We start from the raw sequence: 564219 nt of genomic DNA, 5'->3' as shown, positions 1-564219 counted from the left end.
AAATTTCTTTCTAGCTTGTTGGGGAGCTGGAGAGAAAGAAAGGCATCTGGATTGTGAGCCCTGTGGAGGAGGCCTCTCCCCACCGATTTTTCTGTAGGTCCCCCAAAGGAGAACTCGGCATGCCAGGCTAAGCACGGTGTGGACTTATTGGCTGGTGTGCTACTCTTGCCACCCGCCCGGTGAGACCATTCTTCATTCTCCTCATTGAAAACCCTGGCTGTGCTCAGGAATGCCTCCTCCATGAGAAGGCTGGGGGCGAGGAGATCCTGTGGTTACTCATTGTTAACTCCCAGACCCCTCAGGCATTCTTTCAAAGGGAAGGGATGCTGGGTGTTGTAGTCCAGGAATATCTGAAAGGCCTCCGCTTAGACTTCCTCTGTGCAAAGAGCTGCTGTGCTGTATTCTACCTACTCCACAACTATCTCTGGAGCCGTTTCTCTTTCCTAGCAAAGCACGCAGTGAAGCCTCCGTCTGGGTCTGCCTTTGTATGGATTTTAACCTCCTGCTCGGTTTGTCTCTGAACAGATTACTTAGACCAAAAGGGGAACCTGGGTTCAGGTGTACTGATTCCCATTCCGTCTCTTACCTCATGGTGGGCTCTTTTCAGGGGAACACGCCGAGGATGAGAGCAGAGGAGCTGCTAAATGCACTGGTGAGACGAAAAGGGAAGGAACTGCAACCACCGGCTGCAAGATTCATGTTTTCTTTCGTATGTTTTCATGGATTTTTTATTGAGAAGACAGTTGTACAGAATTAAAAACTATGGAAATGCAAAGAAAGAAGGAGAAAAAAGAGAGAGGAAAAGAGAAACAGTGGGAAGCAGTAAAAGTAAAAAAAAAAAGGGGGGGGGAGAAAAAAACAAAAAAAAAGGCACCAGACTAGAAAGGAGGAGATTATGCGTTCTAGTCTTACTTTAGACACAAAAACCAGCAGGGTGATTTTGGGCCATCTCACCCCACTTTACCTCACAGGACTGTTGTGGGGAAAATAGGAGGAGGAGAGTATTAAGTATGTTCTTTGCCTTATTTGTAAAAACAAAGTGGGGGGGGGCGTGTAAAAAAATCTTACATGAGTGCCTTCTGATCTACTTTACAGCAGTTATAAACATGATTGTTAGCATTTCAAAGCCTCCAAATCTTGGTTCCCATTTTTCTACAAACGATCCTTTTTTAATGAGTAAATCCCAAAATCATCAATTCATTTTTATTTATTTTCAACAAAAAATCCATAAACGGTTTCCATCTTTTATCAAAGTAGTTATTCCTTCCCCAATCAGATAAATCAATTCAGCCATAATATTTTTATTCACTGTAGAGTGGCTCAATTCTCACTGGATACTAGCCTGCATCTCACTAAACCAAGTTTTATCTGAATTCATGTAATTAGCTGATTCATACATTGAACAATAAACTAAATATGCTGGCTGGAATACACATGATACTGAGATACAAACTAATCAATCATATTTCAGTGCTTTGGACCATAGTTTAATGTTGTTTATACCTAGCAACTTTTAAATATTTTTTTAATCCCCTCTGTATTATTTTTATAAATAACTCAAGACAGGAAGCATACATAATACTCCTTCCTCCTATTTTTCCCACAACAACAACTCTCAGGTTGGTTCAAGATCACCCAGCTGGATTTCATGCCTAAGGTAGGCCAGACTCATAATCTCCCAGTTTCTAGGCTTAGACATCACACTAAACTGGCTCACCTTGTTAGAAGCTTCTGCGTGCAAAACATACAACGTATTGTGGATGCATGATCCTGCCTTAGATAATTAAGCCTCATGCTCTTGAGTCAAGAATCCTCCAAAGACAGAATAATGCCCAGCTCCAATTTGGAGGAGAGCTACATATCCACTGTGGAGGATGTAACCTGGACTAAACTTCAGGTCACAAGCCAACCCCCACATCTTAAAAATCTTAAATCAATGTTGTGCATATACCAATATGATACACTGGTTGCTTCGTATGGCTTGGAGCTCTGTTGAGCATAACTTCTACCACCATCTCCTTTTCGTGTCACAGACTCATGGGGTAGTTTGACAATGGAGCTCTGAGCCCCATGCTCAAACTCTCCACTGATTTAGACCATGTTCAAGGCATGCTGTAGACTTTGTGGTTGCAACAATAATGGCAATGGCAGTAGATCTAGCAGCGAAGATGATGGTGGTAGTAGTGGTGATACTGCTTTTGCCACAATATGTTCTCTGGTTCTGGCCTTGTAAAGGATCTTTCTACTGTGAGGAACAAGCTTCATTTTACCTTGCAGGTGATGATCAAAGGGGAACTTATTCTGTGATGATGCAGCTGATGTAAATGCAGCCGTAAGAGAGGATGGGACACCGCCAGTTCTCACCACTTCATTAAAAGGTTGCACTGCTGTTTCTTCTTAAAACATTTTAAAAGCTACAAGGCAGCCTTTCTGTGCCATTCAGACTCATTGAACTGCAACTCTTATAGTCTTCAGCCAGCATAGCTATTTGCTGAGGCGATGGCCACTGTGGTCCAATCAATCTGGAGGGGACTAGGCTGAAAAAAGGGCTACATTAGAAGACATATTTCCTTCCTTCCCCTTTTCATCCCTACAAACTACTTTCCTGATTTCCCACACAAGAGCAAATACCACCTTGAAGTGTATGGGGAGAAATGGAGATTGCATTGTGGGTAGCAAATTATCTAGCATTTTGACCCTGAGTCAAACATGAATTACATTACATCCCTCACCTGCATTCATAATGAGCAAATAGTGCAAGAGATCCCATCATGGAAGTTTCCATCTCATCTGAAATTCACTACAGCAAAAAGAGTATTCATGTTGGCTAAAATCTTTATGTAGTTTGTATTTGGCCAGGATATGATTCCCCATTGGCTTGTGATTAAAACGAATGCAGCTACTATATTGTGGTTGTAGTGAATGCTAATGAAGCTACTCGTGCTTACTGCAAGTTGGAAAAATGAGATTTTTTTTAGTTCAGCACAATTCTATTCTGCCACTCTTCACATAAATATCCACTGAGCAATGTAAAAAACAGAAGCTTTTTTAAAAAAAAATCAGGGACATGAATATGCAGTGAGATAAAACAAGATGCAGATACATGAAATTTAAAGTAAATGAAGCTTAGCCATATGACTGCATTATATCTGGGAACAATGCTGAGTTTTGTGAATTGATCTTAGATCAAAGGATATTTGCCACCCTGAATAATAATGATGATGATGACGCCGATGACATCTAATCAGTCATATCTGATTCTTGGTGAGTCCATGGGCCAGGTCTCTACTTGTTCCGATCTTGTACTACTTCTGTACTCTGGCTGGTACCAGCTTTGATGGTGTCTGGCCACTGTGTTTCTTTTTACTCCTAACTCTTCCAAGCACAATTGTTTTCTCCAGTGAATTCCACCCACCTGACATGGCAAAACAAGCAAAACACAGTTTTGTTATTTTTGCGTACAGAATTTAATATATTTGTTAACATTTTCTTCCCATTCTTGATAAAGCAGGCAGGCCTACTGACTTTTATAGGGGAATCAAACTAACCATAAAGGTATTTGGCTATGAAGTCATACCCAGAAGCAAATGAAATAAAACTGTCATAACATGGCCTGTCTACAACGCGGTGGAAGTAAGTCGCATGCTCTGGAAAGTATATATGCAACTCACCTTTAGAGTATTCCCTCAATTCTCATTCTTTGGCGAAACCAATGGCTCCTTGTAAGGAAACATTAAGTGACCTGGATTCAGTCCCAGAATTGTTTCTCTCTAATAAAATACTTTTTTAAATAAACATATCCACCCACACAACCATGCTGAATTCTTATTAGCCAGGACATTCTATCAGAAAGATCAGTTACCTTTTCATGGAGCTATAAAATGTTAGAAGAAACTAAGAACACGAACACAAGTTTGCGGGCAGCATTTTTCTCTATAACCTTTGTCTTGAAATGCTGAACTTCTTTCTTAAATTAGCACCATAATTCCTGGGTTTAAAAATAAAGAGGGAGCATGTGTTGCAAGTTGCTGGCCACAAACATTCAAGCATCCTCATGGCAGATGGTTCCCAGATGGAGGAGACGGGCTTGGAGCTATTTTTAATAAAGACCAAAATTTGGCTGTTTATTTGGCTGAGCATGTGAGAACTCAGCTCCGTGAAGAACCAGAGCCCTCGAACAACTGGGAAGACCTTCTGAAAGCTGGAGAGCAAAGTGACAAGTTTAACATGGCTCCCTCCCAGATCTGAAGGTGTTCTTTGAGTGTCCCTAAACAGATGATTTCCTCAAGTCTCAAAATGGACTGCAGTTTCTTCTTTAAATGCTTGAAAGGAGTGAGGCAGTTTTTCTGTGCTTTCCAGATGCGTTGCACTACAAATGGATACTATTATAGTCTCCAGCCAGCACTACTACTTTCTGATGTGATGGCAACTGTGATCCAGCCAATTTGGAGGAATCCAGGCCAAGGAAGTCACTCCAGTTTGAAATAGGGAGATGTTTAAACTTCCTTTGCCCCGTCAACATAGGCTATTCCAGATTTAAAATCCATAAACATAAGGAAGATACCACAAACCTGGAAGCTAGAAAAATTTAGAAGCAACTTAGCACTAAAGAGAAATTTCCTGGCAGTTAGAACAATTAATCAGTGAAACAACTTGCCTCCAGAAGTTGTGAATGCTCCAACACTGGAAGTTTTTAAGAAGAGGTTGGACAACATTTGACTGAAGTGGTGTAGACGACCTCCAAGGTTCCTTCCTTTCTATTATTCTATTCTATTCTAACTATGCACTTATGGGTATTGATGTTCCCTCTCCCCCAATTGCAAATATATTTGTTATGGGGTCACTGCATATATAAAAATATTGATCACCCTTGCTCAGTGTAACCATTTCTCCAGAATTAACTCAAGTAACTCAGTTTACTTGGAAGCTGGATGGGGCTGAATTTCCAGGATAATTTAAGGTAACTAATCTTTCACTGGGGAATAAAAAAATTCCAGGTAGGGGAAAAGTTCGTGATCAGATTAGAATTATTCTCTGAATTCCCCCCTCCCCCAATTCTTTCTGGCTATTTTTCACATAGTTTTCTCACCAAGGAAATCAAGGCTCTATCCAACTTTCATATTCAGAATCAACCTGTGATATTCCATCATTCCAGCTGCTGTTGGAGAGGCAAGATGGCAAAAGGAGATTTGTATCTGTGAGGCATGTGGTTTCCAAATTGGCAGAACTCCCACCTCGTCCATTCTGTGAGAATTTACCTTCTCTCACAACTGATGGGGCAACAGCTCCTTGTTGCCATGACTCTGACTCTTTTGGAGGATAGCAATATTGTACCTCTCTACAGTAGCCAACTGGAGGAGTTTGAAAGAAAAAGCCAAATCCAGAGGGGAAGAAGGAAGGGGCAGTGCACTAGCTATCTCAGATGAATAAAATAAGAATAAGAAATAGAACAGAACAGAACAGACCTTGGAGGTCTTCTACTCTAACCCCCTGCTTATGCAGGAAACTCTATACCAGTGATGGCGAACCTATGGCACGCGTGCCACAGATGGCACGCGGAGCCATTTGTCAGGGCATGCGAAGCGCTGCGCTGGCCAGCTGAGTTCACCCTTTTTTAAAGCCATTTTTCGCCCTCCCCAGGCTCCAGAGGCTTTATAGGAGCCTGGGGAGGGTGAAAAGAGCCTCCCCCCCCCAAAGGCCCTCGGGGGGCTTCATGAGCTTCCCTGAAGCCTCCAGAGTGCAAAAAAACGGCCCCTACGGGCAAACCGGAAGTTCGGGAACGGACTTCTTGTTTGCTCGGAGGGTCATTTTGACTGCTCTGGAGGCTTCAGGGAAGCCTTTTGAAGGTCCCTGAAGCCTTTGGAGCGCTCAAAACAACCCTCCGAGCAAACTGGAGTCACTTCCGGTTTGCTCGGAGGGTCGTTTTGAGCGCTCCAAAGGTTTCAGGGAAGCCTCCTGAAGGTCCCTGAAACCTCCGGAGGGCTTCCAGGGGTCGGCGGAAGCTGTTTTCGCCCTCCCCATGCTCCTATAAAGCCTCTGGAGCCTGGGGAGGGCGAAAAAAGCATGCAAAAATGGGGGGGGTCGTGCCTGTAGTGCACGCATACGCACTGGGGGGGGTTGCGCATTGCATTATGGGTGAGGCACACCTGCACACGACCCCCTTGCACTCCCACCTATGGCACGCGAGCCCAAAAAGGTTAGCCATCGCTGCTCTATACAATTTCAGACAAATGGTTGTCCGAATATCGTCTTAAAAACTTCCAGTGTTGGAGCATTCACAATTTTTGGAGACAAGTTGTTCCACTGATTAATTGTTCTGTCAGGAAATTTCTTCTTAGTTCTGGGTTGCTAGCTGATGCTCTTAGCAAAGGCTAAAAGTTTCCAAAGTCTCAGCAATTCAAAAGGGTGAAGTGACAACACGCAGGAACCCCAAGAGCCTGTGTGTTGTCCAGTGGCATGAAAATGTTGGAGATGGTTTGTTGGGGAACAGGTGGTCCTGTGGAAGGATCCAAATGTTGCAAAAATCAGGAGATTTGGACTGCAAGATCAAGAAAAAGCTTTATTTGGCCAAATGGTTCAGATGGAGCTAACAATTTTCTAACATCTAATCCAAACACGCATTTTTATATTATATTCAAAGCATCAAAAACACGGAAATATTTTAAAGCATTCTTATTGGCTAAATTCCTTAATTCTAAGCAAAGAAGCGAATTCTACCGTATTTCCCTTTCATATCTAGGCTTGCAGTAGGCAAGCAGAAAGCGCTGGATATATGCTGCCCTTTGTTGTTAAGCTATATGCCTGACTCGTAGGCAAGACCTCTAACTGAGTTGGCCTCCTTAGAGCAGATGTTGTGGTTTGACATTTGTATTTCCAGAGTTCAAGTTTTCAAGACTCAGTAAATTTATAACAAAATAGAAGGGATAGATGGGGCCCCCAGGAGGTCTTATAGTCTGATCCTTTTTCATGTTATGTCCAAATCTCGCTTTATGTCCTGCCTTACTATTATGGGTGGGATTAAATTACTACTATGGGTGCTAAGATACAACACTGCATAAACCACAATTGGAATAATTATATTTTACAAACCTTAGTGGTTGTGTTCAAATATGGTAAATCCGAAATAAGCCCAGACTTCATTATGCCTTAGCCTGCTGTGTGAAACTAGGAACAACCAGTTCACACTTCAGCGATTCTAGAGGTCTAAGTAATGTTTTTATAGTTTCAGTCTAATATGCTGTTTTTCACTGTGCTATATTAGCATTGCCATTTGAAATATTAATATGCTAATTATATTAATTATTATTAACATTAATGTTAAATTAACAATTGATATTATTAAATATGAATGCTAATAATGCCTTAGCAGAGACCTATAGAGCGAGTGGAGATTTTGAAAAGGAGGAGTTGGGTAACAGATCTTTATTACCATGTGTTTGTCTTTGGAGCTGGGTGGAAATGCCATTAGAAATAACAGCTCATTTTATGGTAAAGCCACAAAGCGTTACAAAATCATAAAAGTCTGAACTCAATTATGCAAACATGGTGTCTTGACTTGTGGGAACTAAAAGAGTGAGCCACCAAACCATCAAGATTATTAAAGGGGAAAAATATTTTCAAGATAGGATGTTAACCCATTTGTGCCATGGCGGGAGTGACAAAAGTTGTCAGGCATGCCTCCCTCAATATCCAAGAAAGAAAAACCTCAACTCCATGTTAATAGAGATAAAGTACTTTTATTAGATATGAAGTGAAAGCAGCTAAAAGGAAAGCAAGATCTGAGCCAGAAAGGCAGGAACATATGCATATCAAACGTTTACCCAGCACCTTCCCCACAATTCCCTTACCCAGTGTCCAATCTGCAACTCCCTAAGGTGTCATGTGGGGTGCATCTTCAAACAGCCTCATCAGGTTGGTATGTGAGACGGATGGCCTTGACCAAGTCCAAACATCAGCCACCAGCATGTGCAGAAGATGGTGAGAACAAAACTTCAGTACAATATTATTCCCTTCCCCAATATCATGCCCCCCCTCCCATTCCTATGGCAGCCGATAGTAAGCAAGCGTAGCAAGCAGCCGTAAGCAAGTAACCAAAAGGCTGACATCCGGCCCTCCTTCAGAAAGAGATATTATCTCTTCAGGAAAAGAGAGAGGAAAAACAATACAAAATAACAATATAGCATATACATCTACTATATAATCAAGGCTTATCAGGATAACTGGTGTAGAACTTCCGCAAAACTGCCGAAGTTGATCACTCCATTCAGACAAGGACAAAATTTGTGGTTTCTCAGAGGCAATTCAGGAATTGGCACAAAGTCCTGACCAAACACTACTTTAAAAGGAGTCATGCCGGTACTGCTGTTTACCGAATTGTTGTATGCCACCTCTGCCTGTGGTAACAGTTCAGCCCAATTATCCTGTTGATAATTGATGAAACATCAGAGGTACTGCTCCAAAACTGAGTTAGTCCATTCACAAGCCCCATTAATCTGAGGATGGTTGGTGGAGCTTAGCCCCTGGGAGGAGCCAATCAATTTCAGGAACTCTTTCCAAAAGAGGGAGGTGAATTGGACCCTCCTGTCCAAAATAATGCATTCAGGCACTCCATGCAACCTATATACATGTGAAATAAACAATTTAGCCAATGACTTTGCTGATGGCGTCTTGGAACAAGGCATAAAATGAACCTGTTTGGAAACAGATCGGTGATAACCCAAATAATGGTATTCCCCAGACTTTCTGGTAACTTGACAATAAAGTCCATTGATATCTCTTCCCATGGGGCCCCAGGATGGGCAACACTTTGGAGGAGACCCTGGAGCTTCCCCAGTGGTCTTTTTACGGCCGCACAAATGGGACAACTGGCTATGTAGAACTCAATGTCTTTTTTCAATGAAGGCCACCAAAATTGTCTCTTAATCAGATGCAAAGTCTTTACAAATCCAAAATGGCCCACCATTCTCAAATCGTGGGCCCGTTGAAGTACAACAAGTTTCAGGTCAGCCGGAACATACAGTTTAGCTCCTATCCACACCAGTCCATCTTTCATGGTGCATTCATCAAAATGTTCTTTGAACCAGTCATCGGATTCAAGGCTATCTTTGAGTTTGTTCATTAGGTCTGTAGTTACATCCAAGTCTACTGGGCCTTGGCTCCTAGTAATCATTGGGGCAGCAATATTTCTAGCTGGGATGACCGGATGAACTACGCTCAGTTTAGAGCTGTTGTACTAGGGAAACCTGGACAAGGCATCAGCCATAAAGTTCTCCCCCCCCCCCCCCGGATGTATTTCAGGGTAAAATTGAACCAGTTGAAGTGTTGTGCCCAACGCACTTGTTTAGGTGACAGTTTTCGCAGGGTCTTCAACGCTTCTAAATTTTTATGATCAGTCCATACTTCAAAAGGGTGTTTCGCCCCCTCCAGGAAATGTTGCCATGTCATCAAAGCCCATCTAAAGCAAAAGCTTCCTTCTCCCATATGGCCCATCTCCTTTCTGTCTCTGTAAGCTTACGTGAGGTGTAAGCACATGGTTGCAATTTACCATCACTTTTGTTTGAAGTAATACCGCCCCCACTGCCACGTCACTGGCATCAGCCTGTACCATGAATGGTGCATCCATATCAGGGTGTTTCAAAACTGGCTCTGCTGCAAAGAGTCACTTTAATTTCTCGAAAGCAGCTTGACACTCCATAGTCCAGTTCAAAGGCTTCCCCAGCCTAGGTTTTGCTTCTCCTTTAGATTTTAGATTTGTAATGGGCAGAGCGATGTTAGCGAATGAGGAAATAAATTGATGATAAAAATTTGCAAATCCCAGAACATTTTGCAATTGCTTGTGGGTGAGAGGAGGCGTCCAATTAGCAATGGTCTGGATTTTTGCTGGGTCCATCTCAATGCCTTTGTGGGAGATACGGTATCCCAGGTAGTCGATCTTCTCCTGATGAAATTCATATTTAGACAATTTGGCATAAAGTTCAGCAGCTTGGAGTTTCTTGAGGACTGACCGGACCAAAGTCACATGTTCCTCACGTGTTTCCGTGTAGATAAGGATGTCGTTGAGATAGACTAACACGCCCTTGTACAGGTGCTCATGCAAAACTTTATTTATTAATTGCATGAAAACTGCTGGCGCCCTCTGCAGACCAAACGGGAGTATCCTGAACTGAAAGCATCCCAAAGGGCAGTTGAAAGCAGTTTTCCACTCATCCCCTTCTTTGATTCTGACTCTGTAGTAGGCCTCCCTTAGGTCCAACTTGGTAAAAATCTTCCCCTTTCCCAAGTGGGCCAACATATCCTTCATGAGTGGCAGGGGGTATACATTTTCCACGCAAATTCCATTAAGGTTTTTGTAATTCACACATAAATGAAAGGAGCCATCTCTCTTTTCTCTGAACAATACAGGTGCAGCCACTCATGGCCTAGCTGGTTGTATGAAACCCCTTTTTAAGTTTTTGTTAATGAACTTTCATAATTCCTCCATTTCACGTGGGGTCATCGAGTATATCTGGGGCTTAGGGAGTTTCTCCCCTGAGATGATTTCAATGCTGCAATCAGTGACGCGGTGGCGGGGGTAGTTTGTCAGAGGCCTTTTCACTGAAAACCTCCTTGAGGTCCCAATATCCTTTGGGGATTTTCTCTTCTCCTTTAATCTTTTCCTGCACTGTGGCAGCTAGGTTCATTTCGGCATTGGCTGTGGGGGACTTCCTTCCCTTCCCCTCAAGGGATTTTGTGGAATGAATGCGCAACCACCCTTTCCTCCAGTTCACGTAAGGGTTCCATTTCTGTAGCCACAGTAGTCCCAGTATGAAGGGCCGATCCAACCCAGGTGCCACGATAAAACTCAAGGTTTCTTGGTAATCCCCCATCCACATTTCTATTGGTTCAGTTACAAAATGGGCAGGGGAACCCCCAGCGATTGACCCATCCAACTGGCAAAAGGCAATGGGCACTTTCAAAGTTCTCAGTCTTAAACCCATTTTCTCCACCACCTCCAAGCTGATTATACACCGGGTGCATCCAGAGTCTAAAAGGGCCAGCGTCTTCCCCTGGGCTCCAGTTGATGGCACTTTTAATTCTACTGGGATGGTCATGGGGCCTGATCGGGGACTCACCGAGTGGTCATCATGTGAATCATTTTCACTTTCTCCCGTGGAAGAGGAGGGTTCCTTCTCCTCCTGGCCTGGAGGAAGGACATCAGCACTTCCAATGCCTTCCAGGGCAGTTTCACAGCATCTCCCTAGCTGCCAGCCAGGTTCCTCCCCACCAGCCGGGGTCGGCAAATGCACAAACAGCTCACAAAACTCCTGTGTGTACTCAACCTCAGGCCTCCCCTCCTGGGTTAAGGGTTTCATCCTGTTTTTCGCCTTTTGATTTAGGAGGGGGTCATCAAAACGTTTCCTCAGGGCAGTCATAAACCCCTTGTAATCCCTCAGCAGGGAGGAATCATCATTACGCAAGGCTAACATCCAGGCAGCCGTTTTGCCTCCCAAAGCCATAGTAACACTTCTTACTTTGGCAACTTCCGATGAGAAAACTTCCCCATGCTCTTGCATGTAATTCCAAACTTGCAGTAAAAAAAACCTCCAGTTCTTTGGGATCTCCTCTGTAGTTCACTTCAAGTGGAGGAATCTGAGGCATTTGGTGCCTTCGGGGGTTTTCCCCCCTCCTTGGAGGAGCTTGTACTGCTGCTGCTGTGCCTGGGGCCCCTCCCTCTTGCCCAGCTCCGGCAGCTGTTCCCAGGGACGGTTCAGGGCTAACCGGGTCTTCTGCTCCCCCCTCTGCCTGCTCGGTTAATCCATTCTCCCTTTCATTGAGACTTACACTGGCACACCATCATTCCCAAGCCTCCTGAAGAAGGTGTAAAGCATGGGTCATCATGAGATCCTCTCTTTCAGCTGCCTGCAAGTCATCCTCTGGTTTTCAGCTGGTTGTGACCCTTGCCATCATCTTCTCCTGCTGGTTGCAGGGGTTTGACATTTGGGTGCTCCCCCCACGGAAGCTTTTAACTCCGGGATGGGTGCGAAGTGAGATCTTGCTTAATGTCAGGCATGCCTCCTTCAATATCCAAGAAAGAAAAACCTCAACTCCATGTTAATAGAGATAAAGTACTTTTACTAGATATGAAGTGAAAGCAGTTAAAAGGAAAGCAAGATCTGAGCCAGCAAGGCGAGAACATATACATATCAAACGTTTACCCATCACCATCCCCCCAATTCCTCAAAGCAGTGTCCAAGGAAGCCTTGGACCGTCCCTGAAGCCTTCGGAGCGCTTAAAACCACCCTCCGAGCAAACCGGAAGTGACTTCCTGTTTGCTCGGAGGGTCGTTTTAAGCGCTCCGAAGGCATCAGGGAAGCCTCGGACGGTGCCTGAAGCCTTCGGAATGCTTAAAACGACCCTCCGAGCAACCTGGAAGTCACTTCCGGTTTGCTCGGAGGGTGGTTTTAAGCGCTCCGAAGGCTTCAGGGACGGTCCCTGAAGCCTCCGGGGGGGGAGGCTCTTTTTGCCCTCCCCAGGCTCCTATAAAGCCTCTGGAGCCTGGGGAAGGTGAAAAATAGCTTTTAAAAAGGTGAACTCAGCTGGCCAGCGCACGCATGCGCGCTGGCCAGCTGACAGGGCAGCGCCTCGCGTGCCCTGACAAATGGCTCCGCGTGCCACTTGTGGCACACGTGCCATAGGTTCGCCATCACGGCCCTAAGGTGTCATGTGGGGTGCATCTTCAAACAGCCTCATCAGGTTGGTATGTGAGATGGTTGACCTTGACCAAGTCCAAACATCAGCCACCAGCATACGCAGAAGATGGTGAGAACAAAACTCCTCAAGTACAATATTATTTCCTTCCCCAATACCATGCCCCCCCTCCCGTTCCTATGGCAGCCGATAGCAAGCAAGTGTAGCAAAGCAGCCGTAAGCAAGTAACCAAAACAGAGGCTGACAAAACTTCCCCAAATTGCAATAAACTATTCTAGAGGATTAGCACAAGTATGTGTGTGTATATGTGTGTGTTGCCATCTTATCTCCTTCCTTATGTGAACTAAACATCCAAACATTTATAGCTATTATTTTGAGTTATCAAAAATCACAATTTGAAACCAAGGCTTATAGGCTTTAAGGATAGTTTAGCATTGTGAGGGAACGAAATATACATTTCTTTTCTTACAAAATTAAAGAAAGTTATTGAGGCTTCATTATTTTACCTATATTTTACCTATGAATAAAGCATAGTAGACAAGTCCGTTCCAAACCACAATGACTAAGTTCGTACTACCATACATTATGGTTGGGCAGGTGGTACCATCCAGATTAGTCTGTACATAACACCAAAATGGCAAGAAGGAAAGGAGAAATAGACTTATGACTAATTTGTACCTGCAGGATACATATTTTTTTACCTGCAAGTTTGCTCTGTGTAAACTTAAAAAAGAAATCCACTTAATTACAGAAAAAAATATCTTTCATATATACATATACTCTAATGGCCCTTCTTTAAGACATTTTGACTAAAAAAATGTTCTTTAGCATGGAAATATTTGTATAGTTCTTCCTAGGGTTATGACCATGTGGCTATCTGAAATCTGAAAGACCACTTCAGGCAGCCATCATAGGACTATAGTCATCGGAAGGTTTTATAGTGAGATACGTTATCAATGAAACTTTAGTCTTCCTCACCCTATAATCTATCAGTCAAAGATCCTCTGTTCCCTAAAATCAGTCTGAGTGTTCACCTCTCCCAGCATCTAAGCCATCCAGTGTTCTTCAGGAGGAGAGTCTACCCAGTTTCAGCCGGTGCAGAACATTTGGTTGTGCTTGCTCTCTGTTGGTTTGCAAGGGACTCTTTTTTGGGCATGCAGATGTGCAATGTACAGTTCAACCAGCCTGTGCAAATGAAAAATATGCACTTGACGGGTGCTGTGCAGATTTTCTTGTCCCAACAAAGTTTGACTTGGTTGTATGAGAAAATTAGAAGGTTCGCTAGAATGAAAAATTAATTCCAGCTACTATAACCTCAAGCCTGCATTCATACATTATATGAATGTCAGACGTTTGGTTTGGTTTTGGCTTAGTCTGCTTCCAAGACGGCCCTCCATGGATCGTTAGAAATCCTCACAGATGGTGCGGGAGATTTCAGAAGCAAAGGGGAAGAAACTGAAAGTAAGAATATAATCCCCAATAACTTCAGCCTTCTCATTATCTTTTTATCAGAAATCAATGTACTTTGGAACTCCTTTATATAAAAGTATCATCAACCATAACTGTACTAAAAATGTTTAAAAACACTTGCTGGTATGATAGTCCGCAAATATCCTTAGGGATATACCGTAGTGGTTCACCGTTTTTTAAAAAAACCCAGTAAATTGTGAACCTAGCAATTGTGGTTTAGTTAAATATGTCATTGTATATCAGATGTTGAATAATACTGTAAGAGAATGAAACTTTTTTGAAACTCCCTTGAAATGTTTTTGAAACTTTTTAGGAGAGTAAAGGGCATGTGGGCAAACACTGATCCCACGGTCCTTATGATGTACTTAAATAGTACTGGTGGCTTTTTTTTCTCTAGTTCTGGAAAGAGATTGGTAGGCAGTATCTCCACTTTTCCACAGTTAAATAGCCATGACTGTTGCAGCTGCTGTCAGAAAAAAAGGTAAAATAGATTTGGGGATACAAGCATCCTTAGGATCCCAGACTACCCACCTGTGATTTGGTCAAAGTGAACCTAGTCAACATACCATTAAGGGGAAGCCCAATGTTGTACATCCGCAAAGACTGACCCAATGAACACTCTGAAATAGCTTTCCACCAAGACAGTCTTCGTATCAATAAAGTCAATGGGCAGATGGGGCTGAGGAGAGGAAAAATCAAGGGGGATTTGGGCAAGGTGTAATATGAACCAACCGAACACATCTGCAAGCCCACTAACAACCATTAAACAATATCACTGTGCCGTTTGTGGGTTGGGTGAGAAGGACCTGCTCCCATCACAGAAGGTGAGAGAAGCAGGATCTGGCTTTGGGCAGGAAAAAATAGGAGGCCGATGTGCATAAATTGCCCTTCCTGCTTTTGTGCTGTGCTTGAAGCTCTCGGAGTGGGGAAAAAACCCTGCTGTAATTAAACAGGAAATAGTTTGGATTTAGTTCTGACTACAGCTATGAATGGCCGAGGCTCTGCTTTTAATTATGGTGAAACCCCTGGATCCAAAGACCAAAGAGAATCATCTTTTCATATATGAGTACACAGATTAATTAGATAGCCTAAAATAAAGTGCTCTAAAAGAGCTTTTTAGGATAGACCCCTGGATGCTGTTTTTCCCACCAAAGAAATAATTATGGTTTCACAATTAGACTAACCAGCCTGGGTCTTCTCTTGGCCATGCCTGTAGTTCTGTGCTGCTTCCTTCTTAAAAACTAGGCTTTTAAAGGCTTCTATTTTCTGCCTTCCTCCTTTCTGGTCACGGCTGTTCTGAAGAAGGAGCAGTATGGTGCCACATAAAAGAAGAAGTGCACTTTTTAGAGATATTTGTATAGTTTTGGGAACAAGATTTACGCACTTAAAATGTGCAAACAGCATCATCTTCGGAACAGCTCATTTATCTTTGGTTGTGTGATTTGATTGGCCTTGAGATGGGCATGCAGGCACTTCAGCTAAATTGTAGTGAAGGGACGTGCTAAACACCCGGATCTGCTTTGGTGGGCTTCCACTTTCTATTCAGTTACGAAGTCTAATATCCAGCATATCCCATTTGTGGCAGTCCTCTTAATCTGCATATGCTAAATCCTATACATTATCTATACAAATGGATTGATAAGGGAAAACATTCCCACCTGATCAAGGTGTGCCAATCCCACAGTCCTTGATGGACCTATTTTCTTCATATTCTAAATAATTGGGCAATGTTGTTATCTATCTGTGTGTGTGTGTGTGTGTGTATGTCTGTGTCTGTGTCTGTGTGTGTGTGTGTGTGTGTTCCAGCATAACTCTGGAAAGCCTCGAGCGACTTACTCTCTGGAAACAAATACAGTGGGGGTAAGACACCCCTAACACCCCTCGGGGTGTGTTCTGTTATGATACAGCCTGTTGTGCCTTCAAATGGCTTTTACTGTACTGCCATAAAATGGCTCCTACTGTACAACGCTGTGGAGTTGCCATTGTAACGGCTTCACAGTTCTCCACAAGGGGGTTCCCTCTGGCAAGGGGGAAAATCCAACATTAGAAATTAAGTTTGGTCTGGACATTTTCCCCCTATAAATAAATACCGGGACAACATCAGCTATCTATTTGTAGCAATATTTTCACTCTCTTAGTAGATTCTGGGCTTATCCGCTTGCACAAGCAGAGAAAGCAAAGGCATTGAAAGACAACATTTAGATGTCTCATCCTATCACCTTTTCCCAGGACAAAGCAATAGGCCCCTGAGCCGCTTCATGGAAAGAGATTGGCGAGGGTTTGTATTTTGAGGAATATGTATGTTTTTAAATCTTCATATCAGGCTGAGATCATCCACATAGTCCCAGCTATCAAAGCACTCGTATATTTATCCCGGGGTCTCATTATCTAATGGGAAAGGAAGTGAGAAAGAAAAGGTCACAGCACAGATTGTGCCTCTAGTCAAACACGGTGTGAATAGGATAATATTGGTCTGAACAGAATGCGCAATCAACAATCCAGACACAACAGCAGGCACCCCTGTCTCCAGTATGCTAGACAATGGATAATGCTGACACTGCAAATAGGAAACTACAGACTAATCTACAGGTGGGTGGCTGTTTCTCCTACTCCCCTCTGCAATGGAGGAGAAATCATTTGGGTTGTGTTTTCTGATGACGGGAGAGCCGAAATGGAAGCAGTATGGCATTAAACATTCCACAAAATGATACAATCTGTATATCCGGGATGTCTGAATGAGTAACCCATTATGACTATGTTCACCCAATGCACTTAACCCTGAATTAAATATTTTCCTGTATTCGTAAGCTAAAATGAGCTGTATTCATATAACATGCTAGCTAAGCCATACACACAGACACACAGATACTATGGTAAACACCAAACAAGCTTATGAGCCTAATAATAAGGGCTCGGTTACATTAGTAAGTTCCCCTCTTTTGCAATTCAGGGGCACTGAGGGAAAAAAAAAAGTAAAACTGATTTTAAGGGTGTGATCTGAAATGGCAGCGAATGGTTGCAAGCGAATAGTTTTAAAATACCCTGCCGTAAGAATTTCATAGGTTATTACAGAGAGACTAGTTCTCTAGATAGCAACCAGGATATCTACAGAGCAGAGGAATGAGACACATGCCCAGATTCTGGGTTTAACTTAAATCTTCTTGGCTGCATTATGGCAGGGCCATATTTGCTCAGTAGTAACCAGTTGAGAGCTGATCACTCAAAGCATCCATTCTGATGCCATTCCTTTCCCTGACATATCACTTTCTCTCCCTTTCTTTCTCTTTTACCTTCCTGATATTTCGTTTTCTCTCTTTCCCACAGTTTGAACTGATTGCTGGTAAAGAGCTTTTGAAATTAAGCCAGAGGTCCTCATCTTTGGCCCTACATGTCTCCTCTAGAGAAAGATAAACATAAAATAACACTTATGAATGCAGACATCCCCTCATTGGATTCCCCCCCCCCCTGAAAATGTGAACCATCAGCAGGGATAAGTCTTCTCAGGAGGGCTCAGCCACTGCCCCCCCTTTTTTTAAAAAAAACATCTCTGTAAAGTGCCCTTCTCTTTCTTTTGGCTTTCTCACCCTCTTCATAAGGAACTATCACCCTTTATTTTCAAAAACAAGGAAGTCATACATAGCCTGTGACCTTCGCATGTGTCATCCGCATTACATGCCAGATGAACTTTTATAAACTCTTAAAACATAGATCTAAAGCAAGAAAAAGTGTGAGGTTTATCCATCTCTAAAGTACTCCTGGGAGAATTCTTCATTAGGCTCTTTCCTGAGTCCACCATCTAAATTCTATACCCCTCCCCCCTATTCTTATTGTCCCTTTTTCCAAGATTACCACACTGCAATTTCAGCATCATAACAATGTTGTGAAGCAAATTAAATGGTGAGGTAATCTGGGTAAATGTGTGAATTGGGCATTTGTACAATTATCTCCAAAGCTCAGCCACTGTGGCACATTGTGGGAACATTTTCTCTTTGGAAATGTATTGCTTTGGACTTCATCTGCCATGTAATGCAGATAGCACATGGGAAAGTCACAGGCTATGTATGACTTCCTTGTTCCTTTTCCCAAGTTCTTCTGAAGTTAGCACATGGCCTGAAAAATCATTCTCCAAAGGCCATTCTCAGCATTGCATGGGACTGTGGCTGGCCTAGACCGACCAAGCAGCTAGACAACTACTAAATATCAGTTATACGAAGCCAGTGAAAGGAAGCCATCCAGTGAGCATAGCACTCAATGGGTGAAACATGCTAATTGCATTGAATGGGCCCTAAATCAATCAATCCCCCCCCCCTCTCTCTTGAATGCTTAATAAGGAGGAGAGAATTCCAGAGGTTACAATTACAGCCACATTTAAATGGGAGATAAAACTACAGAACCCATGCCTGGGTCATCCTTCCTTCCTTAGTTCCCAGTAACAGAGAAATAAAATGACCAAGGTCAAGCAAAAAGGCAGTGGAAGCAGGAGTTGTTTCTGGCTTCCTACTGGCTTCCCTTCTCCCTTCCCTTCCCAGTGGCTGCTAATGGGTGGGGAATGGAATGAAGGATTGTGAGACCAGTTGTGAAACTGCTACTACCGGTTCGCCCAATCTGGGACAAACTGGGAGCAACCCACCTCTGCAGCATATGTTGAAAATAAAGATCACATGACTACACCAGTAGCCCAGCAACAGCTGTAAACTCCACAAATTTTATTCCCTTGGGAGTCATGGATCCCAGATTTTGTACACATTCTGTAAATTAGCTCATTCAACGCACCTTGGTTCAAAAATGGTTGCCCTATGAGGGACAATTTTTCCCAGTTACATGTCATGATAACCAGAGTTTTACTAGTATATATAGATAGAAGATATTTTACCCTTCAATTTAGAAGGAAAGATCCTAGATTGCTTTGCCAAAGGAGATGGTCAAGCCAAATGTTTCAGAATGGGGCCTTTCTGTCTTAATGCCCCATATATATAATAGGTTTGTCATACTACTATACACAAACCAAACCATGCTTTTGCCTACAATCACCATTAACAAGACATGGTAAAAGGTAAAGGTTCCCCTCACACATATGTACTAGTTGTTCCTGACTGTAGGGGGCAGTGCTCTTCTCCATTTCGAAGACTCACAGAATACTAAAGGTGGTTCCTATTTTTCTAGTTGCATTTTTACATGCTTTCGAACTGCTAGGTTACCAGAAGCTGGGACAAGTAACGGGAGCTCACTCTGTTACGTGGTACTAGGGATGAGTACATGAGTACATATCTAACACATATGGAGTATTTGATGGCCATTTACTATGCTGGAAATATTCATATTTGATGTCAATCATATAAAACCAGCTATTTGTCCCTCAATTATAGGATTTAGATTGACTTTCCAGTGATGTTTAATCCTAAATTACACAACCAAAACCATTGCCTCATTTTTACGTGATAATATTTACTAGATATTCCCTCACACTGCAGCAATAAAGAGTTTATTTTTCTGTATCTCTTTGCTACTATCTAGTCATTATCTGAAATTTTACCAGCTTTATGTGGTAGCCCTATTTGCAGCCTTGCTTACCGCAATGATCTCATTAAACTCTGGTAATGCGATAGGAAATGATATAATCATGAATAAAACAACTAGTATATTGTCCACAATAGAAACAGAGAATCTGGTGCTTTCCAAATTTAACTTTACTCGCTGTCAATTGCTTTCCCCATTCTGTGGAGAATGCAAATAGTGATCAACATGTTGTGATATACAGGCAGACATATGTTTGTGGGGAATTGTTTGCACACAGCTACAGTGGGTTTCTAGAAAAACACAAAGGAAATTCTCATGCTAAATTACAGTTCCATTATTCTTGTCCATACCTGAAAGCATTGCAAACATTGCATTGCTTTGTCCAACTCTTTAGCAAGATAATAGCATCATAGGAGTAGGCAAGGTTGATCAAGGATTTGAGGAAGGGAACATGTGTCCACATCAGCCTGAAATGTCCAAATATGTCACACTCTAATCCTTCCAACTACTGGTCACGTGACTGTGCCTCTAGTGTCGTGATGGTGAACCTATGGCACGTATGCCACAGGTGGCACGCGGAGCCATTTGTCAGGGCACATGAGGCGTTGCCCTGTCAGCTCCAGTGCACAGCTGGCCAGCTGACTTCGGCCTTTATTTTCGGCCATTTTTCACCCTGTTGTTTTTCGCAAAAACAACCGAAAGCGCAAACCGGAAGTTCGGGAATGGACTTCCGGTTTGCGCGTTGGGCCATTCTTCTTGGCTTCAGGGAAACCTCCTGAAGCCTCTGGAGGGCAAAAAATGGCCCTATGGGCAACCCATAAGTTTGGGAATGGACACCCAGTTTGCCCATAGGGCCGTTTTTTGGCCTCCGGAGGCTTCAGGGAAGCCTCCTGAAGGTTCGGGAGGGCAATAAACAGCCCTACAGACAAACCAGAAGTCTGTTCCCAAACTTCTGGTTTGCCTGTAGAGCCATTTTTTGCCCTCAGCCTCAGGAGGCCCTCGGGGGGGGGGGTCGGGAAGGACGTTTTTGCCCTCCCCAGGCTCCTAGAAAGCCTCTGGAGCATTGGGAGGGGGAAAACAGGCCCATCGTGCACCAAAAGCAGGGGGACGGGAGGTCGTGCACACATGCATGCGGTGGGTCGCGCACATAGAATTATGGGTGTGGGAACGACCCCGCACAACCCCCCAGTGCTCCCCCTGCTTTTGGCATGCAATGGGAAAAAGATTAGCCATCACTGCTGTAGTTTAATGAGCAGTGACATGTAACCAATTTCATATTATTTGAAGCTGCTAAAGGATGCTTTTGGCTTAAAATGGAAAACATCCCCTATTGTGTGGTGGGCTTGAGTAGGTAAGAAGCAGACCAGCATAGATACAGCAGCATTTGTTGACTCAAACTGGAACTGAGGAACAGCAAGCAATTTCCTGAAATTTATATTCTGGGCCCACGGGGCCTTAACAAATCATAATACATGAAAAAACCCACCCAAATATTAATGTTCAAAGTTTCCCTCCAAAACAGTTGCAGTTAACAGTTACGGTCATCTAAAGGTTAGTTTCACTTTAGCGGGGCTTAACACAACTATATATATATTCAATACATAACATCACCATAACTTTCTAGTATGCCTATGCCTGGAGACAACATAAACCTGTCTCACACATGGGATGGGAGTGAGATAAATACAACTTCATGGCAGCCCCAAAGAATAACATTATTAGCAAGGGATGTTTATGTTCCACACAGGGTCTCTCAAGTATAGAATTAAATTAGGAGGTAAGCATCCTCCTCAGACCATACATCTCACTGGATATATCCACTGTTCAAAACTCTTGTGCAGTAATCAGCCAATTTATTTCATTATAAATGCGGATTAATCAGAGAACTAAATGTTGGAATTTAGATGAATTCCTACTCTCCTAGGAATTGCTGTGAGTATAAGTAATGTTTCAGAAGCTTATATACAATCCTACAAAATCTGGAATTGTAAAGAGATTGCAGATAAATGTAAATTATAGTCCTCCTAGCAATCAATCAGATCCTTAGAAAATTGCAAAACATCTTAACCAGTAAGACTCAACTCTCCATGCGTCTCTCATTTGCTGTTTCATATTGTTGAGTGGGTTTGGGAAGACATATTCCTGAGAGTATGGCTATGTATGTCTATTGGTAAGGAAAAAGCAGGAATCCAGAAGAGTTTGTCTAATTATTTAACTTAGACCATCATTCCAAACTTTGTGGCGTGAAAACTGTGTGTGCATGAGTCAGTGCCTATATGGCTCAATCAACAAAAAATCTGACTTGAAAAAAACAAAGTCAATTGCTTCCCCCATTCTGTGGTGAATGCTGAGCAATTTGCATTCAGATTGATTCTATCACTAGATGTTGGTCTGACGTTTGTTATATTTATTAAGCAGGACAGGACTATATGGATATTTCCAAAGACATACATGTTTGGAAATCCAGAAGTAATAATACTCAGGATTTGGTGGGACAGAAATCAGAGGCCACAATTTACATCTGCTATTTCTTTTAGGCAGCCTTTCCAAACCTGATATTATGGATTTTAATTCCTTTTGAACATGACTATTGGTGGAGGGTGGTACGAGCTATAATCCATCACATCTAGAAATTATTGGGAAAGACTATCTTATGATATTCTTGGCCATCAATGAGACTAGTTTGGCTGAGAAATTATAATAAATTGGTAGTTTCAGAACAGTCATTATTCAGGATGGCTAAGTTTAAGTTTAACAAAAGTATAATCATTATCAGTAGAAGATCTAGTTCACAGAATAAAAAATGCTCTTTTGGAGTTCTCTAGGGCTGTGATCTAGAACTTAGAATTTCCTTTAAAATTCTTATTAAGATTGTGCTGCGGAAGTAATGCATATATTTTGAAATAACATACGAAGGACCACATTTGCTCACTTGTCACTTCAGCAAATTCCTCTGGCCTAATGCCATTGTCAGTTCATTTGGTTCAGCATTCCATAGGTTCCCTACAACACATGCACATAGTAGCCTTTTTCACATGTTCAAATAGATGTTGAGGGAGTGGCACCATGGCGTAGAGGTGAAGACACTCGCCCCCTACTTGGAAGGTTAAGAGTTCAATCCTAGGCAGCGACAGATGTTTCTCTGTCAGGGCACAAAGAGAAAATACCTGCTGCAAAGTCTGCATAGGCATCAGGAAGGGCATCCAGACAGTAAATGCTCAGCTCCATTCAGTCACCCCAATCCCACCATGAAACGGATTACCGGGGTTGTTAAAAAAAAAAAGTAGACATTAAAGATTGATGAACCAAGAATAATGCAACAAGATGTGGGTATGGTGAATATGCTCTTCTTCCTTTTCCAGGTGTGGAGATTGATCTAGAATTCTAATGCTAAATAATTTAGAAAAACAACTACCACACTCATAATTGGTAGATTTATGAAGAAAGTTACACAGGAAGTAAGTAGAGATATTTCTGACAGTAATGTGTTTTACTGGTGCTAAGTCTGGAGAGTCACTATTTAATTTTTCTTAAGTGAGAGATGGGAACAAATCCAGGATGTAAATTATAGCTGATTTTTTTGGAAATGACAATATTAAAACTCAGCATATGTAGAAGAAAAGATTCTGGGGATAAAAACATTGTACTTAAGAGTTAACTTTCCACTTGAAGAAAAGAAAGAGATCCAAAAAATATAACCATTAATTAGAATACAATGTGAAAAAATAGTTTATAAGGCAAAAATCCCTGAAGAATGTGTGGGCAAAGTTAAAAATACCAGTATTACCACATATACAATCTGCAAAAACAATAAGCACATAACCACATCACAAAAATAGTGAACTAAAATAAGCCATCTAAAGTATATTTTTAAATACTCATATTTCAAATGAGGGAGAATGACTTTTCTTTAAAATAGCTAGGAAAAGCCCAAAGCTATAAACAAATTAAAAGCGCAGGGAGACCAAGTTTGGTTTTTAGTGGATAATTCAATTAAATTTATTTAGTCTGTCTTCTGTAAATATTTTTGAGTCAAAGTAGCTTCTAGTATTTGTATTAGTTGAGTGATTAGGAAAGCATTTTGTGGACTGTTTTTCTTTTACCAACAATTGCTAAAGCTTTAATAAATGCATCTGCCTACCTACCTTCTTATTTATTGATTTGTAACCGCCTACCTCCTTCACTGTACCAATTTACAGTGTATCTGTATACATTTTCATATTTAAATGAGATATTAGCAATGCTTTGAATTGAGGTTCTTGAATTTTGTATGTATTTTGTTTGTATAACAGTTTTGTTGTATTTTATAGATATGGCAAATTCACTCCACACCACTAAAGGCCAAGTCAACAAATATTGAAGATGGAGAAAAAGGGCTGGTTTAAGTATAATCTTTTGCACAGATCTTCACACCAATCCAATTTTTCCTTTCCCCCATGATTATCCATAAATCCAGCCCTCCTCTCTCCAGAAACCCATCTCTGCCTATTCATCATACTGGCACATTAATATTTTATTCGAGTGCACCTTTCCTCTTAATTGAGACTATTATTTACTTATTTCTTAAATTTATATGCCACCCATCTCACTAGATAATACAATACTGGACAGCTAGCCAGAATGTAGGATTCTTGCCTAACCAGAATGTACCAAACAAACTTTCTGGCAGGTATAGCTCATTAGAACAATAAGAATAACTTACATTTGCAATACATTCTCGCCTTTTTAAAAAGTGAGTTGCTGCTCCTTAATGTAGAGGTAACAGACTGAGAGTGCAAAAGCTCGTATGCCCACAAGACAACAGAAAAGAGAGTTTAAAACATTTAACTTTTTGCAATTATCTGTTGCTGGATATGGTATGCACAGATGAGATTTCCAAAATAAACATGACATTAAGCACCAGGCATTAAACTAAATAAACTAATAATTTGATTTTGTGTAAGGGAATTTCCTAAAGTGAATAGACTCTGTAGTCTCTTAAACTCTCTTGGAATTTTTATTTAGTTGTTTTTTTATTTCGCTGATAGAAAAGATACTGGTAGCATGGATTCAACTACATCAAAAGAAGTTGACTAAGCACAAGTCCACCACCACTGGGTTTCCTCAATTTAGAGCTTTCAATATATGTTAAGCATGTACAGGTGAAACTCAAAAAATTAGAATATCGTGCAAAAGTTCATTTATTTCAGTAATGCAACTTAAAAGGTGAAACTAATATATGAGATAAGACTCATTACATGCAAAGCAAGATTGTTCAAGCCGTGATTTGTCATAATTGTGATGATTATGGCGTACAGCTCATGAAAACCCCAAATCCACCATCTCGGAAAATTAGAATATTACATGCGATCAATAAAACAAGGATTGTACATAGAACAATATCGGACCTCTGAAAAGTATAAGCATGCATATGTACTCAGTACTTGGTTTGGGCCCCTTTTGCAGCAATTACTGCCTCAATGCAGCGTGGCATGGAAGCTATCAGCTTGTGGCATTGCTGAGGTGTTATGGAAGACCAGGATGCTTCAATAGGCGCCTTCAGCTCTTCTGCATTGTTCGGTCTCATGTCTCTCATCTTTCTCTTGGCAATGCCCCATAGATTCTGTATGGGGTTCAGGTCAGGCGAGTTAGCTGGCCAATCAAGCACAGTAATCCTACGGTCATTAAATCAGGTTTTGGTGCTTTTGGCAAAAGTTGCTCTCATCAGAAAAGAGGACTTTAGACCAAGGAGCAACAGGACTTTGGACCACTGCGCTTCATTAAGACCAGGGTCAACGCAGCCATCTACCAGGAGATTTTGAAACACTTCATGCTTCCTTCCACAGACAAGATTTATGGGGATGCTGACTTCATTTTCCAGCTGCCCACATTGCCAAAAGTACCAAAACCTGGTTCAATGACTGTGGGATTACTGTGCTTGATTGGCCAGCAAACTCGCCTGACCTGAACCCCATAGAGAATCCATGGGGCATTGCCAGGAGAACGATGAGAGACATGAGACCGAACAATGCAGAAGAGCTGAAGGCCGCTATTGAAGCATCCTGGTCTTCCATAACACCTCAGCAGTGCCACAGGCTGATAGCTTCCATGCCACGCCGCATTGAGGCAGTAATTGCTAAAAAAGGGGCCCAAACCAAGTACTAAGTACATATGCATGCTTATACTTTTCAGAGGTCCAATATTGTTCTATGTACAATCCTTGTTTTATTGATTGTATACAATATTCTAATTTTCTGAGATGGTGGATTTGGGGTTTTTATGAGCTGTACGCCATAATCATCACAATTATGACAAATCACGGCTTGAACTATCTTGCTTTGCATGTAATGAGTCTTATCTCATATATTAGTTTCACCTTTTAAGTTGCATTACTGAAATAAATGAACTTTTGCACGATATTCTAGTTTTTTCAAGTTTCACCTGTAAATGCCGTATCTGGAAAGCCTCCAAATTATTATAAATAATTAGCAAGCGTTACTCATGGTTTCAAGTATAAACCTCTTTCAGTTCTACTTGATGATTTAAAATACAAAAATTAAAAGGAAGTTATTTGATCATCCCTCTTTTTTTGCCCCTGAACTGCAGTTTTGGTTGAGATCTTCCACCAAGTTCTTCGTTACTGGCTGCTACTCTACCATCTGTTCAGGAAACCTCTGGGTTCTGCAAGCATGTTTTCTAGACACAAAAATATGTTTGCATTCCGCTTTTGCCTTCTGGTCCTCAAGAAAGTATATCAGAAAAGCTGAAATGCTGTGAAAACAAACCACAACCCAGTTTAGGAAAATGTATTCTGATGTAATAAATAAAGTTGTACAGGATCCAAACTGGGTCGTTCACCGGGACCATAGGTTTAGTCTTCTGATTTTTCGGACTCTTCCTGGAGCCCATCCTCAGGGAACTTCCCTCTCACCAGATTGTGTCAACACATTAGGGATTCTTTGCCAAACACATTCTGGTGAGAGAGAAGTTCCCTGAGGATGGGCTCCAGGAAGAGTCTGAAAGCTGGGAAGATTAAACCTCTGGTCCCAGTGACAGACTTGGGCTGGATCTTGCAACACTATCCTGGGTCACATATATTTGCCTTCATTCATAAAGTTGTTACGTCTACCTGTGATATCACGTTTCAAACATGTTTCTCACAGATGTTGCCATGTGGCGTAAATCCTCAACCCAAAGAATACAGAGACAAATTTAGCTGAGCCAACTTGCCTTTCATAAATAGACTTGAATGCAGGGTGATTTTAAGCATCAGAATGAGCTGAACAGCGTTCATTTGTAGCAATTATTTATTCCCATTGCTTTCCTGCTTTTGTTGCAATAATCCAAAATTAGGGATTCCTTTGGGTTGCTCTGAGGAAAGAAACATGTTTTTAATTTATGCAGTTATTTTTAACTTTTGTGCATTTTCAGTCTTCTCTTTCTCATCTGTTCTTGAGAAAATAGTCCCATGGGGGTGTGATTCTCCAATAACTATCCTTCTTCTGTGGCTTCCTGAATTCTCTTCCCACTTCAGAGAATTCTATAGATCATGTCAATTCTGTACTGCAATGCATTTCCTACTCAAAGGAAGAAAATACATATTAATTAATCCCAAGCCATAAAATGTAATAGCACACTAGTTAGCTACCATCTCTCATTTCATGGATTCTTTGGTTTAGTAGAACAGTCAAGAAGGGAGAGAAGAGCCATCAGGCAGGGTGAGAATCGGTGGGTAGAAGTTTCCCAGCTGATCCTCCTGAATTTCCTGGCTTTTTCTCTTGCCACCCACTCTGGGACCCCAAACAAACCTGTATTAATAACTAATATCTCTCTACTAATGCATCAGAATTCTCTACATGGAACTTTGGTTCCATGGCTCCCAAACACTCTGTGAATGGCAATGGTCACTTGGATAGGGAGATGGGCAGTGTTTAAATTTGGTAAATAAATAAATAAAGGCAAGACAGCCTGAGGGACAATGTTCAAGCTTTGGTAAATGTAACTGCAAAAATGGCCATCTTGTATTTTGCCATAGGCAACAAAACTCTATACCAGAATTCAGCAGAATTTTGAGAACAATTCATAGTTACTTCAGAGCCAAGATATGATGAATTTTCAGGTGCTCAGTCAGAGGTATTTACCTTCCCTACCGGTTTGCAAATGTGAGCGCGCTTGTGCATGTGCAGTGCTCTTGCATTATGTTGGGGCAGATGGGCAGAGCCTCCCAAACCGGAGAGAACTGGCTGAATACCTCTGTGCGTAGTTCCTTTCTACACACCACACAGGGTCTACAAATGCATTGAAATTCATGTTTGTGTTTCACAAAAGAATATCTTTATTGCTTGGGATGACTGGAATCAGATATTTTTAGGGAGGAACTTCTTGGTGTGTCAGATGCTAGAGCTTCTCAGTCTGTGGCATTTCTTAGCAGAAATTCTTACTATTTGGTAACCCCACACCCTCCCCCAAACTAAAAGCTAGGGGTTGTAGAGGGGAATTGTGGAATCTATGGGAGGCAAAAATGTCTGGTAGTACCTTTTCAGACTAACAATTGTTATTGAAAAGTAAACAGTGAGCTATATAGCAGTACACTTCATCAGATGTTTGGAGTGGCTATTAGGATATGTCAGGCAGCACATGAGTAACACAATGGGTTTTTAACTTTTAATAAGGTATTTGTAATCTATCTCACAAGTAACTAGCATCTGCTGTCAGGCCTGCAGTTATATTCCTTTTTAGGGTCTTTGGCCTGCCACACTCTCTATTATTTCATTATGCTGTTTCATTAGTGTAGTAATTGGGAGGGGGAATAGAAAGGAGTAGAATTGTGGAATGTGTTGTTGTCATTCCTTTCTAGAAGCCCAAGGTCATCTTTTGTCTCCACACCTCTGCACCTGACCGGAACCAGCTGGGTGGAGATGCCACCGTGGCCGAAGAAGATTGGACCATGTGACGGATTTATAGGTGTGGGGATAAGATCATGAACTTTCAACTGGGTGGAATCCCAGGAAGCTTTTAGATTCGGGATTTCCACAGATGTGCCAACATGTCTGACTTATTAAATTGGAACTTTAAGGATAGTTTTGCCTTGGACTCTGGTTTAATTCTGCATGATATTTGGAACGCTAACACATAACCAATTTGTCTTCTCTTCCCCACTCCCAACTTAAATCTTACCATAGTAGTCACTCTGTACATATGATTAAGTGAGCTACAGTTTACAAAAGCTTATGTTTTTTAAAAATAAAATCTGTTAGAGTTGATGTTATTAACTAAATGTTCAAACAACTGCGATTTTTACTCATTTAGATGGTGTGAATTTCAATTGATAATTATGAAATTTTACTGTGTATTTTAATTATATCGATAATCGTAAAGCATATTTTAATTTGTATTAAAGTATTGGGATTTCAATTTTTTAAAGCCATCTTTAAGCCCCCTAGATAAAATTCTAGCTACTGTTTTCTTCTACTAGCTTTGCCTCTGCTTTCAAAGTTCTTATCTTTATCCAAGTCCACTTATAATTTCCATGAAATTACTCCAGTATGTCTCTTGTATTTCAATTTTAAAAGGTAGTCCACATTATTCTTTTGATACATTATTAGTTTGTCCCTTTGTATTTTTAAAATGATCACCCGATTCCATTAGTAAAATCAGTATTTCTATCACTTTCTTGTCAATTGTAGTTTCTAAGTCCACCATAAAGTCCATTTGAGTTACCTTCAAAGAGTTTGTTCATCTTTAGTAACAACTTTTGGTTCCAGTAGAGTTAAAAAGCTCAAGCACTTCACAAACTCCAGATCAGCCTTTTAAAAAAAAATAGCAATCATATGTTTTGGTAATCATCTTGTTTTTCATCTGAAAAGTAAACAAGACAGATTTTTTCCCCACAAAAGAGGGCATTTCTAATTAATTTTCAAAGTCTTCCTTTGAACCAATTTCATTTTTTAGCATTTTGCCTGAAACAAATCTAAAGCCATTCCTTTGCTGCATATTGCAAAAAAGTGGCAAAAAAAATTAAAGATCTTACAAAGCTGAAAAGATGTAATTTTTGAAATGGATTGAAGGGAAACTCTCCCAGTGACTGATAGGCGTGCGGTTCGAAAGGTTTTTCAATCTTAAACAGGCAATTTTTTAAAAAATAAAACAAAGTAATTAAAAAGAGGTTTGGTCAAGCCTTACGTCTATGAAAGGCTGCATTCATAACTCAGAGTATGATGGAACCCACAACTCTCAGTTTATTGCAAGCATCTGCAAAAACTTTGATTTCTTCAATCTGTCGGCTTACAAAAACCAATTGTTTGCATTACATACAGTAGATTTTAAAAGTCTACATATCCATGTTAAAATGCCATGGTTTTGAGCTGTTAGAACAAAAATCAGACTGAGATAAATCACTTCAGAATTTTTTCCCACCTTTAATATAACATATATGTATATCATATAACATATATGCTATACAATTCAATTGAAAAACAAACTGAAATCTTTTAGGGGCAGAAATAACAATAAAAACATACAAAGTGTGTCCACCCTTAAAATAATACTTTATTGAAGCACCTTTTGATGTTTATGACAACTTTCAGTCTTTTGAGGTGGGAGCCTATCAGTATGGCACATCGTGCCTTGGGAATCTTTGCTCTGTCTTCCTTGAAAAAGCGCTGCAAATCTGTCAGATTACATCTCCTACCCACAGCCCACTTCAAGCCACCCCCACAGATTTTCAATTGGATTTAGGTCCAAAATCTGGCTGTGCCATTCCAAAACTTTGATCAAATTCTGATGAAGCAGAGGTGGGTTGCTCCTGGCTCAGCCCGGTTCAGCCGAACTGATAGTGGTGATTCGGCCTGGGTCACAGAACCGTCAGCGACCCAGGGTGGCCATGCCCCCGAAACCATTCCCTGGTCTCTTTTGACATTGCCAGCATGTTTCTGCACATGCACAGAACAATTTATAGTCAACTGTGCATGTGCAAGCAACATGCAGCGTGCGAGAAGCGCACACGCAAAGCACGCACAAAGCGAACCAGTACCAACCGGTACAGGAATCCACCCCTGTGGTGAAGACATTATTTTGTTTATCTAGATGTATGTTTCGGGTTATTTGTGTGTTGAAAAGTGAAAATTGTCTTCATCGTCAGCATTTTAGTAGAGGCTTGAAGGTTTTGTGCCAAAATTGACTGATAATTGGAACCATTCACAATTCCCACTCCATCTTGACTAAAGCTCCAGTTCCAGCTGAAGGAAAACAGGTCCAAAGCATGCCACAACCCTGCTTCCCGACGGACACGATGTACTTTTGTGGTGCACCAAGTTGTTTTTGCACCAAACATACTTTTTGGAATTAAGACCCAAAAAATTCATCCTTGGTCTCATTGGATCATAACACATTTTCTCACATGTTTTTGTCAGACTTGATGTACGTTTTTGCAAAATGTAGCCAGGCTTGGATGTTGTTTTTCTTTGTAAGAAAAGGCTTTCATCTTGCCACCCTATCCCACAGCCCAGATACATGAAAAATGTGGGAGATTGTTATCACATGTAGTTCAAAACCAGAACTTGCCAGAAATTCCTGCAGCTTAATATTGCCTGGACCACTTGGCAGGCTATCCAACAAGTTTTCTTCTGTTTTTTTTTAAATCAATTTGAAATACCCAGTTCTTGTTAATGTCACTGTCATGCCATATTTTTCCACTTGTTGATGACTGTCTTCACTGTGTTCTATGGTATACCTAATGCCTTGAAACATTATTTGTGTCCTTCTCCTGACTGATATCTTCCAACAATGGGATCCCTTTGGATGCTTTGCAAGCTCTTTGCAGACTGAGGCTTTTGCTGTTACAGGCAACTGTCAGAAAAATCCTACCAGAACAACTGAACTTTATATGGACTCCATCAGAATTACTTTAATTAATGGTAGTTGTGTAGTGTTATGAACACCATTAACTCTGAACACAGCCACATCCCTATTTATAAGAGAGTGTGCACATTTATTGTTGAACATTTTCTATTCCCCCCCCCCCTAAAAGATTTCAGTTTGTTTTTCAATTGAATTGCACAGATTATATATTATATTAAAGATTGGAAAAATTCCAAGATGTGGCCTTATTTTTTCTTACATCTCAAAACCTGGCATTTTAGCAAGGGTGTGTATTTTTTAAAAAATATATCCACTGTATGGGCAGTCTCCAGATCTTTGTTCTACCGAGAATTTCAGCAATCTGGATTTCATATCCAGCTGCTTTTTTGGCTGTAATACCCCTGTATCTGCGGACCAGAGAAAAATGTAGACATTGGTTTGCCTTGACTCACTGGGAGCTCTTAAAGTATTTGCAGAAGCTGTATTTCACCCAGTTTAGCATACTCTTCATTTCTGACTTTTGTGTAAGAACATGATTCAGGCTTACAGCAACAGTCCTGGAATGAAAATATATTATCTGCTCTTGCAGTTGTAACAAGGATAAAATATATGTGTCTATATTCTATAAATAGATTGGATCAGAATGAATCGATCCAGTTATTGATACTTTTCTATCATGCAGTTCCATAGCACAAAGCATTCTGAAAATTCTTACTTTAAAAAAAAAACTCTTATAAATGTTAAGCTAATTTTTAACTTTTATTACCCTGTACAGCCTTTTTGTTTAATGGGTTTTTAAGTGTATCTATTTTATATTAGGTTTTAATGTGGTGTCTGTACACCGCCCCGAGTCCCTTCGGGGAGAGGGGGCAATCTATAAATTTAATAAAACAAATAAATAAATAAAATAAATCAATTTGTAGGAAGAGCAGCTTGAAAGGGCACAAGAGAACTTAGGTATGAGTCAAAGTGAACTATTTCATCCTCTGATGTTTATCCATGGCACTAAACTTGGGCTGATATGCACAGAACAGGAACTAGCAATCAGTATAATTATTTGTCAAGTCACAGAAGGCTTTGACACTCTGCATTTCTCCCTCAAAGAGTTATAGACGGTTGGTTTCTGGCTTGTTTTCTCTCCCACACCCGCTTCTGCCAAACTGACGTTGACAAGACTCCTGGCTTTTCATCCAGCAGGACATGCCCAAAAATATGTAAGAAAGAATATCCAGGTTTTTGCCTATAGAGTACTGCTCTATTTGAGTTTAACCGAGAGCTCAAATGACAACTGAAAATTGTGGTTTGAATTCTTGGTGCTGTGCTTTTTTTTTTCCTGAAATGCAGAAATTGTATACAATATCAATAAACCTAGAAATAAATAATCTATATTTCTAGAACATCTACAATTCAGGCATGGGCCAGAATTAGATTAGCATTGATTCCCCTGGTTGACTTGCCTGGGTGAGTGCACTCCTCCTAGTCTTCTGGACTGTTTTTTGGCCTTCAGTATCATCAACCATGGCATCCCCATCAACCATCTTCAAGGGCTAAAGGGGCAACATAATCTCCCACCTAAGTACAGGTAGTCCTCGACTTACAACAGTTCATTTAGTGACCATTCAAAGTTACAATGGCACTGAAAAAGGTGACTTATGACTATTTTTCACACTTATGACCATTGCAGCATGCCCATACATTCAGATCAGTGGTGGGATTCAAAAATGTTTACTACCGTTTCTGTGGGTGTGGCATGGCGGGCAAGGCTTGATGAGTGTGGCAGGTGAAGGATAATGCAAAATCCCCATTTCCTCCAGATCAGCTGGAACTCAGGAGGCAGAGAATAGATGGGGGTGGGGCCAGCCAGAGGTGATATTTGCCGGTTCTCGGAACTACTCAAAACTTCCTCTACCGGTTCTCCAGAACTGGTCAGAACCTGCTGAATACCACTTGTGATTTCGATGCTTGACTCACATTTATGATGGGTGCAGTGTCCTGTGGTCACACAATCCCCTTTTGCGATCTTCTAACAAGCAAAGTCAGTGGGGAAACCAGATTCACTTAACCATGTTACTAATTGAACAACTACAGCTATTCACTTAACAAATTTCTCACTTAGCAACATAAATTTTGCACTCCATTATGGTCGTAACTTAAGAACTACGTGTGGATAATATCAATCAGTATACAAGAAGAAAAGGTAGTCGTACCCCCCTGGATCCTCCAGTCTGAGATGCCGTGGTGCTTGTCTTTCTCCCCAATCCTTTTTAGCTTCTATCTAGAACTTCTGGGGGAGATTATTTGCTAGATTGGGGTGAGGTATCATCCGTACCCTAATGATACTTAACAATATATTGTCACCTTAGGCTGGGCTGGAGTTGCTAGGAAGACCCCGACTCAGCTTTGGAAGGCTACACAGAACTAGGTGAGACTAAACCACTCAGATTAAATACCTGCAACACTGTGTAGCTGTTTGATCAATTTGGCTTGATTCCAATTACCAGTTTGGCTTTGGGGTTCCCTAAAAAAAACAGGTTGATGACTTGGGGTTCTCTTGGTCCAGGGTTCACATTGTCATGTTGTTGTCATGTGACATGTCACGACCTTTTCCCCCCTTCACTAAACTGGGGGCCAGCGCGTGACGTATCTGGCGCATGAGCCGTGAGTTTGACATCCTTGTCCTGGTCTCATGACTACTGCTCAAACAGTAGACAGAAAGCCTAATCATGGGGGATTGTCCAACTTTGGATGATAAGTGAAATGTCTTCAGAGAAAAACTAGAAAGTCCATTTGCCCCTTGAGAAAGCACCTTTGGGACAACCATGTCCTGGATGACTGACAATCTCCAAAGACATTTGGATAGTGTGCCAGTTGTGAATCTTTGGAGATCAGGACTCTTTTGCAGCAGTGACATATGTCATCATCACCCCATGACTAGATTACTGCAACATTCTGAACATTGAGCTGCCCTTGAAGGCAACTCAGAAGCTGTTGGTTCAAAATGCAGCCCCCAAACTTCATATAGGAAGAAGGAGACTCAACGTTGGCTGAAGTCACTTCATTGGTTTCTAAAGGCCACTAGACCTAATTGAAGGTTTTGATCTTAAAAGCCCTACAGAGCTTGCTTGTCCATCTGTTCATTCATTCATGCATTCATTACATGCCCATCTCCTCTAATTGACTCTTGGACCTGAGCTTGTAGGATCATTTCTCCCAAGCACAATCAGCCTAATTTGTGTGTTCATTTCAAGAGGTCTGTTCAGGTCTTCACCCCTTGTAAAAGTGGGTTGGAATTCAGAGACACACTTTCTCACCGGCAGCTCACACAATGTGGAAAGATTTCCCCCCATTTGTATGCCTCATCTTCTTTGTAATCTTGCTATGAAACCCAATATCTTCCAATGGTATGGCTCTTGGTGTGGTCAACAGACTGCATTTTAATTTTTCCTCTGTGAATTAAGTTTTATTTTTCTTTATGCACATTATCTGGAGTAATGGGAAGTATGGAAGTGTTATTAAACCTTCCCAGGTTTAGGGAAGAATCCTGTCCCTCAATACTTTCAATATGACTGCGATTCCAGAAATATGGTGCAATGCCATGAATCCGAATCTCCTCAACATCAGAAAGGTTGACTAAAGTCAAGAGCCAGACATAACAGTACAGTAACGGAATAACAGAGTTGGAAGGGACCTTGGAGGTCATCTAGCTCTTCCCCTCAAAAAAATACCCGTAGTCCCTTCAAACCTGCGCGGAAGGTTTTTGTTAGCGACGGGCTAACAAAGTGGCCCTCCTCCTTTGGCGATACAAAGACCCGAATCTGAGTCTCGAGCGTAAGATTACTCGTTAAAAAAAGAAGTCGGAGACCTCGCACCTCCGCTGAGGAAATTCCCAAGATACGTCAGACTTCGAAGGGGCGAGGAGAAAGGATGTGGGCCGAGACCGGCAAACGCCCCCACTCCCGGCCACCGGCCCTCCTTCCTTTGGGCGGTTCTGGCTGTAAGAGGCCCTCCCACCCGCCCCCATGAACTTCTGGCTGGGGCGCCACCGGCCTTGGCGCTCTGAGCACCTGAGTCTTCGCCCGTCTTAGCAGCATGGTTAAGCTCACCGCTCGGCAGTTTCTGGCTACGGGTAAGTAAGTGCCTCCCTCCTCTGGGCTACTACTTCGCGCTTTTTCCCACCTCAGCTGGGCTCCACGCCGCTTGGGGATTTGTAAATTTTCTTTTATTCCCTCTTGCTTTTTCCACGAGAAGTTGGCGGCTAGGCGCAAAGTCTCAATTGTTAAGCGGGGAGTTCCGGGGTGCCTTCCCGTCTTCGGGATGGGAAAACATTGGGTTCAAATCAGACTTTATTATTATTATTATCCCCCCCCCCCGGTCCCAATGCTAAACACTGCGTTGAAGTGGCCGGTGGTGAGCTCGTCCATTAGTAAGAGAAACCGGGTGCCCCCTGCCCGATCGCGCTAGATCGAGATTCTGCGAAATGGATTTAAACTTTTCCTTCGCGCTTTCTCTCTCTCTCTTTTAAATCCAGCGGGACAGACAGAAGGCTGTTTAACCCTTTGTCTACCGGCCCTTTGTTTTCTCCAAAAAACAAAAACCTCTCGCCACGCCCCAAAATTAGGGAAAAACGCGGCGGAGAAGCGTGAATGGAAATCGTTTTTCATACCTCTTTAAAAGTTGGTACAATATCCCGGGAGAAAAGTAAGGAAGTTGTGGAAATAGCGAGGGATACGCCAGGCAATATTTATTCATCTGGAGCATTGTCCTCTGGGAACTGAAGCTGATGTACACCGTAATTCTCCCCACTTTACCCTCATAGCAACCTTATAAAATGGATTATTGTAGGCTGAGAGAGGGCAACTGGTCGAAATCGTTTGTGAAATGTTAGGGCTGAATGCTCAAGGGACTCGAATCTGTCTGGTCTTTAATTAACTAGTATTATTATTCAGAGTCACAAAATTCCAGGTTTCAAGTTCTTCTTCAAGCAAGGTGATAAATGCCACCACCAAAAGAGAAGAAAAATATATTACTTAGCTGTGAATTTTGAGAAGGGCAAATGGTTAATTACTTCCTTAAGAGTATCAAGCACTACTTGCACTTTGAAAAAAAAAGAAGTAGGAAGGAAGGAGACACAAATTCTGTAGCAACAACGAACTGTAGCACCAGCTCATCCTGGAAAGTGTGCCTATATCTGCAATCTATCCGAAGTATCTGAGACCACAGACCTAACTCTAAATTAGCAGAGTGAAAGAACAAGAAAAGGAAATCTATGAGAAATAAAATCACACATTAAACTGAGGATTTAGTAGATCAAAAGAAAGAGAATCATGCATAAATGTAACAAATATGGACAGAATATTTCATTTTTAAGCATGCAATATATAAATCTGGCTGTGGTTGGAAATAGGAGTCGAAGACATTGCGTGTCCAAGAATTGTTCAGGTTTTGAGAAGATGTGAGAAAAAGAAAACTAAAAGCAGACTGGAACAACTTTTAAAAGGCAGGAGAAACTTGTGCAGTCTTTAAGAGGGTTTGCAGATGTTCAGTTCCTCATAAAAAGTTGGGTGGGGGTGTTCGAAAGAATTGGTTTAAGGACCAAGAAATAATAGTACAATGCATCTCTGTCCTGTCTACTACAGTAGCTTAGTTGCAACAAAAACTGGCTTAGCTTCTGAAAAGAGAATGGAAAGAAAGTTGAGAAACAGTTATGACAGAATGGGGTGGGACAGGAGACTGTTTAGTGGAACAAATGTGATACTTCCTTTTGAAATAGGATGGGAGGAATGCTTTTTAAACCATTTTATGAACAAATTTAGTAAATTAAAACAATAAAACCAAGTTTTCCCCTCAGGGTGAAGGCTGCTTTTCGTTCTCCCGGGCTGAGGGGAATGGGAACAATAAGGAGATTTTTCAGCTTGCAGTTTGGCAAGTTTCAGTGAAAAGCTCTTTCATGATTATTTATGTTATTTATATCCTGCCTTTTATTACAGGAGCTCAAGGCAACATAAAAAAACACAAAAACAGTGTTTATCCAAAATGTTGAACCACAGCCAAACCATACTTTAGTCTAACATATTGTGTGAACTTCAGTAGGTGATGTGAACACAAAAAAAATGGGTCAATAGAGAAAGGCACGATTTATTTAACCGATTTATTTAAACGTGGATATGCATGTCATGTGAACGTAGCCTGTGACTCTTGAGGTCATGCCAAAGACTTTTTTTAGGAAAAAAATGGAAAATGAGCTGCTCTTCTTTCTTTCTCAAATCTATCTATCGCTTGAGGCTACAATCCTAAACAGACTTGATAGTGGGATTTACTTTGTAGGGACTTTATATAGGAATATACTATTATTCCTGGCATGAGCTCAAGACTTATTTGTGTGTGTTATTCTTACAAAATATTCTCCCACCTTCTTCCCATCTGTTTGGATGTGCTACTTTGTGCATTCTCTTTAGAGCTGCAAAAACACACCGCCAGGACTTCTGGAGCTGGTTCACAGACATTTGGCCAGCTGGCTTCTCAGTCTGTTGTCTTGATGTCACAGGGTCAAGCCATGTCTTTTATCAGAAAGCTTTTCCTAAAGAGTTGATGGTCCTTTTTGTGTTTTAACCAAGAATTTTACTGTGGCTGAGTCAATGCTAACTTTGGCTCCCTCTTTTTTAACATTTATATTTTTATACTGGATATTGTCTTTGTTGTTGTTAGTTGCAAAGTCATGTCCAACCCATCACGACCCCATGGACAATGTTCCTCCAGGCCTTCCTGTCCTCTACCATCCTCTGGAGTACATTTAAGCTCATGCTTTGGTGACTGTATCCACCTCATTCTCTGTCATCCCCTTCTTCTTTTGCCCTCAATCTTTGCCAGCATTTGGCTCTTCTCCAGTGAGTCCTTCCTTCTCATTAGGTGGCCAAAGTATTTGAGTTTCATCTTCAGGATCTGGCCTTCTAAAGAGTAGTCGGGGTTGATCTCTTCTAGGACTTATCGGTTTGATCGCCTTGCAGTCCAAGGGACTCGCAGGAGTCTTCTCTAGCACCATAGTTCAAAGGCCTCAATTCTTTGGTGCTCAGCCTTTCTCATGGTCCAACTTTCACAGCCATACATTGCAACCATAGCCTTGAGTATACGCACTTTTATTGGCAAGATGATGTCTCTGCTTTTTAGTATGCTATCTAGATTTGCCATAGCTTTCCTTCCCAGGAGCAAGCATCTTTTAATTTCTTGGCTGCAGTCCAAGAAATTGGACTGCGGTGATCTTAGAGCCCAGGAAAATAAAATCTGTCACTACCTCCATTTCTTCCCCATCTATTTGCCAGGAATTGAGAGGTCAGGATGCCATGATCTTAGTTTTTAATTTTGAGTTTCAAGCCAACTTTTGCACTTTCCTTCTTTACCCGCATCAAGAGGCTCTTTAGTTCTTCTTCATTTGTCTTTATTGTCTTTACTGTGTCTTTCAATCATACAGACTTCTGTGGGCGAAAGCACAGATAGTCCTTGACTTGTAACCATTCGTTTAGTGACCATTCAAATAGCACTAAAGAAAGTGACATGACTGTTTTTCATACTTATTATGATTGTTGCAGCATCCCCATGGTCATGTGATCAAAATTCAAATGCTTGGCAACTGATTCATTATGATGGTTGCAAGTGTCCTGGGGTCATGTGATCACCTTTTGCGACCTTCTGACAAGTAAAGTCAAAGGGAAGCCAGTTTCATTTAACAACTGTTACTGATTTAACAACTGCAGTAATTCACTTAACAACTGTGGCAAAAACGGTCATAAAAAGGGACAAAACTCACTTAACTGTTTTGCTTAGCAACAGAAATTTTGGGCTCAATTGTGGTGGTAAGTTGAGGACTACCTGTATAGAACTTGATCAGTAATAAATAACATGTGTTTTAGAGGAGTAGGTGGTACTGTATTTGATTGAATTTATTTAGTTACATTTAAGATGACAGGGAGCCAGTTTGATGTAGTGGTTAAGTCACCAGGCTAAAAGCTGCAGACCAGTTTCTTAGGCACAATGCCAGCTAGATGAGCTTGGGCCAATCATGCTCTCTCAGCCCTAGAAAGAATTCAGAAGTTTGCAATGGCAAACTCCTTCTGAAATCTTAGCAAGAAAACTGTGGGGACTTGTTGAGGCAACTGCCAGGAGTCAACGCAGGGAGGGAGGAAGGAAAAGACATACAATCTATACTAGCATAGGAAGATTTTTTTTGTGACTTTGTGTATACAATTAACAACCGGTCAATAACAATTCAGAATGAATTCAGAGTGCTCAACGGGACCCCCATCGCCCACTGGAGGACTCTTGTATGAACAAATCTCTTCCTAAATAGTCCTGAGCAAAGACATGTTTAGTTTAACGTGTCTGAACAGGTGCTGTCTGTGTACAGTAAATATGACATTTTGTTCAGATTTTTCCTCAGTCGTAATAACAATAGCAGTAATAAAATCAGTAAAGTTTCCATAGCACTTCATTTTTAACTTTTTATCAACTAAACAGTTTTAACTGATGATTGTTTTACACATCACCACTGTATAAAGCAGGATTTTTTCCATAAAGTAATGTTTGCCCCAAACTCCAGATTTAGTTTTTTGAGTCAGATACCATGTATAATCCATCTATGATCTGAAAAAGGTGGCAGAGCTAAATTTGATTTAATTCAATGCAGTTAATACTGTTGCACTTTTGCCTGGTTAAGATTTACAATTCAGAGAAAACTTCAAAGGCTTCAAATGATATACCACTCATATACATTAGGACACCCGGGACCCTGGCAAAAAAATTAAGTAATGGCCTTATCTATAGTCCACACTGAGCCTTCACTTTTTTCTCATTGGCTCCATCATAGTTTTCTGGTTACTACTCATCTTTGAGAAGAACTTGTAGTCTTGGAAACAGTTGAAGGGGGGCAACGATATAAGGCAGAAAGATTATATTTTTAACTTTAAGACATATTTTAATATTTGTCATGTTGACAACGTCCTGGAATTATACATTCTTTGACCCTGGTTCCACTTCTTAAGTGACTTTTAGAGGGAAGTAGGGATGACATCAGTGGGATTTAGCAATATACTGTTTTTCAGTTGCAATACACATAGATGGTAAATTCTAAATCTTAAGTACTTAAAGAGACTGAATGTCTAGGCCTGTTGTTTAGTTGAAGCTCTTTTGCTCTCGATAGAGTAAGCATCCATCTATCTTCATGCTTCTAACTTGAAAAAAATCACGAAAGGTGATTAAATCAAATTGGTGTTAAATTTATTTATTTACCATTCCCTTAAAATATCTATGGGTTATTTTTTTGAAAAAAAATTAAACTTTTTTCATATGCAGCTTTTCCCAACAAGCGCGTGTGACCAAAATTTACCCGAATACACTATAGTCTTACAACAGTTTGTTTAATGACCATTCAAAGTTACAATGGCACTGAAAAAAGTGACTAATGACCATTTTTCACACTTATGACAGGCATCCGCCTGTTTATAATGATTTACATTCGGATGCTTGAAAACTGGTTCATATTTATGATGGTGGCAGTGTCCCAGTGTCATATGATCATCTTTTGTGACCTTCTGACAAGCAAAGTCAATGGGGAAGCCAGATTCACTTAACGACCGTGTTACTAATTTAACAACTGCTGTGATTCACTTAACAAATGTAGCAAGAAAAGTCATACAACGGGGCAAAATTCACGTAACAAATTTCTCACCTAGGAATTCTGGGCTCAATAAGTTGAGGACTCTCTGTAATAGCGCATTAAGTTCCTAGAGTATATGTACATGTGAGATCTGAAGAGATGGTTTTCTATACCTGATCCTCATATGTCAAACTTTCCTTAACTTGTAATGATGGGGTAGCTGAGTTAGACAAACATAGCTTGATTTAATAAACAGAGAGGTGAATAAACCTTTTGTCCATGCATATTGATTTCTTGCATCAGTTTCTAATGCAAAGAAATGAAAAAGTTATCTTCAGTTAACCAAAGTTTTCCATATCCCCTGAACAGTAAAACAGTGCTTATTATTTCTTAGGGAAAAAAATTAAGATTTACAATTGGCTTAAAGTTTTGATTTGATATTTTTTTAAAAAAATATGATTAGATATTGCTTTTTAGCTTAATTACAGTTCCTGCAAAAGGACCAGTTATATGGGAGATGAGTTTTTAACACATTTTTTCAATGAGATATAATAATCCAATTTAATCCTTGTGCTCACTGATCTGATAAGAATTGCCTTTTCTTATGAAAACAATGGACTGGTGAAATGGTGAAATCCCATTGCTATTGACCGTAAAGGCTCCCCCACCCCCAACCCGGGGAATAAGTAAATGACATTATCCTGCCAAGATCTCCTTTTCCTCTCTGAGGAAAACAATATTTATTTTAAAAACCAATATTTACTTCATAACCTTTTCTTTCAAACAAGAACATTTAGAAATTGCAATTTTTAAAAAATGTGGACAGTGTGTGTGTGAGTTTAAGGATAGTCAAAATAGAATTTAGAAGATTCAAATACACAAAGCCCAGGCCAGAGAGAAGTACAGAAGTAAGAGCAATTGATGTTTATGTATGTTGGCTTAGTCAGTACTGAGAAAGAGAGCAGGATTGATTAGAAACCTATCCTGACTTCTCTTCAGGACTCTCTGTGGAATTGTCTATCAAATTTCTCCCCCCAAAACAAATGATTTTCTTTTGTTGTCATAGTTACCCAGGCTTATATTTGCTAAATGACCGGATTTGCACAGGCCTCTGGTTGATCTAGTGTATTTCTGACATATATTGTAGTTGGTTTCCATGTCAATTTCATCCCTGTTCTGATGATAGCTACACCAGAGGTTCATCTTCCTCATCCCCTCCAATTTCTAACCTTGTAAACTCTGATGAAACTTTATCAGCTTCCCTCGTGCCATTGGATATAGACTTCAATGCATTTTCCCTACGGACTTGTTTTTTCTAGCTTCTGCGTGACTTACTTAGAGTTGTGTCCCTAATTGAATACCTAAGTGAATTTGTATTAAAGATATTCCTCAAGTTAATATATTCTGCTTTAGCCCAGTATCTTTCATATAGTTGACATTTATATCAAAGTTTCTATCAAAACTTAGGGAGCACTGCCTTTCACAGAATGTGAAAAAATCTGTACTATAGTATACATCTTAATTCTGTACTGTAATAGCAGCCAATTAAAATATTCACATTGGTCTCACTCTTCATTCTGAAACTGTGTACTATATAGTATTGTTTTCCTTTGATTATTTTCCTTCATTCCTGAATTGGTGCTAAAGTAGTAGAACAAACTGGTACAATGTGAATTAAAAACCAAAGGGATTAAGAATATTTCAGATCCAGTATTACCCCATTAGGAACTTATTCCTAGACAATGTAGTCTAGGGTCTCAGATGACCTATAAATAGAAAGCAGAATAGATTTTGTTACTTATCCTAGAAAGAAAGAGTGGGAAACTATTTCATACTATGTCAGGATGCTGCCACTTGATTTGAATCAAACTTTTTATAAAACATGTTTTTTCTTGTACCACAATACAAACCAGATGATATCCAAGTTGGTTTGAGTCAAATCAGGCTGGTTTCTGGATCACCAAATTAGGGAGTGAACTGCACCTTGTATTTAATATATATCTGTAGCCACAGTTGTTCTTTAGTTGCATATCTTGCAGACATAAAATGTGAAGAATCTAGACTAATTCCTCCTTCTATTTATAAGACCAGGGAACTCCCACTTAAGGCTGGTGTAGGGGAGCCCTCCAGAAGGCTATATCCAGTGCCAAAAGTGATGACTTATTGCTACACCTGCTCATATGGAATGTGTAGGTCCTCGAATAGCAGCTTCTAAACAACATCCATGTAGCCAAGAATGGAAGCGTTTGATCTTGACTTCCCAAAACAGAATCTTGGTCTTTTAGTCATTCAGAGAGGAAGGACAAAAACTGCTGGGTATTTCCAGGGCATCATAGTAAAAGAAAAAGTTGTTTTGTTCTAATTGTATTCCACTCTCTTAATGAGTTTTCTCATCTGAGTTCAGGTGTCGATGTATTCATAGTGTTAGTTCAGATAATTTCCTGGTCATTCAGAATAGAATGGCTACAAAAAGCCAGAAAACAGGATATTATGGAAATGTCCATCAATTCAGAATATTGATACTGAACATTAACTTAAATAACTATGAAGTGCAAAGATCTAGGGGACAAGTTACCTTAGATGCTGATGTAGATAGTTTTGGTTTTTTTTTTTTTTATGTTGACTCTCCTGGAAGAAGTGCTCCATGCAAGAGAGGGGAAAGGAGGTTAGCGGTGATAGATCCTTAGCTGATGTGAACTGGAGTAAAGACTTATGAGAAGGGACATTATAATTCAGTTCTGATCCTCATATATTTTTCATATAACCTATGCAATGCTTTGTTGTGTCTTACCCAGATTTGACCTTCCATTGTATAATTATAAAGCAGTTTAACAGGAATCTTTAGAAATTCTGTGTTGTGGCCCTGTGTTCTTATGACGCTTAGTTTTCCCTGGTGGCAACAGTTGTTATGTTTTGTGGAGGTGGAGAAAGACCTTGGTTATTTCTTCACATTTTGTTCAGGAAATGAAGGGCCTTTCTAACTTGGTTTCACATACTAATTCTGCAACTACCACAACTTCCTTTACTGTTCCCTGTATTTGTTGTTCCTTAGATAGAAAGGGTAATTTCAAAATGGTATGAAAAGTTTCTGCAATCAAGCAATGAAACAGATGGAGATTTAGATTTCCATCTAATGTTTTCCCTAAAAGGAAAGGTTGGAGATTTGATGGAAATTGTCTAATTCTGTTCTTGAAGAGCTAGAGGTACCTCCAAAAAATCATTTATTAGCCCGCGATCTGTTTTGATATGAGTAGCCCAAAAGCCTTCTGTATCAGTATGGTTCACTTAACCATAAATGATATCAAATGAAGTCAAAACTCAGCAGTTCATATTAAGGTTTAATGTAATGTGTGAAGCCAATCCTAGAAAAAAATATATTGGCATGGAGATAAGTCATGAATACAGGTTTCCTCTGCTACAGTTCAGCCTGCTATTAAAATTAAAACAGATTGCCCCCTTTATTTCTTTTATCTCTGCTGCTAAGGATGTGACGAATCCTTTTTAAAGGAATAATTTAGTAGGCAATTATTAGTAAAGAAAACTTTCCCTGGAAAAATCCATGCCATTTTATTCAGTTGTGTGGGTCCTCTTGTGAGAAGCCCATTCCATCCCTCTTATTTTGGGCTTAAGACACTAGCAAATACTGATCCCCCAATTATTGGACTTCCCTAAGAGTTCGGCCTTAGCATCAGCATGTGAGGGAATTGTCTCTGGCAATTTTGTATGCCCCCAAAAGGCCATAAATGGTTATTTATTCGATATAGCATTGCATTTCAGTGACAGAAAGAAGAACGACTGGCATTTTCTGTAACTTGGCCAATCATGGGTATTACTTAATGATTGACTTCACATACCAAAATAATCTCCTGCAGCCTTATTTCAGAATAGCAGACTTGAGGTCATAGTACTGAATTTTGCTTTCCTGATTTGGCTTACTTGGATCTCATTGTGTCAAATGTTGAAAGCACCAGGGCTGTGTGAAAACTCTCAGCAACTCTAAACTAAGCATAATTGGTGAGGTTTACAGTAATAAAATAGTCTCATGTTTCCATAGAGATGAATGGAGACAACTCAAAAATAGCTTAAGGCTGATCAGTGTAGCTAGACTGCTTTGTTTTCTAGCAGCCTTGATGAGTTCGGTATATTTATTGTATATTTGTCTGACTCAATGTACATCGTCCTGTGTGTACCTATTTGTCATCTCATTGCACTATACTACTGATTGCAATGTGATACATCAGTATCAATATGTGGTATATGTTGTAATTGTGTTATCAAGGATTGCCAATATGGTTAGTCATGGGCTTTCTACCTGTTCTTATTAGTATATACCGGTAGTATTACTTAGTGTCTTGCTGTACTCTGTCTAGATTGCTCAACTTAGTTGCGTATTGGATTTTCTACTACTTTTTACCATTTGCTGATTGTGCTAAGAGATGCTTAGCCTGGCCCACATACATAGGTATATTCAGTATTGGGTTCAGGCACCATGCTAAGTCATGATGCATCTTTTTTGGTTTGGGCTTAAAGTGTCTTGTGAATTTAACCAATATGATTGGTATGCTATGTTCTGCATAGCTTAGTTTACAATTAAGTTTATTCATGTTTAACTATGGCTTAATTAGCAGGGTGTACATGTCCACAGGGGTATAACCTCAGTTTTCACAATTTCCCAGTTGGAAAGTTAACTTACGTATGTGATATAGAGATACCTAGAAGATACAGAGAATGTATGGAAATTGATAGGATTGTTTTGGTCTAAAATTTAAACTCCACATTAACTCCAAAAGCGACATGTCTTTCTAACCAAAATGCCAGAGTTCAAGACTGAAACCCCTATGCAGGCCATTTTATCATGCCATTTTGTCATACTCTATGCTTAAATCTTCTTACTGGTAACTGCTATCATCTAGGTCAAATCTATAGCCTTTCTCTCACTGGTGGAGAGACCCTTCTCTCCCACTTTGTCTGCCTGCATCATCTGTATCTAGCCAATACTAGGAATCGTGTCCCAAAAAATTAAGAAGAAGGCGCTAAGGGAAAAAATGCACGTGTTTTCAAAATCCATAAACCTCAATAAAACCATAAACCTCAATCCGTGAAGTAAATCTTACACGTTTATTTTAAGTGCCAAATTACCTAGATATCACAACTGGCCCAAACTAGCAAATGAAAGACATCTATTAGAGTGGGAAGGAATCTGGAGAGGAGCAGATGAAGAAAGGAAGAATCAGAATGAGCTTATGTTCCCTGCTGATCTTGGCTTAACTAACAAGGTTTCCTGCTAACTGCACCATTTTGAGAGCAGCCTGTCTATTTTTGCCCTGCCAGAAACCAACCAACTGACCCCCAAACTGATTGGTACATAGTGCTTGAACAGTTATATGAACCCTGGTGGTGCCATTGTTAGAATGCAGTATTGCAGGCTAACGCTGCCCACTGCCAGATGTTCGATCCTGACCGGCTCAACATTGACTCAGTCTTCCATCCTTCCAAGGTTGGTAAAATGAGGATCCAAATAGCTGGGGGCAATATGCTGACATTTGTAAACTGATCAGAGAATGCTGTAAAAGCACGATGGAGTATATAATCTAAGTTCTATTGTTATTTCATATATCTATTCCAAACATTATCCTCTAATGGAATTGGTGACCATGAAAGATGGAGTCACTCATATTTCCTCTTCTTGCTCTCATCACTGCTTACTGCATAGAAGTAACTTTTTTCACCTTTTCTGTGGAAGATATATAGCAATCCAAAGAAGAGAGGGTATCCCATCCTCCTGTGGAGGGAACATCAGATTAACTACATTGCAGTGGTGGGTTCTGGATCCTGTTGAAACTGGTATGGTGCAACAGTGCCCAGTGTCCACCACATGAACGTGCGCAGTGGCGCACATGCATACTTACCCTCTGCGATGCTCCAGCTACTCGGTGGAGTGTCGCACAGGCTCCGTGCGCGGAAGTCCTGAAGAGCTCAAATACCGGTAAGGAGTGCGGGTGGGCAGGCCCTCCGGAGCACCGGAACGGTACTTGGTGCTCCCAGCAGGCACCAGTATGCCTGTACCGGGGCTTACCGGTCATAACCCACCACTGCTACACAGTCAGTGTGGTCATAAAAAGAACTTGCCAAGAAAGCATCCTATTTCTTTCTCATTTAAAATGGCCAAAAAAAAATCACTCAGGAAAACAACAGTGATCTATCTATCGCCTAGGTCAGGGGTGGGGAACTGTGGCTCTTTTGCGACTTGTGGACTTCAACTCCCAGAATTCCAGAACCAACATAGCTGCCTCAGGAATTCTGGGAGTTGAAGTCCACAAGTCGCAAAAGAGCCACAGTTCCCCACCCCTGGCCTAGGTCAGTGGTCGGCAAGCCGCGGCTCGCGAGCCACAAGCGGCTCTTTACACATTTTAATGCGGCTCTTCTGTGTGCCGAGTCCTTTGGGAGAGGGTGCGGCTAAGAAATAAATATTATTATTATTATTATTATTATTATTATTATTATTATTATTATTATTATTATCCTCCCTAATCATTGTGGATCGAAAAGAAAAAAGGGAAAGGGGCGCTTGTTTTGAAGCGCCCGCTCCCCTCCCTCCTCTCGGGCACTTCAAAACAAGCGCCCCCTTCCCTTTTTTCTTTTCGACCCACAATGATTAGGGAGGATCCTGAAGTCGGGCGGGGACGAGAAGCGAGGAGGCAGAAAAAGAAACTGAGCTTTTTCTGCCTCCTCGCTTCTCGTCCCCGCCCGACTTCAGGATCCTCCCTAATCATTGTGGGTTGAAAAGAAAAAAGGGAAAGGGTTCAAACAGTAGGTTCAAACAGTAGAGCAAACGCTTCAGAGGCAACAGTTTTCACGGGGAATTAGAACAGAGAGCCCTGGAGTTTCGCTGCCCACCCAGTCAGACCTCGCTTTCCTCGCATGATTGGCTAATTTGCTACTGCCCGGCTCCCCAGTTAGATTTTTGCTGGGGGGGCGTAGCTCCTTGGCCTCTGTCTCTTTTTCTCCCTCCTTGCTTCTTGGGGCTCCACCAATGGGGGAGCAAGGCCCAGCACCAGGCTTTGGGCTAACACAGGGGTCTGCAAAGTTGGCTGTTTTAAGACTGGTGGACTTCAACTCTCAGAATTCTGGGAATTGAAGTCCACCAGTCTTAAGAGCCAATTTTGCAGATCCCTGGGCTAATATGATTGATGCCCTTGGTGGACTTCAATTCTCAGAATTCTGGGAGTTGAAGTCCACAAGTCTTCAAGCTGTCAGGTTTGAAGACCCCTGGGGTTTTTTTTTCTAAAGGATTAGGGGTGCAAGGATCTTGTAACTTGACAGCTTTAAGACTTGCGTGCTTCAAATGCCAGAGTTTATTGAAACTAAAAACAGTGTACCATCCTATGTATTTTCGGTTTTAAAAATGTGGCTCTCAAAATAAATTTCAATCGTGGTTTTGGCGAGATTTGGCTCAGTTGAAAAAAAAGGTTGCCCACCACTGGCCTAGGTTTACTTCTGTTTGAGAAATTTCAACAGACAACTTGAACCAAAAGGTCAAGCAGTCTTACTCAAGCACTTACTAAGAAAGGAACAAGTGAGGTGCAAGCAACATGCTGATTTTTTTACTCAGCCTTATTGGGCATTTATTGATTAAACTCAGCTTTATTGTCTATCAAGCCAAGAATTACCCTCAGCCATTTTCTTGTAAAAGCCATGGATATCCCAGAACAAGTTGGATTCCAAGGCAGGCCAAAGCATTGGGGTTGTCTCAAAGTGCCAATTTAGTATTGGTAAACCTGGGTGAAACAAGGGAGGAGCATAGGCTGAGATGCCTTCAGCAGAGAAAAGGAGACTGGGAGCAGAGACTAGAACGTGGAACAAAATAGTCAACTTCAGTAGCTGCAGTCAAGTCCCAGCTTCTCCCTGCCAAGCACATCTCCTCCCACCCTTTGGTTCTTTATCAAGGAGAAGAAAAATGACATCTGCTGGTTCTTGTTTGGATATTACAAAATACAATATTTTTGTGCTACCCTTCAAAATAGAAGAAATTGAGCAGTGTAATCTGCTATATTTTAAGTTATCAACATTCAGGTCTAGCTAAATTCAGCAGTATAGAATAGAATAACAGAGTTGGAAGGGACCTTGGAGGTCTCCTAGTCCAAACCCCTTGCTCAGGCAGAAAACTCTATACCATTTCAGACAAATGGTTATCCAACATCTTCTTAAAGACTTCCAGTGTTGGGGCATTCATAACTTCTGGAGGCAAGTTGTTCCACTGATTAATTGTTCTAACTGTCAGGAAACTTCTCCTTAATTCTAGGTTGCTTCTCTCCTTGATTAGTATCCAGCCATTGCTTCTTGTCCTGCTCTCAGGTGCTTTGGAGAATAGTTTGGCTCCCTCTTCTTTGTGGCAAGTAGTTCCTTGTGACAATCAACCAGCACCCCAAGCAACAGACATGCTTCAAAGCATGTGAGGAAGTAGTTTGTATAGCTCCTGCCACTAGAGGAATAACCAGCTAATAAAGATAATACTTCCTCATTCTCAGACTACTAAAATCCATCTACTGTCCAACTGTCCAATACCCATCTAGCAAAACATAAAAAAAAAGATGGTGATATACAAATGCCCGATATACAAATGTATTGTTGTTTGTTAACTCTTTCTATGGAATCTTTAGGGTTCAGGTTTTATAATGTAATGTGGTGATCCCAGTATGTTCTCTGCATGTGTGAATGCTTTATATTCAGGTAGACAATCAAATATGCTATGGTGATTTGTTTGCTGAGTTAAGCAGGCAGACTGCCAAATGAAAAAGAGTGCAGTGTGCGAATATATTAGAGACTCAAGCCAATAACCAGACTAATGTGCTTTTGTGTTATTATGTTATTAAAGGGCTGATTGAAGTGAATTTATTGCTAATACTGGCTTTTTTTGTTCGGTTAGTTCTGAGACTGTTTGCAAACCAGGCTACAAAAAACACATTTAACTGTTGCTTTTATAATTTAGCATCAGATGTTTAAAATGTTTATTTATTTTTTAAATTGGTCCCATGGCTGATTTTATATAATGCTCAGTAGAATATATGAAAAACAAAAGAGGAAGGTGCATTATACCTTAAAGTGGAATGCTGAATTTTACTTCGCTGGAACTTTCCATTTTGTGTTTTATTCCAATGAAATTTGAAAAAAAATTGAGTCTTATTGACATAATGCTTGAAAGTGGTAAATTTATTTCAAGCTTGGAACTAAATATTTTTCTGCTTCATGCAGATCAGTGGTGCTGTTGTCTATTTTATAAGATTCAGCAAATTTAATTCTTTTATTAGGCGACAGGGATTAATATACTGTTAGAAGTCAAGTCAGGAGCCATTAAACTCCCAGAACAATGAAAGGAGGAATACTCATAAGGAGATCTTTAGATATTGAAAAACAAGACTGACTAAGCTGCTACACTCAAGAAGAAAATAGTCTGACAGCTCAAAGAAATGCTCAAGGAAGCAGAGTGGTTAACAGAAACATTGTACCTCTGAAGGAGATGGTTAAAAAAATCTTATTTTGGTTAAACCATGTGGTAAAAGTGTCTTAATGGTTTCAGATATTATTTAGAGGAAAACTCTCAGCTGTTGCAACTTTTATGTAAACAACCACCTACCGTACATATTGTACCCAAATCCAAGAAGTTTTCAAAACAATGAGAGATACAGAGACAAATTGAGAACTGTTTCGTACAGATGAAGGGTTGAGCATTCTGAACCAAATTTACCTTACTTACATACATGTCTCTTGTGACAGATTAGCTCGTAAACAGGCATCAGATTGCACATCTGAAGCATTATAATTTGACTCTCCTTTTCCTTAGAAGTTTCTATAGCAAGAATTAGTGTAGTTGCCACTGCAACTTCCTCTGGTTAGACTTTCACAGTGAGTCCCCTACGGCAGCAGCCCCCAACTCTTTGAGCACCAGAGACCGGTTCCGTGTTGAAAGCTTTTTCCACGAACCACGGGGGACGTGGTTTCACATGCTGCCTCTGCATCATTGGCATGTCGTGGCCTGATGCTGGTCCGCAGACCAGGGGTTGGGAACCCCTGCCCTGAGGGGTGCCCTGAGGTTAGTGATAAAATAGTTGAGATATTATTTCAGAGCCAAAAGACAAAGACAAAAACCCAGGTTTCTCCTTGTCCAGAACTGGCCCAGTTTAATAAATTGCAAAAGAACGTCACATTGAGAGATAACATCTCTCTCTCACACACACATGCTATTAATCTTGTGATTTTGTGCCTTGGGGCTTGCAACCGCAGGCGTTTTTGCCGTATCCCATTACCGGTGCTTCAGAAATGGCAATGCCTTTAAAATAAAGTAGCCTTGTGTTGGGAGGATCGTTCTGGCTTTCCACTGAAAGGAATTTGAGCTTTGCCAGCCTCTCAGCTCCTGGGAACACAGACAGAGTGAGCTGGCACGATCAGGGTAAAATAGACTTGTCATCCTATCAATGTTGGGCATTTTGAAAATAACAGAAGCCCGTCACCATGGCAAACACAAAAACAGGAGGGAAATATTAGCAATTCATTCTCTTTGGTCAAAAGAGGGAACAGTGGCTCTCTGCAAATTCAAGGCACACGAATGTATAAGAAACATCTAAATTCATGTTTTCCATTCAGTCAGCTCTGAAAATAGAGAAGTCTGGGTCAATCTCCACTGCATTTTAAAAATGATTCAGAGGGCTTTGCAGGCAGATGGGCGGATCATATAAAAGTGCCCTGAATTACTAAGACTATTTCATATGAGCCTGAATAATGTTAGACAGATGTTGTTGAAGGACAGTCAGGTAGATTTGGGCAAGCTTAACGTTATAGTCTGTTCAGCCTGTAATATTTGGAACGTTGTAATTGTATTATGATATGGCTGGTGAAGGCTACTCACTAAAAAATCCAGTTGTCAGAAAGCAAGCTGGTGAAGCAAAGGACTTTCCCTGATTTTTGGGAAGAGGAACTCTGAATAGAACCTAAGGAGCTAAGAAAATTTCATAGTTACTGAAAACAGGGTAGCATATTGTCCATTTGAATCAAGACACAGGGAGGATGGCTTTGAAGATTGCCTGTCCAATTGGAATCACTTTGGTTAATGATTCTTGAACATTTCTTGGTTCATAATTGGCTTAGAGGCCTGAACCCCATCTCTCACTATTGGGTATAACAAGTCAGAAGCATTGTAAGCAGGGTGTGATCTGAGAAAGCCTAGCCAAATACTATAAGCAAATTCCAAGACAGAGAGGCAGGTTAGTGCTGAGGTTTTGAGCCAGAAAAGGACCCATTGGCAAATAATTGCTGAATACTGGACTGCTCTATAATATGTCCCTCCTGGCTTGTACTGGCATCCTGGGAGGTCACACGAGGCTGGCTCTTGGGAATGGTGAACGCTTCGTTGAGTGAGGGGTTCCTACCAGCCGCCTTGAAAGAGGCGGTTGTGAGGCCCTTACTCAAGAAGCCTTCGCTGGACCCAACTGAGCTTGCTAATTATCGTCCGGTCTCCAACCTTCCCTTTTTAGCGAAGGTTGTAGAGAGTGTGGTGGCTACGCAATTCCCACGCCACCTGGAGGAAAATGACTATCTAGACCCGCGCCAGTCCGGTTTCCGACCCGGGCACAGCATGGAGACGGCCTTGGTCGCGTTGGTTGATGATCTCTGGAGAGCCAAGGATAGGGGTTGTTCCTCTATCCTGGTTCTGTTAGACCTCTCAGTGGCTTTCGATACCATCAACCATGGTATCCTATTGCGCCAGCTGGAGGGGCTGGGAGTAAGGGGCACCGTTTTACGGTGGTTCTGCTCCTACCTCTCCGACCGGACGCAATGTGTGTTGGCAGGGGAACAGCGGTCGACCCTGAGGCCACTCACTTGTGGGGTGCCACAGGGGTCGGTCCTCTCGCCTCTCCTGTTCAACACATATATGAAACCGCTGGGTGAGATCATCCATGGCTTTGGGGTGGGATACCATCTGTACGCTGATGATACTCAGCTGTACATTTCCACCCCGAACCACCCCAACGAGGCCGTTGACGTGATGTCCCGGTGTCTGGAAGCCGTACGGGTCTGGATGGGAGACAACAGACTTAAACTCAACCCCTCCAAGACGGAGTGGCTGTGGCTACCGGCCTCTCGGTTCAACCAGCTGACCCCATCGCTGGCCATTGGGGGCAACCAACTGGCCCCCGTGGAACGGGCGCGCAACTTGGGCGTCCTCCTAGATGCCCGGCTGTGTATGGATGACCATGTGGCAGCCGTGGCAAGGGGGGCATTCCACCAGGTTCGCCTGGTGCGCCATTTGCGCCCCCTATTGGACCGGGATGCCCTTCGCACAGTCACTCATGCGCTGGTGACATCTCGTCTGGATTACTGCAATGCTCTTTACATGGGGCTTCCCTTGAGATGCACCCGAGGACTGCAGTTGGTCCAGAACGCGGTGATGGGGAGTACGAGGTACTCCCATGTGACACCTCTCCTGCACGAGCTGCACTGGCTCCCTGTAGTCTTTCGGGTGCGTTTCAAGGTCTTGATTACTATCTTTAAAGCGCTCCATGGCACAGGACCTAGCTACTTGCGGGATCATATCCTGCCCCATACATCCCTGCGACCAATTCGCTCTCACAGGGAGGGACTTCTCCGGGTGCCGTCCACCAAGCAATGCCAGAGGGCGGCGCCGAGGGGCAGGGCCTTCTCTTTGATGGGCCCAGCCCTCTGGAATGACCTTCCCCCCGACATTAGGACAACAACCGATCTCCGCTCCTTCCGCACGAAACTCAAGACCCACCTGTTCCAACTAGCCGGCCTGGCCTGAATTATAGCTATTCTAATCCCTCTGGATAAAATTTTAAATTAGGTTTGACTTTGGGTGTTTTAATTGTTTTTTTATTGCTTTTTGCTGTTTTTAATTAATTGATTATTTATTTATTATGTGTTGTACAATGCTTTTTGTATATCTCCTCCTTGTTATTTATTTGTTATTTATTTGTTGTGTAGTAAATTGTACGCCTCCCCGAGTCCCTTGGTGGAGAGGGTGCGGCATATAAAATGGATTAATAAATAAATAAATAAATAAATAAATAAATATTAACCTGCAGTATAATACTTCATAGCATGCAATATTTATTTCTCCCAAGAAATAATAGCAAAAATAAAAAAATATTCTATAATTCGTTCACAATAATCTGAAAACTTTCAAAATGCTTACTTGAAACAACCAGAACTAGGCTGCTCCCCGTTCAGCCTGGATCGGGCAAACCGGTAGCGGCGGTGGGAGACTCTGCCCACTTACCCAGACACTTCTGTGCATGCACAGAAGCGTCGCAAGTGCGCGTGGGAAGACGCCCGAACCAGTAGTAGAAAAATTGGCAAACCACCTCTGGAAACAACGATAAGAAAAGCTAGAGAAAACATGATGAAACAACAGAGATTAATGAGAAGATACAATGAAGAGGTGTTTTTTTAAAAAAAAATGTATTACAGAAACTTGATTATAGCATAAAAACACATGCCAGTACTATGACCAATAAGACACAGAATGAGTTACAGAATGAAGTCATGATCCAGAATGATCTGAAGTGGCCATGTTCCCATGTGTCTTGGGCTGGTGGGTAACATGTCATGTGGATACCCTACTTCAGGCATCGGATCTCATTAATCAATCTTGAGAGGTTATGGTTAGCCTTAAACTGACTGGCATTGTAAAGTATCCTTCCCCAATCAGCTGGTACATCAGAACAGCAGCTTCCTTCCTGCCATGATGGAGAGAAAATTAGATTAGAATATTGCTTTCGTTTTCACATCCCCTGTGGCCACCATGGCTGTGAAAAGGAGGTAGAAAAGGTGGAGTGACTAAACACAGTTTTTGTTTTTTATTTTAATTTAAAATGGTCTTTTAAAATTGTCAGGAGAAAAAAAATACAAGAAATTATCCCTTTGGGGCAGCTGGAAGGGGATCATATTAGGCAATTTATAACTGCCTTAGTTATTCCAAATTGTGTGCTGCTAATTCATAGATATAAGTGAGTTGACTGAGGGGGAACATGGTCTAGTATTTTGGATTAAGAACAGCAATAAAAAGTACATTTTTTATTTTGATAGTTTTATTCTTGGGTCAGTGTTTACCACCCAGAGTCTTTCTTCATTGGGGAAAGTTATATTGCAAATAGAGCCGTATGTACTCAGCTTTGAGAGGGTGCTCAAATATTTTGTGCACTTAAAAACTGAGTAGCAGAACTTGGGAAATATTAAAGAAGAAAGTATCTCTCAGAACACACAGGAAGTATTTTGCAAGCCATGCAGAGGTGGTATTCAGCAGTTCTGGAGAACTGGTAGCGGAAATTTTGAGTGGTTTGGAGAACGGGTAAATACCGCCCCTGACTGGCCCCGCCCCCATCTATTGTCTGCCTCCCGAGTCCCAGCTGATCAGGAGGGAATGGGGATTTTACAGAAATCCTCACCTGGAGTAGGGAGGGAATGGAGATTTTACAGTATTGTTCCCCTGCCATGCCCATCAAGCCATGCTATGACCACCAAGCCACGCCCACAGAACTGGTAGTAAAAAATGTTTAATCCCACCACTGAAGCCATAGCATGCTCTAAATGCATTTTACATCCAAGTGAAAAAAAATGTGTTGCTGGCTGAGACTAGAAAATGCTTCTTAGAAATAGAAAAGCTCATAGTGGTCATCTGTAAATTATAAATATTTGGCAGAATGAACTCTTGGATCACATGAATAAAAGAAATTATGTATGTAGGTGCTTGGTTGACTGAATTATTGAAGAAATGTATGATAGATACAGGGAAATAAAAACATCTTAACAAAACCTTTTGTAAACAATAAAGTCCAAATGGTAAATATAAGAAGCAACAGATTGCCACCAACCCAAATAAAGTCATAGCTTCCTTTTAATATTTTTGCTTATTCTAATGTAATTTACTCTTTCTTCATCTGCTGCTTTCCAGTTGTGCTGGACTGCAATTCCCAGTATTCCAAACCAGTTGTATTCCATCATGAGGGCAACATATTGCAGGAATGTAGTAGTGAGATCTCCTAACACAAAGGCTTGCAAGATGGACAGTCCTGATGCAGGGCACACCTGTGCAAATACCAAATATTATCCTTAATAGATTTTCTTTCTAAAAAGAAATGTGGTATTAAAAATGATTTTGCTGATTGAAAAGTTGCCAAAGGTGATCACGTGACCTTGGGACATTGCAGTGGTCATAAGTATGAACCAGTTGCCAAGCATCTAAATTTTGATCACATGATCATGGGGTTGCTACAAAGATCGTAAGTGTGAAAAATGTCATACATCACGTTTTTCAGCGCTGTTGTAAGTTTGAACAGTTACTAAATGAACCACTGTAAGTCGAGGAGTACCTGTAATAATTTTTCCATTACTTGGACATTGTGCCAGGGGGAACTAACACATACCAGCTCCCAATGTTGTTCTACCTACCTCAAAAATATTTGGGTTTCAAGTAGCAAAATATTTGAGCTCCTTCCTAATATAAGGAAACCCTGCCCACCCAACTAGCCCAGTTGCAATTGAGAGGATTCTTTTAGGGGGAGGAAACGGTGCTACAATACATAAAGCCCATACAAGTAAACCACATTATTCAAAACCTCTTAATGTGGAGAAATGCTCTGACATCTGTGAAATCCCCATTGATGTCATCTGTTTGGTATTCAAGTCAAAGAGCTGGTATTTCCCAGCAACAATAAACTTGCTTGTGGCAATTGGCCCATTTCCAACAAAGTGATGTGAGAACTTCTAGGTCAGAGGTGTCCAAACTTGGGAACTTTAAGACTTGTGGACTTCAACTCCCAGAATTCCCTAGCCAGCCATGCTGGCTAGGGAATTCTGGGAGTTGAAGTCCACAAGTCTTAAAGTTCCCAAGTTTGGACACCCCTGTTCTAGGTGGAACTTAATAGCTTTCCTACAGCCCTGGAAGAGAAGAACTTCAGTCAGGATGTAAGAGCCAGGGCACCGTGGATAAAGACCATTGATGCCTTTGGAGGAAAGATTAGTGTGCAATCTAGTGCCTCTTCATCTTTACTTTTGCAAATTGGAGATGAAGGATGAAGTAGTCTAACACAGTAGCGGATTAAGGCTCACTGGTGTCCTAAGCACTGACAAATCTTGTCCCCCCCCCCCCCCTTTGTACATTCTGTACAAATCTTCATCGTTTTTTTTCATTCTTTCTGAACTTTGTGGCCCTTGGTGCTTGGTGCTCTAAGCATGTGCTTAGTCTGCTTAATGGTTAATACACCACTGGTCTAGCATATCTGAAGGGGGCCAAATTGGGAACGGTCAGTTTGTAGAATAATAATAATAATAATAATAATAATAATAATAATAATAATAATAATAATAAGAATAAGATTCCCTGACTCTATATTCTCTCTCTTTCTTTTCAGGCTGCCTCATTTTTCTTTTCCAATCAGTTCTGCTCCAAAATCAAGGTAAGCTTCTCTTGGATCAAGAAATTGTTGGAAGTGCTAGAAAGCTCATTTAAATCCACTGTCATTAAATTAATTTGCTTTCTCTTGAGTAGGTATATCAAAATGGGACTGCAAAAGTATTGATTACTAAAAAAGTGTCAGGGTGGAGAATTAATTCTTTAAGCCCAAATATTGGTAGACCTATTCTTGACTACTGTAAACTATGCTGCAAGTCCAAAGGCAAGAGCTGTTTGGCCATATTCAGAAGAAAAAAAATCAGCTTATTCAGACCAAGAGATGCTGAAAGCAAACAAAACAAAAAACAAAAAACAACCCAGTAGGAGCATGTCTTATAAAAGCACGGTTTTTCAAATGAATTCGTGTAATTATGCACCCTTGGAATTTAGTTTACGTTTTAGACATTTAAAATGGATATCTGGTGTTCTTTAAGTATCACAATGAGCCTAAGCATGACACATCTTCAAGAGAGAAAACCATGGACTTCTGCAGGCAGTTGAGATGGAACTGGTTATCCCCATTTAGAGCAACAGGAAAGGAGACGATGGGGAACCAGGGTGGAAGCTGACTAGTGGTATATAGATGCATGTCAGGTAAAGTTGATAACTCAGAGCCAGAGATGAAGCCTTATGCAGAAGCAGCTGGGCTAATAAATAAATTCAGAGGTTATCAAGACCTCTTGGTTGAACTGTTTGTAAAAAGCTTTATAGGACTATCAGTAAAAACAGATGGGACTATAAATCTGTCTACTCTGCTTTTGCAATAAATTTAAAACTTCTTGGCTCAAAAGTTTTAATTCTGAAGAGGTGCTTCCTTGTCTTGCCCACATTTAGTTTGCTATTCACATAGTTAAAGAAATCCAGACATCATCCTGTTTATGCACAGGTAACTAATTCCAGTACCCTGCTGTGTTCTAAATAAATCCTACATCTTATAAATTAATAATACTTTGTGCAAGTAAGATATGTTTGGAATGTGCCTAAAATCACTTAGAGATGGGAAGATAGAATATAAAATAATAAGAGCTAAATACAATTACAGTGTTGTGTTTAAATCTTAACAGTTAATGCAGAAATTTCAACAAAATTGATGATAGTGAGGACAGATATTTGCTAGGCTATTTGGAAATATACTTTTGAAACCAATTTGCTTTTAAGAGAAGACTTGGATAAACTTGGATCTCTTTACTCTAGAACTATGAACTATGTCCTTTCAAATGACTAAGGGATTTTTTGCACACTATAAATTCTACTTCTGTTGCCCCAAAACACATTTTCACGATCTGCCAGACATTTTAGGCATTTGTGAAGAATTGAATGCTAAGACAGTCAATTTATTTCACATTATATCACTCAAGAAAATTGGGGTTATCAGAAAATCCTAAACAACAGAAATAAATGTACAGAATTGTGGCTCCTGTCATAATGCCTTCTGTCCAAGGCTTGATATGAAAGGCAACTGCATGTACTCATGGGTTGAAATATATTTGAAACCTATTTATGCCAAATAATAATATAAGGTACTTGGAATGGAATAAACAGGATGCTATCTACCTTGATCTGTGTGGGGTGTTGGTGTTGGATCCAGTTTGGAGAATGTACGCTACAGCACAGCCAATAGCATGGACTTCTTCTAGCTAATGTTGCTCTTATCTCTATATGTTTTAAACAAATTGTAACTATTACAGCAAATCTGATGTAGGCATTCATGACTGTGACTCAGGATATCAGGTTTGCCTGGGCGGTGATGGGAAAACATTGCAGGCATGGGACATCATCTGTAAGATTTCTTCAACTAACCAGGGAGGTTGGGTTGGGGGAGTATGGGGAAAAATATTGTTAGAGAAAATAGCAGCAGCAACAGCAAAAAATAAAAAAAAATAAAATTAAAATCTTGACCTATTAGAATAAGGAAATGGTACCTTAGGTTTAATTTCTAAGATTTCATTTGTCATCTGAAAATAGCTGACAAACCTTAAAATCCAATGCAGGTAGTCCTCGGCTTATGACCACAATTGTGCCCAAAATTTCCATTGCTAAGTGAGACAATTGTTAAGTGAATTTCCCCCCCCCCCATTTTATGACCTTTCTTGCCACATTTGTTAAGTGAATCACTGCAGCCATTAAGTTAGTAACACGATTGTTAAATGAATCTGGCTTCCCCATTGACTTGGCTAGTCAGAAGGTCCCAAAAAGTAATCACATAATCCAGGGACACTGCAACTGTCATAAATATGAACCGGTAGCCAAGCGTCTGAATTTTGACCAGGTGTCCATGGGGATGCTGCAACAGTTATAAGTGTGAAAAGCACACTGCAATGGTCATAAGTCACTTTTCTCAGTACCATTGTAACTTCGAACAAGGACTACCTATAATTGGTCCCTTATTTCGACGTTTGGAAAAGCACTGCATAACGAGAAAAATGGGACAATATTTCCCCATCCTAGCCATCCTACAGGCCATCATGGATGCATCCTGAGTTGATCAGCAACTACATACATGGAATGATGGGAAAATTTTCATCCAAATTTCTTCTCCATTTGACTCTGCAGACTACATGATTTCAGCATCAAGGAACACTTTTTTTCTCTCTCTCCTCTCTACAGATTGGCCATTAAAACAAACAAACTTTGAAAATAATCTGATTTCTCTCTCTCCCCCCCCCCACCCCCCCAATGTTCTTCTGTTCTTATAGTTGAGAATGAATGTCAAAAGATCTGTGGGAATAATTCTTTGTGTAAGAATGTCTCTGGGAATTACAGCTGCTCTTGCCAAATAGGATTTTGGAGAAAATCAAATCAAGAGAAAACTTTCCTGAATAACAGTAAAAAGGACTGTGTCTGTAAGTGTCTTTCTTTCTTTCAACATGGCAAATATGCTTCCTTTATATACTGACAGCACATAAACCAAAAGAGTTACTACATGTATTAAACCAATTAAGTTTCTGAAAGCCTGTTTATTAATGTTTATTTCTGACCATTAGTGACTCCTTGAGGTCTTGCAATGGATATATTCATTTTAGGAAACAATTTGCCCACTGGGCTTTTGCTTTGCTGAGGTTTGCACTCCAACGGGTAGATAAAGCCAGGAAAAGTTCTAAATTTGATTTAATTGAAATTGATTAGAACTAAATTAATTGGTGTATACTGATGTAATGTCCTCTGTATCTACTAATTAATCTGCATTCCCTTTTAAAAATTACAAATGGATGGAATACAGTTTGGGAATCTGCCAGAAATATTAGTTATTACTAAATAAAGAATCTAGTTTGGAAGAAGCGTGATATAGCTTGGCCTAGAGCATGGATGTGTTCTAACTAATGCCTTTCTTCCCTCTGTATTTTCTAAAAAGCTTGTGAAAAATACTGGAAAAAAACCAATGAATGTAAGAAAGGATATCAACCGTGCGAAGAAAATGCTGACTACTGTTGTGGTAATTGGACATCTTGCTTTCCATAAGGGAGTAGCTAAATAATAATAATAATAATAATAATATATTTATTTCTTAGCCGCACCCTCTCCCGAAGGACTCGGGGCGGCGTACAATGAAACATACGAAATAAATATGTGGACAAAACAAACATATAACAGAGACATATACTGAGACATACACAAGGAGGAGGTCGGCTGATAAATAAAAACAATTAAAATACAGTATTTAAAACCCCTAGAAATTAAATATAATTAAAATACCCAGTTAAAAACCCGTCAGGAGCGATATGGTTAGATCAAAGTTGAGCCAGGCAAGCTGCTTGGAATAGGTGGGTCTTAAGCTTAATACGAAAGGAGCGGAGGTCAGAGGTATTCCTAATATCCGGAGGGAGGTCATTCCACAGGGCTGGGCCCGCCACAGAGAAGGCTCTACTCCTAGGCGCCGCCCCACGACATTGTCTAGTGGACGGCACCTGGAGGAGGCCCTCTCTGTGCGAGCGAATTGGTAAAGTTGGGTGGAGGGGAGCTATGGCAAACTGTTGCCAGCATCATGGTTACAATCTGCAGATTGTTTATCACCCCATCCATCTAACTTGTAGTTTTTTGAAACACTGAGCTGAAGATATTCCACGCACAGGGATTAGAATTAGAAATGACATTGTTTTTCCTATTGTCTCTCATCAGCTTGTCGGGGGTATAGAATAGGAAGGATGGAAGACAAAAACAGTTCTTTAGAATATGGAGATGATGGTACCTTAACTTTGGTCTCTAACATTCAACCTTAAAATAGGAACTGGCCACTGTTAGTTCTGCCTCTACATAATCCAAACATTTCACAATTTCCTAACACTGTACAATAAAGGTTTTGCTTCCTGCACACTTTTGGGTGCATCTTAAAGAATTTTGGCTGCTAATCATGAAAATAATCTGTAATTTGACGTATCATGCATTGTTTTATAGAAATCATCTGTTTTTATACAATGGCAACATACACCCTTCAATACCTGTTTGCCATGTTACACGCATGAAAGAAACATACGAAAACATACAGATTTGTTGCTGAAGCACATCCAGCACACATAATATGATTAATTGGAATAGCTGTGGGGATGTAAAAGCAGTGGCTCTGCTGCTTGGAATGCACCCCTGATGTACCAAGTACAGGTAATCCTCGAGTTATGGCAGTTCACTTAGCGACCGTTCGAAATCGCAACATACCCATTCCGAGTACTTACGACACAGTCCCAAGTTTACGAATGTTGCAGCTGTTCACTCTTACGAACGACAGCAGGTGCACTGCAATATTCACCATGCCTATCGGACCACCACCGCTCCCTCTCTGGGTCTCCACAGGCACTGGGCCTGTAGAGACTCACGTTGCAAAGATCTAGCGAGCTGTCTCCTCTCTGCCATGGTTTCTTTCCCTGGCTTGTTGCTTCAAGCCTTCGATGCATTCGCAGAGAACAGAGGCCTAAAGTACTGAGAGATCATGCGAGATCATCAATGCGAGGTCTCGTGCTACTGATCTCATGTTATCTTGCACTGCTTTAGGACTCTGTTCCCTGTGAGGTGAGGCCTGGACAAGATTTGTGGCAAAAGGCTTTGAAACTGAGGGAAGGCTTTGGTGCTGTTTCCTTGTCAAAGCCTGCAAGGAGATTGTGTACAATTGTCTTTGTAAACAGCCTATGTCAGCAAGAGCGGGGCCTGGGAGAGGCCGGTGTGTTCTTGCTGGTGGAGGCTTTTTGCAAAGGCTTGCTGAAGTGTTCACAAGCCAGTGGGACGCTTTGAGGCAGCATGATTTTGCTGCCCCAAAGCCTCCCCATCGATGTGCAAATGTTTTGTGCACTGAGACCGGATGCTTCTGGGGGCTATGATCCTGTGCATCAGAGAGGCTGGAGAGGAGACAGTTCGCTGCACGATATGTGACCCAGCACAGCAGGATGGGAAGGGAAGCAATTGTGGGGAGCATGAGGTATCCCAGTGGGTTGGGAGAGGCCTTGGGTGATCTTAATTGGATGGCCCGATCCATCACTAGGTCCTCTATTGCCTTCCCCACCCTGACATACCTCGTGTGCACTTAACGACCTGCGAATTTGATTAGCGAATGCATGGGCGAAAGCAGGGAGTTTTCACGTTCATTTTACATGATTCACTCCAACGAACCCTCAGATTACCAATGTAATTGGCAAGCTCCATTACATTCGTAACTCAAGGACTACCTGTGCTGTTTTTACATATCCATTTGGGACAACCATGCAAGACAGTTGCATTATATTAGAAAGAAATGGCCACTCTGAAAGAATTGGATTCTAGGACAGAAAAATGTGGGAAATGAACCACTTGGTGAAAGTCTTTGTTATTTAAGACAGATATTTCCAAGAATAACTCATGCCAAGATTAAGGAAGGCATTCCTTAATCAGACACATCATCAATGACAGGTGATTTGAAGATCTGTTAGTGGAGCCACAGAAAATTGCCTGGAAGACATTCAAGGATGTTGTTGGGAATTTTCTTGGCAACTACAGAGCACTAAATTAAATCCAGCTGGTTGCCAAACTGCTTACAGCATACAAGGCTATGAAGAAAGATTCGGTTTTTTGCATTCACACGTGGACTTCTTTCCCAAAAATCTAGCTGACCATCAGGGGAAATGGTTTCACCAAGACATTATAACAATGGAAAAACAGTATTTAGGGCAATTGGAATTCATCAGTATTGGCTGACTATGGTTGAAAAATATAGTGAGATGCATCGGACACTGAGTCCAAGCAAATGTAAGCTCATGCAGCATGGCAGAATCATTATACGATTTAAACACATTAGAGTCATTAAAAGAGAATTTAATATTTCTCAAGATTCCTAGGGTATGTAATAACATCATTGATATTTGTGTCCAATTTGAAGGGATCTGTATGTATTACCTATTATAATCACCAAAGGTTTTTCAGGAAGCAAACCCTTTGAAAAAACATTTATTGCCAAATATAATGATTGGGCAACAGGCAAATGGCTCATAATGCAAGAACAACTTTCATATGGCAAAGATCAAACACTTTTATTTCCAATTTGGAAAAGATGCAATATAAAAACAAAAAAGGGGGAAAAAAATTCCCACTCCAGCAATGTGGATGTACCCTGTATTGATGGGAAAGTCTCCCTCAATTTTTTTCTCAGCCTGATTCTACAAATAGATTAGATTCCCTTCCTTTTCTGCCTCTTGAGATAGGTCTCTATTTTTTTTAAGCCCAGTGAAGAAATGTATTTCTGATGTCAAATTATTTCTTTTCCCAAATGGTCTTCTTCTAGCTGATCTTACCTGTGACCATGAACCGTGTGGAAAATATGGTAAATGTAACAGAAACTGTGATGACTTCTTTTGCGAATGCAAACCAGGATTTCACTTACCTAATGGGGGAAGTACGTTCAGAAGTACAAATGAAACTAATTGTGAAGGTAAGTGCTTTCTGGAGCTCTTGTTTATGCATGGCACGCGTGCTTACTCCAGGCAATGCACTGATAGCACATGAGCAGAAAATTAATGCAGAGGCAGAAGTCTGCAGTGTTACACTGTTCTGGCACTGGAAATGGCTATGGCAAACTCTCAATAAACTTGTATCTTTCCACCCGGCACTGAAAGGAAAGAGTTTCTTGCATCCATAGCTAAAGAGAATGAAATTCACTTGCTGTTCTGCCGTCTGTATTTTTTAAATCCTTTTTTTTTTTTGCACGGCTTTAAACGTTTGGGATTGGCATGTATTTGTAGCCTTGTCAATGTCTGTTTCTGACCATCAGTGACTGCTTGTGATCTGGCAATGTGCCCAACCAATTGTCCACTAAGCTTTTAGTCTGCTGTGAATTGCACTCCAAAAAGTATGCAAACTAAGACAAAATCTAAATCTGATATAATTGATCTTCAATTAATTAAAATAAGTGACCGAACCATAAAATAAGACTTAGCATAATTTTTAACCTGTGCCTAATATAAGCCCTACCCCAAAAATAAGCCCTAGTTAAGATCGTCAGCCCTGGGTGTGGATGTGGCCAGTACAGGAGGTGGCAAGTGCATGGAGACTTGATGTAATGCTTTTAATTTACAAATAGAAAACCTGGTTACTAATACTATGACTTCTCTGCTTTCTTGGCCTCACTTTTTTCCTTCTCCTTTTCCTTGTCAACTTTCCTCTCCTTCTTACTCTCTTCCTTTTCCCGCCTTTACTTCTTGGTATCCCTCTTGGCAATCTTGTTATGCAGCGCTACCACTCGCCTGAATGGATCAGGCGAGGCAGAGGAAGGGGTTCACTCAACCCTTTGGGCTTCACTCCTGCAGTCCAACATTGTCCTCCAGCGCTCCCCTAACTTTGCCCATCCATGCTTGTTCACTTTACTCCTGCAGCGGGAAAGAGGCAAGAAACCCACTTGAGGTTCCAAGGCTCTGTCTGTTGCTGCATTAAAATGCCAACTCGAAGAGAGGGGATTGATTTTTTCTGCAGATGGTTTCAGGAGGTTGCGCTGAATCCACTCAGGGTGATGAACTCCTGCAGCACTACCACCAAATGAATCAGGTGAGAAATGGCGCGGAGTTGGGGTGGCGCCACACCATGGCTCCTGTATGCTTGACCCCCACCATCAGTGCTGGAGGACAATGTTGGATGGTGGGGGCTGAGGATGCAGAGGCCACAGTGTGGTGCCACCCCCGCCCTGTTCCATGTCTCTGATCCATCCAGTGGTAGTGCTGAATTTGCTACCCTAAGCGGATTCAGCATGTCTTCCTGAAAGCATCTGCAGAAAAATCAATCTGCTGTCTTTGAGTTGGCTTTTTGATGCAGCAATGGACAGAGCCTCGGAGCCTTGCGTGGGTTTCTTGCCTCTTTCCCACTGCAGGAGTAAAACGAACAAGTGTGGATGGGAAAAGCTACAGGAGCGCTGGAGGAAGATATTGGGTATTGGTGGAGCATGCAGGGCCGTGGTGCGTGCCTTGTCTGATCCATTCAGTGGTAGCGCTGCACAACAAGATTGCCAACAGAGATGCCAAGATGGAAGGTCAGGAGAAGGAGGAGAGTAAGAAGGAGAGAAAAGAGGATAAGAAAAAGGAGAAGGGAAAAAGCGAGGCCAAGGAAGAAGAGAAGAAGAAGTATTAGTAACCAGCTTTTCCATTTGTAAATAAAAAGCCCACACACACTCACCGCCCCCTGTGTGGCCACCCCCACACCAACCCCCAGGGCTGACGGGGTGAGGCAGCGGTGGCATGGCAGTGGAAGTGGCAGTAGCAAGAAGAGCACCAGCCACTGCCACAAGAAGTGATGGCAAAATGGGAGGTGCCCCACTGGCCACCATTGTCACTGCTAGCATCAGGGCTCTGAGGCACCTCTGCCCCAACAGTATCCTTGTCTACCCGTCCAGATGGGGCCCGTGGAGATGGGTGGCCTTGCGGGATCTGAAGGAGGCTGCAACTGCAGGAAGAATCGAAAGGGCCCCGCAGGAGGCAACCATCTCCTTCCTGGTGGGGAAGTCTGGGCAAGACTAGTCGGCACTCTGCAGGTCAGGCGGCCTGTATACCCCACTCTGCACTCCGCCCCAGAAGCAAGATCGAAAATTTGGCTTCTCTCCGGAAGGGTGAAGCAACCCAGCAGGCAGAAGCGGGTTACTTTTTGCCCAGCTCTTTCTGCCTTTCTGTTTCTTTTTCCTGGAGAGCTCTTTTCCCACACCCTGCCCGTTTTCTCTTTCCCTTTGTCTTACTTTTTCACACAGGTGGCAACTGCATTAGGGCCACAGTGTGTTGCCAACCCTGTCATGCCCCCTGCCTCGCCTTGCCTTGCCTCATCTCATGGCGGCGGCACTGGCCCGCTGGATGTGCTGTGCAGCTACGTGTGTAAAAAAATAAGACATCGCCCAAAATTAAACCCTAATGGGTCTTTTGTAACAAAAATCAATACAAATCCGGGCTTTATTTTCTGGGAGGCACAGGTACTTACCCATTTCCTCTTCGTTTTGTTAAAAAGTATAATGTGATAGCAATTTGTAAAACTTAGGGTCTACAGCAGGGGTGTCCAAACTTGGGAACTTTAAGACTTGTGGACTTCAACGCTATACTGGCTGGGGAATTCTGGGAGTTGAAGTCCACAAGTCTTAAAGTTCCCAAGTTTGGACACCCCTGGTCTACAGTATATGTGCCCTTATGTTGGAGGTATTCTCCGGACTCAGCTATCTTTTCCTAGCATTTCCCACTGACTTTCTGCCTGTAGAAGTGTAGATGTTTTGACCTACAAGAGTTACTTCTCAGAATGACCAAACAGAACCAAGTGAGCCATTCTAGGAATATATTAAGAAAGGAACTCTTTAATACTCTTTAATGCACATTTGGAGAAAACATCAGAATATTATTTTTATGATTGACTGCCAGCAGCTGAATGTTATTTTTTTTTACACCTACAGCTGAACATGTTGTATATTTTAAACTTAAAATGTACCTTTTGTACCTCTTGTTCCTTTGCTTTTCCATTTGGGGGAGGGAATAGTTTTTAAGTTTGTTGAGAATACTCTAAATTAGGTTTACGTATTTTTTCTCTTATCTTTTGTGGGGGCAGGATTTTAAATTCAGGATCTTTTTCTTTTTAGGAAAAGAATATGTATCTTGCTATCACAGATAGGAGCATTATTTGTTTCACTCCGCTAGAACCTTATTCCTGCAAAATGAAAAAGAGAATGCAATTTCTCCAAAGGGACTTGTTCTCTTTTCACTTTTCTGCTGTCTTAGTATCCATGGCATCTTTGAATCTAATTAAATAATTGGAACTGAGGACTTACTAAGAATCTCACTGGTTATTCATAGCAAAATGACCAGAATGTCATTCCAATGCTTTGCATTTTCAGTTACCTATTTTGTTTAGGTTTGCAGTGAATGGCATAAAAACTCTAGTTATTGTACAGGAAAGGGAAATACAGTCACAGGCTCATTGGGCATCATGTCCATCCTTTCACTTTCACTTTATATACATGCCTGATGATGAGGGAGTGGCTTCAGCTTTGCCTATTCCTCATTTCCTTCTTATCTATGGTTGCCATGACTGGAAATGAGCTTCTGTTTACTTGGAAAATTGGACTTGCTCGTTTCTCTGGGCAATCTCTATTTCACTCTTTTAAACAGGAGATTTCTCAGTTACTTAAAATAGTGACATTCAAAATAAATTTATTTGACAACTCTCAGATCTAGTTGTCTGTCATCTAATTGCAAAAAAAAAGGGGGGGGTCAGTTCCCTTCACCAGTGCCTGAGTGTAAGGACAACCTGGATAAAAGTGAAGAAGCTGAAAATAAGCTCAGACAAGATAGAAGTGCTATTGTTTGATAGGAAATCAGACTTTGGGGTTAGTGTTCATGTATTCTAGACAGATCTGTATTCTTTAAGCCCTGCTAAAGAGAAATCCACTTTTCAGAGCCCATCGGTTAATCAAGGAGAAGAGGGCTTTCTCCCACCTTACTCCCAAGCTAGGGAATGTACTCGCTTAAAAGTACTTTCCAAGAGTTAAAGACTGACTTCTTCAACTAGGTTCCCTGGGTTGTATTAATAATACTAATTGGAGCTACTTTTTAATTTTTTTTAAAAACAAAAACTTTTGATCGTCCCATGGATAGAACAGTAGGATTTAAATCAAATGAATAAGGTAGGAGACTGTTTTCTCTGCTCACAATATGGGGCCCCAGCCATGCGGTTTCACCACTTCAGAGTTTTTGTCCCCAGCACATATGTTACAGCATGTTGCTTTGCAGAGTTTGCATGGGAAATGGCCTGGCCTTTTGCAGTTATAAACAGTTTCTTCTTTGCTACAGCACAGCTCTCCCAATCTGGGCCTTCTCCGGTTTTTTTGTGAACTCAGCTCCTATCATTCTAAGTGGCCCTGCTGGATGGGGAATTCTGAGAGCCAAAGTTCATTCTCCTGTGGGGGAATACCCGGTTTGGAAGATGCTGGCATAATCGGTTGTGGCATTCTGCCATGTTTCATTTAGCCCTACTTTCTTCTTGCAGACATTGATGAGTGCAAGAGAAATGCTTCCATCTGTGGTCCCAGAGGGAGCTGCATTAACACTGAAGGGGATTACCACTGTAAATGCAAGCAAGGATATGGAAAGAGCTTTAAAGATGATAGAAAGCTATGCAGAGGTACAGCTGAGTGAGAACACAACTTGCATGTTGTGCAACCAAAATAATACATTGGAGGGTGGCAAATCGCTACTGTAGTTAACTACTTTTGCTGACTGATTTTGAAGGGATGATAGAACCAGAGATGGCCAAAATGCACAAGAATGTTACCAATAAAGGAGAATATTTGTAGCTAAGGGTTGACATGAAGGGTCCTTGGTGCTCTCTGAGGTTGCTCGTTTTCTTGCAGACGTTTCATTATCCAGAAACATCAGCAGTGCTCTCTGATGGTGCAGTGCACTAATGATGTTACCTAGCTTGGGTGATGAAACATCTGCAAGAAAACAACCAAGCTCAGAGAGCACCAAGGACCCCGCACATGAAGTTGGCAGAGAAAAATATTTACCTTTAAAATAACCATGATTGTGGGCAATCATTTGAAACATTTTTAGAAACTGGTATGTTTTGGGCATGAAATACTATGGAGAATTGGTTCCTTTTAGTCCTATATGTTTTTATGTGTTATTTACTTCAGAACATGTTCGTGCTAGTTGAAGTCATCGGTGTCTCTCTTTCTAGTAAGATCTTGGCAGTGCCTGGTTTTCTTACATAACCTTTGCCAGTTGGCATCTTCCAGATGTGCTGTGTCTAGAACTCTTAGAATGCCACAGAGTAGCTGGGATTGGAATTACAGAACTTACAAGGCCACAACAAGTCTGGAGATCAAATCAGGGAAACTTATATCGGCTGTCTCTCTTTTCTGACAGTATCATTTGTTTCCATTCATATGATTAAAATGGAAGAAAATTAATTTCTGTTGTTTAGTCAGGAAAAGTTACATTAAATCAGGGGTGTCCAAACTTGGGAACTTTAAGACTTGTGGACTTCAACTCCCAGAATTCCCCAGCCAGCCATGCTGGCTGGGGAATTCTGGGAGTTGAAGTCCACAAGTCTTAAAGTTCCCAAGTTTGGACACCCCTGCATTAAATAGATGAAAATTGTCAAAAGTCATCTTGCTCATTTTTTTTAATGGATCAAAAAGATGTTGGGAAAGGTCTTCCATGGTGCAAACCAGTGGTGGGTTTCTACCGGTTCGGACTGGTTCAGCTGGTTTGGCAGCCTGGGTTGCTGGAACTGGCAGCGACCCAGGCCTGCCACGCACCCAAACTGATACTCTGGGCAGCGCCATAGGCATCACCATCTTGTTTTTTGCTTCTGCGCATGTGCAGAGCCATTTTTATTGCACTGTGCATGCGCACGCATCAAGCACGCATGCGTGGCACAGCCATGAGCGAACTGGCAGTAGCGACTGCCGGAACCCGCCTCTGGTGCAAACAGGTATATGACAATCATCCATGACACACTTTCTTATATACATTGTTCATGCACTGGGGTCTTGTGATCCAAGCAGCTGTGCCTAAGGGAAGGAGAAGAGAATATTTCCTCAGCAGTGCTGAGGAATTAGGAGAGTTGTTTATGATCCCAGGCAGAGTGACATGCCAGCCAATTTCCTCAACATCAGTGGAGGACGACTGTTCCATCTGCAATGCTGAAATAAGATGCAATTGCCAATTAAGTTAGTTTGGAATACCCAGAAACAAGCGTGGTAAGAAGATGTCATTGTTTAGCTCGGGCAGCGAAACATCTTGGTTTAGTCCTGGTTGCCATCTGGTCACAGTCTGCCTGGAAACCACATTCTGTTATTCTGCTGATCAAGAGATGAGTATATTTGAGGGGCTTGTGTATCACGTGAGAGAAGAGGCTGAGAAGAATCATATTATTTAAAAATTATTTGGTAATTGTACAGATGAGACTTCAAGTTGAGGTATTCCATGACGCAGTGGATCAAAGTAACATTTCAGTCACTTTGACTTGCAACACCAATAGTAGCAGATGACCCTTAGCAACCCTTGGACAATGAAGGCCATTATGCTTAAAAGTCCTGAGGGCATGGAACTGTAGAATTAATTATCTCACTTCATTCTCTTATAAGTCTCATTATCTTTACCAATGATCATTGAATATGTTTCGTGTGTGTGTACACACATACACACACACACACACATTTACACACACACACACATATACAATATGTATATATTGTATATGTACAATAATACATACATACATACATACATACATACATACATACATACATACATACATACATACGCTGGTCTTGTTGTATTTGGGTCTTTTCCCATGTAAGATTGAGATTGTCTTGGCAACATTTTTACATGGGAAAAGAACCGAATACAACAAGACCAGCAAAACTTCTTCTCCGGCTTCCAATTCTTCCAGCAGCGGCCGCTCTAGGAGTATGCTGTATGGTTATGGGCAGGCTGCCGGAAGACTTTTGTGTTGTAACGGCCTGGGTGGTGGGTGGGGCTCGTTTGTTGACTAGGGCTGGTTTCCAGGTGTCTAGTAGGTGGGAGGTATCGTCACGTTTATTCCCGCCTCCTGCCTACCAGACCAGCTCTAGTCAACAAACGAGCCCCACCCACCACCCAGGCCGTTACAACACAAAACAACGGACATACAGCCAGCACCAATCAGCACCAATCTACCAATCATGATACAACCACACAACCAATCAATTCACTTACTGAAACAAAGCCATCACTCCACACACACACACACACACACACACCAAGATTTATAGAAAGACGGCAGCTCCGACCACGCTTTAAGCCGAAAACACAGATAAATAGATGATGGATAGATAGATGATAGATAGATAGATAGATAGATAGTAGATAGATAGATAGATAGATAGATAGATAGATAGATGATAGATAGATAGATAGATAGATGATAGATAGATAGATAGATAGATAGATAGATAGATGATAGATAGATAGATGATAGATAGATAGATAGATGATAGATAGATAGATAGATAGATAGATAGATAGATAGATAGATAGATAGATAGATAGATGATAGATAGATAGATAGATAGATAGATAGATAGATAGATAGATAGATAGATCTTGGTCTGTTGCAATCCATGTGAACAGAAGCATGATTAGAATGTCACAGGTGGAATACTTGTAATAAATCTGATCTTTGGGGGTTTTTTCCCCTTTTTGCATTATATAGTCTTACATTGGTTTTATATTCATCCCTCTGCTGTTTTTCACAGATATTGATGAGTGCAATGGAAAGCGTTGTGATGCAACTGCCCTCTGCCAGAACTCTGAAGGAAGTTATACGTGTTATTGCCCACCAGGATATTTCCAATATTCCAATGCTGTCCAGGGGGATAAAACGAAGATAAAATGCAAAGGTAAATTTGAAAGAAGAAGCTGGAGAAAAGAAATTAAGGGCAGAAGCAGCCTTTTTAGAGAAAACAGCCCCACAATGACTCAGGCCACACAGGAGCTTATTGTTGGGCAATAAGAGAGAGAGCTGGAACTACTTAGATAAGTTCCCTTGCATAAGACAGTTCAAGAACTGAGAATAAATAAGATTTATTGAAGAAACTTGGAAGCTATTATCAAAAGCATTTCAGCAATTGAGGTAAAACAAAAAATAGCTTTTTTTATAAAGGCAAGGTTCAAATCTTCTTTGGCTTAGTTTTTCACGCCACCTCAGCTAATAAAGTAGCTGCCTTCCTATTTTGTTAAATCTCTTTTCTTCTGTTTTGCAATGGTCAGCCTTGTTCTTTCTTTGTTTTTTTTTAATTTTTACAGACAGTATGAGAAGTGACTTTCCCGTTAACTTATACTTCAAGATCATTATTGTCTTAAATGTCAAAAATTGTATGCTCCCTTTAAAATCGCATTACAGTTTGGTTTGCATTTATTATAATGAAATTAAATCCACACGAGAGAAAAATCATTTACCAAGATACCTTGATTGTCTCAATAAACGAAAGTCGTTTCCTTGCTCAGCTTGTTTTACTGGCTCCCTGCATATAAAAACAATTTGATTCTAGACCTGTTAAGAGTGATCGTTTTCTGTTCAGGCCACATTTAAGTAGGCTACCTGGGCGCATTATTTTCTTACAACTTCCACTGATGGCTCATCTCTGCAGGGGTGACAAGTTTCCACTCCCCTGGAACTCTGGTTTGACAGCTTTATCTTCCAGCCTAAGTGATTGGCAACAATTAGCCCCCCTCTGCTCTTCAGTTCTGGCTCATTAAGGCCGTTCTGGGGTTAGGAGCATTGCTTGCCAGAACCCAGCAGTTCAGATGGGAAAATCTATGGGGCCAATATGATTTGGACGAGCAGGCTTCGTGCAGTTAGAATATCTTAAAATATATTCCAGCATAGTCCTGGTTAGATATGGATTACCAGACTTAGCAACTCAGCAAGTCATCATCAGAGAAAAATCTTATCAAATTGCAGTTCCCAGTCTCAGGTTTAAAAATATTTTATGCTGCTCCTAGTATTCAGGCTTTTACATTTTTTGGACCAAGAGCCAAAAGGTTGGGTCACATTCGGGAAACAAAGCATGCACAAATATGCCGCTGTACCACTGTAGAAAATTAAAGAATGGTGCCTTTTCCATCCTTTCCATCCTTGGGCCTTTTCTACACACAACAACCATCTTCTTATTCCTTTTTTGCTTCTGTCGTGCGGTTTCTGTGCCATGCTGGTTCTTTGGATTAAATGTTGCTGGACAGCTTCTGCCCTTGACTTTCGGCAAATCTTGTTCCATCTCTTCTCTTTTTTTTTTTTTTTTTTGATAGACTAATAGTGATCTGTTTTGTGGCACCGTTAAGGGCAATAAAAAGCAGCTAATAGGGGGAAAGCACCAAGCGTACTTTCTCTTCAATTGAAGTATTAGGCCAAAGCAAGATCTTTTTTCACTGCACACTGAGACCTGGCTCTGTTAGCTTCCAAAAATAGATAGATAGAGCTAAAGTGATCTGGTCAATACAAAGTGTAACTTAACGTGCTTAGAAAAAGAAGTAAAACGAAGAGACTTTTAGAAATGAAAAACTATATTTTTTCCATAAATTGTTCATTCTGTCCTCAGAAGTCAACTATCCCATGCCTTCATGGAATATCAGTTCAGACGAACAGGTGAGTCCTAAATGCTTGAAGTCAGGATTAAATTTACGGTATGCATAGAATAATCCTTGAGGTGGACTGACGGTAAGATAATTGTGTAAGTGCTGCTCCACTGACAAAGAGGAGATTGTCATTGTACCCCATTGTGTGAACATCCCTGTTCCACCTGTGGAGTTCCTGCTTGTGGAGGGAGGCACATAAATGCGGCATGATGTCCGAGGGCTGCATATGTAGGCTTGCAGGCTACATACTGCATCCCTTTCATTCCCTTTGGGCTGACACACTCATTAGCTGGATCTAAAAGGCATTCTCACTGGAGATGGCTTGAATTCCTCCTCATTATAATTCATGTGAAGAGGCACAGCAGAAAAGAGGCATCTGTTTCATCTACCTTGGCCCCAGTGGGCCACCACAGCTCTGGATGTAACGGTATTTCCACCATGGATCTCCAGACTTAAGTTTGCTTTCTAACGTGGCAAATCATTGCCTCCTAAGCAATAAGTCTAGTGGCTTTTGAAATAAACAGCAACACCTAACATTACAATACAATTTAATGACATGATTTGCCTCCGTTAAGCAAATTGTGAAAAGTTGCCTGTAGTTATCTCATTGAACTGCCCCAACCTAGTAATTACTAAGAATTTGGCTGTGTTTTACCTTGTAATCTTAAGGATCAGAAGATAATGGGTATTTTTTAAGTAAACACAGTAGGATTTTTCAGGATACAGAATTAAATGGCATACAGTATATGGTTTCTACGTTAATGTTGTGCGGGGATAAAATATATTAGATATCTGCAGGATTGGACTCAAGAATGTGATATTGGGGAAAGATGCTGTTGTTTTAAGGAGTCATATTATAGTCATGCCCCCATGTTCTCTCAAGCTTATTTGGAGCATGAATCCAAACCACTGAGAGCCTTAAGTTTACCTAATGCTGATTTTTTTTTTTGTTCACCAAGACACTCTAGGGCAGATTATAGCACTTGTGAAAATTATTCTCCTGGAATTTTATTCTTGAAATGTATTTATTGGTTAATAGGGCTTTTGAAATGTTAGTTTTCTATCCAGTGTAGAGTGTGTGTGTATGTTCTGTGTGTTTGTCTGTCTGTCTATCAATCATCTATCTATCATCTATCTATCTATCATCCATCATCCATCTATCTATCATCCATCTATCATCCATCTATCTATCTATCTATCTATCTATCTATCTATCTATCTATCTATCTATCTATCATCTATCTATCATCCATCTATCTATCTATCTATCATCCATCTATCATCCATCCATCCTTCCACCCATCTATCTGTCTGTCTGTCTATCTATCTATCATCCATCCATCCTTCCATCCATCCATCCATCTATCATCCATCCTTCCATTTATCTATCTATCTATCTATCTACCTATCCATCTATCTATCTATCTATCTATCTATCATCTATCTATCATCCATCTATCTATCTATCTATCATCCATCCATCTATCATCCATCCATCCTTCCACCCATCTATCTGTCTGTCTGTCTATCTATCATCCATCCATCCTTCCATCCATCCATCTATCTATCTATCATCCATCCTTCCATCTATCTATCATCTATTATCTGTCTATCTATCTATCATCCATCCATCCTTCCATCCATCCATCTATCATCCATCCTTCCATCTATCTATCTATCTATCTATCTATCTATCATTCATCTATCTATGTATCTGCAGTGAATTAAAGGATCTTCTTTGATTTCACATTTCTTCATCATGGTTCCTCCCCCTCATCCTTATCCCCTAATGGTGTTTGCCGTGTGTTGCTTTGCAGAGTGTGTTGCTTTCCAACATTACTACTCAGCTGAGAAACCTCTTCAGTTCACCGCCAAAAGTGAGCAGCCAAATGGATTTGAAGAAGCATTTGGGGGTATGTTTTCAGTTTGCTTCTTGGCTTATAGGGAAAAGCAACTTGGGAAAATATTTAAGAAGACAAGCTGACAGGAGATGCCTTGAAGGCAGCTCCCTGCCCTGCTTACCCTGCATCCATCACGTATTAAGACCTAAAGCAGTTCATATCTTTGGCATTTTTCACATTGCACATGATTGCACAACATCCCAATCTAAAAGGGCAGCCATTTATCACACCCTAGTCGAATAACAATGGTTCTTGTATGCACATGTGTGCGTGTATTTCTTTCCACTCTCCAATAAATGAACTGTCGATCTAGATATGATGTTAAAAAAAGCAGCAATCGGGTTCACATCTTTTATGCACTCTGGAAGCCTTTAATTTCTCCCACAGTTGAGAGACTTCTGCTTCCCATTGCTGCAGAGCCTGCCTTAGCCTTCTTCATTTGCATCCCTGTCTTCCAACCTCTCTTCTCTCTGAAGTGTTAAATTTATATTTACCGACAAAGAAATAAAGGGAAACTAATATAGATCTATTTCAAGCTAGATCTATACTAGTCTCCCTTTACTTCTTTGTCAGTAAATATAAATTCAACACAAAAATAGTTTGCCGTGAAAGCGACGGCCTGCGAAGGCTCCTGGATTGGGGCTGAAAGGCGAAAGCTCCCTCCCATAATTGAGTAGACCAGGTTGTCCTGATAAAAAACACTTCTCTCTGAAGGCTCTCTGAGCCACCCATCCCTTCCCCATCACTTAACACAAACAAGGATTGCTCAATAATGGCAGGTCAACTTAGTTTAGAGGCTGTTTAAGAGTAATCCCAGCTGTGCGCTTCATGTGGAAGATGGACAGGGAGAGGGAGCGAAGAGAGAATGAAAAATGGTGGCCGCATCAAATAGATGGTTGGTGGACAAAACTTTTATTCTGGGACCACAGAAGGCTTCATGCAAATCTAGTAAGTAAGAAGTTAGCAAGAAGGTAAAAATCCATGTCATTATGCGGTTAACTCTGAGAAAAATATTTCTGCCTCCCAAAAGAATGTAGAGTAGAATAATACTCTTACATGAATTCCTTTAAAAAGTAAACAACTAAAACTATTGCTATTCCAGTCACGTGTACTATATTATATGACTTCTAAAAAGCAAGTGAAAAATATTTGAGTTGGAGTAAAAATAACAGGCAAAAAACACTTCGAGTATCCGCAGTATATAGAAGCATGTACTGTATAACAGCATTACCATGCTTTTTATTGACAGACTCCTGACTGCGCTGTGTTTATAGATCCTTTACTTGTGAATTTCTAAATAGATCCCAGCTAGTTGTTAATGAGGAAGGAAACACTTTTCATATCACCAAAATGCCCGTTTCATAAAGAGGATGAAGCTCACTGTGTTGTTCTTATGGTGATTGTTTATGTAGTGCAAGAGGATACAAATCAGTGTATAAATGGATATATTTAATTTGTAATAAAGGCGAAACAACACACACACACACACAAACACAAAGTGTTTTTTCTTTTGTCAAAGCACCTGGTATGCCCAAATATGGGAGGGAGCATACTGCTTCCCTTTTGCCTTTCAGACCCACTCCAGGAGCCTTCCAGGCAGACAAACAATTTTGTGTTCCATTTTTGCTGATAAATAAATGGAGACTAGCATAGATCTATTTCAAGCTATTTAACTCATATCAGCTAGCCATACCCTTGCTGGGATTCGAACTTGGGCTGTTTTTACATATTAGGCAGTTGTATTAACCTCTAAACCCCTTAGGGAGAAGAGCTTGTGTCTTAGAGGTTAATACAACTGTCTAATATGTAAAAATAGCCCAAGTTATAAAATAAAATGAAATAAATCAATGGACCTCCTCTAGAGTAGTTGTGCTTTGAATAAGGAATTCATGCACAGAAAATCTCCATTCACCCAATCTCAATTCATCCAGAGTGGTTTTCTGAGAAATTTGGAAAAGCTGAATAAAAAAATGGAGAGATTATAATTTGAAAGTCGATTTGGAGGACACGTCAATCTTGTTTCAATTTATTTTTTATTTTTATTTTTTTTCTTTCGCTTTGTCAGTCAAGTACTTTCTAGCTGTTTTGTGTCCACAACTGTCATCATCACATCCAGTGTGATCATTAGCTGTGCTTCCTGGAAACAGTGGGTGTTCTAATCCCAAAAGAACTATAGGATGAGGAAAGCTGATGATGTAACTCATTATCTCATACGCTCATCCGGGGATCATCAACCACATGGGGTCAAAATTTTGAACATGTGCCATAGGCTCCCCCACCAAATGGTTCCAATGGAGGCATTGCCCACTCATAGTCCCTACAGACCAGGAAAGACTCTTCTTTCCATCTCAGGATTTGTCCTTTGGGGGAGTAAGAAGGGCACCCTTCCAATGAAGCACTTTTCTTCTTTTGTCTGAAAATTGTACATTCTAGGTAGGACCCAGAGGCATTTATGGCCACAAATACAATGCTCAATGCCAGCATTGTATCTGCTTTAATAACATCCTGGATTACTTTTTAATTAAAATAATATTTTAATGTGATAACAATGGAGACATCACCAGGCATATTTGTTTGGCTGCTGGTAAAGAGGCAGATTATTTCTTAGATCTTCCATGCTCAAAAATCCCACTGAATTTCTCCATTCCTCTGCTTATCTATGCATGGTGGATTTAACAATGAGCCAGAGTGTGTCTTCGAGTGCCAGCTTTTCCCATAAACACAAATGTCATCATGCTTTAGCAAACACTGGACAGTCTGGACAATCTGTTGAACTTGATGGAAGATGAGAAAAAGGAGCAGAGTCACCAACTGGCCACCAAGATAATGCAAGTGATGGAGGCCTGGCTCAGGGTGTTTGCGCTTGCCCTACCCAATGGCACCACCACCATCAAGTCCAAAGGAGGCACAGGTTAGTGTACAGAGTTGGGGTGATTTGAGATTTCCCTCATGGCTGGTCTTGCCCAGGAATTCTCTCCTTCCTCCACTGCAAAGGCACCTCCTTTGTGTGTTAGCCACCCCTAATGTGATACCTTCCAGATGAATTAGACTGTGGCTGATTGGGAATATTGGGAGTTATTCTACAGCAGGGATGGGGGACCCGTGGCCCTTAGTTGCCTCAGGAATTCTGGGAGTTGAAGTCCACAAGTCATAAAAGGGCCATGGTTCTCCACTCCTGTCCTATAGCATATTTAAGAAGGATATGGAGGATCATTTTGAAATATGAAATCAGCTCTCCTTGCCCAGTTGCATTCTGCTTTATGGTAGATTCCCCCTCCCTTGCTGGGTAAATCTGTTGCGTGAATAGTTGGAATATTTGGAGGAGAGTGATGTTTACTTCAGAGACCCTGCCACTTGCCCTTTTCTGCTCCCTGCTAACCTTGTCATCTTCCTTCCCTTTCGTAATAGAACTGGTGATGGAAATCAGAACAGCAGACAACGCAAGCCAAGATCTGGCGCAACCGTGGCTGAACGAAACACAGATGGAAGTAAGCTGGGAAGCAGCAAGCAAGAAGGGAGAAGGTAAAAAGCTGCAGCATCATAACAAAGTGGGTGGGCGATGCTGTGAGAAGAAGAGAATATGCCTGTAACGGCCTGGAAAAGCTGAAGGGAAGGAAGGCAGCAGAAGGGAAAAGCTCTTCTTGGGTCAAAGCTTTTGGGTCAGACTGTGGGCATGGAAGAGAGGCTCTCTTCTCTCTGGAGAGCCACATTGTCTTAGGAGCAATTAGCTGAGAAACATATGTCAGCGGAGGGTGGAACTTGCTCTTTTTCAGCGAGCTGTTGCAGAAGAATTCTTGCCAGATATATAGGTCCCTGAAGATGGTTTCCTTTCTTACTGTCTCAGGCCTTCCTTCTACTTGCCTTCTTTTTCTTTATAGACCTGTGAATCTCTACCTCTTCTGCGCCACCAAGGATCACTTAGGCAGAAAAATATGGTTTCTTTGAGCCATGGGTTGCCCCATCAAGGGAATGGGCAGAGAAATAGGATTAACAACCAGGGTGGGCCAGGAGAGGGGAAAAACTTGGGAGCAAATCCTTTGCAGCTATTCTGAACATTTATTAAGAGAAGTGAAGTACTGGAAAACAACTGAATGCAAAGACACGCTAATGTTTTATTTAAAAAATAACAATGGCAAGGAGAAAGCTTGTTATTATTTTTCTTCTTACTGTATTAGATGGGAAGGTTGCTCAAAGGAGTTTAATTAGGAAAATGTTCAGGACACAATGTTGGATTTAATGTATGAAATTCCTTAGCACTATTAGTGAAGACCCTGTGTAGTTTTTAAAAATTATTTGACAGGATGAAGAATAGAGCATTCAATTTCTGAAGTATTTCTAAATAATGTTGTGGGGTAGAGAGTTTACGAGAAAGATTGTCTCTGTGTGTTTCTCCCAGAATCATCTGTGTATTCATTTTGATCAACAGAATACTAAATTGGATGGGCTTGCAGTCTGATGAAAGACAATTCTTACAGTATAATTTGAAGAAATGACGCAGTTTTTTGTGTTGATAGGTTTCTTAAAACTAAATGATACATGATCACCATAAATTTTTAATATACATTTTTATTGAAACGGGGAAAATATACACACAGAAGGATAAGGCACAAAAGAGGCAAAGGAATAGAGTCAGGTGAATACATGAGGGATATATTGTTTAATATTATTTATATTGTATAAATTATAATTCACCATTATTCCAAGAAGCAATTGAATATACTATATTGTTTAAATTCTTTAAAATGATAGTTAAACCAAATAGAATACAAATATCTAGAGGACTAGAACAAATTATTAACACCACAAAAATTGCTAACTGGGAATTGTACAATGAGACTATGGAGCGAGAGGAGTATTAAAAAATTCGATATGAATCTCTTTGCAAGATTGTCCAAAAGAAAATTCCGTGCTGCACTAGTTCTCTGCTTGCAAATATTATTTTCCCACACAGACCTGGATTTGCACATACTATTTCTCTCCATTGCTACTTTAAAGAGAGAAAACCCACTCCGTACATTCTCCTGCTTACGTAGACCAGCATTGGATCGTCTCATCCCAGTAACTTCTGCAGCCTCTCATTTGAATTGCTCTTCCCTTTTCAGGCCCCAGTATTGTTGGCCTCCTCTCTTACCAGAATCTAGGGCGCATTCTGACGAGTGCGGATGTTGAAGGAAGCGACTGGGAACAAATAGGAAAATCCAAGCAATTGATGCATGAGCCTGGCAAGCCCAACTATAAAGTATTGTCCAAGGTGGCCTCTGCTTTTGTAGGCCATAATGAGACCACTGCCCTGAGCAGTCCCGTCACATTCTCCTTTAACCATCCAAAACCAGTGAGTACCCATGTCTTCTTTGTCTTCTCTCGGTCTACAGAATGGCAGTAATATATCCTTTCATTGCTCTCATAATACCTTTCCTGAAGAGAAGGTGCTGTATAATGTACTTGCCTTCTGCTTAGCCAGACTCAAAGCTAGATCAGATTTTGACACGGATTCACATGAAAGATCAGGAAAGACCAACTTGTCTACTTTCCTTGCTTTCTGCTTGCGTCGTGGTATGTGGTAGACGCGTGAAGAGATGCTGCCTTTGGTATCATTAGATAAGAGGGGAAATAAATCCTTGACTTACAAACCCAATTTGGGCCAGGCTTTCAGTCACTAAGAGATGCAGCCATTAAGTGAGTCATCTCATGACACACCCAATTTTATGGCCGTTTTTAACCATGGTCATTAAGGAAATCATGCAGTTGTTAAGGGAATCATAAAGTCATTAAGCAAATACAGCTTCCTCAATTGACTTTGCTTGTCAAAAGTTGGTTGGGAAGGTTGCCAATCATGATCCCAAACACTGCAAACACTGTAGCAATAGTGATAACATTTTGACTTATATACTGCTTCACAGCCCTCTCTAAGCAGTTTACAGAGTCAGCCTAAATGCAAGCCAAACACCTGAGCTGCAATCATGTCACTATTTGTGCAACAGTCATAACTTTGAGCAGAGGGTGTAAGCCACTTTTCCCAAGGCTGTTGTATCTTTGAATCATTTTTGTAAATGAGTTGTTATTAAGTCAAGTGAGTGTACTTGTAGCAAGTTAGCAGGAGGCTCAGAAAAGGCCCTTCCTAATATCTCAGGCTGCAAAGGAGTCCGCAGGAGATTTTTACTTACAGACTTGCAAGATTCTGTTAAATACAGCCTTACAGTAAAGTAGGATTAGCTCATCTGGTGGGGTTTCCCGCCTGGTCTCTCTGGGAAGGCCAACAATATATGCAGAGTTCAAATGTATGTATGTATGTATGTATTTGACAATGACAATTTCATCCTGTCTCCATATATTCCTATATTTTCCTTCTAGGAATCAAAGCCTGATGTGAAGGTGATTTGTGCTTTCTGGAAGCCCTCCGACAGAGGCGGACATTGGTCTCAAGAAGGCTGTGTACGTCTGAACACCAGTACCGCCAACAGGACATATTGCCGCTGCAACCACATGACCAGCTTTGCGGTCCTCATGGCCTTCTATGATGTGGAGGCAAGTCCCAACAAGAAAGTAGACCAGCTAGGAATGGTTTAAGACAGGGAAGGGAAGGGAAAGAAATGAGTGCAGGATTGATTTGTTACTCATAATTGGAGTTCCTTGTACAACAGTCAGAGAAAAAAATATGCATTTATTCTATGCAACTTTTAGTACTCATATCTTTTATCTATGAAATTGCACCATCTCTTTTAAGATGCTGTGTTAGACATAGAAAAATCATATATTAGGTGCCCAAGTTGTTTGAACTCATTATAAAATTGCTTATTAAGAACAAACAAGAGAGGAAGGCAACTTAAGGGTTTTTTTTTAACAAAAGAGAGCAGGCATCTTGGGCTATTCAGTTTCTGTGGCGTCCCCTTCACTATAGCCTACTTACCACTCTGGTTTTTATATTGTGAACCATTCAGAGTCAATCTGGAGTTGGGTGGCATCAAAGGCAAAATAAATATGTTTTTGCACATCCACCCATTGCTCCACTCTCATCATCATCTTGGTTGACCATTTGGAGTGGTCATTTGGAGTGCAGTCCTCCACTAGAAGAACATCCGCACACCCGAGGCTCAGAGAGAAGGTCGAAGCAAGCACCAAGATGGCAAGAAAAGGGAGGAGACTTTTTTTCCCGCAGATGGCCAACTCAGTTGGTTGGCTAGTAGAAAGATTAGCCTGCTCTCCCTTCAGGGGAATATTGGAAATTGTGCCTGCAGGTCCTTCCTTGCGTAGGGAACTACAAAAATAGTAGAAAGACCATGGGAGTAGTGAAGATGATGGGCTCCTAAAGTAAAGGCATTGAGATCAAATTAGAACCAAGATCTTGATCAGATTATTGGAATTAAGTGCTTTAAGGAGAATCAGGTGCCTGGTATTTAAGGTGGCATGATCAAAGGTGGCTGTCCAGAAAGCAAAAAAACACTTCCGCCAGAGATCTGGGCTGATCAACTACTTTTCAGTCTGATTTTTGAGCCCTTCTTGTTATTGTCTTCTCCTGAAGCATTAAAGAATTGTCACTAGATATTGGTAATTTAAGTTTCAGTCGTTCGCTTTTTATTACCTGAAGCTTCTGTGAGGTTCTTTCTCGTAGCGTTGACGAGGCCTGGCTTCTACGGCATTGCCTTAATTAAGTAATTGCCTCTACTGTTTTTTACTCCAGGATTGGGCCCTGTCTGTCATCACCAAGGTTGGGCTGATTATATCTCTGATCTGCCTATTCTTCTCCATCCTCACCTTCCTGTTTTGCCGTGCCATCCAAGGTATCCGCACCACCATCCACCTCCACCTTTGCCTGTCCCTCTTTGCTGCCCATGTCATCTTCTTGAGCACTGGGATATCTACCAATACAGTAAGTAACTGGTAAGGATTTTGATTACACCCTTGGGGGAGGCATTATGAGCAAAACAGCTGAGAGAAATAAGTGTAAAATCCTCCACTTCATGGGCTGGGTATGGCCAATCCCTTATGAAGGTGGATTTTAAAAATAAGTCCATACCTCCCACTTTTAAAATATCATTAAAAATGCATCTCCCCCTCCTTTAATAGAGAACTTGGGAGAGATTGGAATTCTAGCCCGTGAGCTGACAGTGGGGTGCTAACTCTCTTCCTTCCCACTATCTAAGTTAAATGCCATTGACTTGAACAAGGGAAAGTTTGCCTACTTATGGTTTGCCAGCTCCTTCTAAGGTCAACAAGTCCAGTCCAGTTCCTAACATTATGAAGGTCTGTGCTTGTTCCTTCAAGTTTGAAGTATCTAATAGACCAAACAGCGAGGATGCCAAGAGGCACAAGTATTAAGGGGTGCTGTTGTGTACCTTAAAGGAGTAGGAACAAAGAGTGCATCCCATTTCGGTTTGAAGAGAATTTTCCTGAATATAAATGATGTCCTCCTCTGGGAAGAAGGGTATTTGAAGACTGGACTGGATTTTGAAACTGCTCCCAGAGCACCTTAATCTAATTCTTGTTTCCCTTTTTAGACGGCATGTGTTGTAGTTGCTGGATTGCTCCATTATTCCTTCCTCTGCGTCTTCTTTTGGATGCTACTGGAGGGTGTGCAGCTCTACTTGATGGTAGTTCAAGTCTTCAACACACATAGCCTTAAACACTGGCACATCTTCCTTGTGGGATATGGGTTCCCAGCTGTCTTGGTGGGCATCTCCGCTGCCATCAACAGCAAAGGATACAGCAGCAGAAAGTGAGTTCTGAATTTGGGTCCCCAACCACCACCACCCCCAGTCAAGAGCTAAAGAGTACCTGTGCATTGTGTACTGAAGGTTGGGTGACAATGTCCTCTGGTGCATCTCATGTTGGAATTGCTTGTGAAGTAAAAGGGCTGAACAGACAAGTAGAGGAACCTACCAGTGGTGGGATTCAAATAATTTAACAACTGGTTTGATTTGGATTTATTGGATTTATATGCCGCTCTTCTCCCGAAGGATTCAGGGCGGCATACAACATTAGCGTTCTCTGCCCTAATGATTTCCTCCAACAACCAGTTCACCAAACTGCTCAGAAAGTTTACAACTGGTTCTCCCGATGTGGTGCAAACTGGCTGAATCCCACCACTGGAACCTACCCTGGCCAGCCTTAAGTCCCTGTGACATAGACCTCCCCCCCCCCCTTTCACACATTCCTGCATGATTTGTAGTGAGCTTTCTTAGGAATGTGAACTTCTAGAGGGGCAGAGGAACTGTCAAAGTGAACTGTCAAAAAAGAACTAAATAAGTTCATTTACCTACAAAATAAGTCACCCTCTGTCTTTCCACACAGCTGCTGGCTTTCCAGAGAACGTGGGTTCTTGTGGAGCTTCCTGGGACCTGTCTCCTTCATCATCATGGTAACGCTGAATTCATACTCGGGTCTTCTTCCTTCCTTCTAATCTCTGCCTTGGGAATCACTTAAAATGTTAATTTCTGAACTGTATCCCAGCTTCTGTCTGTTATAACTTTTTTGAAGGCATCGTTACTTGTACGTAACTTTGGATGTCGTGGTCTAGTTCCTGCTATATGTCCCTTGATCCATCTCTGTTAGGGACAACTTTTGCCTCTCCTTTAGAAAAGCCTTCACTCCAGATCTTACCTGCCTTTTCTGATGTCAAATTAAAATGCTTCTCTCCCCTTCCCCCCCCCCCCCCATATCTGATATAAATAAGCTGACTAAACTGAAATGACTCTTGGTGACTATACGGCTTGGATTTAATTTGTTGAAGCAGAATTCTCTAATTCTAACACTGTCCAGCTTTCAAAAGCTTAATACTCTATCTTTAAGCTTCCATTAAGGAAGCTAGAAAAACTGTGATATTTACGCTAGTGCTCATCTCAAAGCCTGATTATCCTTATCCAATCTTTTCTGCACAGGTCAATGCTGTTGTCTTTCTTATTACTGTCTGGAGGCTTTCCGAGAAGTTTGCTGACATTAACCCTGATTTGACTAAATTGAAAAAGCAGAGGTAAGTAGCCAAGAAAAAGTGATCATCTGTGTCTTAAAAGATCAGGAATTAATAACTGGTGAGATTATAATAATCCCCTTGGATAATAAATGATTTATTTAATAAAATGATTTTCAAAAGCTCCATCTAATATAATCCTAGAGGAGAATGAGGGCATAGGCTGTTACCTAGCCCTGTTTGATGTAATAGATGCCCTCCACATTGTGGTTCAAGGCTAGTCCTCATTACATAAGGTTAAGGACTACAGCAACAGGTGTTAAGTTGTGTCATAAATCTCTTTTCCTACAGGGTGCTCACAATCACAGCCATCGCACAGCTCTGTATTCTAGGCATTACTTGGATCTTTGGCTTGTTTCAGTTCAGCAATCAAACCCTCTTCCTGTCTTACCTCTTCACCATCTTTAACAGCCTACAGGGTCTCTTCATCTTCCTCCTGCACTGCGTACTCAAAAAACAGGTACCTACGTTTGTAGAAAGGCAAATATGTTGGGAACCAGCTCAGAGACTGAAGTCTCCTGGTCATTTATCTGGGAGTAAAGCACATTGAATATGATAGGATATACTTCTCAGCAGACAAGTTATAGCATTGCACTGTAAGCTGGGCATATAATGTTGGATGTTGGCACACACACAAAAAGACTCCAAGGTTGACAGGTATCAAGATGTGAATGTGTGCAAAGCAGGGGAAAGACACAGATACAAAGACCAGAATTTACTAAAGTTGTTGTTTGTGTGTCTAGGTGCGTGACGACTATCACCGCTGGTTGTGCCAGAGCAGACGTGGCAAGACCCAGAGTTCTGACAAGTACTCAGAGTTCAGTTCCACATCCGGTTCCAACACATTAAAGGTGACAGCTGATGAAAGGTTTCATCCTCCAGATTCCCCCTCTGAGTGTGGAGCTGCCCTGCCATACTCTTTTGACTTTGAGACTGGTCATAATGTTCCTCCACTTGGCCCTTTTAGAAAGAATCAGGAATCAGACTAACCTGAATCAAAACCTGGAACCTGTTAACCTATTTTTAGAAGCCATGCAAACCAATCACCAATAATGACTGCTTCTTCTAATGAGGTGCAAGTGGGTGTATTTGACATCTCTTCGGTCATTTTATATGAATATTGGAGAACAGACGTCAGTGTGAAATGAGGGGAAAACATTTGACATAAGGATTAATCTGACCAGAAACCTAGGCCAAGAAAATAGGAAACAACACACTAAGATCCAGGGAAAGGGATATTCAGCTGACCTAGTGTGAACACGGAGTAAAACTGACCAATTGCACAATATAAGTAGGAATATAGAGGGACCATGATCCCGAGCCTTATCGTATCTCAGAGGTTTCTGTAGATTACCGACAGGCTAGTTATTCAGGGCTTTTAAATCAAGCAGAATCCAGATCATTTAACCAAAGATTATTGCGTCATATGCCTCACGTTTAAATTGAAGTGATTGGCTGTATAGTTTGAACTTAGAATTGATTCCCTGACTGTAGTGCTGCAGACTTCGTATTATTTGCTTTAAAGTTATAAAGGTTGCATTGTCCTATAAATAACTAAGTTAATTGGCAGGAAAATGTCCTTCCTTAAAACAGAAGGACTTACAAATCTATTGAAATTCTTGTCTGTTATCAAGAGCTAATGAAATATTTACTCCAGTGGAGGCAAACAATTACGAGATAATGCTAAAGGCTGTCTTTCTTTTCTTCCACAGTCTCCCAAAACTTTGAAAGAATCTGGACTGTAACAACAGTTTTCAGAAATAATGAATTCCAGGAGTGCTGCTTTGCATATAAATGTTTCCAGGGAAAAGATGGGCTGGAAAACAGAACTATTGCCTGCTGATTCAGACCTACTGAAATAAGGAGAGTCAAATTGCCAGAAACCTACAAAGGGATCCATCTAGCAAGCTCTGGAACCAAGCCCACCTTAATCTTATATTGGTACAGGACTTCATCAAATGTTCCCTTTTCTTTCATGCTAAGGCTCTTCTCTCTCAAAGAGAGGATCATTTCTTTTTAAAAGGTACTCCTACGTATGACACTTTCATGAAAGGTCCTTTCCCTGGACACTGGTTAGGCTTCTGCCTGGCTATTTATGCATCAAAAATTTGAAGCGAATTTTGCATAACAGGCCTGATCTTTTTCATCCAGTTTATGGGGCTGATCTGATAGCATTTCCCCTAGTGTTTATTAAGTTATTTTCAAGTATAAACCTGTGATTGTCCACAGTACTTATTAAGACAAATAGAAACAGGGATGGTAAATATGCTGTGCCAAGAGTGTTTAAGGAATTAGGCAAGACAAGGGACTGGCAAGGATGCTGTAATTTAGGACTGGACAAAGAACTTCACATTATTTTGTTTCGTGTTTACGTTTGTCCAAAAGATAATATAAATTTTGAATTCTACCCATCAGTGAGATTATAAAGCCAGGTCTAGAGGCCATCCCTTTTTAGGTAGCTAAAACATTTCCCTGGTTTGAATAGCCCTGCAAATAAAAATGTATCTAAATGTAGAAACATAGCATGGTGTAGGCAAAATACAGACCTTTTAAAGAGTGATCTAATTTTCACAAGGCCTTTTATTTATTTTTAATAGAAAACTAAGCCTTCATTGGCAACCTTGCACACTGAGCCAGGCTTAATTAGGTCTAAGTAACCCTATGCTATAAATCTGTTTAAATTATAGTTTGTTTCCATTGCCCAAAGATTTTATAGTTCTGCTTCTTGGTGCATTAAATGTCTGCCACGCTTAAAATTCAGATTCAGCTCAAAAGGCAGATCTAAATAATCTAGCATCTCATGGGCTGCTTCATATCTGACACGTTTGAGTAGAAGCACAGAAATAGGGAAAGAGTTTCCATTTGATGTTGTTTTACTGCTGTTCCCTGGAGTTCTGCATGCAGTAACAAGATGCAATGACAAAAAGGGGTACAGAGTATATAGAGCAATCTCAGTTACAAGAATGCAGGTAATGCTGTTTATTCAGACAAGTAGCAACAATTATAAACTTGAGCCAGTGAAAAGGAAAAAGTTTTGGTGGTGTTTTTTTTTTTATTACCTCGATGAAACATCTCCAGGGAACAGCAGAGCCTTGGTTAGATTAGAAAGTTAAAAGCAATATCTCAAAAGGCAGTGATGGAAAAACTCTTCCATAGTCTTATAAGAGAACAGTACAAATACAAAATCATCAGGAGTCAAGGATGACTTCAATTTTCCTTCTTTTTTTTATGAAGTTAATGGGTTTTTTCTACACTGGCCATTCCCAGAAAATATTGAAGAACTTCCTGTTTAGACCAATTAGACTTGAACTGCTTTCAGTATTCCTACCTTTTTTTGTAAAGTGCTTGGTATTTTTATTTTATGTGTATCTCAAGTTCCAGGTGTGCCTTATTTGCATGTAAATAGCAAAACACCAGAGTTCACAGCTGATATTTTTCTACTGAATGTTACTGTCAAAAGTATTCACAAGTTAGACTTAGTCTTTGCATGCACCTTGTATTGTATTGGAATGTGTAAATTTGTACTCGAGGGAAAAATTGGATGGATTCATTTTACTGATGCTTGTACTATTGTCTCTCGTTTCAGTACTTGCCCTGTCTTGAAATATATTCACTCTAAGAGTGCCTTTAAAGATGTACATTTTTTTTAAAAAAAATGCTTCTGTCCAGTTACCTACCTACTTTCTTAAAGCATTTTCCCCTCAATCTATGTCTATGTCATCTATGTCAAAATTGAATAGCCCTCTCACAACAGAGAGGGAGGGGTATGATATCATCTATCTTCAGCCTACAATGCAATCTTTTCAACAGTTCCAAGAAGGCTCCACACCCATTTGCACCCCTCAGGTAACCCTGAGAACACAGGTGAACCTTGAAGTGGCCTATATGACTCTCTAAAAGGATGCAAATGACCAGCTGTCTGATAGGAACATAAATCCTTCCATTCCCCACCACCCAGTCGGAGCTGAAGAAGCTTCTTGGATGAGAAGCGAAATGTCTTCAAAGAAAAAACAGAAAGTCCAGAAAAAGCACCTTTGGGACAAACTGGATGACTGAGAATCTCCATAATATCTCTGAATCACACGAGTACAAAGGCTGCAGCAATCCAAGAATACTAGAAAAAGGAAATAGGCCACGTATACAAATCTTCCAACAAAATGGATATCCATATCAAAAGGTGCCTGATCACTCAATCCACCACAGCACAATCAACGCAAACTATGAAAAGGATAATGCTGCCTTACATCAGAAACATCTGAGAAACAAACAGCTATTATAAGCACTTGGCATTAGTGTAGCACACAAAGCTACTAAAGCTGTCCAAAACATAAGTAAACCAACTGACCCAGGAGCTCAAGAAGAAGAAAACCAGATAAGTCATCTATATCATACAATTCAAGAACTGTAACAATCATTATCCCTATGTAGGATTGCAGAGCACATCCATGTATGCCAGTGGTGGGTTCCGGATCCCGTTGCAACCAGTAGGGTTGCAACGGGGCCTGGTGTGCACCACATGAATGCGCACAGCACATGCATGTGGACTTACCTCTTGCAATGCCTCCACGACACTCCACTGCTCGGCAGAGCATCGCACAGGTGCCGTGCGCGGAAGCGCCAAAGAGCTCAAATACAGGTAAGGAGTTCGGGTGGGCCCTCCGGAGCGCAGGGTGCCCTGGGCAGGCACCTGTACGCCCATACCAGGGCATACTGCCTGCAACTTATCACTGATGTACACCAACTGGCAAGCCAGAAAACAGAAAATTACTTACTCTCACAACACATAAACAGACTTAACCACAGTTTAACTGAGAAATTTTGAACATTCTGGACCAAGCTAAATCCAAAAATACTAGGCAATTCAGACAAATCATTAATAGACAAAGAAAAAAAGCATATTTATACACCATTCAAAAGAGACAATTAAAAAAAGCTAAGAAGGAAACAAAAAGATAAGGATGCATACTTTCCAGCAGCCGACACCCAGATAAGCAGGGATTAACACCAGGCAAACAAGCAGAAAATAATACCCTAAATCAAGGGAGTACCAAGGAATCGCACCCTCACCAAAACTGACAGAGCAAGCTACTGCATAGGCCAGGGTTGTCAAACTGGATTTCTTTGAGGGCCGGATCAGCATTGTCGTTCTCCACAAGCCTCCGGAGGAGGGGGGGAGACGGGACGGGTGCCTCCTGCAGCACTTTACCAGCCAAAATGGGTTGCGGGCAGTGGCATATTAACCAATAAGCAGACTAAGCATGTGCTTTCGGCACCAGGCCGAAGGGGGCACCACAAAGTTGAGAAAGAAAAAAACCCAATGAAGATTTGTACTGTACGTACAAAGGAGGGGGCACCAAGATTTTTCAGCGCTTAGAGCACCAGTGAGCCTTAATCCGCCACTGGATATGGGGGCTCGGCCCCCATGTACCTCGTTTTCCCCCTCCCCGGCTTCCAGCAGTACTCTGCCAGCCAAAAATGGGATACACGGAGGCCTTGGGAGGCCTCCTCACAGCCTGTTTTGGGCCAGCAGAGTGCTGCGGGAGGCTGGGGCCAGTGAAAATGGGCCTCCCCCCCCCCCCCCGGCATATGTCCCATTTTGGCCGGTAGAGACATCACAGGTTTGTCCTTTGATATTTCCAGGCTGGCCCTGTGGGCCGGATTTAAGCATTAAGTCATTTTTAGTAATAGTCCATTTGTAAATACAAGTTCCGACTTAAATACAAATCCAAATTAAAGACAGTGAACAGAACTTGTTCTTAACCTGGGGGCGCCTATATATAAATAGGGAGCAAAACAATATTAACTCTATGATGACGTTAACCTGGTAATGAAATGACTGCAAGCAAACCACCAAGCTCAGACCGTACCAAGGATTTCATAACACATTTTATTAAAAGGCTTAAGCTTTCATGGATGCATGGAGTGGCTAAACTGACATAGAATTTAAATTGGGATGAGACAGGTCAGAAGGGAGGGGAAGACAGGGTAGTTATGCAGGTGCAAATTATGTAGGAGACAGATTACAAGCACATATCAATTAACGATTTTAATACATTAAAATCCCATGGAGTTTGTTAACTAGCCTGAAACTTTTAACTGTATGAGTTGAGCAATCTCTCGCTTGTTTCTTCTTCCTCCTCCTCCCAAAAAATGGCTACTTTAATATCTGTAATGGAGTGTCCTGCCAGGTTCAAATGCTCCAGGATTACTTTGCCATTTCTTTAAATCCCGATGTCAAACTTGCATCCATTAATTCTTTTTGCAAAGGTTGGCCTACATAGAAGCCAGAGATAATAGCACCCTATTGCATTATATGCCTCTGATGTGTATGAAGTTGTTGGGGCCTGTGATGGTGCTGTTGATGTAAATGTGGGGAGTTGGTGGGATTATCTACTTCCTTAGCATCATAACCCTGTTATTTCTTGTCATCTGCTTCAGATTGGATGGTTTTCTATATGCAAGTATGGACCTGCCACCCAGTGCCTAAAAAAATGCAGTATCCAATATAAGGCTCAATTTAAGTGAGTGGCTTGAACTGCCCATAATCAGTGTTGTGTTTTTGGTGGTATTTTAATACATCCTCCCTGATCTGGCTCTGTTGATCTGGCTACATTTAGGTGGGTTATTTATAGAAGTCCACTTTAATCCATCAGTTGCACATCATTGCAAGTTGGCAAGAACAAATGCAGTTGTAGTGTAGCTCCTATAGATCAGGGATTCCCAACCCCTGATCCCTGGACTGGCATCAGTCTGCAGCATGCCAGCAACTGGCAGCGCAAACAAGCAAAGGCTCATCCGTGGGAGGCAGGCAGATGCAAAACTATGCCCCTGCTGGTCTTTGGAAAAAGCTTTCTCCATGGAACCAGTCCCTGGTGCCCAAAGTTTTGTGGGGTGGGGCACTGCTAGATATATTCAATAGTATATTCTGGGTTGAAACTGGAGACATGTAGCAGTCATTGGTAGGGTCTGAATACTGTGTTGTTTTACCATGACATCAAAGTGGATCTTTTTTTAAGATGATGGAGCAATTTGATTATTCATTTCCACGGGTCCAGGTGTTTAAATGTCATCAATGAATCTCAAGTAAAAAGAACAGTTGTACTAGGTCAGACATGAAGATGTTCACAAATTTGGAGCCACGGGAATAATATACCTTCAAATATTGGTGATTGAAAGTATGTTTTGTCAAAAGTGAAGTAATCAGGTAGTACAGGGGTCTGTGGACTGGCACCATCTGTGGCATGCCAGAAACTGAGCTATGCAAACAAGCAAAGTCCCATCTGCAGGATGCAGGCAGCACACAATACCATGCCCTCTCGAGTCCACAGAACTGGTCCCTGGTGCCCAAAAGGTTGGGGGCTGTTGATGTAGCAGCATAGTCAGTCTGGTGGCAAGACATGATCACTTGATGTCCAAAATTGTGGAGGATGTTAGCATAGTGTCTCAATATCCATGGTTAAAATGGTGAAATTTCCAGTGGATTTTATTTGTTTTAGGAAGTCTATGGCAGGGGTCTCCAAGCTTTTGGACCTTAGGGACCACTAAATCCATAATTTGAAATCCCGCAGACCACTGGGGGGGAGGGGGAGCCTCAACCGCCTTTTGGGCCTCCCAGATGGGAGGCCCGAGAGAAAGCACCTGGTCCAGGCACACAACCTGGAAACTTCTTTTGTGTTCTCCTTCTCTCAAGAAGCTTGGTCAATCTGAGTGAAGGAAAATGAAGACGGGCAGACTGACAGTGGTGGGAAAGTCGGTCCCCATATTCCAGAGCTGTAGTCATCACAGGACTGGCCCTTTGGTCATCCCGGAGGAGCTCCTCCATCCGGGTGCACTGGCCTGCAGTGGGGCTGGAAATCTCCACCATAGGGGGTGGCACGTGCAATGTGCAGGTGGTGCAACATGCAAAAAGGAGCACAGCGCTCGTCAGCCTAAACAAGGTCATTACCACAGGGGGGGAGGGGGGCAAGTGGCCTGAAGTGGTGGTAGCGATGGCTGGAAGGTGCGAGCGAAGTACTACTTACATTTGCATGGCATCAGCATCATGCCTTCGCTGCGGTAAATTTGCGCCAGCTGGGGGCGCCAAGGCAGCCCTCACCTCCTGCTGCTCGGAGCGGTAAACCCCATCCAGGAAACACTACAGAAGAGAGAAGCAGCTGGAGTCAACCCTACCTTTGCTGTCCATTGCAGACGCTAGATTGGCCCCCTGCAAACTCTCGTCTCTCGAGAAGCCAAAGTTTCTGGTGCCGCTTCAGCAAGCGCTCGAGAGAAGAGAGTTTGCAGAGGGGCGATCTAGCATCCATAATAGACAACAAAGGTAGGGTTGACCCCAGGCGCTTCTCTCCGCTAACAGGCGGCCAAACTAACTGCCTGAAGTTAGACTCCCTGTCCCTGGGAGTCAAAGCACTGAAGCGCCAGAAACCTCAGCTGGGCTCGAGAGAAATGCAAAGATTTCACTGCGGACCACCAAAGTTTTCTTGCGGATCACCGGTTGGTGACCACTGCTCTCTGGTGTTTTTGAATATACCTGGTATTGCTGGCGGCATAAGATCTGAATGCAGAGTCCATGAAACCTGACACCCTAATTGATAAGGTGCATGTCATGACTCTCATAATCTGCATAAACATGGTCCTTCTCTCCTGCTCCCCTTATCCAAATTTAAATCATATACATCAGTTTAGCCACTTTATGCATCCAATAAGTGGGCTGTAGCTAAAAAAAAAACCTATGCCTTTCAACATTCTTTTAAAAGGTGCTATTAAACTCCTGACTTGGTGCTACCATACAGCTGTCCTCCTACAGCTTTTATTACTTTGAAATTGCAAGTTATACTATTTTTCCGAAGAAGTAAATAATAGGCCTCCCAAAGGTACTTTTTTGGGAGGCAACTTGTTTTTTTCTTTTTAAGATGTTTCACTTCTTATCCAAGAAGCTTCTTCAGTTCTGACAGGATAGTGAGTAATGGAAGGATTTATATTCCTTGGAAACAGCTGGTGATTTGCATCCTTTTAGAGGGCCATTGAAGCACTTGGAAGCTTATCTTCAAAGACCTTCTAAAAAGATGCAAATTACCAGATGTCTGCAGGGAATATAAATCCTTCCATTCCTCACTATCCTGTCAGAACTGAAGAAGCTTCTTGGATGAGAAGCAAAACATCTTCAAAAGAAAAACAAAAAAACAAAAGTCCAGTTACTTCCTAAAAAAGCACCTTTGGGACAACCATGACCTAGATGGCTGAGAAACTCTACAGACTTTTAAGTAATAGGCAGTTCGGTATTTGGGTACTCCATCTAGATTGGATAATGGAAGGACCTAGGTAGAAGCAAGTAAAGAGAGTAAGATAGTGCTCCTGAATGTACCTCTTTCTTAAGACTGGCAGCCACTTGACGACTTCCATTCCCATCTTGGTTTATTTAGTAAAAAGTAGCCTCAAGCAAACCTGAAACCAACTGAAGACTAGACAAGGTATATCTTAAGAGAGAAGTCCAACACACACAAGGTAAGTTGATTATCCTGAAAACACTCCAAGTAGGTCATGGGAAGGAAGGTTGGAGACCGCAGAAAGTGGAAGAAGCAAACAAGGACATGTATCTCTGTGTTTTCTGTAACCAGTAGATTCATTATGCATTAAGACAACCAGAAAAAGTTATTTTAAAATTTTATTTATGAAACATAGCCTCAGGGGCTGACTATTCAGAAAATATCTAATGAAAAAAGCCCCCAGGCTTGAGCTGAGGCAAAAATACCATCTGGGCACTTTGTAAAGACTTCGTGTTAAGAAACAACATCCTTACATATTGCATAGCGTATCTTTTCAAGAGGATATTCCTATGAGTTCAGCAGAAGACGTGGGATGTGCTCAACCTCCTGTTCCACTCTGGCCTCAGAGAAGCGGCTCCGTGAACTGAGGCTACCGGCTTTGTTCTACTGCAAGAGACCAGATGGAAAAAAGCAGTCAGTTACTCAGTCATCCTCTGTAGCCAAATTAGCTGAATGCTGCCTCTATGGTGCTGCCAGCTTTCCTAGAGCCCAGTCTCAACTCTCCAAGGCTAGGAGAGGGCTGTTTTGTTTGGAAATTTAGAGCTGCCCTCTTGTACAATTCAGCATGCTTCATCATTAGTTACTTTTGAGGAAGTGTGCATGGAAACTTTACCAACCATATTCTGTCCTTAAAAGCCTTCCTTATTGATAGAACAGCCACCTCTGCCCCCCCCCCTCTGCCCAACAGTCCCACTTCATGGTTTCTTTTTGCTCATTCCTATCATACATCTGGCTTCCTATACAAAGTGAAGATTTAACTGAGAAAAATATTGATCTTACATATTTATACAAACACATTTCCCCATATTTCCATTATGAAACATGTAGAACCGAGTTTACAGAAGGTGTCGGTGTCTTTACTTTCATTCCAGCAACTGATACCTGTTCAACCAATGGCTGCTACCGGCTAATTTAAAAGATTTATCATTGTATCCAGCACTAAGTGCGCAGGTCTAGCACCCCTCAGTAGGACACAAGGAGCAACACAATTATTCTTCTATAGTGGAGTTTCTTAAACTGTTTTCTCTCAGGACCCCTTTCCACTTTTAAGAATAATGAAATGGGCAATTATTCTGCATTGGCTACAGTTGCAATTTTCTATCTCTGATCTACAAAACAATAACAAAATCCTCTGGTAACAATGGCTCAGTACAATACAGGTAGGCCTCAACGTACGAACACGTAAGAGTCCAAAATTTCCATTGCTAAGCAAGGCAGCTGCTAAGTGAATTTTGATCCATTTCACAACTTTTTTTTTGCCCCAGTTAAGCAAATCACTGCAGATGTTAAGTCAATCATGCAGCCATTAAGTGAATCTGGCTTCCCCCACTGACTTTCCTTGTCTAAAGCCGACTGGGAATCATACAAATGGTGATCACGTCATAGCAACTGTCACACATGCTGGCTTCCCAAGCACCCAAATGTTGCTTATGTGACCATGGGGATGCTGCAATGGTCACAAGTGTGAAAAACAGTCACAAGTCACTTTTTTCAATGCCATTGTAACTTCAGTTACTAAACAAATGGTTTTAAGTTGAGTATTTGAACACCTGGGCTATTCTGCTTGGTACAGCCTTAGAAGATGATCCAGAAAATACAACTATATATATAAAGTCTATAATGCACAGGTTATCAAGAGATTTTAGGGTGCAATTCAGATTCTTGCATTCTCTATATGCCTGGGCCCTTAAAGGATCACTTCATCTCTGATCTATCTTCCTAATCCGGTATGCAGATCCTTGCAAAATTGTCTGACAGTTCCTCAGTATTGTGAGGTGATTCCAAATGTTATTTGCGTCACAGTTTCTTTACTGTGGAACAATCTCCCTCTCAAAATCAGGTTAGTCTTCTCCCTGCTGACTTTCCAGAAAATAGTAAAAAGGAAACTGTCTTGGAAAGTATTTGGGGATTGAGGAGATTCATCACTGCACTTTTTAAACTCTTATTTTGTGCCATAATGATTTTGCGTGGGTTTAGCGTGGGATATATATTGGGAATCAACGTAAGATTTATGGCATGATAAAATGCAATGAAGAAATGTTTAAATCAATCAATACATACTATAAGAGGAGATTTCTATCTCTTCCGGGAGCTCAGCCACGTTGACCTCAAAGCGATCCTGTACTTCATTGAGGATTTTGGCATCTCCTTCATCTGACACAAAGGTAATCGCCAAGCCTTTTGTACCAAAACGCCCAGCCCTGGCCACCTGCGGAGAGAAGGTTGAATCGAGGATTAAAAGAAGCTCCTCCCCAAACTGAATCCAGTATTTCAGAGTTATCCATCAGAGGGATAAATCTGTTAGATACTCAATTAAAATCAGGCAAACCTCATTTAAGGATTTTCATCAGCAACATCAAATCCTAAAAGAGGCTGGGAATCCATGAAAAAGAGTGGTCAGAAGCCACCCAGAATTTGCAAGCCACCAACTCCTTATCGCAAGTGGCAAGGTATTAGAACGAAGGCAACTCTGATTTGCACACGCACTCACCCTATGTAAGTAGGTATCGGAATCCTCAGGCATATCATAGTTGAAAACTATGTTGACTCGCTCTATGTCCATCCCACGGCCAAACAGATTAGTGGCCACCAAGATACGACGCTGGAAGTCTTTGAACTGTTGATACCGAGACAGCCTAGGGTGGGAAAATTACTTCATTGAACTACATGATTCCTCTCCAGAGCTGAGTCTGATTCTTAGGCTCAAAAGACCTAGAACTTGTTACCATTTCCTCAAAAACTGGGCCTTATATTAATTTTTGCTTCAAAAGATGCATTAGGTCTTATTTTCAGGGAAATACTGTACTAAATGAATCCATCTGGCTGACAAGTCTTCACTGGGGCTTATTTTGGGAGCAGGGCTTATATTATGAGCATCCTGAAAAATGCTAGGGCTTATTTTCTGGTTGGGACTTGGGGGGGGGGGGACGACACACACTTGATTTTTTAAAAACATCAAGACATTGTCCCCCATATTCCATTCTCGAAAGCATAGATACTCCACTCGATGTTCAGGTTTCACAGTCTGATGCTGCTCACCTCTCTTCCTGAGACATGCCTCTGTGTATAGCAATAGCTGGGAAGTTCTGTTCAACCAGAAGTTGGGCTAATGCCATGCAGCGCTGCACAGACTTTACAAATATCACAACCTGCAGGGATGGGGAGAGAAAAAAAGAATATATCTGGAAGCCCTACTGCTTTCCATCAGCCTTCAGCTCCCATTGTGACCATATTCTGCTTCCAAGCCCAAGAGGTGGGATACTACTTACAAGCCATGGTTTTCAAACCTTTCATACAGACCTGATTGAACTCCAGTACATCCAGCAGGTCAAAAAGTTTGCGGTTTTTCTCTGTGTCTTTCAGCTTTACATAGTATTGCTGCAGACCATGTAGAGTCAGCTTTGTCTCGTCATCTACAAATACCTCCATGGGCTGCAAGTAGTGAACAAAATGATTAAAGCAAAATCCTCTCATGGGCATACAGATATACATACATTCATGATTAAATATTAATGTAAAAATACAAACATTCTGAAATCTACAAAAATAACCCTTGTTCCTACATCTGGCACATATGATGAAGTAAATCCTAACTCACAAAAGCTTATGCCTTTTAATAAAATGTGTTAGTTGAAGAGGGAGCTTATTGGACATCTTCTGATTTTTGACACCATAGAAAAATGGCCCTCCTCTATTTTATTCCTAGGAATACTATGAACACCATGGTCTACACCAGCGGTCCCCAATATCTGCAGTTTGGCGGACCAGCTTGGGGGGAGGGGGGAGGGAAGTGGGGAAATGGGCAGTGCAAGCAAGTGGCCAGCTGGTGCACATACGCAACTCAACTTACAAAAGTGGGAGGCTGGCACGTGTAAGTGTGCATGCCGGCCCACCACTCATGTGACCCGGTTTTGAATAGGCCAGGGCCAAAAAATGGGCTGTGGCCCAGGGGTAGCAGACCCCTGGTCTAGAGATAGTTGCAGCATTATTCCTTTTACAGGATTGTACAATAACTCACCTCAACTTCAAAAAATCTGTTTCCCAAACAGCGCATATAGATTTCTCAGTAATGTTGTGACAGGTTCCTAACTCAATGGGCATTTACCATGCGGGGTCCAATCAATGAATTAAAAGAATCTTTTCCAACTAAATAAATGAGCTGGGTAGAATACATTAGCGGGTATTGCCTTTTATGACAACCATCATGTAGTGATTGTAGTCAGATCTCTTAAACTGCACCTGAATCTGTGCTAGTGGCAGGATAGTTACAAGAATATGTCCTCATTTTTCCTATGCCTTAAGCAACTAGCCACTTTCTCTTTACCTGGCTGTATCTCTTAGACTGTAACCCTCAGGGCAAAGTCTGCCCTATGATTTCATTGAATTGTAAACTGCTCTGTGCTCTTTCACTTAAACAGCACAGTACATTCTTCCAACTGAGGACTTCTTTCTAGTGTTTCTGTAATGCTGCTAGGAGAGCATACGTGATGACAAATGTATAACAATATAATTATGCAAATTCGGCAATTTACTTACTTCAATCAGATGCCCTGATTTATAATTGTGGAATTTGCATGATTAAGCCACTGACATTTGCTGCTTTCAAGTACCTGCAATCTGCTTCAACCCCCCCCCCTTCACCCCAAACAGGATGTTGAGAGGGAACGCAAAATTGCCTCAGTGGATTCTATTTTGTCTACTTCGTGTATATGTTGCATGCATTGCCCCCACTGGGAGGCAAAAGATGAGACTTAGCACTTACATCCTGCATGAACTTCCTGCAGACAGGCCGGATCTCCTTACTCAAGGTGGCACTAAACATCATGCACTGCTTTTCAGGGGGAGTCAATCGAAAGATTTCCTGTACATCACGGCGCATGTCTAAAAGAAACACGATAAGAATAAGAGTTCCCAATAAAAGCAGAATTGAAGTTCGAAGATTCATTATCTCCATCACTCCTTTCACCATTTCCCACCCTCAATATTTTATTATAATGGCTGAAAGAACAGAGACACATTAGAGCTCTAACCATTTCTACAGACAGCTCAACTCATCTTGCCTCTTCTGATTACAACTTGTAAAAACAAGAAGCTTTTTTCTTTGTGCCCTTTCATATAAAATTATCAGCTATATACAAAAAATAAGCAAAACGGTACCAAAAATAATTCTCCATCCACCTTTGACATAGCCTGTCATAGTTGTGATTTTTACAAAAGCATTTCAAACAACAAGCACTTGACATCTGTATTCTTCAAAATGCAACTGGGCCACATGTAATTAGTCATAATAATGCAATTAGAGGCAAGAGGAACAGATGCAAAAAATGAACAAGGAGGAGATGAGCTGGGTTGGGGCTGCAGCAGAAAACCACGGAGGCCTTCAGCTGACCAGTAGGAGGGTTTGAAAAAAAATAGGTAGGAGTTGAGTCGCAAGTGATCTGCCAAGTAACAAAAGGAAACAGAGAAGTCTACAAAAAGTATAGCAGAACGGACAGGCAGCTCAGTGAAGGAAAGCACAGAACGGATGTGGAAATAAATATCAGGAGGAAGCGAGAAAGAAAGGCACACTCTTGGATAATGGAAGTCTTGGAGAAAAGCATCTGGTGAGAACGAGCCCAAACACAAGGACAGTTGAAACAGAGTCTCTTTTCTAAGACTTTGTATTCTACCTCTTGGATAGGCCATCTGTCTTTTAGAAATGTTTTAGCAAATATTTCTGTGAAAGTTTGTGAGTAGCTATGTGCACCATAGTAGACATCTTGTGAATAGGCACCCTCTTTTCTTTGATTACTATATAGCCGAAGCTGATAAAGATTTCCCTTCAGGTGTGTTTAAATGCCGTATAGATCATCTCAAATTTTCATCTCAGCATATCTGAGATTTTTCTGGAATCTTTTTGGATTACAACTCTTCGCGAATTGCATTACAAAAGCTAATTCAAACCTTGAACGGCATCTGATTGCACATAGATGATTTATGGCGCGTACCTGCACACAAAAGTTGTCTGTTCCTAGGTTGCACAAAAGAATTAAGCCATTATTTGTCTGCTTGGACAAACTGGCTGATTGCATTTTGTAGATAAGGAGATTCTGAGAGCACAGCAAAAAAGGGAGCTGTAAGCTTGCAATAGTAATATGAAAAATGTTTCCAGTTTGAAGAGCTTTGAATTCAAAACAACTCCTTTTCTAAGTTTGATGGAACCTAACTTTACCCAATGTGCTGGGCACTGCTCAGACCATTGCAGAAGCATTCCAAGCCCAAGGCATTCCAAACATTGTGCTTTGTATGCTTTTATGTCAAAGTGAGGACAACTTTGCAGGCATTTCTATTTCACTGCTACCTTGTCATAAGGCCCACTCTTCAGGGCAGGTGATAGGTTTCTTTTTGAAAGGTTTCTAAGATACATCAGAAAAAGCTGAGCAATTCAGAAACATTGCCAACCTCTTCTTTCTTCCTCAGGGTTTGCACTTTAATTCCATCCCAACTCATTGAAAGTCGTAGTTTTTAGGTTTTGTTTCATGATTTGCACCCTCCCTAATAGCCACTTGTCTATCTGAAAAACTATAGCGAGTTACTGACACACTCCTTTGAAAGAGCTTTACTTTACTACTAGCAGGCAATGCACTCTTCGAAGATAATTTGGAAGACATGCTTCAGACTTCATGCAAGCATAGCAACTTGCATTTTTTTTAAAGCAGCTCACTTCTATGAACACCTGAAAATAGCTGCTTAAATGTTGCATTAAATTAAAGCAGCACTTTTTCAGGTTTTCCTAATGTCTGACTGTTTACTGAACAATAAATAGGTGCTCTGCTAAAATAGTTTGAATCATGCACACCAAATCTCTGTCTCAGTCTCTTGTCCTGTAATTTGGCCATCAGGCCATTTTCTTACAATGGATCAAGAACTCTACACTCTATAAACAATTCCAGTTTGATTTGGACTACTCCCGCCTACACCCCGCTCCCTTTCCCCAGGTTCTCTTACCTAGCTGTTCAAGCATCTTGTCACACTCATCCAACACAAAATGCTTCACATTGCGCAGATTGAGTGTCTTGTTGCGTACCAATGCTAGAGTACGGCCTGGGGTTCCCACAACAATATGCGGGCAGTTTTTCCTAAGTACCTCTTCATCTTTCTTGATAGAAAGCCCCCCAAAGAAAACTGATACCTGCAGGAGAATCAGAAATTGCTCAAATGACTCCAAAACACATTATTTATACAATGCAATAAGTAACATTCAAACACAGCAACTTTGGTGTAGCAATAAGGTACCAGGCTAGAAACCAGGTGACTATGAATTCTAGTCCCATCCTAGGCACAAAGCCAGCTGGGTCACTCTCTCAGCTTTGGAAAGGAAGCAACAGCAAACCACTTCTGAAGAATTGTTAATAAAAGTGAAAGGACTAATTTAAGGAGTCACCAAGGATCAAAAATAAGTGAAAGATACAGATGCGCAAACACACAAACAAATATACAAAAGCTCTTGAAAGCTATGATTCATGCTAGTTATTTTCTTTCAAAGTTTTGGATCACTTTGAAACAAGAAATGGGCACAAGGAAGCCAAGAAAAGCTTTTATACAATACTAAACAACCCTGTGACCTGCTGGATCACTCTTTTGACAGAATGGTAGTACAACTACCGCGGTTCCCCGAAAATAAGACAGGGTCTTATTTTCTTTTGCCCCTCGAAATAAGGGCCTGGCCTTATTTTCAGGGAGGTTATTATTTTTCAGGTACCGGAGGCAGCGAGCCCACCAGCCCCACCCTCTCCGTCCCACCAACTGCTTGCCTACGGCAGAAATAACCCAAGTTCTCCTTGCACCCTGGCCTTCGCCTGCCCTGTTTGCTGGCTGCCAAACAGTCAGAGCAGGGAATTCCGTCCACGGAACAGGAAAGGAAGGCATGAAAATCCATACACTTGGGACATCGGAAGAAGCCCTGCGAGATGCTGCCACTGCCAAAGTGCAGGAAATCTCCCCCCCACCGCCCTTGCAGATCGTCCTTTCAAAGAGGAGTTTCACCAGGACGAAGAGATGGCTGAAGGCAGCGTTTGTCTCCTTCATCCTGGTAAAACTCCTCTTTGAAAGGATGATCTGCAGGTGGGGGGGAGATTTCCTGCACATCAGCAGCGGAGTTTCCTCGCGGGGCTTCTTCTGATGTCCCAGGTGTATTGATTTCCATGCCTTCCTTTCCTGTTCCATTAACGGAATTGCCTGCTGTGATTGTCACCATTAGGTAAGGAGGGCATAAGGTCTGTGGGTTGTGTTGCTTGGCCTCCAGCTTCTTTTGCAGCTGCAATTGGCTGCAAAAGCAACCGGCACTTGTTGGAGGCAGAGGCCTGAGCGGCACCCGCGAATCAGCTGTTTTGTGAATGGAGCGGTTCAGCTGATCCGATTAAGGGGCTAAGAATCCCTGAGGTGACCAGGGAAGGGCTGCCTCTGTTCTGGCTAAACCAACCGCTTCACTAGGGCTTATTTTCAGGGGAGGGCTTATATTTTTGCCCATCCCGAAAAAACCTTATTTTCAGGGCATGTCTAATTTTCGGGGAAACATGGTAGACGTGAATTTCCAGAGATTAAAAAATACTAAAGATTCTAAATATTTTGAAACTCAAAGTACTACTTGCCCCTCACCTTGACACTGGTCATATACTTTGAGAAGCGTTCATATTCTTTGCTGATCTGGAATGCCAATTCCCGAGTATGACACATCACTAGCACGGAGACCTAGCAGAATTAAAAGAAATATTGATACAAATGCATCAAAAGGAGGGTTCTTCAGTTATTTGGATGGGGAGGAGCTATCCCCAACAAAATCCTACCCAGAGAGTGGTTATGAGTGTCTAAATTACCCAAGCCGGAAGATATTCCAGCTTTGACCTTGGATGGAATTGCACTTCTCCCTTCAAGGATGGCACAGATGTGAGGTCTTCTTGGATTCAAAGTCCCTGCTGTGGCAGCTATAGCCAGGAAAGCCTTCATAAAATTCATCTAGTGAGACAGTTGCGTGTTTTCCTAGATCAAAGGGCCTTTCATACAGCTGTTCATGCCCATGTCACCTCATGCCTTGAGTACTGCAGTACTCTCTACATAGGGCTACCCTTGAAGACCAACCAGAAGCTTCAGATTGTTGTGACAAGAGCAATACTGCATGCTCAAGGCATGCCAGTGTAACATCTCTGCCTCTCAAGCTGCACTGGTCAATAATTTACTTCCAGGTGTGTTTCAAGACACTGGTTGTTACCTACAAGGTCCTACATAGCATCGTGCCTGGTTATTTGAAGGACCGCCTATCTCACATAACATCTACCTGGTCAATTACATCCTCCAGGTTGGCATGCTCCAGTTCCTTTTATGTTTTATTGTAATTTCTTTGACTATAGTGAGCCCTCAAAAGCCATTGAGAGTCGGGCGAAATACAAGTTTAATAAATTATTATTACATGAATCAAAAAGTCTCTGCTTGACTATAAAATAACGTTTTGCAACAGCAGACATATGGTTGATAGCATCTGGAAGTCTAACAGTGTAATTAAAGCCTTATTCCCTTTAAATGTGCAAGAAATTCGTGTTAAGAGGTGGAGGGTCAATAGAATCCCCTCACACACACACCTCAGAGATAAAACCACTAAATCACCTCAACTGGAATCTGATTCTTTATGACTTAGACTTGCTAAGAAAGGGGATGCTGAAGCTAATTCAACTGCTTGTCAGGAAATCAAAAGCAGCATCTCCATTAATTTTTGTTCCTTTTGGTGCCCATGCCCAGAATCACCGCCCCGAGTCCCTTCTGGGAGAGGGGCGGTCTAGAAATCAAATAAAAGTTAAAGTTAAGTTAAAGCTAAAGAAAACACTTATGAAGAAGCCAAATCACATTTACAAGACTCCTACCACCTTCTTATGGTATTTAGCTTTCTGTTAACAAATTCTTTCCCAACGTTGTTTACATACCTGCCCATCCAGTGGCTCAATCTGCTGCAGAGTAGCCAATACAAAAACAGCAGTTTTGCCCATGCCCGATTTGGCTTGACATAGTACATCCATGCCTAGAATTGCCTGAGGAATGCACTCATGTTGTACTGATAGAGGAAGAAGAAAAAATAATTACACAAGAGTCACTGGGGATATGAAAATATTTCATTTCTATGTAGAACTCCAGAAAGCCTTGATCTCAGCTTCTCTTCTTTCATATTATATCCTTGGAGATGTAAGTATCCTACATACATATCCCATAAGAAAATACTGTTTTCAGACCACTGGCCTTTAATCCATGCATCACTTTGAATCACAAGACAAATTCAACAGGAAGGAACCTTGATGTGGATTAGCCATTCTATAATAGACCTTTACTGAAAATCCCTAACCTTTTCCCTTAAATATAAGATCCTACTCCATATCATAAAGGGAACTTAGGTGCTAACAGGATTTCAGTTAGTTGTCTGAAAAATTATGCCTCTTGTGCCTAATTGAACTTAGATCTTGATATCATCAAAGATGATATAGTTTAGTAAAATTTATTTGATCTCTTTCAGAATTCTTAAAACGTGTGATTGCTTTTTTCACATATACTGAATAAAGTGTACAATATGTTAATAAGAAGTAAAAGAAACAAGCACCAGACTTGTTATTTGTTCACTTATACTCTCTTTATATATTGGTGGGTCCCATAATGAAGTTCCAGTAACATTCTAAGATATATAAATTGTAAAAAATTTAAAAATGCTTTATCACAGAATTGTAATAAACTCCAATATGAAATTTTATTCGCAGAGCTTCCCACCAGATCATCATCATAGTGGCTGCGCTAGACTCAACATTGATAACAATTAAAACCAAGCCATCCCACCCATGCTCCCTGCAGCCCCCAGCTCTCACCCTGCACCGCGTAGCACCACTGGCAGTTGCTTCCCGGTGGGTGAACTGGGCTGATTGATGAGGGGGGCCAAGGGCCTTGGCTCAGCTCCTACCTTCTGATGGATGTTCAAAGCCACAATCCACAATGGCACGAAGTAATTCTGGCTTCAGCAGGAAATCTCGGAAGCCAGAACTGTGAATGGAGACATAAGAGCCCTTCACATCCTTTTTAACAAGGGGAGGAGTTGCATCTGTCACTCCTTGAGGCTCTTCATCATCTTCATAATCCAGCAACTCATTCTCCACATCCTGCTCAGCCATATCCTTCAGGGAAAGCAAAAAGCACAGAACTTCTGTAATACATCAATGGATGACAGATAAATCCAGGATGAGGGAGACCAAAACTAAAATGGAACTACAGATATACTTGAAGGTAACAATTAATAGACTCTATCTTGAAGTTGTTTATACCCATCAATTCTGGGCAAATCCTACTGATAGAGCTTAACTAACTTCCCAATATCTCAAAGTTGTAATTTTTCAAACAACTTGTGAGCCTAAAATTAGCATCACTCATTTTTTCATCCTCAGCTATTATTTTTCAAGTCAGATGCCATTTTTCTAAAAGCTACCTGCAATATTGTAGGTCTTTTTCACATACATGCTACTAAAACCATGTTACCATATATTTATTACAGTAGATATGTTCTTTTCATGTCATATAAGTTGTTGTAAAAATAATCTAAAATAGAGGGCAAGGAATTGACAACATTCTGACTAAGTGATCTGGCCTTCTCATCTTCAAACAAGTCTTCAATGATCAATAATAAAATTATAGTGCTGAAGTTGTAATCTTATCCCTGATATACTAACTGTATTTATAAAGGTATACATCAATCTGTTTTCTATTTATTTTTATCCATCATTCTTCATGGATTTTCAAAGAATGTTATGCAGACACTGCCAATTTTAGAAAGTCTGTATTTAAATAAAGGATAAAAATATTGTCCTCCTGCATTTACTTGTTTTTCATTGACCTTAGGAAAACTCATTTTCAGTGTTAATTCTTCTAATTAATATTTCATCTGTCAAGGAACAGAAAACATTAGTTAAGTCATAGATTAATCATAATGAGTCTTCCATTAATCCTACAGAGAAAGGGCTAGGTAATTTACTCATCATTCAAAAGGACTTTTGCTTAAAGTCTCCATTAAGAAATACAAACGCTGACTGACAGCCAGTCTTAATGGCTGGTCCCCAATTTTAACCCACTCTTTCAAATGGAACCAAGACAGCCTATTGGCTAATTCCCATAAGCTTTATTTACAGTTACATATCCATTAATACAGAGCCATTTTGGTGTAGTGATTAAAGCTATCAGACTTTAAACTAGGAGATTGCTTATTCTAGTAGTGTTTTGGGCAGGAAGCCAGCTGGGTGACATTGGGCTAGATTCTCCCTCAGCCCTAGGAGAAAGACAATGGAAAATCACTTCCAAAAATGTTGCCAAAAGAACTTCATGGACTTGTTCCTCTAGTAAGAGTTGACACTGACTCAGGAGTGCACCCACGCACACAAACTGAAGTAGACAGGATTAAACAAAATTGAGTTTTAAAAAATGGTTCACAATGCAGGTGGAACTCGAAAAATTAGAATATCGTGCAAAAGTTCATTTATTTCAGTAATGCAACTTAAAAGGTAAAACTAATATATGAGATAAGACTCATTACATGCAAAGCAAGATTGTTCAAGCCGTGATTTGTCATAATTGTGATGATTATGGCGTATAGCTCATGAAAACCCCAAATCCACCATCTCAGAAAATTAGAATATTACATGTAATCAATAAAACAAGGATTGTACATAGAACAATATTGGACCTCTGAAAAGTATAAGCATGCATATGTATTCAGTACTTGATTTGGGCCCCTTTTGCAGCAATTACTGCCTCAATGCAGCGTGGCATGGAAGCTATCAGCCTGTGGCACTGCTGAGGTGTTATGGAAGACCAGGATGCTTCAATAGCGGCCTTCAGCTCTTCTGCATTGTCCGGTCTCATGTCTCTCATCTTTCTCTTGGCAATGCCCCATAGATTCTCTATGGGGTTCAGGTCAGGCGAGTTTGCTGGCCAATAAAGCACAGTAATCCAACAATCATTGAACCAGCTTTTGGCAGTGTGGGCAGTTGGAAAATGAAGTCAGCATCCCCATAAATCTCGGCTGCAGAAGGAAGCATGAAGTGCTCCAAAATCTCCTGGTAGACGGCTGCCTTGACCCTAGTCTTAATGAAGCACAGTGGTCCAAAGTCCTGTTGCTCCTTGGTCCAAAGTCCTCTTTTCTGATGAGAGCAACTTTTGCATCTAATTTGGAAACCAAGGACCCAGAGTATGGAGGAAGAATGGAGAGGCCAATCAAGCACAGTAATCCCACGGTCATTGAACCAGTTTTTGGTGCTTTTGGCAAAAGTTGCTCTCACCAGAAAAGAGGACTTTGGACCACTGAGCAACAAAACTTTGGACCATTATTCTTCATTAAGACCAGGGTCAACGGAGCCGTCCACCAGGAGATTTTGGAGCACTTCATGCTTCCTTCCGCAGATGAGCTTTAGGGGGATGCTGACTTCATTTTCCAACTGCCCACACTGCCAAAAGCACCAAAACCTGGTTCAATGACCGTGGGATTACTGTGCTTGATTGGCAAGCAACCTCGCCTGACCTGAACCCCATAGAGAATCTATGGGGCATTGCCAAGAGAAAGATGAGAGACATGAGACCGAACAATGCAGAAGAGCTGAAGGCCGCTATTGAAGCATCCTGGTTTTCCATAACACCTCAGCAGTGCCACAGGCTGATAGCTTCCATGCCAAGCCGCAATGAGGCAGTAGTTGTTGCAAAAGGGGCCCAAACCAAGTACTGAGTATATATGCATGCTTATACTTTTCAGAGGTCCAATATTGTTCTATGTACAATCCTTGTTTTATTGATTGCATGTAATATTCTAATTTTCCGAGATGGTGGATTTGGGGTTTTCATGAGCTGTACGCCATAATCATCACAATTATGACAAATCAGAGCTTGAACAATCTTGCTTTGCATGTAATGAGTCTTATCTCATATATTAGTTTTACCTTTTAAGTTGCATTACTGAAATAAATGAACTTTTGCACGATATTCTAATTTTTCGAGTTTCACCTGTATGGTAATATATCCTACGTTACAATTCCTGCCCTCAAGAATGAGCATCTCCTACCTAGAAATTCTTGTGGTTCCTTCCCTTAAGTTAACTCTTTTTTCCCGTTTTTTTTTTAATTTGAATTGTTTGGGTATCTTGCTCTTCCAGTCAATTATATTTTCTGTATGTTGGGTTTTTTTCAGTTGTAAACCACCCAGAATAATTTGGGAGTTAGGTAGCTTATAAAGATACTTGTGACTTCCCTAACCCAAAAGACCTCCTGATATACTGGACACCCAGCCTCACATCTCCCTGTTGGCAGAGCGGGATTTGGCATTGAGAAGACAAAAACCCAGAAGTTCAAAGCATAAGGTGACTGCATTATATGAAACAGTCCTTGGTTTGTTTGAGGCAAAAGAGCATAGAGGTTGAGATGCAGAGTTAGGAAAACCTAGGTCCAAATTCACCACCCTCATTTATGAATCTCAGGCCACTCAGTTTATCTCTCAGGGTTATTCTTGTGAGAAATAATTGAACGCTGTAATCTCCCCTTGAGAAGAAAAAGTGAGGTGAACATCTAATAAATAATAAGATTGGGCACTCCATAAAGTAAACAGAAAAATGAAGAAAATTAGTCAAGATGAAATATTATTTCCAGAACTACTGAAAAGGAAAGACTGCAACCAACCCACAAGTGTTTGTGTGTGTGTGTGTGTGTGTGTGTGTGTGTGTGTATGTGTGTGTGCGCATAATTAAATAGCACGACGTTACCTTTCGCTTATGGGAAAACCTCCAACAGAAACTTAATAAGACCCTGACTATTTTTAATTCACCTGGATTAGGATACTTCCTCGGGGGGCGCTATGGAAGCGGCTGCTGAAAGGGGGGGAAAGCGCAGGCTTCGCGGGGGACTTGGACGGCGGCGGAAGCTTGGAGCCGAGCGCTGAAAGCGGAACGTCGCCACGAGTCCGCCCAGCCGCGGGGCTCTTCCCCGGCCGACGACCGCCGAAACCGGCGGCTTCAAGCTTGCGGCGCCCAGACTGCACCTCTCCTTCGGCGCCGCTTTCCTTGGGGAGGCGGACAGGCAGGCGGCGCCTTTTACTTTCCATGATTTAAAAAAAAAGGGGGGGGATTGTGGCCGGACACCAGCAGGGAAAAGCAAATCGTTTGAACGGCCCAGTTACGGATTGTGCAGCCGAGACCACGAACACCAAGCCACCGGCCTCTGGAAGGCCGGCCGAAAGCCGAGGAGCCAACACGCCTGGCTCTCTCTCCCACACCGCTTCCCTCCCGCCTCACGGCGCAGCTCACCTGCCCGCGTCCAGCTCGAGAGCTCCTGCTTTGACCGCCGAACGCTCGCCCCACGCCGATTGGAACAGGGCGGAATGGGGAAGGAAGTTTTTTTCCTTCTCATTGGCCATCAGCAAATAAAGTCCCGCCTCCCCACGAAAGGGGGAATGAAACCCTCGGCTCCTAGGCCTGCCAATCCAATGCTCTTGCTTAATGATTGGATTGGAAGGATGCGTGCCGGCTCCTTCCGGTCTTTCAACTCCCGCGGTTTACAGAGAAAGAAAAATGGCTGCCGACAGTGGGAAAGGGAAGTCGGGGCAGCTGAAGTTTCTCTAGCGAGTGTATGTTGGTGAAAAGGAAGGAGGGACTGATCGCCATTTTGAGTGCGGGCAGATGTATTCCTCGATTGCTTTTATGTTTAGGAATAAGAATTGGTTTTCCTTAGTATTCTGCGTAAATAATAATTACTAAGGTAACGATGCTAACAACCCGAACTGTCTCGAGGAAGAAAGGATTTTAAAAGATAGGCAATCATAAGGAACGGAATCCGTCAGAATGCATTTCTGTTAACTGCTATTGATGCAAGAGAGTGGGCTGGGATTGAGATAAATTAAAACATGGAGTTGTAATGCTTACCTTTTTAAATAAAGCGGAAGAGTTTCAGGATTATAACCCTAAACTCCTCAAGCCCTCCAGAATAATGCAGAACTTCCTGGAGCATCTATTTCCCCGCCAGCCAAACTCCCAAGTACCTGCGACCAGAATATTTGGATTGCCCGCAGATTATGGACGGGAACTGATTCTATTCTCTCTAGTTGATCAAGGCTAATATTCTTAAAACAACCCCATGCAGTCAAATGAATTAAATACATTTCAGTTATATAAACCAAAAGACTTTGAGGCAGGAAGACTCACAACTTTGATGGACAGGCAAAAGCAGCTATATTTAGAATATAGTCCAGATAGCCACATCTTGACCAGAGCCAAATTTGCCACATTTACCAGCCATACATACAGTTAGATGTAGGAATACAATATAGATTTCTGTATTGTTTTGGGTAAAAATACATGTGTTTTCGAAAATGGCAAACACCCACTTCTCAAACGGCCAATTTGTACAAACAGACTGATGTTATCAGATTCAATCTTTTAGCTGTTCCCAGTGAAATGTGGCAATGGGTAGCATTTTTTAAATCGGAGTGATGAATTCCCCAAGAGCCAGATTATCCAGCTCACTAGTCATGCAGCAGAAGTGTACCTTGCTTCAATAAGACTCAAAATGACCTTGAGTACTATAGGAAGTTATTACCCAGCCCTCTCCCAGAAAAATGAAATATCTTAGGAAATATTGAAAAGGCAGACTATTTCCCTGGATGTGAAAAGAAAGAAACATGTTTTATTAAAGAGAGAATACCTCCCTGTAGCTTCCTGCCTCCACCCACTTTGTCAATGGGCCATTAAAAAGGCCAAGCTAGTCCCCTTTACATAATAAAGAGTTCTGCCCTTCAGCTCCAGGGGGATGGGATTAAGGTATGATAATATTGGCCCTTTACCCAACTCACCACATGGCATCTGAGAACTCAACCAAACCTGGATTCAAAACGCAGCCTAGATAGTTGCCCCTGCATGGCTCCATGGGAGTCTGACAACCAATCAGAAGACAAGCTCAAGATCAAAGAGCAGAGAGAACATAAAACCAAGGACTCAACATCTCAGTCCTCCCTTCTCTTCTTCTCCACCAACATTGAAGCATGTGATCACCTTTTCTGTTCAGGACTCAAGCCATGTGGTCCTGTCCACCATTAAAACCATCTTTCCAAGCCGCCTCCATGTCTCCAGTGTATTTTCCCCACTTGGAACTGAACCTAGAAGGACATTTCTTCCAAAACCCCTAAAATGGCAATAAGAATATGGATTTATGGAACTTGTGTATTCCATCAAAACCCTCTAGTTTTGTGCCATCATTGAATGTGTTCTGCTTGATGAATGAGAAAATCATGGGTGGTGTATCTTCTCTGTGGAATTTTGTGTACTCACATTCTATTCAAACAAATTAATAATTTATATAAGGTTCTATTCTCAGAAGGTTGCTTAACTCAGCTTTCTATAACTGCTTATTTAAGTAATTTAGAAATCTATATTAGAGTCAATATGATGCTGAAACATACTACGGTACTTCAAGAGTTCTTATCCTTTTTGTGTGTGATGGACCACTTTTAGAGTCTGGTAAAACCTACAGTTATGTTCAAAAATAGCTATTAAAGTATAAAAATAGATATAATATAGTAATACAGGTGAAAATTAAGTTATTTTCCAATCTAAATTCATAGATCCCCTGAAATCTATCCAAACCCTCCCCAAGGGGTTTGTGGGCCCAGGTTAAGAACCCTACACTTCTTGATGTGAATGAAATATGTGTCCTATATGGGAAAGAGTGTGACAGCACATGCCTACCACTTAAAAGTCTGGAAACGTTTTAGTATTTCATGACTTTAAAATGCTTGAAAGAACTTGGGCAACTCTACAACCCTGGACTTTTTACCATGCCTAGGTACTTGTAATAGCAATCAATATCTCAATGCAATTTCAATTTCTAAATCTAAATTCAAAAGCATGAATTTATCTCTAGAGTTGCTAACAGAGAAATGAAAACATGCTCCTTGCTTTTACTGATACTAGCTTTATAATTTTTAACAGCCCTGCAACATGACATCCTACAGCATTTCAGGAGCTTATTGCTTATTTGAAGAGTATAAAAACACCTAAAAACATAACGTGTTCAGTCTAACAAATGAAAGTTCTCAGCTTCAAAAGCTTCTAAAATTCTTCCAGCAATCTAGCCTTGATACTTCAAAAAGAAATGCTATACAAAAACGATCATGACCTTGTCTCTTTCTGATGCATGTTTTGTATTCTCTAAGGCAGTGAATAATTCTGCTAGTTTTAATATATCCATCTCTTTTCAAATCAATATTCAAGTTTGGAGAAACTGGAAACTTTTGACTCCTGACTTTCTCTCTTATTTTTAATCACTGCAGGTTACGCATATAAGGCATGGCAAGAAAAAAGATTTTATAGAATTAGGGATTTAATTGTAAACCTGAATATATTTTGTAAAAGTGCTGCTAAGAAGCATCAATCTGGTTTCAATTGAACAAAGTATATGATACAAATTATATCAGTAAGGGTTATTAGTAATATTTTAAATATACATATATAATAAAGAACTGTAAAAAATATAATATAAAAATCTTAGGCTGCTTTTGAGTCTAAAGTAGGGGTGTCAAACTCACATTGTCACGTGACATATCGGAACTTTTTCGCCGCTTTGCTAATCCGGGCATGGGCGTGGCCAGCACATGATGTATCCGGGGCTGGGGGGGAGGGGGAGTTTGACAGCCCTAGTCTAAAATATACAGGATAATTTGGGTACAAAACCTAATGAATCTCATCAGACTTTCTTATGGCAAACAAATTCCTTTTACAGTAAATTATTTCAGCAAGTCCCCATGAATCTATATATTATTTAAACTGTTTATCTGGATATGAACTTTACCTGGCTGAAATGTTGTACCATAGGGCCAAAATTTTTGAAGGTACCTCAAATGGACTAACTTACAAATGCATGCAAAATCTGGAACCCATGTCTCCCATGGAATTAAAATTTGGGAAATTTTATAAAACATTTTGACATAAACATAAAAGGTTATATGACTTAAAATACAGAATTTGTTTTGTGGTTAATTGTTTATTTTTAACTGCTAAAGAGTTCAACATGGGTTATTTTACAGGCAAATATATTTCTGAGTATCTCTGAATTTTTAAGAATTTTTCCAATGAAGGCAGTACATTAGAATCTCTGTCAATGTTGAAGGCTTTGAAAAATCTGGTAAGAAATATCTCTGAAATGATAATCAAGGGGTCATAGGTTGTTTAATTTACCATAAAAATAATTTGTAGGTGATACCGTGTTTCCCCGAAAATAAGCCACGCCTTGCTAATAAGCCCAATCGGGCTTTTCAGAGCATGCACCACAATACGCCCTCCCCTGAAAATAAGCCCGCCCCCAGTACCCGCCATTAACACTGTACCACCTGCCGGTACAGCTTCCGGGGCAAAAAGAGGGCTCGCCGCAAAAACAGCGGCAGGCCAGCAATGTGATCACCCCCTCCTGCCTGTTCCTTCTCGTACAAAAAACCACCGCCAACCCCAATGGCAAAGGCAGCCTGCCTGGTTCCCTTCCTCGCGTTCCTCGCCATTGTGCTCAGGGAAGCGGCTGGTGAAAAAAAAACTTCTCACTAGTTCAATCAAACATCTTGAAATCGCGAGAAGGTTTTTTTTTTTTTACCAGGGGCTTCCCTGAATATAATGTCGAGGAATGCAACAAAGCTAGAAAGGTAGGAGGCACGCCCCGCGACCCAACACCGCCCACTTTGCCCCAATGGTAAAGGCAGCCTGCCTGGTTCCTTTCCCCGCCGTCCCTTTAACGAGGGGCGGCAGGTGGGGTGGGGGGGAGAAGCGAGGCACGCCTCCTACCGAGGAACGGAACGGAGCTGTCAGTCTCTGGTAGCGCTAGGACACGCGTCTCGCTTCTCCCCCCCACCTCTCCCCCCTCACTAAAGGGATGGCAGGAGAGGGAACCAGCCAGGCTGCCTTTATCATTGGGGTGAAGTGGGCAGTGTTGGGCTGTGGGGTACACCCCTTATCTTTCCAGCTTCGTCACGTTCCTTGCCCTTTCGCCCATTGAATCCCCTTGTAGGAAAACCTCGCGAGTTGAGAGGGGGGGGAGAGGGGGGGAGAAGCGAGACCCGTGTCCTAGCGCTACCAGAGACTGACAGCTCTGTTGCGTTCCTCGCCCTTTCGCTCATTGAATCCCCTTGTAAAAATAATCTTGCGAGTTGAACTCATGAGGCTTTTTTTACAAGGGGATTCAATCGGCGAAAGGGCGAGGAACGGAACGGAGCTGGAAAGTTAAGAGGCATGCTTCGCTTCTCCCCCCCCCCCACCTGCCGCCCCTCGTTAAAGGGATGGCGGGGAAGGGAACCAGGCAGGCTGCCTTTACCATTGGGGCGAGGTGGGTGGTGTTGGGCCGCGAGGCGTGCCTCTTACCTTTCCAGCTCCGTTGCGTTCCTCGCCATTGTATTCAGGGAAGCCCCTGGTAAAAAAAAAACTGGCGATTTCAAGATGTTTGATTGAACTCGCGAGAAGTTTTTTTTTTTTACCAGCCACTTCCCTGAGCACAATGGCGAGGAACGCGACGCAGCTGGAAAGGTAAAAGGCGCGCCTTGCTTCTCACCTGCCCCAGAAATAATAAGCCTTCCCCTATAATAAGCCCAAGGCCATATTTCGTGGGGCAAAAGAAAATAAGCCCGTCTTATTTTCGGGGAAACACGGTAGTATATTAATGCTAACATTGCATTATTATCCTGTTAGTCAATGTTTTGGCTAACAGGATAATTTGAGAGATTTGGAAGAAATAAATAATAAGTCAATTATCTTCAATACTAAATCCTGAGGTTCGTTTACTATCTATATTTTATAATACATGTAAATCAATCCACCTAAGAAATTAATTCATTTTTTCTTATTACCTGATTTATTTTTATTGTAAAATGTAGAGATACTGAAATCTTTTATTCGAACAATAATATTGAAAACCATAGAACATTGTTTTGCTGAAAAATTATTACAATGAATCACTTTGGAAAATTATAGTAGAAAAATTCAAGCAATTTGATTATCATTTATTATCTCTATTGACATGTTCTTAATAGATTAGTTTTGATAATACAAATGTCATTGTATACATGACTGTTTAAAATGTTTGTATTTTTTTAATGATTAATGATTGTCATTTTCCAATATATTTGCGTTCGTTGGACTTTTTAAAAGTTTGTATTGTTTTTATTCTGTGATGCAAAATAAAAAATACATTTTTTCTTATATGTGTTTACCATAATTCTTTATTTTCATTTCTGTTATTTACATTTGGGTACATTTTGTTGCATAGGTTCACAAAGCAAAAACATCACAATGTTTGTGTACATCCTGTTCCACAAACTTGCAAAAACAATACATCAGTATGGCTGACCTTTGAAATAAATATTTAGGCCACTAGATGGCATGGTTCCTTTTTTATTTCAGTTTTGCTTTATAACAGGTGCCCTTCCAATTCTGCATTCTTGCTTAACTTTTTTCTTCATGTTTTAACTCTGGTCTATGTTTTAAAGGCAGCAGTTTCTTCATCCACAACAGGACACAAGCTATCCCTGTGAAAAATTATACCATATGTGCAGGACCTGTTATTTCTCATAGGAGAATTCCATTGGTTGCAGTAAATTCAGACTGCATTTCTGAGTTCCAAATTTCTTATGAACGAACATAAAGTTCTTCCAAATGAATTCCACCCATTATTACCTCAGGTAGAGTCAAACAAGACTATATCCAGCCTAGTTTTGCAAAGTCAGCCACTACATTTCCAAAATACATGGTGTTAGCATCTGCTTTAAAAAAAAATTGCCAAACATCCCTTTAATTTCCTTGCATTGTTTTATTTTTCCCCCTAAACTAAATTATTGTAGTTTATCATTTGTTCTGAAACAAGGTGATTTTTTTTAAAAAAGTGGAATGTAGCATAATATCTAGCACTGTAACATTTAGAATAATTATCATAGTGAACCCATGGAAATATATAGCTTGTCACCATTTCAAAATTGTCAAGATTTCCCATTCACGATCCCATTATTTCAAGAAGTAATGTCACACAGGATAGGAAAGCTTTTCATGGCCCATCAAATGTTTTGTCTGGTAGAAGGCCTAACTTCTGTACTGCCAATCTTACTGCTTCTTTGTTTACTAAATTTAATAGCTTCTGTTATGTTGTTTTTAAGTGGGATTTTAAATTTTTATATTTAAATGTTTAGGTTTTGTTATTTGTGTGTTACCTTAAACATTGAAAAAAACGAGTCAATAAATAAATAATTAGAACTGAAGCTGAAGTATACCTTTCCACAGCCTGATCTCCCAGATATATTATGTATCAGTTCTTAACATCTGCAGCCTTAAATAATATGAAGGAATAGCCTCAAAATACATTGGAATTGATATGAGTTGTTATATTCAAAAAACCGTTATAACTTAAAACAATTTCTCTCATATCTTTCCTAGATAGTTTCAGAAATATATCTAAGGAAATTAAAATAGAATGTGAAATAAAAATAATGCTTTTTTTCTACGTCAAAACAAAGTTACCAAAATCTGAAATTTTCATACTTGTAACACAAAACACATCTGCTCTTTTGACTGTGGTGTCAAAACACTGGCATCTGGAATAATGCTCTTGATAATGTGCTATTGGTGATGCTGATAATGCAGTCCTGGTGATGTTGTGCAGCAAGTGTATACATGAAATATGCATTATGGTGTACATGAAGGTGATGTACATTTTACTGCCCCTGTTCTCCTGGGCCCACCCAGCAGGATGACTCCCGATTAAGAAGACCAGAACTCTGAGCGTTTAGCATCTGCACTAAGAGGTCTGTAGCTAAGGTGTGGGAAGGTTCCTCAAATCCAATTGTTAGGAGCTGCTGGTAATCGCCTGTGGGCTGGTGACACAACACCCTGTGTGAAGAAAAAGGGAGAAGTCAGAGGTGATCATTATAGCCTCCATCCTACCCAGGTAAGTACTCTGGAGATTGGAGTTCCCTTGGAGTTCCCTTGTTTAATAATTAAGCATTCTTAGGGTATTCCTGTAGAATGCTTTAGAAGTACATGGCAAGTATACTCGCAATAAATGTATTATCTGGCACGAAGTTAGTTGCATATTTGTCTTCTCAAAAGGTGGGTATATTCAGATGAAAATCAGTTTACATTCTATTCAATCATACATTTGTCCTATTCTATTTTCTCATTTTTTTTCTAATACAAGATTTTTGGACGAGCAGCTTGTCTTATTTTTGTATGTATGTTTGACACTATGTCTCAAAAGTCAAAGAAATTTGAAAAGCAAGAGACATAGAGCAATTGAACCGGAATGAATACATGGATTTCTTCCATATCAATACTTTCAGATGGCTGCCTGTTCTTTACAGTTGTACTAACACAATATTCCCAGTTTTTTTTCAAAGTAAGTTGAATAATAATAATGGAAAAATAAGATAGAAAGCACAGGTGGTTTACACTTGGAAGACTACCATCCTTTTGGAGGCAACAGAATATCTATATAGATAAAGTGTTCTCTGGAACCATCAGGTATCCATTATAAAACTATCTTTTCCCAGAGAGAGGTATAGAGTCAGTATTGATCTTTTTACATTTTGTGTTTGAATCTTCAGAAGTGCTTCTTCGTGTATGTTTTTCAGAAAGTGCTTATTGTTGACAGTCAGTCACCAGTCACAGTATTGAATTCAGTCATAATATTGAATCAAGCAGATGGCATCATCTGCATTTGTTTTTACCACAGTAAAAATGAGTGGGAAGTTACAGCACACACTCACAGAGAGAATCAATTTTATCCCACGCCTTTCAAGCACATCCCACATTATATAAATAGGAAAGTGTTTTAGAATAAAATTGCAATAGTCTTGTGGCATGCAATACTCTAAATTTCCTGTGTAGAATACTTATTCAAAATTTCCCATTAGAATGTTTATTAATGCCAAAGACAATGCAAGCTATTTCAATTGTAATTTTAATAGATATAAATCAGTGTGTGCGTGTGTGTGTGTGTGTGTGTTTTCCTTTAACAAATTTGGAAGCATTAATATACATAGAGTTAAAGTACTGTTTCTGAACATAATCTTGGTAGGAACATAGCTACCAAGGGAAAGTAGCAATGATGGAGCATTCCAATGATGGAATGATGGCCTGTCTATTCCACCTTCAAACATGGTTCACAAATGCATGAGTGACTAGTACAGCTGTACATTATTATATAGTTTTATCAGGTTTATCCTTTAAGAATAATATTGGAGATTGGAGATAATGTATTTGAATACCTAAGGAAAATTCTATGTAAATAAAATTTTGGTATAGTGATAGAAGTGATGCTGCTGCAGCATCACAATTACTTAAGAGGATACAAAATCTTAGTTTTCCATCAATGATTAGGACCTCAATTATTTAAGTGCAAATGGATAGCAGTCTTTAGATATCTCTGCAGTAGAAGAGGTAATTGTTCATATAGGTACCCTATTTTCCCCAAAATAAGCCCTCCCCGGATAATAAGCCCAATCGGGCTTTTGAGCGCATGTGCTAAAATAAGCCCTCCCCCAAAATAAGCCCTCCCCGGAAATATTGCAACGCAGCAGCAGCCATGAGGTGATCACGCTTGCCGCCTTCTGCGCCTCAAAAATAATAAGACCTCCCCGAAAATAAAGCCAAGTGCTTATTTTGGGGGGGTCAAAAGAAAATAAGACCCTGTCTTATTTTGGGGGAAACACATATGACTGGTCAGTGACCATTTAAAGTTATGTTGGATCTCCCTTGAGATACCTATAACCTAATTGCCACCCGTGCACACATTTATGGAACTACATTTCCAGCACTTGGCAACCCAATCACATTTATGGCCATTTGCAGTGCCCCATAATCATGTGACTGTGTTTTATGAAGTGGTTGCCAAAAACCAGCATTTATTTCTGGTTTTCAACAAAACTCATCCATAGCAAACAGTTGGTTTACTTAACAGCTACAGCATTCACTAATAACCACTGCAAAAAGTGTTGTAAAATCAGGTCAGTCACATGGGTGACTCACTTGATTATTGTTACAAATTATGACCATAATGGCCAAACTCCATTATGGTCATAGAGTGTGAACTACATGCAGGATGCCTTTAATTCAATCCCAGTTGAACCAACCTTCCCAAGTTGATAGGAAAGATCTCTTCCCATCATTGTGATGAACACTGATAGTCAAAAGAAAACAATGCTAGATTAAAGGGACAAAATAATTCAACCTAGCACAGAGCAAATGTATAATATACAACAACAGGAGGGAGACACGTTGACAAGAACCAGAAGTACAAAACGGGAATAAACCAGTCTCCAAAGACACATGGCTTGGGAATCGAATGTGAAAGTGCATTGGGAGGAGCCAAGCTCCGAGCCATTCCCAAAACATCATAAAGGCATCTTATTGGACACTGATGGACTGATCAAGTGGGGGAGGGCTGGGGAAAGGGGGGAAAGTGTAACCTTTGCACGGGAATATTCATATCTAGCTTTACTTTCGCTGCAACCACTTAACTGTAGTGAAAGAATGTTATCACTTCACGAAAGTTGAGGGTCTTTCTTTCCTAAGAAAGAAGTTGAGGAGTTGAGGGTCTTTCTTTCCTAAAAGTCTATGTTTGGGCAGGTCTGACAAAGTCTTCTGAAACACTACCAATACTAACCAAATATTCTTCAACCAAAGCATCAACCCAAAGCAATTCCTTCCTTCAAGAGAAGTTGTATAAGAATATTATTTAGGTAAGTACAAACTCACTGAAGCTACCTGGTATGCCAGTAAGAGCAGTAAGTGTAAGAGGAAGCAGTCATCTATACATCATCATCTAACTGAAGGCTCAGAGAATTTTGTCAAAATGTTCCTGACCAGACAATCTGTTGCAGCAGGTTGTAAAGGATAACACTCCTGCATATCAAAAACACCCTACAACCACTTCATATCACAAAAGCACACAAATCAATCAATGCCCTTCAAAAATTGTAAATAAACCAAGAGATCCAGTAGCCTAAGAATTAAAAATAGGAGTCATCTACAACATACAATGTAAGGACTGTAACAGCCATTATGTAGGACATACTGGCAGATGATTAGCAGAGCACATCCATGAACATCAACTAGCAGTCAGAAGGCATGACGAAGACCCCTTAATCTCACAACACATGAGCAAATTCAACCACAGTTTCAACTGAGAAACTATTTACAATTCCCCCCCCCCCTTTCAATTTAGTCATGTCAGATTTTTGGAAACTGCCTGGACAAGTTCCTGCAGTTTTCTTGGCAAGGTTTTCCAGAAATAATTTGTCGTTTTTTCCTTCCTAGGGCAAGAGAAAGTGACTGACCCAGATAATCCAGTTGCTCAAAATGGGACTAGAATTCACAGTGTCCCAGTTTCTAGCCTGATGCCTTAACCATTACACCATTACATTAAGTCAGTGTGTATAAGTGTTATGTCAATGGCCTATCCCTAGTTCTGCACACCTACCAGGATAGTACATCAGAACTGTGCTCACTGTCAGGATCTATAGGCACCCACCGTCCTATGGACCAAAGCTTCTGCATTTTCACAGTTGTTTCATCTCCTGTATCACGGAAGCATAGGAAGTAGCTACAACACAAAGATTGCATGGAAGCAGTGAATTGGTTGGCTGATCAGACAGCCTCTGGGAAACTCAAGAAATAAACATTAGTTAAGACCAAACAAAGAATTATTTTGATATAACATGGAGTGGCTTTGGAATGACACTGTTCTTTCATCACCAGAAGTAGAGAAAGGGAGATGTGTTGTTAAATGATCTGTCTAGCTAGGTCCTATCGACTCTCCCCATGTAACTCACTGCTGTATGAGATCACCCAACGTCATTGGATGAGATATCAGTACGCAGATGATAACTCAGCTCTGCATCTCCATTACCAATGATCCAAGTGATGCTGTGGCTGCTCTTTTACAGCGCATGGAAGCTGTGGGAGTCTGAATGGGGGACAACAGGCTATAACTGAACTCTGGTAAGATGGAGTGTTGTGGGTTCAAGGGGCCTTGGGATCTGGTTCTTTATCATCTTTAGTTCTGGATGGGATTACACTCTCCCAGCCAGACCTGGTGTACAACCTGGGGATTCTCCTAGAGTCATGCCTTCTGCTCAAAGATCACATGGCAATCGTGGCTATAAGGACACTTGCACAACTTCATATTGTGAACCAGTCACACCTTTATCTGGATCCGTGCAAGTCACTCATGCCCTGGCCACCTCTCAGTTGGATTGCTGTAATGCATTCTACATGAGGCTACCCTTAAAGACTATTTGAAAGCTACAGCTAGTCTGGAATGCAGCAGCGCAGATAGCCATATGGGCCCTAGGGTGGCACATACAATACCACTGTGGCATCAGCTGCAGTTTACTTCTGGGTCCAATTCAAGGTATTAGTTTTTACCTTTAAAGCATGGGTCCAGGATATCTGAGGAGCTACTTTTCCCCAGTTTGACTTGCCAACCCTATTCACTCCAGTGGAAGGAGCCTAACGCAGACCCCACCTGCTAAACAATCCTGGCTGGTGGGCTCAAAGAGAAGAGCCTTTCTGCTGGGACCCCAACATTTTACCGTAAGAGGCAAAAACTGATCCCACTCTTTAAACCTCCCAGAAGAGTATCAAAACCTGGTTTTGCCAGTTGGCTTGGCAAAAGGCCTTGAGGAGGTGCTCACCACTGGACATAATTGATGGGTAAGATGAAGATCTCATGTCTTGGTTCTAGTTTTTCCTATATAGCTTTTTAAACTTTAACTGCTTGCATATTTATATTTTTATTGTTTGTAAGCGACCCAAAGTAGCCCTATCAGTGAGATGGGTAGCATATAAATTTAATAAATAAATTAAAATAAAATAAATCTCCTCAGTATCTCCAGCAACTCACTATTCTGTCCGGAGTGTTTGATTCCGAGCAGCAGAGCCCTCCAAGATGTCCAGGTTCCAGCGCATCTTCTTATAAAGATTGTGGGGAATGTGAGCAGCTGTGTATGGTGCTGAGATGCAGTAGCGAAAGATGGAAACTTGCCAAGTCTCATTCATCCAAAATTTCCCACAGAAGAAACATGATACGCTGGTGGAGATTTTGAGACAAATATGGAGTGACAGATATGTTTGTGCATGTAAGTAAGAAGAAAGTTGAGACAACAGGGCAGATTGGAAACCAAGAGCAATTTCCTCTTGCTTGGACAAAAATAAATAAATCAGTAACTTTTGAAGAAAAATTATCAATGCGAGCTTAAGTTATCAAAACATAATGGAATCTTAGGCTTCCTTTCAGTATTCCTGAAAATGGGATAGGATCATACTAGATCTAGACATTTTTAAAAAGGCTCTTTAGACGAACTTTAAAAAGCTACTCAATTTTCTGTCTGTTAACAGTCTAGGGCTGTGTTGGCAAACCTATGGCATACGTGCCTGAAGTGGCACATGGAGCCATGTCGCCTGGCACGTGCGCCGTCGTCCATTCCTCTTCTGGGTTTCTGTTGTGCATATGCACGCGATGATCAGCTGGCCTTTGTGCATGCTGCAGTGCCAGAAACCGGAAGAATTGGTCTTCCTTTTTCCAGCGTGAGCATGCGTGCCCAGCTAATAGGCACATGCACATACGTGGCAATAACCGGAAGACTTGCTGGCTGGAGTGCATGTGTGCACCAAAAAGCAGAAGTACATTATCCAGTGTGCGCATGCCCCCTGGGCAGCTCCTCTTCCTGGTTCTGGCCCAGATGAACACGTGCACATGCTTGAAACACACACATGTATGCAAAGTGGTCCCTTTTTGGCACTTGGGGCCGCCCGTGTGCATGCTCCCTTTTCGGAACTCGGTGGAGAAAAAGCTTACCATCCCTGGCCTAGGAGTACTTGAGAGAGCAAAAATACTCCTTAACCGTGTGCTTTGTGGCACATACCAAATGTTGGCTTTATTTGGAAGAACATTTTCTCCAATTCTACACAGTTGAATGATTAGCAAAGATCAATTCTGAAACATTTTTGTCTAACCTTGAATCATCTTGCATTGGTTCATTTGTTTTAACAGTTTTTGTTTTAATTTATATATGTATGTATGTATGTATGTATGTATGTATGTATGTATGTATAGATAGATAGATAGATAGATAGATAGATAGATAGATAGATAGATATAGATATAGATATAGATATAGATATAGATATAGATATAGATATAGATATAGATATATAGATATATAGATATAGATATATAGATATAGATATATATGAATGAATGAATGAATGAATGAATGTTTGTTGCTACTGTTTTAACTTGTATGCTGCCCAGAATCACATAAACAAAATGGACAGTTATACAAATTGAAATAAATAAATAAATCACACTAAGTACATAGAGCTAACCTTTCCCTCATGAGTGCTTTGTACCTGAATGGGTCTGTGTCTTCAAGAGAAACAAAGCTGAAGGAAGCGTACATCAGTACCAGTTGCTCAAGCTGGCAAGCCAATTGCTGAGAAATTTCCAGAAGCTGTGACAAATGGAAGAACAAATGTTTTGAGATTGGAAGCTAAAAACCGAGGTCTTGAACAATGTCAGGCAAATCCTTGAGACCAGGCTAATCCCCAATATTTACTCTGCTAACTCAATTATGTTGTTCCATTAGTTAAAATATGATTTGAGGCTTCATGGGGTGGGTGGTGGGTGGGAGGTGTTACAGCCAAATTCCTCATATCTGAAATCTAAGATAAACACTAAGGCTGGGGTATTTCTTACTGCCTCCTTCCCTCTCAGCAAGAGGAAAAAGCACTGCTTTCAACCAACAATCAGTTCACTACCAACAAAAAAGGGGGAAAAGTGAGAAAGAAATCTGTCTCCTCTTTTTTCTGTTCTGCCACAGAGCTTCCATTGCTTACCCTGTAATAAAAAAAAGTGGTGGTAGAAAGGAGGTGGATTACAAATGGAGGATATCATGATCCAAATACCCAGTCTGTGAATAAAAGCCTATTTTTGGTTTTCTACAGGCAAGCAACACATATTAAGGAGCATTGCTTATAGAGGAACACATGGCATTGGATTAGTATAAGGATGTCACCCTATAGGCATGTTGCTACGTTCTGTGCACAGCTGGAGAGAGGGAGAGAGAGAGAGAGAGAAGGAGGGAGAGAGAGGGAGGGAGGGAGGGGGAGAGAGAGAGAGAGAGGGAGAGAGAGGGAGAGAGAGAGAGAGAGAGAGAGAGAGAGAGAGAGAGAGAGAGAGAGAGAGAGAGAGAGAGAGAGAATGATTGAGAATCTATCTAGTTCTCATTTTTTGCTGCTCAAGAACCTGGCCAAGTATTTCAAAGTTGTCCTCTAAAAGGGAAGAAGCAGGGAAGTGTGAGTGCATGAGCTGTGAACCATCCTTTGAGAACCTTGATAGGCATTGTCAAGCAGTTCTTTGAATAAGGAAGCACCCTTTGCAAGTGTCCCCATACTGTAGACTCCCTGCAGTGCAGAAATGATATGAGGAAGGCTTGCTGGGGTAAGGGGGTATAGAGGAAAAGCAATAATGGGAGGGATGAAGAAATGTTAAGAAAATACTCCTCTAGAAAAGAAAAGACAGACAGATCACCTTTAAGGACAACTGAAACATTGCAAAACCCTGAGTTATTAGAATGATGTGAGAAATGCAGCAGGTTTCTGAGGAAAGTGTAGACTTTCTGCAGCAAGAAAATGATGAAGGAGGAGATCTAAATATTGGGCTGTCTGCTGAATAATAACTAAGCGGCAACAATGTGTGTATTTTGTGGAAATGGTCATATGTGGTCATCTGAGTATATCTGCCTTTTATAGATCTGGGAATCTAACACCCCTACATTGAGAGGCATGTGTAACCTTCTCCATCTAACCTAGAGCATTTTCACACAGTGTTTTTTTGCTGATTCAGAATCAGCTCCAAATTTGAACAGTATTGTCTGGTTTTGAGAGAGAAGTCCCAGCCCTGCTCCACTATAGGTTTGGTTTTGTTTCTGTTTAGAAAACCAAGGAAAAGTGGCAGCCCTGAATAGTCAGTGGGAACTTCGAGATTTACCATTTCCGTTATTCCCCATATCAATTTGCTATCATTCCACCTTTGGAGACTTTGCTAAATATAAAAAAAGTTTTTTTGGATATGTGTGTGTGGGGGGGGTGTATTTACAAATCACCTTCCTTAATACCGCTTTCCCTCATACTAACATAGATTTGGGAAGGGATGGTAGCAAATTATTTCCTTTTTCAGCTGCAAAGGAGAGGGCAGGGTTCTTGTTAGTCTAAGGCCCAATGTGATGTAAGGGATGGGAACATTGATTGAACAATGCTCTTTGCATTTCCCTACTGATTGGCTGAAGACAACACTGAATGCTCTCTGCACATTTTCAACACTTGTAGTTGGAAGATATGAATATGATTGCATGTATCCGTTGAATAACTTTGGAAATATTGGAAACTGGGGAAGAAGTAACACATTAAGCTTATCAATGATCCTGTTACATCTAGCTGCTCAGTTTAGTGTCCCTTTATTTGTTTTATCCAATTTATCTCAAAATGTTCCCTCCGAATATATTTATATAGTTTCTTTAAGATAGAGATTGTGTCTTTTACGTTTAAGAGATATTTCTTTATGAAAGACAAATGTAGAACAATGATAAAAATGATAAATACTTTGATAGATAAAAAGTTGAAATGACATTGTAATTTTGGTCCTGCACACAAGAAGCATCTGATTATAGGTACAGTATCACTGAAACGAATCTGGAATGAATCTCAATTACCCTCCACAAACTAAAGCTATAAGAACTTTGAAGAGTTTTTCTATTCTGGAATGTATTTCTTCTCCCATTCTCCAGTTAGTTCCATGAAGATGTAAACAGAGTAATTTTCTCTGCTTCCCCCCCCCCCCCCCAAACCAAGGGCTTCAACGGAAACACTCACTCTTTTCCGGACTGGCTCCTGTGGAGGTCTTAAATAAGGTGTGCAGCTGCGCGCTGTTGATTCCAAATAGTGGAAATATGGCTGGCACATCTGCAAAAAGGTGGGCATGGCTTTGGCAAACTGTTCCTTCTGCATTCTGTCTCTGCTGAAAATAGGAGAGCACTAAAGTCAAGGAGAGCCCCTGCCTTTACTCCCTGCTCAGCACTATTCTGTGATACACTTACTAGTGCTACTACACACAAACACACTTGGGGCATATATATGATACCGTAGCAACAACTGCAGGCTGGGTTCAAAATCTGGAAGATTCCTCTTTTTAACTGAGGTATGGTAAAGAGCTTGGTAGAAGAATCTATGGATATTGCTGCCTTTGGCCACCACGATGCCTACTGGAAATGAAGCAAGGAATCAGGAATGAAGTGCCTTACATACTATCCTAATGGGAAAAATAATACAGAAATGCTCTCATATCTGAATTCCTGCCTTACCTTATTCAATGCCTTCCCATGCTTTTTGATATTGCTCTTTGAAACAAACCATAACTATAACAATAATTTTTTAAGATTTTTAGAAAAACAGAGTTTAGCATGTTCAATTCATGATTTATCCTATTTTGAAGAAGGGGTCTAAAAATAAGAAAAAACTCTGGGACAAAGTAAAAAGTAATGGATGACTTGGCATTATTAAGGGCTCCCTTCTGAATTACCAATCAGAAACCAAATATTCAAATCATGACAGATACCCAAACATAAAGAAGAGTTAGATCTGAGTTTCATCCAGATTAATCTAAAGCAGGCATAAGGTAGATACAGATATTTTTTCTTAATTAATTTTGAAGACATAGGCCTTTTTGCTCTGTTGAACTACTTTTTAATGCCCTTGATTTGGTAAGAAACTACACCAGCTGTCATGTTGTGGGGAGGGGATTATCAAAACAGTTATGGTATTTTAGACTTCACAATAGTGTCACTAAGCCAGCCCTTCATAAAATATATGAGACAGATACATAAGAAAGAGACAGGACTTAGATTACATAGTTGCATCACCATCTTGATTTTTTTTACCTATCCCATGGATGCACCTGTATACCAGCAAGAAATTTGCTACCTTCATTGCTAATCTACCTCTTGCCTTTATTACCTGGATTCACTATTGCTGCTGGTGACCTGATCTCCTCCAAGTTAATGGATGACAGAAGTTTAAGTGTCTTGAGGCTACCCTTGGATAGTGTTGGAGTAAGTGCAAAAATGTTTTACAGCAAAGGATGACTTATTCTTATATCATAAACTGGGGATTAAATTAAAGAAACATCATGGAGGAAGAAATGCATACTGAACAAGCTCACAAGAAGTCCAAGATCTTCTGATCAGTCATATTTACTGAAGTTAGCAAACCATATTCAAACAATCTCAGAAATTGCTGTTTCAAAAATAAGCTCTACACAGAGAAAAAGCATTCGGGACTTATTGCATTTCTCCTTCCTGTCTGCAAGAGAAGAGCTGCTGGGCAGATTGAAAGCAGTTGTGTTCCTTCCTTCCACTCCTTTGGAGCGGAATTGCCAATATAGCAGCAGCTCTCCTGAAAAGAACAACCAAAACATTGCTGTGCAATAGAGAAGTATGAACTACATCAATAAGTAGATATAGTTGTGTAGCAATATGGAGATATAGAAGATAGATATTGTACAGAAGTGCAAAGTAATACGGTAGAAGTGTAGCTGTAGAACTAAGAATACTGGAATAGAAAAACCTAATGGGGAAAATAGACATGGCAATAGTAATACATAAGTAGTTAGAGTGAAATATAAGATATTGGCCAAGAAATAAGACCTATAATAAATAAGACAAAGATATAGAGGGAAACCAAGCTAAAATTCAACTAGCAGTTATTCAAAAGCACCTATAACACTGTCCAGCATATCAAACTTTTGGCTCCCTTTTTGGGGTGGATTGGCTGATTTCCATTTGTCTTTTGCTTTTGCATCTGTCATATTTTCTATTGGGTTGCTTGTTATTGTGAGATGCCCACAGAAACAATTTCATAGCCAGATTTCACTTTGTGAGATTTATTTTATTCTTTATCTAAATTCCAAGATCAACAACCTGAAGCTTGAGACAAAATGCACACTTTTACAATAGAAAGATTCGAGCCCAGAAGTCTGAATTGAAATCATTTCCATCTCAAAACAGTTCTATTATTCTTTTGCTTTTGATGGAGGAATAAAAAGCCATTTTATTTTTGTTTATTTTGTTGTTTTGTTAACATTTGGGTTTCAGAAATTTTTGATCATATATTTAATTTCGCCCCTGTAGTATCTTCAAAACTCATTGAAGTTGAGCTCAATTCCTAATGGTCATGTTCATATAGTTTGCTTTGGTAATAAGGTGAAAGTACTTTTGCATTCATATTTATTTTCACTTTTCAATTGCAATTCTATAGCTGTGGAATTTCCTGGTGGCTTCTATCTAGGTATTACACAATCCCATTAAGATTTTTGAATCAGCCAAGGTTGGTTGGTGCAGACATGTGCTGGGCATTGCTGCTTTAGATATTATATTACCCTTGGCCATGTTAAAATAATTAAAGTCATGAGTTTCAGCATCATGCTGTCTGTCAAAAAGCTGCTAATATTTCCATATCTTAACCCACCTGTACAGAAGGTAAGTCTGGAAGTCCTCTGCTTTCTTCAGCAAATATTTCAATTTTTCAGTTATTGGAGCAAGCAACTTTTCTAAAGTGATGTTCATTTCTGACGGAGTCTCAGGCTGTGGTTGAGCATTGCTCAGCCAGTGAGATTCTGCAATTGTAGGAGATATAAGACATAGACCTGGACTATGAGGACTGAGACTCGGGGTGCCTTCAGGGCTAGATATTGGGATATCCAGAGAGCCATCTGAGAGACAACTGTACCCTTGCTTACTGGCCATCTTCAATGACCTGCTTCAGGCAATCTGCCAAGAAAAAGATAGGGAACTAAACATCTAGATATCTTAAGTATCTCCAGAGTGCTACCAAATAAAAATGGAAATCTCAAAATAACAGCTTTACTTTCACATGCCCCTTTTGTTACTGAAGTATATTGATTAGTATTATGATCATGACTTTGAGGTTTACTGAATGACCATTGACACCTGTAATTCAATGTATCCTATCACACAATTTGTGAATAAAATTGACATAGCAAATTCCTTAAAGAATACAGTGGGTACTGCATTACAGTGGGTATTGTTTTAAAGTAAATGATTCAAATTATTATTATGCATTTTTTTCAAAATATATGTGTAGATCAGATGAGTGACACAGTGGCCTAGAGGTGAAGACTCTCACCTCCTATTTGGAAGATTGAGATTCAATCCTAGGTAGTTCAATCCTGGATAGTGACAGATGTTTCTCTATCAGGGCATGAAGAGAAAATATCTGCTGTGAACTTCGCATAGGTGTCAGGAAGGTCATCCAGCCAGTAAATGCTCAGATCCATTCAGTTGCCCCTGACTCCACCCCAAATCAAGGGATTACAGGGTTGTAAAAAGAAAAAAAATGCATACACCAGCCAACTGAAAAAGAAAAAAGAACATTGGAAGAATATCTGAAGGACAGTCAAGAAGATGCACTACAGCTAGTATATGAAGGCTTACTGGGTACTGGAAAGATCAAACCAGCCTACAAGAAAGACCAACCAAATGAAACTAGAAAAAACACATGCCAAGGAAGAATATTACATGACCAGCACATTTAAAAAAATAGGCAAGGCAGATAGATCTGGCAATGGCTAAGAGAAGGGAAATATAGAAAGTGACTGAAGTGCTAATTCTGGCTGCAGTAGGCCAAGACTTAATGAATACAAGACCAGAATTGAGATATAGCAACAGACAGCAAATGCCGCTTCTGCAAAGAAGCTTAAGAAACGATGGACCACCTAGTTAGCTGCTGCAGGAAGATTGCATAGACTGACTATAAAAACAGCATGACAAAGTAGCAATAATGGTGCATTAGAATAACTACAAGAAATACCATTTGCCTGTAAGCAAGAACTGGTGAGGCCAAAGTAATAGAAAAGGAAGAAGCTAAAATGCTCTCTGACTTCAGAATTCAAACAGACAAGCATCTGTCATATAACACCCCAGACTTAACTTTTGGTAAGAAAGAAAAAAGTCTGGCAAGTGAACATTGCAGTATCTGGAAACAGCAGAATAAAAGTGATAGTAGTAGAGAAACTCATAAAATGCAAAGACCTGAAAACATATGTAGAATAACTGGAAAAAGAAATAGAGATAGTAATAGGTGTCTTAAGTACAATCCCAAAACATCTGCCACTTGAATACTATTAGCATTGACAAAATTACCACCAGTCAATTGCAAAAAGGCAGTTTTACCTGGAACAGCTTACATCCTGATGATAACCTTTAACACCATCAAGTGAAAATCTCTGCCTATTCTAGATTCTAGTTCTTGGGAAGTATTCAATATGTGGATAAAAATGTCAAAACATCTAATGCCAAAATGAAACATAAAACATGTTTAACCATCTGGCTGACTCTATGATCAAACAACAATAACAACTCAAACCAGTTACAATCAGAATTAACTCTAGACAGGGTTTGCAAAGTGGATTATAATGCACATTAAATTAAACTGTGATACATATGTGGTTTGGGTTATTGTAGTGACCTTTTGAAGTTACAACAGAACTAAAAAAGTGACTTACAGTCTGCCCATTTTTCATATGACCATTGCCGCATCCTCGTGGTCATGTGATCAAACTTTAAATTATTGACAACTGGTTCATATGACAGTTGCAATGTCCCAGGATCATGTGATCACCTTCTGACAAGCAAAGTCAATGCGGAAGCCAGATTCACTTAACAACTATGTTATTAACTTAACAACTACAGGTATTCACCTGTGGCAAGAAAGATTATAAAAAGGGTCAAAACTCATGTAACAAATGTCTCACTTAGCAACATAAATTTTGGGCTCAATTGTGATCGTAAGTCGAGGACTATCTGTAATACTGTTGTTTATTATGTGACTGAATTAAAGTTCCTAATAAGCCTTGAGATAAAAGTAAAGTTTGATTTGGCAAAGATGTGTATAATAGTGTTCTATTTTTAAAGTGACAAACACTAGTTTACCTAAACTTTGCTCTCTCGGGAAATTATAATTTAGTATCTACAAGGTAGTAGACACAGACAGGAATACATGAAGGAGAGAAAAAAATAGCCCTGGAAAACAGATTCAGCAAGTTATGTACCATTTGGAAACCAAACTTTGAAAAATAACAAAATTTACTATGTTGCATCCGTGACCAATTTTCCTTCTGGTATTGTTTGCTCATATTTGAAAACATTAAGATATTGCCTCAATGGGAACCATAGATAAGAAGATAAAATCTTCAACATAATGCAGAGGATTCAAACTGTGTAATAAAGGAGATGTCACTATGAAGAGGAAATCTTGGGGGGGGGGAAACAAAGACCCACCTAGGTTTTACAGAAGATCAATCCACGGACTGTTTCAGTTGGAACACTGATGCTTAGTCTTGGCAGGGTTAGACTTTTCTAGAAGTCAGTGACTGTTAAGGTTTAAAGAGAGAATCTTAACGGTTCCTTCCCAGCCAATAGATTTTGCCTTGACCACATGTTCTGTCCAGCAGGAAAGGTTTCTACCTCCTCTCTTCCAAATACTTCGGAGCAAATGCACAAATATTCAGATATTTGCCTGATTTGTGTGGTGTGTATCGGAGTTTTTTGTACCTGTGTTTCAAACCTACTGTATTTCTCTGGCCCACTGGCCCTTTAGATCAATAACTCCAATTACCTTCCTTCTTATGTAACAAAGATTAAGTTCACAGACTGAGAAAAATGAAGGTCTTCCAAAAATCTGAGAAATAAAGATGGACTTCGTCTAACTCTGTAAATTCTCAAGGCATAATCTTACGTAAGTATAAAGCAGTGAAGTGCTTTATACTAATGTTGAATTTGTTTTTGAAGTGTGCCAGAAGCAGCAGGACATTTTAGAAGGAGGACATTAAAACATGCCTGGGGAGAAATGTGGGGGAGGGGGGACAGTTGAAAGTGCCGTTGCTCATCCATGCTCCATGCATAACGGTTGCTAAGGCATCACGGATCCATGGTCATATGGAAAAACCCACATTAGTGTATGGAACAATGGCTATCAGGGAACAAAGCGTTCAACCTTCATGGAACTTTAAATAAGGTTCTTGGGCTCTTTGATGCCATGTGACCACATTTGTCAGCAACAGAATATTAACAGTCTTACCTACTTCCCCGTTATAAATGTGCACATTTTCTTTCTCAAGGTAGCATGAGGTAGTTGGTGACTAGCAGCAGATACCCTGGGCCTTTCTCCTTCCCTATTGGCTCTCAGCACTGACAGTAGCAGTACCTGCTTTTTATTTATATTTATAGCAGTACCTGGAGACTAAAACATATGAAGAACGGTTGCAGGAACTGGGTATGTCTAGCTTAAGAGAAAGAAGGACTAGGGGAGACATGATAGCATTGTTCCAATATCTCAGGGGTTGCCACAAAGAAGAGGGAGTCAAACTATTCTCCAAGGCACCTGAGGGTAGAACAAGAAGCAATGGGTGGAAACTAATCAAGGAGAGAAGCAACTTAGAACTGAGGAGAATTTTCCTGACAGTTAGAACAATTAATCAGTGGAACAGTTTGCCTCCAGAAGTTGTGAATACCCCAACACTGGAAGTCTTTAAGAAGATGTTGGATAGCTATTTGTCTGAAACGGTATAGGGTTTCCTGCCTAGGCAGGGGGTTGGACTAGAAGACCTCCAAGGTCCCTTCCAACTCTACTATTGTATTATTGTATTGTATTATTGCCTGACTGTCCCACAATGATAGAATTTCTGGAAAAAGTTCTTGACCAGATGAGCACAATAGGAGCTATTCTGACCATATATTCTAGCAGGCACAGTCTTATGCACGCAGTATTTGGCTTATGTTAAACAGGATGGTTCTGGTACAAGCAGCCCTCGACTTACAACCACAAACACCATCAGAATGTCCATAGTTAAGTAAGGCAGTTAAGTGAATCACGCCCAATTTTACAACCTCTTTTTGCCACGGCTGTTCAAGTAAATCACTGCAGTTAAGTGAATCACATAGTTGTTAAGCAAATCTGGCTTTCCCCATTGATGTTGCTTGTCGGAAGCCAGCTGGGAAATCAATGGCCAACCCCAGGACCCCAGGATGCTGCCACCGTCGTGAATACATGCCGATTGTGAAGTGTCCAAATTATGATTATGTGACTGTGGAGATGTTGCAACAGTCATTAGTGCAAGAACTGATCGTAAGTCACTTGTTTCAGTGTCATTGTAACTTTGGTTACTAAGCAAATGGTTGTAAGTCCAGAACTAGGTATACTCAGTTACTGCATTTATTTGATCACCAAGCCAAGCAAGAATCACTGGACATGTTATAGCAAAATGCATGTCCTTTGTTCATTTACAGCCATTCATTTAGTGATTGTTCAAAGATAACAACTGAAAAAAGGGACTTATGACCTTTTTTCACATTTACAACAGCTGCAGCATCCCTATAGTTATGTGATCAAAAGTCGGATGCTTGGCAACTGACATGCATTTATGACAGTTCACACGAGATCCCCTTTTGTGACTTTCTGACAAGCAAAGAATGTAGGGAAGCCAGATTCACTTAATAACTGAGTTAATAACTGCAGTGATTCCTTTAGCAACTGTGGCCAGAAAGGAAATAAAATGGGGTAAAATTCATTTAACAAGTATCTTGCTTATGAACTGAAATGTTGGGCTCAAATGTGGTCGCAAGTCGAGGACTACCTGTAAAAACAGGAACTTAGTCTAACACACATCCTGTTTTGTTTTCAGGAGAAAAGGAAGCTGAATAGCCACTTCTCATCTTTCTTCATAGAAAAATGTGAAGTTTTAACCTGGGAACTAACTGTGTTTCAGATTATCTGTTTTGTACTATGATGGTGTTGTGTGAGTCACACATGATGCAGATTTTTGTAGTGATGCAAATAAGATGTACATGTGAATCTGTCTCCAAGTTCAATCTTATCTTCAAAAGTACTTCTACGTAATGAGCTTTTACAATCATATTTAAAATTCTGTTATATACAGTTAATGAAAATATGTACCATTTTTCAATGCAACTTAGTAAAATAATCTGAATAATCTGAAAGAACTTTAAAAAGGATTTACTGCCATCTAAGTGGGCATAACAGTGATATTTCCCCCCCAAAAGCTACAAAAGAAAAACATCCCATTTTAAATGTTATTGAAAGTTTTATGACCTGAAGAATCCTTTGAAGAACTAAAAAAAATAAAAGCACCCAGCAATTTAGCAATCATTTTATATTATGGGGAAATTTCCATGGAATATATGTTTGCTTTCTTGTCTTTCCAGATGTTTCTTTAGGGTGTGTGATAGACCAGTATTTTCTAGCAAAAACATGAATGTGAACATTTCCAATGAGTGTTGAACTCCTTTTTTATTTTTTAAGGAACTCTAAAATACTTCAGGAGAAAGATTCCCAGATGTAGATATTTTGTTATTAGCGAACTGGCACTAAACTGTGCCAGTTTCACAAACTGAAACTGAAATTGGCAGAAAGATAAATATACAGATAACAGAAAAATCTCATCAGTTAGGTGCCTTATGGCCTGCTTATTTATTTTTTAACTTTATATTCTCTAAATTAATTCTAAATGAACATATTTAAGATAAAGTCAAAATGTTAATTTCTAATTAATTAGAAATTTCCCATCTTGAACCTATTAATTTCCTTAGATTCTACAACAGCAAATGCCAGGGTTTAAAAGTTAAGAATTACCGTATCGGATACTGGCAATTTATGTTATAAATTGCACTCATTCTAAAATATCTCTACTAAATTGTGTTTTGGAACTTTTTTTTTTGCATCAATTGGAAATAAACATGTTACAAAGGATATGTCCAGTATATATCCACTTTTCTTCCTTAATCATGCTTTGTTCTTTTCAGCAGCCAATGGTGAGTGGGGAATGGTTGCTAACATGAATAAACATCTGATCTACATCAGTGGTGGGTTCTGGATCCCATTGCAACCAGTACGGTTGCAACGGGACCCGGCGTCCTCCACATGAACACACATGGTGTGCACACACACATGCGTGGCGTGCGCATGCGTCATACCTTCCAGCGATACCTCCGCAAGCCTCCACGATGCTCCAGATGCTCAGCATTGAAGGCTTTAAAGGACAGGTAAGGACCTTGGGCGGGCAGGTGGGCCCTCCGGAGCATCATACCGGAACGGTACCCAGTGCTCTGGGCAGGCTCCGGTACACCCATACCAGGGCGTACCGCCTGCAACTCACCACTGATCTATATGGTCTAATAGTGCAAAACATCCAGAAACCTACCACTAAATATCTATTGATTTTCTTCCCATCTCTATTAAAGATCAAAGTTCCTGTTTAGAGACGTCTTAACAGATCTTAAACAGATGGTTAGGGACACTCTCCATTTGGTTACTTCTATCTGGAATGCTGCAGTGTGTTGTACAAGGGGCTGCCTTTGAAAAGTATCCAGGTACAAAATGTATCCACGCAAGCAAACCTGGGCACTAAAAGAACTGCACGTGTAACACCTCTGCTATGCAAGCTGCATTGATCTGCTTTGGGGCCAATTCAAGATGTTGGTTATGACCTTTAAAATCCTACACAGCACAGGGCCAGGCTAGCTACAAAACTGTCTTCACCCCATCACATCAGCCCATCCTATCCGGTCAGGAAGGGAAGATATGTTGCAGGCCCCTTAAGTTAAATAATGCTGACTAGCAGGGTCAAGGAAGAGAGCCTTCTCTGCCATTGTCCCCACTGTTTGAAACATCCTCCTCTTTGAAGGGTGAGGTGGGTCTCCTGGCTTTTTCACAAATATCTAAAAACCTGGTTCTGTCATTTCACTTGGAGCTCAGAGGAGCAGCTGCGGGGCTGATTAGGAGAGCCCTCTTCTCCTTTTCAATTAACTTTTAATGTCAACGTTAGCTTTGGCTCTGTTTTAATTTTTCATTTAGTTCTGTAACCTTTTATTTGTACCCTCCCAGGGAGGCTCCCTGTGAAGGAGAAGGGCGGTTCCTAAATGGGATCAATAAATGTTTATTATCATTCTCCTAGCATTGAGCTTTGCAGATTAGGTGGTATTTCTCAATCACCTCCTCCCATTTCCCTAACAGCAGAAAACCTAGGACTGAAAGAGAACGCTGGATTTCCGTCTCGGTTGCATATTTTGCGGGGGTTGGACGACGTGATGCTGCAGCTACCCAATTCCTCATGTTGTTAATATCGCCGGAGCCGATTCCATTATAATTTATATACAGCCGCAACCATCTCAGCTCCGGGTCCGCTTCCACCAGCCACAGCTTCAAAATTAACTGAGGAAGGTCCTTGAGAGGCAAACGCGTATCTAAGTCGTACGTCAGCCGGGAAGGCGAAAGCTCTACCCAACTACTCGCCCTGAGCGGAAAGGAAACCCGCCGGGAGCCCCGCCTCGAGACTCAGCGGAGTACAGCGCCGGGGGAGGGCGCGTTTACCTTTGCAGGAGGGGAAGGTCTGCAACGCTGTAGGGTCAAGAGGTGACGGTAAACTGCAGCTGTTTGTTGCAGCAACTGAGTGGTTAAAAAGGCGGAAAAATGGGGCGCCTGGAATTATGCGCCGCTTCTGTAGGCGCCTTCATAGAGTTTAGAAGGCACGTGCGTTTCCATGAAAGTCTCGCCGGCTACTCTTACTACTGGTTGAATTTCACAGCCCGGAAGATGGTGAGGCGACCTTAGCCGCAGCCACGGCTTCAGCAACATCGCTCTTTAACTCCAGCCAGCAAATTTCCGGGAGCCGCAATGTTCCCGGAAGGGTCGGGCGAGGTTGAGAATCGAAACAATATATATTTAAAAAATAGCTCTTAAGTGAAGCGGTGCGGCGAGCAATTCTCTTTCCCTCCTAACCGCTTTCAATGCGCCCTGCTTTTAGAGATGCTTTTGCAAGCAATCTTGCAACCAGCCCTCAAATGTTTCAGACCGGAAGCATGTTTATATATATTTGGGGAATGCTGGTGGAACATCTGCTGGAAAAAACTAATTGCTTTCAGCATCACTGCTTATTTATTCTTTTACCTGGACCTTACCTTGTTGTCAGATGTGTACATCATCATGTTAAACCTCAAAAGATCAATTGGTTTAAACGCATTGCATGACTTTGGGCTAGTTTTGTTTTAGCCCTTGGCCGACCCAGGATAGCTTTTGGAAAGACATGGTAGACGAGTTCTCTTTATGACCTTGTTGAGCCCCTGGAGTAATGGTGGGATATGAATCTAAGGGGCTGGGCTTGGTGATTCCCCTTCCTGTCTTACTTAATGGCCGGCTTTGTAGTCTCGATACGTAAAAAAGGGCCAGCAAAAGTAGAGGCGACTCCTCCCTAGAAGCTGTCTCTCGTGCTTCAAGCAGATTGAAAGCAAAACCCAATAGGGTAGATTGCTTAAAAATCCAATCCTCAGTGTCTACTCAGTCTGAGTAGAGACACTGCACACTGAATTGCAGCATAAAGGTTAATCACCACCACAATCTCTTGATTGGGGGTCATTTCAGTAACAGGCAAGTGGATAAAAGACTTACCTATGTAGACATTTAAATAGCTTTTCCCAATAGCACAAGAGAGATAGTATTTTCCTCTCACAAATCATAATCCCTTTGCAATAAAGACTCATAATTGGTGTTGTGCAGTTATTACTGATAGTGACCATATCATACTGTCATACAATATAGGCATCTATATAGGAGAGTGGGGATTAATAAATTAAAGGTCCTCGGTGTGGAGAAATACTAATTTATTATTTCAAACTTGGGTATCAATCTTTACAGGTAGTCCACAATATACAACCACAGTCAAGACCATAATTTCTATTGCTAAGCAAGGTGGATGTTAAATGAATCTGGCTTCCCCCATTGACTTTGCTTGTTGGAAGCCAGCTGGGAAGGTCGCAAACGATGATCACATGACCCCAGCATACTGCAGCCATCTAAACACATGCCAGTTGCCCAGCGCCTGAATTATGATCACGTGACCATGGGGAGTCATAAATTGCTTTTTTCAGTGCCATTGTAACTTGGATTACCAAACGAACAATTGTAAATTGAGCTACCTGTGTATGGATTCAGCATTTATTTCAGTTACCCTCTACAGGTAGTGACTGCCTTGTTTAGTGACTGCAGTTACTATGGTGATGAAAAAGTAATTTTACAATCTTTGCAGATCTGTAAAGCAAAAAAGAAGAAGATGAAATGTCATAATTCAGTGGTTAGAGTGCAGTACTGCAGGCAACTTCTGCTGACTGCCAACTGTCTGCAATTTGGCAGTTCGATTCTCACCAGGCTTAAGGTTGACTCAGCCTTCCATCCTTCCAAGGTGGGTAAAATGAGGACCCAGATTATTGAGGGCAATATGCTGACTCTGTAAACTGCTTAGAGAGGGTTGTAAAGCATGGTAAAGCAGTATATAAGTCTAAGTGCTATTGCTATAAGTAGTCAGTTTCACTTAACAACCACTTAGCTTAAGAACCAAGTTGCTAGTCCCAATTGTAGTAGCCAAATAAAGACTACTTGTACTTAAATTGTAAAGAATACCGAATATTAAGTAGAAGAAGAAATGAATATGAAACTTTTATGGAAACTTTTACCAGAGCAACTTTGGTTATCCCTCCAAAGTAGTAAGAGGTGGTGTCTCAGATGAAGGTTGGTACTAGTTTCCTAATACAGGGATATGCTTTATGAGCGGTTTAGTTGAAGCAGTCCTCTTATCTTTGCTCCAAAACCACCTCTTTCCTCTCACTGTAAAAGAGAGAAATTTCCCTAGTTTCAAAAAACAAATTAACTGGTGCTGCCAAACTGAATCCAACCAAACACTGATAGGGAATTTATGTTTTTTGTGGAGATGCATTTAATGGCATTATTGAAACTTATCTATCAGTGTAGTAATGAGGCTAAAAAATGTAGTGGGAGAAGGCAAACTTGCCACAATTTATGATTCAGTTCCACTGGCTTCAATGTTGCAAAAACAAATGTTATATAAAAGACAATCCAGATTAATATGGAGTAATTTCACAGTAATTGGATCTCTGTCTAGAGTCATAAGGTCACCTTTTTGTAGTCACTGTTCATCTAGTACAAGGATATGCATTATAAACAAGGTGTTTATTTTGTAACAAGGCAATAAAGGAGAATGAGCACCTAATTCAACAACTTTCCTGGAAAACTATTTGCACTTTATTATAATGTACACATTTACTCTCTAGTCTTAAGAGGGATTTGGTCTTAGTACTCTGCATCCAGCAGATTACATTCATTCTTATGGAAACGTGTGTTAATTTCTCCTCTGCTGCCAAACTTTACTTAAAAAGCCACTGTAGAACTAAGACTGTGGGTCTAGAACAGGGATGTCAAACTCGATTTCGTTGAGGGCTGCATCAGGGTTGTGTTTGATCTTAGAGGGCCAGGATAGGCGTGGCCAGGATGGGCATGGATAGCTTGATGTCACTCGTGTTGGGGGCGCCTGTGGCGGCCCGAGTGCTATGCTAGCGAAAAAGGGCTCCCGAGCTCCGTTTTCAGCTCCCACAGCCTTTTGCAACCCTCCGCCAGTGAAAACAGAGGTCAGGAGGGCTGCACGTGGCCCTCCTGAGCTCCGTTTGCACTGGTAGAAGTACCGCGGGCTGTTCCTTCACTGTTTCCAGGCTAGATCTAAGTACTTTGCAGGCCAGATCTGGTCCCTAGGCCTTGAGTTTGACACTCCTGGTCGAGAATCTATGAATCTACTTTGAAAGAAGGCTAGAATACCCTTCACATGCCCTACCTCTTCAATGATGAATGTTCAGCTAAAGGAATTTTTGTTTTTGCCAATATCTTCCAATATTTTGATAAACTCAATACATTTGTAGTGAAATGTATACAGTTTAAAATTCAGGCTTTATAACACAGTGCGGTCCTGGTCAGGCAACAGATGTAGTAACAATAATAATAATAAACTCAATGAACGAGACAGTTTTAGCATGATAGTGTCTCTTAGCACAAATTCACATAGCTACTAAGATTGGACATGCCTTGGAAAAGATCTAAAAGGCAGAAGAGGAGGCACACAGGAAGTTAAAACCCTTTCTGCTAATAAAGGCTATTCTTCAGAATTCATGTTGCACTTTCTCTGCATTTTCTGTGATCTAGATTGCACCAGGACTATCTCCATAATGGTGGACTGAAACCTGAAGTTCTGATTTTAGAGCAGGCTGTGCTGCAATTAAAAATAGTGAATGCATCCATCTTTTCTGGTGATTAAAAAAAAAGCAAGCAACTAGTGGTCTGCCCTATTTGAGCCGCAAAAAATCCAGATGACTGCTAGAATCAAGTTTTCTGCATCTTTTTGCTGCTATCTAGTGGTTGTCCAGATGTGTGCAGTCCACTTCTGGTAATGTAACACAGAGGTACAGAAGGAGCAAACAAAAATTAATTTATCACATGTGATAAATGATACACCACATATATGCTTGAATTCCTCTCTAAGCCTCATTCTTAATCCTTCCCAATAGAGTGACTATGCCTTTTCCTTACCATGCACAACACAGTAACATGCTTCTACTCTTCAGCAGTCTAGAAGGAATTTTTGTTGCTTTCTTTCAATAAAAATTATTCCCTGCTCCAGGACTACATGAGGCTTGAAAAGTCTTCTTTGAGAGAGAGAAAAAAAGAAAGATATAAAAGTTCTGTCCCATTTTATGTAACAAATCAGACTTGCCTTTCTTTAAAATGGCAGATTTGTTCTGATCTCCTGATCAAATGTATTTTAAAGAGATGTACTCTGGCAATCTTTCTACACAAAGTGATGGCAGGGACCTCTAAAAATGTTTTTACCCCAGGCATAACTCATACTACTAGGCACAGTATACTATTTTTTTAAAAAAAGATAATGTATTGCATTTCAGATATTGCGTTGTTTGTTTATGCTCCTCTACAACTGCTTTCAAAAATTTCAGATCATCTGTAAGGAAGTAAGTCAGATTAATTAAAAAGTAGAATACTTCCCAATGAGGGCTGAAGAAAGGCAACTAATCATTCTGTAGTACAGGTGATCCTGATGCAGAACGAACCTAATGAAGTTATTTTAATATGGACAATTTAATAGTAGATGTTGCATTTTGAAAAGAATTGTGCTTTCATTAGACACACCGCAAAGACCTTCTCCTTTCTGATTGCCTTTTTCTTCATGAATATTTAATTGCCGGAGCAATAACTCAAAACTCTATCTAGCCCTGCACAGTATATCTTCTTACTGGCAAAATGGGACAAGCACGTATATTGTCACTCGTGAAAGTTACAAATACTAGAGGCAAAATTGTTGATAAAACTAACGAATTAGCAAGTTGTGTCTGGGCAATGGCTGACTTCTATTAAATCATAAGCCAATCTCACCGGATTAGCCAGCTACATTTTAGTCTACAGAGTTATACAAACCTATTCTTGCCTTATGTATTTCATTTCATGCTCTGATGTACTTGCTGTCCATGTACTTGCTGTCCATTTATAACTTTTCTCTATCTCTTCAGCTCCCTTTTTTCTCTCTAACTACAGAAGATCTATTAAAGAAAAATAAACTACAATAGCTATTTTTTTTATTGTAAAGGTCTAAGTTATCTGTCCGAAAGTGTCTGAACCACTTTTTCTCCTGAGATCTGATATACTCTCTTGGCATAATGGTATACAGATCTCCAAGAAAACTGGGATATAAAATGGAAACCAAACAATTTTGTCATCATTTCGAAATGATGGATTTGAATTCATGTTGCTCTGAAATCCACAATGATTTTGCTGTATAATCAAGTATATCCCCTCACTTAATCAAGTATTTTGTCCTGAGAAATCCTTCTCCAGTTTAAAATATTAAATGAGCCTCTGCATGTATGGTTTGTTGGCCATTTAACTGAAAACTAGCTGGGCAGGTGTAGGTACGTAGGTTCTTACACTGTTCAAGTGTGATATAATTCTCATTAAATTACTATAATTTGGTGACAAGAATCACACGAGCAAGAATTTTTCACTTGTTGCCACTGTTTTCTTGATTGTTTCTTGCAATTATTTTAATGCAATTATTTCCCAACTGGGCCTAGATGTCCACCAACACCCAAACAAATTTGTTCAGAGTATGGGAGTTAGGACTTTAAGAGGTTTTCTGCCCCAGCTACCACTATGGGATGGGCACAAAGCCTGTGAATTCCAAGGAAGGGTAAGATAATAATTTACACACTAGCGGTACATATGTCTATCTTATGAACCTGGAGTTAATTCTTGAGGGGGAAAAAAACCAAGAGCTTTTTGTAAATGGTTATCAAGAAAATCCAGAATTACAGAATTGGTTCAAAATCGACCCGAGAGAGTTTGTGCACCGGTAACTGAATACTGACAGAAAGCTGTGATGCAGAATGAGATTCACTTTTCCCTTCTGGGTTAGAATTTGAAGCAGTAAATCTCAGCAATAGTATCAGAAAGGCAACCCCCTTTTTCACAATATGGTTTTAAAAAATCCTTCACAACAGTATGTTAGGGCAGAGAATGGCCCTTTGACTTCAGCATCTCCAGTACTGGTGGATTCCTAATAGTTTTGCTTGTTCCAGTAGAAAGTTTGGGAATCATTGTAGACAAATAACAGTTTCATGAAGATGCAGGTTGACATAGTTATGTTGGCTGTCAATTTTTCTTTCTCTCTTTCCTTCTCTTTCCTCCCTTCCCTTTGAGCCAGCACGTACCCAACTTTCTGCATGAATTATACTGCGTTCTGCACAATGAAGAAATATTACTGGAATTTGCCCTTCTAATCCCAGAGCAGGCATACATTGGTGAACACTACTGGTTCCACATTATGTTAGCAATGTGATTGGTTTTTTCTGGATTTCGCTTCTGAGGCTAGCAGGCAGTATTAGGAAGTGTCTTTGAGTCAATGGAGGAACAGAATTCTGCCTCACTGAGCTGGCAGTGTTGAGGAAATCTCCTTGCCCTCACTTCCGGAGCTAGCAGACACTGGAGACATAGTCAAAATCTTTGAAGGCATCCTGTTCCTTTTGGGAGAGGGGCCGTGATTCACGGGGTGGTGTCAGCACAGCTGCTTCAGCAGTAAACTCCTCATCAAAGTTGCTGATGTCTTCACGGCCCTTAATTACTGGCATAAAAGGTGGTTTGATCTTACGAGCCAGCAAAGCTTCCCAGTCAATGCTCTGTGTATAGGGGGAGGGGGGGGGGAGAAAGTAAGAAATCAGACTTCTTTGAGATGATTGTTAATATTAATCAAAAAAGTAAATTATATAACTAAACAAACCATGAGTCCTTTATCTGAAGCAAGAAGAGTATACAAAATAAGCTACAAGATACTGGAAATATATGAAGCCTACAGCAATAGTTAACAATAAAAACCATCCATTTCAGAGCAAGCAGCTTTCTTTTCAAAATCCGTATTTGGTGGCCATTCATTTGAGCTGTGCTTCTTTTGAGGTACTTCATTTGAGCTATAGATTTTAGATGCAGAAACAGTGCAGGGAATCTTCCACTTCAGGAAAACTGGTACACGGACATTAAACGTGTTTTGGGTGCAACAAGACTTCTTTTTTTTAAATAGCATAAGCATTCACAAACTGGCATCCATGTGATCAGATACAATAGTCTATGTTTTAATGGATTAAAATTTCCTTGCCTTTAAAACAGACATAAGGGATCTGCTTTTAACGCTAGCACAGAGTGACCTTCTTTAAGAAGGCACAAAGGAACACTGTCTTGGTTGCTCTGATACAGCCCTAGTGAATTGATAGTTTTAGTCCTGAAGACGGTGCAGAGCTTTCTTGGAAAGAATCCATAACTAACAATCAGAAGAAAGAATAGAAAAGGAACAAAGTACTGACTCTGAAAAATGGGTGCTTCTTCACATCCTCTGCATCGCGCTCACTAGACCCCAAGCGCCTTTCTGGATTCCGACGCAGCAGCTGAATGAAAAGTGAGGTTGTCAATATCAAATCAACATGGGTAGACAAAACAATTCTCACCCACCACTTTCTTCCCCAAGCCCAGAACAGTATTTTTACATGGCTATCGTACCCCAAACCTAATGTCAGGGATGGAAACATTGCACCTAAACCTATATCCATTATGTTCAAGTCTCCCTCTCTGCATTCTCCTAATGCTGCAACCCCATTAGTAGAATCTCCTCTCCAGTTTTAGTCCTGGCGAATTTACAGCTGAAGCAAGAGGCACTCACCCGGCGCATGATTCCAATTGCCTCTGTGGAAAGAAAACGGGGGTAGCGCACTTCATCATTGACAATGCTGTCAAATACTTCTTCTTCATCATCTCCCGGGAATGGGGACTACAACATCAATTGGGACAGAATCGGATGTCAGTCTGGGTTCTTCCATCATTCTCAGAACCAATTTCCACCCATTCTCACCATTCCTAGATTTCCAGAAAAACTTGAGAAACTGGATCAGCATCTTCCAACGTGGACAGTTTCCAGACTTGAAGTCCCAGAGTTCAAGCAACAGCCATGCTTCCTGGAGAATTTTGAAAGTCTGGAGACCATACACTTGGAAGTTGCCGAGATTAAGAAATACTTTGACCTGCTACATCAAGCTCCCTGTGAAGCATTTCAACCCTGTTATGCCACACATTTAAACACCCCATTTAGTTTATTTTCCCCTTAATATTTTAATGGCATACTTCAAATAGGATATAAAGTCCCATTTCCAAGCATCAAGGTTGATTCAGCATTCCATCCTTCCGAGGAGGGTAAAATGATTATTGGGGGCAATAGGCTGACTCTGTAAACCCTTTAGAGAGGGCTGTAAAGCACTGTGAAGTGGTATATAAATCTAAGTGCTATTGCTATTGCTATCTAATCCCCCCAAAACTTTTTTTGACCCACTTGCTGTTTTCCATAATTACATAAGGGTGACTTACCTCACCTACAAGCATCTCATAAATAAGGACCCCCAAGCCCCACCAGTCGACTGCTTTTGTGTAGGAGGTGTCTGTAAGCACCTCAGGAGCCAGAAACTCTGGTGTCCCACAGAATGTGCTGGTACGGTCAGCGTAGCCCATTCCTGGCAAACAAAGGAAAGTTGTATTAAAAATACGACTTCAGCTACAATCCTCAACCAAAGTGTAGAGAAGAACAAGAATTTTGAAATCTTCATAGAAAGTTCTGAAGTAGGAACAGGATTGTCCACAACTGGCGGGGCGGAGAGGGGAGGGTGAATGGTATCCAAATGGTGAGTGTACAACTGAGCAACTGAAGTCCCACCCCACCCCAATGCATCCCACATAGGTAAAATGGTGCAGGACTTGGTCACCTGGTTACATTTGACATCTTGATGTTATTGACCATAACCCCTAGAAACACCCCTGAATAGGTACTTTTTTCCAACTGCTAACTTCTATATTTTTGTATATCGTAAGACTACTACGTACATGCATGGTGATTGTACAAAAAAATATTGGCAAAACAGATGTTTCTCTCACCTCTTTCGCAGTCTCTTCTCTCCCCAACTGACAACTAAGGTTTTTTTTTTTGAAGCAGCTGCAGATCAGCTTCTGCTAATCAAGCCAGTATAATGCCGAGAGACATCTTATGCTTTCATTTTATTTAAAATATTTATGCCAACTTTTGGAGACAATTATCCCATCCCCCCCCCCCCCCCCCCCAATCACCTTCTTTGCAGAGGCCAAAATCTGCAATTTTCACAAAGCCTTCTGTGTCCAATAGTAAGTTGTCCAGCTTCAGATCCCTGAAGGATAAGAAAACTTTTAAATAAAATAACTACTGTATTTTGCAGGAATTGTTACCTACTACACAGGAATCCTCCATTATAACCTTAGCTCTTTGTAGCAGAATCTAAAGACATGACTACATTTCAAAAGTCATGCTTAGGAGAAATGGTATGAACAACACTTATCCTTGCTAAGTGAAAGTAGTTAATCAAATGAAAAGATTAGATTAGATTAGATTTATTTGATTTATAGACCGCCCCCTCTCCCCGAAGGAACTCGAAAAGAGTTGGAAATTAGTATGCAAATTGTTCTTCCTTATTGACTGCTCATTAAGCAACCAAAGTTATGACCGCATTGAAAAGGGAGAATTAGGACTAGTCCTCATATTTGTAGCTCTCACAGTGTCTGAGGAATCATGTAATTTGGGCACTTGACAATCAGTGCATATTTACAATGGTTACAGTGTCCTGGAATCATTGATGACCTTCAAAATTATCTTCCAAAAAGCAAAGTCAATAGGGAAGCTGGCAGGAAGTCCCAAGTTAAACTAACATAACATCATAGTATGATTTACTTAATGACTGCAGCTAGAACAGGCATTGTAAGTTGCAGTCATATGACACTTCACTCTCCAACTCTGGCAGTAGCTATGGAATTGCCGATCCCAACTGTGGTGAGTAAATGAGGACTAGCTATAGTGTAATAATATGATGATATGGAAGGATGAGAAAAAAACTAGGAAAGAAAGGGAATATATGGAATGGCTTTAATAGTGATGCTTACCTATATACTATCTTGTGGTCATGAAGAAACTGCAGCCCCAGGACAACACAAGCAGCATAAAACCTGAAGGTGAGAACACATTGTGAAACTACGGCAGCACAGGTAATGCCAGCTCTATTCTAGTAGCCAACAATGATTCCCATTTGTGGGAGTTATAATCTAAGAGTGAACTATGATATAATAAATAAATAAGACTGAAAAACCAAGATCTAAATCTGCTCTCAGTATATTGGAAGGATAGCAACATTGAAAATGGCACCCAACAAGATCCTTTCGGGAACTCTTTAGCTGCATTTTTCCACTGTAAGGCCTGTCTTCTTCTCCTCTCTGATGTGGCACTTACGTTGCACGTGGCTCTGAGAAAACATCGGTGTGTATGTGCATCATGAGGTCACCACCTGCTGTGTACTCCATGACAAAGCAGACATGCTGGGGTGTCTGGAAACAGGCAAAAAGGTTCACTAGGAAAGGATGCCGTGCTTGGGTCACAATCTCAAAAATCCGCTTCTCACACATCAGGCTAGGAAGAAGGGGAAAACTATTATCAGGATGGGAGACAGCCATGTACAATTCCATCCACAGCCATGTTAACTATCACTTTCATAATTGCCGTGGTACACAACTACACATCATTCAAAAGAACAGACTTTGACAGACTTGCACATGTGAGCGGTTCTATACTATGATTACATATTTGTCTGGGCATTTACCTTTTCCATTTCTAACTCCCAGTTAACTCACCTCTCTACTTCATCTCTTGCAACAATATCCCCTTTCTTTAAGGCCTTAATAGCAAACAGTTCTTTTGTTCGGTGTAACTCAGATAACAACACCTATATAAAAGATGAACAGAAGCAAAGTCATTAGTTAAGATATTGATCGGTGGACTAGGAATCGTGGTCAGGAAATGCAAAGGAGGCTCACAGAGGAAAAATATATATATCTTTCAGCTCTGTATCAGGTTTGTTCTCAGCTTGATTGTTTTTTAGTATTCTGATTTTGATCAGGCATATAAACCTAATATAGGGTAAGTCCTACTGTAATAACTGATCTTCTGTTGGTAACACCAAGTTATTATTAAAAAAAATGTCATCCTATTTTTCCAAGATACATATATGTTATGAAAGGGTTCACTTAAAACAGATAAAATATGACTTTAGTTATTTAAAACAAACATTATAAAAACATAATGGTTGTTTTGGCTATATTTAAGGCATATGTTTGTAGCCATATGACTGAACATGCTTCGGGGGGAAATAAAACACCTAAAGAGTTGGAAAATAAAATTTAGGAGCTTTTAAAACATATGCAAGAGAATCTACAATGGAACTGCATAAAGTATTATGCCTATTAAAGTGGAACTTAATTCCTTTTGTGCATTTGATATGCAATGTTCATTAAATGACAACAACCACAGAGCATCAGTTCTACCACTGAGAATGTCCAGAACAAAGTATGTGATTCTGATCTAATAAGCCATTAAAAAAAAACATTTAAGTTTGAAATATTGACTCGAAGGTTATTGACTGGAAGAAAATATACAGAATTAGGTGGTTTATCTAGATCATCTTTGTAGCCTAGAGAACCTCTTGAAATAATTTTCGAAAAATAAGAAAGCCTCATAATACAATTCACTTCAAACGGACCCTTTTATGACCTTTTCAACAAAATGGGAACGCATGTTTATGACCTTTGCAATATAAAGTGGCAAGCTGACACCTAAGTCATGGTGCATAAAAATTCTCACCACTGCGAGTACTGGCTTCAAGCAGCGCACAAAGTGGAAGCTATTCTCAAGATACCTAACCTTCCTTAAAAGCAGAGGTCTCCAACTGTGGCCACTTTAAAACCTGTGGACTTCAACTCCCAGAATTTCCCAGCAAGCATGGCTGGCCATAAGTCTTAAAGTGGCCAAGGTTGGAGTCCCCCGTCCCCAAAGGATTGCACCCACTTGTAGATGAGCACAAGGCCGCCTCTGTAGGAAGACCACCCCTCTCATTGGAGATTGTGTCTTTCAAAAGCTTATGACAAATGGAAAGGTAAGTTGAGTGCAGGGTGACTGGATGGAGAGCAGGGCAAAGCATCTAAGGCAATAGCAGCTTCATGTATGCTGGTAGCCCCAGGAGCCAACCCGAGGCTCCCGCACATTGCTAGGAGGGAAGCAGGTCCAGGGCTACAGCAGCTTCATATGTACCAGTAACCCTTGGAACTGACCAAGGGCTCCACATACGGCTGGGTGGAGAGCAGTCTTGAAAAGTTTCAGGAGTGTGGTAGCTTCACATGCACTACAGTCCTTGGAGCACCCAATGCCTCCTAGCCCATAGAAGGTTTCTGTGTGCCAATGGGCCCTGGGCCTCTCAGAGCTCCCCCATTCCTTGAGGAACCTCCATATTCTGCTTAACAGCAGCAATTGGGGGAGATAGGGTGGTGCTTGTTGAGCGAAGCAGTCACATGAAGAGTCACTTAATGACTGCTTCACTCAAATGATAAGAGATTTTGGGCCCAACTGTGGTCTTCAGTCAAGGTTTAGCTGCATTGGAGTTACAAAGGAAACCTATTAAAGTTTCAAAAGACTTGGTGAAGAAGAATAAAGAAAAGAAAAAGATGAAAAATCAGTATTACTTCAAGATCGATATATATATCCCAGGAAGGGTATGGCTAGCTGATGAGAGCTAAATAGCTTGAAATAGATCTATACTAGTCTCCCTTTATTTATTTATCAGCACAAATACAACACATATATATACTTATACTATAGAGTTTGAAGAATTTCAACCAGATTGATAAATTATTAGGAATGTTTTTATACGAACCATCCATTAAATCTTCTTAATCTAAAAAAATTATCATATAATGATAGGGGCTTTAACTGTCCTGAATGTCAGCTTTATCAGTGGGTGTATATATATATATGTTGAGTTGCATTTCATTATGGAACCAAATTACTATCTGGCTGTCTTTGATAGGATAGATACGAGTGGTCCCTTTTTTAGTCAAAATTTTATTCAATTTCAAATATTAAAGTTGTAACAAAATATTAGTCATTTATGACAGAAAGAGACAGTGCTGCCAAGAATTTTTGACGAAGATCAAATTTAGTATCTAGATTCTTGAGAATCTTGAGATGGTATTAGTTGTTTGCTCTCTGTTTAGGAATTTAGTTCTTTTTTTGATATAATGGAAAGATTGATTAATATTTTTCTGTGTGGTCAAGATTTAGTGCTAAGTTTAAAAACTGAGCTGTTTCATTGTATCCCATTCTATCTTTCTTTTATTTTCTTTCTTAACAATAACATGTATTAACAATGAAAGGAACCTGGACGTCAGCATTCCACCCTGTGTTTCACTCTGCTACTAATTGATGCCTCTGCATCCACCAAGATGGAGGCCGATGTTTTGTACTAAGAGAGAGATACTTGGAAAAACTGGGAGGAGGGCATGCAATACTCACTTTGCCAAAGTGCCCACGACCTAGCACAGCTACAAAATGGAAATCATCCATAGTGAGAGGTGTTTTTCTCAGATGGCTGCTACAAAATAAAAGAGTGAGTCAGGGATGGCTCCCTACCACCAGCTCTACCATAACACACATATATACAAATTCTTAAAGAAATAAAGTTGTTAAAGAAAGTCAATGGTTTAGAAAAATCAGCTCTGGGCATTCCCTTTTCCTATGTATATGTAACAAAACTTTTCCCAACTTTCCCAATTTGTGGACTTTAGAATCCCTTAGCCATGATGGCCATAGAAGATAATTCTGGGAATGACCGTTGGCTTACCTGAATGGTCGTTCTCTAGGTGCTGCGGGAGTGTCCAAGCACGGGTTAACTTCAGCTTGCTGCCCAAGGACTGAGTTCAAAGTTTGTGTAGCCACGCCTCTTGCTCCCCTCAGTTTAAAAAATGAAGAATAAGTCCCAAAAGGAAGATACATAGAGCAATGTTCTATGCCCACGAAGTTGGTACACACACACCCGCGTACAACCCCTGGGTGGGGTTGGACACTCCCGCAGTGCCTAGAGAACGACCATTCAGGTAAGCCAACAGTCATTCTCCTAGGCGCTGCTTGGAGTGTCCAAGCACGGGACATACCCAAGCTATGAAGTCCCAGGGTGGGAAGAAGAACTGTCCAGGCCCGTGGGAGTCGCGATGACCCGTTGTAAAACTCTTCTCCCAAAGGAAGCCTCTGCAGATGCAAAGACATCCAGTCTGTAGTTTCTCACGAAAGGAGATGGAGACAACCATGTAGCAGCCCTGCATATCTCCTCGATGGGTGCTTGCGTGGCCCACGCAGCCAAGGTCGCGGCGCTCCTCGTTGAGTGTGCTGTAATGCAAGGAACCGGTCTAGCTTGTTGCTCGTAGGCCAGCTTGGTACATGCCCATATCCAGCATCCTATGGTGGAAGAGGAGACCTCCCTGCCCATGGAGACGGGCTGAAAAGACATGAAGAATGCTTCCGAATGCTTTGCCTCTGCAGATGCAAAAGGAAGCAGTTCGTTTCTTGTAGATGCGTACAGCACGGTGAACATCAAGTTTATGTCACATGTGCTCCCTTAGATGTCTGGGTTGCAGGCAGATATCTGGAAGGAACACTTCCTGTGTTCTGTGGAAGGCACTGCTGACTTTCGGCACAAAGGCTGGGTCCAGTCTGAGAATGACTCTGTCTGGATGCACAATGCAAAGGTCCTCTCTGACCGAAAAAGTGGCCAGCTCGGAAATCCTGCAGGCCAAGGTGATAGCTATAGGAAAGGCCATCTTGAGGGACAAGTGACGCAAACCGACGGATTGAAGCAGTTCGAATGGGGCTGCAGTCAGAGACTGTAAGATGACAGACAAGGCCCAAGTCAGATATCTGTGAATTGTAGGAAGGCTGAAGTTAGCAGCCCCCTTGAGGAAGCTATGAACCTGAGGATGTCTACTAGGAGGCAGCTGTGTGTCCGTGGACAGGAAGGTGGCCAAGGCAGCCGTCTGCTGATGGAGCGTGTTAGGCGAGAGGCCTTTGTCCAAGCCCTCCTGCAGAAAGTCCAGGAGTTGCGGAATGGTTGCAGAAGTGGCGATGATGTGATGAGACTGTCACCAAGTTGAGAAGGCTGACCTCATAGTTCCTGACAGTGGAGGGGCCCCTGGATGCCTGGATGGTGCGGATGACCTTGTCAGAAAATCTGCTGAATCTCAGGAGGTCCCCCTCAAGTGCCAAACGGCTAATTGCAGCCACTGGGGTTCCGGATGTTGAATGGCCCCTTGGTTGAGGGAGATCTGCTCCTGAGGTATGCACCAGTGCTGAGTCACTGACAAGCTGACAAGGTCGGCAAACCAGGACCTCCTTCGCCAGTGTGGAGCCACGAGCAACACTTCCCCTCCCTCTGTCAGAATTTTCCTAATCACCAGTGGAATCAATGGCAAAGGCGGAAAGGCATACAAGTGGCCGGGAGGCCAGTGACACTGTAGGTCTGTCCCTTCCATGCCGAACAGGTCGAACTTCGGGAGGCCGAACCTCTGCGACAGTCGACGGAACAGCAATGGATGGAGATGCCACTCCAAGTTGTTGATGGTAGTTCTGCTCAACCAATCTGCGGCCACATTGTCCTCCCCCGAGATGTGGTCTGCCCGCAGTGATGCCAGGTGATGTTCCGCCCATCGGCCAGTGCCTCCGCTTCTGTCATCAGGGCCAGAGATCGAGTGCCGCCCTGGTGGTTTATGTATGCCTTTGTGGCAATGTTGTCGGTCAGAATTAGAACATCGCGGCCCCTGATGTGATGGTGAAAATAATGCAGGGCGAGCCTGGCGGCCCGGAGCTCCAGCCAATTTATGTTGTGGGCGAGCTCCACCTGAGACCACCTGCCCTTAATAATGTGCATCTGGAGATGAGCGCCCCAACAGCAGAGGCTGGCGTCCGTTGTTATGACCAGGCGCTTCGGTTCCTTGAAGGAGCATCCCCATTGCAGGGCCTCCGACTGCCACCACCTGAGAGAGCGAACCACCCTTGGAGGGAGACGCACCACTCTCCTGGAGTTTCTGGCCTTGCATCTCTGGATCGGTAGGATGAACCACTGGAGTTCCCGTGCATGCAGACGCGCCCAAGACACCACCAAAATGCACAACACTAGTTTCCCCAGCAACTGGGAGAGGGAGGTGATAGATGCTGACCTTGTCGCACGGATGCTTCTTACCAGGGATCTGATGTTGTCCACCCGCTCCTGCATGAGAAAGACTTTGCAGTTCCTGGAGTCGATCACTGTGCTGAGATGCTGGATTCTGCAGGTTGGAGTCAGGTGGCTCTTGTCGAGATTGACTGAGAACCCGTGGTGTTGGAGAACGCAGATGGTGATATTGAGATCCCTTTGGGTTTGCCCCCTGCACGACGAGTGGATGAGAATATCGTCCAGGTAGCATTCTAGTCTTACTGGGAGAGATCGGAGATGTGCTGCGATGGCGGCTAGAAGCTTGGTAAATGTCCTTGGGGCCGACAAGAGGCCAAAAGGGAAGGCCCTGTACTGGAAGTGCTGGTTGGCAAACCTCAGGAACTTGTGGTGCGCTGGATGAATTGGAACGTGCAGGTATGCCTCCTTCAAGTTGATGGAAGTTAGGAGGTCACCCTGCCTGATGCAGCCCAGAATGGTCTGAAATGACTGCATCTTGAAGCGCTTGTACGCCAGATGGATGTTGAGTTTCTTGAGATCTAGTATTGCCCTTACTCCTCCTGAAGCTTTGGGGACCAGAAAGAGGATGGAGTAGAACCCCCTGCCCTCCTGACCCCTGGGGACCCTCTCTATGGCTGCTATCTCCAGCAAATGTCCTATCTCCACCCACATCAGTTCGTGCTTGTGGGCAGATTTGAGAATGGGACAACGGACAAAGGTCCGTGGGGGAAACGAGAGGAATTCCAGGGTCAACCTGTGACAGACAGTATTCAGAATCCAAGTGTCCATCGTGGTCTCCTCCCATTGAGTGGTGTAAAGTTGGAGACGACCGCCTATGGGAGGGGGATAGTGACGGTCACTTCGACTTGCGAAAGGAGCAGTTGGAATACCTCCCTCGGAAGGATCTGCGGTTGCCCTGCTACCTGTTCTTGTCCCTATAGGAAGACCTGTCTTGGGAACGATCCTGAGGTTGGGAGTAAGATCGGTTAAATCCCCCAGAAGCGGTTGAAGGGTCTGCGTTCCAAAAGAGCTGCCTACGAAAGGACTGACCCTTCCGGTCCGTTTTTTTTGGTGACCCCTGGTAAGATCTTACGTTTATCCTTCAATTCAATTAAGACTGAATCCAAGGCCTCCCTGAAAAGTTTCCCCCCTATAAAGGGAGCGGAAGCAAGCTACCACTTCACCTTCATGTCCGCCTGTCAGTGGTGAAGCCACAGCAGTCGGCGCGAGGTCACATTGAAGGCGAGGGCTCTGGAGGAAAATTTTGTGGCGTTAAGTGAGGCGTCGGCAGAATACTCGACAGCCGCTATGATTTTATTGACACCCAAGTGTGCTTTGGTGTCCCCTGCCAGTAGGCTGGACAACAGTTTGTGGAGCCAAAACAGCGCTGCCCTGTTAAAGTAGGAAGAAGAAGAAGATGCCCTCATGGCCCATGCAGTGGCCAGGTGAGTTTTATGAGAGGCCTTCTCCGTCCTCTTGTCCTCAGCCTTTAAGCCTTCTAGCAAGCTGGAAGCACCGAATTAGAAGTTAGAGATATAATGGGGTCATCTACCTGAGGAAGTTTCAAGAGATCCTCGAGGCTACTTTCCATGGTATACAGCTTCTTATCTACCCCATTGGGATTAGCCATAGAACCCAGCTGGGCCCATTGGCGCTGGATAATATCCAGGAACAGCTGGGGGGCTGGGACCAGATCCTGAGGAGGAGAGGTCTCCTTGAAGAGCCCCGCACCTGGATCCTGGAGCCTAATGGTATCTTTGGTGCCCTGATCAGTGGAGGATTTATCTGCCTGAGCTGGGAGACCCATTTGGGTGGCGGAAGCCCTGGCCTTGGTAAGAATAGCCCTAAACATAGAAGGCTTGAATAAGCCTGAGAAGGCAGGCGTGTCAGGGAGAGGATTTTCATCCTCTGAAAGATCTGGAGCATCCTGCTCAACTTCCACCCCCTTGGAGACCTCACTGACCCCCGAAGGAGCCAGAGAGGCTTCTCTAGCCGGTGGATCTCGAGACCCAGCGGCACGGGCCCTGCTAAGGTTTGCAGTCTGGATGGGTAATTTTAAGCCTAATTGCTGGATGCCATCCGCAATCCCCTGGGAAATAGCACCTCCAACTACTTCCTGCGTTTCCTTGAACAGCTTCCTGATCCTTAGGAAGGCTTTAGCCAGCCCCAGTTAGAGGCAGGGATTCCTCCTCCATGATGGAGCATATGTCATTCAGGGTTTACTCAGCCAGGGAAGGACAAGGGGACCCAAGAGATGCCCTAGAGGGATTGGGCAAAAAGCCAAAATCCTCATCACCTGCCAGGGAAGGGGACCCTCTCGCTGTGGAGTGGGAAGGTAAGGACCTGCCCCATCTTCCCTGGGCGGAGAGGGAGCTATTGCCTGTCTTTGGGCTGATTGAGGCTTTTGAAATTGTTTTTCAAGAGCCTTTTGACGCCTCTCCGCCACCTTCTCAGCAACTTTGGATACCTTTTGGGGCTTGGGATGCTTCCCCTTGGACCCAGGCCCTTCACCCTTAGCAGCAGGATTGAGCCTGCTGCGCTTACTAGCGGTGGGGCCTGCCTGGGAAGTCACTTCAGCCTCCACAATGTTGGCCATGATGTGAGGCACAGATGCAGGGCTGGCTGTAAGAGCTGGCACAAAGAACGAAGCTTCAGGGCCAAGATGGTATTGCCATGAAGAGAAGGACCTCTAGATGTTGCTAACGTCCCAGTGAGAGGCAGAGGCACAACAAAATGAACCGGTCAGATTTGTCCAAGGGGCTCGCAGATCCACACTATGTCTAAATACCAGGGAATGGCCAGGCAATAGCCAAATCCCTGTGGCCGCTTGATGAGAGTCCAGGGGAGGGGGAAGCCTGTCTGGAGACCCGGAATGAGGCCAGCTGATTAAGACCCCTCCCAGTGGCGATCTGCAGATGAAACAGGCTGCAGCAGCTTGAAACGCCTCAGAAATAAAGCGCACCAATTTTTTCTGTCTTCAAAATGGCTGCTGCATGCCTGGAGCAGCAACGGGGAAACCTGTCAGATATTCCGAAGACTCAGAAGAGTGTCCAGCTAACTAACAGTCCTCCGACAGTTTTTAGGGGGACCCTGACTGCCTACCTGTCCCCAAGAGCTCGCCAGCAGCCGCTAAACGAGCCCCCCACGGTGTTGCTGTAATCGCGGCAGCACGAAAGCCAGCCATGCTCCAGGCAGCCTGTTTCACGCGTCTGACGGTAATCCCTACTTTGGACGGATTGGAAGCCAAAAACAACAAAGAAACTAAAGAAAAACTAACCTAACTGAACACAAAAATAATAAAGGCTACACTACACTGACTTGGAGAGTCCAACCTGTTGCTCAAGAACTGGAACTCCCCAAAAGGCGTCCTTGTAGGGCGACTTTTTTAAACTGAGCCTCTGAGGGGAGCTACACAAACTTTGAACTCAGTCCTTGGGCAGCAAGCTGAAGTTAACCCGTGCTTGGACACTCCAAGCAGTGCCTAGGAGAACTACATCTAAGCAAGTTAAGAAGGAAGTTTGAGACAGGCATTATTCATCTACTAGGTAAATACCATGTTTTTCAGCGTATAAGAGGCACCTTTTCCCCTCAAAATAGAGGCTGAAAATCTCAGTTCACCAAAATGGCCATGCAGAGCCCGTATGAAGCTTTCAGAGTGCTCCTAGGAGCTGGGGAGGGCAGAAATGAGCAAAAAACGATCCGTTTTTTGCTTAATTCCTGCTCCCAGGAGCACTCTATAAGCCTCCTAAAGGCTATACATGAAATTATTTTGACAAAAAACGAGCCCGTTTTTGCTCATTTTGGGGGTCCACCCTCCAGGAGCACTCTACAAGCCTCCTAAAGGCTAGTCATGCCTTTTTAAAAAAAAAACAGGGCCGTTTTCGGGAAAAAACGGGCTGTTTTGGGGAAGTCTGCAGAGTGCAAAAACTTTTTTTTAATTTGCCTCTTCAAAACCTTGATGCGTTTTATACTCCGAAAAATATGGAAAGTAGGATTGAAATTAGCAAAACAAATCCCCCCTACTTTTTTATACAGGGACTTATCAAAATAATTGTATCTTGTACAATCACATGAAAAAAGAACTTATATGGGTTAAATGCAGATGTAGTTGATGGCATATCACCAGATTTAACTGACATAATTTTATCAGCAAGCACATACAAGATGTAGGTCTAGGAGAGGGACAAAAGCAAAGAAACATCTAAAGACAAGGAAATTATCTGTGTTTTGCCTAGAGATGTATTAACTCAACTCCCATTAGAATTCACTGCTTGCAAGGTGAGCTGTAAATGTTCTACCGTGATGGGAAATTAAATCATTTATTATCAAACATTGTGCTGGTGACATATATTTCCTCATTTCAGACATTACTATATGTATTCGTGTTTTGAACCACTATGCATTGTGCACTTTTAATGAAGCAAATCCTAGGTAGAAAAATCAGTGTATCAACAACTATGCATTTATTTGCAACACGAACTGTTTATCATATGCTGACAGAACAAGGGGTTAGAGATATAAATGACCCATTTCAAAGGAAAGGATAATTAATAGCAAGATAAAACAATTAAAGAGTATATGATGGCCGAAAACAGGGGTGAAAGCTGTTTCCTACCTGTGAAAAGTACTTCCAGATCCTCTAGTCTCACCTCCTGAACCTAACTCCATCTGAAAGACCCCCTCCCCAGCTTGTGAAGTCTGTAAAGAAATAGAAATATAAAAAAGAAGTAACTGCTGGAAAACAGAAGCTTCACTGCTGACAAACTGAAAAAGAGACACTTACCAGTAAGACCTTCCCAGGAAGCTCAGCATCATCCTGGCCCAAATGCCCAATTTGAATTCTATCCCCGTCCAAATTCAGCTTCTCGATGGCAATGTCCCTGGATGGGGGGAAATGCCAATCTTAAGAATCACATGGAAAATTACTACAGAACCTACAACCTGAAGAGAAGTTGGGTTAATTCAGGTATTTACTCCAGAACATCAGGGGGTTGAGATACTGATGGCTTTCCAAATGTTTCTGAACTACAAGCAGCTCTAGCCTTCAGGGTCAACAGTAAGGAATGCAGTGAGCTAAACATGGGAACAAAATTTACTTTAGGCCTATAATACTGAGGTGATTTAGCAGGGCATCTTGTGGTCCAAGGAATTTTACATTAGTCCCTCAAATACAGGCAGTTCGATTGCTCAGCAGTTAAGATGCTTGGCATGTCAGTTGAAAGCTGACAGCCCAGGTTCAAGACACGAACATTGCTCAATGGGATGAGCTCCTGTTTCGGCCTAGCTCCTGCCAATCTAACAGTTCGAAAGCATGCAAATGTAAATAGATAATTAGGTGCCACTTTGATGGGAAGGAGAGAGTGCTCCATGACATCATGCTGGCCACATGATCACAAAAATATCTTTGGAGAACATTGGCTCAATGGTCCCTGGAACGGAGAGAGCTACCCCTTATGTTATGAGTAGCAGAGTAAATCTGCAGGGATACCTTTCTTTCCTCAAATATATGGATTCAGAAATATCCAAACCTTAACTTTCTGTCAATCAGCCAATAGCAATGAAATAAAAGAAGTATAATATAAAAAAAGGAAATGTGGTTCTTAAATGCTGCAGCAGCTAAGATTTTTAACTGCTCATCTCCCACCTTCAAGTATAAGAAACACCTACCCCGAGCTCTGCCTATTTTCTGAGCCAGATGTTGGAGTCATCTGCGTTGAGGGGCTATAAGTGCCTGTAGTACTGGCAGTGGGAATGATGCGTCGCAGGAGACGTACCCATGTGGCAATATCAATGTTCATCTGACGAGCACGCAAGAAAGCTTTCCCTAGGAAAGAAACAGATGAGGAAGAACAGCTGGAATTTTGCAAGTGATGGCAGGCATATACATTAAGATTCCTTGACTGATGGGGTTTGCAGCATGCCCCTTCTGCCAGACCACTATTGTATATCCAATGTAAGCTATTATCCTTTTACGCCCACCTCCATCCAACATGGATTAGGAAACCTTAAGGCCTCCAAATGTTATCGGACTCTAATCCTCATTAAATTCAGTCAACCTATCCCCAAAGTATAGATTATAATAAAGCTGTTATGGTGAAGGATCTTTTGTGAGAATCAGGTTAAATTAAAGATACTGAGGTACTCTTAATATTTAAAGTATGCTGTGTATGTTTCTAGATACCCATGCATGTGTATTTATCTCATAAAAGACACAGGTATTTAACATTTAATGAAAGCAACTTCTGAAGCCATTTTATGAAAGTGATGTGTTCAACTTATGGAATGGAATATTTAAATGCAGCAAAAAATAGCTGAGCATGTTACTAAATTTCATTGGGGAGGCCAATAAGTTACTTTTCTGCCCAAGATCCTAGTAGGAAATGTTCCCTTGGAGGGAAAAAAAATACTTTGGAGAAGCTCATCCTTGGCCGGATCATCCTCATCTTTCCTCATTTAGACAATGAGAATAATGTCAACAACCACACATGATATGCAACACATCTTCGACACGAAAAAATATGTGAATGTGATACTCTAGCACCTTATTTCCAATGTCATTTCTGTCTCAAAGCTAACCAAGCTGGCAATCTGTATGTCCTGATCCTTCAACATTGTAGACTAAGGAAGTGCCGAAGCAGACCAGGCAAAGCTGGCTGATCGAGATGCAAACCGTGGTCTGATTCCTTACCTTGCTGCTTGGAAAAGATCTTCTTCTGTCGCTGGAGCTTGGGTATGCGCTCAATGACAGGGTTAAAAAAGATAACCTGCAGAAAGAAAGTGAACTGTAAGCCAGGCAAAGGTGCAGTGCATCCTGAGATACAGCTGCTGCAACACTGCTGCAGTGAAAAGCAGCCTTGAGGCTCTGAGGCTGTTCAGCAAGTTAGATCGACCCAGATGCAAACAGCAACCTCTGGCTGTCTGGGGCTGAAGAGCCTCCATCTAAAAGGAGGAATTCAGTCCTCCTCCTCATACATCATCAGCATCTTATCACCCATCACAGTGCAAGGCTCCCACCCTCAGTTCTACTGCCCCACTTTCTACAAGAGCTGAAAGGTCAAACCCCCAAAACCAAACCCATAACCAGAAATCCCAGATGTTTATTTATGAATACTTTCCTACTACTCTTTATCTTTAATACATTCAAAGTAAATCACAACCTGGCTGAAATATAAAATAAACACAGTTCCAAAAATGATTAAGGCCATAGGTTTAACAAATAAAGCAGAGAAAGATTTTAAAAAAAAATCTTGGAATAATACAAAATCTTAGCAGCATGTCAAAAGAGTTCAAAGTGTGGGATCCAGCCCCCCATGCTAAAACCTCAAGACTCTGCAAGCAAGCACATCTAGTATGGCTTCTGGAGAGTCACAACCTCGGGATAAGAACCTCTAACCCAATTAATGAAGCACAACAAAACTAAAATATTTTTACTTCCCTTAGCATCTCAAGGATAGCGTTAATTATAAGCAAATAATCCTGTAGTGTGAATTGTTTGTGATGGCAAAAAATTTCCATAAAGTAAAAAAGTTTCATTAGAAACTGATCAATATTAAAAGAATGAAATATTTATCCATTACAATCCATTATTTTGTGATGATTTGAAATTTAGCATCATGTAATATGCAGGACATCAAAAAATAACAATGTTTTCCCAGACTATTTGACAATTTTGCTCAGTAATTCTACAGTTATACATTTATTTTTTAAAGCTGAGCTTTCATTACAGGGACATTTCCACTTATCTGTTCCATAAATAGTAATAAATTATACATTGAGGTATTCCACAGATAATTCAAGTTTTAGTGCAATTTAGTTCCAATCTAGAGCTAAAATATTCCATCATCATATACTGATTTGATCGCTGAAAATTGCAATATCATTTTTCAAAGACAATGGGAAAATATCTTATCCAATATTAAATATCGGGGGGAATGCACATAAAGAAAAAAATTGAGGCTGATTAAAATATGGGGGATTTTTTGCAAATAGAAAGATGTGGGATGGGAATAACTTTGCTGATTATTTGTCCATCTTTTTTAAAATGGTAGTTTTACAAGTAGCATCTTGCAATAGGGCTCAGCATCAAAATAATTGTTTAAAAGTAATAACATTATTTCAAATCATATTTGTAAAACTGAGTTTTCATAACAGGAAATAGTGCTATATCTGATCAATGACACCAGAAAGAAAGAAAGAAAGAAAGAAAGAAAGAAAGAAAGAAAGAAAGAAAGAAAGAAAGAAAGAAAGAAAGAAAGAGGGAGGGAGGGAGGGAGGGAGGAAGGAAGGAAGGAAGGAAGGAAGGAAGGAAGAAAGGGTTTGTCCTTCTTGAGTTACTGATGATAAACAGTGGGGGTCTTACTACTGACACTGGTTAAGAGTTCCCTAAAAACCATTTACTCTCTCAAAGTACTTGGGATTTTAACATTTGTGGAAAAATTGCTGACTTCTGGGAATAAGGTGAATCCCTTGGAATTGGGCAGCTAATAAATTCAAATAAATAAATAAAGCTTTGTCAGTTTGTTTTCACTTGACTCTTGCTCCCTTTTCCTTGCTGATATGGCATGATGCAAACTGGCTGAGTGAACGAACTGAAGAATCTCACACCACAGTTTTTATATAAAGAATCCTTTTAACTCTTGATACAGTGCAGTATCAATACGGGATAAGGGAATAGACTTTCTCTCCAGGCTGAATAAACTAAATAGCAAATGCCTGATTCTATAATGAAGCAGCTGAGTAGAGATTGGATCCTAGGGTCCATAAGACATTGCTCTCTCCTATAGTTCCATTAGGCTTGGTCATTGGCCAGACTGGTGGGACTCCAATGACATCTAATGGCCCACATGTCTTCCCCACTCCACTCCCTTTGGGGGAAAAAAAAGTAAAACTCTTGTAATCGATTTATAGCTATGTATGTGGTGTTGCAAACATGTAGCATGTATGGATTAAACTTGAAATTATCACACGCAAGAACTGGAAAAAGGAACATAAGATGCCTGAATACTTTTTCAGTAGCATGTAGATAATAATGCTCTCCCTTCATTCTCTCCACAACTGTAACATGTACAGATAACACTTATATATAAAAGCTGCCATTGTTTAAATCCATTCACTGTATAAAAGTATTGCAGGACAATATTTGGGACATGTTGTTGCTACTATGCTCTTTTTGGATTTCAACAATTTCTATCCGCTCACTCAACTAAAATAATCTTAAGTATTAAAATTCGGTTGCTTCCCACCCAGCTTGATGCCAATTTTTGTTTTGCTTTGTTACCTCTGCTAACAGAGTGCCCTGTGGCTCCAGTTCCAGGTGAATTTCATGGCGTTCATTATCAAGAAAATCTTCCAGCTTGAGGTATTTCAGGGCACAGAGACTGCGGTAGTCACGCCAATAGACACCAATCTCCAGCTCTCTTGACTGATATGGAGAGAAGGGACCCATTAAAAAGATCAGCAGCAAGTAGTCACTGTCTTCAAAACACATCCACCACTCCTACAGAGGGGCCCAAATCATTGCCTAACAATCAGTTAACTTCACCATATTTCTCTATCTGAAGAATGGTGATCTGAAAGACTACACAGAAGTACCGACATCATTATGAACAGATGCACTTTAAGGTAAAGGTAACCTTAAACCCCTCACACATACAGTATGTGCTAGCCATTCCCGACTCTAGGGGGCGGTGCTCATCTCCATTTAAAGCCAAAGAGCCAGCGCTGTCTGAAGATATTTCCATGGTCATGTGACTGGCATGATTAAACGCCGAAGATGCACAGAATGCTATTATCTTCCCACCAAAAATGGTTCCTATTTTTCTACTTGCATTTTTACGTGCTTTCAAGTTAGCAGAAACTGGGACAAGTAATGGGAGCTCACTCCATTACGCGGCGCTAGGGATTTGAACCGCTGAACTGCCAACCTTCTGATCGACAAGCTCAGCGTCTTAGCCACTGAGCAACCGCATCCCTAGATGCACTTTAATAAATATGAAATACATTAATTAGAATGCAAAATGAAATAATTGCTGCTATAACTCCTCTCCCAGCAGTTATTACTCATGTGACCATGACATGAAATTGGAGGAGTAATGTGCCTTCTTTGCCACAGAGATATGAGCAGAGAGATGTTTATACAGCACAGATCTGGTATCTGAAGCCCATTAAAAGGGCACCATCTTTGCACGTACCCTTTCTAATTCCACTGTGAAAACCTGGTTCCAAGCTTGTAGGCCAATGGATTTCCAAGTGGTCTGCCCTACAACTCCATTGTCCAGCTTCAATACAGCACTTACTTCATCTACGAGAGGAAAAATTGGAATGTTGAGAAAGAGAAAATAAGATTGAGAGCTGAATATAAGGATTTCATTTCAAGCTGATTGAACTGCATTAACACCAATGCAGCACTAAAACGTATCAACATCCCTCTAATTCACTCTCTGATTTTAGTGCCGATTACCCTCAGGACTACTTACTGCTGGTATCTTCCGATTTGATGGTGGTCCTGCCACTTACACTACCACTGCGATTATACAGCCCTCGCCCGCTGCGGCTCATGAACGAAGGCCGTGCTTCTCCAGGACTGTTGCAAGGCAGGCAGACAGTGGAGCCACGGGTACGTCCTGGGACAACCTCCAGCAATCCACTGCAGCCCAACAACTGCACCTCCAAGGTCCCTGCCAATAAGAAATTGCTAAGAACCAAAGTCTGGAAAGTTTGAAACAAAAACAACAATACTTTCTTTGAGCCTTAAGTGTGTGAGCAAGAGATTGGGGGGAGAAATCCTATTATCTCACTTGTGTATGGAAAAAAGAAGGTACATTAAGAATGGATTAGTAGGTAGATAAAACAACTACTGTATGGAATGGGGGGCTACTGACTAAGTAGAATGTCCTGATTGTTGCTGTTATTAACAATTACAATTTCATTTCTACATCACATTCTTAAAGGGCTCAGATTGAATTAAACATAATCAAAAATTAAACTGAAACATTCTGGCAATAGACTTGTCTGTCCTATGCCCTCAGGGAGGGGGAGTGCAGTCACCTGTGAGTGGAGATGGCTTTGATAGGGTATTATACTGGTTATGCTGGTAGGAAGTGGCATTGCGGGCACTGAAGGCAGGAGAGGAGGCCAAGATGAGTTCCTCCTTGATGATGCAGGCCTTGGGATGATCTTCAGGCAGTTCAGTTAGACGTTGCTCCAGAGAATATCGCAAAAGATCCAATTTCTGGCTTGATTCGTTCAGCTTGGTCTGTGCCTACAGCAAAGGCCCAGATCATCAGGTGCCAATTTAGCTCAGCCTAGCAATTACCCATTTTATATTCTCCTTCCATTTCCACACAGCTTCCAAACCAAGACAGTCTGCCTGACGTATTAACAATGATATAGACTCAGCAACCTGTGGCACACAATTCTTAATTCTTCAGCAAGTGGGCTATTGGATTTCAGGTCATATCTCAGCTACAGAGCTTGTAAGTGGGAAAACAAAGTGCAGTACTCCCCATGCCCACGGTACAGGTCATAGGAAATTTATAAGAGCAGAACATGTGGTGGGATGGCCTAGTTTTTTTAACTCTTCTCTAGCAATTATTAGAATTTAGATGTAAATATTCTGACAATGAATAAACCTGTCACAACTTCTTTGACAAAACTGTTGGCTTTTCTTCTTTTTCTTTGAGTGGCCTTCCAAAATGTCAACTGTGACCCACTTCAAATTTGTTTGTTTCTTGTGTTTCTAGACTTCCCATCTCCCAGGACAGGCACAAATGTTGTCTTTGAACTGTAATTTTTAATATGCCATAAGTGGGGTATTAAATATATGAGAAAGTCATATTAATTTAATCAAATTCAACTTTTGTCTAAATTGTGATTTTTTAAGATTCCATCCAAAAGTCAGACACAATGCTTAGTCTAAAGACCACTGAGCTTATCTAGCACAGGAAGTTGTGTTTAGACAATATGCACACTGACTGAGAATGCTTACTTGTAATGCCAAAAAAATCTAGAAACACCAGTCTGGGAACAGTTGCAAATATATGTCACAAAATGGAAATGTCACATAATTGGAAAAAGACATTTGTGTTATTTCAAACTCACATAACTTACAGTAGCACTGAATTGCTTACTGCTTCATTTCTTCAATCATTTTATGTATCTTTATACCAACCAAGGAAAATGCACCATTACCTCAGAAATAGCATGACGGTCCTGAACTTTGCTGGAGCTCAGAAGACGCAGTGCGTTTTTGGCACCCTCACATATAGCATATTCTACTTGGAAATGATGGCGAAGCTCCTCAATTCTCAATTCTATGGCGCTTAGATCTGTGTTCCCTGCAAGGAACATTAAAAAGTCAGTCTATCTCCATTTGCATGCTTAGCATCAGGGCCCTGACATGGTACCCACAATTTCCCTAGTTCAGTGCCAGCGTTAATTATGTATTTCCTAGAATATCCCCCACCCCTTTGTAAATTCAAGAGGCATTCTTTAGGAATTAAACATGCTGGAAGAATATAGTCCAGTGCTCTATTGGAAGTAAGACAATTTGCCGACAAATAAGAGCAAAGGAATATCCAAGGATGGAGGGAACTGGAGAAAATATAGAGATATAAACATCTCTATGGGATATAAACATAGATGGATGTATTGTGATTACCCACCTACCACAGCAGCCATGTTGTCCCTTTGACATGCTCTTAAATTTTATCCAAAAAGGGACACCCTTCCTTAAAAGAATGACGGATCCCTTTGTGCCTAATATGTACTTAGCTCCAGAGGAAAACCCAGAGAGACCTGTATCCAGACCCATAAATAGGGGTTTCACATTAGGTGGGGAAAAGATGTGACTTTAAACCATTCCAAAAACCATTTCCCAGTTCCTGAAAGGTTTGAGAGGACAACAGGGACATTGGCCTTTCTGAAGTGACAGCCTGGCTATCGCATAAACAGAGCTTGCAACAAACAGGGGTTTCTTCTTCGTCCTCTCCTTCACCTTGCCCATCTTCCATAGTCAGCTGCACCTCGTCAGCTTGCACAGCCTTGCGAATCTGCATGCGGATAATATTTATCTTGGTTTTGCCGTCTTGTAGCATTTGCTGGGCTGTCTGCAGCAACTTCCGATCCTAGACAGAAGATCAAAGGGATGGATTGAATTCTCTCCAACAGAAGAAAAGTATTGAAAATCAGAGCAAAACCAATGCAGCTGGCAATAAGATTTAAGACAGACAGACAGACAGACAGACAGAAGCTATAAGAATACACATAGAACTAACTGGACTGCCTTCCAGGGTGTTAACAATTATTATCTCCAATAATGATCTCTCATCAACTCTGCCCATCCGGCAAGAGTTGGGCCGTCTTCCAAAATGTAATCAATCAATCTGTCTGGATCCAGGCGATATGCCTTCTCTGTTGTTGCTCCTGGCTATTGGAACAGCATTCTCATTGAGATCTAGCTGACCTTGACCCTGCCTGCCTGCCTTTGAGAAGGCACTAAAGATCCTGGTTTTTCCCCCTTTCAGCATTGGGTCTGTGACCAGTATGACCCACTGGATGATTTTCTTTTTCCCCTGGCACTTCATGTGTCTACAGTATATAACATATTCTGGGGCTTTTTTTTTGGTCTGTTTTATTACATGGTTTTATTGAATGTATCATTGTTCTTTCATGATGGACTCCATCCTGAGTCATGTGACAAGTGGATGGTTATATAAATTGATTAAATAAATAAATAATCATTTCCCAAACCTGGGGACTGAAATTGTTATCCTCTGCATGTTGCTAGTGGAGTAGGACTACAGGAATTCTATTGGGTTTTCAGTTAATTACAAGAACTGTCTATTTGTTCAACCAAAATTGTTTCCAAAATAATTCTTTTTTTTTAAGGAACACTCCAAAATTCAGAGGCAGGTTCTCCAATTGTGAGAAACCGTAACTGCAAAATGCAGGGCGGATTTTGCATGGTATGTCCTATGTATTCACAACATACATAGGACAAACGAACAGGAGAATAAATGCACGCATCTCAGAACACAAGAACGCAGTAAGAAAAAAAGAAAAAACTTCCTCCCTTTTCCAGCACCTTAAAGCTACAGGACATGAAATTAATTTTGAAGGAACCAAATTAATCTCCAAAACTGAACACTTCAACAAGAGAATAATTATGGAAGCCATCGAAACAGAGAAACACCCCCACAACATGAATAAACATGATGATACCTCCCGCCTACCAGACATCTGGAAACCAGCCCTGGTCAACAAACGAGCCCCACCCACCACCCAGGCCGTTACAACACAAAACAACAACGGACACACAGCTAGCATCAATCTACCAATCATGATACAACCACACAGCCATCAATCCACTTACTGAAACAAAACCAGCACTCCACAAGACAATCTCAATCTTACACGGGAAAAGACCCATATATATATATGTGGTGTGTGTGTGTGTGTGTGTGTGTGTGTGTGCGTTATTTATTTATTTTCATTCCTGATGCCAAAGCAACTAAAACAGGATTCACAGAAGAATCAGCCTCTGTTTATGGATGCTAAAATGCAGCATTGAGATCAATTCAATCAATATTTGCCTTCTGGATCATAAGGATCAGCATACGGGATAGGATTAATTATATATGACATTTAGACCACAATTTGCTAAGTCATGGGCCCCACCATTTCATTTGATGTTTTAAAGAAGCATTTTTCCAGATCTTTTTGAACTGAGGGTGGCTCACGGGAGGGAGTTGGCCTCCTAAGCTTCTTCTAGCTAAACCATAGAGGGTTAACCTCCAAATGAGCTTAATCCCCAAATGAGGTTTTTTTCCCCCTTTCTCAAGAGAATGTTGTGCTGTTTTTGTTTCTATTTGCAAAGCAAGGGAATGTACTACTTCAAGGTAAATTGAACCTCTTGAAGTAGCAGTTATCAGAAGCTGCTTGTTCTTGTGATAGAAACTGTTTAAACATTTTAGAACAGTGCATTCTAGAGGTTTCTAATGGGAGATATATTGAGCATCAACATAGAGATAATTCTATGATTTATCGAAGAAACTTTGGAAATCAGCACACTAGTTTGTTACTTTGCAGAGATAAAACAATGTAAGGGAAACCAGGAATACTCATAAAAGTTCTTATTTAAACATTTCTTGGTTGCTTTGATTTGGAAAAAACCTTCTTAATATTTTTAAGAAAATTGGCCTAGCAAAACAGGCAACACTGACTTAGATGGGTAATCAGATTCTTTATCAGATTGAAGGAAGTGATGGAGATATTTCTTTTATATGGGCAGAAATATTGCATGAGGATATGTAAAGTGGCAAGAAATGCCTTTGCTTAGAGAAGGAGGACAGTGGAGACAAAAACAAACATACCTTGGCAGCACCATTGGCGTACATCTGGATCATGTTCTCTGCTCCCTGCTTCACCTTCAACTCAATGTTGAGCTGCTTTTCCAGACCAGCAATACGACTTTTGGTAGCTGTTGATCGACTCAAGCTGCCTGGTGATTGTGGGGCATCTAAAAAGGGATCAATTACAGACATGAATATTAGCAGGATGCACATCCTAAAAAAGAACCATCAGAATTACTGAACAGAAAGTAAGGAGAGGGTGTCACAAGTCTAGAGGAATGGAAAGTTCTCTGGGTCAGGGACACTTGAGATATGGGAAAGAAACATATCTCTCTCCGATTCTCTTCCATATCCTGAGGTGGGAGGAATTCACCAATGTCAAAAATACACATTGACCAAAAAAACTCACAGAAAAGTGCTCAGCATTTTTATATTATATTGAACAAGTCTTGTGTAGCCTCAAGGTCCTCATACAAATTTCCTTTTGTGTTAATCCATCACCAAATATTGGTGAGAGAGTAATTATTTCAATTTATTATCAAAAAACCAGCCAATGTAGAGTAGACTCTCCCTCCTCTTAGTTGCATTTTGTGAACAGGGACTAAATCTTGATTACGTAATTAACATAACTGCTTCTGCAGAGATAGTGCTTGTCTCCTGCTTTTGAACTACTCTTTTAATTTTCTTTTCATTCCTTCTTCCCCCCCTCCTTTCCCCGTTAACACTTTCTAGTTGAGCTCTTATTTGTTCATCCTTCCTTTCCACCCCAATATCTGGCTTTTGCTCTCTTGGGTTTGAATGTTAGAATGTCCATCAAGGAATGGTCTATCGTCTGCAAAGTTTTGGGTAGGTCAATCACTTAACTAGGTAGGAAAGAAACGTAAGTAAATAATTTATTTGGAGAAATAATATAATATATTTTGAAAATACTCTAGTCCAGTGATGGCGAACCTTTTTCGCCTCGGGTACCAAAACCTCATGCGTGCTCGCATGCCCAACCCCATAATTTAATGCCCCTCTGTGCCGTACCCGCTGTGCATGTGCACGTGACCCTCCCCCCCCGCTGCCCCTTTCTTTGAGGCCTTCCAGAGACCAGAAACGTTTTCCAACTTCTGATGGGCCCAGTAGGTCTGTTTTTCGCCCTCCCCAGGCTCCAGAGGCTTTCTAGGAGCCTGGGGAGGGCAAAAAACAGCCCAACACACAAACCGGACATTCGGGAACTGACTTCCAGGTTGTCCATTGGACCAATTTTCTCCCTCCTTAGACTTCAGGAGGCTTCCCTGAAGCCTCTGAAGGGTGAAAAACAGTCCAACGTGCAAACCGGAAGTCTGTTCCTGAACTTCCGGTTTGCGCTTTGGGCGGTTTTTCGCCCTCCAGAGGCTTCAGAGAATTTTAAAATGATTTTTATGTCTAAAATGTAGGAAGTGTTTTATATGTTCTTTCACAGCCATAGAATTAAATGTGTAGGATTACAATAGCTATCAATCCTCAGCCACTATAGATAATAAAGAGTAATAGTTAACCAATCTGGTTGGAAACATTAGTTTAGTAAAACAGATTTTGGTACCCTATTTTTTTTCCATTTATTTTTCGCTTTATTTATTTATTTATTATACCTTTATTTATTATACATTTATTTTAACAGCTAATTACTGTTTTATGCCTTATTTTTAAAATATTACTTTAAGTAGTATTTTTAGATACATTGATAACCTTCTGAATTATAAGGCATTAAATTAAAATACGTGTGGAGCGCATAGGGAGTAGCCTTGAAAGACAGAAGGAAGATCTGCTACGAACAATGGTCAGATTTCTTAGTATGCTCTATCTTGTGACTAACAATATACCAGTATCACATATAAGAGGATTTTGCGTTTCTGTGCCTGGAGTTAGTCAAAATGAACAAGTCCATGCAACACTATTGGCAACATTTTCAGAAGTGGTTTGATGCTGCCTTCCTCCTAGGACTGAAAGTGAAAAATTGGCCCAAAGCCATCCTACTGACTTCCTGCCTTAGGGAGTCCTAGAACTCATAAGTCTCCTGCTTTCTAGCTTGGTATATTTAACTACTACGCCAAACTGGCTCTCATAAAAGCAAATATCCTGGTTTAAATCATAGGCCTTCGCAAATATAATTCCATAAAACAGGTAATGCCGGTTACAAAGCAGCTGCATCTTATTAGTGTAGAGAAAGAGCCCTACCTGAATGAAAAGCACTTAATGCAGGACATATTTTACTTGAAAGTGATGAACTGAGAGACAAACAGAACATGTTATTATTTTATTAAGTGTAAAAGGTTAAACAATGGAAATATGTCAAATCTAGCAATAGGATTTATCACACTATTTTCTCAACTGAAGAACACATTTCCAATGAGGCCACAAGAGAAAATGGTAAGATTCAATCAACCTAGTATTATTTTATTTTATTTTGAGGTTTCATGGAATTCTGAGTTTTTACTCTGTCTGCCATACAGAGTTTCTCGGACAGATAGACAACAATATAAATTGGATTAATAACTAAGTAATAAATAAAACCATGAAGGAGGGGTTTTTTATAACACATATATTATCTACATTCTGTGGGCACCACTATTAGAGCATTTATATAATTTATATTCTAACTCTGTACATTTTGGATCCTAGACAATATTTTGTGGATCCGGCATTAGACAGTAGTAAGGTCATAAATTTCAGAACTAGTGTTTTCTGTCCTTTTGATTTCCTGAGGCAAAGATCTAACTATGAAAGTAGATGCTTATTCTTAAGAAAGACTGGCAGAATGGCTTGATATTTACTGCTTGGTAGTTAGGATACTTGCTGTATAGTAAAGGAAGCCAACTAGAACAAAACTTTTAAAGAAAAGCAGCTTCCTGTTCTAGACATTAGAGGAAGAGAATAGGGAACCTGGTGCAGTGGGACTTTGGGTCCCGAATGGCTCAGACCACAAACAATTTGGGTGCCGACCGAGAAATCCGCTAAATGTTTCACTGAGGTCGCGAACACATCCTCGGGTGCCGAATAAACACAGCCGTGATTTTCCCTGCCGCAGCGATTTCCCCTTCCACGCCATTTCTGTTTTTGGTGTGCACGCATGCGCAGTTAGTCTTGCTTTTGGTCACAACCAAATCAGGTGCCAACCGAAGTCCTAGAACAGATTATGGTCAGCACCCGAGGTCCCACTGTAGTGCGTTTTCCAATTAACAAATTTTATTAAATAGTGTAAATATGGTGTAATTCTTAAGGTGCTGGCTAGAAACTAGGAGATTGTGAATTCTAGTCCTGCTTTTGGCATAAAAGCCAGCTGAATGACTTTGGGCCAGTCTCTCTGTCTCTCAGCCCAATCCACCTCTCAAGGTTGTTGTTGTGGGGAAAATAGGAAGCAGTACATTTATTATGTACTGTATGTTCGCCACCTTGAGTTACTTATAAAGCAGGGCTGTCCAAACTTGGGAACTTTAAGACTTGTGGACTTCAACTCCCAGAATTCCCCAGCCAGCTGGCTGGGGAATTCTGGGAGTTGAAGTCCACAAGTCTTAAAGTTCCCAAGTTTGGACACCCCTGTTATAAAGTATTAAGGGCAAGATAAAAATGTTTTTAAAAAGGGCTTTTGGGGGATATAGCTCATTTCATCAGTGAAGGGCAGCTGTTGATGTGAATTGTAGCTCCCAAAAGCTTATGACTTTCAACAACACGTGTTACTCAAAAAAGTGCTACCAGAGTCTTGATTAAAGAAAAGGAACAACTCATATCTTTTAAGCCAGTGTACTATGGGGTGACTCTAGGATAGGTAATCCCACAGAATATGCACAGTGTTGTCAACAACATCATACCAAAATTTGTGGGACTAAATGGAGTCAGGGTCAAGCATTTCATCTAGTTAGAATCCTCTCCTCTCAACTGCTGTAGGTGCATAGAATATACCACAGCAGGATTTCCCCAAAGGTTATAAAGTTCAGTGGAGTGTTTCTTGTTTTTGTTTGCAGGAGTTCTGAGGTTTGGGCCCAAAATCATTACTATTTTTCCACCAGTGAAGAGGAAATTGCCACACCCATTTACCACACTCTTTCTACTCCAACTGAACTTCTCTCCTCCTCCATTTTGTGGCATGTATTTTAGAGTGGAATCAGGTACAATAGCAGCTACTTCCTCTTTGATAAAGTCTCAGCAGCTTCTACATATGATGCAGTCCTAGTTTTGCACAGCACAGTTCTTGCCTTGCTGAACCCTCTACCAAAAGACAAGATGCAAGCAAGATTCTACAAGAAAGATAAGAGCAGAAACAAAGGCAGGTCTACCCAAATAACTCAGGGACGCCGTCTTGATTTTGCTTAATCTCTACAACTTCAAGAGGGGGTGGCATATTCTTTCTGCTGCTTTTTGTCCCATAAGGTTAATTCCTGTCTGAGGATAAGCTCTGAGGAAAGAGCTTATCTTTCTGTTACCTGCATCTCTGAAATGGCTGGAATAAAAACTGGACAATGAAATAGGAGGGCCACTTGATCTGTTTCAGATGACCACCGGATTGCAGTTAGACTATTCTGTGTCACTGTGCTACTACTATCCAAATCTGGTGTTTTGCATCCCAAATCGGGTAGTCTGCTGCCCTTCTGAACTCTCAGGCTTCACTTGCCAACAAACTGGAGTGTAGATTTATACAAAGAGCTTCTAAAAACAATCCTTGGCAACTAAACAATTTCTATTAAAGTTTCATAATGCTAACTATAACATAAGGAAATTATTGGTTTTGATACTGTGTGTCATCTCTAACAGATGAAACAAACTGAAACTGGATTAATAACATTAATTCTTTGCATATGCTTTCCTAAAATGTAGAACCAGGCAGAAAATAGTTATAAAAATGCTGATATTACGTCTGGGTTTAGCACAACCTAAGTGATCTTTTTACCCAGTAAATAAATGGTTGCTAATGCTTTGCATTTCTTTAAAATGTTAAAAATGGCTGATAGATCTCATTCAATAGAAATATAAATGTGAAAGCTAACAAAAATATAAAAATGCATGCATAATAATAAAAGTATTTTTATTATTTTGAGATACATGATGGATGTATGGATGTTATAAGTTGCCTGGAGTCACCTTTGTATGAGTTGGGCAGCTATATAAATTTGTTTTGTATATAATAATAAATAAAAATATATTGATTAGACAGTAATATGTTGATCTTTCAACAGCTACTACTCCGGAATTGTCAGGCTACAATCCTCATAATCTACCATATAAAATGAGCCATTGTCACAGTCCAGAATAACTGATAAGAAACAAAGACGAGAAAACCAATCAGCCCCAAATTTTAGAGGGAAGACAGATTCTGTAGGTTGGAGCAGAGGGATGGAAAGCACTTTGAACATTTTAAAATCTATATGCATGCATTTTAATGATTCCCCCCCTTTCTGCTAGCTGTTCTGATTATCTGAATGGCCAGAAACGCTGGACCTCAAGTTCCAAGTCATGAAAGCTCAAGAGGGCTCTTTGGGGAAGATGTGTGTTGGAAAATCCACACATCTTAAAACTGCAAAGGTTAAGAAACACTGGTCCATCCTATGTCAAAAGGAGGTTGCTTCTGTGGGGAAAAACCGGAAAAGGGAATGCTCCATACATCACTTGTTGCTCTTGAAGGATATAAATCTAATAAGTAAGCTAAAATGAATGAATACACCAATAAATAAATAATAGGCTAGACACATCAACTTATCTGTAACTAAATTCAATTTGTTAAAGAACTTGAACAATAATTCAAATGAATTATTACTCTCACAGGAAGAATTTATTATATATGAGACACGTTTTACAAATCAGAGCTGCACTCTTATCAATCTCAAAGTATTTGGTTTCAAGTAAGTGCCTTTACTTTCAATGTTGGAAAGTCCACAGAGATAAGATAAATTCCCAAGCTCCATACACACACAGGTAGTACCATTTTTCCTAGTTTTCCCCACAAGTCTACTTTTTGGGAGACGGGATCAACATTTAGTTGCAACAAGAATTTACTGACCAGCTTTGTTGCCTAAGTCTGACATTGTGGGTTGAGAGAGAGGACTGGGCCAAAATCACCAGCCAACTTTTATGCAGGCCTAGAAGTCACAGTCTCATTCTAGCTTGGTACCTTAACGGCTAGACCAAACTGGCATACAGTATAATACACACAAAAAAATGTACCACAAAATCCCTGGAGAATATCTGGATATACTATCAGATCCCATTAAATAAGTAATACACAGTTTTTGACAAAGTAATTGCTTCCTTTGAAGTGCCAGCCGTTATATCAGAGACAAACACAAGCATTACCAGGGTATTGCCTAATTTCCCTATCAGCCGGAAGAGTTTTCAAAAAGGTGTAGCTGCTGGTTGTTTCTTTCCTAACTAAAGAAACCACCCAAAACTCAAATTAAGAATGCTTTTCTATTGCCATAAACCTCTTCTAGGGAAATTGATTGTGCCTATTCTACCGAGAGCTGACAAGAATTTGTGCGATTTTCTTTTAGTTCCTTTTCCATATCACTGCTTCTCTCTGCACCCTGTAATATCTAATCCATGTTTTCCCACCCCCAAAATTTAGCATACTCACCCCCCAGTTCTTCAGGGTCCTTGACGACAATATGTGCATTGAGGTCCTGAAGGTGGTGATGCAATGTCTCCAGTTTGCGGTTGGAGTTCTTGAGCAAGTTTTCCACATTGGAGAGATTCTTACGGTCTGTAGTAGCCTTGCGTAAATTTTCTGCTCCCTCCTTTATTTTCAGTTCTTTGCGGATCTCACGTTTAATTTTCTCTTTCTCTTCATCCAGTTTCTGTTGCACGCTGGTGTCTGAAAAATCCGAGCTGTGGTCCAGACCCAGGTGCTCCAGGACTGACCAGCTGCCTGGGTCACTCTGCAAAGCAAGCATGGCAAAAAAGTTACATGCCCAGTCATTCGGCTGTCAACATTAATCTTTGTCTCTGTCACTTTGATTCCTTTCTGAAATCGTAAAAGCCTTGAAATATCCTAGTGCTGTAAACTAGGCAAAAGAAAAGAAAAACTGAGCAAATTAAACCGCCTCAACAATTTTACCCCTTTCCCTAAATATATTATAGTTGCAATAAGCAGAATAGCACCAATGTCTCTAAATAAATAGCAACTATAATGCAATATAGGTAGTCTTCAACTTACAATCACAATTGGGAGTGGAATTTCGGTTGCTAAGCAATGTGATCAATAAATAAGTTATCATCTGACAAACCTGATTTTCATCGCAGTTGTTAAACTAATCATCATAGCTGTTAATGTGTCACACGGCCATTAAACAAACCCAGCTTCCCCAATTGCCTTTGTTCATCAAATTTTGGGCTTAATTGTGGTTGTAAGACAAGGACTACCTGCAGTTCATGTAAATCAGGAGTGTCAAATTTATGTCATCACGGCAGTGTCACGTGACATATGACGACATTCCCCCTTTTGCTAAACCGGGTGTGGGCGTGACCAGCACGTGACGCACCAGGCCCACAGGTCGTGAGTTTGACATTCCTGATTTAAATGTATAAATTTGTCTTTTGAAGCAACCTCTTGGTTGTTGAAAACTAAATCTAAATTTAATCCAAATTTGCAAATGTTAGCATTTAATTTTTATTAAACCAAATCATTAATATTTACACAGACATAAGCCTAATGAGGATATATTATTAAATGTATATAAATGGCCCTTGTATGAATGTATTCCTCTTACTCCTCCCATATTCTTCCATTTATCAAAAGCAGGAAGTTGGAAAATTATATGGTTTACTGAAGCACCCTAAATTCAAATAATAGTATGATGCTGGCCTTCCCATAAAGAACCTCTGTCAAGATTAATCACAGGTAGGGGTTGGGTGCAACAAATATTCTAATTTCCCAGCAGTCAGGCCTGAAGGAAGCAAGAATTAGTGAGCCAAATTCAGTTACATTTTAATAAAAAAAATATTCCAAATAATTCATTAACTTCTGTATTGTATTGTATTAATAGTGACTTTCTGCTAGGAAAATAAGAAACAGGAGAGAAACAGATACACAATTGCATTAGCTGTAGGACTGGAAAAGAAAAATGGACCAAGGACAACATTTGATTCTATTTAATCCCTATTATAAACTCATTTTCTCCTCAGAACTAGAATCTAATTTGAGGCCCATGCCAACTACATTTTCTCCCATCACCCTTTCCATCTAAAAATAAAACCCAGAAATCTCGGTTTCTGTCTTGGGTTTTTTGTATCCAAACATACCTTTCTTCTCCGGATACACTACATGAAGCTCTACCCTGGATATCTTTTGATAGTGATGTTGACAACTGCTGCCAACCTCCCTGAAACGCAATCTTATTAAAAATCTTGTTTCACTTGGCAAACAAAGTCAATAATTCTCCTACTTAGACATAGATTAGGGCTACAGAAGTCATAATGGGCAGTTTGACGATCTAGTAGATCTGTGATACTTATAAACACTCTAGGGCAAACTCGCGGCCCGTGGACCAGATGTGTCGCACGCTGGCCACGCCCATGCCAGGTTTAGAGAAGGGGGGGAAAGTCACGATACATCATGTGATGCTGTGAGTTTGACAACCCTACTGTAGTGTATCAAAACCAATAGTTGCACACGGCAAGTTAGCCTATATTGAAACCTTAGCTCAGGGGTGGGGAACTGTGGCTCTTTTGCGACTTGTGGACTTCAACTCCCAGAATTCCTGAGGCAGCTATGTTGGTTCTGGAATTCTGGGAGTTGAAGTCCACAAGTCGCAAAAGAGCCACAGTTCCCCACCCCTGCCTTAGCTGATCAATGTGGTATTTTAATTATGCTGGAATAGGAATTACCATATTTTTTTGAGTACAAGATGCACCTTTTCACCCCCAAAAAGTGGGTGAAAATCTGGGTGCGTCTTATTACACTGAATACAGCATTTTTGGCCTCCCAAAATCCAACCCTCTTCATAAAAATGGACATGCAGAGGGTTTGGGAAGCCTGCAAAGTGCTCCTGGGGGCTGAGGAGACAAAAGCAAGTGAAAAATGGGCTGGTTTTTTGCTTCTTTTTGCCCCCCCAGCCCCCAGGAGCACTCTACAAGCCTCCTAAAGGCTATACATGCCCTTTTTCTTTTGCAAAAAACAGGCCCATTTTCATGAAAAACGGGCCATTTTTTGCTAGTTCAAGGCATGCAGAGAGTTTGGGAGGTCTGCTGAGTCAAAAAACTTTTTTTAAAATTTACCTCTTCAAAATCTTGGTGCATCTTATACTCCGGTGCATGTTATACTCTGAAAAATATGGTATCTCAAGATTTATGTCTTTACAAATTATTTGTGAATATAAGTACTTAATGGGGATGGTAAATTTTTTGTATTTCCCCGTAAGATTCCAAATACATTTATATTTTGTTTGCTTTTTGTGTTGTTTCTTTTCTGTTTTTTTCCATTTTGTTCCAATGCTGTTTTATTTACTTTTTTATCTTCAGCATTTTATTAGCCACTGTCTTTAAAATACTGTTTTGTTTTTAAAGATGGTGGAAATCCCCCCCCCCAACAAAACAAGGTTTCTACCATCTGTTCACTGAGATAAGAAGTATTACTATCACTCTTCTTCTTAAAGGGGCTTAGAGCAATCTACAAAGCAATAAACAAGTGCAATAAACAGCACTTTGTATTTTGCACATATACCTGTATCTGACTCTGAGAAACTTGTTATTTAATACATGAAGATATTAGTTAACCCTTAGTAACAATATATGTACCTCTTTGCTACATCATCTTTCTCCCTCTCTTTCTATATCACAGCCACAAATTTGAACACTTTCATTTCCAATTCTAGTTAACCACAACTTGTTGTATCATTGAAATCCCTAACTGTGCTTAGTATTTAGTAGGATTTATTATAAAAAAAAACTTTTTGTATGGTGCTGGTCTCGATCGAACAAACAAACCTTCATAATAACCAAATTCTTTTCGATTGTGTCAATATAGTGGAGTTACTTTTTACTTTTATTTATTTAAAAGACTAATAAAATCACTCATATAGGAACCACATACAAAAACAGAAAAAAGGCCAATTAATTGTAATAAAAACACATGGCATCTTAAGGCAACACTCTCCCACACATCAATATACCCTCTTGTTAGGCTCCAGCCTCATACTACTCCAATATCTGTGGGAAAGTCAGGTTTTCACGCCCTTCCATAAGGCAAGAAAGAACAGAACAGAACAGAATTTTTTATTGGCCAAGTGTGATTGGACACACAAGGAATTTGTCTTCTCTGCATAAGCTCTCAGTGTACATAAAAGCTATAAGTGATAAATCATAGTCATTATAAAAATACATTCATCATAAATCAAAAGACACAACACTATCACTTAGGGATAGTCAGCTGGATGCCTGCTGAATCTCTGGGGTCCTAGGTCCCATTAGATGAACAGCATTTAACAATGGGAATCACTGCAGTTGATAAGTTGTTAGGTGAATCTGGCTTCCCCACTGACTTTGCTTGTCAGAAGGAAATCATATGACCCCGGGACACTGCAACGGTCATAAGTATGAACCAGTTGCCAAGCATCTGAATTTTGATCACATGATCATGGGAATCGAAAGTTATAACTGAAAAACAGTCATAAATCACTTTTTTTCAGTGCTGTTGTAACTTTGAACGGTCACTAAATAAACTGTCGCAAGTCGAGATCTACCTGTAGCTGGATGTGATGGACAAATACGCTCAAGGAGAGACAGCCTCCCAAGTAACCTGGACCCATGCTATGCATGGCTTCAAAGGTCATAGCCACCACCTTGAATGTACCTCTCCCAACAAAACCCCTGGGACTCAGAGAACCCTATACACAGCAATGTAATATGGGCAAAATATAGACGCCCAAAAACTACCCCCTGTTGCTGCATTTTGGACCAGTTGTGATTTCCAGTTGGACCTCAAGAATCCCTACAGAGGAAATCACACTAATCCAGCTAGGAAGTGACCAGGGCATGACTACTGTACTGCTTAATATCTCCTGGTTCAGCAATGGGTGTAACCAGCACACAAAATGCCTGTAAGTAAAATCTCCTTAGCCTTGCTGTGTTATCCACTCCTTAGGCAGAAGCCACAAATCCAGGAAACCTCCAAGTCAAAATTAAGAACAGGAACTGAGTAAAAATTAAAACTCGCTAATACTGGACAAATTGGTGCCAACTTGGAATGGGAAATATAGGGCAGTAGATTCTTCTGGCCCCAGAAGTCAAAAGCGATCACAGTATTCCAACTACAGATTACACCCCCAAAATAATCAGTTGTGTAGTCAAGTGACATTCACGCAGCTCATTCAATAACATAATCAACATGTGAGAAACCTCCTGAAGGGAATTTAAGAAGTGGGCTAGAAAACACAACAGGCAGCTGCTGCCTTCTCATGTTTCATGAAACAAGAAACAATGCTCCAAACACTGGTGGGGAGGGGAGGCCTTTTTCTTCCTATGTATTAATTGCCATTTGCCAAAATAGGGTAAACCTAAAGAATCAGAGAAGGTAGTATTGGGAATAGCTAAAATATTACACTGAAGTGAATGGGAGAGGGGGAAAAAGAGCCGGTGCATTAAAGGTTTGGAGCAAGGCACGATGCAGACAGATCTCTCTAAATCAGTGACGGCTGACCTTTTTGTCCTTGTGTGCCGAAAGCGCGTGTGTGTGTGTGTGTGTGACAGCATATGTGTGTGCCCACACCCATAACGTAATGCGCCCGCAACCCCCCCATGTCCCGTTTTGGGCCTACATGCCTCCCTGAAGCCTCCTGGGACCAACAATGCCCCATGGAGGGCATCCCCCACTCCCTGAGCGCCTCCTGCCTACTCGGAAGAGACCCCCAAATCAGCTGGGCAGTGGGAGGCACGCATGCATGTGCGGTGGAGCTGAGCTGGGGTGACAGCTTGCATGCCCACAGAGAGGGCTCTATGTGCCACTTGTGGCACGCATGCCACAGGTTCGCCATCACAGCTCTAAAATGAACAAAAACCTGCATAGATTTGCTCTCTGATAAGACTAATGTTTTTTAAAAAATGATTCTAGCCAATATATAAAGACTTTAGGATACCAAATATATTCTGCAGTAAAATATTGTAGTCTTTCTCTTTCCTAATACACAGTATTTGTGCTCCTCTCAACAAACTCATAACTCTATTGCTCCTGTTTGCTATCATTCCTGCTTCGTAAACTCCACACATGGCCCTCAATATTATCCTGTAATCCACCGAGATCTCCAAACACACCACTCTAACCACCACTCCTCAATAACTTGAACAAAGTGATTATAAGAATGTGCGTGTGTGTGTGCGTGCGTGCGTATACTGTCCTCACATGATGCGGGATTTGACCTGATTAAATCTGTGGATATGCAGGGCCTCACCCAGTCTTGTATGAGGCTCTCCATCCATACAAAAATTCTGCTTGTTTAAGTCTTTATATTCTGTAATATTCAGAGATATTTTAGATCAGTCACCAATCGGCTATGTGCACCCAACGCAGAGCAGTTTAAGAATTCAAACTTCCATGTCATTTGTGGGTGAATCACCATTGGATCTCAAACCAGAAACACACTTTGTGATACAGGATACACACCCATGTCTCTCTATTCGTGCTACAATGTTTCTCCATCTTAAATTTTCACTTAATTTGAAATTCCTCCTCCCATTTAACTTCCGTATTCATACTATTATAAGGTTGGCACAACAGCCTCCCTCTCTGGTTATTAAACGATGCTAGGAAAAAGGAGAGGAATGTGCAAGTGATTTCCCAACCACCTCAAGCTCCCTTTCAAAAGCTAGTAGTACCTCCAGGTCATGCTCAGAGCTTGTGTCTGGTTCCGAAAAGGACATCCGAGAGCCAGGAGATAAAAACAGCAGGCCACTGGTTCGCTTGCTACTGTATGCTGACTGCACCCTCACTTCCTGCATGTTGATTCAAAGAGATTGTGTGCAAATAAACCACTTCCTAATACAGTTCCTACATTTGCTAGTAACACCAAAACAGAGGCCAACTGGAGGAATGGAAATGAGGCTCGCATATCCTCCTCCTGACTTCTCATATTCATTCTCTTTATGAGTTAATTTTACATAAATACATATCTATCATGTTATTCTCTTTGCAGTTAAGCACTGTTACAACATGAAGCAGGGGAGGGGGCACTAAAACAAGCCAAATACATTTAAAAGAGAAGAAAAAAAGCAAAACAAACATAAATAAAAAATATAACAAATATAAGCAAATCTAGTTTATGTTATGACCATTCCCTACATCCACTTCATATCTTTCCAATTTTGCAAACTGCTTCCATCATATCCATACCCAATTTCAAATACTGTCTTTTGTTCTAAAAATTTCTCATCTCGCTCTTTACATCTCTTTTTCAACCCCGTCTAACCACAATATTCCCAGTCTTCCTCTTTCTCTCAATTCATTCACTTTTCCTTTCTATTATTTGAGAGTGAGTTTTCAAAGGAGAGGAGGATTCCAAAATTACAGCTAGGGTCACTTTTTCATATGGACCAATTAAAATTGCACATCTACTTGTTTTTTTTTTAAAAATGTATAGTTGCCCAATTTACACATAGGTGACAAAATAGTGAGAAAGTTTTTATATTCCTCAGCATTTTTCTTCAAACTAAATAGAGAGTTTGCAAGCGGTAAATTACAGAATGTAATGCAAAAGGTGATAGACTGATCTAAACAAATTAAGGCTATTTTGGATGCAAAATAATTTCAACGTGTACTACAGGCTGCTGTGAAGAGCAAACTAACAGATAATAGTTATTTTCTTACCCTTTGAAATTATATTATCTTTATATAATGATTTGGTTTGCTTCCATATGGACTAGAATGCAGGTGGAGGAGAACAAGGATTGTAGTACTTTTTCTACTAGCTACATAGCTAATAATTAAAATAATAAATAATAATTAAGGCATTATATCACTCCCAAGTCAATGATCAATATATCAAAAAATCTATCTATCAATACTTAATTGGAATACTAGAAACAAAACAAAGGTACACCCTTCTAACATCAGATAAAATAAGTGCGACTATGCAGGGATATCTTATCTCTCAGAGATGCCATCACTGAGGGTTCATTACTTCAGCACAGAAATGTGTTGGGTTTTCAAAATTTTTCTTTCACGTGATCTGTAAGGGTTTCTTACATTTATTTTTTACATGAAGTAACTTATTTAGTGTGATTAATCTGCAACCGTTTGGTTATGTTTCTCCATTTTATCATTCTGGGATTAGAAAATATTCCATAAATTCAAAATGTAGTTTGTGAATTTACATCAGTCCCAGCGGCTATGATTCACAAAACTATTAAATCATTTTGCATAAAAATGCAACATTGTTTGTACTGAGGAGGCAAGCAGCCCGAAGGAACAAAGCACATATTACAGAGCAAGTTACACAAAAGTATAGATCATGTGGCCAATGTCTTCTGGAAGATCACTGTCCAGTGAGGATGTGAAACCAAAAGGAATCTGATAGTGTGGCTGTGAAGATGAATCTCACAGAAACGGCACTTGCAGGCTTAGACTGAGTTTCTTGAAGTTTGGGACATGTGTGTCTTGCTGGCTCTCTCTCTCAGCCCTGAGTGGGACTCAGGCCAAGTCACGCTCTGAACATCCTCTGTGCTTGCTCTGGAACCTTCTGATGCAATGCAGGAAATGAAGTTGCTGCTGACTCACCACACTTCCTTCAGAATCAGAGCTGACCTTAACACAGCGTAGCAGACACGGCAATGCAAAGGTCAAAGCAAGAGGGAGGAAAACTCTTTAGCTAACGTTAGGACAGCAAAACTAAGGCCAGCATGATTCCATACGGAAGAGGACAAAGCTCCATTTACTTTGTGGACTTTCCCCTGCATTCTGGACACAGAAGGCAAAGCTGCGCAAGTATGGGAAAAGTTCAAAAGTCACGTATGTCAACAGTGAGGTGCAAATATATCTAATGGAAGTCAGATAAATAAGCTGTTCCATGTCTACCACACATTTCCTACAAGATTTATCTTAAAGATCTGAGACTGAATTCTTCAGAGTAAAAATAGAACATGAAGCTCTGTATAGATACTTCCAAATATATATAAATGAGTTTTCATAATAGAAAATACAGCCTGGAATGATACATTGAACTTACCATGAAAGCTCTCTTAGGATACAGGAAATTCTACAGAATCTCCTTATCATTCTCAAGACAATGTTAGCCTAGAAAGAGTTCTGATGCAGCTTCCTGTGGGAGGAGATACCGTAGCTCCTTTTTGCAGTTTCAGAATGACAAACCAGAAAGAAAGCCCACAAAATAACACTTGAGAAAATTAGGAATAAAGGAGACATGGTTAAACTATATAGTGGACATTGGTTCCACATATTGATGCTCCCCCAATATGTATTTCTCCCTATTTTGCACTACAGTAATACATTTGTGGGTTGGATACACCATCTTCTTTGTGAAAAGAGAACTTTCATGGCTAATTCCCACGTAGTATTTTCTAGCATCTGAGGGAAGACATTCCATACAATAATGCAATGTGCTATAGCCGTCTTTAGAAAGAACTTTCAGACAGGGGGAAACACTAGAAATGCCTCTGTAAATGTCAAAGGTAATGAAGATAGTTGCATTCCAAGAGAAGAATGACCACTGGCTTACCTGAAGGGTCCTTTTCTGTGCGCTACGAGGAGAGTCCAAGCATGAGTTAAATTCTGTCTGACTGCCCTGGACTGAATTGAAAGATCTTTAGCCATGCCTCCTCTTCCGGCTCCTCATATTTTTTCAGTTGAAAGCATGGACCTGTAACACTGTTCAAATGTGGTTCCATTGAGTCCGTTCTTAGTTCAAGTCAACATAGATTGCATAAATCAAGTCCGGTAATAAAGTCGCAAATTCACATCAAGAAAACCAATGTGTATTCACATGGAAGCTGTGAGAGAGACTCTCCATTTTCTTGGTGACAGATGGCACAACCTTCTTTTTGTCCTAGTTTTCGACTAGGACATGTTCTAAGGCTTCCCTGAAAAGTTTCCCTCCCTTAAAGGGGGCAGAGGCCAACTTCCACTTGGACCTCATGTCTGCGTTCCAGTGACAAAGCCACAAGAGCCGTGACATTAGAAGCCAGAGCCCCGGAAGCAAACTTAGCAGAGTTGGGGGTGGCATCCGCAGTATATTCTGCTGCCGCTAAAACGTTATTGAACTCTTGCCTCAATTTGGTGTCCCCTGCCAGAAGCCTAGCAGAAGCCAGAGGAGAGAGGCCCTGGACATAAAGGACGCTGAAGTGGCTGTCTTAATGGCCCAGGCAGCCGCCTGACGAGTCTTGTGACAAGCCCTTTCAGATCTTTTATCCTCCACTTTCAAGCCCTCTAATAGGTCAGGAGGCAAGACTGAGGAGGATGTAAGGGCTTGTACTGGAAGATCCACCTGAGGCAATTTTAATAAGTCCTCTAGGGAGGCATCCACTGTATAGAGCTTTTTATCACTGCTACCAGGCATGGCTAGAGTGCCCGGTTGAACCCACTGGCGCTGCACTACATTCAAAAACAATTTAGGAACTGGCACAATCTCCTGGGAAACAACAGGTTCCTCAAAGAGACCTTCGCTAGGGTCTGATGGGTCTACTGTTGCTGGATCGGTAGCAGTTACTCCCATACGGGTGGCTGTTTTGGCGTTGCTCAAGATTGTCTTGAACAAAGCATGTTTAAACAACCCAGTGAAGGTTGGATTATCTGTGACAGCTCCCTCATCCGAGGAGAATTTCTGTTCTGGAAGGATTTCCTCATCTACAGCTGAATCCTCGCTGTCCAGCAAGGAATGGGAAGAGGCGGATCCCTGGGGAGCTTCTGAAGAAACAGCTTTAGAGGAAGAAGACCTGGCCCTGCAATGTCGCTTGGCACGTTGTTTGAGACCCTCTGCAATGCCTTGGGATATGGCCTTGGCTATAACATCCTGCATTTCCGAGGAGAGGGCCGGCTCTTGGTCTTCTACAAGCTGCCTACGCTTAGCGGCAGGGCAGAGATGTTGTAGAGCCAGTGATAAACTGGAGGAGAATCCTCTGCTTCTAATGAGCAGTGAAACAAATCAACATTATCTCCCATGGATGGTCTAGGGGAGTTAACATCTGATGAAAATTCCTGGCCCTGGTGGGTCCTGATTAGTAGGCACTGGGGTCTCTGGTGATTCCACCGCAGGAATTGGAGAACTAGCCACCGGTTGTTGCTGGGCATGTTCAGGTTGTTTCTGTGGTGCTTTTTGGTGCCTGGGGGCAACTTGGTCTTGGGACTTTGTTCCTTTCTTTTCCCCCGCCTGGCTCTGTCTGCTGAGGGCCTCTGAGGCTGCTTTGCTAGCCTGCCTGGTAAGGCTCCTGCTGCTAGAGGGCCCTGGCTGCATTGCCTCCTGATGGGAGTTGTTTGCCATTGTGTTGTGAGCAAGTATAATCTGGACATCACTCACCACCTGGAACACAGATTGGGTAGCTGCGGCTGCTGGTTCAGAAGTGGGAAGATCGCTGGAAGAGATAATTCAAGGGCGCCTCCTCAAGGAAATCTCTGGCACGAGATCCAATCCTCCCAACGCCTGCAGATTTAACAGCTGGAAGGAGGCCTAAGGTAAGGACCAACATCTCGCTGTTGCTGAGCGATTGCCACTTAGTGGGGGGAGGAGGGTGACTGGCCATCGGACTGCCGGACAGAGAAGTCATGCTGCCACCACTCTCCAATGCTCACTCCGAAGTGCAGGGAAAAAAGTGGCAGAATTGCAAACGAAATGGCCACCGGAAGCTTTCTCTTACTCAAAATGGCCACCGCGACAATCACTGCTCGAGAAAAACAGTGCCAAATTCAAATCAGGAAGACCGATGGTGCGAACGGCTGGGTCCTCGCACCACTGACTGTCACACCAAACGCCCACATTTAATGCAAGTGGCTGGGCCCATTCTCCACTGACCGCTGCACAAATACAAAGGGCAATCACGGCAGCTCCCAAGCTGGCTTGCGTCGCCCAGCAAGTCGGAGAAATTGCACGTGCCCGGGGAAGTCCGGAACAAGCACCGGCAACAAGCAAAAGCAAGGGAATCAAAGGCAAACTTTAAACAGACCTTATTTCCTTGCAGAATAGAGAATTCTCTGGTTGGAAAGTCCAAGTTAAGGTTAAATTTCTGTTGATATTCTGGACCCACTTAAAAACGTTGGGCTAGAACTGAATTGAAAAATCTGGGGAGCTAGCAGAGGAGGTGTGGCTAAAGATCTTTCAATTCAGTCCAGGGCAGTCAGACAGAATTTAACCCATGCTTGGACTCTCCAAGCAGCGTACAAGAAAGGTCAGAATTCGCAATGAGGAGAGTTTATTCTGAGTCTTGTAACCTAATTTGAAACCTTCATTCATATGAAGATACATTCAATAAAACTTAGCAGCCTGATGACACTGTTGAAAGAAAATCTGGAGGGGCTGTCTGAGATTCTGAAATCCACTTTCCTTACTCAGGTACAGTCTTGGTTGCTACCTGGTTTGTACCAGTTGTTCTCTAGTTTTGTTCTGAGGTGGGGGCAGAAAGTAGAATGAATCACTTCCTAATCCTTGAGAAAAACTGAATTTATCTTGGTTATGAAGGCTGTATCCAGGCACAAAGTGATAGCACTCTCTGGATGATGTAGAACTTCTTTTGGGCAGAAAGCTCACCTATTTTTGACATATGCCCAACAAAGGTTATACATCAAGCACAGGAGATCACAAGTCAAGGCAGTTAAAATTAATTCACATTTACGGCATGCTAGCACTTTCTACAAGAATCTAAACTGCTATTGGTCAAGGCAAATTGGTGTTAGAAAAGAATCAATGGAATTCAAGATGTGCTGGACTTAGGTCTCTTGTGGACACAAAGGGACTCAAGACTGGTGACAGGCTTGACCTCTCCCTCAGGCTCAGCCTGGCCGTCTCCTACATTATAGCTACCTTCCATTAAGGATAACTTGTACAAGGGCTGAATGGGGCTCAGGTTAGATGTTTAATATTAGCTAAAGGCCATGATGAAAACTAATGGGCATTGGGTGGTCTTAACAAGGAAGTCAATTTAAGAGTCTCTTAATGTGTAGGACTGTAGGTGGACTACATGGTGCTTATTTATTCTCCAGTTTGAAGGCTAAGAAGGGATGTTTGTTTGCAGATGGCCCGTGCATAAGGAGAGTAATGATTGTGGGCTGAGTATTAGTGAAATTCCCTTTCTTTGGTTCATCTGTAGGGCAACCCTATCCTTCCCTCAGCAGCGGAAGCACTGGTTGGTAGTCAAACAACAAAGTGTACTGTCATGCTATCTGGGAACAGACCCTTAGCGCAGACCCAGCCATTGCGATCTGTGACTCTGCTGGCCATGCATCTGAGTTACTAAACTAAAAACTAAGGGGGGGGGGAAACAAAGAAATAAATAAACATGAAGAGGGAGTCTGCATTTCATGAATGGTTTGTGAAGCCAGCTGGCTCATGTCCTCTCTGGGGCAAGGCTGGGCAGGAATTGAGAAAAGAGCTATCATACGTAGATGAAAATATACGTTAGAATTCCCTTTAGCCCCGTGTCTGGAGTAAATGGAACGAGGATACCCAGTAGAGGATGTCTCTGGCTCTGCTGTAGGAATAAGGTAAATGCTATTAACTAAAACAAGTAGGAAAACCTCAGCTCAATGTATTATAATGCCCAGTGCTCCACACCATGAGATACAAAGTGTTAACCATTTTTACAACTATAGAAAAACCTATGCCCAAAAGACATCTGATCCTGCACCATTTAAAGTCAGCCAACAGACCTCCAAAAGCTGATTTGTGTACAGCTTGCCTTTTAACCCATCAAGCAGGGTTATTTTGCTCCCTTCATGTCAGTCAACTTATCTTGCTAATGTTGTTGAAGATTAAAAGTTTTCTCAAGAAACGAGGGCATGTGCGTATGCATATAATCCAGATGACACAGAAATGAGATAAGTAATTTTAGATGTGCAGATGCTTAGAAGTCTCAAACAAACTTGTGTCATGAGCCAGCTGTCAGGAAAAGACAATGGCTGTATAGATAATTCAAGCAAGCATTTGTTATCTTAGCATAGGGAATAGCAAAAGATACCCTGCTCCAATGAAATATGCAAGCTAATGGACTCATTGCATACAGCATTAGAAGGAATTAAAAATAATTGTACAACGTTATAATGCATATATCCACTTTATATCTAAAGGTGAAACAGCTGATTCCCAGCTATATTTTGTTCTGCTGAAATACATTCAATCATACACTAGCATACCAAAACAAAACAAAAACAGATCCAGAATTCCATCTGTGATGCATTTGTTAGATATTAATATATTGCACCATGGACACTAATACAGCTTGTGAAATTGTGTATGCTTTCCTCTTTCCAGTACTTATTCCAGATTTGCTAATTATAAATCCTTCACATACATTTGAACCTGGATTCTCTCTACATTTATAACATGCTTAATACAGGTATTGGGCGGTGAATCAAACACAGATTCAGTAATCTTTTGAAGATTATTTTTTAAGTATAATCTTCCATAGTTTCTATAGAATGACTATATTTCCTAGGCTATACAGTGGTATTTGAAAGTTCTGGCTTAACTAAATATACAGACAGTATGCTCTCCCATGTATATTTCTCATCCATTGTAACAAATTCTGTTGTTTTTGCTTTATTCAGGTCACTTCACACATCAGGTGAGTAAGTAACTCTGAACAATTATACCACACTATTCTATTTGTCCTTGGAAAAAGGATATATTGGTTGTAAAGAATTGTACTAACTATGTTTCCTCCAATTTTTCACCTCCAGGTAAGACAGTTTCAGTCCAGTTGTATGAAATATCATATTTTATGTTACCTATTGTGCTCTGGCTTATTGATCAACTTATGGTATTTTCTTAGCATTTTAAGAGAGTAAATACTCAGAATATTTTAATTAAAAAGTTTTAAGAGTTTTTAGTACCCCAAATGCTGGTCTATGCTTGGTATAATTTTGATGACAATTAAAAACAAGATAGACTATAATATCTGATATGGCTTAAGTTCTTTGTTTGGGTATGGCTGTGAAACAATCTGAGTTTGAAACTTTCCGGGAAAAATGTTTTAAATATTCCCAGCTGGTTTCTTCTTACATTATTCTGAGAGTCCCAATGTCCCACAGCTGGCTTTAAAAAAAAAATCCACCAGACAGCCATAGAGAGTTGAAAAGGACACATCACCAAATAAAGCATGTGTTACATGTTCCATCTCTATTATCACTGGCTGGAATCATTTGGAAGGACTCAGTGAGGATAAGGGAGCATCAGTTAAGCACATGTTCCAAGTCTCAGAAGCTCCATTTCAGACCTAAGAAAAACAATGCTTCCTGCCCTACTGAATGAAAATTCAGCAGTGCTTTTAAAATTGTTGGTATCAGGATTCAGATCAAGAACCCTATCCCTTACCCTGGAATCCCTGGATTGAGATGTTGTTTTCCCTCCATATATTCTGTGTGTTTACTTTTCTTTAAAAAAAAATAGATTGCCAAATGCAGAAGGTACACTGTGCATAAACATCAGGTAGAAACCTCAACCAATAGCGAAAGAAATGGATTTATGCAATTATATGTTCATGGATTGTGTTGCTTAACTAGTTCTATTACTGTTAATTCTTTGCTGAGTTCATTTCTTTGGCTGATTTAGCAAGTCAGATTCAGCCTGCAAAAACAGTGCTTAACATTTGCACTCATTGCACTTTGCATTTCTAACACATGTACGTTCAACCTCTGCTTGAGTATATTCCATGAAAGAAACTAGCTGCTTCTCTTCTAATTCACTGCAAAAACATAGATTAGCTTCACTAGAAAGCTATACTAATCATAATGGTTAGTAAACATGTAAATAAGCATAGAGTACAGCTTTTTATATAGTGTGGTTCTTAAGATCTGAAGCATAACAGGTATTTTGCATCAGGGATGAACACGGTGGCTGTATCTGTTAGGAACTACTCAAAAGAAGGTACAACTTTTCTTGGGCCTTCATCTGTGATCTCAGGAAAATATGTTTAAGAAAGTGTTAAAAAGTTGGTTACAAGGTACCGTCTATGACAGGGGTGTCAAACTCACATCATCACAGCGGCATCACTTGACGTATCACGACTTTCCTCACTTCGCTACACCGGATGTGGGTGTGGCCAATGCATGACACATCTGGTCTGCGGGCCGCAAGTTTGGCATCCCTGGCCTATGACCACCTTTATTCAAATGCAGCTGTTCCCAGGCCAGGTGTATCTTCCATTCAAGCCCAATAAAAGATGCTAGATTCAAAGCACCTTTGCTGCTTCCAATCTGGGTAACTGTACATCCCTACAAAATGAAAGAGAAGAGCAAAGGAACAGACTTTCCTGGATAGCTTTGTGGGGTAAAATATTTTTTATCTGAAATACAATGGACTAACACTCAAATCCTTTACGGAGCTTTCAGTCTCAAAAAGCTACCTTAAATCCAAACTTGAGAGAAGTCTGGGATTCTATCGCGAATATGATGCTCTGCTCCAGTTTTACTCAGTGATAGGGGGCCCCTTGGGACCAGCACTAAGCATAGCTATAAAAGGAAAGCAACTATTTCTGCACAAAATAGCTTGAAGAAAGCCCTGAATGCCTAAGAAATCTAGGCAGCAGGAATTAAAAAAAAGATATATTTTTTCTGGCCTCCTTTTTGATCGACTATGGCTTTAACAGAGGATGAGAGGAAACATGGAGATAATATCCCCCCTTGTTCTTTTTCAATACATGCCAGAAGCTGTCACAAAATTATGTTTTGCCCTTGCAGAAATTAGATTTGCCTTTTTGTTCATTATATTTTGTTTTAAATCAGTCTCAAGAATCCTCTTTTCACTGGAGCATAGGACAAAACAACCTCTCTCTTCTAACTTTTAATGAATTAAAATGGCAATGTGTAAATTGGGTACAAGTCATTAGGATCACATGATTTATTTTAAAAACTCATAATAATCAAGGATTAGAGATTATCCTGCTAACTGAAGTGTACATGACACTGAGGGGCTCTGCAGCCACAATGCTGACAGATGCTTTGGGTGCTGTTACTAAATAGCTGCAATGGCCAACCATTACATGCCCATATATCAGAAAGTAAATTGCTAAGGTTACTAATCTGCCATCTCCTCAAAGCCACCAGAACCATCTTACCCTCTATCACTTTTGTTAGATCGGGTAATGGATAGGCACACACAGGCTTAATGGTAGCAACAGCTCTTTATTAAGTACAAGAAGTAAGAACAATCTAGCGAAGGTTGAGTCTGACAGGAGCCCTTTTATAGGGAGCTGTCAGACCCTTCGACCAATGAGATTAAACCTCTGTTCCCGCCGGAGCAGGGGACCTTGGTGGAAACCACTATAGTTGAAGCAAGTATCTAACAACTTTTATCTTTTTTTTTTTTACTGGGCAGGTGGGTACAGTTCAAAGAAAACACTGGGCTATATATACTTACTGTTTTTATTTTCTAAAAATTCTTATGGGATTTTGTGTGAATCAAGAGATGTGCTTATTTTGGAGACTTGACTTTCAATTTGAGTTCTGGGTACTTATAAAGCAATCATTCATGGGCACGCCACAGTATCCAGAATGTGCTGGTTTACCTCAGTTTTACCTCCCTCCTATGCCATATTGTCATATAGTGACAGTCAAATTTATGACAAACCAAGATTATTAAGAAAATATGAGCAAATGGTAGGTTTCCTGCCACATTTCTGGAGGTTTTCTGGGACTCAGAATTGCTCATTCCCAATATAATAGGACTATAACAGATCTGAGCTTGCAACCAGTCTTTCTTATGCATATAGTGTTAAATGGAGTCTACAGATTCATAAAACATAAAATTACACTTTTTATTGTCATGGCAAAAAGAAAGATCCCTTGTGTAAGCAACTACTTTTGTCATTCAGCAGAAATGTCCAATTAGAGCTGATTTTCTACCATCCACTTGATGAAGAAACTACTATTGGGTTATTGCATATTGTACACTTTCAAATCAAATATAAGCAGATGCACAGATGGTGTTTTTTTCAGGCAAAGAGAATACCTGGGGATTTTTACTAGTGCTGCTAACACCCAGATTTCTACTAAGTAGCAACAAAGATATATTTTCTTCCTTTCACCCTTCCTGTCCATCCTAAATCACGAGTATAGCCCTGCAGGTGAATAAATGCAGTAATTAGGCTGAAGGAAAACATTTGCCTTATGTACAGAGCTTGCATTAACCTTTTCCAAGCCCATCAAGCAAAGAGAATCAGCAACAGTGAAGTGACAGAAAATGTACCTCAAGTAGCCTAATTCTTAATTCTGGCCTTCAAAGCTGAAAGAGCCATAGTCTTCATAAAACATCAGAGAACTGAGCTCTACAGAAGTCTATTGAAATAAATTAGTTCCTGTCTTGGTGTGGATTATGTGTTTCATTCAGTATTTCCATTTCTGATATGGGTTGCTGGTATGCTGCTCTCAACTCTCAAAATTTACTGATTGCAGCATGCTAAGGACTATGTAATCCTTATCCCTGGCAGTATGAATACAGTAGGTAGTCAATATATTTGTAATGTCCATGTCTTCTTCCAAGGGGATACACATATTTTAGGCAGAACAATCATGTGTGGAACCAACTTGAAATGAGAAGAAATGTGACAAAATAAGATAGCGTGTACTTATGTACCATCACTGAAGAGACCACAAAAACTGAGAAAAAGAATTTCCAATTGTTAATGAAGTGCTATATTTTGTTTCATGAAGCAAAACTCTGAGAGCCTCAGTAGTCAACAGGTTTTCTCTCACTGTCCTAGTACGTGTACACACACACACACACTTGAACTGCCACAGCTGTCAAAATCAGCACAACCACCAGATGGCAGCAAAAGCTCCAAAAGTCTAATCCTGCTGCCGACTAGGGGTCACAAATAGCCACATACTTTTTTTAAAAAAATAAAACTATTCTGAACTTTAAGTCCTAGAGGTACTGAAAATCTAAAGGATGCAATGCAGTGAGTCATGTAATCTTGACATAGCAAAGATTTCCACAAACACTATTGCTGCATAATAATATTTTAAAAGAATCTTATTAGCTGGATGAATGGATGCAAATGGTAAACCAACCACTGAGAAAGTACTTCTCATATGTAAGATACAAAACAAAAACTCAAAATAAACATAACAAAAACAAGTGAAACAAAAACCAGGAATTTAAAGGATTACAAGCAGGAGACAGCTGAACGAGAATTGGACTTAAGCCATCAAAGAGCCAGCAGGTTTCAGACATCCTTTTTATTTTAAAAGGGAACTGACTGGAGAAACTGCTCTGATTAGAAACCAAGCCCTACAGTGAAAACCTGTAATGCAGCTTAATATGTCCAGTGTCGGCATGACATAAACTCTTTGAAGCAAATGAACAATTGACCATTTGTTTGGAGAAGCCAACCAATTACCGCAGGGGCAGGCAGCACATAGTTCATGGACTGCATAAGGTCCCCAGTATAATGACAGCATACTACCAAATTGTAGCCCATGTTTGATAATGCCATCCCAGCTTAAAATAAAGGTTGGAATGGGAGTGACATTTCCACCCTTAAACCGCACTCTCCCAGGACCCAAATCACACCAGCGATATTTGACAGTTTTGCAACCAAATTTGATTCTGGAAAGTATCTGCAGTATTTAAAAAACGCTTCTGCATTTCCGAAAAATGTCACACCTTACCACCTGCCTGTAGCTTTCCAGTTACTTGGAAGAGTAAGATGCACAATCCAGGAAAGTTGACCAGCTAAAGCAGCTACTCCTGGAACCTGGACAGCACAACTCATATCAGAATATCAAACCATGGAAATATGGGAGAAAAATCTTATATTCTTTCTTTGGTTTGATATTCTGATATAATATTCCCAATGAATTTGGGGGGATCCCATGAAGTTTCTTACACAGGAAGCATTTTAAGCCTTGTGGAGTTATAAAACATCCTCTTTTTTTCTAATTTCATCAAAAATAACATTCCTAAATTTTCATATTTTGCCACTAAATTTGATAGCATAATCTGAAAAATTTAGAGAAGTCACAAAGTCATATAGCCACTACTGCTATAAATTAATTCCTTGTAAGCTGAGTCTAAAGAAACGAATACCTATGTCTTTTGGGGTAGCTTCTGGATGAATTTGGAAACATACTGTATATTACTACACATATAAAGAAATAACCTCAAGAAATCCTTTGACTGAATTGCTTCAATGTACAGTATTCTGGCCCAGATGCTTTGTTCACATATCTTGAAATAGTTGTATGGTGGGCAGAAAGAGATTCTTCAAAAATTATTCCCAATCAGAAGCTGTTTTTGTCATATTTACAAAGACACTCATTGAAGGAAAAAAAGAGTGTGCCACTGAGTCCTTTAAGCTTGCCACTGAGATTTTAAGCTTGCCACTGAGTCCTTTAAGTAATACAGCTAAAAGGACAATTATTTGCTTCTGCAGCTTTGGAAACTATACCATACTGGCATGCCAGCTTAAAATGTTATGTATCAATAATGATTTTAATCATCTAATACTGGTAAACAAAACTAGTTTTATATTGGTACATCAAGTTCCAGTTCACTGATATCCAATAATGCCAACAAATTCTTAGGACAGGTTTAACAAATTGTTTATCCTTTTCCCAGTTTGGCTTCTTGATGACGATATTATCCTTTCAGTTGAACCCAACTTTGGCAAATTCCATGGGCCAGATCGCTCCACATTTTCCAATCTTGCCCTATTTCTTTGAGTTTTTCTATGTTCTGGTTTGTGCCAGCTTTGATAGTGTCCATGATTGCTAGTTTCCTTTGATGTCCAAGGAATACACAGGAGGCTTCTCCAGCACCACAGCTCAAACAAGTCTTCCAGTCTTGCTTTTTAAGGTCCAACTTTCACAACCATACACAGCCACTGGGAACACAACAGAGCAAAATAATTTACATCTGGTTGCCAGGTTGGTGTCCTTGCTTTTCCATATTCGGCTCATGTTCATCCTTGCTGTGAGACCCAGTGCAATCTGACATTTTATTTCTGTGCTGCATTCATCGCTATGAGCTATCTGAGAACCTAGGAAAGTGAATTTTTCCACACATTCCACTCTTCACCATCAATTACTAGTTTGATGTTTCTCTTCATTGTAGTGGTCATGAGGCTGGTCATGTTGATGTTCAGGAAGAGACCAAAATTCTCACTTTCTTCTTTGATTTTCTTGATCAAATGTTCCAGGTCTTCTTTGGTTTCTGACAGGAGAGTTGTATTGTCAACATATTAAAGATTGTTTCTTCTAACAATTTTACCAATTTTTGATTTTTCATGATCTAGCTTTCTCATTATCATTTTGGCATACAGATTGAATAAGAAAGGGAGAGAATGCAACCTTGTCACACTCCTTTCTGTATCTTAAACCAATCGGTGTCTCCATATAGTGTTTGCACAGTGACTTCCTGATTTGTATACAATGATTGCACCAACTTGACTAGATGTGCTGGTACCTCCAGGTCTTGAAGGCTCTTCATAGCTATTCATGATCAACACAATTGAAGGCTTTCTTGTAGTCAATGAAGCACATCTAAATTATCCTTTCATATTCATTAGATTTTTCCATGATCCAGTGCAGATTTGCAATATGAACATAGGTGCCATGACCCCTTTGGAAGCCAGCTTGGATATTTGATATTTCCCTTTTGATGGTTGGTAGTAGACATTGTTGTATAATTTTAAGCAGAACCTAACTAATATGAGGGATGAGAGCAATTGTGCAATAATTGGAGCAATCTTTAGAGTCTCCCTTATCTGACAGTGGAATGAACACAGAATGTTTCCAATCCTGTGGTTCATGTGTTAGCTTCCCAGATTTTCTGGCACAGATTTTTAATGGCTTTGGGTGTTTCAGTTCTCAGTAATTCTGCAGGGACAGTGTCAACATCTGGAGTCTTGTTGTTCGGCAGTTGGTCCATTGCCCATATGATCTGTTCCTCAAGGATGGTCGGTTCTATTTCTACTTCTCTTTTTTCATCATCCTGAGGCTGGGCTCCTTTGCTACCTGTGTACAGCTCTTCTGTATATTCTTTCCATCTGTTCTTGATGCCTCGTTAGACAATTATTTGCCTTGTTTTTAATGATACCTTTACAATAAATGGTGTTCAGATATTTCTGATTTGCATAAATGCATTCCTGGTGTGACTCTTCTTGTAGGCTGCTTCAAGCTGGCTGTATTGCTTATCCAGGCAAACTTCATTATCCTTCCTTGCTGCCCTCTGGAAAGCTGCATTCAGCTAATTTATTTAATTATTTATTAATTAATTTGGCTTCTTAACAGATGATAAGGAAAGAAGAGACAGCTAGTTGTAGGAATTTATGATGCCTCCTTGAGTGACAAAGCAATTGCAGCACTAATAACACTTCTGAAAAAAAAATAGGCTTACAAATAGGCTTACTGTAGGCCATTTGTTTACATATCTTTCTTACACAATATAAGCAAATGGTGAGCAAACGGTTGGCCACCAACTCCAGGACTGTCTAAAGTATATTATTTTCTAAATCCATTTCTACCTCAGTTTGGTTAAAAAAACTCTTTATCACCCAGAGGGATTATCTTTGGCTAGGGAGAGAAACCAGAACAATTCTGCTGGCTGATTAGAGATTTCCACAGTTAAAAAATATAGTAGTAAATTACCGTATTTTTCAGAGTATAAGATGCACTGGAGTATAAGATGCACCAAGATTTTGAAGAAGCAAATTAAAAAAAAAGTTTTTGCACTCTGCAGACCTCCCAAAAATGGCCCGGTTTTCACGAAAACAGGCCCATTTTCTGTCAGAAAATGGGCATGCATAGTCTTTAGGAGGCTTATAGAGTGCTCCTGAGGGCTGGGGGGGAGCAAAATTGAGGGAAAACCAGGCCATTTTTCGCTCGTTTCTGCTCTCCCCAGCACCCAAGAGTACTCTGGAAGCCTCCTAAAGGATATGCATTGCCATGTTTGCAAAGGGGGTAGGGTTTCGGGAGGCCAAAAATGCTGTATTCAGTGTATAAGACGCACCCAGATTTCCAGCCTCTTTTTTGAAGGAAAAAGGTGCGTCTTATATTCCGAAAAATACGGTGTTAAAATGTGAAATGCCAATAAGAGTTTTAATCTGAAAACTAAAGTAGATGTTAATATTTATTTAAAAATAACTAAGGGACTACAAATATTCTGCTGCTACTACTGGTAAGATTTCACCACAGGCTTAGTTCAATTGTGTTTCAGGATGCAGTTGTTCACAGATGAGTTCAATCAACTTCAACTGTTGCTTGCCTTGGCTTCTTAACATCTCATAAGATGAAGGTTAATTGGCAGTGGCAGATAAGTTTATTTCAGGCAATCCAGAAAGAACAGACTCTTGTTTATTCTGCCACAAAAGAACTTTTAATGCTGCTACAATATTAACAAAACAAGGCAAAAATTCCTCTATGACAAGGCAAAAGATTTAACCTTGTTCTTAATAAATAGCTTTGTTTTCGGGTAGAAGCTTTGTGTGCTGATGGCCCCAGTATCAATTCCTAGAAGCTTGAATTTAAAAAAAGATTAAGCTGCAGGTGATCACAAATTTCTTTGTTCTGAAAGCCTGAAACACAGAGTAGACAATAGCAGTTTAGACTATTTCATATAAAGCAGCATTTGTGTTGTTTTTAAGGTTGAAGTGAAGAAAAGTTTTAACAGATCATCCACTTTAGTCACTTATTAGAAAACACATATGGCTATCCATCTTATATACCATAATTCTGGATAGTTTACAGCAACTACAATAAACCATGTAAAAAAAATTAAAAACCTAAAACAAACAAGCCATGGCATGGTCCTGGCACTCTTAAACAACACTTCGCCATAACAACAATCACAAGGCTCCAGCTTCACCCGATCCCAAGGCTTGGAAGAGCCAATTTTTGAAGGCCAATTGGAAATTTAAATGTGTGTTATGTTCCACAAGATAGGGACCACTACTGAGAAGATATCCCACATTTTTTTTTTGCAGAAGGTACATGGTGTATGCCCATCTTATCTATCTGCTGAGATAAGCAGAAATCCTCACAGAGAGGAGATCCCACAAATAAGTTGGTGCCATGCCATTTAGGGCTGCATAGCTGATAACCAATATCAGAAAAACTGGAAGCTAGGATAGGCTTGTGCAGCAGTGCTGCAAACCAAATGGCACTGACACCGTGCACCTGCTGCATTCTGGAACAGCTGTTGTTTTCTGAAGTTCATCAAAGGAAGCCTCATGTAGATTACTGCAGTGTTCCCATCACTGGGAAGTGGAAAGGCCACAAGTGACTGTGAGCAAGGCCTCTTGGTCTATGAATGGGCCCAACAGGCTCACAATGGGTCTGTGTAAAGGCACCACCTAGCTATAGCGGCCACCTGGTTCTCAAGCAGGAATTGTAAGTCCAAGAGGAGTCCAAAGTTGTGCCTCAACTCTGCCAGGAAAGTGCTACCACACTAAGAGCTGGGGAGGGGGGGGGGGTCTACTCCTTTCCAGTGAAATTCTCTTGTAATGTTCCTGCTTTGCTTCCAAAGCAAAAAGGAAACGAGCGGTCATAGAAGTTGGCTACAAAATCCAGCCAATAAACCAAAAGGACTGGACATTCAAATAATTGTTTAGGTATAATACTACTTCTAATTCTCGACATTCTTTTCCCCACAAATACATATTATCCTCCAACATCACAAATACCTTAAAACAACAGTGGTTGAATTTGTTATTGTAGTACTGGATGATTTTGCAGAATTTTAGAATGGGGAAATAAAACAATACCATACTATGCAGAATACCCTTAGTGCATCTCGGTTTTCGAGATACTGGGACACTGGGAATTTTCTAATGTATCCTGCAGGGCATTAACCAAGTGCCGATACAGCAGCATGATAAATAATTCATGCAACTTGGCAAACAGCTGCCACAAAGCAATGGGCATAAATATCTTAACTTTACTGCCAGGACTTTTGTGCATTCAGCAACTGGAGCAATGGAAAGGAGGAGGAAGAATTTCTGGTACAGTTAGCATCATCTATGAAGGACTTTAGGGCTATCATCCACCATTAGGGCAATTTTTGAACTTTGAACTTTCAATTTTTCAACGTTCAATTTCCAAACATTAGGGGTGCTCAAAATTGACATACGTCAGGGATTGTAAAGTTATTTTGGTTACTTTAATGTAATATTTAATATTATAATATTTAATATAATTACAATAGATATGCTTGGTAAGCAACTGATAAATATCCTAACGTTTTAACATTTTGTTTCATTTACCATAAGGATAAATGCTGGGCTTAAACACACCAGAACAACGCCTACATATCTTGACAGGTGCCATGATTCACAGCTTTGTGCATTTCATTTTGCCATACTGGAAGCATTTGCACCAGTCGTGGTAATAAATCTCTCCACTCTGGAAATTAAATTCTGTATTTCAGTAGCTAGCTAACAGAATGAGCTTCTCAAACTTAACTTATGGCTAGATAGATTATTGCCAGCAAGAAATTATACACACAGAGAGAAAATCAACCTGCTGCATAAAGGAGGAGTTAAGCTGCATATGAGGGAGGGGAAGACGAAGTGTCTCAGGGCTTTTTCCTCCCTCCTTTTTCAGCCAAAAGATATTTGGCCATTCTTTTCTGAACCTTGAGAGTCAGAGCATCTGTTCTATATTTACACAGTGATTCGGGGCTAAGAACTACTGGTTTCCCTCTTGCCAGTTTCAGCCTTCATATAAGCTAATGTTGTGGATCTAAATGCAGGGAAACGCTTAATGCCATGATACAGCACAAGGTAAATTTTACTACTGACCTTTTGTTTTTATATCCTGCACTTACACTAGATCGATTAAAAAAAGCACAACTGCAGTCCTCAATTTAAAGACTGAACAAGAAAAAAGATGGAGGGGAAAAGGGAAAGATAAGGAGGTCTATTTTTAATGTGGTAAGGATTTTAGTTTTTCCCTCTGACATCTGGCAAAGGAGCTATTGAATGACAGTTGCAAATAAAGTGGTAAATCTGGTAAATCTAGTTTTCCTGATGGTCTTCCTTTCTTACTGTTACCCAACAATAAAATATCTGATGACTAATTGTTACAAGAAAGACAAAGCCCAAAGCACACCAGATCACAGAAAATAGGCAAAAGGGTTTTAAGAAAATGCTAACCTATGAAGGTTGTTTTCTTGCTTTCTTATAAACTGAATGCCAACTACATTGTACGTATTAAAATTATTAAAACATTTATCCATTCTACATCTATTAATTTTTGTTTTTAAAAACTATTTTATCATTACTGTTTTGCAAACAACTCCTTTGCAAACAGCAATAAACATACTGCTGATTACAATCATTCTAAGATGCCAGGTGTAACATGCATTTAAAAGAGAGTTGGGAGGGCAGGAAAAATAAATTACGCTAATATCTTTGTCTTCAAGATCCCAGATAAATACATTCTTTACAGGATTCTTCCTATTCAGAAACTGTAACTTTCCTATTGCAAAGAATGGAATGGAAAAATGGGTCCTCTATTTTCCAGTGGTGAAAAATAAGCAAAAATGCAGCTCTCCATCCACTTTCACTTGCTTTGGCTTTTCCTATGAATATTTTGTTTACAAAAACAAAACTTTCAAATATACCCAATTTTTAAAAACTTTTATGTGAAACTAGAGGATATTTCCCCCCCCCCAAGATATCTCTCCTGCCAGGCACCCCCATCCCATCCTTACATGCCACACTAATCATCACTACAGGGAGCAGAATTTCTAACTCACGTATGGAAAATTACTAGAAAATCCCCTGCCATTCATAGCTCAGGTGCTGTGATGGTAGGGAGAGTGTTAAAGCCAGCTGCTATTTGGTGTGACAGTTTTTATTCTCACTGCTTATTTGATCATTTGTTACTCAGAATTCTGATTAGAGTTGCTGATATGTTAACAACAAATGGAGGAACTGGGACCCTTTTCTCACCTTAGCACACATCCACTTTTTCAGGGGCCATTAGATTTAGCCTACCAGTCTAGATTCTCTCAGAGGACCAACCTTGTTCAGCAGACTCTCAAAGATTGCTACAGGGCAATACAAACCAAACTCAAAATGTTACATCCATCTTCTGCCTTGGTAGTTTTTCATGTTTGGTTGCTATAGGTATAGACAATTTCTTTCTCTATATCTGAATTCTCTTTCCTCCTTTAAAGTATTGCAGGCATACAAAGAACAGACTGAAGCACTACCCGAAGTATACATTTATTCTTTTCCAGAGAAACTTTGGGGAAAGCATTTGTCATAGATCTTGGAAGCTTGGCACATTTTCAATATGTGGCTGAATCCCGGTATCAGGATTTGCAAATCTAGGCCAGCTCCCCCATTAACCATTCTCAGGGCCAAGGAAGCATAAGAACCTCTCTGTTTGACCCACCTGGCTCCTCTATAAAAGCTCCCTCTTAGCCTGCTTTTTTGTGGATAATTCAGGTGTGCTAACATATGGGGCCATAAGTAACCCAAACTACCGTATGTGCTGAAAAGAACACAGAGATGCAGATCAAAGCCAAAACCATCCCATGTGATGAAGGGCAAGTGGATAGAGAAGGTTCTGCCCTACTAACACAGTGGGATCTAGAAGTTTAGCAAAGGTGTGATGGCAACCAAGTCATCCAATTTCCTGCCCGCAACTCCCCTTGTGTAGGTGACTAGAGTTTAGTAAGGATTATGAGAAACTTCGCAGGAAGACATTGTTTCTGTTACCGTCCATAGGCAGAATGGGGGGGAGGGGGAGAAAAGATGGTGCTTGAACAAAAACTGCCTTGATTTTGAAAAGCCAAAAATTGTTATTTGCCTGAGCAAATTCATTTTAGGTTAATGAAGCAGGCTGTGCTTTCTTCCACCCCTCTTTCCAACTCTTGTCTTGGACAAAATCCAGGTGAGAGAAACTGACTCAGATGCTGGGAATCAGGGGAATTTGTTGCCTTTTGTCCAAAGGGACCTTCAAAAGATTTGCAACTGTGTAGGAGAAGAGAACTGGTCATACAGTTGATTCATCCCTCCCAATAACCCACGCCAAAATATCAGGAACTAAACTGGCACATTACAACATTACAGGCTAATGAAGCAGGCTGTGCCCATGTTACAATAAGATAAGCATGAAGTGAGAAAATCTCCCACTAGGCCATCTGAACCCACCACTCAACCCACCCATTTAGTGGAACTGATTATAGTGGGATGCATTTAGTACCACTTAGTGGAACTGGAATTACATCTATGGAAGGTTGGAACAGGGATTAGTGCGTGAATTAAAAGCACATCCATTAAGTGAAAGCAAGCATCACAGCTTGCAATGCCTGGTATTACCTCCCAGACTAGAGATTCTGGGCATTTCATCATCCTCTCTAGGGAATCCTGATAGATGAGATTATACATTTCTAAATGAAAGATCAGCACTCTTGCCAAACTACAATTCCTAGGTTTCTTTGGGGAAAAGTAAGACAATTATATGAGGCACAAAAAGTGTATAATACAGGGCTGTCTGGGAAAAAAATGTTCTGATGCAAGACATTGTTCCTGGAATAGTACCTATGAGCAGGTGATCTGTGGAACTTGTTGTCAACTAGTGATTACAACATGAATGAGGGGGGTTTGGTTTCTTTCGTTCTGCCTTCATGGAGAAGGGGGAAAACAAGGAAAAACTAACAGCAAAGCGGCTTTTTTGTACATGATTCGATTGCATTTGTAGCTTATTACTCCCTTTGATTGTTTTACAGAAATTATAGCAATCTCTGTTATTCAATCCCCAATATGATACTCTATTCAAATATAATAATTTGAATTCTGCAACATAGGATGCACACCCAATAATTATCAGCAGTTACAACTGTGAATGGCGAGTGACAGAAAGAGCTCTTCCTCCACAAAGAATGGAAGATAATTAACTGATTTTAACTCATCCTTCATTATCTAATTATGGAGGACTAGAAAGTTGATGAAATTTATTGACACTATCAAATTATTTAGTGAGGTTTAGGATGGAAAAGAACGGTGAAGAACTTTAAATGGATTTCTCCAAACAAGAGGATCAGGCATAAGATGCTCAACTCTCTTCCGCTGGGTGTGTTCAAGCAGAGGCTTAATAATAATGGATCAGGAGTGCTTTAATTTAGATTAGAGCTTGATGGTTCCTTCCAACTCTAGATAAGGCTTACAGTACTGAATGATGCACATTATAACATAGCAATAATAATTTTTAAAAGCCTAAATTCACACGTATAGTAATAGTGAATAGTTTAGGAGAGACTGACTAGGAAAGAGATCTTGGGGTAGGGATGGAAATTGATTGAAAACTTTAATTATGCTATTCTGGTAAAGACACTTTTCATCTTGAGACTCATTAGAAAATATTTCTTTCAAAAAATGTCATAATGAGTCATATTTGGACAGTTCTGTTCAACGAACGAAAATAAAGAAGTAGTGAAGTCATTTTCCTATGGAACAAAATGCCAAATTTAAGCCTGTTTGCATAGAAAAGAAAGAGGTTCAAAGTTGGACAGATCATTGAAAAAATAAAAATAAATTCTTCCCATCATTAGATCAGAACTTTACAGCATATACTGTATTTTTCAGCCTTCTTGGTTCCCAGAAGCACTCTGCAGGCCAAAAATGGGCCTGTTTTTAGCCGGACTGAGATGAACTGGAGAAGAAAGGGTGGAGCACAGAGGAGTGTCTTCAGCTTCATCCCAGTCTCATGGCCAAAAGGGCGTGACAATACAATTCACTGGAGCCTCCTGTCCCTCGCTCCGGAAAATAGGGGTCAGCAATCTGCGGCTCTGGAGCTGCATGTGGCTCTTTTATCCCTATGCTGCGGCTCCTTGTTGCTCAAAATATGCATTACACCCGCCAATGTGCGGCACCAACTGGAACATGATTTCTTGAGCTTTTCAACACCCAGTAGGCCAAACATGGTGAAATCCAAGAAAAGAAATGTTTCAGAAGAAAAAGGGTGTTGGTACTTACCTGATACACCTATTCTCATAGTGGGGGAGGAGTATCCAGGATGGGTTGACTTCATTCTCTCATTGATTGAACTGAGTCCGATAAGCTCTTTAAGCCACGCCCCTATCGCCAGGTAATCCCGTTTCGATGAAGAACTCTATCAGACTCGAGGTGTCATCCACTCTAAGCCTTGTCATAGTTCTAACAAAAACTTTATTTAAAATTTAACAGAACAGATTCACAACCGTGAATGATCCCAACAACATGACAATATGAGGGAGGGGCTGGATACTCCTCCCCCACTATGAGACTAGGCGTATCAGGTAAGTACCAACGCTCTTTCTCCATAGTGAGGGGAGGAGTATCCAGGATGGGACGTACCAAAGCTCCAACGTCCCTTGGGAGGGTCCAAACATGTTGTAAATGCACGACCTTATGCTTGGTGAGCTGTTTCCCCACCCTGTGAACTGTTTGTAATACCCTATTTCCGAATGACGCTTCCGCAGAGGCAAAGGAGTCCAATTTGTAGTTCCTCATGAATGGTGAGGGGGAAGTCTATGTAGTTGCCCTACAGATCTCCGTCAAGGAGGCCTGAGTGGCCCAGGCCACTGAAGTGGCCACGCTTCGTGTGGAGTGTGCCGTAATCGACCCCAGTGTCTGCAGTGTCTATATTGCTTGGTAGGCCGTAGCAATACAGGTCCGTAGCCATCTACCTATAGTGGTAGATGTCACCTTGTTCCCCAAAGACCCGGGCTGGAAAGACATGAACAGAGCTTCTGACTTCCTGCTCGGACGGATCCTCTTGAGGTAGCTCCTCAGGGCCCTCCTCACATCCAAGGTGTGCCACTTTTTCTCTAATGAGTGAGAAGAGTCCAGACAGAAGTTCGGCAATATGAGTTCTTGCGACCAATGGAAACAGGAGCACACCTTGGGTATGAAAGAGGGGTCCAACCGGAGGACCACTCTGTCCTGGTGGAACACACATAGATCTTCCCTAGTGGACAATGCCTGTAGCTCGAATATCTGCCTGGCTGAGGTAATGGCCACCAAGAAGGCCACCTTGAGTGTCAAGAACCTGAGGGATACTGTACATAGCGGTTCAAAGGGGGAGCCTGTTAGGGCGTCCAGCACCCTGTGCAAGTCCCATGAAGGTTTAAGGTTAAAAGCCCCCTTGAGGAACCGCCTGACCATGGGATGGTGAGTCAGTGTCTGAGACCTTTTTTGCTTTTTGTGTACATACATTATCTTCGTTAATAATTGTCTCAGCTCTTATCGTTGTATTTTCTTGCATTGGATTTCACGTTCCAGTTTGAGTTTTCGCCTTTGTTTTTGAATTCTTGTTGTGCTCTGTAAAACATTTTGTGTGTCTCTTTGTATTGTACTTTTTTAGCGTGCACTCCAGTTCGGTATTATATTTTCTCGGTTTTATGGTTTCAATTATTTTTATTGTGCTCTTTGTGTAAACTTTTTGTGTAGATATATATATATATATATTCTTCAGTTTAAGGCATTAAATTTGTCGCTCTGATTTTTGTTGCTTTCCTTCTGTAAAATTTTTCTTTGTGTCTTTTTAACCCTTTTTACAGTGTGCATTAATATATATTTTCCTTGAATCTTAATTTAGTTTCAGAGTTTTAATCTTGAAATTCTTAGTTCCTGCATTGCGGTTTGTTCTTATGCGCTTTTTATATTTCTTTTTGCGTCTTAAAATTCACTTGTAATTAAATCATTAAATGTTACTGTTTTTGGGGGGGGCATTTCATTTCCTTGCAATTGAATTTTGTTTTCAGTGGTCATTGCGTTTAAGTGTCTTGAATAAATAAGATAATAATGAAATACATGTATCACGAAGTTTGGGAGTAAAGTGATGGGTGGCATCAGAATTTTTCACAGAGTTGAAATATGGGAAAAAGACTTGAAATAAATTATTTGCATTGATATGTCCTGATGACAATTTTAAAGAAAACAAAAAACGTGTTTGCATAAATTGAAGAATTATTTTCCTGTGTTGCGATTGAGAGGTTATGTTGGGGGAGGGGTGATGATAATTTCCTCAATGGCTCAAGGGGGTGATTCTTTCAAAAAGGTTAAGAACCACTGCTCTAGAAGATGCACATTTCCACACACTTTAGGGGGGGGAGTGCATCTTATAGTCGGTATCTTATATGGTAAGTGAATGGGAACATAAGGTAGTTGTCAAGAAACCATCATACTTGGGAGTCCTGCTTGCTAGGTATTGTGAGAAATCTACTTTATGACAAAGAGTAACAATAACCTGTCAATCAGTGTAGTGATTTCTCTTGACTATAAATCTACCCTAATATAAGTGTTGTCCTCTCTAGAGAAAACCCGTTTCACAAAGTGGGCCATGTGGACATACTCAATTTTGCAATCCTACTTTGTATTTAATTAAACCCTGCCATTACTGTGTGGCCAATTTTTTTCAGTGCTGCAATCAATTTTCTAACAGAAAGGGCAGGAAAATATATGAATTCTGATCTGGATTTCTTTTAAAACAGTTTAGCAATTTTTTTACACCTATGGACATACTGTCCAACTCAGTGTGTGTATACTCTATGCCAGCAGGTCCGGGTAACCCATTGAAACCCATTCATGATGAGGATAGGGGATTGTAATTATTCCCCATGTACGAGTAGTTACGCGACCCCCGAGTGGTGCGTGTCCAACTTCTCAGAGAGAGAAATGGCGTTCAGCCACCCAAGATTGAGCAATAACAGGTCTGTGATGCCCTTAGATGTCTAGGACTGCACACATACTGTATTGAATTCTGTTAGGCCAGAGAGAGGCCTGGCTTCTGCCAAGGGCACCTCTGACTTTTCAGCATTAATGGGTGGCATCCCTTGAATGCAATCTGATTTAGCCACAGAAGGAGAAATACTTCAGTCACTCAATCTAAACTAAGAGCCAGAAGCCCAGAGAAAAGAATCACGAGAAGGCTCTTTGTAAATCACTTAGTCTTCTGAAGTAAAAGTGGTCTAAAAATTCATAAAAAAATAAAACAAGCTTAAGCATGCACTACTGCTCTGCTAAAGAAGAAGTAAGGAAAACAACCTGAGGTTTGGAACTGCTTGACACAGCGGCAGGGAAACTGTTGTTTAGCTATCAAAACATAGCTAAGGCCATGAGGAGTCTGAGATAACAAAGAGAGAAACAAGGAAGGCTTCATCACTGCCCTTCACTGTTCCCAGCTGCAGCAGCAGCTTGGAATTTACATCACTGTTGCGCTTGAGCGGCATTGATAGTACCTATGAGGTAAAAATAAATCTAAAGATATGTTACCAGGTCTGCTTCCTGACCTAATATAAGTGTTGGAAATCAAATGTAATCTGTGAAAATATGAACACCTGCTGCATTTTTGGAAAGTGATGTTGCAAATGAACATCACACGAACAGCGGCAGCAGCAACCAGTGGCAATGAAGCAGACACAACTTTCCCAAATTTCATCCCTTGGGAGTCATGGATCCCAGACACATGGACACATTCTGTAAGTCAGCTCATTTGAAGTACCTTGGTTCAAAAATTGTTGCCTATAATGCCTATGATTTCATCCAGTTAAAGGTAATGATAACAAGATATTCAGTAGTATCTAGATATGCCCTAAGATTCTAAACAGCACATTAAAGCAAAGTTAAGGAAATCATACCAATGTTTCAATGTGGTGGGCAAATTTTAAAGCATTTGCTAATTAGTTGAAAACTAATTTGCATTCAATCATCCTGCTTAAATTCCCTCCTATCACATCCAAATTAAATAACAGCAGCCGAGGGAATTTAAATAGAGTCTTTGTTCTTCTTTTAGCAAGGGGTAAGGATTAAACAGATGAAGCTTTTCAAAAAAATCAGTCAGCTTGTTTGCTGTTGGGACCTAAAATTGGAACTTGTTTAGCAAATTGTATGCTGTTATGTCTTGTCATTTCTTTTGTATGAAGTAAAAGAGCAGGCAATGACCTCAGTGGCAATCAGGAGAACAGAAGCCTTTGAAATGTTAATTTACAAAAGATAACTTAAAATATCATAACTGGAATAAGTCCTTCAAAGAAAGAGAAGAGATTGGGAAATTGCAAATGTCATCAAGGAAATGAAATTGGAATATTTTAGAATATATATGCAATGAGAAGTATTTCCTACCTCAATTAATTACACAAAAGATTAGAGAGAAATGCAGGTCTGGCTTTAAAAAAATGTACAGTACATGAATTGACAAAAATATAAGATTCTAGTTTTGGACAGTAACATCTAAGAAACAGTATTGATAATTACTGATATCTGCACACAAAGAAACAGCTTTGATTAATGCACTCCACAAACGTGTTTCCATTCTCAAAATAGCAGATCACTCCATTCTAAGACATATATAATACATTTTAAGACATGCTTTTCAAACTATTTTTCATTAAGAAGCCACAAATGTTGGCTGACCTTACTAGCTAACCAACTTAATTTTATTTATGAACAACACTGATATCTTCTTTGCCACTTCCTCCTCTTTGTAGGAGTCATAAGCCTGAATCCACAAAGCATTTTACAGGTACTGGTATTTTTAATATAGTACAACAAAATATAATATGAAGCCAGAGATAAGAAGGAATTATTGTTCAGGAAAAGATGATTAAATATATCAACATTCTTCAAATTATGAAAGATTTCTATTCTTAAATTAGCTATTGAAAGATAGTATACATGAACTAGATTTCCAAACAGTCTTTTTTATTTGTAGAGGTACCGTATATACTTGAGTATAAGCCGAATTTTTCAGCCCACTTTTTGGGCTGAAAAATCCACTTCGGCTTATACTCCAGTGAACAAAAAAAAAAAAAGAACACCGAGGCTTAGGTGCTTCCGGGATCTCTCCCACCCCCTCCACCACCTTCCTACTGGCTCCCACGGCCTCATGGCTCCTCAAAAGCACGGCGAAGAAGGAGGGGGCAGGGGTAACACGGGGCCCAGCTCAGGTGCTCCGAGCGGAGGGGGAGGCACCGCTGCCATGGGTAGGGACGCCAGCGGGAGCTTTGGCGGCTTCACCCAGTGGCGTTGTGTGGGGGGTGCAGGGGGGGCCGGCCGCACCGGGCGCAAAATCTGGGGGGGGCGCCCTGACTCGCCCTGCGCCGCCCTTTGCCGGACTGTGGCCGTCTCTTTCCACGCCCGGCTCGGCCCGCGAACTAAGCTCCCCGGCCCTGGCCCGCCCAGGCCCCTCCTGCGCACCGCCTACCTCCCAGCGGACCCGCCGTGCCGCCCCAGTGGGAGCCGAAGGAGAGCGGTGCTGCGCTCCGTCTGCCCGCCGCTGCAACGCCACCGCGTCCTCCCGCTCCGCCTGGAGCGACCCGGGAAGCCAGCGGCGCTGCGCTCCGTCTGCCCACCGCTGCAACGCCACCGCGTCCTCCCGCTCCACCTGGAGCGCCCCGGGAAGCCGGCGGCGCTGCGCTCCGTCTGCCCGCCGCTGCAACGCCACCGCGTCCTCCCGCTCCGCCTGGAGCGCCCCGGGAAGCCGGCGCCTTCCCGAAGCCCCCGGTGCGCCTCCCACCCCCGCGGCACCTTCTTCCCTTCAGTCGAGCCTTTTCCCTCTCCATGCTGGGCTCCTGCCTTCCTCCTGAGGAGGAGCTCGAAGGGCAGCGGGAAAAGGCTCGACTGAAGGGAAGCAGGTGCCGCGGGGGTGGGAGGCGCACCGGGGGCTTCGGGAAGGCGCCGGCTTCCCGGGGCGCTCCAGGCGGAGCGGGAGGACGCGGTGGCGTTGCAGCGGTGGGCAGACGGAGCGCAGCGCCACTCTCCTTCGGCTCCCCAGGGAACATTTCCTCGGAGATGGCAATCTCCGAGGCTGCCGAAAGAAAATTCGGGGCTTCGTGTGAAATGGCTGCGAACCAATTCGGAACCAGAAGGACGCTCGTAAAATACAAAACGCGCACAGGGCAAGGAAAGCGAGGACTCAGAATGGCATAAGTGGGGACGAGAAAGGAAAGCAGCAGCGATGCACTCAAATAAAGCAAGGGCGCCAGCAGCGTGGAGGGAAGGGTGGGGGACACAATTGCCCGGTCTTATCGGTGCTCCCGGGGAAGAAGGAAAGATGGGGCAGGTGAAGAGGGATCTACCTCCTTCTTCTTCTGGCTTCCCCCGAACTGGAAACAAAGGAGGAAGAGGAGGCAGCTCCCCGCAGACAGGTGCAGCCTTAAGAGCCGTAGCGATGCCATGGCTTCCCAACAGCGCCCTTCAATACCTCCTCTCTGAGTCAAAAAATGATTCAAAAATTTGGCTTTTGAAAATCAGTAAGTTTGATTAATTTGATTAGTTACAAACTCATTATTTCTTTACCTACCCAAATGTATGCTAGCTGAAAAATAAAAATTCACATGAGATCTGGGCTTCATTCTATCAATTTTAAAGGTATTGTTAATACTTTAATGTTATATATTGTTTTTGTTGAATATACTGATAATATATTGTTTTTGTTGACCCTCTTTTCCACATGCCTCAATGAAAGCAATTTTATTGTTATCTACCTGTATTTTTATTTTTGAAATTTACCGTGAGCTGCTGCATTTCCCAGCCTCGGCTTATAGTCGAGTCAATAACTTTTCCCAGTTTTTTGGGGTAAAATTAGGGGTCTCGGCTTATACTCGAGTCGGCTTATACTCAAGTATATACGGTACTTGGTTTTTGCTCAGTTTTCTAATCCATTACTTTTGATTTAGTTTGAAAATTTATGAATTTTTGCTAAGTGTTGGAATCAGGCCTCCCAACTGATTTATTCCATTATGATAACCAAGTATATCGAAGTTATACCTCCAGGTTTGCTCTGTTCTGTTGTTCATTAATACCGATAAAAGCATATCTTTGAAACAGAACATGTCTCTAATTATTTTGTACTATTCTAAAGTAGTATTTCCTATATGTGTACAGACAAATCCAAATCCAAAGACCAAGGACTGTAATCATACTGTTTTGTTCCAAGTGGCGTCCCTAAAGTGTAATGGAAAAGGGTGGATTCCCCACACCACCCAATACATTATCCACTTGCAGCTACTAAAGCACAAAGAGTAGCAGGAATGGACAACTTATGAAAATAAAGCTCTGATTAACAGATTGTTAACATTAGCCAATTGCAGGTCAGAGCCAATATATAGCAAACATATTAGAAGAAATGAGTATCCATAGCAAACTGCCTGCTTATACAACAACAGCCATTCAGAAAAGTTGTAGCTTAGTTTTGCAATGAAGCCACCAGAACAGCTTCTCAAATTCAAAAGCAGGCAGTTGTAGCAATCAGAGGCACTTTGTATTCAAAGAAGAATCTCCCTCTGTGTGTGTGTGTGTGTGTGTGTGTGTGTGTGTCTCACACACACAAATACACACACACACACAAACACTAAAAGAATCCCATTGCTTCTCTCACCTCCATCACAGAAAGGATTCAAAGCTTTGAGCATTGAGAGGTACGAGCAGTTCTTCTATGTTCTTCCAGAAAATATTCTGTATCCAAGATGAATATGGAAATAGTAAACAGGCACACAAGAGCCTTGGCAGACACATGAGCTCTCATTCTCGCTACTCAAGCACCCAACACGAAGCCCTTTTTTGCTCCCCCTCCCCTCCCTGTAACAATATAGTGTTACAGGGTATCAGTTTCTGGTTTCACTTCCATTTTGTGAAAAGCAAGTCAGAGCCCAGGCAAGAGGCTGAAAACGTTTATACTGCAAGGTCAAACAGCCTACATTTCTGAATTGCAACTCCCAATAGCAATTCAATTCTTCAATTCTAGTTCAAAAACATATGGAATACTACAGGTCACCTTTCTCTATTTTACAGCTATATGAAACTGTCATGGCCCCAGAATTTCAAGCCGATGCAACAAAATGTAGGTAGTTCTTGACTTACAACTGGTTCTTTAGTAACTGTTATGATGGATCTCTCTGGGTGTTAATTATGACCCAGTTTTGAAGTTCTGACATCCAGCCCCCACCTGTGCACTCACTCATGAGTCCACATGGTAGATGCTGAGCAACCAGCCCCCATTTACAACTGTTTGCAGCATGCCACGTGACCACATTTTATAATGGTTTTGCTGAAAATCAGCATTTACTTCTGGTTTTTGGTCAAACCAGCCCAAAAGGAACCATTGGTTCGCTTAACAGCTGTGTCATTTGCTTTATGATGGCTGTCTTCACCTAGTGATCACCACAAAAAAGTTCATAATGGATGATCTGACTTACAACCGTCATGACTTACAATCATGATGGGCAGGCTCCATTACAGTCATAAGTTGAGCACTACCTATAAAACATACATTCATACACATAATGCCCTCCCAAGAATGATTTGGCGGCAAGGTGTCTCACGATTCAAACTGGGATGTACTACTGGAAGGTTATCAAAGTAGGTTAACAATATAAACATGTATGAACCCAATCTAGACAGTAGCCATTGTTACCAGAAACTCTCAATTTTAGACATGTCACAGTGTGAATCCACATGTCCTTGCAAAATTATATACATATGTACAGAGTCTTGTAGGTTTCCTCAGATGAAATCTAATGTACCAGTAAAATTTGGTTGTAAGTAGGTTCGGGAAACAGAGCATATACCCCAGAGGGGGACTGCTCCTGGTTCGGTCCAGTTCGACCGAACCGGTAGTGGCAGCAGAAGGCTCCGCCCACCCACCCGGACGCTTCTGAGCATGCACAGAAGTGTTGCACACGCAAGCATGAGCAAACTGGTAGTAAACTGGTTAGCAACCCACCATTGGTGTACCCTGTTTCCCTGAAAATAAGACCTCCCTGGATAATAAGCCCAGTCGGGCTTTTGAGTGCATGTGCTAAAATAAGCCCTTCCCAAAAATATTGCAACACAGCAGCAACCATGAAGTGACCATGCTCACCGCCTCCTGCACCTGCTTATTTCAGGGGTCAAAACAAAATAAGACACTGTCTTATTTTCAGGGAAACACGGTAGATAGAAAATGAATCATATTTTAGTCACGAATTTTTGAGATATGCAGGCAGCCTAATATACTATACTTAGATGGATCTGTGGCTATAAAGATAGAATTTGGGAGCTGGCTCTTTGTAATCTAAAAAGTATTCGCATCAGGTAAATGTGCCTATGCCAAATTACATTTTACGTTTTGCTCTGTTTTAAAAACACTGCATTTTCTTCTATTTAGACATAGAGAAAGACAGCTTGAATCCGTTACTAAGGAAGTAATTTGAGGCTCCTGGGACATGAGAAGCAGGAACTGCATAAATATTTCCAAAGAAGTATTTGCATTATTCTGTTAGAGCAAAAATAACATTGCATTTGTAAAATCTAATTTATCGTGGCTGGACCAGAGTCTGGATAAAATAAATTAATAAAAGCAGCCATGAAAAGATAGGTAGGTAGGTAGGTAGGTAGGTAGGTAGGTAGGTAGGTAGATGATAGATAGATAGATAGATAGATAGATGATAGATAGATAGATAGATAGATAGATAGATAGATAGATAGATAGATAGATAGATGATAGACAGACACACATATCTGATTGGGAGAGTGATACAAGCAGCGAAATTAAAGGAAAATAAAAGCAAACAAATCAGGCAATGAAAATTAGTTAAAATAGTTGCAGCAGTTATTTAAAAGGTAGTGTTAAGTGATAATGCAAATTTCTTGGCTTTGGTAAATTACTGAATATGTAGCACTTAATTTAAAAAAGCACCCGCGGCCTCAATTCAGGTAATGACAATATTGAATTTCTTGACAAAGTATATATAACTTCAGAATTGAATTGCCTTCTGAAATTCTTCCCACTCCCTCCCCGTAGGATGGCCGATACCCAATAGCTCAGTTGGTTGAAATCGTCCTTTCCTATAAAGATAAATAGACCAACCCTGACCACTTTTTGGTGGCCTGCAGAAATTCTGCTATGAAATTGAATGCCCCAAAATACAAACATAATTTTGGTAGAAGCAAAAAGAGGTCAGCAGAAAGGCTTATCACACATGAAAGGGTTCTTTTTTCCAAATCACAATCTCCAAAAATCCTAGTCCTACTTATCTGTATAATATCATAATGACATTGCTTCACTTGCTGTAGCCATTAGTTGTCCAAAAAGTACCAAAATTGAAGTATGTTTCACCTCAAATAGCTATCAAGTTTTTTGATATTGCTATTTCTCAGATTTGCAGAAACCAACCTAACTGTGCTATTAAGGCAAAAATATTAAGTATTGTTGATTAAATAAATTACGTAATATAGGAGCAAAGTTGTCATCTGAGTCTGCCTGTGGTTTGTGTCTTTTATATGTAGCTTTTTGTTACTGGTGGAGTCGTAGGGAGAACAAAGTCTAGCAACAAAATAATGTCCAGATTCAGCATCTGTCCTTGACAAAACACTGGAATAATTTTAACAGCAAACTATAGATGCCAAATACCCTGTCATTTTCTTTTTTTAGTTGTCTTATAGTTATTAAACTGGGCACTAATCCAACATTGATTAACTATATCTAATTAGATGAGCACCATAAATCCTCAAACTATATGGTAAAATCAAACCTGCTACAGACCAAACAGAGCATGATTGGTATTAATTTCACAATTCATCACAACATAACCTCATAAACCTATGTGTATTCCACAATCCTTGGGCGTGCGTAGTCTGATCATGTGCAGAGGATTTGAAATTTAGATACAATCTAGTCTACAGAAGGCAAATAAGATTCTTGCATCATCTGTCAGCCAGATGTGTACAGGAAACTAAAAGCTATTCTTTTAAAAAGTGAAAGATTCTTGATAACAAGCAGGTCCTGCTATTTAACATAAATGGTGATTAATAGCATTACTTCCTGATGGATTTTTAGATACGTTGAGAAGTATCACCTAATTTGCTTGTTGACTTAAAAGCCGCCACAAAATTCTCAGGATTGGGAATTTATTATGTACTGAGCAAAATCAATGTATATTTTCTTGGAGGGAAGTCATGTTATCTGTGTTGTCCTTATTCAGTGACCCCTGACTCTTTGTGATCCAGGAACAACATTTCACTAGGACTATCTGTCAATAACTGCTTTTTAAAATTTTTGTAACATTTATCTTTATATAATTAATAACATTGAGTTGTCTTTGGTCCCCCCCCCCTCCGCATCATGATCTTCTCTAATGAATCTTGCCTTTCCACTACATATTCAAAATATCTAAGTCTTAAGTTTGTTATTATTATTTGTCCTTTGTGTAGACCAGGGGTTGGCAACCTTAAACACTCAAAGAGCCACAAAGATCCTAACCAGAGGCCCCCTGATCAATTCTGGAGCTGACCGGAAGTCTGGTTCCCCCACCATAGAGTCTCCTCCTAGCGCCGCATCCTTTTTCCTCTACCTGTCCTAACCAAAATCCCTATCAATTGTGGAGCTGACTGGCGTCAGGAAGCCGCAGCAGAGGGATATAAGACCCACATGTGGCTCCAGAGCCGCGGGTTGCTGTCCACTGGTATAGACCAAAATATTCTGAACAATTTTCCACAGCCGCGGCAGTTTCAGTTTTCCTTGTTTAGTCTTTGCAATGATCCAACTTTCATCACTCTATAGTCAGAACTGGAAAAAATGTAATTTTGACAATACATATGTTCATTGTCAATGTGATGTTTCTATATTTTAATATTTAATATTGTCCAGACTTGATAAAATGTTTTCCTCTTTTTCTTAAATATATCTGTTGTCCAGGAAATAATGCTACTAATCACCATGTTATATAGTAGATCCTATCTATTCACATTCAGTTATCCTCAGTTTTTTGCGCTCCTTGTATCACCTTACCTTTTGCTCTTCTCTAGAACTCAGCATTTTGGAATAATTTTCCTCTGTTTTTATTGCCTTTCAGACTTTCTGGGGAGGGCCAGTATTTTCAGTATATCAAGAGACAACTAGTTTGCATTTCAAGATATATTTATTTGCTTCACCTGGGTAATGTTTTGAATTTCTGCCCAAAGTTATTCAGGCACTGTACAGTACTTATCAATTCTAATACATTTAACCTATTACTCTCATAGTGCAATCGTGTGGAATATTGCTGATATTGTTTACATGATATTTATTTTATGAATTTATGTGGTAATGTTGAATCAAGAATGTTACAATCTGAACTGCAGTCAGTACCACTGTTCCCTCTAAGGTGCGCGGCTGTGGGCCGCGCACGTGGCAAAAAAGCACCGCGCAGCAGTTTCCAACTGCCGCGCAGTGATTTCTAATGTCACAGGCTCTGGAAGCTGAGGGGCCTCAGATTTTCTGTCCTGGTTAGGATTAGCAGGGGCGCGGGGATGGGGACAGTGGCAGGAGCTTACGCGGCACGGCCGGTCTCCTAGGACCTCCTAGGGGCCGGCTGCGCCGCTCAAACTACCGTCAGTTGCCCCGTATTCTGCAAAGCAAGTGCGGGGAAGTCGCCAAAGCCCCCGCCGCCACTGAAATAACTGCTGCCGCCGCCTCCTCCTCCTCCAACAGCACTGCTGGATTTGCCGCCCGGTGCTGCGGCTGACGTGAAGCCGCCAAAGCTCCTGCCAGTGCCCCCGCCCATGGCAGCAGCGGCCATGCTTCCCCCTCCGCTCGGAACACCTGAGCTGGGCCCCACATTACCCCTGCTGCCTCCTCCTCTGCCGCTGTGCTTTTGAGGAGCCATGAAGCCTTATTTTTTCCTGCGGGACAGGATCTGTACAGCAGATGCGAACCGACCGTGGGAGGGGAAAAGGGTGCTGGAGCACTGGCAAAGGTGAGGTGGTGAGGAGGAACCTGACGGCGGCGCCATCGCGGGAGCCAGTAGGAAGGCGGCGGAGGGGGCAGGAGCAGGAAAAATAAGGCTTCATGGCTCCTCAAAAGCACAGTGGCAGAGGAGGAGGTGGCAGGGATAACGTGGGGCCCAGTTCAGGTGCTCCGAGTGGAGGGGGAGGCACCGCCACTGCTGCCACGGGTGGGGGTGCTGGTGAGAGCTTTGGCGGCTTCACCTCAGCTGCAGCACCGGGCAGCAAATGCGGTGGTGCTGTTGGAGAAGGAGGTGGCAGCAGTTATTCTGGTGGCAGTGGGGGCTCGTCGGCATCTTCAGCAGCAGCCCTGCCCCCGGTGAAAAAACCAAAGATGGAGCAGATCCAGGCTGATGTCGCCGCAGCTGCCAGGTCTGAACGGAGGTAGCCAGAGTGGCGCCAAGGCGAAAGAGCAACATGACTTGAGGAATTCTGGGAGTTGAAGTCCACAAGTCTTAAAAGCTGTCAAGTCTTGTAACTTGACAACTTTAAGACTTGCACACTTCAATGCCAGAGTTCCTGAGCCAATATGACTGGAGGAGGAATTCTGGGAGTTGACGTCCACAGCTTTAAGACTTGCACACTTCAAATGGCAGAGTTTCTGAACCAACATTTTGGTTGCTAAGCAGGAGCGTTGTTAAGTGATACTGATATTATATATCACTTTTAATTAAGCGGGTACCTTGAATAAACATAACTTTGAGTTTCAAATAACACTGATTTCGTTGTTCTCTTGGGTGACATCTGTGAAAAAAATTCAGGTGCTCAGGCATGAAAATGTGCCGCTCAAACACTATACTTTTCTGCCCACACTGAAAAAAAATTAGAGGGAACATTGGTCAGTACCTGGCCTTGTTTGTGTGACAAAAAAAGATTTTCCATTTTGCTTATAGAGTATGCAGTTAGTTTCATTCTGGTTAATCTCCATCTTGAAAATGCCCACGTGTAGAGTCCTCTTTTAGGTAGTTGAAAAATGTAATTGCTATAAACCTTTAATATGCTTGGCAGAACTGTTATTAATCTGTTTCCTGCTTCATTCCATAAAGTAAGGCAACATTTTCTCATTATTTCAGATGTTATTTTATTTCCGACTTTATTATTCCAGTCTCCTATAATTAGTAAGATACATTTCTCCAATGTTGTATCTACAAGATGCTGCAAATTGTTACAACTTTTCAAACTGTTTATCTGCTATTGGAACATAGGTTAGGGTCTCCATAATACTCATTGGTTTGCCTTGAATTTGATCTGACATTATTACATCATTTTGGGATTGTTTTCAAGCACGGTCTTTGACATTCCCTTTTAAAATAATGATGGTAACTTTGTTTTGTTTTCAGTAGAAGCTCCTCTGTGACTCATTTTACTCCATTTAAGTTTACTAATTCCCTTGACATTGATTCTGAATCTTGATTCATGGTTCTAACATTCTATGTATCAGCATAGACATACCTTTGCAATACCAAACTTTATTTTCCCTCTTGCGTCATCACAAGATGTATCAAGACTTTTCCCCCCTTCGCTAAATGGGCGTGGCCAGCACGTGATGCATCTGGGCTGCGGGCCACAAGTTTGATAGCCCTGATGTAGATGACATCAATATATATCCTAGTGTCTCTGTTTAGAATCCACTTAAGAGTGAATTTTCTTGGAAACTATTCTCACTGAATTCTGTGGTATTTACTACTAACGTCCCCAAAATTGCTGCCATCTAGATGTATAAAGGTATAGGTAAAGGTTCCCCTCACACATATGTGCTAGTTGTTCCCGACTCTAGGGGGCAGTGCTCATCGTTTCAAAGCTGAAGAGTCAGCGCTATCCGAAGACGTCTCCGTGGTCATGTGGCCAGCATGACTAAATGCCGAAGGCGCACGGAATGCTGTTACCTTCCCACCAAAGGTGGTTCCTATTTTTCTACTTGCATTTTTACATGCTTTCGAACTGCTAGGTTGGCAGAAGCTAGGACAAGTAATGGGAGCTCACTGCTTTATGGGGCACTAGGGATTCGAACTGACCCTTCTGATTGACAAGCTCAGCATCTTAGCCACTGAGCCAACGTGTCCCTGATTCCTAGATGTATAGGGCAACTCAAAAAAGGTCTGAGATCAATGAGTCACTTCTTAAAAAAAAAAAACAGCCGCAATACTAGAAATTTAGTTTTGAGCAATGCTACTTAAAATCTCCTCTCATTCACAGGAAGAAAAAAGTCTAAAAGTTATCATTAACAGCACCATGAAGCTGTATGATTTGAATGCTAAAAACAATACTAGTTCTTTAGCATTCTACTAAAAATTACTGAATTGAATGATTTCACTAAAAACAGCACATTAATTGTGATAACCTTTTGGAATTTCAGACCATCTCAATACTTACATCTTTGGTTCAGATAGGCAGTCCACTGTTGGAATGAAGAAAATGCCTTAACTGTTCAATGCATTACCAACTTTCCAAAATGCTTTTGATTTTGAATAGAAAATAAACAAGACAATTGCTAGCTACACTTAGTATCAATCTAAGAGACTGAAGAAGGGAACGCTGTCCTTTATAACCATCTAGAAAAGCTTACTCTAAAATATTTATAGACAGTGACTTAAGCCTTCAGATAGCATCAAAATGAGATGGACAGCAAATAAATCTAATAAATAAAATGCACCATATCTGCTTTGGCCAATAGTTCAATTTCACGTTTCGGATTTACATGTTTACACAGTGTGCACATGTCTTTAATTTATCCATAGTTTACTATTTACTATTAATTCAGACAAAAAGAAGAGTTGTTGCATGGCAGATCTCTGTCTGTATAAATATTCAGATAGTTTCCGAGACTTGAGCCTTGGCAGAAAATTAAAAGAAGAAGAAATAGCATTAATGCCAAGCAGAGTTGTTTTTAAAAAAAAAAATCCAATGAAACTTGGTGTAATCTAGGCACTTCCTGGATATTAATGGTATTCATTGAAAGTACGGGTATCATGTTTACAGCAGTAAACAGCAAATTAAAGGTGGCCCTGCAATCAACAGTCAACATAATCCCAGAACAGGGCTTTAAAACTATTATTTGTTGAACAAACTGTAATGACTTGGTTCCCACATAAATCTATACTAAAGTAGGGGCTTCATACCTCCCATTGTCAAAGCCAGACAAATCATTTTGTGGCTTTTTTCTATGCCTGACACAGCCAATATCTACGAGGCAGTTTCTAAGCTGGCCAGCCAAACAGTAATGGCTTTCAGCTAAGGGATCCTAGGCATCTATAGAATAAACTATAAATAAACATAGCAAAGAACTATTAGTTCTTCCCTGACATTACAATTTATGGGACTTGCTGGGTAGAAATTAAAACAATGAAACTACTTAGAATCAGGTTTAAATATTTATATAGAAACATATTAACTGAGTTGTTCAAGGTTTCTCTGGGAACTTGCATCAGAAGAGGAGATAAATTAACATCATTTACAGGATTTCTCCCTTCAGATAGATAGTCAGGGTCTTTCTGACTATCTACAGAACTCCCTTTCTTCCCTCCCCATTTTGATTCTGATGCCTCAAATATTTTCACATGCACTTTTTCCCCCTACGGCATGTAATTTTTTTTCCACATGCGCTTTCTTTTTCCTAATTTGGGGAACAGATTTGGAGAAGCAAAAGCCGACAGCCTTGCAACTCCAAAGAGGAACACTTGATCCTCTCCATTAACTCAATCTGAATTGTTTATATAAAAAGGAAAGCTTCTTTCCTCAATGAATAAGATAGATTCGAGCTTCGTTCAAGCCAGCAGTTACAAAGTACTGCTGTCAGGCTCCTTTGCAGAAAGTTCCAGACAGGAACAGCTTCCATCCATAGCACAATCGCCCTGTAACTGTAACACTAGTACACACTTGGTAGTTACCACTTCAGATTGCACAACCAGCAATGGAAAGAACACAATAATTTAACTTTCCCTCCAAATCAAGAGGTTTGGCTCCAGTGAGCCAAGCCAAAGAGTCTTACATTTAGTTCAAATGGAGAAAGACATACACAAGCCCTAAAGTAGCCAATCATGCAAAGTGTTGGAATTATTTATCTTTTGCATAAAGAAAATAAAAACTCTAAACTCTATTAGTATTATTTAACCACTTGGGGGGGGGGGGAGAGAGCATAATGTTCAGAGGTACACACGACTGTTCCTCTGAAAGATACATCTATTCCAGTGATGGCGAACCTTTTTTGGCTCGCGTGCCACAAGTGGGGGGAGCGCAGGGGGGTTGAGTGCAGGCGTGCCACACCCATAATGCAATGCGCGACCCCCCCCATTTTTACATGCTTTTTTTGCCCTCCCCAGGCTCCAGGGGCTTTATAGGAGCCTGGGGAGGGCGAAAAGAGCCTCCCCCGACCCCCCCGGAGGCTTCAGGGACCGTCCCTGAAGCCTTCGGAGCGCTTAAAACCACCCTCCGAGCAAACCGGAAGTGACTTCCGGGTTGCTCGGAGGGTCGTTTTAAGCGCTCCGAAGGCATGAGGGAAGCCTCGGACGGTCCCTGAAGCCTTCAGAACACTTAAAACGACCCTCCGAGCAACCCGGAAGTCACTTCCGGTTTGCTCAGAGGGTGGTTTTAAGCACTCCGAAGGCGTCAGGGAAGCTTCCGGACGGTCCCTGAAGCCTTCGGAACGCTTAAAACGACCCTCCAAGCAACCCGGAAGTCACTTCCGGTTTGCTTGGAGGGTGGTTTTAAGCGTTCCGAAGGCTTCAGGGACGGTCCCTAAAGCCTCCGGGGGGGGGGGAGGCTCTTTTCGCCCTCCTCAGGCTCCTATAAAGCCTTTGGAGCCTGGGGAAGGCGAAAAATAGCTTTTAAAAAGGTGAACTCAGCTGGCCAGCGTGCGCATGCGCACTGGCCAGCTAACAGGGCAGCGCCTCGCGTGCCCTGACAAATGGCTCCGTGTGCCACTTGTGGCACGCGTGCCATAGGTTCGCCATCACTGACCTATTCAGTTGGCTATTGTGCAGCATCTGTTGCACAGAATTATATGGGAACTCAAAGCATAGAAACATATTCTATTTTGCTACTGAAACAGTAAGTCTGAGCATCATGCAAAACCATATTCCTTTTGGACAAACTCTGTTTTTCAGCTCCCACATGCTGAAGAAACCTCAGAGGATCAGCATCATTAAAGCTATTAAAAGAGAGCTTTCATCCGAATACAGAAATGTTCAGATGGCTTTGCAAAGAATACTGTATGAGGCTGCAGAAAAGAAATACAAGCAGACAATAAGGGATGCAAATAATGCTTTGGGGGAACCTAACATTAATAACATTAAGATCAACAATGATTTATTTAAATAAAGTAGCAGAAAAAAGGCTAAGAAATTGAAATGCTTGATATATAGGAGTCAAAGCAGATCTAATAAATAGCTTAAATGAAAAGTTAATTCCTCAAATGTATCTTTCTGCAGAAGACTAGGAAATGTTTTCAGGAATGAAATACTATATATGAAAACAGGGCAAATTGATTTTGAGGTTGATGAATATGATTGCAAAGGGATCTTCAAGGCATGAGAAAAAAGATGGTGGTTTGCAATGCATTTACCAGGACCGAAAATCTGAATGGCATGTGAAAAACAGACCAGGGAAATCTGTTCAATTGTTAACAACCTTTTTTCCATGGATGGGTTGCCATGGTCTAAGTCAAGAAGCCAGAATTAGGCAGCTTCCCTTGTAAAGAGAACAGACAAATTACCAAGAATTTAAAATTCTTAATAGCTACTTACAGTCACAAATCAAAATTTTCAGAGTCTGCTATTACCAGATTTATTAAAACGGAAAAAAGATCTGGCAACTGGATATATTTACTTTAGCGCCCAAATTATCTTTAAATTCATTTCTTGACACTCTCTTTAATCACCTGTTATGTACTAGGAAAATATCTACCTGTGCTCTTGATAAAGGAAGAACATGGAGATAATTTCTACTTGTAATATTCTAAAAGGGACACGGTAGCTCAATGGCTTAGACGCTGAACTTGTCAATCAGAATGGTTGGCAGTTCGGCTGTTTGAATTCCTAGCAGCGCGTAATGGAGTGAGCTCCCGTTACTTGTCCCAGCTTCTGCCAACCTAGCAATTCGGAAGCACATAGAAATGCAAGTAGAAAAATAGGAACCACATTTGATGGGAAGGTAACAGTGTTCCGTGCCTTTGGTGTTTAGTCATGCTAGCCACATGACCATGGAGACGTCTTCAGACAGCGCTTGCTCTTTGGCTTTGAAACGGAGATGAGCACCGCCCCCTAGAGTCGGGAACGACTAGCACATATGTGCGAGGGGAACCTTTACCTTATATTCTTTTCCTATACTTTTTCACAGTCTCTTAGCCAGCCATTACAAGCATTTTGATAAAGTAAATGAAAATCTCTTGAGCAAACTTATTTCAATTATGAAAGAAGAGGTTTTTTTTAATTGGATCAATAATTAGTAACCAGTAAGAATGTTAAGTGTAAAATAAATGGACAATAGCGTTCCCCAGTGCTCCTTAATTGTTCATAAATGATTTGCAATTCAAGGTAAGCAGAAGCTATATTTTCTAACACCAATTAATGTACGATAATTAATGAGACAACAATAATTCCCAAAGGATCTCTCCACACTGGAGGAATTTAAAATAAACAAGCATAAAATGGCAAACACATAAACAAGTACAATTGGAAGCACAAAAAAACCTAACTTTTGTGATTAAAGCTGGTAGTGACTCTTCAGAACTTGACATTCCTATAGATAGCTCAATAAAATACCCATCCAGTGCACAACTGTTGGAAAGAAGGCCATTAAAAATTAAAATGTTCATATTGTGATGTTTTATAAACGAGTGCCAGATGCAACCACACTTTGAATAAATAATACAGTTCTGATTGCATCTCAAAAAAGTTGTGTTAAATTGTGTTTGAATAGGTGGGGAAATGTTAATTCAATTTGATATCCGAATCCAGGATCATTACATGAACTTGTACAATGAGAAGTTCAAGACAGAAGAGTTGTCACTGTTCATATTGCCACTATGTGGTAGAAAATGCCAGTTTATTGTACAAACCTAAACTGTGAAATTAATTGCTGCAAGATGTAGAGATGGCCACCAAATCGCTTGGATTTTAAAAGGGTGTTAAGCAATGTATGACTACTGTACCATAAAAAGGAGTACTGTATGCTATTAAGCATGATGCTTACACATTATTTCTAAGATTGGAGACAGCATGAAGAATTTAGGCAGAAAGGTACACTGCATTTTTGTCTTGCTTGTGCAAATCTCAAAGGCATTTACTAGCTGCTCTAGGAATAAAATGTTGGACGTCAACTTCTTCTATTCTTATGGCTCTGTGCAAAGAGCATATTCACCTTCATGAATTTTACCATCATATTATAGATATTATTGTAATGGATAGAAATGTAAACTGCCCCTGTCAAATTTTGCTGGCCATAAAATCAATACAAATATTTAGGTAAAACTATCTACCATGAGAATAAGACTGCATAAAAAATGCAAAATTAATGCAGTTCGTCCCACTGTGAGATATATAGTTCTTTGCGTCTGCTGCTGACTGCGTAATCTGTACATTACAGATCAGTATTGACACACTAATTCTATACAAAAGGTAAGACTCAAGAAAACAAAGTAATAAATGCTCCCTCTTAAAACTTTTTATTTAGCATTTGATGAAATTTTTTAAAGGAATCTAGATACATGGAACTTCTACCTATTCATTTCATAGCAGAGTTTATGGGAAAGGTTGTTCAAAAGGCGATTCAACGGCTACTTCAGGCGGCCATGATGGAGACAGATGATATGGACCTTTTCCAGTTAGTTTCAGGCTGCGACACAATACAGAGGCAGCATTGATTGTTCTTGTGAAACACTTCTGGCAGAACTAGGATAGGGTTAGCGTTGTTGTCTTGGTTCTCTTTGATACCTCAGGATTTTTTGATACTATTGATTTATGGCATCCTTCTGGATTGCCTATTGGGAGTAGGGGTGAAGGTGGGAACTGTTCCATGGTAGTGCTGCTCTTTCCTATGTGGATGGACCCAACTGATATTGACAGTGGAGGAGACATCAAGCTAAGGCTCTTAACCTGTGGGGTGCCTCAAACATCAATATTGTCACCACTTAGATGGCCTTGCTCAATAGTTTAATGTAGAAATTAAATAGAATAATTTGAATCAAATATCAATAATATGCTGATGATACCAGTTTTATATCTTAATTCCAGGCCATCCTAGTGATGCTGGAATCTGGAGACTTCAGGGCTCTGAATGATTCAGTACAGACTTAAATTCAACCCCAGCAAAACTGAGAGAGGCTGAGGATACTTTGAGCTCTTGTCCCAGAAATTTTCATCTTTAGACCTAGATAAGGTAGTATTTCCCCATTTGTGTAGCTTAGGAATTTTCCTGGATTGTCAGATCCTTATCTTTAAGGGAAGGAAGGTCTTTGCACAGATTCTTCTGCTTCACCAGTTGCCCTCACTCCTAAATTGGGGAGGCTCTCCAGATGGTTAGTAACCCTAGTCACTTCATGTTTGAACAATAACAATGTGCTCTACAAGGGGCTGCCCTTGAAGACCACCTGGAATCTATAATCACTTCAGAATGTAGCAATACAAACAGTAATAGTATGCCACAATATATGCCCAGGTAATACCCTATTCCTGTGATAGCGAACCTGTGGCACACAGAGTCCTCTTTGCAGCATGCCAGCCGTTTGCCCCAGCCCAGCTCCACTGCACATGTGCACGTGCCTCCCACCGCCCAGCTGGTCTTCGGGTCTCTGCCGCATGCGCGGGGGGCATGCATGGGGCTCACATTACATTTTGGGCCTTGCAACCCCCTATGCCCCATTTTGGCTTCCAGGTTGGTTCAGGAGGCTTTGGGCCTGGAAGGCCTCCTGCACCAACAGGAAGCAAAAATGGGCAGGGGGGAGGCAGGGTGCATGGGGGAGTTCAGGGGTGGTCGCATGCACATGTGCAGGGGTGCAGGGGGTGTTCACACGCATTGCATTATGGGTTGCGTGCTGTTGCACATGCATACGCTTTCAGCATGCAACAACAACAAAGGTTTAGCCATTACTGCCCTATTCCATGAAATGCATTGGTTGCCAGTTAGCTTCTGAGCACAATTCAATGTGCTGGTTACCATTTACAAATATCCTTCAAGACTTAGAGCCTAGCTATCTGACAGATAGCCTATTTCCAATCATTTCGACATTGTATGATGGGGACAAAATTGACATGCTTTGGGTCCATCAATTAAGCAAGGTCATCTGATGATCATCTAGAAAGTTTACTCTCTGGAACAGCATTCCTGAAGAAATCCATATCACCCTACCTTGCTTATTTTTAATCAGTCTTTGAAATCAGTTTTTCCTCCATGTGTTAGATTTGGGTGGATAGTGAATTTCCTTTTGGGACCATTGCTGCTACTTCTAAAAATTATTTTGATTTCCTATTTTTAATATGATACATTGCCTCTATGTTTGATAGATACATTTTCCCCATATATACCTTAACTGGCTATTAGAAGACATGATTTTTACCTAGTAGTCAAAACTTGACATTCAAAGCCTCCCAACTTAACATGAGGGCGTCAATCAGAAGAACTTCATCAAATTTGGATAATGAAGAAATAAAGGTTCTATTTTTAAAAAATTCCAGATGTTTCTGCTTCTCTATTTTTACTTTTTCACGGACTATTCACAACTTCAGTCAGACCAGTTACAACTTTATCACATTTACTCTGATTTGTGAATTTAGTCTTATGTCTTCCTGGCTTGTTGTTAAACCATTTATTGATCTACTTTTAAACATTTGTATATACATTTCTATAAATAAAGTTAAGCAATTCTAAATTATTGCACATATGCCTTAAAAACATTAAGCCTCTATTCTTCAGCATTTGTCTAAGCCTAGTGTTAGTTATGTTACTACTAGTGTTAGTAGTATGCATTACATTAAGACAAGAAGGAAAAAAGATGAATTTGCAAAAAAAACCACCTTGATTTCATTCTAACTTAGTTAGGAACTAATATAGTAACATCATACCTATAATGCTTTACAATAGATGGCTCTACATGATATTCTGAATCACAAAGTAACCAATCATATTTTAGCCTGATTTGTCATGTGAACCCAGTTGATATGATTAGCTGATGGTTCCATTACATCATACAAATATAGAAAATAGAGTTAACTAAGTAAATTATGTGTTTCAATAAGTCATTGGTAAATGCAACGTGTGAACACAATCATTTCATTAAAAATGCTTGGACAAACTATCTATAGGAAAGAAATAGTACTTTATCCAACTGAAGAATGGAAAAATTTGCCACATAATAAAATTTGCATTAGGTTTTCACATTTTTTACTTACAAGTCTAGAAGGCGCTAGTATCAAACTGTGAAAAAGGAACTGTCTTTTTTCTATTTGTCTCATTTAAAGGCAAAGATCTAAACTAAATGTTACACATCTTCATGAGTAAATGGCTATTTTTCCAAATGAAAAACAAACCTTAAATATCACAATCTGGAGGTAAGAAATGTGAGTGCTTGGTTTTCCCCCGTCTCACTGATAATATATCAAGATTTTACATCACATTTTTTAATTTATTCAACATATTTAAAGTGTGCTTTTCAAAGATCTAACCTTAATAATAAGGGTTTCAGACAATAAAGGTATAAAAACATTTAAACTTTTACTGAAAAATTGTACTGTCATTCAGAAAGTAAAAGTACATTTGAAGTTTAAAAAACTTTATAAACCTCCCTTTAAATACTTCTGTTCTCTTTATATTCCTTTGCAGCCAACTGCACAATTCTAAGGCTATTTTTCTTTTTCTAAAAAAACAACAGATATTAATGCATGCAGTTAATGCCTTCAACTTAGCACATTCTCAGGTACCCCGGCATGTATTCATAATCTGAAGAGACTGAAATTCAGTTCACAGCTCAAAGCAAACTGTTCTCTTGCCCTTTGTTTTATATTTGTCATTTTTGCAATATTTTGAAGCATTTTGTCTAAAAATATTGTTCTTCATTTCAAACATCCAAGCTAAACAATATAAAACGCAATGTCAGGATAAAGCTTAATCTGATGTTTTGTCCCTTTTAGCTCAATAGACTGTTGACAGTACAAGGTAAGGGCTGACAGTAATGGATTTGATTATCAGCACCATATCTTTAATAATTGAAATGTTGTTAGCTCTACAGACAAATAAGAATGGTTTTAGCACATCGATTTTTAAGCTGGCAATGATCATTTAAACAAGCAAGCAACAAATCATATACCAGCTATAATTCTTATCTTGCAGTTTACTGTAAAGAGAAGGACTGTCAGATGCCCATTCTTTCCAAAGCAGAATAATGGCCAACAAACTTGGCCACAAAGCAGAAATCCTTATCCAGCAGTTCCAGAAAGTCTTTAATATTCCAATCAACAGGTAGCCTTATATGCTGAATCCTTAAAACCCCACTGCAGGCCCATTCCACATACATTGCCTAAATGAAATTTGCCTAGCAAATGCTTTATTGCAGGAAATGGTCTGTGCATGTCTCCCTGATTAAAAATCTTACATCAGCACTTTAAACTCCCTTTTCAAGAGAACTCCCCAGATACCACAGAAAGAAAAAATAATTCCAAACAAATGAAAACAGATTTATGACAGGGGAAAAAAAACTTAAACTAATAGCAACGATCATAGTACAAGGGAGAAAGTAAAACTGTCCTGTTACCCTGAAAATACGACCTCCCCAGATAATAAGCCCAATCGGGCTTTTGAGAGCATGTGCTAAAATAAGCCCTCCACCAAAAATATTGCAACACAGCATCAGCCATGAGGTGACCACACTCACTGCCCCTTGCACCTCAAAGATAATAAGACCTCCCCAAAAATAAGGACAAGTGCTTATTTCAGGAGTCAAAAGAAAATAAGACCCTGTCTTATTTTGGGGGAAACATGGCATATATAGAGGAAAGGAAATGCATCATATTCTAGCAAAAATCAAGGGAAATTATATTCCATTTCATTTATTTTGCCTGCCCTAAAGTGGAAACATGCTTCTGAAGTTAAAGGAAGGTCTCATTCAATTTTACCATTCTGGGGCATACAAGGGAAAAAGGAATAGAATTTCCAAGACTGATGACGCTGATTCAGACTCAGAAGCAAGTAAGAATAGCCAGGCTGAATCAGGCCAAAGCATTCTGATGTGCCCACTCCACCCATCAGGCCCATACTAATGGGAAATCCACAAGCAGGATTATGATGCACTAGCATCCTCCAATTGATGTTTCTACCTACTGATACTGACAGAGACATAGGGCCTCATAATACACAATCATCATCATCATCATTATCAATGGAATTATTTTTTTTAAAAAAATAAGTTTTTCAAACTGGGAACTCTCCCATGGTTTGTGGTAGAGAATTCTGTAGTTTAACTTCACACTTCTTCGAGCAATTTATTTTTTCTTTCTGAATCTCAAAGTATTCCTGCTTTGGGGTGGGAAGAATTCTAATATTAGGAGAACAACAAAAATCCCTATTTAATCTCTTTATACTGTGCCTAACTTCATATGTTCTGTCAAAAACCTCCTCTTGCTTAAAATCTAAAATGGTGTAGCTTCTTTTCATTGGGGTCGATGCACTGAACCTTTTGACTGCTCTAATTCCTTAATACCCTCCTGAAATGTCAGGACCAGAAGTATAAGCGGCATTCCAAGTATGGTCACAGTGACAGGAGTAGACTAAGACATTGCAGCATTTGGCAGTGATGTTTTCAATTCCTTTCCCAACGAGCCTTAACACATAGTGGAATTCACTTTTTCACACAAGTCATACATTGGATCAATGTTTCTGCCACAGCCTCAAGTTCGCCTTCCTGAGCAGATGGACATCCTTTCCCCCCCCAGCCACTGAAACAAAAAATGGATTGGGAGCCTTGGTGGTGCAGTGGCTAGAGTACAGTACTGCAGGCTATTTCTGCTGCCTGCCAGCTGCCTGCAATTTGACAGTTCAAATCCCACCAGGCACAAGGTTGACTCAGCCTTCCAAGGTGGGTAAAATGAGGACCTAAGTTGGGGGCAATATGCTGACTCTGTAAAACTGCTTAGAGAGCACTGTAAAGTACTGTAAAGGGGTATATTAGTCTAAGTGCTATAGGCCGATCTCTTATACATGTTCTTACTTACAGGGAACCTGCTTGTTCTTCCAGCTGGAGACTCCTTTCCAATGTCTTTTTCTTTGTCTCTTTTTCTTTTAACCATCCAAAATAAGTTAGTCAAGTCAACAAACCTGGCGAACGTGATTACTCACCTGTGAAATACCTACTTCAACAGATCAAAAGAAATGAAGTCTTTAATTAGCTACCATCCCATCTAAAACCAGGCTTGTTTCTGTCCCTCTTGAGAGATGTAGTGACAGAAGGCCAGAGGTAGAAGGCACACACTCAGTAAATTGACTTTATCTTGTACGCAGTCTCGGGTCTGTCTTCAACCCAAGCCAGAAGGGACATGTACAGGCATACCCATTGATATTATGTATCTGTTAATGGGCTTCCAAAGATGCTGCTAACCAGTTTCCCTTATCAATAAAACAAAATGTTCATGTTTATCGAACAGAGAACCCCTCACGACACTACGAAGCAGCAATTCGAGTCTAGGTCCTTGTATTCTTAAGCCCCCCCCCATTTCCTCCTAGTTACGGAAGGATAAACATAAGCAAACCGCGGGAGTAGGGGGGGGAGTACAGTACCAGGATCGGGCCGCTCGCGCGGTGCCAGCCCCAATGCGGGGAATAGTCAGCAACAGCCCGTCGCCACCGCTACCACCAGCTGGCAGGAGGAGCGGGAAGGGCACGGAGCGAAGTCCGAACCGCTCGCATCTGTTGCTGCTCCAAAGGAGGCATGAGATCGGCGGCCCTTTCCCCCACCCGCTTACAATCCCCGTGTGCCGGCTCTCCGCTCGGGATACAGGCAGGAGCTCGCTCGCCTTGGCTTCTTACCTGAAGCGACTCGTTAGCCATCTCCGCCTCTCGTTTCCCGCCAAGTCTCCGCTGGCTTCCTCCTCTTTCGCGTTGTTCCAGGGGAAGCGGCTGCTCCCCGGGGCGCCCTTACAGCTACAGTCGATCCGCCATCCTCTCCTCCGCCGCTGGTCGGCGGGGCGTATAGGGAGCCGTTGAGCCTCACAAGGGGGCGGTCCAGCCACCCACAAACAAGCGGCGGCCGAGCGGACCAAAGGAAGGAAGACTACGAGAGCTTCACTCAAAGCAGTAGCTTTTGCTCCGGCGGGCAGGCAGCTTGTCTGCAGTGGCTGCAGGAGCAGCGGCGGCAGCTTCGTCTCGCCGCGGCCTCTCAAATCTTCGGCCGGAGTGCTTGAGCGGCACAGAAATGCCCTCTCTTCTCCTGACCCGAGTACAGTGTGTGCCACTCACTCTTATTGTTGCTGCGGCGTCGGCCGCGCTGGCTCGCTCCCTCCCAGCGCCCAACTTGCCGGGCTGGTCACGTGGGCGGGAGAGCTGCGAGCGGAGTCGAGTCGGAGGAAGCGGTGGGGCGAGGACGAGGCGGAGAGACTATTGTGGCTGAGGGAAGGGAGCTGACCGAGACACGACTATATAGGCGCTACACAGCTTTGCGGCTTGCTTGCCGCAGCTGCAAGAGCGGCAGCCGCGCGTTCTGTAGGCCGCCGTCTTTCCTTTTTCGGAAAGGAAAACGAGAGATAAGCAGCAAAGGGAGGAAGCGCTCAAAGGAAGAAACTGGACCCCATGATTTTCCTTCGCTGTGCTTCGCAGAGCCTGGGTTTGGGGGCGGGGGCGGGGAGAGTTCTTTTCTGTACTAAGGACAGGGCGGGGCTGCTTTGGACACTCGCTTTTGGAGAGGGAGGCCTGGCTTCCGTTTAGCGCAGTGGTTCCCAACCTTTTTTTGGTCATGCCCCACCTAAGCATCTCTACAATCCTAATGCCCTCCTCCCTGTGACATATAATTCTTACTTTACTCAAAAGGTGAACTCTACTCATGGGGAGGAAGCCTAAAAGGCCGTTAACTTGGTTTAAACAAGGTTCAAAATTGCCCCCATTAAAAATCAAATTGCCGCCCTGTGGGATGCAGGCCCCACGTTGAGAACCACTGGTTTAGAGCCCCCCCCAACCCTCCCCTCAAACCATCTTTTCTCCCTCGGCAGCTGAGTTGAAACCTGGACCTACCATTAGAGGAGGAATGAAAGAGCTACAGTAGAGACATGATTTGAGGATATATGTATGTATGTATGTATTTTTTCTAAGAAAAGCAGTTACGGACTTTCCTGCCATAGAAAGTTCTCTTAGGTGAGAAGCCCAGGTGGATCAGATGCTGCTAGATGGGTGTGGGGAGCAGTGCAGCATTTTGGGAGCTACATTTCAGTATCGCTGTTACTATCACTATCGTATCAGTTGTTCTTTTTTCTACACATCCTTAGTAGAGGAGTTGCCACCCATCTTTTTGGAACACCTTTCCACTTCCTTTATCGAATTCTTTGGTTGTATTTTTTTTTAATCAAATGTCTCTCAGAGTAGCTCAAGGATATAGACAGTAGTGCAAAATGCAGCTGGAAAATGAATTATTGTGCCTGGAGAGCCCTGTTTATTTGAACCATTAGGCCACCCTTGATTTCTCCCAATTTTAGCCCAGTCATACCTAGACTCCCCTCTCCAATGTTTTCTAAAATGCCCTTTTTATTACTGAAAACTGTATAACAGTCATAAAAGGGAGGTTTATAGCTGTATATCTATAAAGAAATGTATAAAGAAATGTTGAATTTATGAATACCTGGAACACTAAGAGTAGCCCTATATCAGGGATGGCAAACCTTTTGGACACCAAGTGCCCAAACTGCACATATGCGAGCATGCAGTGCGCATGCACACACAATCAGGCGGGGCATCCCAACACCAGTGAGATCTTTTTCCTTTCATGAGCTTGTTTCGTTAATTGCAGGGAAACAAGCTCATGAAAGAGACCCAACGAAGTTCTGATCTGGGGCGACGGCACACATGCCAGCAGAGAGGGTTCTGCGTGCTTACCTGTGGCACACGTGCCATAGGTTCACCATCACAGCCCTCTATCCACTTTTCATCTGACAGACTCATTCACTGGCTAGTTTTGACCTTCCTGGCATCGTCTGGTCGAAATTGAACAGAATTACTGGAAGAAGTGCCTCTGCCCTTTTATCAATGGGGATGGAAAGATTCCCCTTGTGATTGTAGTGCTGATATGCAAAGTATTAAACATATTGTGCAAGATTACCCATGATGTGTTCTCTGGTTCCCTAGATCTAGAAGATCTACAATGAAGCAGTACAGAGGGGGTCACCTGGATAGCTGAATTGGACAACCAGTTATGAGGCCGCTGCCATAACCCCAAAGAAGTTTTATTTATAATTATGTGGACTGTGTATATATGTTTACTTCTGTCATGTTCTCATCATGTGCTAAATAATAATAATACACTGGCTAGGCCGTGGCTATTTGTAGTAAGTGCTCTGTTGTCTCCTTGTCTTTCAAAAAACATTGGATCCTTAACTAAATATCCACCCAAATAATCCCAAACTTTAAAACTTCTCCAAGTCCAATTTTTTTTCTAGTGGTAGTAATGATAATTATACTTAGTATGTGCTTGTAATAAGTGCAGTAAATGTAGATTAAAATTATGTACAACAGTAAACTAATTCATTATAATATAAATATTTCCTAATGTTAGGAAATCTATGTGATTTATTTATTGTACGCCGCCCCGAGTCCCTTCATGGAGAGGGAGCGGCTAACAAGTCTAATAAATAAATAAATAAATAAAAAATATGCTATAAATCAGCAGTTCCCAATCTTTCTGGTTTTGTAGAAGATAATTTTTCCATAGACAAGAGCGGGGGGGGGGGGGGAGGATGGTTTCACATGCAACCAAGATCCTGTGCATGTGCAGATGTAGCCCAAATTTGCACATCCCAGCTCCTCACAAGCCGTGGACCAATACTGTTCTGCCGCCCAATGGTGAGTGGGGGGGATGCTATAAATTATAGTGAATAATGAAAAAGAAGGTTTTTCTAGCTTCATAGAATTCCTGCAAAAATGTGTGGGGGGGGGCTTTTAAAACTTCAAAGGATGAGCCCTTATTTAAAGGAGATGATTCCAGGAATAGAAGCTAAATGGGAAAAGGCTCTAAAATATAAAGTAATCAGTTTAAGTTGAAGCAAAACTAATCAACTTTGATTGCATGATTGAGCCAAGAACACAGGTTCATGAACTGTAATCAAGCTATTAAGATAATTTGCATTCAGTCAACACATATTTGTAGGATTACAACCTGTGCATATGTTAAATATGTTTCATTTTTGCATCAACATTGTATATGACCAGATCCTTCCATTAATTAACATCCTACCTTGAAAACAAAAAGTCACTGGTTAAATTTGACTCAAATGGACAGCCTGCCAGGAAACAAATTCCTAATCCACAAACAAGTTTATTCTTCATTTTGCATTCTGATTTTATGATTAATATTTATAGTAATAATACTTAGCACATTACAAATTATGCAAGGCTAATATGTTAGATCAGGGGTTAGGAACTATGGCCCTTTTATGACATGTGGACTTGAAGAATTCAGGAATTCTGGGAGTTGAAATCGACAAGTGATAAAGGGGCCATAGATCCCCACCTCTGTTAGATGATTAACATTTTTGGTTTACTTCTTGTAATTACAATAACCAGTTATAGCACGGTTCTTGTTTAAATCATATGAGGCTTTTTTTATTAAGAATGAATGTCTTACGGATAAGAAAATGGCAAAATGTACCTTCAATAACTAAAATCAACAACAACTGCTATATAAAATACAGTTTTTTGGGGAAAATACATTATTTGTTCCATTTCCTTGGTGAACTGATTTGATTCAACATTTGAAAGGGGGTTGATTCAGAAATCTGAGGCAAACCTACATTAATCACTAGTGTAGATTTCAACAATAAGATTTGCCTAAAAGCATTTATATCAGTGTATTTGCCCATATTTATTGTCATATAATTGTACTGTATGATACAAGAATACATTTAAGTTCATATAACTTCTTATATACTATTAAGTTCACTCATAATTGTATATAAGGGCCTCTTCGTTTTTAAAAAGAAAGTTGATAATTACCAAGGTTGTGGTCTAGCTTGGGAAATTGAAAAATGTTCCAGCAGAAGGTAATGGCAAACTAATAATATACTGTTGCCAAGAAAACTGCATGTATGTATCCACTGAGTCATTAAGTTCAACTTGAAAGAGGCATAAGGAAGTTATCCAAACCTTTGTCATAAGCACAGAACCAAGTTTCTTAGCGCACTGTCTCAAAACTATGCTGATCTTCAGGATTTTCTATAAATAGACAATTCAAACAACACATTTGCTATGAATTATTTTGGTACACTCATACTGTGAAGGTTTCACATCTTTTGAAAAGTCACCCGCATTTCAGTAGAAGTTTCAACTACTAGAGCATTGTCTTCTACTTGAACTATTAGAAAACGAATTATATGGAGACTGCCAATGTACTCTATATATGTAAACAAGAATGTACTTTTTTATAGCAAAAAATAAATTTAATAGCTGCAGAGTAAAATAGCTGTAAAAATGTTTGATAACATTATACAACATATCTCAAAGGGCTTATTGAAAAATTGTTTACATCAACCTTTCAAATATGGACAGAAGTAACTCATCCCCGTTGTATGGATAAATACATACATTTATTTCATGGTATTTATATCTGATCTCTTTGGTGTTATCTTCACATTGTTTTCAGGTTAGGTAACAGCTATTACCCCTACAATTAAAACTGGTAATTGCCCTGAAAGTTCTAAGCCACTTGGAATAATTTTATCTTGCTTTCTTCTATATGTATTTCATTCATCATCTGATGTCTTTCTCTTTTACCTCTGAAAGTATCCTTGAGATACAGAATCAAACTCCTCAGTGTTATGCTCATGGAACTCTTCCAAAAGTTTAATTGCTTCCCTCCTGTTTCAGGAGAGTGAATTTCTCTGATCTTAAATCTGTTTTATAATCTTTCTGATCTGATGTATTTTTTTAAACTAATCCAATTCTTTTCACCTTTCTTGTTTTGCTGTCTTAATTTCTGTTTCTTATTCTACAAATTATCTTGGGACTGAAAGCAGGAAGGGAAATGTGTAAAATAAACACAATCATATGCATAGCGTTCTGACTCAATTAAAATTTCTGAATTGTTCAGGAGCACATTAGAAATATAACAATAACTTAGACAAAGGTAACTATAGAATGAATAATGCTCTATTGCAGTTTTAATTTTGACAAGTGAAGAGGCAGCTATTATGTCAGAAGAAACGGCTAAATCAGCAGAGGCCTTTGATAATGCATAGAGAACAAAGCCAAATTCAGGAGTACCTCAAGCTCTACTCCAAGTATACAGCTTTAAGGAGACAGCAATTCTTGAACATATATTAAAATACATGGCTTCACCCAGTGAATTAATTTTCCCAACCAATAAGTAGCATTCTTATGTAGATTCATCTTCCAATTATTCACTCAAAATCAATCCAAATTATTTGCAAACTACCACAGTCCAGGATATAGGAAAGCTATAGTGTCCCTTGGTGGAGAGGGTGCGGCATATAAAAATGATAAATAAATAAATAAATAAATAAATAAATAAATAATTGCTGGAAAAAAAACCTGAAATATCTCTGCTCTTTGAGATTAGTGACAGCAGATGTCTTAGGAAGGAACAAGAGTGTACAGGTACAGCTGCATACATGTCAATGATTGTTATAGTAACAGACATAAATTTTAAGCCACTTTTCTCTGTCTTGAGTATGTTGAGTATGCATCTCCTCATCTAGCATGGTGAGTCCCTTTCTGTTATTCCTTAAATCAAGGGTGTCAAACGTGCAGTATCACATCACATATCGTGACTTTTTCCTTCTTCGCTAAAATGGGGGTGTGTGGCCAGCATGTGATGCAGTCAGCCCGCGGGCCGTGACTTTGTCACCCCTGCTTTAAATAGATTTTAAAGACTTGGCTGTTTTCTCCAGACATTGATTTAGCTAGAATAAGTATGCCTTGAATGTTATTAGGTTCACTATTGAGGTATGTTGGTTCCTTAGTTATCACCTTTATTTTTATTATAAGTCTACAAAGTGTATACCACCTAGAATAATTTTGAATTGAATGACTGGGAGGGAGGGAGGGAGGTATAACTGGACATAATCGATTCAATTTCTGAATAAAATTGATATATAAAATCTGAAGTAATTTTGATGATACATTATTTCAGAATCATTCATATTGATTAAAAGCCTCATTTTTGTAACAAAAATAGTCAGAATATTGCCCTTGCTTTGTTATAAAAATAGTTTTGATTGTTCATAATATCCCTGAATAACTACGGTACATGTTTGTGAAAGCAAGTTCTTACTTTAGATTTGAAGAACATTGCCAACAGCAATCAACAGGTGATAGAGATCATATGTTATTTGAGCCCTCCATTGCAGATAATTTGCATGGTTCCCTTTTAATGTTATTTTTAACACATTAGTTTTAATATATACTAATCTATTGCATTCAGATGCCGAGTGCCAAATATTTTCAGCATTTATCTATAAACAGGTTGTAGGCAGTCATTCTTTATAAAGCAACCTAATAAGTGTAACATCAATTTTACCTCTAAATAGGTTAAATGACCCAAAACTCAATCTTATATTCTCATTAAATATTACAAATAATCACATCAAGACATGTTAGAATCAAAAGAAGCAGATATAGACAGAAATACAAGAACCTATATGTCCTGCTACTTCAGAATCATTTCTCCCAAAATCTATATATGTGATCAAATAAAGGTATAAATAGATATTGTTAGGCATATACAAGTAGTCCTCGACTTACAACCATTTGTTTAATGACCATTTGAAGTTATAATGAAACTGAAAAAAGTGACATAGGACCATTTTCCACACAACCTTGCAGCATCCCCATGGTCATGTGATCAAAATCCAGACACTTGGCAACTGGCTTGTATTCATGATGGTTGCAGTGTCCAGAGCCATGCGATCACCTTTTGTGACCTGACAAGCAAAGTCAATGAGGACGCTTTAACAACTGTGTTACTAACTGAGTAACTGCAGTGGCTCACTTAACAACTGTGGCAAGAAAGATCATAAAATGGACCAAAACTCACTTAACAACTGTCTTGCTTAGCAATGGACATGTTGGGCTTATTGTGGTTGTAAATCAATGACTACCTATATAGCACAAAGATTCAGGTTGGTGAAGGGTTCAAGAAGCCAGACTTTTCACAGCATGGCAAGAACTAGAATCTGCCCAACTGGTTTCATCTGGGAGGGTTGGAAAACTCAGCTTCCATCAGTTAATTCCAGGCCATCATGGAGTGTGCCTTCTCTGCAGCACTCTGGAATTGCGCTCACTGTGAAATTCAAATGGCTCCCATCCTACTTTCAAAGCGCCTTAAAGATCTAGTTCTTCACCTAGGCTTTTGGAGAGGATGATTGATGTTTTTTTCTTTCTTTCTGTTTCCCTTTGTCTTTATTGTCCCCTTGTTGCGCCTGCCTTTAGGTTTTTTTTAATTGTTATATTTTTTAAATGTTTTAATAATTGCAAACTGCCCAGAGTCACTGGGAGTCAGGTAGCATATAATTTTTTATAAAGTATTGATCACACAGTTAGCCAGATGTTTAGACTGGTTTTGGTATTTTAGTTCACCTATCAAGACCTTGCCAGGTGTTTTTTAAATAATAATAAAGATATTATTGCAGGATGTAAGCTATGCTAAGTATAACTGCCTTTTGCAATTGACTGATGATTTCGTCAAGGCTGATGGTTTTCAAGTGGCGCTCAAGATGTTTTGGAATTGCCTTGAAGGCACCTATTACTGTCAACATTATCTTTGCTTTATTTTTATTTATTTTAATATTATTATTTATTATTATTACTCAAACTAGAAAGGAGCAAGGAACAAAGGTTAAAAGGGGTTTTGTCCCTTAAACTTTCCACAACTCTAAAAATTAGAGAGAAAAAGATCAAAATATATACATCCATTTACTCTGGAACAGATGTAGTGACTGCAAAAGAATACTGATGAGAGATATGAAGCTCTTAGGCTAGATTGCACTCCTCTCTTAAGATACGATTTGTTAAACATTGTTGGTTGACCAAGATACAGTTAGATGCATTCACATACAAATGGTTATATATCATAGTGATCAGGTTCAAACATTCTTCTGGCAAGAAAAACACTTCATTGCTTAGTAAGATGTTTAAAACCAGTTCATGTGAAACAAAGAGTGAAAAAAAGTAAAAGATGTAAAAATTGTTTGGAAATGTGAATTTTTCTTTGTTCTTCCTTGGCCCAATTTGTGCATTTTTATTGATAGAGCTAGAAACACAGTGAGAACTCTGTGCTTACTACCATGGTCTGTTATTTCATTGATGTATACAGTATAAAATGAAATTGTTTGGGGGTTGGTTTTTTATTTTCCCAGGAATTGAACGAAGAAAAATGTAGTAAAACATATATATGTTTGCATTCTCTTAAACATGTTACTGATGCTTCATCCTGCTTCAGATAAATTTAGATATGACTGCATCAGCAATGAACTACAGAAATTGTTTGAAACCGCATACCGCATTTTCAGTCGGATATGCATCTAAAATTTATGCTGGAATTGGCCATGGGGGGTCCTTGCCACATTCCGAATATGACAAATCTACTTTGCCACCACATCATCATTCCTGGATTCATGCATCATACTAAATCATAAGGACTGGTTTGTAAACCACAGTGGCTGGGTCCATACTGGTAATCCTCAAGTTACAACTGCAATTAGACTGAAATTTCCATTGCTAAGCAATGCAGCCATAAAGCTTGGTGTCAAGTGACTACATGGCAATGGTTAAGCGGGGATGATGGTCATTAAACAAGCATCTCTTTGTAGCTTCCTGCCAGCTTTTATCAACCAAAGTCAATGGGGAAAGCTGGCAGGAAGTTGCAAGTCCCAGAAGATTCACAAGCAGGCTAGTAGGCAGGTAAGTGGTTGCTGCCAGGTGGAGTGGGAGAAAGGAATGTGGGTGGCCAAGGAGGCACTACACAAGCACTACTTGAGTTGGCTGCTGCTGGATGGGGGAGGATACGCGTAGCTGGAGAGGTGCTGTATGAGCACACCAGGCCTGGGAAAGGGTGGGTGGGCAGGTGAGGGAGACTTACTATACTAGAGCAACTTGCAACCTTTCCTGCTGGCTTCTTTCTTGTGGGAAGTCAGCACGGAAGGTTCCAAATGGTGACCACAGGATGATGCTGCAACCATCTTTAAACGCAAGCCAGTTGCCAAGCATCCAGATTGTGATCACGTGACGACAGGAGTACAGAGACAGCCAGAACTTCAAGGACCACTTGTAACCATACTAGTTCAGCACCGTTCAGACTCTTGTTGAATGAGTGGTCAAAGATCACCAGTATATTACATTTAAAAAAAAACCCTAAAGGATCTTAATGACTTAGCAAAGTATGTGAATTCAAGTGAAGCGTGAAAGAATTCTTAGAAAATGACAAAGGCAAACTTTCTTCCATTAGATAAATCCAAAATGAAACAGCTGTTATGGTTTCTTTTGTTTCCTGTTAGGTGGCACCCTCTAATGGCTACATTGCCCCACTATAGATTTCAAAGAATAGGAAATGCTTACATTTTATAGAAATGGAATGAGATTTCCATTTCCCATTTTTCTGTGACCTCTGTGAAAATATAAGGGAAAGGACATTTTTAAATCAATCATAATAGCCTTAACTTTTGCAATTTCAATGCGTTACTTTGCTTTCTCTTTAGTAAAAACCTGCATTTACTATTATAATTAAATCAGAAAGCAAGAGCTAGGTCCTGTAATTTGAAGCTGCAATTCTACTTGAAGAATTATGTAGTTCAAAACATACATGGTAAGCTAATTCCAACCATAACCTATTATTTGCATTAAAAATAAAATCAATTAATAAAAGCAGTGTGAGTAGAAGAGGATCAGAGAAAGAATTGTGTCCAAAAACATGGTAATGTAAATCAGACTATGTAATAATAAAAGTCATTCATTAGAATTCCAAAACAGCTTACAGACGAGGTAGGACACATTTAATCTCATTTTACCAATAAGAAATCAATTTTAACAGTGACCTAGAATTTTGGTAAATAAAGAATTGGAAGAAATCTAAATCCCAACTGTGTATATTGCTAATCCTATACAGTGACATTCAGAAACTATAGACTCAATGTCAAAAATAGCATTATAGATCCAGATTCAAATTAGTATTGCTTATAGAGGTAGTCCTTGACTTACAACCATTAGTTTAATGACTGTTCGAAGTTACAACAGCACTGAAAAAAATGACTTGTGACTATTTTTCACATTTTCGACTGTTACAGCATCTCTATGGTCGTATGATCAAAATTCAGATACTTGGCAACTGACTCATAGTTATGATGGTTGCATTATCCTGGGGTCATGTGATCACCTTTTGCAATGGGAAAAAGGTCAAGTCAACGGGAAAGCCAGATTCACTTAACAACTGTGTTACTAACGTAACTACAGTGAAATCTTTAAGAAGATGTTGGATAGCCATTTGTCTGAAATGGTATAGGGTTTCCTGCCTAGGCAGAGGGTTGGACTAGAAGATCTCCAAGGTCCCTTCCAACTCTGCTATTGTATTGTATTCACTAAACACTGTGGCAAGAAAAGTTGTGAAATGGGGCAAAGGTCACGTAACAACTATCGCACTTAGCAACAAACATTGGGGACTCAATTGTGGCCCTAAGTCAAGAACTACCAATACAAGAAATTTAGAATTATCTAATTAGGTCACTATATAGATGTTCAATTTTGATGGGCCACTACTAAACATACATCTTTAATTAAACTAGCAAATATAAATGTGTCTGCTTTCTGTACTATATGGGCTTTCAAGAGGTGAAATTCAAGAGGATATTGTCATGGAATTTAGTGTCTAGATTAGAGATCCTAGTTTGTACAGAAAAGTATGAGCACTCTTGGGGTAAAGTTAGGTTCTTTTTTTTTTTTGTACTTGTGAACCATACTAGCTAAAATGTGCCCAAACTGGACCCATATTTTATTTACTGTTAGTGGGGAATGTTGCATGTGACATCAGTGTAAAAGGCAATGTATGGACAAGGTGGAAATAAATATAGTTTGCAAGGATAGAAAGGTATAGAAGCATTTAGTAAATGGAGTTGATATAAACTAACTATAGTTATATTTCTTTATCTCACGAGTTTAATTTCTTGCTTAGCATGAAAGAAGTACCATGATGTGTGTGTGTGTGTGTGTGTGTGTGTGTTTATGTGTGTGTACAGAATGTGTCAACTCTCTTCCTCAAATGTATTCTTTTTTTTTTTTTCAGAAAATTTTATTGGTTTTTTAAAACATTTATAAGGAAAAGGGTAGGTGGAATGGTATACAAATTTTGGCAGTTGCAAGTATGGCAGACGCCCCCTCCCTCCAAACTCATAAGATACATCTATGTATAAAACATTAATACAAAATCGTATAAAATCAGCATATTAATTCTATGAAAAATTTTCAATCAGCTTATATATTATGATATATAGTCTAGATATAATTTCATTATTACTTTCGGTCTGTTTATAACAATGTGATTTTCTTATTCATTTTTGTGATCTGAGCTTTCTTAGTGTTGCCCCTTCTCCCCCCGCTGGCAGGGCTCCGGCCCCTCCCGTGTCCTGTGTGACCATTGAAGAGTCTTCTGTTTTTTCTAGGTTCGCTTTATTTTTTTCCATAAAGGCCTGAGCCTCTATGGGTGTATTGATTCTGATTCTTGTCTCCTCCCAGAATATCAGCATCCCTTCAGGCATCAACCATCTAAACCACACCCCTTTCTGGTATAATTTATTCGCCAATTGCGAATAATTTTTCCTTTTCTCCCTAATTTTTTTTTGGATCTGCTTCAAGATGGTTATCTCCCTGTCGTGATATGTCAATGCTTGCCCCCTTTGTACACCCAGAATTATGTCTCTTGTGCTTTTCCTAAGAAATTTGATATGAACCTCCCTGGGTACATTGTGTGTTCTGGCATATGCTGAGTTCACTCTATAGACCAGGTCTATCTCCCATTCCATCTGTTGTTTATCTTTGTGTATATATTCAGCTAAGATATTAGTCATGATGTCCCTTATGTTTTCCCCATCTGCTTCTATAACATTTTGAAATCTAAGATAAAAGGACATTCTCTCAAATTTTGTTTTCATTTGTTGGATATCAAGTTCTTTGTTACCCTTCTGCAAAGCTTCTACCCCCCCCCCTCGCCTCCGCCACCCCACCCTCCACAAGGTCCAGTCTCTGTGAGTTCTTATAAATTTGGACTTGATTCTCTTTAATTTCTTCCTTCATTTCCTTTAATTGTTTCTTAATTTCTTCCTGGCCCTGTATGAGTTGCTGAAGCATTTGTTGCAAATCCATCTCTGTACTCTTAGGTTGCATCAGTTCTGTAATCTTTGACTGTGTGGCAGGACTGGATGTTGCAGATGTCGGTGCAGAGGTAGCAAAGCCAGGTTTTCCAGGTGGTGGTCTTTTTGGAGACATAGTTTATAAAGCAGAGAGATCAGTCAGTGTAGAGACTGGACAGCTGAAGAGGTAGAGCAGGCAGATGAGTTCAGGGGGCAGAAGATCCAAGCAGCTGGGAGTTTCTTTAGTCAGTCTAGCAATAGAGAAAATATTCTCTCCAGAGGGTTCAGAAAATAGCAATCCACAAGAGATTCTTCTGGGTGACACGGAGACAAAGACCGGAAGCCTGAATTTTAAAGGTGGAGTCAGGTTTCACAGTTCATGAAGACAACGGAAGTGTGCCATCTTGCCCTGCCAGCTTTGGGCTCAGAGGCATAACAAAGTTTTAAAAGTTCAGAAAATTCTCAGTTCACCCATAAGTTCTGGAACTAAATCCAATGAAAGTCACTTTTACAGGGGTGAGGCATCATTAGTTGGCTCTCCCCCCCTCCTCCTTCCCCTGGGGGCGAAAGCAAAATCTTCTCAAGCCGCTTGTCCAAGGGGGGGGGAAATCCTCCAGCAAGAATCCGAAAGTTTAACTTTAAAAAACGCTGAAAGGTCCATGAGTTCAAAAGAAAGGGAATGAAGAAAGGAAGCCTCTCACCATACCGCTGCTGCTTCCTTCAAAAGTACGTTGTCCGCTCGGCATGGAGCGAGACGCATGCGCGCCCTCCAAATGTATTCTTGAGTCCTTGAGAACTAGCAGAGGGTGAGAATGCTAATGGCACTGAAGAGTGCTGACCCCACTGAACAGACAATTACGTTGTCCCCCACTGTTCACTAAGGTAATCAGAAAAATACCCCTTGCTGTGCTTTCCAAAACATTGCTTTGCTTACTGTACTCCATAGCATTTTGCTTGTGTTTTTTTTAAAGATACATGCAGTGGGTGGGAGTGGTTAGCAACTTTATATGATGTTGTAAAAGACATGTATCTTTTATAATACTATACAAAAAGCAAAATCCAGATATTGCTGCACAGACAGCAAGCTTAACGCAACCTTATAGCAGAAGAGCAACTTTTTTCTAAAATATCTGTCTCGTTCCAGTATGCAGCATTTCTAAGTGTACACTGAAAATGTAGGTATGTACACACTCAGATAAGATAGTCTACCCAATTTATCTACCAATAACATTGCAGTAGACCTAACAGAAATGAGCGAAAAACAGGCTGTTTTTTGCTCAATTTTGCCCCCCCCCCAGCCCCCAGGAGTACTCTACAAGCCTCCTAAAGGCTATTCATGCCCCTTTTTTTGACAAAAAACGGGCCCGTTTTCGCAAAAAAAAATGAGCAGTGTTTAGGAGGTCTGCAGAGTGCAAAAAACTTTTTTTAAAATTTGCCTCTTCAAAATCTTTATGAGTCTTATACTCTGATGTGTCTTATATTCTGAAAAATACGGTAATTTTCCCAGTTCATCTGGACTGACTGATTTTCATCCTGGGCTTTTTAAATTTGCATCTGAGAGCGCCAAACAGCTTGAACAGTCAGTGTTGGCTTGCCTGCATCCTCTCTATTGCTTTTTTCATAGAACGCCATCTGGCTATGCCAAGTGCCAAGGGCCCAATGCATTTTTCTCCTTCTCTCTACACAGGCTTTTTTAGGCAGTGACAAAGAATAAACAGAAGGAATTAGTTATCAAAACAAAAACTGGCAATATAATTTACATAAACCTTTGGCTGGCTGAGGAGAAAAGGCTTTCTCTTCCCACTTTTCCCAATTTTTTGATGATAAAAATAACCAATCACAAAATAGTGATGTGAATCATGTACGTTCATTGACGGTTGGAGCATTTCCTTAAACTGCAATGAATCTTAAATATGAAAAAAATCACCAATGCGTTTTAAAGGACATCATGAGCATCCTTTTAGGAAAATAAAAAGTTATTATTAGTAAAGTCAATACAGGTGATCCTCAAGGCTGTTTGAAGGGTATTGATACATTGCGATACACTTTGCAATACACTTTGGGGAGGAAATCCCAGAGTTTGGGAGTTGGTACATTCTCTGCCTGCCTTGCTCTGGCTGAGGAAGCTGCTTGGATGGGCAGAGAAACATCTCACAAACTAACAACAACAAAAATTAATCCAATTGCAATAATTCAACTTCAGACAAAACCTTCAGACAACTCTACCTGGATGATTGAGAATTTTCACCAATAAGTGATCTTCAATGTACAACCACAATTAGATCCTGGACTTTTGTTACTATGCAAGGCAATTGTTAAGTGACTCGTCCCCAATTTTACACTGTCCTCTTTTGCTGCGTCATTAAGCAAATCATTGTGAATCGCCGCTGACTTTGCTTGTCAGACGTTTGCTGGGGAAATTGCAAATGGCAGTCATGTGACCTGGATCCTCAACTATCTGATGGTTGCCAAACATCTGGATTTTGATCACGTGGCCATGGGGACACTGCGAAGGTTGTATGAGGATCGCCTTTAAGTCACTTTTCTCAGTGCTGTTGTAACTTTGAATAGTACTAAACGAATTGAGGACTACATCTAGTTTGTAACTGTCTTAACAAAGGCCGGTACAAGTAGTCCTCAACTTATGACTACGCTTGTGCCCAAAATTTGCTGCTAAGCGAGACAGTTGTTAAATGAATTTTGCTCCATTTTATTACCTTGCTTGCCAAAGTTGTTAAGTGAATCACAGTTGTTAAGTTAGTAACATGGTTGTTAACTGAACCTGGCTTTCCCATTGACTTTGTCAGAAAGTCACAAAAGGTGATCAGATGACTCTGCAACCATCATAAATCTCTCAGGACCATTTCCCATTTTAAAAAATTATGGAGGACCCCAGGAGAGCTTTTGTTTATATAGCTATGTTTATCAATATTTACTATATTAAAAATTAAAATTGATGAATCCACTGCCACTACTGCTTCTTATAATTATTTGATGGGATTTTAATACTGTATTATTTTTCAACATAGGCTGGCAAATTTTTAGCTTGTGGAACCTCTCAGAAGGTTTTAGGGGACTCACAGGGGTCCTTGGACCACACTTTGATAAATACTCACATGAGGAAAGTTAACTCGATTGGCATCTACTATATGCCAATAGAGTTAACCGATGTGCTTTCTGTAAACTAAAATGGTAATGAAGGCCTTCATAATCCAACAATTTACAAAAAATGATGTATTTCAATCACACACAAAAATACCTTAGCAGCACGATTTTCCAAAGCTATAATCTGCCCCTCAACAGCCTGTCCAAGCTTTTATAATAGCTCTAGTAGCTGTGGCATAATAAATAATTCAGTCTAATGCTGTGCTCAATTCAAAGTTGCATGTCCTGTTCCACAAAGATAGTGTGTTTCTCAGAAAACACTATTCATTATATTTTTTTATTTAAAAGAATAAAATATGTATCTCTTGATTACATTCGGATATAAGGATATAGGATCCAGGAATGTGATATTGACATATATAGTATGCAAATGTACAGAGGATTGAGCATGATATAACATAGTTTATATAACAACTGTGCAGTTTAATTGCATACTATTATATAATTTATATAATATGTTGAGTTTTGCAATGTAAATTATAATTATGCATTGGTGCTACATGCTTTTCACAAGTGCTCAATGTCTACATATATAACATGTCAATTATTTGTATGCAATCATATTTAAATCCAAAATATTCAAAGCTCGCCTTTTAGGTTAATTTTTTAATGTCTGCTTGGCCATTTGCTTTCAGTCAGTAAATCTAGACATTATAATCAGCTACAGTTTTTCCTACTTTTCTTTGGTGTTTAGCAGTTTTTCTTGCCATAGAAAATCTATTTAAGAGAAAAATAGAATACCGGGACAATATCTGTACTTGACTTAAATGGTTATAGATTAGGCTATAGTTTCCATTGATTGCATTGGCACAAAACAGAAACAAGCGATAATATATGCAGCAGAAGGATAGAGGATTTCAGCCAGCAGGATTAAAATAAAATCTATGGAAATTCATTCAGAAAAAAAATGACAGAGGTCTCCAGGAAAAGCTTTGGAATGCCTTGTATAAATTACCGGTACATTGAAACTATTTGCACCAGTGCTTGAAAATGACAATATCCACCAATTGTATAAAACTATGATTTATAAAAGGGGGAATAAAAGCATGCCTTATGAACTATTGATTGCCTGAATTTTCCAAATGTAGGAAAAAGATAACCAAAGGATTAAGCAAGTCTGGGTTTGCAAGGAATAAATAGTTTTGAAGCCTGACCCATTCAAGATGTGGGCTATTTTACCATTATATGGCAAGTGCATCAAACAATTCTTTGTAATGTAAACTTTTCTTAAGGCACTGAATATCTTCAGAAAAATCTACAATGCGCTGGACCAAGCAGCATGGAAGTGCAAAGGCTCACAAAAATTTTAAATGGTGGACAAAGAACTGCAAGCTTACAATTTCAAGGTCCTTACCCGACTATTCCTTACATTCAATCTACCTGAAGACACACAATAACCGTATTTGCCACATTCCAGAACATCCAGAATGCCCGTCGGCCAGTCCTGTTGTTGTTGGGCTTGTTTTCTCCACGGGGCATGACTTACTGACGTTTATTCTGCTTTTTCTCTACCGCCAAATACCTACCCGAGGCAAAACAACTTGCTTCTAAGTTCTGTCACATTTGCCATGTGGTCCCTTCTGCCGCATACATAGAATTGCACGTGGGAGGTTTGGAGCCCCGTGCTTTTTCTCCGCTTGCACCTTCTCGCTTCGCTTTGCATCTTGTTTTTAACCCACAAAAACATCCATTAAGGGGCAGAGAAAGCTGTTCGAGTCGCCAGCCAGAGAGATCCCGGGAGAAGGAGGGGGGAGAGGACAAGGGCACTTATTATGCAAGAAATGTCACTGCGCGGCCCGCAATAATTTGGAATCCGCCCTCCGTTCTCCATTTCAGAGAAAGGTAGAAGGCGGAGATCCATTCATAAATAGATCGGCTTTGTCACGGGCATTCTGGGGCTAATGGGGAGGGGCTGGCTGGAGGATCGCGCCTGCAATCGATCGGGTCGAGATAGTGAATCTTCTCTCCTCCCCCACCCCTCCCAAGCCAACCCAGCAATCGTCAGCTCGCCTGGGAAAGGGTTGGCACGGCTGTGGCGAAAGAGGGCGGGCCAATAGGCCGAGAGAGGGGCGGGTGGGAGCAGACCTATTTTCCAGCCGCTGCGAGCAGGGAGAGAGACCGAGCAGGGTACGGCCGTGTGTCCTAGGTGCCCGAGAGGGAAAGAAAACAGGAATCAGCGGCCCAGACGTGACAAGGCTCGGAGCAGCCGACATGCCCGCCTCGGGAGGGGAGTAAGTCATCGGGCGCGGAAGGAGTCGGCGCCTTCTCCTTTTTCGCCCTCCCTTTGCTTCTCAACGCGTGGAAGGCAGCGAGGGGAAGGGGCGTTCGGGGACCCGGCGCCGAGAGTTGTAGTAGGGGTCACTTTCCAAACCAATCTCCTCTCTGCGTCGCTTTAGCTTTGGAAACAGTTACCGGGGGGGGGGGGAGGAACGGGGGGGGGGACGAGAAGAGATTAGGGAAAACTCGATTTGGGCCTGACGTGACTGTTCGATTCAGCCCAGAAAAGTTTGACAGGATCCTGGAAACTTTCCCCAAGTTGAGGGTTAGCAGCTTTGCTCAACTTGGCTGGGCTACAGGGCAGCTTCTATAGGCTTGAGCGAATGCAATACAAGCTGTATGGACCCCTTGGTTCTCAGGATGAGTAGGAGATTTTTCTAAGCAGGTTGTGCGGGGCCTTTTCTTCCGTCTCGCTTCCTCCCTTAGTTGTTTGGGGAAACCCAAGCAGGCGGCAGCTGACGTTTATATCCGAGAATGATCACACAACAGGAGCACGGAGGAGGGTCAACACGGCCCGGTTATTTATAGGTGCAGGAATGCGTCTTGGAGTTGAGACTTTAAAGAAACATGACCCGCCCCCTTCTTCTTCTTCTTCTTCTTCTTCACAAAGCATTGAGGTTATTCTTCCCTCAACCTTTGGGAAGAAAATACACAAAGTCTTGTCAAGCCCTGAAGGCACTTTTATTGCACAACAAACAACAAACAAACAAATAAACATCGCTTATATTTGGAAAGGATAGCTGCACAAAACATTTTGACTGGTAAGGTTGAGCTCTTTATCTGAAGTAGCCTATTCTTTCTGCTAGGTAACTAGTATTTAAACTGCCAATCCATTCAGCAGTAAGTGCTTAGTTTTTGTGACTTGTACTGGATCCAGTGTTTTTCTTTAGTGGAGCATTGTTGGGGAGATAACCAATTTTCCTAGCCTTCAAATCATCATTCCAGCAGCAACTCTCAGTATTTGGATTCACATATTGTGCTATATCATCATATATTTTATTTTATTTATCTATTTATTTATTTTAATAATTGTTTAAGAATTAGTGTTATGAGACTAACTGCGGTTAAAAATTCTGGCTTAGCACAATACATTAACTCAGGTACATTGTAGTTATCAAAGCATAAAGGCTACAATATTTAAAACATGGACACTTCAGGGTAAGGTTCGGAGATGGGAGACTTTTCTTACAAACACGCATCATTTGAATTTTGACCTACATTTATTTCTTAGGTAAAGTAATTATTCGTAATTGTTCCTTACCCAAGTTTCTAACAAAGTTGGTTGCGAAAAAATAATCACAGTAAATATTGTTGAGATTTGTTGTTTAATACACTGCTGTAAATCTTATCTTGAAAAAATATTGAAGTGGTAAAGTAATTAACGTAGTGTAGCTTTGGAGATTCAAACTGAGATCTATTTTTTGTCCTCATCAAAACTCCCTGGTTGATTCTGGGCCTGTCACACACCCTTAGTTAACCTTTCTCACTGTAATGTTGTAGGGAAAAAATACAAGAAGGTGCTGTACATGTCAGCTTGAATTCTGCAATGAAAGATGGGATAGAAATGTAATGAATAATCAGAAAACACATGACCTATTGGGTCATCATTTCAGATATATTTCCTTACCTAAACAGATAAACAGCATGACCATGGGCAGGCAAAAAAAAACAAAAAACAGTGGGAGCAACTTCTGACTTCCTGCTGGTTTCCCCATTGATTTTGCTTGTGGGAAGCTGGCGGGGAGCATTGGAAATCACAATCACATGACTGCAGCCGACAGCAATGGCACTGTAGCAGCCACAAATTTGTCAATACAACTGTTGTGAAGATCCTTTAAATTTCAGGCCCATGGGAGTAATGGGTCCCAGATTCTGGACACATTCTATAAGTCAGCCCATTTGAGGTACATTAAGTAAAAAATTATTGCCTATAGTGCATTTTCACCTAACTGAAAGTTACAAGCAGACAATGGAAGAATGTTATTAGTATGTAGAATATTGATATGGTGATGATATGATGATATTAATGATGATAAATAATGATCTTCAATAATACGTTACATCAGAGTTCCCCAACCTTTCCAACTTTGCGGATGGGTGGGGGAGAGGGATGCTTCCTTGTGAGTGTGTGTATATGCACTTGCCCACTGTTTGCACAAGTGGGGATGCGTGCATGCACTTGCCTGCTGCTTCAGTGGCCTGATTCCAAACAACTCATTGCCCAGTAGTAGGCTATACACTTATAGTGTATAGATTTATATAACACTGAACCATAAACTAACTACGCTAGCTTCAGTAAGTCAGTCAGTTTGAACAATATGCTGAATTGTAGTCCTTCTCAGAATCTCTTCTCCACCATAACATCCCACCTTTGTGCTTCTAAATCATATACATTTTCTTCTGCAGCCCCAAGGGAGAGGATTACTCCACAGCTATCCTGCGCCAAAAGCATCGTCCTAATCGCCTCATTGTAGATGAAGCAGCCAATGAAGACAACAGTATTTTGAGTCTGTCCCAGGTAAATTTAAGGTTGGGTTTACATGACGTACTAGGTTAAACTGTGGTTGGGTAGCATGTGGTTGAAAAACATTGTTCAAAAAAATTGAACAAAGCCATTGTTCCATTTCCTTCTGAGTTCAGTAGACCAATCTTTATCCTACACCCTAGTTTCCACAATCTTTCTAGGCCAGTCTTCCCAGTCTGCTGCCTGATAGATGTGCTAAGTCAGCCTTTTCCCATAAATCTTTACCTTTGGTGAAGAGAATTGGGAATTTGAGAAGTTGCTGTCCCAATACATCAGGGGAATGAGAGGATGGGGATCATCTGATTTATAGTTGACCTCAAATATTCTACCCAATGGGCACATCATAAAGCAATCCACAAGATACTTAAGTTTAAATTTTATATTTTTTCCATATAATTAACCACAAGCATTGGGTTGGTTATGATTAGATTAATCTTAACTGGTGCTCTCATATATGTAATATCACTTGCTAGAATTTTAAGCAAGTTAGTTTACACCCATTACTGTTTTCTTCCTGTATGCACATAAGCACACACACATGCACACATATCCTGAAGTGTTTTAAGTATTCTCAATATTTCATAACTTTTGCAGGCAGAATTATCAGACAGATTCAGACTTGTTTTCCTCTTTTTTTTCTTTTTTCTTTTAACAAAAGCTATTTTTGCATATCTGAGACCACTATCACAGACATCAATACTGTTGCCACCCCTGTTTCTGTCCGGCACAAAACAATAGCACGGGGAAAAAAACCGAGTTACAACCAATCCCTTCACTTACAACTGTCATAGCAGTCCTGCGGTCACATGATCAAAATTTGTGTGATTGGCAACTGGCATATATTTAGGGGAATTGTAGCGTCCTACGGTCATGTGATCCCCAGTTGTAACCTTTCCAGCCTGTTTCCAACAACCAAAGTCGATGGGGTAAGTTGGAGTCACTTAACAATTGCAGTGAAGAAAGATTGTAAAATGGGGAATGACTCGTTTAACAACCACCTCGCTTAGCAACAGATACTCTGATTCCAATTGTGGTCATAGGTCAATTTAATTTTAATTTAATTTTATTAAATTTATAGACCGCCCCCTCTCCCCAAAGGGACTCGGAACTACCCGTACTCAGAACAAATATTTAAGAACAGTTTTAATGATGCCTATAACTTGGACTAGTAGCTGCTGAGGTGCCACATCCTGATTCCCAGGAACAATCTGTGCTTAAGGGGGCGTTGACTGGCTGATTTTCAACTAGGAGGGGAAGGAGTTGAGCAAACCGCGGCTCTACATACATTGTGCATGCTAAAAAGAGTCTTATATAGCTATGAGTGCTTATCCTTACGACTTGTCCTCGTGAGGTCAAAATGGAGGTGAATCTGTGAAGAACAGTAAAAACTGCTGAAATGCGCCTCTGTCAGTTTTGGCTGTCTTCCATTCACATCTTGATGGAGAAGGTGCCAGTCAGTACAGAAAAGCTTTCCTGTCTTGTCCTGTGCAGAGATGACTTTGCTGAACCTCGTGTCACAGAGTAAGATTTCAAATCAGCCTGTAAGAGAATCCCAGTTTGTCATAAAACTTCCTCCAACGGCGCTCCAGACCTCTGCCTCTCTGATTCAACATGCTGAGCTCTTAGTAAAAAACCTGATCGAAAAGAGCTGTGGACATGAAATCCTCAGCCATTCCTGGCTGGGCAACCTTAGCATGATTTAAATCCCTAAAACAAGAAGTTGGGTCTAGTCCAGCACCAAGTCAGCTGCTTCCCTGGTGAACTCAGGGGGAAAAGACCATATATTAACAGCATGCTTATGTTATTTTGGCCATCCAAACATAACAGCCAACAATCAAAATTAACAGATTATCTGGTAGAATGCCTGCTCAGAGAGATGGAATTTCTATGGACTCAGCCACATGGTTCTCTATTTCCCAAGCCTAGTCTGTTACAACATTTGAGTATCCCAATAGACACAGCCTTCTTCTGTCATGCAGGTCTGTAAAATACATACAGGTTAACACAAAATCATGGATACTAGGCTTTTTTCCCCAATAGCATATCTAGTATTAAAAAGAACGATCCAGACATCTTTGGTTAGACTGCAGTTTCTAAAGAAGGGAAGCCAGCCAGCTTTCCTTTTCCTTCATCTGCCAGATTGCAGCCTTTCACAGGATATCCAATTGCCTGTCATTACTTGTTTTCCACCAAGCCAACATCTATTTTTCATCCTCCTACCATCTCCATATACAGCACATAATGGTAAGTAACAAGGAGGAAAATCGACAGAGAGGCAGTTCCTCATCTGCTGTAATCAGTGCTCTTAATATTTGTACATAATTTCTCAGGAGCAGCCCCCTTTGCTCCTCTGCACTAATAACAGTCCTTTTCCCCTGGGAAGCGTTTCTTTTAATTTTGGGAGCACACAATGCAATATCTTTGGGCAGAAAGGCTTCAGTGGAAGCCTTTGAAGCAACCTGATTACACAAAGAGCCAGCAACAGGTACAATTTCATCTCTAGTGCATGCTGGCTACATATAGCCCAGCGATGACGAGCCTTTTTTGGCGCGCGCGCCATAAGTGGGGGGAGCGCAGGGGGGGCGTGTGTGGGCGTGCTGCACCCATAATGCAATGCGCGACCCCCCCAGTGCGCATGCGCACACTACAGGCGCGACCCCCCCCATTTTTTGCATGCTTTTTTCGCCCTCCCCAGGCTCCAGAGGCTTTATAGGAGCCTGGGGAGGGTGAAAACAGCCTCCCCCGCCCCCCCCCGGAAGCCCTCCGGAGGCTTCAGGGACCTTCACGAGGCTTCCCTAAAGCCTCCGGAGCAGTCAAAACAACCCTCCGAGCAAACCAGAAGCCACTTCCGGTTTGCTTGGAGGGTCGTTTTGAGCACTCCAAAGGCTTCAGGGACCTTCAGGATGCTTCCCTGAAGCCTCCAGAGCAGTCAAAACAAACCTCTGAGCAAACTGGAAGTCTGTTCCCGAACTTCCGGTTTGCCCTAGGGCTGTTTTTTTGTGCTCCGGAGGCTTCAGGGAAGCTCATGAAGCCTCCGGAGGGCCTCCGGGGGTGCAGGGGGGCTCTTTTTGCCCTCCCCAGGCTCCTATAAAGCCTCGGGAGCCTGGGGGGGGGCGAAAAATGGCTTTTAAAAAGGGTGAACTCAGCTGGCCAGCGCGCACATGCACGCTGGCCAGCTGACAGGGCAGCGCCTTGTGTGCCCTGATAAATGGCTCCGCGTTCCACCTGTGGCACGCATGCCACAGGTTCGCCATCACTGATATAGCCTATGTGTTTAGGATTTGGGTGAGGGCAACTATGTGTTCTCAACTAACAAATCTCACAGTTTGATTTTGTCCACAAGTAATGATTTGCCTAACGCTTACACAAAATGAGCATGCTGTAGTCTTCTTTATTTATAGTCTTCTTTTGTAGCACAGGTGTTGCAGAGTGTCAAAACCAAACTGTTTTGATTCTCCTCAGGCCAAAATGGAAGAACTGCACTTGTTCCGTGGAGACACGGTGCTAATGAAGGGAAAGAAACGCAGGGAGACAGTATGCATCGTTCTTACTGATGACTCTTGCCAGAATGAGAAGATTCGAATGAATCGTGTCACCCGTAACAACCTCCGTGTGCGCCTTGGAGATGTGGTCAGGTGAGGGCATCCCAAAGTAGAATAGGAGTGGGAAAGGAAAGGCTGTTGGCGAAAGAAAGCTAAAATGCAAACATACCAGTTAATTTAGGCTCAGAAAGAAGAGGCATCAAAACAAAATGTAGGCCTAAATAGGGGGATTGCAACAATTTAGAAGGAAACAGCCTTAACAGTAATTTCTCTATGTAGGTGTGGCGAAGTGGTTAGAAACACCCACAAAAGATGATGTAATTGATTGTGCAGAAATGGATAGATTGGCATTAAAAGTAAAAAAAAGATACAGAGTATTTTAGAACATGGGACTTGTTTTATAAATAGTTGGATAGTAGAGTAGAAATTAAAGAGTGGAAAGAGTATTATTGTATAAAAACAAATTGATCCAGACAATATGCTGTTCACTAAGCACTTACGTATGTAATATGAAAATATATAAATAAACTGTTAAAAAAAAAGAATGTTGGACCAGGATTAGGGAGATTCAGGTTGAAGTCTCTTAGTCAGAGTTTTGGAGTTACTTTAGCAAGGTCACAATTTTAGTTTAATGTATCTCATAAAATTACCGAATGGAAAGGCGGAATGAGGAGACATATTCATCTGTGCTACCTGGAGCTCTTGAAGGAAAAGCAATATAGATAAAATAATATAGATATACAGATAAAATAATTTTAGAAGTTGTCCAAATAGCACTTTGAGATATTAAATTTGACACTAGAACTAATAAGTGCTATGGTGACCAGCCCTATAGATCCAGGATATCTGTAAAGCAGTGGTGGGTAGCCTACAGTCCTAGAGAGCTGTAAGGATGCCTTGGCTTTACTTCAAAGGCCTTAAGTGAGAAGTCAGCTGAGATCTTGGATAAGGCTTCCTTTTTTCTTATCTGCAGCTTCCTGCTGAGTAGAGAAATGGGGCTGTTTAGGAGAGGAGAGAAAAGAATGATGCAGGAAAGACAATAGATGTCGAGATGCTCTGGCCCTATTCCAATCCTTGTTTCAGTATCATCCATCGTGGAAGCCTCCAAAGATGAACATTGGGGGATTATGTGTAAGCAGTGGATGTGTGTAGCACAATGCTGACCTCAGATAAAGCCATTTGAGTTTTTCTATTTCTAGTGTACAGGCCTGCCCGGATGTGAAGTATGGAAAGAGGATTCATGTACTCCCCATCGATGACACTATTGTAGGGTTGACTGGGAACCTCTTTGAAGTTTACCTCAAACCATACTTTCTGGAAGCCTATCGTCCTGTACATAAAGGTGAGAATGGACAGAATCACTTATGGCGCCTACAAAAACACCCCCATTACGCTGTTCCCCTTCTGCCAGACTCACTTGTCTGCCATTCCCCCATGCTACAAGCAAGCCAACTGGACTGGCAAAGTAGAACCACGTTTCTCTGTTTTGCTTGTGCAGTCTGCCCCTTTACTGATGAAGAATTGGAGCCATTTTCTCAGTTGCCTCTTAACCAGTGGTGGGATTCAAGAAATTTTATTACCGGTTCTGTGGGCATGGCTTGGTAGGCGTGGCAGGGAAAGGATACTGCAAAATCCCCATTTCCTCCCAATCAGCTGGGACTTGTGAGGCAGAGAATAGATGCGGGCGGGGCCAGCCAGAGGTGGTATTTACCGGTTCTCTGAATTACTCAAAATTTCCGCTACCGATTCTCCAGAACTGGTCAGAACTTGCTGAATGCCACCTCTGCTCTTAACTATTGGCTTGGCCTGAAATCAACCAGGCTGGCAAAACAGAAGTCAAAAGCACCAAGTAGTCATTGTTTATGTGTCCCTCAGTATAGGATAAGGAGAAGTAGAGCTGGTGAGAGACTTTGAGATAGAGAAGAAGAAAGCAGATGTATAAGTACCTTTTTATTAACAGCTGCTGGTTTGGTGGAATGAATGCTTTGGCTCATAAGCTACCAAGACTAACCCAAAATTTTGTTCCTTTGTTGTTGGTGCCTTTGAGTCAGTGTAGACTCCTGGCGACTGCCTGGACAAGTCCCTGCAACATTTTCAGAAGTGGTTTGCCATTGTCTTCTTCCTAGGGCTAAGAAAGAGTAACAGGGGCAAGGCCATCCAGCTGGCTTTGCTCCTAAAGCAGGACTGGGACTCATGATCTCTCAGTTTCTAAGCTGACACTTTAAGCATTACACCAAACTCATCCACCCAAGTCAGTATTGGGTTGTTTTTTTTGCCACGAGTTGTTTTTAATGCTCAAGTACTTCCAATTCCTGGAGTTGCAGTCAACACTGTCTTTATAACCTTCTTTGCCTTAGGCGTCTTCCTCCATCTCACACAGTATTAAGGGATTAGGTCCGTGATGGCATGCCACCATACACAGGTGGCACACAGAGCCATATTTGCTGGCACACCAGCAGTTAGCTCCAGCGCGCATGCGCACAATGGCTTGCTGATTTTTGGCCTTCTGGAGTGCCAGGGGAGGCCGTTTGTATCGCATGTGCAGATGGGCGAGGAGGATTGAATTGGTGTGGGCACATATGTGCATGTGATAGCGCGCACACTCACAATTTTGGCACCCCATAAGAAAAAGGTTCACCATCCCTACCTTAGGTCATAGGCCATAAGAATAATGAGTTGCTTTCCCATAGCTGCTCTTTACAACACTGGACAGTGCCAAGAGGCTGGAATTGCTCCCTTTTCAGTGCCATCAGCCCTCGGCTGCTTGTACTGCTTTAGTCTCTTATTTATTGGTTACATTTATATCCCACTTTTCTCTCCATACAACATTCAAGGCAATTTGCAGCAACCAAAACACAGATTGTAAAACAAAAATAAAAACAATGTAGTGTAGTTAAAATCAGGTAAAATTAAAACCAGTCCTGTTAAAATCAGTCATGTTAAAGTTAAAGGTTTGATAAAAGGTAAAGGTAAAGGTTTCCCTCGCTCATATGTGCTAGTCGTTCCCGACTCTAGGGGGCGGTGCTCATCTCCATTTTAAAGCCAAAGAGCCAGTGCTGTCCAAAGACGTCTCTATGGTCATGTGGCTGGCATGACTAAATGCCAAGGGCGCATGGAACACTGTTACCTCCCCACCAAAGGTGGTTCCTATTTTTCTACTTGCATTTTCACATGCTTTTGAACTGCTAGGTTGGCAGAAGCTGGGACAAGTAATGGTAGCTCACTCTGTTACGCGGTGCTGGGGATTCGAACCGCCAAACTGCCAAACTATCTGATGGACAAGCTCTGCGTCTTAGACACTGAGCCACTGCATCCCTCACCAAAGTTTGGTGGAGAAGGTTTTTGTCATTTTCTAGAATTATGGGGGGAGTAATGGCTGTCTGGTGGGTCTCACCAGAGCAAGCGTTTTTCCTACAACCAATAGGAACTGGGGACATGAATTAGGTTTTATAGTGCTGTCACTGGCTAAAAAAAATACCTTATTTGTTTCACCCATATTGCCATATCCTAATCCCTACCATGGGACATCTCTCTGAATTTGTGATTCAGTTCTGAGGAAGATAATGAATTGAACTAACAATGCAATTCCTCTGCTCTGTCTAGGTGATATCTTCCTTGTACGTGGTGGAATGAGGGCTGTGGAATTTAAGGTGGTGGAAGTAGATCCCAGTCCCCACTGCATTGTTGCTCCTGACACAATTATCCATTGTGAGGGGGAGCCCATCAAACGAGAGGTATGTAGGAGAGCTAATGTGGTACATCTCAAGCATGGGAACCCAGTAGTCAGAATGCTAGTCATTGATGGTAGTCATTAGAGGCTCTTCAACAGTTTCCAATGGGAATAGTGCAGAAGTGTAATGATCGGTGAGAATGACCTTGGGAGACAGGAGGGAAAGCAGCTCACAGAAGGAAAAGGGGCATGGGAACCATCTCAGAAGGGATACTCCCTAATTTTCTAATAAGTAAAAGCAAAGAAGGAGAGAAGGGCTTTCAGACTTGCAAGATTTTGTTTCGTTTTTTTGTCAAATTTAGAGACCACCCATCTCATTTTCTAAGTGACTTGGGGGTGGGTGGGTATACAGTTAAAAAACATAAAAACATCGTTCCTGTAACAAAAATGGTAGTATTAGTATTTATGGTTTGTGCTTCTTGTCTGGACTATATTGAAGGGCTGACAACAGGGGTAAGATTTTAAGAGCAAGTTCTGGGGTTATTTATTAATTCAATTCATTATTATTAATTCCAAATGTTACTGCAGAGGAGCCAGTAGTGGGTTCCTACCGGTTCGGCCCGGTTCAGCCAAACTGGTAGTGGTGTGGTGGCTTAGGTTGCTGGAACTGGCAGTGACCCAAGCCTGCCACGCCCCCGAACTGGTTTCCTGGTTGCCGCCGTTGCTGCCGCCATCTTGTTTTTTAGTTCTGTACATGCACAGAACAATTTTAAATGAATTGTGCATATGTGCACATCCAGTGCGTGCAGAGCACACATCCAGCACGCACGTGTGAACCGACAGTAAAGCCGACCAGAACCCACCCCTGAGAGGAGCATACAGACTTATGAGTCTCCAATTCAATTCTTGCTGTATTATACTGTCATCCTGACGGGGATGTGATTGATTGTGATTTTTTGCCATGATCTTGTGGTGTGTTTTCTGTGTTTCATCCTTTTGTTAGGATGAAGAGGAGAGCCTCAATGATGTTGGCTATGATGACATCGGGGGCTGCCGTAAACAGTTGGCTCAGATCAAAGAGATGGTGGAACTGCCATTGAGACACCCAGGACTCTTCAAAGCGATTGGAGTGAAGGTACCACAATGGAGGGCTAGGATCACCTTAATTTCCATATTACTGTTCGCCATCCTTCTTAGCTTTACAATATGCCATAATATTCTATCTTACGACTGGCCGCAGGTCCTTGACTTACGAATTATAGCGGGCTCCCGCTGAGCCGCGCCTGATTGGCTAAGGCGGGCTGGCTGAGCGCAGGCTGTTTACACCGTTCCTATTGGTCGCTCTGCTTGACAGCTCCTAGCTGTCAAGCAGGGCGAGGTGCTGAACTCTGTATATAGTTACCTGTTAGATGGTTCTGTTAAATAAAGCTATTCTTCGTTACCTCAGCCATTCCACGTTTCTTCAATCAGCTCAGTCTTTAATGCTGGCAATGAAGGTGGGATGCTGAAGGTTCCTCTCTAGAACAGCTAAAGGAGAAGGGAACAATTCCTCTTCTCTTCAAGGAAATTTTTTTTTTTACCTCAGCGCTACATATCGCTATGGCTTCGCTCCCTCAATTCGCGCCTTTTGCTCGCCACATGAATCATGGGTCGGTTTCCTCGAGCGCTTCCAGTGTTTCCTTATTGCTAACAATCATCATCAGCTACCAGATGACCGAAAATGCAGTTTTTTTCTCAGTTCGTGTGGACCTGACATGTTTAATACTGCCAGGGCTCTAGGTTCACCCCTGCCAGTCCACGAATTGACTTGAGACACTTTGGCAAGCTTAAAAACCACTACGCTCCAACGCCGGCTCGCATAGCCCGCTGCTATGCTTTCTGGCAGTGTGTTCAAAAAGACTCCGAGGCTGTAAGCTAATTCTTACAGTCTCTCCAAACGGCGGCCATCCAGTGTGAGTTCAGCGACTTGGATGACTCCCTGGTTGAGCAATTTGTGTGTGGGGTTCGCGATGTCCGCCTCAAGCAGATTGCTAGCACGAGCTGATATTACCTTACAGCAGGTGGTGGACGAAGCCAGAGCCGCCGAGCTGTCAGATAGGTCTATGGCCAAGATTCAACGGTGCCAGCAGCTGATCGCACCCCCCCCCCAAAGAGCCTCCCTCATTGATGAGTTGGTTCCCTTAGACGACCTTGATGCGGATCAGGTCGACTGCCTCTGGGCACAACTGAGAAGACTTCAACCACCTGTTACTGCCTGTTCCCTGGCGGCTGGTTGCATGGGCTGCGGTGGCAATCACGCCCGCACAACTTGTCCCTTTAAAGCAGCCACCTGCTGCCACTGCAATAAGAAGGGCCGCCTCGCTCATGTCTGCCACACTGTTTTGCCTCAGACGCCTCAAACTGACTACCGACCGATGTCTGCCTGCCAGCAACACCGGCAGCACACAGAGAGATGACTGTTATGCCATCAACAAGAAGATGCCGGAGGGCCCTGCTGCATCAGTCAGCAAGGCTTCGGCTGACACGAAAAAGATCATGGTCTCCTTGATGATTGAAGGGGCTCCTTGCATCATGGAGGTGGACTCAGGGTCCTCCTGCTCCCTCCTGCTCCCTCCTCTTCTGGTGTACCCACTCTAAGATGTGCCCATCTACTTCGCGGAACCAACTGACGCCTGCTGATACTACCCTAAAGGACTACCAGGGGACTCAAATTCCAACCCTGGGCAGTTATGAGCCAGTAGACCACTCCAAAAGGGAGACCCCCATAGTGATCCCTGTTAAGGCCGATGGCTCTATCAGGATCTGTGCCGACTTTAAGTTTATTTATTTATTTATTTATTTATTTATTTATTACTTGAACTTATTAGTCGCCCCCTCTCCCCACAGGGACTCGGGGCGACGTACAAAAGTATTATATAGCGTACAGAGGAGGTAAAAATAAATAAATAAGTTACAATACCTAAAAAAGTTAAAACCCCAGTGAAATTAACCCTTAAAACTAAAATTACCAATTAAAAATGCCCTGGGCTGGAGAGGTTGTAGTATTATGCCAGGTCAGCTAGTCGAAACAGGTAGGTTTTCAGCTTCATACGGAAGGAGCGAAGGTCGGTTGTTGTCCTGATGTCTGGGGGGAGGTCAACTCCTGGGCGCCGCCCTCTGGCACTCTCTGGAGGACGGCACCCGGAGTAGTCCCTCTCTGTGTGAGCAGACGGGTCGCAGGGATGTATGGGGCAGGACGCGATCCCGCAGGTAACTAGGCCCTGTGCCATGGAGCGCTTTGAAGGTGGTAACCAGCACCTTGAAGCGCACCCGGTAGGCCACAGGAAGCCAGTGCAGCTCGCGCAGGATGGGTGTTATATGGTTGACCATCAACGCCCTCCAGGCAAATCCATATCCATTTCCGGTTGTGCAGCACCTGCTCCACTCTTTGGGGCAGGGCTGCATATTTGCCAAACTGGATATGGGCCAAGCCTATCAGCAGCTCCCGGTGGATGACGAGGCCGCCACTACCCAGACCATTGTCACCCACCGGTTCTTATTCCTGGACACTCTCCTCTGCTGAGAGGAACTACAGTCCGATCGACAAGGAGGCTCTGGCTGCTGTGTCCGGGATGAAAAAGTTCCACGACTATCTTTACGGACGACATTTCACCTTGTTCTCCGACCACAAGCCTCTCCTTGGGCTTCTGGCCGGTGACCGTCCTACCCCACCCATTCTCTCTCCCCACATGTCTCACTGGATGGAGTTCCTCGCAGCATATTCATATACGCTGCAGTACCGTCTGGACAAGCATATGGGGCACGCCACTGCCCTCAGCCGCTGCCCACTCCCTATCACTGACCCTGTACCAGTCCCATCTTCCTCTATCCTGCGCATTGCTGCTTTGGACCTACCTCTGTCTTCGTCAGACGTGGCGGCCCACTCCCTCGCTGACCCCGTACTGTCTCAGGTGTTCACTTGGGTATAGAGGCGGTGGCCTTTGGGCAGGATTGCCGACCACTTCTGCCCTTTCAAGACCCGCCAGCTGGAGCGCTCCTTCCACAGTGGGTGCTTGCTTTGGGAAGACAGGGCAATTATTCCTCCCTCCTTGCGCCACCAGGTGCTAGATCCCCTCCATCAGGGCCACCCAGGCATAGCTCGCATGAAAGCTTTGGCTCGCAGCTACGTCTGATGGCCCAAAATGGATGAGGAGATAGCTACTTGGGTCGGCCGCTGCACTCCCTGCCAACAGTCCCATCCCGCACCTCCAGCAGTTCCCGTTAGGGACTTGGAGCTTCCTAGAGGCCCCTGGTCACAGGTCCATTTGGCCCTTCCACGGTCAGAATTTCCTGGTGGTCATGGACGCTTACTTCCTTTGGGTGGAACTCCTGCTCATGGAATCTACCACTGTGGAGTCCACCATTTGGGTGTTGCGGCGCCTGTTCGTGACTCATGGGTTGCTGGACACAATCGTGATTGACAACGGGCCTCAGTTCACCGCCACAGCCTTTCAGGACTTTCTGACCGGGCAAGGGATCTGCCATGCCCCAACAGCCCCCTACCACCCTGCTTGCAATGGCCAAGCGGAAGGGGCTGTCAGCTCGGCCAAAGAGGCGTTGGGGCGCATGGACCGTGGAGATTGGCTGGACAAGGTGGCGACTTATCTCCTCGACCAACATTCTACTCCGTGTCCCCTGTCTAACAAAAGCCCTGCAGAGCTGCTGATGGGCCGCCTCCTGCGCACCACCCTAGACAGGCTGCACTCTCTTTATAACGCCTTGCAGCCTAGAGACCTGGGGGTTCCTCCACGCCTTTTTGGGGAGGGGGATCTGGTTTTTGCCAGGAGCTTCACTGGAGATCCGAGGTGGGTGCCTGCCACCATCACCAAAGTAACCGGTCCCTGTTCTGACAGAGTCAGCCTTCCCGATGGCAGCGAGTGGCGGCGCCACGTTGATCAACTGAGGCGCTGCCTACTCACTGAGGCCTTCTCCCAATCAGGCCTCTCCTGCCCGGCCACCACCTCCTGGCAGCCTCCCCGAGCACCGCCTCAGTCCGCCCCGCCACCGCTATGCCACCTACCTGGTTCGAGGATTCTGTCTCCATTGATGGGCCCAGATGACATCACCCAGAGCTCCACTCCCATTGGGGAGGAGCTGCTATGGGGACAACCTGCCTTGCCAGCTGCTCCTCTGCAACTACAATGTTATGGGCGGGTCCGGGACCACCCCGCCTATCTAAATGAGTACACCTGTGCAAATTACCGCACATGCATACCCGCTGGGGGGGGGAGGAGTGTTAAATCCTAATGTAAGTCCTCGACTTGCGACCGGTCCTAAGTCCTTGACTTATGACCAGCCGCAGGTCCTTGATTTAGGAATGACAGCCGGCTCCGGCTGAGCCGCGCCTGATTGGCTAAGGCATGGCTGGCTAGCGCGGGCTGTTTACACCGTTCCTATTGGTCGCCCTGCTTGACAGCTCCTGTATAAATAGCTGTCAAGCAGGGCGAGGTGCTGAACTCTGTATATAGTTACCTGTTAGCTGGTTCTGTTAAATAAAGCTGTTCTTCGTTACCTCAGCCGTTCCACGTCTCTTCAATCAGCTCAGTCTTCAATAATGGGCAGTGATGGACATTCTGTTTCAGTTTCAATGGGTTGCATTCTCTCCATCTTTCTTTCCAAGCAGCCTAGGCCTTGTAGTGTAAACTTTTATTGCCAAAAGAATAAGAGCATGCTAGGGGCTTTTAATATACCATCACCTAATTTATTGCCCTGAATATCTTTGTTGATTGTATCACTGGCGCTTGAGCCAATTACTTATTGCACGTTCATTTGATGTGATTCCTCTGCTTTCTCTCTTCCTTCCTCAGCCTCCAAGAGGGATTCTTCTTTATGGACCCCCTGGAACTGGAAAAACACTTGTAGCCCGGGCAGTTGCAAATGAAACGGGAGCATTTTTTTTCCTTATCAATGGTAAGAAACATGGCATGATGTGAGTCTTTGTCTGCGAGTGTTATACGGAAAATATGACTCTCCGGGATAGCCATATTCTCCTAGCTGCCACATTTCTATATGATAATTGTAACGGAATCAGCGCATATTGTATGGTGGCATAACAAAATAATGGGAACCAGTGCAATGAAGTTTACAGCTTTGGGCAATGACCAAATGAGAAACACCAGAAGCGGCAATCCTAAAAACAGGTAGCCCGCTGGGTCCTCTTTTCCAAACCCTGATGTTCATTAAAAGAGTCCTGGAGTCCTTTTGTTCATATTCTGTCTTGCTTCTTCAGGCCCAGAGATCATGAGCAAGCTGGCTGGGGAATCTGAGAGCAACTTACGCAAAGCCTTTGAAGAGGCTGAAAAGAATGCTCCAGCTATTATCTTTATTGATGAGCTAGATGCTATTGCTCCCAAGAGGGAGAAGGTAAGGGATGGTTTCTTGAAAGCTGTTGTGGCCCGCCGGCGGCCAGCAGAGCTGGCAGCAGATTTGGACAGTGAGGAGGTTGGGGAGGAACATGGGCCAGTCCTGGAGTCTGGAGAAGGCTCTGATGAGGGCTCTGCGTCGGAGGCAGAGATGGGGCCGTCTGACAGTTATCAGCTGTTTTCCGAGTCAGACATCAGTGAGGCAGATGAACAGCTGGAGCCTGTTCCCAGTGTGCACATGTGCAGAGTTGCCAGACAAAGGGAACAGCTAAAGAACAGGGGTCGACTTGTGAGTAAGGCCACAGGTGGCTGATGAGTGTCCCCTCCCAAAGGAAATAAAAGAAGAGCAAAAGGAAAATGGAGTTTGCAGGAAGCAATTAGTTTGCTTAATTGGTTCGTGACTCTCAAGAAGATCCTTGCCAAGTTTTGAAGATACCAGCCTGGCAGCTCTCCAAGTCAGATAAGTCTGGGACTGTATATTCACCCTTGAAAGACTTTGCTGGATATGAATGAGAGGAATTCACAGTAACTTAATAAAAAGGGTTTTTTGTCAGGACAAGGAGTCTGCTTCGTGGTTTAGGGAAGCCCAGGTCAGAACAAAAGCAAAGAGAGAACCTCGAAACATTCATGGTCTCTGCAACTGTATCTCCAAATTGGTCCACTCAGTTGTCCCCATGTCAGTTGTTGGTAGAGATGTTTTGATACAAAGAGTAGCCTCAAAGATGGTAAGATTTCATCAATGAGTGAAACAATGTGTACAAAGCCCTGATCTCTTTCCTTGCACTAATGTGTAGATCCAGGCTTCTGAGAGATAATGCATCTTTTTCCTTAGTGAGTTATATGAAAAGGCAGGCGGGGCTACTACACACACAATAAAGTTAGAGAGCACAGAAAACCTATCTAGAAGAGAAGAGGGCAATATGAAATAAAATTCACGCCAGGATGAGGGGCTTGATCATTCAGGATTGAGGTAGTAGAAATCTTTACTCTGTTAAGTGTTAAGAATAAGTGCTGTCCGAGTCTCAGGCCATCTAAAGTCATCATCTAGAGGAGCTAGCAAGACACTTGCTGGAATTTGTAGTCAGTGGACAAGGTGCTGCCAAACAAAATGTTACCTTGATTTATAAATGAATGAATGAATATTTGTAATGGATTGTATCTTTCTTGTTCAGGAGGTGTTTATACACGGTTTTCTGTCCCCATTTTTTATTTTCACAATTCTCTGATTATAATTAGTTGTACTGGGAGACAATGATGGCCTAAGGTCACCCAATGAGTTTCTTTGCTGAGCAGGGAGTTGAACTTGTTTAAATCAGTGATGAAATTCAATTTTTTTTACTACTGGTTCTGTGGGCGTGGCAGGGGAATGATACTGCAAAATCCCCATTCCTGCCCCACTCTGGGGCCAGTCAAAGGTGGTATTTGCCGAACTACTCAAAATTTCCGCTACCAGTTCTCCAGAACCTGTCAGAACCTGCAGAATTTCACCCCTGGTTTAAATCCAATCTCCAAATAAGGCAATACTGCAAATAATGCATCTCATACTTTTCAGGCCATTATTCCTTTCTTGCCTCCAGTAATAGACTGATTCAGTTTGTCCACTAGGAGGTGCTGTGCCCACACTCTGAAATCTAGGAAGGTTTGTTGGCTTCTCTAGGATGGCACTGTTGCTGATATTTGAGCATCTTCTTTTCTTCTATGATTCTATGGTTCTTCCTTGCTCTCCCATTTCAGACACATGGGGAAGTGGAACGCCGGATTGTTTCCCAACTCCTGACCCTCATGGATGGCCTGAAGCAACGCTCTCATGTCATAGTTATGGCCGCCACTAACCGACCGAACAGTATTGATCCTGCTTTACGTCGATTTGGTAAGAATCTGCCCCACATTTTTCTCTTTCTACCCCTGTTCTCTTGTCTGAGATCTGATCTTATATGCCAGGGGTGTCCAAACTTGGCAACTTTAAGACTTGTGGACTTCAACTCCCAGAATTCCCCAGCCAGCTGGCTGGGGAATTCTGGGAGTTGAAGTCCACAAGTCTTAAAGTTGCCAAGTTTGGACACCCCTGTTATATGCCATGGCTGTCAAACTTGTGCCCTAATGGGTTGGATGCGTCACGTGTTGGCCACCCCCACGCCTGGTTTAGCAAAGGGGAAAAACGTTGTGATGTGTCATGTGACATCGCTGTGGCGACGCGAGTTTGACGCCCCTGTTATATGTCATTCATAATGATATCGTAACAAAATCACAAGTTACTTTTAGGTACTGTGTTTCCCCGAAAATAAGACAGGGTCTTATTTTTATCCCCCCCCCCCCGAAATAAGCACTTGGCCTTATTTTTGGGGAGGTCTTATTATTTTTGAGGTGCAGGAAGCGGCGAGTGTGGTGACCGCATGGCTGCTGCTGTGTTGCAATATTTTCAGAGAGGGCTTATTTTCGGGGAGGGCTTATTTTAGCGCATGCGCTGAGAAGCCCAATTGGGCTTATTATCTAGGGAGGTCTTATTTTCAGGGAAACGGTATCAGCTAAAAAAAAAGCCTTCGGTCTAAAAATGTTGACTGTTATGCCTTAAAAGTGGCTGTCACTGATGCTTAACTTATTAAATGAAAAGAAGGCAAGCTTTCTGCATTCTCTCCACCTCTTTGTCTATCTAACAATACCATTTTCCCCAGGCTCTGTGAGCTTTGGAGTGTATTGGGGACAAGCAGGCATCATCTCTCTTCATCAGTCAGCATGCCAATTAATCCCTGATATGTATAAAATATGATAATTGTGTGGACAAAGTTCAGGACTGGACGATCCTGTTTACTCACTGCTTTTCTGCAGGGCGCTTTGATCGAGAAATTGACATTGGAATTCCAGATTCAGTGGGAAGACTAGAAATCTTACAGATACATACCAAGAACATGAAACTGGCTGATGATGTGGACCTGGAGAAGGTAATGATAAGCAAAATTGCACCTCGTTCAGCTTATTCTATGAATTGGGGCTACATATCTAACTATCTACTGTACAAATAGTCAAGATTTCTTGTTAGTAGCAATAACTTTTCTTGGTAATTTTATTCAGAAGGCACTCAGGTTGCAGTTCCTTTTGACTGAGTTTCTTGATAATGGACATGTAAGACATAGCTACATATCTGAACACGGTTACTTATATCTTTTATTTTGGGATCAATTAGTAAATTGTAAAAGTTACATTGTTAACAACTGCCAGCACAAATTGTTTCCATTAATACAATACAATACAATAGTTCTAACAATTAGTTAGAAAACCAAATATACAACTGTCTTGGATTCTGGGACTAAGGCCATGATTACATTAGCTTCATTAGGGTATACAGGCCAAATGAGTATCTCATTAAGAAGTTAGCTGGAATCAAAATTGGGTTATGGGAATTAGGAAAGATACATTCAAACAAAATTGCAGAAGGATGGGGATATCAGAGGTGCCTCATCAGTCTTATATTGCTACATTATTTTGCAAAAAATAAAGAGCGAGAAGAATGGAAAGATAGAGATTCAAACATGCTATCTTAAGGAGAAGTCACAGACTAAATTACAGCAGCTGCAAATTTCACATCAGCTGGACCATTGCCTCCGTAGATCCGCGGGGCCCTTTAAGGGAGCAGGGGTGCTGCCGGCCCCCCTTTTCCATCATGGGGGACCGGGTGTCCAGCAAACAGCTACCCTGGATCTTTTTACGACCCAAGTGGGGGTCTCCCAGAGTAGCTTGACAACAAAAAAGCCTGGGAAGTGAGCCGGTGAACAGCTGAGGGGAAACGCCTTCCGAGACGCCATTTGAAATCGGCGGAGCGCACCGTTTGAAATCGGAGGAGAGCAGAGGAGTGGTGTAAGGGCTGCGCAAGGCTCGGAAAGGCTGGGAATGGCTGCTGAAGTGTGTGGGAACGCGCTGGTGCTGGCAGTGCCGGAATTGGAGGCTTTTGATCTGCAACCGGCTTGGGACCGAGGCCAGAGCCAGCGGTGGGCGGAGAGGCTGACTTTGGAGCTACGAGGACCCAAGCGTCGGCGGCGACGGCTGGGAACGCCGAACGCCGAATCCCCCGGCCTGCTGCTAACCGCGCTAACCGTGGGAGGCGCAGAAATTATGTAGGCTGAAAAGGAAGGCTGGAGGCCGGTAGGAATGGCGCTGGGGTTTGAAATGGTGGTTTGGGTGCTAAGAACGAAGATGCAGGCCATGGTAAGAATTAAATACCGATGGCCTGGTAGGAGGAGGGCTATGATTCAGGAGGCTACTCAGAGACTGGGGGGGGGGGGGGCTTGCTGAGGACGGGCAGGAGGCTCCAACATCAGGCTGGGCAGAGGAGTTATCCACCGCTGCCAGCTGCCTCCTGGTCTGTAACCATTTACCCCCCCCTGCTGACTATTTATTTCAACTTGCCCCTGTTTCCATCTGTTTCCATCTGTGTGCGCCCTGGAGGATTACCACCTATCCTCTGCGACCCTATTGCCTGACTGACCATCTTCCCCTTACCCATTATCAATAACAGTTTAACTACCCCTCGCCATCCATCATTGACCATCATTGACCATCTACTAACCCCCACCATTGACCATCATTGACCATACTACCCCCACCTATTGTCTGTCATCTGACCAGCCTACTACCATCACCCCCCCCCCCCATCTAGGTCTGGACAATTCTTTTTGCACTGGAGCCCGGCTTTTTCAACTTCTTCAAGCTATACTGGATCATGGTACTCTGGCTGGAACATCCACAGCACAGTTCCTAGGCCCTGGCGAATTTCTTTTCAACATCATATGTACTCAAGAGCAGACCTCATCCTACTGCGGGAGTCCCTCCTCTCGCAGGTGTGGCCCTCCACCCTTTCGAGGGCCCACCTTGATGACGGATTTATTAATCTTGAGAGGTGGAGGAAGCGGAGACTTAGGGGTTTTTTAGTTAATTGTTTTTTAAAATTTTATAGGGGTTCTGGGGTTGGGGGGTGGGTGGGTCAGGTCAGGAGCGAGGACAGAGCCAGGTCACTAGGTGTGGTCACGAGCAGAGGGAGCGGAAGGGAAGAGGAGGGAGAGGATGTCGTTCCTGTGCAGGGCCTTTTGATTCCAACGGTCGTAGGGAGGGGCAGATACGAGGACAGATTAAAAACTCGCAGTCGGTTGGGAGACCGTGGGTGCTGGTTACACCCGGTCGCTTGTACCAACCCCCGCGTTCTAGGTGGTCAAGAGCTTCAGACCCAGGGCCTGAGGCTGGTGCTATGCAATGCGAGGTCCGTCGTTAACAAGGCCCCCCTCATTCACGATCTAATTTCGGAGGGGGAGCCGGACCTCGTGGGAATAACGGAGACCTGGTTGGGCCACGAGGGAGGTTTACCCCTCGTGGAAATGTGCCCGCCAGGTTATCGAGCATTTCACCAGCCCCGGGCTCAGGGAAGGGGCGGTGGGGTAGCAGTGATTATTCGGGAGGACTTAGAGCCGAGGGAGTCCACTGTGCCACAGACGTCCAGATGTGAATCCCTTGTTGTGAAATGGGGCCCTGGGAGACAGTTGGGCCTGCTGATAGTATACCTGGCTCCTCGCTATACATCAGCGGCCCTGCCCGAACTCCTCGAGCTGATCGCATCGGTGGCGGTTGAGACCCTCAAACTTTTAGTGATGGGGGACTTTAACCTGCCATCGGTGGGAGAAGCATCCGAGGGGGTTCGGGAGTTCATGGCCTCCATGACAGCCATGGACCTGACTCAATTGATTCAGGGTCCGACACACGAGGGAGGTCACACCTTGGACCTTGTTTTTGTCTCTGGCCAGTGGTTGAGTGATCTGGGAGGAGGGGACTTAACCATCACTCCCCTGTCATGGTCAGACCACTCACTCCTCCGACTTGACTTCCCTGGTGCTACGCCCTGCTGCGGGGAGGCGGAACCGGAAAACACCAGATGGTTCCGCCCCAGGCGCCTGATGGAACCAGAGAGGTTCCAGATGGAGCTTGGGCCACCTTCTGCGGCCCTGACCCGCCCTCGGGTAGAGGACCTGGTGGTCGTGTGGAACAATGCGACTACCGGGGCCTTGAACTGGGTGGCGCCTTTGCGGCCTCTCTGGCGGCAATGCTCCACCCTGGCCCCTTGGTTTACCGAGGAGCTAAGGGTGATGAAGCGCCGCAAGAGATGCCTAGAGAGTCGTTGGAGATCCTCCCGCTCCGAATTTGACCGGACACAGGTACGAGCCCATTTAAGGACGTACCTTGTGGCATTGAGAGTGGCCAAACGTCAATATTGTGCCACTCTCATTGCATCCGCAGAGAACCGCCCTGCCGCCCTGTTTCGGGTGTCCTGCTCCCTCCTATTTCAGAGGCCGCGGGAGGCCCCTTTACAGGGTAGGGCAGAGGAATTTGGGAAATATCTGCAGGATAAAATCGCTCAAATCCGGAAGGATTGGGTCCCTTTCAGTGGCCCTGTAGAGGCGTCCGTGGCGAGTCTTGAGAGACCAATCTAGGAGGAGTTTGACTTGGTTGCCATCGAGGATTTGGACAGAGTGCGTGGACGACTGCGACCTACCACATGTTTACTGGACCCGTGTCCCTCCTGGCTTGTACTGGCATCCTGGGAGGTTACACGTGACTGGCTCCTGGGCCTAGTGAACGCTTCGCTGGGTGAGGGGTCTCTTCCAGCCGTCTTGAAAGAGGCGGTGGTGAGACCCTTGCTCAAGAGGCCTTCCCTGGACCCTACGGAGCTGGCCAATTATCGTCCTGTCTCCAACCTTCCCTTTCTGGCGAAGGTTGTAGAGAGTGTGGTGGCTTATCAGTTTCCACGACATCTGGAGGAAAATGATTATCTAGACCCGCGCCAGTCCGGCTTTTACCCTGGGCACAGCACGGAGACGGCCTTGGTCGCGTTGGTGGATGATCTCTGGAGGGCCAGAGATAGGGGTTGTTCCTCTATCCTGGTCCTATTAGACCTCTCGGCGGCTTTTGATACCATCGACCATGGTATCTTGTTGCACCGACTGGAGGGGTTGGGGTCGGGGGCACCGTTTTACGGTGGTTCGGCTCCTACCTTTCCGGCCGGACGCAATGTGTGTTGACAGGGGAGCAGAGCTCGACTCTAAGCCCCCTTACCTGTGGGGTGCCACAGGGGTCGGTCCTCTCGCCGCTCCTGTTCAACACATATATGAAGCCGCTGGGCGAGATCATCCGTGGTTTCGGGGTGGGATACCATCTGTACGCTGATGATACTCAGCTGTACATCTCCACCCTGAACCACCCCAACGAGGCCGTCGAAGTGATGTCCCGGTGTGTGGAAGCCGTACGGGTCTGGATGGATGACAACCGACTCAAGCTCAACCCCTCCAAGACGGAGTGGCTGTGGGTTCCGGCCCCCCGGTTCAACCAGTTAATTCCATCTCTGGCCATCGGGGGCGTACAACTTGCCCCGGTGGAGCGGGCGCGCAATTTGGGTGTCCTCCTGGATGCTCGGCTGTCCATGGATGACCATGTGACGGCCGTGGCAAGGGGGGCGTTCCACCAGGTTCGCCTGGTGCGCCAATTGCGCCCCCTATTGGACCGGGATGCCTTGCGCACAGTCACTCATGCGCTGGTGACGTCTCGCCTGGACTACTGTAACGCTCTCTACATGGGGCTTCCCTTGAAATGCACTCGGAGACTACAGTTGGTCCAGAACGCGGCCGCGCGGGTAATTATGGGGAGTACAAGGTAATCCCATGTGACACCTTTCCTGCGCGAGCTGCACTGGCTCCCTGTGGTCTACCGGGTGCGTTTCAAGGTCTTGATAACGATCTTTAAAGCGCTCCATGGCTCAGGACCTAGCTACTTGCGGGATCGTATCCTGCCCCATACATCCCTGCGACCAATTCGCTCGCACAGAGAGGGACTCCTCCAGGTGCCGTCCACCAGACAATGTCGGGGGGCGGCGTCTAGGAGCAGAGCCTTCTCTGTTGCGGGCCCAGCCCTGTGGAATGACCTTCCCCCGGATATTAGGACCACCTCTGACCTCCGCGCCTTCCGGATAAAGCTCAAGACCCACCTATTCCAAGTAGCTGGCCTGGCTCAACCATAGTTCGTTCACACTGCTCCTGACGGGTTTTTTAATTTTGTGGTTTTTGGAATTTTATTAGGGGATTTTAAATTGTGTTTTTAATTGTCTTTATTCATCTGCCTACCTCCTCCATGTACACGTATTCATTTATTTTGTGTGTGTATTGTCCATATTGTATTTTATGTGTCTTTTATTGTACGCCGCCTCGAGTCCTTCGGGAGAGGATGCGGCTAAGAAATAAATAATAATAATAATTATTATTATTATAATTATTATTATTATTATTATTATTATTATTATTATTTCACAGTTGTGATTTCTCCCCCATCCTACTCTTAAAATAAAGCAGAACCGCTACAATCAAAGAGCCATTTTCTCTTTGCATTTTCAACAGGAGAATTCCAGGATATTTAAGAGCTACAAGTGGGATGTTGAAGCTCCCAACCTGTGGAACATCATCCCCCCACCCCCCTTCCCCCGTGCAGTTGGCCCAACGCACTTGGTGTTCCATAGGGCGCTTAAACGTGGTTTTGTCAACTAGCTTGGGCATCCCATGATAGAGTGGCGCTAGTTAGATGGTTGTATGACGGCTAATGGAACACACACTGTGAACCTTTTCCTGCCATTTTATGAATTTGTTTTTATCTGGTTTTTATTTTAATTCAAATTAATTGTTTGGGTGCCTTTTATATTCCATTTATATAGTCGATATACCTTATAGCTTGGATTATTATTATGCATGCCACCCAGAGTTACTATATGAGATTAGGAGTTATACAAATGTGATCAAATAAATACTGGGAAGAGCCCAGGTAGGCTGCGTGTGTGTGTGTGTGTGTTTGTGTTTGTGTTTGTGTGTGTCTCCCCCTATTTTCCCCCATTAAATGCTCTGATTTACCTGGACTGTGGTTGCAGGTGGCCAATGAGACCCATGGTCATGTGGGTGCTGATCTGGCAGCATTGTGTTCCGAGGCAGCACTCCAAGCAATCCGTAAGAAGATGAGCGTCATTGACCTGGAGGACGATACAATCGATGCTGACATCCTTAATGCTATGGCTGTCACCATGGATGATTTCCAGGTAGGCTGGTTCTGGGCATCCAACAGCTACATCGTTTTTCCATAACAATTTACTTTTGCTATTTAGTTCCTGTCAACACAGCCCAATTCCTCAGAAAACCTAATCCCAGAACACCCTGCCCCAAATACGGAGAAGATTGCAAGTCTTACTTCTCCAGCCCCTTCTTTCAGTGTTACTGATTTATTACATTGCTGCTTTTTAACACAGACTTAAAAACTGATTACAGACAAATGGACTCAACATTTTTCCAAGTATACACAACGAGATCTTGATTTTTGCAAAGACCATTTTCTTTATAATTACGTACTAAACAGCTTCCAACTGTGTGTCTTCAAAGTGCAGATGTTTAGGATTTGATTTAATTGGTAGTGTGTGTCTTGTTATTCTTGTGTTGGAATGATTTTGCTATTGATGTGTCACATCTGTAGCAGGCATATGCATGGTTCTTCTGCTATGCACTCTATTATATATTTTGATTATAATAGTAGAATGTAATACAAACTAAATGAAAGAAAAGAGAGAGGAGTAAAGAGTGCAGGAAAAAGAAAGAAGAAAGGGAAAAGTAAGAATGTAGTGAAAACTCTACTTTTCCACTATATCTTTTCTCCCATCTTTTTGAAACAATATTTAGAACTATAGAGTCATTTTTGAACAGTAATTACCAGCTCTAAATCTCAAAGGTTTCCTGATTCGCTTGACCTGAATTAGTTGTAACTTTGAAACCAATGCTTTTGTGCTGAATCTCTCCTGTATATTGTTGATGCTGCCTGTTGCAATAAATCGTTCGAATTTAATATAACTTTTGCCTGCTGAGTCAGGTGTAGCCTCTGTAAGTGGACGTGATATTCTATATTTTCCGATCTGAAGGAGGTTTATTCGCAGGAAGCTTGCGAAGACACCTTCAGTTCTATGAAAGATTTGGTAGCTGGTTTTCATCGGTGTGTATAACTTTCAAAGGCTATTGCTACTGTCATGCTTTTTTTTCCTCATCCAATTTGCGGTACTTCCTTCTTCCTATAGTTCTCAAACCAAACAGCAGTAGTTATCCAAAGTCTTCACAGCGTCTTCGGGCTCAATGTCTGCTTTTCCCAGACTGGACTATTTCTATCTTCACATTTCTTTTAAAGAGGAATGAAAAGTGGAGTTGCTCTCCTCTTTAATAATTTGTCAGGTGATTAATAGTGCCAGTCTGAATCTCAGAAGAATCGTACTTAGGTCACACAGGTGCAAAGCTCTCAGTGGTCACCTTTGCCCGCAGCGGAGTTGTGGTGAAAGTTAACAAGTCATTCAAAATGACTTCAGTTGTACATTACTTCAGTGGACTGGGTATAATTACCAGTCATAAGGAGGTCTGAATAGGACTCAGTGGCTAAGACGCTGACCTTGTTGATCAGAAGGTCGGCAGTTCGAATCCCTAGCGCCGCATAATGGAGTGAGCTCCTGTTACTTGTCCCAGCTTCTGCCAACCTAGCAGTTCGAAAGCAAGTAAAAATGCAAGTAGAAAAATAGGGTCCACCTTTGGTGGGAAGGTAACAGCGTTCCGTGCGCCTTCTGCGTTCAGTCATGATGGCCACATGATCACGGAGACGTCTTCGACAGCTCTGGCTCTTCGGCTTTGAAACGGAGATGAGCACCGCCCAGTGGTGTAGCATGGTGGGTGCAGGGGGGGCCGGCTGCACCGGGCACAACATCTGGGGGGGGGCGCGCTCGCACTCGCAGCTCTCTGCCCCTGCCTGGCTCACTCACTCTCTCTCACTGCAGTGCTGGCTGTGCGAATCCGATCCGAGCCGCCGGGTCGCCGCCCACTGTGGAGGGGGGGGTGCCAGCAGTGGCGTAGCGTGGGGGGTGCAGGGGGGGCGGCCGCATTTTACTTTAATTACATCAGTATTTTCATAACAAACAATACATGTGCTTAGGGGGTAAGGGTTTCTTTAACTAATCTAGTGGAAGAGACTCGAGTGCTAAAATCCACGGGTTAGGGGGCGCAAATTACTTGCCTTGCCCCGGGTGCTGACAACCCACGCTACGCCACTGGCACCGCCCACTAGAGTCGGGAACAACTAGCACATATACGCGAGGGGAACTTTTACCTTAAGGAGGTATGAAATGCCAACGTAGGGAAAAGTGTTAGTTTATTGTACAATCTTGCTGTGACAAATAAGTTTGGGGGAAAAGTATCGCTATGTGTAAATAGTACAGAGGTTGGCCTTGATGACTAGAGGAAATGTTCGTTACCAAGGCAATGATCACATAAATGTGAATTGACTTCATTTATTTTTAAAAAGTGGTGTATGAAAACACCTCAGGCATCCCCACCCCCACTCGGAATTCATAAGAAGATAAAAGAGGGAGTAGGGGAAGCACATTCAGACTTGCAAAATTCTGCTACTATAGCTGTTCTAATAAAAGTAGCTTTAGGCCCACACAGCATCTGTTGCTGAATCTGGTGTATTTTATAGGACTGACATCATGTTTGTAGAAAAATAGTTGACAACAATCAGATTTTGGCATCCTTTAAATCCACACAGGATAGCGCCCAGCTTGTTCCAAGGTCTATTTGGCAGGGATATGATAATTGAGGATTTTCTGCATTGCATGGACCTTATGCCTCCTGCAACTTGTCCTTTAGGTCATTTACAAGTTTGGGGAAGGATCTTTTTGGAACTATGGCATCACTTAGCTTTTGCAGATCCATACAAAAGGGTATTTTACCATTTTTTCTTGGAGACTGGGCCCATTAGTGCACACCACAGAATGGGTTCGTAATGTTGTGGCCCACCAGCAACCAGCAGAGCTGGCAACAGATTTGGACAGTGAGGCGGTTGGGGAGGAGCATGGGCCAGTCCTGGAGTCTGGGGACAGCTCCGATGAGGGCTCTGTGTCGGAGGCAGAGAAGGGGCCAGAGCTGTATGCCAGTTATCAGCTGCCTTCAGAATCAGACATTAGTGAGGCAGACAAACTGCTGGAACCTGTTCCCAGTGTGTGCATGCGCAGAGTTGTCAGACAAAGGGAACAGCTAAAGAACAGGGGTCGTCTTGGACATAAGGCCACAGGTGGATGATGAATGGCCCCTCCCATAGGACATAAAAGAGGAGCGAAAGGGGAGTGGAGTTTGCAGGAGACAATTAGTTTGCTTAATTGGTTCATGACTCTCTGAGTCTCCTTGCCAAGTTTTGCAGATATCAGCCTGGCAGCTCTCCAAGCCACATAAGGTCTGTGACTGTAACTGTGACTTTCCCTTGAAAGTCTTTGCTGGATGTGAATGAACAGAATTCACAATAAATTAATAAAAGTGGATTTTGTCGGGACAAGGAGTTTGCTTCATGCTCTTGGGAAGCCTCGGTCAGAACACATAATTCCTTGAATTTTTAAAAGTTCTATATGCAATTTTTTTTCAAACAAAACAAAACAAATGGGCAATGTGTGATTTGTGCACTATATGAAGTAACGTTGTATTGTTATTCATACTTTGAGTCAAGTATGTTCCATACTCTTGCAGAATCTCTTGTTCATTTCTTAAATCCCATCTGGAGCCAAATATAAATATCTTGTAGTTATCACCTTATTACACATATATTAATAATCGAGGGAGTTCTTTTAGAATATTTACTGTATACCTGCATATTTTTTTTCATATAGTCCAGATTTCTACTTGGACTAGGAAGAATAATCTGTTTCTTTGATGAATTTATTTGATGGTCTTTTCCGAAACAAATACTCAAGGGTCTAATTTCAAATTAAAGTTTGTACCACTGATGGAAAATAAATTCTTCATAAAGGTTCAGTTTCTTCACCTACAACTTTGTGCCCACACCCCAACACTCCTGCCAATTAATCCTTACAAATCAGTGTTAAGATTTTGCACCCATTTATATATGGCATACAATAGCAAAATCTTCCACTTAGATATTTCTGTAGTGTGCTCCTCCAGTGGAGCAGATTCCTTTAGCATTGTGGGCTTTACCACATTGTGTACCAACAAACAAAGGAGCTGGTTCTTTTGGGTCTTTCTAGGATACTCTAGACCAGGGGTGTCAAACTCGTGTCATCACGGCATCATCATGTGACATATCGCGACTTTCCCCCCTTTGCTAAACCAGGCGTGGGCAGCGCATGATACATCTAGCCCGCAGGCCACGAGTTTCACAGTCCCGCTCTACACTACTTACCCTGGGCCATCCTCTGTCCTATTTTTTCCTGTTCGAAATGGCTACCATTTCTCCTCCTCACATGATGGAGAAGAGGTAATACTTTTAAAATTATTCCTTATATATCTGTCCTCCAAGTCACACCACTAAGTTATGTAAGACGAGGACCATTGTCCCACACTGGTAGATTAAATTTAAATATTTGATTCAATTATCTTGTTGACAAATTTCAGAGATCCTCATTTAATGTCCTTTACAGATCCAGCATAAAACTTTGCACCCTAGGTACGTAAGACCTAGTGGAGACACCTAGTATTATGATTATTCCAAATTCGCTTAAGAGCTTCTGTGCTCTACAAAATAGAAGTGCACTCCGTCACTGTTTTAGATCTGACTCCTTGCATTGTTGACTGCTAAGACTTTAATCATTTCCATCATTTTTCTTGTGAACTATTAGTCGCTTGATATAGATGCTGGCTGACTTCCAGAAATTCTTAGAAAATTCTTCCCAGTGTACATATGAATATTAATGAATACTGTGAAACTATTACCTCCTTGTATTCCTATTGCACATTTGTGCCACCATTCTGAATATAGAAAGTTTCATTCAGAATAACACAGTTGGATGGTACCTTATAAGTCATCTAGTCCAATCCCCCCCCCCGCCCAAGCAGCAGACCCTACCTACAACATTTCTGACAGATGGAAGTCCAGTCTCTTCTTGAAAGCTTCTAGTGATGAAGCTCCCATAACTTCTGAAGGCAAGCTGTTCCATTGATTGATTGTTCTCACTATCAGAAAATTTATCCTTATTTCTATATCAGTTTTCATTCATTATCTGGCCTTTAGGTGCTTTGGAAAATAGCTTCACACACACACACACACACACAAACACCTTTTTCTCTCTGTGGCAACCCTTCAGATATTGGAACACTGCTATCATGTCTCCCCTGGTCCTTCTCTTCACTAGACTAGCCATGCCCAGTTCCTGTAACCGTTCTTCATATGTTTTTAGCCCCCAGGCCCCCAATCGTCTTTGTGGCTCTTCTCTGCACTCTTTCTAGAGTCTCAACATCTTTTTTATAGTGTAGTGACCAAAACTGGATGCAGTACTCTAGGTGTGGTCTTGCTAAAGCTTTTTAGAGTGGTATTAGTACCTCACGTGATCTTGATTCAATCCCTCTGTTAATGCAACTTATTCTTGTGAATGGGCACGTTGCCTAGCCTCACGAAGTGTTAGGCTTAATTGCAGGAATGAAAGATGAGCAAAATGACGGACTCTCTTGGGGGCAGTCACTGATTCAGGGCTTCGTGCTGTCCTACGAACTGCCGTGGTAACCATGCTGCCCTTTCTGCTTTCCAGTGGGCTCTTGGCCAGAGCAACCCCTCTGCCCTGCGGGAGACCGTAGTGGAAGTACCGCAGGTCTCCTGGGATGACATTGGGGGCTTGCAGGAAGTAAAACGTGAGCTACAAGAACTGGTGCAGGTGAGTCATTCACACAAGTAGTGCAAACACAGCAGAACGTGTGTGTGTGTATATAATGGTGTCTGCATAGCATAAAAAGATAAAGGATGGTACAAATAGGTTAACTATCCTGAGATCCAACCCTTGTGAAAGATCTCAGTGGGTCTTGCTTGTAATAGCTCATCCATTCTGGTAAATCAAGGCTGGGGAAGGAAAAGTTCTAAAAAAGAAGGCTCCGGAGAACCTTGAGGAAATTAATTCAGTTGAAAGCACATTATAGTGCATTGCCATTAATGAGAGCTCCCAGTGGCTTAAAGAGCAGCTCCAAGTTAAAGTAATGCAGTGGCCTCCTTTAGCAACTGAAAAAAAATCCATGCATACATTTCCAGGAACCAAAAAGCAATATTTCAGCAGGAAATGAACATATATCTACCAGCATTGTTCTATTTTATAGCCTTTTATGAGCAGCATGTTGGGTCATTTTAACTCTGAAATCCCATTTCAGCTCTTCCTTTGAACAGGTTATAAAATCAAGGCCAACTTCAATCCGAATATATCACCACTGAGATAAGCAAAATTCAGTGAGTCAGAAATGGAGCATTCTGGAAAACATGGAGCATGCCAAATTTCTTTTGGATTACGCCATTCCAGGCCGCCATCATTTGAAACTCAACTTCCTAAACTAAAGCTCTGACATGGGCAAACAGAATGTGCTGGAATTCTCTAGAAAATCCCATTGTTGAATTCTATACATCCTCGCACCACAGTATTTATACACAATTTCTGCACTCGCTGACCCCCATCTCTGCTCTGGGCAAAAAAAAAAAGGCAAAAAGCAGACAAGCATTTGGCTTGCTTTGATATTTTAAGAGATGGAGGTGGGGATAATAAGGTGATGCAGATTGCTTCCAGATTGGAAGCTTAACCAGAATTATAAAAGTTGCGCCCTTGGCATTTCTCCTCTCTAACAGTAACGAATGTAAGGTTTGGTATTTAATGCTTGAAGGACACCGACAGAACCATTTTCATCACAGACATCCTTGATACTGCTTCTATAAATGTAAAATGTATATTAAGTTCACATGCATATCTGTGTGTGTCTGCCTGTCTGTGTGTGTGTGTGTGTGTGTGTGTGTGTGTATTTAAGATCAGCTATAAACCACTGGGAAGAATGATGCTCAGCTACATCTTCTGTGTACATCTTCTTCTGTGTCCTCTTAACACAGAGCTGTGGCACCTTTAGAAAACTGCTGAGCTTCCCCACCTATCACCTCCAGCCAGTATTGTGGCCGGGGTTCAGTCATGATAGAATAGAATGTAAACTCCCTCGAGTGCCATCCCTAGATAATGTGATGACTGTCTCCCATTTGCAGTGAGATATATTTTTATAGTCAATCCCTGTTCCAGGTTAATAATGGGGGTGTGCATAGGCAGTGAAGACAGGGTAAAGCCGTTCTCTTTAGCTGGTCTTTACAACCCACGCAATGAAGAAAAGTCAGAATGTAGTTTTGCAAGCAGCAGTAGTACTGACTTTTATAAGACAAACGGCTCAAGTTTTTTAACTCTTTCCTCTCTTGTCTTCATCAGTTCCCAGTGGAGTATCCGGACAAGTTCCTAAAGTTTGGAATGACACCTTCACGAGGTGTGCTGTTCTATGGGCCCCCTGGCTGTGGCAAAACCCTCCTGGCAAAGGCCATTGCAAACGAATGCCAGGCCAATTTCATCTCCATCAAGGGTCCTGAGCTACTCACCATGTGGTTTGGAGAGAGTGAGGCCAACGTCCGTGATGTTTTTGACAAGGTACAGAGTACAAAGTTGGGGGTGGGTGGGGAGGAGAAGGGCTGACTATTGGGGCAGGAACTAAAGGCATCACCAATTTCAGTGTTGGCGAACCTTTTTGAGTGCCAAAACAGGAGAGAGAGCGTGCTCACAGGGGAGCTCCAGAAACTGGAAGAGCAATTCCTTGGCATCATACATGCACCGGGAAACTAATCTTCCTGTTTCTGGCGTGCATGCATGCGTCAAGATCAGCTGGCCAGTGCGCATTTGCGCACCAGAACCTGGAAGAGCAGCGGGCGACGGCTGGCGTACCCAGAGGGATGCCTCTGTGTGTTACTTCTGGCATGTGTGCCATAGGTTCGCCATCATGGATCTATTTCGCAGTCCCCATAATGTTAAAGTGAGCTCTTGTTCTGGTGGCTTCATCCAGACATGCCTGCAGACTTTGAGTAACAGTAGAGAAATGGTTTGCCCTCATCTTTCATGAATTTTTGTTTTACCCTCCAAAGTAATCCACAACGTTGGTATTCCCTGGAAGTCTCCCATCCAAGTATTAATTAGTGCAGTCTTGCTTAGTTTGAATCCAGACAAAAGTGGCCAGGTTTTGCCTCCTGTGAGGTCCGGCCACCCACAGAAGAAATTGAAAAAGTGAAAGAGGTTAGAACGAGCTCCCACTTTATTTTGAAATTCTTAATATGTTGTGGAATTAGAGCATTAATTCCAGAGCTTTTATTAAAGGAAGCCATTGGGGAATATACTATTGTTCATCCTGGGGTAGACATCCCTTTTTTAATAGCATTCCACCATTCACAGTTCATTCTTGAGGACACTGGTTTAAAATCCACTATTTTTTCATGGTCCATTGGGACTATTCTGTTTAACCTTCACTTTACCAAAAGATAGTCCTGTAATCCAGGCATCACCATTGAAATTCATTCATCTGGAAAAGCGGAAGGCCTTAGAACACAAGACACATACTTTGCCAGTCTCATAGTTTGTTATCTAACTCCTATTGGTCCTTTTGTTCCCCAGGCCCGCCAGGCTGCTCCCTGCATCCTGTTTTTTGATGAGCTGGATTCCATTGCCAAGGCCCGAGGTGGCGGAGCAGGCGATGGTGGAGGTGCAGCTGACCGGGTCATCAACCAAATCCTCACAGAAATGGATGGCATGACCAACAAGAAGACAGTATTTATTATAGGTGCCACCAATAGGTGAGAATTTAAGGAAAGGAAGACCCAGTTCTTTGGGCTATGGAGATGTATGGGTGACACCCACCTCTACGTCCTGCTGCCAGTTTAGCTGTTCCTCCCCCAGAGTCCCTTTTACTCTGCTGGTCATTGAGGCTGGACTGAAGTAAGAAGTCACTGAGAAAAAGTTAAATCAGGATCTCTTCTTTGAAAATAAGTCTCCAGGGTGACATGTGACCTCCACTTCTGATTTATGGTCCTCTTTGGCCATACTTTCTCCAACCTGGTAGATTGAATCCTGTCTTTGAGATAACCAACTCAAGAAAACTGTAGTATCACCTCTGCAGTTCAGTATCAATTTATTACCGTATTTGTCTGAGTATAAACGCACCTTTTTCCCTTCAAAAAAGAGGGTGAAAATCTGGGTGTGTCTTATACGCTGAATCCAGCATTTTTACCCTCCCAAAACCCCACGCCCTTTGCAAAAATGGCCATGCATAGCCTTTAGGAGGCTTATGGAGTGCTCCTGGGGTCTGGGAAGGGCAGAAATGAGCGAAAAGGCCCGTTTTTTGCAGTCTATAAGCCTCCTAAAGGCTATGCATGCCAATTTTTTGACAAAAAACGGGCCCGTTTTCGCAAAAAATGGGCTGGTTTTGGGAGGTCTGCAGAGTGCAAAAACTTTTTTTTTAATTTGCCTCTTCAAAATTTTGGTGCGTCTTATACTCCAGTGCGTCTTATATTCCGAAAAATACGGTGTAGCTGAAAAACAAAAGTCCTTGCAAAGGCTGTACCACCCCTCCCTCCTCCCACCCATGGAATATAGTCTCACCAACTTTACAGTCTTCTGTCCCCTTGACCCCTAGTCTTGCCCACTTCTGCTATAGAGCTGCAGTCCTGTCAAAGCAGCGTCTGAGTTGAGATGCTGGAGCCATTCCTAGGCAAAAAGCAACCCATGAAACTTGTTGTCTCTTTGCCAACTCTTTTCAGACCAGACATCATTGACCCAGCCATTCTTCGTCCAGGACGTCTGGACCAGCTCATCTACATCCCACTACCTGATGAAAAGTCTCGTGTGGCGATCCTCCAAGCCAACTTGCGAAAATCACCAGTTGCCAAGGTCAGTCAAAGGAAGCAAGAAATGGGCATGCAAAACTAAATCAGCAATAGATGTTGAGGTTCAGGTGTCACCCATCCAGTAGGGGAGGACTGATTGTGACAATCTTTAAAGAGGGTGTGTGGCTCAGCCTTCCTTGAAGTTCTCTAGTGTCAAAGTGAGGAACACGATGGCAGAAGAGCGGTGGTGGTGCAGTGGTTAGAATGCAGTATTGCAGGCTAACTCTGCTCACTGCCAGGAGTTCGATCCTGACCGGCTGAAGGTTGACTCAGTCTTCCATCCTTCTGAGGTGAGTAAAATAAGGGCCCAGATTGTTGGGGAAATATGCTGACATTGTAAACTGCTTAGAGAGTGCTGTAAAGTATTGTGAAGTGGTATATAAGTCTAAATGCTATTGCTATCACTGCTCATTCTATGGACAAAACCAAATTGCTCCAATGCAGAAAATGGGGCAGTGGCTCACACTGCCTTCTCTGCTGATTCAACTCCTTAAACACATTTTTGCTGCCCCTCAGCATTCATTTCTCATTTTTGTCTTACTTTGTTAACTTGGGCAGGTAATATTTTAATTTGTATATCTTTTCCCAACAGGATGTCGAATTGAATTATCTAGCTAAGATCACACATGGCTTCTCTGGTGCTGACCTCACCGAAATCTGTCAGCGTGCCTGCAAACTTGCCATCCGTGAGGCCATCGAGATGGAGATCAAGGCAGAACGGGAACGCCAGAGTCAGAAGTACGCTGCCATGGTATGGACACAATATTTTCCCTTTTCCATTGAAAACCAGACCTGATTCCTTCCCTTATCTCAAGTTCTCTTCTTTAGAATGTGTTCTCCACCTTGGGGGGGGGGGGGGCACAGTGTGCCTGACAGCCTTTTCTTTTGTGTCTTGTAACAGGATGATGATTATGACCCAGTGCCTGAGATCCGGCGGGATCACTTTGAAGAAGCAATGCGCTTTGCACGCCGTTCGGTTAGCGATAATGATATACGCAAATACGAGATGTTTGCTCAGACGCTACAGCAGAGTCGTGGCTTTGGCAACTTCAGGTAACGTTAGAAGAAGTTTGTGCTGCTTCTATCCCCAAACAAATAAAGGTACCGCCGCATTGGGGAAGGTGTGGGCGGGGGGTGGGGGAGACACACAGGGAAGTTGTATCCCTGACTTTTCCCCAAGAAGATCCATACAATTTCATTCATTAAATTTAGGCTCTATGAGAGACCCCAAAATCTATATATATAAAAATGGGTGTGTGTGTGTGTTTGTTCGTTCCAGCATAACTCTAGAAAGTGGTTCTCAACCTGTGGGTTGGGACCCCTTTGGGAGGTCAAACGACCCTTTCACAGGGGTCGTCTAAGACCATTGGAAAACACATATTTTCGATGGTCTTAGGAACCGAGACACCAATTTTATGGTTGGGGGTCACCACAACATGAGGAACTGTATTAGAGGGTCGCGGCATTGGAAAGGTTGTGAACCACTGATCTAGAACGCCTTGAGCAATTTCAACCAAACTTGGTACACAGATGACTTACACTCTCTGGAGAGAGATACTGTGGGGGTAAGACACCCCTAACACCCCTTGAGAGGGATTGTTCTGTTAAGATGCAGCCTGTTGTGCCTTTAAATGGCTTCTACTGTACTGCTATAAAATGGCTTCTACTGTACAGCGCAATGGAGTTGCCATGGTACTTCACAGTACTCCACAAGGGAGCTCCCTCTGGTAAGGGGGGAAATCCAACATTAGAAATTACATTTGGTCTGGACATTTCCCCCCTATAAATAAATACTTGGGCAACCCTGGGCTATCCACTAGTAATTTATAAAATCCTATAGACGGAACAAGCAGAGTCTGCAACATAATGCTGCATTGTGTAAAAGTGAAGTGAGGATGTTAGCCATTTCAATCTCCTATTCCCACCTAATTTCCCTGAATGAAAGGTGGGGTATAAATCTGCTTAAAGAAGAATTTTTAAAAAAAAACCATATTATTTTTTAAAGAGGGATATAAATTTAATAAATACGTTGGTGTGCTTGTGCAATACTAAACTGCATGGAATTTTCATTTTAAGAACCATATCCATCCATTGGATGTTGTGCTTTTTAAAAAAAATGCAATGCAGCAGGCATCTGGGGGTGACTGCAGCCCTCTTATTAATCCACGGCCACATTCCTGTACAACTGGTTGCACTTGAACACTGTGATAATGTGTAGCTAGTTCCAGTTAAGGTGTCCATTGATCCAGGAGAGTGAATGACTCACGGTTTCTCCTGAACTGAACCAGCCCTCCTCCCCTTTTTCCCCTCCCACAGGTTTCCAGCGGGCAAGCAGACCACTGGTGGAGCGGACAGCAGTGGCAGCAACAGCGGGCAAGGAAGCCTCTTCCAGGAGGAGGGGGAAGACGACCTCTATAACTGATTGTACGGGAAAACGCCCCCTTGTGGTGGGAGTGGATGGTCCTGTACGCTCATATTATTGTGCTCTTTAATGTAAGGACTGACTGATGCTTGAGGCCCTAAACCCTGCCCTCCTCTTTGGTTGCAGATCTGCGCTACTCAACACAAGAAAACCTCATGCTTCGTTTTGGTGGGTAATGTTGGGTGCCGCTTCCTTTTCTGTCTGGCTTGGTTGTGGCCAGGGATCCCTTGGTTTTTTTGTTTTGAAGATTAAAGCAGTACCTGTGGTAGTCAGAAGGGGGAGACAAAGCTTAAAATCAGCTGTCATGAGAATTTAACCATTCTCCATCAGACTGGTCCATCTCTTCTAGCATTTTGCTTTCCATAACAATCAGGAAGCTGCCCGTTGAAGCTCAAGATGCGGGATTAAGGCTTCCCATATACCAGGCCTCTGCCCACAAATGCATCAGAATGCTTCACACCAGTGCCTGCTCTTGTATTGGCTTCCAATTTATAACAGAAGGGAATGGAGGATGGGCGTTTTTCCAATCTTGCTTGCAAGCCAGTCCAAACTGTTCCCTTTGACCCCTCTTAGCCCACAGCAACGCCTTTGGACTAGTAAATAAGATGGATTTCAACAAACTCTGGTCTGTGTTATTAGGTGACAAAAGACTTCCGAATGTCCAATAAACTGAAAGCGCATGCATCTTGCACTAGGAGGAATTCTCTGAAGGCTGCAGCGGGCAAAGCATGCTCAGGGGAGAGAGATATGGGCAAATCTATACAACATCCTACCCTGGATATAAAGACTGTCATCCCTCTGGCTATTTTCAAAGGATATGTCTGCACAGTTGCCTATATCTCGCTGTCTACCTGCAACTGGGAATTCTTCCTCTACTCTGGATGTTTTCCCTCTAATCTTGCCTCCAGATACTGCATATGGGCACTGCATAGCGACACCGTGTATCTTGTACTTTCTGTAGCCTGGCCGGCAGGGAATCTCCTGCCACTGCTCTTTGTGTAGCTTTTCAAATAGTTTACAACTACCATACTGATTCTCACAGCAATTCCTCTTTCTCAACCTCTGGCGCATTTCTAGCAGCTGCAGAGATTCAGACAACCACTAAATGGCAGTCAAGTAATACAGAATCACTAGTTTTTGCTGCCATCAGTTGTTGGTAGTTAAACAGTTAACTCATAGTTTCAAGGGATTTTTTTTTTTAATTCAATCGGTAGCTAGTACAACAGAAAAGTAAAAAATAGCGTGTGGATTAAGCAAAGTGTTGTGTGTGTGTGTGTAGCGATGGAATTTCAGCCAAGGCACCACCAAACATGGTCTTTAGAATGTTGCACACAAATAAATAATTTATTAAAAGGACCCATTTCAGCTTCAGCTGTGTCACGTTGTGAGCACGGCCCACTTGATAGTACAGGAACATAGCAAAACAGCTGTGTGTTTACAAACATAATGAAGGAGAAGGTTGGTGGGGCAATACCCGGTGTGTAAATTGGTGTGGAAAACTTGAACCGGGAGCAGCAGATCTCCAACTTCACCTCTCTTTCCCCCCCCCCCCCACTAATTCCCATAACGGTGACAATTTTCCTTCTGCTGTTTGATCCCTCTTGTTTGCCAGCCAGGATTCTGGAAGCTTGATTTTACATGCTCCAGCTGCCAGATGACAATAAGCAGCCACTGAATGAAAACAAAACACATGGAACAATAAATGGGATCCCGAGGCTGACTAGATTAGTTGGGCTGGCACAGGCTCCTGACAGCAAGCATGTGCGAAACAAGTCAGAGATACGGGAGAACATAAAAGCATGAAAGGCCAGAATGCCTCACTGAAGTGCTTCATTGTGGAGTGCCCGGTACTGATTAAGGGTTCCCACAAGGCAGGGCTATGCCACAGCTCAATGCCCCTACAGCTCAATCATTTCAGGGCTTTTCCATTGTCCTCGCTCTGTTCTTCACAGCTTCCCAGAGCTTGGAGTAGAGCAGCAGACGGAGGCATCCCCCTTGCAGTCTGTGGGTCAGCCCCACCAGTTCCCCAAGGATGTTATTTTGCAGGATCATCGGCAACCATTTGTTGAAATCCATTCTAGGACAGAACTGCTGCGGATCTCTTCTACAAGTAAACAATGCTCTGGGTCTACTTACTCTTCTGAAAGGCGCTTTCTTCCTTAACATTCTTGAGTTTGGGAGGCCCCGCGAGATCACATTTTCAACCTTTTTAAAAAAAAAAAATCTCTCCACGGTGCCCATGAAAGGGCTCTCTAGAATTTTTACATTCATGTTTAAATTAAAGGCCATCCTTAACTGTTAAGTCCAAGCCTTTGTTTTCTCCACTGCAACTGCTGTGCAATCTGTATGTGATGGTGAGACGAAGTGATACTTTGCATCAGATTCCTTGTGTAGAAGCGCGGCAAATTTTAGACCCATTCAATTCCTTTACACGCTGCAGTAATGCAGCTGCCTCAACATTGTGGAAAATCTGCATCATAGGCTCCCAAGTATCCAGGTCATTTCTGGCAGACATGTTAAATATACCTGTCTTGACAGGGTTGGACTTGAATGGCTACTCTCTGACTGGGGAAGTGCAGCAAGATGCTTATCTGCCTGAACTGAGTGTCCAAGGAAGGAGGCTACCTGGGATGTCTTCTCGCCCAAAGATCCACAAGAACAAGATTTCACACTTGTTGCTTTTGCACTAGGCAAGAAAGTCATAGATAGCATTATTCAGCTTTGGAATATAGCATGAATAATTGGCCAGGCTGTACATCGTGCGCAGTGCAGTCTGTATCAGGAAGGACATATAGCTTTCAAAATGCATTAAATCATCGTTTTCCTATCAAAACATACTGGCCTGCTTTCCTTTACCTGGTCAAGAACTGTCTTCTTTTGATACGGATGACTATCTGAGAGCAGACATAGTTCTCACTTCCGCTTTACGGAAAGTATCAGGAATGTATAAGGTATTCTTTACCACTGAGCAAAGGTCTCCTCCATAGGTGTCCAATAGAAACCACCATGATATCAAAATGAATTCATGAGCATCGTGATTTTTCATTTGCATTGTGATATATTTATTCTCCCTCACCTTTTCTGTGGATGCCCTTGACTAACCCCAAAGAACCGTCATCATTATGTCTTCCAAGAAGGTCGTGCATCTCTCTCTCTTTCTCTCCCTCTCATATGAAAGTCAGAAACGAGCAAGAGGCTGCTTCAAAATACTGAGCTTCCTATTTGCTGCCATGATTCGAAACCAATTGATCGGTGGCATTCCCAACACCAGCCGCCGCCAAGATTGCTAGATTCTGAATTCCAGGAAGGTTCAAAGTGCTTTCAAGTCGATCAATTCTTGTTTGCTCCACCCAATACTAGATGCGACCAGCAGCAACACTGCGCTCGGAGCTCTGGAAGGAGCTGGCTTCCCAGCGGTCAAAGTGTATTGTTTCGAGGTCGGGGCGCCTTAGAAATAGAGCCAGGAGCTTACGCAGCACTGCGCGTCGCAGCAATATATATACCCATGGGTCCAGGATCTGGTTCCAGGAAGCCAGGCGCACACCAAGGAACAGCAGCTCATCATAATTCAAAGCTTTATGAGAGTTGCTTGCTGATAAAATGACAATGACCTGGGGACAGCACAGAGAAAAAGCAGCAATGTGACATCAGCACATGAGAGAACAAGATATCGAGACAGTAGGTTTCTATGGTCTCCTCCTCCCCAGTGACTCTTAAGAACTTAGAAACAGGTATTAACTCTGTGTACACATTAGCTCGGCCCACATCTTAAATGCACCATTCACAACCAGCCATTTATTTGTGTGCTGATAAGGGGCTTCTCAGAGTCAATTGAGTGACTGCTTAGCTCATTCTTTGGGCTATTATACCCAAGCATAATGTCAATTTGATTCAAACTTTTAACCTCAAGAATTTTTCCAGTTAACAGTTGTTTTCCCTCTAATAAAACAGTTTCTTACATATCAAAAGAACTGTGTTTTGTATGAAGATATTTCAAAGAATCTCCCTAACACACAAGGGCCTCTTATTCTACGTTTACTCAAGCTGATGCTCTCCGTATATTTTAATGTAATTCTGAGCTCTAGAACCACCATAGCCCTTTAAAATAGACCCGCCCGGGAAACAAAAATCATGCAGATGAGTGTACTACACTGACTGTACAGTTATAACAACAAAATTTTCCAAATCTGAACATAGTTCCCCTCTCACTCCAACGTTATTATGAACGGGGGGGGGGGGTGTTGTTTGATACATGCCTACTTTCCACTTATTTTGTGCTAACCACCCTACATATTCCCCTCCCATTGCCCCATTTCTGCTTTTTTGTACTCACCAATAATGGACTCCAACAAATACAGGAGACCACCATGATGCCCACAAGCTGTACAACCATTTCAATGTCATGAGCTTTGGCTCTCCGCCGACCGCATTTGCGCTGACCACGGAGACGAGCTCGCACCAGAATGAATCCACTGAATGTGTTGCAGATGAGAGAGGCCACCAGAGAGGCCAATCCCAAAAGGGAGAAGAGCAGGGCAAAAGCTATCTCGGACCATTCTTCTGTCTTTTGGACCTTGATAAAACACCAAGTGCTTTGGGCCTGTACAGAGTATTTCCCAAAACTGCAGAGAGGCAACAGGGCAATGGCAAGAGCAATGGTCCACAGTCCCACCAAGGAAAGCTTTGTTCGGCCTGGCGTGACCACTGCAGCATGAAGCAGAGGACGAGTGATGCCAATGCAGCGCTCCACGGCCATGATGAAGCCCAGAAAGAGAGGGCATAGTCCAAAGAATACCATGGAAGCACCAAAGAACTTGCAGAGAGCTTCAGAGGGATCCATGGCTGTCCAATTACGCCGTGTGGCATACAGCTGCAACACAAAGGACCCTGGGATGACATGGCCTGCTAGGTCTGTGATAACCAAGCTGCTGGCAAAAAGCAGGAATGTGGCCTTGGAACGACGCCGGAAGCGGGCGTAGGACTGCACTAGGATTACCAAGGCTACGATATTAGAGATTGCTCCCAAGGTCATGGAGAAGATGGGGGCAGCAGGAGAAGAAGCGCTTGGAGTCTTCACCAGCTCTGCATGACCTGAGGAGGAACTGTTCACTAGATGAATGGCAGGTGCTTGAGAAGCATTGGGAGGATGCATAGCAAACATCCTGTCAACGGCTGCTTCCAGGCTCAGGCATCTGCAAGGGGGAAAAAAGAGGATTATTAGACCCCCCAATTTCTGTCTAGGAGAGCTGACTCTCCCCTACTTGCTCCCAGCCACCAGCTCCTGCCAAACCCACAGGCAAGAGAAGCCAGTTTTCTGTATGAACTCCCATCGTATTTAATATAACTTCTCTTAGCTTCCCCTTTTGTCTTGTCCTGACTGGCTGACTTCTCTTGTACTTTTAAAAATATTTTCTGAAATTTGCAACCTGATTTGGATTACATGATTTATCATAGAACCAACATATATATATAGTTTTAATGAGGAGAACCAACAGAAATATGGGGAAAGGAAGTAAGGCTTTCAGGAACAAGTAGTTAAGTAAATTCTTTTTAAATAGTGAAGGGGACTTTTCTGCCTATGGTTTAAAATCCACAGAGCCTTAACCTAGGCACCTCTCCTTCAACCAGAAGATCAACTCAGGCTGAATATTAACAATGCAGTCACTTTCCTGGAATTAAGGCCCATTTACCTCAAGGTAGTTCACATCTAGCTAACCAAAAGTACAATGGGGCAGCTATCTCAGGCAGAGTTTGGCTACAGGGAGCCCTATGACTTACAAGAGTTCATTTAATGATCATTCGAAGTTACCACAGCCCTGGGAAAAGTCACTAGTGACTTTTTTCCCGCACTTACGACCATTGCATCATTCCCCACTTGATCATAATTCAGATGCTTGGCCACTGACTCATATTTATGGTGGTTGCAGTGAGATCACCTTTTGTGACCTTCTGAAAAGCAGAGTCAATGGGGAAGCCAGATTGACTTAACAACCATGTTACTAATTTAACAACTGCAGTGATTCAGTTAACAACTGTGGCAAGAAAGGTCGTAAAATGGAGAAAAACTAACTGTCTCAGTTAACAACAGAAATTTTGGGCTCAATTGTGGTCTAAATCAAGATCTACTTGTATCACAAAGGAAACTTTTATTTAATGTACTGTTATATTTCTACAGCTTGTGATCTGTTGCCTCATGGACTAGAGTAACTTCTCCCACTCTGATTAAGATGACTGTTGATTTGGTGCTAATCGGGTATCTGTTAACATCTCTTCAGCCACACACACAGGATTGCCTTATTGGGGTCCTTCCAAATGGCAAAGATAAAATATCTTCACAATGTACTTTATTTTTAGTCCTACCAAGGGACTTGAGAACAATTTTGCAATTCTATGAAAGAAAGTTTAAGATTAAGGATATTTTACAATAGTGACAAACAGGTAAGAGAGCTATAAGGGGTAAACAGAACTAAAAATGGAAAAGTGTCATATTTAATATTTGATAACAAGTTCTTTGTTTTAATTCATAACTACATTGTTCTGTCATTTTCTTTGAACACATAGAGATTTGAAATTTACAGCATAGACATGTCTAATTTAATATTACCAACACAATAAATCTTCTAACTCGTGTTTTAGGTTACAGAAGTCATCGTGAAATTTAAGAAAAAACAAGCTGATGAGAACAAGTTGGGCTTATTTCTGAGAAACTAGCAAATATGCTACAAATAGCATATACAATACTAAATGTTCCTCAAATAACGTCAACAAGCTTCTCTGTCTTCCAGATCTTTATAATAAACAAAATAATAGGGATTGACAAAAATATCTATTGTAACATATGGAGCAATTACTCAGGTTTTACACTATTTACAAAAGCCAGGACAATAGTTTTATGTCATTCCTATAGATTTAAGTCTAATCCCAAAATCTAATCTGACGGCACAATGCTATTGTAAATTTACTTGGATCAAGTTCAAAAAGCTTACTCTTTGATTATGTATATAGAGGATTCTTCCCAAATTGCTAATATGTTCTGCCTTCCAACTTACATTAATGTTTCTATATCCTCTGACCCAAGACATTGACATCATGGGTGTATCTCTCTAATTTTCACTAAAAATATGAATGTGGTTTGCCATTAGTGGCTATTGTTTGTTTGCTAATTCACTGGTTTTTTAAATCTTTTGGGACCTTGAATTTCATGATAAACTCCCACTGGTATTCACCAGAATTGATTATCAATTACAAGCTCCCTAGATATACAAAAGTGCTGAAATTTATACAAACACCACAACTGCGGTATTATTATCATGTTGAATTTTTTCTTCCACTCCAATTACTGTCCTGTATAACAATCACCTTGAAAAACCCTGAAATATTATTTCTATTTTATAGCATTTTTATTAATGTTAATATGTTTATTGCTATATCATGCCCTTTAAAATTTCCTTGCACAAACCAACAAAGAAATCTTTCACTTATGTATAGTTGGCAAGAGAAGCCAATCCTTCTGATGTTGGATGATAGTCTAAATTCATTTGGTAAAACTAGAAGCAAATTGTGTTAGTCTACAGCTATCTTGTTCACTTTTGCAGCAGGCGTGCGTGTTTAAATAAGCATATCTCTTGTACTTATCATAGGTACTGCAACTGGATTGCTCCATAAAAAAAATATTGTCTAGCAATAGTAACCTGGGGCTATATTCAAAATCAGATGATACAGTTATAACTTCCCATGTTTTTCACTGCCCCTATAGACAAACAGAATCTGAGAAGATAAATTGTACCATTCACCTCTTAATATCCTCTAATTGTCCCACTGCAGTCACATTGAAGGCAGCCATTTTTCACTCTTTCTATATATGTTCTTTTGAAATTGGAACTAGGCTCTTGCAAACTCTGCTTTCCTCATGGTTTGATTTGAGAAAAATCAGATTTAATCCATATTAGGGAGAGTGAATTTACGATCTAGAAGGTGGAAAGCTGTTTAATTTTATTTTAATGGTAGGTATGGAGCATTAATAACTTATAAAACTGAAGAACTGCAATGTTTAATTCGCTGATAAATTCATCAGTTAAAATGTTTAACAAAAAAAGTTATCTGAGATTATTTGAAAATCATTAATGTATTGCTAAACACCATACAGGGAAGCATTAGTCCAGAAGTCCATTATCTTCCTCCACATCGTTAGAAGGAAAGACTTTTTCAGAAAATAGTTCTTGCCACAACTTACACAGGTATAAAAGCAACATAAGCACCTAGCGTCAGGAGGAAATAAAAGATCTACAAGTCTAATCAACCAAATACATTTTATATTATTCAATTTTAATTGGATACACCCACACACCAATGTTGTACAGGAGTAAATAACTTGCTAGATTCACAATACTCTTATGACATTCTTGTACCAGTTGTACCCTTTGGCTGTCTTGCTTTTCAGCTAAATAAAAAACCCCACTCCCCACATCTACACATTCAAAAGCCCCATTGGCTTTTGGAGGTTACAGAGCCTGAAGTACAATACAGCTGTTTAGGCGAATTGCAACTGCTATGTTCTAAAGTACTTACAAACTATTAATAGGACGGTGGGAGTATTTCACTTTATTCACGACTTGAACCAAGACATGTGACAGAAGGCAGGGAATAACTGCCTCCTGGGAAGACAGATCGGGGAATAAAATAGGGTCGGGTTGGTTTAAAACGTCACTCCAACAGGTGAGGAGTATTTGGGGATAGACGCCTCACACCTCTATTGGAAGAGCTTCCGAATGGCAATGTTTCACCCATTTACTGGGATTCTTAGAATTAACAGCTCCTGATAATACTTACAAGAAAGAGAGCAGCTGTTTTGCTTCCCTCCAGGACTTTCTAGGTACTTTTTTCACGGAATAGTAAAACCCAAACAATTCGAGCTCCTGCCTTCTTTTACACGTTTCTCCCCCAGAACGGCACCGATTCTTCTGGGTGCTTCCATCCCCTAAAGCAAGCAAGTCACTCGGAAAGCATCTCAAGTTCGCCAACACCAAATATCTCCCCAGTAATATTCTTCGCCCAGCCTGAGCGCACCACGGAGGACTGTCCTGGCCGGAGATCTAAGGCCGCCCGTTTCTCCCAATAAACCTTTTGGCCATCGCAACTAATTGGATCCGTTTAGCAGCCTCTACGCGGAAGCCCCAGCCGTCCACCCCGAGCATACCTGGGGCCGCCGCTCCTTTCCTTTCCTCCAAGCCCCGGTTCCCTCTCCTCGTCCCAAGGAAACTGGTGGAAGAGTTGATGGAGCTCCTGGGAGCCTGATTCCCCTTTGGCTCCCCGCGCATTGTTCCCTTGCAGCCTCTGTGGAAAGGCGGCCGCCTCCGTCGGGGTTCCCCAACTTCAGAGGGAATGGAGCAGGCTTCACTACGCCCGACTTCGCCTCACCCTTTCTGGCTCTGTCTCCGGAGACAGGGGGGCACGGCCGCCGTCAGCACTAGGGGGCGCTCTGAACTTCCCTTCTTCCCCCTCCTCCTCCTCCGAAGATGCGGCAGCCTTCCAAAGAAGGCTTTCTTCCTCAGGGCCGGACTTCTCCCGCACCCCGTCCGCCACACTCTGCAGGGAAAGTTTTCTCCTTCATCCTCCGCGACGAACCATTTCCACCGTCGGAAAAGTAGCGGGCCCTCTGCAAACAACTGAGCTTGGTGGTCCGGGATTGGGCGCGGGTCTGTGTGAACCTTTCAGTTCTCTTTAGCTACACGGATTGGGCAGGGGAATCTTTCCCACGGAGCTTTGAATTCTCCGCCCGAGTATACTGTATATTGCTCTCTGTGGTCCCAAAGTTGCTTTTTTTCCTTACCACAAAAGGCCTCTGCGGCGGAAGCAGTGTTGGGAGAGGTACTACTTTTCCTTCCAGAGAGTTGTGAGGGTGGACGACACACCTCCTTAAAGAGAGAGGCTAAGGGATTAGCCCATTAAACAATAGCATGCAGGTAGTCTTCGACCCAAGACCACAATTGAGGCCAAAATTTGTGTGGCTAAGTGAAACATTGGTTAAGTGAATTTGCCCCATTTTACGACCTTTCATGCCACAGTTATTAAGTGAATCGCTTTTAAATTAGTCAAACTGTTCTTAAGTGAATTTGGTTTCCCCATTGCCAGAAAGTTGCAAAAGGGGATCATGTTAGCAACCGTCATAAATATGAGTCAATTGCCAAGAGTTTGAATTTTGATCCCATGATCATGGGGACGCTACAATGGTCATTAGTGTGAAAACTGGTCATAAGCCAGTGCTGTTGTAACTTTGAATGGTCACTAAACTGTTGTAAGTCGAGGACTATCTGTATTTGCCCTTCTTCATGTTTCAGCAGCTCTGCAACTCGGCTTTGAGGGTCAATGAAGTGGGACAGTTTGGTAGACCTCTGTACCTTTAGGGAGGCGTACGGGGGCCAAGGGCCATCGAACATTTGGAAGGAATTTGGGTGGGTGGGGGGACTAAGAGAGTGAAATCATAGGACACAAATTTGTAAGATTTTGGAGGTCAACAGCAGTTTTCCTTTTTAAAATGGTGGGAAATTGCCTCTGGCTTTCAGCTTCCATTATGAGAGGCAGAGTTTTTCCTGGCCTGCTTGTCCTTCTGCTTTTCCCATCCACATGCAATACTGTACATTATGCCATCAGGTAGTTTATTGGAGCTTTGTATGTTACAGGAGTCTAATCAGTTGGAGTTTACTTAAGAAACTATAGTTAGACACACCATGCTATATGTGAACCCAGCCATTATAGCAGCTGTTCTCAACCTGTGGGTCGGGATCCCTTTGGGTGTCGAACAACCCTTTCACAGGGGTCGCCTAAGACCATCGGAAAACACATATTTTCGATGGTCTTAGGAACCGAGACACCAATTTTATGGTTGGGGGTCACCACAACATGAGGAACTGTATTAAAAGGTCGTGGCATTGGGAAGGTTGAGAACCACTGCATTATAGGGTCTGCTGTGAGCCACTCAATCATAGCAACATCATATCATTATTACAGTATCCCCCAAATAATATTTTAAAAAGCTTGTTTGGATATTTTTTCCTTTCAATTCAGCTTTGTAGTAATCGGTTGAACAAAGGGCGGGGGGAAACGGCTCTCTCAGAATCCAATTCATGGGCAGTTTTAGATGGTGTCTAACAATGTTTTTCTTAGATTTGATCAAATAGGTAGGAAAATATTTGCCATTGTGAAAATTTAGATTTCTTACACTGGTAACATGCATTTGTCGAACAGCATATCTGAGCAGGGGATGCGTGTTGTTCTATTGAAAGGTAAGGAATCTTGGTTTTTGTGAAGGCGGCATAAAAAGCTAGATGGAGGCTCCATTTCCACAAAAGGTTTCCCGGAGCAAGGATTGTGAAATCCTCAGGGTTATGAAGAGGGGAGAGTTATGAAAATTTGCTGCAGCATTTACCTAATAGTTCAAAAAGTTGCTCAGATTAAAGAAAGCACTTTAGAAAGCACTTCTTAACATGTGCAACCCTTTATATAGTCCAAGTTGTGCATGTGTCTTTATGGAATCCTTTGATAGTTTGGCAGAATCCTTAACAAAGACCTGCCTCCCCTCCAAATCTGGGATATAGGAAAATAAAACAGTGTTTATTGTGCATAGTACAGTATGAAGGAGAAAAGACCTATCATCCAGAGCCTTGCTTGGGGGTTGAGGTAGAGAGAGCAGAAAGCATTAGCCGGTAACAAACCTACCCAACCTGTTGCCCATTGGCAGGCAGTAATGAAGCAAGAGATTGGATATATGTCTTCTTCCACTGTAGTAGAACAGAAAAGCAGGCCTTAATTCTTTGGACACAGTCAAGCTAATTGCTCAACTGGGAAGCATACGTAAAGCTGGAAACCTCAATGCTTTCTGTTTCTTCTTCTTCTAGTTCCTAAGGGTCAGTGTAGATTACAGGAAGGAAGTCTAATGGGCATGGATCTGGGTAAAGCAGAGCACGAGAACAAACGGGAGAGGAAGTCCCTAGCATCAATTTCTCGCTGTGACACTGCTCAGAATTCAGGGAAGGATTGTAGGTACCAGCAAAGAATATAGTTTTTAAAGCAGCTGATGGCACAAGTGACTCTCACACATGACAGAAACACCTGGGTTCTTCTTTAAAGGACAAGTAAGTTTTGGTTTGGTTTAGGGGAGAATCTTCAAGTCAGTGTTGACTCCTGGCGACTGCATGGATAAGTCCCTGCATTTTTCAATGGCAAGATTTTGGAAGTGGTTTACCATTGCTTCTTTCCTAGGGCTAAGAGAGAATTATTGGTTCAAGACCACCCAGTTGGCTTCGTGCCTAAGGCAGGCCTAGAACTCACACTCTCCCAGTTTCTACCTGATGCCTTTACCACTACACTCAGCTGGCTCTCTAAAAATGTTTTACAGCTGAATTTCTTATCTAGGATAACAGCAAGACTGTTTCAAAGGGGGAAAGACAGGCAAAATGAGGGAGAAATAAAATACAAGCCATTTTTCCTCTAGTCATGATTATATTTGTCTTGCGGCAGCTATACTAGCATAATGATGGCTGAATTACTTTGAAAGATGCTGTGTTACTAATGAGAACATTAAATTTTGACTAAACAAAATTTCAGCTACAAAAACAAAAAGCTGTCCGTCTGTCTGCTTCACTCTCTTTGAGTCACTAGTGATTCCTAGTGATTACCTGGACAAGTCCTTGCAGTTTACTTAGCAGAATTTTGGAAGTGGCTTGCCATGGCCTGCTTCCTATGGTTGGGAGACAGTGACTATATAGTCTATGAGGGAAAAAGGCTCCTGCAATTGTATCTGGGTAGCAGAAATCCAGATGACCACAAGATGGCAACAAACAAATACTAAAAGCTGTAACCACTGGCTGCCATTTAGAAGCTGTGTATAACTTTTGCCAAATGTGATAGCCATCATCAAGGCCCTGCCGACTTCTTAGCACAAAGCAACTCTAATGCTGTCTAACCAACTGCAGTGATTGCTTGCAAACCCCAGGTTTCAGGAAAGATAAGATGATAGAGTAACATCCAGTAACCAGAAAGTCGAGGGTCTATTGGGCTATTGAATTGGAGTTCTTCCACCAACTGGGTAAATCAAATGAAGTGTAAATTTGCATGACATCAAATTAAATGAGGCCCACAATACTCTAGTTCACTGCCCTTGTGGTCATGCTTCACTCAGGGATATTGCTGTGCTGCAGACGAGTTGCCATCTTGTTGAAGACAATATCTTTCTTAAATGAATACAAATAAGCAAAGGAGGCCCGGCTGTGGGCAGCAGGAAGACCACACAGCCAGAAAGGAATTAAATTCTTCAATCCTTTGGCCAGGAAAACTGCATGGATTTCAGTGTATGTAATCACCAGGATCTGAGCCTGAGTTGAAGAGGATTTTACCATAATAATGCATGTAACAGAGCTATCCCAGTTCAGGTCTCATTTCAGCCATCAATTCAATACATGACCTTAAGGAAGCACTATTAGCCTCTCCTCTGCAATTCTTTGTGAATAACTGTGATTCACTTGAGTTAAACTTATATGGCTGCATAAAATGTCCACTTTTCTTTGCCCAGATTTCTCCTTGTTATGCTCATTTATTGGCTTTGGTTTCCTTGTTCCATTCAATTTAACTCTGTAGTTTTTGTCTCCAAATTTCTTTTTTCTCGATTTGTCCTGCTTTCTTGATCCATTCTTCTTAGGTAAGCCTTAGGCTTACTCCATTTATGTCCCCATATAGAAATTACCATGTCAGGCATCTTTTTAAACATTATTGCTTAATATGGACATTATGACTACCTTTTTGCATAAGGAAGTACAGCCCAGCGAACCCAGGAGGTCCTTCTCAGTAGACATGTCCTGGATAATCACCTTGAAAAATAAATTGGAAAATGTTCATCTGAAGAAAAGCTCTGGCGGCTCTTGGGATGAGTCACCGGCTCCTGGTAGCAGGGAGTCTTGCCTAAGAATAACCATTCCTCACGGCGGGGTGTAGCGAATTCCCAGCAATGCTGGCATAGGCTTTCCCTGACAAGAACCATTGCTTCAAGAGGCGCTCCAGTTTTCTTGAGTGAAGAAGCTCTTGGCTGTAGCAACCTTTGTGCAACCTTTGCGCAACATTTTCTCTTCCCACTTGGAGCTCTGCAGATGGCTGCCCTGCCCACTTTTTCATCAGAAGCTACAGTCCTTCATGGCCCCATTAGTGATAATGAAGCCATAAGTGCTGAGTGCTTTAATAACGAGATTGTGGTTAGCTGTGGAAGCCTCTAGGGTGAATTCCCAGCAGCAGCTATCCTCTTCCCTTCCTGTGAAGGAGGATGAAGCTGCTGCTTGTCCCAGATGTCGCTGACCCGTGTGCTTTCCTTCACCCGTCATAGCACTTCCCATATCCCAGAACCATATGCATTGCAGCTTGCTCTTTTACTTCACCTTTTCGGTCTCTTTTTCTCCAAGATTTCCGTGCTTTTGAAGACTTGCTTTCTATGTAACAATCCCAAAGCCTTGCTTTGTTCTGTTGGGCTAAGAGACAATGGCTGCTAATTATTATGGCTTTGCTCCAGCAACCTGATGCTTTTTAGGTGACACAACTTTTGTGTCTTCTTTACTGATAATAGGACATTGAGCTGTTATAAGAGCCCTGGTCCTCCCACTCTGGGAATTATCAGCACGGCTAATGTTTGAGAAATCCTGTTTAAACTGCCAGTAAGGGCAATTATGCACATGATGTGCAGAAGTATGTCAGTATGTGTCTGGTAACTATCATTTGTCTGAGAGATGTAGCTGTTTCCATTTCCGTAGGACCCTCTGGAAGCTTAAAAAGATGATTAAAGACTCAAGAGTGTTCTGTGATTCCTGGTTGGGGAAGTCAAGGTGATAGCCATAACCTCTAATTAATTTTGTGATTGCATAGCTGTAGCCATCATCTTGACTTTACTTATCCTTCCTACAGTAGAGAAGAAAATTGTGTCTTTCCAGTCCAAGGAAAAGGCTACTCTCTTACAAATAGTTTAGCCACAGGAAGATTCTGTGATGTTGGCACAGATTAATCCTGTCTTCTGGGAAAGAAGAAGATGCCTGAGAGATGAGGGGATTTTCGGTCAAGGATTCGCTTCCATCAGCCATCTTTCATACTTTACATTTATGGAACTGACATTGGATCAGCACCTTATAGTATTTTTTTTTTTAGAACAAAAAGCTTATTTCAGTTTGGGAGATGAAAGAAAGTGTTCCATATTCATACAAGTAGACTGCCAGCAGATAACATTTGTACCTATCTTAATACATAATTTTTACTGTGCCAATGCAATATTGAGCAATTGAGCCTCTTATAGTATCAGTACCTTTTAAGGCATTTCATTTGGACAAAAATACTTCACATATAAAAAATCATTATCTTTAACTTTTCCTTACTCTGTATTCTTTTTCTTTTTTTCTCTATATTAGTTAACTTTCCTCCTGTTTCCTCCTGTTTGCAACAATCATTCTCTTACAGATAGACCTTGCTTACCATCTGCTTTGTTCAGTGACTATTTGGATTTATGATGGGGCTGAAAAGGTAACTTTGTGATTAAGGAATATTTATGATCTTTGCTACATCTCAGTCAACATGCTTGCTATTACAGTCAGTACATCTTATCTTGTGCCTGACCCATTTTTTTCCTTCCTTGCAGATCAGAGAGATTGGAAGGGAGATTGAATTCAAGAGAGTAAGGAGGCTCACAATGGGGAATACACATTGAAAGGAATACAAGGGTGCCACCTTTTTACCTAGTGTAATTGGGGCTGGGAGCCATGAGTGCACTAGGCAAGCAGTATTCCCCATTGTGAGTCTGCTTTCTCTCTTATAGTTCCTTCTCCAATGTCTCAACTGTGTGACAGAGGAAAGAAAAAAGTGGATGGAGTGCGGGAGAAATCGCCTAAAGTGATTGCTTGTTTAGGCAATCTCTCATGAGCTTTCTTTTTTTTAACCTTCAGAATGGAAAGATTGAAGAGAAAGGGATTACAAGAAGATTAAGCAGGCACATGCAGTGGCTATTTGTCTAATGCACTTGAGGCTCCCAGTCCCAAGCACATTAAGACAAACAGCAAGCACCAATGCATTCCTTGCATGTATATTTCCTATTGTGTGTCTGCTTCATCATCATCATCATTCTAGCCATTGTCAATCCATGGCAGTATGAAGGCCTTTTCTGCATGTTTTCAACCAATACAGTCTTGAGCTTTCTTTTGCAAATTGGGCTTGCAATACTTGCTGATGTTGTCACTCCATCTTGTTTTAGGTCTCTTTTGTGGATGCTTTTTATCAAGTGGAATCCATTCTATGACTGCCTTAGTCCACCTGCCATCAGTTCTTCTTGCTATATGACCAGCCCATTTCCATTTCTTTTACTCTTTCATGAAAAGAGTATACATCTTGTATACTTTTGTTTGTTCTCTATGTGTACAACTTTGTGTGCCTGATTACTCTCTTGCAATCCCTTTCTCTCCAATGAATGTAAATGCAAACATTATTTCCCTTCTTGCTAATTATCTCAGTGCCAAGGTGAGCTTTCCCAAGGGTGGGAGAGTGGGGGAAAAGAAAGCTAAAGTAAAACTATAACACAGTCATGGTCACATGATTTTCCACTTAGCAATTGAGTTACCAATCCCAATTGCGGTCACTAAATGAGGGTTTCCTGCATATGTTTTCTCTTCATTCATAGTCTTTCATAATAGCATTCCAGTTAGCATTCCTTTTACTAGCTAGCTTCCATTAGTGTAACTAACACCACAGACTTCTGTAGCACTTTATAATATAATTCTTTCCCCTCTATTTCAAGCACCTACCATATCATCTTTTCTTACGTCCGTATTCCATTTATTCTGATGGAAAATTATATTGTTTTCTACAAAGTTTTCTCATAGTTTCTTTTTTTTTTACTTCTTTCCTATCCTTCCTAGTCCATTCTTCAAGTACCTCCTTTTGATATCATCTCTCCCACATTTAGAATCTCTCATTAATTATTTCAGACTTCCACCATAAACAGTCAAATCAGTATGCTTTTAAATTAATTCCTTTGCCCTGTGTATGTATAAACAGACTTATGCTTAAGCCACAGACTCAAAACATGCAGATCTTTAAGCAGATACTCACCAGAAGCCACCATTCATATTCAATCTTGGGTTCCCAAATGCTCTAATTACATTTTGTGTTATTGTCTCATTCTCATCCATCCTTTCATGTCACCTAACAAAAAGACTTCTGTGTTCACATTCACTGAGTGTCATGAGAGTTTTCTTCAAAACTTAATTCCTCATTCCTTCCTTATTGCAGTTGAATTTTTACTTTCATATGCACCTACAATAATTTGGATGGCACAAATTCATGGTACACATTCTATCCCTTTTGTTAAAAAACACCCAAACCTATGCCATCATCTTCATGCATCTTTTCGTCAACCCCTTTCCATAATAGCAAACCATCTGTAGGAGAAAAAGAGGCATAGTCTGGGGAGGGGAGGGGGGAGTCAAGAGAGGATTCAGCCTAGAATTGCTATGTGTCCACAAATGCTCCAAGTCCTGCCCCCTTTGAAGTCTGTTGACTTTTATCTAGTGCCAATTTAATGCTGACCATTAGTTAATTAATTCTTGTGAATAGGCTTAACTGGAACTTAACATATTGTCCTGATTCTTTGCAGCTGATTCAATCTTGCTTCAGATCTATTATAGCCTTCCTCTTAGCTTCATAAATATATAACTTATTTTTCATTTTCCATTTCATTAGTTTATTCATGTTCTTTATTATATACTTCTATTCCAAGTTGAACATGACATGTTCAGTACTAGATTCACTCATGAATACTGGTATCCATCACACATCATAGCTTTGCTTAACTTATGCTAAAAAAAAACTACTGCTTTTTAGGAAGAGAATAACAGAATAAAGTAATTTACCAGCCCTAATTGCACTCATGATGTATTTCCTGCTAGCAGTAAGTATACAATAAGGGTCAATTTTGGTTGGTATGCCACAAGTACAATCGAAGTACAGTTTTATGCCAAGCATGTTCATTGCTCCAGCTAGGATCATTAATCTAAAATCCACATTGCAAGCCAAAATGTAAGCCATACTAATTACTATCTGAAATCATAGTCTGGTTTTTCTGCAGATTATATACATCTTATCACTTATATCTTATCAACTGGGAGATGCATGCTGCACCCATGCAAACTAGTTGCTGTTATAGATATACAATGGCTTAAAACCTTGTAAAAAAACTGCTCTAGAAGGACTGTGATCAAGTGAATTTTACAATCAATAATGCATATGACCAGAATAAGCTAGTACTGTATACTTCTCCTGTCTTTGCATAATGATAATTCCATCAACAATAAATGATGTCATTCTTTCGTTAGAAGTTAGTTAGAAGAAAATATATAGATTCAGGACCTGGAGAGGACACTTCAGAAAGGAGCATTGGTTGCTAATCTGAATGGGTGTGCTGCTTAGATTTTCTGTGAATGCTTTCTTTCTATGTGCTGCAATGCCAAATTTCATCAACTTTTGTTCCTTTTTAATTCTGAGAAGATGAAGTAACATCCACTTCCTTACTTTCCTCTTAAATTGCTGTGTAGAGGGAAGGACAAAGGAAAAGACCATCCTCTTTCAGATTTCTCTTGCTAAAGAAGCTTCCCTAATGAACACCTAGTTGGGAAAAAAATATGGGCCTTTATAGCTTTGTCTAATTTGGAGTGATGAAATATGCCCCTACCTGTAAAAACGAGAGAAAAGCAGCTGAATGAAATATAGCCAACAAGGGAGTATGAAACCTAATACTTGCTGAGAAGAAGCGATGTACTACTGATGTTTCTTGAAATACCGCTGGTACTAACTGAGCATCATTTAATGTCATGGGATAGCACTTTGCATCTGGCAAATAGTCACAAGCTGGTTAATGAAACAAAAGAAAACAAAAGTAGAAGTGAATATTTAGAGCAGTAATAGTGAAACTATGACAAATGTATCAAAGGTGATATGTCACAAAGTTGTGGGGGACATGCCAGCATTCACCACACCCCAAAATTGTTCTCAAAAACGCATGATTTGGGGGGACTGTGTGAGAATGGGATCCTTATGTGGTTTCCAGAACCTCCAAAAAACGTGCAAAAATAGGGCATATTTTCTTGTCATTGTCAGAGGCTACAGAGACTGCAGAAGTGCAAGTCCCAATGCTGCTGTTCAGTGTGGCCTAGATTGGGGGTGGGGTGGGGAGGGGAGATATAGATTTATTTTCTCTTTTGCTTGAAGAGGAGTGTGACATGCCAGCCAAGTTAGGTTTTTTTCAGACCGCTGGAAGCTGAAGATTCCAGCAGAACCTGAGGAGGGTTTTTTTGAGAAACTAATTTGGGCCAGAAAAATACCAGCCTAGTTCTCCCTCCTCCTCTGCTGAGGCCCCTCTTGTTTTATCTCATGGTCTTCCAGTTCCAAACCCAGACAAAATACGCCCACACTTAACAGCAACTTGCTTCACAGAAAAGGTCTGTTTGTGCTATTAATAAAAAATAATAATATATTCAGACGCAAACAGCAAAATATAGGCTTAGCTCTTAAGATAGACCTCTATTACCACACACTCAAGGTGGAGAGCTATGAAGGAACCTTATTTGCATACTTTGCTTGCAACCAAAATAATAAATATTGCTTCATCAATCAGGGGAACAATGTAATGTTGCTACGGTTTAATCCTTCCTCTCATAACCACTTGCAACATGTAAGATTTACAGACAAATGTTCCGCCTGTGTCCACTTACGTAATTAAATTGTAGCTTTGGGGTACAAGAAAAAAAATAACACTCCCTCTCTTTTCTCCCTGTTTAGAACATTTCCATGCTAGATTCTCCTAAAGAATTATTTGCTTCCTGCGTTCGGATAAAGCACTGCTTGCTCAAAAGCTCTTCTTACGATTTAAAATATAGGTGCAGTAATCTTTCTTCAGTATTCCTTAGAGAAAAGCTGAATTCTCTACATATCAAGAATAAGTAAACTAGAACATGGCCAACCAAAGTGAGGAAAGCACAGTTGCCTAACCCCTTTTTTAAAAAAAGGGAAAAAAATCGCATTCAGTTCTTCAGTTTTTGTCACTTATTCAGTACTGGAGGGCACAGTTGTCAAATTGTCATCTACTTTATGATCTAAGGTGGCATGATGACATGGACATTCTATAGCAGGGGTGGTGAACAAGTTCGACAAAAAGAGCCAAAATTTTAAACTGTGAGAGTCAGAGAGCCACACCACGCAGTGACCTGCCAAAACAGACAAACACACACAAAAGCATATAATTTTAACAATAATATATTAAACACATAATATAACATGCTCAGTCAGGTGTTTTTTGTTATCTTGTTGGAGTGATGGGATGATAATCTCAGTGGGATTTCTGGCATCTTTTGTTTTCAGTAATCTTCTGCAAATCAGGTTTGTATTCAGTTGTAGCCACTCGGAGCAGTTCCTTTACATGAGTGTCAGTCAGAATGGACCGGTCTGCATGTAGATCTGACTCAATCACATTATTTATGTCTGCTATTCTGGTTTCAACTGTGTGCCGTGACAGCTGGAGATCATTAATGGAATCTTTGAGTTTTTTATTGTCTGGAGCCAAGGTTTCAATTACATCCGCAAAACACTGTTTTAGAAACTCCCCCTCATTGTATGGTTTTTAGCACTGGCAATGTTCCACGCCACTTTATAGGATGCAAGGGGCACAGTTTCTCCATGCTTGGTTAATTGCTGAAACATTTGAGACTGTCTTTTTACCTGGCTTTTCAAGGTGCTCAATTTTTGCTTGTGTAGTTCAGTACCTTTGGGTAATTCCTTGTCAATATTAGCATGGAGAGTGCTAAAATGACACTGAAGATTTGAAGCCTTGAAATGTGATATCATAGTATTGCATATTAAACACAGCGCTTTCCTATTCCGTTCAATAAAGAAGAAAGCATCTTCCCATTCTTCCAAAAATGTCCTGTGTTCATCTTCATATTTTCGTTTAACTTTGCATTTTGCCATTTTGAGTGAGGGTAAAAATCCTGCAGTGATGGTGAGGGTGTGCTGCGTCCTCCACACTAAGAACTAACGGCAAGATGTGACACAAGATGTGACACACGGGCAGTGGTGGGTTCCTGCCGGATCGCGCCGGATCGCGCGCTCCCTTTCGGCGCTAAACCCGGAAGTACGGTCTTGCCCCGCCCCTGGCGACGTGACGACGCTTGCCTGTGCTCCAAAAGCTCAGCTGGGAACGGAGACGTTTCCTCAGCGGAGCGGAGCGCCTGAAAGGGACGCAGGCTCAGCCTGCCAGGCTGCCACCACTCCACTGAAGACATTGCTGAGCAGAGAAACGTCTCCGTTTGGCAAAGAGCCACAGTATACAAAATAATGATAAGAGGCAAAGAGCCGCATTCATTTTGGCCGGGAGCCGCATGCGGCTCGAGAGCCGCATGTTCGCCACCCCTGTTCTATAGGCTAATTTCTTGATGTTTCATTCTTATTCAGTCTTTGCTGTATTACACATTCTTTCACACATACATTTCATTCCTGCCCTATTGAACACTTTGTCACCAGTCCTAAACCTTTAAAGTTGCTGAGCAGATGCAGTGACCTCTGTTTCTAGCAGTAAAGCAGTGTGTGGAAGAGAAATGCAAGACAGTCTGTTTGCCACAGGCAGGCTATTCGCAATCTGCTCCCAACCGTTTTTTTTTCCTGAGGAGAGCCAGTGGGCCCAACTAAGAAAGAAATGCCTGGACTGAAGAGAATACAAAAACTTCACACTTTTTCCTCTTTGATTCTTTTTATTGCTGGAGATGGAACCTTTCCCTTATTTTTCTACAAAACACAGAATCAATGAAGTGTCTGAATGCATCTCTTTTTTTGACTTCTTGTCTAACACAGATCCATTAAAAGTGACATCTGCCATCAGAAGGAATGGCTCAGATTATGAGATGTTTGAGCATTTTAAGGTATTACTGTGAGGGATAGATGCTCTCTATTAAATATAAGCCTATGGGCTGAAATAAACAACGAACTCTTCTGCATTCATAAACAATGAGTTATGAAGAAACACTCAGATCATGATTCATAAAACAACACTCAATGACTGATATTTAACCTTTTAACAACTATTTGCTATGCATGGTATCACTCACACATTTTTGTATATTTTCTTTCTTCCCACTCTAGCAACTCAAGCCTTTGGATTTATATGAATTCTTGCTACACTAATTCTTAATTTTGTGTAAATAAAGAATAGCATAGTGAAAGATTTAATGGAGCACCTGAAAAATAAAAGAATGGGGGTAACTAGAAAATTTGCTTCATCTTCTCCAATAACAGTCCATGTTTGACAGAAACCAGAACAGAACGTATCTTTTTTATTTTGGCAGCAGTTTGTGATATTTGTGTCTTAGCGGTCAGATATTTTATACATCTGTCTAGGATGGCCAGGACAGATTATAGGAGGCAGATTGCAAATTGGGGGTTCTAAATTCTAATCCTGCTTGTGTCTATTTGTGCCACATTGCATTGACAATACTGCAGTTCCTTTCTTCAGCATACATGATCCAGCCTTCTGCAATTAAATGCCTTTAATATGTGTTCGAACTGCACACTATGCTGGCTGAAAATTGTGTTAGTTCTGGTTCCAACACATCTAGAATATGCCAGGTTGGTAGGAAGTTTACCTACAAAAACTGATCCAGCGATGGCGAGCCTATAACACACATGTCAAAGGTGACATGCCACACCTTTGTTTGGGTTCCAAGTTCACCAACAACAACTATTCTTCAACTCTTGTGTGATCTTTGGAGGCTGCAGTGAGCAGGCCACAATGGAATGTGCTCTTTCGCAGGCTCTAAGGCCTCTGAAAGTCATGAAAAAAATGGTACATGCTTTGACCCAGCGTTTGCAGGTTTACAGAAGAGCATTCTCTGAAGCTACTTAAGAACAAAGGCCTCATGTGACCTGGAGTAGCCTCATGTAGGCTGTAGGGGCCTGTCAACAGAAAGATCTGCACCACCAGATCTGCAATGTGTGGCAGATCCTGGGGAGGGTTGGGCTGGGAGGGGGCAATCTTGGGTTCCCCAAGGCTCGTGCCTTTTGAAGGCAGTGGTGGCGTTATGGCTGGAGTTGGAGTAGAGTCAAAACTACTAGGCTGCAGACTCTACTTCAGGCCCAATTTCAGTGCGGCCACCAAGTGCCTCTGTTGAAGATGGCCTAGAGCAGTGGTGGCTAACCTTTTCCGGACTGAGTGCCCAAAGCATATGTGCGCCCGAACCCTCAAAATGCAATGCGTCCACCCGCCCAGCGCATGCACCCACCCCACATGCATGCACACACCCTGCCCCCTGCGCATGTGCGGCAGAGACCCAAAGACCAGCTGGCCGGTGGGAGGCACACATGCATGCCTAGCGAAGCTGAACTGGGGCGATGGCTCGCGTGCCGTCAGAGGGGGTGCTGTGTGCCACTTCTCGCATAGGTTCTTCATCGCAGGCCTAGAGAGAGATTGGGGGAGGGCGAGGGCGTTAGAGAATTGTTTGTTTTTTGTTCAGGGAAGAGATGACATGCCAACAGAGTCAGGTTTGGCATTTTCTGAACTGTTGACATGCGGCGCCTCAAAGATTTGCCGTCTCTCTTCTACGTAATTCATTGCATGGTAGCACTTTCAGTGCTGATACTTCTTTTTTTTTTGAAGGTCAGTAGCAATACTAATCTTCAACACTTTTAATACTCCACTGCTCATCTCAGTGTCAATGCTGAACCGCAGGTAGCGATATAAATCTGGAGCCAAGTGAGGAGATGGCCTTGAACTAAAATAAAAGGAAAACCTAGCAGCAGGATCAAAGTTATGCCTCAAACATACCCAAGAATAGAAGAACACAGCTAAATTAAGGAGGTCCTTAATTATGAAAATGTTGTTTTCATTCTAGAGCAGTATTTCTTACCCTTAACAATTAGAAAACACGTGGACTTCAATTCCTAGAATTCTCCCCCAGCATACTGGCCAGGGAATTCTGGGGCTTGAAGTCCATACGTGTTCAGGTTGCTAAGGATGAGAAACAAAATTCCTATTATTAATATATTAATTTATTTCTTTTGTTTATTAATTCTCCACCAAACCGCTAACAGATGGAATGTTCTCTTTGGTTTCCATTGAGCCCCTATGGAGCAATACTGTTGAGAAAAAAATCTGGGGCTGGTGCATTGCAACAGGAGAATTATGCAAGCATTTTCTCTGGTGATCTTGTTATCTTTATGGGATGCTAAAGATGACAAAATATAATCCTTCATCTTAGGAACAGAAAGTTTTAAAACCTTGCTAGAAATAGGACCCAGAGAAACCAGAGGATCCAACCCAGAGATGGAGTATGTACCACTGTAGACAGCCTATAATACATCCCAGTTTTGTAACAGGATTTTTCTGCTTTAACTTTTGCTTGCCACCCAGAGTTCCATTGGTACATGTAAAGCTATGTCCATTTGTAAAATAAATGAATAAAAATCAAGGGGGGACCTAAGGACCTAAGTTCATTACTTAAGGTATTTGTGGAAATTCCTTTCCATGGCCACGGTCATACTGCTGTCTGGATTATATGTCATTTTCTGGAATCAATAAAATCCATGTAGGTCATTTCCCCACTACGGTAGTGCTTATAACATCTTGCAGAGTCACCCAATCGTTGTTTTGCCAAAATAACTGTGGATGACGGTATTAGACCCTCCTAAATCACTTGGAAATGGCGTTAGAGGAGAGAGCCCTAGAATTTCATGAATATGGACAAGTGAGAGGCATAGCTGGCCAGAAGGAAATAAGAGAAGTTGAATCAAACGTCAGAGCAGTGACAGTGTTTAGGTAAGTTCACTAGAAGCATGAAGTGTCAGCCTCAATTGTCGGACGTAGCGATATATTTATGGTGAATGGATTTCTGTTGCATCAAATCTAGTTGTGAACTTGTTATTGGAATAATGTATAAATAAAGCAAATATAACTGTAAAAATTTCTGGTATCTTTTCACTGTAACAATTTCTTAAGGTATAACTGCATTATTTCCCCAAGAGCAAATCAATGCTGGTGATAGGATTTACAGGCTTGAAGTATGCATAAAGAGACAATAATCTCTCTCTCTCTCTCTCTCTCTCCCCTCCCTCCCTCTCTCTCTCTCTCATACACACACACTTCAAAATTATATATGTATGTCTGTATGTATGTATGTGTATATATATATATATATATTTATTTATTTATTTATTTATTATTTATTTATTTATTTATTTATTTATTTATTTATTTATTATTTATTTATTATTTATTTATTTATTTATTTATTTATTTATTTATTTATTTATTTATTTGCACAAGACTGTTTGGTGCATATTATGTGAGAGTGGACCCATATTAGAAAGATGTGGAAGCTTAAACATAGTGATCCTTAGTTTTGGTTACAGGCAGGATAACTCTTTGAAGGATTAATGCAATGTTTCATAATCCATACCTCTTTGCCACCTGTTCCCCCCTCTCAAAATTTGAGATGGTCAAATTGTACTTTTTAATCTGAAAAATAGGAAAAATTAATTAATGAGTGGGTACAATCAGTTCTACTAAATTTGGCCGGGCATCCCCTACCACTTTGTCCTGGCCATGCCCACAAGTTACTGTGTATGTCAAGTGCAGGAAATCAAGAGTCCGGGCTGTTCAAATGAATATAGGTTATATGCTAATGCCCTCTGCAAGAATCAGAACTACTAACCATCAAAGCAAATGGGCTGTAGATAAGAGTCAATGATGGAATTCATGGTGGACTGAATTTAGATCTCTTGTGGGTGTGAAGGAACTTGAGACTGAGGATGCATTTGACCCCTCCCTCAGGCTCAGCCTGGTCACCTCCTACATCGTGCCTCCCAGTATACCCATAAAAGGTCAAGTGTTGCCTTTGCCCCCCGAAAGCTGTGTATCCCAAGCCTAAACCACAGAGAAGAGAAAAGAAAAGCAGTTTTTATTTTGTTGATAGCCTCATTCCTGACAAGATGAAATGTAAAATATTTGGAAAAAGATCAAATAAGAGAGGGAGCATTCAGGAAATTATTCTGGGTTCCAAAATACTGTGACAATATCAGGGATGGGGTGGGTGGGTGGGAAATCACCAGGGTAAAATCTTGCTGTGTCCTGTTGCAAGTCAGTAGCCAGCATCCAAACAAGATTGCTTAGTCTTAGTGTGACCAACGGAGAGCATAGGTACTGGCAGTGGTGGGTTTCAAAAATTTTTGGAACCTACTCTGAGGGTGTGGCCTCCTTTCTGGGAGTGGCTTGCCGGCCATGTGACTGGGTGGGAGTGGCTTGCCGGCCATGTGACCGGGTGGGAGTGGCTTGCCGGCCAAGTTCAGAGAACACCAAAGGACCCCACAGTCCTCTCCCTCCTTATCTTTTTCCTTTTTGTCCTTCGACTTCTCCTCCTCCTTTCCCCACAACCCCACTCCCTTCTAGCAGTGATGATGTTACCTAGTTTGGTAATGAAATGTCTGTAAGAATACCACCAAGCTCAGAAAGCAGCAAGGATCCCACTATCCCCCACCTCCTCTTTCTCCGTTTCATTCTCCTTTTTGTCCTTTCAACTCCTTCCCCCCACAACCCCACTCCCTTCTAGCACTGATGATGTTACCTAGTTTGGTAATGAAATGTCTGTAAGAAAACCACCAAGCTCAGAAAGCAGCAAGGATCCCACTATCCCCCACCTCCTCTTTCTCCCTTTCATTCTCCTTTTTGTCCTTTCAACTCCTTCCCCCCACAACCCCACTCCTTTCTAGCACTGATGATGTTACCTAGTTTGGTAATGAAATGTCTGTAAGAAAACCACCAAGCTCAGAAAGCAGCAGGAATCCCCTATCCCCCACCTCCTCTTTCTCCCTTTCTTTCTCCTTTTTGTCCTTTCTCCTCCTTCCCCCCCCCCCTCTAGCACTTCACCAGCTCAGGCGCGACCGGAGAAGTTTCTCTTCTCAGAAATGTCTTCAGTGGAGCGGTGGCAGCCTGGCAGGCTGAGCCTGCGTCCCTTTCAGGAGCTCCACTGAGGAAACTTCTCCGGTCGCGCCCGAGCTGGTGGAGCGCCGGCAAGCACCGTCCCGTCGCCAGGGTGACAGTGAGTGAGGTGAATCGTGTGGTTGCTCAGATCACACGGGCGCAGCCCGAGAAGACATTTCTGAGAAGAGAAACTTCTCCGGTCGGGCTGCACCCATGTGATCTGAGCAACCACGCGATTCACCTCACTCACTGTCTCCCTGGCGACGGGATGGTGCTTGCCGGCGCTCCACCAGCTTCGGCGCGACTGGAGAAGTTTCTCTTCTCAGAAATGTCTTCAGTGGAGCGGTGGCAGCCTGCGTCCCTTTCAGGAGCTCCACTGATGAAACTTCTCTAGTCGCGCCCAAGCTGGTGGAGCGCAGGCAAGCGCCGTCCCGTTGCCAGGGAGATAGTGAGTGAGGTGAATCATGTGGTTGCTCACATCACACGGGCGCAGCCCGAGAAGACATTTCTGAGAAGAGAAACTTCTCCGGTCAGGCTGCGCCCGTGTCATCTGAGCAACCGCGCGATTCACCTCACTCACTGTCTCCCTGGCGACAGGACGGCGCTTGCCGACGCTCCACCAGCTCGGGCGTGATCGGAGAAGTTTCCTCAGTGGAGCTCCTGAAAGGGACGCAGGCTCAGCCTGCCAGGCTGCCACCGCTCCACTGAAGACATTTCTGAGAAGAGAAACTTCTCCGGTCGCGCCCAAGCTGGTGGAGCGCAGGCAAGCACCGTCCTGTCGCCAGGGAGACAGTGAGTGAGGTGAATCGCGTGGTTGCTCAGATCACAGCCCGACTGGAGAAATTTCTCAGAAATGTCTTCTCGGGCTGCGCCCGTGTGATCTGAGCAACCACGCGATTCACCTCACTCACTATCTCCCTGGCGACGGGACAGCACTTGCCTGCGCTCCACCAGCTCGGGCGCGACTGGAGAAGTTTCATCAGTGGATGAAAGGGACGCAGGCTGCCACTGCTCCATGAAGACATTTCTGAGAAGAGAAACTTCTCCGGTCGCGCCCAAGCTGGTGGAGCGCAGGCAAGCGCCGTCCCGTGACAGGGGCGGGGCAGGAGCTTACTTCTGGGTTCATTGACCAACCGGATCGTGCGATCCGGTGCGAACCGGCAGAAACCCACCACTGGGTACTGGGATGAGAGAAGGTGAAATGGGATCCAGACAAGGTTATCAAGAATAGAAAAGAGATTTTTTTGGCAGGCTTTCATAGAGAGGCCTTCTGGTCATTTTCCTTGGGTGGTACTTGAATCCCAGCCAACCCTGAAACAAAATGATTCTATAATTTACTTTATGCCAAGAGCACCAGCTATAAACGTATTCCCATGGCCGTTAGTGCAAGGCTTAGTTGTTTGTGCCATGGGCACTTTAATTCTGACAATATATCAACACTACGCTGGAGGGGATCTCAGCCTCATTATAATCTATCCTGTTACGGGACAGAAGAAGGAAAGGAACCTTTTATTGAAGAAAAATATTTTTCTGCCTTTGACACAGCACTTCCTCATCTACCCCGCACAATATAGCTTTTGTGTAACCGTTAGAAATGTTTACATTACCGATCTCCACTCAATCTAGAAGTGCTACAGTCTCCTGCAATACCAGCTAGCTGGAAAAGAACAGTTTTCTTTTGCAAGATTTGGTGGCATGAACCTTGGATTGGGAAATACCACAGTACTTTGCTATTTCCACACATCTCCGTTGTTTCTATCTATTAATGTAATAACAAGAGAAAGGGCTCTCTTAGCTGCTGTTGCTTTGCTGACAACATGAGGCCAGCTTTATCAGCTTGGGAATATTTACTTAACAGTTATTGATATCCTAAGGATCGTTTGACATTTAAGATTGATAATCAGCAACTGTTGCCTCAACTCTTTAAAATTATTGCTCCTGTGATGTTTAATAATTGACAATGTTAGCATAGCAAATCTTATTTATTAAAACTAGAAAAAAACAAAGGATTAATTATATTTAATTATTAAGATAAGAATGTGAGAAATTCAGAAAGTGGGAAAAAGGGAGCAACATGGGAGGAATAGAGAGATAAACCTGGATCTTTATTGGAAATCTGCAGCACTATCTATGGTGGTTGGGAAAGATTGTTCCATCCATTGCATTCCAAAGTCACGTTCAGACTGCACTAGTACTCAGTGTTACAGTCTTTAACTATCTGTTTTAGAGTACAGTTTTGACCTGTAGAGTCGGCTTTCAAAGATTTGCAAGTTGCTGCTTGCTTACGTCATTGTGTCTTCCTTTCAAGATTATTGGACTATACTCTGAATTTCTGGGGATGTTTCTGTATGGTTGCGCCCATTTTGTAAAAAGAGATAGGAAATGCAGAGTTCTCCTGCTATAAATTTAAACAGACACCAGCCCTGTGTCAAGGAAAATATATCCTGTTGTGGATATATTTTTCTATGGGGCAATGGTACACTTGGGGGGAAAAATCCTGAACAGCCAGTCAATCTTCAGTTTGCCTTTCACATGTAAGCAATATGCCACTGTAGCCTCTTGTGTACAGGTAATAAAGGACACTTGTGGGATCAGCACAATAATCTGCAGGTTTGGTTTTACTTGTGTAAAGAGTTGCACATGCAGAAATAAGTACAGGTTGGCACATATATTGAGCTTCAGGCAGTTTTGCTCTGCACATAAAGTATATTGGCTACAAAGTCTGCCCTTCCAAAGTACAGGTAAGTATTGATTTATGGCCACAATTGGCATCAAAACATCTTTTACTAAGTATTGTGAAGGACATTAAGTGAGACACAACTGACTTTACAATACTTTTGTCATGGTCATTAGGCAAATCATTGCGGCTGTTAAGCGAATCATACAGTCGTTAAGCAAATCTGCTTCCTCACTGGCTTTGCTTGTTGGAAGCCCCCTGGGGAGGTCACAAATGGCCATCACATGACCTTTGGATGCTTCAACCCTCATGAATACATGCACTGAATGAAGCCACTGCAATGTCATAAAAACAAGGACTAGTCATAAGTTACTTTTTTTCAGCAGCATCATAGCTTTGAATGATCATTAAACCATTATAAGGTATAAATCAAGGGCTGCCTGTAGCTGTTCAAATCATGACCAGGAATAGATATGGATCTCCACTTGAGATAATAAAAATGCATATTCGTAGAAAAGTATCAAACATAGCAATGTGTAGATGAGGCCCAGTGCTGTTTGACATGTCCTTCAGATAGGCTTAGACATATGAATAGTCCCTCCTCCTCAGACTCCACAGCCCATCTTTCATAGTGTTATTCATTTGGTTTCTCACTCTCTGTGGGTATAGAAAGATGGATTCACTCATTCATAAATCAACAGCATTAAAAATGCATAATACTCAACAGGAGAAATCTTTGCACAGGCTTTTAGTTCCTCATAAAAGATCATCCACAGCATCATAGGAAATAGTATAGACAGTAAGGTATCCTTCTACTGCCTGGCTTTGTCCATACTGACAATGTGGTGTTTCCCCTACAGAGCCAAAGAATTAACACGTTGTTGATGATTTCACCTACTATGTAGACAGCTTTATAAAGAAGAGGTCTGCTGGAAAAGTTAAACAACACATGGCTTTTTAGATAGGCATCTTCATCTCACCTGAGGGAGATAGCTGAATAAGTGACATTGATCACGAAGGTTTCCTAGAACTGGCCTTTATAGAAGCATAATGTATAAGCTTACAAGTTCTTCAGAACCCTTCAACAGATTAAGATGGCTAAGTGTATGTGAACACACAGAAAATGTGAATATTCTGTATGTGGCTGCTGTTGACACCATGGAAGCTTTCAGATGTCCATTTAAGATGAAAAGTGAGAATATGAAAAGCTCACATTACTATAGGGATGGAGAAATTATGGCTCAAGGGTATATCTACCCTCCAGCTTGGCCTAGTTGAGTTTTAAATGAAGCCTTTTCAATGCTTTGCCCATTCCTTAAAATTTTTTTGTCCTCACAACCATCCTTCATGGCTGCCAATCAGTATCTTCCCACATGAACAGCATAAAACACAGCAAAATCCCCTTTGTTCTTATCTTTGGGTTGATTACCATTTATGTAAACATTTTAGGTTGGCAGAATTGAAGGCAGCCACAACTTCCCTTCACACCTAGCTGTGAGTAATAATTCCCAATGTGTTCCAGAGTACTGTAAAGGTATATAGCCGTGATGGCGAACCTATGGCACGCGTGCCACAAGTGGCACGCAGAGCCATTTGTCAGGGCATGCGCGCGCTGGCCAGCTGAGTTCACCTTTTTAAAAGCTATTTTTCGCCTTCCCCAGGCTCCAGAGGCTTTATTAGGAGCCTGGGGAGGGCGAAAAGAGCCTCCCCCGCCCGCCCAGAGGCTTCAGGGACCGTCCCTGAAGCCCTCGGAACGCTTAAAACCACCCTCCGAGCAAACTGGAAGTGACTTCCGGGTTGCTCGGAGGGTGGTTTTAAGCACTCCGAAGGCTTCAGGGAAGCCTCTGGACAGTCCCTGAAGCCTCCGGAGGGCCTCCGGGGGGTCGGGGGAGGCTCTTTTCACCCTCCCCAGGCTCCTATAAAGCCCCTGGAGCATGGAGAGGGCAAAAAAATGTAAAAATGGGGGGGTCACGCGTTTTGCGCGCATGCGCACTGGGGGGTTGCACGTTGCATTATGGGTGCGGCACGCCCGCACTCGCCCCCCCTGTGCTCCCCCCATTTGTGGCACGCGAGCCAAAAAATGTTCGCCATCACTGGTATATAGGATTGTAGTCAAACAAAGCTGCTACCTTCCTTAACCCATTCAGAAAATAACCCTAGCTTCAACTGATGTCTTTAATAGCTGTGGAAACTACACTATGCAAGCCATATTCTGAACTGTTTTTATTTCTGCAGCTGCTTACAAAAGAACATTTGTACAAGATCTCATGTCTAAATTCAGAAAGCAATGGGACCGAAGGAGGAGCCAAAGTTGTGATGATACGGACGTGCGGTCTCGATGCTCCGAGACCGCAGCCGATACTTTTGCCGCTGGGTGGTCCAGTCAGACCTAAACCATCCCGCAGAGATGGTGAACAGGAAGAATACGTCTTGCTGATCTCAGGGACATCACAAAGTCCCTGAGCGATGCAAGAGAAGTTCTTCAAGCCGGCAACAAAAAATCCATGCTCCAAAACAGAAGGATATGGAAAGAGAAAGTGTTTCCAGCTGGTGAGGAATTTTTACCGTTTTAAAAGAGACTGACTATAAAAAACTTACAATTAATTTAAATTGGAGAACAGAAGAAATAAGCAGCCGAATTAAGCTTTGAATGATTTTGGACAGTGGGTTATCTTACTTTTTAATGCTATCTTCATGGATGGAATTTATGCAAGCCTTTTAAAATGAATGGATTAAGTTTTCTTCTATTTTTTTCTTTTATTATTCTTTGTAATCTATGGACTAAAATTATCCTCTTTCATTACTGTAGGTGTTTCTCTAACTCATTCAAGAATCGGACCTTTTTCTTGGAATATAAAAAAGATACAAAAAGAAACAAAGAAAATTGTAACAATAACACTGCTTCTCAGAGGCTGGGGGTTTGTGTATTGGAAACAAAACACTTTTACTTTCCTTAGTGCTTATCCTGGCTTGTCACTCCAAGGTCTCACTGCTTGTTTATAGAGAGTGATAAGAAGAAAAGCATACAGATGTCCCTTTGAAGTATATTGTTAACCAGAGAAAAGTGAAAATAAAACTTTATTGTGAATTTATGCTTAATCTTGTAAAAACTTTCCAAGCCAGAGCAGCAGTGTTTGTTAGCTGGAGATAATGGCACAACTTCAAAAGCAGAAAGAAACCTTAAGCCTGCAAAAGATATTCTTAAAAATTCAGAAATTATCAAACACATTTGAGAGGATGGAGAAGAAGTTGGAAGACTTAGAGCATCTAACAGTAAAATGTGATGAAGAAGTTGGAGATGTTTATCAAGTGGAAAAAGTGGAGGTTAGAATCCTAAAAACCAAAGAGGAAAATGACCATAAATACATTAAATCTGCTGATATTTATGGTGATTGGTTTGTGTCTGGAAATGGAAAGAGTGGAATACAGAAAGAGGAATTAAATGGAGGGGAACTCTACCCCAGATGGCAAGACACAGAAGAAGAAGAAACAAAAGAATTTATGGATTTAAAGAGAGAAATTTTATTAGCAACATCATTGATAACACTACTGACAATTAAAGATAAGCTGATTAAGGAAGCAGAGGAAGGGCATCGAAATTACATGAGAGATTTTATAAGCAATGAGTTGCTAAGAAGAGTCCATACAAATTTGATTAAGGAGATGATTAGAGGACTAATGCCACAAATGGCAGAAGACATGAGACTGTTTTCCTACTGGAAAGATACAGGCTGATAGATGGAAGCGTATAATTTAAAACTAGTTAAACTTAGTGAAATTTAGTGACAATAGATATAGTTAAATAAATAATTGATAATGATAATAATGTATACATGTGTAGTGTTATGATAAGTAATAATTGGATATGAATATTGAATGGTACCCATGAAAGGAAGATTATATATCTTTTTGATTATATATAAAGGTTAATAAAAAAGAACTAAGTTAGATTCAGTTAAGTCTTGATTATTAGGGGGGGAAATGTTATGATACAGGATATTGTCAAATAAAGGGATAATGATAACGTATATATATGTATGAGTTCAACATAAGGAAACTGGATGTAAATTGTAAACAGTGATTTAGAAAGGAGGATTAGAAAATTTTGTTACTAAATATTATGGATGTTTAGCTAGAATAGGACATAAGGATTCAGTGTTATTGGAGGATTTTAGAAATAGTAAATGAAATGCCAGTATGTGGTTATGTATTAAATCTTGGTATATTTTATGATGAAGGACGTTTAAACAGTTATACTCAAATGAAAATGGAGGTATGATGATGGTAACATGTATAAATATCTGAGTTAAAATACTTGAGTTAATATGAATTATGCTTGATGACTGTGGAAGAGATGCACGAAAGCCTTTTGTAACCAACTGATACACTTTCTACAGTATGTAAAGAAGGAAGATTCTTTGTGTTGTGTTTGTTTTGGGAAAAAAAGAAAAGAAAGCAATGGGACCAAGCCAGTGGTGAAATTTTAAATTTTTTTTCTACAGGTTCTAATGGTGTGGCTTGGTGGGGGTCATGTGACTGGGAGTTCAAAAGACAGAAATTCACTTTAACAATGTCCTGCTGGAGCAGGAGGATCGACTAGATGATCTCCAGGTCCCTTCCAGCCCTGGATTGCTGTGCTCTTTCAAGGCATCCTCTGAAGCTGCGTCTGGTGCCTGGTTTGTGGTCTTTCCTCCCTCTCCTTTTTCCTTCCCTCCCTACGTCTCTATCTCTCCCTCCCTCCCTCTCCCTCTCTCTCTATCTCTCTCTCTCTCTCTTTCAGCAGCCCCCCACCACTTTTAAAAGCATTTTTCCCTTCCTATTTGGGCGAACCAGCAGGAAAAATGCTTTAAAAAGCAGAAAAAAATCTTCCAAAGATTGCACGGCTCACAGCTGAGCCACACGATCCTCAGAAGCTTTTAAAACTACTGGTTTGCAGAACCAAGGACAATCATCCCTACTGGTTTCCGCCGAACCGGGAGGATTTCCCCCCTGGACCAAGCACAATGATGACTGCCAAAGAAAAGACCTTAGTTGATCACAATTTGCTCACTTTGCAAGTAGATTTGGACTCACAAACTTTCTGCATGTGAAGAAAAGGCACAGCTACAGCTGTCAATGCAACTACCTTCCACTTACAAATAGGAATAACTGGATCATTATTTGCTTGGCTCACACTTTCCCCATTCTCCTGCCAATTTCCCTGGCAGAGACTTTCTGCTTTATCAGATGGCAGATGAGTGAGCTGAGAGTATGAAGGGAATGTAGGAAGGACACTCAGATATGCTAATGCAGTATAGGGAAAGAAGAGCAACTTTACTAAAGCCAGTTGCTTCATTTAAACATGGCAGGCCTCTTTTCTTGCTAACTACACAATCTCAGTTTTATCCTGCAAAAGCTGATCCCTTTACATTATAAGGAGGTGAGGGGGGAAAAACCATTAAGAAAACTAAAAAAAGATGAATAGCAGTCCTGAGAATGGCATGACCCAGGTCTACTAATTTAGGCTTTTCCATAACATTAACTGTTTTAACTTTCCTCCATTTGATACCTTCCAGATGTTTTGGGTGACAACAATTTCCAACAAGCTGCCATGAGAGTTGTAATCTAGCACATCTGAAAGAACGCTGGGCAGGAAAGCAGATTAATAAGCATAATAATCTAGACTTGAAGCTGGCAAATCACACAATCTGGCACAGCCTATGAAGAACCCCCGTTTTCTGCTAAAAAGGTAATTTTCTAGCTTTTATTGTTTGAGAAGATAAAATTGAAACCAATCTGGCAGCTGTCCTGATTTAGTAAACACACAGTGAGTAGGAGGTAGAAACAAATGCCTGCAGTCTGATTGTTGAATTGCAAATGCAAATAAAAGCATCCTGGAAGGAAAAAGAAGATTCTGAGGTGAGAAAACTTTGTGTCTATTGGGAGCCCACAAGACTGAGCATTTCTCAGTGGGCCCAATGTCTCAAGAAGAAGACCAGAAAGGGAGCCCTTTTCTCTCAGAAGGATCTAGGCCTCTTCCTTTCTTCCCCTGAAAGCAGCAGGCAGGGCTCTATCTGGGTCGATGCCAATTCCTGAAACATGGGATCTCTCAACGAGGCAACGAAGAGTTCTGGATGTCATCAAGGGCAGTGAGAGAAAAGCATACAGCCACTACTATGAGTGAGCAACCTGTTCTGAAGCAGCTCTTTTTTTTAAGGTTTTTTTTGGGGGGGTGGGAGAAGGAAGAGAGAGTAATATAAACATAGTGACTGATGATGACATGAAATTCCCAAACAACCCAAACAGGTTCAAGTGCTTAATGAGAAAATGGAAGATCCTTGAAGCAGCCAGTAAGGAGGAAGTAATGTGGGGGCTCTGGGTGTGATGGGACATGGCAATTTTACTTCCCCTCTCCTCAATTCAGAAATAGCAATTGCACTTAGACTTATATACTGCTTCATAGTGCTTTTACAGCCCTCTCCAAGCAGTTTTACAGAGTCAGTCTATTGGCCCCAACAATCTGGGTCCTCATTTTACCCACCTCGGAAGGATGGAAGGCTGAGTCAACCTTGAGCCTGGTGAGTTTTGATCGACCAAATTGCAGTCAGCCGGCAGTCAGCAGAAGTAGCCTGCAGTACTGCACTCTAACCACTGCGCCACCATGGCTCAAATATAAAGATTTCTGAAAGACTGCTCTCCTTTCTGCAATGTAATTCCAGAGGCTATTTACTGAAACGTAAATGCAGGTGAATCATGTTACTTACCTGTTGCCTGTCCTCTTGATATACTTTTAATGAATAGGCCAGCCCAAATAAAATGTTAGCTACAAAGTGTTGAGCTACCCAAAGTTGCATTCAACGGTAGTTTCTTTCACTGTGATTAGCTGTTACTATCTCATCTGCTTGAGGAAGAGGTGTTGATTCTAACAAGGAATAAAAATGGTTGTGAGAAAAAGAAAAACAAAGCAAGATATAGTTAAAGTAGCCTTCCTTTACCTGGTGCCAAATGAAAATGGTTGATGATTCCCTTAAAAATTCTCACCACCTAGCAGTTTTCTGGGAGCTAAGCCTGTCACATTTGAAAAAAAATGTGCCAAAAGTGAACCTGTGGGTTATCTGCTTATTAAGGTTTCAAACCATTTCTTAACATGCTTGGTAAACCATGAGAATACAAGAGCAATATTACTATGTAAACATACAAGATAATGCGCTGTAAAACCTGGAAAGTTTATGCTTGGGAGACTCATGAATATTTTGAAAGGATGAAGCAACTGCAAAGACACGAGGCTGAAATTGGGAAAAGCACTGGGGATCCTAGGTGAACACTGAATAGAAGTAGGGTGACAATGATCAAAATCCTATAATGTGAGTAGCTTGGCCTGTTGATGATCAGTATGAAAAGACCCTTCCTTGCACCGGATTGGGTTAAGAATAGAAATCCTAGCAACTGTTGTTTCTGAAAATGTAATTCTGCCATGACTCACAGCTTAGCTGCTATGGCTATGTTTTTGTGTACATGAAAATTATATGTGATATAATTGTCAGGCACAGACAATGGGTCCTGCATGCAGGATTGGGTGCCAAGTGTCTTATTTTGCAAAGCCAGGATGATAAAACAATCACTTCTGTTTTCCAGAGTATTGTATCCATAATGATGATCTACTATGATAGAGCTACCATCTCTGGAATGCAAAAATCCAGACCATTGCTAACTGGCAGGAAAGAGACACAATATAAATATTTAAACTCTATGTTGCTATGTGGTGGTTAAGTGAGATTTTTGCAGCTCAGTCTGGTAGCCCTATACAACATGGTAGGGAAGATTCTGCCAGCAGGACTAAACGCATCTTCCAGATTGGCACACCTAAATCACGAGCCACCAAAATTTTTGCCTTGTCCTTCTTTGAACAGGTTGATAGGATACCACCCAAGAGATCGCCTGTACTGGAGACCTGTCATTTGGACTATTTCTGAACTGGGGTTTAATGCTTTTCTGGAAGAACATTAAACCCATGTCCAAAAACAGCCCAGATAATAGAACAGTGAAGTGGAAGAAGGTGTAGGGTGAATCAGGATGAAGTTTTTGTAGCACATTGGAATGATCTTCTTCTCACTTCGTCCCATTCCTCATCCATTTACCAGCCTATCAGCCAGGTTGTTTTGGACACAAGTTTAGTACTCTTCCAAAATTGCAGCAGAACCATCCCATGTTCAGAAATAGCCAGACCATTGATACAGTGAAGGGATTTTGAGGAATATCGGTCCTTTCCCCCCATTTCCCCTCCCCATAGGACCTATTGCTTGGACTAAAAGAGGAAATAGAATTCTTTACAATTTCACTCCAGTTCCAAGATAGCCCAGACAGAAAATAGTGAATTGAATGGCAGTCCTGTTAGCAAATGGCCATGGCTAGCAGCACCTGGACATAGCCTGTTTGAAGTAGGGGAAAACATGTAGGGGCAGGCAAAGCGCACCTACCTCAAAATAACAAGGTGTAATGTAAGGTTTGAGAATATGTTGAGACCCATAGAAGTTTGAGAAAACATCCAAGTCACAATGAGCCAAACATGAGACTTAAACGGAGGCTTGACTAACAATCAGCATTTAATCTTTGATCAAAGCTTAAAGACATGATGGTCAGTTGTTCCCAACATACTCCAAGGATATGCAGGGAAGAACTACCCTTCAGAGAAGGTGTAGCTCCTTTTTATACAGTTAAGAGACATCATAGAATAACGTCCTGGCTTTACAATACTCCTCACTAGCCTTATCAGCATTATCTCTTTCCTCTGTTCCCATTTGGCCCCCTGTTGTGAAGGGCATAGATCAAAGGTGAGATACTTCTCAGGCAGAAGGGGGACATATCAAAGGTGCCAACTGCTAGCAGTTCAGTTCTCACTGGCTCAAGGTTGACTAAGCCTTCCATCCTTCCGAGGTTGGTAAAATAAGGACCCAGCAATATGCTGACTCTGTAAACTGCTTAGAGAGGGCTGTAAAGCACTGTGAAGCAGTACAGAGGTGGGTTCCTACCGGTTCGGCCCGGTTCGGCCAAGTAGGTAGTAGCTCAGCCGCCCATGCTTCTGAACTGGTTCTATTGGCAGTGCCATAGGCGCCACCATCTTGCTTTTTGCTTCTGTGCATGTGCAGAAACATTTTTCCACTACTGCGCATGCACGCGAGAAATGGCAGTAAAAGAATCCGGAACCCACCCCTGAAGCAGTATAAGTCTAAGTGCTATTGCTATTATGTGAGCCATGGAAGAAAATGACTAGTAACAAAGGTGTGAGGGTAGGAGGTAAGAATGTTGCCTGCAACAATCTCAAATGGCCAATGGGAGCCAGTAGAGCCCAGCCATTGACCATATGACCAGCACCATCACTGCTATACAGTAACAGATCATGGGAGAAAAGGGAAGATCTGCTAACAATAGAACAAGTACAGATGACACTGAGCTGCCTCTGCAGTGGGCTAGAGATGAGTCAAAGACAGCCTGAAGAGGACACAGCCTTTCAAAACCATTAATGAGGCAACTCTGTAGTCTATACTGTACCACAGTTAATGTAATATGAGGATCAGACTGCAAACTTAATTCATTACTTGTGTGGGTTACTGTCTGTAATAACATTAGGCACAAAGTCCCTGAAGGCTTGTTCAACCATTAATAAAAGCACTGAGTGCAATGGTTGCTCATGATGATGATAATAATGCTGAGCAGGTATATTGTACTTTCTTCAAGAGCCTAAAGTGGCTTCTACAGGGATCTCATCCAATTTTATCTCTCCAACCATATTCTGATGGGGTGGGATGGGTTGAGAACGAGTCAATAGATTTCCATAGTTGAGGGTGAATTTGAACCTCTCCCCACTTCTAATCCAAACTGCCCACAGAAGTTCAGCAGATCAGATTGGTCAAATATTCCCTGGGAGGGTCTTTTTCATACATAACAGAACATTTTCTTTCCTTCTCCGATGTGTGATCTAGTAAATGGCCGGATTACATTAGGATGGACCTAAAATTGGAATAATAAACCACCCATAACCCTGAGGTAGCCTTGCTTGCACATTGTTAAAAGGACATCTTTAACTCTCTATCCGAGATATGTTTATTTATATAAAACACAGGCTAGCTTAGCTAGCCAGGTTTTCAGATATAAAAATCCCCTTGATAGATTGAGGGTGACAGCTCACAGCCATTAAATCTGAACCTGCCGAACACCAATCAGAGCTCCCCTTATCAGGCATCTAAGAAAAACAATCACAGAGACTTTCTCTCCATTGCAGGTCTCGCCCAGGGCCCTTCCAGCAGTATTTTCTTCTCTGATGCCCCAATGACTGCCTCCACCTCTCCGAACCATGATGACTCCACATGAGGAGAGTGACTCAGCAGCATATCTGAAAGGGATGGCTGATTCTGCAACTCACATTGGAGGTAGATGTGGATCAGACGTTTCTTTTCATGGATCGGCCAAACCATTTTGTCAAATAGAGCCTAACATTTCTCTTTGTATTTATTATTTATTTAATTCCAATTTGAGACTTATTTCTGCATTGTGCTGTATTTCCCCCATTCTCAGCTGGAGTTGTAGTCCAGAACACTCACTCACTCACTCACTCACTCTCTCTCTCTCTCTCTCTCTCTCTCTCTCTCTCTCTCTCTCTCTCTCTCTCTCTCTCTCTCTCTCTCTCTCTCTCTCTCTCCATGTCTGTTAATTAATTGTGTATAATTTATTTTTATCCAAGTAGTCCCAACACCAACCATAATTAAAAAATGAATATACAGTGTAGCTGACTAGACTAGTCTCATGAATTTGTTTGAGCATATATAGGCAGCCATTTAAATACCATTAAAAGTTCAGCTTACCTGAGGCAAACAAGACATTTCTTTTAGCCACAAATAACGACGACAGAGAAATTTTATGTGAACGGCTAATCTTAGCCCTATGTCATATTCCCATTTCCCAAGTCTCTGGATGGCTATATCTTGGTTGGATTCCCATGGATAAGTTTACTAGAATTAAAACCCAGTTAACATATACATCCCCTGTGTTGTCTTTGTTTAGTATCATTACATAATTGTGGTCATGATTACTTGTTGGAGCTCAGTCAATTTTAAAACCTGGACTGCAACGTTGTCTGAATGAAGTCAAATGTTTTCTGAGTTCAGCCACATTCACGCATGCTTTAAAGACTGTCAGTGCACAACTGGGCTGTGGTTAAACTTGTTATGACCCGTCTCCAGGGATGGTCAGGAAACCGTGTCTGAAGCAGAAGTGTAAAAAAACCTCTGGAGGCCCAGGAATCTTACAGCTGTTCATGTGCTGAGAGGCATGATCTGAGCCCAGAGTAAGAACAGAGAACCTGCAAGCAGACAACTTCCTTCCCTAAGCCAGAATGTCTAAGCCGGAGCCCACCTCTTCAACCGCAGCCACCCAGAGTGTGGGGTGTTTCAACAACCTCTTTGGTAGAGGAAAGAATTAAATAGCTGTAAGTCTCCAAGCGAGATTGTAAACCTTTCAGCTCAAGAGCTGCTCAGAGAGAGGGTGTTGCCTAGAACATCTGCACATTCTCTTGGGTTCTGGAACTTGTTGGAACAACTTTCCTTTTCCACGGAAGTCCAGCCTTGCAAGTATCCTTGCAAATAACCTTTGCTTTCTGCTGGTCCCCTGGGAACCGCCTATGGCTCCTCTGGCGGAGTTCCCTTCCTTACAAAGCAGAGCCCTTCTTGCTCACATTCAATTCCAACCTGAATTTCCGCCTCCCTTCTCTAGTGAGTTTCGCAGATCATTTGGACAAAATCCAGGCAGTAGCCAATTGGCCAGTTTATTGTTACTGACAGGGCAGAGCAGTTCTTAGCCTTATCAATTAAAAGTCCTCATGTGCAACTATTCTGTATTTTCCCACTAAATTGAAAATACTTAAGAGGTTAAAGGAAAAACGGAAATTGAAGAAATGGGGACACAGATTAGGGACAGAAATGAAAAGATGTGTATGTCTTAGTAAAATCTATCAGTGTGTCAGAGCATTTATCTAACAAAAGCATCATCAAGACAGCATTCTTAGGACAAATCTGGCTGTGGCTGCTTGATGGTAAGATTTGAAGGACAATGTTTGGGAGCAAAGGTACACTGATTGAAATCTGTTTTTGCTGAAACATGGATGCCAGAAAAGAGTCACTGCTAAAAATAAGCCAAACATGCAGAATAATGGACCAAGTCAGAGGAAATGAACTAGGATTCCAGAGAACACAATTCCTTGGACAAAAAAATTCCATGGAACACAGATTTTAAGCGGCTGAGAAATGAAAAATAAATATAACTGTGTAGCAAGAGAGGCGTGGGAAGAAAATGGGAAAATATCATCATTCATCCCAAGAAGCTTTGGCATAGAATACTATCACCTCCTAAACCCTCACAAAGCAGATTTTCTGTTATCTTAAACAAAGCTAGTTTTATTGCAGAAGTTGTATATACATAGTACATCAAAGCAACATAAACAGAAATGCATTCATTCTGCCTAATATTTATGCCATATGTTTACTAATGGAGATTTCAGGACAATGCCATGTGGCTTCTGCAGAGCAATGCTTGCTCTGTTGAGTCAAGAAGTAAGAACAAATCTTTGCAGATGCTATAAGGTAGCCAACTTCCCTGTAGAAGGAAGTACATAATACATAATACAATAGTAGAGTTGGAAGGGACCTTGGAGGTCTTCTAGTCCAACCCCCTGCCTAGGCAGGAAACCCTATACCGTTTCAGACAAATAGCTATCCAACATCTTCTTAAAGACTTCCAGTGTTGGGGCATTCACAACTTCTGGAGGCAAGCTGTTCCACTGATTAATTGTTCTAACTGTCAGGAAGTTTCTCCTCAGTTCTAAGTTGCTTCTCTCCTTGATTAGTTTCCACCCATTGCTTCTTGTTCTACCCTCAGGTGCCTTGGAGAACAGTTTGACTCCCTCTTCTTTGTGGCAACCCCTGAGATATTGGAACACTGCTATCATGTCTCCCCTAGTCCTTCTTTCTCTTAAGCTAAACATACCCAGTTCCTGCAACCGTTCTTCATATGTTTTAGTCTCCAGTCCCCTAATCATCTTTGTTGCTCTTCTCTGCACTCTTTCTAGAGTCTCCACATCTTTTTTACATCGTGGCGACCAGAACTGAATGCAGTATTCCAAGTGTGGCCTTACCAAGGCATTATAAAGTGGTATTAACACTTCACGTGATCTTGATTCTATCCCTCTGTTGATGCAGCCTAGAACTGTGTTGGCTTTTTTGGCAGCTGCTGCACACTGCTGGCTCATATTTAAATGGTTGTCCACTAGACTCCAAGATCCCTTTCACAGTTACTACTACTGAGCAAGGTATCATCTATACTGTACCTGTGCATTCCGTTTTTGTTGCCTAAATGTAGAACCTTACTCTTTTCACCATTGAATTTCATTTTATTAGATAGTGCCCAATGTTCAAGTTTGTCAAGATCCTTCTGTATCTTAAGCCTATCTTCTGGAGTGTTGGCTATTCCTGCCAGCTTGGTGTCATCTGCAAATTTGATGAGTTCCCCATTTATTCCCTCATCCAAATCATTGATGAAGATGTTGAAGAGTACTGGGCCTAAAACAGAGCCTTGGGGTACTCCACTGCATACTTCCCTCCATGTAGATGCCGTTCCATTGAGGACTACACGTTGAGTGCGGTTGGTCAGCCAGTTACGAATCCATCTGGTGGTGATGCTGTCTAACCCACATTCTTCTACTTTATCTAGTAGTAGGTTATGGTCTACCTTATCAAAAGCCTTACTGAAGTCCAAGTAAACTATATCGACGGCATTCCTCTGGTCCACTAATTTTGTCACATTATCAAAGAATGCAATAAGATTAGTCTGGCATGATCTGTTTTTGACAAATCCATGTTGGCTTTTGGCTATTACTTTGTTTGCTTCTAGGTGTTCGCAAATTTGTTGCTTGATTATTTTTTCCAGAATCTTTCCTGGTATTGAGGTCAGGCTGATAGGTCTGTAGTTTCCTGGATTATTTTTTTCCCTTTTTTGAAGATGGGAACCACATCAGCTCTTTTCCAGTCCTCTGGTAGTTCCCCGGTGTTCCAGGATCTCTGAAAGATATAATTCAGTGGTTCTGAGATCTCGTCTGCTAGTTCCTTCAGAACCCTGGGGTGTAATCCGTCCGATCCTGGTGATTTGAACTCATCTAGGGTAGACAGGTGCTCACTTACCAAGTGATGAGACATGGTCTATTCTCTGCCTCCTGAGTCCCAGCTGATCGTGAGGGAATGGGGATTTTGCAGAAACCTTCCCGTGGAGTGGGGAGGGAATGGAGATTTTGCAGTATCCTTTCCCTGCCATGCTCACCAAGCCATGCCATGCCCACCAAGCCACGACCACAGAACCAGTAGTAAAATGTTTTGAATCCTACCACTGACTATGGCAAAGAAAAGATTTAGATGGTTCAAAATGCCAAGCCCTGTCTAAACTTCTGGTTGACTGTGTGATGAACCATAATATTAACAACTCTAGTTACAAAGGAGCATACATGGGCATGGGATGCTATAAATATGCCAGACAGCTGAAGAAGAAAAAAAGGGCATTGGAAGAATATCTGAAGGACAGAGAAGAAGAGGCACTGAATCTAATGAAGGCATATTGAATATCAGGGAGACCAAACTGGCCTTCAAGAAAGGCGAATAGAAAAGAGACATGGCAAGGCAAAGTATTTCATGATCAGTACATTAAAAAAAGAAAAGAAAATAACAGGCAAATCATATAATAACAAGACCTAGCAATGGCTAAGAGTTGGAAATTTGAAGAAAAAGACAGAGGGGTTAATTTTGGCTGCCCAAGACCAAGCCTTAAAACAAATGGATACAAAACTAGAATTGAGAAGACAGCAACAGATAGAAAATGCCACCTCTGCCAAGAAGTTGAAGAAAGAGTGGACCACCTAATTAGGTGCTGCAGGAAGTTCACACAAATCCAAATTGGTGGGAAGGTAACTAAAGGAGCTTAGTCTTATCATAATAATTGGATCCAATCTCTTGCTCTGTTGCAGAGTCAAACATCAGGTTGACGACATTCTCCCAATAAACAGAGCATTATTTCCTCCAAAGCATGCTGTGAAGCTAAAAATAATCCCAGGAAGCTTAGCTCCTTCTGAAGCATTGGCTCTAGCCCACGAACTGAATGTTGGTGGTCTTGCATGTTGCCGCTGTATATATTTGCACTGATAATATTTACATGATTTCTCAGTTGTATTATTGAATGTTACAGTTCTTCAGAAATCCATCTGTCCATCCATCACCATCACAAGGGACGACATATTTTTTTCACAAAATAGTATGTTATTCCTTTAGAAGCATTCCAGTATGCAGGGCATTCTATGGGCCTTCTCCGCTTTGGAATTAAAATGCTGTTTTAATGATACCAGTGTGATTTTTATGACTTTGTTGCCTATCCGTATCCTGCCTCCAGCATATCTCCTCTCTTTCCTTACTGAATAGTACCATTCATGCCCCATAATATTGATAAGGCAGCGATGTACTGGTTTTTCTGCTGGTTTTCTACCACGCGTCGCCAAATGACAGAGAAACTATATCTGTCAATCACACCACTGTAGCTTGGAATGGAGCCAATTTGATTTCAGGATACTTCATTACATTTTCCTATGTCCTTCCTCTCTTGCTGCATTCTATCACAATCCGAGTTGAGTAAACATTTTTTCTAAAAAATTACAGTCAAGCGGAGAACTAAACCCCAAAGAAGCTTTATGAGTCTTTCTCAGCCCTTCCTTTTGTTTCTTTCTTTCATTTATTTATTCATTCATTCATTCATTCATTCATTCATTCATTCATTCATTTATTTATTTATGTTTGTCAAGCATGTATGAGAAAACAAGTATAAGTATGATCAAGGTTTTGATCACCATCTTTAAAGCGCTCCATGGCACAGGACCTAGCTACCTGCGGGATCGCATCTCTCCACATACATCCCTGCAGCCAATTCGCTCTCACAGGGAGGGACTTCTCCTAGTGCCGTCCACTAGGCAATGCCAACGGGCGGCGCCAAGGAGTAGGGCCTTCTCTGTGATGGGCCCAACCCTCTGGAATGACCTCCCCCCCGACATTAGAACCACCACCGACTTCCGCTCCTTCCGACAAAAATTGAAGACACACCTGTTCCGATTGGCTGGCCTGGCATAACCATAACTGCTACCTCCTGGCAAACATATTTCAACTGGTATTTTAGGGAAATTGTTTTTTTTAAATTCAATTGCATGGGATATTTGTAGGGGTTTTAAACTATTTACTCAGCTGTACAGTTCTTTTAAACCTTTTTTATCCTCCTTCGTATCTACTTATCTATTTAATAATTTTTAATTGTTTAATTTTATAGTTATTTTATGATGTATTTCTGATATGGACTGTACACCGCCCCGAGTCCCTTTCGGGAGAGGGGGCGGTCTATAAGCACTCAGTAAATAAATAAATAAATAAATAAATAAATAAATAAATAAATAAATAAATAAATAAAATAAATATAACATGTATACACTTTTAAGTATAAACAGGTATAAGTATATACATAAGGGGTGAGGACAAATAAATGGGGACAGTAAGACAGGGATGGTAGGCACGCTAGTGCGCTTATGCATGCCCCTTTTACGGACCTCTTAGGCATGGGGTGAGGTCCACAGTAGACAGTTTAAGGTTAAAGTTATGGGAGTTTGAGGATGTAACAACAGAGTCGGGTAGAGCATTCCAGGCATTGACCACTCTGTTGCTGAAGTCACATTTTCTGCATTCGAGTTTGGAGCGGTTTACCTTGAGTTTGTATCTATTGTTTGCCTGTGTATTATTGCGGTTGAAGCTGAAGTAGTCATTGACGGGAAACTTCCTGTTTATATTTTCTTTACGTAGGCATTAAATATACTGTATCACCTTTCAGGTTCCTCCCCGCTCTGTTCTAGGTGTGTGGGGGTGGGGTTGGGGTTGGGGTGTTTCTGCTTCTTTGCCCTTTTGTCTTGCACCAAACCAGTAAGGACCATAAAAATCAAAACTTTTAGAGTATTGCCAGTTGCCAGTGTACCCCTACAGGTAGACCTTGCTTAACAACTGTCCTGTTTAGCAATTGTTTAAAAGTACAACAGCCCTGAAAAAGCAACTTTATGACCATTCCTCATACTTACAAATGTCCTAGTGTCCTGCAGTCACATAATCACGATTTGTATGCTGCACAACTGGCCTCCGTCAAGCAATGGAGACGCTGGCAATAAAATCACAAATGCTGGTGAAGTAATGTCTCGTCTAACAACCAAAATCAGAAGTGATGTCCTAAGCCATTGCAGTCACATGATGTTTTGCTTAGCAACCACATTACTTTGGGATGGGGTTTCTGACCCCAACTGTGGTCACTAAGCAAGGACCACCTGCATTGAGCAGCCTGACTCATGGACCATCAGATCAATAAAGCTGGATCCAACCTTTTTAGATAAGAATGAAGCAGATGAGGCCGACCAGAACCTGCAGAGAAGAAACAATGTCTTCATCAGTGTAAAATGGCTAATGGGCACTGCTCTCAATGGAGCCTGTGTTTAATAGGGAAACACTATTACATCACCAGTACAGTGTAGCTTCAGGGGTGGGATTCAGCCGGTTCACACTGGTTTGGGTGAACCGGTTGTTATGATTTTGTGAGGCTGCTGCTTCTCTGTGCTGCGTGTTTTCCGGATGGGGCTTAGAGGAAAGCGGCGGCTGACAGCTGCTAAATTGCACAAAAGCCGCTCTCTCTCCCAGCAAGAGCAGCAGCGGAGAGAAGCAACCGCTGCCCCGGAGAGGAGAGATGGAGCAGAGCAGGCCCCAAAAGGCTGCTCGTTCGACCCTTGCCGCGTGGCAGAAACTCGAGTGGGAAAGGCTCAATGACTCACAAGGCTGAACCTACATTTGTTGCCACATTTATTATCAAATCTGTATCAAAGGTATTCAATAAGAAGAAAATGTTCTGGAACCATGTATTTTTCTGTGTAGTGCTTGGAAAGAGCCAGTATTTATATATTCATTTGGCAAATTTACATGGGCCTCTTCACCAAAGAAAATCTAGGAGGTGAACAGAAAAAAAATAAAAATAAAAACACAGCATAAAACAACAAAGTGAATTAAAAATCCATTCAAGTTACTCTAAAGAACTTCCCGGTAGAAAGTGAGAAAGTCTCCACCAGCATAAACCAACAAACACCACATGCCGGGGTCTGTTAACATTCTGGCTGCAATGGAAAAAGCCCTTTCAGGCCTAACATTCTGTCTGAGGGAAAAAGCCTTTCAGAAGGCCAGCAGAATCAAGGACCAGGTTTCAGAAAGAAGACAGAGAGCAACAGCGAAGGCAGGTTGCCTGGTCCTGCCAGCTACTCCACTTGCTTCACAGAGCAAGGCCATCCTGCTGGATCTGCTGGAACAGGCAGAAACTGCAAGTAGTGGATGAACCAGGACATGTAGGGCTTTAAAAGTGACATCTGGCACTTTGAAACCTACTAGAAGTCAGTGCAGCAGTGTCACACAAGGGTACTGTAAGAAGTTCAAAACTATTTTTATTGCCACATTCTGCGCCAGTTGAAGTTTCTCAGTCTCTTTGAGGGCTGCCCCACACATCACACTTTGTAATAATCCAAATAAGAAGTGATTACTGCCAATGAGCAGTGCCTCCTGAATTAGGAATGGGCACAACTGACCACACAAGATGAATTTGTGTCAAAAGGTGTTCTTGGTCACCGTTGTTGCCAGCTTCTCAAGCATCGACCCAAGAATTTGAAATAAAATGTGCGGCTTCTAGATAGGATTTAGATTTGGATTTCTCATTATACTGTATACTGATGAGCTGTATTCAGTGGGAGGAGATGCCAATGAATTGGAATGGAATGAACTCTACCGAAGTGAGCTTGCAACTAGCATTTTCCACAGTGGTCAAGCGGTTGCCTTTATGATGCCCACAAACAGGAAAGAGAGATGTCATTCCTTCCAGCTATTGTTACCCAACAACTGATGTTTGGAGGCATCATGCCTAGAGGTACCTTTCAGTATTTTAGATTGGTGGTCACAGATAGCCCTCCACAAATTTATCCCATTTTAAACTCATCCAAGTTATTGGCCACTGTGTCTCATGGTAATGAATTCCACAGGGAATTATGGTTTTTGGGAAGAAGTGCTTTCTTCTGCCCATTTTAGATCTCCCGGTCAACTTCCCTGGGAAGAATTAGTCTATATTTTCTGTGCTATTCATAATTTTATACATCTTGATTATATCCTCTGTCATTTCCTCCTTTTTCCCAAGCTAACAAGTTCCAAAGTTTTTAACCTTTTCTTACAGGGATGATGCTTGAGACTCTTGATTATTTTCTGTCCTCTTCTGAACTTTTCCCACACTCTTTATAACCTTTTTCCAAGTGTGATGACCAGAAATGTACAAAGCATTCCAGATGGAGCCTTATACTAATAAACATCATTAAAATATTGGTATTTTTATTTTCAATCTTTCCCAATAATTGCAGGCATGGAATGTCCTTTCTCGCAACTGCTAACCACTGAATCCACTTCTTCATTAGATTAGCCACTAATATCTGAAGATCTTTTTCTCAGTTCAGGCCCTATCAATGTGTACAGAGTTGTGTTTGGGTGTGTGTCCGTCCTAACAAGCATTGTTTATGTTTATTTTAAGGGAATGGTGTTTTCTATTTGCTTGACCACTCATCCAGATTAAAAAGATCCTTCTGGAACATGTCTCCACCGGAGACAAATTCGTTGTGTGTCTAATCACACTTGGCCAAATAAATTATTCAAAACAAATTCAAATTCAATTCAATTCATAGTCATTTTTTATCTGTTTCATGAAAGGAAGTCTTCACTGCCACTAAGTTTACTCAAAAACTTTTGATGAAGAACTTTGTCAAAGGGTTTTTGAAAAATCCAAACAGTATCAATAAGATCCCCTCCGTCCATCTGTGGACACTCAAAACAATCTAAAAGATTGGCAAAGCAGGATGTATCTTTGTAGAACCCGCACTGATTCTCATTCAGTGAGGCTCAGGTCCCTATGTCAATTTTATTCTGATTAACTTTTCTGTGGAACTGCTGCATTCAGTTTTAAATATTGCTATTGGATACCTTCCAGTGTTTGATACCTTCCAGTCCTCTGGCCCTGTGCCTGATTTTAATGACAAATTATATAATTTTAGCCAAAGGTTAGCTATTTTCACAATTGAATTCTTTTTAAGGATTCTTGGGGGGAGAGATCAGGACCATGGTGATTTGTAACTATGCTAGTCTCTCAAAATGTTCTAAAATAACTTATTTAATTGTTTCAAATTGATTTAGTTGTTCCAGTTCCCTCCCCAAGATAGGTTCTGCTTCTGGTTCAGGAATTTGTCTCTTATCTTCTCTCATAAAGGCAGAGGCCAATAATTCATTCAGTTTCCCTACAATCACCATTCACATAGACAAGACCAGTTTTCTGCTTCCAGCCTATTGAAAATAACCGTTGTCCCTTTCATGGTTGTTTTTTTTTTTTTGCCTGAGGTAGTCCTTGACTTACCTTCGGTCATTTAGTGACCATTCGAAGTTACAATGGACCCCCTCCCCCCCAAAAAGGTATTTACAACTCAGATTTGAAGTTCTGACAGCTGCCCAATTTAGACACGTGACTGCATATTGGGCACTCAGCAATTGGCCTACATTTATGGTTGTTTCACATAGCCTTGTGGCAGGGGTGGGTTCCGGCAATTTGCTCATGGGTGCACTTTGCGCGCATGCGCAGTACAATAAAAATTGTTTTGCATGTATTTGGAAAAATAGGAGGCAAACAAAAATACCCAAATCTGGCGGATCACAAATCTGTTCCAAGTGATATATTGTGAGTAGCTACAAGCGACCAGACCCAGTAAGGGAAAGAATAATAACAGAATAATAACGGAATCAAAACTGGGAAATACGAAGGGTGGTTTTTTTTTTGCTTTGCTGCTTTTTTTTCCTTCTTCTTTTTCGCTCGGCAAAAGATTACTATGGCCCCAGCTTCTCTTCCAGTTTGAATTTAAAGTGGACCAGAATCTCAAAATAAGATTTATATAACTAACTGCAATTTTGGAACTGGACATTAAGGAAGAACAAAAGACTAAGATGGACCCCATCATTTCTCCCCACAATGACTGAAGCAGATAAATTTAAGGTGGAACAGAACACTGAAATAAGAATTGCATAACTGTAACTTTGGAACTGGACATCATGGAAAACTGGGAATTTGAAGAACTATGTGAAATTATAAAAAATATGCATAAATCGTTAATATCAAGCCTAATTAGAATTCTGAATACAGAGATGCAGACAGCTAAAGAAGAACTCAAAGAAGAAGGGGGGCGAGACATTGAAGGGGTAGAAATGGAGGGAAATAAAAAAGCAGACAAAAAACTCCCTTAGTCCCGAAAGTGGTGTAGGGAAAATTGTGAAAAGGGGAGGTGTCCCAACAAAAAGTGGCGGGGAAAGCAGACAAAAGTTGTTTTGGAGGTTACTAGTGGCATAAGGAAAATTGTAGTAGGAGATTATGCCCCAACAAAGAGAAATATAAAATATTCTTTTGATGGTGACCTGGGAAAAATTGAAGGGAGTGGAAGTGTCAAAATAAAGATAAGGGAGAAGACAGGAACAGAGAAGTGGGACAAAAGACTTACTAGGAAAAAAACAGATAACTAGAAACTATCATATGGGAAATATAAAGTTAAGATAAGGACTTTATCCCTAAATATAATAACAAAATGGAGTTACTAATTGGTTAAATATGATAATGGAAAGATAGCTAAATAAAAGTTAATATATATGGAATATGGATAAATATGAAACTGATATGGGGAGCTTGTAAAGCAGAGGTTTGTGAGCCACCTTTAACATGTTAACAATTTAATTAACATGATAATTAAATTGAGTTGTGAATTGATTGAATATGACTATAGAAGGACAACTAAACATGAGTCAAAATATATGAAACATGGACATATATAGAACTTTCAAGATGATGAACAAAGTGAGATGTTTACCGCTTGTTATTTTATATAATATATTAAGGGAAGTGAAAGGAACATTGAACAGCGAAGATTGCCATCTAGAAGACAACTAAGGGTAATCTAATCCAAGGTATGGAAAAATGGAGAGGGAACATGAAATATACCTACAATGAGAAACTATTGTGATAAAAAGACAGAATCAAATATTGGGGGTATGTAAGGATGTATAATTATATAAAGATGAGAATAGCTGGGAATTTGGATGAGGGAATAAATGGGGAACTCATCAAATTTGCAGATGACACCAAGCTGGCAGGAATAGCCAAGACTCCAGAAGATAGGCTTAAGATACAGAAGGATCTTGACAAACTTGAACATTGGGCACTATCTAATAAAATGAAATTCAATGGTGAAAAGAGTAAGGTTCTACATTTAGGCAACAAAAATGGAATGCACAGGTACAGGTACAGTAGTAACTGTGAAAGGGATCTTGGAGTCCTAGTGGACAACCATTTAAATATGAGCCAGCAGTGTGCAGCAGCTGCCAAAAAGCCAACACAGTTCTAGGCTGCATAAATAGAGGGATAGAATCAAGATCACGTGAAGTCTTAATACCACTTTATAATGCCTTGGTAAGGCCACACTTGGAATACTGCATTTAGTTCTGATCGCCACGATGTAAAAAAGATGTGGAGACTCTAGAAAGAGTGCAGAGAAGAGCAACAAAGATGATTAGGGGACTGGAGACTAAAACATAGGAAGAACGGTTGCAGGAACTAGGTATGTCTAGCTTAAGAGAAAGAAGGACTAGGGGAGACATAATAGCATTGTTCCAATATCTCAGGGGTTGCCACAAAGAAGAGGGAGTCAAACTGTTCTCCAAGGCACCTGAGGGTAGAACAAGAAGCAATGGGTGGAAACTAATCAAGGAGAGAAGCAACTTAGAACTGAGGAGAAACTTCCTGACAGTTAGAACAATTAATCAGTGGAACAGCTTGCCTCCAGAAGTTGTGAATGCCCCAACACTGGAAGTCTTTAAGAAGATGTTGGATAGCCATCTGTCTGAAACGGTATAGGGTTTCCTGCCTAGGCAGGGGGTTGGACTAGAAGACCTCCAAGGTCCCTTCCAACTCTACTATTATATTGTATTATTGTATTGTATTGTAACCCGGTCTACATCTCGACCAAAATTAGGTTGGGGTGGGTTTAAAAGCACAATGACTATATATGTATACTTTTCTGTTATATTGGGTTTTTTTACTAAAAAGGAGGAGAAAAATTAAATATGTATATTGAAAAGGAATTATAAATACCATCAACATAAAATGGAGCTCGCTCAGAAGCTGAAATACACCAAGTGAATGAGATGAAAAGTGGGAAGTAGAGGAGAGAGGTAAGGGAAGAAGAGAGCGATAGGAGAGAGGGCAAGGGGGGGAAGAGCTGAAGAAAATGAGGAGTGGTAAGGGGAGGGTGGAGAAGGAGAGAGAAAGGGGAAGTTGAGAAGGAAGGATGACAGAGGGAAGAAAGGAGGTAGGGAGGGGGAGGAAAGAGGGAGAAGAAAGGGAGGGACAAAGTGCAAATATGGTGTATGGAGAGCAGAAGAGCCAATAATTGGTTTTTGGGAGTTGTTGATAAGATGAATTGATGTAAACATTTAATAATATAATATGATGTTGGTTATGTAATAGTATGCATATGATTATATGTTATGAAAATGAAAAACGTTAATAAAAAAATTGTTTTGCGTATGTGCAGAAGCCAAAAATAAAATTGCGGCACCTATGGCGCTGCCCGGAGAACTGGTTCGGGGACGTGGCAGGCCTGAGTTGCTGCCGGTTCTAGCAACCCAAACTGTCAAACCACTACCGGTTTGGCTCAACCGGTCCAAACCGGTAGGTACCCACCACTGGCTTGTGGTCACGTGATCACAATTTACAACATTTTTGCGGGAAATCAACGTTTACTTCTGATTGTTGACAAAAATTATCCCTAGTAAAGAATGGGTTTGTTTAATGACCGTGGCTTTTGCTTAATGACTGCAGTGTTTTGCTTAATGACTGCGGTATTCACTTTACGATTGCCTCATAAAGACCGCCACAAAAAAGGTAACCCACTTAATGACTTGCAGAAAGTAATGACCATAATTGTGGGCTCAATTACTATCAAGCATTATATGAGCCACGGTGGCTCAGTCGTTAGAGTGCAGTACTGCAGGCTACTTCTGTTCTCTGCTGCCTGCCTGCCTACTTTCCAATCCTTCCGAGGTGGGTAAAATGAGGACCCAGATTGTTGGGGGCAAAAGGCTGACTCTGTAAACCGCTTAGAGGAGGCTGTAAAACACTGTAAAGTGGTATATAAGTCTAAATGCTATTGCTATTGCTATTATCTTTGCATTCTGAATAATCCCTTTTCCATTTTGTATTAAATCGCTTACATGGATTTCTTTGCCAGAATGTGTCTGCCTTTTAGTTTTCCTCATTAGGATAAACTTCCTCTTTCTTGCCATGCTGGCTCCTTCCTAGGCAGGGGTGACCCTTCCTTCACTGCGGAATACATTCCAGTTAAGCTTCAATGATTATAATTTTATTCTGTAACCTCTGAGCATTATGAAGAGATTTCTTCTCTTCCTCTGTCTTTTGCCTGCCTTTTACCCTGTTTTGCCACTTAACTGTTTGGGCATCTGTTGAAGTTTAAGAAATAAACTTCAAGTGATTTTTTTTTAAAAAAATTGCTAGCTGAAAGTAAGCGACATGTGAGCCTCCTCTGACCTGGATACAGGGATTGATGAAGAGTCTGTCTGTGCAAATAGTCCTGGAGTTTAACTCCAGTAATTTCCAAGCAATTATTCTCTGGATGTTTGTTATAAGTTGCCAGAGTTGTAAGATTTGCTAGTACGCACATTGGACATCTAGGCAGAAAAATATATCAAATAAGAAAAGAGCAGAAAAGTATGAAAGACTGCAATATCTCTGATTGTCCAGAGCTCCTCCTCAGGATGGGAGCTTCAGCAAGGAAAACAAGTTCTTTCCTAGCCAGCTTTACAGACTGCACCCCACATGCCCGACACGGATTAGTTTTTCACAGAGGCACCTCAGACTTAAAAAGAAACAGTATTCTTGGGTCATCATGAATTTGAACCATTGTTAAACAGGGGGACATAAGTCGTGTTCTTCCTGTACTCCTAAGAGTAGAGAGACAAGAATTCTTTCCACTTGATTTCTTACAAGAAGCTGCCTTCCATCGTGTTCAGGCTCATGTGAAGAGGTTGCATTGCCAGGGGAGGAGAAAGCAGGGGGAGCTTTGCATCTGATTGAAATTGTAGTTCCAGGCAAAACTGAGTTTGTTATCCTATCCTGCTTACTAAGAGCTTTGATTTCTGAGTATTAATACATTGAGGATGTAAATGAAATACTGCATACAAAGTAAATTTCAGGTCCAGCTCGGCGAAATGAGATCTTTCGAGATTTGTTGTTAGTTGCAAAATCGTGTCTGACCCATCGTGATCCCATGGACAACGTCTCTACAGGTCTTCCTGTCCTCTACCATCCTCTGGAGTCCATTTAAGCTCATGCCTACTGCTTCAGTGACTGCATCCAGCCACCTCATTCTCTGTTTTCCCTTTCTTCTTTTGCCCTCAATCTTTCCCAGCATTAGGCTCTTCTCCAATGAGTCCTTCCTTCTCATTAGGTGGCCAAAGTATTCAAGTTTCATCTTCAGCATCTAGCCTTCTAAGAAGCAGTCAGGGTTGATCTCATCTAGGACTTATCCGTTTGATCGCCCTGCAGTCCAAGGGACTCGCAGGAGTCTTCTCCAGCACCATAGTTCAAAGGCCTCAATTCTTTGGTGCTCAGCCTTTCTTATGGTCCAACTTCCACATGGCAATGAAGTCTCTATGTCAGAGACCTCAGAACCAACATGTAAGGTGAGGTAACAACATGACACCTTCATTTGAAGTTTAGAAGAAGGATCTATGTTGCTTGACATAACAAATTGGTATAGGAATTTTTATGTGATACTTTGCTTGAAATATTGCTGGAGTAAAGCTATATCTTTGAAACTGTGCCCTCCTGTACATATGGATCCTTCGTATTTGGTAACCCAGAGTTTCTGCAGATTTGGGGAAACTACTGAAACTCTTCCATTTTCTTAAAACTCATTTACTGTTTATGGTTAAAGAACATTCCAAGCAATGTTTAATGATCTGTAGGTGCCTTTGGTTCTGTATATAGTTTAAAGCCCTTCTACAAGAATCTGTAAGCTTTGTTTATTCCCCCCCCCCTTGGATTGTATCCTTAATTTTAGATTCCACAGGGCTTCTTTGAAGTTGGGTCTATGATGTGTTGGAAAAGGATACTCTGGAGTAGAGCCAACTGTTTCTGTCTCAGTAAGAAGAGCATCACTCCAAACTCCAAGATAATTTATGTTTTTCTTCTAAGGCTGGCTCTTCCACCATCTAGAGTGCGAATTCACCTTTGCCAGTAATGCTACTTCCTTGGGCAGCTTTCTAAAGCATTAATAGTGTACAAAAAAAATTCCAAACCATGATGAGCAGTGAATGTGATATTGAAAATCACAAATTTTTGCTATAAAGCTAGTAATGAATTGTAAATGTCGATCATACTGCCGAGATCAAGGTGTGATATTTGCTAACATGGAAGTACAATTAATATCTCTTTCCATTTCCCCACAAACAAGAACTCCAGAACTGAGTCTCTCCATACATATCAGTATGTGGATGAAGGCACGATTGAATTTGGGAGGAGGGACCATGTCACGGCAGTTTTTCTAACTATTACCAGTCAATAGCACCTAGTGGATTCGAATAGAATAGAATAGAATAGAATAGAATAGAATAGAATAGAATAGAATTCTTTATTGGCCAAGTGTGATTAGACACACAAGGAATTTGTCTTTGGTGCATATTCTCTCAGTGTACATAAAGAAAAATAAAATAGAATACATTCATCAAGAATCATAAGATACAACACTTAATAATAGTCATAGGTTACTAATAAGCAATCAAATTATACTAGGAAACAAATAAAACAATATCAAATTTAAAGATACAAGCAACATGGTTATAGTCATAAATAGGAAGAGAATAATAATAATAGTAATACAGTCTTATTAGGTGATATGAGTGTTGTGGGAATTAGTTGTTTAGCAGAGTGATGGCATTTGGGGAAAAGTGTCCTTGTGTCTAGTTGTTCTGGTGTACAGTGCCCATCGTTTTGGGGGTAGAAGTTGAAACAATAGGAAAATGTGCTGGGTTGTAGCCCTGCAGGTTGTTTTCTGTCCTGTTATGCCTGCCAATGCAGTGCTTCTTACTCCCAGAGGCTTTCCTTTCTCAGGAGGAGCACAATCAGCTTCTCTCTCCCCCCTCCTCTCTCTCTCTCACACACACACACAAACACACGGCAGCAAAGAGGCACATGACCTGTGCTTGTACGAATGCTGGGCCTATGAAGAAGCAAACTCCCAAAGTCACAAAAATGGTTTTAAAAAGTGAGCATAGCATGGCTATTCTCTGGTTTCTTTCTCAATCATAGACTATGCCCCTGTGATAAATAAAGAGGAAAAATGTGCCTTCTCTTACACAGATAAATTCTGAAGTTATTAGCTTTCTGCCTGTCTTCATCCAGATTGTCAAAGGCAGAGGGGCCCACAGGGGAAGCAAAGAATGGGAAGAATTCCAAGGTAGAGTTGAGTTCAAGAGGGGAAGAGGGAGGGTGCTTCTTCTGCACCTCTATTCTACCCCCCAAACACTTCTTGGTCTACCTGCCCATCCTGCCTAGCGTTGACTGCTCTACTTACGTCTGTGGCTCTAACTTTTCACTTCACAGCTCCCTAAATTAAGGTGACCAACCGTCCTCCTTTAGGGAGGACAGTCCTTCTTTTGTAAGTTCTGTCCTCCCTCGAAAAGTGTCCTCCTACATGTCCTCCTTTTTGATATTTGAAGGCTAATCTGTTGCGCGTTATGTGACGTATTTTATTAAACAGTTTTTAATGGTGTTTTTTTTACTTCATCGCAAGTATATTGAACAGATATTGAATCTTGTGCTGAATTTTTATCTAAAGAAATGCTAGACATTAAAATAGACGACAATTGTCTCTTTGAAGAAATTAGAAGACTGAATGTATATTTAAATTCTGAAAAATTAATACAATGGGAAAATCAACACGTTGAAATTGATAAAATATGGGTGGATATTTTCAGCCATTTCAAAAATGAACATATTCCATGTGAACATTTATTTATACTTGTTCGATTTACGTTGTGCTGCCCTGGAACTAATGCAGCAGTTGAAAGAGTTTTTTTCAATTGCCAATGATTTTTGGACAAGTGAGAAATCGAGATTGAATGTTGATACTCTAGCTGCAGCACTTGCCGTAAAATTCAATATGAAGGATATTTCTTGTTCAGATATTTCCAATATATTCTTAGAAGATGATACATTGACAAAAAATATTAATTCAATGGAAAAGTACTCATTTAAATAATAATTAACAGGCATGTAAGCATAATTACAATATAAAATGTTGCAAATGTTTTTATTATGCATATATCATATTTTAGTGTATTATTGTTGCAATGAATAAAATATTTCTTTTATTTACGATATATTTTTTCCAATTTATTTGTCCTCCTTTTCATTGTAAAAAAGTTGGTCACCTTACCTAAATCCTAAAATCTTTTGGCACTTACCCAAGTCTAGATGCAACCTGATCCAAGGGGATCTCAAGAGTATTCTACTTCTTGCCATCCTGGGATTCTCGATTATCAAAGGATGATCATCAAGGCTCAACAGCTGTCTGACTAGACTAAGCTACACATTCTTTTTAGCATGTCATTCTTTAAATATCTTGCAATTCGTTCATCATTTCATTTCTCTCTGCCACCCGCATCTGCTCTGGATTGAGACGATGTTTATTTGCATTTCTACTGTGTCTATAATTCATTGCCTTTAATGTGTTCTTGCTATAAATCTACTTAAAACACTGGGATGATATGTGTGAATAATGAGTATTCAGATTTACATCCTTACAAGGTCAGAATAAGCTCTGTTTTTGTGCCATCACCCGGCCTTTCCTACCTATGTCCCTCCGGTTGCTGGAGCCTGCATTGCAAGCCTTGGCATATATTGGAAGTGCTGGTCAGGAATTCTAGGAGCTCTTAAGGAAGGCAACATATTTCAAGGAAATCTGCACTTATCGAATGAAGAGAAATTGAGTAGTCAACTTTGGGTCAACTTCATGATTGCAATCAGAGGACATGTCAACGTAGTAAACTGGACATTTTCTGAGATATTATTTGCAATACATATCCCTCTCTTCTTTATCCATTTTCTAACCTGTGTTTTAAAGTTCCCAAGTCATTTCATAGGACATTGAATTTCAGTCTTGATCGACCTGTGGTCAACTTGCACTGGGACACCTTCATATTCTTAACGCCTGCCCTTACCAACAATATGTTGCTAGATTTTTATATTCTAAACACAATGTGGGGTGCCACAGGGGTCGGTCCTCTCGCCACTCCTGTTCAACACATACATGAAGCTGCTGGGTGAGATCATCCGTGGTTTCGGGGTGGGATATCATCTGTACGCTGATGATACTCAGCTGTACATTTCCACCCTGAACCACCCCAACAAGGCCGTCGAAGTGATGTCCCGGTGTGTGGAAGCCGTACGGGTCTGGATGGATGACAACCGACTCAGGCTCAACCCTTCCAAGACGGAGTGGCTGTGGGTTCCGGCCCCCCGGTTCAACCAGTTAATCCCATCTCTGGCCATTGGGGGCATTCAACTTGCCCCCGTGGAGCGGGCGCGCAATTTGGGCGTCCTCCTGGATGCCAGGCTGTCCATGGATGACCATGTGACAGCTGTGGCCAGGGGGGCGTTCCACCAGGTTCGCCTGGTGCGCCAATTGCGCCCCCTATTGGATCGGGATGCCCTACGCACAGTCACCCATGCGCTGGTGACGTCTCGCCTGGACTACTGTAACGCTCTCTACATGGGGCTTCCCTTGAAATGCACTCGGAGACTGCAGTTGGTCCAGAATGCGGCCGCGCAGGTGATTATGGGGAGTACTAAGTACTCCCATGTGACACCTCTCCTGCGCGAGCTGCACTGGCTTCCTGTGGTCTATCGGGTGCGTTTCAAGGTTTTGATAACTATCTTTAAAGCGCTCCATGGCTCAGGACCTAGTTACTTGCGGGATCGTATTCTGCCCCATACATCCCTGCGACCAATTCGCTCGCACAGAGAGGGACTCCTCCCGGTGCCGTCCACCAGACAGTGTCAAGGGGCGGCGCCTAGGAGTAGAGCCTTCTCTGTGGCGGGCCCAGCCCTGTGGAATGACCTCCCTCCGGATATTAGGACTACGCCTGACCTCCGTTCCTTCAGAGTTAAGCTCAAGACCCACCTATTCCAAGTAGCTGGCCTGGCTCAACCATGATCTAACTATATCGCTCCTGACGGGTTTTTATTAGTGTAATTCAATTGAATTTATTTATTGGGGTTTTTAAATATTGTGACTTTTTAATTGTTTTAATTGTTAATTGTTTAATTGTTTTTTAGCTATCAGCCTACCTCCTCCTTGTATACGTCTTATATACGTCCTTGTTATATGTATGTCCTGTCCAGATTTGTATTGTATTGTATTGTATTGTACTTTGTATTTTATTTGTTTTATTGTACGCCGCCCGAGTCCTTCGGGAGAGGGTGCGGCTTAGAAATAAATATTCTATTCTATTCTATTCTATTCTATTCTTCTCATCATTCTTGAAATAGGTTGAGTAACCATTTCTATCAGTTTTCATTACATGTCAGTTCCCAGAGAATGATTGAAATCAAAACCTCCTGGTCAGAATGAAAATACGGGAAGACGCTGTCAGTTCTACACACGATGCTTGCTGCCTGCCGCTGAACTCTAAACTATGAAAGTGTTGCATAATGCAGTTGTACAGAGAAGGAATTATGTAGCACAAGCAGCCCCAATCTTCCCTGTATCTCACCTTAAACCAGGGGTGTCCAAACTTGGGAACTTTAAGACTTGTGGACTTCAACTCCCAGAGCTGGCTGGGGAATTCTGGGAGTTGAAGTCCACAAGTCTTAAAGTTCCCAAGTTTGGACACCCCTGGTTTAAACCAATGATGGGAACCATCTTCTATTGAAGGGGAATAAAGATGATGAGGGTTATGAGAGGTAAGACATACCTTTTGAAGAAGCCATAATTGTTTATCTTATGCATATTTGTTAGCCTCACGTACCATTCTAGGAGTGGTAGATGTGAGATACCCCAGAATGAACAAGGCAGGTTTTCAATCTGGGAGAGGAAAAGATATCAAAAACCATTTTGTCATAAACAGTAGGTGAGGGATAATGAACAATGGTCAGAGAATCTCATCAGCTGGCAAGTAGTTTGCTCGATTAAGTAGAATGATGTGTACTGATCTGCACAGTTCAGTGATATGTTCGATGATCTGAAAGAAAGATGATCTACTGAGTATTGAGTACAAAGCACTAAGAGAAAAATTATGGAATCAAAGTTAAGAAAAAACACCAACCAACCAATCAATCAATTAGTTTATTACAGTCTTAGACCAGAGACCAGAACAAATAAAAATGCTCCATAAATATACAATTAAAAATTCTAGTATAAAATAATAAATAACAACTAAAATCTATAATAAAATCCAGCCTTTGGTTTTGAACCTGACAGAGGGGAGGATTATTGACCATATGGCCATATGAATGAATGACTAACCATCAGTAGATAATCCAAGAGTTATTTCACTTAACATAATGAAATCGTATTAATGAAAATCCTGCCACTTCCATAGGTTGTTTCAGTATCACCATGTTAGCTGAATTGGCTAGATTGATCAGATTGTAGTCCAACAACCTCTGGAAGAGCACAGGATTTTTACTCTTGTTATCAGAATGATATCTCCCCCCCCCCCCCCAGCTTAATGCAGTCTTCTGTGAATAGGAAAAAACAAACCCGATGTACTTCTTACATGTGCATAGAAAAAGCAATTGCAGTGGAGCTGGAGTTGGTATGATCTATGCTTTTATATGGGGTGAATCCTGACAGGCAGGTAGGATTCCCTAGGAATCAAAAATTCAGAATTTTTGCAGTAGGATAAATATTTCCATGTGGGTCTTTGGTGCTACTCCTCCATGTGGTTGGACACCATGTATCCTCACACTTTATTTCCAGTTCATCTGCAATACAGTATGGTCAGCATTCCCTTTTCCACCCGTCTAACCAATGCCATCTAACCATCCATCACCCACCCGTCTTCCAAAGTCCCAGTGAAAAATGTAGTACAATTTCTAACTTTGGCTTCAATTTAGATCCTTTGGCCATCTTCATCCTTGCTTGGGGCTGTTCATGGACAGGCTGGGCATTAACTGGAATTGAGGAGAGGCGCCTTGGTTGGATTCCTACTGATCCTGAGTCATAAAGCTAATTCTGTTTTTAGGAAGTAAAGGCCAGATCTATCTTTGCCATAAACCAAAGGATTCCTGCAGAGTGAGAACATTCAAATATTTCCAGCTAGTTACAGGCTGCCTGGAATTGGGGGGAGGGTTCCCAAACTGGTAGTGGTGGGAGAAGAGAGAAAAACCTGCCTGGTCTGTTTCTATTTCTGTCAGCGCCCTTGATCTGGACAAGCCAGGGGATCAATGTTTTCACAGTATCGCCATCAACTAATTTCTGCAGATTGTATTGATGGTAGAAGCATGAAAGATGAAGCATTGGGTGGCTCACTGCTAAAAGAATCAGATCCTATTCCTAGGCAATGTTTATGCACTATAATTAATAACAGCACTTTAATCGAGGGTTCAGTGGGATATCAGGACGTCTTGCTCTCAGATGAAAGCTCTGAAAATGTTAATACTTCTTCCGTGTTCAGCCTTGGAGTAGGATAGGAATAAATGCAAAATGTAATAAGTGTGGCGGAGTGAAATTATGATGTGTGATAAGCAAATCGATGCTTTGAGTCTATGTAGGATTGTGACTTCAAGCTATAGAATTGTGCACACTAGGAGGAAATAGGACTGGGCACACTGACAGGTGCTTCTGAGCATATACTATATGCATGGGATTATGGTTCCCCACATCTCTGGCTTGGAATTGGTGACTTTAATTTACCCAAACAGTAAATATTCCACCAATTATCCTGGAGATAATGGAACTGACAGTATTTCTTTGCGCAACCAGCAACCATTTGACAGGCATTTTGGAAGAGTGTATGCAAAGCTTCTAGAGATCCAGGGTCGGTGAGAATACGCTCACAGTTGACTGGTAGACTAATCCTTTCCACATCCATGACCAAGTCCCAGCGCAAATACAATGCACCTGTCCTGAGATTAAATAGCAAAGCAGGAAAATGCTGGAGTATTTATTATTCTGCATTTTTCTTGAGAAAATGCAGCTGGCTGTTAGGAAATTAAAAGACAGGTGTCTCAGCCCATTTCCCAATTTATGGGGTAAAATCTTTGAGAAAGCAGGAAGGAATCTAGCCAACAGAGACTTCCATGTGAACTGAACAGAGGGAGTGGTATTTAGGATTTGGTTTTATTTTGTATGGGCTCAAGGCTAGCGCCTGGTTTCTTACAAAGCTGCTGATAATCTGAAACATGATTCAAAAAGCCTAGATGACTTAAGTGCCCTTTCTTTCTCACTTAGGCAGTGAGAAAGAGAAAAGTATTCGTCTTCCTTTGACCTTGGCTGCTAATACCAACGGAAAGCATTCAGTGCTGCAACAATTTCAGGCTGCTCAGTGAGGCAGACTCTGTGTTCCTCTGCTATGTGCACTGAGGGGAATGTTTACATAGGGAACTTGCCCTGTAGACTGTCTGATCGTATTTTTCGAGTATAAGACGCACCTTTTTCCCTCGAAAAAGAGGGTGAAAATCTGAGTGCCTCTTATACACTGAATACAGCATTTTTAGCTTCCCGAAATCCCGCCCCCTTTGCAAAAATGGCCGTGCATAGCCTTTAGGAGGCTTCCAGAGTGCTCCTGGGGGCTGGGGAGGGCACAAAAGGGGGGAAAACGGACCGTTTTTTGCTCGTTTTTGCCCCTCCCCCAGTCCTCAGGAGCACTCTGGAAGCCTCCTAAAGGCTATGCATGCCCCCCTTTTTTGACAAAAAACTGGCCTGTTTTTACAAAAAATGGGCCATTTTTGGGAGGTCTGCAGAATGCAAAAACTTTTTTTTTATTTGCCTCTTCAAAATCTTGGTGCTTCTTATACTCCGGTGTGTCTTATACTCCGAAAAATACGGGATTTCACATCCTTCCTTCCTTCAATTCATGTCACCATCAATATCAGTTCCCCCGTCTTCCATTTTATTAGAGCCTGGTAGATACTTGGATCATGGTTTTGCAAGTCTATCAAAATTCCTCAGCCTGTTAATATAGCAGAATCCATTCTGGGAGAGGAAAAACCGCTTTTCTTTGCACCCACCACAGGAAAGTCAAGATTTCTTGTTCTGGAATCATCATTGGGAGGAAATGGGATGCAGTAAGAACATAGCCTGCAAAACAATGTTTTCCTTAGTCAACCTGCAGTGGGTAGGGGGTTAGCAACTTTGGGGAGAATAGATGCGCCTGGTATACCTCCTTCTAGGAATGCTCTCCTCCCCCCATTCCTCCAGAATCCTTCTCCCAAAACTGGGACTCAGGGGTGAGTCCCACAATAGTAAGTGTTCCTCAGAGTAGGCTTTATTGTCTTGTCTCTCAGACTCAAAAGTGACATTGGATCTTGATGTCTCATTCCATCTCATAACTCTAGGAGCAGCTTGGCAAATTGGCCCTATGCTTCATCTGTGCCAGAGCGGATCAAAGTCCTACATTTTGCCATGAGCTTGTTCCTGGAGCCAACTTTGGAGCAAAACAAGGAAGAGATGGGCAGAATGTATTTTTGGACCTTGAAGCAGCACCCACTTTTTTAGTTGTCAGCTTGGAGACCTTTCCCATGACTCTTAAAACACAAACAAGCATCATTTTGTGGACCCTGTCTTTTCCTGAAGTATTTATGGGCTACATGAACAAAACTCCACCCTTTCTCCCTGAAGTGTCCTACCTGTTACATCATTCTTCTGCCATACTTAAGTGCCAGAATATCACTATAAAACATTACATTACTATATAATATGTACTTAAAAGCTGTGTACATAAAAGTTGCATCTCATGGTGTTCAAACTACTGCAATTTGCAATCTCGGATATAATAGAGGTCTGAAAAGTTAGCAAGTCACTCTTCAAAGGATGTTGGGGGTACGTATCTCTTTACTAATGAAAAGTCATTATTTTGTAAGCAGGATGCCTTGAACATTAGAAAAGACAAAAGTGATGGGCTATCTGAGAATGAGACTTTATTCCCTTTTATAAAGTATATGAATTGATTTATATGCATAGAAAATTAGTAAAAGGGTAGGATTTTTTTTATTTGATAATTTGTTACCTTGGTCCTCTCACAAAACAAGGTCCTGAAGCTGCAATGGGATAGAGTTCCCAATTGCTGATCAAATTAAATCAGTGGTAGGATTCAATTTTTTTTACTACTGGTTATGTGGGCGTGGCTTGGTGGGCGTGGCAGGGGAAGGATACTGTAAAATCTCCATTCCCTCCCCTCTCCATGGGAAGGATTCTGCAAAATCCCCATTTCCTCCTGATCAGCTGGGACTCGGGAGGCAGAGAATAGATGGGGGTGGGACCAGTCATAGGTGGCATTTGCCGGTTCTCTGAACTACTCAAAATTTCCACTACCGGTTCTCCAGAACTGGTCAGAACCTGCTGAATACCACCTCTGGATTAAACTATTTATTGTGTAAGAAACCAGTCTTGAAAGGGACTGTATTTCACTGGGTTGAGGAACCTTTGGACTAACTATGGTATTTGTAAGCAAGAATGTTCAACTATTTTTTCAGTATTCAATGATTTGCTTTGTTCTTGTTCAGATTGGCTGCTCTTGCAATAACCATGGAATTGGATGACTTTGGGACCTAGCAAACTTTATTTCAATTCAGCCTGAGTCCCCAAGAATCCTTCTAGCCAAGGCTGAGAAAACAGCCTAGAAACTTAGGCTGCCCACCTTCTCCCTTTGCCCCCTCCCTCTCTATGAGTGTGTGTAAGCACGAGGCCTTGAAAAATTGAGTGTTGCTGGAATAAGTTTCTGTCTAGGGAGATTCTGGAGAAAGCTGTAAACTTTTGTAATAAGTTGTAAACTTACAAGGAACGTGTTTATGCATTGAAGGAAAAATAGTTCAGCCAAACTTCAATCACTTTGGTGTCCCATTTTGGAAAGTCTATTTAAGGAGGTTGGGGGTAGCTGCATGTAGATTGGGAGTTGTGTACAACTAGATGGAGAACAGGGGTAAGAAATTACTTCCTTGCTTAAGGATACCTGCGTCCTTAACAGAACTGAAAAACTGACCCAATAGCATGTTACTAAATTACCCAATGTGTAGTCAGTTCCGCATACCTCTTAAAAGATTGCAAGATAAAGAGATACACAATTTCACGTTGAATTCTTTGATCGTTTAGTAGTTAGAATCTGGTTCAAAGTCTACTCCAAGATCAGTTTGTCAAATACAGAATAAACAGGCTGCACTGGAGTTACAAGAATTTAATTTAGTGTTAGTGTTGAATAAGAGATTTCCCTCAGGGGAAGGCAGTTCCTTTAGGACTTGTGCAAGCAGGTTTACTATTCAGGCGATATACTATGTGCCAGATTTCTATAGTGTTTGGCTTACTACCTTACTCTCGAAATGTGTCCAGTGGCCCCATCTGGTGGCCATATCTGTGTTAGTTAACACAACATATGCAACTGTTCAACCTACTGTAACTTCTGTTTTACTTGTGGCAAGAATGGCTGATAGTCCTCCTAGATGCAAATGGAGATTTGGTTTATGATCAAGGAAGGAATCAAAAAGAAGAGCTAGTTTAGTCTAGTAGTTAAGGCACCAGGCTAGAAACCAGGAGACTGTGAGTTCTAGTTATAAAAGCCAGCTGGGTGACTTTGGGCCAGTCACTCTCTTAGCTCAACTCACCTTACAGAGTAGTTGTTATATGAGGAAAACAGGAGAATGAATATTAGGAATGTTCTCCTACTTATTTCTATAAATAAAAACAGAATTGTAAAAAGCAACTTTTTCTCTGAACAGATATTGTTAGGGGTGTACACAACCACTCCCTGAAAGTTTTAACAAGCTGAAGATATCGATGATTGAAGTTCTCCTGGAATTTTGATGGTGACCAATCTCATCAGAAACCATAAATCCTGTTATATGAAGACAGATCAAGGAAACATACTTTTAAAGCAGTGAGTGGAGCAGATAAGCTATGCCCGTCTTTTGATTGCATGATAGGCTGGCTATCACAGGCACTGTTTTGTGACAGAAAAATGGTACCTCTGCTGATTTTGCAAATGTTAACTGCTCTTAATTCTTTTCAAAAATATTAGCATTTCAAGAAAGAAAAGTTCAGGGAGAAGAATCAAATATCAGTTCTTAGAACCAGCTTTCTTATGCATAACTTGTAAGGATTTCGACTGACAATAGTGTTGTTTATTTTCACAGAATAGCAGATTTGGAATGGATCTTGGAGGTCTTCTAGTCCAACCCCCTGCTCAAGCAGGAGGCCCTATGGCATTTTCATGATAATCAAATCATGAAATCTATCGGAATCATGAAATCTATCTACTGCATTTATCTGCAAGGGAACAGAGTGGCCAGTGTTCAAATTGCTTATTTCAACAGGCTGTTGAAAAATAAGAATGGAGGCAGATTTTGGGAATGGAAAGGATAAGCCAATAGAGCAGGCAGTAAATGTGAGCAGGTTGCTTGCCAGTTCCAGCTGGGAGACTAAAAGTCAGGCAACTGCTGTGCACATCTGGAACTGATTCTGTGTCAGTTGAGTTATGGGTTTGTCTAGCATTTAGAGGTTATCTATATGAGAGACTTAAAAAAAAACCCCACTAGGAATGTGCACAATGACTCAATTATCATGTAGGATCTACCAATCTCTTCCAAGCTGGTGGTTGCCTACAAGGAAATATTTTCCACCCAATGCTCAATGATAAGTGGCAGCAATTCCTTGCCTTCAGTCCCGAGGAATGGGGTTTGCAAGTGGTAACCTATCATTGATCTGTTCCAGATTCCCACTGAGCCTTAACTCCTGCACTATTGTGGAAGGAATATTCTGAGGACAAGTAAACATTGCTGCCTCTCATGCAACCTTTTACAAAGGAAGATTAACTGCGGAATTATCATGTAAAAGTGTTATAGGCTACCAATTTTTTAAAAAGGCTCCGAGTCATGAGACTAACTGGAATTTGCTTTGTGCGCCCTACCCCACCTTCATGAAAAGAATATGAGTTGCCTCTGTGGTTTAGTAGAACTTCCTCTTGTATCTATAGATGGTCACAGATGGAACTAGAATGCCAGAGTCTTTTCTCATATACTCATCTAGTCTTTAGACACTTTTCCAACAGTTCTCTGGCAATTTAAAATTAATGTGCCTATCATTGCCTAAACTAGTGGTTCTCAACTTTCCCAATGCCATAACCCTTTAATACAGTTTCTCATATGTTGTGATGACCCCCAACCATAAAATCGGTGTCTCGGTTCCCAAGACCATCGAAAATATGTGTTTTCCGATGGTCTTAAGTTACCCCTGTGAAAGGTCGTTCGACCCCCCCCCAAAGGGGTCCTGACCCACAGGTTGAGAACCACTGGTCTAAACCATCAGGCTACCTACTTCACATCATAGATGCATAGAGCTCAGCTCTGTTTGAACAAATAATATTCACAGAGATGCTGTTTGGGACAAGAGGAAATGGCAAAAATAACAATGGGACATGAGCTAGGGCCCAAAAAGATTTACTCTTCATGATCATCAATAACATTTTAAGGCACCACTAGACTTTTTTCATATAAGAGACTTCTTGAAAAGATTGTGGTCATTAAAGAATCTCACACCATTAGACTCAACCTTTCCACTATCAATTTTATAATTCACTTCCAGCACACAGAAGGTAATAGGAATTGTACTGTAATCTAATTCCTCCGGAGAGGCTGTTCAATAGTTGCTTTAAAGTTAAAGCTGCCCCAAAGCACTTGTCCGTTCTGGGCTCTTGTAAATGGATGGATGGTTTTAATTTCTGTGAAATCCATTGGAACAACTGGTACCCACATATCATCTGGCTAAGTATCAACCAAGAGAGAATGCTGTGAAGTGTGACAAGGACTGTTCATGAGGATTACGTCCATCTCAAGAGTGAGCTACTTAGCTGGAGCAAGACTTTTACAGCCATGCACCTATGCAAGGAATTTTCGGTGCTGTAGTGAAGAGAGTAGGTTGATTTTAACACAGCCTCTAACAGTTGGCAGTCCCACCACCTTCCAGTAGTCTTCAAATTTGGTCTTTATACATAAATTTAAATGGATCCAAGTAAATGGCCAACAGAGCAAAATCAGGATGTTTCAGACAAGTTTGGTAAACACCATCCCAAATGCTTTAGTATAATCTTGGAACACTTTTTTGAGGCTAGTGACTTTAAATGAAAGGGGAAAGATGCCCCCCCTCCCCCAATGCTTTCAGAGATGGTGTTCCCAGCCTTTCTCTACTGTGTTAACCTCTTGACAGATGGAAAAATATTTCGTCCAGCACATGAGCCTCTAATGAATCTCAGATTAGACCTGAATTCCATCTCATCTTGTGCATCCTGAAACAAATGAACAAACAGACTTGTCCTACCTCATTGTTTGTTCTTTATCTCCCATGGGGGGAAGTGTCCCATTTCCCAGCCCAAACTTAATTAGCAACACCGAATGTTTATTCCTGCTCTGGGCTTCTCAAAGATATAGCTGATAGTCCCAATCAAATGCTGGCAGAAGCATCCAAGACAAAGCCTAACACCCATCTGCTCTGTAGCCTCTGTGGGGCAGTGATTAGCTATAGTAGAAAAGCTGGGAAATAAGAATGCCCTCTAACAGAAGCCACTTTGGAAAGATGGAGAAGCAGTATTATTCTTTCTTTTAGATTGGCTGGTGTGTGTGTGTGTGTGTGTGTATGGGCACATGCATTCGCTTGAATGTTGTTTTTTAGTTGATCTGGGCCATCCTAATGATTTTCACCAGTCTCCTTCAAGCTGGTAAGACGCTGGGGAGCCAGGATCTGCTCTTGCCTATCCTTTTACATACATCTCATGATTTATATAACAAAGCCTGCGGTCAAAGAGCATGATGCTATTGATCTTTGTAAAGCAGTTTTGGAAATGAGTGCTTTTAGATTGTCTATTTAAAGACAAACAACATTCCAAAAGATAAGATCTTTAAAAGATTCTTCAGAACATCTTCAATAACTTTAATGTTTGACTCATATTATGTAGAATTAATATGAAAGGAAGGACGTGAAAAAATAGCTTTTAAACACCCCAAGTCCATTGCATAGGCCTAGTCATCCAGTTTAGCAGTCACTGCAGGATCCCGGAGGGTCGATTAAAATGCAACTGTTGGCTCCATGCAGTAGATCCTCTGGCTCAGCTTCACCTGGAGAAGAATCCTTTTCAGTGATCTACAGACTGGTCCACATGAGCCAACTCAAGAGACAGGCGACTGCTGCCATCCCTTGCCCATCTTTTTCAAACTGCAGCTGTGACAGGGCACAGGTCTAGAGGAGAATTTCCAAAGCTTGAGAAAAATAACGGGGAGTAAAGCTTCTCAAGGGAAGAGTCCCCCCCCCCCCCCAAAAAGAGCTAAAATAAAATAAGACAAAATTCCGTTGGCTGCAGCCGGTTTCTTCTGTATTGCTCTGGATGCATTTCTTTTCCCAATGTGTAAGAAAGATTCTCCAACCCCTTCCACAGGTTCAGTGCCTTCTTGCCATTCTTACCGGTTCATTAATTGTAATTAACTGTTCTAAACACACCACAATGCACACAGTTTAATAGTATTGATATATTTTATCTTAAAGACAATTTACTTGCAGAATACAAAAATAGGTCCAAGGAGGACATGGTGCCTGTTTTCCCTAAGAAGTTTCCAGTGCCAGGACACAAGAAACAGCGAGGCTTAGCAGAAGCCTCACACGCTTTGCACTTGAGGTATGATCCAGAGGCCTGCAAGCTCCATATCTTACCTGGAATTAGTGTTTTAGAGATACAGTAAGTGGGCTGAGGCCGTAAGGTGTATGTGAAGATGATGTTATTAACTACTGGATAATTACAGTAATGGATTGTGGCACAGGGGAGAGGCCCAGAATTTGAGAATGAACACATGGGTGAAAGTATATAAATAACAAGAAATGAACTGGGCCAACCCTAGGAGGTAGGTCAGCAGGACAAAATTAGTTCATACAGACATTAAGGGTATGCCCATACCTAGACAACAAGGGACTTCTGCTGCTGCCCTTACTCCTGGAAAAAATCCCCAAATTTGGGGGGGAAAAACCCCTTACTTTGAAAAGAGAAGTTTGCTATAGTCAGCTTAGAAAAGGAATGTTCTAGAATTGGTGCAATGGAGGAGAAAATGCCACTGAATTAATGATTCAATACAGTTCCATCCCCTGAAAGAGAGAACACGCACAATAGCCTTTGTACTATCCACATATCATGAGTTGGCGGGGATTAAAAGCCTAAACATAGAGCTAAAAAGGGCAGGGTGGGTGAGGCTGAAACCTGCATGAGAGAGTAACATTCAAACAACAGAATGTGCCAGACCCATCCATAAGGACCAGTATTTGGGGGAACAGATGTACGCTATATGTGCTCTTTGTAGCAAATTGACTGTGTGTGAATTATTTTCCAGCCACAATATTTGAGGTCATTGATTAAAAACAGATCAAGTTCAGCAACAGATGCCTAGCAGAAATCAGCAGTTATGCTTCCTAGTTGGAATCTCTTTTAACAACTGATTGCCACTCGTACACATCTAATACATGTCGGCAATTGGATGGAACAAAAGGTTAGTAGTTCTTAACCTAGTTTGTGCTAACCTTGAGCAGAAGCATCACTGTTGCATCTTCTAGCTAATGTCTCAGTAAGTCACCAGGATGAAGGGGACAAGACCAAGTGAGATGTTCCCAAATGGGAGGGGCTGTTTTTTTTTATGTGTCTCGTACCAACACAAATGACGGGTGAATTAGGGAAAGGTGACCAAGCTTTCAGAAGAACTAGGAAGCGTGTGTCTCCTCGGGCACCAACCTGCTCAGAGCAAATATGCAGAGCTAGGAGCCAGGATCTCTCCTCCGGTTTTATTAGAGCTGAAAAAGCCAACTCCGTCCATCCCTCCTTTCACTCAGCTCCCATGGAGGATATCCGATTCTCAAAACAAAAACAGCTCGTCATCTATCTAAATCTGAATGGCTACATCAGTTATGCTTGCTCCCGAACCAGAATAAGCTTAGGAATCCAACATGCAGCAGCCACACCTCTCTAAGAAATAGCAAACTGTATGAAGCGACTGGTAGCACCTAGCTCAGACTAGAACACAGAGCAAACCGAATGGCTTGGTTGTACCCAGGGCTGAGGGAATTTCCATCAAGAGGGGCCTGGAAGCAAGCAGCAGAAATTCTGCCCCCAGTTCACATTACACTCCGGTCAACAATGCAGATTACTTATTGCTCTAGGATCCCTTCCAATCAGTGGGCCCAGCATCAAAGGGAAGGGCGCTGTAGGGTTCCAGAATCACCACTGGTCTGTTCATAGTTTCTGTGGGGGGGGGGGGGTTTCCTAGTATGTTTACCGTCCTAGTAGCGCCCAACCTTGGCATCTCCAATGCTTCCCCAGACATCAAAGACAAACTCATCTGGGAAGGCAAAATCACCCAGCTGCTCATCCAATGCTTCTGCAAATTCATCAGGATTTTGCTTGTCCTTGCCCAACTCCACCATGGTAGCAGCTGCAGAGGAAGAAAAAAAAGAAAAAAAAAGAAATGAGCATTAATTTTATCCCCAAACATTTTTATAGGGCTATGTGCGCATAGTTTATAGAACTAAGCATAAATCTAAGGAAGGGCACGAGGAAACTCTCACATTTATTTCTATTCCTAAGCACAGGAGTAAAAGCAGGCAGGAGTAGGCTGTGATCAGCCACAACTCACTGCCTGTCATCTCTTAGCAATTTAGCATCCAGATTTTTTCAAAAAACTTACCTAGCTCTGTGTCACGGATACCCATGTAGCTCTCCAGAAGATCGTCAACCTTCTCAATGGCCTTTTCCTCAAATGCAGAGGGCTGTGGGGGGGGGGGAAAAAAGCACACTTGCCAAAATAGCAACAATATTCCCCTCCTGCTAAACAACCCACATCGCTATACCCAGTAAGACATAACTGATGGTGGTTACAATGCAGCAAAATACCTTGATAGAGATAGGAAAAATGAATTAAGAGAAACAATATGAAAGGAGTTCAAGCGGGAAGACTTCTGATCCAAGATCCGCAAAACGTAAGCTTGGTAGAGCAGCCAATCTTTATAATTGCTTACAGCTGATTCACCACTTTTTTTTTAACCACACAGAATGTGGAAGGAAGGTGAGGCATAGAAAGATGAGGCAGCATAAGTGATGAAGGACATCCTTTTCAACAGAGCTTTGTAACTATCTTTGTAGCTGTCTTATCCTTGGCTGGAAGGAAGGGCTCCACTTTCTCAACAGAGCTACTGATCTTTCTGATTAATGTAGTTGGCATCTTGGAATACACACCTGTTCTTCCACGGTGGCTGGTCCCTTGGCCCGTAGACGTAGAGTGCCCCTTCCTGTGCCAAGTTGAGCACATCCGCTGTTTTTGCCTCCTTTGGACCTTTGGCTGATCATGTCTAGAGCAGAATAAGACAATGTTTGCTGAGGTTTTGCTTGGTTTGCACAGCAGAAATCCCAGTTTAAAAACCAACATAGGAAAGAGCTTAGTTTCATGTGCCCAAGCAAGAACTTCACAAAAAATAGCTACTTATCATTAGTGAGTATTATGTGTTCATAATCAAGGGTTATTTTTCAGGTTTGGGGTGTGCCACTGCTAACCCACATTTATTAGGTTTTCAGTAACTTGTTAAAATCAGACAAGCATCATGATGTACACTGACCCAAACAGATAAGTTTTTACATTACTGGCATACTGAAATGTTTATGAATTTAAACTCAAATAAAGAATATCAGAAGTTCAAATCCCCAGCAAAGAACATTGAATCCTTTGATATCAGTGACTGCTAGTAAAAAATGCAGCTTCAAAAATGTTAATTATAAGAGTCTGGAAAGAGCATTATAAAATCGTATTTCAAAAATGTAAGTGCACACATAGGAAATAGATTGTCATCGGAATTGGGAAGGCTAAATATGTGAGACAACATAAACCCAGCAAAACAGAAAAGAAAAGATCTGCAAAACATAAAAAAGAATCTGAATTGCAATACCAATCATGGGAAAATATGCCCACACTTGGAAGAGTGGAATGTCAGGGAATTGAATTTTTAAGTGATACTTCTAAAAAATGACTATCTAATGCAGATCTTTCACATTCATTCCTCACTCATTCCAAATTGGGAAATGATAATAATAATAAAGTTTACTTACTCCAGTAGTAACTTTCATACATGTAGTTACACAATTCTTTCTGGCATGGCTTATTGTATATCTGAGTATACTTAAGAATGGAACTTCACCTTAAGGACAAATTGGGAATGCCTATGACAAAGGTGATGTGGCACCCATCAGGCTAAATAATGACTTCTGTGGTCCCATGGTACTTTTGCCTTTATGGACCCCTCCTTCCATTAAAAAATGGTATTAAAATTATATTTTATAGGATTTCAATGTTGTCTTCATATTTTTACAAAGAAATAAAGAATAATAAATAATCTAAATATTATTTTGTAATAATAATCAAGAGTTGCTTATCAAGATTAATGATCTCTATCGCACATCATCATTGCTAAATTTTAGAATCCCCTTTTTTATGGGCCCTAGTACCGAACAGATAAGTTGTTCCTGGAGTACCCATGGTAAATTAGAACAGAGTGCTGCTTCCAGCGGAACAAAAAGGAAATCTGTAATTTGCCAACGGATTCGCATCTCTTCAGAAAGGAAAAAGGACAAAATCCAGCTCTATAATTAACCAAAGGAAGCATGACCAAAAAAGTTAAGTAGATGCAATACATGGAAATGTTTGCATATTTAAAGAAAGCCGTCACAAAGACTTTGCACAAGTTACTTGACATGGTTCCAGGTATCACTGCGTATCTTCTATGAAAAGAATGTGTATTCTTTGACAAATTGCAGTCCCCATTTCCTTTGGATAGCTTTAGCAGACTTTCCAACTTTAGGGCAAATTTAGATGGATCCTTCAATCAAGTATAACTTTACCACTGCCAAGGTTTGTTGGAGGGGAATAAAACTGGCACTAAACTGTGTCCTTGCTCACTTCCTATAAACAAGATTTGAAGTGGTGAAACTATGAGCCGTAAGAATCCTAATCACTTTGCTATTTCCCTTGTTCTGCAATCTTTTGTATCTTCGTTGCCATTGCTGTTTTGCAGTCTATCTAGTAGCCATTAAGGGCCTGCCCTTTGCATATAGCTGTCTAAAAATGGTCCCATTGACTGAACATTTAAAAGATAAAAATACAACTGAAACTCAGTCCAAAGTGATTCCTGTTAGGGCACTTCTAGAATTTATTTTCTGGCTTCCAGATACGTTACAATAGAAATCATCATTTTTTAAAAAAAAAAGAAAAGAAAAGGATTAACCCCAACACATTTTGCATTGTAAAGGGAACATTTCATTTCAAAGGGGATAATAATATCAGATATTTTCTGGAATTCTATTTAGCATGCTTGATAAGGGTCCAAACGAGAATATTCCATTTGCAAAGTCATTCCAATTTAACTTGTATTTCAATGGGTTCTTGATTTTTTTTTTTGCTTTCTCCTCTCCGCAATCATAAACTGTTTTGAAACCAGCAAAGGAACAGTTCTTCCTTAATTGTACATGTAATAGAATATTTAGTAACATATTTTCAAAAACTAAAGCTACTAGTTTCTAGCAAATTGCTGCCTTATGGAGAATGCCTTCACAACTTAAATTCAAATGATAAAGGCAAACTTGTCTGTATATTCTTAAGGCTGAGGTATGTTCTACTTCTGGCCTTTTTCATTTCTATCCTAATTAGATTGCTATAAAAGTTATCTAGAAACAAGATTTAAACAAAGTAAAAACATGTTTCTTCTGAGTCTGATTTTAAATATCTGCCAGACAAGATGGCTTCTGAATATAAGCCTTGAACATGCTGGGATTTTTCATACTTCTGAGGGGAAGAATGTCAGCTTCCCAAAGAGAATTTTTCTACCATTACTTGCAGTTTTTGCTTACTGTCTGCTTCCCTGAAATGGGATGTTCTGTCCTTTCCTTAATTTCTCTCCGGTTAGCAGAAAGCATAACTTTCCATAGGTGAACAACCCCCCCCCCCTTCCATTAACCCTTAAAAGAAAAGATTGTGAAGCCAAGCTCCAAGTTTTAAAAAAATGGGCAAGAGGAGGACAGATACAGAAGTGATTTCAAATCTATCAAGTAAAACATTTCTTTCTTCAGCAACCACTGGTGCAAACTATAAACAGAGAGCAAATTAAGTAATATATTGCAGCATTAGTTCTCAAATCTAGTGCCCGATATTAGTTATCCACTGAAGCAATAAAGTGCTCACAAAAAAGGAGAAAAAGTTGACAATTATTTTTATTATATTTGTGTGGTGATCATTTAGGGGACTGGAGACTAAAACATATGAAGAACGGTTGCAGGAACTGGGTATGTCTAGCTTAAGAGAAAGAAGGACTAAGGGAGACATGATAGCAGTGTTCCAATATCTCAGGGGTTGCCACAAAGAAGAGGGAGTGAAACTATTCTCCAAGGCACCTGAGGGTAGAACAAGAAGCAATGGGTGGAAACTAATCAAGGAGAGAAGCAACTTAGAACTGAGGAGAAATTTCCTGACAGTGAGAACAATTAATCAGTGGAACAGCTTGCCTCCAGAAGTTGTGAATGCCCCAACACTGGAAGTCTTTAAGAAGATGTTGGATAGCCATCTGTCTGAAACGGTATAGGGTTTCCTGCCTAGGCAGGGGGTTGGACTAGAAGACCTCCAAGGTCCCTTCCAACTCTACTATTGTATTGTATTGTATTGTATTGTATTTTATTGTATTTAGTTGCATCAAACATTTACATAAATATGTTTTCCCCTAAGAAGTAATCTTCTTGCTAATTCAAATCACCACTTTAAAAGAAACTGGTATACAGATAGTCCTCAACTTAGGATCACAATTAAACCCAAAATTTCTGCTGTTCAGCAAGGCATTTGTTATGTGAGTTTTGCCCCATTTTACGACCTTTCTTGCCACAGCTGCTAAGTGAATCACTGCAGGTTGTTAAGTGAATCTGGCTTCCCCACTGCTTGTCAGGAGGTCGCAAAAAGTGACCACATGACCCCCATGGGCACAGAAATGGTTATAAATATGAATCAACTGCCAAGTGTCTGTATTTTGATCATGTGACCACGGGGGTGCTGCAACAGTGTGAAAAATGGTTGTGAGTCACTTTTTCAACACCATTGTAACTTCGAACGGTCACTAAACAAACTGTTGTAAGTTGAGGGCTTAGAGTACAATAAGGTTTCTAAGAGCAGCTTTGAGAAGCGAGTGAAACAAATGCTGAAGCTTTCAAATGTTATCTTGCTCCCTAAAGAAAACACTAAATCTTGTAAATGTTCTAAATTTGGGAGGCAGCACCATGTGTGAGGTCTTGGAAGAAGAACTGGCAGGTTAAAGTTCCAATTGGGATTGGAAGGACACACTATTCTAGGAATGGAGTGGATGAGACATACATTCTTTGGCATGATGTTTCAGGAAGAATTCACGTTGCCTGATAGTTGCCTGATTGCAAAATAAACATTATAAACTAGATGTGAGGATTACAGCAATCTCAGGGTAAGTATGTTTATCAAAGGCCAAGCAGATTTAAAAAATCGTATCTGGGGGCACATCTGGAACAAGCAATTGGGCTGGAGAGTAGTTTTTTCATGCCCCCATCACAGAACCGGTAGACTAGGGAAATACTGTCAAAGATGGAGGAAATTTTGAAGAAACCGCTGAAAGATACAATACAATACAATAGCAGAGTTGGAAGGGACCTTGGAGGTCTTCTAGTCCAACCCCCTGCCTAGGCAAGAAACCCTACACCATTTCAGACAAATGGCTATCCAACATTTTCTTAAAGACTTCCAGTGTTGGGGCATTCACAATTTCTGGAGGCAAGCTGTTCCACTGGTTAATTGTTCTAACTGTCAGGAAATTTCTCCTCAGTTCTAAGTTGCTTCTCTCCTTGATTAGTTTCCACCCATTGCTTCTTGTTCTACCCTCAGGTGCTTTGGAGAATAGTTTGAATTCCTCTTCTTTGTGGCAGCCCCTGAGGTATTGGAACACTGCTATCCTGTCTCCACTAGTCCTTCTTTTCATTAAACTAGATATACTAGATAAACTAGATATAGTCTTTCACTTACAACCACAATTGAGTCCATTTCCGTTGTTAAGTGAGACATTTGTTAAGTGAGCTTTGTCCCATTTTATGACCTTTCTTGCCGCAGTTGTTAAGTGAATCACTGAAGTTTATCAGCTAGTAACTCAGTTGTTAAATGAATCTGGCTTCCCCATAGATTCTGCTTGTCAGAAGGTGGAAAAATGGGATCTGGGGACACAGCAAGTCGTACGTATGAACCAGTTGCCAACCATCTGAATTTTGATCCCATGCTAGAAAGCCTGTGGGGATGGCTAGTTAGGTCATAACTATGAAAAATGGTCATAAGTCACATTTTTCAGTGCCGTTGTAACTTTGAACAGTCACCAAGTGAACTGTGGTCAGTTGAGGACTATTTATATTACCAAAGTAGTTACAAACTCAGAATCTGAACTTGTAAAATAAGGTAACGTTATATTCCAGGGTGAAAGCTTTGCATTTGTTCTTTTGCCTCTTAAGTCTTCCTTTGTAAAATGAAACCTATGGTGTAACTCAGGGGTGGGTTCCTACTGGCGTTGGTATCAGTTCGCTTCATGCGCAGTTCAATGTAAATTGTTCTGTGCATGCGCAAAGCTAATAAAAACTAATAAAAAACACGCCGGCAACGGCAGCGGAGACCGGGGAACCGATTCGGGGGCGTGGCCAGCCTGGGTCGCTGCCGATTCTGCGACCCAGGCCAAATTACCTCTACCGGTTCACCCGAACCGGCGCAAACCGGTAGAAACCCACCTCTGGTATAACTTTACTTATCACGATCCTGAATTTTTGTCACATTTTTGTATCAGCTAACAGCATTATTCCAAATTTAGAAAACAGTAACAGATCAAGTCTTGATTTTAAGTACCAATATTCTTCTTTTGTCTTTACTTATTTTCAAAAGTGCCAACTCAGTTTATTGGTTCCCCTGGTCTGGCCTTTACCTACAGGGACTCCCAGCAACTCTTTACCATTTCAAATAGGATTCTTTCCAAACCTTATTTAAAAATGCTAGGGACCAAACTGGCAAAGTGACAAACACCTGCTGCATTCTTCGTTCCTTCCCTATAAGGCCTCTTCTTGGATCTTAGCAAAAGAAGGGAAAATACGTAGCATGAGCTTTAGGTGTGTTATGTGTACTAACTAATTGTGCAATTGAATAGGCTACTTCGGAGGAATTGAAAGGCAAGCCCACATGTGTCCTTTGCTTGTTTAGGCATACACAATTGTAATAGTGCCTTTCTTTTATCTGTTTGTCCAAAGAGTATCTTGTAACATGAAATGCCAGACGATGGTTAGGCATTTTCTTATTGCCACAGTCAGTGATCATAAAATAATAAAAAAGCATGCCAAAGGGAAACAAGTTAATAACAACTTTGCGAAACAATCTTAATCGTGTTAACTACACCGACTGAGGATTTGCAAAGCCTAATTATTTGGAGAAAGGGTATTGCTTGCTTACAGCTCCTTGGCACCACCTTCAAATGACAACTGTCTGGCTCTCTTCCTCTTCAATTCATGCACACCCTGGGAGGCTTCCAGCATTCCATTATCCACCAAGTGCAGACAGTATATTAGGATTTAGCACATTGAAGAGCAAGCCAGTCATTGATTTTATTTTTTTGGGGGGGGGAAGAAACCCTGTTTCTAGACATGATGGAATCAGTTTAGTTTAAACATCAAACATAATTTGCCAAGTGATAATCAGGTATTATAATAAGACACACTTGAACCAACACTATCCCTCGAGAATCAGCACATTCTTGGCAAATACGTATAGGATGCAAATTTAGCAAGCCAGCCCTCCATGTCCTGTCTCACTGATTATTACTATACTAATGGAAATTCACAAACTGTACGCTTCAAATAATACCGTGGGCTTTTATGAAGGATACAGATTTCTTTGTAAATAGTAATTCCTGCCATTTCCCCTTTCCTAGCATACATAAAAGCAAAAAAAAGGTTCTTTAACTTCAGGAGGACAGAATTGACCCCCCCCCCCAGGCAGAGGCATTTCATGATCAATAACTTATATATTAAAGATCCTAAGTATAAACACAAATTGAGGTGGAGTAAAAAATTATTCAGCTAAGCCCAACTCCAACAGCTAACACTGCAAACTTAAAGAGACACCCTAAAGGAGCCTCTTCTTTGCAGAGTTGGGAATGCACAGGCATCAAAGCTAATAAAATGTTTGGTTAGGGTTAGTAGCAAAACACATGTAGTGAAGCAGACAGTGGGAAAATGTATTGCTTCCTGGGCAAGTCTGAAACTGGGCATGCTGGAATCCAAAATTAATTCATTTAGGGAGAATTCTAGTATTTCTCCTCTAACGCTAACATATTTATGTATGCCTGTGATGATAACTTTATACTCAAAGACCTGCTATGGACAAAAATAAAGTGCTGCTTTAATAACCCATAGTTGGTTCAAAAGACATTGGTGTAAGAATCTAAATAGAAGGCCTACAGGTCCTCCTGTGGCTTCTCTGCTATATTTTTCTGTTACTTCTACTAAAGGTTTAGTGGCTAAATGAAAAGAAAGTCAAGAGGAATGGTAATGCAGAAAAATGACACTGTTGCAAGGAAACCAAGATCATAGAAAGCTCTGCCACAGAATGAACATATGAGGGCTAAAGGTAAAGGTTCCTCTCGCACATATGTGCTCATCTCCACTTTAAAGCCGAAGAGCCAGCGCTGTCCAAAGATGTCTCCATGGTCATGTGGCCGGCAGGACTAAATGCCGGAGGCGCACAGAACACTGTTACCTTCCCACCAAAGGTGGTTCCTAGTTTTCTACTTGCATTTTTACATGCTTTCGAACTACTTGGTTGGTAGAAGCTGGGACAAGTAACGGGAGCTCACTCCATTACGCGTTGTTAGGGATTCGAACCTTTCTGATCAACAAGTTCAGCGTCTTAGCCACTGAGCCACTGAGTCCCAATATGAGGGCTCCAGGGGTCATATTATATTCCACAGATACATTAAGCACATGTGATCCCTCTGATGGGCAGCATTTGTGATCCTCCTAAGACTTAAGATAATCTTGCCTTAATTAATTTTACCCTGGCCTAATTCAGACTGTAGCTATCAGTTTATTTTTCGCTGCATTGTTAGTCATCAGTTTTTCATTTACTATCAATTACCAAATTCAGAATGAACACATCTCAGAATATGGGCAAGGAAAAGGAGAGGAAGAAGGAGAAAAGGTTAAAAAATGTTAAAATACAAGATGCAGAGAGAATCTATTAAAACAACTGAAATGTAGAAACAAGCCTAGAATTTGGTTTATGCTTATAAACTGCTGCAAACATTATATTCAGCCAATTTAAATATGGTTGTATGTATACATACTTGCCTCACCCACAACACATTAAGTCAAATATTTAGATGACCTGAAGAGAAACTAGTAGATAGTTTTAATGTTTTAAATTAATTTTCATTATGGTACATTATTGTAATTCAATGTTGCTGTCCAAGTCTTTAATTCTGATCATGGATCAAATACATTTGTGTATTTACATGCTAAGTTTAATAATTTTCACAAAAAAAAATTTGAAAGAGGGCTATGGTCGCTGTTCTATTTTGGACAAAGAAAACTAGCAGCGTATATTACATTCCAGAACAGTTTTTTGAGGATGCAAGAAATATTGTCTGAAACCAAGGCATCCATTTCGTACCTCAATTCTATTACGGTCAAAGATACCTGCACAGACGTGATTCTGTGCTGAATTGGTTAGCTTAAAAAAAAAAACCCAAACAGTAAGAGAGGTTCCATTTGAAAAGGTATCCATTTTATTGCAGGCTCACAGCATTTACACAGGAGTAACAGCTGAAGAAGCAATAAACACAATGTTCCTGCAGACTAGCAAATATTAATTCATCAGTAAAAATACAGGTACAGTGAAAAATTGATCCAGATACAGCACAATAGCTTCAACCAATGAGGAATTAAAGAGAATAGTTGAAAATCGTCATATTTCCCAGAACCATCCAATGAGTCACTCAAGTAGGAAGGAATCTGCTATAGTAGAGGCGGACTGAAGTGATGGATGAGCTGAGGAGCAAATAAGGGATCTGATGTATTTAGAAATTCGAACACTTTCTCAAGTAGTGGAAGGCAGCCTTATAAATATTGAGTCAACCAGAAATACACAACTCCTAGATTTCCTAGCTATTCTAAAAGAGATCATGTAGCAAGAGCTATTAAATGGAACAGATTAAGTTCTAGAAAATACTCAGGACCAAATAATTTGTGTAATAACTAGCCTAACCGAACCTAGGGCAGAGAAATTAAATGACAGCAAATATTGATAATCAAAGAGGAACCAGATCCTCCTGAGAATAATCAATAAACATACAGATACACATATCCTCGCCAAGCAGCTTCCTGCCTGTCGCATCCCAAAGCTAGAATGCTCCTGCTTCCCACTTAGCTAATGTAGATCACGTCTCAGATTTCTGCTGGATATGCTAGTTCCCCATCCTTCTTCTCTCTAGGTTGCCACCACTCTCTTTGCTAACCATAGTATCCTTTCCTCGGGGCTTAACAAAACTTCCAGATTGAGAAGCAGAGACCCACAGGTTTTCTCTGGCTCTCAAATGAGACACAGTGTGGCACAAATAGAAGTGTGTGCATGCAATCTATTAGTATGTGTTGCTGAGTAAGAGAAAGGAAACCAAACGTAGGGTTAAGGAAATGAAGATTCTTTTTCACCCTTGACTTTTTCTGCCCATCTGAGAGAAAAGGGAATGAAGATGAGAAGTGGGTCATCTCAGAAATATTGCCTCGAGACACTCTGTTTTCAAAAATGTGCAGGATCCACTTTGGGTCAGATATGTGTCCGCCAAAAATATGCATATAGCTTCTCCCAAAGCTTTCCTCTTTAAAAATGTACTGGCCACATTCATCAGCAATAGTCCTATGTCACTAAGATAGTCACTCAGATTATTCCTATTTGTATCGGACCCAGCTGATTGCCTGAAACAGGATATCTCGTTCTGTTACTACCAGACCATGTCGGAGTAAACATATATTTCTATTGCAGAATATGGGTTGTGGAGGCAGGAGGGAGAAGAATGACACAAGTTCTTACTGGATGATGCCATCCTGACCCCTGCTGGTAGGAAAATGTTGCTGCATTGTAATTCTAAATGGGGCAGATGTATTGTAGGATTTCTTGACTGTGGTTAAGAGAAAAATATCCTTTCTTCCTGTCTTCGATCAAGTACCAGAAATGTCATTCCACTACCTAGTGCTTCAGATATTAGCGTTATTTACATATTCTTTCATCATTTTTAGAAGGCAGGACTGTTTCTCCTTTGAATTCTGTCTACCATGGATGGTAAGAGCCAAGCAAAGTTTGTACTTCAAGCCCTGTAGAAAGATGGGTAAGAACAACCCTGGTCTTCCTCTTTCTCCTTTCCCTCCCAGCTTTAAATTTGCATGACCGACAGACATCTTAATTTGGGGAGATATTCTCAAAGAATGATTTATTGAAAGTTAAACTAGAGCAGCGATGGCGAACCTTTTTTGGCTCGCGTGCCAGAAGTGGGGGGAGCGGGGGGGGTCGTGTGCGGGCGTGCCACACCCATAATGTAACGTGCAATCCCCCAGTGCGCATGAGCGCACAACGCGTGCCCCTCCATTTTTACATGTTTTTTTTGCCCTCCCCAGGCTCCAGAGGTTTTATAGGAGCCTGGGGAGGGCAAAAAGAGCCTCCCCCGCCCACCCGAGGCCCTCCGGAGGCTTCAGGGACCATCCGGAGGCTTCCCTGAAGCCTTCAGAACGCTTAAAACCACCCTCCGAGCAAACCGGAAGTGACTTCCGGGTTGCTCGGAGGGTCGTTTTAAACGCTCCGAAGGCATCAGGGAAGCCTCCGGATGGTCCCTGAAGGCTTCGGAGCGCTCAAAATGACCCTCCGAGCAACCCGGAAGTCACTTCCGGTTTGCTCGGAGGGTGGTTTTAAGCGCTCCGAAGGCGTCAGGGAAGCCTCCGGACGGTCCCTGAAGCCTCCGGGGGGGGGGCGGGGAGGCTCTTTTCACCCTCCCCAGGCTCCTATAAAGCCTCTGGAGCCTGGGGAAGGCGAAAAATAGCTTTTAAAAAGGTGAACTCAGCTTTTGCAGGGCAGCGCCTCGCGTGCCCTGACAAATGGCTCCGCGTGCCACTTGTGGCACGCATGCCATAGGTTCGCCATCCCTGAACTAGAGGAATATGTTCCCAGAGCAAAGGCAGATTCCCTACATATCCCTGTATGTTTTATAGGATACTTGGAAAAGAGATCCTTAAAGATGAGCTAGCTGACAATCTTGCGCAAGTGAAAATTTTTTAGACTACATAAAAAGTCCCAAAGGACCAAAAGCTGTCTCCAAGCCATGGAAATGCAAATGCTCCATTGAACATTGGCCAACTTCCTTCTTGACCACATCACAAATGACACCATTCGACAACATTTTGGTGTGGCATCAATTTTCGAGATGAGAGAAGGCCGGCTCTGCTGGTTTGGACATGTCCTGAGAGCAGCACCTTCCACTGTTGCCAAGACTGGCTAGGCCACTCCAGGACTTTGAAATGCTTCTTACGAAGCCACTCCTTCGTTGCCCGGGCAGTATGTTTGGGATCATTGTCATGTTGAAAGACCCAGCCACGTTTCATCTTCAATGCTCTTGCTGATGGAAGGAGGTTTGCACTCAAAATCTCACGATACATGGCCCCATTCATTCTGTCCTGTACATGGATCAGTCGTCCTGGTCCCTTTGCAGAGAAACAGCCCCAAAGCATGATGTTGCCACCCCCATGCTTCACAGTAGGTACGGTGTTCTTTGGATGCAACTCAGCATTCTCTCTCCTCCAAACACGACGAGTTGTGTTTCTACCAAACAGTTCTATTTTGGTTTCATCTGACCATATGACATTCTCCCAATCCTCTTCTGGATCATCCAAATGCTCTCTAGCAAACTTCAGACGGGCCCAGACATGTACTGGCTTAAGCAGGGGGACACGTCTGGCACTGCAGGATCTGAGTCCCTGGCGGCGTAGTGTGTTACTGATAGCAGCCTTTGTTATGTTGGTCCCGGCTCTCTGAAGGTCATTCACTAGGCCCCCCCGTGTGGTACTGGGATTTTTGCTCACCGTTCTTGTGATCATTTTGACCCCACGGGGTGAGATCTTGCGTGGAGCCCCAAATTGAGGGAGATTATCAGTGGTCTTGTATGTCTTCCATTTTCTAATTATTGCTCCCACAGTTGATTTGTTCACACCAAGCTGCTTGCCTATTGCAGATTCAGTCTTCCCAGCCTGGTGCAGGTCTACAATTTTGTTTCTGGTGTCCTTCGACAGCTCTTTGGTCTTCACCATAGTGGAGTTTGGAGTGTGACTGTTTGAGGTTGTGGACAGGTGTCTTTTATACTGATGACAAGTTCGAACGGGTGCCATTGATACAGGTAATGAGTGCAGGACAGAGGAGCCTCTTAAAGAAGAAGGTACAGGTCTGTGAGAGCCAAAAATCTTGCTTGTTTGTAGGTGACCAAATACTTATTTCCCACCATAATTTGCAAATAAATTCTTTCCAAATCAGCCAATGTGATTGTCTGGATTTGTTTTCTCATTTTGTCTCTCATAGGTGAGGTCTACCTATGATGCCAATTACAGGCCTCTCTCATCTTTTTACGTGGGAGAACTTGCACAATTGGTGGCTGACTAAATACTTTTTTGCCCCACTGTATATATACTTTATATATACTAAAGTATATATAAAGTATAAATAAGTATATTAAAGTATACTTTATATATACTTATATAAAGTATATAAAGTTCATATACTTTAATATAATCAGGAAGCTACTTCATTGCTACATTTGTGTCTTTCACCTTATTTTAAACTTTATATCACATATTGCCTTTTTGCTCCTACATGGATATAACATAGATGATTAGAGAGAAATTATATAACTTTGTGGCTGGACCAGAGAAGCAACTTTACTCATAGAATATAGAGCATAAATAAATTAAGGGGACACCTCTACAACCAAATGATTAAAAATAATAATACTTGGAGCTCCCTAGATTATGCTGCTAAAATTTGCCAACAATTCAAATTACTTACATATTACAAACAAATTACTGTCAATTTCAGAACAATCCAAAACTAAACACCCTGCATTCTTCCTCATTGCTGTTACTGCTATTTTATACAGACCTTAAAATAGATGGTCTTGAGTTTTCTTGGCAACAATACCAACAATGGTTTGCCACTGTATCTTTCTGGAATATTTTTCTAACTTCTCAAACGTGCTTATTACCCAACTATTTCCATATGGTTTACCTACTAAAGATTAACTAGGTTGGTTTAAATTCTCACGATCAACCGAGGAAATGATCTGTTTTGCTCTTAAAAATATTACATACCTGATTTAAAATATTTTGTCAATTTTCTCATAAGCAAAACATATGATCAGTTAAGTTTATTTTCCTCATTTCCAACCAGTGAGCCAAAGGATCAACTCTGAAAAGAAGAGCCCAGCCATCACAATGTTTCTGACAATATAGTTCATCTGAACAAAACTGTAACTTTAGTAAATAATGCCAATGAGAAAATATGTGTCCTGCCAATTTGCTTTTCTCTGACTTGCCTATTTTCCCCCCCACCTGAGACAGTTTAGAGCTAATAAGTTAAATCCAGTTTCACACTGCTTCCTATATCAAATCATCTTAAGGCAGTTTAAACTAAAAATGCACAATAACATATTGCATCAGAAATATAGCTGCATATTTTCACTTCTCAACAACCAGTGGAATAGCAGCATTATTAATATATACATACCAAAGGCCTTTCGGGGTTCAGTCAGCTTCAGAGTGAAAGTGCGACCTTTGGGCAAATCCTTGAGCATTTTTGCAACCTCATAATGTCGGCAGCCAATGAGACTTTGACCATTGATGGACTCAATCATATCTCCGACATTAATAATTTGGATTCGGTCAATAACACTCCCTTCCTTGATTCTCTGCCAAAAGAAGTGAACAATCACTATGCAAACACAAGCCAAATAGATAATTTGAAAAATTTAGAATGCTATACAACCAAAAAAATAAAACAAAACTAAATGCAAGTAGGATTGCCAACGATCCTGGTTCCCCAAACAGGAGACATACTCCTGGCTGAGTGACAAACAGAGCAGTTCACTTAATCAGAACTACTGTAATGGCAGGGATACTCTTCTCTTGAATACCTCTCTTCCTCTGGGTTATTTTCTTGGTAAATAGTTTGCCAAGACCCTAGCTAGGAAGCCTTTTGCTTTGCACCCAATCTGGCATTTCTTTGCATTGCACAGAGGCTGCTCTATATCAGGCCTTCAAGTTGCTAAATATATTTGGGCAGAAAGAAATCAAGTTCAATAGTAAAAGTGTTAACCTTGCAGTCCAACAACTCTCTGTTTTACCTTAGGATGTATGAGGATCTACAGTGATGGTTTATGCATTACTCTAATCCAGGGCTGGTCCTGCAATGTCTACTTGAGAAACATGATTCATAATTACACTTATAACTGACTCATAGGGGAGATGAGCAGTGGCCCGACCAGTCTGCTTTACTCATTCCTTCTAAAAAAACAACAACCCCAGAATAATTCACACCTTGAAAGAAGGCCGTGCTACTAATATTATGCCCTTAGACACAGTCTTGGGGAAAAAAAACAGATCTGTTGAATGAGATGAACGTATCTTAATCCCAAGGAATGCATGGCAGCAGATGTGCTAAAGCGATGTTTTTCTTGCTATCCGGTAAAGCAGGATAGTATCATTCCTCTACAAACTAGAAGTGAATGAGAAGACTGTCCTGAATCTGTTTATATATTTACTGCACGTATCAGTATATCACAATATATTTTTGTGGATTAAGCATACGAAGTCAATGCAAATAATTCCTGTCATTAGAAACTCATCAGGAAGTAGAGTTACCTGAAAAGAACTAGAAAAAGGAGAGAAAGACTAAAACCAGACATAATAGAGCTTCACTGCAGCTGATGCAAAACAAATAGGAAATATCATCTTAAAGGGATTATTTGTCAGAGCTGGTTTTGGTAACAGTCAAATCTAGAAGTATTTATTTTCAGAAGTAAAACTACAAAAACTGATACTGAATAGAGCACAGAATTACAATACATAGTAACTTTCTGTAGGATCAAAATACTGAAAAATACACAGCAAACTGCAGCAATTGTTTATGGATTTCATAGGAGGTACCACAATAACTTCGACTGTGAAGACCTTCCTTTTCTGTCCAAAGATAGCAAATTAGTTTCCTTGCTACTCACTTCTTATTATTGTATTAAAGATTATGTTAAACTGAGGAAAATTCATAGCTGTTTAATATTAATCACAGCCCATAATTTATTTTTTTTAGCATAAACTAGAATAGCTAAGGTCTGTGTCCAACCTAACATGAAATCCATTGTTAAAGTCCTATGTAGGATATAATGGGGGTTGACCGCCCTGTATTTTTGCATGGCAAAAAGGATATTATGTTCAGAATGTGCATTATAAAATTGTGCTCTTGCGTGTGCCCCCTCTCCTTCCCCACCCCAAAAAACAAAGAAAATCAGCAAATCAGCAAAAACAGAATTAAGGTTTTAGCAAGCAAACTTCCTTGAAGGCATGTCATGGCCCTATCACAGCTATTCAGGAAATGGTGGGGGGGATCTTTGTTCTAGCAAAAGCTGCCTTCTCTTAAAGGTCATCTGCCAGGAACTTCATGCTGATGTTGGGCAAGATCAGAATCCAAAATGGATATGGAGTCATCCCTTTCCTTTCTCTTCTTTGTCGTGGAACACCCGCCTCCCTCCCATGATGGTGGAAAACTATTGTTCCTGCAAAATGTTCACACTGACCGATTTTCATCAGGGTTAATGCCACCTAGTTCCAATATTGGAACATGTATGCAGAACCTGACAATCACACAAAATCACAGGGATTTTTTCTCTCTCTGAGAATGGAAAAAGATACATTTATTCTTCATACTTGTTTTGATTTTCATAATAAAAATGTAATAAGAGAAGAGAAGGGCAAAAAGAATTAATGGTGTCTAGCTTTGCATCCCACTGGGCCATTCATCTTAATTATCACCACCCTATAAGTAACTTTTATAGGCTGAGCATCCTGTGAGCCCGCATAACAGATATATCTACAGTTATCTCCTGGCATCTATCAAAATTATAGATAACCCTTTCTTTTTTTAAAAAAAAGGATACTTGTTGCTCTCACAGTTATGCTCATAAGGTCAAATATACGACTCAGTTTTTTATGCCAAACAAACCATGTTTTGGAAATCTAATCTTCAATCTACTTTCTCCATAAATAGAATAAAAATCCATCTTACTTTATAAATCTATTACACCATACAAAGTGTAATCCCCATTGTATTCTATGTTTAATATTTTTCTCCCTTAAACTAAAAAAACCCACACTTTTCAGCCCAGTATCTCACAAGTTGATAGCATTCAGGAATGGCCATTTGGAATTCTGGAATGAAGAACACAAATATCCCAAAGGCCCCAAGATTGAAAAAGCTGCTTTAAACTTTTAAAATCCACACTTATCTCTGTTTAACATTGTTAAAAAAATAGGAGCTGATAATTTCACATTCCTTCAGCAAATACATCATCTATGAAAGGACTTGTTATGGAATCACATCATTTTTGAATCACTTGGGGGGGGGGATTTTTTTCTCAGAAAGATGAAGAAGAAGGGGGAAACAAAGATAAGATTGGATTTCTAGGTGCCACCAAAATATAAACATTTGAAGACCTTTGTTTTTCAGATAGTTTTTGGAGGACAGAGCAAAAAAACCAAAAGCAAACCCAGAATCCTACCACCCCAAAGAGCAAAGCAATAACGCATCAGGAGACTATATGTGACCATTCAAAGATACCTTGATGAAAGCATAGCCAGCCCCATTGTCTGTGATAGTCAGGCCCAGGGCCTCCTCAGATTTGAACACTTCCACTTCTTTCCTCTGGCCCTTTGTGTGGGCAAAGATAAAGTCTTCCAGGCCAATCTGACCACCCAATAATTTGTCCATGTCCACTTTGTGGGTATTTAAAGTGCAGAACATCACCTAGAAAGATATTAAGGAAGCACAATAAGAATCTGATATAGTTTGAGACCACGAGGGTGCGGGAGATAGCTGTTCCCTCAACCCCAGCAATAAAGGGTTAGGAGACCTTTGATCACCAACAATCATTCCAAGATGTGTATTAGGTACAAGCAGATATATTAACACCTCAGTTCACCCAAAATATTTCCCCACACATCTGGTCTTATATGAAACCTACCATACATGCAATGAGCCTACAATAACCAGATGATACAAAAGATGTGCTTACCTCAGTTGAGGCTATATTAAAGGCCTCTGCAATTTTGTTGTATAGTTCCTTGACATTAGTAAAGCCTTCGATCCGACCAGTGGGACTTCCATGGGCTAGCTGAGTGTGGAACACAAGTCGAGGACGGAGGCTGGCCGGTGGAGGGGGGAGTCCAGGCTGAAGTGCTGCCATGCTACCCATCCCCATCCCACCCAGGCTACTACGGATGGGCTCAGCTTCCTCATTTTCCACCAAAGGGGGGGCTTTCTTCCGGCGGCCTAGTCCAAGCGGCATGAGGGAAATGCGTCCAGCCGCTAGCAAGAACAAGCTACCAAGATATGGACCTAAAGGGAAATAAGGTATAGATAAGATTGATTACAGTCAATATTTATTTTTAAAAAGGTATTACTTTAGTATATTAAAATTAAATGAATAAATTTAAATGTATTTATTTAAAGGCTTTTAAACCTTTAAAATTTAATATGTAAAGCCATATTATCTCACATACATGACTGGATGGCTTACAGCTATTATAATTATAACCAAAAGCAATAAAAATACAAAGAAAAAAAATACAGCCATAGTAAAACCATTAAAATTAGTACAATAAGCAGCTAAGGTACAAAACATTCCGTAGTAGACTAGACTGAGCCTGAGGGAGGAATAAAATGTGCCATCAGTCTTGTCCCTTTGTGCCTACAAGAGATCTAACTCCAGCCCACCTTAAATTCTCTTGACTCTTAACTATTGACAATTTGCTTTGAGTGTTAGTAGTTCAGGTTCTTGTAGAGCGCATTGTACATCCTGGACATGTGACTTCCTCTGCTTGACACATTAACAATATTCAATACAACCATCAAACAGAGCCCCGCACCACTCTATCTCCAAACACAATGTCTTTGTGGCCTTTAAAAAGACCAGTAGGATCAGGCTAATCTAATCTCTGGGGAGTAATGTTTCAAAGATGAGTATCATGACAGAAAAGGCTCTCCTCCTGGGCCCCATCAGATGACATTCCTTTATAGACAGGACCCAGTGTATGCCTCTTCTGTCAGATCTATTGGGATGGGTAGATATATCTGGTGAGAAGTGCTTCCACAAATAACCCGGTCCTATGCCATTTAGGGCTTTATAGGTCAATTCCAGCACTCTGAATTGCACCTGTATTGCAACCAATACAGCTTGCACAACAGAGGTGTAATGTGTGCTAAACAAGGAGAACATAATCACTCACACACCAACTGCAGCTTCCAGATGCTCTTCAAGGGCAGCTCTTATGTAGGGAGTATTAGAGTAATCCATTCAGGAGTTGACCTAAGCATTAGTGATCAACAATAGAAATGGTTCAGGAATGGCACAATTGGTGCACAACACAAAGTTGCACAAAAGCTCTCTTGGCTGTGACTTCCACATGCTCCTGGAATGAGTTGTGAGTCCAGATGGACTCCCAGATTACGCAAACTGTCTACCTGGGACTGTGACACCCCTTCAAAACAAGGGATGATAAATCCCAGGAATCAGATGGTCCTAAATGATAAAGTCACTTAATCTTGGATAGGATTGAACTGGATCATGTTGTTCCTCATCCAAACCCACATGTATTCTAGACATTAAGACAGAAAATTTAATTCAACAGGTGTGGAGATGGATAGCTGGGTATCATCAGCATACTATATTTATTTATATTTATTTTAATATTGTTTCTAGGATACTTTTTGCAACTTGAGTCAGGAAGGCAGAAAGTTGAACATGAAGAACTTGAAGACTTATATTATTATCAGGTAAGGCCAAGTAAATTCACAGGTGATCCACGCAACAGATGTGCATGTCAATTCACAACAAAATTTTACCAGTCAATGTTTTGGAGGACATAATCAACCTGAGAAAAGAACTAATATTTCTTCAATTCTTCTTCGGAAGTTTCTCCTCATGATCAATGAAAACTATTCTTGCCAAAAAATAACATACAACTGGTCACAGGATTAATTGTTTTCTATGATATATGGAACTTATAAATTCATCCTGGTGCCCAGTGGACATATGCCCAAAAACATCTTCCCAAAAGGAAACTCAGTGGGGAAACTGGCAGGAAGTCAGAAATCCTTAATTACAACATATGAATGAAACTCATAGGAAGGAGTTCTCAGAATGATATATGATGGTAGGTAGGTCAGAGTCTTTATTACCCTACACAGCATCTTCTGTGACTGGCAGTAGCCCTCCAGGGTTTGAGGCAAAGAAACCCCACTATTTGCTGAGCCTTTTTTATTGGCATTTCCTGGAGTTTAATCTGGGACTTGTTACATATAACACATGCATTTTCCTGTGAATTACAGTTCCTCCTTTAGATAATTAATCACAAGATAATTTGCCTGCTTCTTGTAGCCTGGACTGGTTCCCACATGAATGCTGATCACTTAATAATAACGACATCTAGCAATTATTCTCATGCAGGAATAGACCAGCCTGGGCCTAACGCCATAAAGCATGGGAAAGGAAAGTCTTCTCCTCACTCATTGTCAAAGGTTACATTTCCTTAAGTGAGGGATGTCAAGACAGTTGTGGGAGTGTCCACATTTTTTCACTGTTTTATTCACACATATATTGTGCAATTCACACCCTATTGTTTTTTTATCTATAACAAATGAAATCTTTTTTAATAGTTCATTCACACATTCAGTTGCTAGCTACCATCAAATACAGCCCCAAAGTGATATACCTGAACTAAGGTATTGACTAAGGTATTTTACACGTAAAATTTATTTTCTATAGCCACCCATCTCAAACCAGTGACTCTGAGAAGAAAATAAGATACTAGACCGAAAGTAGAGACCTATTCTGATGCACTAATATCTTTATCTCCTCCTGCACCACCACACAGGATCCTTAGAACAACAATGGAAAAAATTCAACAGACTGGCATGGAGAACTATATTTTCATTCTTAAGTAACTGTTTTAATTTTATACTCGCTATATATTTGAATCTTTCTGTTTGAATCTTGGATTTATATTTAATATTAGTCTGTGTTCTAAACTGTGTACATTTACATACATCCGTAGCAGGGATGGGTTCCTGCCAGTTCTAACCTCTTCTAGAGAAGAGGTCCCACAAATGTACAGTGCCGTTTAGAACCGGTTCCAGCTCCTTCCCCCCGCCCATCTGCACATCATCAAGATGAAGAGTGAGAGGAGGAATTCTGGGAGTTGAAGTCCACAAGTCTTAAAGCTGTCAAGTTTGAACACCCCTGGGGTTTTTTTCCCTAAAGGGTTAGGGGTGCAAGGGTCATGTAACTTGACAGCTTTAAGACTTGTGTGCTTCAAATGCCAGAGTTTCTTAGCCAACATTTTGGTTGCTAAGCATCAATACATTCCCACTTGGTCACATGGCTGGCAAGCCACTCCCATCCAGTCACATGGTTGGCAAGCCACTACCACAAAGCAGGCCATGTCACTACGTTAATTGGTTTGTCAACTTGAGCTTATATTCTGAGTTATACAGCAGACTGAACAGTTTCTTATCTGACAATGATTTACTGCGCATGACATAATACGTCACACATTCTTTTACTTTCCTTCTGATCTTCTGTTCCCCTGCCAAAGGAGGTGGGCAATATAGCTCTTGCCAAAATGTAAGATTTAGATAGTAAGATTTGTATTTTATTTCTTTCATATTAAAGTTGTTTATCAGAATATGTTCTAGGGTTTTATTTTCTGCTTATCTGGAAATATGCTGCTTGGAAAGCCGACGGTCCAACCTCATTAATTAAGGGGGGGGGAACTCCCTCCTGCACAGGCCACACCTACAAAAGAGATTCTAAAAAAATTTGAAACCCACCACTGATCCGTAGCCATCACATTTTCCCATTCCACAGTAATCAATATTATAAAAAAGCAAAGGAAAGGAATAGCAATTGAAAGACATGAGATAAAAGGGAACTATAGCTCAATCTGGTTCATGCCAAAGTCAATTGCTAATGCCACATAACTTTTTATTGTTGCTTCTATCGTGTCCATACATAGATCACCTTTTATTCTTTAAAATTGCCAACACTCCCCCTACATATAGCACTTCTTTTTTCATATATTTGCTTTATAACCCAGTGCTATTCAAACTCTCTGTATGAATATGTCAAAGCACTTCTTCCTTTTTAGCCATCCACTTTTGCATTCAGTCCACATTTCATTCTTTCATCCCTCATTCATTCTTGACCTCATCTCTTCTAAATTTACACACATTCTACCCAGCATTCAATTTAGTAATGCTGGATGTTTCTTCTGAATACCCAACTTCCACTTCTACACAGTAAAGTGATCAAGAGCACATTCCCAGAGACAGACGCTTTTCTTCCCTGACACGCATTCATTCCTCACAACAGATCACATACTTCCACGATCTTTCTGCCAGTATTTGCATGTCTTACACAGGGCACACAAATTCATCTACGGTATTTGTTTTAGTTTTACCGTTTATGTATCACTTGCATTTATTCACTCAGTCTTCCTTTGAGACACGATTACCTTGATTTCAATATATTGATTTTCAAGTGTATATTTCTATTCCTCATTGGAACTTATAAGATGACATTTGATGCAAGTAACTTGAGTTCTCAGCCAAAACTTTTTTTTTTGCATATAAAAGTACCTACTCATTCACAGCCTCAATCAGCACCCCTCTAATATCATCATAAACTTTCCTTAAAGGCTTATCCATTAATGCATTAAATAGTCAATGCAGTTTCCCATAGCTGTTTTACTCTCTGTAAAACTTTTCTTAAGACTTTTAAAGCATTCCTTTTAATTTCATTATCATTCTCATAAATACAATTTTCTAAAACATGTTTTCCAGCATTCCCTGATTTCAGAGGATTCCTTTAATGACTGCTTTACAAAATTTCCTAAGGAATAATTGAGGACTCCAGAATTCTTCCCTTTAGTTGAGAAAAGACCAACTTAAAAAACCCCATAAGACAGCTTGTAAGTAAATACCATCAGATACAATAAACCAATGTTTAAAACAATGTCAGAGACAGTCAAAGTTTTGTGTTGGCAGTTGTAAATAGAAAACAAATTATATGTTAGTATACTGTAGAATCAAAGTCAACCATAATAGAGGCAAACCGCATCTTTGTTCCAAATATATGACTCTTTCCTTAAAAGGCGGTTACTGTTGTTGAGAAATTACCAGGACACAAGAAACAGCACAGCTGCAAGCTTTGTGCTCCCCAATAGTGAGAATTGCAAATGCCACAGTAGGCTCCATTTCGGAGAAAAGCTTCCAATCTCTCTATTCTCGGATCAGGGTGGAGAACACCTTTGCAAGTTGATTCAAAGCAGAGAAACTGGATTCAGGGAGTTCCTTAGAGGGTGGGACAGCAAGGAAACATAGCCAAACTATGCTCCACATAAAGAACTTGGCCACGTTACAAGGTAAAGCACCACACAGTCTAAGCGCTGCCTTTTTACCCCAAAATAACACCACTACTATCCAATAAATTTTGATCTCATTTCATATTGTATGTTCCACTATAACACATCCAACCATTTTCGGTCCTAGATATAGTTATGGTATTTTGTATCTACAGTCTTCTTGGCTGCTTTCTTAAACTCAGGCACACAAACCAAATTCTTATCTTAAGCCCATTTTATTCAAGATCCTCTCCCCAAATTTAGATCTCTGCTTCCATTTCTAAAAAACTGTTCATAACAACATCCATCCTCTGAAGTGAATCCAACAGAACTATAGTAATTTATGCATTTTTAAATTAACTCTACTTTTTTTCTTATCACATTTTCAAAATGCTGAATTAATTGGTGTAGACAGCAGACATAGAGTGTTGACATATCCCCCCATAATGCAGACATTAACACTTCCAGCCTTCAACTTCTGTACAGCAGTCCTGAATTTCAAGATTTGGGCTGCCTGAAGCAGATGTAATTTTGGGAAATCAAAGAAATCAAGAACTCTTTCATGAACTTCTTGTAAAGCTGTTCATTCAGACTTGTTGACATTCCATAGTGAATTAGGATAAGCACTCAAATTCTAAATTCTGAATAAATTAGAGCCTCAAATAGATCCATCTGGCAAATACTCTGTGCTGAAATAGGAATTACTTATATTAACAACTGAAAGGATGTTTGCCAAGCCCCTGCTTAAAATCTGGAGTAGAGATGGCTGCGAGATCACAAGATAACATCCAACATCACTTTTTTTTTAAACAGCTAATGCATCTAGATATTAAGTAAAATGTTATTTTCTTCTTTTAAAAACACTCTGCTTCAATATGCATTTCTCAATTGAATTTGATGTTAAAACATTCACCACTAGTCACAGATACCTTTGGTTTTTGTCTATCCCCAGCATTCTATTTCTGCATGCTTATCTACATGGAGACGTCTCATTAAGTTCAAGAGCTTTCCTTCTAGGTTACGAATGCCTTTTAAGTTCTTGAAGATATATTCCCTTTGAAATATGTTATTTTATTATCTTTATTTTTAAAACTTGGTAACTTTGCCAGCTGTTGTGACCAATATTACTACTAACATTTAGATTTTATAAACAAGGTGACTCCTTTAGGACTTAATATTTTAATTAATCCTCAAGGAATAAAGTGAAATAACAGAGCTTAGTAAAACTGCATCAGTATAAATGCATATTAATAAACACAAAAAAGAGAAACTACCATTTCTTATTAATATGCAGGAATCATAAATATGCAATAATTAATATCAGGAGTAATATATTATTATAAAAATTAACTTCTATGTATTAAGAACAAAATCAATATTTAAAACTATTTAGGCAGAATATTTAAGGAAATACAAAAAAAAATATTTTTCTTTATTATATTCAGTCTCTTCTATACAATATATATAATTACCATCCAACTCCTTATCAGCAGAGCTGCAGCCTATTTAGCCTTGTTATTCTCTCTAATGCGATAAGAACATTATGGCTGTGACTTTATCCTAAGTCATTAAAACATATGTGAGCAAAGGTCTTAGCTATGCCAACATATTATGATGCAAAGTAGGAAAGAAACCTTTCAGGATTTCAACTATTTTTATTTTACTTCAAAACAAATATTAAAAAATGATGGCTAAATCTCAACTGAGCTCATTCTAAACTGTTGCCCCATCAGAGAAAAGATAACACCCAATATCCCTTGCTAGAGTAGCTATACTTTTTTTGACTCTGGGACTAAGGGTGAATGATCTCCTCATGACAAGCAAGTAGACATTGCATGGGAAAATACAAAAAGATGGGCTATCTTGCACACGCTTGCATTATAGGATATAATACATGCTATAAAGACTCACATTTATTAGAATGTTATTAATATCATGCAGATACAACTTTGATAAATATTCTGCTGACTTCAAAGCCTTGAAAATCTCCAAGAATGTGCAATGATGACAAATAGAAAAGAACATTAAAGATATAGTTAAAAACTGATGACAGGAGAAGGCAAGAAAAAAAAGAAGCACTTGTCAGAATGCTACCAAGGTTACCCCATAAATACTGGGAGCCTTATCAAATCTTTATTGGAAATCTTCCAGAAATAATTTTAGATATTTGCATGATTTTCTGGCAAACAGATAATGAACTTGGTATTTAAAAGCTATGTGATTGTTCAAGATGTAGAAGGCCAATCCTTTTATATTCAATTGTTAGTTTCCATTTATTCGTGTATTTATTTGCTTACTAAGACTTACATCCTGCTCCAGTCAGAAAGGATTCTGAGACACCAACATATCCCTCTATAGTCTACAGGCAGAGTTTAAAAACATTCAATCACAAGAATCAATCACCAAGAATCCCCAGCTAATGTGTAGTTTTGGCTACAGGCTGGATATGACCACCATTAGGTTCATGCAAGATACTGGCCAAATGATACCTATGAAAATCTGAAGTCACAACTATGTGGCTATTACCTTACCTAAATAAATGTTAACTCCCCTTAGCATACATCTGAAATAAAATGTAAAATAAAAGCATGGATTATACTGATTAATGGCTACTAGGTTATATGCATTATTCAAGTTCCTGAAACATCATAATTATAAGAAAGAGGAAATCCTTATTATGATCAGCAAGCATCACTTTACAAATCCAATCAGAATTCAGTGAAAGAAGGATAACGCAAATAAGAGAAATGGAAATTTTCAACGGTTTGGAAAGCTGTGCAGAACGCATGAGAAAAACTAACCCAAATCATACAACGTTCGTTTCTATTCACTGTTTCTTAGGAAAGACAGGAAAGTCGATTTCCTCTGCTAGTCAGCGTTTGGGTGTAGCTACCAAGGTACCTCTATACTTACACCACAATTAAAGGAAAACGAAGGGCAATCATAAAACTAATCCTCCCATCAATGAGAACAGAGAGGTTACCTGCCGCCAGTACATTCTTCTACCCCACAAGTATGAGGAAGAGCAAAAGCTGAACAGACCCATTCCCTACATTTAGAGCAGTCACTAATTAAAATCCCCCCCTTTTGATTTAGCTTGATCTACTGCCTGTAATCCGAGGGCCATGACATCTGCTCAGAATTTACACTACCGACGCTCACTTTATTTTACCCATATCCATGACTTCCTCCCTCCCACCCACCCACTTAAAAGTGTGAGAAAAAGAAACTTAAAAGTGCAGGAAAAACGACACAATCTACAACTTCCATTCAGTGGATCTCCGATTCCTGGTTCTCTCGCCTCAACCCATAGCTGCCCCAACAAGATTTGCTGGCGGGCAAATTGCACCTCGTCGGATTGTGTATCCAAGCAACCCCGGCCGGGTTTTCGACATGTGCAAGCACGCAGGAAGCTTGCTTGGGGCGGGGGGGGGGGGGAGGAATAGGGAGGTTAGGGAAAGAGCAAAGGATGCTCGGACGCCCGGTTCCTTCTCCCGGCTTTTGGCCCCACCAAAGCCTCCTTTCGTGCCTCGAAGCCCCTCCCGTTCTCGAAGTTCTCCGTGAAACCACCCGCCTCCCTTTCCCTTTTCCTTACCCCCCGTCCGTTTCTTCTCCGGGCCCGTCCCTCGGCCGAACTATAGCCCGACACCGCCTGCCTGTCCCTCAAGAGAGGGCGGGATCTAAAACACCTCCTCCCAACCAATTGAGCAGCGCATCGCTTTTTTCCTGGCTAATCACCGAGCTTGCTCTCTGGAGCCGGAACATTCCTGGGTTTTATGGCAACTTCCCTCCTCTAGCCTCTTCCCTCCCCCTTCGTCAAGGTGCTGTGAATGGAGCGGATTAAGGCGTGGAACGCAGAGCGGGATGTACCACCTTGGAAAAGGGGGCGGCGGAAAGTACTATCTGGGAAAACCAGAGGGGGTAATGTCTAGCCCTAGGGAAACATAATCACGACGTCCAGTTTGCGTTTGTGCTTGCGTAGCTTTCCGCTGGCCAATTCGGTGGCTACAGCCACACAGAGCACTAATGACAAAGCAGAAGGGCGAGCCGGGGAAAACCAGGTAGCTAAAGCCTTGTCTGTACCTGGTCCTTATCGGGAGAGGGCTGTGGAGGAACAGGAAAGCGGCGCAAATGCAGCAATTTCATTTCACTTTCTGTAGGAGCCAGTTTTGGCCCGTATATATATATGAGAGTTTATTGCCCAGTTTAACTCAAGGTCTGAGGATGACCAAATATTTATAACCAGTTTTCCGCATCTGTAAGGAGTTGGCCTTGAGCAGGTTCTTATTACTGGGCAACTATATTGAATCGAAGAGGAATAAAAATGTTTCAAATGAAGATATGCATAGGTGTAATGGACAGAAAGAATAACATTGAGGAACAGGAGAAAGCCGCAACCAAGACAACAATCAGATGTAAGAAATCTGAGTCCTAGGCAGGAATGTACTGTACTGTAATTTGAGAAAGCATCTGGGAGATGTCTCTCCCAAGTTCATATGAAGATATTGGGGGGAGAGGGGGGGAGGAAAGTATATTCAGAGTTGCAAGTTTCTATGTTCTAATCTTTTAAAACAAAATTAGTACTAACATGTATGTCTTTGGCTTTCTACTCTGGTCTACCTTGTAGAATGGACATATGTCAAAGTCTCATTTGGTACTAGATTTGGGGAAGCAAATGAAAAACCAGTGAAATCAATATACCTTTAGACATGCATAGGTGTAGGAGAAGGGATAGCAGAACCAGAGGGTGGAATGAAAAGGGAGATCAGTCTAGAATCGCTACATAGCCACAAGAGAACTAAGTCTAACTCCCCTTGAGTGCCATTGACCTTTAGCTAACTCTAGGCAGGTGTCCAGTGTGAGTTGAGAAGATTCCTATGCATAGGCTTTTAGAAATGGATTAGTTTAACTGAACCTTCATGATGGACCTAGTCAATTGCACCTGAGAATATGATGGACTTGCAAGCATAGGAACATTGTCTTGGAAATAGGTACCTTAACAATACATAGTTTTTATGAAGTTTTTATTCTTTTTTTCCAAGAATTTCAGGATATACCGTGCATATCTCAGCCTCTTTTCTTAAATTCATATTTGATAAACCAGGTTAGGTTGAAGAGTGAAATTTATTTGACAGCAACATTGGTTCATTTGGCTAGCGAGATGGCGTTTACAGTACTTGCTGCATCCTACGGTCAGGCGGTCATCATCTGCAACTTTCTCTGCTGGCATCCCACAAGCAAAGTCAATGAAGCCAGCTGGGAAGATCACAAATCACTCCTATAAATTGCTCCTGCCATATTTTCTCCTAAAGAGCTCACTATAGAATATGAGATCACAGCATCCCTGCCCACTCTCTGCCTCACTGAGCTTACACTGCAGCACCCTTTCTCCTGCCCTGGTTTGGTGCTGCAACATCTCCTTCACCACCCATCTGGACTTGGGCTGCAGCATCTCCTCTTCCCTTTGTGGTTGTATGTTATGGATACTTAGAGACATTTGCTTCCATATTTGTGGGGCTTCTATATGGAACCCATTCTTCCCAAATACATCCTGTGCCACATAATCCAAAGCATAATAGAGCCACCTCCACTCTTAAATGTGGCAAGGTAATTTTTATTCAAATATTTTATTTTTCTCCAAAAGTATCTTGGTGATTGTCACTTACAGTTCAACTTGTTTCCTTGGTGCAAAGGATGCTGATCCACAATGTTTCAAGCTTGATTTTTTAAATATATATACTGTATTTTTCAGACTATAAAATGCACTGGTGCATAAGACGCACCAAGATTTTGAAGAGGTAAGAAAAAAAAAGTTTTTGCCTTCCCTCAGCTCCCAGCAGCACTCTGCAGGCTTCAGCAGAGCTGGGTGGCAAAAAGCCTGTTTTTGCAAAAATGGCCCATTTTTCACCCTTTCCCCCCTTCCCCGCAAAAACGGATATTTTTGCCTTGCCCCAGACCTGCTGAAGCCTGCAGAGTTGTTTGCTTTACTGCATCATAACATAGCAAACATTTACTTAGCTTTGCAAGTACAAAAAGAATCACAATATAAAAATACAAGCTTATACCTAAAAGTGAATATCAGAAAACTAATATTTTAAATAATATTTAGATGCTTAAAAGCTTGGGAAAATGAAATTTTTCAATGGGCCTGAACTGCCAGTAAGTCTCTCTGCAGGGGCAAAAAACCCCTGTAAGTACTAATGAAAAGCTCACTCTAGTAGCCATTTTTAAAAACTTGATAGATGAACTGAGATTTCAGATGATTTCAGTAGCCAACCAGAGAAACATGTAGTGACCATTAACCTGATATCCAGGAAATTTGAGATTCTAAAGGTTAATAGTAGGACTTTGAATTGGGCAGGATGTTTTGGCCAGTAACTAATGATAGCCTTAACTACTTCTGAGATTGTTCAGGATGCAGAACAATAAATTGCATATACTGAACTACAGATGAGTTGGAGTTAGCCTAATAACTTGTTGGAACCTGTTATTTTGTAGAGTTTTGATTTTAGATATTTAATTCTACTTAAGTCTTTTATCCCTTTTTCATTGGGAATGTTTCCTGTAATGACAACTCACATGCGAAGTATTTTTAATGCACAGCTGTCATGTATGGTCATTGTACATACAATAAAATCAACAGCATAATTCAGGTACTTCAGCTTCTGTATGTGCATACCATATACATTGGACATAAAAACAAGTCTATACCCGTAGTTGAAATGTATCTTAACACCACCATTTACAAGTATATTTCTTTTGGCATGCCCAAAATAATTTACTTAGGCTTTTAAATGCTTTGTACAAATTCTTTTTGTCTATATACTCTTTCCAGTTTATGAAGCAGTAATATGCATGTATACATCCCCATCAATCTAAGCCTCAAAAACTCTGAACCAGATTTAGCACAAGCTTCAAGTTCTTTGGCAATTATACCCTAAATACCAGTTAGTGTAAAATAATAGCTAGAAAAATTCCTTACTGTAGCTCAGTTTCTAGTCTAAACAAAAGCTATTGGGAAAGGTACTATAGTGGCCTTTAAAAAATTAACAATTAGACTAGGTTTATACTTTGAGACCACCAGGAAACCATATGCCTGTAAAATAGGCTGAAAAAACAAAGAAAAAACAGATGTTAGTGGCAAATCATTTCCCTGATGCTAAGCAACTACATGATCCATGTGGTCACCTGGAGTCAAATTCAAATTGGAAAGTTCAGTATCTCACTGAAGAGTTAGGCATAGCAGAAAAGACTTTTGGGTAGGGCCTGTTTACAGGATGATATGTATCACTGAAATATTGTACACCCACAAATAAACAGTTGAGATATTTTAGATAAGTTATAGGTAATTTAGGTTAACCGCCCCGTTTAGTGATTAAAGCTATGATAGTGCTGAAAAAGTAACTTAATTGCTAGTCACACTTATGACCATTTAGTGTCCTGTGGTCAGATGATTGCCATTTGCATGCTTGGGGTTTAAAAAAAGTTGTATTTTATATATCTACCTTATTTGTATCCCTTTATTATTTTTACAAATAACTCAAAGCGGCAAACATATCCCAACATATCTTCTTCCTCCTATTTTTCCCCACAACCATCATCCTGGGAGGGATGGGCCAAGAGACAGTGACTGGCCAAAGATCAGCTTTCATAGCTAAGGTGGGATCAGAAGTCCCCCCACCCCTTTAGCCTTAACCACTAGAGTCTAGACCAAACTGGCTATTGTTATATTATCAACAATAATATTATGGCCCACCCCAAGCTATGAGAAATGTATTTCACCACATGTCTCCTCCACCCAGTTCCATTGTACAAACTTAAATAGGATGTCATGCATACTGGCACTTCACCAACTTGATGAACTCACCAACAACTTGTATGATGGAAGTATTGTTGCTGTACATTCTACAGCTGGAAGACCAACATATCTTTGTTCATTAATTTCTCTCAACGCAATAATCTGTCATTAAACCAATTAAATATCCAAAAGTTCATGTTATATAAAGCATGTATACCATCTTAAAGAAGAGACATAAGGTTTTACTTTGATATTGATATCAAATATGACACTTTGGAATTTGTATTTATTAAATCCTTACAATATTTTTAGTATTAGAATGTTAGCTGTCTACAAATGACAATCTTGTCCTCCCAAACCAGTCAAGTCTTAGATTACCAATAATCTAATTGGGTATATGAAACAATGTATATTTTTTAAAGAATTGGCTGGATTTCTTAACCATCTCTACTTCTTTTCGGCAATAATCCTCCTGAAAGATCAAAGAGCCTGGTATGATTTCTGTTCAAAACACTTGGCAGCAGAAAATCTGCATACCTCATTAGATAGCTACAGCCATATTCTAATTACAATAAAGAGTATTTCTCCTTACCCTTGGTTATTCAATCTGAACAAAACAAATGTTTAATTTCTTTAAGAAAATAAGGTTTAGAATTACAATGTCTTTTTCCTATGATAGAAAACAGTAACAATTCATGTGTAGTATCTGCTGTTTTGTCAATTTGCAGCAATCATCATTTAATTAATTTACCAAATGTTTAATAATAATAGGAGAAAAACAAATACTTTAAGTATATATATCAATAAGCAAGACTCCAGTCTTTTTATTAAAATTTTCAACTGTAAATATGATAGACTTGATACATTCAATTCTTTTAGACCAAGCCCTCTAGCAGGACATATAAATACGTCTGTATAGAAAAACATTATCTGGCAAGTCTGTAAATCAGGTGGTTTCCTGTAATTTTTTTTTGCATGCGTTCAAGAGCTACCTGGTATTAGAAAAAGCCCTATTCCATTCAACTTTCTGAAAGAGGCAAATTATTTTTATGGCTATATGAACAACTTTCCAGAATGTCAGCATTTGGTACTATTTAAATAGTACCATAGGAATATCAAGGAAGCTGGAAATCTGAATATTTACTAAAAATAGCCTATCCTCCTTCAGGAAATAATGTAAAAGACAAAGACAACACAATACAACATAGACAAGAGATCGAAGATGTTTACTTCTGAAGTCCAGTTTAGATTTTAGTGTCATTTTTTTTTCTAATGAGAATCTGTATGGGCATGGCCTGAACTAGGGCTTGTCAAATAGATGCAGAGATCATGACTGGTTGCCATACTCAGATTCAATTTTTTGAGATGTTTTTCTGTTTCTTTCAGCAAATGCTCCTGGTTATAAATGCTATGAGCAAAGGCAATCTGGGTCTAAAGTCATTTAGCAGTGCAATTTTACTCTCATGTCCACTGCCAAAACAAACCCTGAAATCTTGATTCCAGTGTGTAATCCTCCATAATAGAGGTAGTGCAGTCCAGTCAGTGCCAGTCTTATTATATTGGCAAGATCTGTTCTAGGACGCTTTTGGAAGACTGTGGAATTCTGTCTGGGAATCTTACATCAAATTCAATAATAAGATCCCCTCGCTGATTTAGATTCTTGGGAAATGGAAGGCCTTCTCCGGGAATTCTTCGCTTCATGCCAGGTTTAATGACATCTTTGAATATCATTGGTATGGTTCTACCATCTAATGTTGGTGTATTCACAGTGCAGCCACACAAAGCCTGTATATAAAAATAAACCACATAAATCAGTATGTTTTTTACAAATGAGAAAAACCAGGGAATGAAAACTATTTTCATTTGACAATGACTTTAAATTTCAATAAGATTTCATGATAAGAGAAAATGCCAAAAAACTGAATGCCACATATATACCAATATACTTCAATGTTTCTGTTAAAACTACGACAGCAATATGAAGCATGCTTCCTGCATGTGTTCCATAATGCTGTCAGTGGCTTGAGACTATATACTCTTATGGGCTATTTAAATTTGCAACAAGTCTATTATTAGTTATATATGGATTATCCGAATTAAACTTTTATCTATTGTAAAATGCAGTAATTCAGACATTTTATTACCTAGTCTATCTTTCAAATAACAAAATGTAGCTTTTCAACTTACCTCACGGAGGCTGATCTTAGCTGGGTATACAATATCAGACCCATCTCTCTTAAAAATGTTGTGTGGCTTGTCCTTTAGAACAAAAACTATATCAGCTGGAATGTTGATTGGTGTTTGGTCTCCTTCTTTGGGGAATGTGATCTTAGTTCCTTCTTTCCACCCTCGTTTTACTTCTATTGTTAAAATCTTATCCTCACTGCGTGTGCTTTTCCCATCTGGATTGAGACGCTTGTGTGAAATTTTCATTTTCTTGGTGCAACCTGTGTAAATTTCCTCCAACGACACCCTCAACTCATGGATGATTGGAGGATCTTGTTTTTTGCGGATGTTTTCATGTCCCCCACGACTGCGAGTAAAACCAATATTTTCAAAGTTTTGAAAAGTTGAAAAAGGATCGTCAACATCCATGTCATCATCTCCATTCCTCTGACCAAAAAAGTTATCAAAAGGATTCCGTCCACCGAAGAACTGTGCAAACATGGCATGAGGATCGCCATGGAAGGTGTAAGTGAAAGAAGTACCATTGGGACCTCCTCCACTACAACTGGGACCACCACCTTTTAATCCTGAAATATAGAAAACATAAAAATGTAATATTCATCCAATAATACTTATGTTCAATGTCTCATGTTACATTGTTTCTTTTTAGTACTTGAGAACGTCAAATAGGACTAATCTTAGAAATGCCTCAAATTTTCACCTCCATTTTTCTCTCACAATTTCCCTTTTCATCATGTTCATGATTCAACTGTATAAAATCAGCAAAACACCTTTTCAAGTGTTTCAGTCTATAATACTCTCCTGAACTGAACGTTATTATCGATACAACACAAATTATCATTCATTTTTACCTCAACGATAAAGCAATAGGTATATTTTAAGAATTATGGAAAAAATCTGCTCAGCACAAATAAAATACTATTGGAAAGGACACTAGCATAAGAATATACTAGAATATTCTAGCTACTACTAGAAGACTTTGCAGGAAAGGCTCCACCTATCTTAGACAGCTTGTCATGCAACCCAAATATATGCAGTGAATACATATTTTACGACGTCTTCTGAGGAAAATTGCTTAGTATTTATTACGAATATAAGTAAGACAATGAAAGCCAGTACTAAAAAGCTGTCCCAAATCTGTACAAATTGTATAGTAAGAATGTCTGTTTTAAATGCTATGTTTTATAAATACTAGAGATGGAATGATGCTCTTTAAAACATACATGCCACAAGATAGAAGTTGACAGAAAGTATACACTTAGCAATCTTTATTAGTGTACATAAAATCATTAGAAACAGGAGAAATTCTAATTTTAATACATTATTTTGCAGCTTCCTACCCAAAGCATTTCCACCTGGCTCAAAGTAGCTTCCTACTAGACAGGAAGAACCTGTAAAGTAATGGTGGATTTTTGAGGAGTGACCTTTACACAATCAGAACAATTCAAAGATGGCAACTCATCTGGCCAGTTTCCAGAATGGAGAGTAAAAGAACTTGTTCTCCATTATTTTGCCCTCCCTTCCCCTTCCTTGGGAAATTAGTCCCAACACGGTCGTTTTCCACAGCCGCTGGGAAAAGTCTATTAATGGGACCTAAAAGCTAGATCTGACAATTATAATAGTAGCAAACTGGAAAGTTAGCAGCTATCCTTTCAGGGTGGGGGCAAGATTATTAGCAATCGAGGGAAATAGAATGAAAATTTTAATATCAGAGAAACGTGCAGCCGAAGGTAGGTCGTCATTCTTTGGCTTAAGCAAATGTTAAAGATAAAAATATTTCAAAGCTGGAAAAAAAATTCATTCAAGTCCCCTGCCCGAGTACAGCCTTTTCACTTTGAAGTTTCATTCGCTTCCGTGATAAAAAAAAATTCAACGGGGGCGATTCAATTCTGCTTCCCTGGCCTACCGACCAGTTAATTTGTTTTTTTTTTCCTCCCTCCCCTTGCGTCCTGCGATTTACGCCGCGAGCCCGGTCATTTCAATTTCCTTCTTAAGAGAATACAGGAAAGACAAGTAGCACACGAAGGCAGCTTCGCTAGTTTAAAGAGAGTTCGATTCTTAACAAATTAGATCCCCCCTCCCCGTAAACTCGGATAAACGACAACGTGTTGTAGACATCCCCCGCACCCCATGCATCGCAGACTCGAATTCCCCTCCGGCCGTTCACACGACTTCCCTCCCCCCGCGGCCTGTCGGGTCTCTCTCGGCACGCACCTTCCTCGCCGAACTTGTCGAAAATGTCGCGCTTTTTCGGGTCGCTCAACACATCGTACGCCTCGGCGATTTCTTTGAAGCGCTCCTCTGCGCCAGGGTCCTTATTCTTGTCGGGATGGTAGCGCAGCGCCTGCTTACGATACGCCTTCTTAATGTCATCGTCGCTAGCCCCGCGGCTCAGGCCCAGGATGCGATAATAATCTTTCCCCATCGCCCTTCGCAACTCCCTCAGTAGCCGGCCACCTACCCCACTCGCTCGCTCGTCTCCCCAAGCTGTAATTTAGGAGGCACTTCCCTTTCCAAGTTTATATGGCGGGCGGAGGAATCTTCCAGAGCTTGCCACAACATTCTCTCTCGAAAGCCCGCCTCTTTATCCTGCTTTCTCCAATTGCAGCCGAAACCTTTCGAATGCTGCGCCAATGAAGACGCGGCGTGCGTCACACATGGGGAAGTAACGGTTGCCGAGAGTCCGCCTTCTACCTTAAGAGCGAAGGAGATATGCAATTGCTTTTCTGTCAACGGTTCTTTTCCTTCTGAATTCTAGAGGCTGGCGGCTCGACCTCTTTTATTAAAACCTTTCCAGAAAACGTCGAACCCCCCCTCCGGTCATTGCCATTCAATTAATCAACTCCACTCAGAAACTCAGGTTTTCTTAAACCTTAAGCCAGCCAAGATTCAGAGAACCTTGCAACGTCTCAGTTTCGCTCATGTTATGCCAGTTTCTTCAATCTGGTGCCCTATGAATGGAATTTCGTTAGATGGGGAATTGGGGAAGTTGGAAATCAAACACATCGGGAGGGCAGCAACTGGGGAAAGCAGGTGTTCCACTGGGTGGTTATGACAATGGTACAAAATACAAGAGAACATTTTGAAATACTGTTCTAATAAATGTCATTTATTGCTAACAATCACTAATGATAAGGGTGACCCACGTCTGAAAGTAATAGGTTAACTATAAAACTCAATACACTACTGATAAGGAAGTGGCATTTAACATCATGGACATTCACACCTATACTATCTGCAGATTTACATAATCCAAGGCAGCTAGCAACTAAAACTGAATTCAAGTTATAATCTTACATGGAAAGCCAGTTATTAGTTACCTGAAGCAGAGAAGCAAATCCCTAATGCCCACAAAATATCTATCACTGCAATCAAATTATTTTGAAATTTAAGGCAGCCTGAAAAGCATTTAGAACAGTGTTTCTCAAACTTGGCGACTTTAAGTCCTGTGGACTTCAACTCCCAGAATCCCCCAGCCAGCATAGCTGGCTGGGGAATTCTGGGAGTTGAAGTCCACAGGACTTAAAGTCGCCAAGTTTGAGAAACACTGATTTAGAAGTACCTCCTTGGTAATCATAAATACATTTGCTTCCCTTTTAATATCCCAAAGCAAGTTGCCAGAAAGAAGCTGCTCAAAAAAAACTGCCTCATTTTTTTTGTACCTTGACTCCTAGAGGCTGCCTGGACAAGTCACTGCAGCTTTCTTGGCAAGATTTTGGAAGTTATTTGCCATTACCTGATTTCCTCTTGCCTCATGTTGTGCTTCTGTTAAAACCTCTGAAATCATATCTGGATCAGAGACAAATAGAAAATTAAAAACAATATTAACACAATAACTGTACCTAGGCAACATTTTCTTTGTAATATTAATTTGAAGAGGTGCCCAATATTTCAGTTGTGACTGTAGGTGAACACAACATTTAAAATCAACAGAACTTAATGTCAAGCTTGTGGAAAGCTATCACCCATCCCTCTCCCAGAAAAATGAAATATCCTAGGAAATATTGAAAAGGCAGAATATTATATTTTCCTGGATGTGAAAAGGAAGAAACATGTTTTAAATTGAGAATACCTCCCTGTAGCTTCCTGCCTCCACCCACTTTGTGAAGGGGCCATTAAGAAGGCCAAGCCAGTCCACTTTACATAATAAAGAGTCTCCCCTTCAGCTCCAGGGGGATGGGATTAAGGCATGATAATATTGGCCCTTTACCCAACTCACCAAATGGCATCTGAGAATTTAACCAAACCTGGATTCAAAATGCAGCCTAGAGAGTTGCCCCTGCATGGCTCCATGGGAGTCTGACAACCAATCAGAAGACAAGCTCAAGATCAAAGGCCAGAGAGGGCATAAAACCAGGGACTCAGCATCTCAGTCCTCCCTTCTCTTCTTCTCCCCAACATTGAAGCATGTGATCACCTTTTCTGTTCAGGACTCAAGCCATGTGAGCCGGTCCACCATTAAACCATCTTTCCAAGCAGCCCCCATGTTTCCAGAGTCTTTTTCCCCACTTGGAGCCGAACCCAGAAGGACATTTCTTTCAACAAGCTCACCTAACCTATATAGCTGTGATGGCAAAACTATGGCATACGTGCCACAGGTAGCACACAGAGCCCTCTCTGCTGGCATGCACACCGTTGCCCCAGGTCAGATCTCTGTGGCATTTCTTTCGTGAGCTTCTTTTTCCCTGCAAACGAAACAGAAGCTCACAAAAGAAAAAGATCTTACTTCTTGCCACACTGCCAGTGTTGGGATGCCCAGTCTCCTGCCAGCCATCTGGTCTTAGGGTCTCTGGCTCATATGCGTGTACATCTGCACATATGCATGTTTGCACATGCACGTGTTCATGCATATCTGTGCATGCACACCAATGGTGGGTTGCAGGAGGTACATCCTGATATGGGCCTGCCCGGAGCACTGGATACCATTCCGGTACGGCGCTCCAGAGGGCCCACCCACCTGCGCTCCTTACCTGTCTTTTAAGGCTTCCGCGCAAGCACATGGCACGTACAGCGCCTGTGCGATGCTCCATTGAGCAACTGGAGCATCGTGGAGGCAATAAGACACATGCACGTGCTGCTTGTGTCCATGTGGATGCCACTGGCCCCGTTTCAACCGTACCGGTTGTAACTGGATCCAGAACCATACTGGTTGGAATGGAATCTGGAGGCTTGCGGAGGCGGTAAGACGCATGCGCGCAGTGCGCATGTCCATGTGGACGCCGCCAGGCCCGTTCCAACCGTACCGATTGGAATGGGATCTGAACCCTGATGCACACATTCGCGCGCACATGTACACCTTTTAGTTTGGGTATGCTGTGCGTGCAGTTTGGGCAATCGGTGCCTAAAAGGTTCACCATCACTGCTATAGGATCATTCCCAGGGGACATTCAGTTGTTGAAGGATTTGTAAAATTCCAGGAGGGTCAGGGACAAAAACCTCCAAGCTTCCAAAGGGCAAATACTTATCAGGTCTGCATAGTACTGCTTAATAAATGGGCCTACCTTGCCTGATCTAGTATTGCAAAAATCTATAAAACCACAGTGTAATGTGTTTTTTTGAAACAATGTATGATGTCCTGGGATATTGATGACCCTATCGAATACCCATACTCAGTGGCATCCACAAATGTTGATTTTGTACTGTGGAAAACACTTACATTTCTAATAATATAAATGGATCTAGAAGCAAATCCAAAACTATGAACTTAAACTGAAAATATATTGAATGCTATCATTTCCATAGGTAATCTGTTCAATAATAGCACTTTCATCTTGTTTGGCTCAAGTTTCACTTTGTTGTCTGTCATCACATCTCTTAATACAGTCAAGGACCGATCAAGCCACTGTGTTGTAGTGTTAAAGTACTGGAGTAGCATTGCAGAATTCCAAATTTTAATTTTGAATTAACTATAATTCACACCCCACGAGGTGATTAGTTTTTAGCCTTGTCACTCACAGCCCAACCTATCTCTTTGTGAAATAGGTTGCTATAGTTTCCAGCATAAAGAAAAATAGGGTAGCTATGTGTCATCAGAATGCTGAATCTTCAAATGATATTATTCAGTCTTTTAATATAGATTTAACTTTAATAATAAAACTTGCAGAAACTCACAAAACAAACATTAAACATACATTATGGGTTATAGATAGATCCAGGAAACTACAGACCTATCAGCCTGACCTCAATACCAGGAAAGATTCTGGAAAAAATAATCAAGCAACGAATTTGCGAACACCTAGAAGCAAACAAAGTAATAGCCAAAAGCCAACATGGATTTGTCAAAATCAGATCATGCCAGACTAATCTTATTGCATTCTTTGATAATGTGACAAAATTAGTGGACCAGAGGAATGCCGTCAATATAGTTTACTTGGACTTCAGTAAGGCTTTTGATAAGGTAGACCATAACCTACTACTAGATAAAGTAGAATAATGTGGGTTAGACAGCATCACCACCAGATGGATTCGTAACTGGCTGACCAACCGCACTCAACGTGTAGTCCTCAATGGAACGGCATCTACATGGAGGGAAGTATGCAGTGGAGTATCCCAAGGCTCTGTTTTAGGCCCAGTACTCTTCAACCTCTTCATCAATGATTTGAATGAGGGAATAAATGGGGAACTCAACAAATTTGCAGATGACACCAAGCTGGCAGGAATAGCCAACACTCCAGAAGATAGGCTTAAGATACAGAAGGATCTTGACAAACTTGAACATTGGGCACTATCTAATAAAATGAAATTCAATGGTGAAAAGAGTAAGGTTCTACATTTAGGCAACAAAAACGGAATGTACAGGTACAGTATAGATGATACCTTGCTCGGTAGTAGTAACTGTGAAAGGGTTCTTGGAGTCCTAGTGGACAACCATTTAAATATGAGCCAGCAGTGTGCAGCAGCTGCCAAAAAAGCCAACACAGTTCTAGGCTGCATAAACAGAGGGATAGAATCAAGATCACGTGAAGTGTTAATACCACTTTATAATGCCTTGGTAAGGCCACACTTGGAATACTGCATTCAGTTCTGGTCGCCACAATGTAAAAAAGATGTGGAGACTCTAGAAAGAGTGCAGAGAAGAGCAACAAAGATGATTAGGGGACTGGAGACTAAAACATATGAAGAACGATTGCAGGAACTGGGCATGTTTAGCTTAAGAGAAAGAAGGACTAGGGGAGACATGATAGCAGTGTTCCAATATCTCAGGGGTTGCCACAAAGAAGAGGGAGTCAAACTATTCTCCAAGGCACCTGAGGGTAGAACAAGAAGCAATGGGTGGAAACTAATCAAGGAGAGAAGCAACTTAGAACTGAGGAGAAATTTCCTGACAGTGAGAACAATTAATCAGTGGAACAACTTGCCTCCAGAAGTTGTGAATGCCCCAACATTGGAAGTCTTTAAGAAGATGTTGGATAGCCATTTGTCTGAAACGGTATAGGGTTTCTTGCCTAGGCAGGGGGTTGTACTAGAAGACCTCCAAGGTCCCTTCCAACTTTACTATTGTATTGTATTGTATATGCCAGCCTAAGGCTGATCCAAGGGAACAGCTTTCAGACCCTTTAATAAATGATTCCCAGATTCAATTAAAGTCATTATTAACTTTTATTTTTACATTATTTTTTGACATTGATCCAAATCAGTACTCTAATACGGGTGATCCTTGACTTACAACGGTGATTGAGCCTGGAATTAAGGTTGTAAGTCACGCTGATTGATAAAGGGTCATCATGTAACCGCTCCTTTTTTCGGCGGTCCTTAAGCAAATGCTTAATATAGTCAAAGTCAACATGGTGGTCCTTAAGCAAATGCTGCGATTGTTCAGCAAACTAATTGTTTGCAATGGGTGTTTTTTGCCAGGAACTGGAAGTAAATGCTGTAAATTGTGGTCAAATGTGAAGTGTCTGGTGAGTGCTCAAAATACAATAATTTGACTGTTAGAGGGGGGTAACCATTAGAATTTCGAATCTGGGTTGTAAGTGCCTTTTTTATGTCTATTGTAACTTCAAACAGTTGCTAAGTGATGGTTATACACCAAGGACTACCTGTAGCTGAGTCTATCATTGTTGTAAAGATGGAATTATATATAGTTCCAAGCAAGAAGAATAAAGATGTATGGTTTCCTAGGAGCTGTTATCATATGCAGAGCCAACTCCATATACTTTGGAGGAAAATAAGGATTAGTACCCAGTGCTGAATTTATCCTACCAGGCAGCAATTTAATTTGAACAAATCAATATACATGACCATAGGAAATATTTTAAAGTATAAAAATCTAGACTCCCATATGTATTTTCTAATATGTCATTATAAAGAAGATATTTGTATTGTCCATGAAAAAAAAATCATTGATCCCAATCGCTTTTCTTTGCTCTTTTTTTAACTTCAGTGTTTTCAAGAACAGCTGCTGATCAAAAATAGACAAAAAATTCTTCTGCGTGTCTTGCATATCTCAAGAATAAATTAAAGCAGCTGATGGTGTGTATTAATGTAGTCCTAATCATGTAATTGTCTTGCTTTCTTCCTGTCCCAGAGAAAGATGGAATGAGAAACTGTAAACCAACTATACCAGCTCAGTTTTCTCATCTTATAAACGAAGGGGCACCAAATATCAGGCAGACCCAGATTCTGTATTAAAAGGCCTTCTAACCAGAAGAGAAATATATACAAATATTATTCATTTCTTAAGTTCTATTATACAGTTCATCAGACCTTTTGATTATCTTTATATTATATAATTATATAACATCACTAAAAGCTCAACAAATCTTAAGCATCAATTTTGCTTGTAATGGTCTTTAGTATAAGACAGGGCCATCAAACTCATCAAACATGCCAACGACTGGTTTAGTGAAGGGGAAGAAAGTTGCAATATGTCACAAGACAACGACGTGAGGATGTGAGTTTGACACCCCTGGTATAAGACAATGGTGATACAGTATATACCCATGATGGTGAACCTATGGCACGCATGCCATAGGTGGCATGTGGAGCCATTTGTTAGGGCACGCGCGCTGGCCAGCTGACTTCGGCCTTCATTTTTGGTCGTTTTTTGCCCTCTGGATGCTTCAGGAGGCTTCAGAGGGTGAAAAACAACCCAATGCACAAGCCGGAAGTTTGGGAATGGACTTCCGGTAGGGGCATTTTTTGCCCTCCGGAGGGCCGCCGGGGGGAGAAGTCCATTTTCGCCCTCCCCAGGCTCTTTGAAAACCTCTGGAGCCTGAGGAGAGTGAAAAACAGGTCCATCGCGCGCTAAAAGCAGGGGGAGGCCAGGGGTTGCATGTATATGTGCGCGGGGGGGGTCGCATGTGCATGTGCACAGGAGGGCTGTGTGCATAGAATTTTGGGTATGGGCATGCCTGTGCACAACACCCCTGCGCTTCCCCCGCTTTTGGCACGCGAAGGCAAAAAGATTAGCCATCACTAGTATATACTATCTCCATTATTAGTCCATAACCTACCTATAATATTTGTTCCACGTCACTGTCAAATTATGTTGCCTGTTTAGTGAGTGTGGCTAATGCTATTGGCAAGATGATACATTTTCACCTCCAGTTTTGATTATGTACAAAACATGTTTATTTCCCCATTTTCTATAGGGAAATGGGAGAGTGATAGGCACAGATAATGGAGGGAAAGGCACAAATAAACAACAAAGGCTCCCTTCAATAGTCTTTCATTATTTTCTAAACAGTGCAACAAGAAAAAGTGGGCGTAATGCATCTTAAGGTGAAAATCACAACTTATGGCGTTTCAGAGCATTTTAATATTGAATTGCACAAGCAGACTTCCTCTTCTCCAGATAAAATAGTGGAAATCTGGGCTTTCCAGAGTGCTGGTGATAAGGACCTGCACAAATGAGGTCCTATTTTTCTTTCTCAGATAAAATAGAGGAAGTCTGGTTTTCTTTATTCCACCTTGTTGGAAGCTTAAAAATAAGGAGGGAGAAGATGTTAAATTTTAAGTAAAGGGTGTGTGCATGTGCAAAAAGACAGAGCCATCCTGGAAAGGTGGGGCTAGCTAGGTGGGGGCTAGCTAGCATTCATAAGGAACTCCTCTGGTGATATCTATAACAGTGGGTGCCTCAAGTGACAAAATGTTACACATTGTACACACTTTGATGCTGATATAATAAAGGGTAAAAACTATTTTATTTTGTTATAAAGGAGAAAAAGGGCATATTCTGATATAATAATAGTGACAATTTAAGGCTGTTTCATTTATGGGTGAGTTGAAGAAAAGTTTGTGTGAATAAGGGGGAGCATTTGGATTGTTAGGGGATGCTATTGCTGCGTTAAGCTACAAGTAACCGCAGGGTCTCCATATAAGAAAAAGAAAAATAGAATCACCCATTTTGAAGAGAATAGTACAACTTAGAATAAATTGAACATATCTGAGTATCTATATGTACAGGTATTCCTTGACTTATAATTCATTTAGGGACCATTCAAAAATTTTCACATTTATGATTGATGCAGCATCCCCATTGTCACATAATTAAAATTCAGGCAGTTGGTAACTGACTCATATTTATGATGGTCATATTGTCCCAAGTGATTGCCCTCATCACTTTTTGAGACCTTCTGACAAGCGAAGTCAACGGGGAAGCCAGATGCACTTAACAACCGGTTACTAACTTAACAACTGCATGATTCACTTTAACAACTGTGGAAAAAAGATTGTAAAATGGGGCAAAATTCACTTAACAACTATCTCGCTTAGCAACAGAAAGTTTGGCCTCAATTGTGAAGTTGAGGACTACCTGTAAATGCCATGAGAAGTTATCACAAGGACCTGACACATAAGTAAGTTGAATGAAAATGCAGACTAAAAATTCAGCATTGATATAGAGGATTGCAAGTTCTAATTAGTTATATTCTTAGACACAAGATCGTTTCCAAAATAGCAAGGCTTAAAATACACAAAGTGCACTTTGTCTGGAGATATGCTTATGATGTGATTCATAAACCGTATGACACATACAGTAAAAGAAAAGGGAGGGCATCCATGAAGAATGTCTTGAAAAAGCTATTAAGCAGTGGACCTGGTATTTGAATTTTTAAAAGGATAAAACGGGTAAGTCAGTAAACATTTCTAGATGACTGCTGTTATTTTTAGATTTCCCTGAAAAATATATTTACTGTAATTACCGTGTTTCCCCAAAAATAAGACAGTGTCTTATTTTCTTTTGACCCCTGAAATAAGCACTTGGCCTTATTTTCGGGGAGGTCTTATTATTTTTGAGGTGCAGGAGGCGGTGAGCATGGTCACCTCATGGCTGCTGCTGTGCTGCAATATTTTTGGGGAGGGCTTATTTTCGGGGGAGGGCTTATTTTAGTGCATGCGCTCAAAAACTTGATTGGCTTATTATCCGGGGAAGTCTTATTTTCAGGGAAACGGTAATATTTCAATAATCTAATCAGAAAAAAAAGTATTAACAGGAGTCAAAAGTGAGTTCTTTCTGCTCACTGAGCATAAACCTTAGAAGACAGCTAAAAGAAGAGAAGTATTTTAAAAACAATAAATGAATTAAGTTCTGCTTTTGATTCACATCACACCATCAGATATAAGATTAATTTTGCCAAATGTCCACAGATTTTATAGCTTCTAATGAGATAAAACAGGTATTACAATTTAAAGAAAACAGTCATGAAGAAACAACCTTATACCAAAACATTGGACTGAGGAAACGACCTTATAACAAAACATCAAAGAATAACAAGATGGCAATATACTCAACATCCAGAGGTGAATTTTTGAGTTTTAAGCTGAGGAAGGAGTTCTCACTTTCTGAATTAATGCCTAATCGACTAGATTCACTGCCAAGTATGCACTTTATAAGAATTGTTAATATCATATTGGATTTGAGTCTTAGAAGCAGACTTGAAAAAGTTATTATCATCTCTTAGCAATTGTGGTAAACATAACTGATTTCTTCTGTCCATCAGCACTTTTGAAATTGGTAACAAATCTCTTGTTTATGGAGCTTGGTGGCCCAAGTCTATAATTCTGTAGTCAAATCTGTCATCCATAAAATGTTTTGCTGATCGGTCGCTTGAATTCATTTTGACTTGGGCTGCTTCCAGACAGACAGCACTTACCATTAACATTTTAAAAGTGCAGCTGTTCTATTCTCCCTCCTTAATAGGTAAAAAAATTAAGGATAGAAAGAGGAATAAGCAGGAATTCACCAATAAGTCAATGTGCACCTATAGTTATCCATGACATTCTATGAACAAAGAGGGAAATTGCATCCCCAAAAATATTTTGCAAGTGTCTTTGCATTACATATTAGATAAAGTCAAAAATGTTATTTTAATACTTCTTTTTTAATTCCCTGCATCTCTTTCTGATCTTGCAGCCTCAGGATTTTGATAGAGAAGAAATTCAACTGGAGAAATTCAACTTGCAGTGATTCTTATCTGTCAGGCCTTTATAACAGAGAGAACTGATCAACTGGATCCAAGAAGTTAGTATCTCTTTGAAAGAGGAAGTGTTGTCCACTCTCTCTTTTAAAAAGAGGCAATTTTCACATTTATAAAGACACTCTAGTTAGACATGCCAGGCAAGACATGAAATCATAGTTTGATCTTAGCTTGTTCTCATTAGATAGTTTAAATATAGGTACCTAGTTTGGAAGATTCAGGACTACATTAGATTAACATAAGAGATGGAATCAGAAGCTTCGTCTACAAGAGGGGTGAGCAATTAATTTTCTCAAGGGGCCACATGTAAAACTGGGACTGTTGTGGAGGCTCAAATCAATTGGGCTGTGAAAGGGCATAGGCATACACATAATTACATAAATTGGGGGGGGGGGAATATAGCAGGCATCTTCAAAATCAAAGCAATGCTGTTGTATTAAGTTCATGGCATGTACTTATTTATATTTGATTTCTAATTTCCAATTGACCCCATGCGGGCCAAACAACGTCAGCAAAAAGGTTGGATCTGGCTTGGGGGCGGTCAAATGCTCAGATCTGCTCTACAAAACCAAAATAGGGGACTGGATTTGTACAACTGATGTAGTTTCTTTTTATTTCTTAGTTAGACAGCATTTTAGTGCGACCTATTTTATTTGTATAGCACCATCCCCAACAAAATAGTGGCTCAAATAGCCAAAAAAAAAAAAAGTTTTGTGACTAAGCACTGGAACCAATTGTAAATAAACAGAAAATATGTTTTACTATTCTTAGCTATACCTGGACTAAAAATTACTTGGAAGGGTATAATATATATCATAATGCTGATGGATAGGATATTTTGAAAGGTAGTTTCAAACAAAATTGCATTGGTATTTTTATTTTCATAAGTTTATAAATCAAGCTATATTTGCATTCATATATTATATTACATAGATTCACACATGTGGCTCCATCACATTATTCTACTGCATTTGTTGCAAAATGCAAAAAAGATATAAGAAACAAAGAACCAACAAACTAATAATAATAATAATAATAATAATAATAATAATAATAATAATAATAATAATAATAATAATAATAATAATAATAATAATAATAATTTGTTAGCCGCTCCCTCTCCACAAAGGACTCGGGGCGGCGTACAGTAAAACAGATAAAAACATAAAAACACATAAACATCTAAATACACACATATACAGAGACATACATGCATGGAGGAGGTAACAATTACATCACAATCAGAATATTAAAAACCAGCTATTAAAATACCCCGTAATAATAACACAATTAATTAAAATTTAAAAGGACTGTCAGGAGGATAAGAAAGACTACGGTTGAGCCAGGCCAGATAGTTCAAAAAGGTGGGTCTTAAGCTTTACACGGAAGGAGCGGAGATCGGAGGTAATCCTGATGTCACGGGGGAGGTCATTCCACAGGGCTGGGCCCATCACAGAGAAGGCTCTGCTCCTAGGTGTCGCCCCCCGGAACTGTTTAGTGGACGGCACCTGGAGAAGTCCCTCTCTGTGTGAGCGGATTGGTCGTAGGGATGTATGGGGCAGGATGCGATCCCGCATGTATCTAGGTCCTGTGCCATGAAGCGCTTTAAAGATCGTAATCAGAACCTTGAAACGCACTCGATAGACTACAGGAAGCCAGTGCAGCTCGCGCAGGAGAGGTGTTGCAGGGGAGTATCTGGTCCTCCCCATAATCACCCGCGCGGCCGCGTTCTGGACCAGCTGCAGTCTCCGAGTGCATCTCAAGGGAAGCCCCATGTAGAGAGCATTGCAGTAGTCCAGGCGAGACGTCACCAGCGCATGGGTGACTGTGCGTAAGGCATCCTGGTCCAATAAGGGGCGCAATTGGCGCATCAGGCGAACCTGATGGAACGCCCCCCTTGCCACGGCTGTCACATGGTCATCCATGGACAGCCGGGCATCCAGGAGGACGCCCAAATTGCGCACCCGTTCCACGGGGGCCAGTTGCTCGCCCCCGATGGCCAGAGATGGAAGCAACTGGTTGAACCGGGGGGCCAGAAGCCACAGCCACTCCGTCTTGGAAGGGTTGAGTTTTAGTCGGTTGCCATCCATCCAGACCCGCACGGCCTCCAAACACCGGGACATCATTTCGACGGCCTCGTTGGGGTGGTTCAGGGTGGAAATGTACAGCTGAGTATCATCAGCATACAGATGATATCCCACCCCAAAGCCACGGATGATCTCGCCCAGCGGTTTCATGTATGTGTTGAACAGGAGTGGCGAGAGCACCGACCCCTGTGGCACCCCACACGTGAGGGGGCTCAGGGTCGATCTCTGCTCCCCTGCCAACACACGTTGCGTCCGGCCGGAGAGGTAGGAGCCAAACCACCGTAAAACGGTGCCCCTGACTCCCAACCCCTCTAGCCGGTGCAACAGGATACCATGGTCGATGGTATCGAACGCCGCCGAGAGATCTAATAGGACCAGGATAGAGGAACAACCCCTATCTCTGGCCCTCCAGAGATCATCAACCAACGCGACCAAGGCCGTCTCCGTGCTGTGCCCGGGTCGGAAGCCGGACTGGCGCGGGTCTAGATAATCATTCTCCTCCAGGTGACGTGGAAACTGTTGCGCCACCACACTCTCTACAACCTTCGCTAAAAAGGGAAGGTTGGAGACTGGACAATAATTAACTAGCTCCGTTGGGTCCAGAGAAGGCTTCTTGAGCAGGGGTCTCACAACCGCCTCTTTCAAGGCGGCCGGCAGAGACCCCTCGCCCAGCGAAGCGTTCACTAGGCCCAGGAGCCAGTCGCGTGTAACCTCCCAGGATGCCAGTACAAGCCAGGAGGGACACGGGTCCAATAAACATGTGGTAGGTCGCAGGCGTCCACGCAACCTGTCCAAATCCTCGATGGCAACCGAGTCAAACTCCTCCCAGAATGGTCCCTCAAGACTCGCCTCGGGCGCCTCTACTGGACCACTGAAAGGGGCCCATCCCATCCGGATTTGAGCGACTTTGTCCTGTAGATATTTCCCAAACTCCTCTGCTCTGCCCTGTAAAGGGGCTTCCCGCGGCCCCTCAAACAAGAGGGAGCGTGTCACCTGAAACAGGGCGGCAGGGCGGTTATCTGCGGACGCAATAAGAGCGGCACAATGTTGACGTTTGGCCGCTCTTAATGCCACAAGGTACGTCCTCAAATAGGCTCGTGCCTGTGCTCGGTCAAATTCGGAACGGGAGGATCTCCAACGACTCTCTAGGCGTCTCTTGTGGCGTTTCATCACCCTTAGCTCCTCGGTAAACCAAGGGGCCCGGGTGGTTCGTCGCCGCAGGAGAGGCCGCAAAGGCGCCACCCGGTCTAGGGCCCCGGCAGTCGCACTATTCCATGCGTCTACCAGGTCCTCCATCTGGGGGCGGGTCAGGTCTACAGGCGGTGGCCCAAGCTCCGTCTGGAACTTATCTGGTTCCATCAGGCGCTTGGGGCGGAACCATCTAATACCTTCTGGTTCCGCCTCCCCGCAGCGGGGGGTAGCACCAGGGAAGTCAAGTCGGAGAAGTGAGTGATCTGACCATGACAGGGGAATAATAGTTGAATCCCCTATTCCCAGATCACTCGTCCACTGGCCAGAGACAAAAACAAGATCCAGCGTGTGGCCCCCTTCATGGGTAGGGCCCTGAATTAATTGGGTCAGGTCCATGGCTGTCATGGAAGCCATGAACTCCCGAACCCCCTCAGACGCTTCTCCCATCGACGGCAGGTTGAAATCCCCCATCACTAAAAGTTTGGGGGTCTCAACCGCCACCGATGCGATCAGCTCGAGGAGTTCAGGCAGGGCCGCTGATGTATAGCTAGGAGCCAGGTATACTATCAGCAGGCCCAACTGCCTCCCTGGGCCCCATCTCACGGCAAGGGACTCACACCCGGATGTCTGCGGCACAGTGAACTCTCTCGGCTCTAGGTCTTCCCGGATAATCACTGCTACCCCACCGCCCCTTCCCTGGGCCCGAGGCTGGTGAAATGCTCGATAGCCTGGCGGGCACATTTCCACGAGGGGTAAACCTCCCTTGTGGCCCAACCAGGTCTCAGTTATTCCTGCGAGGTCCGGCTCCCCCTCCAAAATTAGATCGTAGATGAGGGGGGCCTTATTGACAACGGACCTCGCATTGCATAACAACAGTCTCAGGCCTTGGGTCTGTAGATCCTGACCACCTAGTATGCAGGGGTTGGTGCAAGCGACCGGGAATGACCAAAAACCCCGGTCTCCCAACCGACTACGCGTTCTTGATCTGTCCTCGCACCTGCCCCTCCCCACGACTGTTGGTATCAAAGAGCCCTGTAATGGAATGCTGTCCTCCCTCTCCTCCCCCACCCCACTCCCTCCACTTTCGACCACACCTAGGCGCCTGGCTCTACCATCACTCCTGACCTGGTCCCCCCCCCATCCCTGGAACCCCTTACAGTTTTTAAAAAACATTTAATTAAAAAGCCCCCTCAGTGTACGCTTCCTCCACCTCTCTGGGTTAATAAACCCGTCCTCAAGGTGGGCCCTTGAAAGGGCAGGAGGCCATAACTGCGAGAGGGGGGACTCTCGCAGCAGTAGCAGGTCTAGCCTCGTATATACCATATTAAACAGGGCCAAAGCTCGTCAAGTGGGAGCTGTCGGTATTAATATGCATTAGCAGCCTCAGATCCCACTAAGGGGATAGTCCTGGCAAAGGATAGACAGATGGAAAAAAGTCCACATCTTGGATGGAAATGATGGGCTGATGGAAATAAGATAGCCAGCTGGTGGATAGAGGGCTGCAGCTAAGGGGTAGTTCGTAATGGGCGGTAGGGGCGGGTAGCCCATGATAAAGAGTAGTAAATGAGTAGTAAATGGGTGGGGGGAGGGCGGGTTGTAGTGAGCGCAGCAGAGTACAGAGTCAAACCTTCTACATGAGCCTCAGGTGTTCCAACGCCTCCATTTCGTGGCCCGCCTCTGCCTTAGATAGTCCTCTGTCCATTTGGCCACCCACAGTCGTTGTTATTGTTATTGGTGTTATTAGTCCTCCGTCCATTTGGCCACCCACAGTCGTTGTTATTGTTATTGGTGTTATTATTGGGCCCGGGGGGGCCTAGGGGGGCTGCACCGACCTCCATGCGGCCTCCCTGCAGCCCTCCTGCCGATCTCCTCCGGCGCCTCAGGCCTCACTCTCCTTTCCTTCTTCCCTCCGGCGCCTCGGGCCTCCCTCGGGCCTCGCTCTCTTTCTCTCTTGGGTCGCCACCATCCCTCCGAAAAGCCTCTAACCAGACCACTGTCCTCCAGCCTCCTCCAGCCTCCTTCGCTCCGCCGCTCCGGCTCAAAAACGCCAGCCGCCATGCCGCCAGCCGCCATGCCGCTCAGAAACGCCAGCTGCCATGCCGCGCCGACCGGCGCACCATCCTCCTCCTGCCCGGCTGCCCGACCGCCCCAGCGGGCCAGCCTGGACCCGGGCAGGGGCCAGCATATTCGGCGCCAAGAATCCCGACCCTCAAGCTGGAAATGAGGGTCGGCAGCATCCCTGTCCGTCAAAGAGCCCTCCGCATTAAGCGGAGCTCAGAGGCAGCCCTCCATTCCCTCCGGAAGCTCCTCCTCCACTTGGCTTTGCGCTCCAGGATATGAAGTACTGAGGATCTAAAGTACTGAGATATGAAGAAATATTGCCAACAGAAATTTATACTGACAACATTCATGTACCGGTATCTCTTCATACATTTCTATCCTTGCAAACATTTTTTCCAACAAGTCCCCACTTTTGTTCTTTAAACTTTCAGCTTTCTCTTTCTGAGGATTTCAGCAGTTTCAACTAACTACAACTTTCTTGGTCTTCTCCTTCTTCTTGACCCATTCACAGTAATTTCTTATATTTGTTTTCCAGATGGATCCTCAATCATTGTATCACTATATTCAAACCATATCAATGCACTTCTTTCATACTGGTTCATATTTAACACCTATTTGAACTTACTGTATCTTCTTAAATACACATCTTTACATGCCCCATTCCTGCTGCATCCAACTTACTTGTTATTATTTTCTTACATTCAATTATTTTCTTAACTGACAAAGTTGGCAGAATCAACTTCTGTTCATACATATATAGTCATTATTACTTCTTTTGCATTATTAGATTAATTTTCAGGTCCATGACTGTGTTGCATCATACAAAATAAAGTTTGCTATAAATTATTTGGTATTATCTGCATACAACGGCACATAAACATTCATACCCCCAACTAACAACCATAAGCATTCTTTATATATGTATCCATAACAACATTAGATAACTAAAAATCATCTTTGTCCTACTTCCTGTTGAATTTTGAAACAATGCTAAACATTCCATTTATTCTCAAAATTTACTCCCATCATGTGCCATCCTTATTATTTTGGAACTTCATAATGTGAGGAGATGCTGTGGCTCAGTGGCTAAGACAATGAGCTTGTCGATCAGAAGGTTGGCAGTTCAGTGGTTTGAATCCCTAGCACCGTGTAATGGAGTGAGCTCCCGTTACTTGTCCCAGCTTCTGCCAACCTAGCAGTTTGAAAGCATGTAAAAATGCAAGTAGAAAAATAGGGGCCACCTTTGGTGGGAAGGTAACAGGGTTCCATGCGCCTTTGGCGTTTAGTCATGCCGGCCACATGACCATGGAGATGTCTTCAGACAGCGCTGGCTCTTCGGCTTTGAAACGGAGATGAGCACTGCCCCCTAGAGTCAGGAACGACTAGCACATATGGGCAAGGGGAACCTTTACCTATGATCATGTAAAATAGTCCATAATCCAAGCCTATTCATTTTATGATACATTTTCTCTAAATTGACAATTGTTCAATAACATTTCTTCCTTAGATTAACATCCTGATGAAAAGCAAAACCTATTCAATACAGGTTTGATACATCAAATTTTGCTTCCTGCAACCTTGCAAAATTTTAGGAATTCCTTGTTCTCCTTGAATACATTCACTGCAATCACTTTTTTTCTTTGTACACGTTATCTCATATCTGTGGTATCCGTTGCAATGATAGCTGGCTTTAAAACAAACCCACCATGATCAAAACCCCAACTCTTTTTTACTCCGTGCAATGCATGCTATATATGTTATATAGTATGCATTGCGCGGAGTAAAAAAGAGTGGGGCTTTGATCACCTAGTTCAAGCTTGCAATTAAAAAGTAATTTATTTTTTCACATTTAATATTCTGAAAGACAAGGAAGAAATAAGACATAACATTCAAGAACAGCATATCTCACAATTCAGTTAAATTCTCATATATCGCTTTCAAAATTACAGCTATTATTATTAACAAAGCCCATATCTTTCCAGATGTAATAAAAATGGGATTCATCTCTTTTGAATTTAATGTGTGACTTTTTCAAGAAAAGAAATACTTTAACACAGCAGTTGTCCAATGATAAATCATTTAAGAATGTCTGAATATTGAATTAGTAGCTGAGAATAAAAATAGAATAATATGTGACAATCCCAAATCTGGCATAGAATAGATTGTATTTGTTTAGTGACTATTCTGACTTCCTCAAAAACTTTCTTCCAGAAAAGTGCAATCTTTTTACTAGTTCATCATACATGATTTTAAAAAAAGGTCTCTCCAACATTTTGAGATGTAATTTGAAGTAGTCTAATTGGAATTTAGTGCCAATGATGTACCATCTTCCACTGTCTCTCTTGTAAATGAGCTGACTGAAGTAATCTGATTTTCATAGTATTTCCTACCCCATCTCATCTATTCATTTTCCTAAATCTGTATTCACTACTTTTTAAAAACCTACTCAGGGCAGGTGTGTGTGTATGTGTATAAATTCCTATTCCAATAATAATCTATACATTTTTGAGGTTGTTCCTTTAGCTTGGTAAAGTTATTTATTAATTTTTCAAAAGTAAACACTGATCTGTTGACTCTCGTATCCTTCTTATTCAAAGAGGATTTAATTTGGAGCAATGTTAGCCAATAAAGGTAACAAGCTATTTGTAATCTCTTTATTACATATTGTCTTATTGTATTATTGTAGAAGTGATTAAGGTGTCTCCTAGGCTTCAATTGCATTGACCTATCTTAATTACAAGTATAGGTAGTCCTCAATTTACAACAGTTCATTTAGTGACCACTCAAAATTACAACAGCACTGAAAAAGTGATTTATGACCATGTTCACACTTATGACCACTGCAGTAACCTGATGGTCATGTGACCAAAATGCAGCTTCTTGGCAACTGATTCATATTTATGATGGTTGCAGTGCCCAGGGGTCATGTGATCACCTTTTGTGATCTTCTGACAAGCAAAGCCAATGGGGAAGCCAAGCCAGATTCACTTAACAACCTTGTTACTAACTTAACAACTGCAGTGATCCGCTTAACAACAATGGGAAGAAAGGTAATAAAATACAGCAAAATTCACTTAACAAATGTCACTTAGCAACTGAAATTTTGGGCTCAGTTGTGGTTGTAAGTCAAGGACTACCTGTATACCCTTTTTGGGATGTATTTATATTGCCTATTTTCATTAAACCATATGCAAGAAAAAAATTGCCTTGTAGATCCAGCTATTTCTTGTATGCTTTCCAGCTGGATCTTGCTATATATACCAAATTGCCCTATCTAGATGACACAAATTCATATTTTCTGATATATATATATATATTAGTCCTTTCATTCATAATTAATCCAACAGTTTCATTTCACTAAATGTAGTCATTAATTTCACTCCACAAGAGCAAACCCATCTTCATCCTGATCTATTACATTCTCATATATCTCATAGTTTCACAATCATAAAATATATTTAAAAAACCTTAAGCACAAAAAGGAGTTTGGTATGAATTATGCTCGTTTAAACTCCCTGAAATATAGGCTCTGTAAGATATAATCTTACAAGCTAACATACCATTGCCTATATACAGTATCACCAATTAAAGTGTGTACTGACAGATATGCAGGCACACATACAATATCCTACATCTTTAATACTCAGTTAAATATTGATATCACAGTTATTATTGTTTGTGTGAAAAACCTAGATAATTTGATAATGCATACTTTGACATACATTAGCTTCTCATATTGCTATATTATTTTAAATATAGCTTTGCCATATCTGGATTGCATAAATTGGAATAAGCATTGGAGAGCAGCAAACTATGTTTGTTCTGAATAGGTTCAGAACTGTGATTTCTAAAAAGCAACTATTAAACTTACAGGGTTGAATTTAATTAAAGAGAGCAAGAGAGCTCACTCCTAATTCACACTGTGAGTGTAGAGAGTAATGAGCTAAGCTCTCTGAATCTCACTCCATTTGAATAAGTTCCCTTGTCTGTGCTTCAGATTTTCTACCTATGTGACTCATAGGTGAACCTGAGTTGAGATAGACACCTGAGTGGACTTATTAAAAGTGGAGAATTCTAGTCTTCGAAACATATTAGTAGAACTGAGTCAGCAAGGTGTGGTGCTGGAAGTAACCGAAAAAACAGTCATTGGGCAACTCACTAGGTTAGTAGTTTAATTGAAAAAGCAAGATGGTATTGCATGTTCATGCTTGCAATGTTCAAACTTGCTAATGTTAGTAATATTTTAGAATCCATTCATGTGGTATAACTTGTCTTAGCAGCAGTTCTTCTAAAGTATTAAGCACAGGATTAATCTAATACTGCCCTGGATTAGTAGAATTTTAGATGAACAGTAGATGGAGCACTTTAAACAGGACAAATGATTATTTAATTCTTTTATTTTGTACGCAACCAATAACTTGCCATCTGCCAACAAAGCAAATGACTCCATTCACATATTTGGACAAATACAAGTCAGATTAACAAAGGTGTTTTTTTTTAAATATGAGGAAATATGCCTCCTATTAAAGCGTCATAGGCAAGCTCAGAACCCCTTTCCATTAGAGGGCTGCATTGCCCTCTTATTCACTCTAGAATCAGCAGAACATTGTACTTGCATGATATTTATTTATGTCTTTTAGCTTTTGTATAGTTTTTATCTTTTTAATATTGTAAGCAACCTATGGTAAGGTGGGTGACCAATACATTTTACAAATAAATAAATCTGTTATCTTTGTTGCTAAATCCCTATCCTGACTCAACTGCCTAGGTTTTAAATCACTGCAATTATCTGATTTCCCACCAACTAATCTGTGATCAAACATAGTAAGTTTTACCTAATTTGAGATTACCCATAGAAATGTCAGAGTAAAATAATAAATACTATTTTAACACAATATAGCCAAGCATGATGGAAATCTGATTCATGGGGTACCTCCAGTGGGTCAGGTGAACTTTGACCTATCAATACTTCAGCTATCAGAAAACTACACATGCTGCCTATGCTGTTGATCCTTATCCTGCCAAGAATGCCATCAAATAGTGGAGTCTTCATTTACTATGAAGTGGGTAAGTTAAGGAAAGAAATTGGTGGAGCCCCCCAACATTGTTCCCCTCCCTCCAAACTGCCGAATAACCATGCTAAGGGCCTTGGGATGACAGGAGCTAGAAGAGGTAACAAGGGAAGTGAGGAGCTGACCCTTGGCTTTACAAGCATGTCAGGAAACCCCCAAAACCTTGAGGGTTCAGGGTGTTATATAGGAGATCCTGTATCACAACCCTCCAGCACCTGTCAATTATTTTTCGGGTCTTTTTGAAAACCTATATTTACCACTTTTTCAGAAGAACGCTTAAAGGTCACACATCTTTAAAAGTAGGCCAACTAACAGTTGATAGGCAGGTAGGTGGTTACTTAGTACAGTGGTAAAATTTCCTGCCACTTCACCTTTCACTCCTCTCCCAATCCTGATTCTGTTTAAGAAGAAAATATTACTTTACTGCTGGCACAGCTAAGGATTTGAAAGCGCTTGAGATATGAAGTTAGAATAAGGATAAAAACACTCTACAATGGTTAGGAACAAGCTGAGAAATATCTTTCACAATGTTACAAAGCACAACCATTTAGCATAACATAGGGAAATTCTTCAAATGTTTATAAATGGACTAGTTAGGAATGTTTCAAACGTGTTCTTAGAAGTTCACCAACAAGCCAATAATCTGAGCACTGATTCAGAGACTACAAAGACTCTCGGAAACTGCAAATCTCACGTACTGTAATTGTTAATGGCTCCTTCCAAACAGCCCTCAAGAACTCAAATAGACAAATCAGTACCTATAAGAACAGGGCTCTCTTATGCTACTCATTATACCAGTGATGGCTAACGTTTTTGTCATCATGTGCCAAAAGCGTGCACGAGTGCGTGAGAGTGCACGTGTGTGCCCACACCCATAAAGCAATGTGCTGAGACACACCCCATGCTCCCACTGTGCATATAATGTGACCCCCCCCTGTGCCCCGCTTTGGGCCTAGTAGGCCTCCCTGAAGCCTCCTGGGACCAAAAAAAAAGGGATGCAGTGGGGGCACCCCCCCCCAACGTTCCCTCCTCCCTCCGCACATGCACACACATCTCCTGCATACACCTTTCCCCCTGCAAATGCGCAAAGACCCGAAAATCAGCTGGCCGGTGGGAGGTAATGTGCATGTGCAGTGGAGCTTAGCTGGAGTGACGGCTCACATGCCCATAGAGAGGACTCTGTGTGCCACGGTGGCATGCGTGCCGTAGGTTTGCCACCATGGCACTATACAAAAACAGAGCAAAAACAGCCCCCAAAGCAAGTGATTATAGTATTCAGGAAATTACAACTATATTATAGTATATAGACTATGGTATTTAATATATGTTCAAATAATATTATTGTCAGGCCTGTAATTATATTCTTTTTAGGATCTTTGGCCTGCCACACTTTTTAATAATTCTCTATGCTGTTTCATTAGTGTAGTAGTTGGGAGGGGGGAATAGAAAGGAGTAGGATTGTAGAATGGATTGTTGACATTCTTTTGTAGAAGCCAAGGTCATCTTTTGTCTTCGCATCTCGACACCTGGCCGGAAGAAGATGGGTGTACATGCCAGCGTGGAAGATGATGATTGGAACATGTGATGGATTTGTGGGTGTGGGGAGAGATCATGAACTTTCAACTGGTTGAACTTAGAGGATGTAATTCAGAGTTGAAATTTCCATAGCCGTGCTAACATGCCTGCGGAATAAATTGCACCATTAAGGATGTTTTGCCTTGGACAATGATTTATTTCTGCATGGTATTTAGAACCCTAACATTATTTCAACTCTCTACTTTAAAAATATTTCACTAGCTCCCTCCCCCTATCAAGGGGGAAGGGCTGGTGATGGAAGATCTGGTGATGAGGTCTCGGCATTCCCAATGCTGACCGGGACAGCGTAAATATCAGCAAAGAATAAATGAGAACCTTTTGATGATAAGCTGAGTGCGGAACTTCAAAGGCAATGGAATGCTGCTTCCAGTTTAATTGCATCAGGAGGAATGCAGGAGGAGACGCGACAAGACGAAGGAAGGTGGCAGAAATATTTCTTCAGCAAATTGTGAGTGCATGCTCCCCCTCCTTCCCCCCAGCTTGGAAACAAGGCTTGGGAAAAAAAACCCTAGAACAGAGGTTTGGGCTCCTTCCAGACGGCAATAAATGAAATGGCTTGTCACCCTGCAATTAGCTGGGAGAAAGATTCCCTTTCAAAATGGGAATTTCAAAGGAGGCAGGAAGAAGGGATTTTTCCAGCATCTGTCACTTGCAAGCCACCACAAATGGGGCTGCAACCAGTAAATGAAGCAAATTGGGCAGTAAATTGGGCTTTCCTCCCAGGACTTGGATGGAAGAGATGCTACTTACAAACTCCTTTGCCATCAGCATGGGGAAATGCTCCAAGCCAGCAGAGGGCACCTACTTGGCCCATAACTCATCCAAACCAGCAAAGGGCACCTACTTGGCCCATAACTCCTCCAAGCCAGCAGGAGGGTCCTTGGCACGTAAAACCCCCTAGCCAGCCATCATTGGTTGAGCTGCAACCTGTGAAGCAGGCAACCCCGGGATGGGTCTTAACCCCAGGTCATGGATGGGAGGGATGCCAGCGGGCACCTGCCCTCCCTCAGCAGATGGCACCATGGCAGAAAGCTGGGCAGTGGCCAACCGAGGGATTGACCTCCCCACCAGTTCCAGTCTCCCCTGCAAGGCCAAAAAGGGTTCTTACCAGACCTTCCTACAGAGAAGAATTCTCCATGGAAGAAGGGATTACCAAACAGAGGCCTGCATTGTGGATGGCGGGAAAATGTGCGCCTGCAAGGCCCCAAGTGGTTCTTAACCCACCTTCCTACAGAGTAGCAATCACCAACATGGAAGAAGGGATTACCAAAGCCAGGCCTGCAAGATGGGAAGCGGAACATGGTGCATCTGCAATGCCCCAAAAGGTTCTTACTCCCCCTTCCTACAGAGAAGCAATCTCCACCATGGAAGAAGGGTTTACCAAGGGGGCAGCTGCAAGTTGGAGAGCAAGGCAGTGTGATGAAACGGTTCCTGAGTTTAGAGATGTAACTAGGTTCCATTCCTCGTGGGGCCCAATTAAATGCCACCATTGTTGTCAACTTGGCCACAGAGCGTCAGAGTGCTTGGCTCCAGCCCCAATGCCACAAACGTGCGCACCAACCACCACGGCGGTAAAGAGAGGGTCCCAGATGCCACCACAGAAGAGTCATCTGGGCCAACAACCTCTGGAAGAGGATCCCCAACTTAAGGTGAGGAAGTGTCCTACCAAGGGGGAGGCCTCGGAAGAGGAAAAGGGCAGACATTCTCCGGAGGAGGATCCCCAACTTAAGGTGACAAAGAGTCCAACTAAGGGGGAGGCCTCGGAGGGGGAAAAGCCTAAAAGACCTCTTGAAGAGGATCCCCAACTTATGGTGACGAAGAGTCCTACCAAGGGGGAGGCCTCGGAGGAGGGAATTGCCGAAGAACAAATGTGTGTACCAGTCGCCATGGTGGTAAAGAGAGGGCCCCAGATGCCAGCACAGAAAAGTCATCTGGGCAAACGACCTCTGGAAGAGGATCCCCAGCTTAAGGTGACAAAGAGTCCTACCAAGGGGGAGGCCTCGGAGGAGGGAATTGCCGAAGAACAAACGTGTGTACCAATTGCCACGGTGGTTAAGAGAGGGCCCCAGATGCCCGCACAGAAAAGTCATCTGGGCCAACAGCCTCTGGAAGAGGATCTCCAACTTAAGGTGACGAAGTGTCCTACCAAGGGGGAGGCCTCGGAAGAGGAAAAGGGCAAACAATCTCCGGAGGAGGATCCCCAACTGAAGGTGACAAAGAGTCCAACTAAGGGGGAGGCCTCGGAGGGGGAAATGCCCAACCAACCTCTGGAAGAGGACCCCCAACTTCAGGTGACGAAGAGTCCTACCAAAGGGGAGGCCTCGGAGGAGGAACAAGGCCAGCCGTGGATGATTGGATCCAAGAGCCCAGAACCTACAGCACCTGCAGCAGAGAGCCCGAAACGGCCATGGGAAGAGGTCGCAATGGACTTCATCATGGAACTCCCAGACAGCAGTGGGCATAAAGTAATTTGGACTGTTATTGATTTGTTTTCTAAGCAGGCACACTTCATTGCTTGCTCAGGATTGCCATCCGCAAACGAATTAGCGAAAATGTTTGTGAAACACATTTATCACCTGCATGGAGTACCCAAGAGGATCATTTCAGACCGCGGAGTCCAGTTCACAGCCAAGTTCTAGAGAGAGGTCCTGAGATCTATTGGGTCCACACAAGAACTGAGCTCAGAGGTTCATCCCAGCATGAACGGCGCAGCAGAGGGAGCCAATGCGGTGGTGGAACAATACATCAGGTGTTTTGTGGACTATCAGCACGACAACTGGTCGGACTTGCTACCCTTCGCCGAAGTGGCGTACAACGATGCGGTCCACAGCAGCAGAGGATTAGCGGGTTTCCAGATTACCAGTGGCATGGAAGTTGTTGCCATGCCTGAGTTGCCTAGAGAACCTCCTTCTTTCATGTCTTTGAGTGAATGGATGGACATGCTAAAGAAAGGATGGGAGAATACGAAGAAGGCTCTAGCAGTTGCAGCAGAAGCCTACCAGAAGCAAGATGATCAATATCGCTCACTCCTAAACCCCTACCGTGTGGGGGACAATGTTTTTGTATCTACCAAATACATAAGATTAGAAATGCTTAGCAAGGAATTGGGTCCAAAATTTCTAGGTCCATTCCCAATAGTGAAGATAGTTAACTCAGTTACAGTTCAACTCAGTCTACCCAGAAGTCTAGGGGAAATTGACCCAGAATTTCATTGTAGCTTGTTGAAACCAGTAATTGGGTCTAACAGAAGAGCATCCACCCAAGCTCAATCTCCTCCTGTGGTGATAGAAGGGGAAACACAATCTGAGGTGGAAAAAATTGTAGATTTCAGGCTGAATAGGGGTTGCTTACAGTACTTAGTGCATTGGAAGGGTTACCCTTGGTCTGAAGTTAATTGGGTAAACAGTGGGAACCTAAAAGTGGAGAAGTTAGTAAAGCAATTCAATGGGAAGTTTCCCGAGAAGTCAAGGGGTTCCCCTGGGTGGAGAATGTCACGATGTTAAAAAGTTTGCTAGGCCTGAACTGCCTAAACTGACACTCAAGAGTTAAACTAAGAAAGTTTTATTGCGCAGGTCATAAAACAAAATGTTATCTGAAAGTGATTTATTGCGCACGTGTTACACATTCCAAAAAAATTCTTTTCTTCTTTGTTTGGCTGCCAGCTTGGCAGACGTAGCTTTCATTATCAAAATGTAACCATTAGTTATTTCTGTTTCATTTACTTTTTATTTTATTATTAAAGTTTGTTTATTAATTAGAATACTTTTAAAGACTTTTATTTTTTAATATCTCAAAAGATATGCGGAAGGGAATCAGCCACGGTCCATTGATCTCAGATTTCCCCAGGGCATTTTTTTTCCCTGACAGAGAAGAGGTGGTTAATTTTGTTATGTTAACTTTTATGTTATTCTCTTTGCAGGAAACGTTTTTCTTTTGAGGAGAGGCCGCCTCTCAGGCCTGTAATTATATTCTTTTTAGGATCTTTGGCCTGCCACACTTTTTAATAATTCTCTATGCTGTTTCATTAGTGTAGTAGTTGGGAGGGGGGAATAGAAAGGAGTAGGATTGTAGAATGGATTGTTGACATTCTTTTGTAGAAGCCAAGGTCATCTTTTGTCTTCGCATCTCGACACCTGGCCGGAAGAAGATGGGTGTACATGCCAGCGTGGAAGATGATGATTGGAACATGTGATGGATTTGTGGGTGTGGGGAGAGATCATGAACTTTCAACTGGTTAAACTTAGAGGATGTAATTCAGAGTTGAAATTTCCATAGCCGTGCTAACATGCCTGCGGAATAAATTGCACCATTAAGGATGTTTTGCCTTGGACAATGATTTATTTCTGCATGGTATTTAGAACCCTAACATTTATAGTATCCAGGATATTATTTTACACGTAAAATAAAAATTTCTCAAAGAGATGATTGTCTTCTATAGCAGGGGTCCCCAACTCCTGGGCCGTGGCTGACTACCAGGCCATGGCCAATTCGGAACTGGGCACACAATCAATGGGCGAGCACACGCGCGCAGCTCCACTTGTGTGAGTGGCAGGCACTTGCATGTGAAGCTCCATTTGTGTGCATGGCGGGCACTTCTGCAACTCACACAGAACCATTTCCTCTTCCCCCACCGGGCCACCAAGCCAGAAGGGTTGCAGACTATTGTTCTATAGGGTAATTTTCAAAAGCAAGGAGGATTTAATAGCATTGTTACAATGCAGGCCACTGCCAACTCCTCAACACCACTGGTTTTGGAATAGCTGAATGTTGGATTTGCAATGGGTTCAAAATTAGAGCATGCTCCTAAAGGATAGTAGGTCAGTGACGTGCGGTGAGGTTTATGACTGGTGAGGCACTGACACAGTGCTGGGTTTCAAATATTTTTAGACTTGTGGACTTCAACTCCCAGAATTCCACAGCCAGGCATGCTCAGTTCCAATTTAAAGCGACAGCATTTGTTTTTCTCCTTTGCTCCTTCTTTCTTTTTCTTTTTCTTCTCCTTCCCCTCCTTCCTCCCTCTCTCCCTTCCTCCCCCTCTCTCAAACACACACACACACACACACACACACACACACAAGTTGGATTGGACTATCTCTCCCCTTCCCTCTCTCACTCACTCTCAAACAAACCCCCCCACACACAAAAGTTGGATTGGATATCTTTTCCAGTGGCTTGAAAGCAGCTCCTCTGCCATCCCCCCCATTCCCCTGCTGCCTTTCCCAAACACCTCCACCATTGCAAATGCAGCCTGCTGTCTGGGTGGGAAATGCCTGGAACACAATAAAGCCCACCCACCACCTCCTGCTGGCAGGCTGGGGTGAGAGGAGAGGCAGAGAAGCCGGAGGGGAGCCGATCTGAGCCTTCCAAAAGAAAGAGGCTGGGGGGAAGTGTGTGTACTACAGCATGGCTCTTTGCCTGGCTTCCTGCCTCCTCCTGTGGTGTCCTCGGTGCTTTCTTGTGCTCTCTCTCCCCAAGTGTAGTTTGATTGCAGGCGGAGCCACATTGCCTTTTCAAACTTGTAATCAGTGAAGCTGGGCTAGATTTTTATATAGTTTTATCCAGCTGTGTGTGTGTGAGAGAGAAATGAATGGGGGCCTGGGGAGGAAGTCACTACACTTGGGGAGGGAGAGCACCAGTGAGAAGACCACAGGAGGAGGCAGGAAGCCAGGCAAAGAGCCGTGCTGTAGCACACACACTGGCCCCACAACGTGGCTCTGCCTGCAATCAAACTACTCTTGGGGAGGGAGCACAAGCGAGCCAGGGTCCTTCCCTCCAGCCTTTGCCCAAAGCCCTGCACAGCACCAGGAGGATGAAGTTTGAATTCCTCCCCCTCCCTCCAACCCACACGTACCTTTTCCAGCTTTTTTTAACAGTTAAGCAGAGTCATCCACGGTGAGGCAGTAACTAGCTCAGCTTTTCCTTTTCCTTTTTTTTTTCATGATGAGAGTGGTGAGGCTGTGCCTCACTTGCCTCACCTGACTGCACGTGACTGTAGTAGGTGATGCTAAGATTTTCAGTATAATTTACTAATGTACAGTTTTTAAAATAATAACAACAACAACAATAATAATGAAGATACAACTTGTATAACTAATCTAAAGTGAAAAATTCATAGGGCTGCTAATAATTATAATGAAGTTCATGCTGCTTTATTGTCAAGTAGCTGTTCTGAGTGAAAGGACTCACTAATTTCATTTACTGGGAAATCTGTAGTGTCTTAGATCTTGTTGAACTACAGCAAACCTTTAAACAGTTCTAGCCTTTATGGCTAGGGAGGGGCCACTAAATATGCATATTATCTCTGTGTTGTGGTAACAACAATTGTATTTTAGACACAGATAAGTTACTATAGTACTTGGCTATGTTGTTTCATCTCCCTAAAAAATATGAGCAATGAATCATTGGGAAAGGAAATGGAAGAAGTGCTTAGGAAAATATTAAAGATACTTTAATATTAAAGTAAATAATACATATTAAAGATACACACAAAAAGGATCTATATTCTACATACAGTTTCCCTTACAACTAATTATCTGGTTATATCACAGAACCTACAATATGACTACTTGCCATAGTTAATGTACAGATTTTTCAAGGTGATGGAATGAATCAGTTCGAATGGAGCCGAGGTCAAAGTCTGCAGCACAACCGCCAAGTCCCACGTCGGGTACCGGTTGGGGGATATAGGTTGGTAGCTCCCTTCAGGAAGCTGCAAACCCTGGGATGTCTGCTGAATGGTATAGTGTCATCTCTGGATAAGATGGTGGCCAAGGCGGCTGTCTGCCTCCACAGTATGTTGGGGGCAAGACCTTTGTCCAATCCGCCCTAGATAAATTCAAGGACTTGCGGTATGGTTGCTGTGGTGGTGGTGATATGACGTGACTGACACCAAGATGAGAAAGCAATCCAAGTTGCATCATAGATGTACACCGTGGAAGGCCGTCTCGACACCTGAATGGTGCGGATGACCTTGTCTGAGAAGTTGTCCTGCCTCAGGAGGTCCCCCATAAGTGCCAGATGGCCAACTGGAACCACTAAGGGTCTGGGTGAGGGATGGCGCCCTGGCTGAGGGAGATCTGCTGAGGAATGCGCCAGTGTTTGGTCACTGAGAGATCAACAAGGTCAGCGAACCAGGATCGCCTCGGCGAATGCGATGCGACCAACAGTACTTCCGCAGGATCTTCCCTCCAACAGGATCTTCTTGATCACATGGGGGATGGGTTTGAGAGGTGGAAAGGCGTAAAGAAGCCCGGGAGGCCAGTGGCATCGAAGGGCGTCCGTCCCTTCAGCTCCAGGGCACTGGTATCACGAGAAGAACCAGGGGAGATGCGTGTTCGTCGGACTGGCAAAGAGGTCTACCGTCAGAAGGCCGAATCTCTCAGATAGCTGGTGAAAAAGAGATGGATGAAGAGGCCATTCCGAGTTGCTGATCGTAGTTCTGCTCAGCCAGTCTGCAGTCACTTTGTCCTCCCCCGATATATGATCCGTCCTCAGAGACTCGAGTTGGGGCTCGGCCCAACGCCCGAGGGCCTCTGCCTCCAACATCAGGGCCTTCAAATGAGTCCCACCCTGATGGTTTATGTACGCCTTGGTGTTGATGTTGTCCGTCACTATTAGAATGTGCGCGGCCTTGACATGCTGACAGAAGTGTCGGAGGGCCAGCCTGGCCACCCTGAGCTGCAGCCAATTTATGTTGTGTGCGAGCTCCGCTGGCGACCACCTGCCTTGCGTCACGTGTGTCTGTAGATGAGTGCCCCAGCCGTACAGGCTGGCATCCATCGTTATAATAAGGCGCTCCGGATCCTTGAAAAGGGAGCCCTTTTCCAGCGCCGGCGACTGCCACCAACTGAGCGACCGGATGACTCTCGGAGGTATGTTCACTACTCTCTTAGAGTTGCTGGCTTTGCGTAGTTGAACTGGAAGCAGGAACCACTGAAGTTCCCGTGCATGCAGTTGGGCCCAGGGAACTACCGCAATGCATGAGATCAGTTTTCACAGTAGTTGGGATAGAGTCAAGATAGAGGCTGACCTGGATGTCCTGATTTGTCACACAAGAGAGATAATGCTGCTGCGTGAGGAAGACCTTGCAGGTGCTGGAATTGCACCGTGCCCAGATGCTGAATTCTGGAGGTTGGGGTCAGGTCACTCTTTTCCTGATTGACGGAGAAGCCGTGTTGTTCGAGAGTGCGAATCATGAGGCTGAGGTCTCAATGTACTTGTGGAATCGACGGCGACAGGAGGAGAATATAGTCCAGGTAGCAGATGAGTCATACAGGACGAGATCAAAGATGTGCTGCGACTGTGGCCATAAGTTTTGTAAACGTCCTTGGGGCCGATGAGAGGTCGAAGGGAAGAGCCTTGTACTGGTAATGATGGTCTGCCTACTGGAACCTCAAGAATCTGTGATGCGCTGGGTGAATGGGCCTTCAGGTCGATCGATGTCATGAGATCGTCCTTCCTGATGCAACTCAGTATGGTTTGGAGTGATTGCATCTGGAAGTGCTTGTACGCTAGATGGATGTTGAGTTTGTTGAGGTCCAGTATTGCTCTCACACCCCACACAATGCCTTGGGGACTAGGAAGAGGATCGAGTAAAACCCTCTGTCCTCCTGAACTGCTCTATGGCCGCTATGTCCAGCAAATGTCTGATCTCCATCTGCATCAGCTGGCGCTTGAGGGACGATTTGGGAAGAAGACAGCGGATGAATGTCCGTGGGGGCATCGAGAGGAATTCTAGGGTCAGACCATACCGAACCATGTTCCGAACCCAAATGTCCATCGTTGTCTCCTTCCATTAGTTGGCATATAGCTGTAGCCTGCTCCCAATGGGAGGTGTCTAGTGACGGTCATTTGGTCCGTCAAAAGGAATGGTTGGAAAACCCCCCTCGAAATGCCCTACGGTTCCCCTGCTGTCTATTCCTATCTCTGAATGAAGACCTTTCCTGGGAGCGGTCCTGCGACTGAGTATAAGGCCTGGTGTACCTCCCAGAGGTAGATGGGGCATCTGTACTCCGAAAGGACTGTTTGCGAAAGAACTGATGAACCTTACGGTCCGGCTTCTTGGTGACAGCTGGCAGGACCTTGGGCTTGTCCTTGGACTCGATTAATACTGAGTCCAAGGCCTACCCGAAAAGTTTGCCGCCCTTGAAGGGGGCCGAAGCTAGCTTCCATTTTGCCTTCATGTCCGCTTGCCAGTGGCAGAGCCACAGCAGTCGGCAAGAGATAACATTGGAGGCAAGAGCTCTAGCGGAAAATTTAGTGGTGTTAAGGGAAGCATCAGCTGAATACTCTACTGCTGCAATTATCTTATTAACATCCTGGTGAGATCTAGTGTCGCCCGCTGGGAGATTGGACTTATGCAGCCAAAATAAGGCTGCCCTACTGAAATAGGAAGAGGAGGAGGAGGCCTTCATGGCCCATGCTGTGGACATGTGAGTCTTATGACAGGTCTTCTTCTCCGCCTTCTTGTCCTCAGCTTTGAGTCCTTCCAGCAGATCAGCTGGAAGAACCAAGTTTGAGGTTAAGGCCACTATGGGATCATCTACTTGAGGAAGCTTCGGGAGATCCTTCATGCCAGCCTCCATCGAGTAGAGCTTCTTATCCACTCCACTGGGATTAGCCATTGACCCTGGCTGAGCCCATTGGCACTGGACAACATCCAGGAAGAGTTGGGGAGCCGGCACCAAATCCTGAGGAGTGGTGGTCTCCTTTAAAAGGCCTGCACCTGGATCCTGATATCCAGCCGGCACCTTATTGCCCTGGTCAGAGGAAGCTATATTCAATTGGGCGGAAAGTCCCATCTGGATGAAGCTCTAGCCTTGGTAAGAATGGCCTGAAACATAGAGGGCTTGAACAGCCCGGAAAATGCAGGAATATCGGGGGCCGGATTCTCGTCTTCTGACAAGTCAGGCGCATCCTGAACCCCCTCCTCAGTGTCAGACGCTTCGCTGACAGCCGAGGAGGCTGGGGGGGGGGGAGACCCCACCCGATTGACCTTGGGGGTGAGAGGCCCTTGCTTTGGCTCTGGCCTGGCCTGGAAGGGCAATGTGAGCCCCAGTTGCTGGATGCCATCCGCGATACTCTGAGATATGGCCTTTGCAACCACCTCCCTCATTGCTGGGGATAAACCAGCAATGGGATCTGATTCTGAGGCAAAGATCTAGAACCTGGGCCGGAAGGAGGGAGTTCCTCCTCCAGCAGAGAGCTGACTTATTCCCTGTACTCCTTCTCCAGAGATGAGGCTAGGAACCTGGGAAATGCCCTAGAGGGATTTGGGGAGAAAGTCTCCCTCCTCCACTAACGATGGAGCCTCCTCTAGGGGAGGATCCAAGATGGCGGGGACAGGAGGAACTTCAGCAGGTGGACGGGGTTCCTTGTCGGGTTCCTGGGTATCCTGAGCCCTCTGGAATTGCTTTTCTAGGACTCTCTGGCGCCTCTCTGCTAGCCTCTATTCTGCCCTGGAAATTATCTTTGGTTTTGGCTGTTTGCCCTTTGTAGGGCATGCTGCACTGACACCCTTGGCTGCAGGATTGGGTCTGCTATGCTTGCTAGGAGGCCCTGCCATATCCTTAGATTTGTCCACAGTCTTGCTGGCCATCTTTGAACTTCTAGCCCCAGCCCTTGTTATGCAAGGAGGTCACCTGAGCAGATGAAAGTTGGGCCCTAGTTGAATTGGAGAGCTGAGTCAATGGCCCAAGCAGGGAATGCAGTGACGAAGTTTTGGCGCCAAATTGGAAGATTCCTTGGCACCTACATCCATGCTGTTAGAAAACCAGGGAATGACAAACTCCCTGCAGCCACTAATTTGTTCTTCCTGGAGAGGGGCAGGCCAGCTTGGCGACCCAGAGCAAGGCCTCACGATAAACACCCCTCCCAGCAGCGATCTGCAAAGGACCAGGCTGCAGCACTATGAAAAGTGGATTGATTTTAAAAGCGCGCCTTTTTTACTGTTCTAAAATGGCCGCTGCAAGCATGGAACGGCATCAGGGCTGCTGTCGGCAATCTGGGAGGCTCAGAGAACCTCCGGGGCTACAAAGAGTCCTCCAACAGCTCACAGGGGGTCCTGATCTTCCTACCTTGGCCCTGAGCTTGCCAGCAGCCGCTGGCGAGCCTCCCAGTGCAGCCTCAACCACGTGTGATCGCGGAAAGCTGTTTCGTTCCTAGCTGCCTGATCCGTGCGTGAGGGAAACGAAGAAACTAAAGGAAAGCTGTTTCTGATGGAAAATAAGAAAACCTAAGACTATCTAAGGCTATACAGTAAACAACAGATATAAGAAAAGGCTACACTATCTAATTTTGAGAGTCCAGCTTGCTGTCCAAGGAGTGGAACTCTCCAATGCGTCGTTTTAGGGCAGTAGTTCTCAACCTTCCCAATGCCGTGACCCTTTAATACAGTTCCTCATATTGTGGTGACCCCCAACCATAAAATTATTTTCATTGCTACTTCGTAACTGTAATTTTGCTCCTGTTATGAATCGTAATGTAAATATCTGATATGCAGGATGTATTTTCATTATTACAAATTGAACATCATTAAAGCATAGTGATTAATCACAAAAACAGTATGTAATTATATATTGTGAAATGGTTTGCTAATGAAAATAATATATATAATATAATATAAAATAATAATATAACCTCTAACCTAAAGTCCATGAAACATTTTAGTTGGTAACAAAATAAAAATAAAAGAGAAGACAGTAAGTAAAAAAATTGGGTCAAAGAGAAATACAGGTTGGATATCCCCTCCTATTTTTCATCTTGTCCTACTGGTTCTTTATGATTTATCAATTGTTGTTTGTAACTAATGAGTGTAACTATTATTATGACCTATGACCTATTACTTGCTGTTTATATGTACACTGTGATTTGGTGCACTGGAGACAAATTCCTTTTGTCTTATCACACTTCACCAATAAACATTTCTATTTCTATTTCATTCCATTCCAATTTCATTCCATTCTATTTCATTCCTATTCCTATTCCCATTCCCATTCCCCTTCCATTTTCCTATTCCATTCCATTCCATTCTAAGCATGGAAGCTTAAAACTTAAAACTAAAAAGACGTAGTGCTTTTTTCCCCAAAACAGCTGCTGAAGATGTTTTGTGACAGCTACCTTTTTCCCCTCTGCCCCTAAATTCCTGGAATCCTCTCGCTCCCAAGTTTTCCAACTACTCATTCATTCATAGATATCGTGGGAAGGAAATGAATGCGGGTCTCCTTGTGAATGAATGGAGGTTTTTACAGAAAAGGGAAATCCCGAAGGTCTGGAGCCAGCTGCTGCAGAGTGCCTGCGTGAACTTCCGAGTCTCCGAGGCGGCTGCGGCCTGAAGGTACATCGTCGCCATCCTTCCCTCCTCGGTTCTCGGCTCCTTCTTCCCGGCATCCCCTCCCCTCCCCTCGCAGCTGGGAGACTGAGCCCGGCCTGGCCACCTTTCAGGATGCTCCCTCGCCGGCGCTCGCGCGCTCCATTCTCTCCCCTCACCTCATCCAGCGCAGCCATCTGATCCGCCCGCCAGTGCCTCTCGTGTTGCAATTGGCTAGGTGCCAGCTGTTCTCGCGCCTCCCCTCCTGTCAGGTAGCCCCTCTCTTTTGCAAGGCAGTGCCCGTCCCCACTGCTGCTCCTCTGGCTCCAAACACTGGCACTCAGGTTTCTCGGTTCCTAAGACCATTGAAAATATGTGTTTTCCGATGGTCTTAGGCGACCCGTGAAAGATTCGTTCGACCCCCAAAGTGGTTGCGACCCACAGGTTGAGAATCGCTGTTTTAGGGCGAGCGAGTTTTTCAAACTGACTTCCAGGGAGAACTGGAGGTGTGGCTACACTAAAGATTTAAACTCAGTCCTTGGGCAGCAAGCTGAAGTTAACCCATGCTTGGACACTCCAAGCAGCGCCTAGGAGAATTGAAATAAGCAAAAGAGCAAAATACAAAGCAAAAAAATTACAAAGCAAAATAAGGAATAGGAATTCTCCCAAATGGAATAAGTTATTGTGCTATTCCTGTGAATCTAAAGGTGAAGTAGGAAGAAAAGAACTTGCTGAGGTATTCATTTAACATAGAAATTTGTTTACAATGCTTCAACAAACTAGATCAGCGATGGCGAACCTTTTTTGGCTCGCGTGCCATAAGTGGGGGGAGCGCAGGGGGGTAGTGTGCGGGCGTGCTGCACCCATAATGCAATGTGCGACCCCCCCAGTGCGCATGCGCGCACTACAGGCGCGATCCCCTCCATTTTTTGCATGCTTTTTTTGCCCTCCCCAGGCTCCAGAGGCTTTATAGGAGCCTGGGGAGCGCAAAAACAGCCTCCCCACCCCCCGGAAGCCCTCCAGGGGCTTCAGGGCTCTTCAGGACGCATCCCTGAAGCCTCCGGAGCAGTCAAAACGAACCTCCGAGCAAACCGGAAGTGACTTCTGGTTTGCTCAGAGGGTCGTTTTAAGCCCTCCGAAGGCTTGAGGGACCTTCACGACGCTTCCCTGAAGCAGTCAAACGACCCTCTGAGCAAACGGGAACTCTGTTCCCGAACTCCCGGTTTGCCCATAGGGCTGTTTTTTTGCGCTGCGGAGGCTTCAGGGAAGCTCATGAAGCCTCCGGAGATCCTCAGGGGTGCGGGAGAGGCTCTTTTCGCCCTCCCCAGGCTCCTATAAAGGCTCTGGAGCCTGGGGAGGGCGAAAAATGGCTTTAAAAAAGGGTGAACTCAGCTGGCCAGCATGCACATGCGCGCTGGCCAGCTGACAGAGCAGTGCCTCGCGTGCCCTGACAAATGGCTCCGCGTGCCATAGGTTCGCCATCACTGAACTAGATGAACAAGACTGAAATCTAGTAGGTGTATATATATCACTATGAAAAATGACTATGAAAAATCAGCAGCATTCAAAAGTGTGAATGTAGGGGGCTATCATAAAAAGTCAAGGGGATAGATGTGATTGGATTCTCATGGCTTTTTAAAAATACCTGCGATGCATTTCAATACATATTGAAATGCATCAAGGCTTCAAACTGCATGGTCATAGTCACAAGCCCTACTTTTTTGACCCTTCTCTGTGAATACCCAGCCATTAATTTTAGAATACCATCATATGCATATTGATTAAAAATACATATGATTAATATGATTAATATGCTTAACAATGATTAGGTTTATTCAGTGTACTAAATGCGGGTTGTTTAACCATGGCTTACTGGATAATCTATAAATTGCTAAGATTTCATAAATAATTTAAGTAACTGATCGCCTTCTCTTAAAATACAACAAAGGATTTTTCTCCCCCACATCCCTTTTATCTACAAACAAATCCTTATAGCCTCATCATTTTACTCCTGCTTAGCAGAAGTCCATTAAAGGTTATCACAGATGACAATATACAGTATATTTCAACCAAAACAATTTTATATTCTTTTTTTATTTAAATCTTTAGTTCATTCAAGTAATGTCCTAGAACAGTGGTGGGCAACCTTTTTTTTCAACTGAGCCAAATCTCGCCAAAACCACGATTGAAATTTATTTTGAGAGCCACATTTTTAAAACCGAAAATACATAGGATGGTATACTGTTTTTAGTTTCAATAAACTCTGGCATTTGAAGCACGCAAGTCTTAAAGCTGTTAAGTTACAAGATCCTTGCATCCCTAACCCTTTAGGAAAAAAACCCCAAGGGGTCTTCAAACCTGACAGCTTTAAGACTTGTGGACTTCAACTCCCAGAATTCCTCCTCCAGCCATGTTGGCTCAGGAACTCTGGCATTGAAGCATGCAAGTCTTAAAGCTGTCAAGTTGCAAGACCCTTGCACCCCTAACCCTTTAGAGAAAAAAAACCCAGGGTCTTCAAACCTGACAGCTTGAAGACTTGTGGACTTCAACTCCCAGAATTCTGAGAATTGAAGTCCACCAAGGGCATCAATCATAGTAGCCCAGGGATCTGCAAAATTGGCTCTTAAGACTGGTGGACTTTAACTCCCAGAATTCTGAGAATTGAAGTCCACCAAGGGCATCAATCATATTAGCCCAGACATGGATCTGCAAAATTGGCTCTTAAGACTGGTGGACTTCAACTCCCAGAATTCTGAGAATTGAAGTCCACCAGTCTTAAAACAGCCAACTTTGCAGACCTCTGTGTTAGCCCAAAGCCTGGCGCTGGGCGGGCCTTGCTCCCCCATTGGTGGACCCCCAAGAAGCGAGGAGGGAGAAAAAGAGACGGAGGCCAAGGAGCTTCTCCCCCCCCCCCGCAAAAATCTTATCAGGGAGCCGGTGGGCAGTAGCAAATTAGCTGATCACGCGGCGTGATTGGCTAATTTGCTACTGCCCGCCCGGCTCCCCGGTTAGATTTTTGCTGGGAGGAGGCGGGGGGGGGGAAGCTCCTTAGCCTCCGTTTCTTTTTCTGCCTCCTCGCTTCTCGTCCCCGCCCGACTTCAGGATCCTCCCTAATCATTGTGGGTCGAAAAGAAAAAAGGGAAAGGGGCGCTTGTTTTGAAGTGCCCGAGAGGAGGGAGGGGAACGGGCGCCCGGCACACAGAAGAGCCACATTAAAGTGTGTAAAGAGCCGCATGTGGCTCGCGAGCCGTGGCTTGCCGACCACTGTCCTAGAACATGATTTGTTTTCATCTTTTTCTTTTTCCCATCTCGCAAAACTCTTCAGAGTTTTAACAAGCATCCTTAGTAAATCCAGTATCGGAAAATTGTCCAGGTTACTCTCTTGGTTTGTTATCTGAATATCCTTTTTCATTATTAAGATAGCAGCTGATTTTTTTGTATGTTCAGTGTAGTCTCTATTTCCATATAATTCTTGTAGCCTGTCATTTTAAAATCCATCTTCACATCAGTCTTGTCCAGTAAAAACAGTACCTTTTCTGTGACATTTTTAAAATATGAGGCAGACACTGAAAATTAATTTTGGGTCTGTTGTTCCCCAGTATGTCCAATGTTAATACACTTAATTGCAATCTTCAGTTCCTTCCAGCTCCCTCAGTGTTTAACCTTCAAAATCCGATTTTATCATTTAAAAATAAGGAATTAAAAAGAAAAGCATTTTCTCATCGAATGGCCTTTTATAATTAATTCCAAAATCTTATTTCAAATCCATCTGGTCCCTTATCCTGTTTGTAATTTTCCAAGTTCTAAACATTATTTTATGGTTTATTTCAGCCCTCCCTTTTTTTTAAGTCATTGTACTTCTATTTAAAGTTTATTTCACTAAGGATTGAAGGAAAGAAACGTAGATTATGTTTTCATACTTGTTGATGAAAGGTTCCTAATAGTTGAAAAGCAGTAAACAAGGAATTTCTGAAATTGACTGAAAAAGGATGTGTTCAGTCAAAGAGCTGAGGAATTATGACAGAATGACATCTCTGAAGATATAGAGAGACACTAGAGAGATGCTTGCCTGCAAAATCTCTCTGGATCAAAGAGAGCTTGTCAGATAATCCACTTGTACTCTGGACGGTGACTCCTCATGAAACAGATGTTTTTGCAGTTGTCTTGCGAGTTGAGCAGCCGAAAATCACAACTGTGGTATAACCTATAGTCAAGCCCTGTCATCCTAATTTCTTAATCACACTGGGAAATTTATACTCTTCTAAAACTCTGGTTCTTGTAACCTTTAACTGGGCAAAGCAACACAACAGAACAAAACTTTTTAAACCAAGTCCTCAGAGAATGCATCCAAAATCCAGGACCCATGGCTCATATGAAACTGAAATCTGGCAAATTTTATAAAACATTTTATGTCATAAATATTATCATAAAAACATTTTCTGTGTTGATGTTTGACTGTACTATATAATTCAATATGGGTTATTTTCAAGGCAGATACATCTCTGAATATATTCACAGTTTTTCATTAGAAGCTTTGTCATTGTTGAAGACATTGAAGGATCTGGTAAGGAAATATCTCTGAAATGATACAGCGGAGCATGGGTTGTCTAGTAATTAATCTACAGGATATAGAGAGATTTTCTTTGCAACAAAGGTAAGATTTCTTTTAGTGAGTTGGGGTGATATAAGGAGACAATGGGTTCATACAAAACACTAAGCTAAAACTAAGCAAATCTATTATAGGTTCTGTGACGCCAGCCAATTGAGTTCACTGAAATTTGTTTGTGAACAAACAAGTATGGTTCAGAATGATGTGCAAACCCATTCTTTCTCCCCCCCCCCCTCACACACACACAAACACTGGAAACCTATTCATTATAAACCTATTTATTACATTGATCTGAAGCAACAGTAGCTCTTTCATATGAAAGAGTTTTTAATTCCTAATTTAAAATACAGTGCTTTTTTAGATTTTTTTGCTTTTTGCTTTTTGCAGTTTTGGGATGGGGGGAATTAAACAAGAATTCTAAAGACAGAGTTTTGGCATTTTATATTATTTTTCTTCATCAGTCCTTCACCTGTTTCTAGAATCTATACTATGTGTGCTTGAAATAGCTTTCTGATCTCAGTATGCATGAATGACATTTGTTAAGGAAAGAGGATTAAGGAAAGGAGCTAAAATTAATGAGAGGCTGTTCCTCCTTCTGCAAGCCATCAAATGATTGCTCTGTACTCATTTCATGATCCTTTCCCACATTTCCCATGCTGCTATACTACGTGGGGGTGGGGAATTGGGGGCTGCAGATGTTTTACAAAATAGAATTAAGTCTTCTTGATCTTGCTTCCTGCCATCTCATATTAAAGAGTACTATATTCAACAAACCAAATTCTTTCTTGGTCATTCCTGCAATACAAAAGAGAAAATCCTTACGTATTTGTCCCTGAATTCCTATATTATAAAAGTAATGATATTTAAAAGGTTTTTTGTACATTGTAGATTCATCCAGTTGAAGTGAATAAAATCAATTGACTTGTATTCTCCCTAGTGGCAGGTCATAATTAGTGGATTATCTTGACAATTCAATATTGTATTTTTATCTGACAATGCAATCTTGTTTGCAATCTCCTACTAGTTGCTAATGGTGTCAGCTCCTCATCTGTGTGTGACTTCCTTTGTTTCCCCTTCAGCTACTCTTTAAGAAACTATCAAAATCTAACTTTCTTTTTTCAGAGGAGGTTGAGAGCTGCAGTTTCAGGGGGCTCTGAAGAAATGGATTCTCTGGACTTTTTTCAGTCAGGGTTCAGACTGAACACAGGCATGGAACTACCATATTTTTCAAACTATAAGACACATCCCCCCCTCCCAAAATGGGTAGAAATGTCTGTGTGTCTTATACAGTGAATATTTTGGCGGCAGGGGGGGCAGGGGGTTGGTGCAGCACCGATCGGCTATTCTAGGCAGTGGGCATTGCTGCCACTGCCTATCGATGGCAAACGGGCCGTGGTGGCAAGTGGGCTGCAGTGGCGAGCATGCCGCAGCAGAGGCGAGCGGAGGCAGATTTTTTTTCTTGTTTTCTTCCTCTAAAGCTAATGTGTGTCTTATAGTCTGCAGCGTCTTATAGTCTGAAAAATACCGTAAATCTACATTGATTGCTCTTGTGAAAGAACTGGGGCAGTATTTGTAAGACTGTCTTCTGCAAAGGCCTCTCCACATGCATCAGCAACTAAAAGAAAAGGATCCTTCTGTGTCCTGTTTGTACATGTTATTTGTAAAATCTTGGGTTAGGCCTCTCAGTCACTATGTCTCTTGCAGGATCCAATCTGGGTGATCACCGGGACCAGAGGTTTAGTCTCTTGCTCCAGCAAGAGCTTTCAGACTCTTGATGGAGCCCATCCTCAGGGAACTCCTTTCTCACCAGAATGTGTCTCTTCTCTGGAACAGTGTTATAGTCAGGCTCTGACCCTGTTAGTTTTTTGCAGTGGCATTAAGACTTGGCTATTTCGATGGTCCTTTGGAGCCGAGGGAACCATTTTACTCTCTGCAGATGACAGTGGTCTTATGGTTGCTTGTTGTCATGTGATAAGGTATTTATCACATGATTATTAGCTTTTAGGTTTACACTGTCACAATGTTTCGTTTTAATGTTTGGAAATCTATAAGCTATTCTGAGTCAAACATCATTGGAGGGGACATGCAAGTAAATTAGCACATTAATAAAATAGTGTAACATCATCAACTTTCAATAAGTGAAAAACTAGTATTATTTTCTCTGACAATTATGTCAGATTTCTGATGCTAACTAAATACAAAAATAGATGGGAGTGGCACACAAAATACTATTGGGCCATTCCCAGCTCTGGGTATGTATGAATCACCAGATGGATTTTTGTACTAGTTCCTGCTTGCCCATATTCTTAGATGAGAGGATTTTCCCAGGCGTCATTTTAAACAATTTCATCACCATATGACTCATGTAATGACAAGACAATAGAATCATTGGGAAAGCCATTAATTAACATTTAGGTATTTTCCCCTTTAATCTTTTAATAAGATATCAGTAAGATATCACCCGGAAAACAGAATTCTCTATGCAAGACAAAATTGGTTCATGATCTTACAAATAGAAATGTACATAAATAAGAGAAATATCAAACAAATGGACATTTTGGAATGTGCTGAAATGGGTAAGCTTACATTTGAAATTAGAGAACTAGAGGATGAGCAAATGTATGGGATTTGTTTTACCAATGGTTAGATAAAAAAAACCTGGAAATGAAATTGTTTTCTTATGCAATAATAGAAAGTTATATTTACTGTTATGAAAGGTTTTTTTATTATGAAATAGAGTACTTATTTACACGATATATGAAGAACAATAATAAACCTAATGTATAAGAGTGGGATGATTTGTACATTTAGGTATAATTGTAGGTAGTGATCATTCTATACTATAAAGATTTCTGCTATACTAAATGGACTAATGATGATGTAATGAACAATGGATACATATATGAATTGAAATACTTAATGTCTATATGGATTAATAATTAACAATGAAAAATTATATTTGGAGCTGTGGATGATTCATGACATTATGGTTAATTGAAGGTGTAAATGTACAATATGAATGAATGGGAATCTTTTGATTTAATTTTTGCTTTCCCTCTCTAGAGATAGGCGATATTATAATTCTATAAAGACTTATTGTTACCTAATAGATAATTATGGATTCAAGGAAATAAGGGTCGTCACAAATGAAAGAATATTAATGGTAATCTGAACACATAATGCTCAATGAAATATTTAGTTAGGTTTAATGGATAACCAGTGACTTTACTTTTAATTGTAAAAACTGATGCACAAAAACTTGTAACCAGACGACATGCTTGATGAAATTGAGGAAAGTTGTTTTTTCTCCTTGCTTTTGTTCTGTATGTGTTGTCTTGTTTTTTTTAAAGAAAATAAATAAATAAATATTTTTTTAAAAAAAAGAGAAATATCAAACAAATGGACATTTTTCAGAAAAGGCAAAGGGACATGAAATCAAAGAGTTATCATAACATGAATAATAAAGAGATCATGAGAATACAGCATTTACCTTTAACAATTTATAGCAAAACCTTTGTCTATGTAGATCATTCTAGACCCTGAAATACAGTAAGACTAATGGTTGTCAAAGCAGTGGATTTTCTTCTGAAAGTTTACAATATGGAAATGGAAGAGTAAGAACTGAACTAAAAATTTGCAGCAGTGCAGAACAAGAAAAAAGTAAGATGTGGATACAATTGCTATTTGATTTCTATAGCCCTTTGATTTATAAAACATAAAATGAAAGTAAATATATACAACACTATTGTAAAACTGTTACTATGGATGGTAATACACCCAGGAAACAAGTCCCTTAACACACTTGTGACCCTAGAAAGACCCTAAAGTAACTCACCTCTAAACCTTGGAGGGCTTTGAAGATGATAACCAGCTCCTTGAATTGTACCTGGGAACACCCTGACAATAATACAATTCACAAAAAAATGATGTTATGTTGGATATCTGACACCCTTTACTACCCGTGCAGCTGCATTCTGTACCAGTGGAGACTTGCAGATGCTCGTCAAGAGCAGCCCCATGTAGAATGCACTGCAGTAGTCTGTTGCATATTGGACTTATAAAATGAATATAATGTAAATATGGCAGAACTCAAAAGATATGACAGAATCAATCCTGGGCATCCAAAAAATTTAAAATAATCTGACAACACAATTTAGAAGTTGGAAGTATTCAACAGAGTTCATTATGAAAATAAAGAGAGGAAAGGAAAAAAATCTAAGTTAATGATAAACACAAAGAAGACAAAACTAATGCCAACCTCCACTCTTTCTGAATGTAAACTTAATGCAGAAATTAAGGTGGGAAATAATTTTGCTTACTTGGGTTAAAGAACAGATAAAGCAAAGAGGGAGCAAATTCTTGGAAGGAAAGCTGTGACAAACACAAACTTAGGATCAGCCTAAGGATCAGCCTTTATTTACAACAAGGTAGGTCAGAATGGTTAAATTAATAGTCCAGTGGCAATACAGGACTGTGAAAATAAGTTTTCAAGATCCCTTCGAATTATGGGTTTGGGTGAGATGGAAGAAGTTACTGGAACTCCTGGAAGAAAATGACTTGTTACCAAAATGAGGCCAAGTATTTGTACACGGAACCGCCAGGAATCGAGCCAGACCGACTGGCAACGAACTAATTTGACAGTTACTGAACTGGAATATAGTTCTATTGAGACTTACTCCAGTATAAAAGTGATGTGGAGCAACTCTACACAGCAGCCACTCTTTCGACCGTCAGGAACGGAACTAACCGTTCTCATCCCGATCATTTGACCTCGCTTGCGGCCGACTCTGAAGGCACTTCCAACGGACTCTTAACAGCTGCCGCTCTCAGGTACGAAACCGCGCATGGGGACCTTTGCCCTCGGAATCTTTTTTCAGCTCCCACCGCATCACCTGCGGCAACCCTTCGAAGGTCATCTATATTTGTTTGCAGCTTCGTGATTGGATCAAGGCGACGTTCTCGGATGTGATGATTGCTTCGACGGGTTGCCACTTCTACCCTTTGGCCACTGGATTGGGTCAGGCGTGGTCACGCGCTACAAGTTGCCATGGTGACGTTTGGAGGTGGGCACGTAGGCGGGAAGGGGTAGTTGCTGGCATCTAATTGGCTGATCGTCCGAGATAAGAGTTCTCCGTGATTCGCCTTATAATTGTTCGCGCCGCGCACCCCCTTCAACGAAGTTAGAGCGTGTCACGTGAGGGGAAAGGGTGCTTTACGCCACGGGAACGAAAACGAGCGCGGAGCTATGAAGTACTATGAGGTGAGGGAGAGCCGTTGGAGTCCGAGGGTATCGCATGGGCCGACGGGGAGGGGGGGAGGAGGTCGTGCGGCAGCGGCCACCGGTCAACGGTCGGAGGGAAGGAGAACCAGGTCCTCGCTCTCTGACCTGAGGGAGGTGGTGGGTACCACGCACGCGTGGGATTCTGTTTTGTAGAAAGCGCGAGAGGGAAAGTACGCATGTGTAGTATCTTGAACAAGCATGCGCTGGGAGTTGGTGGGAACGAGGATGGGGCTTTTAATCGAGTTTGAAGTGTGGGGTAGCCCTTCTCTGTGTGCTTCTGAGGGGAAGTGGTCCATCTCAGCCCCCGCAGTCTGCTTCTGCTGCTTTGTGAAGGAGCCTTCAAAAGCTCGCCACACTTTTTGTGTCTTTTGGGAGTATTTTAGCTCTGCTATCTCCCGCCTGTTCTCTTTTCTCTTAAGGGCGATAACTTCATCTTTCCTTGTACTGATTGCAGCTCTCCTCTTTTTCTTGTAGTCTAGGTAGAACAGATCGCTGCATCTGATCTTGCTTGTTTCCATGTATTCTGAATTTTCTTTGGGGAAGAGAAGCTTTCCAAATTGAAGGTTCTCAGACTTGTTCAGACGGTGGCACCTGTTAGTTAAAAAAAATAAAGACCAAGCTTCATTCGATAGAAAATTGGCTATGTTCAAGTGAATGGGGTTTTAGGGTTTTTTTTTGCCTCAGGCTGTGGTGGAATCCCATCAAGTTCTTGCAGATCAGTTTGAAATACCTATTCCCTCTTGCTCTGAGATTGACATGGAAACAGTGCCTTTCATACTCTTGGATATGTCTTTCCATTTTCCAAAAACATAAAAAGGATCATATCTGATATGTCTGGAAGATGATATTGAATGAGTAGTAGTAGTAGTAGTGAAGTGTCGAATTGATTAGCCACATTTGTTGTTCAGTCGCTAAGTCATGTCCAACTCACAGCATCATGGACCATAACATGACAGGCCCCCCTGCCCCTCCACTGTTTCCTGGAATTTGTTGAAATTCATGTTTGTGCATACATTATCCATCTCATCCTCTGCCATTGTCTTCTCCTTTTGCCTTCAATCTTTCCCAACATACCCATCTTTAGAAATCTTAATTTTAAAATAATTTATAATTATTTTGTATGTGTATTTTTCTATACATACTATACTTTAAGCATATCTGGTTTTTGTTTAATCTCCAAATCTTTCTGCTGTTTCTTTAACAGACTTGTTTTTTCTGTTGCTTTTGCCATGATTCTGATTACTCAAGAGAACCTAAAAGTCATTGTGCAAGGCAGCTTTGATATGTTAATGTTTTGGCTTGTTCAGTTAAACAGGTATTACAGACCTTACAATTAATTCATCTTTGTACAAAGTTAATTATGTGTTACATTGCTTTATGTTATTGAATATTAAACTTAATACTTTTTTTAGTATATCATTGAACTGGAACCTTAACATTTCCCGAAGATTTGCAGAATTTCTCATAGGTTTGATTATTTTATGCAGGAAAGTATTGTCTTAATTTTAAGTTTTTATAACTTTTTATGTCTTTTTTCATATGACTAGTCACTGAAGGGAAATATTACAGATATTTATGATAGTGGATGTCAATTGATTGGATTCCTTAAAAGTAAAACTAATATGGAACAGAAGGGCATTTTATTTAGTAATGCAAATTAATGTCACCTGTTATGTTCAGACAAGATGCTTAGGCTACGTAGTTTAATTTATTTATTTTCTGGGTTTTTACAATATAGTACTTTGAATCACAAGCTAAACAAATGGCCTGTGTTTACATAACTTACATAGTAAGCCACTGAAAAACCCCAAACTAACAAAATTTTAAACTAATACACAGCATGGTGTACAACTGTTGTTAGTATATTAATAACTGATTTAAGTAAGACCGTATAGAGTTTGAGAGGACAAAGGAGTGAGGGAGAGAAAGTACCATAAGTAACATAAATTATCCTGTCTTTTTTAAGACAAGCAACTGTATTATATTTATTATAAGCTTAAGACATAGCCTCTGTGACCCAATTCCTAATAATTATAAGTGAGGGAATATAATGTTACAGCATAGCTATTGATTGCTACATTTTAGTTCAGGATTGTTCTTTTATCTTGAAAATTGATGCATGATATGGTACTTGAAAAACATGTTACAGAACCTTCATATTTTTTGCAGTCAGCTTCCAAGACCAAAAAAGAAACTGATATACATCTTAAAAACATAACCAGCACTTTTGAATTAGTAAGATTATTATCTCCTGAGTGCCACAGGACCCTTTTAGGAACTTTAAATTAGCATAGCTTTCTTTCTTCAATCTAGATTAATTTTTCCTCAGAGTAGATTTATATATTTTTTTCTGGTAGATTCTGCTAAACAAATTCTCAATTTTCCATTTACTAGACATATGCTAATTTATGGAAGTAGAGTAGGAGAGCCTTCCAAAAGACTTTTGTATTTCATTGAGGGTCTTCTCTTATTTATATAATAGACTTAGGTTGTTGTGCTACATCTGATTACTAGGTATGTAATAACTGTAATTGATATCCTTGTTGAATCTTTAGCAATTCACTTTATATCCCAGCTGAATATATCCCATTCTGCATTCCCTAGTGTCCTCTCTGTATTGTATAGTGTTGTATAGTCCTACAAAAGAATGTAGAAATTAAATACTACTTATCTAAAAAAAAATTGGTATAGACTGCAAAGTAAGTCTGAATGATAACATTCACGTTCAATGGTTGTCTATATTGTTTTAATACTATGACCACTAGTCGCAGTTCCTGTCTAGGAGGGTTCTGCCCTGGACACAGTTGCATGGTTTAAAATTTGTTTAGGTATTTGGAATGTTTTTAAAGAACAAAAGATCCTTGTATGAATTGCTTCAATAATTTTCTTTTTCCAAGAACACTTTGTAACTTTTAAATGTTGTTTGCAATACAACTTTTGCACATTAGTCTTACAATCTGGAGATGATCTGAACAGCTCAGTATATTTTTCCAGCCTTGAGGTCAGAGCAGCCTTTGCACCTGTCTTGTAAATGGATATATGCTTAGTGCAATGGTACTAAGATTGGCTCTTTGCATTGCCTGCTCAGCTCAGCAGTTTTTCAAATGGCCCTTCCTGAACACTGAGCAGTTGAGTATTTAATATCTCTTCCACAATACCTTGAGCTGGTAGAGAATAATAACTTTTCTCAGAATCAATTGGCAGTATTGCTTATTTGCTGACAGTTTGTAGTTTTTTCTTTCATTAATTTCCTGATTTTAACCTTCATTATTAATAGCAAAGAGCCCAAATCAGGCTCTTACAGCCACATGCTCCCCAAACTGCCATGTGGGACCTTTAATGACATAAAACCTGGAGGGCAAATCAGGATTTGGTTGGGAAAGACAAGAATATCATTTCTCCTGTCATAACTATTTGCTAAGAAGACAAAGATCAAAGAAATAGGCCATCTAGAGTTCTCCAGAAATTTAGACTAAATTTGTTAAGTCGTATTAACCACAGCTAGCATGACCAATATAAAGAATTTCAGAGATCATAGTTTAAACATTTGGTGTCCACCTTCTTCTAGTCTAGACAATTATAAGTGCTCATTTCTCTATTAGGCTAAAGACTCCTTGAATACTACATGAATATGTTAGTTTTACTGGTGACTATACAGAAATGATTTGCAATTGCCTTCTGTGATATTTTTCACTCTTCTAGTATAAAACCCTGGTGTTTTTTGGACTTCTACTTCTGGCACAGCTAAACATTTTCAAGAGAATCCTCTGTGGCTATTTCTCTATTTCATGTTTATATAGTGTTTCTTTTAATTGTTTTGAAAATGCATACAAACCTTGCAAAAATCTTAACATGTTATTGTACTCATGTACTCATGAAAATTTAGAGTGAATCTATGCAAATGGTAAAAGGATTGTTCATAGATCAAATATATTTCTCAATTCTTTTATTTTACTCTGAAGTTAATGAATAAGGAGTCAATCAGCTGGAAGCTTAAGACAAAACATGTTGTAAGCAACTTTTTTTGTTTGGGTCTTAATAAGAATACTGTATGTTTGCATGGTTCAGCATATATTACTGTAGTCATATGCAGCCATTCTGTAAGTTAGAGGCTGCATTTATAATGACAATGATAAGAAATTGGTACAATTTTTTTTAAAAGAATAGGTGTTAAACAATAAACAAAAAATATAATTATAGATATATAGCTATATAGATATAGAAATAGATATATAGGTATGACTTCCCTTTCATCACAAGTATAAAAAAAGTAATCACCTTATCTTAAACAAATGATCTCTTCTTTGCATACCCCATCACAAACAAATCCTTAAAAACCTAATCATTTCAATTAGAAACAGCAAAAGTCCACTTAGGTTATTAGAGATAATATATCTATTTTAACCTTTATCATATAAACCATCTTTATATTTCTTTCTTTTACTTTTAACAGTCTTGATCAGGAATGTCAAACTGAAGGCCTGGGGGCTGGATCTGGCCTGCGGGGTACTTAGATCTGGCCCACATGGCTGACCTGGAAACAGCGAAGGACCGGCCTTGCCAGCGAAAATAGAGCTTGGAGGGGCCGCAGGCAGCGCAGTCAAAAACAGAGCTCGAGAGCTCATTTTCACTGGCAGAATGCTTGGACTGCCACAGGCACCCCCGACATGAGTGATGTCGAGCTGGCCACGCCTACCTCGGCCCGCTGAGGTCAAACACAACGCTGATGCGCCCCTCCATGAAATTGAGTTTGACACCTCTAGTCTTGATCTTCAAAGCTTTAATAAGCCTATTTGTAAATCCAATATGGAAAAATTATCCACCCTCTTAATATGTTATTTGTATATTCCTTTTAGTTGTTAAGACATCAGCTGGTTTTTTTTGTATGTTCAGTGTAGCATTTCCCCACTTAATTATTTTTATAATTAATTCCAGAATCTTATTTCAGATCTAGACTCTGTGTATGTTCAAAATCAAAGTTCTAATCAGCCTTTTGAGGTTTATTTAAAAAATTAAATCCTTTAATTTGTATTTACCTAGGAAACTCACCCTGTGTTTTTAAATTTGTTGATCTATAGTTCCTAATGGCTGAAAAGCAGTTGACAAGCAATTTCTAAAAGTGATTAAAAAGATATGGGAATCCTATAACAATTCTGTCATGTTGATTTCAGAAAATATTGGCCCTAATTAGGTGCCACTATTTCTATTCCTTCATTGCAAGTTCATTTAAACCTATGTTTTCTTCTCCTTACTAGTACTTAATGTGTTTCTTATAACTACTACTAAGGGGTCTTAATTAAAGATAAATATGACAGCTTTGATTAAGGTTCAGTTTGGATAGTTTTAAAATTGTATGTTAGGTTTTAAGTACAATGGCTATGTGTTGAAATCTTGGCCTTTTAATATTTTATTATATGTTGTGGATTAATTTTAACTGCATTACAATATTAGAAAATCCTTTATTTCAAATCGCAAAATTACAAATTGAAATTAAGAAACTTCATTTAGCCTGCAATTATCTGGGAATAAGACAACAATATTATAAGATTGATATACACTTGTCACTTACCGTATTTTTTTGAATGTAAGACGCACCTTTTTCCCTCCAAAAAGAGGCTGAAAAATCTGGGTGCGTCTTATACACTGAATACAGCATTTTTGGCCTCCTGAAAACCCGCCCCCTTCACCCAAATGGCCATGCATAGCCTTTAGGAGGCTTCCAGAGTGCTCCTGGGGGCTAGGGAGGGCAAAAATGAGCGACAAATGGGCCATTTTTTGCTCAATCCCACCCCCAGCCCCCAGGAGCATTCTATGAGCTTCCTAAAGGCTATGCATGCCCTTTTTTTTGAGAAAAAACAGGTCCCTTTTCATGAAAAACGGGCCATTTGGGGGAAGTCTGCAGAGTGCAAAAACTTTTTTTTAAATTTGCCTCTTCAAAATCTTGGTGTGTCTTATACTCCGAAACATACAGTAACTGTTTCACATTTATAAATGCTTCTTTGGAAATTGTTCGCTAGTACATGCTGCCATTTTTGTACAACTTGCGGCATTGTTTCCATAGGCATGACATAAGAAATTCCAGTATAAAATAAATATCAAATCCAAAATGCAAGAAACATTTGGTAAATTACATTTGTAAGGCTAAGATTACCTTTTATGAGCTAAATGGACAAAGAACTTTTAATTTATTTTGATAAGGGTATATATATTTCTCTATTTTCAAACCTTTCATCTACTGAGTGTTTAATATAGTTCTGTTGAATTTTCCTGGTTTGAATATTTAAGTAAAAAAGATAATTAACTATTACAGTGGTGTGCTTTTTGTCAGCAAACAGAACATCTCACGTATAAGCCAAGTGAGAATTGCTTTGTAGAGCAACTATAGGCCTTTTAGTTGTTGAAGTTTTGTTGTACACCAGAGGGTGCTATTAGCTTAATTTTGGAGAATGAGCATTTCAAATATGATCTCCAATGTTTTCCTGTTTTTTTCCTCCCCTAAATATGAACTGATTTTTAGCAGAAAAAAAATACCCCAATTTCAGCCTGACGTAGGATCTATTCCTATTGCTGAATAATTAATCCATAGATTGATAGAAAACTATTATAGGATGAGATCTTTTGCCTCCATTGCCTATCTGTATTTTAAACTATTGGATTCGTTTTGCTTCACTGATCAGTATCGGTATCCTGACAGTCCACTTGCAAGTGTGTTAATGAAAATGGTTAATTCTTCTGTCTTAACTTTCCTCCTTCTCATGTCATTAACTGGTAGAAAACATCTCCAAATTAGTAAAATGATCCAAGAATTAGATGGGAGTAGCAACTGTGCACTTCTGTACTCTTCCTCTTGTTAAAGACTAAGCACCGGGAAGTGAAAAGGAGCTTACATGCTGATAAATGTCATCTAGAAGCAAGGAAAATCAAGAAAGTACTACAAATAATAAAGCAACAAGTAACAGCTACAGTCAAGAAGTTCAACAAGTTAGGAAACTCAAATTGCACACTGTAGACAGAATTGCACATTATAGACAGAATCTCCAGTTTCAGTCAGATCAGAAACATTTCTACTAGTGCATCAATGGAGGAATTGTAACAAACCAGTCAATACCTGGCAAAGGAGAAGAATGTAGTTCTGGCACAGCTATTGAAACAATTCAAAGAAATACTACAAGAATGCAGCATGGATAAAGGAGATGGCTAAGATTTTTTTTAAAAATAAAAAAACAGAAATGGTTCATGTCAGGGGAAATTTTCACCTGAGCTAATGAGGTCTTAAACCGACAGCTTTTCCAAACAGCATATCTTCAAGAAAAACAAAAATAAAAACCCGAGAAAGAACGTTGATCTTACCTGAACGTTTCTTTTAAGGAGAGTAGAGGGAGGGGTCACGCAAGGGTTTAACACAGCCTGATTGGTCCATTAGACTGAGAGAAAACTTCTTAACCTTCAGCTTCTCCTGTTGGTTCCCAGTTTCCGCGATGTCGAAGTCTGCAACTGTAAGTCACAAAAAAACAAGGACAAGCCCCCCCTGGGCCACCCGGTCCTCCCCCTCCCCAGACCCTATCTTAACTAACTAGGGCGGGATCGTGACCCCTCCCTCTACTCTCCTTAAAAGAAACGTTCATGTAAGACCAATGTTCTTTTTCCAGTAGAGTAGAGGGAGGGGTCACGCGAGGGACATTCCCACGCTAAGTCCCAGGGAGGGTAGACTGGGGTCCAGGGGGAGGATCGGCTGCCACCCTCTGGAGACCCCTCCGACCGAATGACACCTCCGCCGAGGCGTAGACATCCAGATAATGTCGAATGAAAGGGGTAGGTGAGGCCCAAGTGACCACACGGCATATATCTTCGAGAGGAGCCCTGGTAGCCCAGGCAGCAGTAGTAGCCACACTACGGGTAGAATGGGCAGTTATCCCCGATGGAGGGGACCTCCCCGAAGCACCATATGCTTCGACTATGGCCTGTCTAATCCAACTCCCAATAGTGGAGGAGGACACCTTAGCCCCAAGTGAACCCGGCTGAAAGGAGACGAAAAGCGCCTCCATTTTTCGAACACCCTCCGTCCGCTTCAGGTAAATGCGAACAGCGCACCGTACGTCTAATCTGTGCCACACTTGCTCTTTTTCCCGTGATGGATCAGGACAAAAATTAGTTAAATTTATCAGTAATTAATTGAATAACACTAGAATTTCTCACTAGGAACCAAGCACAGTGCTTTGGACCAGACTGAGAGGAAACTGGGAACCAACAGGAGAAGCTGAAGGTTAAGAAGTTTTCTCTCAGTCTAATGGACCAATCAGGCTGTGTTAAACCCTCGCGTGACCCCTCCCTCTACTCTACTGGAAAACATGTTCTAATGAAAACAAACTTTTAATATGAAAATAAGAAAATAGAAATAAAACAAATCTATCTAATTGTTACATTTTGGCAAGAACAAATGTCCACCTTCTTGGAAGACGAACAGAAGATCAAAAGGGAAAGAAGTCTCTGGAATGTGTGATGTATTAGAAACGTGTTAAGCATGCGCAGTAAATCATTGCTGATAAAGGCCTATGACCTGCCTATGACCTGCGCAGTAAGTCTTCAGCTCAGCTAGCAAACAATTAACGCAGTGACAGTTCAGAACAGGACAAGGAAGATCAAGAATTGATCAGCTGTAAGGGAAGATGATCTGCATGGTTTTGACTGAAACATCTGACTCGACTGTACCCACTAATTTTGAAATATTGAAGGAGGTCAAATTGAAGATTGGTTAACATTTGCAAAACATACTAATAACGAAAGATCTAGCAAAAGGGGAAACATTAGGAAGCCACAGACCAAATTACTTGTTTACCAACAATATTCAAATTGCTAATTGGTGTGGTAATAGATGCAGTCCAACATCATTGAATTGAAAACAAGTTTTTTTCCCCACCTGAGCAGAAAGAAAAACTGCCCAAACAGCAGAGGAACAAAATATTAGTTCCTAATTGACAAGATGATTTTGAAAAACTGCAAGAGAAGGAAAATCAACCTGAATGTAGCTTGGATTAATTACAAGAAGGGCTTCAACTCCCTGCCACATGATTGGATATACAGTCAAGTGTGTAGAAATAACAAGAGTCAGTAGAAAAATCAGGTTTGTGCAAAGATCAATGGCACAGTGGAAGACGCTGTTGCTGGTCAGTGGGGAGATTGTAGAGGTTAATATCAAGAGAAGAATCTTTCAAAGAGATACTTTGCCTCCACTACTGTTTGTCATTGCATTGATTCCTCTGTCAATAGTATGAAACTATGGCTATCAAACATCAAAAATGTCTGCCAGGGTAGCTTATCTCCTTTACATGAATGCTTTATAGCTATATGGAAAAATCATCTGAAATAGAATCACTGTTCAGCATTGTCTGTATATACCAGTGATGGCCAATCTTTTTGCCATTGTGTGCGAAAAGCGGTGGGGTAGCGTGGTGGGTCGTGCCTGCACATACCCACACCCATAATTCAATGCGCCCTCCCACCAGACATGTGCACTACCCCCCTGTGCATGTGTGCGCAGTCCCTCCCCCCCCCCCCGCTTTTGGTGCGCGATGGCACGGTGCACCCGTTTTTCGCCCTCCCCAGGCTAAGAGCCTGAGGAGGGCAAAAACAGCCTCCCCTCCCCCGGAGGCTGGAAACTGCCCATTTTCTGACTTCTGGTTTGTTTGTTGAGTTGTTTTTCGCCCTCCGGAGGCGAAAAACTGCCAAAAATGAAGGCTGAAATCATCTGGCCAGTGTGTGCATGCGTGCTGGAGCTGACAGGGCAACGCCTCGCGTATCCTAAGAAATGGCTCTGCATGCCACCTGTGGCACGCGTACTGTAGGTTCACTATCACTGGTATATACAGCCAAGATATTGCGATGCATGCATTCATTCAATTTACATAGCCACCATTCGTAATCAATGACCCAGGGTGTCTTACAGTTTCCAAAGTATACAACAATTAAAACAAAAGCATTTTAAAAACAATTCCAAAATATCCAAAATAAATATACACAGCAGCCAATATATTTGACCAGTTAGCCATAAAGTTTGGAAACAAGGCCATTAACACAGTCAGCACCTCGGGCTTGGGAACAAAGCCAGGTTTTTACAACCTTACAAAAAGCCAGTTAGGTTGGGGCCATTCTCTGAGGGGAGTTTATTCCACAGAGCAGGGGCTACTGCAAAAAAGGCCCATCTAAACCCTACCAGCCAACACGCTCTGGTTGACAGGATCTGGAGCATGTCCAATCTGCTAGATCAAATTGGATGGGTAGAGACCCTTGGAAAAAAAGCAGTCCTTCAAGTAACTTACTCCAAGCCATATAGGGCTTTAAAGGTGACAACCTTGAATTGCACCTGGAAAGATCTCAATAACCAGTGCAGCTCATGCAATAATGGTGTAGTGTGCTGTATATTTGGCACCATTTACTACTTGCATAGCCACATTCTGCGCCAATTGAAATGTAGAGCTTACAAGGGCATGATTTATTTATCTATTTCTTGGATTTCTAAACCGCCCCCTCTCCCAAAAAGGGACTCGGGGCGGTGTACAGTCAAATGCAGATAAAAATACAATAATATAAAACAGTTAAATACATTTGGGTGGAGGAGATAAGGCTGTACAAGAAATAAATATACCATAAAAACCCTAAAAACATCCCCAATTAAAATACCCAAACCCAATTAAAATATATCCCCAGGAGGTAAAACTAAGAGAGTGCCAGGCCAGCTGATTGAAATAGGTGAGTCTTTAATTTTTGACGGAAGGAACGGAGGTCGGTGGTAGTTCGAATATCAGGGGGGAGGTCATTCCAGAGGGTTGGGCCCATCACAGAGAAGGACCTACTCCTAGGTGTCACCCGCTGGCATTGCCTAGCGGATGGCACCAGAAGGAGTCCCTCCCTGTGTGAGCGGATAGGTCGCAGGGACGTGTGTGGTAGGATGCGATCCTGCAGATAACTAGGTCCTATGCCATGGAGCGCTTTAAAGATGGTAATCAATACCTTGAAACGCACCCGAAAGGCCACAGGTAGCCAGTGCAGCTCGCGCAGGAGAGGTGTTACGTGGGAGTAACGTGTACTCCCCATGATAACCCGTGCGGCTGCGTTCTGAACTAACTGCAGTCTCCGGATGCGTCCCAAGGGAAGCCCCATGTAGAGGGCATTGCAGTAGTCCAGGCGAGACGTCACCAGCGCATGAGTGACCGTGCGCAGGGCACTCCGGTCCAGTAGGGGGCGCAATTGGCGCACCAGGTGAACCTGGTGGAACGCCCCCCTTGCCACGGCTGCCACATGGTCCTCCATTGACAGCCGGGCATCAAGGAGGATGCCCAAATTGCGCGCCCGCTCCACAGGGGACAGTTGTTCTCTCCCTATGGCCAGCGATGGTGTCAGCTGACTGAATCGAGGTGCCGGTACCCACAGCCACTTGGTCTTGGAGGGGTTGAGTTTGAGTCTGTTGTCCCCCATCCAGACCCCGACGGCTTCCAAACACCGGGACATCACTTCGACAGCCTCGTTGGGGTGGTTTGGGGTTGAAATGTACAGCTGAGTATCATCAGCATACAGGTGGTACTCAACCCCCAAACCACGGATGATCTCACCCAGCGGCTTCACATATGCGTTGAACAGGAGAGGCGAGAGGACCGACCCCTGTGGCACTGTGATGATGGTGAGAAGACTCTCCTGGTCCAGGAATGGGTGCAATTGGCTCACCATCCAAAGATGGGCAAAGGGTCTCCTAGCCATGTTTTCCAATTATTCTTTGAACAGGAGTTATGAGTCTAGGAGGACCCCTGAATTGTGTACCAGGTCTGTCTGGGATAGTGCAGTCCCATTCAGAATCTTGTCTCTGGAGTGTCCAAATACCCATAGCCACTCAATCTTGTTAGGGTTGAGTTGGAACATGTTTCGCATCCATGAAATCCATGGCATCACTCTAGGGGTGTGGAGTAGAGCTATAAGTGTTACGAAATGGTATTGGTTTTCCTGCCTATGCAGGGGGTTGGACTAGAAGACCTCCAAGGTTCCTCTAACTCTATTATTCTATTCTATAATGATGATATCTGATCCCAAACCAACAGATGACCACATCCACTGACTTCATGTAAATGTTAAATAGAAGGGGAGAAAGAATAAAATCCGGAGGCATTTCACAAAGTGGAATCTATGGGCTTGGATCTCTCTCCCCCTATCAACATTCATTGGAACTGACCCCAAAGCAAACATAATAATAGCTGTCTTGGGTACAATACAAAAACACCTAGAGCACCACTTGAACTGCTTTGGCATTGACAAAATCATTACCCATCAATTGCAAAAGGCAATTTTACCTGGAATAGCTTATACATTCTGTGACAATACCTTTACATCATCAGACAGCAACTTCTGCAAAGCCCAGGACCTTGGGAAGGACTTGATAAGTGGATTAAAATGGCAAATCTAGCCTAAACATCTTGCTGGTTGTGCAACCAACCCCTAATAACAATATGTTGAACCAATGTGTTACCACATTTCTGTATTCAGCTTATAGGTTACTTATCTTTGCTGTCACTATAATGACTGAATGGCAATTACCATCTTGCTACTTCTCAAAGATGCTTCATTACGCTAATCAGAAAGGTATCAAATGTTTTTCAAAGAGCCTCTTGGCACCTGGCCCACTGCTGTCCTTTTATAAATTGGAAAGTCAAGTCTAATTTATTTTCACATCTTCACTCTTACTGAAGGGTGTTGAAATTGTTCAGACTTCTGCCAACTATCTTTTCCTAACTATTTGAAGAATGCTAGAGCTATGATAAAATGCACATTGCTTTTTAGTTTTTACATTGATGAATGTAACTTGAGGTTTATTTTTTAGCTACCTGGTTTCCAAAGTAAAACTGCACAAGGAAGTTTTGTTAGGAGACCTAAGTTTGTGATTTAGCTACTGACTGTAGATTGTGCATCTTGAAGAATTGATTTCAGTTATGGAATGAAACTGTAATAAATAATGACGTTTTCTTTTGGGACATAAACTTCTTAATGGTTATGTCTTTGGGAATGTGTTAGATGGATAGAAACAGCAGGGAATCAGTCTGACACAAGTTTGAGTTGTTAATATTTTCAATCAGTGGGGAATTAAGAGATACTGTTACCACATTCTTGCACTGTCTTCAGTTGCATCTGAGAGCAAGGGGGCGGAGAGCAAAACCATAATTTCCTGATACTGTTCATACTGATCTTAGGCAACTGCACATGCACCTGTAATAGTCATAGCCAGCCAAGCATATGTTCTCTCCCCCCCCCCCCCAAAAAAACATCTCTAGCTGCTGCTTCTGTTCTATATTAAAATAAAGACCTCAGAACAAATCAAGAGTGGATGATTCATACAGCTATACTACTTATGGGCACAAAGGTTCTGGGTACACCTGCTGCTTATGTCTGTTTGTCTGATTTCAACTTGAATTATATAAAAAAAGTGCTAGCCACAGGACTACGGAACTAGATCCAGTTTTTTATTTCCTAGGAAACTTCATATGCAGTTTTTTTTCCTTCCGGTAGATTGAGTATGCAATGACCCGTAGCCACTTTGCCATGCATAGGTTTAATCTGTCCCAGAGACAGCCATAGTAGATTATACATATTTAATAATTTTCTAGTTATCTACCAGAACAAGCCTACACTAAATACAACATTTATTTACTTCTGCAGTATATTTGCCCTTTTGTAGATAAAACCCATGAGATTTAGACAGAAGCTGCGGTTAATTAGAGCAACAATTGAAATACCGGTAGTAGAAATACCACATAACTAATTTAAATGCATCTTGACAAAGAAATCTCAGAAATTAAAAACCCTGGGAACTAAAAAAGATATTTGCAGAAATTAAAAAGATAACAGACTAGACACAAGGCAGGATTTTTAGATACTGTATTTTATAAATGCTATACTATGAATATATAGCAAGCTATTCTTTGGAAAGTTAAAAATTTATCTCACTAAACAGCATTATTATAGAGAATTTGAAAGAAAGGTTCTGATGTTAGTGATTATATGGGCATATATAGGAAGAGATATGCCTTGAAATGTCATGCCGATGAACCTATGAACCAGGTCTCCCTAAAGAGATATAGAGAGTTATTACTGCTTATATGAAATTAGAATTAATATTTAAGCTGCGAGCTTGAATTTTGTAAGCTGTTACTAATTTAGCTATTTAAATTTATTTTAACATTTTGAGTATAGATTGGATGTGCCTTTGTTATGCCAATTAGGAACATTCTGTCTATGAGATAATTTCTATGCTCTGAAGTGCACGTTTATTTAATCCTTATAATCTCCATGGTCAAACTTGGCAAATTGGACACTGCAAATTCAGTTCATCCATGAAAGGAATATTACATTCAAATGTGGCATTATGAATAGACTTCTAGAAAGTTTTCAACATTGAATTGTAAGTCACAATAATTTTAGTTGAGGCCACATAGTGGGAAATCTATGTGTTGTATGCCTCTTTGCATTTTTATATTTTATTTCCACTTCACTGCTTAGACAAGCAACTTGTTGGAATGATGAGTGGGTGAATATCTCAATGAACACCACCCTTATTTGCAAGATTTCTTGTGTAAAATGTGTGCTTGAAATAGTCTGTAGTATATGCAGGTCTGATTAGGATAAGCAATTCAGATGTTGATCTCTAAATTCCACTATCTCCCCTCACCCCTCACATCAACAACACTTACTTACCAGGGTTTCTTGCTTTTCTTTGTATCAGGTTGCTTCTGTCTGGGTTAGTTGTTCTTCTTACTTTCATGGTGATTTTTTAAAAAAACAATTTCCACAGGCTTATGGAGAGGCTTCAATTGGAGGCTGCTTTATTTTCAATCTTTTCTAATGTTTCTTGCATTTCTCTAGCATCAAGTTGTTTTTCTGGGGCTTTACTCTCTCCCTTAGTCGATCATATTATCTTCAATTCTTGCTGCGCAACTGATTGTAGTTTACAGTAGCTTAATTTGGTCAGTGTGATCTATGTGTTGCTTTCCACTGGAATAAATTCTTTGTTCTAGAAGCTCTGAGGTATGAGAGTGACCATTCCTATCTGAGGCACAGTTCTATTAATACCCCTGTTTGGAGCTGTTCCTTGGTATCTGTTGGGCATACTGAACAGGCTCCAAATTTTTGTCCCACTCAAGACAGCTCTTAATTTCAAAGAGCTAAGCTCTTATATAAATAAGAGAAGAAAAAGATTATGTTTCTGTCTTTTGGAAAGAGTGATGATTACATGTATTTAATATAAGAAAAGCTTTGTAAGGTTGAGTATAATAGTATAAATAATCTGGTTCAAGATCCTGGCATTACGAATGAACGTATTCTGAAAACATAGAATATCAAGGGACAAACATTAGCAACCTTTGAAACCTAATTACAGGTCATCCTTGACTTTTCAAAACTGAGTCCAAAATTTCAGTTGGTAAACAAGACGGTTGTCAAGTGAATCACTCTAGCGGTTAAGTTAATCTTGCCTCATTTTACAACGTTTTTGCCACAGCTGTTAAGTGAGTCTGGCTTCCCCATTGGCTTTGCTTTTGAGAATGTTGCAAAAGGTGGTCACATGACCACAGAATACTGCAACTGCCATAAATACATAAATACAAAACTGTCCAAATTTTGATGACCTGATCATTGGGATGCTACAATGGACATGTGAAAAACAGCCATAAGTCACTTTTTTCAGTACCGTTGTAACTTTGAACAGTCACTAAATGAATGGTTGTAAGTTGAGGAGTATGTGTATTGCACTTACAGTTTGATGAGCAGCAAGATAATTATAGCTGATTTGCAAAGGATGTGTCATGCATTGGGCTAAAACTGTGTCAAAATAATAGCTCCTACATTCTTTCACTTTTGCTTGTCCTCTTTTTAGGCATTTTAACGTATCAGAGTAGAAGATGATTTATTTTACTCTTGTTGGTTTATTCCCAGGAATAAATTAGGGCCTGAAATAAAATTTAAAAAAAAAGGAGAAAATCTGTATGAGGTAATGGAATGTAGTATTTTGTAATTACAGAATATCCATTTTTTTGAACAGGGAATGATAGTAAGGATCATGTTAGACTTTTTTTAATATCAAACTGCATAACCCCCTTTTAAAATTATTCAGTATTTTATTTAATCTTTTTCACTTTTAGAAGAAACATAATCTGATCTAATGAACTTGCTATAAAAGTTTAAATCCCTCATGGTCTTAGCTATCAATCACATCAAGTTTCCAGAGGTCCTGTCAGCAATCTTGGACATTTTTGACATATGATCATGCATGCTTATAGACAGGGAGATAGCTTTTACAATCTTCAATTTATTTATTTATTTTTAGACTAGATTCATTGTTTCTAAAAAACCTTTTAGACCAGTGGTTCTCAACCTGTGGGTCGTGACCTTTTTGGGGTTGAACGACCTTTTCACAGGGGTCGCCGAGGAGCCTCTCGTGGAGAGGGTGGCGAGAAGCTGGCCCGAAGGGAAGGAGTGGCTCGGGTTCCCCGCGCAGTGGAAGGAGAGGTGTGGGGGGGAAAGTAGGAGCTGGAATGGAGGTGAGGAGGGGGAAAAGAGAGATGCACGCAGCACAGAGGACGCTGGGAAAGCAGCTCACTCGGAGTGATGGAGGTTGATGGGCAGAGCTACAGAAGCCAAGAGGTACCATTTCTGAGGCATAAAACATGGCAGGGAAAATAAAATAAAATAAAGGAACGTGAGATGCCCGTACGCTGAGATTCCCTATTAAGACTGGGTAACAGTCTTAATAGGCTTTGGTTCCTCTCCTGCGGCTCCCTGCTGACCCAATCGCGCAATCTGCTCTCTGCCCTGAGAAGGCACGAGCCTCTCACCTGTTTTTGCGATTCCGTGTCCTTCGCAGGCAACTCAGTGTCGGGAAGAGGTTCAGCCCTTTTCACGCACTCATCTCTTGTGCACATGCGCACAAGCAAAATACCCTCCTAGGCCAGGATCAAGGCGGAGGGGACAACGACTCTCTTCCCGCTGTCGCCGCTGCACAATGAGGTGAGTAACTGGGTACGCAGCGCAGGAGACTCCTCAGCGCCAGACTCAGGTCAGCACGAGCTGCAGTCCCCTTCGTGTTGGCTCAGGAAGGAGGAGAATGGGGAGCAGCAGCAGCAGCTGGTTGGATGCAGGGAGGGAAGAGCTCCAATTCTCCTGCGCTGCACAAGGTTCTCCTTGCGCAGGGCTCTGGAACTCTTCCCTCTCTGCATCCAGAGACGGCTGCTCCAGCTCTTTCCTGAGTCAACATGAAGGGGACCGACCTGAGTCTGGCGCTGAGGAGTCTCCTGCTCAGCGCAGCCAGCTACTCACTTCTCAGTGGCAGCAGCGGAAGGAGTCGCTGTCCCCGCTGCTGTGATCCCAGCCCAGGAGGGTATTTTTCTTGCATGGGCAAGAAAGAAATGAAAGAGAAGAGGGGAGAAAGAGGGGGAGATAGAGTGAGAGAGAAATGAAAGAGAGCTGGAAGGAGAAAATGGAAGAGAGGGAAAATAGAGGGAAACAAATTAGAGGGAGAAGGGGGAGAGGGAGAAAGAAATGAAAGAGAGCTGAAGGAAGAGAATGAGAGAGAGAGCGAGAGAGGGAAAAGAGAGGGAAACAAATCAGGGGGAAAGAAAGGAAGAGAAAAGAAAAAGAAACTAACTTTCTGAGATCTATGACGAAAGCAATGGCAAGCTAGATCTCTTGCCAAGAAAACTGCAGTTTGCCAGAAGGCACACATTGGAAGCAAGTCTGATATTTTTTAAAGAAAATAACAGAGATGGCAAAAAAATGCATCTGAAAATAAAATTATTTATAATTTTGGATAACGTATTATATTGTCAAACTCAAAAGAAATCAAAATATATATTCTATTGCTGTTAGTACAATCTTGCCAGCTTCTATCAACTTAAGAGTTCACTATGAAAAGATTACAGAGAAGGAATTTCCTACAATTAATAACTTTATTTTGGATTTGCTATCGTATTCAATGAGAAAGAAAGAAAAAGAAAGAGGGAAAGGGAAGGAAAGAAAGGAAGGAAGGAAGAAGAGAAAGGGAGAGGAAAAATAGAGAAAAACAGAAATGAGAGGGAGGGGGAGAGAAGAGAGAGAGACGCTATCCCCACAGAAAACACTGAGCCATGAAACCTTGGTAGGCATGTCTTGGGGGGGGGGGTGTCATGTGACTGGGTGGGAGTGATGTTGAGTTGGCCACATCCACCCAGGTTTTGTGGCTCCCGGTGTTACATAGTAGCAAAGAAAATAATTTTATGGTTGGGGGTCACCACAACATGAGGAACTGTATTAAAGGGCATTAGGAAGGTTGAGAACCACTGTTTTAGACTATTATAAGTATTCTTCCTTTAGATTAATTAATAATTTAATTTTAAGGGCCTGATAATTTACCTATGGCAGTTGTAGAAATGGCTGCTAAAGTGACCAGGAAAAGGACTGAGTGACCTGGTTATGGTAGACAACATTCTGATTCTCATAGGTGACTTAGAACTTGAAGCATGAGCATTTTTGTCCTCCAAGATGTCTTACTGGCTTTTTATATAGTTGACAACTGTGACGATAGTTGGAATATCTATGAATGTTGAAAAATTGAGCCATTATATCAGAGTGGTTCTACTTTTCTGGGACCTAGTATATAGGACCCTGTAGAAATAGCAGAGTTCTGAACAATTAAGTTAAAGATCAGTCCAGTTCATAACAGCGGTTTGCCATACCTGTAATCTATAACATTGAACAGATACCATCACTCCCCTAATATTGTATCCTTTTCCTTGCGCATTAAGAATGATATAGACTCTGAACATGGAGGTTTCACATAATTAAAGTATAGAAAAGAATTCCACTGTAGATTTTCAATTTACTTGTTTAAACTACAGGTGGTCCTTGCTTACCAACTGCTACTTCATCAACTGCTTGAAGTTATAGTGCTGAGAAAAAAAGATGTACAACTAATCCTTAAGATTGTGGTGGTTGCAGCATCATTGCAGTCATGTGATCACAATCACATGATAGGTACTTGGTGACTAACCAGCATTTAAGATGGAGGCAGTGTCCCACAGACACATGATTGTGATTTGTGATTTTCATAGCTGGCTTCCAACAAATCATGACAGTGGCAAATCTGGCAAGAAATCGCAAGTCCTAGTCATATGACATTGCACAGAAAAACGTTTTATGTTATTAGTGTGAATTGGTTTAAATCATATTTCAACGTATTGTGTCAATCTCACTACAAATTTATATGCTGCTAAAACTCTTGTGTCTGTAACCTTTAACCAGGCGAAACAATGAATCATAGGAAAAACCTTTTGAACCAAGGTACCTCAAATGAGCTAACTTATGGAATGTGTCCAAAATCCTGGACCCATGACTCCGGTAGAAATTGAAATTTGGCAAATTTTATAAAACATTTTATGACATAATCATAATAAAGCATTTTATAACTCCTCTTATACACGTATTTATGTAGTTATTACTATGTTTTAATTTGTTGTATTTTGATACGGACTGTACACCGCCCCGAGTCCCTTTCGGGAGAGGGGGCGGTATATAAACGCTAATAAATAATAATAATAATAATAATAACATAATGCCAAATGTCATAAAATATTTCCTGAGGTCAGTTGTTGACGTTTGATTGTATACCAGTGATGGAAAATGTTTTTCGCCTCGGGTGCCAAAAGCACATGCGCTCATGCTATTACGCGCGCTCGCATGCCCATAATGCCCCCCTGTGCCGTGCCCCCTGCGCATGCGTGCATGACTCCCCCCTGCTGCCCTGCGCATACATGCATGGCTTTCTTGGAGTCTGGGGAAGGTGAAAATGGCCTCCCATGCCCCCCTGGAGGCCAGAAACAGCCCGTTTTCTGACTTCCAGTGGGCCTGGAAGGTCCGTTTTTCGCCATCCCCAGGCTCCAGAAGCTTTCTAGGAGCCTGGGGAGGATGAAAAGGCCTCACACTCCCCCCCCCCCAGAGGCCAGAAACGGCCTGTTTTCTGACTTCCGGTGGGCCTGGTAGGTCCATTTTTCGCCCTCCTCAGGCTCCAGAGGTTTTCTAGGAGCCTGGGGAGGGCAAAATATGGCCCAACACGCAAGCTGGAAGTTTGGGAATGGACTCCCGGGTTGCCTGTTGGGCCATTCTTCTCCCTCCGGAGGCTTCAGGAGGCTTTCCTAAAGCCTCCGGAGGGCGAAAAACAGTCCAACACACAAACCAGAAGTCTGTTCCCGAACTTCTGGAGCCTCCGGAGGGCGAAAAACGGCTGAAAATCAAGGCCGAAAACTAGGGAGCTGACAGGACAATGCCTTGCATGCCCTCACAAATGGGTCCTCATGCCACCTGTGGCACGCATTCCATAGGTTCGCCATCATGGTGCTATACAGTGCAACATGGGCTACTTTCAAGGCAGATGCATTTCTGAATACCTGCCTTAATTTTTAATAACTTTTCAATTACATTAGTAGTTTTACCATTGTTGAAAGCATTGAGGAATCTGGTAAAAAAATATCTCTGAAAAAATTATACAATGGGGAACGGGTTATCTTAGTTATTTTTTTTAAAGCAAGCAATCTATAATTATTTAAATAAGTTCCAGTCAATGTGGTTTTTTAATGTAAATTTTCTGAGCAAAAAATAATCCAAGTTATGTGGATGTTTGATACATCAAATTGCAATAGAGAATTGTGAAGAATTTGACGGTTTTGTTGTGGAGAAATAATCTGTGATAGATTTCTTTTAAATGATTTATGTTATTAAGGGCATTTAAGACAGTGCCTATACATAAACTGTATTTTTGTGAGCCCAGAAACAGATCACTAACACATAAAGCCGCTATGGACTTATGTCACATGATATACACGCCTTGTTTCTGACCACATCTTAGCATTCATCTTTTGTACTTGTTGAAATTTCCAATTATAATCAAAGGCAGCTCCATGTGCTACATTAAGTAATTTGCCCTAGCATGATACTCCTCACCCCCAAAAATACCTAGGAATTGTTGTTGTTTGGATTCTTGTGTTACTGTAACAGAAACTCCTGGTCTCCTGGGCAGATAAAAATTCTAGGCTCTAATATCAATAGAGAGCTGGATAAGATCCTAGAAATTTGTTAGTTTTGCCAAGCAGCCTCTTGTATTAATGTGCAGTCAAAGGGAGAATTATCTGAGTACCTTATCCACCCCAAAAGATGGCTTGTGAAATCTGAACATTAACGGGTTAGCATGGTCTTTTGAATTAAAGATTAACTTTGAAAAAAGGTGGGTGGCAAATAAATTTCATAATAAAAATAAAAGGCTTTAAAATTTCCTGATATGACTTAACTGGCCAAGAGGCTGCTTGCAAGAAGTTCTTTGCTGGGCTCAGTTTTATATTTAGCTGAGAAGGGTTCAGCTACCATGCTATCGACTTACGCCTTGGAACACAACCTACAGAACAGACCAAAAGGGAAGCCCCTTTATTTGCTGAGCTGAATTGCTTGAAAGACTGAACTTTGAGTCTTAATCTCAACAGGAGCTTTTTTTCTTTCAGACTCAAATTTTCACACAGATCAGAAATGATCCATACTTAAATTTTGATCATAGGGAAGGAAGCTTATTGTGAACAGGTCTATTGACTGAACATACTCTTTGGGATTTGCTGCTTTGTGAAGAAGCATGGATGGGAATTTGTTGCCCGTAGATGGGTGTCCACCTCTTCAAAGAAATATCAATGATTTAGGGCCACATCATCCTATTAAGAAATCTAAAAGGGGTGTTCTTTTTTTTGAGGTGGAGATCCTGGATGCCAAGACCCGGGAAAAGCTGTGCTTCCTGGATAAAGTAAGTGTCCTAATCTCAGAAGGAGGATTTGAAGCTGAAGTTGACTTTTCGTCATTGCAGACCTTTAGAATTGCTTTAGTCTTAAAAAAACCATAGTATTGTATGTTTATACTGAAAAGGTGAGTTATTTACTAAAAAGTGCCATAAAATAAAGCTTGAATGAAATATACATGAAGTTGGAATTTCAGTTAGCAAGTGAGATCTACATGTGCAAGACTTGTAGTTAGCAATGTGAAATATTTATGCACAGGAAATTATAGTCAGTTGCAAAATATATCAATATTTGCTATCAAAAGGCAAATACACATGTTGCAAAACTATAAGAAATATTTTTGTTTTGCAGTTGTGTGATACACCGTTTAACTCCCAAGTTGTTCTATAATCATGACTGATCTGAATGCGTTAATCATCTTTTAGGCTGTGTTTGATATCAAGTCCTTTTAGGACAGCTCTAGAACTATGGGTATAATAAGCATGTGATATGGCCACCAGTAGAGGTTTTTTTTGTTTGTTTTTAATGCTGGTGTGATACCTCCCTATGTATATCCTAAGTAAAGAACAAAGGCCTGAACCCTAACTCCATGGAGATAGATTTGTATTATAAATGGAAGACAGAACTTTAAATCATTTGAAACAGTTTGTTATCTTCAATCCCACTTTCATTCTTACATAATAATTGCACTATCACTGAGTTAATGGTTAATTTCCCAGAAAAAAATAATTATTCTGGATCTGCACATCTACCACTGTAACTAGACACACCTTCAGATTTTGGATATATTTGAACCTCCAAAATTTGAAAGTTGTTTTGATTTAGTTTAGATAATGAAATGAAATTCTATAATCGTTTACACATATATCTGGTTGGCTTGAGGAAACACAAATGAGTCGACTCCAGTTTTGTTGCTTGTTTCAAAAAGTACAATCCACAGAAAATTTCCTACTGGCCAATTTTTTCAATCTTTAAAGATTCAGGACTGCAAGGACTCTTGTATAAAATAACTATTAGTGCCTTTTGGCTTAAGAACTTACTCAAAGACACAGTACCAGGCGTATCTATAAGATAGGTAAACTTTTCAGACATCAGTCTACTGGGTGGAATTTGTTATTGCAAAGAATGACAAATCCCATCCAAAAGTGCTAGCCAATCTGATTAAGGGGAGGATTTTGAACCCTTAATATGGTGACCCCTTAGTTACAAATGGCTCTCTGTATTTGCATTATCAATCCTTTTTCTATACAAAATAGATTAGAAAGAGATTCTTTTTGAGGTGCATGTTCTTTTGGATGAGATAAACTTGGAAGGTAAAAAACATGTTTTATGAGAAAGGAAAGGAAAAACAGAAGAGCACCAAAGAGGGAAATTCACTTATTCTTTTTTTTTGTCCCAAAGATTTACTAACCATGGCAGCTCAGTTTTGTCTCAGCAGTGAGTGACAGTAGCATCTTGCTCTTTTTCATTTGATTCCTATGGGTATTGTTAATCCTTTCAGACAAATGAGACTCCTGCATTGACTGTTGAGGAAGCAAAGAGACTAAATATAGAGATGAGGCTAAAGTAACATCCATATTGTGGTAGTGGTCAACAAAGCATAATCCTAGTTTCTTCCACATGGCTGTATGCCATGTATGACATTTGGACCCTACTCTTATGTCCCAGTAACTGATGTCTTTACTAATGTGCTACTGTCTTCCATAGCCATGCATTTACATTATTTTACTATTTTAGTAGTATGGCAGCACAAATCAATAAGATAACTTTATTTCTGTCTGTGGATGTATGGCTGTTATGTATGTAGACCTAATGACTAAAAAATTCTAAAAATATAAAAATGCAGCTCAGAATTCCAGCACAACATTCCTATACCCATTTTATTATTAGTTTATTACAAGCATTTTAAGTCACTTTAATCAAACAAATATAAGTAACTTACAAAAGGGATTAGCAATAAATCAGCAACAGAAAAAAGACATATATTTTCAAAGTTCTTTCAACTCAATAATAACAGCAAAGCAGCATCCATAGACATCTCAAGTCAGTATGTCATCAATTCCCAACTGCCGAGAGCCCTTCTACGAGGGAGCTGGGCGGTTAGGAAATGCCATCAGTGCAATTTCCAAAACAGGATCCACACAACATAAACAAAGCATGCACTCCATCCACTGATGTTAGATATACCGTATTTATTCGAGTATAACGCACAAAATTTTATACCCAAAAAAGAAGTCAAAGTTTGGGTGCGTGTTATAAATGAGGACTGGGCTGGGGTGGCAGTGGCGAATTGTAAATTGTAAATTTCCGGACTGCAGCCTCGATCCCGGCCTCAGGCGGCGCCGCGCCATGCTCAATAGTCGCAACTCAGCTGCCTGCCGCCTTTCCCCTCCTTTGTCTCCCTGCCGCTGCTGCCGCCGTTTAAACCAAGGAATCGTCGCTTGTTCTACCTACAGAAGGTCCAGCATAGAAGCAAAGCCAAAAGAGATCCTTGCGAGGCTCTGCAGGCTTCCTCGGAGTAAGGAAGGCAACAGCTCCCCTCACCCCCCAGAAAGCAGCGGGGCTCGTCGCGATGAAAAAGGCAGCCCTGATGCCGAGGAGAGCCTTGCAAGGAGGCGGAAAGGAAAAGCCCGAAAAGGCACCAAAAGAAGCGGGGGGAGCTTCTCCCGCCTGGTGGGCAGCCATCGAGGCGTTTTCAAAGGCGGCGCCTGGGAGAGATGAGGCGGCACTCCGGCGGTCCTGTTGCCAGCGTTCGGCGGCAGCAGCGGCGCTCCGACTATTGCCACCGCTGCTGCCGCCGAACGCTGGCAACAGGCGCGCACAGGCTGCCCACCAGGCGGGCGAAGCTCCCCCCGCTTCTTTTGGTGCCTTTTCGGGCTTTTCCTTTCCGCCTCCTTGCAAGGCTCTCCTCGGCATCAGGGCTGCCTTTTTCATCGCGACGAGCCCCGCTGCTTTCTGGGGGGTGAGGGGAACTGTTGCCTTCCTTACTCCGAGAAAGCCTGCAGAGCCTCGCAAGGATCTCTTTCGGCTTCGCTTCTATGCTGGACCTTTAGCCTGCTCTTCCTCTTCTCTATACAGCAATCGCCTACTCATTACAATGCCTCCCGCGAGTTTGGTCTTATTTTGTCTTGACTAGAGCAAAAGCTGGCGCGCCTCCGCCCCCTTCCCACCCCGCCGGCGGCAATAGTCATTACTATTACAATGCTTGGTGTGAAACAAAATTTTATACCGATTTTTAATCAAAAATTAGGGGGTGCGCGTTATACACGTGTGCGTGTTATACTCGAATAAATACGGTACCTATAAAATAGGAAATACGGTGTCTAAAAATCTAAAAACCAACATATATGTTTTAATCATGTACAAATCTTTATGGTCATTTCCTCTAAGCCCATAATTTGCCTCTCCAGCTGAATACTTTCCTTCACAAAAGAATGCACTCAACCTCCTTTCTTTGTTTTCTACCTTTTTATAACAATGTCTTCTCCCATCAGTAAAATAAACTCCTTTTGACTTCATTGTTTCCTTTGTCATTCACCTCTGGTTGGGCTTCCATACAAGATTGGAATTGAGCAGAATAAATGATTAAAATGAAAATATAAATGCTCTCTGTTCAGAATTGTAGGTGGTGACTGTTGAATAAGAACTATACCAACTTTCTTATTTTGCTTATTGATCATTACTTATATGGCACATTTTCACCACAGAAAACATATTTAAAAGGAAAAGTATTCATTTAAGAAATCTTTACCAATACGCACTTAACAATGTTTCTAATACCCACACTGCAATTAAGCAATCTTTTCCACAATCTTTGTACATTATGGTATTAATTTTACTATTTCACTTTTTGTGGAGACTTTTGCATTGTATCCAAAGCATCGATATTTCTGGCATTAAAAGTTTGAATTGAATAAGAACGTTTACCTATTCTTCATTCATTTTCAATATTTTTTATCATTGCTTGATTACTTGATTGCTTGAAAGAAATGTGGAGTATTTTTGGTAGCTTGGGAATGAATATGAGAATAAATTAAAACCACCTAATATTCTTCAAATTAATATAGGTGCCAATTGTTTCTTAGTTTTTCCTACCAGTCTCCCTTTTCCCCCTCTCCTTATCCCATGTTCCAACTTTCAATATACCCTGTCCCTTGTGCAACTTCCACCTGTTCCACATGGATGAAAAAGTAAGGTAGCCAAGAGTTTATAATGGTTTCCTTTTTCTACCTTTGTATATATTCGCCCGCAGAGCATTCATATACATATATACGTATATCCTCCATACTTTTGTGCCATGCAAAATCTGTTTAAAACTTTAAAATATCTTCTGTGCCACATAGCATAGTCACTTCAACCTGCACATCTGTTCATTTTTATTTTTTTATTTTTAAACTTGGAAATAAATAAATCTATAGGCTGCAGGGATTTTATCTCTCTCATGTATCAGGATTAGGAGAGATAATACCAGGTAAAGATGTCCCAATGGAAGTAGTGATGGCAGCAATAATTGTCAAGCAGTTACACCAAAATACGGAGGAGTTTTGGAAGAGAATTGAGATATTCATGGTTTATACAATTATTATGGTTAGTAATGGATAATACACATATAATTTTTCATGTTTGTCATAGTAATATCCAAATATTTAACCTTCTTCTCAATTTGTACTGTTTCTGAAGTATAAATCAGTGCCACCCATTTTATAGAATTCTTTCCAAAATTCTTATCTTCCAAAACTTTAAACAGAAAAGATTTGAAAGATACAATTGAAACTGGTGAAGAGACTCACCTCCCACTCAGAAGGTTGAGAGTTCAATCCTAGGTAGCAGGAGATGTTTCTGTCCTAGGGCACACACAAAGAAAAAAAATATGTGAACTCCTCAACTCCATCCAGTTGCCTCAACTCTACCCTTAATAGGGTCTCTACAGGGTCATAAAAAGGAAGTTTTAAAAAGTGAGATTATTAATATACTCAAAAAGAGAAAGGTTCAATACCGCTCACAATGGAGAAAGATTATAGTTGGGAAAGATAATAGAACTTGCAGAAATGACTAAATTGACTTCTTTGATTAGAGAAAAGACAACATCTATATTTGTTGCTGAGTGGAAACACCCTATAGGCCTTTGCATGTAACAGAAAAAAATGAACTCTTGATCTATGGTTTTGATGATTAGAAACCATTAGATAATAGATTAGAAGATTAGATGATTAGATGATTAGAAACCATTAGATAATAGAAAAAGAAAAAAGAAAACTTTATTTTGTAAACATTTTGAGCAATTTTGTAATCATACAGATAGTCAGTGGTGGGTTCCTACTGGTTCAGACTAGTTCGGCTGAACCGGTAGCAGCTTGGCGGCCTGGGTCATTGGAACCGGCAGCGACCCAGGCCTGAACTGGTTCTCTCTCGTTTTTTGCTTCTGCTCATGCGCAGAGTAATTTGTGTTGTACTGTACATCCCTGAGAAAACCGGCAGTAGTGACTGCCGGAACCCACCACTGCAGGTAGTCCTTGGTTTACAACCCCAATTAAGCCCAAAATTTCTGTTGCAAGCAAGACAGTTGTTAAGCAGGTTTTGCTACATTTTATGACCTTTCTTGCCATAGTTGTTAAGTGAATAACTGCAGTTAAGTTAGTGACAAAGTTGTCAAGTGAATCTGGCTTCTCCATTGACTTTGCTTGTCAGAAGGTTTTTAAAAGGGGATGACATAAACATATGCCTGTTGCCAAGTGTCCAAATTTGAGCACATGCCCATTGGGATGCTGCAATGGTCACAAATATGAAAAGTGATCATAAGTCACTTTTTCAGTGCTATTGTAACTTTGAATGGTCATTAAATGAATGCTTTTAAGTTGAGGACCATATGTACTTGTATTTGCTGCAAATTAAGTCTCTTATTTCTATTTATTTTTATCTTTGTTGCATTTTTGTCTTTTTCCTTTTCTTTCTTTACTTTATATTAGTTTTTGATAGTTTTTTCAGATTTTTTGAAAGAGTGCCTAGATTTGCAGAGGTTTTCAAGGCCTCTATTAACCATGGATATATTCACTTTTTAATTTGTTTTAATGCTTAGTCTTTGATCCTTATGTTGCCCTGGCTAGTATAGATAGAAAGAGACTGTGTGAGGGGGCACAGAAACAAATGCAGATTTACAACTTTTGTAGTTCATTTTCTGAATGAAAACACCATTGATATCTTCATGTCCACATGCATATCTTAGATTTGAATTCTTTAAGAATCAAGCAGAAAATACTCATTCCATGTTATGGCTTCCAAGAACTAAATTTCCCAGGCATGTTTATAACTCCTAGAAGAATTGATCAGTTTTTTGAAGTCTAGTTAGCCCCACCTTGACACTTTTCTTATATCTTGTATTTTTTTCATCAAAGAAAAATTCATATACAGTAGGAACCATTTACTGTTTTGAGAACTTTTTGTGTCTTCTTTGAACTGATGGTACTGTTATAATTATATACTGGCATTAATTAATGAATTATGTATTAGTATATTAATATGGCTATATATACTTTGGGAAAAATAGGAGGTAGGAGTATTAGATTTGTTCACCACCTCTAGTTGACCAAAACTTTTGGGTGTGTGTGGGTGTGTGTATGTATATGTGTGTGTGTGTATGTATGTGTATGTATGTGTGTGTGTGTGTGTGTGTGTGTATATATATATATGTATGTATGTATGTATGTATGTATGTATGTATGTATGTATGTATGTCTCACTCACCATCTTCAGGCTGGGTTTTGGCCTGAAGCTGGCGAGTGAGACCTCGCTGAAACATTGCCAAAACAATCTCAATCTTACACAGGAAAAGACCCGAATACAACAAGACCAGCATACCTACACCTTTCATCCAAACCTATTCTGGATCACAGAAATAGCTTTCCAAGGTGGAAGAGAACCTGTTTACATTCATTTCTTACTGTAAAAGGATTAAAATGGAGTTTTATGGCAATGACCATACAAATAAAGCAACAAAGGTTACTAAGAAAGGGAGAACAAAATATCTAACCACATTCTTGAGGTTGTGTTCTTACAAAAGTGATTGTGAACAACATAAAGGGATTAATACCTCTGCCAACAGATTCCTATTGACCAGAAGCTAGGCATGTACAGTGCGTTGGATTTTCTTTGAAATGTGTGAGAACATGAATGTGCCAGATGTTTGTAATCATTAAAGGATTTTACCCCTAGGATTGCATGGCTGTAGTGGAGAAACTTCTGTAGCAGCTATGCAACCATGGAAAAAGTTGCAAGTGCACAGACGACTGTTGCATACATGCTTTTCAATATTTCAAAGACTTCGTCTGGATTGAATCCAAACTTACACCCCACTACTAGACGTAATAAGTTCTTGCCTGCAAGCAACTAGGCTGATAAGAATATAGAAGTGTGTGACAGAAGCACATTTCTAACTTGTTATCTCTAGCAGTGTTTCTGGAGTGCTGGGAAGACATTGTTTCATCACAGCTTTTTGAATTTTCTAATTGACTCATCTAGTATTATTTTGCTTAACACGCTGATATAAGCTGGTGGTATATTTCCATTTTGCACAAAATTTGAATATGTACTTGTTATGTCTGAGGCTTTTTTATTGCTGTTGCCTGTTTGTCAGGCTAAAAAGTAGTTAAATCAAAGTTATCTTACTTGATTATACAGATTAGTATCCTTTGGTTTTCTGATTCCTTTTGTGTTTCCTTTCAGGTAGAGCCCAATGCTACCATAAATGAAATCAAGAGTCTCTTTACCAAGTCTCGTATGTATAGAAAAATACCACCTTTGTTGTTTACCATATCTTTGTAATGGGTTTCAATGTTGAAAGTGAAGAGCACCTTAATTTATTAATAAAATTATTACATCACTTAAATGGTTCATTTTTGAAAATATAATTATTTTTCTTTGATTAGAACCAAAGATCAGTAGCTTCACCTTATGAATTTATCTTTTTTGTCCTTTTTGTCCCTTTACGGCAGAGGTGTCAAACTCACATCACGTCATCATGTGACGTATTGTGACTTTTTTCCCCTTTGCTAAAACGGGGATGGGGGTGACCAGCATCCAGGCCTCGAGTTTTACTCCCCTGCTTTACGGAGTTGAAAAAGAAAAGTGTATAGATTAAGAGCATTTTCCCCGTATGCTGGCTTGTTTCTTAATCAGTTACTTTTACTTGCTGTGGAAGGTAAAGCAATCTGAAGCAGATGAGAGGATCTAAGATTTGTTTGTGTTTCATCAATTTTCTAGTGCTCTCCCGATCTTTTGGGCTTCAGCTGCCATATGGCCACGTAGGTTATCTGTCTAAACTTGTATAAAACCTTTAAAGAAATGGTAAAAGCTATGAGTTTAGTCATATACCCAACTACTTTAAACAAGTCCTATTAGTCTTGTGTATACAGTAGATTGTACTACCGGTATAAGATACTGTTTGAAAATTTTATATATTGACCCAGAATGAGTAACTTTTCTCTAATTTTTATATTCTCTTTCTCATGAAAACTCTGGGATAAATAATTTTTTGTCTACCGTCATATCTTTAGATTGCTCTTGAGTGCTGTCAACTGATGGTGCTAATGGTCCTGACTCATTATAAGAAAACTTATTATTTTTCTTTTCTCAGACCCTCAATGGTATCCAACCCGGCAGTCCTTACGACTAGATCCCAGTAAGTTGCTGTGCTAAAATGTTTCCTAATACTTGGCTTCCTCACTTTAGGATGAAGTTTTTGGTGAAAGATATGGGAAAGAACAAAACAAGGGCTGGTACTTGCTTGAATGAGATTGTATTAGAGAATAACATTGGTGTGAACATTCTGTGGTTTGGGAATTCACAAGAAGGTCCTCTTTGAAAGAAATCTTTACCTACCAATAGTTAATTGCTAATGATTTGATTCATGAATAAAAAAGATAGTTAAGCATTTTTCATCTTGGGTTACTGTGCATATGTTTGTTCTTTAGAATGAAAGGATAACAATTTCTTCTCTCTTGTATAGCCAAACAAGCAACTATTGTGTTTGATGTTCAAATCAAGATTTTGAGTGCCCCAGAGTTTCAGTGTGATTTCTCTTTCTTCTAGAGGGAAAGTCTTTGAAGGATGACGATATCCTTCAGAATTTGCCAGTTGGTACAACAGCAACATTATATTTCCGGGACTTAGGCGCACAGATCAGCTGGGTGACTGTGAGTGGTATTTCAGTTCTCCTCAAGAAAGCACTTGCCTGTGAATTCCTTCTGCCTTTCAACATTCTGTTTTTGTTCTGTCAGGTATTCCTCACAGAATATGCTGGGCCCCTCCTCATTTACCTGATGTTTTATTTCCGGGTTCCTTTCATTTATGGCTCAAGATATGACTTCACCTCCAGCAAATACTCTGTTGTTCAGTGAGTATTTACAGGCCACAATAAACATTTTATTGCTTACATTTAATTTAAACTGGAATGTTTTCCACTAAGTGAGCTGAGATCTTCTCCAAGGAAGGGCAGCCCCAAACTTAATTCATTTTTCTTCCTTGCTAGGACTAGACATTTCCCTTCATATATCTTGCTCTTGTAAAGGAAAATTTCCCTGTATTACAACTGACATATCTAGAGTTGGCAGAAAAGAATTGGTCTGAATATAGAATTCGTTTTTGCAATTGGGTATTATTGAAGTGTCGCATAAGGACATAAAGTTTTGCTCCATCAGACTAAAGGTACATTCTGTGTAATAAAATATCCAGCTGGATGCATTTGGAAGCTCACAATTTAGGTGGGAGTAATTGCCACCTTCTACTTACATATTCCAATAATAAGTATTTAAAGCACACTGCTATGATTTGGGAGATAGTAAGATGCTATCTATATTGGTAATCATTGATACTCATGGCACAACATAGGAGAACAAACCTATCATGTCAAGATTCAGCAGTCCATCTGCATTTAAAAGACAAAGGCCACTCTTTTGAAGACAGCAAAGTCCACATTTTGGACAGAGGACCACTGGTTTGAAAGAGGAGTCAAAGAGGTCATCTATGTCAAAATTGAACGGAGGGGGAGGGATACAACATCGTCTATCTCCAGTTCTACAACACAGTCCTTTCAACAGTTCCAAGAAGTCTCCACAGCCATTTGACCCTAACAACACAGATAACCTTCAGGTGGCTTCAACAGTTCTCTAAAAGAATTCAAATGACCAATTTGCAAAGAGTTCCCCATGTCCAGTTAGAGTTGAAGAAGCTTCTTGGATGAGAAGTGAAACATCTTCAAAGAAAAACAAGAAAGTCCAGTTCTCTCTTGAAAAAGCACCTTTAGGTGCTGAATGAGTGAAAATCTCCTTAGACATTTGCCTATTTGGCACTTTCCAAGAGAGTCATTTCAGCAGTCTTCAATTTCAACATCTTGCCCAGCAACCTAAATTTGGTTTCTGACCTGCCTGCTTACTTTTCTTCACATTGTTAATACTGATGTGCATCCCATCTAATGGTTTTAGTCCAACATTGCCTATCAAGCTTATTTAGAGAACACTTAATGTCTGCATCTTCACAGTGGGAAGAAAAGTCGCCATATGGTTGGCAAGCCTGTTCTACTTCTATTTGTCTAAGGATGATAGAAATACAATAATAGGATAGCTCAATAATAGAATAGAATAATTAATAATAGAATAATAATTCCTAATAATAACATTCTTCACTACTAGAAACGTCCTCCATGAGGCAATATATGTGTTCAGTCACAAAGAGTGGATTCATTCTTAAAATTACTTTCCTCTTCCATGGGTGGAGTGCCTCCTACCCTAAAAGAGTTTTATTTTTCTGTAATTAACGAGGAACCCTGGTTGGGATGAGATGCACCATCACCCTTGAAGGCCTCTAGCACCCACTCCCTGTCTCTCTTAGTTTCTCCAATTCAGTTACTTGAAAATTGCCTTTCCCATTGAGTTCCCATTGTTCCCATGACATGGCCAAAACAATAAAAGCCTTCATGGCATAGGGCAAGTATCTCTCCAATATATCTATTCAGCAGGAGAAAGATGTTACAGATCCTGTCTATTAGGGAATGTCATTTGACAGAGCCCAGGAAGAAGACCTTTTCTGCCCCTTTAAAACACCATCCCCCAGAGATTAAATTTGCCCCTACCCAGCTAGCCTTATGTAAGGTCTTAAAGTAAGGTTTTTTATGGCCCGCGGCAGTCCCAGTCCAGCATGCAGCAGTGGCATCAGATGGGACAGCAGCAACGGAAGCAAGGCGATGGGAGTGGGACAGTGGCGGGTGGCAGGGCAGCAATGGTGGGGATTGGCGGCGGCCCCCAACAGCAGTCCCAGTTTCCCATGTGACCCCTTGGGAAAATTATTTGTCCAGTCTGCCTTAAAGTCACGGTTGGGTCACCATTGGGAAGCTGGATTTGTTCCAAAGTTTATGTAGTGCTTGTGCTAGTTTGTCTGTTGATTGGTTATTTAGATTTTTACCTCAACTGCTGATTATTTAAAAAAAACAATTAAGTATGTTTATTGTTATATATAGTTATGTAGTACTTTTAACTGCTGTTAGCCACTTAGAGTCAATAATTTGAGATGGGTGGCCATATAAATTTAAATAATAAATAGATTAATAAGGAAACATGGATATACCTTATCCTTTGGCTGATAATAATCAAATTCAGTAGAATAGTATCTGTATTTTTTATTTGATAAGGTTTTGAGTCTATTGTCAGACATCTCTGTTTTCCTTTCCTTTCCAGCCTAGCTTGCATTTGTCATTCTTTCCATTATGTCAAGCGCCTTCTCGAGACCCTTTTCGTCCACAGATTCTCCCATGGAACAATGCCTTTACGTAACATCTTCAAGGTAATGATATTTTCAAGCAACATAGTTATAGGCCAGCGATGGCGAACCTTTTTTGGTTCACGTGCCATAGGTGGGGGGAGCGCAGGGGGGTAGTGTGCGGGCGTGCTGCACCCATAATGTAATGTGCGACCCCCCCAGTGCGCATGTGCGCACTACAGGCACGACCCCCCAGTTTTTGCATGCTTTTTTTTGCCCTCCCCAGGCTCCAGAGGCTTTATAGGAGCCTGAGGGGGGGGGGGGGCAAAAACAGCCTCCCCTGCCCAAGGGACCTTCAGGACGCTTCCCTGAAGCCTCCGGAGCAGTCAAAACGAATCTCCGAGCAAACCGGAAGTGACTTCCAGTTTGCTCGGAGGGTCGTTTTAAGTGCTCCGAAGGCTTGAGAGACCTTCAAGACGCTTCCCTGAAGCCTCCAGAGCAGTCAAAACGAACCTCCGAGCAAACCGGAAGTCTGTTCCCGAACTTCCGGTTTGCACATAGGGCCGTCTTTTTGCGCTCCAGAGGCTTCAGGGAAGCTCATGAAGCCTCCGGAGGGCCTCCGGGGGGGGCGGTGGAGGCTCTTTTTGTCCTCCCCAGGCTCCTATAAAGGCTGGAGCCTGGGGAGGGTGAAAAATGGCTTTAAAAAAGGGTGAACTCAGCTGGCCAGCACGCACATGCGTGCTGGCCAGCTGACAGGGCAGCGCCTCACGTGCCCTGACAAATGGCTCCGCGTGCCACCTAAGGCACACATGCCATAGGTTCGCCATCACTGCTATAGACTAAAAACTGCCCTCCTTTTCTGCTGGTTCTCCTCATGGAGCAATAAAACTGAGACAGTCAGCAAGTCCTTTTTTTGATATACTGCTACTAATCTATTACATCTTTAATGTGACACTTTTAATTCTTTCCTCAGAATTGCACTTACTATTGGGGCTTTGCAGCCTGGATGGCATATTACATCAATCACCCGTTGTATACACCACCTGGTAAGCTAAGAAAAGAATATCAATTGATTAAAGAAGCCCATTTGATTTCTAAAAAGCCAAATATTAAATGAAGTTAATGTTTCTTTCCTTGTAATTAATTGGAAGTGTATACTGGGGCGTATGGGGGTGCGGAATCTCAGAATGGGATTGCATAAGAAGGGGTTCTGCCTAGTTAATATGCTTCTCATTGAGTGAGTGCTAATAGATTTACATAATGGTGAACTAGTCATTGGAGCTGTACAGATTTCTTGCCTTAAGAAATTGAATAAATGCATAATTGAGTAGAATTCCAGCTTTCTTTTTTAAAATAAAAATGTCTAGGCCCTTTAATTTAAAATACTAGCTTAAAAACATATAACTAATGTCTGGTAAAATTCTTCAGATCAGAAGCAACAGTAAATAGTTGTTGAAGTAGAGCGAGATTTCCAGGAGATCAAAAAGCAAGTTCCTAGTGCCTCAAATAATTTCTTGAATGGAAAAATATGTAAGTGTATTCTTTAGTTGAGGGACAGGTCTATAATTTTTCCCTATCTTTCACCTGAGAATTCCTCAGATCAAGTAATTTCATCTAATCTAATTTCTCTAACTTTATTTTGTTTAAATTGACATCTGTCACAAGGGTAGCCTCACTCATTCTCCTCCGTTTTAGAATTGCAGTTGACATACTTTCCCTTAGAGATGCTTTCTTTATGAATTACTGTTCTGGACTTGATTACTTTTTAAACAGTTCAGGTTTCAGTCTAGATCTAGGGAGATCTCATTCATATATTCTCTTGGACATTAAAGTCATTATTTTGGGTCTGTTTGTTATAAGTCAGCTATACAAATCTCACAAGTTATGAAGATGAAAAGCATGGGGAAAAAGGCAGCATACTGTACGCGCCATATAGAACTCTGCAGAGAAAACAGGATATAGTTTGGTGCAAATTATTTCAAGTCTTAATTAAAACATATATGGTATCCTTATGGTACCATATATGGCACCTCATTTGAAATCAAAATATTTCATATCAAAAGTTATTTCATGTTTGAAGTTATTTTTATACGTATTCTTGTTTCATTTGTATAATTCATATTGTAGCTCCTATACTTTTAAATGTGCTATTTTTATATTTAAATAAAGTAATAAGTAGTAAGCATTCTTTTTAACACAATTGTGCATGAAAAAATTTCTTCTGCTCCTAAATCTCCTTACATTAAAGAGTTGCAATGTAATGAGAAAGGAAGAAAAAACATACATTTGTACATCTTATTATGATCTTTTGGTGAGGAACCTTTGTCAAAGGCTTTATGAAAATCCATGTATACAACATTTCTTGCATTAACCTGGCAACATGCTTTTTGACATCTTCAAAAATGTCTACGTGAATCAACTTTGTTTCATTTGCTAGTTTGATTTATTAGAATTACTTAGTGAATGGTGAAAGGAGAAAGAAAACTCTGAAGGAATTAACTGAAGGCCTCTAGTTTATCCTTGTTTTTTTCCTTTCCTTGTGAGTATTAATATGCTATCACACATATACAGCATATACAGCAACTGTATAGTAGCTGTCATGAGATTCTCTTTCATTCAGTTGGAAAATCTTGAGATCTGTCATTGGGGAATCATTTTTCTTTTAGGAATGATCTAGGTACTCCAATTGTTGTAGTTATTCTAATAGTGTTTTTGTTTCTTTTTCTGTGTTCTTTTTCAGCATATGGACATGAACAAGTGAAATTGGCGCTTATCATATTTCTGGTAATAATTTGTAGATTTTTGAAGAATAGCCCTATACCAGAAAAAAGGGGGCTATGTAATAGAAAATAGGCAGATGTTTTAGACAGAGGCTAGGCCAACCTAAGGTGGGAAGTTTCCCCATGCAAAATCACGTGTTAAAAATCAAGAATTTTTTTATCTAGAAATAAAAGTTATGACTATCTGTTTGTGGCAGACAAACAAGTCTTATGCAGATTGATAAGATAATATTGGATTTTTTTTTACAAACCATAATAGTTCCCTCAAATAAGAGAAAGATCAGTGGCCTTTTGTAGCAATGGGAAGAAATCTGGGAGATCGGAACTAGAATTATGCAGAGTAAAAATGCAGAAATATACCTCTCTTTCTTGGTGCATGGAAAGACCATGAAGTGGTTTTGTTTGGGAATGGATCATGCATCTGGTACTATTAAACTTTTTTTCCCCTTACACATGTGCTCATGTCTTAAGACCATTATGTTAGTAAGACTCTACAGTGGTTCAAATTCTTTTCAAGGTGTTTTAACATGCAGAAATGTGAATATAGCACTTTACTGCAAGTTTTGAAGGCAGTCTTTTTTTTCTTGGACTGATCTGATTCCTGCACTAGGCAGTTCTGTGATCTCAGAAAAAAATTGGCTGCTTTCAGGAACTGCAGAAAAATGCTGTATTCATGCTGTGCAATCTTATTTGTTGACTGTATGTATATGATGCATTATAAAGAATGAGAAGACACCTGCACCAAAGAAAATCAAGTGAAACTACAAAAGGGGAAAATAAGGCAGGGGAAAGAAAAAAGACAACAATGTTTTTTAAAAGTTTATTTAGTTATGGTACTGGAAAATACTGGATCCTGAGTTTCTTGTCTTAGAGCCAGAACTTACGGTACTTTTGCACAATTGTAGAACATCTTATTAGTGCCACAGCTTTGAAATTGGTTTGGACTGATGAGAACATGGGACCAGAAGACATGAGTGATAAAAAATTCCTTGTTGTATTGGCACATTAAACGTTTTGTCTTTTCCCCTAAGCAAATTCCTAACATTTCTACAAACTTATTTGAATCACAGATGGGGTGAACTCTGGGAGGTTTCTGTGCCACTATCTGGCTTCTAGTGGTGATAGTAAGCATTAAAAAAAAATCCATTCTTGCCCCTTCCCTGCTAATACTGGTTTTGTTTCCTCTTGCAGTTCTGTCAGCTGGGAAACTTTTCTATTCATATTGCTCTGCGAAATCTTCGCCCAGCTGGTGAGTACAGAGAAAGGCCAAATGGAAATGCAGGTGTCTGTATTAAAAACACCCTCTGCTCTGTAATGGGAACAGCTGACCCTTTAAATAACAAGCCAGCCTTAGGTGCCCAGAGGTGATCACCTGACCTCTGAAAGCCAAACAAGGAAAGGAAGAGAGTGCTCTGTCAGGTTTGGTATGAAGAAAGGAAGAGTTTTGCAGTTTTTTGGAGGTGGGCTGAAGCTACATCAGGCAGAATGGGAAATTATTTTGTTATGGGCTAAAACCATGTTAGAATTTTCAGTACGTCTCTCTTTTTTTATCTATGAAGTATAAAGGTCTTTTTTGTTTGTCACTTTTGATAAAGAGAAGGGAGATTTTTACAAGTCTAATGCTTTACTGTAACTCTTGGGTGTGTTGTTGGGTGATAATTATTGCATGCAAATTGGTTCTTTGTCTCAATAAACATTCTTAGGATTTCTTCTAGGTTCAAAGGCCAGGAAGATCCCATTCCCTACGAGGAACCCATTTACATGGCTTTTCTTGCTGGTCTCTTGTCCCAATTATACTTATGAGGTATGGCTGTGTTTTAGTTTTGGAACAAATTCTGGATGTTTAAATATGTATTTTATTAATGAATTATGCTTCACAGGAAACATATAGGTATAGTGACAGTATCTAGGGAAATAGTCTGAAAATCATTACTTTTATCTGTCTTTGAACGTTTAATTCTTGTTGCTCAGAAGCTTCCTCCACCCTTGATTTGAATTAAAAATTCACGACAGATGGAAATCTAGTTTCATCTTGAATCATCCAGTAAAGTGGACCTTATTTCTTGTCTGAGCAATTGGTTCCACTGCTGACTTACTCTTTCAGAATAGCCCTTTAAAAAAACAATGAGAATATCCATTTATTCTCCTAATTTAACATTATTATTTTGCATCCTAGAATGATAGAGAGTAGGTTGTGATCTTGTATGTGATAATCCTTCAGATATTTGAAAGTTAAAAATTCTCAATTATTTCAAATCCTTATTATATAACTTTGCTTTAGTCCCTTGATCGTGCTTCTTACCTTTCTTTGAACCTGTTGAATGCTTTGTAAGGCATAGCACCCAGAATCAACTTAAGTAAGAAATTTGATAACAGTAGACACAGTCTACTTCTTGGTAAGATAGAACTATGTAGTATAGACAGCAGCACTACCAGATGCAGTTGCAGTTGGCTGACCAATCACCCTCAGCATGTGGTCCTCAATGGAAATACATCTATGTGAAGGGAAGCATGCAAAGTTCTATCTTTGCCCAGTGCCCTTCACACCTTCATAATCATCTTCAGCTGCCCAGAGTTGTTGGATACAATATGGGCAGCAAATAAATTTAATTAATTAATAAGGGACTCATGAAATTTGCAGATGATACCATGTTGTGGGGGAATTGTTAACACTTTGGAAGATATGTTCAAGATTCAAGATCTTGACAGACTTGAACACTGGGCTCCATCCAACAAGATGCAGCTCAGTGATGAGAATAGCAAGGTCTTGCACAAGAAGAACCAAGTGCACGGATACAGGATAGACAGTAACAGGATCAACAGTATTAACTATGAGAGGGATCTAGGTGTCCTGATGGATCACTATTTAAGTATGAATCAGCGTGCTGCAGTTGCCAAAAAAAAATCAACATTGTCCTAGGATGCATCAACGGGGATTGCATCAAGATCGTGGGAACTGCCTACTGCACTAGTGAGGCCACATTTGGAATACTATGTCCAATTCTGATCACCAGCACACACAAAAAATACTGAGGCCCTAGAAAGAGTACAGAGAAGAGCAACAGAGATGATAAGGGGGAGGCTAAACCGTATAAAGAACAGCTAAGGGAGCTTGGTATGTTTAGACTAACAAAGAGGAGGCTTAGGTGTGACATGATAACAGTCTTCCAATATTTGAAGGGCTGTCAGTGGAAAGAGGGCATTAATTTATTCTCCATAGTACCTGAGGGCAGGACAAGAAGCAAAGGATGAAAGTTTATCAAAGGGAAATCCAACCTGTTGATAAGGAGGAATTTCCTGACAGTGAGAATCAATGGAACAGTTTGCCTCCCAGAGTTGAATACTGGAGGTATTCAAGAAAAGATTGGACAACCATTTGTCCTTGGGAAGGGGTTTGGGCTAGAAGGCCCCCAAGGATCCCCTCCCTTCCTTATGATTCTGTATTTTATAAATTGGATATAGTGGGGTCTAACTAAGTAAAGTAGAACAATTATCTCTCACAATCTCAAACTATATTTCTTTGATGGGCCATAAAAATGATTTTGTCCATTCTGCACTCACTTCATACTCATTTATGAGCAGAAATTATTCATTTCTGCAACCTATCAATATTGTTTGAAATTTATAAGTTACCCAAGTAATTTTAAAAAATAGAAAAGTAAAGAGAGTCCATTTTGGACCCCATTAAGTGTATCATTCTGGTTCAAAGTAGATGGTTCTTTGAAGTTGTTTTTTTCAGAAGCTGTGTATCCACTTGTCATGTCATCCCATTCACACTTAACTATCTTGTTAATCAGAATGTCATGGGATATTATGTGAACGACTTTGCTGAAGTCAGGATACATTAAATCTATAGCATTCCCAGATTGGCTAAGAAAATTACTCAATAAAAGAATGAAATAATGTTAGTGTGATGAAACTTGTTCTTGCCAAATTTATGCTGGTGTCTTTTAATTATTTTAATTATTACCTTGTTTGCCATATATTTTTGGATTAATCTCTTTAAGATCAGCTCTCAGATCTTCCCACCTATTAGACTAGTGTGTAATCCCCTGGATCCTTTCCCCATTCCTGAAATAGGAACACATCTGAGTCATATGCCATCTGTTCTCTAGAATTTCTCAAAGTTCAGCCTGTCCATCAGCAACATTTTTCACACCCATTTGTGTTGCATTTTAGGAAATATGAAAGGTGTACTCATTTGAAATGAATCGATACTGGCTGACTGTATATTTGTCAGCCTCAAGCTTCAGTCCTTTTTGTTCATTTGTCTTTACATTTACCAGTGGAATACACATAACCTTTTTTTTTCTTGGAAAAATAGAGACAAAATAGAAGCTGAGTAATTGTTGGCTTTTTGCCATTTTCACCGAGGTGCCTTACAATAATCTCAAAACAAATAACTATAAAATAATATTAAAAATTAAGTTCAAATATTAAAAATGACCATGGAACTTCTGGTTAAACTTCCCTGGCAAACTCCCATTTCTTCTACATTTTCTCTGGTTTTGCAGAGGGAAACACTTTGGTTTCATGGGTGCTAAGAATAGTACCTATGCTTGAGCTAAGACTCATGCACAAATCCCGAATGTGTTTCTGTACTTGCACTGAAAACTTTCCCATAAACTTTCTAGCCCATCTAGATTAGTGTGTAAGTAGAAGGAAGTACCTATCCTACTCTTAATTCGAAAGGCAATTAGCTATGTTCACATGAGTATGACAATGAAGTGTCGAAACAGGCCCTGTAGATGGGATAGAAAGTTTATGGGAAAGTTCTCCCTAGTGGTGGAGGCAGCATCCAGATCGGGTTAACCTTCATCCAATTATATTGAGGATGTAATGTCTTTAAGCTCCGTCCCTAAGTACAGAAACACATTTGGGATTTGTGTATGAGTTGGGTCTTCGTCCTTCAAAGTGGGACTGTGCTATATGTTTACTGTAGCTGAACAATGCACTGCTCAAGCCTAGAAAGTCTTAATATTTTCCTTGACGTAGTCTTGATGCTTTCTTTTCCAGGTAGGGTCTTGGATTGGTTTTGCCATAATGACTCAGTGCCTTCCAGGTAAGTCCTGATACTAGGTTAGAGCTTTGCTGGAGTCACTTTTAATAAGAATTTTGTTAAGCAATGTTTATGAAACACAGTTATGTATTTTTATTCTTTCTGGCCCTTCCCAATCTTTCTACTAGAACTGTTCTTTATTGCCAAGTAGATTAGAGTCTATGAATTTAAAACAGGAGAAATATCTTTCCCCTTTCTGCAAAGAAAGTATCAGCATATGATTACAAGAGCTCAGTAAATTACAGCTTCTGTCTCACAGTAAGCTTCATCTCTTTACTAAGAGGGATGCCGGCAGCTATGCACTCTTCCACTTGGTCTCTTCATTGCCTTTACTTGTTTTACCAAGGCACATAGAAGTTGAAGATGTTCTCATTCATTATGTAGTGTAGGAAATAATAAAAGATGCTGCCTCTTGCTGGGATAGTAGTAATCCTGAGGGCTACCTCCTATTTTACAAAATCTATTTTCCATTTGTTAGGGATGCTTTAGCTCTGGAGTATCTATATTAAACAATGGACAAAATTAGATAGTATTCCCCAAGACAAGCATCCAATGTAATATAAGATTCTTGGTAGTATTTTCTATTTCTGTAGTCTCTTCCTTCAAAGATGTACAGGTAGTCCTTGACTTATGACTACAACTGAGCCCAAAGACAGTTAAGTGAATGTTGTCCTAATTTACGACCTTTATTGCTGTGTTTTTTAAGTGGATCACTGCAGGTGTTAAGTTAGTACCACCATAGTTAAGTGAATCTGGCTTTTCCATTGACTTTCCTTGTCAGAAAGTTGCAGAAATTGATCACAAGACCCCCCCCAGCACACTGCAACCGTCATAAATCTGAGCTAGTTGCCAAATGTCTGAATTTTGATCATGTGACCATGAGTATACTGTAATGGTTATAAGTGTGAAAAACGGTCATAAATCCCTTTTTTCAGTGTCATTGCAACTTTTGAACGGTCACTAAAGGAACTGTTGTAATTGAAGGACTACCTGTAATACATTTGGAAAAGGAGTCAATGTTAAATGTTTTAATTTTTTTTCTGCCTTTCTGCTCAGGGAGGATGCTTTTCTGAATACCTAATAACATTACACACTTTTTTGTTTGTCAACAGTGGCTCTGTTTTCCTTGGTTGGATTTATTCAAATGACCATTTGGGCAAAGGGAAAACACCGAAGTTACCTGAAGGAGTTCCGAGATTACCCACCCCTACGTTCGCCTATCGTTCCTTTTCTGCTCTAAGCCTCCTCCTGCACTAAGATATCAAACTGGGCTGGTAGCTTCATTTTTTATCTTCTTGAGCAGCTGTTATTGGAGTCTAAAACAGGGTTTTTTCACTGTCCATAATGTGTTCTGAGGGAAGGGGGTTGTTGGAATTCCTTCCTTTTAAAGTTAATTGCCCTTTCCTCAGTCATCTTTGTCCTTTGCCCTTAATCCAAAACCACATTTGACTTGGAATAACACTTTGCTACAGTTACCATGAAGCCAAACACTGCAACAAGAACAGAGGGAACAATCCAATTTTACAGGGGATGGGGGAGTTAAACAGCTGCTACGCATTATATTTGTAAGAGCAGATACCATAAATGGAACCTAGGCAGCTGAACTTTGGCCAAAAGTGAGGTCATAGAATAGCAATCTTAACTCTAGTTCTTATTAATAATTTTAGGAAGGTTGTCTACTGCGTTTGTGCATCACTTTGGATATGAAAGCATAAAAGTGCCTTGCAATGCATGGTGCCATTCCTAAACCAATTGGGTCTTTCCTGGGATGGAAAGACCCAGGAAAAGGCACGGCTGCTTTAAGGAGTTGCAGACTGATGCAGTCATCATGGCCCTGTGTGGTACAATATACTGTTTTTCATTTGCATTTGTATTCAAAGCACAGCACAGCCTATTAATTCAGTTGTGGACATTCTCCTAGTAGTAAATATTATTGCTATTATTTTTTTTTATTCTGGAGTGATGCTTGGTACTAAAAAAATGTAATGTTTTTTTCTGGAAGGAAATAAACTGACTAAGATCAGTGACAATACTAACTTCATCTCTTTTATAGGAGGATCTTGTGTCCCTTTTTAACCCTCGTTCAACTAGTAGGCATTTGTGCTTGAAACCAAAATTGAAAATGGCTGAATTGAATGACATTACAAGTAATTTCATAAGGGCAGAACACATTATTTAATCATCCCAATTATAAGCTAAATTATGACATGGCAAATTCCCTGCTGTGAAGCAAAGGAAACAAATTAGTTATGATCCAGTAGTAGCTTTGGTGTTAAATAGGTTGTTTCAGTCCTGTCTACTATACAAATTGGCCACTTGTCATCCACATAAATGATTTTCCTTTTCCTACCTAGTAGAATCTTATCAGTGGTGAACATCATCTTCCAAGTAGAAGTGTATCCCTGACCTGACTCAATTTTGTGGGATAGTAGAGTATGCCTTCTGTAGTTAAGTTCTTGAAATGCAGGTCTAGCAAATACAGTCTTGTGTTTAACTAGCATGAATTGTGTAACTTTCTGTAACACAGGCCTACTGAAAGATGAGTGGACAGGGCAATTATGGAGATATACAAGTGAAACTTCTATTTAATGGGTCAGATGATAAAAGGTGTTTCCTCCAGTTGTCCATTAAATAGAAGAGTGATCAATACCAATGTAGGTAAATGCTACAAATTGCATCATTTGTGTGACTTACTCAATTTGTATATGTTTACAAGTGCATTGAGAAATGGGGGGGGGATTCTGCTTTGAAATTTGTAACTATTTCTAGCACTTAAGAGATAAGGAAATGCCTATTATTCCTTCTATAAAAATACTGTGTTACAGAACTGAAGCCTCTAAGGTTTGGACTGTCTTCTTGAGAGGAGGTTGTTTATTTTTCTATTTGTCATTGTTACCAAGGTTGGGATACTGCTTAAGAGTTAGTTTTTGGATTATGACGGCAACTGAGAGTGGGACTGCCATTGCTAAGCAATGTGGTTGCAAAGTGGAACATCAGGTGGCCACACCGCTTAACAACAGCAATCCTGGCAATCCCATTTACTGTCATTACCTCAATATATGCAGATTATTAAGTGGAAAGTGGTAGGAATTTTAAGTAAGGACCAGGATGGGAAGCTGGAAGGGTTGGTGCAGGCTGTGATTTGGAAGGGGGCTCGTGAGGAGGAGTGGCTGGGACAACAAACTTGAGCATAAGCAGGTTGTGGGATACACAGCATGGCAAGAAGCCTGGGGGACTTACTGGAGTAACATGCAACCTTCCTTTCTGGCTTCCCCATTGATTTTGATCTTGGGAAGACAGCAGGGAAAGTTGTAATTGGCAATAATCTGATGACAGGATGCTGCAATTGCAGTAATACAAGCAGTTGATAAGTCTCTGAATCATGATCGCATGACTGTGGAGCACTGCAAAGGCCAGAACTTCAAGGATTGGTCATAAGTTCCACTTGTTCAGCACCAACTTCAAATGGTTGCTGAATGAGTGGCTAGTAAATGGGGACTACTTAATTTGGAGGAAGCCCCGTTTGAAGTAGAGTGGAACTTGATTCTAAACAAATATGTTCACAATCAAGATGAAGTTTGTCATAGTCTTAGGTTATGCTGCATGTGAGCAGTGATATCTGAAACCTAGGCTCCAAGGCTGCTGTTAAATGAACCACTGACTTTTTGCTATAATCCATTTCATGTGGAACTTTATTTAAACTAACCAATAAAAAATAATCCAGCCACTGGGCAGTCTCAGATTGTTTTTTTAAAGCATGAAATTATACATTGAAGGACTTTTTTCACACATTGGGGAAGACTACAGGTAAGAATGGACACCTCTGTTATATTTGATATATCATTTCATTTTAAATTAATTAGAACAGAAACTATATAGCAGTGATAGCGAACCTATGGCGGCAGGTCGCACACAGAGCCATTTGTCAGGGCACGCAAGGCGCTGCCCTGTCAGCTGAGTTCACCCTTTTTAAAAGCCATTTTTGCCCTCCCCAGGCTCCAGAGGCTTTATCCCCCCCCCCTCCCCGGCCCTCCGGAGGCTTCATGAGCTTCTGTGAAGCCTCCGGAGCGCAAAAAACCGGCCCTACGGGCAAACAGGAACTTCAGGAACGGGTTTCCTGGTTTGCTCGGAGGGTCGTTTTGACTGCTCTGGAGGCGTCAGGGAAGCCTCCTGAAGGTCCCTGAAGCCTTCGGAGCACTCAAAACGAACCTCCGAGCAAACCGGAAATGACTTCCGGTTTGCTCAGAGGGTCGTTTTGAGCGCTCTGAAGGCGTCAGGGAAGCCTCCTGAAGGTCCCTGAAGCCTTCGGAGCGTTCAAAATGAACCTCCGAGCAAACCGGAAGTGACTTCCGGTTTGCTCGGAGGGTCGTTTTGAGGCTCCGAAGGCATCAGGGAAGCCTCCTGAAGGTCCCTGAAGCCTCCGGAGGGCGTTTGGGGGGCGGGGGGGGCTGTTTTCACCCTCCCCAGTCTTCTATAAAGCCTCTGGAGCCTGGGGAGGGTGAAAAAAGCATGTAAAAATGGGGGGGGGCGCCTGTAGTATGTGCATGCGCACTGGGGGGGAGCGCATTGCATTATGGGTGTGGCACGCCTGCACACGACCCCCCTGTGCTCCCCCCACTTATGGCACGTGAGCCAAAAAAGGTTCGCCATCGCTGCTATATAGTCTTATACGAACATTGGATTCCTAACAGATTATAGTTGCATAAGGAGAATGGGACTGCTTACTGGCTAGGAAAATTTAAAGTTAGGATTTGAGAGTCCTGTGTGACTTACCTTACAAATTGCACCTGTAGGTTGACCACTGAATTGGGCTCCCCAGTTCAGATTCGCTCACTTTGTTGTATATGTACAGGTAGTAGGATGAACAGAGGACTCATAGGCCACAAAATATTATTCTTTCATGTGAAAAATTTCCAAAGAAATATTTTGAACACCTATACTTGGTATTATCTTGTGATCAACTGCCAACAAGTGCCCAGCAAAATACCTTTGGGTGCTCAAGTATTATGGATGATTGCACCTCGTGTTTTACTCAGCTATAGATGAGCTTTTACATTCAGAATTAAACACAAGTAAAATTGGATAGAACGGTATTCCACATTCCCAGAAGCCTATCCAGCTGAAGGACAGGATAGAAAAAATTCTTCAAATATACTGTACATGAGAAAGACTCACTTGAAAGAAAAGTCATCCCACATGACTTCTCCCTTTGAAAAATCACACACAGTTCATCGAACAGCAAATTGGCAGAAGCATGATTGTGAATGTTTACAAAAGATGAGAAATGCAGCTTGGACATATTACACAAGAAACTTTCAAGGCCACATACAACCTACTTATAGCCACAGTAGCTATATGACTGTTGACTTACAGTAACAACTTTGCCATCACCATTAGTAATACCCCTTGTTTCGGTTCTGCTGTCAACTATAGCCTGCATTACAGCTCAGCCCAAGGGATTGGATCAGTGGTGGGATTAAAAAATCGTTACTACTGGTTCTGTGGTCATGGCTTGGTGGGTGTGGCAGGGGAAGGATACTGCAAAATCTCCATTCCCTCCCCACTCCATGGGAAGGATACTGCAAAATCTCCATTCCCTCCCCACTCCATGGGAAGGATACTGCAAAATCTCCATTCCCTCCCCACTCCATGGGAAGGATACTGCAAAATCTCCATTCCCTCCCCACTCCATGGGAAGGATAATGCAAAATCTCCATTCCCTCCCCACTCCATGGAAAGGATACTGCAAAATCTCCATTCCCTCCCCACTCCATGGGAAGGATAATGCAAAATCTCCATTCCCTCCCCACTCCAGGGGAAGGTTACTACAAAATCCCCATTTCCTCCTGATCAGCTGGGACTCAGGAGGCAGAGAACAGATGGGGGCGAGGCCAGTCAGAGGTGGTATTTACCGGTTCTCCGAACTACTCAAAATTTCCGCTACCAGTTCTCCAGAACTGGTCTGGCTTGGTGCAGATATCTTTCTCAATTACTGGTTATGTCCTTGATTGGATAGCTGGGTAAACATACAGGCTTGCTTTATGGCCTACCGGTGCTGTTACCAAATGCCAGATTGGTGAATAATAAAATCTGAGCAACCTCTACTATAGTGCAGAGCTGCTTCACCCTCTACATTTCAGCTAGGCTATGCAAAGGGTTGCGAGATAGCTAAAAAGCAGATGGAGAGAAGCTTCTCAAATTTCATCAAATTCAGTGTACATTATTGAATATTTTGGTGGAAGACATCAAGAGACTTTCCCTCTACTTTGCATCCTTTCAGTGTCATCCAGTGGAGCTTTGTTTCCCATCTTTATTTATTTTATGAATAACGCAAGGCGGCAAACAAATGCAATACATCTTCCTATTTTCCCCACAAGAGGTCTGTGGTGGGTTAAACTGAGTGTGTGTGACTGAGTGTGTGTTACCCAGCTGATTTTTATGGCTAAGGTGGGCCTTGAACTCATGGTTTCTCAGTTTCTAGCCTGGTCTTTGAACTGATAAACCAAACCGGCTCTAGATAAAGGAGGCCCTTAATTTATGACCATAATTGAGCCCAAAATTTCTGGGTTAAGTGAAACATTTGTCAAGTGAGTTTTGCCCCATTTTATGACCTTTCTTGCCATAGTTAAGTGAATCACTGCAGTTGATAATTACTAACCCAGTTGTTAAGTGAATCTGGCTACCCAATTGACTTTGTCAGGTTTCAAAAGATGATCACATGACCATGGGACACTGCAATGGTCATAAATATGAACCAGTTACCAAGCATCTGGATTTTGATCACATCATCATCATGGGCATGTTGCAAAGTCATAACTGAAAAATATGTCACTTTTTTTCAGTGCCATTGTAACTTTGAGTAGTCATTAAATGAACTTGTAAGCCGAGAATTACCTGTGTAAAGAACTCGTTGTCTCTAAAGTTTGAAACTAAATCAAGATCATCATGACTTAGCAGTTCAATCAGTAGAAAAGTCTAAGGCCCTAGATGAACAATTATTCCAATGTTTAAAGCCTGAAGATCTGTAAAGGTTCCCCTCGCACATATATGCTAGCCATTCCAGACTCTGGGGGGCAGTGCTCATCTCCGTTTCAAAGCCAAAGAGCCAGCGCTGTCTGAAGACATCTCCATGGTCATGTGGGCAGCATGCCAGATGCTGAAGGCGCACAGAACACTGTTACCTTCCCACCAAAGTGGTTCCTATTTTTCTACTTGCATTTTTACATGCTTTCGAACTGCTCGGTTGGCAGAAGCTGGGACCAAAAACAGGAGCTCACTCCATTACGCGGCGTTAGGGATTCAAACTGGCAAACTGCCGACCTTTCTGATTGACAAGATAAGTGTCTTAGCCACTGAGCCAACGCGTCTCCTTAGATCTGTACAAGGTACCTAATTGGATTCCGATAATTAAGCTTCACTTATCATATTTATCATAAAGGGGTATTCAGCTGAGTTCATATATTTCTTATTACAAGGAATGATCCCTCCTAGAAAGACTCTGTTTGTTTAAAAAAAGGCCCAATCACAGCTAGTGACAAATTCTCTCTGATCAAAGTATTAAAAGTGTGTAGTGACTGATTTAGAGTCACACAAATGAAATAGACTTTCTAGGTCAATTCAGTAGGGGCTTTGACTCCATTTTGGCACTGAAACTGTTTGAACTGCCCTTTGGATAAGCTTTGCCAAGAGAGACACTGAATAGTACCAGGTTGATTCTGCCATACTTCTCAATGGCTCCTGATCCCAGGAATCACTTGAGAAGTTGTCTAACCTTCACATAGGTGGAACAGCCTTAGAGTGGGTTCCACTTATTCATGGATAGTCATCTCCAGAAAGTATCGCTGGAGGATTTCTGCTTACTCCATATTGCTAATATGAGGTTCCATGAGGTACTTCCCATGTTTCCTGTTTGGGCCCCAAATAAGCACTAGGACTTATTTTCAGAGGGATGTGTCTTATTTTTTCCCCTTTATAAGGACGGCTGACTTCTGCTTGCTTGGGGTGAGGCAGTGGGGGTGGAGCTGCCCCACATGCCCCACAGGACCCCCATAGCCAGGCCATGCATGCCTGACACCTGCCTCATCTCGTGGCCATGGCACTCACACTGCTTGGCCTCCTGTTCCATTGCAGCTGCAAGCAAGCAGAAGTGGGCCGGCAGCCACGTGGGTATATCAGTTATGACTGAGACAGCCTCATTACAGTAATTTATGTCCTGATTCTACTAGAACTGCTTCAATGTTACCTTCCTTGAAAGAAAGAAACATTTTAGATAAATAATAAAATAATTCAGTCAGGAAGTACAATGCCTAGACCTGCAGCCCAAAATGCTCCACTATTTCTTATTTCAGATGAGGCAGAGCAATTCTTGGTGTTTAGCACAATTGACTGGCCTTTGGACTCCAGCACTGGTCATTTCCAAAAGTTCCATGTTTTGTAAAAGGAACTTTGTGTATGAAGTAGTGTAAATGCACAGAATGTATACAAACATAATATTCGGAAGCAGCTGCCTTCATCCAGAATGAAACTGAAAGCTTATGTTGCTGAATACAGAGAAAATATAAAAGTAACTAAATGGTACAGTTCCATCTGAACATAACTAGACACATCTCATTGGCACAATTGTCAGAACTGGTCATGCAAGATTAGGACTCCCAATAAGAAGATACTTACAGATCCTTGGCATTTATGAACATTTATTAGCCTTAGGTCCGAGGTGTGCATTCATTCATTTCATTGTAGGAATCACAGTGAACATCTGAGACCCAACTGTGACATAATGTTTTTATTGTTTTCAATATAGCAAGTCCAGAAGTTTCTTTTAAGAGGAAGGAGGAGAAGCACCCCAAATTAATTAGGTTTCTATGGTAATTTTCGCCTGCTCTTCGATGCGCTTCTTCCTAGCCAGCAAACGCCGTTCTCGTTCAAATTCTTTCATGCGCATAACATAGCTAACACAAAGGATACAAGTATAAGTCAGTTCAAATCTGTTTGGCCCTACTAAACCAGGCTTTTCTTGCTGCATGTTAATTGGCTTGAATGCCATAATTTTATTTCATATTTAAAGTATCAGACATTTTATTACAGAGGCAGATTGGTCCCCAGACTTATCTTCTACAGTCAAGGTCTTAGTGTGGTATTCTCTATGCATGCTAGAGAACAATGGAATAATTATTCATTTATTATTTACCCTCATGCACATAACTTTGCTTAGGGAATTCAGTGATTGGGGCCCTATTCCATCAGGGCAAAGTGTTTTAAAATTAAATCAAGGTTTATCAGAATTAAGGAAAAACTACTTGGTTGACTATCATGATCTCTTCCCTATTCACATCATGGAAGCGTTTATAATCTCCAACCCCATCCTACTTTTTTGAAAACTCACTGAATTTTTATGGTGGAAACAGAACACATTTAATAAAGGAATTACAGGGATATAGAGGCAGTGCTTCTAATCCAGGGTAGTTTCTAATTTCTGAAACATAGTTAATTTACAGAATGAAGAATAAAGGACAAAGTATAGCAACAAAGCAGATTAAAGCCATAGCTTTGACTTACTCCAGATGCTCACAGTACTGCCACTCATGCGCCTCATGTTTGCACCCTCTGATTGAAAAAGGATATGTGTCACGTTTGCACTTCATCCACATTATGTAATGATGGGCACAATAATCCCGGAATTTGTAAGGAATCTGGGCATCATTCATCTGTTCATGTGTTGCTATCATCACTGTAGGAGAAAACAGAAGGAGGAAAAGATGGAAAGGGAGATTAAAATCTAAATGGAAGCTCTTCTTCAAGACCAACTTCAAGAATTCTCTAACAGATGCTGCAAAAGCAGTTTTTGAAACCATGTTCAGCAAGTTAATTTAGAGAACCTGTTCAATTAAAATTTACAGACCACATCAATCTCGTGAAGAATGACTGATGAGTGTTCTTGGAGTATTATTTTGAAATCAGTTATGGAATCATTCAGTCATGCCATTCAGTCCATGCTTAATCAGCTTACTAATAAGAATATCATAAGATATTTATTAAGTGCTTTACTGTATCGTGTCTCTATCACTCCCACAATTTATTAAAGAAGTTACTCAATGAAAAAAAGGTTAACTTAGTCTGTCAAGATGTACTTGTCAAAGTCTTTATTATTGACTTGGATGAAAAAGCTTAGATAAAATTGGTAGCTAATATCCTAGGAAACAAAAGCATAATTAAAAATCTCGAAGAGTTTGAGCATTTTGCAAAACTTTCTATAACTGAGATTTACCGAATAGAAATTAAGAAGCAGCAAGGGCCAAGCATGTAAACAATACACTTACCTTTTATTTTTTTACTTTAGGAGAATGGAAGTTGCATATTTTGGAGAAAATAAATTACTAATTATAATTGCATTTAAATATGTCCTCCTATCATCTGAATTTTTAAAAGCTTTTTAAAATTAGATTTTATGCAAAAAAATGTTTACCACTTGAGTTATTTTTTGTGTTCTATTCCATTACAGTATTAGTATATATTTGCTGATAAAAATGTTCATTTGCACTTCAACTACACTTGAGACCTCCTCAGTATTATCAGATATCTGAATTGTAATACTAACATTATTATATTATCACTCATTTCCTTCAATAAACTTTTTGTCAGCCACTGATGCATCATTATGAACTATCTAATGGACTCCACAGACCACTAAAAAATGAACAGTTTGAGAATCATTGGATTAGAGAAATGGCTAAAACTAATAGGATAAAATTTAACAGACAAATGCAAAATTTCTATCACGAGAAAGATGAACAGATAAAGATGGAGAGTACTTCTAAGGTTATTTGTAAAAGGGTTAGTAGTAGCCAGTTGCAAACTGAACAAGAGCCAGCAATTACAAAAAGGACAAATGAAATTACAGGCTGCACCACCAATGACAAAAGTACAATTTCCAAATCACAGGAAATAATTGTTCGTTTATTTTGCATAGATCAGCTCCTACCTCAAATATGATGTTCAGTTTATGTATCACACTTAATCCAAAAATATTAGAAGAGGCTTACAGAATAGAGACAGTAGTAATGATTCAGGGACTAGAAATTAAGTGCTACAAAGAGAAATGGAAGGAGCTGAATAATCTTGAAGGGGGAAAAAAAAGATAGCCAACGAAGATATATGATATATTCTCCAAATGTATCAACAGATTTCAAAGGCATCATATCAATATATTTCAGGCAGATATATCATTGCCTGAATGTGTACAATGACTAATATTCATGTGAAAGCTAACAGGATGTATTTGATTTAAATCAAGTCGATTTAAATCACGATTTAAATCACAAGTAAAAAGGATTGATTTAAATCAAAATTTTTAAAGAGCGACTGTCATCTCTGTCCCGCAGTGGCTCCTCCTCTGACCCGCTTTTGACTCACCAACAGTCCCACTCACTTTAATGGGACAGCTGGTGATGCGGCAGTGACACAAGGTGAGGGACATGGCAGGCAGCAGGTGAGTGGATATCCGCTAACATGCGCTGCCATGATGGATCTGAAATGACAGGTGCTCTTTTATATATATATATAAATGCTGGTTTTGTTGTATTCGGGTCTTTTCCCGTGTAAGGTTGAGATTGTCTTTGCAACGTTTCGGCAGGATCTCACCTGCCATCTTCAAGCTGTGGGCTTAAAATTTTAGGTGACATTTTAAGCCCACAGCTTGAAGATGGCAGGTGAGATCCTGCCGAAACGTTGCAAAGACACATTTCTCTTCAAACAATCATACAGTTTGTGGCGTGCATAGATTTGCAAAACAATGGGATAAAGGAATATTCCTGAACTTTAAGGTGTTTAAGCTGTGAGAAAGGATTCACATTCAATTCTGGCAGGAATTTCTTCCACTGTTTCTTCTTGCCTGGTATGTTCTAGAATGGGTGCATTCCAGGTCCCTTCTATTAAAAATTGTCACCTTGTGTGATCTAGAAAGTCCATCTTTTCTGGAAAGGCTTCCACCTTCTGGAACAACATCACCTCCAGATGTGGAGGGCACCCTTTCTCCTGGGGTTCTGAACAGCCCTGAAAACCTGCCTTTGCTCTTAGGCCTGAGGTTAACGTATTGGGGTGGGATCTTTGTAGTTTGTTTGGATGGTTGTTTTTAGTCCAACCTGTCTTTTAAGTTTTGTTTAAATTATTTTGATCTAATATTATATTTTGCAAGCTACCCAGAGTCCATTGGAATGGATGATTGTATTAAATGTATTTATAATACAAAAGAAAGAAAGAAAGCATCTAGTGGATGCCCAAAATATCACTTAGTTCTCATTTTGGACAGAAATTTGCAGACGAATCGGCTCTGGAAATTCTCAGTCATCCAGGTCATGGTTATCCCAAAGGTGCTTTTTGAAGAGGCAACTGGACTTTCTGGTTTTTCTTCGAAGATGTTTCGCTTCTCATTTTGAGCTGAAGAAGCATCTCGGATGAGAAGCGAAACGTCTTTGAATAAAAATGATAAAGTCCAGTCACCTCTTGAAAAAGCACCTTTGATGCAGATGGGATCCCCTGGATCCCTGTCAATGCATTGATTAAGGGGCAATCCTCTCCTCCTAGAGAGCCAGAAAAAAACCATGCATCTCTCGCCCACTTTGTCTCGTAAGAAAAGGTAGGCTGAGTGAGGAACTTGTCCCTGGTTGCTCCACTTCGTGCTTAACCACGCCACACCATATTAGCTCTCAATGGCACATATACTACGCCTCCCGTAGACGATCCCACTGAGAAAGAGGCAACCTGGGGGACAAGCTCCACACTGTGTCCCTGGGTGGCCAATGGAGAGGCCAATGGAGGGGGGGGGGAGAAGTGGTCAATGCCTGGAATGCACTACCTGACACTGTTGTTACATCTTCAAATCCCCATAACTTTAACTTTAAAGTGTCTACTGTTGACCTCAACCTATTCCTAAGAGCTCAGTAAGAGGCGTGCATAAGCAGCATGCCTACTCTCCCTGTCCTACTGTCCCCATTTATTTGTACCCCTTTTCATTCATACTCATGTTTATTCGTATACCTATTATCTTGTAAACGATTGATAAATCAGGTAGGTAGGTAGGTAGGTAGGTGGGAGGGAGGGAGGGAAGGAGGGAGGGAGATTATATATATAATAGATAGATAGATAGATAGATAGATAGATAGATAGATAGATAGATAGATAGATAGATAGATAGATAGATATAGATAGATAACCACTCCGAGAGGGAAGCCGGTGGAGGACACGACAGGAGCTACCAAAAAGGGGTAAAAAAGGGTAGGGGGAGGGCAGAAGAGCCTGGAACCCTCTGGATCCCAGGCTTCCACGGGCCAAAATCTGCGCGATCGACGTTTCTCAGTCCCGGAGAGCTGCCGACCGCCCAGCCCGGGACTCTCGGAGCCAGAAGGGAGGAGCTCAGCGCGGGGTGACCTTCCTTCTTCGCGACCTGCTCCGGCGCTGCTCACCGCGTTCCTTGCGCTCGGGGAGGCCAAGGTGGGGATCGAAGGAGGGCAAGGCGGAAGGGTCGGGCTCCACCTCCGAGTCCCCCAAATACCGGCGGGCTAAGTGAGCCCCCATCGCCGCCACGGACTCCGGCCCCTGCTTCGGATGGCTTCCGCGGTTTGCCTTTTCTCCCCTCCCCTCTCTCCCCCGGAACAGGAAGCGGGCGCGGAGTCCTCTTTAAAAGCGCTCGACTTTGGAAGCGGCCAGGACTCCTTCGCGGCCTTGGGGCGTTACGCCCGCCGTTCTCGGCACTTGGTTTGCCGATGAAACCGCGGCCTTGGCTTCCCCTCCCCCCAAAACGCTGCGCGACAAAACGAAAAGTTCAGGCGGGGTTTCCGTTTCGGTTGCATTCGGCGCCTGCAGATTCACCCGAGGGGGGAAGGAAGGGGATCCCGAACCGCAGTGCATTTTTTAAAAATTTCCACTGATTTATTTATTTCGTTTTATTTGTCAACATTTGTCCAGACAAATCAAGGTGAACATGCCGTTTATAATCCTTGTTGGAGAACGCCGAGAAAAAAAAAAGTCATGCAATTCCGATCGAAGGTCCAATTTGAGTTGGAGGTGCCCTAGGCCAAGCCGGAAAAATATAGTTTGCAAATAGCCCTGTAACATCATTTACAATTAAAATTCAATTTTGCAGAGTTGCTTGCTGCTTACTGACACATTTTAAGTCTGAATTTGAAAAGAATACTGCAAACACAGGTCAGAAATTCCTGCCTTTCTGGCTTCCTTATTAGCGATGATCCTCCATTTCAGCTTTTCTGATGTTCAAGAAGTTGCCTCTTTGGAGGAATATAGCAATAGCATTTATACAGGTGGTCCTTGATGTATGACCACAATTGAGTTCAAAATTTGTGTTGCTAAGTGAAGCATCTGTTAAGTGAATTTTGCCCCTTGTTATGACCTTTCTTGCCACAGTTGTTAAGTGAATAACTGCAGTTAAGTGATTCTGGCTTTCCCATTGAATTTGCTTGTCAGAAGGCTACAAAAGATGATCAAATGATTCCAGGACACTGTCATAAATAGTTAGTTGTCAAGCATCTGAATTTTGATCATGAGATCGTGGAAACTGCTACAGCAGTCGTAAGTGTGAAAAACAGTCATAAATCACTTTTTTCAGTGCTGTTGTAACTTTGGTCACTAAATGAACTATTGTAAATTGAGGACTACCCTGTTGTAAGTCGAGAGTTACCCATAGCACTTCATAGTGTTTCAGAGGTCTACTCTAACAGTCTACGGAAACAATTTGGGTCCTCATTTTACCAACTTTGGAAGGATGGACGTGTGCTGCCCCACTAGTATGTAGCTAGTGTAATTAAGGACTGTCTCCTTTAAGAAACTACCTCATGGGAAATGTAGGCAGAGACTGCCTTATGGGAAATGTAGTTCCATGACATGTGATCACATCTCTGTTGATGATTGGCCACTGGGGCATTTTGCCCACATGCAAGGTTTATAGCCGGGCAGTTTTGAATGCCTTTTGAACCAGAATAGTAGTGTGTATCTCCGCTAAGCATGGGAGTAAAATCATCATCTTTTTGCACCACGTGATGGGACAGATTATGAAAAGTCAGAAGTATCTTAACACTGAACTGTAAGTTTTGCTATTAAGAATGCCTGATAATAAACTTGATCTGAAAGAGATTCCTAAGCGTGGAGTTAACTGCATGCCCCGAGCAAGCCTACAACACCCGAGGCAGAACAGGAAGGCTAAGTCAACCTTGAGCTGGTCAGAATCAAACTCCTGGCAGTTGGCAGAATTAGCCAGCAATACTGCAGTCTAACCACTGTGCCACCACGGCTCTATTGTTAAGTATTAATCTTGGATCAAAAATGGAGAAGGGTTCCAATGAGGCATTGTCAATGGTGTTGGCGTTTTTAAAATGATTTTTTGTGCAATTATCATACCAAAATCTACAGATGATGCTCCTTAAATCAGAACAATAAGATACAGTACTTGTAGGAGACACAGAATCCAAATGGCATTGCCAAATGGTTCTGTGAACTGAAATAAAAAGAGCCTAGGGAGGAATATGGCAAAGTGCAAAATAATCTGGAGTTAAAAAAAGAGGTTATGGGAATTTCATATCTTTTTAGGGAATACAACAATTTCCATTTTACTTTAAATGTTCGTCTACCAAGCTGCTCTACTTACATTTCAGCAAAGTTATGATGATATTGAAAACAGTCTTCGTGAACAAGTGACAAGGTTGTTTCATGCAGAGGGCTGGTTTTATAAGAAGAAAGTTTATCAAAGGTAATACTGTGTATATGAGCTATCACTAAGAGTCCTGCTTGGACAGAACTATCTAGGTAACTAAAGCAACATGTGTTGATCTCAATTATTCATACAAATAAGCATTATACAGAGAATTATCTACCAAATTTGGAGAAGAGAAACCCTCTTGAATTAGGAGACACATACAAGGAAATTTATTGCACAGAGACCTGTTCCTTCTCACACACAAACTTAACTCGTTCTTCACAGTGAATGTCATTCCATTTTCCTTCTTTATATAGGACAGCACAATCTTCACCATTTCTCCCACCATTATTGGGTTCACCTGTTCTCCAGCTCCTGAAAATGGGCAAAAATCATTATTCCTTTCTTAAATTCTGCTGATTGCAATCATATCTTCCTTTATTTAGAATCTTTATATTGCCTGTGTACATGGTATTACACAAAAGCATAATCAGTAACTTGTATAATATTGGCAAGCTAAATACTTGTTGAGGGAGTATTTCCTTTTGTTTTTGCCAGTCATTTATCCATTTTTCCATAACATAATTTCATAAATATTTCTATTTCATAAAACGTCCAGATTTGGATAAATAAAAATATTAAGTAAATAGGAAAGATCTAACAGATAAATCCTCCAAAAAGAACACAAGAGGGTGTTAGACTACACCATAACGAGACAAGATAGCAGAATTCCAAATTAGTGTTGTCAGTTATGAGAAGGTTCCTACAATGTCTTCCTGAACATTGCTGAGTTAATCACTGTTCATCTGTTACGTAAGTCAGAGATTTCATTGATCCAGGTCTACATCTTTTCCATATCAATCCATTTATCATATCCATTTGTGACAACATAAAGTGGGCATGAAATTCTGGATATATTGAAGTTGTGAACAATGTAGGCGCTGCTGGTAATTAAGATAAGGGGGCAATTTTCTTCCAGTCTTCAGCTTTTAGTTGATTCTTTTATATGCTTGTATAATAATCAATTTTTATTATTTAGCATTGATTTTTTTTATTTTACTGTTAGTCACCCAGGGTGTGAGAAAAGTAAATAATTAAATGAATACTCTTTGCTTCAGTGTCTGTAAAAGAACATGCTAGAGCAGGGATCCCCAACCTTTGGGCCACGGCCCACTACCGGGCTGTGGCCTATTTGGAACTGGGCTGCGTAAACAGCAGGCAAGTGCATGTAAAGCTCCCCTTGCATGAGAAGCTCCCATTTGCCTTCCCACGCAAAGCTCCCCTCACACGAGCAGTGGCCATTTGCGCTCATGCGTGAAGCTGTTTGCGTGAGCAGCAGGCGCATATACCTGTCGCTGACACAAATGGAGCTGTGTGCACCCGCCTGCCGCTCACAAGGAACTATTCCTTCACCCCCTTGCTGGGCTGCTAAGCCAGAAAGGTTGGGGACTGCTGAGCTAGAGTAAATATGATTCAAGATAGCTCAGTAAGCAAGTTTCTAATCTCTGTGATTTTTAAAATGTATGTACGTAATATGTCTATATGTCACTCTCTCACACACATACATACCCTTTTGTCAGTGGTGATCCATCAACCCAACGCCAAGCTCCTTCTTCCTCTTTATCACTTAAGCCAAGCCACATTGATTGTTTTAAAGTCTGAATCAGAAAATCCTAGGAGGAAACATCTCTGTTCAAATGCCATGCAAGTGAAATCTGCAATATGTCTATCTGCCTGCCTACCTGCCTGCCTATCTATTGTAGCGTGCAATTCTAGCATTTTGGTATTTTACAGAGCATAGAATATACTAACAAATCATAGTACAATTTTAAAGCCAATAATGTGAGAAAGCCTCAGTGGCGATAAGAAGCAAACAGAAATAATAACAATAACAACAACAACAACAACAACAACACAAACAGATTGTCATTTGGAGCACAACACACCAGATATCACGGTTGCAGAGGGCCGAAGAGTACAGTTTATTGATATCGCTGTTCCTGGAGATGCCAGAGTCGAAGAAAAAGAACTAGAAAAAATAATGAAATATCGCGACCTGGCCATCGAAACTACATGGATGAAGCATGTAACAGTGATACCCATTGTCATCGGGGCACTTGGCACCATGTCCAAGAATTTTACAAGATACATCCACAAATTGCAACTTCCTGCAATAACACCAGTGGAACTGCAAAAAACTGTGCTACTCGGAACATCTTATATTTTAAGAAGGTACTTGGTTGATACCTAGGACGCTGGCAGCAATCCATATCAACCATTAGCACCAGTCAATGGTATTTGTAATACATTTTTGAATGTTCAGTTGGCTGAGTTTCATGTTTAATGAATAAAGTATAAATAATAATAAAATAAAAGTGATGCAATGCTTAAATTAAGAGAATGTTTCCAGAATAGTTTCATTGTGAATAGTTTTCTGAAAGCCTGTAGGGAGGGAATGACTGATGTCCATTGGGAGGCCATTCTACAACTTTGGTGCTGTCACAGAAATGAAGTGCCTTCTAATTTTGGTCCTACTGTGCTTGGGCTCTAACTGAAATCTCTTAAATAGTAGTCCCCAGCGATTGGAAACCAGTGCAGGCCCACAAAACCAGTATTCCATGCTTCCATCACTGGAACCTAGTAAGTATGTGAGCTGCCACATTCTGGATCAGTAATCGGTGGCCGTTTCTGTATAGATTGGGATCAGTCTGATATAAAATGCATTGCAGTACTCCAACTAGGTGGTGATGAAGGCATGAATCACTATAAGCAGATCGGAGTTGACAGCAAATCTTGATGTGGAAACAACAGTTCTATATTATATGGCTACAATCTCTGTCTTTTCCATCCAAACTCTCACACTGACAGTCTTGACCTAGGGTGCTGAGTGTCACCAGCTTATTGATGATAATGGACCCTGAGCTCCTGAAGACTCATACAGTGGCTTCATATAGATATTAAAAAGCATGGGAGGGAGGACTGACCTCTTTTGATGCCCATCAGTTATGGCCAATGGGTTGAGTTTTCATTCCCCACTATCTCTGTCTGAAACTGCTCAGTGAGAAAAAGGTGGAAGCGCTGCAAACAGTGCCAGCAATAAGGGGTCCTTGGTGTTTTCTGAGCTTTGTTGTCCAAAGGGTGTGTTTTCCTTGAAGATGTTTCATTTCTCCAAAAAGCTTTTTCAAGGTGCTTTTTCAGAAGGCAATTAGACTTTCTTTGTTTTTCCTTGAAGATATTTCACTTCTCATCCAAGAAGCTTCTTCAGAACTGCAGAATGGCGGAACTGAAGAAGCTTGTTTGATAAGAAGCAAAACGTTTTCAAGGAAAAACAAAGCCCAGTTGCCTTTTGAAAAAGCACCTTTCAGACAACCATGATCTGGATGACTGAGAATGTCCTTGGACATCTTAGCTTGGTTGTTTTCATGGAGATGTTTCATTACCCAAAATAGGTAACATCAGCAGTGCTAGTGCCAACAATCTCTAACATGATAGATAGTCCAGGTAGGACTATTATGATTGATGATATTAAAAGTCACCGAGAAGCCCAAAAGGACCGGTAGGGACATACTACCCCTCTTCATGTCCTGTGGTTGCAGTGGGACTGCAACCAATGTTGTCTCCATCCCATACTGGAGCCTGAACCCTGGCAGAAAAGAGCTCAAATAACATACTTCATCCAGGGTATTTCAAAGATAGTCCACCACCATTGCCTTGACAATCTTTCCTAAAAATATAGTTTGGAGAGTGGAGAGTGGCTAACCAAAACCTGGAATGCAGGAACAGGCTCTTCAGGAGGGGGTTCATCATAATCTCTTTATGCTGGTGGCTTCAAGTGCTGCTCAAGTGCTGGTGGCTTCCCCACCAGTGTTGACAATCTCCCGAATCTAGATTCTAGGTGATTACTTTTCTGCAGTAGCCAAGATGAACAGAAGTACAAAAAAACAGGTGGCAGACAATTACTACTACCTTGGAGGTCAACAGCTAAGACAAATCCTAGGTAACATTACAAGATGGTTCCTTAGTTACTGTCAATGTGCTCGCCCTGGCAGTTTTTGTTTAAAAAAACAAATAATACTATTTTACAGAAGAACTTCATGATTTGTATCCACCACCATAGTCTTAAAACCCTCTGCAAGTTAATAGTCCTTGTCTCTGGCAAGAACTACTATTCCTTCTCCAAATAATTTACTGAATCAAGAAGGGGGGGGGGGTAGAGACAAAGAATCCAGTGATTCTGATTAATTCAAAGAAATATTGGTTTAACACCTGACGTCTTGGATTTCAAGGAAAAATCAGCTCATGGAATTTTAGTTTGTGAGATGTATTTTAATTTTGACGTTTAATTATGTCCTTGTTTCATTTTGGAACTGTAAAATGAAACAAAATATAAACAACTTCTGTTTACTAATTCTGCTGAATGTTTTTTTTAACAGTTGCTGTCTGCTGCTTACTCCCTTCCCACTTCCCTTTATACTTTATTACCAGCATACCCTTTTATTTTGGGCCGATGGGCACACTGGAAGACATTTGATGAGCACAAGCATGCAGCAACTGCCATGGGATGAGAGCTTGCTATTCACTAAATGGCTGAGTGTGGCCAGTTATAAAATGTCCATTTATCTGGGGCTTTTCCCATTTCTATGGTGGAAAAAAGCTGAATGCCCATTAAAGGGCAGCAAAGAGACATGCCAAGCTTCAGTTCGTGGCTGCCATCTAACAATTGTCCTGATTGGAGAGCCCTGTATTTATCAGAAGATATATGTATTTATTTATTAGATTTTAGCTCCACCTTTATTACTTTGTTAGAAATTCTGTTTATATATAGCACCACAGATCAAACAAAGAGTATAATCACCATGTGTTTTACTGCTTAATTGTTTAACTGTCATAGGAAACAGAAACTCTACTTAGAACAAAAGAACTTAGAGTATATACCATAGATTCAAACTTGTAAACACTGCCATTTACTGGCTAAATACTACTGTAGTGTAGTTGTTGAATAAAAATACAAGAAAACTGTATTCCAACACTTTGTAAGTAATTTTAGGCAGCAAACATACATAATACTCCTTCCTTCTCCTAGTTTCTCCACAACAACAACCTTGTGAGGTTGTTTCCTCCAATCAGGCTCATTTCCATATTGCTGTGGCTGACATTTGCTATCTTTCTAGGCAGATAAAAAAGGTGTTTAAAAAAGTCCCTGGAGCTGCCAGATGTTTTAATTTTCAGAGAGTGCCAATAAGGTCTTTGTATGGACCCACAATATTTTGGGTCAAGAAAAATACTATCAGGCAGTCCTCCACTTATGACCACAACTGGAAGTAGCATTTTTGTTACTAAGCAAGGCAGTTATTAAGTGAGTCATGCCCAATTTTACAACTTTTTTCTAGGTGGTTGTTAAGCGAACCACTGCAGGAAATCTAGCTTTCTCCATTGACTTTGCTTGTCAGAAGACACCCGGGAAAGTCGCAAATGATGATCATGTGACTCCCCCAGAACAATGCAACTTTCATAAACAAATGCTGGATGCCAGGTGTCCATTTTGTGATCATGTGACTGGGGATGCTGCAATGGTTGTAACTGCAAGGACTGGTGGTAAATCAATTTTTTCAGTACTCTTGTAACTTTGATATACCTAAATGAACGTAAGTAAGTGGAAGACTACCTGTAGAACAATATATGTGGTGTCCAGCCAAAGAAGCAGAAACTGGGAAGAGAAGCTTGGACAAGGAGAGGAAGAAGAGATTGTGGTTGCACTTAGCTATGATTAACTGAAGCACAGTTGATTCAGTTAATCCAATATATACAATATCCAAGATATAGATTAACAACCGAAACTGATTCTCACAATGCACAAAGCTAAAATGTAGTTAGCTAGTTTATGGTTCATTGGGTCTACAGTATATGAACACAAATAGCATAGGGCTAAAAGAGGCAAGGACAAAACAATACTAGTCTGATCTATGGAATTCCTGCCTAAATGAAAGTAAGACTAGTAATATTTTTTTTTCTGATGTGTATTTATATATGAGCACGGCACAAGGCCAAGTTTTTAAAATAATGGTTACTACGTGAAGCGGTATATAAGTCTAAGTGCTACGGTATTACTAAGTGCTATTAACTAAGGTGCTGATACTTGGTTTCCCTTTTCAGATTCTACACAGGAGGCAGGCAGTGGGAAAAGGTTAAGGTGAGGAAGTTGTACTACAAAGAAGGTGTACAAGAAAAGAACAATGCTACTCCTTGCAGTAATATGTAGAGTTTACCTCCTCGTGCTTGGTATTAATGATGACAAGTTGAGAATTACAATCAGCACATCTTTTTTTTGCCGTCTCCCAATTTTCTTCTGCGTCAGAGAAGTAGTAAACATTTGTCTGAAACTTCCGCCATGAAATATCTGAAACAAGAAAGTTGTACAGAAGAATTGTTTTCAAAATGGGAGCAGAGACTCCGGGAAGGGAAAATTGGTGGATTGAAGACAGTTCAATAAAAAACAGAGCTGGCAACAGGATATATTAGAAGAATGAAGAGCTGGTGAGTAGACCAGCTCTTCGTACCTGTCTGAAAAAAGAAGAGGGCCAGAGAGAACCCTCAAGTACTCCAAACTGTTGGTCCTTGCAAGGAAATTTCAAGGCAGCTGTTTGCAAACAATTCTAAGCACTGAGAGATGAGGAAATAATAGGAAATAATCACATTGCTCAAACCTTGGTCATTATTTTTAAAAGAGCACTAAGTTTGTATCCTTCCTTTTCTAATGGCATTTGGAACTGCTTGTTAACTACTTTTCATCTATTAGAAATTTTTGGAGTGACAAATCTGAAAAATACTGGATGAGTCTGCCTTTAATCCTTGATGAAAGAAATTTTAAACTACCAGCTTAACTTTTTTTACTAAACAGCAAATGGTTGATTCAAACTTTGATTTAAAAAAAGCTACAAAGAAACTAAGGGCCAGATAAATGTGAAATAAGATTTTGAAATTAATATAGCCCTAACTATAAAGAATCCTTCCTATGAGAAAGTGTGTTTGTTTTGAATTTTTTAAAAAATAGATTTTAAAAAAATTGGACACTAGAAGTAATTAAAGATTTCAATTAAAAGATAGGAACATAAACTTAATTAACAGTTAAAGAATGGCATTCTTGAAAGTCAAAAATTAATATTAACAATGTCAACCGTGATATCTGCCTCAATGGATAAATTTTGTCTAAAAGATATTTTGAAAGAGGAACAGGTTTTACCTGAGAAGAGAGTGTCTGAGTTGAAAGTAGATTTACAACTGGCTACAAGAATGGCAGGGGATAAAAAGGAAGTTACCCATGACATACAAAAGGAACTGGCTGATATTTTAATAATTAAAAGGGATATACCAATAATAAACCAAGAGAATGACTGGAATCATTTTTCTGTATTAAATTTATAAAACAGAGTTGCTAAAGTTTTGAATAATCTCATGAGAAAGGACAAAGAAGAAAAGAAAAGAAATCAAATGTTATGATATGGTTTGAATGGACTAAAGATTACATTTGTTAGAAGTAAAAGGGAGGAATATAAACATTGGTTTACTTGATCAAGGTTAAATAAGTGTTATTTCTAGTAACTTTTAATGCACTTAATGTCTGACACTATGATTGAAATGATGCTGCTTTAAGGATTTATTTGTAGGTAAGGGATAGGACATGAAGAAGATATCATTTGTTATATTTGAAGAGAAAATGATAAATTACTAAAATTCCTTATATTTAATACAATAATACAATAGTAGAGTTGGAAGGGACCTTGGAGGCCTTCTAGTCCAACCCCCTGCCTAGGCAGGAAACCCTATACCGTTTCAGACAGATGGCTATCCAACATCTTCTTAAAGACTTCCAGTGTTGGGGCATTCACAACTTCTGGAGGCAAGCTGTTCCACTGATTAATTGTTCTAACTGTCAGGAAATTTCTCCTCAGTTCTAAGTTGCTTCTCTCCTTGATTAGTTTCCACCCATTGCTTCTACCCTCAGGTGCCTTGGAGAATAGTTTGACTCCCTCTTCTTTGTGGCAATATTTGCTATAATGAAGATGGAAATACATTTGTTTTCTTTACTTTATTCCCATTTTTTTTGGTAAAGCAGGTCTCACATTAAAAGGGGTTAATTCCCAGCTCACATATATCCATGAGGAAGAGGAAAAAGGAAGTAATAGTCAGCTTTTCTTCTCAAACACTATAGTGGATTGCTGAGTCCAGAGAGCGGAAAGTTGAAAGTTGTTTCTCTTCCATGACCTAAATCTCAGAAGCTCCCTCGCCTGGACTCCACACCTTGGGTGGGATAGAGACAAGGGAATCCCATCTTTGCTTATCTTTCTGGCAATTAAAAGATAAAAATATAAGAAGAGGAACAATTCCAATTATGCCACTCTAGCTGAATATTATATAGTAGATTCCTAGGATTATATGGGACTAATGATCTCTCCTTATGAGATAGAACAATCTCGGCAGAAGCATACCAAACTTTATCTAAAAAGAAAACAAAATGTGAAACCCATTTTAGGGTATATTTTTGAGGGCAGAATTCCTTCCAGCTATTCAGGATGCTAATAGTCACCTTGTTCCAGAGGCACAGCAAGGAGAAAATTAGAGGGGGGGGGCAGTGGTTTTCCAGTCAACATACATTCATTTCTTCCCTTTGAGTCTGCAGCCAGGAGTCTGCAGTCTTCCTTCACAACATATGCATATTTCAAAGGCATGCCTCTCTTCAACCAGGCTAAAACAGAAATTAAATAATCTTCTTCTGTGTAACCTATGTAAGATGCTGAATCAGGTTACAAATAGTTTCCTTTTAATTCTGAATGGTCTCTGATTATAGTTAGATTTCATTGGTCAGCAGCATCCTGTGCTTGAAAGAGACATACTTTAAATTCTAATCATTTTAATTTATGTAGAAATAAAAAGCAAAATGATAATTCAATAGGACTTTACCAACAGAGTGTTTTAGTGCTGGATGCTACAGCCTGGCAGGGTGAAAGAGAGGAAGATTTAACATGTGTAGCTCTTCTCGCCATTACTTCTTCCATTGCTTTCCACTCCTGGTTTGTTGGTTAGGCCAAAGGTAGATGACATAGTAAAGATTGGGGAAGGATCTGGATATCTTGGACCACAAATTTCCTTTGCTCTATCAAATGCAATTCCCCTAGAGTTTTTTCTCCTTCCCTTCCCTCATCTCTCTTTGAATATCAGACTTCTGACATAGCAAAAACAATAATAGTTAGAATTATATACCACTTTACAGTGCTTTACAGCCCTCTCTGAGTGGTTTACAGAGTCAGCATCTCACCCCTAACAATTTGGGTCCTCGTTTTACCCATCTGGGAAGGATGGAAGGCTGAGTCAACCTTGTGTCTGGTGAAATTTGAACTGCCAAATTGCAGAAGTAGCTTGCAGTACTGCACTCAAACCACTGCGCCATAGTGTCTCATGTAGATGTTTCCAAGGCTACTGTGATATTGTCCAGAAAAGTTAATCTTATAACTTCATGCTCATGGAATTTGCGAGCAAATTGAAGTTGGGTTTATTGTGTATCTTCTACAAAATTATTTGTGAATTGGCTCTAATGGCTGGGGTCATAGAGCATGCAAAACTAGATGCTTCAATCAATCATTAACGTGAGAAAAGGCCATTCCAAAAATTGGTGCAAACGCATAAGGAAGAAGGGTGCAATCTGAGCCCTACAGAGAGGATTCTGGTAGTGGAAACCCCATATTGTCTTTGAAGAGTATATGAACTAAATCCTAATACTTTTTTTTCAAAATGAGATAATGTATTTGTGAATGAAAAGTAGAGTATTATATCAATTTCCCTGTCCTATGTACATGTAGAACAATGTAAGTTACTTGAAGCAACTAAACATATCACTATATATTGTACATTGCATCGGGCTGTAAAATGTATTTAATCCTCAGAGATATAATGTGACCTGATTTTGGCTGAGTTCACACATTACACTTAACTATGTTGTAATATGTTTGGTTTGGGCTTAGTTGGTTGTCTGAACCTCAGTCAAAGAAATTCTTTTGTGGAAACATATTATGGTAGGTTTGCTATAACTTAAATCTAAAGCTTCCTTACTACTTTATTCTTCAAGCATATGTTGAATGGAGGTTTTTGTTTATGAATTCTGGTCTCTTATTGCTTTTCCTGATGTCATGTTGACTTGTTTTTCATATTTACCTCTGCAATTTTGTGGTATATCTAATTTTCTTTCTATTCTGAGTAGTTGTTCTTCCATTTTCTGCAGGCTGACTTTTCTCTTCTCATCAAATTGTTGTTCTAAGCTTTTGAGCTTGGTTATAACACTGGTCTCTAGTTTTGTGAAATTGAATGGTGCTGGGGAAGCATCACAGACCTCTTTTGTGGAGCTCAAATTTAGCGACCTGAGTTCTAGAAATATTGAAGTACCTGGAAGGAAAAGAAAGAAATGTAATTTCATGTATTCTTACATGTAGTTGGAGGATAGTTCTGTGTCTGCAGGAGCCGTAGCAAGAACCTGGTGATTGAGAGTAATCCGGGTGCTTTTGCATGATGGCTATTTTTCCCAACTCATGTCTCAGCACTTGGATTGCACGGGGTTAACTAAGACTGCTCTGATGGAATTGGTTATGAAATATTTCCCATTTAGTTTTGAAAGGCAGGAATTATACTGGAAATGGGCTGTAGATCAAAACCAGTGGGCAAAAGAACAATCTGAAAAAGCCATCGGTAGGTACTGATTCCAAACATTAATAATCACTCCTCCTTCCCAAATTGCTGATACCATCCTTTATATGTTTAAGCACAGCCGATGTTTCTTTTCCAGTGAATGTCATTGCCCTCCCCCATGGCTTTCATCTCATGGAGTTGGGATGCCCATGGGGGTTGCTCCACTAGTTTTTGGTAATCACTTACTTGAGAGGAGGAAGATGACACTAAGGAGGAGACAGATACCAGTGAGGATCAAGAGTACATCAATTCGGTTTCTTTTCCAGTACTTTTTCCATTGAGCTGGAGAAAAGATGGATGGACCTGTAAGGAAGGAGAACCTCAACTGACACAGCCTGGATTTAAACTCCAAAAACAAGTGAGAATTAAACCCAGACAAGGGATTGTGGAAACACCCTTTCATTCACAATTGTTTACAAGAATATACTTGCGTCTATTCAGGCATCATGTATGATCCAGAAAAGAGGGTACAATAGCTTTGCCATGCCTTTTGATAGGGGAATACCTTCTCACAGGCTTTCCACACTAACAGCCCAAATATTTCTGTGTTATGTTCATATCCATAGCACTATTAGCATATATGGATTTTTTTTAAAAAACCTGAAGCAGGTAGAGAACATCAGACAGTCAGTGTCCATGCTGCCTTGAAGGTAGTCAGCAGTTAAATATCCTTTGTTCTCATCCCATTGGTTCCATCGCCCGCTTGGGTGGTTTATGGATTAACACAATTCTTCTCACCTTTCACAAAAGAAAAGGACTTATTCTGTTCCTCCCACAATCCACACATCTGACTGTGTGCATTATCTACTGTACCTTCATCCAGTATCTTGTCAAAAACAAAAATGAAATCCAACTTCTGAAAGGTTGCTGTGTAGTAGGGTTGGGGGAAAAGAGACTCAATTGCAAAAAACAAAAAAAAGTAGCAATAGCACTTAGACTTTATATACCGCTTCACAGTGCTTTACAGCCCTCTCTGAGCGGTTCACAGAGTCAGCCTATTGCCCCCAACAATCTGGGTCCTCGTTTTACCGACCTCAGCAGGATGGAAGGCTGAGTCAATCTTGAGCCAATCAGGATCGAACTCCTGGCAGTGAGCAGTGAGTTATCCTGCAATACTGCATTCCAATCACTGCGCGGCCAGGGCTACTAAAAGAAAGGCTCTCCATAGCTCCATGTTCATGGTGATGTAGCAAGAAACCTGCAGATAGAAGGCCTTCTCCTGTAAACTTTGCTATTACGATGACATGATGGCATAGGCCTGATAACATGCTACATTTGCATTAGATAATCCTTTGTGAGCAGTGAGCTGGATGTGAAGGAAGTTAAGTTTTGAAGAAGCATAAGCACCAGGATATTGAAACCTCCATGGACCAGATGAGTCCTAGAGCCTTGGTAAGACTTCAGTATAAATCAGATTGGCCTCATAGGCTGCAAAGCATGGCTGAGGTTTCCAATGTCATAACAGTGTAAACAAGTTTACAGATTTTGGGGGGGAAAAACACCAACCCTTCATTTGGTAAAATGCAGGATAATACATCGGGCTAGATGTAGAACGATACTTCTCCTGTGCAGATTGCCTATTTTTAGAGCATTCTGTAGTGAATTGAAGAAGATTTGAATTGAAAATATTGAGCGAATTGACAAAGGTTACTCCTATAAGAGATTTAGAAAATCTCTTGTAGAAACAACCTTCTCTGCAAATACTGTTTTTCCTTCCTTATGGATAGTCACCAGAGAGGGCACAAAATCTCAAGCAATAAAGTATTTACTTTCCATTTTAGAGAAATGAAATATGACACCAAGCACTGTGCACACTGCACACGTAAATTGAAAACTTGTATACCACAATTTACTTTTCCGAACGTTGAAGTGCAATTGTAGCTCAAAACCGCACACAAAATGTGAACATTTTAAAGCAGCAAACAAAGCCTATGTTTTAAGGGAATATACCAGGGGTGGGTTCTAGCCAGCGTTACTGCTGGTTTCTCATGTGTGCGCTTTGCGCGCGCCACATGCACAATTCAATAGAAATTGTTCTGCGCATGTGCAGAACTCCAAAACAAGACGGCAGCGAGGACTGCAGTGACCGGGGAACCAGTTCGGAGGCGTGGCCAATCACTGCCGGTCAGTGGTGGGTTCCTGCCGGATCGCACCGGATCGCACACGCTCCCGTTCGGCAAGGAACCCGGAAGTACGTTCCTGCCCCGCCCCTGGCGACGGGACGGCGCTTGCCTGCGCTCCACCAGCTCAGGCACGACCGGAGACGTTTCTCTGCTCAGACATGACTTCAGTGGAGCGGTGGCAGCCTGGCAGGCTGAGCCTGCGTCCCTTTCAGGAGCTCCGCTCCGCTGAAAAAACGTCTCCGGTCCCAGCCGAGCTGGTGGAGCGCAGGCAAGCGCCGTCCCATCGCCAGGGGCGGGGCAGGAACGTACTTCCGGGTTCCTTGCCGAACGGGAGCGCGCGCGATCCGGTGCGATCTGGCAGGAACCCACCACTGCTGCCGGTTCTGCAACCCAGGCTGGTAAATCACTACTGGTTTGGCCGAACCAGGCTAAACTGGTAGGAACTCACCGTTGGAACATATGCACAATACAATAAGAAGAAATTGCTTGAAATAGCAACTCTAGAAATTGTGCTTTACAAGGACAAATGTTCATGGAAATGGATATATTTTCAGATTGATTTTTCCCCCCTCTGAATTTGCAAGATAATAAGAAACTGAAAGGTAATGAATGGGAAAAACAACTATGAGCCTATCTTCATTCGTTGTTTACAATGACACTGCAATGGCCTGGCAATTCCAATTTTACTCCCCGAGTTCCTGATAGTGGTATCCAAATTACAATTTAAGCATCCTTACCCTATTATTTCTGTTCTGCAAAATGTGTACCAATCTAAAACAAAACATCAAAGAGAGTGAAGAACACTCTTTCTTCACAGCCACAAAGCTGTGGCTGGCCTCTGTTGAAGACTCCTCGGAAGGAAAGACTCTGAGTGAAATTGAAGCAGATTTAGGAATACAGATATCATACCGGTAACAGCCTTTATATCAAGATCCAATGGTTTAGCTGGCGTCTTCCTTTCACAAGGTAGCGAGATACTGTCATAGTTAATTTCCACGCTGCAGTTATCATAATCTGTTCCAAAGGGAATGGAATAAGTTAACCTCGCGATTATGAAACTTTTTGTACAAGGATTGTGCACAAGGTGCACAACATTCTTTAGACGCATGCTACCCTTTAACTTCATTGCTCAAGCAACACACTAAATTTCTGACTTAGTTTTTGCTCATCCTTACAATATACATTTGGCTTCCTCTAGAAACTGAGCATCTTCCTTTTTTTTTTTTTTTGGTGGTGGTGGTGGTGGTGGGTGAGTTTGATCAGACAAGAAAGATTAATGGCACTCCACTGCTTTTTCTATATTCTCCTTCGTAGAAATAGCCAAGTCAGCTTCTGCATGACTGTGTGAGGTTTTGTGTGGTTGCATGTCTGATCTCATTCACTTCTCAGCACTTAGTCTACCAAGACAAAAGGCACGGGAATTCAGATTTGCTGAATTTGGAGATTCCCAAATCACTGTCATGATAAACATTTTGCTGCCAACTGAGATGTTAGAAGGGAAGCCAATTCAAAGGAATCAATCGTTTTAAGTAATGCCTCCTGTTTTATGCTATAGGTGCATAGTGAGGAAAGCACTCTTTGGCACTGAATCAAAATAGATGCAATACAGACAGAATAAAGGCACTACATTTTTGTCAATATAGTTTTCCTGCTAACTCAAGGATGGGTGGGTAGACCACAACTCAGCACAGGGAATGGTCCTGTTATAAAAAACATTAGTGAATCTTCAGTGGAGATATTTGTAGAAAAGATACATTCGAGGTTAAAGCCCTACATTCTTAACAGCAATAAATATGAAGAAATTTCAGAAAGAATAGCTTGTGGTTCTAGAGCAATTTTTTCTTCTACATAACTATTACAATTGCAGGAATCTTCTCCTTTTCTCTGTCTGACCATTCCGAGTAGCTTGTGGTCTCATCCCAGATTTCCATTCAGCCTTTCATTTCCCTCCTGGAACTGATGATCAAATCAGATCCCATGTTTGTATCTTTTAATCCTGCTTTAGATACATTTTCCATATAGATGGCAGTCTACAAGCCAACGTTACAGCCAGTGAAGCCCATTATGTACATTATGAAGTGTGCTGTATCACATCCCTGCCAGGGGTGGGTTCCGGCAGCTGCTACTGCTGGTTCGCTTGTGGTTGCGCAGTGCGCACACGTTTGATGTGCAGCATACGCCATGAACAGTACTATAAAACTGCTTCTGCGCATGTGTAGAATCCAAAAACAAGAAGGCACCACCATGAGAACTGGTTCGGGGGTGTGGCAGGTTTGGGTCGCTACCAGTTCCAGCAACCCAGGTCGCCAAACTGCTACCAGTTCGGCTGAACCTGCCCGAATCAGTAGGACCCACCACTGATCCCTGCCCCCTCTACAGCCAGGTTTTCATTCAATTACCTTCAGTGCTGAGCCCACTCTGCTCTGCAGGCTCAGGAGGGAGAGGACGCCAAACCTTGCATTCTTCCTTGCTTATTGAGTTGCCATACATGACTTCTGGTTATAGACTTGATAAGGAGAGAGATTCTGAATGGATTAAAATAGAGCTCTCAAGTTCTTAACATGGTCTCTAGATTTCATTTCTCCAGGAAGTCATCAGATCTCCTTTTCTTTTGCTTCCTTTTTGTGGTAATACTGGGACAACAGCTGTTGTTGTGGCTACAATCAGTTGTGGCTGTAGCTCTTTCAGAAGGCTATCCTCAGAGGTGGGGGGAAAAAGTCCACAGGACCCTGGTAACCGCTTATCCCACAGAAGTGGCCCAATAAATCAGGACTGCTGCTTCAAATCCCAGCCACTTTCTTTTAGCTTATGGGGAGTGACTGCTAGTGATGTATAATTGAAAGTGCTGGAAGACACAGAAAAGGCAGATTTTGCAGGGAAGAGATTCATGCTAATAATTGATCTCATAATTTGGTGATGTTATCCTCTTAAGCACTCCTGAATTCTAAATAAAACAAATATGCATGGGCTAGGCTGAGGTAGAAACATAAAAGCTCTTTTTTTAATATATATCGGAAGAGAACCCGTGGCTTAGTGGTTAAGACTCCTGCCTAAGATATATACAGCCCGGGTTCTAATCCCAGTAAGGGTATGGCTAGCTGATGAGAGCTAATTAGCTCGAAATAGATCTATCCTAGTCTCCCTTTATTTATTTATCAGTACAATTACAACACAAATATAAAAAGGCAACATTAAAAATAAAAATATGGGTTTCTGCCTGCATGGTCTTCTGTGATAAGCCGAAGGACAGAAAGAGGGAGTAGTGACCTTCCTCCCATATTTAGTCATACCAGGGGTTGTAACACAAATACATACCTATTTCCCTGGCTCAACTGATAAGGAAGAGAACCCGTGACTTAGTGGTTAAGACTCCTGCCTAAGATATATACAGCCCGGGTTCTAATCCCAGTAAGGGTATGGCTAGCTGATGAGAGCTAATTAGCTCGAAATAGATCTATCCTAGTCTCCCTTTATTTATTTATCAGTACAATTACAACATATATATATAATGGATATATATCCATTTGAAGCTTCCAATCCATTAGTGGAAAGATTGCGTTGAACCAGTCAACACCTGATAAAGAGTAAATAGTGCAGTTCTGGGTTCAGCTATGGGACAACCCAAATAGATTCAATAAGAAGAACAGAGCCTGGCTAAAGGAGGTAGGTAAAAACAAAACAGAAGCTGAAATGGTAGAGAAAAAGACAAGGAAGATCAAGAATCGGTCAGCACCAGATGAAGATGAACTGCTCAGTTTTTAGTTGAAACATCTGACTGATTTGTTGCCAAGCAGTTCAACAAGCAGTTTAACAACTGCCAAGCAGTTTCGTGTGAAGGGGTGAAATTGAAGATTGGTTAACATCTGGCAAAACCTACCTGATAATGAAAGATCCAACAAAAGAGGAAGCACTAGTCAATTACAAGCCAATTAGAACTTTTGAACTTATAACTGGTGCAGTAGCTGATGCAACCCAACAGCATCTAGTTAAAAACAAGCTGATTCCACCTGAGCAGAAAGGAAACTGCACAAACAACAAAAGAACAAAACATCAGTTCCTAAATGGCAAGTTGATTGTAAAAAACTGTAAGAAAAGATCAACTTGAAGGTAACTTGCTTTGATTGCAAGAAAGGATTCAAGTCCTTGCCACATGATTGGATAATCAAGTGCCTAGAAATACCCATTGTTGTGAACAACAAATAATATAGCATCACTAACATGTTGGCAGTTTTGCAACTAGCACTTTCCCCAATAGCTCTAAGAATGGTTGTTTGTTGCTGTGTGGAGGTAGGAGTGGAAGAAATGAAGTCAGATTAGTTTGTAAGAGTGAGGGTGAACTGCTAATATCAATGTTATTTTAAGCAAGACCAAAAAAACCCAGGCTTAATAGTTAACTTGGGCTTTAACAAAAATATTATATGTAATGTCCAGAATTTCCTATCTGAAATGCCTAGATAGAAATCCACTTCTGCCTGCCTTGTTAAGAGTACTTTCCAAGATTACTGATAGGATTCAGAGGCCTTCTCCTCAGATGCACAGATCTCACTTCAGATGAGAAGGATTTCCAAAAAATAAGGGCATTAAAATGAGGAAAAGAAAGGGAAAAGATGCTACTACCCAGTTTCCCTGAAAATGAGACCTCCCCGGATAATAAGCCCAATTGGGCTTTTGAGCACATGCGCTAAAATAAGCCCTCCCGAAAAATATTGCAACACTGCAGCAGCCATGAAGTGATCATGTTCGCCGTTTCCTGCACCTCAAACATAATAAGACCTCCCCGAAAATAAGGCCAAGCGCTTATTTCGGGGGTCAAAAGAAAATAAGACCCTGTTTTATTTTTAAGGAAACACAGTATATAATATTTCAGCTCCCTAGCTTATCTATTCCATTCAGCTCATTTCTCCTTACAAAGTCTATGTACTGCACACATCAGGAAAGTTCTAGGATGAAAAAAGTGTTGGAAAGAAGATTAATTTATGATAGATATCAAGAAAATGGGAAAGAGTTAAGCACCCCCTTTTAATAGAAAAAGTATGTCAGAGCTGTATGAAGTTTATCAAACCATTTTCTTTGAGTTATTATGACTCATGTAATCCAGTCAAGAAATAGAAAGCAAAGAGGGAGAAGTGTTCCATTAGTAGTTACATAATTATAAGGAATGCTGTTTCTCAAGAAATGACAGAGGGATGAATTCAACCAAAAATGGTCTCATTAGTTTCACGACCTCTTTCTTCTGAAATTCTCTCCCAACAGCCATGATTCACATTTTGGAAGATCTTGATGGCATGGGAGGAAGGGCACTTTCTGTTGCTGATGAATTTTTAATCTCTTTTGCCTTTGACTGTAAACCTATAAAAGAAATAGATTGGTCCATCTGCCCATCCATCTGATTCTCCAGCCTACAGCACAACATGGCTTTCTCCAACTATTGTCCAGCTTATTTCTCTGGTGAAAGCCAAAAAAAAAAAAAAAAAAGGCAAGGAATTTCTTCAGCAGAATTAGCTACTTTGACAGGTTATCCTCTTGCATTCAAAGCACATATTAGGTAAGCCTTGTGAAGAGGCTTTCTCACTGCTTTTCTCTACGTACCTGAAAAATTGAACCATGCCCTGTAAGCATAGAATATAGCATGTGCATAGACCACAAACCCATGCTTAGTGGGTCTCTTCGGTTTGTACAGTGAGTGAATCTTTCATATTCAACAAACGGTAAGTCATGTGTAGCCAAATCACCCCAGGAGACAGGTATGATTCTGCTTCCAATCTCTGCAATATGATTTCTGAACCTCTCTCGGGGGCTTGGCATGACTGTATGTCACAGCTCTTCTGCATTGCTTGCTACCTATTGAATGGAGACGTCCCAACTATCATATGTAGAGGATGTAAAAGGACAACACTGCTTTAAACTTATCCATGCCAGTAGCAGAGACAGCTTCTATTTGTCTGCTCTACTTCTCATATTTGGTTTGTCATTTTCTTTGGGTGCAAGCAAGAGAAGCAGGGACTGAGAGGGAGAATTGAGGAAGTGGCTTACAGTCCTCTTAGCATCAAGAAGATTCACTTCCTTCTATGCTTTACTATATAGGAAGGGCAGGAATCGAGTGTTCGGCCACCATTTCTTTCTAATAAAGAATGGTTGGAGATTTATTGTTCTTGATGCCAGGAGAAGTATCACTGAAGGAGCTGTTCTTCTCAACAGGTAGTCCTTGCTTACTGTTTTGTTCAGCAATTGTTTGAAGTTACAACAGTGCTATCCCTCAGTCATATGATCAGTCCTGTTCCTGATTATTGTTTTCCTGCGTCGACCCCCTCCAGAGCAGAGATATTGGAGGAGAAAGGATTACAAGAGAGCAAGCAGGCACACAATGGGGTACACACTATTGAAAGCAACGTGCTGGCACTGGCAACCACTAGAGCACTCTACAACATTCACCAATGTGTGCTTGCTTACTCTCTTGTAATCCCTTCCTCTCCAATGAATTTAGATATTAAATCTCTTCTGGCTAATTATCCCAGCATCATTGCAGTGAGCATTCCAAAGGGCAGGGGAGTGGGGAGAAGAAAAGCACAATCGTAGTCATAATAATATTTATTTCTTAGCCGCACCCTCTCCCGAAGGACTCGGGGCGGCGTACAACGAAACATACGAAATAAATATGTAAACAAAACAAACATATAACAAAGACATACACTGAAACATACACAAGTGATTTTGTCATGTGATTTTCCTCTTAGTGAATGCTTCACTTAGTGACAGAGTTGCCAGCCTCAATTGTGGTCACTAAACAAGGACTACCTGTACTTCTCTGCCCCAAGAAGTATGTGGAGATGAAGCAGGGAAGAACAACTCCTTTGGTATCAGTCTTCTAATTCCACAGAATGGAAACTCCACTCCATGTAAAGTGGAGAATAAAAGAAGTTCTACAGACCTTCTGCTACTGGTGCCTATCACTAAAAGAAGCTTTTCCTGCTCCTCATGTCTCCTGGGAACAGAATCCATATTCTGCTTCATCACCAAGAGAGAAATCCAGGCATATTTTTATGTTGGTATATTTTCTATCTGGTTCCTGTGCAGTAGAAAAGCATTTTAATGCTGTCATGTGGAGGAGTCCATGATTCCCAAAAAAGTCTGATACTGCATGGAACTGTGTTTTCTAATCAGCATTGGCAGTTGGTTTGAAAGGCGCCCAGATCTATGAACTCATTCTGACATGCACAAAGCAGACACTTTAGTACTGAAGCAGTACTAGACATCATATTCCAACGTCACCCTTAGGAAGTCATTGTTAACCAGTGCATGCATTGGGATGATGATAAACGGATTTTCAGAGGAAGGTTTTAAGAACTTCGTGGAAGTTCTGAAAAGAGGAAGAGCGACTGCTCATGCTCATTTCCTTTCCTCAGAAAAAGTTTGGGAGAACTTTAGACTATAATAAATAGCTGAAAGTGCGACAGCTTCCAAAGACTGAGAAAAATGTCATCATCACAGGGTATCTATAAGAGATGCGAGGAGCCCGAGGAACAGGGGAAGAAGCCAAGCAAGATATTTGAAACAGCAGGTAATTGCCAGCTCTGTCTGGATTCAGAAATTTTGACTTGTGCCCCTGGGGGGGAGGGTTTCCAGAAAACCAGCTGTTTTTAGGGCCAAATGGAGAGGAACTTAGAACAGCAGCACAAACGCCTGCCAGCTGTTTAAGAATTTATTCATGAAAATGATTGCCAGTTTGGTATAAGACCACAACTCCTTCAATAATATGAATTCTTATACTTATGGTGTCTGACAATAAGCCTCAATCACCATGATGGGACTTACTAATGATTAGATTTGTGCAAAATATAAACTGGAAAAAAAATGCAAAGGCACATTCTATGGGAAATGAATGGGTATCTGAGAAGAAAGAGGATATTCTTTCCATTTTCACTTACTTCCAAACATTTAAATATTCCACCCACCTAGCAAATTAAAGGGATGAGGGAAGAATTGTAGCTGCTTGAGGTACATGCTTACTGAGAGTAACTGTTCTTTGCTGATATGGAGGGATAGTTCATCACTATGTTGTAACTCAGTAGAGGATCACAAGGTTTTGTATACCAGAAAACTCAGATTTAAAGGTCTTCTAAGGCAGTAGCCCACAATCTTTGGGCATCAGGGACCAGTTCCATGGAGAGAGGATTTTCCCCACGGACCAGAAGAGGCATAATTTTCATTATTGCCTGCATCTCATGGATGGGGCTTTGCTTGTTTACGTGACTCAGTTTCTGGCATGCTGTGGCCCAGTGCCAGTCCATGGACCAGGGGTTGGGGACTCCTGTTCTAAGATATGTGGTGAGGGTCCTCTATCTTGAGCCCCGAGAGAATCAACAGTCAGTCAACTCTAGCTAACACTGAAGTAGATGGGTCAATGATCTGACCTGATGAAACGCCTATAGGACTAATCTAAACCTGAAGACAAATCTCTTTAAATTCATGTTCCGATTTTTGATCTGCATTTTGAACAACGAGGAGATAGCAACCAAACTGTCTTAAACAGTGTCTGAAATGTCCCTTTCATTAGATGTTGCCAAGCATAAGTTAGGCAACCGTCTCTCTGGGATGGTTTATTTTCTATTTTTGTACTGAGAAGAGGGATTTTGACCCCAATTGACTCTCCTAGTCCAGCAATTCTATGAAATAAGGTTTCTAAGTTTATCTTTATAAAGTAGGCATAAATAATGCGAACCTCTTCACATGCAAAACTCACATGGTCGCAGTTCGTTCAATTAACCATGTAAACAGTCATAGTTTGTTTACTAACTAGGTCAGTATTCTGTAGGAAACACAGACCTGAGGTTTCCCTTAGAGAATATCAATTATCACACCCGCAGAAGTTAACTGGCCAAAGAATGAGCCTTTTTCCTTTTTAATGTGCTGCTTTTGAATCTGAACTCTGTGCTGGTAAGGTGGATCAAAGTAATCTCAGTTCAAATAGTCTAGCCCCATCATAAGGGAGCTTTCTATGTAATTCTGTTCCACAACGGAAAGCATCTTGAGTCTGAAACCGTATGATCTTTGTTGTGCAATGTTTGAGAGGACAATCAGTTTGTTCCCTTTCTCTGGGTCATACCAAAGACAGCTGCTTCCTCCATTCATCGGTCTGTAATCAATTGGTCATAACCTCTTTTGCTGGATCAGCAAGATTCATAAGAACACAAGGCATTCACATGTGTTCTGGAACTAAGATGACCGGATCTAATTCATGTACTTTAAGACTTCTTATCAGGTTTAAAACGGTTTAGTTATAACAGAGTTTCCCCAAGGCATTCTAGGAATTGATGAAGTAAAAAAATGGCATCCTAGCTATTATCTTACTGCTTTCTTGCTGAGAAGCAATTCAGAAATCTTCTCTGTCTCACTCAGCTGGAAGTGCATTCCATTACCCTCTAAAGTTACATAAATCAGATGAAGGTACTTGAGAGATCAAAGAATTAATCTTTTACTTGCCTATTTTACCGCACAGATAAAATGGTTTGGTACATAGGCTGATTTCTTTTTAAAATACTTCAGGCATTTCTAACAGCTGTAGCTAAAATATATATATTTAATACTTAACATCAGAGCAGGAGTGGGTTCCTGTCAGTTCTAACCTCTTCTGTAGAAGAGGTTCCACAAATATACAGTGCTGTTTAGAACCGGTTCCAGCTCCCTCCCCCCGCCCATCCTCACATCATCAAGATGAAGAGCGAGAGGAGGAATTCTGGGAGTTGAAGTCCACAAGTCTTAAAGCTGTCAAGTTTGAACAACCTGGGTTTTTTTCTAAAGGGCTAGGGATGCAAGGGTCTTGTAATTTGACAGCTTTAAGACTTGCACACTTCAATGCCAGAGTTCCTGAGCCAACATGACTGGAGGAGGAATTCTGGGAGTTGAAGTCCACAAGTCTTAAAGCTGTCAAGTTTGAACACTCCTGGGGGTTTTTTTCCTAAAGGGTTAGGGGTGCAAGAGTCTTGTAACTTGACAGCTTTAAGACTTGCGTGCTTCAAATGCCCGAGTTTCTGAGCCAACATTTTGGTTGCTAAGCAAGAGTGTTGTTAAGTGAGTTTCACCACATTTTACAAGTTGTCCACGCCCACCCAGTCATATGACTGCCAAGCCACTCCCGCCCAGTCACATGGTCAGCAAGCCACTCCCACAAAGCAGGCCACACCTACAGAAGAGGTTCTAAAAATTTTGAAACCCACCACTGCACCAGAGGTATGCAATACAAATGATGTTGCTTTTTAAAAGATTCAAGGGAAAACTAGCACTTTCTTAGCAGACATTCATAACTTCTTGTAATCAATACTTTAAATAATATTGGTGAGAGTGTGACATGTGATGGGAGCTGACAGATTATTGTTATAGTATAAACACTCCTAGCCTGGTTGCCACCAAATTTCATATCTCAGGGTTCTGTGAAGAAAGAGAGATTATGAGCACAAGACAGAAAGTGTGGTGAAAGCTCCTTTGAAACACAGAAATGATCTTTAAGGTTCAGAGGTCACCTAAAGGTGCTTTTTCAAAAAGGCAACTGGACTTCCTTAGTTTTTTTTTTTCTTTGAAAACATTTTGCTTGGAACATTCAAACTTCTTGGATGAGACGTGAAACATTTTCAAAGAAAAAAAAACCCCAAGAAAGTCCAGTTGCCTTTTGGAAAAAAGCACCTTTGGGACAACCATAATCTGGATGATGGAGAATCTCCGTAGACATTCAGAGGGCTATTGAATGTACCTAAATGACATGAGCTGAAATAAGTACAGAATACAGATCAACTGTGGTTCACTGCAAATAAAGATTCTTTAAAAAATTATACTGTAGCTGACTTCCCATTCAAGACCATATTTTGAAATAAAGCGATTTACCATAGCAGTTATTGACGGAGTAAATTATTCTGATTCTATTTAGAATCTCTCTTTCTCCTTCTACACAGAAGGCTGGGAAATGAAATTTGGGGATGAGCGGGCTAGGAATATTTATATTATAACAACGAGAGGGCTGCCATCGTCCTATCAACAGTCATGCTCTCATCAATATTATTTACCATAGCAATTATTGATAGAATAAGTTATTCCATTTGAAAACACAAACAATGCACTGTCTGGAGAAAGAGAGAGAGAGAGAGAAAGCATGACAAGAACTTGTCTGGGACAACAGTGGATATTATGGTAAGATCAGTTTCTTATGGACATTATTATATTAATATTCTTCCTTAGAGAAGATTACCAGGAAATACAGTGTTAGCCATTTGGTCCATTCAAATTGATGAGTCACTAATGCTGCAGTAAGCTGTGGAGAAATAGTAATTTTCTTATTGTGCAATTGTTTAAGAACATTTACTCTGAAGTTTCATTTCAAAGGCAGTTTTTTTCCCTGTGCACATTCTCATCTCTGTCATAGTCCATTTCATGTGTGATGAAGAAAGAGCCTAATGATTATAAAAGTTTACACCATATAGGAAACCAGTTGTATAAAAGCATGCTTTGCTGCTGTGGAGAAAAGCTAATTCAAATATTATTCTAGAATGAATGGGATCTTAGCTAGTGTGTGTGAAACTTTGTGGATTTTTTCTTTTATAGCAGGGCTGTCAAACTCACGGCCCCATGGCCCAGATGCATCATGCGTTGGCCATGCCCACACCCGTTAGCGAAGAGGGAAAAAGTCATGAAACGTTGCCTGATGATGCCGTAACAATGCGAGTTTGACACACCTGTTCTATAGTATTAATAATTGGATTCTTATCCTAGCTTTATCACCCTAGGTTTCATAAAACATATGTTTTTTTTTGTCCACAGGTAATTTCCTGCCACAACGCAGCCAAGGTGGTTCAGGAGTATCCCTGCTGATCTTTTCTCTTGTGACCATTGCATTTCTTTTGCTGTGGATCATCATTGTTGCTGTAATGGCATCAAAATGTATGTCTTCTGAGTCAAAAGTTGGTTCATTTATCTCCATTCTAAAATAGCAGATCTGGGATGTGAAGAAAAAGATAGAGAATAGCAGTGACGTGCGGTGAGGTTTATGGCTGGTGAGGCTGGTGACGTCATCAGGAAGGCAGGGAATGGGACCACGTGTGCTGGAGACTGAGGCTGCCTCAGCCTCCAGCACACGTGATCCCATTCCCGCCTTCCTGAGCGCGCTCCGCCGGCTCGCACTCCGCGATCTCCAACAGCAGCTGCTTTTCAGTGCTTTTCTGTGCGTCTGGCGTTTAGGACATCTGGCTATCTACCTAAACGCCAAACGCACAGAAAAGCACTTTGCCTCCAAGCCACTTCGTCCGGACGGAGGTAACCAGAGTGGTGCCGAGGGGTCCGGGCGGCCGGACGGAGGTAACCAGAGTGATGCTGAGGGATCCGGGCGGATGAAAGAGTGAGTGAGCAAGCGATGGAGGATCAGGCAGTCTGATCCTCGGTCGCTCGTCCGCTGGACTGCCTCGGTGCCACTCTGGCTATCTCCGTCCGTCCGCGCATGGCAGGTGCGGCGACGTCATCAAGCCCTTGCCACTTCTGGACGTCTATTGCAGTCACGAGGAGCACGCAAAGTACAGTGGAGGCAGGAAGGTTATTGGCGCTTCCGAGAACCCTCCTGCCTCCGCCGGTTGCCCAGCTGGCACCGTCCTGCGCACGCTCCTCCTCCTCCCTCCTCTTCCTCTTATATATATGAAACTCCCACATGGATATTATTATTATATATTATTATTTCATGATGAGAGGTGAGGCTCTACTTACCCCGGCCTCCCCTGACCGCACGTCCCTGGAGAATAGGGACGTGATGGTGGATCTATGGCATGCGTGCCAGAGGTGGCACGCAGAGCCCTCTTTGTGGGCACATGCACCGTTGCCAGTTGCTCTTCCAGGTCCAGTCGCCTACATGTGTGCTGGACAGCTGGTCCAACACGCATGCACACCGGCCAGCTGCTCTGTTCCAGGCTCGGGTGCGTGCATGTGGACAGGCAAGCTGGTCTTCGCACATGCATGCACTGGAACCCAGAAGAGAGAAGCTATCTGGTGCGCATGTGCACGACAGAATACAGAAGAGCAGCTGGCTGCCGTGCACATCTGCACTGGCCAGCTGCTCTCTTCTGGGTTCCAGTGCTCTGGCACAGACACACGTGCGCTCCAGTTTTGGCACTCAGTACCAAAAAGATTAACCATCACCCGAATAGTGTATAATCTGGTACCTTACAAACAAGTAAGGAAGATCAACCTCATAGTATTTCCATTCATATGCGTTAAGTTTGCATTTTCCACAATTCCCCTCATCTTGGGGAATTTTGGGAGGTGAGAGACACCTTTATTTAAAAAAAATTCTAAATCGGAAACAAAGCATCTCAGTTATGTTTTCAATTATACAGGCATTTGAAAATAATTTATTTTTAGAGAGTCAACTTAGTAAATATATTGACTAAAAACTATTGCTCAGTTTTATACCAGATGAATCTGTTTTGTCACTGAAATATTTGCACAGGTACTATAAGTAATTTCCATCATCTCTGGCTATTGGCCATGCGGGCTGGAATTGATTGGATGGAGCCCAACAAAATACCTCGCTTCTCATCCAATTTATTTTGTGTTTAATGAAGTTTGAGGATAGGAGGAGGAATACTTGCTTTTTATGACTACTGATCTCAATGTCCTGATTGGAAAAAAAAATACTGTAGGAAATAATGTGGGTTTTTTGCTCAGGTCCCATTTTTTTCCTGTCATGCGATTCCCAAGTTGAACACTTCACATGGAAGCCTTTATTTAGAACCTACTACCTGGTGGCCAACCATCGTGCCTTCTCACATTTTTCTCTACATTGTAAAACACTTCACTCCATAGCTAGCTATTAGTTAGAGCAGTGACATGCGTTGAGGTTTATGGCTGGTGAGGCTAGTGACATCATCAGCGTGAGCCACGGTCTCCTTCATGTTGACTCAGGAAGGCGGGGAATGGGACCACGTGTGCAGGAGGCTGAAGCTGCCTCAGCCTCCTGCACACGTGGTCCCATTCCCCTCCTTCCTGACTCCTGAGTCAACATGAAGGGGACCAGGGAGCACGCTCCGCGGGACCACAGCTCACGCTCCGCGGTCCCCTTCATGTTGATTCAGGAAGGCAGGGAATGGGACCACGTGTGCAGGAGGGAGGCTGAGGCTAGAGGAGCCTCCTGCACATGTGGTCCCATTCCCGGACCACATGTGCAGAAGGCTCCTCAGTGCCTTTCCCCCTTTTTTTTATTTTCATGATGAGAGCGGTGAGGCTCTGTCTCCCCTGCTTCCCCTGACCGCATGTCCCTGCATTAGAGATACTATCAGCCACTCTTTTTAATTAGTAAATTTGTATATTGTGTAAATATAAAAGTTATGTTAAATGAAAACACTGTCCTTTTCTTAGTGAGCTTCATGGTTTCCTCCATAGATGCATAAGCTGCTTATTCACTGACATCTCAGATTCTTTTTAGCTATCAGTCAGAATCTCTTTTGCTTGTCACCTCTTCATCTTTACCTCTTGTTCCTCCTAATCAGTGGTGGGTTGCTCCCGGTTAGGCCCGGTTTGGCCAAACTGGTAGTGGTAATCTGGTCTGGGTCGCAGAACCAGCAGTGACCCAGGCTGGCAACGCCCCTGAACCAGTTACCCAGTCTCCATTGCCATTGCTGGCATCTTTCTTGTTAGCTTTTAATGGTCTTTGTGCATGCGCAGAATCATTTACAGTGAACTGTGCATGTGTGAGCAATGTGTGGCTGGCGCGCGCGAGAAGCAAATCAGTACCGCTTTGCATAGGAACCCACCACTGCTCCTAATTGTAAAAGGCATAACACCTCCATGCTAGCAAGAGACAATGAAAATCTGAAATACAGACTAGGAAATGCCAGTGCTTGAACTGGAGAAATTTGGTCAATAATTGTACCTTTTTATTATAACAGTCTTTATATAAGAGAGTGGACTGGTAATGTGCAGTACAGATTTATCCCTTAAGAAGACAACCATTTGAAACATGTCAGAAACTTATTATTTTCTGCTATAGGCTCGAGATCATTCCTCTTTAACTTTCACAGGAACCCACAATCTATTGCTCTCCATGCTAATGAGGATGTCTATCTCTCAAAGTGAAAATCAAACTAATTCATTTCAAATTGGCTAGTCTTGGCCAGGTTAAACATTTCACATAAATTGCAATGTAATTGGTTTGGCTCACTGAGGAGTGCATTTCCAGTTTCTGTAAATTATAAAGGATGATTTGTGGCTTGGTGTATAATTGTTGTTCATCCAGGAAACCATGATTTGATGCAATATCTGAATTCAATCTCCCTATTCCTCCAGATTCTAAGATTTTCAAGGAACTAGAAGAGCTGCGTATGAATCAAACTTTGCTGACAAAAAATGGTAATAATTCCATATTGTTGTTCCAAACAATTTATATATATATATATATATATATATATATATATATATATATATATATATATATATATATATATATATATATATATATATATATATATATATATATATATATATATATATATATATATATATATATATATATATATATATATATATATATATATATATATATATATATATATATATATATATATATATATGTTGTATTTGTGCTGATAAATAAATAAAGGGAGACTTTATAGATCTATTTCAAGCTATTTAGCTCTCATCAGCTAGCCATACCCTTACTGGGATTTGAACCTGGCTGTATTACATATTAGGCAGGTGTCTTAGCCACTAAGCCACAGGCTCTCCTCCTTATCAGCTGAGCCAGAGAAATAGGTATGGTCTGGATGGTCCTCTGTAATGAGCTGAAGGACAGAAAGGGGGAGTAGTTAGCCCCCTCCCATATTTGGGAATACCAGGGGTTGTAACACAAATACATATATATGTGTGTGTGTGTCTGTGTGTGTGTGTGTGTATATACATGGCCTTCAAGATGTATGGATTTCAACTATCAGAATTCCCTAGCCTGTATTCTAGAAATTGATTCTACAGATCTGGATGGTATTCGCCTTACCAAAGGCTATCTTAAGGCAACCAACAAAGTTTCATAGTGGCAATAGTAACTAGAATACAACTGAAATGCAGCATTTCACAAAGCATTCATATATTTTCCTATTTCTTGGCAAGATATATTGATCAGAGACTAATGCTCATCATTTTGATGAGTCTTGAAAGTGAACATTTCCAATTTTGAATTCATTGAGGTGTGTACACATACTGCTTATACAAGCTAACAGTAAATTTATGTTGAGATTTCTAGAATAGGCTAGCTTTTCTGTGTAACCATCCTATTCTACTATCATAAGTTTATTAGGCCTGAACCAGGATCTCCCCAGATACGATTGCCTGTACTGAGAAAAAAACCCATCCCATAAGCTTTTAGTTTCTTGTTTTGATAAATCATTACTACCCTTCTTACAAAGGACTTAATATCTTTGGAGAAAAAGGTCTGGGTCTTTTGGGAAAAATTTACACTGGGGTTGGGTCTATAAATTCCTGAAGCTGCTGAAGCTAAACCTGACCATATAGGGGTTTTAACGTGGGATAACTGTCTTATAATTTCCAATCAATCCATATATTGTACATTATCTGGCTGGCAAAACTTTAAACTTTGAACTAGATCTCTCAGGCTAATATTCTGTCTTTCTAGATCTCAAAACAGAGAAGGAACTACAGCAGATCCAATCCAACCATGCTTTTCAGGGTATGCATTAGCTTCATCTTGTGTCTGATATCCCAACTGATGTTTCGCATTGTTTCTTTCCTTCCAAGCATCCTTGAGTTGTTTATTTTTGTTATCTACCTATCACAACGTTGTTTTGGCTGCTGGGCGACCATATTTTGTTCAGTGTCTGGGGGAATGGGTCAACAATTCAAGATGATGCTGGGCCATATAATCAAAGTCATATAGCCGCTATCTTAACCTTTTTTCTTGGTCTCCTTTATTCTATTGGAATAAGGGATGCGGTAGCTCAGTGGCTAAGATACTGAGCTTGTCGATCAGAATGGTCGGCAGTTTGGCGCTGCGTAATGGAGTGCTGCGTAATGGAGTGAGCTCCCATCCCAGGTTCTGCCAACTTAGCAGTTTGAAAGCATGAAAAATGCAAGTAGAAAAATAGGAACCACCTTCGGTGGGAAGGTAACAGCATTCCGTGCGCCTTTGGCATTCAGTCATGCTGGCCACACGACCACAGAGACGTCTTTGGCCAGCGCTGGCTCTTCAGCTTTGGAACGGAGATGAGCACCGCCCCCTAGAGTCAGGAACAACTATCACACGTGTGTGGGGGAACCTTTACCTTTATTCTATTGGATGCCTTGGCTGATTATCTGTTATTAGGAGGAAATGATTAATGGTCCAATTGAATGAATTAATAAAGCAATTTGTCAATGGATGTTCCTGCCCACTTAGGATGGGGAGCAGGGGTATTTCTTTTCTGTGAGAGTAGGAAATTGGCTTATTGGAATTAGGTCTGAGACTAGTACTCTTCAAGGATTGCTAGGAGGGAGAAGAAAAAGCAATTCATATTTTTTTAAACTTGGGACATAAGAAACATGTGTACTGTTGCTCTGGGGAATTTCAAACAGAATTTACAATTGGGTTGCTTATTACAGGAGTGGGCTTCCACTGTGGTCTCGACATTTAATTTTAAATCAAACCACTATAACTTAATCCCATAGCACCTCCTATTTCTTCCTGTGCAGGGAAATATAGAGGTCTTAAAAATGCCTTTTCTCCCAAAGTAGCAATTGCAATTTACTGTGTTTTTCTTTCTTTTCAGAAACAGCAGTAAATACCAGCCTTAAAAAGCTGGAGGATGATCACAATGGCCTGAAAAAGAATGGTAAGCGGTTTTTATAGGCAGATTCGGGCTTGATTCTGGTGAGAAAGAAAGATAAGGTGGATACATGAGATTGCTAATAGGGAATTTCATGGATAAGATTTACTTTGAATTGTTCCAGATTGAAAACTGAATCATTCCTAGCAACATCAGTCTAAGTTCCTAGATCCTGTTCATTGCATCTCTATTGTTGTTTTTTTCCTTGAAGGATTCTTTAGACAGCTTTCCCTATCAAGGATGGCCCTACATTAAAGTGAGAGATCTGCCTTGGATGATTGATCAGGGGACAGGGGACGGGGGACCGGGGCGGGACACAACAGTATCAACAGTCCACTAAATCCTCTCCCTGTCCTCTTGTGTTAGAAAGCAGTTGTGTGAAACTTTCATGTATTCAGACATGAATATTTCCCATTGATGGGAGGAAATGTATGGAAAGCAATAAGATTACTCATTAACTAAATCAGGAGTTCTCAGACTTAGTGGTACTACTGTATAAGCTCCAGAAATAAGACATGAATCTCTGGGATTTCCACTTAAATAAAACTAACAAATTCATGGACATTATGGTTGGGCAAAAATGATTTTAAAAATCATTTTTAATCTATATATCAAATAAAACAATGATAAAATCTTACACATTTATAATTTTTCACTGAAAATAAACAAGCCAAAACCTTATCTTTAATAAGAATGATAAGCTTACTTAGTTTTGCATAATTGCTAAAATTTATGGAGTGGGAGTTGAGACAATCACTCTAATTTTGATTGCACATTTATTTTGGATTCATATAGTGTGATTCAAATTATGACAGTGATTCAATTTTGAATGTGCATGCTATTGGATTTCTGGTCCCAAAGATGGTGCTGGGTCAGAAGCTACTCTGGATTTTGTTTTGACAAGATGGTTTTGGCAAGATGATTTCCTGGCCAGAGTGAAAGCAAGTTCTGCCAGAAAGCCATCTTTGCATTAATGGAAAGTTGGAAGATGGAAAATTCTTCTAGGCATAAATTGCTTGTCATCAACATTTCAGTGACAGCAAAAATGGTTTTACACTTACCTTTTCTTGAGTATGTCATATGAATGTGTGAATATAAGGAAAATATTATTTATTTAAACAATACAGCCAAAAGATGAACAGAGGTAGATGCAATCATTTCATATTGATTCATCAGTACCTACATTACAGTAACACGATTAAAATCAGCCTCAAATGTAAGATCTAACAAGAGCATTAATTAAGCCTATATAACGTATGCAGGAAACACTTATGCCCATGGGAGGTTGACATAAAGCCGTTTCTGCACGCACAAGGGGAGCTTCAAAAGGTTAATGACAACCTCCTCAGCAAAACACAGGAAACAAGAGTTCCTGCGTACAACTTTAAATGGAGAGTTTTGGGCCACCTGGTGACCATTAGCTACTAAGTGTCTCTCAATGGCTGAAGAAGGCATTTTATGGCCATGATTTCCTGGTGTTGTTGGATTACTCAAGACTGTTTGGACCTGTTTCAGAAGATGCTCCTTTACTCTGAAAGCCAAACACCTATTAGTTCTGCCAATGTCATTGCCTCTGCAATTACGAACAAACTAGTAAACACAATGAGTTTTGGCGCTAATTGGTTGTGCTTCCTTAATTAGGGGCAGCGGTAGCCTCTGGGTTTGATTTAGAAACTTATTTCTTTATTTGAATTCTTCTCTGCATCAATATATCAATGGCTAACCTTCTCCAATGCCCACCAGATGTCTTGGAACTGAAACTCTTCAATGATCCTGTCGATAGGACATGATAGGTATAGGAGTTTCAACATATTGTGAAAGACACAGATTGGGAAAAGTTGTGTTCTCTCAAGTTTTATTTCCCTTTAATTACTTTCCTGTAAATTTGTACTTTTAGTGAATGAAAAGATACAAGAGCTAGTGGCTCAAAGTGGCGGAAGTGCGAAAACAGTCATTGATTTAATCAATGCAGTCTATCAGATTAATGGTAAGATACAATTCCTCTGTCTGTCGATTCATAAAATGTTATTTCTTCAGAGTTAAGCACGCCATATTGTTGCAATTGAGGCTGTGTTGAGGAAAGCTTGTGTTTGATACTAGGCTGATGACATTTGAATTAAACAATACAAATACAAATGAAAGTTTGAATTAAACAATACAAATACAAATGAAAGTTTGAATTAAACAATACAAGTACAAATGAAAGTTGTACAATTTTTGAACTATAGCCCAATTTTACAGTATTATACATTACTATGCATCTTCTCTGGCGATTTAAACAGGATAGATACAAATTAATATATTTGGTTCCAGGTTCTGATCAGGGCCTCAGTCAAACGACCCACAGAACCTAAGGGGAGGGGGGGGATAATCCACCCTGGAATCCCCAAGTCAAGTGTGGTGGACCAAATTGTAGTTTTCCCCTGACCACGAGGTGGCAGGAGCATTGATAAGATGAAAAAGATGCTCTGTAAGAGAATGCTCTGATTATGGCAAAGGACTGGGGGTGATATCCTCCATTCCCAGATTGCGACTGCTCTGGGATACAAACCACATCTAACTCAGAGTGACGAGTGTATATGTTAGGCTCTTGGTGACTTAGGTCAGGCCAGTGGTGAAATTCAGATTTTTTTTACTACCGGTTCTGTGGGCGTGGCTTGGTGGGCATGACAAGGAAGGATACTGCAAAATCTTCATTCCTACCGCACTCTGGGGCCAGCCAGAGGTGGTATTTGGCAGTTCTCCGAACTACTCAAAATTTCAGCTACCGGTTCTCCAGAACCTGTCAGAACCTGCTGAATTTCACCCCTGGGTCAGGCCCATGATTGCCCTGGTAGTGAGGAACTCCTGAACTGACCCACACTTCATGCCATTTGGGGGCAGATCAAAGCGCTAAGAGCTACAAGCCATCTAGCAACGAAATCTAGCAGTTTGGGTAGGGATATTGTTGAGCAACAGGGAGGCCAGTATGGCAGCTACAATCTTAGAGCCAATTTTAACCAGGAGGTTTCATATCTGATTATCTGCAGAGCAGAACATCTGAAAGCCATTAAGGGTTTTTTAAAAGCTGCAAATACAGTATTTCAGTTTTTGCCAGTCAAGACCTGGGCCTAGACTTTATTTTCAAGACTGTTGAGATATACAGGCAGGATCAAATTATCACAAGCATTGATAATATTGATTTAATGATTAAAAGCAGCTCTAGAATATGTGATTATCTGTCTTTAAATATCTACAACTGTTTTATAGCTTCAGGCTGCCAGGTATGCCCAAAAGGTTGGCTGTTGAACAGAAAAAAATGCTACAGTTTCAAGATGGGGAGTGAAGCCTGGTCTCAAGCCGAGAAGAGATGCGAGAATGATGGAAGCAAACTGGTTATCATTGAGGATTGGGTTGAGCAGGTAATAAGCTGATCCTGTTTAATAATCACACATTTCCCACTTCTCAAACTTCAACCACGCACATTGACTCGAGGAGCACGTTTGTGGGAAGGAAACTTCAGCTCTCGAGAATCGAACAGGGGTGCCATGTTGGCTCTGATTATGAATTCCCTTAGAGGGAAGGAAGAAGGAGAAGGGAAAAACTTGCAGGGATGCCCTGCTTCAGTAGAGAAAGCGGGTCAGAAGTCCTCACACTTGAAAAGATGGCGGAAAGGGATATGCAGTTCAGGAACAGGACTCCATGTCTATGTGCTACATTTGACCTGTTGTTGAAGGGAGCTAGTTTTAGTCAACCATGAGAGAGGCTGTTGGGTGGAGGGCTACTGACCCTTTGCTTGGCTGTGAGCAAACATCCCGAACTCTTTCTCTGGGCAAGGTACAAAATGCTCTCTTCCCATTTCTCCTCATAGTTAATATTAATATTCTGGTGATGAAGGTGAATGATATGCAGCTCCCCTTTACAGGATACATTTTTGCAGTTCCATGGAAAGGTGGTAACCTCATTCACAAATTCATTTGCATTTCCTGCATCAGATGAGGAGAGCACATCTTTCTTCATCTGTCCTGGCCATTTTTTACAGAGACACAATTGAGATTATACTAACAAGCTGCATCACTGTTTAGTTTGGTTAGGGTTAGGGTTAGGCTTCTGAAGTTGAGAGAAAACTAGACAAATAACATATTTATTGTTGCCATTATTACTATCTTGTTTCTTTATCCTGCGTTTAGGCTTGCTGTCAAATGATAGTACAAGCAATCCTTGACTTACAACCATAACTGGGCAAACCAAAATTTCTATTGCTAGGCAAGATGGTGTTAAGTGAGTTTTGCTCCATTTTACAACCTTTCTTGCCCAGTTGTTCATTGAATCACTCAATTGTTAAACTAGTAACATGGTTGTTAATTGAATCTGACTTCCCCCATTGACTTCACTTGTCAGAATGTCACAATGGGTGATCGCATAATCCCAGACACTGCAACCTTCATAAATATAGCATCTGAATTTCAATCACATGACCATGGGGATTCTACAGCAGTTGTAAGTGTGAAAAACGGCCATGTGTTTTTTTTTAATGCGGTTGTAACGTCAAATGTTCATGAAACAAATTGCTGAAAGTCGAGGACTACCCTATGTACTGTATGTCCTGATTTCAGGTGTACAGGGTATATTAAGCACAACTATTGGTTCACTTCTCCAGCTTCTCTGCTCTTCTTGTTCCTTGATGTCATCAAATGACAGGAAACACTGTTGTGATTGGTACATGTGTTTTAGAGAACACTAAATCCATTCTTTCAAAACACCCTCCCTTGATATGCGCCCAAACAAAAGGAGTAGACAGTTTTAAATGGTTATATTTATACTCCTCCTAGTTGCATCCAGACGATCTGCAGGTTTGCACACCTGGTTGACCAGTTTTGGAGAATGATTGGATGGTTCATAAGACAGAACAATTGGTCTATTCCGTGTGGTATATTATAGCTGAACTATTGAAACTGCCTTATATTTCAGGAGTTCCTTTCTTCACGTATAAATGGCAAGACACTCTGGATTGGTCTAAGTGATATTAACAATGAAAACAACTTTATTTGGGTAGACAATAATCCCCCATCATTTACGTAAGTCTCTATTAAAACTGTCACTCTTTTTCTCATTTGTTTATTAAATACTTGGGAATTTCTACACTAGACTTTCAAACTATGCAATCAGCCTGCCTCTTTCAACATAATTTCATCTGACTGCAGGTAGTCTTCAACTTACAAACATAGTTGAGCCCAAAATTTATGTTGTTAAGTGAGAAATTTGTTAAGTGAGTTTTGCCCCATTTTATGACTTTTCTGATTGTTTTATCTTTTGTTGTTACGGGTAGACTTTCGTCACTTTGATTTTCGGCTTTGTTTTTTTCTTTTCCCCCCAGCTTGTTTTTGTCAGAGGAGTGTGATGATGGCTATAAGTGCCTTTATGCAACCAGGGCCCCGTTTTGGGCTGGTTTCATTCATTGATAATGTACTGATATATGATGTAGTCTACTGGGTCATCCACTATCATCAGATGGGCCATTTTCTGGCTCTTTCTTCTGCTGTTTCCATCCTGCTGCAAGTTTATTAGAGACCCATATCTTACACCAGTGATGGCTGACCTTTTTGTTGTCGTGTGCCGAAATGCAACACACACGTGAAACCCACCCACCCTGCCTCTGCCCCTACGCATGCACGCGTGAAACCCCCTGCTCCCTTCACCCCCGTGCATGTATGTCTGACTCCCCACCGCCATGCATGTGCACACATCACCCGCATGCGCCCCACCCACAGGCATGAGTGACAGAGACCTAAAAATCAGCTGGCTGGTGGGAGGCATGTTTGCATGTGTGGTGGAGCTGAGCTGGTCCAATGGCTCACATGCTTGCAGAGTGGGCTCTGCGTGCCACAGTGTAAGAACATGATGGCGAACCCGTGGCATGAGTGCCACAGGTTCGTCATCATGTTCTTACACTGTTAGCTAAGACTTGCTGCGTAGGCACTTGTACGGAAAAAAACCCGCTGTTTCTTGTAGAAGTGTGCCCGCATGTATATCTCTCCCACCTCTGTGCTTCCTGAAGCATTTTCTGCCCACGTGTTGCTGCAATAATGGAGAATATAGGGAGCTTAGGTGGATGTTGGATTCTTGATGCTGATTCGCCCATTTATCAGTACTGACTAATTAACTTTGCCATTTTTATAATCCCTCGAATTTCCAACTGCAGCCGCTGGCGTGAAGGAGAACCCAACAATGGTGGACATGGGCAAGACTGTGCAGTGATGAATTCTGAAGGCAAATGGGAAGATCGTCAATGTGGAAAAAGTGTGGATGGCTGGATTTGTGAAAAGCCCTGGAAGTGCTAAATCTATCCAATAAGAACAAGACTCAACATTCACCATTCCTGACACATTTGTATTATTTTGAGTTTTGTCACTTTTATTGTCTTTTATTAACTTGCTGTATTTTGCTTTACTGAGAACTGTCAATACATGGTGCCACATAACTATTTCGCTAAACCATATAGTACATTATATATTAGAATATATATATATATATATATATCCCCAATCTCTACGGAGCTGGAAAGCAGGTTAGTGAAGAGATGTGGCTTATAGCCCTAGGAGGAGTGGGGAGGGGGTGAGGGTTTGGCATGGGTTACCTGGCTGAAGGGCCCTCAGGTAAGCTGGTATGGGGCAACTCCACACCCCCTGCATAGCTCCGTCCTCCACCCTACGCCCCACTGCCTCTCTACGTTCTTCTTCATTTCTCGTCACTTGCTCGCTGCCGTAACAGATGTCGCTCACCGCCCGCAATGCCTATTGGTCATCATCCTGCTCTGTTACAGCTGCGAGCAAGTAGAAGAAATGGCAAAGAATGAAGATGAACGAAGCAAGGGGTGCAGGACGAAGCAGTGCAGGCCACCATGGAGAGCATGGCTGGTGCCACTGCCAAGAGATGGGGACTTGGTACGGAATAATTCATGACCCTGAAAATGCTTGAGAAGTAGAAGGCATTAGCACTGCATTTACGGATTCAAATCGGTGCAGGACTTTTTAAAAAATCTATAATGTGCAGATCTACACAATAATAAAATTTAAGAAAAATGAAACACTGATTTGGGATGTATTTCTGCATTCCCTATATCTCAATTCACTGCGAATTCTTCTCCTTGACCAGGTCCCCTTGGAGTACAGTGCATAATGTCCTAAAAACTCATTTTTAAAAGATGAAATGTTTGCGGTCCTGTTTGCGAGCTCAGTGAAGGAGTTCCCTTGTTAAATAGGAAATTGTCCTTCACCAACCTCTTCCTTCTAACAAGCACTCAGTGCAGTTGTGCTGCTCCAGCCTCACAACCGGAAAAGCAGGCAGGGCCTGTCTCTCCTCTCATCCTTGCATATTAAGAGTCATAACAGAGCATGAATGAAACAGGCTTTACTCAATAGTTGTGATAACCCAAAAAAACATGGGCAACCTTGTGTGATGAAAACAGGCCTGGAACTCCATTGTCCATCTGCCTCAGGCAGTGGTGGGTTTCCAAATTTTTTATTACCGGTTTCCCCCCACCCTCTCTGCTTCTGCGCATGCACAGAAGCATCCGGGCTGGTGGGTGGAGCCTCTCGCCGCTACTGGTTCTCCCTATCCCAGCCGAACCTGGAGCAACCCACCTCTGGCCTCATGAAAAATTATCATAGTGGCAAGTTTAAATGCTCATATAGTTTAGCTCCAAGAATCTCTTGCAGAAAGAGCGTTTACATTCCACTGAATGAACAATAAGAGGGAGTATGAATGGACACTAGTTAGCAACTAAGGTATCAGTCAGAATGCAGTTTCACCTGTTTCTGCAGTTGCAGGGGAGGCTGGGGGGGGGGGAGTTGCACAGTAAGTGGCAAGGCCGGCGCAACTTCTGGCATTGCAGGCGGGGGGGTTGGAGGGGTTGAACAGGCAGGCGAACGCAGATGGCATGCGACTTAGGGGAGCCCCGCCATTGCCACTTCAGCCTGACACCTAACAGGCAGGTCAGCTGTGCAGCTCTCCCCCCCAGCCCCCCTGCAATTGCAGAAGCAGGACTGGCCTTGACTTTTGCCTGCACAACCTGCCCCCCCCAGCCCCTCCACTCGCAATATCAGAAACTGAATGCAACCGAGACTACCAGCTTCTGTACACCCTTTGCTCTTCTCCACTCCATGCAATGAATTGTAAACCTCCAACCGATACAATACAATACAATAGCAGAGTTGGAAGGGACCTTGGAGGTCTTCTAGTCCAACCCCCTGCCTAGGCAGGAAACCCTATACCGTTCCAGACAAATGGCTATCCAACATCTTCTTAAAGACTTTCAGTGTTGGGGCATTCACAACTTCTGGAGGAAAGCTGTTCCACTGATTAATTGTTCTAACTGTCAGGAAATTTCTCCTCAGTTCTAAGTTGCTTCTCTCCTTGATTAGTTTCCACCCATTGCTTCTTGTTCTACCCTCAGGTGCCTTGGAGAATAGTTTGACTGTAGTGGCAATGCTGAACCACAGCTTTTGTGGAGCTGTAGGTCAATGGAATAGTACACTAACTTTTAAGAAGTTCCAAGAAATCTGATAGTAATTCATGGGAGGTACAAGGTGTTAGATATGATAATGAGGAGTGAAGCCTGGGATGTAGGCTTCACTCAGGTCCACTTTCCAAGCGGGAAGCGGGAAGGTTTACTCATTGGCTGACACTACCAGCGGGAAAATAGAGCAACCTGAGTAGTTGGGCTGCCGGATAGCTCCCATTAAGAGCTCCCGTTGACAGCCAGTAAGCAGAATGTACCAAGCCTGGAATAGAGAGCTGTAGTCACTATGCTGAGTCCTGCCTCTTAATTCGACTCCCACATCTAACACAAAGTATAGACTTTTTAAAATAGCCCTTGCTGCTGCGAACGTTACTAAAAATTCTGGGATTAAATGACCTATTTAATTTAAGGGAGGGAGGGAGGGAAGAGGAGAAGTCTCCTTTAAAGCTGAGTTACTGATTTCATCTCTGCATCTTGCCCTCCAGAGCTGCTGCATCTGCTGTTCCTTTCATTTCAAAATTTCTGCAGGAGATGCAGATGGCTCAGTGCTTCGCAAAGGAGCAGCAAAACCTGACAAAGGCAGGTTACATGCAATCTGCAGGTGTGTGCTGACAAGAAAATGTCAAAATTTAGCTGCAGGAAGAGGATTTGGTGCGCCTTTCCTTCCCCTTCACCCTCCCCAAAACTGGATTCCGTTGCCCACCCCCACCCAGTAATTCTACAAGTTAACCTGGAGGTCTTTCGTTTGCAATTACCAGCACCAGGGAACAGTCCTTCTGCATTCCATTGACTGTTACTTGTGCTGGAGCCCCTCTGGCTTCCCCATGAGCATGTTACACTCTTAAGACAGCTTCACCTCTGCCTGTAATGGTGGGTAGGGAAGAAGCACCAAAGCTATTTCAGAGTCTAGGTATAAGGGGAAATATTTGTAATATCTGATTAATTGAAAAGGCTGTACAGAATCAGAATATGAAAAATCAAGTCCTCATCACTGTCCAAAGTCTCTCTTATTTCTTCCTTAATCCTTGAAAGTGAAGCCGGATAGGAATATGATGGAATTGAGATTTTGTATCATACTTCTACAGTAGTTGGAAATTTTGATAGATCTTGGAGGAAAGGTTTCCTTGAAAAAGAAACACATTTTTGGAAGAATTTGGAAGAGAGCCCTATTTGAATCTAATTAAATTAAATGACTAATATATGTCCATGCCAAAGCTTAGAAATACAGATCTCTCTAAGACGCAGATTGAACCTTCTTTCTTGGACAAGTGAAACAGTTTCTACATAAATTCTCTTTTATACTTTTCCTAATCATAGTCTAATCATATGCTTATTAAATCATATTTATGAGACTTCTGCATATCTCTTCTCTTTGTTTTTTCAACTTTTTGTCCATTTCCAGAAGTTTTCTCTCTAAGAAACACATATTTTATTAATAGTTTCCACATTGTGGTCTATGCTAGCTGATTTTCACTGACTACTTACAATTGAATACCCAGTAATATATATATATATATATATATATATATATATATATATATATATATATATATATATATATATATATGTGTGTGTGTGTGTGTGTGTGTGTGTGTGTGTGTGTGTGTGTGTGTGTGTGTGTGTGTGTGTTGTAATTGTACTGATAAATAAATAAAGGTTGTAACACAAATACTATATATATATATATATATATATATATATATATATATATATATATATATATATATATATATATATATATATATATATATATATATATATATATATATATATATAATTGGGCATACCAGGGGTTGTCTCTCTCTCACACACAAACACACACACACACACACACACACACACACACATATATATATAGTATTTGTGCTGATAAATAAATAAAGGGAGACTAGTATAGATCTATTTCAACCTATTTAGGTCTCATCAGCTAGCCATACCCTATATATTTGGGCATACCAGGGGTTGTAACACACATATTCTATATCATCTATATCTATCTATCATCTATCTATCTATCTATCTATCTATCTATCTATCTATCTATCTATCTATCTATCTATCTATCTTATATTCATCATTCTATTCTTACAAGCCTCTTTTGCATTTTTTCAGTTATATGTTGTTGTTGTTTCTTGAACATTATATGTGTTTAATGTTCTTGAAGATTATATGTACTTGATTTTCCAAGCCCCCCCCCCAATCTTTCCAATATGGTTGAGTCCTGGTACACTTGAATCATCCAGATATCTACGCCAAATACAGTAGGAATAGCAAAACAGTAAATCATTCCACTTCTGTTACACTTAAATAGCTTATAAATAATTAGTTGAAAAGTTCTGTTTTTTCCCTTCTGTAACTTCCCTCTTCACAATTCAGCACAGAAATAGATCACTCATTGTTTGAGGAACAAAGCCGTGGCGATTCAGCATACGACAAATCTCAAAGGAGCAGAGATATATTTTAAATACTTCCTGTATCAGACACTAAAATCTTCTCAGATCAAACTGTCAAACTCAGACCAAGAGACGTTCATGTAACTGATATATTTTAATGCAAATATAAGTAAATGCAACTTCAAAAAGATCCAGTCATTTGCATGAGCCCCCTCTCTCTCCCTCTCCCTCTCCCTCTCCCCCCCTCTCTCTCCTTCAATGAAGGTACATTGGACTGACAGGGAAGAAAGCGAAGGATCTGAGGGCCTGGGATCTTCTCATAACCATCCCTATTGCCCATTTTCTTCTCACTCTTTGCTGTCAGTGAAACATTTTCCTTGTTGCTTTTTGTCCAGAGGCCTGTGTAAAAATACCAAACACTTAAAAGTCTGGGATTGCATTCTGACCAATGTATTGCGCTGCCTTGATTCACCAAGGTACATGCACCTGGTCTTTTCACATACTAAAGTGGATTTTGTGTGAGGACCTTTTTAATAACTGGAACAATTAAGTAACTGTCTATAAAAAAGTTCCTGAATGTATGTATTGTAAAGAGAATATTTCAAAATGAAAACTATCTGGGGATAGTTTTGGAGTGTCTATTCATAGCATCATCCAAACTCCGAAGTAATTTAAAATGACCCTTATCCTAACCTTTCTGGCGAGTCCATTTTTCCACCACAAATGAGGTTTGCAACCACTTAAAGATGTTCTTACTTTTCTTTGTCCTTTCTGCTTCAATGGACTTGCTCTCCAACTATCCTGACAGAGCTAAAATTGGTTTCCCCCCCCCCCCAAACTCCTTAACAGAATGGGTGCTGCGATAGCACAAATATTCAGTACTATTGAAAGGCAGCCAAGTAATATAAAATGCCACTCCTTGCTGCCATCGTGTGGTCAATGGGTGAAACAATTACAGTAATAATCTATATATTATACTGTATATAAAATTGGTCAAGTCAAGGTGGCAAGCATACGTACTGCTCTTATCCCCTATTTTACCCACAACAACAACAACAACACTGTTAAGTGGATTGGACTGAGAGAGAGAGTGAGTGACTGGCCCAAAGTCACCCAGCTGGCTTTCATATATAAAAGGACCACATCTCACAGGATCTTGGTTTCTAGGCCAACACCTTCACCACTACACCAAAATTGGTTCTGTTTCAGGTGACTGAAATAAAAACCTCCCAAATAATCACCCAGTGGTATGGAGGGAAAGGAATAAAAATAGCAGCATGTAAAGTAACTCAAACATTAAGAATGCCAACATGAAGAGGATTTTCACCTTATTGGGGGTTGCTGGGCTACTATGATACAAGTTAAAGCTGTATGGATAGTAATGCAGCACTGGCCTGACTGGGGATCAAGGTAAGATCACACTGTGAGAATGACAGTAAGATTTAGGACATCATGAAAGTAGAGTATAACAAAGCCACCATGGGTTATAATTCCACTCATTATTCCCAGGGCTACTTTTCTGGCAGTGACAAAGACTGTATCAATAAACAGTTAATTCTCATTATTGGTGGTAGCTATGTTCTATAAAGCTGCCACAAGTGACTCAATGTTTTCATTGCTCTGCACATGTCTGTGAAAGAGCTGTGAGCATTGATGGGGGTTGCAAATTTAATGAGTAGGTGATTTGGCAAAGAGAGAGAAAATATGATCATTATATCTGAAGACAACAGGAAAATGGGGTGGGTGGGTATCAAAAACTTCAGGGGGCAGTACTCAGATTTAGGATGAACTTGGAAACTAGAACTGGGCAGAAACATTCCAATGAGGGAAAAAATGTAATATCCTACATTTCCATAGGGAATTAAAAAAAATCAGTGGATTGAATATAGAATCAGGCAGGAATCATATTAGACAATAGTATATGCTAAAAGGAATTGTGTCTCTCAGTGACCAAAAGCCAACTATGACCAAAAGCCAACTATGTAATTGAGTTGCAGAAAGAAAAAAAATGCAATCTTACAGTGGCATCAAAAGAAATGTAGCACCAAGGTAGTTATGCGTTTCCGGTCAAGGTTGATCAGACCACAACGTTTGTTCCAGTTCTCTTCAATGCCTTGATTTTGTTCAAGTCCACTTCCGGCAGATTTGTGATATAAACTGTGAGGGGAAAATTGTTCAGAAGCCATATAAAGAATGGGTTTAAATTATAAAGAAGTTTGCTTTGGTTAGAGATCAAGGGGGAAAAAATCAGCTTTAGACAGAGATCTTTATTGTACAACACTCATTTTGATGTCATCTGAAGTTGCTTATTAATGTTATATTTGGCTTTGTAAAATGTAAAGTACATTATGGTTACCAACATCGACATTTTAAATCATAGTTAACACTGACATAAGCCTCTTTTTAAAATGATATTTTTGGTTTAAGTTGCCTAAACATTATTAGACTGTTAAAAATTTCTAGTCAGTACTATATAAATACTGCATTTATTGAATACATTACTATTATGACAACTTTATTTTTTAAAGAAAACATTCTAATAATAAGAGTTGCTTGCTTAGCAAAGAGCCAACTTCCTTAGGAAATTTAACTTCTCTTTTTTTGCCGTAATGAAACACTGAATCCCCTCTGTTGGGGATAATGTTGTAGGTTCCTGCACTGGGCACAGGGGTGGACTGGATTACCACAAAGGGTTACTTTTAACACCAACATCTTGTGATTTTGTGATTCCTTCTCTTAATTTAAACAAATGTGAACCTTTTGAAGCATTACAGAAAAAAAGCTCCTATAATTGAATTTGGGGATAAAGCATCATCTGAAAGTGAAGTAAATTATACTGGAAACTGTTTCTCGCTTGTACAACAGCACTATTTGTTATTTACATTTAATTCTCTCTCCCTCTCCCTCTCCCTCTCCCTCCCTCCGCTCCTTGTATGTATATTATATATCCTAACCATATAGAGCTCTATCCACTGCTTCAAAATGGCCCAAGCAGTCTGGACAAAGGAAATTAAGAATAGCCTTGATTGGTTATAAACCTCAGTGCTTCCTAACTGCACTTATAGTTGAAAAACTCTCGTCAGCAGATAATTGGGATAATTAAAAATCATTTTGGATGATGCTAATTTACGGTGAAAATGAATACTGAATCCCGCTCCAAAACTATCCCCAGAAATTTCTCATTTTAAAACATTCTCTTCACAGAACATAAAACCGGCTTTTTAAAATAGACAGTTGCAAAGATTAATTGTACTATGTTCCAGTTTTAGAAAGGTCCTCACACAAAATCTGTTTCAGTATGCGAAGTGATCAGATGAATTTTATATTGGTGAATCAAGGCAGAATAATCAACTGTTCAGAATATAGCCCCCATGCTATAAGCGTTTGGCATTTTCACACAGGCTTCCAGGCAAAGGGCAACAGGGGAAATGTTTCACTGACACAGTAAAGAGTGAAAAGAAAATGGGTAATTAAGAATGGAGAGAATATCCAAAAGGGCCTTAGAGGCTTTGCAGGTGTACAGTTTCAGTGATTTCAAGATTTCTAATAAATTTGTAGTGCCGTATTTCTGCTGTTCCCCTTAAGCCAAGTCCTCCATTTGTTGATGAAAGAAAGGTTTGGCTCTCACATGTCCCAGGATCCCCACCTTTTCCACTGTCAATCCAGTGTACATTCATTGAACTGACTTAACTAGTATTCACAATAGAAGATGTCAACCACCTCTTCATCACAGATTCAGTTTTCTAACTTTTGAAAACAAAATCCAAATAAAGGAGGAAAAGGAATATAAAAAGCAAACAGCAGTCCAGAACAAATTACCAGAAACATATACATCACTGGGTTTCCCTAGATGCATTTACGTTGTTTGCATTAAAATATATATAAAATCCAGATAAGCTGTGTTTGACAGTTTAATATCAGAAAACATCTGATGTAATCAGAATAAATACCAGACTAGGAGGTACTATGTAGCCTTTAGGTAAGAATGTTTAGACTGATAGATGATTCGAGTAAATAATACATGGGCTGCTTGGAATTGTTAGAGTGGTGTATAGCGGAAATCAGGGGGGGGGGTTGAGTGGGAGGTGGGGGTGGGTTAGGGTGGAGGGTGGGGTAATATATATGCATAATTAAACTAGAAGATGGGATTAATGAAATATTGTTATTTTAAGAGAAATTTATATTATGATTTATATATGTTTAATTAACTTAGAAGATGGGATTAATGGGCTATTGTTACTTTAAGAGAAACTTATATTATGTTTGTTGGGAGGTGAGGGGGTATAATATGTGAATGAGTAATCTATTTTAAGATGGGGGAGGGGAGGGGGTAAAGTATTTACTATAATATTTGAATGAGAAAAATTTTTTGGGGGGTGGGGGGAGGGGAGGGGGCATAGCATCTGTATGAGATTTACATTGTATAGTGGGGGGGGGTTAAAAGGGGGAAAATTTGTTTGTATAAAACTTTTTCAATAAAAAAAAAAGAAAACATCTGATGAAGAGCAGAATGGGGTAATGCAACCATCCTCTCAGCAACATTCAACACAACAACCATGGTGTCCTTTTGAGCTGACTAGGGGATCTGGGGATGGACCAGTCTTGTGCTAGTTTGACTCTCGTCTTCAAGGTTGGTCTCAATTGGTATTGAGAGGCATCCAACACAGAGATGCTCTTCTTTGGCATGCCATTGGGCATGGCACTGTGCTTACTCCTCTTTAATATCTACATGAACCCTCTGAGTAAGATCATCCATCAACATGGGTTGAGGTATCGATATGCGGACGATACACAACTTTATGAGGGTAAAGGTTTATTCTCCAAGCTTGTGGGTTGGCTTCCAAATGTTTCATTACCAGGCTAGGTAACATCTCCGTTGAAGATATTACCTAGCCTGGTAACAAAATGTTCAGAAACCAACCCACAAGCTCAGAGAATGACCGTTGGCTTACCTGAACGGTCGTTCTCTGGGCACTGCGGGAGAGTCCAAGCATGGGTTAAATTCAGTCTATTCGCCCAAGGACTGGGTTGATTTTCTTAGCCACGCCTCCTCTCCTCATTGTGGGCCAGTTCAAAAATGAAGGCGTTGGTCTGTGACGGACGTGTGCACAGTGTCTCCTCCAGACCTGTCAACAATGTCTTTACTCCACGCAGCCTGATGCGATCTAGTAGAGAGGAAATAAACCCCAGGGTTGGACTCTCCCACAGTCCCCAGAGAATCACTGTTCAGGTAAGCCAACAGTCATTCTCCTGTGCGCTGCTTGGAGAGTCCAAGCATGGGACATACCCAAGCTATGAGGTCCCAGGGAGGGAAACAGAAACGTCCAGGGTGCGTGGAGTCACTACAACCCGCTGTAACACCCTCCTCCCAAAATAAGCCTCGGCTGCGGCGTAGGAGAGTCAATGCGATAGTGTTTAATGAATAAGGTTGGGATGACCACATGGCCGCCCTACAAATTTCCTCCATGGGAGCCTGTGTCATCCACGCGGCCGTGGTGGCGGTACTCCTCGTAGAATGAGCCGTGATTATAGGTGGTACTGCCCTGCCCTGCTGCTGGTAGGCTAACTTAATACAAGCCCTCAGCCAGCGACAGATAGTAGAAGGGGAGACTTTCCGCCCCATGGTGCCTGGCTGAAAGGAGACAAAGAGTGATTCAGAGCGCCAAAAACCCTCCGTCCTCTTGATGTATCTGCGAACTGTTCTCCAAATGTCTAGCTTGTGCCAGGTTCATTCCTTGGGATGCTGAGAGTGAGGGCAGAAGTTAGGAAGTACCACTTGTCAATATGTGAATTTTGAAAAAATTAAAGGGATGACTACGGAAAGGACACACAAAGACTTTGTAACCAATCAACACACTGTGTGTAGTGGAAGAGGCTTTTATGTTACATGTGTTGTGTGTTTCTGTTTGTCTGAAAATAAAAATTTTATTAAAAGAAAAGAAAATCAACTCAGTCCTTGGGCGAATAGACTGAATTTAACCCATGCTTGGACTTTCCAAGCAGCGCACAGGAGAATGGACCTTCACCCTCATCCTACACCTGAGCTACAGATATTCACCACTATTGCAACTCAACTTTATATCTCCATTTTCAAGTGATGCTGTTGTTGCCCTCTCACAGTGCTTGGAAGCTGGTGGGGGTTTGGATGGGGGACAAGAAGGTTTAGCTCAACTTTAGCAAGACGGAATGGCTTTGGATTCACAGAGCTTCTGACACTCTGATATCTTTAGCTCTGGATAGAGCTAAACTACCCCAGGCAGATCCAGCCCACAATTTGGGGGTTCGCTTGGACCCACAATTACTATTTGAAGAACAGGTGGTAGTTGTGGCTAGGAGAGCCTTTGCACAACTTCGTGTTGTCCACCAGTTGTGGCCTTTCCTGGATCAGGAGTCTCTGTGATCAGTCACCCAAGTCCTCATGCTTGGACTACTGCATTGCACTCTACATGGGGCATCCCTGAAGAGTATTCAAAAGCACTGGTGGAGAATGGGTTCCATTCAGAAAGAGAGACTGAAAAGTAATTAAAGGGCCAATCAGCAAGTTTATTTCAATAAACAAATTCTCCCATGTATCTAGTGCATTAAACAGTAAGAAGAGATTGATGTTAGATGTACTAAATGACAAATCGGTCTTGCACCATTCATCATCTCCTTCCAGATGTTTTTGCATTCAGTTCCCAACATTTTTGACAAATGGTCATATTGTCTGGGAATTTGATTTAAAGTTTCAGCCTAAAATATTGACAGGTCTTTGGTTGGGTAAAGCTTGTCAAAACTACATATATAAATAGAGTTTAAGCCAAGATTTGAAAACACAATGATCCATTCCACTTTGCATCTGGAAGAAGAAATAAACCAGGACTAATTTTCATTTTGTCCCCAAAACAGGATTGAAGAAACTCTGGTTTATTATTAAGCACTAAATGTACAACCTTGGATTGTTTAGATGAGCTTGAAAATACGCTCAGGCCTGACACTTGTCAGGAGTTCTATCCACATACACAAGCTATTGCTTATTGTTCTGTATGAAGTCTACACACATGGTCGTCTCATTTATTTTTTCTAAAAAGAGAGATAACCATGTACATCACAGTTATAATTATCCCATTTCAAAATATAGCAGGAAAGAGCTGTATGAAGGGATGATTAAATTGACAGGAAATGCAGATGGCTCTTGGTCCAACTTTCAAAACAGCTTTACTTGATAATCTATCACAGTTTCAGTAGGTAGTCAAGCAGATTTATCTCCTAATGCTCAGAGCAGAAACAACATTGTCGGTAAAATGTACATATCAGAGATAGGCATTGCATTATACTATCTCTAAAAATCACATTTTAGATGAAGTATCAACATAGGTCCAACTTATTTCAGGTACACATAGGAAATTGACTGCAATTGTCATGAATAATGGAAAGAACTAAGTAAAAGGGACAACAGCATGAGCAAATAATTTGATGGTAGAGCATACATTTTTCATTACTATAGTTAAACTTCAACAGGACAGTAACAAAGAAATTCAATATACTTCTTTCCCAGACTGGTATCCTCCAGGTATTTGGGACTACAACTCAGAATCCTAGAAGTCAAGGATGAAGTATACTGCAGATTACCTGACAAGAACTTGGTTGAGAATGACATTATGGAACACAATAACCTTTTCCCCATGCTGGCTGGATCTTGCTTTCCCTCACCAAATACCATTTGTATATAGTCATTTAAAGTACATATGAATAAATTACTTTATCATAGAACGTGTGCATCTTTATGTACATACTCTCTATATACATATACACACAAGGACAATTTGAATTTATTGATACAAAGATGGTCAACGGCCATCCAACGCTTTGTCACGTGCTATAACTGACTCATCAAATTTAATCATGAGTGTGGTCCCTTTGTGCCAATGAGCTGTGACTTTAGCAGGGAAGCCACTGCAAGTGAGCATGGCCTCCACGATGCCAGCAGTGAAGGAAGCACAGTTGAGGGTGCTGTTCTCCTTGGGAACCGAAATGTAAGTATTGATAATAGGCTCTTTCTCAATGATGTAGTAAGTCTTGTCATCATCGTTGGCTTGCTCAAGCTTGTCAGCCTCCTTCCCAAAGAGAGCCTTCCAAACCGTCACCTTGATAAAGAGCAGAATATTGATGACCTTGGTTTCACGTTTGCCATTTTTCTCTCGCATCACCAGCACATCCAGGATACGGGATCCCACCTGCTGGCCTAGCTCAGAAAGTTTGTTCTGAAGCTCAGAAACAGAATAGACCCTGTTCTGGCAGTACTGTACAATCTCGGAAAACAGCAGGGAAAAGGCACTGAGGCTTACATCAGTCTTGGGTCGGGTGAGAGAACGTTCAAGGATAGCAGACTTCCCACGGGTAAAACGTGCATCCATAGTGCTACTGAGAAAAAAGTTATTGAGGCAATAAGCACATGGCTATAATATATGGTGCTGTTTAATTTAGAAACAAAGAAACACGTGGGTGGGGGAGAGAAAAAGTAACAATATTTTCAGTGATTCAACAATAGCTATGGAAATATTTTTCTATACCTTTGATACCAGAGATCACCATAGAAATCAATTAAACTTGATGACTGGAAGATTCAGACTGGAAAGCTAACATTATATATCTGCATTATGTAATATTTACAGATTTACGTCATTCGTACGTTTGTTTTTTATTCTATATAAACATATGTGTAAATGTGTGTATCTATATATGTATAGCTATGTGTATAAAATTTAATTTAAATGATGTGGTTGCATTTATATTATATATTTAGGCAGTCCTCCACTTACATTCATTTTGTGACTGCTTGAAATTTCAATTGCAATGAAAAAAGTGACATGATGGTTTTTCACACAACCATTGCAGAATTCTCCAGTCACATGATCAAAATTTGGGGTCTCAGAATCATCATCTGTAACCTTCCCAGGCAGCTTCCAACAAGAAAAGTCAATGGAGGAAGCCAGATTCACTTAACAACTGCATGATTCACTTAAGAACTAGTGATTCACTTAACAATTGTGGCAAAAAACGGTTGTAAAATGAAGCAAAATTCACCAAAAACAAAACTAACAACTGTCTAGCTTAGCCACAGAAATTTGGGCTCAACTGTGATGATAGGTTGAGAATTATTTTATTGTATAACCATATCTGTACTATGTATGTATATGCATATGTATATATAAAAAATAACTACATCATTTAAATTAAATAAGAGATAGTTAGATAAAAAACAGATCTATGAATAACTGTTACTTATGATTAACATACAACATTCTGATTCAGATGAAACTGAAAACAGCAACAGAACGTTATAAATTTCATTATATTATGTTGACTTTTCCGAATCTTCTAACTGGCCAAAGTGAAACTATTCTGGGTGACAGTACGATTTTAGATGCTTTCGCTGTTAACTACATAATTATAAAACAGAAGCACCGGCTTACACAACTACCCCATTTCAGGGAGAGTTTCCTTTAAATTCCACGGGTGAAAATGTCTCCAAATTGTTTTGCTTTCTATGATGGTCTTAAGGGTCACTAACGTCCCTCCCCCCCCGACCCACAACCTTACATCGCACAACATTTCTAAGGGAGGAGCCCCCTCAGCCATATCCGATGATCAAACTGACTTAACGCACATAAGCCAGGCAGAACCTTGCTCATGCCAGACACCAGCTGCCCCTGGAATGACACCTCCCTCCAAATTAGAGAACGTGGGATAAAACGACCGTGATAGGAAGGGGGGCAGGGGCCACATAGTTTCTCTTGCAAGCCAACACCCGCCCCCCCAAATCGTCCACACACAAACACACACCCCTCTCCGTCTCTCACCCAAACAACGAGATCAACCCTGAGCTGCGGTTCCTTTTCCCTTCCGGCAGCGCGACTCCTTTCCGGCCCCTGGCAGAAGGACCGGAAAGAACAAGCGCACAGCGGAAGCGCCAGGAACCCGAAGGCGTCGCTATGGCAACCGGGTCCGCGGCCCAGCCCATTTCCCTTCGCGCTCCCCCGAACTAGCTTGCAAAAACAATGGGCGGGCACTAGATGGCAGTAAAGAGACACGGGACTGTCTCGAACAGGGGGAATCACAAACTCAAAGCAACGTGAAGGCAACGGGAGGATTGATCGGTATCATTACAGTAAACGAATATAAGCTATTTTATTTCATACAAGAGCCGAATGCTTCAAAATGATATGCTCAGCACGCTACAATTTGTCATAATTGAAATGGCTGCTGAGCAAATACTGGTGAGTTATAGCAATAGCACTTAGACTTATATACCGCTTCACATGCTTTACAGCCCTCTCTAAGCAGTTTACAGAGTCAGCCTATTGGCCCCAACAATCTGGGTTCTCATTTTACCCACCTCGTAAGGATGGAAGGCTGAGTTAACCTTGAGCCTGGTGAGATTTGATCTATCAAACTGCTGGCAGCTGGCAAGCAGCAGAAGTAGCATGCAGTACTGCACTCTAACCATTGTGCCACCGCAGCTCAGTTCAAAGGAGAGGTTTTATATGCTTAATTTAGGAGATAATTCCTGACTTGAACTGTGTAGTAAAATTACACAATTAGTTTTGCTTTGTGCATTGGAAAATTCAAAACACCTCAGCAGTCACTTTCCCAATAGGATATCATTTTATGGCAGTATCTATGACAGTGTCAAGTTCAGATGTGTTTAGATGTGTTTATTGTCCCCAATATTTTGAAATCCTTTTTCATGTTTCCTAGCTCTGTGGTTTTCTACTTTTTCCTTTCCCTTAATGTTAGATCGAGTGAATGAAGGCACACTCAGGCTTCAGAGTAACAAACAGCTCTTTATTAGCACAAGTCAACTACGTACAATCCAGCAAAGGTTCAGTCTGATAGCAGCCCTTTTATAGGGAGCTGTCAGACCCTTCGACCAATCAGATTGAAACTCTGTTCCCGCCGGAACAGAGGACCTTGGTGAAAACCATTACCAATGTTTCTGGTATCTAATACTTAATATCCTGCCTTTCTTTGAAACAGATCTACTTTATCTGGATTTATCAGAGTATTTCCCCACATTTTACCCCACAAAGCTGCCATTTCCCTTCCATGCTAGCTCTCGCTCAATGAAGGGATTGAGTGAACAGCTAAAAACAGTCCCAGTACGGAAATGTTTATGTTTGTTTGTATGGTATCTAAACTACAGAAAGAACTTCTTGGAGTTTTGCAACACAGAAGCATTGTCATCCTCTCAAAACAAAACACTGATTGTCTTTGGAGAAGTAGCTGGATCTCATTTTAAATAAATTTCTGGAGCCCCATCATACCAGCGGAATAGAACAAATGGAAGACCAGATGGAAGGTAGGAGATTACTACTGATGAGATGAGATGGGTTAGATAAGATAACTTTTATTGTCACTTTTTTCAGTGCACACAACAATGGCACATATTAAAAATGAAATTCCGATGCCTGCTTTCAAAATAATATATATATATATATATACCTGTGTGTGTGTGTGTATGAATGATACATAGATATAGATATATAGAGATATGTAGATTATAGATATAGATATAGATATAGATATAGATATGTTTTCGTAGATTTTCACCGGTGTAGGTAAGCTGGTCTTGTTGTATTCGGGTCTTTTCCTGTGGAAGATTGAGATTGTCTTGGCAACATTTCAGGGAGGTCTCACTCGCCATCTTCAGGCTGGATTTTGGACTTAAAGCGTGGTCGGAGCTGCCGTCTTTCTATAAACAAGACCAGCATATACATACATACATACATACATACATACATACATACATACATACATATTCATGTTGTGGGGGGGGATCCTCTATTTCGGTAGCTTCCATAATTATTCTCTTGTTGAGGTGTTCTGTTTTGGAGATTAACCTGGCTCCTTCAAAATTGATTTCATGTCCTGTAGCTTTAAGGTGCTGGAAAAGGGAGGAAGTTTTTTCTTTTTTTCTTACTGCGTTCTTGTGTTCTGCGATGCGTGCATTTATTCTCCTGTTCGTTTGTCCTATGTATGTTGCAGGGCAGATTTTGCATGGTATTTCATAGACTCCTTGGTTTTCTAGCTGGATTTTGTCTTTGGGGTTTCTTAAGATGATAGCTATTTTTGGTCAGTGTTGAAGGCTGTCTTGATATTGCGTTTGTGGAGAATTTTGCTGATTTTATCTGTGGTGCCTTTGATGTAAGGGAGGAGGGTGATGCTGTTGTCCTGTCCTGTGTCTTGGTTTTTGGGGGGAGTCTCCCTTTGGATTAGGTTGGTAATTGTTTTTCTTTGGAATCCGTTGGAGATTAATATGTTTGTGAGAGCGTGTAATCTAGTTTTCAGGTGGTCTTTGTCAGCTAGGCGTTTGGTTCTGGAGATGAGGGTCTTGGCTACGGAGTTGATCTGTGCAGGGTGGTGATGGGCTTGTGTGTTTAAGTAGCGGTTGGTGTTTTTTTTTTTCCGGTAGATGGTGTGTCCTAGGGAGCCATTGGGTTTTTTTGTAGATTAGGACGTCCAATCTACCAGTCATGATACAGCCACACGACCAATCATTCCACTTACTGAAACAAAGCCGGCACTCCACCACACCACCAAGATTTATAGAAAGACCTACAACCCAGCAACCTACTCATGAGTTTCAATGTCATATCCCTCTTCACCCAAGTGCCTATAAAAGAAGCCTTGACAGCAATCCAGAACAAACACAACCCCCCTAAACACATCCTGGACCTGACCAACCACTGCCTAACCAACACATACTTCATCCATAATGGACAAAGATACAAACAGATAGAAGGAGCACCCATGGGATCACCCCTCTCACCCGTCATCGCAAACTTATACATGGAACATTTTGAAACTAACGCCTTAGATAAATCTGAACCCAAACCCAAACTCTGGCTTAGATATGCTGATGACACTTTCGTGATTTGGCCACATGGGAAAGAAAAACTGGACAACTTCCTCACACATCTCAACAGCCTACACCCCAAAATACAATTCACCATGGAAATAGAAGCAAACAAACAACTTCCCTTTCTGGATGTCCTAATCTGCCCTGCAACATACATAGGACAAACGAACAGGAGAATAAATGCACGCATCGCAGAACACAAGAACGCAGTAAGAAAAAAATATACATACATATTCATACACACACACACACACACATGGTAATCGCAGACCATTTAGAATACATAATAATTATGTAAGCTATCTTTTTCTATGGCAACTTGATCCTCTTTGTGGTATTGGATTAAACTCTTCAAGTCAGAGCAGCAGCTTTTAAATATGAGACAGATCTCAAAGAACATAATGATTATGGGAATCTCTGGACAAACAGACTGCCTCAAAAGACCAACACACATGGAATTAAGATGCTTTAGTAAATATGAGACAGTCTTCTTTTGCTTTGTCTGCATGAAATTCCTGTGTATCTTCCCCAATTCAGACCTGAGGCTGTTTAAAATCATCTTTAACTTTTCCAGTTTTGAAAAAAATGTCTTTTGGAATGTTGTAATTGTGCCATAGGTATGATCTGGCACATGTTACTGACCACATTTGCTTCTGTGGTCAAGGTTAGGGAAACTACTTATCTACCACTAACCACTTCAGGCTACTCTGACGTTTTAGAACACTTTCAGACCTTATGTGGTTTCCTGAAAACACACACAGATTGACATAAACCTGGACAGAGCAGTGGTTTTCTACTTCTGTCACCAGAAGTAGAAAACTTGCATTACAAGTTTTCTCTTCTACTCAAGTCAGCCAGATGTTCAAACTGGATTTGGCATTTTTATCCACCCATCGAGTCCTTCCCAAGGACCTGGGATAGGCAGATGTGGATGTTTGATAGTGTTAGTGGAATTGTCGCAGAATGTCAGCTGCCTTTTGCAATTGATTGATGGTGAATTTGTCAGTGCCGATGGTGTTCAAATGGTGCTTTAATTGTTTAGGGGTTGCACACAAGGTGCCTATTGCTATTGCTTTCTTTGCAGGTCTTTGTATTTTGTTATCTTCTCCATTTCTTTCTCTTCTCTTCCACTGTCTCCAGGTACTGCCACATCCACTATCCAGACTTTTCGTCTTTCTTATCGACAATTGTTAAGTGTGAGGTGTTATGTGGCAGGTGCCTGTCTATTTGAATTTTAATGTCCCAGAGTACTTTAAACTATTTTTATTATCATTTTCCTCTGAGGACTCGCACAAGAGCAGGGAAACACTCCAGGGAGGAGGCGTATTGGGAACCAATAGAGCAGAATATTTGTAGCTCAGGGCTGAAATGAGGAGTCCTTGATGCTCTCTGAGCTTGGTTGTTTGCTTGCAGATGTTTTATTATCTAAACTAGGTAACATTATCAGGGCTACTGACACCAGTAGTGTCTGCATTTCCCATAGCTGTTTTACAGCACAACAGAGTTACTTATATTCTAGACTGGATAGGAGACTACAGGTGCCACCCTGCACCATTCTGGCTGTGGTAGCACTATGGGCCAAGGTGACAATTGTGAATCTGAAACTCTTCACTAGCACGGAATTGGATTTCTTGAACTTGTAGCACTAGTGAGGAGCAGAACTAACTTATGATCATTTGTTCATTTCTGTTTCTCTTTGTGCTCCCATTTATACCTTGGACCTTCTGCTCTTGGATCCTTATCAGGAGTGATGCCAACCAGAACTTTGCCCACATCACCATACAACCTTCCTCCATATAATCTGTCAGCTCGGCTACTCATCAGAACAATGGTGGTGCAATAAAGGGGTTAAAAAGGACCTATCTCAGTGTCAAGTTTTGTGAGAACCATTTTGGTGTAGTAGTTAAGGAACTAGGCTAAAAAGTGGGAGATCATGAATTCTACTCCTACTTTGGGCATGATGCTAGATGGGTGACCTTGGCCTAGTCTCTCTCTCTCTCAGCTCCAGGAAAGAGGCAATGGCAAAAGTGGCATTTCTAAAATCTTGATAAGAAAACTTCAGGGAGTTCTCTGAGTGGTCACCAGAGGTCATGACTGACTCAAAGCCCCCCCCCCCCCTTCAAATAATCTACTGCCAAAGGGGAGAGAATGTGGGAAGGGGAGGCAGGACAGAAAGACATCCAAATATCTGGGAAAATAGGAAAGGCCCATGGACTTGTGAAGCGAGAACAGTCCCTAGTTTGGACTGAGGATCATCCTGACCCTGTTATCAGTCCACTTCATATGGAATCTTTAAAGTCATCTTCAGGAATATCCAGGATTACAGTAGGTCTTTGCAGTGCATTATAAAGGTATACAGGAACAAGATTATGCTCAAAATACAGAATTCTAAAAAACAGTGGTACACTGCCACTGCATCCTACTCTTTAGAACAGAATGATGGCAAACAAAAGGTAAGAGATACACTTAAGTTAATGTCAAATGTGGTGTGAATTAAGGAAGCAGGCTAAAAAGTGGGAGTTCTACTCCTTTCTTTGGTCGGAGACAGCCATTAAGCCACTCTCTTTGACTTACCTGTTACTTTCCCCTGACTTCACCTCCAATGTAATATGTGGCTGAAGCCTTTTTACACACACGCACACACACACACACACCCCTCAAGTGGTAAGCATACCAATATTCCTTCCTCCTCTGAGTTGGCTAAAAGAGTGTGTCTCCCAGCTAGTTTTTCATGCATAAGGCAGGAACTACAACATAGTCTCCTGGTTTCTAGGCCAACAGCTTAACCTATACACCAAGGGTATCAAACTCATGTTGTCAGGGTGGCGTCATGTGACATACCAGGAGTTTTGTTCCCCTTCGCTAAACTGGGCATCGGCACGGCCAGTGCATGACGCATTTGAGCCGGAAGTTTGACAGCCCTGTTCTACACCAAACTACACCAAGCTTATCTTGTATAGCTACTTATGCAGTCATGAGGGCTTTTTTTAAAAAAAGAAAAGGGTGGTACTTAACAATGTTTCTTTCTCTAGTCCTTGGAAGCAACCTTGACGATTCTGAAAGAAATTACCAGAATGTTGTTCTTCCAAACAGAACAAGAGCAATGAAAGCAAAGTCAGGTATGAAATTCTTAAAAACATAAAAGCATCTAGGGATTGAAATTTAAAATCATGGGGGATTTTGCTACGTTGGGAAAGATTAAAAAGTCTCAATGGACAGAGGGGGAAATACTTATGATTTCAGTTATCCCCCCACATGCCCTATTTGTGCCCATTTAAACAATTGCTATGGTATTAGTAGTGCTACCAGAAGAATGAGATGATTATCTTATGAATATTTGATTGTGAAATTGTTGGTAGTCTTCTAGTTTAGATAGATAGATAGATAGATAGATAGATAGATAGATAGATAGATAGATAGATAGATAGATAGATAGATGATAGATAGATAGATAGATAGATAGATGATAGATAGATAGATAGATAGATAGATAGATAGATGATAGATAGATAGATAGATAGATAGATAGATAGATAGATAGATGATAGATAGATGATAGATAGATAGATAGATAGATAGATAGATGATAGATAGATGATAGATAGATAGATAGATAGATAGATGATAGATAGATAGATAGATAGATAGATAGATAGATAGATAGATAGATAGATGATAGATAGATAGATAGACAGACAGACGACAGACAGACAGACAGATAGATAGATGGCTCTGTTGCATTGTATAGTATCTTCAATAAATTATCAACCAGAACTTCTGATTATCTTTTTAAACCCCTCTGTCCTCTCAGAAGAGCAGGTTCCAAAAGAATAAATGTTGATGACATGTGGTCAAGTTAAACTATTTTGACCCATCTCACCCCATCTTTCCCTTAATGCCCTACGATGTCCTCTTCTTGGGGGTGGGGAGATATTTTACTTAGGCATATAGGCTCTTTTCAATATTTTCACTTTTGCACACATGCCTCCTTCTGCTTATATACATTTGCTCTGCTTTCTACTACCAGCTATCTCACAATATACCAGTGCTTCTCAATTATTTTCTGTCATGCCCCCCCTAGGAAGAAGAAAACATTTCGCGCCCCCCCCCCGCGTGACTGTAAATAGTATCATTTGTCTATAAAATTGTTATAAGTACACCTCTGCATAACACTGTATCCTTATTAACGTATAAGAGAATAAAAAAAGAAAAATGTGGATCAATTTACAACAAAGAATAGCTTTATTAACTGTAGCAGAAAAGATTTAAAGGAGCACAGCTAGAACATATATATACATATATTTATATATAGAGTATCACAGAAGTGAGTACACCCCTTAACATTTTGTAAATATTTAAGTATACTTAAATATTTACAAAATGTTAAGGGGTGTACTCACTTCTGTGATAACACTGAAGAAATGACACTTGTATGTGCATGTATACATGTTACGGTGAAAGTCCGAAATCTGGTGAATGTCGACATTCACCGGTGAATGTCGACATTCACCAATCTCGCTTGGTGAATGTCCGAAATATTTGCTAAATGCCCTTATTTCTGACTTACACCGGTGAATGTCGACATTCACCAAGTACGTTTTCCCCTCTCTTTGGGGAGGAGGAGAGCCAGAGGATCGCCTCTCTTTGGGGAGGAGGAGAGCCAGAGGATCGCCTCTCTTTGGGGAGGAAAGTACGTTTTCCCCTCTCTTTGGGGAGGAGGAGAGCCAGAGGATCGCCTCTCTTTGGGGAGGAAAGTACGTTTCCCCCTCTCTTTGGGGGGGAGGAGAGCCAGAGGATCGCCTCTCTTTGGGGAGGAAAGTATGTTTCCCCCTCTCTTTGGGGAGGAGGAGAGCCAGAGGATCGCCTCTCTTTGGGGAGGAGGAGAGCCAGAGGTTCGCCTCTCTTTGGGGAGGAAAGTACGTTTCCCCCTCTCTTTGGGGGGGAGGAGAGCCAGAGGATCGCCTCTCTTTGGGGAGGAAAGTACGTTTCCCCCTCTCTTTGGGGAGGAGGAGAGCCAGAGGATCGCCTCTCTTTGGGGAGGAGGAGAGCCAGAGGATCGCCTCTCTTTGGGGAGGAAAGTACGTTTCCCCCTCTCTTTGGGGAGGAGGAGAGTCAGAGGATCGCCTCTCTTTGGGGAGGAGGAGAGCCAGAGGATCGCCTCTCTTTGGGGAGGAAAGTACGTTTTGCCTCTCTTTGGGGCATCCTTTGAGGCGATCCTCTGGCTCTCCTCCTCCCCAAAGAGAGGGGGAAACGTACTTTCCTCCCCAAAGAGAGGCAATCCTCTGGCTCTCCTCCTCCCCAAAGAGAGGGGGAAACGTACTTTCCTCCCCAAAGAGAGGCGATCCTCTGGCTCTCCTCCTCCCCAAAGAGAGGCGATCCTCTGGCTCTCCTCCTCCCCAAAGAGAGGCGATCCTCTGGCTCTCCTCCTCCCCAAAGAGAGGGGGGAACGTACTTGGTGAATGTCGACATTCACCGGTGTAAGTCAGAAATAAGGGCATTTAGCAAATATTTTGGACATTCACCAAGCGAGATTGGTGAATGTCGACATTCACCGGTGAATGTCGACATTCACCAATTTCGGTCTTTCACCGTAGCATACACACACAAACACACACATATATTTCCTGCATGCAGTGATTTCTAGAAACAACACCTGCTCGTCTCAATGGGAAAGACCCATGCATCCCAGATGCGAAGACAGTCCAAGTGGTCTCTCCCTCTGTCTCTCTCTCTCTCTCTCTCTGCCTTTCTCTTTCTGTCTCTCCTTCTATTTCTGTCTGTCTTTCTGTCTCCCTCTCTCTTTCTCTCTCTCTGTCTTTCTCTGTCTCTCTCTCACTCTCTCTGTCTCTTTCTGTCTCTCTCTCTTTGTCTCCTCTCTCTCTGTCTCTTTCTGTCTCTCTGTGTCTCACTCTCTCTTTCTGTCTCTCTCTTCTCTCTCTCTGTCTTTCTCTGTCTCTCTCTGTCTTTCTCGGTCTCTCTCTCCTCTCTCTCTCTTTCTGTCCCTCTTTCTCCTTCTGTCTCTCTCTGTCTCTCTCTGTGTGTGTGTGTCTCTCTCTGTCTATCTCTTTCTGTCTCACTTCTCCCTCCCTCCCTCTCACTAGCTCTCTCTTTCTCTATCATCTTCTGAAGGTGGGGGGGGGGTTGAAAAGGGGCCCATTTTTTGTGCCTCCTGGGGCATCTGTGCACCCCATTTTTCACCTCCCCCACCCCCAGAAGCATTCTACTGGCAACAAATGGGCAAAAATGGCCCGTTTTTTGGCCAAAACCTTCCCCTCACGGCCAGTTGCAGGGCGTGGATCCCGCTCGGAGAAGGCGGAGCGGCAGCTCCTCCCTCAGCCAGGAGCCAGCGGGGGCTGGTCGGACAGGCAACCTTGGCGGGAAACTCCAGTCCGCCGCCGCCGCTGCGCTGTTGCCGCCGCCGTTGCACCCAGATGGAAAGGGAGCCTTCGCGCCCCCCTTTACGGAGCCTCGCGCCCCCCCTGGGGGGCGCGCCCCACTATTTGAGAACCACTGCAATATACTAATCATTGCCTTCTATTGGTTATTTACAGGGCTGCCTTCATGGATTGCCAGTCATAGGGGTTGCATCTCTTCAAGAACATCTAAGATCGTTCTTTACATCTTGGTGTGTGTATCCCTGTTGATCTCAACAGCTGCTCTTCTGCTGGCTTTTTTGAAATGTAGGTTCAACATTTCAATTAACTTCCTCACCTGAGGTGCTTATTCATGTTAGTTTTCATTATCAAACTATACTACGAGAGAACTCATTTATGGGCAATAAAAATACATTTAAAAAATACAGCTAGAATGAAACAGTGTCCCACAAAACAAGATGTTCACTATGCTACTTTCATTTCCTTCTAATCAGCCAACTTTGCAGGTGACTCATGCTATTGCATTTCTCTTGCATGGTTGATGATTGGTTCATTCAGTCACCCAGATGCAGAGATAGAGGAGAATTATGTGCTCTCAGCAATCCCAGAATGATTCCTACAGAAAGCAGAAAGTGGGGATCTCCTGATGAGAAAAGTTCTTGGTGTTACTCTGAAAATGAGTAGAAATGGAGAATGTCTTCAGAAATATACATGCCTCAGCTAGCCAGAGATTTGACAAATTATACTTACTGGTTTACCATGTTAAAGCTGTATTAAGTGGAAGGGGTTGGAGGAAAGTAATACAAACAGAAAATTAATGGCAGAAAAAGACCCAATGTTCCATTGAGTTTCTTTTGTTGTTGTTGTTTTAATTTATTTAGTTTAGTTATTACTATTTCTATAAGTCCCAGGAAAGATGACAGCAGATGTTCTGTATTTGTACTATATTGGTGTAGTTGGTATAGTAGTATGGAAGTATAAAGATCCTTGCAATGCCCTCTTACTTACCATGTTGCATGACTCTCTGTGCCCTGCAGTTATCCCTCCGTGTCCAAAAGGCTGGCTGAAATTCCAGACAAATTGCTTTTATTTCTCTGCTGATCAACAACCTTGGGAGAAGGCAATGAGGAACTGCCAAATCCTCAAAGCTCACCTGGTAGTGATTGATGATAAAAATGACACAGATAAACAGGTGACCCATTCCTTATGAGATAGGTGGTCTTCAGGGATGGGTTGCTGCCAATTTTACTACCGGTTTGCAACCCGCGCGCAATGGGCGCGTGTGTGCATGCACTGTTCAAAGTAAATTGTTCTTCGTGCATGCGCATGGACAGTCACTAAAAACAAAATGGCAGCAGCCCAGCAGCAGCAAGGGAACCAGTTCGGGGGCATGGCAGGCCTGGGTCACTGCCGGTTCTGTGACTCTGGCCTGAATTCCACTACTGGTTTGGCCGAACTGGGCCGAACCGGGAGCAACCCACCTCTGGTGGACTTGTACTCTAAAGTTTTTTTTCTTGCAACTATTCCTCACTCAATCCTATTCTTACAAGAGGAAAGGCACAATACAGTACAAACATCTGCAATTGTGTGCAGTTCAAATTTTCCTCTGCCATCTGTTTCCTAACGATTAAGTGTGAAATACATCTTAACATTTTGAGAGGAGAGTGTATCTCCTGAACATTCTCTGTTTCATTAAAGATTTGAAATCTTTTAGTATTAAAAACACAAGCATTTTAGCTAGCTGACATGTACACAGGTTTAAGAGTGATTCCAGATGGAAGCTGCATTATCCCAATGCATAATTTTAAAAAAATGATATCGGCATAACAATTACCGATCTGATTTTTATTCCAAATTTATCCTCTGAACCTTCTTTTCTAGCTTGCTGCTAAATGGTGGTATCCTGATTTATATTGTGAGAGGGACAAGAGTTAGTGCAGAGTTCCCTCTCTCTTCTTTGCACTAACACTCCCCCCTCTCCCAACCTCTGCTCTTCAGCTGCTATTTGAGATGGTCTAAGTTACTAAGTTGAGTAATGGCTTGGAGACCTAGTGGGTACAAAGGAGAATCCACTGTGAAATAAAACAGACTCCCCACCACCTTAAGTAGAATGCCCCTTGCATCTGCCCATACTGTCACAAAATGGCCAATAGATGCCAAACCGATTGCATCCCTAGGGGTTTCTTGACTATGACATTGAACTGAGTGTGAGATAGCTGATTGTAAAACTCCCAAGCCTATTGCCAATTTAAGGTGGGGGGGGGGGAGTTCCTTTAATGCCAAAACAGATAAGGATAATTTCAAAGCACCTCAGATATGAGTTCAGCAGGAAAAAGAATTTTGCCACAGCATGTTCGAATTATACTTGAGTGCAACTGGAAAAAGATACGAAGATAATTGACCCCACTGTTAATCCCAATCTGTCCTCTGAGTTATCTGTTGAAGTTTACTGCTGGATTGTGTTCTGGAAATCTTTGAATTTTCCTTTTAGTATAAATAATTCATTCATTCACATCTCACCAGAATTTTCTGGTGCAGCTTTTACTAATACCTTGGATTGTTTTGAGAGAAGTGAAATTCAATAAACTTAAATCTGCTGCAATCCTAGTTTGGATGAATGCCACCAGTACCCTTAATCCTGATTCAGTGGATTGGGTCTCAGTCATACAGTAGCTCCAGATTTTAATACAATAGCAGAGTTGGAAGGGGCCTTGGAGGTCTTCTAGTCCAACCCCCTGCCTAGGCAAGAAACCCTATACCGTTCCAGACAAATGGCTATCCAACATCTTCTTAAAGACTTCCAGTGTTGGGGCATTCACAACTTCTGGAGGCAAGCTGTTCCACTGATTAAATGTTCTAACTGTCAGGAAGTTTCTCTTCAGTTCTAAGTTGCTTCTCTCCTTGATTAGTTTCCACCCATTGCTTCTTGTTCTACCCTCAGGTGCCTTGGAGAATAGTTTGACTCCCTCTTCTTTGTGGCAACCCCTGAGATATTGGAACACTGCTATCATGTCTCCCCTAGTCCGTCTTTCTATTAAACTAGACATACCCAGTTCCTGCAACTGTTCTTCATATGTTTTAGTCTCCAGTCCCCTGATCATCTTCGTTGCTCTTCTCTGCACTCTTTCTTTTTTTATATATATAATCCTGTTTTGCTTTAACTTTCCCCCAGAAATTTTTGGATCATCTAAATTCTAGCTATTGGATTGGCCTCAGGAGGTATCCTAAAGACAAGTGGATGTGGATAAATGGCAAACCCTTTCCAGAGACGTAAGTAAAAGTTACTGATGATGGCTCTTTCTCTGATTGCTCACTTCATAGTAAGTCTTTTAGGAGAGAAAAGAAAGAAGGATCCTCTAGAAAAGCAGCCATAGATGAATGGGATTGAAATAGATTTTTCAAAACATTTTAAGATATTTTCTGATTATCGTGACACCTTTAGATCATGAGTATGCAGAATAGTTTAAAACCTCTTATTTACAAACTCTTTCTTGCCACATTCATTTAATCTGCTCCAAAGAAAGAAGACTGCTTCATGGAGGAGTCTATTGTAGGCTGCAGTTCAAGGTTTCCCCCGTCTTCCATTATAGAAAATCTGGATAGGAGAGGAAAAATCATAGGGGTGAGCAACACTGAGGAGGAAATGGTGGCATCTCTTCCATAAAAGTCAAGATTACATTCCTAACTAGAGATGCTACCAAGAAAAGTTAACGACCATATTTACCTAACCATTGGGTAACATTCTTAATGGAAGAATACCCTAATTTGTCTCAGATGAGGACTTGCCTATGGGTAGGTTCACTGACACATAGAGCTGGGTGTGGAAAGGATGATGGGCAGCCTGGCTTTCTATTCATGGCTGCCTTTGCAGGTTGCGTGGTGGAGTATACTGGGCAGAAGATGCAAGGGGGGGAAATTGGCAAACAGCCAGATAGATACAGTTGGGACAGATCTTTATAGAAAGATCAAACACTTTTTTCCATTTTATTCCAAACCTCAGATATTATTTTGTAACTGCCTTCAAATACAATTGCATAGCTAACCTGTCCACAGTGGATTGCAAAGTGCTGTTGGAGTTTTCACAATTGCTATCCCTATTAGAAAAAAAAATTGCTTGAGTGTTGGATTGTGGCTTTGTCACGTTTTTCCAGCTGCTATAGGTTTTACATTTTTGAATAGGCTTTTAGTATTTTTAATATACCCAGAGTCAACATGCGTGAGATGGACAGCTGTATGTAAATCCCCTGAATAAATAAATATAGTTTGGTTCCTCTCAAAATCTTTACTTAATTCTTCTTCCTGCCTGGAGAGATTGGTGAGGGAGGAAAATGAATGAAATAAAAAACAAATGAAACCATTGTATATGCTGAGATATTGCAGACACTAAATAGTGACATTTAAATATCATACAAATTATCACTTTAATTTTGGTTCCAATAGATTGTAAGAAAAAGCTTTATCCTAGCAGTGCTAGAGAACCTTAGGTAGAAAGTCGTTCTGAATTTATTTATTCTTGACTGACACTGTAGAAAAGGACATTCTTTTCTAATAATTAATGCTTGTCATTCTTTCTTAACAGGACTCAATCCGTTGAAAATAATGAAAAAGAAAATTGTATATATAATTTCTGGAATGATTCTAAAAGTAGGAAAAAGAAAATTGCTTGTACAGAATATTTTCCTTATATCTGTGAAAAAGAACAAATGTAAAAATATGCAATTTTATAAAGTTTACATTTTATTCTTTGAAAAATCATGTACATTGTTTGATGGGTTTTATAGAATTTCTTATGGAGTTACAATTTTTCAAATGCTGCAATAATCAGAGTAAGACATTCCAATTGGAAATGCTGCCACCTAACAAACACAATTTGCCTTTTCTTGGTTTTTTTGTTTTTATTATACTGAAACAAGACAAGGGTCAAAAAAATGATAAGGTGGAGCATATTTTAAAAATGTTTAAGAAGAGTTGTAATTTTAAACAAGAAGAAACATCCCTATTCAATCATTCTAACTTGAAAAACAGTTGCATAGATAAAGTTAATATGTGACTTAAAATGTTAATGTAGCCAAAATAAGTTTTAAATAAAACTATCTGTAACTTTAGAGGTTTTCAAAGTTTTTTGTTCTCTATATAATTTTTAAGCAACTGGTTGATTACCATAGTAAAGTTATTTTGTTTTGAATTTTTCATTAAATAACTTGCTTTTCTCAAATTTATATGCACATTTATGACTAGATGTAATAGCTTGACACTTGCTTGAAACATCACACTTGTGGCAGATTTTGTAGACCAAACAACTATGCATCGTGTTCTTGCATGCAAAGATTTGGGAACATATCCTAAAATGGGAGAGCTCAGTTGTTCTGGCAGAAATATTTGTTGCCTTGATAGTATTCCTAATGGCATGCTAATGTAATTGATTTACTGTTGTTCAGTTCAAAACATTGTTCCAATAATTTTTTGTCAAAGTGGGTTGAGGATAACATAACAGCATGGTAAATGTATGGGATTTTTAGTCCATGCCTATGAGAAAGGATTCCTACAAATACTTAATCATGGGAACAAAACAGACTCATGAGAATTTATACTTGAAATTTCATTCTCAGACCTATATTCCTATAGCGAACTGATAATAATAAAGGAATGCAAGGAACTGCTAGGAATTTAGAAATAGAAGCTACTACATTTGAAAGTCATATTTCTAGCTCTTGAATTTGTCGCCAGTGGAAGTAATCTTTTG

The 564219-nt window shown here is 41.2% G+C and overlaps 14 protein-coding genes and 2 long non-coding RNA genes across 33 annotated transcripts; 7 read left to right on the top strand and 9 right to left on the bottom strand.

Moving 5' to 3' along the window:
• The first annotated feature begins 35359 nt into the window (after window positions 1-35359).
• On the top strand, window positions 35360-89785 carry ADGRE5 (adhesion G protein-coupled receptor E5). Of its 3 annotated transcripts, XM_081939304.1 has the most exons (20): window positions 35360-35638; window positions 57583-57627; window positions 60320-60466; window positions 60976-61056; window positions 64363-64509; window positions 69078-69212; window positions 72337-72480; window positions 74179-74225; window positions 76033-76128; window positions 78859-79027; window positions 79525-79638; window positions 81219-81448; window positions 82468-82641; window positions 83795-83983; window positions 84612-84829; window positions 85405-85471; window positions 85992-86083; window positions 86372-86540; window positions 86824-86931; window positions 87793-89785. In XM_081939304.1, exons 1-20 carry the CDS (start codon window positions 35602-35604, stop codon window positions 87823-87825), a joined length of 2442 nt encoding a protein of 813 aa, XP_081795430.1. In that variant the 5' UTR covers window positions 35360-35601; the 3' UTR covers window positions 87826-89785. The 3 variants fall into 3 exon arrangements, with proteins under 3 accessions (XP_081795430.1, XP_081795432.1, XP_081795431.1); XM_081939306.1 differs by lacking the exon at window positions 60320-60466; XM_081939305.1 differs by lacking the exon at window positions 69078-69212 and having other exon boundaries at window positions 35361-35638.
• A 5940-nt stretch (window positions 89786-95725) lies between these two features.
• On the bottom strand, window positions 95726-111064 carry DDX39A (DExD-box helicase 39A). 2 transcript variants are annotated; one of them, XM_081946869.1, is made up of 11 exons: window positions 110957-111064; window positions 106589-106799; window positions 105573-105700; window positions 104257-104349; window positions 102607-102790; window positions 100382-100500; window positions 98920-99051; window positions 98659-98768; window positions 98111-98255; window positions 97681-97828; window positions 95726-96006 (listed from the first exon to the last, which is right to left on the bottom strand). In XM_081946869.1, the coding sequence occupies exons 2-11, from the start codon at window positions 106794-106796 to the stop codon at window positions 95990-95992; spliced, it is 1284 nt and encodes a 427-aa protein (XP_081802995.1). In that variant the 5' UTR covers window positions 106797-106799; window positions 110957-111064; the 3' UTR covers window positions 95726-95989. The 2 variants fall into 2 exon arrangements, with proteins under 2 accessions (XP_081802995.1, XP_081802996.1); XM_081946870.1 differs by lacking the exon at window positions 110957-111064 and having other exon boundaries at window positions 106497-106636.
• Window positions 111065-116816: 5752 nt separating this feature from the next.
• LOC309392968 (UPF0575 protein C19orf67 homolog) lies at window positions 116817-139290 on the bottom strand. 6 transcript variants are annotated; one of them, XM_081954663.1, is made up of 7 exons: window positions 138772-139290; window positions 130247-130548; window positions 127598-127742; window positions 125078-125178; window positions 123570-123755; window positions 122145-122267; window positions 116817-118555 (listed from the first exon to the last, which is right to left on the bottom strand). In XM_081954663.1, exons 2-7 carry the CDS (start codon window positions 130522-130524, stop codon window positions 118381-118383), a joined length of 1008 nt encoding a protein of 335 aa, XP_081810789.1. In that variant the 5' UTR covers window positions 130525-130548; window positions 138772-139290; the 3' UTR covers window positions 116817-118380. The 6 variants fall into 6 exon arrangements, with proteins under 6 accessions (XP_081810789.1, XP_081810787.1, XP_081810786.1 ...); XM_081954661.1 differs by lacking the exon at window positions 138772-139290 and adding an exon at window positions 133877-133973; XM_081954660.1 differs by lacking the exon at window positions 138772-139290 and adding an exon at window positions 133078-133172.
• Window positions 133214-135942, top strand: LOC309393009. The gene is made up of 3 exons (XR_014175523.1): window positions 133214-133329; window positions 133436-133534; window positions 135480-135942. It is a non-coding gene; the product is annotated as an uncharacterized lncRNA (long non-coding RNA).
• A 1047-nt stretch (window positions 139291-140337) lies between the features above and the next one.
• PKN1 (protein kinase N1) lies at window positions 140338-233328 on the bottom strand (the record flags this gene model as incomplete). Of its 3 annotated transcripts, none has more annotated exons than XM_081954593.1 (22): window positions 140338-144891; window positions 145570-145650; window positions 145923-146030; window positions 146621-146763; window positions 147371-147447; window positions 148214-148276; window positions 148557-148733; window positions 148955-149046; window positions 151665-151740; window positions 158966-159048; window positions 159134-159230; window positions 160018-160174; window positions 161039-161114; window positions 163628-163771; window positions 164541-164650; window positions 164826-165026; window positions 165397-165610; window positions 166540-166685; window positions 167345-167474; window positions 169722-169867; window positions 176290-176590; window positions 182520-182612. In XM_081954593.1, the coding sequence occupies 22 exons, from the start codon at window positions 182562-182564 to the stop codon at window positions 144688-144690; spliced, it is 2871 nt and encodes a 956-aa protein (XP_081810719.1). In that variant the 3' UTR covers window positions 140338-144687. The 3 variants fall into 3 exon arrangements, with proteins under 3 accessions (XP_081810719.1, XP_081810718.1, XP_081810720.1); XM_081954592.1 differs by having other exon boundaries at window positions 140395-144891; window positions 151665-151743; window positions 182520-182642; XM_081954594.1 differs by lacking the exon at window positions 182520-182612 and adding an exon at window positions 232539-233328 and having other exon boundaries at window positions 140417-144891; window positions 151665-151743.
• Window positions 205991-289214, top strand: LOC309392950 (transitional endoplasmic reticulum ATPase-like). 2 transcript variants are annotated; one of them, XM_081954618.1, is made up of 18 exons: window positions 205991-206086; window positions 252908-253019; window positions 256488-256660; window positions 257767-257909; window positions 260171-260301; window positions 261241-261372; window positions 266084-266186; window positions 266506-266639; window positions 268373-268508; window positions 269465-269577; window positions 275583-275747; window positions 281259-281381; window positions 282948-283160; window positions 284172-284350; window positions 285314-285443; window positions 286032-286190; window positions 286341-286492; window positions 287756-289214. In XM_081954618.1, exons 3-18 carry the CDS (start codon window positions 256494-256496, stop codon window positions 287859-287861), a joined length of 2286 nt encoding a protein of 761 aa, XP_081810744.1. In that variant the 5' UTR covers window positions 205991-206086; window positions 252908-253019; window positions 256488-256493; the 3' UTR covers window positions 287862-289214. The 2 variants fall into 2 exon arrangements, with proteins under 2 accessions (XP_081810744.1, XP_081810743.1); XM_081954617.1 differs by lacking the exon at window positions 205991-206086 and adding an exon at window positions 250298-250455.
• Window positions 289215-290075: 861 nt separating this feature from the next.
• Window positions 290076-297760, bottom strand: PTGER1 (prostaglandin E receptor 1). Of its 2 annotated transcripts, XM_081954640.1 has the most exons (4): window positions 297058-297760; window positions 296691-296838; window positions 292195-293053; window positions 290076-291472 (listed from the first exon to the last, which is right to left on the bottom strand). In XM_081954640.1, exons 1-4 carry the CDS (start codon window positions 297176-297178, stop codon window positions 291218-291220), a joined length of 1383 nt encoding a protein of 460 aa, XP_081810766.1. In that variant the 5' UTR covers window positions 297179-297760; the 3' UTR covers window positions 290076-291217. The 2 variants fall into 2 exon arrangements, with proteins under 2 accessions (XP_081810766.1, XP_081810767.1); XM_081954641.1 differs by lacking the exons at window positions 296691-296838; window positions 297058-297760 and adding an exon at window positions 296430-296520.
• LOC309393003 lies at window positions 297588-328535 on the top strand. The gene is made up of 3 exons (XR_014175522.1): window positions 297588-297728; window positions 323122-323294; window positions 327825-328535. It is a non-coding gene; the product is annotated as an uncharacterized lncRNA (long non-coding RNA).
• Window positions 328536-357932: 29397 nt separating this feature from the next.
• GIPC1 (GIPC PDZ domain containing family member 1) lies at window positions 357933-387702 on the bottom strand. Of its 2 annotated transcripts, none has more exons than XM_081931963.1 (7): window positions 387485-387702; window positions 378504-378826; window positions 378050-378235; window positions 374948-375128; window positions 361300-361412; window positions 360752-360833; window positions 357933-360499 (listed from the first exon to the last, which is right to left on the bottom strand). In XM_081931963.1, exons 2-7 carry the CDS (start codon window positions 378774-378776, stop codon window positions 360348-360350), a joined length of 987 nt encoding a protein of 328 aa, XP_081788089.1. In that variant the 5' UTR covers window positions 378777-378826; window positions 387485-387702; the 3' UTR covers window positions 357933-360347. The 2 variants fall into 2 exon arrangements, with proteins under 2 accessions (XP_081788089.1, XP_081788090.1); XM_081931964.1 differs by lacking the exon at window positions 387485-387702 and adding an exon at window positions 386691-386712.
• A 4771-nt stretch (window positions 387703-392473) lies between these two features.
• DNAJB1 (DnaJ heat shock protein family (Hsp40) member B1) lies at window positions 392474-396452 on the bottom strand. Its single transcript, XM_081965549.1, has 3 exons — window positions 396089-396452; window positions 393875-394440; window positions 392474-393472 (listed from the first exon to the last, which is right to left on the bottom strand). The coding sequence occupies exons 1-3, from the start codon at window positions 396297-396299 to the stop codon at window positions 393242-393244; spliced, it is 1008 nt and encodes a 335-aa protein (XP_081821675.1). The 5' UTR covers window positions 396300-396452; the 3' UTR covers window positions 392474-393241.
• A 43158-nt stretch (window positions 396453-439610) lies between these two features.
• Window positions 439611-485642, top strand: TECR (trans-2,3-enoyl-CoA reductase). 2 transcript variants are annotated; one of them, XM_081965532.1, is made up of 13 exons: window positions 439611-440476; window positions 462288-462338; window positions 470050-470101; window positions 470960-471004; window positions 471415-471518; window positions 471603-471718; window positions 474054-474159; window positions 475049-475121; window positions 476816-476859; window positions 478047-478104; window positions 478571-478659; window positions 481872-481917; window positions 483027-485642. In XM_081965532.1, the coding sequence occupies exons 1-13, from the start codon at window positions 440462-440464 to the stop codon at window positions 483152-483154; spliced, it is 927 nt and encodes a 308-aa protein (XP_081821658.1). In that variant the 5' UTR covers window positions 439611-440461; the 3' UTR covers window positions 483155-485642. The 2 variants fall into 2 exon arrangements, with proteins under 2 accessions (XP_081821658.1, XP_081821657.1); XM_081965531.1 differs by lacking the exon at window positions 439611-440476 and having other exon boundaries at window positions 462003-462338.
• Window positions 485643-490681: 5039 nt separating this feature from the next.
• NDUFB7 (NADH:ubiquinone oxidoreductase subunit B7) lies at window positions 490682-495567 on the bottom strand. Its single transcript, XM_081965564.1, has 3 exons — window positions 495372-495567; window positions 491470-491641; window positions 490682-490862 (listed from the first exon to the last, which is right to left on the bottom strand). Exons 1-3 carry the CDS (start codon window positions 495481-495483, stop codon window positions 490766-490768), a joined length of 381 nt encoding a protein of 126 aa, XP_081821690.1. The 5' UTR covers window positions 495484-495567; the 3' UTR covers window positions 490682-490765.
• Window positions 495568-496768: 1201 nt separating this feature from the next.
• LOC309385105 (low affinity immunoglobulin epsilon Fc receptor-like) lies at window positions 496769-513006 on the bottom strand. Of its 3 annotated transcripts, none has more exons than XM_081939206.1 (7): window positions 512871-513006; window positions 511397-511485; window positions 508535-508652; window positions 507821-508048; window positions 503881-504011; window positions 499172-499287; window positions 496769-497003 (listed from the first exon to the last, which is right to left on the bottom strand). In XM_081939206.1, the coding sequence occupies exons 1-7, from the start codon at window positions 512959-512961 to the stop codon at window positions 496982-496984; spliced, it is 795 nt and encodes a 264-aa protein (XP_081795332.1). In that variant the 5' UTR covers window positions 512962-513006; the 3' UTR covers window positions 496769-496981. The 3 variants fall into 3 exon arrangements, with proteins under 3 accessions (XP_081795332.1, XP_081795330.1, XP_081795331.1); XM_081939204.1 differs by lacking the exon at window positions 496769-497003 and adding an exon at window positions 497701-497989 and having other exon boundaries at window positions 499184-499287; XM_081939205.1 differs by lacking the exons at window positions 496769-497003; window positions 511397-511485 and adding an exon at window positions 497701-497989 and having other exon boundaries at window positions 499184-499287; window positions 508535-508651; window positions 512871-512991.
• Window positions 513007-517876: 4870 nt separating this feature from the next.
• LOC309383719 (low affinity immunoglobulin epsilon Fc receptor-like) lies at window positions 517877-534806 on the top strand. Its single transcript, XM_081936556.1, has 9 exons — window positions 517877-518029; window positions 522277-522396; window positions 525784-525846; window positions 527123-527176; window positions 528252-528314; window positions 530206-530295; window positions 531558-531709; window positions 533259-533365; window positions 534490-534806. Exons 1-9 carry the CDS (start codon window positions 517945-517947, stop codon window positions 534626-534628), a joined length of 873 nt encoding a protein of 290 aa, XP_081792682.1. The 5' UTR covers window positions 517877-517944; the 3' UTR covers window positions 534629-534806.
• Window positions 534807-545723: 10917 nt separating this feature from the next.
• Window positions 545724-549181, bottom strand: TRAPPC5 (trafficking protein particle complex subunit 5). 2 transcript variants are annotated; one of them, XM_081938192.1, is made up of 2 exons: window positions 549044-549181; window positions 545724-547601 (listed from the first exon to the last, which is right to left on the bottom strand). In XM_081938192.1, the coding sequence occupies exon 2, from the start codon at window positions 547595-547597 to the stop codon at window positions 547031-547033; it is 567 nt and encodes a 188-aa protein (XP_081794318.1). In that variant the 5' UTR covers window positions 547598-547601; window positions 549044-549181; the 3' UTR covers window positions 545724-547030. The 2 variants fall into 2 exon arrangements, with proteins under 2 accessions (XP_081794318.1, XP_081794319.1); XM_081938193.1 differs by having other exon boundaries at window positions 545724-547604; window positions 549044-549107.
• A 120-nt stretch (window positions 549182-549301) lies between these two features.
• Window positions 549302-563581, top strand: LOC309384523 (perlucin-like protein). The gene is made up of 7 exons (XM_081938194.1): window positions 549302-549460; window positions 550387-550542; window positions 555135-555221; window positions 558654-558782; window positions 559514-559668; window positions 561649-561746; window positions 563056-563581. The coding sequence occupies exons 2-7, from the start codon at window positions 550524-550526 to the stop codon at window positions 563183-563185; spliced, it is 618 nt and encodes a 205-aa protein (XP_081794320.1). The 5' UTR covers window positions 549302-549460; window positions 550387-550523; the 3' UTR covers window positions 563186-563581.
• Window positions 563582-564219: the final 638 nt, after the last annotated feature.

Source organism: Natrix helvetica (genome assembly GCF_964273705.1).
Source record: "Natrix helvetica genome assembly, chromosome: 1".
Lineage (NCBI taxonomy): Eukaryota > Metazoa > Chordata > Lepidosauria > Squamata > Natricidae > Natrix > Natrix helvetica.
This window is presented reverse-complemented; position numbering and strand designations above follow the sequence as displayed.

What these genes read in the sequence shown, in the direction of transcription:
- ADGRE5 (XM_081939304.1), top strand. Translation starts at nt 35,602, where the DNA reads ATGGTTAAGCTCACCGCTCGGCAGTTTCTGGCTACGG. An exon ending in CTGGGATATCTACCAATACA is followed by an intron (nt 83,984 to 84,611) that starts GTAAGTAACTGG and finishes TTCCCTTTTTAG; the next exon opens with ACGGCATGTGTTGTAGTTGC. An exon ending in CCGGTTCCAACACATTAAAG is followed by an intron (nt 86,932 to 87,792) that starts GTGACAGCTGAT and finishes TTTCTTCCACAG; the next exon opens with TCTCCCAAAACTTTGAAAGA.
- NDUFB7 (XM_081965564.1), bottom strand. Translation starts at nt 495,483, where the DNA reads ATGGGGGCTCACTTAGCCCGCCGGTATTTGGGGGACTCGGAGGTGGAG. An exon ending in CCCCGAGCGCAAGGAACGCG is followed by an intron (nt 491,642 to 495,371) that starts GTGAGCAGCGCC and finishes TTTCTCCTACAG; the next exon opens with TGATGATAGCAACACATGAA. An exon ending in CAGTACTGTGAGCATCTGGA is followed by an intron (nt 490,863 to 491,469) that starts GTAAGTCAAAGC and finishes CCTTTGTGTTAG; the next exon opens with CTATGTTATGCGCATGAAAG.
- PTGER1 (XM_081954640.1), bottom strand. Translation starts at nt 297,178, where the DNA reads ATGCGCGGGGAGCCAAAGGGGAATCAGGCTCCCAGGAGCTCCATCAAC. An exon ending in AAACAGCTGCTCTCTTTCTT is followed by an intron (nt 293,054 to 296,690) that starts GTAAGTATTATC and finishes TCCCCCTTGCAG; the next exon opens with ATGCCTGAGCCTGGAAGCAG. An exon ending in TTTGTTGGAGTCCATTATTG is followed by an intron (nt 291,473 to 292,194) that starts GTGAGTACAAAA and finishes TGCTGTCCCCAG; the next exon opens with GTCATTGTCATTTTATCAGC.
- LOC309384523 (XM_081938194.1), top strand. An exon ending in AGCAATGAAAGCAAAGTCAG is followed by an intron (nt 555,222 to 558,653) that starts GTATGAAATTCT and finishes GGTTATTTACAG; the next exon opens with GGCTGCCTTCATGGATTGCC. An exon ending in TCTGCTGGCTTTTTTGAAAT is followed by an intron (nt 558,783 to 559,513) that starts GTAGGTTCAACA and finishes TGTGCCCTGCAG; the next exon opens with TTATCCCTCCGTGTCCAAAA.
- TRAPPC5 (XM_081938192.1), bottom strand. Translation starts at nt 547,597, where the DNA reads ATGGATGCACGTTTTACCCGTGGGAAGTCTGCTATCCTTGAACGTTCT.
- DDX39A (XM_081946869.1), bottom strand. Translation starts at nt 106,796, where the DNA reads ATGGCTGAGCAGGATGTGGAGAATGAGTTGCTGGATTATGAAGATGAT. An exon ending in TTGAGCCACTGGATGGGCAG is followed by an intron (nt 104,350 to 105,572) that starts GTATGTAAACAA and finishes TAATTCTGCTAG; the next exon opens with GTCTCCGTGCTAGTGATGTG. An exon ending in GGCATGTCTCAGGAAGAGAG is followed by an intron (nt 98,256 to 98,658) that starts GTGAGCAGCATC and finishes TTCCCACCCTAG; the next exon opens with GCTGTCTCGGTATCAACAGT.
- LOC309392968 (XM_081954663.1), bottom strand. Translation starts at nt 130,524, where the DNA reads ATGGCCAGTAAGCAAGGGTACAGTTGTCTCTCAGATGGCTCTCTGGAT. An exon ending in GAAGACACAGACCCATTCAG is followed by an intron (nt 123,756 to 125,077) that starts GTACAAAGCACT and finishes AATCTCCACCAG; the next exon opens with CGTATCATGTTTCTTCTGTG. An exon ending in CAAACACTCCGGACAGAATA is followed by an intron (nt 122,268 to 123,569) that starts GTGAGTTGCTGG and finishes TTTGTGTTGTAG; the next exon opens with CTACTTCCTATGCTTCCGTG.
- DNAJB1 (XM_081965549.1), bottom strand. Translation starts at nt 396,299, where the DNA reads ATGGGGAAAGATTATTATCGCATCCTGGGCCTGAGCCGCGGGGCTAGC. An exon ending in CGACAAGTTCGGCGAGGAAG is followed by an intron (nt 394,441 to 396,088) that starts GTGCGTGCCGAG and finishes TCTATATTTCAG; the next exon opens with GATTAAAAGGTGGTGGTCCC. An exon ending in CTAAGATCAGCCTCCGTGAG is followed by an intron (nt 393,473 to 393,874) that starts GTAAGTTGAAAA and finishes TTTTATATACAG; the next exon opens with GCTTTGTGTGGCTGCACTGT.
- TECR (XM_081965531.1), top strand. Translation starts at nt 462,174, where the DNA reads ATGGATGGGAATTTGTTGCCCGTAGATGGGTGTCCACCTCTTCAAAGA. An exon ending in TGGCGCTTATCATATTTCTG is followed by an intron (nt 476,860 to 478,046) that starts GTAATAATTTGT and finishes TTCCTCTTGCAG; the next exon opens with TTCTGTCAGCTGGGAAACTT. An exon ending in GCGAAATCTTCGCCCAGCTG is followed by an intron (nt 478,105 to 478,570) that starts GTGAGTACAGAG and finishes GATTTCTTCTAG; the next exon opens with GTTCAAAGGCCAGGAAGATC.
- LOC309383719 (XM_081936556.1), top strand. Translation starts at nt 517,945, where the DNA reads ATGTCATCATCACAGGGTATCTATAAGAGATGCGAGGAGCCCGAGGAA. An exon ending in AACTTTGCTGACAAAAAATG is followed by an intron (nt 525,847 to 527,122) that starts GTAATAATTCCA and finishes CTGTCTTTCTAG; the next exon opens with ATCTCAAAACAGAGAAGGAA. An exon ending in ATCCAACCATGCTTTTCAGG is followed by an intron (nt 527,177 to 528,251) that starts GTATGCATTAGC and finishes CTTTCTTTTCAG; the next exon opens with AAACAGCAGTAAATACCAGC.
- LOC309385105 (XM_081939204.1), bottom strand. Translation starts at nt 512,961, where the DNA reads ATGTATGGCAACTCAATAAGCAAGGAAGAATGCAAGGTTTGGCGTCCT. An exon ending in CTAAACCATTGGATCTTGAT is followed by an intron (nt 508,653 to 511,396) that starts ATAAAGGCTGTT and finishes TCCTTCCTTACA; the next exon opens with GGTCCATCCATCTTTTCTCC. An exon ending in TTAATACCAAGCACGAGGAG is followed by an intron (nt 499,288 to 503,880) that starts GTAAACTCTACA and finishes GTTTCCTCCTAG; the next exon opens with GATTTTCTGATTCAGACTTT.
- GIPC1 (XM_081931963.1), bottom strand. Translation starts at nt 378,776, where the DNA reads ATGCCGCTTGGACTAGGCCGCCGGAAGAAAGCCCCCCCTTTGGTGGAA. An exon ending in CTGGCTATGCTTTCATCAAG is followed by an intron (nt 375,129 to 378,049) that starts GTATCTTTGAAT and finishes TTCTTTTGGCAG; the next exon opens with AGAATCAAGGAAGGGAGTGT. An exon ending in TATCCGTGACACAGAGCTAG is followed by an intron (nt 360,500 to 360,751) that starts GTAAGTTTTTTG and finishes CTTCCTCTGCAG; the next exon opens with CTGCTACCATGGTGGAGTTG.
- LOC309392950 (XM_081954617.1), top strand. Translation starts at nt 250,436, where the DNA reads ATGCCCGCCTCGGGAGGGGA. An exon ending in ATTTTTTTTCCTTATCAATG is followed by an intron (nt 266,187 to 266,505) that starts GTAAGAAACATG and finishes TTGCTTCTTCAG; the next exon opens with GCCCAGAGATCATGAGCAAG. An exon ending in TCCGTGATGTTTTTGACAAG is followed by an intron (nt 283,161 to 284,171) that starts GTACAGAGTACA and finishes TTTGTTCCCCAG; the next exon opens with GCCCGCCAGGCTGCTCCCTG.